The 456,367-nt window shown below is 42.0% G+C and overlaps 12 protein-coding genes and 1 long non-coding RNA gene across 35 annotated transcripts; 6 read left to right on the forward strand and 7 right to left on the reverse strand.

Annotated features, from left to right (window-relative positions):
* Positions 1 to 7,841: 7,841 nt before the first annotated feature.
* Positions 7,842 to 9,715, reverse strand: BORCS6 (BLOC-1 related complex subunit 6). The gene is given in 2 exon segments (XM_040552398.1): positions 7,842 to 9,622; positions 9,624 to 9,715. Coding segments are annotated over 2 exon segments (1,185 nt in total). The 5' UTR covers positions 9,693 to 9,715; the 3' UTR covers positions 7,842 to 8,506.
* Positions 9,596 to 11,812, forward strand: PNRC1 (proline rich nuclear receptor coactivator 1). The gene is made up of 2 exons (XM_040552397.1): positions 9,596 to 10,177; positions 10,687 to 11,812. Exons 1-2 carry the CDS (start codon positions 9,767 to 9,769, stop codon positions 11,125 to 11,127), a joined length of 852 nt encoding a protein of 283 aa, XP_040408331.1. The 5' UTR covers positions 9,596 to 9,766; the 3' UTR covers positions 11,128 to 11,812.
* A 24,565-nt stretch (positions 11,813 to 36,377) lies between these two features.
* On the forward strand, positions 36,378 to 54,005 carry PM20D2 (peptidase M20 domain containing 2). Of its 3 annotated transcripts, XR_005818382.1 has the most exons (8): positions 37,117 to 37,641; positions 37,716 to 37,864; positions 41,397 to 41,539; positions 44,559 to 44,713; positions 46,827 to 46,962; positions 48,616 to 48,751; positions 51,180 to 51,287; positions 52,106 to 52,125. XR_005818382.1 is itself a non-coding variant. In XM_040552486.1 (7 exons), the coding sequence occupies exons 1-7, from the start codon at positions 37,216 to 37,218 to the stop codon at positions 52,306 to 52,308; spliced, it is 1,320 nt and encodes a 439-aa protein (XP_040408420.1). In that variant the 5' UTR covers positions 36,378 to 37,215; the 3' UTR covers positions 52,309 to 54,005. The 3 variants fall into 3 exon arrangements, 2 of the variants coding, with proteins under 2 accessions (XP_040408420.1, XP_040408421.1); XM_040552486.1 differs by lacking the exon at positions 48,616 to 48,751 and having other exon boundaries at positions 36,378 to 37,641; positions 52,106 to 54,005; XM_040552487.1 differs by lacking the exon at positions 52,106 to 52,125 and having other exon boundaries at positions 48,616 to 51,282.
* A 2,676-nt stretch (positions 54,006 to 56,681) lies between these two features.
* Positions 56,682 to 86,648, reverse strand: LOC121068070 (gamma-aminobutyric acid receptor subunit rho-1). Of its 2 annotated transcripts, none has more exons than XM_040553103.1 (10): positions 86,330 to 86,648; positions 73,530 to 73,583; positions 69,609 to 69,715; positions 68,218 to 68,285; positions 66,526 to 66,749; positions 63,770 to 63,852; positions 62,929 to 63,069; positions 62,302 to 62,454; positions 60,766 to 60,962; positions 56,682 to 59,931 (listed from the first exon to the last, which is right to left on the reverse strand). In XM_040553103.1, exons 1-10 carry the CDS (start codon positions 86,449 to 86,451, stop codon positions 59,644 to 59,646), a joined length of 1,437 nt encoding a protein of 478 aa, XP_040409037.1. In that variant the 5' UTR covers positions 86,452 to 86,648; the 3' UTR covers positions 56,682 to 59,643. The 2 variants fall into 2 exon arrangements, with proteins under 2 accessions (XP_040409037.1, XP_040409036.1); XM_040553102.1 differs by having other exon boundaries at positions 69,609 to 69,718.
* LOC121068071 lies at positions 65,649 to 67,502 on the forward strand. Its single transcript, XR_005818592.1, has 3 exons — positions 65,649 to 65,902; positions 66,500 to 66,762; positions 67,244 to 67,502. It is a non-coding gene; the product is annotated as an uncharacterized LOC121068071 (long non-coding RNA).
* A 22,827-nt stretch (positions 86,649 to 109,475) lies between the features above and the next one.
* LOC121067017 (gamma-aminobutyric acid receptor subunit rho-2) lies at positions 109,476 to 137,912 on the reverse strand. The gene is made up of 9 exons (XM_040550965.1): positions 137,650 to 137,912; positions 131,570 to 131,676; positions 121,545 to 121,612; positions 118,050 to 118,273; positions 115,855 to 115,937; positions 114,222 to 114,362; positions 113,789 to 113,941; positions 111,834 to 112,030; positions 109,476 to 109,870 (listed from the first exon to the last, which is right to left on the reverse strand). Exons 1-9 carry the CDS (start codon positions 137,832 to 137,834, stop codon positions 109,562 to 109,564), a joined length of 1,467 nt encoding a protein of 488 aa, XP_040406899.1. The 5' UTR covers positions 137,835 to 137,912; the 3' UTR covers positions 109,476 to 109,561.
* Positions 137,913 to 138,875: 963 nt separating this feature from the next.
* Positions 138,876 to 164,443, reverse strand: UBE2J1 (ubiquitin conjugating enzyme E2 J1). 3 transcript variants are annotated; one of them, XM_040550964.1, is made up of 9 exons: positions 164,243 to 164,428; positions 155,185 to 155,258; positions 153,947 to 154,078; positions 153,214 to 153,298; positions 152,299 to 152,404; positions 149,881 to 150,010; positions 145,738 to 145,869; positions 142,928 to 143,029; positions 140,711 to 140,843 (listed from the first exon to the last, which is right to left on the reverse strand). In XM_040550964.1, the coding sequence occupies exons 1-8, from the start codon at positions 164,271 to 164,273 to the stop codon at positions 142,946 to 142,948; spliced, it is 774 nt and encodes a 257-aa protein (XP_040406898.1). In that variant the 5' UTR covers positions 164,274 to 164,428; the 3' UTR covers positions 140,711 to 140,843; positions 142,928 to 142,945. The 3 variants fall into 3 exon arrangements, with proteins under 3 accessions (XP_040406896.1, XP_040406897.1, XP_040406898.1); XM_040550962.1 differs by lacking the exon at positions 142,928 to 143,029 and having other exon boundaries at positions 138,876 to 140,843; positions 164,243 to 164,443; XM_040550963.1 differs by lacking the exon at positions 142,928 to 143,029 and having other exon boundaries at positions 138,876 to 140,843; positions 145,706 to 145,869.
* An 11,652-nt stretch (positions 164,444 to 176,095) lies between these two features.
* On the reverse strand, positions 176,096 to 193,747 carry RRAGD (Ras related GTP binding D). The gene is made up of 7 exons (XM_040550975.1): positions 193,330 to 193,747; positions 187,912 to 188,207; positions 187,291 to 187,490; positions 186,155 to 186,269; positions 180,627 to 180,769; positions 178,815 to 178,963; positions 176,096 to 177,002 (listed from the first exon to the last, which is right to left on the reverse strand). The coding sequence occupies exons 1-7, from the start codon at positions 193,745 to 193,747 to the stop codon at positions 176,851 to 176,853; spliced, it is 1,473 nt and encodes a 490-aa protein (XP_040406909.1). The 3' UTR covers positions 176,096 to 176,850.
* A 3,020-nt stretch (positions 193,748 to 196,767) lies between these two features.
* Positions 196,768 to 310,606, forward strand: ANKRD6 (ankyrin repeat domain 6). 14 transcript variants are annotated; one of them, XM_040552337.1, is made up of 17 exons: positions 196,768 to 196,858; positions 264,793 to 264,948; positions 278,094 to 278,366; positions 287,294 to 287,392; positions 295,468 to 295,566; positions 296,262 to 296,360; positions 298,886 to 298,984; positions 299,966 to 300,064; positions 301,544 to 301,642; positions 301,861 to 301,938; positions 302,238 to 302,342; positions 302,599 to 302,739; positions 303,105 to 303,281; positions 305,273 to 305,425; positions 305,980 to 306,093; positions 307,788 to 308,130; positions 309,369 to 310,606. In XM_040552337.1, the coding sequence occupies exons 3-17, from the start codon at positions 278,247 to 278,249 to the stop codon at positions 309,935 to 309,937; spliced, it is 2,394 nt and encodes a 797-aa protein (XP_040408271.1). In that variant the 5' UTR covers positions 196,768 to 196,858; positions 264,793 to 264,948; positions 278,094 to 278,246; the 3' UTR covers positions 309,938 to 310,606. The 14 variants fall into 14 exon arrangements, with proteins under 14 accessions (XP_040408271.1, XP_040408272.1, XP_040408273.1 ...); XM_040552338.1 differs by lacking the exon at positions 196,768 to 196,858 and adding an exon at positions 203,652 to 204,119; XM_040552339.1 differs by lacking the exon at positions 196,768 to 196,858 and adding an exon at positions 214,631 to 214,917.
* A 3,329-nt stretch (positions 310,607 to 313,935) lies between these two features.
* On the reverse strand, positions 313,936 to 316,177 carry LYRM2 (LYR motif containing 2). Its single transcript, XM_040553085.1, has 3 exons — positions 316,038 to 316,177; positions 315,481 to 315,621; positions 313,936 to 314,543 (listed from the first exon to the last, which is right to left on the reverse strand). Exons 1-3 carry the CDS (start codon positions 316,080 to 316,082, stop codon positions 314,463 to 314,465), a joined length of 267 nt encoding a protein of 88 aa, XP_040409019.1. The 5' UTR covers positions 316,083 to 316,177; the 3' UTR covers positions 313,936 to 314,462.
* Positions 316,178 to 317,259: 1,082 nt separating this feature from the next.
* MDN1 (midasin AAA ATPase 1) lies at positions 317,260 to 416,315 on the reverse strand. The gene is given in 103 exon segments (XM_040551200.1): positions 317,260 to 318,253; positions 319,963 to 320,105; positions 321,944 to 322,007; positions 322,971 to 323,085; positions 323,177 to 323,250; positions 323,865 to 324,039; positions 324,642 to 324,757; positions 325,771 to 325,860; positions 327,660 to 327,817; positions 329,077 to 329,247; positions 329,891 to 330,092; positions 330,292 to 330,393; positions 330,742 to 330,903; positions 331,144 to 331,466; positions 332,051 to 332,189; positions 332,885 to 333,028; positions 333,260 to 333,435; positions 334,318 to 334,459; positions 335,418 to 335,555; positions 335,679 to 335,840; positions 336,220 to 336,392; positions 336,612 to 336,758; positions 337,121 to 337,347; positions 337,817 to 338,302; positions 339,456 to 339,571; positions 340,685 to 340,790; positions 341,669 to 341,795; positions 343,720 to 343,866; positions 344,031 to 344,187; positions 345,461 to 345,656; positions 345,888 to 345,961; positions 346,392 to 346,501; positions 346,785 to 346,931; positions 348,024 to 348,148; positions 348,883 to 348,977; positions 349,222 to 349,317; positions 349,956 to 350,191; positions 351,171 to 351,444; positions 352,286 to 352,447; positions 352,959 to 353,655; positions 354,732 to 354,841; positions 354,982 to 355,363; positions 355,462 to 355,676; positions 355,809 to 355,979; positions 356,672 to 356,798; positions 357,923 to 358,154; positions 358,296 to 358,506; positions 359,499 to 359,619; positions 359,935 to 360,095; positions 360,812 to 360,945; positions 361,488 to 361,597; positions 362,516 to 362,648; positions 363,279 to 363,392; positions 364,449 to 364,669; positions 365,717 to 365,919; positions 367,706 to 367,851; positions 368,494 to 368,702; positions 369,793 to 369,909; positions 370,218 to 370,377; positions 370,729 to 370,999; positions 371,146 to 371,406; positions 371,518 to 371,607; positions 372,434 to 372,622; positions 373,861 to 373,968; positions 374,060 to 374,257; positions 375,181 to 375,303; positions 375,823 to 376,031; positions 377,443 to 377,640; positions 378,384 to 378,617; positions 379,175 to 379,304; positions 380,335 to 380,479; positions 382,029 to 382,159; positions 382,253 to 382,391; positions 383,242 to 383,380; positions 383,462 to 383,506; positions 383,509 to 383,595; positions 383,732 to 383,873; positions 384,674 to 384,820; positions 385,335 to 385,543; positions 385,901 to 386,079; positions 386,765 to 386,916; positions 387,771 to 387,881; positions 388,067 to 388,214; positions 388,860 to 388,973; positions 389,880 to 389,976; positions 390,717 to 390,861; positions 391,850 to 391,953; positions 393,460 to 393,671; positions 394,195 to 394,255; positions 394,369 to 394,517; positions 395,064 to 395,176; positions 395,926 to 396,021; positions 397,907 to 397,988; positions 399,099 to 399,292; positions 400,004 to 400,118; positions 400,681 to 400,784; positions 402,228 to 402,359; positions 403,629 to 403,838; positions 408,306 to 408,501; positions 408,588 to 408,695; positions 409,848 to 410,072; positions 410,694 to 410,920; positions 416,101 to 416,315. Coding segments are annotated over 103 exon segments (16,728 nt in total). The 5' UTR covers positions 416,200 to 416,315; the 3' UTR covers positions 317,260 to 318,064.
* A 316-nt stretch (positions 416,316 to 416,631) lies between these two features.
* CASP8AP2 (caspase 8 associated protein 2) lies at positions 416,632 to 438,664 on the forward strand. 5 transcript variants are annotated; one of them, XM_040552138.1, is made up of 10 exons: positions 416,953 to 417,301; positions 417,702 to 417,782; positions 419,629 to 419,729; positions 420,026 to 420,310; positions 420,898 to 420,972; positions 422,102 to 422,217; positions 424,556 to 427,080; positions 429,561 to 432,522; positions 434,193 to 434,292; positions 435,665 to 438,664. In XM_040552138.1, the coding sequence occupies exons 5-10, from the start codon at positions 420,943 to 420,945 to the stop codon at positions 435,719 to 435,721; spliced, it is 5,790 nt and encodes a 1,929-aa protein (XP_040408072.1). In that variant the 5' UTR covers positions 416,953 to 417,301; positions 417,702 to 417,782; positions 419,629 to 419,729; positions 420,026 to 420,310; positions 420,898 to 420,942; the 3' UTR covers positions 435,722 to 438,664. The 5 variants fall into 5 exon arrangements, 3 of the variants coding, with proteins under 3 accessions (XP_040408070.1, XP_040408072.1, XP_040408071.1); XR_005818326.1 differs by lacking the exons at positions 416,953 to 417,301; positions 420,026 to 420,310; positions 435,665 to 438,664 and adding exons at positions 416,632 to 416,866; positions 433,033 to 433,314 and having other exon boundaries at positions 434,193 to 434,294; XR_005818327.1 differs by lacking the exons at positions 416,953 to 417,301; positions 420,026 to 420,310; positions 435,665 to 438,664 and adding exons at positions 416,632 to 416,866; positions 433,033 to 433,311 and having other exon boundaries at positions 434,193 to 434,283.
* A 7,266-nt stretch (positions 438,665 to 445,930) lies between these two features.
* GJA10 (gap junction protein alpha 10) lies at positions 445,931 to 447,526 on the forward strand. Its single transcript, XM_040550979.1, has one exon. It carries the CDS (start codon positions 446,144 to 446,146, stop codon positions 447,524 to 447,526), a length of 1,383 nt encoding a protein of 460 aa, XP_040406913.1. The 5' UTR covers positions 445,931 to 446,143.
* Positions 447,527 to 456,367: the final 8,841 nt, after the last annotated feature.

Raw genomic sequence — 456,367 nt, forward strand, 5'->3', positions numbered from 1 at the left:
TTCTCGTACGTCTTCCCCTCTAGGCCCTTCACCATCTTAGCAGCCCTACTAGCCCTATCTTATTAGACTTTGTGAAAGGAATTTGGTTGGAGAGTTTGGAAAAGCTCAAAGGCCGTAACCTAAAGAAATGGGACGGCTCTCAGATAACCATAGTCAGTAAACTATGGTTACGTCCACTTTTCTTCTCGATCTATGTTCTTTTGCATCTGTTACTGAAACTCACTGTCACCATAAAAGGTTGTGTTGTTGGGTTTGTTTGTTTGTTCTGTTTTCTATGGGTAACAAAACCACGTGTACAAAATTTTGGACTCGCTTTCTCTTTTTTTAGGCGCTGTGGGCTATAAAGGATAGTTCAATTGCACTCATCATCTCTTTAGCATTAAATACTGTTTTCTTCAGCAGGAACCATGGCATACAAACACATTATAAATAGATGTATATCCAGATTTGATGGTGTTAATCACCTCAGAGATACAGTCATTTCTGATACTGAGGGAGATAGTTGGCTGCAGTGGGTACTTGCCAGCCCCGCAGGCCCACTCCAGCAGGTTGATGAAGAGAGACAGGCAATCTCTAGCACCTGACTGACCTGCTTATCCTTTCTTTATATTTCTAGTGAAGCAACCTGGAGCCGTGCCTGCAGATCTCCCTGTGGGGTCTCTGGTGTTTTTCAGCCCCAGGGTTATGCTGCTTCTGTACTAACCCACCAAAACGCTGCTCTTCTGCACTGAGAATTCAATTTCAAGGATCAGTGCCAAGTCTTGAATAGGTTATCTCAGCCTGCTACGTCACTGGCTGTGCCAATGCAATGTATGCACAAAGCATATTTGCTGATCTACTTTGTTTGAGGTAGTTTAAAACAGGAGTGCTACCTAGGGCTCAGCTGTGGCATTCCACAAGAGAACTAGTAAGAAATGAAAAGGGATCAGAAGGAAAAAACAACTAATAAATAAGTAGGTGTAACAGAGAAACCTCTTGGTATGACTTACCCACGTTTGCATCAGCCAGATGCCTTTTTACAGCAGTAATACAGACTGATAAAGATATGCTATCTAGCAGGCAGCAGTGACAAATCACGCCACTGAAAGTATATTGTGTAACAAGAAGTCCACTGCCTGTGTTCAACCCAGGAAACTTTTGTTCCCAAAGTATCATGCAAATCACTATCGGAAAGATATTTTTATCAAATTGTCCCACTTACACATTTGTAGGGAAACAAACACAGTTTTGTCCCAGAGTTTGTTTTGTCTGTGAGCAAAACCTACTTCCGAGACAAAGCATTCATCCCTATCTCAAAATATAGCTCATAAATAGCGAAGGACAGAGACGAAGTACATTTGATTTCACAGCCGTAAATGACGATGAATGAACACTGCAATCCAAAGTTACTACAGTGCTATGTAAATTCCAGAAGTCATCAACAAGTTGCACAATTTTCCTGGTTTATATTAACACATATGAGAACTATGTTCCATGACTCTTATTTTACTCAACATCTACATCAGTTACCTCACCTACTTAAAGTTCAGATAAAGTGTAAGAAACAGACTGTGGTGTTTGGTCAGACTGAATTTTTTTGTAATGGTTGATGATAGGTATATTTTAATAAAAATAAAACCTCTCTATTTTTATACGTACTTACTAAGAATTGCCAAGTGGAACATTATTAAAACTTGAATTTTAGCAACTTTTAAGCTTGACTTTTTACAGGTATTCAACTCAGTAGAGCTCAACATGATTTTTTCTCTCAAAGTGGGGACTTCAACACTTATGTAGAATTAGTCCTTTGGTTATGACTTACATTTGTCAATTGACCACGGATCGCTGACAGGAAGGTGATGTCTTTGTTCTAAAGGAATTTATTTGCCTTCCTAAAGTATGTACGTGCCAGTCTTGGTGAACGGATGGAAGGATCTGGTTTGGCATACCCTCTACTCCTAATATTCAAGGCCATCCTTTTTTACCATACCACTGCCCATTGGCAAGGTGTGCTGCAATTAATAAATATAACACATCTTATTAAGTCTCACAGCTTCCATAAATACATAAATACATACAGCTCTTATTAAAGTCAGTGAGAGCTCTGTGTGAGTGTACATGCTTACGTGCCCAAAGGAAGGTGGAGAGACCAGAATTCCATTTAACGGTAGTCTTACTCTAGTATTTACTTAATCTTTCTAGAAAAAACAACATCATTTGCTTTTGGGACTTGCATGCATTTCATAAATATTGCATCACCTCGCTATGTTACATGGCATTTGGAATTCTATAACCCAGTCCTCAAGAGCAAGCATAAGCAGCAGCTGATTGATTTTCCTGTCTCTCGAGAGATACAGCAGAGCACACACGGTTATAGTAGTAGGCATATTATTAAAATAGATCAGAATCAAGTAGTGAGACCTAGCTCTCTTCTATTACAGATGTTTAATTTTCCTGTAGTTCCTTCGTCTTAGTATGATAAGTAGCAAGCTGTATCTATGTAGTTTCTGACTTGTCTGCTCCTGGGGGTTGATTTAAAAACAAGAAAATTGGTGGTGGATGTTCTATGTACAAGAAGCACTGCAGAAAACAGCAACAAGAAAGTAATAACGAAAGAAAGGATGAAGTAAGTTACCGACATATTATAAAGAATAAAGGAACCGGTGACGTCAAGACAGTACGCCAGGTAGGCAGCAGATGCTAGCTTGTGCCAAGAAGTGTGTGTGAACTTTTTGAACTTAGGGCAGAATACAAACAAAAGACACTAAGGGTAGCTGAAAGAGGACATAAATGCAGAGTAAACACGAAGGTTAGTGCCTCAGTGGTATGATAGCAAGACTGAAGTAGCCAGCCACGCAGCTGAAGACAGAAGATAAGTGGGATGAAATATTAATGCTGAGAACTGATGAAGTCCAGAACAAGATTATGTCGGGGGAAATGAGGTACAATGGGTAGCTCTGGAAAATGGTGAAGAAAGGGAAAACTGTAAAAAATTTCAAATTGCTGTCGGCAGACAAAAGAAAGCTGATGACATTGGAGCAGGAGAAATGAAAGGCTTTTGTAGATGCATATCTCTTTCTCTAAAGAGGGAAACAAAACCAAACGAGATCCGTATCATCAACTATAAATTGCATGCGGGAAGAGTTTGGGAAAATGGAAAACCCCGATGTTGCTCAGTAGTGAAAAACTCCACTCTCTTTCCAGATGAGGAAACGTCACTGGAAAGTCCCAGCCTGAAAAAAAATCCAGCAAGTAAACAAATTGCCTAAGCAGTGAAAACAGAAAGAGGAACAAAGTCAAATGATACTTTGACTTTAAAGGAGTTTATTTTCACTTTAGCATTTCCTTGAATGGCAACAGTTCAAGTTCAGACAAGAAAAATCTCCTTAGAGTGAATCTGGCTGGAAGCTTCACTGGTATGAGGCTCCAGAAAGAAAGCTCATTTATTAACAAGCTAAGACTTAAACTTGTGATTTTATTTTTTATTTTCTGCTAGAGTGCAGTCAAACAATCCCAGTGACAAAGCAGACGCCCACGACTATTAGATTGCTGTAAAATTAGAAATGATCATCTGGCAAGTTTGTGAATTTTTTTTCCCCCAGATTTACATGTATTTCCAGACAAGGAAGCTTTTCTTAACAATGCGCTTCCTCACAACTCACTGGGCATGGCTCTTTGCTTTACAAGAAAGTTCAATGCTGGGAATTTTTCCAGCAATGTCCATCAGGAAAATAAGGAAAAACCATGACTGGTCACATTGAGACATGAAATACACTGTTGGACAAAGCTGTAGATTTCTTATCTCTCATGGCATTTGTGAAAATAAAAATAGTGAAATAAATGTATACCCTTCTTTGAAATAAATCAACTTTCAGCAAAGATACTTTACAGTAACTAATAAAAGCAACATGAACTCAAATTCTGTAACTAATTACAGCGACAGCACTCTCTAGCTGTTGTCTGTCAAAATAATCAAGACAGTCTTAACACAGTTTTCCCAGCTAATTAATGTTGATGCGTTCTGACCAATGTACATGGCAGTACAACACTAATAACAAAAAACCGATGGCAGTTTGGGACGTGTTGCATGGACTGTCCTAACTCCGACCCTTATCAATATTAAAATAAAATGTAGGATTTTATTTTCTTTACACTTTTCTCTTAATTCTCATCAGGATTTATTTAACACTGCTGGAGAGAGCCAGTTCAAGCATGTTATGCTGGTAGCCAAAATTATTGTTATTGATGAAACTCCCAACCTCGCAGATTTGGGAAGAGGATCAGTTAGCAGTCTTTGGGTCAGGAGGTTATGCTTGTTTTTTTGTCGGTGGTTTTTGGTTTTGCATTGCTTCTAGTGTATGCAAACAGGAGGAAAGAAACAAAACTGTAGGAGTTTGACATTTAGATTCTTTACCATTCTTCCTGTTATGAGGTAAGGGCATATTTAATTCTGCCATTGTCTAATCGGGGGGCAGGACGATCTTAACTTCCAAGGCGAAAGTTAAGGGCCCAAGTCCATGGATCACACATTCCTGAGCTCTGAATAGCGGAGAACAATGATCTCGACACCTTTCCCCAGTAACCAAGCTGGAGCAGCAAATGTGAAACCCAACGAGTTTCAGTTCCTGCATCTGATGCAATAATTGCGTTAGCTCTCTACGGGAGAAATGTCGTGAATCTCGCTCTCATGTGTGCTCTTACATATGTGGCAGGAAGGACAATCCAAGATACGTTTCCTGGAAGAGGCCAGGGTGGGGTCAGAAGCGGGGACAATACTCACAAAAATCATACTATTTGGATTCTTTATGATTTTTATAGGAACATCCCTTTCTCAGAGCAATTTCCAAGCACTAAACGTAAGCTGTGACAGAATGAGAAACACTATCTGCTGATCTTTTAAAGGCTTTCCTTCAGGTGCACATGCCAATGTTGATCAGGGTGACATAGTCTGGAATCTGATGGTAAGACCTACCTTACGTTGGATAATGTTTATTGCAAAAGCCTCTATTCTGAAGACTGTTTTCACAGTTTCAGCTAACGCAGTTTGCTACAATCGCTGATCTGCTACTCTTCTCGAAGGATGCTGATAATTTTGAAGCTTTATTTTTTTGTCTTCTGGTAGTACAGCCATGCTATTTGAAACCATTTCAAAACAGATGCATCTTGAATACTAAGGCATGTTCCCTCGGGTTCAACTAACATGCTGCTCCAAAGCCCACTTCGTTCCTCATACCTGTACCTCAGTCAGGAATGGGAATAAGGACAACCATAAATCTGGAAATTCCATCCAAAAGACTTACATATTTTGGTATCTGGTCAGCAGCAAGAGACACAAAACGTTGATATGTTTACTTACTGAATTCCTGGCACAATTGAGCAACATTGGCAAAAAGCCTTAAAGGTGAAACACCAGCGATCATTCCTGCTCCAGGACGTAGTAAGGTTTTATGTGGTAAAGCTCCTTTGAATAGCAAGGATACGAAATCAGGAATCATTTACAGTCAGGGAATATAAATATGAAGAATATGAAGCAGAACCAAACATACTTTAATGAATATTAAAAAAAAGATTTCCTTAGTCAAATCTGACAGTTGTCCAGAGTAAAAAGACATTAAGCTTACCTAATTCCTAGGGGACTCAGTGGCAGTTACCAGAACAGGGGAGTGATTTCTAAACAGCTAATTCTGTTCCTGGCTTTGCACAGTGTTTGGCATGTCATTTTGTTATTTTTCTGCTTTGACCTTGTCTGTCTGGTCTCAACAGAAGTTCATTTGGCAGCCGACAGGGAAAGGAAAACAAGACCAATTATAAAGTTGATCTGATTGAGCAAGAAAATGTATGTGAATGCACGGTAAGTTCTTGGAAAATCCAAACATAGCTTTGCTCTGCTCCGTGACAGGTTAAGCAACAAAAGCTAGAAGAACCTGAAAGCTAAGCTCAACGTCCCAAAGCTGGAAAGTGCCAGGATTAACACAGAATATGCACATGAAAGCTCAGACTGGGATCAAAAAGGCAGCGCAGCAATCTCTGGCTGCAGCAGCAGCAGGCTGACCGGCGGGCACTGGGCTGCACGTAGCTCACAAGCCGTCCAAACACAACTTCAAAGGCAGGGCTGGCATCAGAGCCGCACTGATACGGGCGCTGCCAAGCGACACCATTCCTGCAACAAAGGAAGAGGTAGGAAGGAGGAGGCTGTAAACCACAGCAGCTCTGCGTTAACGTGTCGGTATTGACTGCAGCGGCACAGAACAGCCTGGTACCACGCAGCCACACCTGCCACAGGGACGGCGACCGTGGGGCACACGTACGAGGCAGGCACCTGGGAACAAGAACCACTTCGCCCAGCTCAGCTGGGTCTGCCCTTCACGCAAGTCATGCTGACATGAAAAAACGCTCTGTAATTACCACTTCCTTCACGCTTGGAACTCGCCAGTCATCGCTTTTTCATCCCATGAATGACATCACTCTCAGAAATTACTGCCCGAGGGCCTAGACTGAAACTGGCTCTGCAATCACATTAATGGGTCTCAGCGCAGATACAGGAGCAGTTTAAATTAGCTTCCACATTATTTTACCAAATAGGAAAAGCAATAATTAAGAAGTGAAACACTTCCACAACAACTAATCACTAACAATTTAAAACACAAAAGTAATGATTTTGTTCTACAGGCTTGACAATTTTAGCAGGGAATTAGCATTGAACGTAGGTGACTGGAAATGAAAAGCTGACGGTGTACTGAAACGTGTACGCTTTAAAGGCTTAAACTTCGACTGGATGGATAAAGTGGAGCTGTACATATGTGGCTATACGAATATGTCCAGGGGTGGTCTTTCATGTACATTTCAACAATACTTAGAACAAGAGCAAACTTTGGTTTTAAGTCGTGACATAAAAAAAAAAAAAAACAGCACTTAGGAAAACTACTGCATCTCGAGGACAGACAATTTCAAGCCTTCCCAAGAATAACGCCCCAAAACTAAATGATGACAGCTGTTCCTGTGGTGTTATGAAACCTCGCATGTCTTCTAGGCCCTGCATTCTCCTTTTTCTCTCTGCTAGCCTCTGTTCTTTAATTGATCTCGTCTCTTCCCAGAGCCACGGCTACTCCCTAGCAGACACCACTGTGTGAGCTGCCGACCACAAAGAGAGCACAGCCCATTCCCAGCCTTCTCCTGCTGCTGGGGCTGGAAGGCCGGATGCAAAACCTCCTGTGTGCAAACAAGCATAACAAGAAAAATAAAATTAAAAGCTAATAATTTTGTTAAGATTTAGTATCATGCACGTTTAGAAGTGCAGCGTAACGTAGCATCTGCCTCTCACTCAACAGTGGGTCTGATGAGACTATGGGGGGTGCTGGCTGTACCCACCGTAAGCCTATCTGCTCCTTAACCAAAAGTTACGGGACTTGTGCAGTATTTCTGGATACCTTTTCCCCAATGTTTTTAGGAGCCACTGGTCACCTAAAGCACCACTATACATATTCAGGATCACAGTGATTATTTTTCTGTTGAAATCCAGTTGCAAAGACATTTGTAACCTAAACAGGTTGCTAAGAAGCACCACCTAAAAGCCCAGTTGCATAGGAACCACAGCTAGCAGAGAATCTCTCTCAAGCTTCAGTGGAAATACTGATACAGCAGAATGACTTCTGCATACAGTGATGCATATACAAAAGCTTCAAGCTAAGTAAATTCTTCCGAAGTATTTACTTTATGCCAGTCATACACCTGTGTAATGTCATAATGTACACATATTCCTCATCAAACTAAATATGTTTCACATTGGACATAAATCACAGAATCATTTCACAGTGACATTACTCAAATTTCTACAAAAACTGCAGAAACTGAGAGGCAAAGCGTATTTTAACTGAAGGCTTTTATTTAGTATTTTGTATCTAGCATTGCTCTTAACCGGATCGCAATTCTATCCCGTGGATTTTATATTATTCTCAGAGAGTAAGTGTTTTGGTGAATTGAATTTTCTTCAGACTTGTCTTCCCTTACAACTGCGTCCTGTAAGAGACAGCAGCGTTCTCCACGTTTGTTAACTGTAACAGCACGAGAATTACTTCAGTCAGGCACTAAGTGTCAACTACAAAGACCCACGTACGCCTGTAAACATCAAGAAAGCGTTCACAACAACTTCAGTTTTGGTCAAAAATAAATACTGACAGCTGCTTCTGATTCAGGTTGGTTAGTTTTCCCTAGCCCTCAATAAACAGCAAGCGTAAGGCATGTGGAATCCAAATTCTTTAATGGAGCTTAAGCTACGGAGCGCTGCGGGCGGTTCACCACGCCGTTTACACCGAGACCCTTTTCCTTCACCGGTTGCCAAGCTTCCTCCAGCCCAAGGCTGTGGCCGGCCGTGAGGGCAGGCCAGGCCCGGGCAGGGGGCCCGAAGGCACCACGTACGAAGCCGGGGGGCTGAGACCGGCTCCGGGGCCAGCTTTGAGAGGCCACGGGCAGGCGGCCTGACCCGCTCAGTCGCGCCCACCGTGCAGTAGCGGGTGCCACGGGTGCGGCGCTACTTGCAGAGCCCCTCGAGGCGCTCCAGGGTGCCCTTCATGTCCCGGATGCGCTTGGCCAGGGCGGGCACGGGCTGCATGGCGCGGTCCAGCTCCTCGCAGCGGGCCACCAGCGCGTACATGGCGCGGATGCTGAGGTCGGCCGCCTCGCCCAGGCTCTCCACGCCGTCGCGGTAGGTCTGGATGCAGCCGACGCTGAGCGCCGTCAGGGCCTGCAGCCCGCAGTGCACGGCCCGCAGCAGCTCGTCCACCTGCGCCGCCACCTGCCCGGCCAGGGCCACCACGTCCTGCAGCGCCCCGGGGTCGATGGCGGGGATGGAGCTGGCCCCGGCCCCGGCCCCGGCTCCCGGCGCAGGGCCCGGCCCCGGCTGCTCGCCCCGCGGGGCGCCGCTCAGGCGGATCCGCCGCTCCAGGTTGTTGGCCACGAACTGCGTGAGCCGCCCCTCGCGCAGCACCGTCCCCTCCAGCTCCAGGGCGCTCGCCAGCGTCGCCCGGCGGCCCTCCGGGGGGGGCTGCGGCCGCCCCGCCGCCGCCGCCGCCGCTCCGGTGCCGCCGGCGGCCAGGCTCAGCGCCTCCAGGCTCCGCTCGTCCCGCTCCGCTCCCTCCTCGGCCGGGGCCGGGGCCGGGGCCGGGGCCGGGCTCCCCGGTGCCCCCGCAGCGCCCGGTGCCGGCGGCTCCATGGCGGCCCCCGCGTGCCTAGCCGGGAGCGCGCCACCGCCCCCCGCGGGCGCGCCGCCGCCGCCTGTTTACGTCGCCTCCGATTGGCTCCGGGGCCTTCGGGGGCGTGGCCGCCGGGCTTTCGCGTGCCCCGCCATTGGCCGGCGGTGCTGGCGAGGGGAGCGGCTGGCCCCGCCCCTTCGCCTCGCACTGCGGGCCCGGGACTCGGAGACTGGGGAGTGCCCCTTGTTTGTGTCCGCGCGGATTGGGCGGCCTGCGGAAGCGGGCGGGGCCACGACTGTTTGTGTCGCTTCCGATTGGCCGAGGCGGGGCCTGAGCGGCGGCCGGCTCGCGGGGATTGGCTGTGCCCGCCGGAGAGGCGTGCCCCTCGCGGCGTTCCAGCGCGGCGATTGGCCGGAGGGCGGAAGGGGGCGTGGCCCGGCAGTGTAACAACACAGGGGCGCTGCTGCCTGCTCCCCTCACTCCCCCGCCATGTTCTCCTAGCAGCAGCCCCGATCGCGCCACCATCTCAGCCCACAAAGCCCCGGCAGCCGCTCCCCGGCCCCTCTCCCCTCCACAGCTCCGGGTCCCCGCGTCCCACCATGGTCACCACCACGGCGCCGCCGCCCTTCCTGGCTCGCATCTCGTCGGGCGCCGAAGACCCCCGGCGGCTGCCCTCCGGCCTCCTGCAGCGCCTCAGGCGAGGGGACAGCAACTGTGAGAACCAGCCCGGCTGCTGCCTGGCCGCCGCGGGGGGCGGCGCGCGGCCCGCGCTCAAGAGGGTGAGGCGGAGGAAGGGCAAGATCCGGCCGGGCCCCGCGGGGCTCCTGCCGAGCCGTTACCAGCAGTACCAGCAGCACCGCGCCGGCCTGGGCAGGAGGACGCCGCTGGCCGCCTACGGCCCGGGGGAGCTACGCGCTCCCCCAGCTCCCGGCATGGTTACAACCCCCCAGGAGGAGCCCCCCGCGGCCGCCCCTTCGAGAGCCGCGCCTGGCAGACCCCTGAGGAAGGAGGTAGGGAAGGCGCTCGGGCACTTCTCGGTACTTTTCTCCCCCTTTCCCCGGTGTTGGGAGAGCCTGGGGCGCTCACTCCCGGCCGGAGCGCGGGGGGGGGGGAAGAGAGCTGCTCGCCCCCCTCCCTCCACCCTGCGTGTGAGGGGCGGCGGCGGAGTTTCCGTTACGTCTGTTGGGGGGGGGGGGGAGCGAAACCGCCGCCGGTGATTGGCCGCCGCCGTCCACCAATGGGCGGCCGCCGCTGCGCCCAGCAACAGCCGGATTTAGCCTGCTGGCCGCGCGCCAGCCACCCCTGCGCGCGCAGGGCGGGACGTGCGCGGGGCGCAGCGCCCCATGGCGGCCGGCCTTGGGGCGGGGATGGGGGGGGCTGTGAGGGGATGGGGTGGGGGGGACGCCGTGATGGCGGCGGGGTCTGGTCCTAGAGGCGGCGTAGGGGCTGGCAGAACCGTCAAGGAGGCTCCTCTCGTGGAGAGGGTTTGCCCGTTGACGTGAGGTCTTTGTCTGCGCAGGTCTTGAAGAACAAGATGGGAAAGTCTGAGAAGGCTGCCGCCCCCCACAGCCAGCCTGTTCACGGTTTCCATCTGTGTGAGCAACCAAAGATTAACAGGCAGAAGGGCAAATGTAACGTGCCGCTGACCAAGATCACCTCTGCGAGAAAGATAGAGAACTTTTGGCAAGATTCTGTACCGACAGAAGTAATTCCGAAGCAGGAAAAAAAGCCACTTAAAAACACAGAGAACTTCAGAAACGCCAAGTCCAAGAAACCTGTCACCCTCACAGAAGCGAACCAAAAAGAAAATTACGCTGGGGCAAAATTTAGCGACCCACCGTCACCTAGTGTCCTTCCAAAGCCTCCCAGCCACTGGGTGGGTGGCACAGCTGAACTTTCTGACCAAAACAGGGAATTGATGGCAGTCCATTTGAAAACTCTCCTAAAAGTTCAAGCGTAGTTTCCAAGATCTCTGAAGAGCTGCAAAGAAAAGTCCATCCAGGAAACTTACACATGCCTTGTTGCAAAGAAAAAAAAAATACAAAAAAAAATTGCAAAAGACTGTCAAGTCTTGTAACCACATACAAAAATCCTTGTATTATATTTTTTATGGTTGTGTAAATAGTGTACATCATGTATTATGTGTATATTCTTGTTCATACTTTGAGAGGTACATTTTAGTTTTGTTATGAAAGGATGTATTTTGCACTGCCTGAATGGTAGATGTCTTGTATATAAAACATGGACAATTTTAAGTGTGTGCTTGACACATGAAGACTTGACTTGATTTGCACAAGGTAATGAAAAATCTGAAAGGAGAGTACAACTTCCTGATGTCAAGGTTCCAGATCAAATGTGAATGGTTTACTCATGCACTACTGACAATAGTTTTACATTCTGTGTCCCAATCAAGTACAAACATGGAGTTTTCTTACAAATGTGAATTTCTGCTCTGGAAACAGTATCTGGAATTCCTGTTCATGTGTTTGTTATAAAATTAACTGGAATTTGAGTAGAATTCCAACCCATCAAATTGAGCACTGCTGATTTCTTTAAAAAAGGAAAAAAAAAAAAAAGCAGAGCTTTCTGCCATAAATTTAATTGGTCACTAAAAAATTAAATAAAACAATTTGGCCTCCCCTTAATCATGTCTCTGTTTTTCTTGTGTGAGTGTACAAGTGTTTGAACGTAAATTACCTGATTGCCGCCTTTTCGTGAATAATTAAGATACTTGATAGCTCCCGTAACATTTCCTTTCTGATACGTCATTTGAAGTTCCTTATTCTTTGGTTTCTTTAAAGTTTAGATTTCAAGAAAGTCAGGGATCTAAACATCGAAATTGCTGCTGCAGTTTTCCTTAACTTTCATGGTAAGTGATCATTAACTGATACTGAAAAGTAACAGTAACTGAAAGTTAGGGTGCAAGTTAAGACTCATGTTTTACACTCATTTTGTGTACCACTGATGGTTATGCTGGGAACTACGTTCCTCTGATCTAAAATTATTAAGGAATTGAACTGTAGATAAGTCTGACAGGCTTGTTGAGATAACAAAGATTTGTGATTAAATAACTGATATTTCAAAAGAAGCATAAAGCAAAACTACATGAGATTTAAAAACATTTTAAAATTTTCAGATCCACTGGAAAACAATGTAACCTCTGGGCATTAGGTTACTAGGTAGGATATGTATGAAGAAAACAGCTAGCAGGGTCCTAGGTGAAATGTTTCCTTGGCATGGATCATCTTGTCGGAGCATGTTCGAGGGAGATTTAGTGGGCAGTGTTATCTGCATTTGTGATGTGATGCTAGTTCTGATCCGTGCAATTGCGTTGTTGGGTTTGGGTGAATTGGTGGTGTTAGTTAGCTGCCAGTTATGAAATGAGAGTGGTCAAAAAGTAGAGAATTTCTTTGTAGACATCAATTATATAGTTGGAAAAATGTTCATTATAGTGGTATTAGGCTATTTAACTACATAGGCTCTAAACCGAGTTCATACAAAATTTCAGGACTGGCCCGAATACTTCCATGTTTACTAATTTAAAATACGTACCTGTGTTAGTTGATATAATGGTACATAGTTGAGGAAAACATACGGCTTCTTTAGCCCACTTCGCTTTGTAACCTAAATACTCCATAATTTAGCAAGTCTTCTAAAAACAAATGTTTTATATATTTTTTATCATTAAACAGTAGTAGGGCAAAGAGAAAAGCCAGTAGAATCTCACTGAAGATGGCTCTAGTAGACCGTAAGTCCCGGTTTTACTACGTTTGGGGACGTGCTGTTTTGATCTGCTTTTGTGCTGCTGTCTTTTCCTTTTGTCTAAATGCCAACAAGCACAAAGGAAAACGCCTTTTAAGAATTCCCCATAGCTTAATTTTTAAGTAGTGCTTAATTTTGTCAGCTGAACTTGTGGTCTTCTTGAATCTTGATAACTGGCTTGTCAAGATGTAGTTTCCATAAGCCCTGTAGGTTGGCATCAAATAAAAGATGGCAACTCTTTTTTTTTTTTCCCCCTGCTGATTACCTCTGTTGTTCTTTTCCTCCCTGCCCTTTGGAGCTGACCTCAGATCGCAGTCTGAAAGGTATCTCTGATCCTACGTAGAACTTGCCAACATAACGCACCTCTTTGTTGCTGCCTTGATTTGCTGACATCCCCTGGGGATTACAGATTTGGTTACACAACTGTCAGTAGTTCTCAGCTCCTCGGCCAATTCTTTAAAGCTGTTGGATGAGATTTCTGAAGTCTTGAAAATTTAAACTTTTCATAATTTGCTGGATCATAAAGATTATCGGGGTAGGATAACAACATATCATCTTTACCCTTTTTTTTTTCCTACTCGGCATGCAGTTAAACATTTTCTTCTACAACCTCATTTCCTTATTGTCCTCTACAAACTCTCGTACTCTTAGAATCTTGATTACACAATGCCTTTTTTTTTTCCCAATAATATATGCCTGACTAACAGCTGTTTAAGAGGAACTCTTCTGTTGTGATCTCTTAGAGGGTTTTATGTTACGAGTAGGCTGATCCTTATCCTAAAGGGTCTAGGAGGTAAGCAAGTAAGAGAGAAATGTAGTAAAATGTTAACATTTCCTGTGAAAAATTGATGCTGCCTTGCTGAATGGGGATCAGTGTTAAATAGTTTTGGCAAGCAGAAATATTTAGTTGCTGATTCAATAGAAAATATTAATGAAGGGAACATTTATCAATTAAGGAGAAATAAATTACCTAGTAAAAGGAGCTTTCTGTCCTGAAGTTGAGCAACGGAATATTGTCTGCTACGTAGAGGCTGAACTTTTTGTTCTGCATTTAGGGTGTAGAAGACTCTTATCAGAGCTAGGACAGGAAGGTCGAGAATTCAGCTGCGTTTGAAAAAAAAGACACCACCTCAGGAATTAATGTGCACAATGAACACATCCTAGCAGAGGTGGTGCTTCTGAAGTCAGCATTCTTCTATATCTATTGTTCCCCTGAGATGATAAAACCCCGCTTATTCAACTCCCGGAACAGAGGCCTTCAGCCTTCGCTAAGCCCCGGCTGGGCTAGAAGAGCTGTGCAGGTGATTTTGTTTAAAGTTCCCTAGTGACATTCCTACGAGCTACGCATACTCAGGCTTGTGTGCAGCAGATGCAGTCGTTTGTTTTGAGTGGTTCACAAACGCTTGTCTTCAGTTTGAGAATTACACCGGTTATGTGTATGTACACAAAGGTCACCCATTGGTGAGCGAACTGCTGTAACATCTGTAGTTCATTACCAGAAAGACTATTCTGGGGTCAAGGTCTTTTCTTGTATTTATAGGACTTCCCTAAGTATTTATACGGTTGTAGTTCAGTGTATGTACGTACACAGTGTGTGTATTTCAGGTAGTAGCATGAAGATCACTGCCATTTTGTCATTCTTAAGATCATGAAACAAAGTTTTGAGATGCGGTTTTTATGAAAGAAGTTCACTTTAATAAGTGCTGCACTTTCAGCAGGTGGGTCTATGAACCTCAATTTACACATCAAAATATAATTTATTTGGTTTTTTATTCCCTGAAAGAAGACCTAGAGCTACATTCAATAAAGGACATACAGGATATAGGATATATACTATATATATATTACAGTATATGTATAATGTTATATGGTATTAGAGTATGTATAGAGTATATTTAGAATATAGTATATAGAATCAGGCCTTTCTCTTCCTTCAGGAACACTTGAAACTTGCGTTCTTTATTGCTTCATCAGAAAGAAAAGTGTGCGCCCTTACCTAAAATAGCAGATAGTTTGATATACGTAATTTACATATATGTATGTCGTGAAGCTTTTGTAAGTTGCATTCCTTGCATCAGCTTATTCAGAAACTGCATGCTGTCATATTTAGAATATTGACTGATCATTTTAGGAATTAATGGCGTAGTAAATTGATAGACCCTGTCCAAACTTTAGAGATTCTTGGTATGTAAGCGATAAGGAATGTGCTGATATATTTTTTTTCCCTGTAGTAGAAGTGATATGGAAAAGAGTTGACAATTAGAAAAACTGAAAAACAAGGTCATCTAAGAGATAAGAAAGAAGCTGCATAGATGTTGCCATTGAATTTTGTGGTTAGGAAGGGTACTGTAAGAGAAAATTATCTCCCAAAGTACCTGATGTTACAGCAGATGTAGGAGACTTGAATGAACAGATGAATGCAATTTGCTGGCAGTTCTTGACTGGGGAAAACAAAAAGAGCTGGCAGGTTTTGTGATGTGAGTTTTTGTCTTACCAGAACCTATTTTTCATGACTACTAACTGCATCTCTGTATGGCGTTCTTAATGGCTAGCAGTGCTGTAGACACCACAGAATGCTCTGTAAGTACGTGCTGCTCCCAGGTTCCCGCAGTTTTTTAGTCTAACTTTAGAAGTGGTCTGAGAAGCTGTTGACTTGAAGATGCTGGGTTCTTGGGCAGAGTCGTCACCTGCCACGTTCTTTGTAAGAGGAGGGCGCTACCTGGAAAAGCAGCATGCTTTTGTGTCATTTTGGCTCATGGCTTGAAGAGACGAGGACTCAACTGTTCAGTGTGGGATCAATAAAGTTGTCAGTCTAGAAGGGTGGAAGACTTCACACACAACTTACTCTTCATTTGTGACGATTTAAGGGAAGGAGAGGGTTGCTTTTTGGTTCATGTTGCTGTTTTGATTTCCTGGGTCTTTTAACAGAGATGAGGCAGGTAGATATTTAGACTGCTGCTTATCATGTAAATTTGCAGTTGAAGTATATATGTGGGTGATAGCAGCCCCTCACGTTTTAGAGATGGAAGAACAGTCATAGAGAAGCGAACTGGTTTGCTGACGGTCCCTCAGTTCACTAACCCAGGAGCAGAGCCACAGTGTCTGGAGCTGCAGTCAGGATTTTCCTTTGCTAGGACACATGGCTGCTATGTGATTCGCAAGTCTTCCTCACCCCATGGTGTAGTATGTTAAAATGCAGTGAATATAATGTTTGCTTTGAAATGTTCGGCATGTGTTGTCGTTGGTAGGGCTGGTGAGATAAACTGGACTGCATTTAGGCTTTGTGTTGTGGGGAGTTATATTGCATGATGGTTTTAGTAATTTGCATGTGAAAGATGGCTGCTTAATTTTTCTCCACCCCTAATTTTAACCCTTTGATACAATACATAACCTATACACAGCACTGTCATTTCCAGCTCCTGCTCTCCTTTCCCCACAGCCAACAGTGGGAAGACTGATGACAAGTCTGAGGTTTCTGCTTCTGGCTGCTGCTCTCCACTGCTGCCTACTCGTGCAGCTGGCTCTGGGGACCACAGCTGCCTTTGGTTGGTACCTGTGCCCTGAGCCTGGTTTTGTTCCCCCTCTGCCCTCCCCACTGAGCTGCATTTTGCATGGATTTGCTCAGAGACGCCTGGGTTCGCACATGGCAGTGGGCCCTTCCATTGCTTTCACATGCACGATATCCCCATAGTTTCTGGAGTTTACATTTGAGTTAGCTTTAGGCTCTCAGTCAGTTCTGGAAAACAGGAAGAGTCCCAGACTATCCCAAGATAGGGGAGGGTCTTCCTATAGGAGGACAGAGGGTGAAGTTCGAGTGGCCCAGTCTCTACCTACCACTAGCCAGTAGACCTTAAGCCTTCCACCACCTTCCCTGAACATCTGTTTTCTTTATCCTTCACTGCAGCTGTGAACATCTCTTTCCTTGTGTTTCCCCCTAAATGTTTCACCGTTCTCAGATTCCCTCACTTTGCCACAGATTTTCATACATGTATATTTTGCCTGAAAAATTCATTTGAGAGCATGCCACGTTTACCTGCTGTGTTCAGGTTACATTTCCTCCAAGGAAGAATGCATTTTTTCTTCAAGGAAAATCAGATTTTTACAAAATGCAGCAATCTCTTGAGATTTCTCCAATCAATGATCAATGTAATATGACTTGACCAGGCAAGCACGTAGCACAGTCTCAGTAACATAACCTGCCCCACCTGATATCTTGGAGGGCTAGAAATGACTCTGATGAGCTAGTCCATGCAGATACCGTGGAATTCATCTGCCAAATATAACTAAAAAAAAACCAAACAAAAACAAACAAACACAAAACCACACACACGCACAGAAAACCACAGAGTTTAGGGATTGTTTCCCCAGAGATCAGGAAGCCTGAGATGCCTGGCCTGGCCTGACCTGGCTCGTGTGCCACTGGGAGGACATTCCAGGGAGATAAATTCAGCCTGCAGCTCTGAGATGCGTGAACTGAGACTTATCTATTTTTTTTCAGGCCAGGTCTGCTGTTTGAGAGCCTGCCACAAGCACAGCCTGTGTCCAAAATTATTCTTCTCAGCCTCCCGCATGTAGGATGGTGTCTTTCTATGTGTTCAGTGTTAGTTCTGTGGTTGGCTAGATGTTTTTGAACTGTTTGTGTCCTATGTGATATGAGGTAAGAGTTTACACCCCTCATTTTGCAGGGTCTTGTGGTTTATATTTCTTTTTTAATTCATGGCCATGTACCAGGCTAGCTCTGCACCTATAAGCCCTACTTTCCCCCAGGTACCATGGTACCTTCCCCAAAGCACGAAGTCATGTGTTTTAGGAAAAAAGGAAAAAAAAAAAAAAGTATTATAAAGTATTATGCAGGCCACATATGCATGATACATTTACTGTCTTCAGCATCTACAAATCCCAAAGCCTGCAGCGTCAGTTCACACCTGCAGGGTGACGCTCTGTACCGTTAGTGTCATTTTCCCTCTGCCCTGTGCTACCTGTTTCTTCAGCTTTCCTCTGTAGTCCCCATCCATAGCCCTCGTTTATGCCAAATTATAGCCCTTCTTCCCGCACTGCAGGAAACTGTTCTCTTGTAATGCATTCTGCTGCTCTTCTACCATGTATCTATCTGTACGCATTTGATTCATCTCAAAACTATTTCCAACATCCTTTGAACTGCCGCACTGAAATGACATTTACTCCGCATAAATGAAAATAAATATCCCAAAATAAATATCCAAAACATGGAGCCTGCAGAATTTTTTCTCCATTTTGGCCAAAGATAGAATTTCAAATTGATAATAGTAGAGATCAAATTCAACAGCTACCATATGACTTCTTGCAATATATCAGGCAACTTCCAGAAGGAAAACTTCCAGAAGGAAAAAATGCCAACGCTTCACTGTCTGCACAGGTAAGCGTGATCAACTAGCTATACCTGTGCAGAATTAAACTCTTTCATGACTTCTCATTTTCCCTATTTTTCAAAGGTGCAATGACTACCATGATGTTTGGGATAAATGTTGAAGCTTTGAAGGGACATAGCTGGATACACAAGAATGAACAAGTGACACAGTCTTCAAAATTTCCACCCTTAAGAAATTATGGGGTGAGGGGAGGGGTCAGGCAAGAACCCCCAGTTCTGGTGACCCCCCAGTCTGGATCAATTAGTCACCATCCTCTGTAATCTCGTAAATCATGCCAATGTAAGCGTATTTTCGAGCGTTCAGAGAAGGCAGCCTTCCACCAGAAAGGGGTTTTCCCATCAAACACCGGAGCCAGCGCTCCTTGGGGGCACCCCGTGGCAAGACGAAGTCCCCACTGTCATATTCCTGAGGCAAAAGTGAAACTGCTGAACAGGCGAGATAGCCGGGTTTATTTCTTCCCTCTGTGGCAGCACTGAAGAGTTAACCCATACTGATATCATAACAGTACTTCCACTCCTCCAAGCTGTTGCATTTTAGTATAATTTTAATACAAACATGCCCCGCTTTCCAGATACTGTGGGGACACAAAGTGAAATGTGAGGGAAGGGTAAAAGCAATCTTGATCCAAATCGCAGCTTAGTCACAATTTTCCTAGGAAGGACTTTGCTTACTTTTCACATGACTGAGTTGGCTGCGTGGGCTCTGCCCTGAGGAGGGTTTGGGGGACAGAAGGAAGAAGCTGAAGGTGAAGGAGCAGAAAGTTGGTACGTGATGACCAAGAGCAACTGAGAGAAGGAAGGAGCTCTTTTCTTGTAGGAACCTTTACAGGTGCCTTTACAGCGTACGCATATAGCTCGAAGTATGCACGTATATATAGGTTAAAGTCAAAGTCCGAGCTGGCCTGGAGCAGGCGTGGGCTCCCTCTGGTGGCTTTCTGGGGCACCTCTCGGGTGGCCCCAGGGGACACCAAGGGGCAGTCGCCCATCGGCCTCCCCGCAGCCGTGCCCAGGCCCCGCTTGTGTGCGGCAGCTGGGTGGCAGTCACGGAGCCATGCCTGGCCAGGGCCTAGCTGCGAGCTAATTCTCAGTTATGTGAGCAGATTAAATCCATGTTGATCAGTTTAAAATCTGTCAAATTTAATAAATGTATTTGTTTTTCACTAGATCACACGCAGGTGCAAGGACCCTTAAAAATTTGCTATCTGTCTTAGCTCTGCTGCTTCACCGAGCAGATGGCCCTGGCACCTGTGGGCACTCTGCTCTCTGGGGACAGCGACAGGACCCGAGGGAACGGCATGGAGCTGGGACAAGGGAGGGTCAGGCTGGGTGTTAGGGAAAGGTTCTGCACCCAGAGGGTGCTCGGGCACTGGGACAGGCTCCCCAGGGCAGTGGGCACAGCACTGAGCCTGCCAGAGATCAAGAAGCATTTGGACGATGCTCTCAGACACATGGCCTGGTTTTTGGGTGGTCCTGTGCAGAGCCAGGGGTTGGACTCGATGGTCCTCGTGGGTCCCTTCCAACTCGGGGTATTCTGTGATTCTAGGGAGAAGCTTTGTGATGTCCCAGTGAGCCAGAACAAGCTGTGGGATGTCCTCGGGCACTGCTGGAGAAAGGCTCTGTGGGTGGAAAACACAGCCAGCAGCTGATTCTCCATCTGCAGCTCAGCTTAGTACATTTATTCTCAGTGGACAGCGATTTATTAGGTCAAAATATTGTTGTAAGGGCCAGTAAAAAAAAAAAAATAATCCTCCAGAGATTGCACAGTTTCAGATGGGCAGAGACAGCTGAGTTCTGCTGCCATTGGTTGTAACAGCAAGTTCTCCCATGTGCAGCAACACACTGCCAGCTAGCACCTCTCCTCCAGTACACACTGGGTGATGTCCTCCCACAGCAGCAGACTGTAGCATAAAAAAAGCAGCCTATAGCACATTAATGTGTGTTATTATCGTGTACAGATATACTGACAAATAATTATTTAGAAGGACAATGAGAACTGTTAGGACACCAAAAAAATAAAAAAAAGTTGCAAAAAAGAAAGAATAGTGCTTATGGTTTAGAATCAGAAAGTTAATGTTTTTTGTTTTTCTTGAGCTAATGTTTTACCAAAAAAGCAGCTGGAAGATTAAGACAAAGTGGATTAGGCAGGAAGCCTCCATTTTTAAAGGAAAACATCCGGCACACTTTTGGCAGATGGTGTTTTTGTAAAACACAAACTTATGACATATTAATTACTCTGTCCCTGGTGTTTTGAAAATGTAGTAGAACAGATTTCCTACCGTGAACTTATGAACTTAGAAAGAAATTGCAGTAACTAGTCATAAAACTGTGAGTTCTCTCTATCCTGTGTTTTATGTGTGTATTTTTATCATAGGATACACAGGGCGGAATATGCCATCTATCAAGTGTCTATAAGTTAGACACCTATATCTAACCTCAGCCTCAACAGTCAGCAAACAGAAAGGGGCACTTTGGTTTATGGCGACAATTTTTACAGGTTTGGAGGAAATTATAAATAAGTCAGTTTCTCAGAATTTCACACCATGTTATTCAGGGTGGTACCTGTCATTACCAGCAGTAACATAGTCACAGAAAAGAGGAGATAGTTACCAGCTCATTTACCTCCAAAGAAATCTCTAAGCTCTTACAGATTGTTATAAAATATATATATTTTTTGTTTTGTTTTCTTTTTGTTTTGTCTCTCCTTCAAACTCTTCTTTACGTTTATAATAAATCTGTTAATTTTGGTATTCACAAAAAAAAAAAAAAAAAAAAGGAATATACATAAATTGCAATACATTTCAGGCCTGCTGGATTTTAGCTTTGGTGATAATTTACAGCAGTAGTTTCTATGGACTATATGCCCATTAAGTGACAAAGTTATTTTAAAAAAGATTAGCTGCAACATCAATGTACAGACAACCTGTATGTCATAAACAAAGCCACGACTTACTTGGTAAAAATATTTAGAAAAGTCCTTTCAAAGTCTCCTTTTTGTTATCAAAAGCATCTTAGTTTTTCGATTCAAGGTATTTTTAACATACTAGGTAATTCTATTTGAAGTTAAACTAATCCATTTGTATTCTTGGACTATGCCCAGACTGGATAACCCATGGCATCTTGATAAACAAATTTCAGTTAAAACTCATACATTATCACACCTGAAAATCCTTCTCTATTTATAACAAAACAACAACAACAAAAACTTATCCAAACGTCCTCAATAGTTTTACCTCTAGAAGAGTCTGATGTTTCTTATTTTTCCCCCACATGATAACCCAATTGGTCAAAAACATGGTGAGGTTAACTATAAAGTCTGCTACTGGGAAAAAAAAAAAAAAAGGAAAAAAGAAAAAGAAAAAAAACCAGAAACAAGAACAAAACAAAACAAAACTTTCCCTGTATATAGATTTTTGTCTTCTACTGCAACATACTTTCAAATACCGCTATAATATGATGAAGGCATCGTTCAGCCATGTGTGAAAGTGATGTATTCGGACACATGCAGGGCTTTGTTATACACATGCATAGATATATTTATATACATTTATATACATAAATACATTTTTCAAAAAGGGGAAAAAGTTCTGTAGTTCTGTGGATTACTTATCAAACATGAAAACATTTCACATCTTTTAAAGGTAGTCCCAGTCAAAATGTCTTATCTATTGTAATTAATTTTGTCTTTTTAAATAGCATTTCTATATGAGACGGAGATGCCAGACAGTGTCTCATTTACCCATGCTTCACCTTTCACTATGCTTAACACAGAGTTTTTAACAATACCCTATGAAACTAGCTTGACTGTTCATCTATCCTGAATGGGTTAATTCAAGTTCAGAGCATGGATTGTATTTCAGACTTACTCAGCAGGGCCTTTAGCTGAGTTAGTTATTTTTGGAATTGGCTAAGTTTTCGACAAGTTTTGCAAGAATTTAATGTTTATCTTCAGCTCTGTTCTGAATGCACTTGTGACATCGCTTCAAGGTCATAGGCATTTAAATGTCACCTAGGTACAGAAAAACAGAACCTGAAGTCTTCCTTGTACCCTGCTGCTTCACATGAACAGTCCTACTGATTTAACAGTCTGACTGATTTAACAGTCTGACTGATTTAACAGTCTTAATGACTGATAATAACAGTCTTTAATGAGTGATTTAACAGTCCTACTGATTTAATGAATTCTAAGCATCACTGTGTCGGACCAAATCTTCTCCTTCCAGTGAAAAGGTTTAAGTGTAAGCCCAAACTTAGAGTTCTGAGATGAGGACATCACCTTCAAATGAAATACTAAGTATCAGTGAGATTCCTCATCATATTAATTTCAAGACATCCAGGTTATCATAAGGTTATTAAGCTTCAAACAACTTTGTAATCTATTTGTCTGGTACTAGTGAGAGATTTAGCCATTTGAAATAAACGAACTGAGGTGTCAGTCCTCTTCAAATGCCAGCCAACAGCCAGTTTTATGACACAAACTCTGAGAGCTGGAGCACAAGAGAGAATGTGCATGTTGTGATGTTTCCTCACGTGTTTTAGTTGAATGTCAGTCTTCCTCTGGGGAGATCAGGATGGAGATCACAGCACTGAGGAAGAATGCTTTGATGAGATCTTAATTTTGTTCCTGCACTGGAGAACCTTTGTTGGGAACTTGCCTCTGATTTTTCCACATTCTTTCACCTTTCCCTTAATGGCTTGGGCTGTGACCTTGTAGATGTTGATCTACAGCATATTTGAAATGACCTGGAATGGAACTGAGACTGGCTGCAAGAGTGTCACCTGTACTCTGGTGTGCAAAATGGACCCAGTATTATAACAGCACCTCTGCGGTAAAACAACAGTATTTGCTATTACTGAAATTACATCTTAGGCATGAGTCCTTGAGCTATCTTGTCAATTCTGTGCACAATGTTCATATTTCTTGCTTTCAGTTTTGAAATCTATTTAAGATTTTTAAAGCAGCTTGGTCTCATATCTATGTACCATGCAGTACCATTTTTTCATATTTAACACTAGTTTCTTTGCATTCAGAGCTATGTGGTCTGACAGCTCTTGATTTGTGCTGTAAAATCAGTCATGAGGGATAAAAAATACTCCAGTTAGTAGGGTGATATCATCAGCAGAATAAATATAAAAAAAAAATTCAAGAGACTGTATTACCCCTACAGTCTCTTCAGAATAAATTAGGCACTGGCATATTTTTGTGAATTTAACCTTTGTTCAAAGTAATATCATAGGACATTTTCTTTCTTTTTTTTTTTCTTTTTCATTTTGCACACAAACTGATTATTCCTGCATGAGCACAGGATCTGCAGAAAATAAAAGAAAAGGAGATATCTAACAAATGAAAATGTAAGGCTGTCTTAGCCATGAAGCTAAATAAAGCTTCATTAATGAATTAATCCCTTATAATGCTGAATGATATAAAGCGCCTCTCACCCTGGGACCTCTACCACATGTCCAGACCAGTCTCCTGCCACAGCCACGCATCTGCCCAACTGGGTAAGTTTCTCCACATGTAGTCAGGAGCTGTCCCCACAGACTTTCCAGAAACAGCTCATCTGCCAGGTGTTTGGGAGTCTCCTGAACCAAGACAGACACATTTACAAAAAATAAAATAAAATAATTAAAAAAAAAAAAGCCAAATACTTCTGGTTTGTGGGAATTACTCACAAAATGTACCAATATCAGAGTAGTGGTTTTCTAGATCTGTCTAGAGAAAATAAAAATGGATTCAACTTTCATCTGTGTAAGCTTAATTGAGTGTTGGTCTCCTCTGCAGACTTCACAGCCTGGTGTACCCAGGTGAGAACATTCAAGTTCTGAGAGAGGCATTTTGGAGAGAAAGCAAGCCCAAACAAAACATAGCACATATATTTGATCTCAGAAAATGGTAAGGTCTAAGGCCTGACTCTGTAGACACTCTCACACATTTATCTTTTCTTCTAGTGAGTGGACTTCCTGAAGTGACAATTCATACCACAATCAAACACATGCTGAATGTGTCTTCATGCATAAGGTCTTACCATGCATGAAAGAGATTCATTTTGCATGCAGACTTACTAATATTTTCTCTGCAGACTATATGTACACATTCATTGTTTTCATTGCTCCCTAAGGGCGATCTGTAGTTTGCATCCTGCAGAGGGCATGAAAGAGATGAACATGACAGTTGGTAGTCACTGGATTAGGGCAAGACCTGCCCTGTGAGAAGGGCAAGTTACTCCTCCACCATTTGGGAATCTGGAAGGATTTATAGAATCACAGAATATCCTGAGTTGGAAGGGACCCATAAGGATCTTCAAGTCCAATTGCTGGCTCTGCACAGGACCACCCAAAAATCAGACCCTATGTCTGAGAGCATTGTCCAAACACTTCTTGATCTCTGGCAGGCTCGGTGCCATGCCCACTGCCCTGGGGAGCCTGTCCCAGTGCCCGAGCACCCTCTGGGTGCAGAACCTTTCCCTAACACCCAGCCTGACCCTCCCCTGTCCCAGCTCCATGCCGTTCCCTCGGGTCCTGTCGCTGTCCCCAGAGAGCAGAGCTCAGCGCCTGCCCCTCCGCTCCCCTCGTGAGGGAGCTGCAGGCCGCCATGAGGCCTCCCCTCAGCCTGCTCTGCTCCGGGCTGAGCAAACCAAGGCACCTCAGCTGCTATTCATACGTCTTGCCCTCTAGACCCTTCACCATCTTTGTAGCCTCCTATGGACACTATCTAATAGCTTTATGTCCTTGTATCGTGGTGCCTAAATCTGCACACAGTACTTGAGGAGAGGTCACGCTATCACAGAGCAGAGCAGGACAATCCTTTCCTCCAACCGGCTGGAAATGCCGTGCTTGATGCACCCCAGGGTACAGTTGGCCCTTTTGGCTGCCAGGGCACACTGCTGGCTCATGTTCAGCTTGCTGTTGACCAAAACCCCCCTTTCTGCAGGGCTGCTCTCCAGCCTCTCGTCCCCCAGTCTGTACATATAGCCAGGGATGCCCTTTCCCACGGGCAGAATCCATCACTTACGCTTGCTAAATTTCATGTGTTTTGTGATTGCCCAGCCTTCTAATTTATCAAGATCTCTCTCCAAGACCTTTCTACCCTCGAGGGAATCAACAGTTCCTCCTGATTTAGTATTGTCTGCAAAGTTACTTAGTGTGTACTCAAGTCCTGCATCCAAGCAATTTATGAAAACATTGAAGAGAACTGGCCCTAAAACAGAGACCTGCGGAACCCCACTAGTGACTGGCCACCAGCCTGATGTGACCCCATTAACTGTTATCCTTGGAGCCTGACCATCAGCCAACTGTTCACCCATTGTATCATGTATTTATATAGCTGTACGCTGGGCATTTTGTCCAGAAGGATACTGTGAGACACAGTATCAAAAGCTTTGCTGAAATCCAGAAAGATTACATCAACTGGCTTCCCTTGGTTAAATAGATGGGTGACCTTGTCATGAAAGTAAATTAACAGGACTTTCTCCTCACAAACCTGTGTTGGCTGTGATCGATGACTACATTGTCCTTCAGCTGTTCTTCAATAACTCTCAGAATAATCTTCTCCATAATTTTACCAGGCACTCAAGCGAGACTGACAGGCTTGTAATTGCCAGTGCCTGTTTTCTTGCCCTTCTTGAAATTTGGGATAACATTTGCCAGTTTTCAGTTGACTGGGACCTCTCCAGGTATTTGAGTAAGTCTTGTGATGACATCAGCCAGCTCTTTGACTACTCTGGAGTACCCAACCATATCTTTAGTGCACCCAAGAATCTCTTTGGGCACCCAAGCATCCCTTTGGGTCATACAAACATCTTCCCAAGGCATCCAAGCACCTCCCTTGGGCACCTCATTATCTCCTTGCTCTTTGTTTAATGAAGGTTCTGGAAAAGGACAGATATGATAGAGAAAATAGATGGATTTTTTGTAGATGGTTGGTGAGGAGAGTGAAGACACTTGATATTATACGGAAAAAAAAAAGTTAGAGATTTTCCCATTGAAATTAGCAGTAGTTCTAATAGATAATGTATAGCTTAAAGCACGAGGAGAATGGAAAAACCTGACAATTATTTTTATGCCTATGGTGCTCATTGAAAGTACTGGACAATATTTTTTTCTTTATAGAAGTTACACGTTTGTTAAGGATTTACTAAAAGTAAAAAGTGATACTGTAGAATCAATATCCATCCCGACTCCAGAAAAGACATTGCAAGAGCTAGAAATTTAATTTTGCCCTTCTGACTTGCTCAAACCTTGGACTTTCTGCCAATCTGCAAAGCAATCATGCTGGAGAATCTTATGATAGAAGCACCTGATGCTGGGAAGCCCAGATTAAAATTACCAGCACACAGCGTGCAGGCTGCAGAGCAGCCAGCACATACTGGAGATGCCTGGGCTGCCAGGGCAGCTGGCAGCCATGGGACAGCCATTGTCACTTCCCTGTGCCCACCGTCACCTCCGCTTTCCAGTGCTGGTACAGGCACTCACTGCCAGGACAACTTTATTCTCTTTTTTTGATTTATTTATCCCAAAGTAGGTCACTCTGTGCCATCTGTGGACACTTAAGAGTTGCAGAAGGTTGCAGATTCCCTATCCTGCAGCTTAATATATATATACATATATATATATATTTATAACCTCTTGTTCTACCTAGCTGTTGGATATACTGAGAGGACTAATCACCAAGGTTAATTCAATCGGGAAATGATTTTACCAACTGAGTGCTGGTCTTACTTATATATGAGAGTTTAGCGTAATCGCAGGGGAGTTAATGCAGCCTGATATTTTGCTGATGGTAAACCCTGGGCAAGCCCTGCTTTCAGCAAAGAGTTACTCTTGGTTGTCTTCTCCAGAAGCCTTGCTGAAAGCTTGGGGAACCTATTGCTGCTGCAACGGTGATTTTTTTTAATAGTGCTCTAGATTTGAAATGATGACATGCAAGTTATCCCCAGGAAGATTTCTGGAAGGACTTCTCTTCACACGGCTGAAATAGGGGATACATCACTGGCACCACACAAGTCGTAACCAGTGCCTTATGGACAGATTTCATATTTGACACAATAAGCAGCATTGACAAGGAATGGGGAGGTCACACACGTGTGGTACAAAGCATACATAAAACATACTACAGAGCACACAAATGCCTGTCAGTGCACAAACTGTGTGTGAGAATGCAGGAGATGATAAACATTTTAATTACAGTCACCAGTCCTGGCCATCTTGCTACTAACTGGATGCTGTTTGAGGCATACCCATATTCCTCCTGTTAACATTAAGCCACCTCCATCACCCATTTTGTGAAATGATTAGGGACAATAGGAGAGTCAGGTCTCTATAAAGTACAAATGCACAGACCAGATGTGAGATTTATAACAAACTATGAAAAAGCAATAAAGTTTTGAAGTACCTGAACTGCAACTCAGTGTCTCTGTGATATTGTTAAAAACAAAAGAAGTAGCTTAACTCTAGTAAACAATGAACAGGCTAGGGTAAATGAAGATTAAGCTCTCTTGAATTGGAAACAACTAGAACACATTCACAAAATTTGCCAGAAGTCATTGGGCAATGCATGACTTCACCTTAAAATTATTTTAACCATTAGTTGAGACCAATATGGATCAGACTAGTTTGTCCATAATACAATTTAATCACAATTGTTTACAATTTTCAGTACTTTTTCACAGGTCTCTGGATATATTGGATGTCTTAGTTTTCAGATTTAAAAAATATAAAAACATACTTGTTTCATTTCACAGTGATGAATATGGCTGCACGTGTTCAAATGACTCTGGAACTCTTGCAGAATTCTGTAAGTGTGTCACACTGACCTGAGAAAATCCAACTGCACTCTCATGAATTATTTCTATACACAAGGTCAGTGAAGTTCGTAGTAACGTATTGTTCTTTTAAATAGCCCTGCAGACAAACGTATTTTTTTTCACTTATCTGCTTGTTTTTTTTCGTTTGTTTGTTTTCAGAAAAAATATATAAAATTGAGCAAATCTACAAATTTGCTATATCTGTAAACCTATTCTTGCCAGCAGTAACTCCAGGAGTATATACATGGTGAGTGCGAACACATTCTGTAAGTGCTTTTTAAGTTTGCAATATCACATAAATTAAATAAAGACTAAAAAAAAAAATCTGTGTTATAATGGCTATTACCAGTGTGTTATTACATTCTTTATTCCCACTGTGAATAGATAAAGTATGTTTATGGAAATATTTACTTTTATATGAATAACTTAAGCAAATAATCATTATTAAATGAACACCCATAAAGCTTATTTTGTTTGCGTTTGCATCATTGGTACAACTCTGTTCAGTAATAGGAGCAAAAATAATGTATCTTTTTAATGTAATTCCCAAGGTATTATGAAAGATATCAACATTTAATATAGCTGTATCTATGATTACGCAGTCCATCATAACTCAGTTTAAAAAAAAAAAAAAAGATAGCAAAGAAAGCTTTGGGGGTAACGGATTTGCAATTAGACACAGTAAGCTGCAGGCTTGCTGTCTCAATAACCCCTCAGTACCACTAAATCCACAACAAAGTACTTAGCAGTAATACTGTGATGCCTAACAGAAATAATCCATTTAAGATTTTTGTAAATATACCATATTTTAGCTAACTTCAAAACAGTATGCTACAATAAAATAAACTAGAGTGTTTCACATAAAGTCTTTTATGAGAAAAAAAAAAAAAGGCATCTATATTTACACTGAAATTTAAAACATTGAAAATTGAATATTGTATTGTTTGACTTAAGCAGTCATTTTCTCTCTGCTTAACCCACAAACAGAGATTGTCTATGAACCAACAGCTGTAGTACTTTGAAAAATTAATGGATTAAAAATAATGATCAGTAAGAGCTGTAAAATATTTTTTCTCCAACAGGCTAAAAGAGTTGGAGCCTGCCTGCAGTTCTGTTTGAATCAAGAGCAGAGTTAAACTTTATTTCTATCAGAATGGGACCTGACTGTAACTAACCGGGGGCATGCATATGTTAGTAAACAGGTATTTTAATATCAAGAGAGATCCAATTTTTTTGCATTACTTTGAAAAATTTTGCACAGTCTAGAATTCATTTTCACTTACATTTGCACTGTCAGTAATATTAAAAATAATAATACTAAAAAAAACACTATCAACCATTTTAAAAAATTGACAGAGGAGAGAAGCAATTAAATGTGTGGAGATTTGTGTAACATTTTTTTTTCTTCTGTTTAGCTGTATAAATATTTACAAGGGAAATCACTTGGTCTCATGATTTCATGCAATTTTTGACCATTCCCTCTGCCTGTTTTCTGTGTGGCTGTTCATGGTGCCGTCCACAACACAAGTGGTCATTGAGTAAACCAGTGAGCTTACAGCAGGAAAGCCGGTAGTAACAGTTGATGTGCAAGCTCTTCTCCTTCCTCAAGTTGAGGTGGCTTGTTTTGCAGACTGCAGAGAGGTTTTTGCAGTAATGGAGTCTTAAGCTATTATGGTCACTTTTGCCTTCCCTTCTTGACTGTTTGTGTTTACGTTGCAGTGAACAAGTCATGCTATGAAATGAATCATTGAAATTATCTGGCTTTAAATGAGCAAAACCTGCCTTTTGGAGGTAGAAAGGAGCCCGACATATAAAATGCAATCAATTAACAAAGCACCTAATATAACAAGGTCAGTAATGGAGTTGTTTTATCAAGTGTCTTGATGGGACATCTATGTGATTAGGCCATTTTCATCACAAATCCTTTCAAGTTTTAATAACATTATGACTGTAATGATGATGCTACTACAGAAATGGTACAAATGTAACATTTGACCCATAGTACAATGTAAAATACATGGCTTTATTATAGGTTAAAATATATACGTACATTTATCACTGTAAGAAATAAAAAGGCATATTGGAAGCAGGATTTTAATTGCAGCAGTGGGAAAGGTTCAAGGCAGTTTTCTCCAAGGCAAGAATCTTGATATTTGCCACTTTTCTTGCAGTTACAAAGCTAAAGAAGTTTGAATATGTAAGAGGGAACAAGCAGTCAGTAAGCTTTGTGTGTTAAGAGTATTGGCTATTAGTAATAGTAGAGAAATAATTCTCTGTTTATGTTCTGCTGTGCAAACTTCAAAGAGCCCCATAGTAGCTGATAAGTTTTATGTAACCAAAGAAACAAATAGGAGTTTATCTAGACCTATCTTTCAAAGAGCTACCTTCCCTAACTGGCAATACTTAGCTCATGTTAACTTCATGAACTGTTCATGAAGTTAGCTAACACATCTTGTTAAAAAAATCACAGCCCAGATGGAAGAGAAAAACAGCAAAAATAGAGAATACAGCTAAATCCTGTCTGCATTCACGCAGCTTTCTGGGTGCAGATGTAAATATGCATCAGATACAAGAGCACTGTTCTGTTAAACCAGTCCAAAGCTACCAAAGCTTCCACCAGTCCCTGTGGTTAATGGTGCATAAAAGTGATTGTTTTGAAAATAACTGTGTCGGTTTACAATATTCTTGCCTCTCTCCCAGAGGATACCACCCACACAGCAGAGTCAGCAGGCTGAAAACACAGCTAATTCTACGCTGCTTCAGGATAAAGTCCAGTGTTTAAAGCATAAAATGCCAAGGGGGGAAGGGGTAGCTGGAGTTAAGCTCCTGGACTTTGAAACAGCTCCCAGACATTTGTGTCCTTCATTCTGCCACCAGAGCTGGAGCAGGCATCCTTGGCAGTTACAAAGAGTTGGGGGCAGTGACATCTCAAATAGCCACAGCTGTCTTCTGAGCAAATGTATCTGAGCTCCAAGCACAGTTTTTGCATTGCCCTTTTGGGTACAGGTTCACAGCATTTGAACAATTGGTGAGGTCTTAGCCATTAAGTCAAATAGCTAACACATGGGAGACTGAGAAAGGAGGACAAAAAAGATCCTGAGGAATAAAAATGCTGTGTGAGGGATTTCCAATTTAATTCCAAGTTTTGTAGATGATGTGACCAAATCTGAGGGAAAAATTAAATTCATATTTTCTGACTCTGTCTGCTCCGGACAATGGAATTTTGACCGCAGTGTGATTAACTCTTAAGTGGTGGGAACAATATGTCTGTAGGGAGAAGGATTTGCTTTTCTGAATCCACCTATCCTGCATTACTTTTCCCTTAATAAGCAATGTATAAAATTTTGTGGCCTCCTTTATCCATTAACGGTTAAATAAGACAATATGCTTCAGTGATTTAAGACATCTCTCTTTTCAAGATCTTTAAAATTTGTGTGTTCTCTTGTGATACTGCCATTGTGATCTAACCAAAGACCCCCTTATCACTCTTGCTTTTTAAACATGCAATCCCCTTTCATTTCACTGGATGTCTTGATAAGTACTTCCTAATACAAGCCTATTTGTAAACCACACTGGAATGTTATTTTAGGCAAGTCAGCCTACAGTTTCTACACACAGCATCAACATACTTTTGCTTTTACGACTTACTGTACTATTGTTTTTAAAGCTTTGGATTTTGCCTTGAAATCCAGGCCACCCTGAATTTAATAACAAGACTTTCATTGAGTTCAGTCAGATCTGGATTTCAACCTAAATGCCTAATGTTGCTAATGTGGGATGAGGTAAACTTGATCATCAAGTTTTTTATGGCCACAACAGATGTTCCCTCCTTTAGACCAATGGAAAGGTCCAAAACCTCATCCACCCTCTACAACAAAAATACAAGCATTTGTTTACAGCTTGATTCCAGGAATACAAATTGAATCAGCAGCTGCAAAGTTTGTTTTTGTTTACTTACAAATAAATATATGCATGGTTCTTGCTTTTCTGAAACAACAGTAATGATGTCTGGATTGTATTTCGTCTGTCTAGTAATGGTATTTTTAGCAGGCTAATACTGCATTATAATTTGTTTAGCAAAACAGAAATATCAGCATGATATTTTTGATCTTTTTAAAAAATGCACTCATATATGTCTACTAAACCAGAACAACATGTTTTGTATATATACATTTTTTTATTTTGTAGATTTCTTATTTATGTCAACTATACTACAATATTCTCATAATCATAAGCCAAGGTACAACTTGCAACTAGTAAACAGAAATGTTTTCTTCCTACTGGTGTAAATCAATGAATTTTAGAATGTGCATAATATATGGAAAGTCTAGTGCCTTCTCGTAGAATAGGGGAAAAATTGTGATAGTCTAACAAATGTGAACTGAAGTTTGCTAATATGAGGAGCAAAAACATTATTGCTTGATTTGATAGGTACCATCACACCTCCGGTGTAAATACACAGAAGTTCTTCCATGCAAAAAATTAACACACACCAAGGAGAAGAGACAATAGGAACAAGAGTAGGAAGGCAAGGGCTTTGTATAAAAGGAATAGAAGCCCTCAATTGGCACGCGTACATTACTTACAACTAAAAATACCTACCCACTTTCCTTTGTCTTAAATAGATCTGATTTCAGGATTCGTAACTCTGTTTTTACTGTGACAGAGAAAAATAATTATTGTGGCCTTGCTTGCTCTTCTCTTTATACAAAGCTGTTCCTTGCTTTGCTCAGAGCCAAGATCCCTCTTTGCTCTGATAATGGGCTAGAGCAGTAAATGTAGTTTAATTTTCCTTTTGCTGGATGGCCTTGGCAGGGATGCTCCCGGCAGCTCTGCCAGGATGGGATTGACCATCCTCATCTCATCCTCAACTCATCGAGCTGAGCTGAACCAACAGCTCGCTGCCCCCACACCATTAGTCTCATGATACCCCTCTTGCCTCCAGCCAGGCAATTCTGTCCACCCCCCTGCCAGGTCTGGCACATTTTGGACCTTCGCCCGAGACAGTTTACTTCACTATATAAGCAAGAAATTACCTAACTTGTTGCAAAAGGTATTTTTCTGCCATTTTAGTGAATTACATCCACTCAGGTACAGATCCAATGAATACCAAAGACAGCATGCGGCAGGAGTTTTGGACTGGGAGAGGGAAAATCATGGTGGAACTAGGGAAGACCCACAGGGGTCAGTGAGATATTATGTGCCTCGTGAAACTGTAGCCAGCTAAAAAACCACCATTTTCTTTTCTGAGTTGCTTCTCACTGACTTAATTTGCTCATTGAATATGCCCAACCCAGACAAGAGAAGCAGCAGGAGCAAGCTCCTGGGCACGAGGAGATATGAAGCCCAGCAAGGCCCTCTGAGGATACAGTACCCTCAGGCACACACTGCCTGGCCTCTTGATGCACTTGCTCCTTGTAGAGAAAGGAGACACTTGTAGTGGTGTGATTTCCCTGCTGTGAAGGATAGTCAAGCCCCTTGGAGCCTCTCTACTTTGATTAATTGCTAGGATGTCAAGACTCTGGTCTGTTTCGTATAATTTGCCTACTGTATTCTTTGGATTTGCCCTGTCAATGTTTTCTATCATCACCTATCATTATTAACTGACATGCTGTCAAGGCAGTCTGACAGCCTTAGAGGCCTAAGATATATCTGAGTCATGATTCCTCGGTAGACTAAGCCAGTCCTAGATGGGGTCCAATCTGCAAACTGGCCTCCCCGCTTCTGCCCTTCCTCTCACAGCCACCCTGGCCCTGCCCTGGTGTGTCCTCCACAGCTGTGACTGCTCTCATCTGACCCCCGTGGAGCCACTGCAGCAACCTGGCAGAACACTCACTTGCCCCAAAAGCCCCTGCCTTCCAGTTCTCAAATCACAGGCTGCATCGTCCAGATGCAGGGAAGACGTCAGGGGAAGGAGGTTGTGGCTGGGGAAGGAGGGGCTGAAGAGCTTTGTGCTCTGTGGAGGGTACTCCTGTGCTGAAATGGGGCCTGAGTCCCCATCTGCCTCTCACCTTTTCCCCACTGGCAGTAAATATATATGAAACACAATTCAGTGTTCCCCTCTGGTGCTATTCCACTTGGAAAAATGTGACTATGGCTTTGTTAGAGCAAACGGACAAGGTCCATACCCTAGATTTAATCCTCCCGAGGAACCATGTGCATGTCACTTACATGTCACACCACAGAATGTGCACATTTCCAACATACAAGTTTTAAAACTACTGAAAGCACCCACCTTTGGGTGCAGATCAGGTGTATAAAGGATGAATCTGATCTAAAGGGCTGAGCAAGCCCCTGCTTTTGTTGAAGAAATACAAAACTATACGGTGAACAGTACTGCCTCGGGGAACCAGGTAGTTAGGAACAAAAAGTTGTGTGTTTTTTGTGTTTTTTTTTTCTTTCTTTTTTTCCTTTATTACAACTTAAAGTGTGAGCCAGCTCTTCCTAGGTGTGATCTACTCTTCTCTGAACAGCCACTCAGCAATGCAGAGACAAGTGAGTGCAAAAGTGGCTGGGTTTGATGGATGCCTGGAGTGGCTGTTGCTGAAGCACGCTGGTAACACCCTTCCTGCTCCAAAGGGCTCCCAGTCCTCAAAATCACTAGGCAAGCAGACCTTATGTGACCCCTTTGCTGTGTATGTGCACCCTCTACCACTGACTGGAAATATGGATGGGATGGTTGGAAGTCCAGCGTGTGTTTCTGAGTGAAGGCATTTGTCTGTTTGAAAGTATTTGAGGGAAAGAACAGACCACAACCATGGTATTTGCTGGAGTGTGTTACAAGAGTAAAAATAGCTTGTGACAAATACTTGCGTAAGGGGCATGAGAGCCTGAGCTCTGCTTGGAGTGACCGAGGGTCATGCAAAGTTTGGGTGGCACCAGGAAAAGGAGAAGGGAAACCTGATGTACAGCATGCCAAAGCACTTCTTCAGGTGACAGAAACACTGTGGAGTAGTGTTGATAAACAGTTGATAAACAGACTGGAGAAGAGTTTTGTCCATTAAACTGAACAAAAAGTAAAAATTCAGTACTTCAATAAATACAAGACAAATGCCAGAATTTGTCTTTTTGTTTCTGCTGACTTCAACTTTGTCAGGTACAGATCAGTTAGACAGGCAAGGACCCTGCTAGCTGGCTTGTATCTAATATTAACCCATGATGAGCACTTCACACCCATTCCAACTACTGATGCGTCCTCATTAGCGATAAGTGCACATGGGATTTCAAACAAAAGCTGTGTTGCACAACAGCTCCAGGGGGAAGAAAAAAAAATGCATCTGGTCATCAGGATTTCATTATGATAGTCAGCAAGGCCATAGACAATCACTTGGGCTTTTGTGGACAGCAGCATGGCGCACACAGGCCACACAGCATACTGGCAGCAAGGCCAAGGCTTCCCAAAATCGCCACACTTTCTGTGTTTGGGCTGTACGGATGCTTAGCCCACATATTTGGCATTCTGTGCTGTGGGCTGCAACAAGGAAAGCATCCATGGTGGGTGTTGCTGTAGGTTCACAGCTGTGCATTGCCTTTGTCCCAAAGGAGCAGGAAATTCACACCGTGGTGAAGAGGCCAGGACATGGGCTGTGGAGTCGGCGATATGCTGCTGGCGAGATCTGGAGCCACCACAACCCGGTCAGCTGCATCGGTTGGGGACTCCAAATGCTCGAAGGCCAGAAATCCCACAGAAATGACAAGGGGGGAACAAACTGCAAGCAGACACTGTTGGTAATAGAAGATGAAATATACAATATTGCTTAATATGTGTTACATTTGCGATGTACTGTTCTGGGGCTGCACTTGGAAGATACAAAATATATGTGCAAAGATAGCATGAGAGAATGCACCAATTCATGATGAGGAGTAAGGAGGACTAAAAGAATGCCCAATTTGCAAGACATCTAGATAACTGGGGCCTCTTGGACCCCGAGAACTGGATCAAACCAACTTTGCGGTTTGGACTGAGACCAAGGGCTCAGAGAGCATGCGTAAGAAGAAAAGGTTAAAAAGTTCAACTCTGATGAAGACATCTTACTTCACCCCGACGACCACCCGGACGACCACCAGAGAGTAATACGCAAGCGCAGAAGGACTGATAAGATAATTAGCATACAAAGCAGAGCTAGGCGGAGTTAGGAAATGAATATACATAGATATGTTGTGAAACTTAATGCATATGTAATATTTTAGGAGATAAAAGAGAACTGAGTGAACAAATCGGACGAAGTTAGATTTGGGCAGGCATGCCCGTAACTTCTGGCGCCTAATAAAGCACCTTCATATAATCACTGTGTAGATTATGTGTCTTCATGAATGCTAACAACAGGACTTCCATCTACTTGATGAAATGACTCCCTCCCTTCCACTCCATACAAGAGAGACTTGGAAGGAGGCCATCAGAGGGCCACCAAGGTGATCAAGGGACCGGAGCTCCCCTCCTATGCAGAGAAGCTGAGTGAGTTGGGACTGCTCAGCCTGGAGAAGAGCAGGGATCTTCTCAATGTACATAAATGCCTGAAGGGAGGGTGTAAAGAGAGCAGAGCCAGGTTCATCTCGGTGGTGCCTGGTGCCAGGACAAGAGGCAATGGGCACAAGCTGAAACATGGGAGGTTCTGTCTGAGCACTGGGAAGCACTTCTGTGCTGTGTGGTCACTGAACACCGGCACAGGCTGCCCAGAGAGGTGGTGGAGTCTCCTCCGTGGAGATGTTCAGGAGCCACCTGGACATGGTCCTGGGCAGCCTGCTCTGGGTGTCCATGTGGGAACGGGGCAGATGGCCAACCTCAGCCATTCTGGGACTGTGAAATAAAGGAAATGTCTGAGAGACAAATATGATGATGAGAGACAAAAAGTCTGAGGGACAGCAGCAAAGCTCCAGGCACGCCTCGGACGCCCGTAATGGCCGGCGGCCCCCGACCCCCAAAGAGAACTACATTTCCCAGCGCCCCCTGCGGCACGGCAGAGCCCATAAAAGGCGGGGCAGCGGCGGGCGGCGCAGTGTCTGCTCGGCAGGTGCGCGCGGCGTGACCGTTAGGAGCCGTTAGGAGCCGTTGGCAGCCGTTAGGAGCCGTCGGAGCCCGATGAGGCCGCAGGAGGCGTTGCTGGAGGAGCTGAAGCAGCGGGCGTGCGAGGGCGTGGAGCTGAACGCGGCGCGGCTGGGCGCCCTGAGCCGCAGCATCTGGAGCCGGCCGGAGCTGGCCTACGAGGAGCACCACGCTCACGACGCCCTCACCCGCTTCTTCGCCAGCGGGGAGCTGCCGGGCGCCGCCTGGGCCGTGCGGCCCCGCTACAAGCTGGGCACGGCCTTCCGCGCCGAGTGGGGCACCGCCGGGCCGCGGGGGCCCCGCGCCCCGCTCCGCCTCGCCTTCCTCTGCGAGTACGACGCGCTGCCCGGCATCGGGCACGCCTGCGGGCACAACCTCATCGCCGAGGTGGGGGCTGCCGCCGCGCTGGGGCTCAAGGCCGCTCTGGAGAGCCTGCCGCAGCCTGCTCCCGTCGCCGTGCAGGTGAGAGCCCTCCCGAGGGCCGAGGCTTCGTGCCCGGGCTGTGCCGCCCCTGACTCAATGTGTTTCTGCTGCAGATCGCCGTGCTGGGGACGCCTGCGGAGGAGCAAGGAGGTGGCAAAATTGACCTGATAAACGCCGGGGCGTTTGATGACCTGGATGTGGTGTTTATGGCGCACCCGTCGCAGGAAAATGCTGCGTATCTGCCTGATGTAGCTGAGCACGAGTGAGTGAGCGGGTTCACGTGGAAAGGGCTGTCCGGTTGTTGTCTTTGGTTCCTCTCCCCGAACAGGGTTGCTGCTTGGAAGAGGCTGAACTTAGGCAGGGGACCTCGCAGGTGCCCTCCAGACAAGGTATTTGCAGTCAGCTGAGGAGCCGTGACCCTGTTCTGGACACTGAGCAGTGCAAAGTGCAGTGTTCAGCATGACATTCAGATAGTTGGCTGCTCAGAGATAATCTTGTGTACCCCCAATCTGTTTTCTCTTCGATATTTCTGGGCATTTCTTATACATGCATGTGATAATCAGGACATCTCATTGATTGTAGTTTCTTGCTTTCCTGGATATCAGGGCATGTAGTTCTCTGTATGTTTTATTTTAGTCAGTTGTGGAAGTGCTTGTTTTTTATCCCACTTTTAGAAACAGCTAACCAGCTAAGCCTGACTGCTCTTCAGGTCCTTATTAATTGTCAGCCTAAATTTAATTATGGCCATTCTGTAGCTATTAACTCTAACATCAGCTTTGTCTTTGCCCAAATTATTTCTTGGCATTGCTTTATGTGTATCCCCAGTGTATGTGTAGGCAGCAGCCATACCCTCACTCCACTTTTTTTGTCAGATAGCTCTATGGGGACATTGCCTTGCCATCTTTTCATTAGCTCTAGTGTTTATTCTGTGCTCGTTCTTCATTTGTATTCAGGGAGACTTGTCTTGAAGTGCTCCTTGCTGGATGTTCCTAACTAGAATTGTTCACAATTCTGCCAGGGGAATTATGTTAGACCTTACTGAGCTAATGCTGGAACCACAGTGTCTCGTTTCCTGGAAATCTTAAATGTATCTTAGAAGGATTTGACTTTCAGCAGACTAGTGCTTTATTTCATAGACTTATTTCATTCACTTTCCTCTTAAGTCATTTTCAAGCAAGCAACTTGCAAAGAAATGCTTAGGCTGGAACTGCATGATTTCTAAAGTGTTTTTGAATTTAATTCTGTTCTTGCTATGTTGATCTGCAGGGTCATGCTGTTCTTTCGGTATTTTAAACCTCTTCTGTTTTCATAGGGTCCCAGCAGTAGTCCTACCAGCAGTTTTTGTTAGTACACTTTATTCCACAGTTACTAGTGATGCTCGATCCCAAGGACTGAACCTGCAGGGACTCCGCTAGTAACTTCCCTCCAGCACAAAGGAGTTTGTGTTGTGTTTTTTACAAGTATTGCATTGGGTTCTGTAATGAAATGTATGACCTTCCAGATGCCTACATGCTTGATTTTATTGGTCATTTTAATTTTGCCAGTGTTCTTCCTGGTGAATAATTTACCTCAGTTACTGCTTAGTTTTATGGTAAAAATTGACAGGGTTGGCAAGAACTAGTCTTCCTTCCATAGTTAGCCCTCTCTTATTTGCCTTCATTGTTCATATAAAGAATCTTAGCTACTTATTGCAGTGTCCTTTTGAGATTTTGCTTGGCTTTTGGTTGCTGTCTCTTAACACTATAATCGTCAAACTACAGTTTTCATGGATACATTTGTCTTTCTGTTCATTTTATCTCTTGTAATGGCCTTTTTTGATTTATACAGTAAGATTTAGGGATCTCCCTTCAGAGGTGATAGTCTACTGCTGGATACAAGTTGTAGACAGCCTTTAAACCTTGAATATGGAGGAGGCATGGAATTGAAGCACTGAGTGAAAGAGCTTGCTACCTCCAAAAGCTTGAAATACTCAGCTTATGCCATAATTTTTATAATAATGAGATTCCAGAGGTACAAAGACTGATATCATGCATTGCATTTGGTCTTTCGGTTGTTCCCAAGGAATTTAAGGAATACTGATCACTGCATTATTAGTTTTACTGTATCTGCAAACTCAGAATTTGGCATCTTGTGCCTGAACCCAAATTTACATATTGGGATAACTGTTGTGCATATGTGCCATAATTTGCCAATTCTTAGTCAGTTACTCTTCACCTAATCAGCCTACTTTTTTGTTGGTCAGACAGGATCCGTGTTGTTCTGCTGATGTTCATGAATTTGTTCAGGGTTGTATTATTCACCAAAATGTGTTTTTATTCTGAACATGACACTTAAGTAGCAACAGAGGCTACAAGAAAATGAATGTTGAAAGAACAATTTTTGTTAAGCAGCCCATGTTTCTTGTGGACAAAAATGATTGCAACATGACTTTCTGCTTTGTCTCCTCTCCATTTTTTTGGAGAACAGCCAGGGATCTGTCCTGCTTTCTTCGCAAGTTGATTTGAGGGACCACAGTCTAATGCTTGGGTTGTTAATGGACAAGTTTTCTTGATTACATATATGATGATTGTAATTAAAACTCAACAGAGCAGGGTGTAAGATTCCCGTGGAGGACAAGGGAGGAAGGAAAGGGACACCGCAAAACCTTGATTTGGATTGCAGACAGTAATCTGTGAGGGAGAGTTTTTCTCCTGCAAGTGTGGACTCCATTGTGTCCCTCTTCGCTCTCCAGTATTTCAGTACAGCTACGGACTTACAGCTGTGGCACGGCCCGGGACATGAGGGGTCAGTTCGGGATAAGCGGCTAAGTTGGTGTCTGTGGGAGGCGGGGCAGTCCAGCTGGGCTCTGCCTGGCTGGGTGAGAGCCAAGCGGTGTGTCTTGGAGGAGACTGAAGTCCTGAGGATGGAGTGTTGTATGTACAGGACTTGGTTTTGAGATCAAACCCGTTAAGTTAAAATCGCTAGGATTGATTAAAAACTAGTATTTGCGCTTGATAAATGGTAATACTTTATATAGATGTAAGTATTTAGTAGTTGCCTCTTGTAATGAGTTTGCATGTAATTCAAAACACCAAATAAATTACTTTGTAAGCCTAAGAAGTGACACTCATAAGAATTCATGCTTGGCTTCATCTTACTGGATATGTGTAGGTACAGTATTTTGAGTTTTACAACTTCTGCACTAGATTTCTCTCTTTGCACGCATTTATTTCTACCAGCATTTCTTGAGGTGAGCAGGGAAAGAACATCTTTGAGGTAGCATGGTAATGTATATTTTATATGCTAGGTTGTACTTTTACTACACTTAAAACTTTTTTATTTAGACATGGGTTATATATGATCTTACTGATGTGCTTTTGCTGTCTTATGCAGCACGCATCTAAAAGTTTGGCAAGAATTAGGACAATCAACTCCTAATTTTGAATTGGAGAAAAGTTTATTATCCTCTGAGAAGAATATTAGTAGCTTTGTCTCAGAATAGGCAGGCAGATATGGAAAAGTGGAGACATTTAATTAGTATCTGAAGCCTTCAATCCACGGGAAAGGCTGTACATTATGGGAACTCTTTCGCCCATTGGTTCTTTGTCGTCTCATTCCACTGGTTTTCTAGAAATATTTCAGGACCATCCTGCACTCAAATACAGCTTAGCTTTGCAACAGTGTAGTGCTAGGTAAATTGTTTGGTGTTCTGCTGCACATAAGTTAAGTAAGATTGTGTGAACAAAAGGAACTTTGTATTTTAGAGGGTTTTTAAGTAAATGAATAGCAAGTAAGCAATGCCTTTTATTTCCTAGCGTGACTGTGAAATACTATGGAAAAGCTTCTCATGCTGCTGCTTATCCTTGGGAAGGAGTTAATGCATTAGATGCTGCTGTTCTTGCATACAACAATCTGTCTGTTTTAAGACAGCAAATGAAACCAACCTGGAGAGTTCATGGTGAGACCTTCATTAAATCTGACGTCCAGCACGTAAGACTTTAGGCTGTTCAAATACTAACTCACGAAATTCCACAATTTAAAATACTGCATTATTGCATTAAATTACTAGTGTCACCTCAAATATTATGAAATTGCACTATTTAATTTAAGTAGTTTGTCTGTAATTTTTACAATCACGTTGGTGTCAGAATTAACTGCTGGAAATGGACATATGGGTCAGATTCAAAAGCAGACACTGGTATGTAAGTAGATACTAGACAAATCTTAAGTCTTTGCACCTGATGTTGCTGTTCAGAACGAAACAGCGAAGTTTTTCTTACAGGGCTTTGAATTCCTTAAAGCCAATGTGTGTCTTTTTGCACAGGCGTAAGATTAAATGCTTCTAAAAAATGATTACTTTCTGCACCATTTTTCTAGTAGGCATTCCATTAATTAAAAGTAATTTATGTTGACATTTATGTAAAGGTATAGTGGTCCTGTGACTGAAATTTATTTGCTGAAGTGCTAAAAAAAAAAAAGCAGTGGCAGGAGTCTATAGTTGTGAATAGTGGGTCAGTCAGATGTGCACTGGATTCTATTATTTAATACCTAGTAGAGCTTCAGGTACAAATGTGTGTTCCTTCTGTAGTAAGATACGTTAACCATTAAGCTTAACTTACCTTGAATACCTTGCATTTCTTTTTGCATGGTGAGAAAGTTGCAGAAGTTTGGGTGGAAGCTGCCCATTAGCTGTAGACACAGATTTCCCTTGCTGCACCCAACACAGCTTTTTCAAAGTTGTTAAATTAAGAAATTATTAAAGTAAGAAATACGGCCATTTCTAAAAAAATTTGAGAATGTAGAGCTGTTTATTTGGAAATTTCTCTATGAACTACGACACTTCCAGGAGTCCTGAGCTAATGACCATTGTGTCTTGGTTGCTTGTGCCATGTAATACTTGTGCATATTTCTCTCCAGGATATCGAAATGGAATCTGGAAGCCCAAATCCTTCTCACTGTAGATGAATATATCCTTGCAGTTCTGCTGTGCAGCTTGCCCAGATGAACTTCCTACAGAGGGCACAGCCTTAGCTCTCTGTCCTATTGCTCTGTGGGAGACAAGGCATACAATTACAGGCTTGGGTATATGAAACTCATGTTGCAGGTTTAAGATTGGAGTTGAAGGTGTCCAAGTCTATCGGATTTGAGCCTAAAATGGTAGATTCTTCTTAGTTTCTAAAGGCCACATGGGTAATATAGGCAAAAACTATCTAAACAAACCTTGTAGGGGTAGCACTTCCTGAACTACAGTGAAACTTAAATCGCTGTGTTGATAGAACTGCTGCCATAAACTTGATTTTCAAACTGGAAATATTTAAAATGCTTCTGGGAAGATACAAGCAACGAGAATGGTGTTTAATTTTAGGAACGCTTTACTTACAGCAGTGTTGGAGGTCTTGTGTTGCAGGCTTCAGTAACATCACTAGTTGTCTTAAGTGATCCTAAAAATCTTAGTCTTAGCCCACTAACAAGCACTGAAATAGTTTCCATTATTTCACGTCTAGAATCTCTGAGCAGTGGTTAATGTAATTGAACAATGTTCTTGTGAGTTTGTCTAATATTTGATAGGTTTATCTTTTCTCCACTTCCAACTAAATGTTGCCCCTTGAAAACAGGAATTGAGATTTTTTTTCCTTTCAAGCAGCATTAAACAGGTTGCAAAAAAGAAGTTCCAACTAGGAGCAGGATTCCATCTGTAAGACAGCCTACTTCTTAAGATCTCTCCATTCAGTATTGCATATCCATATTTAAGAGACTGCATGCTGTTAGACTCGGTCCGGTTCTGTTCACAAGTGCATTGAAGACGGGGAAGCTGTTTGCTCATTAAGCAACTTGTTTTGAGCAAATGTGTTGTGTCACGTAGTTTCGTGTGATGGCTTATTTGTTGCCTTGCTGGTTCCCTTTTTTGTGATGTCTGTCCATCTCACCTGAGCTGTTCCTTTTAGGGACCAGTACTGACTGGTGTTTGATTCAGTGCTTTGTTTACTTTGTATTCAAGACAAGAAAGCTCTACTTGAAGGGGTGGGAGTTCCTAGTCTTTATAGACTTTCTGTACCAAAGGTAAAGATTTATTGCCCATTTGCCTTCTGATAGTGCTGTCTTTTCAGGCTTCAGTGACACACATCAGAATTACCCATCAGTAGTTTTGTGCTGCAGTATTTCCATTTAAAGCAGATAAGATAGTTTCTCAGGTTCTAGAGAAAGTTATATTTGACATATATAAATTGAGGGTAGGAGACCTAGGAACAAAGGCAGCCTTTTGAAAGTAACTAGCTGTTACTGCATTAAAATCTAATGTGATACTGAGGTCTGCAACTTATTATTGTTGAAATAGCTAAATGCTATGGTATTTTATGATAACGCCTCTGATGCCATAATTGAAAACTATGTAGTTGTCGTGTTTCCTTGAGGGAGCACTTCACCCTCGAATAAAATTGTACATATAGTATACGCTGCAATATTCCAAAGAATTGGTATGAGGAATCTAATGTACTTTGTCCCCTGGAGTAGACACATTACTCCAGTATTGCAGACAAATGTAGCTTATTAAAATTGCTGTCCAAGCTGGCAAAAGAAGTTGGAAATAGCCTAGACGTGGAAGCCTTTAAAAGATGGAATCCAAGGTAGCCTTTATAACAACTTTCTTTTTGTCGATGACAGCCAGATTGCTTTACAACTGTGATGCATCAGATTCCAGGGGATTAATTATAAATGCTAGTTTGGTTTGTCTTTAGGCTCGTAACAGATGTCTAACCAACGAATAGGATGAAATCACACTGGAAAGCATGTACGCATCCCACTTAATCCGATGTGGTGATGAAATTTTGTCCATGCGCTGTATTTTTGGCATTTTGTATTTCATGCTTAGCTGATGTTTTGGTTTTGTCTGTATTTAGTTCAACTAAGAGTTTCATGACAGGGATGAAGATCAAGCAGTTGGGTTTGACACTGTTAACATGGCTTTTCTCTTTCTGCAGGCATAATAAAAAATGGTGGTGTGAAACCTAACATTATTCCTTCTTACACTGAGCTGGAGTTTTACTTGCGTGCCCCATCGATGAAAGATCTTTCTGTTCTGACAGAGAAGGTTGAGAACTGTTTCAAAGCTGCAGCACTGGCCACAGGATGCAGAGTAAGTATGTATTCATGGTCCTGTGTTTCTATGACACTGGAGATAAGATATTCCTTGTTCAGGCCCAGCATTTTTCTGCATGGTGTTTGGCTGAAAAAAATGTAAACTTCTGTGATACTGTTTGCTATTCAGTTGATTGGTGTCTTGAAAGAAAGCTTTGGCTTATAAATAAGATGCCGCAGAATCATCTAGGCTGAGAGAGACCACCAGAGGACATCTGGTCTTAACTCCCTTTTCAGAGCCCAGCCAGTTGGACCACATTGCTCAGGGCCATGTGGAGTTGTGACCATCTCCAACATGATATTCCACAAGTTCACTAGGCAGCCTGTTAGTGTTCTGCTCAGCTCGTGGTGAACAGGATTTTCCTGGTATTTGTACTGTGATGACTGAGCACTTGAATGGGTTTCTCAGAGATTGTGGGGTCTCTGTATTGGAGATAAAAAGTAGTATTCTGGACGTGGTCCTGGGCAACCAGCTCTAGGCTGCCCTTCTTCAGTGGGGGGGTTGGACAAGATGACCTCCAGAGGGACCCTCCAGCCTTAACTGTACTGTGATTCTGTTCTTTCCATAAAAATTTCCTCTGTTGCATCTCATTGTATCACTGGGCATCTATAAAAAAAAGTCTGGTTCTGCCTCCTCTGTACTTTCCCCATCTGGTAGCCGTAGACAGCAGTAAGATCTCCCCTTGACCACCTTTTCTGAAAGCTCAACAAACCCAACTCTTTCAGCCTTTCCTTGTCTGTCATGGTGTCCAACACCCTAGCCATCTTGGTGGCCATCCCCTAGACTTGCTGCAGTCTTGAGACAAGGAGCACAAAACCGAGCAGAGTATACCAGATGTGATCTTACAGGAGTCAGAGAAGGGAAGAATTTTTTTCCTCACCCTGCTGGTTGGTGTTACTAATACAGCTCAGTTTGCGTTCGGTCCCGTTACCTCACAGGAACGCTACTGAACCCTGTTCAACCTACTGTGTTTCCTAGCCAGTTGGCTCCCGGCCAGTACTGCTGCATGGGATGCTTTTCTCCTAGATGTGTAGGGCATTGTACTGCAGTTTGTTGAAGTTCTTGAGGTTTCTGTCAGCCTGTTTTTATTTTTTTGGCCTGTTGACATCCTTCTGAATAGTATATAGTTAAACCTTCAACTTACCTGTTGCCTCTACCCTCCAGCTTTTCACCTGCTCCCCACTGGCTTGGTATAGTTGGCAGACTTGCTGAGTGCACTGTTACTTGTTGTCTGTAACAGTAATAAAAACACTAAAACAGTAATGACACCAATATTTACTGCAAGAAACCTGTAATAATTTGGATTTTTGTGCCACTGCTCATAACCCTTTAAATCTCAATGTGTTCCATGTCTACCATGCCAGACATAGTCATGAAAAGCTAAGCGTGGTTATGCCGCATCTTCTTTTCAGTAAATCTGTGCTGGATGTTACAAGTGCCTCGTGGTTCTTGTGCCTGGGTATTGGACGTAGGGAGGATTTGCTTTGTGATCTCTCCAGGAACTTGAGGACAGGATGGTCTTACCAGTCAGTAATTTCCAAGATCCTCCTGGCCCTTCAATATAAATGTCACTTTTAACCCTTTCAGTCATCTGGAACATCCCTCTACTTCAGTGACATTTTGGAAATGATAGCTCCTTGATTGCAGTGCTGCCCCCTTCTCACTGAGCACCCTTGGATGCACCCACCTGGTCCCATGGACTGCTTCGTAAACAAAAGGGCTGTGATTATTGGAACTGATCTAAATATAAAAACAGTAAAACAGAATTTGGTGGATGACTAAATTGCTTTTGACCTAACTTAATAGTACCTGCAGTGGAAATCATTAGAAGCTATTGCAGGTCATTTTTGTTTGCTGTTTGTGGAGATGCAGTCCATGAAGTCTTTGCTTCTGGAACTTGGCTGTCTAGTGCAAGCTTGACAGAAACCAAGCTGTTTTCATCAAGGCTAATGTTTGGCTGAATGTTACATTGCTGAAAGGAACTTTGCACTTACGTCCATTTTGATACGGGCCTGAAATAGGGACATGTGCTTAACTTTTCCAGTCCTTGTTTACATTAAACAGGCTTAGGTTGGAGAAAAATGTCTAATCAGCTGTTCCTTTTGACTAGGTGGAAATAAAAGGTGGTGAGAATGATTACTATAATGTGCTTCCAAATAAGAGCCTGGAGAAGGTTTACAAGGAGAATGGAAAGAAGCTTGGAATAGAGTTTATATCAGAAGACTCTATTTTGAATGGTTTGTCAGGTAACTCAATCTGTTTTTTTGTTGTGACTTAAGGTTAGATTGATCAACTTCCAAGTGTATGAAATGATGGGTTAGAGTTAGGTTAAACAAAACAGGTCAGAAGAAAAGGACAAATTAAAAAAACTAAAGCAGTGTAAGAGGATCATACCTCCGGCCTGTGTTTGTGTGCTCTAGAAGCTCAGAAGTAGCCCCAGCACATGAGAAGCAGTAATCATGTTCTGATATGTTTTGAAAATATTTGAAATGAGAAACACTAAGACTTGGAATGAATTGAGGCTTGTCATACAGAATCCTGCTTTATGTTATGAGTGCAGGTAAGATTGAGTTTTTAGAAACCTTGTTTAATAATATTGTCCAAGCTTACATATAAACAAATTTACTACATCTAACTAAAATTTTTGATTTTTTGAAGAGATTAAGTGGAAGTGTAAGTATCTCAGTAACTAATCAAAACCTCTTTCCATTAACAGATAATTCTATGCTTCTAATTTTAGCTCACAAATTGAGCACATTGGTTTTCAAAAGGTTGTGATTCAAGTAGGTGCTCACTTCTGGGTCTTGACCGTGCTTCAAACTATTTCATTTTCTTGGTTTCTCAGACCTATAGTAATAGGAGGGTGAGTTCTTGAATGCCTAGGTGGGTTTCTCATTACCCTTTACAGTTGTTTTTTCCTTCCTTGAATCTTCTTACAGGAGCTCTTTTAAGTATCAGCAGCATTTGTAAGACTTTTATAGCTTTTACTACTGTTCATAACTGTATATATAAACATTTATAGGCTACTCATGTTAAATGTCTTTCTCGTTGGTTAGAAGGAAACGGTGATGCTCAGTAAAAATAGTTGTTCTTATTAGTTTGATTGTGTTATTAATATTTTCTATATTAAATGCACATCATCTTTGGGCAGTTGAAATCTCGGTGTTTGGAGACAGTTCCCCAAAGTTTTTGGAGGGGGGCCACAACATATCTAGTGTTATTTTGGTTGTTTTTCCTGTATTTGCTACTTCCCTTCCAAATTAGGATAATATTTTCTCCAATTATTTTTGTGTGTTTAAAATCAGATTATAATTAAAAGCAGTTTTTTCTTCCTTCAGTGTGGTACAATTAAGCTTTACTACTTTGCTCATTTAACCTAAGAACGGGGCTAATGTGAGGGACCTTATTTAGAACATCTAGTGAAATTTTCTGGAGCTCTTTCGGTTGCTTCCCTCAAAGCATTGTACTAAGGGTTCAGGAGATCCTGAATATGAATACTGGGGATCCTTTCAGTGAACTTGGCATAAACACCTACTTTTAATAGTGCTTTCCTAGGTAAGTTACATGATAGATTAAATATTAAACATTAACTTGCTTAAACTGAAACTCCTTGTATGTCTGTCCTGTCCTGAAATTGCCTGTCAAATGTCAAAATATGCTTGAGAAATTAAATTTTTATTGCATGCTGCTGTGGGCCTTTACTGACTTTTTTTCCACAGCTTCTCCTGTGAATTCTTGTGGTGGGGGGGTCAGGAGTAATAAAGTGCAGTCTCCAGAGACAGAAGTGGAATTTCATGTGCTGCAACCCTGTTTGGGGGAGGGTTGAGTGTTTTGTCTCGTATTTTTCAAGACCTCTATTTCTGTTTAGTTTTCATATGGTTTTCAATGTTTTCTTTTAGGATATCAGTTTCTTCTGTTGAAAGGGAAGGAAGATAGCTCAGTTGCTTCTCCATGTCTGTACAGCAGAAAAGTCGTTAACAGATGAGCATACTCGCTGCCACCTCTACATGGGTATTAGTATCGGTCTGCTTACAGGTATCGCTCTAGGCAGCTAAGCATTGTGAAGAATTCCTTTAGTCTATCAAATCACACTGCCTCGTGTGTGCCTTGTGGCACGCTCCACTTGTTTTGCACGCAACCAGAATGATGTGACAGAATGAGGTAGCTTTGAGAAGGTGCCACGAGCTGTTCCTCTTGCTGGTAGATAGCTCTGCTTCAGGGTATTGATGACCTCCCAAAGCAGATGGCCTAGCCTTAGTTGAGGCACCCACACTTACGATAACTTTGATATTTTTAGTGTTCAGAGGTTTTGCTGGTGTCCTGTGGACAGGTTTGACATAGTTGATAAGGAGCCAGTACGTTTTGAAAATATACTTTAGAAGTCTGGGGCTGAATATAAAGGCTTCCTGGAATCAGATGCATTTTCACCTCCTCTCATGGTTGTGGTAATAACTGGCTTCCATTACGTGCTCAGTGACTTGAATAGGCTTCAGCATCTGCTTCAGGATATTTTTTGAGAGGCTGGAGTCCCCAATACCTTTCTGTTCAAGATAGTGCGTGAGTCTGTATATCGTATTGATACCTGTGCTATTATTCATGCTTCCAGATGGAAATCTGATCTGTAGATCTCTAGCAAGTATACAGTTCTGGATGTTTGTATGGAAACTATTGGGACATGCTGATAGGTTGTTACTAAGGGATTAACATTTTTCTGACAGGAAGAATTGACTGTCACAATTTTATTAAAAACCGTCTGAATTTTGACTTGGCAAACTCTCATCTTTTAAACCATCAATGTCTGGTTTAAATAACTTACATTCAGCAAAAATAATTTAGAACCGGTAAAAGGTTGGAGATGGACACAGTTGCAGGTGAATTAGATGATCAAGAACTGGGATGCACTGGAAACTTAAAATGCTTCATTTGCTGGGTGAGAGCAGGAAAAAAAGCCAGCTTAGTTTTTACAGCATTGTGTGTATTAGGGCAAGTCAGCAACTCTTGGTTTAGCCTGGAGTAGGCAGAACTCGTAGACTTCTGATTCGTCTTACCAGATTGACCAAAGAGTGTATGAATAGTACAGACTCCTGAAAATTTACTTCTTGCTGTTCCAGGAGTTGAATTCTCTTCAAATCCATACTGAATTTACGGGAAAATCTATTTCGGAAAAGCATTTCTGCTTCCATTTGTGTGCAGGCAGAAAATAGTAAGCTAGTATTATCCTTTTTGATCACAGAATGTAGTCTCTGTGGACTCGCTTTGAATAACCATATGTTTCCATGTAAAGTCTGTACTCTGCAACCAATTAATTGCTAAGTCTTAAGGCATAAGTGATATTTTTTCTATCGTTTTACAAGGATGTCATGGTATGGATACTACCTGATATGTTGCAAATAATTTTAAATCTTTGGAAGAGTCCTTTCATATGCTATCTCTAAAGAAAAAAACATTCTGATTGACCTGAAAAAAGTTAATTGTGATCTGTTAGTTGGTCATCCCTTTTTACCCCCATATGAAACAAGGTTGTGTTATGCTTTCTGTGGTACCTGAATTTCACAGTAACCGGTGTGTCGATTTCTCCAACTTCTAAACATCTTCTTAACAGTAGGGGAGAACTTGACTTTAAATACTGAGTGGATTACCTGTTTGGCTTTAAAGTAACACAAAAACACTCAGGACATCGTTGTGGACTCTTGGGTGACTTACTATAAGGGATCTATCACTTCTGGATGGCATCTTTAAGTGCAGTACTTTTGGATAGTTACTGTCTCACTGATAGTGCTTGTCAGGTATGAAAGAATAATTAAAATCTGCAGTGTTGCTGTCAAGATTTCTCTACATCTACAAAACACTCGTGTCTTGTTTGGAGTTTAGATCTGATATTGTTTTTTCAAGAGTGCTTGTGCTGTCAATGTTTCCATAACTGAGAACAATCAAAAAAACACCAGAAAACAGTTGTCCTCAGTCTGTTTTTGTTTAAAGATTGTTTGTCCTTCAGAGTCCCTACCTCATGTGGAACATTTGCATACTGGTGAAAGCGGTAGCTGCTGGGCCTGGTTCTAGGGGCTCTACCAGGGTGTGAAATAGCTGGACTGCGCCAAACTCCAAGGCTTGGAGCTTTCATCTTTTCTGAATTACACCTTACTATCAGGAGGTGCTTGATGAAAATTTAACAGTAAATGGAACAGGGACATGTCGATACCATTTCCTTGCAGTCCAGTGACAGATTATTGTTCAGAAGCACGCTGGAGAGCAGCATCTGAAGATGGCTAGTTAGGAAAAACTTGGCTCTATGATGGGGAATTTTTGTATGGATAATGAAAAATCAGAAATGCTTACATTTTAGTATTTGGGACAAAGGATATTTTGTTAAAATTATGGGATGGAAATTATGTCAATGATACATTTTCCTACAGCATTTATAACTCTTCAGCACATTCACTGAGAATTTTCATGCTGCTTTTAGGTTCCACGGACTTTGGAAATGTTACCTTTGTAGTTCCTGGGCTTCATCCTTACTTTTATATTGGCTCTGATGCATTGAATCACACTGAGCAGTACACAGAAGCTGCAGGTAAGTAGAAGTGGGAAATAGAGGTTCACATTTAGGACCTGTAGGTGTTGTGGGGTCTGGCTGCTGACTCTTCACTGTGGTGTATTTAGAAACTAGATATTTTGAATTGCCCAAGATTAAAGCTTTCCCATGCTACTGTGGTGTTCAGAGCTACTGTACAGTAAATGTGTAAAAGTGTAAGTAGTAGATAAAAAAAGTGGCTGCATATAAACAGCTATCTAGAAGTGCAGTAGCTTTCCTTGAGCATTGCGAGATCTGAGCTGAATGTGGACCCTGAAACAGTTGACTTAGCTTTTCTCTGCAGCTTTGCAACTGACAATTTCTGTAACTTCTATTTTTGTATTTAAGATTAAATGTATATGGGAAAGATGATCCACTCCTTATACTAAAAGTCAGACTTCTCTTCAGTATACTGTCTACTCTAAAGAAATTAGAAGTGTTAGCCCTGGCAGCATATTTTTGAAGAGTCTCTAAACATGAGTCAAAAGATAGCAGCAATTTTTACTCCTAAAGCACAGTGCTCTGCAAATAAAGATAGCATTTTAAAACTGTTTTCTAAAAAGAGAAGTGTGAACATTTGCTTTCCTGTTTTCCATTTTGTTTACCTCAGTAATAGAAAGTTAAGCACCTGCATGTGAAAAATTGTTTTGAGGCATCAGAAGATAGTCACACTTAGTGCAGCTAGATTTTTGAGAATCTGTTCTTGTAATTGAAACTCCAGGATCTTATTTTATAAAATATGCTTTATGTGGTGCTCTAGTAGTTTGCATCTAATATTAGTAATGTGGCCTGAAATTTCTCTTGCTTTTTTTCCATAGGGTCACAGAATGCTCAGTTCTATGCTTTGCGCACAGCAAAAGCTTTGGCAATGACAGCACTCGATGTCATTTTCAAGCCAGATCTTTTAGAACAAGTCAGGGAAGACTTTAGACAAGTGAAGCTAAAAGAAGAGGGGCAACTAAATCCAGCAGAACCTGGCAAAGAGTCTGGTGTTGACACAGGAGCATGTGCATCACGCTAAGCTTCATTAAACATCTCAAGAAGGGTGACTTAATGGAGACACTATTTGAATCCCAGGAGGGGTTGGGTAGGGAAACAATGTTGATTTTCTCCTGTGCTTTAGGGACTTTAGGAGAATCAAATAGTATCACCGCTTTCAAAAACGTGCACTTCCATGTAGCTGTAATGTTTGCTGTACTCAGTATTGTGATAAATTTCAGAGAGATCTCAAATATGTTGTCTTTTAGTTGCAGTGTTGAATAAATGATGGATCCCTGTAAGTGATTTTAGATCCCTCTTTGGGATTCCTGAATGGGTTTTTAGATCCCTATAAGTGATTTTCTCTGCAATGGTAATATTCCTTATACATAAATATGGCATTTACTTGGAAGCTTCTAAAATAAGTATTATTCAATCCGATCACAGGCTGATTCTGACCTATGAAGCATTTCTGTCTGGCCTTTTCTTGGGGCAAGACAGACTTTTAAAGCCTGCGCTGGTTTCAGTGGAGGGAAGGGTATATGTTTGGAAGCATGCCTGTTTTTGATGATAGTGGCTTCTACTGATGGAAGAGAACTGTTTGTATAGAAACAGGATCTGTAAAGATTGACTGTCCCGAAAAGCATTGACCACCTTCCTGATAAATTTCGGGAGGTATTGTGGAGGGGTCATCCAAAAAAAAAAAAAAACAGTAAGCAACTAAATGTAAGCAACTAAACACTAGCTTAAATGTGTTGAAGTTCTAGTCTAGGGCGTAAGGTGTTGCACTAGCTTGACTGATCTAAAGAAAGTATATAAATGTAGCTAAACCATTGGAAGTGCTTTTCTTAAAAAGATGCAAGTGTGGTACCATGGTACTAATTAAGGTAACCTTAACTTGCTGTGTGCAAGCTCTGAGGAGCTTGCACTGAGGATTGCTTGAGCAGTGACTGGTTTCTCAAAACTGTTTGTTCCTGTATCCTAAGGAACAGATCTGTTCAGTCTTTCCAGTTGTCCTTTCTGTGTGGTGTGTGGTTAGCTTGTTTAATCCTTTTACTTCCCAGAGAAATTAAAACAGCAAGTCTTAGATAGGTGGTGGTCCCTGTATGAAGACAGGTTAGGAATTTTTTTAGTTGGCTCATTAAAGGATCATATGAATAAATAGAGAAACTGATTTTTGATCTGATACAAACTACTGGGAATAATGGGCAGGCTGAATGAAAAGCAGCTTACTGGCTAACATTTTCCTAAACATAGGTGTTATAGTAAGCTTTTGAAAAAAAAGGCAAACTATACCCCAAGAAGTCAACATACCCAAAATAATTTCAGAAACGTTTGTAACAGCACAGATCCTCTAAATGGTAAACTTTAGAAGTCTAATCAGAATTTATACTTTATTAATTACTAAACTCTGTTTCTAATTTCAAAAGAGACAGGTCCTTTAGTTAAACTGTTCATTCCCTCCGCATTTCTGTTTCTGTGTTACTTTTCTATTTTTGAGTTGGAATGGTTGGGATCCCAGTGACAGGAATATGTGCGGCACTGTTGTGCAAGCTGATGTGCAGTACTGCCTGCTCACTTCTCTGTCCAGACAGCTGTTGGTTGCATCATGTCCAAGATCATTAAACATCTCTGTAATAAAAGCACATCCTAACTTTGTTGCAATCGTTGATGAAATTAAAACTGTTTGATGTACTGATTAAAATGAATTTATACCAATAAAACAATGTAGTTGTGACTATTTGTCTTGTCCTGTGATTAATACTGGGGTACTGCATTAGTTCATTTGAATACCATGTTTAATTTTTTCTAGTTTGGTATAATTTTGTAAGAGCAAGAAATTTTTTTGAGCTTTCCATTTCCATTTTGGTCAGTCAGTAAATGGCTTTTTTTTTTTGGAGGGGTATAATGCTGCTCTTCAAATACGATGATAGTCTTTATAATCTTTGGGCTGTTTCCACTTTTTAAACTTAATGAAATTCCTAGATTCATGTGAAACTTGTTTGGGATGGCTCTCCAGATGATCCCAGGCTGTACCTGGTCCAGCCTCCAGGTTGAAGTGGGAGGTGATACTCGGTGCTAGATCAGGTTAGCTTGGCTTCATCTGCTGAATCCTGAGGCCTGTGGGCCTCTGCAGTGCACTACTGGCCTTGCTCATGCCTCAGGAGGGTTCGCAGCACTGGGTAGAAAAGGGAAAGGTTGTAGGAAAGGTTGGGAACTGTAGAATACTGTACTTTTGCACACAGGCAAGAAAAGCATTTCTGCTATAGGTTTGTACTGTTTGGCATTTAGCGGTTGGTGCAGCAGAAGTATTGCAAATCCGATAAAACAGGTTCAGAGGAGGCAGTGTTCTTTCAAGAATCAGATATAGTAAATCCTCCAAATCGAAGGCATGTACCTGTGTGGCTGTCTAGATTTTATTCTAAATTTTTACTAACAAGTAGTTCTGTAAGTTACTTTTTTATACGGGTGCCATAAATAATGACAGACCCATTTGGATGTGTTGTTATTTTCTGAATACAAGCGTGCTATTACACATGCCTCAGCAGCAAGCAGTGCTCATGTAAACCAAGGCTTTAGGTTTAAGAGAGAAGGTGGTGGGAGGCAAAGTTCCCTTCAAAATTACTTTTGCTGAGGAATATATGGCTCAGAAATAACAGGTCAGTACAGGTGAAGTACCCCAAGCAACTTCTGAAGCCCATGAAGGCACTTTCACCTTTCTTTTACTCATAACAAAATTAAAGCAGCAGCGGTAGAGACAGCTGTAGACTTTAAGGTTTGTTTTTTTTTTTGTGGAAATATTTTTGCAAACCACCAGTTCTTTCTCTACACTGAAATGTTGACCGCATTTGCTTAGAAATGTTATATATACACTCATCCTGAGGTTTGTATGCATACCTCGGATTCCCAAGTATTTGCAAAGATTTCCTTAAGCTGGCTTTTAATATCAAAAACTCATTTTCTGTAGACGTGTGATAGTGTATATAAACAAAATAGCTTCTGTAAAACATAATAAACAAATGCTTGCTGAGGAAATGTTCACAGTGGATGATATTATTAGCTTTGTAATCATTATGGCTTCAAAAGGAAAAACAATGAAAGGGTTTTTGTGAGTTGCTTGTTATCCAGAAGAATTCATAAAACTTGGAACACTGGATTTGTGACATCCAGACATCCTTCAAACCAAATTTAGGATTAAATAATCTTTAAAAAGAAGTAAATTTATATGATATCCTGTCTTTCCGTAATGGTTAATATTTCCTGGTCCTGAAAGCAGCAGCCTTCCACAAAGCCTTTGTCTGCCAGCCTGTCTGGTTCTTTGCTGCCAGCACCCATATTTCGTTGCTTTTATTAGTGGGGTTTCCTCACCTCCGTTTGCCAGCCTGGCAAGATTGCAGTGTGCCACTGTGGCATAACTACTGTGCAAGGTATCAGTGCTTTTATGAAAGGAGCAAAACACGCTTCCCTCTTCTTACCCAAACTCTGTGCTAGTATATATGGTTTATATATACTTTCAGTTCTTGGAGAATGAAATATGCTTCACTACCTGCAATTTGTCGGCTTTCACGGATTCGTTTCAGCCTCTGAACAGCCCTCATCCCTTGAGCATCTGATGTCCCACTGTGGAACAAGCCGTGCGGGTGGGCACAGCGGTGCTTTTCCTTTCTCATTGCTGCTCCTTCAGTGCTCCATCAAATCCCATGTTGCCATATGAGCAAGCACAGGAGAGGGGAGTCCCAGGGGATTCTACTTGACCCTTGGGGCTTGCGGGGAGCTTGGTTCTGGTTTGTACTGGAAGAATCACTCAGGCATGGAATGTAGAAAACCAAAATGTATTTGACTATTATGAGAGTATCCTATTACTGGGAAAGAAAAGAAAAAATTGAATTTTCTTCATGCCTCCTCCTCATTCTTCTACCTGTTTCTGACTGAAGTTTCCTTCTTGTTGCTTCACCCTCTCAGCACTTATCAACATCTTTAAAGACTATTAAAGGCTTCTATCTCCAAAGCTTTTAATCTGGACATGCTCCCAGGCAGAATTGGTGTCTAAGCAGGATTCACACAGCCCAACCAATACGCTTCAACTTCTAGAGGCAGCAGCAGCCCAGACTGGGCATTGGGTTAACCTCTGAGAAATCGGTCTTAATTATATCGCGGAGTATCACCCTAAGCAAAAAGAGAGAGGACTGTAACATCCAAAAAGTCTTGTGGAGGAAAGCTTTATGTCATCTACTCTGTGATTTTGAGTTTGCATGCAGGCTTCTTACTGTGAAATCCCAGTGTCTTGGGATTTAAGGACATTTGGTATTTGACTGCATCAGATCCTGAGCAAACAGGTCTTACATGCGTGTATAAACTCCCGGAGATCATTCTTTTGAAGGGAAAAACCACACAATGCTGTACAAATGTGAAGTTTTATTGTGAATTTTAGCAGTTCTAGAAATAAACCGAAAACCAAACCACTCTGATTTATTGCAGAAATGAAAAGGAGCAGAGTGTTTACGATCGGATACAAACCCACACACACTGGAAGGTTAAAAGTCCAAAAACTGTATATGTGGTTATGTTTAATGATTACAGTCATTAATAGTAAACACTGGCTGTATATGGCATATCCTGTTCTTATAGAATACATCTATATACACATTTATATAAGACTGAAAAGGCACTAGAGTTTCCAAAATAACACACGAGTAAATTAACAGTGTAAATCCAGACATGAAGGTTGGGGAATCTGTTCAGGAAGACATGTCAGGAGGGAAATCTTCAAAATCCCATGGGAAGTTAGAAGCCAATCTCCCCCTGAAAGCCAGGGAATTTGAAATCCCAGCTCCCACGTGTATGTCCAAAACCTTCATTAATATACCAGTCAGATGTTGGTTAATGATCCTATAAAGAAACGTAAAGTACTGCAGCAAACTACACAGCATTATGTTCCTTGTGAAGCTAGACAGCTTACTATAAAATCTGGCACTCCTGTTCATGCTATTCTTAGGACTGTGGAGACAAATGGGTTCTTACAACACCGAGGATCTAAATACATTCCTGTGCAAGCAGTCCCCAAGAAATCTTGGCGCTATTTGTGGGCTAAGTTGCCATCAGAATAAAGGAGGGTGGCCACTGCTGATGCTTTTGCCATGGTGATCTTTCTACTTTCATCTGATTAAATTGTTTATGGTTTTAAATATATATATAAAAAAAAAAAGTATTTTTAATTATCTCTCGAAAAATCTCACTGGAGAATAAGAAGGAAACTTGGCAAAAAGAAGCTAAGATGGTATCTATATGTGAAGAAAAAGCTGTATAGGAATCAGTAGTAAAGCTATCTTGTGGTTGGTTTTGTCTTTTAATTATTGTAATTTTTGTGATTTCATTGGAGTGTAGGCTGTAAGTATACCATAGGTACTTTTTGCATTTCTTGATTTTTAGCAGTTGTAAGAAATGCTGTTTTTTTTTTACAAAAAAAAAATAATATTTAAATATGAAATTAAAGCAATAATCAGCAGCGTTCAAACAGCTGCAATGTCAGTGTCACAAGTATAATGCCTATAGTAGCAGATCGGTTAGTCCAGGGCAAATTTTGTGTAAGAAGATTCACTTTCCTTTTGGAGACACTACTGCTTTCGTTTTATTCTCAGAGCAGCTACATGCATGAAAGACAACAGCATCTGCTGTGTAAGGGATAACGTTGTTGCTGTAGAACATGTTCCTGCAGAATTTCGTAACCTTTGTGCAAAGCATGCATGTGTTTGAAGTCCTGTTACCCCTACAGCTGCAGTTAGCTGTGCAGATGTAGGTGGATAACACATAGCAGCAGACCAACAGAAAGACCAATTTTTCTGTGAGATACCTTCAAAACTCCTACTATTTTAAAGGCCCCTGATTATATTCAACCAATTCTTGTTTTTTCTTAAGTAATTTCCTGAAATGTTTTACTGCTTCTGCATTACAGATTTTGCCTTTTCCACCCAGAGTATTTATGCTGGCTGGCTGCTCTGCAGGAACTGTGATGTCAAGCAGGGACTTAAGTCAGTGCTGAGTGCCCCCAGCTCCAGCCTTGTCTTCTTGCTCCTGCCCTGGAAGGTACTGAGCCTCCTCCAAGGGCATGGAGGGCTGGGAGGTGCAGGGAGAAGGATCCAGCATGAAAGCAGAGTCAGGTAGATGGACTTGGGTCAGGTGTCTCATGGTGGAGACCCCTTTTCACTTCGTTCCAAAGCTTTCAGCACGGTAACGTTACTACTACTAACATGGCTATGTTAGTAACTCAGACATAAAGTCCTTACACCGGCTTTTGTGACTGGCTGAGCACCTTTCTATTGTGCTTTTACTAAAAACGAACAGACTAGGCTTTTCCTGGAAGTGAGTGCACTCGCCGACATCTTTAGCAGGGACGAGACTTCACAGGCTTCAACGCTGTCTCAGCACTCGGGCTGTACAGAGCTCTCCTGTACCAACCTGTAGCACCTGGACTATCTCAGAGAGAAGTGGCTTCTCCTACAGTAGTTTCATTCTTTTTGTAGACACCCAGTTGTCTTCGCTGGACCACTTTGTAGAGAAATCTTTTTCCTCTCCCAGGAAACTCAAGAGCAAAACTCCCACTGACCTGAATAAGCAGATCCATGGAGAGGTCCTGTGGAGGATTTGGTTGGCATCACAGAAAGTCCAACTTTTGTTCAGACTGAGAGATTCCTTAGGAAATGTACATTGCAAGTTATGTCTTAAAAGGTTAATCAAAACCGCTTGAAAATGGTTCTTTGTTTTAAATACAATCAAGACAGCACGAGTCTACTGCTTGGCTCCGTCAGCGCAGTACTGCTAGCACGACATGCATTAAGCAGTGAAAGCAAGCTTTGGCCATTAATAGCCTTGCCAAAGTGTTTCCCAGTACTGGACATTTCGTGTTTGCAATAGCTGTTTCTGACCTCATCCTGCAAACATGCAACCATTTGCATATTCTTTGTATTCATCGGCATTGAATGTTGTAAGTCTGTTGAGTTCAGAGATGTGTGCATGTGCTCAAGTACTAAAAGAATTGGGATTTCAGGGGCACACAATGGAAGTTGCACCATATATAAGCAGCTGGCAATTACTGTCACTTCTTAAAATAGTTTACAGTGGCCTGTGAGGCACAAGAAGGAACATAGCACAGCTTCAAATAAGTATAAAGTTTTAGATTGTATCTCCTATATTTATTTGAAATGTGAAACTTGCACAGTTATTTATGCCACAGATGAGTTGCATCTAATAAAAAAATGAAATCCTGAAAAAATCAATCTTCCTTCAAATTAAAACAATCTCTATTTTCTTTCTGTTAGCCTATGAGACAGTACCCTCATATACCGTCGCAATACACCGTGACTGTGGAAGTTACAGATGTTTATGAAAAAATCGACCAGTATATCAAATTAAATAGAATGTATGCACCAGGGAATATTATCCTGGAGTACTTGTCAATGGCATGAGTGTCAATCCGCATGCTGACGTATCTCTGGTTTTTCCTCCTGCCCGAGCCCCTCTCGGACCCCAGCGCCAGCTGCACCATCATCCTGTCTTGCTTGTCGCCGTTCTCGGACACGTAGTGCCCCAGCTCGCTCACGTCGCCGTCGTTGTAGCTGCCGTCCATCATCATGGGCCGGGGCTGAGGTAGGCTGCACGTACAGGGAAGCTGCGGACACAGGTAAGAGCAGAATGTTTCTGAGTTATGTCCCAATATTCACATCCCATTTCTCCTTACAAAGCGAGACATGCCTGGGGAATTGAGGCTGCTGGGACACAAAAAGGAGAATGAGACAGTGGAGCTGGGCAGCAGCTTTTTCCTTTTTTTTATTTTTATTTTTGTAATGTCGTGCCTGCCAGACACAACGCAGTCACAGAGAGAGCAGGGCTGTCCGTGAAAATGTTCCTTTGTCCTAAGCACATGTATCAGGGTGTAAATAAAGGTTGGATCTGTATTTTGAAGCAGAGAAGAGGGTGGAGGGAACTTTCAATGAGGAACTTATCAGGCTTCTCCCATTTGAAGAGAGGAGCTTAGATTGAATTTTGGGTGGTTGTAATTTAAGGCAGAAGGAGGAAATTTGGACCATTGTGTGTAAGTCTAGACTCTGCTTGGAGATAGATGTGGGAAATCTGCAGTGTTATCTGAAACCCAAAACACAGTATGTGTCTGATGCTATTCACAAGTTTGGATCTTCAACACACAAAAAATATGTAAAGGGACAAACCTAAAACCTCTCCCATTCATACAGCCGGGGGAGGGCTACATGTTGAGGCACATAATGCCCTCAGGTCCTGAAGAAGGAGCACTGAACCTGGATGTCAGGTGTCTGTAGCAAATCTCTATAACCAGGAATGCTTCACTGCTGCGGTCTCCTTGCATGCACTGCATTCTCCCAAGGCAGCTGAGAGCAACGCACTGTAGTTGCCAATTTTTTACATTTCCAAACATTTGCCACACTTTTTCTCAGTGGCATAATGCTGCATCAGAAATAGAAAAACTCACCTTGTCCCGGAGTTTCCTCTCCTTCCGCTCTTGCACAGTGGTCAGGTAATTCACTGCTGCGTATTCCAGCACTGAGAGGAAGACGAACACAAAACTGACCCACAGGTAAATGTCCACTGCTTTGATGTAGGAAACACGGGGCATGGAGGCGTTCACCCCCGTGATGATCGTGGACATGGTCAGCACAGTGGTGATCCCTGGGAACACAGCAGCAGAGAGAGCCCTTAAGGCACGATCAAACTCGAGTTTTCATCACAAATACAGCTGCCGTTACAATTTCCTGACATCTTAATTGACCTCGCAGTATTTTTTGTCACATTTGTGTGATGAGTTTCCCTGCCTGAGGAGGGTCCAGAAGGCCCATTTTTACTGGGGTTTTCTTTTATTTTCTGTAAGAACAGCTCTAATTCTGGTTTCCCTCCACACCACCAGCCTCCCTTCCCATGGCCAGGCAGCAGTGCTTTGAGCCTGCAGCGGCTGCACCCCGTCATCATGTGCAGTCCCTGGGGGAGTACAAGTATTACAGCATCTATTCAGCCCCTCCACAGCCCCTCCACAAGCTGCTGCTATTTTCAACAGGTTCGCCAGGCCTGGGTTTTCCATCTGCTCACAGGAAGTCACCAGCCACCTCCTGGTGTGCGCCTTTCCTGGAGCAAAAGCAGGGACTGAATATATATAAGTATAAAGGAGTACCCAGGTGCTCAGAAGTTCTGCTAAAGGCAGTGCCCACATCTCAAAAAGCCACAGCCCAAACCTTTAACTTCCTTTTCAATGATGTCTCAAGGCAATGGATGCTGTTTCTTGTGGCCCATTGCTGTCTCTGTTATGTCAGTTTCCTTTCCACTGAGGAACATAATTTTAACAATAAATAAAGCCCTGAGAGGTGTTGCCTGGAACAAATGGAAGCTAGCTTTGATTCCAAGTCTGCAGATATACTAATTGCACTTTGCTAAAGGCAAAGCATCCTCTTTAGAAGAGTTATGTCTGTAACATAGTTCTGCTCCCATGGCGACTCTTCTGGCATATGGCTTCATCTGTCTGAAGGATGCTTCAGAAGGGAATGCTGTACCCCTCACACTGCACTGCAATCTTATTTAACAAGAAGAATGCAGCTTGGTTGTCTAATGTTACCTCCACCCTCTCTCCTCCAGAAAAACTCAATAAACTGAATTTTTTCAGGGCTGCTAATAGCAATTTTCACCTCCTCGCTCACTGAAGTCTCTGAAGGAAACTGGCACTTTGGCTCTCTCTGTCCCACGTATCTGCTAACAGCAATAAAAGCAGAGCATGACGTTTGCTCCCTGATTTGCACCAGGTGCAGCTGACGCTTGTGAGAGCAGGGAAAGCAATTCTCTTGGCACTGCAGGGCAAACAGAGAGAGGCACCCAGGCCAGGGGGGAATGTGTGACATAGCAGATGTCTGTGCCACTAGGCAATGCAGGGGCATGCATAGCACAGGTGATTTTGTCTTGATGGCCAAGGCCACAACTGCATGTAACTGCCTCTTAGGTGTGCTGAGTCCAAGATTGTTTTTACCTAAAGGGACTCTGGCAGGAACTGCTCGGCGATCAATCCAGAAGGACACCCAGGACAGCATAACCATGAGAGTGGCAGGGAAGTAGGTCTGGAGCAAGAAGAAGAAGATGTGCCGGCGCAAGGTGAAGTTGATGTAGAGGCGATTGTACCATCCTGTAGGACAGGGAGAAGGAAACACAGAAGTCGCACCGACATCAAACTACTTTCAGATAACGTGATGTATCAGGGGAACAGTGCCACGTTTGCTTTTAGGAAAACAATTAATAACCACAGATCGTTGCAGTTTACAGAACAGACTCCTCAGTGAACCAACTATCATAGTCAAAGTATCTCAACAGGATCATAACTTCAGAGAATATTATATAACCTGTACACTCTGGGACTTGAATTCACATTAAGGCCTGGTACGATCTTGGAGAGGTATTGCCTTTCTAGACTACCTCGCCATAAAGATGTATGTCTGTGTCAGGGATACCTGGCATCTTGTAGGAGACACGTTGGCATGGAAGAGAGGTGGGTCTGGTGGGACCCAGGGGGACCTCCCGATGGACAATTCTCCACAGCCAAGGCCAAGAGTCTTCACCCCTTCCCCGTCGCCTGCTCTCTGCCAAGCACTCTGGTACCCACCTGTGCTGCTGTAAAAGGCGAGCTTTGTGGTGGTGTGAAACTCCTGGATCAGGAACTGGGACAGAGATATCCTCTCATCTGTTTTTAGGGAATCATTCCCATTCTTCCAGTAGAGCATGAGGTCATCTTCGGTGTAGGCATCTGAGGGAGCAGAGCAAACCTCAGCGCAGTGCACTGAACCAGCCACTATTGCACCTACAGCCCAGGTGTAATAAAAACTGTTTTAAAACAGAATTAAGATTATAATTCCATATTGGAAGCTTAAGAAGGAGAAGAAAAACCTCCTGAAAAGCTGGAAGTTTATAATGTCTCTGTATGAAATACAGAGGACAAAGGAGCCACCTGTGGGTAAAAATCGGGTTTATATCACATAGACATAAGAAACGTATAGGGAAGGTGATTAATACCACTGCCCCGTCATGGTTTCTACACCACAGATGAACAGATGGTGCACAGGGAGGGCGCAGGGCCTTATATTTATGTGTTTAAGATCTGTGGTGCAGGAGGGTACCGGGGCAAGCAGGTGCTGCTGGACACCACCAACCTACAGGCGAGTGTCCCAAGGCCCTCTGGGGATGGGTTGGCAGCAGGGCAGCCTGGCTGGCTTTTAGGGGCACTGGCAAAATGGTACTCACAGCTAGCATTTGCAAACACTACTTTGTTGCAAAAACTGTCTAATTCTAGTGAAAAAAATCGGGTAGGGAATTTTTCTCAGTGCTGGAGCTCACTGACTTTGGTTAGAGCTCTCACGAATGTGGCAGCTGCTTGTTGATGCAATTAAATGCATTTGGGTGCCCATGGGGTGCAGCACTTGACTCCCCTGTGCCTCCACTTTACTTACAGCTTTCAATCTCCAGGGAACATGTCTGTGTGTCCAGGGGAAAGCGGCTAAAATCCATGTTGCACATTGCTGTTACTGTAACTCTAGGAATAATATAAAAAAAAAAATCATTAAAAACTCGACTTCTTATGTGACTGAAAAGGAGTAAAGCTGCAGGTTTGTTTTTTAAGCACCTGGCCAGTAACAGTCCACTGAAAATGAATACCTTCCATTCAGCTAAAACCGTACCACTGAAGTTAAAGCCATTTTTTTTTTCTTCTCAGTAAACCGGTGTTAGCAAAGGTGGTTGGAGAGTTAAGCCACAATAAACTGCTACTAGGGGACACAGTTATTGGAGAATAGGAAAGGACAGAGAGGGCAATTTTCCCCTTTTGTCTGTCAGCAAATACCTCTCCGCAGAGATCTGTACTTTCAACAGATGCTTTATATTTTAAAGTAATTTAGGTTTATCAAAGCCATCCTAGTGGCGTGAAGGATGCAGGTTGGTTTCTCCATGCCTCACGATTTCCAGCAGCTCAGTGAAAGCTCGGTGGTCACCCATGGGTGCCAGCCACCAGAGGGCACAGGCAGTGCCTCGACTTAGGGCTGGGGCTGGCACGCAACCGAGACTGCTGACATGCTCTGCTCCATACATCAAAAGCTCTGCTCTTGCCATAGTCTGATTATGTCGTTTTTAACGGCATTATTTTGTGTTTGCACTGGAAGCAACCATAAATCTTGACTCAACTGGCTTGAACTCCGGGGAAGCAAACGAAAAGAAAAACATAAATTGTAATGGGGAAAGACTTAATGAATGATAGCAGGGTTAAAGACAGACAGACATCTGTCACATAATGAAAAAACAAGATGCAGCCCTTATGTTAGCAGTGTGTATGCGTGTGTGGATTCACAGTGATGTTGCTTTCCTATCTGTATTTTGTCTCTGAGTCAAACTGCTTGGCACAGATTTGTTGTTTAGGTGCCAGCGAGGTCTACTGCATTTTCCAAGAAAACAGAAGACAACCTCTGGCAAGAACCTTAAAAAGGCAGACACCAAGGGAAAAAACAAAATATACAGTCAGTTAGCAATGACCTGTTTGCTGTTAAGTATTCGTACTTCCCCAGCATCCATAAAGTACTCCAACGTGCAGTCACAATTGAATAAATAAAAGTGCTGTTGCTTTGCTATTCAGGATGTTCACTATTGTTTCGTGCAGGGTGGTTATAAGTGATCTGTTTAAGCACAAGTCTGTGTGTGGCAGCGTCTGAGTAGTTTGATATTCTTCTTTTCCCATCTTTGTTAGACAGATAAAATGCTTTCAGTGCCAATGACTTGTATCATGCAGCTAAATGAGAGAGTATATAGGCATGTGTGGTATAGCTGAATGTTACATCACTTTATTGCATCATTTTGTTACTGTACCAAGGACCTGAGCAAACTTTCCAAAGGTCTAAGGAGCACCTGAACATAGTCAAACATGCTGGGTGAAGAAAAAAGCTTTAATAATGAGAAGGCTGACACTGCCCAGGCTGTGACTTCCAATGAACAGTACGACAAAAATATCATAGAACAAGAAAATTCCTGTCACACCAATACTCCCAGGCCTGGCAATTTCTTGTACTGTTTCCTTTCATAAAAGGAAAGATGCCTTGGCAGGCTGAGGAGCTGAGCTCCTCGCTTCATGGCAGGCTCAGCTCTGCCAGTCATGAAGGATGTTGTCTAACGTGCCCTTAAGGGCCTCCACGACCATCCCAAGCAGCATGTTCTGCAGCCTTATCATTAGTTGAAGTTAACTCCATGCATCTTGGTGCTGTTAACCCCCCTCTCAGGCAGATTTTCCTTCCTTTTTTGTCCTTCAGAATATGCTATCTAGCTGCTCTTTGGTTTATTTATCACGTTTTGCTATTTCTTTGCTATGGAGCTGATGTTGACATTCTTGCATCAGACTATTGTACAGCAATTTCCTCTCTCGTAGGTTTTTATGGGTCATTTGGCAGTACTTGTTTTCTAACTGAATGGAGCTGCAGACAGGAAAAGCTGCAGCACTGATTTTAGTTTCTTCTGGAGATGGACAGATGCTCCTCACTTAGCGCCTCCAAGTGTGAAAGTAACAGAAAGAAAAAAATCCTATTTTAATAATCTTCAGACTTATGGTCAGTAATGTTCAACTCTTTACTGAGAAATCTGTTTTGTGTTTGAAACTTGAGATCAGTGCTGAGGAAAAAAGGGAAGGGAAGGGAAGGGAAGGGAAGGGAAGGGAAGGGAAGGGAAGGGAAGGGAAGGGAAGGGAAGGGAAGGGAAGGGAAGGGAAGGGAAGGGAAGGGAAGGGAAGGGAAGGGAAGGGAAGGGAAGGGAACTTGTTACTTCACGTGCTGAAGGATGCTGTGTTTTGCTGCTTATCATAAAGCTGAACCTGTATTCCGTATGATTTATACTTCTTCATAATTACCTGTAAGAATAGTAATTACACATTTTGCTAGGTCCAGGGACTTTGTTGTACAGTGAAGGTGAAGGGATGCTGGTGGTAGGAACCAGCAACGTTGGCACAGAAATTGGCTTCTTGCCACGTCCAGTTGTCCTCCCTGTGGTACACATGAGCATTTTTTCTTATGTTGAAGGAAGGGGCCTATTCTTCCTGATGCTGGTGGCTAGCCAATGCATTCACACTTGTAATTTTTTTTAGTGTGAAGTCATGCAAAAATGAAATACGGGAATCAATTAAAGCACTTTCTGTTCCATACCACTAATAGCTCACACTGACCGAATGCAGTTTTACCTGAGGCTATAAAGTACCTTCCCATCTGGCTGGACTCGCAGCATGACGTTGTCTGTGGTGGTGTCGTGGATGAAGGAGCGCTTGGAGTGCACAAAGAACATGTCAGGGACCCAGATCTTCTTCACCAGCCGGCCGTCAAACGTCATGCTTTGGTTGTTGGTGCTGGGGAAGGACAGCCTCTCGTCTTTCCAGTAGTGTCTCAGGTAAAGTGTCATGGTGAAGTCCTGCAACAAACAGGTTTGTGTCACAGCTCATGCCTTGTCAGCATAGCAATGATTTCTCTTCTTCGGTACAAACTGCACAGTACAAAGTACTGTTCCTGAGGGTTTTGGTTTGCCTTTTTACTTATTTCAAGGGAATCCCTCGTCTATCTGATGATAAAGTCATGCACAAGTGTTTTTAAGCATGCTATCTTAGAGTATAATGTAATATATTACCATAGTCTCTTATATAAGGCTGCACGAGTTAAAAATAATTGATTCTGGCAATAAAACGTATTTTCTGTCATTATTTTGTCAATAGCCAAAATTGACCCTGAACGATTTTTTTAAACCTAAAGTGATACACTGCACTTCTCCCATGTTGCTGTGTGTTGCAGCCTGATGGTACATGAGGAGCAGGAACAGTATTCAAAAACCGGAGGAAGTCCCTCAAAATCATAACGCTTTCTTAAAAAAGAAAGTGATTGTTGTTGTTGTTGTTGTTGTTATGGATTTAGCCTGTGCAGAGTGCCAGCATCAGTCCTCCATGCCCCTGAAATACTACTTTAGCATCAGCATGAAGATTCAGGACAGGCTGACAAAGCCTTATACTGGTCCCCAGCACACAGCAGGGGTGACACAGCTGCTAATGAGCCAAAGGCAGATTCTGGAGAAACTTCTGCCCTCTGAAAACTCCTGCCTTCTTATGACCACACACTTCCCAGTGAGGTGGGTAACTCGTTGAAAGGGGTAACCTTTCCTTTGATGTGAGGGGACATTGAAACTCCTGCTCTAAGGAGCCTGCATTGGCAGGGGGGTTGGACCCAATGATCTTTCGAGGTCCCTTCCAACCCCTTCGATTCTGTGATTCCGTGATTCTGTGAAACGGCCGGTATTTCTGTTCCCATGGTGGTGCTGCCACATGACAGATACACTCTCATGAATTTTTCTATGCTGTTGCTCATTCTGCTGAAAGCAGAACTTACCAGTCTGACCCAGTGCAGATTTTAGGATGGCTACGTGGCTTCTGGCTGGGAGCGAGCTGGGCCCTGACTGCTTCAGAGCATGGTCAATGTGAAACCTCATCTGCAGTGTATCAAAGTGCCCTAAACTTAACACATTAGTCTCCTCAGAGCTTTTATATGCTTTCACTTCATAAGAAAATGTAAAAATCCAAATCCTTTGGGGCAATTCTGGCAGTGTTGTATCATTTTGTCTTGGAGAAAAGAAAATGTCAGATTAGCTTTTACTCCTTCTGCTTCAAGACATTTAGAGGGATGAAATGATAGCTTGAGTCAGTGGAAATAACTGCTTGCACATTCAAGTCAAATAATGTGCCCAGGAGGCTGCGGAATCTCCATCCTTGGAGGTATTCAAGCCCAACAGACAGAGCCTCAAGAAGCCCACTCTATCTGAACCTGCTCTCAGCAGAACTTTGGGCTAAATGTTCAATGGCTGTCCCACACAGCCTCAGCCCTTCTATGACACTTACCATATCCACCTCAGAAATGCTGTCCAGACTTTCAACTTGGACATCCACCCCAACAGGAATTGCAGGGCCTGGAAAGAAAACAAGAGTTGAGAAAGTATAAAGCTGGTGAGAAAAGTAATCCTCAGCCTCCCACACCTTAGAAATTAAATCAGATGTTCAGTCTGATATAGAAATAACAGAAAACTAATTACAAGTAGAAATGATTGGCATTCATAACAAAAGCCTGCTAATAATAATCAAAATCAGCAATGAGACTGACCTACTCCTTTTATTGTTACATCCTACATTCCTTCAAAATTTAAGAGTAATGTCTGTAGTGCTCAAGGCTAAAGCTCACCAGACGGATGCCCTGCAGAGCTCCCATTCACAAAGAGAGCAGCGATGGCACAGCTAAGGGGATGTGGGAGAGTTACTCCAATTTTTTTCCCTCACGTCCTCTGCTCCCCTGTCAGGCTAATACCACCCCTGAGAACTGCTCCATGTATTTGGCTTTCACACCACTCAGTGCTTGGCTGTGGAAAAGACAGGGTGATGGACAGGGCTGCATTACAGCACACAGGTATGTGCCACTGAACCTGGGGCTCCCAGGGGGAAAGGTTTGGCTGTGACCTTGTGTTTCTCTCCTCCAGACTTTGGCTAGCCCCTTGCATACCTCTGGCAATTACAGTACAGGAGATCTGTCAAGATAAATAATACTCACATTAGTGGACTGCTATGAAACTGAAACCTTTTAAAATTAATTGAACGTGTTAGTGTTTGGTATATTGAGCATTTAGCAATAAAACCTTCTTCCATCAGAGTATATAATGGTATCCTGGATTTGAATGACCATCTGTCATCCAGAAAGGGTAGATAAATTACGACATTTTCTAATCCACAGGCTGAAAGAAAGCGTGTTCCCCTTCATCCTTTTTCCCTGAAAGCTTAGCTTTCTGTACAGCACAGCCACAAAACTGTGAGCGAGCATTAACACGCAGCAGTCAAAATATTTTCTTTTGTGTTATAAATGACATAGACAGGTCAGCAAGCATGGCACCTGATTTGATTATGCATATGAATTGCCAGAGGAAGCCAGGTTTGTAGAATTTCCCCGTCATCCAGGAATACATGTAAGGTGTATTTGTAGATTTTGTCAGAAGAAAGTGCCACTGAATACCAGGAATATTAAATTGCCTCTAACTACATTTCCATGAGTTCGACTAAGCCATTTGTTCATCCAAGGAAGAAGCTACTTTCCTTTACCTCTATCCCCCAAAGCGTGTCATGAATTCATAATAAAAATAAAAGTTAGAAAAGGCTCTGCTTGTCAATTTGCTTGTTGGCCTGACTACATGCTAAAAAAGAAGTGATGGTGTAAAATAGGAACAATAACAAATGTGCACTTGTCATACCTCCAAAACCTGGTCTCATGCTGAAGTCATGGTCATCTATTCTCAGCAGCTGTTCTGACTTCGTCAGTGGAGATTTGGTGATGTCAGGGCTTCGTTTCAGGATTGGGCTACTGGGAAGAGAGAAACACAGCTAGTAAGTCCTGCATGGTGCCTGTGAGAAGCACACACCCACTTCAGTCCTAAAACCAGAACCTGCCTGGGTTCATTTACCTCTTAAGCTACAGCCACGCGAGTGCTTGCAGTAGTTGGCAGCATGTGATTACAAAATGTCTCCCACATCCAACACAGAACGCTTAGGCACCTGTGATAACTCTGGCACTCTGCGAGAACATTTGGTTTGTGTCTATAAAATCGTCTGGGCTTATCACACAGTTTGGATACAATCATTCACATGTATGGGCTGGAGAAGTAGTGTGCGTGTGGTTAAGCAGGGAAATGGAAAATAAGGAGAAGTTTTCTGACATTGATTTCTGACAGGCCAGGAATTAGGGAAACAATACATGAAATAAGCTACTGGCTGTTGCCCAGGAACAAAATGGAGATAGGCTGGGAACCAGGCCAGGAGGCAGGCCGTCCCCTAACTGGGGATAAAATGATTAGCTCCTGCTCCAGATTTCTAACGAAGATAAAAAGGAGCATTAAAGACTAGAGTCTGGGATGGTCCTTGCGGAAGCTGCTAGAGCTGCACTGAACGCTGGGCAGAGGATGCTTTGCTCCTCTACCAAATCCACTTCTGGGGTTGAAAAGCTATATTTGGCTCCCCAGACCTTTGGGTGGGACAGAAGCTGCAGCACCTCTTCTGCTGCCCAGCCCTGTAAGCGGAGCCTTCCTGCACTCCCTGCAGCCACACAGCAGCTGCTAGGGCAGCAGGAGAGCTCCAGAGGGAAGGCTTTGCTGTTTCTTAGTTTGAAAAAAGATGAAATGTTCCAAGAGGCACTTGTCTGACTACGCAGAAGACACGTCAGCAATAGATTAAACAAACCCAGAAAAACAAAGAAAGTTGACAGGGAATATTTTCCTGTGATAAAACTCATCCTAAATAAGATTGCTTAACCATGCTGAACTTCTCATATGCAGCTGTACCCCAAGAAACCAGTACAACAATCTCCTAACAGGGACCAGAAGTGTTACCAGTGACTCCTCCCTGAAGCCCTGAGCTTCTTTGAGACCTGGTCAGTCTCAGTTTAGTAATTTCTAGGAGTTATGATTCATCTACATCCACTGATGAGTTCTTCAAGTCGTTACTTATCCCTAAGGCATTTTAAAAGGTGCTGCTTCTACAGTAAATTTGTTTAATTCAGCCTCTTCCCATGGCATTTTGCCCCTATTTTGCCCTTGTTTTGTTAAATAAAAGCGACTTCACAAATTTGAAGCCTGCAAGCCAAAATAAAAGAATTTCTAAACTTTCTGTTAACAATGAATATGCTGCATTTTTCCTGTCTTGATGAAAAGTTAATTTTCCTGATATTGAATTATTTTCATAGCTCTTATCAGATTCTTTCTATTTGTTAAAATCCAGAAAGAAACAGGGGAACTGGAAAAATAAAGTAGCAGGTACAGGGTGCAATTAAGTACCACAGAAGTGTTTAATACCAAAAGGTTCACCTAGGAACCTCAATGGTCAGGTGATGACAGAGCAGAAAGGGAGTTAGCAGCGTATCAGACAGAGGCCATAACTCTAAGCTGTGGAAAGAGCCATGGGATTTTAGGTATGCATTAGGGAACATTTATACCCAGTCAAGACAAAGGAGTGTTATTACCAGGTCACTGGCAAAACCTCAGACATTCAAGAGGATCATCAGTGCTCAGAAAGGCACTTTTCTCCCTGACACGGGCAGAGGGAAGGGCGAGCAGTGGGGTGGGGAGCCATGCAGAGCGGCTCCACACAGAGGGAAGGAGCACGGCACGGGCTTTTAGGGACTGAACATTACTCCTCCTGTTTCACACAAAGTGATACGCACACTTCCTTGCTCCCCACTTTCACTTGTGCTCATAAATGATGCATTTCATGGGCTACTTCCTTCCATAGTGCATACCTCCTCATCCTTGGGGACCTACACACTTCATGCCTAACGACCTCATGCATTCAGCATGTTGCCCAAATAGTCTATGGCTTAGTTTTTTTTTGGGATGACTGACCAATCCCACAATTATTTGCTTCTCCACTAAGTTTTGTGTTCTTTGTAAGCTTAACTAGTAATTGTTTCATGGGTCTTATCAGCCTGCTACTAAAGATACTGAATAACAGCAGATGATAATACATTTCTTCACAATTCTATTTTAAACTGCTTGCTCAGAAATAGTCTTAAATCTGCAATGAGATTCTGAGACACCAACTCCCCTGTTTTTAATCTGTTTACAGTGGATGTTATTCATTTGCATGATACTGTCTAGTCATATGTTTTAGCCATATCTCCTGAGTCTTCATCAAATACTTCACGGGCACCTAACTCTACTATATCAGCACTCTGGCCTTTGTCTGTCACATTTGTAATCTTCCTAAAAATAGTTTAATTGGAAATATAAGGGGAATATTTTTTAGGACTACATTTCACTTAACTTTTTATGTGTCCGTTTATATGAGCAGGAATGGCATTACTGGGAACATATGAGGGCTTTTTCCCAGTCCTTATTCCTGTATTTAATGGCTAGGGTGGTTTTATTTATTTATATTTTCCTGTCACTGAACCCTGCTGTTCAGTTTTGAACTATGAACGTGGTGCCCAGGGAGGTGGTGGCGTCACCATCCCTGGGGGTGTTTAAGGAAAGATTGGACGTGGTGCTTACAGACATGGTTCAGTGGGTGACATTGGTGGTAGGGTGATGGTTGGACCAGCTGATCTTGGAGGTCTCTTCCAACCCTAATGATTCTATGATTCTATGGCTGTGATAATGGAAATCATTTTTGTTCATCTTAATTTTTTGGCCACATCTTCATTACAGTGGCTCATTCTGAAAACTTGTAAACTCCAAAATCTGTAAAAAGCTGATAAGAGAAAATATTTTAATCTTGAGCAATGATTCTATTTTCTGGTAAAAATGTGAGGAAAAAATAATGGTGATGTCTATTTTAAATAAAGCTGTTAAACCAATAGTTTTTATTTTGTTTTATGAAAAAGAATGAGGATCTCTGTTTGTTTGTTTTTTTCCTCCCTTTGAAACTTTCACATTTACAACTTGGTGAAGAAGCCAGAAATGCAATCAGAATAGAAAAATGAAAATGCTCTGTCCTGCCAGAAACCATGTTTAAATTTGAAGTATTTTCCTTTCTGAAGATTAAAGCTATGTGGTTTTTTTCCACCTCATTTTTTTTTTAATTTTGCTTCTGTACTGAAGTAGAGAGTAGAGAAAAAGTCAAAATGTCTTTCAAGTAAAACAACTGGATTTGTCATGAGTCTGGTAGGTCAGTTTAAAAATAAATTGGGGTGGGGGGGGGGAGTGTTCCCCAAAGTGGTGTCATTTACAGTTTTTTCACTTCTGAAAAGGGAAATATGCCTGAGAGATGACAGTGGAAGTCAGGCTGGTTGTACTGGAGGTTCTGGGCTCTGCAGCTCTGGAGGAGGACGGGGTTTTAGGTTGTGCTGCTTCCTTGCACTGTCTGGCCCTCGCCGGACAGCCCCAAATTGTCGGATGTCTGACTGTGCCAGGCGGGCACCGGTGGCCGCAGTAGTGACCCGGGGCAGAGGGGATTATACATGACCTAAATACTGCCCCGTGCCTGACACAAATCACGCAGCACTGTGGTGCGGAGCCAAAGGGCCGCACGAAATGGCTGTGGTATCCAGCTCTGGCTCCACGAGGGGAGCTTGGCGTCCCCCCAGCTCTTGCTCGACCCCGTTAACAGCATGAATCCTATTTATGGCCTGTGTGCTAGACTCTTTACAGCCTCGGACGATTTTGCTTCCCTCTGCCTTCGCCTACCTGCCCTGCTTGTGCGCCTCGCCATGGGCTTCCCGTCTCTGCCGCTGGGGCCGGCTGCAGTGAAACAACAAGAAAAGGGTGAGATGAAACAGCCTGTTGTGGGGATCCCACCACACGGTTTAAAAACATCGGGAGGAAAACATGGTTGGGTCTGTGGTGTTGTCTGTTGTAGCACAGGTAAACGGCTCTTACTTGGTTGTGCCTTGTCACCAAAGGCTGGACGAAATGGCTGCTCTGCGTGCTGCCATTTTGCTGGGAGAGGAGAGCAGAGCCGGGGGTGGGTTTTGAGAGAAAACATTTCAAGGCATTTCTACCAGCAGAAGGGGCTTTGCCCCATCCAGAGAGCTCTGGATGGCCAAGTCCCACCCCACCATGTCACACCCTGTGCAGGTTACCCAGTATTGTCCCCTGCAAGGGGACCTGCTGCCTTAGCGGTCTTGGTGGGACAAAACAAGCAACGAGCCCATTAAACACATAAATCCTGGCTTGACAACTAACGAAACAGTGCAACGCATTAACAGCTTTGCTTGGTAGTTTTTGTTTTTGCTTAGGTAGGAAAAGACTTTTATACACAAGCATGAAAAAAAAAAAAAAAAAGCCACAAAAGAATACAAGAAAGTGTGTGTAAGCAGCTCTTTTAACGCATTACATCTACTGAACCGAGGTAGTTGCATAGAATAGTTTCATGAGAAGAAAACCTTTGAAAAGTGTTACTGGGGGGGGATAAATATTTATAATAAATATTTGTTCCTGTTTTGTATTGTCTCTCAGCTGTCTGTCAAGAGACTGTCTGCTCCTCTCAGGTGTTTGGGCAATGTTTTATTTTATCATTAAAGGAACACAGTACTTTTAGCAGCATGCTAGCTTGAGTAAAAAAAAAAATAACATTTTAAACACTTAGCACTTGCAACTCATCTTAAATTATTTTTTTTTTAAATGAGCTTATCTCTGAAATAAACACTCTACTAATGAGACTTTTCACCCATTAACATACATTTAAAGTCCTGATCTTGAGACTGACAGAGGAAAAGCTTATTTTGCAATGACTGTCACCAGCCGGGTGCCATTGCCCCTTGAGTGAGAGGTGGCCAAACCCCAAGTTTTGTGGGCTGTTTTTTGTTTGTTTGTTTGTTTTTTGTTTTCCTGGGCTGGGAACTCTCTAAAAAGTGATGGTGTTGTAGGGAAATTCTTCTTGTTGGTGTTACAGAGAATTAAACAATCTCCATATTGCCCTGGCTAGCAGTGGGCACTGGGCTGTACCACTGACTCACCCTGAAGCGAAACATTTGCCAAGTGAGATTGGTATCTTGCCAGAATCTGTTGTGTTTAGTAGAAGAGGACTGGAAATAAATCCTCATGCAGACCACTCTTTTGGGAAGCTTTGGGCCATGCAGCTCCATTGCTATTGCAAGGAGCAGCTTCTTTGATGCTTGGACCCAGACAAAGTGCAGCAAAATGCACTTGCAAATGCAAAATGCACTTTATGGAGTCTTCTGCCTTGTTGATGTGCCCTTATGCTGCTGCTGACGTGTCTTGCTGCTGTCTGCTTCTTGTTTGCTGGCTGTCAGGAAGTAATTTCACATGTTTTGGGCATAAGCAGATTCTGGTGATGAGCTGACCTACTAAAATGACTTTAAAGTGCCCTAGTAAACTCCTGGCTGGTTAGGAATAATGTAGGTATTCAAACAGGGATGAAGCAAGCCATATTTCTGCTATTTCTAATTTCCATTCCTCACTGTAGGCTTTATCTGATGCTTCACATTGGCCCTGACCCTATCCCGGTTGCCAAGGGAGCCTTCAAGGCATGGCCACCAAAGATTTGTGGCCGAATCCTCCCCATCCTCTGCAACTGGCAAACCCATGTGGTTCCTCTTTTCCCTTCCAGGTGATTCTCCACAGTCCCTAAACTAAGCTTTATTTCTGTATCACAAACCAGCATGAAATGTCCCCCATGCTCCAGTTACTGCAGGACGTCAGGGTCACTTGTGTTTTGGTTCATCTACTTCACTTCTTAACACTGATCTCATTCCCCTTATCCATAGCTCTGAGGTTACCAAGCTTCCCCAGCTTTTCTGCCCCCTCCTGTAGCAGCAAAACATCCTTACCTGTTGCCAGCCATTCCCCAGTTACTGTGATTTGAAGCCCCATCTCTTTCTACTCAATGCGTAGATTTTCTGCTCTGGTTTCTGGGGAATGCTCTGCTGGTTTAGTGGTCAGTGGCAGCTACATTATGAGCTGCCTAATTAGCAGCTCCCAATTAGCCTGCCTGCTCGGGCTGTGAGTCAATTGAAAGGTGCTGTGCCTTCCCCTAGCACATCTGCTGTCCCTGAGCGTTTGTGGCAGATAACTGTACTCAGGAGTTTCAGTCCAGACATTGCTCACAAATTGCTCAGCCCAGCTGTCTGCCAACGTAGCCACATAGTGTTATGGCAATGCTCCTGCCTCCGTCTGGATGACAGGCAGTCTTCAAAACTAATCAGTCACTCAGGAGGTAAAATATACAGAATAATGAACTTTTTTTTTTTTTTTTTCCCAATGTCAATATTTAACTCCTAACAGTTACAGTGCCAAGAGGCATTTCACGGCTCATGAAGCTCACTGAGATGCTTTATGAAAAAGCAGAAAACACCACTGGAGCAGACTGGCATTTATTCTGTTCTCCCTGTGCATTGCTAGAGCAGCTCTCAGGCCTCTGATGGCACCTGGGTGATGCAGCCTTTCCAAAGTCCCACCAGCTGCCCCCACTAGGTGACTAAACCTTAGGACTTCCAAGGAAAAAAAAAACATTCTGCAAAAGAGCTATACACATCAGGCAAAAGGCAGTTACTTCTTTTTAAAAGAAGCCTGAGATTTACTATGGCACTTATAGTCCCTACAACTCAGCCAAGAGAGCTGCAGATTTAGGGATAACCATGTCTGATTTTCAGAAGAGACGTCCAAACATAACATATGAAGGACACAGCAAGCATTTCCAAATGCCTGGCTTCACAGGACAAGTGCCAGAGGAGTGTCAGTTTCACACTGTGCACCAGACTACCTACAATATCCTTCACCTTTGAAATAAGAGCTTCTGAAAGCAAACACAACAAGTGATAGAAGCCACTACACATCTTAGCATTTTGGTCTGTAATTACTTACGCAGGACATATTTCCCACCTATAAATCATACTCTATTTTCTCCAGGGGAGGCAATATACCTCTAGTATATTGTATGTCTAGTATACACAGTGACCTATTTTACACTCTTATTATGATAATCTTATTAGGATCTGAGAACATTTCTTCCTTGAGGAATTAAATCCAAAATACAGTTCAAATTCTTCAGGAAAAAGCAAATTTGGAGTATTATCCCCAAGAAAAATGTGAAGGTAAGTTGCTGAAATGTATTATAAAGATGCAGAGAGAAAAGACTGCCAGTGACTCTGTGACTTGGCCACTAGCCCAGGATGTGGGAGCAATTTCCACTTCTATCATGGGATCAGGAGCAAGCCTGGAAATCTCCTTGTGCCTTGGATAATCATGGGAACTGTCAAGTGGATGTGGCACTTGGATGTCCAGGTGATGGACATCTTGGTATCCTACAGAAAGCATGTCCACAGTCAGTGAAGATGTCTGAAGAAATACCTTGAATTTGGAAGTAATGGAGCCAGATTCAGATGGTTTTTCCTTGTTCCAAGAGGCAATGTCCTTGGGTAATGGTGCTGGTGGGTTTGGCAGACTGGCCTAACACTAACTTTTTTCACTAACACTAACAGTTTTCTCCATCCCTTATGGCATCAGGTCTGCAAAGAGGATGGCAGATCAGAGACGAGATCTCAAATCAGATCCCATCTCAGGAAATTTTGTTGAGATGTAGTTGTGACAATCTCTGCCCCTTCGATTACTTGCATCATCAGCAACATTTTGGCTGGCCCTGAACCTCTTACCCTGAACAGAGGTGCCCACTGCCCTAGGAAGCCTGGCAGCTGGTGGCTGGGAAAGAGATGTCCAGGGTTCATCCATATCATCACCTCCACATCATGTTAAAGGCAGAAACCAGGTGATGGGTGCTGAGCACAAGGACATGGTGGAGAGGCAGGAGGGGCTCATGGAGATGTGGACTAATGTATAAAATGTTCATGAAAGCACACTAATTTTTACTTAAACTGGGAGAGTTACAAAGTAGTGAGCTGTAGACAAGCCACTAAAACTGAGGAAAATTAATCACAAAAAGTATTTTATCTTGGCATTTGGCAAGCTCTTGTTTGCCTGTAATTATTATGTTGGGCCATTTGTCCTTCTGATTAGTAGGTTTAAAGATGGAGTGGAAAGGTCACCTCTTGCTATTGCAGGTGGTTAAATCTTTGAAAAGAATTGGGGAGAGAGCTATTTTCTGTATTCACATCACAAAGTCCAAGAAATAGTGCGATTCAGAGCTGTTCTACCATCTTATTTTTGAATGACACAGAAAATTCAATGAGAATGCCATTTTAATGCATTATCACTTGAATATAGATCAGCTGTAGAATTCAAAATATCCTGAGGCAGAAGACACACAGGCACCCTTCACATTTTGTGCTTCCTTTGCTCTTTCCCTGGTCATGAACATTGGCAAACGAAATAAAAATAAAGAAACCTATACCTATCGATTATTCACAGCAAAGTCATGTCACCTGAGATCCTGGCACTGTGCCTGAGGTTGCAGAAATGAAATTCCCCTCATGCAGCAGAAATGGCATCCAGTGGGTGTCCATTTGTTGGGTTTCATGTCAGGTGCAGTGCCAGGGCTCAGCTCAGTGAAAAGGAGGAACGGATGAAGGGAAGGGGAGCAATGCCGAAAGGTTCAGCGTCTGCCCCAGTCTTTGAAGAAAAGACTTCTTTTGACTTGTGAGCACAGTACAGACTGGGGAAGAGTAGATAAGCTGGGGGTATTTAAATCAACTCATGCCAATGGCACTTCCCCCGGAGCACCAGGAGTACCAGCTGAAAGAGTCTCCAAGCCATTAGCAGGTACCTCTGAGGACTCCTCACAGACAGGAGATATCCCTGAGGGAGGGTGCATACAAACACAAAACCTAGCTTTAAGCAGGGATAAAAATAAGGATGCTGGAGTTCTGATGTTTGGAAAGAAACTGGGACAAATTCATGATCCGTTTGTATGCCCCCCCCCCCCCAGGGATAATGAGATTATAAAGATCACTCAATGCGAATCTTTACAATAATTGACGTCAAAGCAGTCTAATGTCCTTCTGACAATGTAACTGGCCGCCTTAGTGTAAGTAAGAAGAAAAGTCGATTTGAGGGAGGTTTTTAAATTTGCATTACTAAACCTGAGAAGTACGGTGTAGATGAAACAGTGACTTTGAATGTGGTTGAACGACCACGGTCAGAGCAACTGACGTTACTTTGCTGTCAGGCTGGGGAGACGTATGAAATGACATCTCACAGATTTCTTCCTGGGAACTACTAGTCAACATCTGCAATCATAATGAAGATGACAGAACTATACAACTTGTGCACAACATCATGCTTGAAAGGGATACAGACACTTTGGGGTCTATGAATGCAATTCAAAGCAGCCCCAACACACTGGAGGAATAATCCATTATCAGTAAGATGAATTTCAGTTAAAAAAAAAAAAAAAATATATATATATATATATAAAGAACTGTGGAATACAGAAAGCTAATTGTTCAAATGCAGACTGGGGAGTAAGTAGCTAATTAACAGTACTACACTTGTCTTAATTCCATACAGGGAAATCACTCTGTCTTCATAAGGGCAATCAAAACCATCAATGGTTAAGGAATTTGTTTGCACTACAAAAAATACAGGATCGTAATGATTCCATTGTTGGGACAGTGTTAAGAAATATTCATACAGGCACAGGACCAGAGAAGGATTTAAAATAAATGGACTGAAGAGTAAGAGGGCACCAGGCTTCCACCCAGAAGAAAGCCAAGTAAGAAAGTGCTGAATTAGCATTTAAATTGACCCTGGTGTCACAGGAGGGAAAAGTGACAGCTTTACATTTTGGAAAAGAGCTCCAAGTAGAATCTGAGAAGCTACAGACTCCTCCACTGGACAGATTACCTACAATTATAGTAAAAAACACCAATAGTAGACACCAGGTAAATACAATATATATTGAAAAAGAGCTAGGGACAGTTTGACTTTTCTTGAGGAATGTTATGTCATTTTTAGAGAGTTCTCTAAAAGGTTAATGAACTTGCAATCAAGATGACACAGTACACCTGAGTTTCCAAAAAGCTGTTGACAGAACCATCCCAGAGGCTGGTAAAGACACTGGCCAGTCAGGAAGAGGGAATGACTGACGTGAATGACTACAAAATAAGAAACCAGAGGAATAATAGAGAGCTTTCACTAAGAAGAAAGGTTGTCATTATAATCTCCTGAGAATCTGTGATAGGATCTGTGTCATTCAATAAATTTGTAAATGATTTGAGCATTTCAGTGCTATTAGTAACACTAAGCACACCCACATCTCACATACTCAATGCCCATAGCAGGAAAAAAAAAGAGACAGAGGAAGAGGAGGGAGACCAGGCAACTCGGAGGTGGGGAGGGCTTCCAGACAGCCTGAACAGGGCTCTCCAGATCAGAAGGGAGACAACGGACAAGCAATAGGGTGTAATTATATAAAATCAGGAGTGGAACGGTGAGGGTGAACAGGAATTTGTTGCTGACGGCTTTTCACAACACATACTAAGAAGAAAATTGAAAGGAAGTACACAAACACAGCATGTCACTGTCACTCTCACCAAAGGCTGAGAATGCTAAAAATGGAAGTGAGTTTGAAAGGTGTCTGGGCAGTTCACAGAAGAAAGACCAGAAGGATCATTTCTAATGTGAATCCAACCCCTGAATCAGAAAATCAAACAATTTATATGTAGTCAGGAGAGAGAAAACTGCCTTGCAGGATCTCTTGGTTGGCTTGTTATATTTTGTTTGTTTGTTTTGGTTTTGTTTTCATTGTAATTCTGAGTTGCAGATATGCTTTTAGAGCCTCTTATGTCTCCTCACACCAGCTCATAAAACACATTGGAGTAATGGTAGGCCAAAAGTCAATATGAAGCTGCCGATCCTGAGCAAGTCGCATGGTGGCAACATTGACTGGAGATGTTATCATCAGTCAGTCAGTAAAGAGACACGGTACCTGGGTATATGAATGTAGCTACAGAAATACTGGTAAAGACAGTTTTCTGACACAAATCACCTGAATAGAGATAGAAAGCTATGTGAAGTGCAGACCCGAAATAAGTACCAGAAAGGACGAAAGGAAGCTGGTGATAATGATGAAAGGAGAAAACACCATTTTCATAGAAGCATCATTTGCAATGATAAGCAGAGAAGACACTTTCAGCTGGGTTTTGAGAAAAATACACAAGACTTCCAAGAAAATTGTCGTGCAGGATTGCAGTTACTTGAAATAGAAATGGGTGGAAAGGGACAATGAGAGAAATAGCAAAGAAATAATAAAGAAAAAGATAATGTATACTAAAATAAAGAAAAGGAGTGCTGTTGGACAGAAGAAAAAAGATTTCTGGCAAGTGGAAGAAGAGGAAAGACAGGCAGCAGCAGCTGCTGCTGAAGGAGAGGAGGAAGCTACAGAATAATGCTGGATCAAAGCAGCAGGAGAAAACCTGGCAGAGCTGTGCGACAGGGGAATCGGATGTGCCTTGGGGCAAATAGTGGAGGCAGGTGAAGAGGAGGGCAGAGGAAGTCAGGGACAAAAAAGAGAAGTTGGAGAAGAGGAAGCAGCTTGCATGGGGGAAGGAAAAGGAGTAAAGGAGATGGAGGTGAAAGGAGGAAAGGGAAAGGCAAGGTACCAACAGAGATGGAGAGACTCCCGTCATGCTGGCCTGAAGCCCACACCAGGCCTCTTGCTCCGAAGGCACTGCCAGTGCCTGTGGTGTCAGGGCACAGCACAAACTGCTGACCTTAAAGCACAGTGCCTTGGGAGCTGCAGGAGTTCCACTGGGCCTGGCTCGCTGCTGATAAAGTGCTCACATAGTCAATGCTTTCATGGGGCATTTCACAGGCTTATCATGCACTCAAGATCTGATCTAAAGACAGCTTGCATTAGTAAGCTTTGTTTATGCAAATAAATGCTTTCGGGATCAATTGTGAAGATAAGATACAAAGGCAAAACTCTAGGACAAGAGAACAGCTTAAGGAAAAGAAATCCTGTTAGGGCTCATGGATGAATTTATGAGGCCAGAGAAAGCCGTGAAGGTAGGAGCTGCCCTAGGTGTAGAAGGCAGCCTCAGGGAGGGTACCAGGAGAGTTACGTGTGATTTACAGCACACAGGCAGCTCGTACACAGCGTGATCAGGGTACAGAGGAGCTGGTAGCACAGAAATCCTATCCAAGTTTAACAAAATCAAGGCAATGTCATGTTGCTAATGTTTGGCAGGATGCTGAGCCGTTGAGAAAGGACTGGGAAGGAACCATGGCCATAATGATGCGGAGTGGCTCCCCTCATTCAGGAAGAGTGCCACTAATGGTAATAACATCTGAAAATGTCATAAAGATCCTTGGCTGTGAGAGGGACCCTGTGACAACAAGCAGAGGGCTTATTGTAGAGGATGTCAACCAACTGCTGTAAAAGATAGTTCTCACTGGCAGAAATGTAAACAGGGAGATCTGGAAGAGTGGAAAATGAGTTGCTATTTGGAGACCAGAGTGAGGCAAAATGATTATAATGCAGCCAGGGAATGGCAGGGACATGACTAAAAACATGAAGCAAGTCTCTCAGCTAAGATTAAAAAAACACAAGCCGTAAATCTTTTACAGTGAAATCTCTTCTGCTGAGAGTTACTTGTCTGAAAGGTGGTTATAAAGCTGTCCAGGGAGATTTTAGTGTTAAAGGAGATTTTTTTCCCAGCAGTTAGCTCTGTCAAAGCAACCTGGGCTCTGCTCCAGGCCAGTTCTTTTCCTTTTGCTCATCCTCTCTAGCAGATTCTGCAAGTCTAATTAGCAATGCAGGCTTTGGCCATTTTGTTGGCATAATGATTTTGTGGCCTTTATACTGTCCTTGCAGTGATCCCGGTGGCTCTCCAAGAGCAGTTGGGAAAGCAGCAGACAGCCCTCGTGCTGGCTCTCAGGGTTGCAGCTTGGGCCTGCAGGAGTTTTGGCACTGTGAATCGTGCAGGACTGAATTTGGCTTTGCGAACTCTACAGGATTTGCACATGGCTGACTGCAAACTGTGAGCAGGTCTGCAAGGTGCAAAAGGTTTTGTTTTTGTATTGCTGCTCTTTAAAGTGAAATTCCTTTGAGGTGATTTGTCCTAGACATAAGCAAAAATCAGTAGCCGAGTCTGACTGGCACACACACATTTTTACAATGAATTACAGTGTCGGAAGGCTCTGTAGTAAGTCCCATGCAATAAAGTTCTCTACATTGCTGCTTGCACTATGTATGCATACTTTAACCTGTTCTTATTTGCCATATTCTTGTCACACTCCACATTGAATCCCAAAGCCTCATCAGCTATATTTAAGGAATTATTTTGGACCTTTTGCAGAATTCCTGTCATGCAAACCCAGTCCCCAAAGGACCATGCTGCATGTGTGAACTCTCATGGGGAAAACCAGGCCTCTCTCCCGACCCTTCATCAAGTCTGTCCTGTCTCGTGCTAGAATGGCTGCTTTGGGGTACCTGCAGCGCCAAAAATTGTGACAGAGGCAGCGTCTGACACTGTGCCTTCCATCCACCCCATTCACCCTAGCAGCAGGAGCGCAAAGGTTGGGGGATCAACTGGATTTGAGCAGATGAAAGGACAAGCCCTGGAGCTTACAACTGCTGAGAAAATGGTGAGTTTTTATTTGAAATCAGAGTTCAGAGCAAGAGAGTCTCGTTGGAAGAACCTAACACTTCCATCCAAATAGACAAGCCAAAAGAGTGCATCTCCTCCATCAGCTGCACCACGAGAATCAGTAGCAAAGCTGGACGCTTCCCTCAAGGACGGCAGGAAGCTGGCAGCACACCCAAGGTGACAGGTCTCTACTGCAGGTGCCCGCTCTGCCTGCCAGCGCCAGTGGCTGGCGCTGAGCTCTGACAGGAGGGCAAGTGGATGGTCTCACGCCCCCAGAGGGCTTCTGGAGGCTTGAAAGGCCATGGGTGCAAACCAAGACAGCCTGAGCCATCTGGGGTCGTGTGGAGCCTGCCTTTAGACAGATTTTCTCCATCAACCTCCAGTGAGCCTCTTCAGAAGACAAAGGCTGCAGTGAAGGGATGGATTTCCATCCTGGTGCTTGCCTCAAGCCTTATGAGCAAGAGACAGACAGTTGCCTGAGGAGGAGTAATGAAATGCATTGCTGTAACTTCTTCTGCATAATGGATATTCAGGGCTGAGTCTTGAAGGGAAGGGAAGCAGGGCTCTTCAGGAGCAATCTTCACTACAATTTTCTTCTGATGTTATATAGGATCTCCCCTTACTCTGTTTTTCTCCCAGGCTTTAATTCTGCAATGGGAAAAGGCATTGACTTTGAAATGCAAAGGAACCATGCCTTCTTCAAAGCTCTCTCATTTGGTCAGCATTTTAATGTATACTGCACCCAGTCCTGCTGTCAACCCTGCAAAAGCAGTGAAGGGGCAGAGTCAAGGTGTGGGAAACATCCTACACTGAGAAATTTAAGAAGCTTGATCTGAATATATCTAAGAGGAGATGAGGAGATGAGGAGAGAGCTTGATCCATCTGCAAATACCTGGATGGAGAAGAGACAAGGTGGCATAGAACAGGAGCAAACAGATGAAAGCTGAAGTAAAAAATACTTGCAATACTATTATAATTGTTTTATGTGTACATGAGATTGAAGGTAGTTATCAGAAATTAGGGGTTCACAGAGTACAGTACATACAGAAAGCTTTTGCTTGAGCTGAGAAGGAAATCAGAGGGATGGCCAGAATCACGCTTTTTAATCTGACAGCTGCTAAGGCTGTTAAACCGTAGGTCTCATGTGGCTTGTCCCATCACAGGGAAAGCGAGCACTGTACTGGGGGCCATGCTGCTGATGGACAACCTCTGGCCATGCACCAGTGCTGCTCCGCTCTCCCCATCAGCCCTCTTCAGCATCAGCAACGTGCTACTGAGGCAGAAATAGGCCAGAAAAGACCTCCCAGGCCGTCAGAGGGCTGCCCGAGGGGCTTGTCCTGGCACAGTGACACCGTATGTACAAAAAGCAGATAAAGAGGCAGTTCTTGTGTGAACTGAACAGGTATTTCTATTCTCATTTTCACATAATTTTAGCACTTCTGCTGTAATTTGTTACATTGCCACTTAATTGCACCACTGTTAAGTGTTTGGTGCAGGGGAAGTCGACGTTGAAGATTCTGGAGAAGATATGGCTGTACGAGCACGCTCCTCTCTGCTGGATGATTTTCATTTCAAGCTGTGGTACCTTGCATCTCACCCCTTTCTTTTGCCACAGTCAGCATGTCACCTCCGCTGCCACTGCCATGAGTCCTCAGTGAAAACAGGGGTTTTGTGTCTTGTCCCATGTATGTACTGGCTCTGGCAGAGCATCCCCTGGGGCTGACCATGGGCAGAGTGGCTGCATCCATTTTGCCAGTTGTACCTCCAGGAAGGTGGTGTCACTGCTAAAGCCAATTCCTATGTTTTAGATGGCTCGGGGACCCCCAGGTGCCACCATGACATTGCTATCGCTCTGTATTGTACCCCTACCTTGCTTTCCTCAGCAAAAGGCAGAAGGGAACACTGGAAAATAAAAAAGGACCACGCTTTCCTCACTTCCAACTTTCAATAATTTTTCCCAAAACCTAGCAGGAATAGCTTGAATTCCTCAGGACTGTGACACTCCTGCGTTTCCATCCCCATACACTGCACACTATTAATGACCATTTGGAGTCATTAAAGAACAGAAACAGTGACTATAGCAAAGCAGAAATTGCACAGGTTCAATCTGTCACAAGCAGAGGTACACAACATTTGAACAGCGGTCTGTGTCAGCTATATCCTCAAAACAAAACAAAAACAGACAGACACAAACAAAGGGTTTTTCCTCCAGGTATACCTTGTGATGTGCCCGAGTATAAAAATCCTCGTACAAAATTCCAAATATTCTCCAAATAGAATACAAGTAATAAGAACTCAATTACTCAATTGTAGCAAAAAATCTTCCTCAACTCAAAACCTCTTAAAATGGCTGTCTACAAGACAGTAGGAGAAAAACATCATGTATTCTTCTTGAGAGAGGGAGAGAGGGAAGGGAAGAATAGACTGAATATTTCCATTCACTTTGAATAACTCCATTCAACATCCTGCATGCTCTCTCTGTTTCCTCTGTTAACTGACCATAGCCTTGAGGCTTGCAGAGACTCATTTTTCACTCTCAGAAGCTCTATAAACAAACAGCAAGGGAATAAGAAAAATTCTGAATATTTTCAAATCACATCTCCAGTCAATCTAATCCTCATAGCATACAACAATCCTCAAGGACCTCAGTTTCCTCTCCATTCTCATGTAAATACTCCAGCATATTTCAACCACAATAAATATAATAAAAAGCTCCTTTTTTGCACCATTCCAAACTTGAGATAACTCACAGATGCACTTTTTTTTTCCTTTCTTTTTTGGAGGGGGAGGGAAAAATGGTTTTCACTATAGAAAATGCATTAAGAATTATTCATTGGCAAAAACAGCAAAAGAAAATATTTTTGACTGATAGATCACAATCTGCAAATGCAAACTAGTTGTCTGATAGATATTATATCTTGATCTGAAGCATTACATTTGTCCAGATTGTAGCTATTTGAATGTACAAAAAATGAAACTCACCTGCCTTTTTTGTACGCCTCATGTATTTCTTTTCCTTGTCGGTGGACTCTGCATTCAGTGGATAAAACCCATCCCCACAACAGCAGGAAGATGCTAAAATGCATTTTATGGACAGTCAACATGTTACCTGAATGTTCTGTATCCAGAAATAGTCCATACAAGAAGAAGAAAAGCAAAACGTAGATCCTGTTTCTCTTTTTAAGACATTATCGGTCTGATCGTTATTGAAAGGATGTTTACTCATACAAAAAATCATCCTGCAGTATTTAATCTGGACAGTGGGGAAAGCAATTTCCACTAAACCTATAAATCCCTCTACGTCAGATGGCAGGGATTTTCTAGCAGTGTTGAATGCATGTATTCTCAGAGAACAATTATTTTTTGTCCAAACAGGCTATTTTATTAATTGGTTTAAACTGAACCCTCTTCTAGTGCCTATCAGAAGTGGCATATATATATTTCTGTCTGGTTAACCAGAGTGGTACAGCTGATCAGACAGGTGTCATAAGTCATTTTGTAATCACTGAACTTATCTGTATTGCGGTGACATTTGTTACAGGCGTTCCAATAGATTAAAAAGCGTTAATAGACATACTGGTTTGCAGCTAAAAGTCTTCATTTCCATTTAGCTCTGCAAGAGCGAGTTTTGATCCTCTGTGTTTTTCTGATCACTTTAATTTACAGTGGTACCATGGCTGGAGTGGTCAGTGCCTTCAAGGCTTGTGCCAGATATCTCACTGCTGAGCAGGGTCTCTGGAGAGCATCCCGGTGGGGACACAGAAGGACAGAAGGACAGCCTGAGCACAAGGCTGTTTGGAAGGATCCTGTCAAAGCAGAGCTGCTTTACGCCAGACCACAGGAGAGCTCAGGGGACCGATGTGCTGGGTCTCATGTGGCTAACAAAATTCTCATTCTTGCTACCGAAAATAAAATAGCATGGGCAGGAACACGTGGTTGAGCCAGCCACATTGTCCGTTTCTTTGGAGCTCACACCCCTTCCTGTATAGCACACAGCTTCATGATTTCTCTCCTCCTCCTCTGTGTCTCCCTGCAAGGCTTTACAACTCTAGTCCCACTTGCGCCTTGTCACAACGTTCATGTTGGTTGCTCTTAACATACCTTGCTCTGGGTTCTGCAAACACCACCAGCTTTGTCCCATCCAGCCCTTTGCTGACAAGGCACTTCTTCCTCTGCTTGTTAACCAAGGATTTCTATTTTAGAGCACTTTGTCAAGTCACACATCTCTTTTCATGAAAGTCCTTCTCCAAAAACCCTCCAGAGATCTCTACCTGGTCTAAGCCACTGTGGTTTTATTGACTTCAGCGAGCATTTACACTCCCATGGGATCCACAGAAACAACGCATCGAAAGCCACTAAAATTTCTTTCCATCAACCAAGATTCAACTTGAAGATTTGCTTGGCTGAAACTGTCCCTACACAAAGTCACCCCGGCTTCAAGAGATGGGAATCAGTTACCAGCAGTTTGTTGCAAAGGTTAATCGCTGGTGCTGTTCAAACAAGTTGTACCCATCTTATCCTTGAAAACGATGTTTTCTCAGGTTCCACCAATTCACATATCCTTCTCAATGAAGATAAAAGGTACCTACCTTAATAATTGTTCCTTTCACCTGTGATTATATTAGGTATACTCTAATCAAATCTCTTCTCAGTCTTCGCAATGATCTGTATAAAGTTTTACAAAGTCTTTCATCACAGGGAACTTTTTTGTCTCTTTGGAATATTTTTTTGTGGCTTATGCATTTTGTTAAAGTGATAGTCTTGCTAATGCACCAGGTTGCTTCCAGGGAGCAATGGGGATTCACAAGCATTGGACAACCAGGAATCCACTTAGCTTCCCAGGAAAAGCTGAGGTCACTTGGTACTACACGCAAGAGAAGGGAAACCTTCATCCTCTGATTAACAGGGGGAATTTACTAAGAAAAGATATTCAGAAAGCCAAAAAAATGCATTCAAATGAAATATGTTTTTAAATATTACCCTTAAATTTAGCTCAGCCTTGAGCTTGAGTAGATGGAAAGTTAATTTTGCCTGCTTTCTCTGTGAGACTAACAAAAAAGATACAGTACTATTTTCATTCAGTAGTTAGAAATGCCGTGAATACTGAACAAGAAAAGAATGAATTTCTCGGTACGAAAAAGACAGGGATCTTCTGGAAAGAGTCCAAAGGAGGGCAACAAAGATGATACGGGGCCTGGAGCATCTCCCCTGTGAGAAAAGGCTAAGAGACCTGGGTCTGTTCAGCCTGGAGAAGAGAAGACGGAGAGGGGATCTCATCAATGTGTATAAATACCTTAAGTGTGGGAGACAGAGGGATTTGGCCAACCTCTTTTCAGTGGTTTGTGGGGACAGGACAAGGGGCAGTGGCCACAAAATGGATCACAGGAAGTTCCACACCAACCTGTGAATGAACTTCTTCACGGTGAGGGTGACGGAGCACTGGAACAGGCTGCCCAGGGAGGTTGTGGAGTCTCCTTCTCTGGGGATATTCAAGGCCCGTCTGGACGCCTACCTGGGCAGCCTGCTCTAGGGAACCTGCTTTGGCAGGGCGGTTGGACCCGATGATCTCTTGAGGTCCCTTCCAACCCCTACAATTCTGTGATTCTGTGAATAATTTGCAATGAACAGTATTTTCAGCAAATTAGTCTGTCTTTACAGCTTGTAGATTATCTGTGATCTGACTGCAGTTTCCTCAAATGACTTTATTATTTAAGTTTATCAACTGATGTTTGGGGAGGGGAGTGGTTCCTAGGGATTCATAACAAAACCTTGTAAATGTGAACCACTGTTTAGTTTTACTTGGTTTGATAATCCCATGCATTTTTTCCAGTTCACCCACCGACTGACTGTTCAGAAATATAAAATTAAACACATCCTCTGCATTCCAGATTCCCAGTTAGTAACAGCATAAGTACAAGAACTAAACATCTACCCACGTCTGACAACATTCACTGGAAAATCTCAGAGCAAATTTTAAAATGTCAGTTGCAAGCTGCAATGCCCTTGACTTTGATTACTACAATACCAGTTCCTTAAATAGGGGAGAATGTGAGAAGTTTGCACCAAATCCCTTGCAGACAGTCAGTAGCTGATCCAGGAGCAAATGAAGAAATGAGAGCAGACTATAGAGATGAAGACAAGTGAGCAATGTTGAGCTTCACTATAGGAAAGGCCATTTATTTCCTTTTTATGGCTGAAGGCATCTTTCCTGGAATACTTTTGTGCTTGAAGTTGGATACTTCAGTACTTTATCTGGGTTAGAGTAGGAGCTGAATGCAAATGCTAATCTACTAGAAAAAAAATCTCAGGCAGCTGAAAAAAGATGAAACTGAACAGGAAAGGTTAAAAAAAATGTAGAGTTCTTGCTCACGTAGAAATGAATATAGTTTGAATACTCGGTGTTGGCTCCTACCCTAGCCCTGTGTTGTCCCAAGGCCCAGCTCCACATCAGTGGGCACTGATGGGTGCTGATGTCCTCACATGGCTGTGCATTGTCTCCCTTTCCCCATGGGGCTGAGCACTGAGTCAGGCCAGAGGGATGAAGCAGCAGAAAATGCATCTCTCTTATTCTTTGTGCTGCCTCCAGAGCATGCAGCCCTGCAAGCCCATCCCCGACCCAAGGGAAGAGCAGATCCCAGCAGCCACCCCCTGTATGAAGGCTTGGCCTCCATGGGGATGCAGCCTCCAGCTCCTGTGGAGCTCAGGGACCTGCTCGACACCCGCTGCCCCTGCTTGGGGGCTTTATCACTTCAGTAACTTTGATCCTGAAAGGGGTTCAGTGGGACCTTGGGCTTTTACTTAGTTATTGAGGTCTCTAAATGCAGGCTTCCCAGGCTATTTGGGACTCTAATCCTGGGTTTTCACAAACAGATGATAAGAAGTGTCAGAAAAGTAAATATTTCATTCTGTTTGACCCAACTACATTGTTCCAGTTTGTTAAATCAACAAGTTTTGGGCCAACTAAAGATAGTTAGCACTACCCACTTTTTCCATTTGGTCAAAGAAAAGCCAACTCTTTGCCTGATTCTGTTTATAACCAGTCTATCTTCAAAACGAGAGCATAGTCAGACCAAAAAAATGAGCCTGTTTTTTTTTCTTTTCTTTTTCCTTTGACTCAGCTGCATACTGAGATCCTGACCTTGCCAGGAGTAGGAATCCAGTCTGAAGAGCAGTCATGTGAGCCACTAGCCACCACTGGAAACCAGAAATGCTTTCAGTGCCCAAGAGGTCAAGGAACTATGCAGTGTAAGTGTCTGACACAATGACAGCTCTACCCAAATCACGAACCCGACCTTCTCGTCTTTAATTACACAAAGCTTCAAATTGCACGGTAATGCACAGTATACACAGTGTAAAACATCCCTGGAGCTATAATCAGACTGCAACAGCCACACATAAAAGACCCCGTCACATTTACATTTTCTAACCTCTTCCTAATGGGCACTTGCCTTTATCGAAGAGCTTTTAATGCAAACATGGATGGATGTGTCATGGTATCTCTGTTGTGATTCACTTTTGCAATAGCCAGGGGAGCACAAGGGTACCAGTGTGATTGATACAATGTTGTTTGACTTCTGGAGAGCTATTTGCCCTGTGCAGCTCTGTTTCTTTCAGAGACAGCACTCTGTGTCTCCAGGGCACGTTGCCAGAGTACTGTTTGTTACTTCTTCAGCAGATTCAGTCATGGATGTTGTCAGAGACTCTAAAAATCAGGCTTAATAAAGTCAGTGGGGTTTCTGCAGCCATTACCCTTGCCCCTTCTTAACAAGTGTACTTCCATCCTTTGGGTCGCTCACATGAGATACGTGCTCTCTCTGCCTAAGCTGAAATACATCAGCTGGATACTTCATACGTGTTGGATATAGGACTATCCCCAAGGAGGATATTAGCACAGACACCAAACAAAATTTGGACAACTCGGGGATGCAGTGGCGTATCCACTGCATTTCACTATGGTGGTGTCAGCAGAGGTGGTGGTTATTCATAGTGCTCCTAGCACTAGTGTCCTCTTTGCACGACTTGAAATCGAACTCTCCAGAAAGCTGAGAGGATGAGAGGAGTATGAATACACGTATGTACACTGAGGTGACAGTGACTAAAACTAAAGGAGCCTACGCAGAAAGGGAAAGAGTATAATATTTCCTTTGCAGGTACAGGAGGCAAATACACTCTTTCCTAATCCATAACTTTATAGGCTGTGTTTGTGGGGAGCAGAGACCAGGAGCTGCTGGGAAGAGTGGAGCATTGGGAATGTCCGAAGAGGAAGATTTTACTTTTCAGTGTTAAAGATCAGTAAATGAGATAGCATAGGAGTTCACCAGGATTGGGATCGTGCCACTTTGTATAGATGCCAAGGATTTCACCATGAATAGCTTTTGCACTTTATTATCGTATTTGTCTTTATATTCCTGTCTCTCTTGCACCTTGCTTATAACACATCAGAAGAGGTTCACATGCTCCTCATAGCCAACACTGGGACTTCTGCAGGTAGGGGTGAGGATATTGGTGGACCTCAAGAAACCATAACACTAATGAATAATTAGATTTCAACACAACATGAATGGCAGGGAGAAGTGCCAATGAACCCATGACCCCAAGGCCTTCTTATCACAGAATAAAAATCAGATAGAGGCAAGGCACTGTACATGTGCCTCTAAGCCACTATAAATCCCTAAATGGATTGTGCACTGTATAAAAGGAAAGGGAAATAGGCCAAGCCTGCACTGGGCAGAAACCTGAAAGGCTACAGCAAACAACGTGCTTGAGTGAATTGTGGTGCTTTGGGACTAATGCCTTTGGCTGCTGTTCCTCACTGCTGCAACAAATAACGATGCTACAGCACCACAATGAGGCAAACCCTTAATACCGCTCCAGCTTCACTACAGCTCCTTGCTCGGGGAGGTCTTTGTCCACCCAATGCTTTTCTTTTCTCCCCTCACGGTGTGGTTTTGTGCTCAGGGAGACCCACTGGAGTTCACAAGTGTCTTTCCGTGGTCCTGACTCTGTTGGAGAGATTATGTGCGTTGTGTGCCAAGCCGTGCCCTTTTGTTTCAGCCTGTCCTGCGATTTCCCGGAGCTGCGTTAGCTGGATTAGGCAGCTTTGTGAGCGCTTGGCAGTGGGCACCAGGCCTTTTGCATGGAGGTTCTACCACTGAAACTGGGGAAAAGATACTTTAAAAGGTAAAAGGTAGATAAAAGATACTTTAAAAAGATATTTTGCCTTTAGCAGTTTTAAGGGGCTGAATTAAAATATTGAAATAGGCACTTTGTTGCCTACCAGAGCCCATTGGGAAGTACTTTCTTCTGATATGCTAGGAGGAGGCAGAGGTGAGATGCTATGAGTGTTAAGGATTCCCCCGACACTTCCCCTACACCTTCATCCCCAGAGTGTACAACACACTCATTTACCAGGAGGGACAGTACCCTTAAAGGGTGCGAGACTTGCGCCATTGGAAGATCCAGAACTAGAAAGGATGAAAGTGTTCAGACTGGACTGAACCTATGCTCTGCACAACCTGGATAGGGACTAATTTTGCTCTGATTACTAGATTCTGGTCTTCAGCCCTCCTACACAGTCCACATTATTCTCCCCCCCCCCCCCCCCCCTTTTTTTTTTTTCAATAGGTACATTTCTAGCTAAAAGGGTTTCTCAGTTTCCTCTACTCAACTCGCAGCCCATCTGCATCACCCGCATCCGGAATTTCATCAGTATTATGCTCAGTGCCCCTGCCCTGCCTTTCTATCAAGAAAAAAAATCAAAGTGCTTTAAAGAGACAGCAATGAAATGAAAGAAAAAAGAAGATGGGGAATCAGAAATCCTTATACCACAAACACAGACACTGACAGGGCCATCTCAAGGCAGAAGCTAATGCAGGTGTAAATAACAGCAACAGAACCATCGACAGCAGTTCAGAGAAGGCAGAAGTGCTTAATAAGAGTTGTTCTGCCAATATTCAGAGGGGATTAAATGAACAACCAGAGTAATTACAGCTCTCAGCCTGACACTGATCCCAAAATATTGGAATGGCTGATATGACACTCAATAAATAAAGAGTTAGAGGGCAATTTAATTAATGTCAATTAGCATGGCTTTAAAGAAAACAGATCTTTCCAAGCTAGTTCTTTTTCAATTAATTTAAAATGTATTTGCTGGAGGAAATGAATCTATGCAATGTGCTTCTGTAAGGCATTTGATGTTGCACCATATGGCATTTTGATTAAAGAACAACAATAATACAGTATCAATATTACGTTATTCATAAAATAATGAAAATATTTTAGAACTGGATAAAAATACATATTGAATGTGATTGTAAATGGAAAATCTTCATCAGGCAAAGTAAATATCTTCATATTTGGCTCTTTATCCTGTTCTGTTCTTGTCAATGAGCAAGAATAAAATGTGGACTGCTTCCTGGCTAAGCCTACAGTACCAGAAAGCAGACCAGAAAAACTGAAGGATCACTGACAAGGAGTAAGGGAAAAGTCCAGAAAATAGTGGTGTCATTGGCTACAGCCTACTGCAGATCTATGCATCTAAAAGCCAAGAACGTGGGTAGCACAGGGAGGAGAAATTCTGAAAATCACTGGAGAATTTGTTGGAAAACTAGCTGAACAATAGCTTCCCATACAAAAAAAAAAAAAAAAGTCCCCACTTTTTCCAGTTTGTTTTTTAACTGAAGATGGTATACTTTTCTGAAGGACATGGGCTACTTCTCAGGCAGGGATAAATCTGTGGAAGTCCAAAAACCAATACCGCAAAGAGCAGGTTGGATGCTCAAGCAGTCAACAAGCCAGGCTCAGAACAATCCATTACTGGCACCACCTAACGTGGCAAATCCTAGCAATGCTTTTCGAAGACAAATGTGTTTGGATCTGACAACCTTTGCTGAATTTGGTAGTGATAATTGTTGAAAGCCTGCACAGAAATTCTCTCCATTATTGGATCTCGTGAGCTAGAGCTGGGATCCTGAAACTTGTCTGGTGTTGAACCTCTTGGATAACACAGCGTCGTTACTGAGATCCCCAGTAAACTTTGAGCACCTTGCCAGTTCCATGGCTTTCTGTTGCTTTATGCAGAACATAACTAGGTAAATTCTCTGCAAATGCTCCATCAAGAATACTCTCATATGACCTGAAGATGGCCTTATCAGGACACGCTCTCTGCAGTCTATGTGCTTACAGCAAACTTGTTTGGTTTTGAGGTAATTCATTCAGTGCTGCCTGTGCACAGGAACCTGGACTTCATTAGCTAACTGTCAGCTCTCTGTTTTTACCAAAATCCACCAGCTTTTCACGTACATTTCTGTCTGCTTCAGTATGGTTTCTTTTCCTAAGATCTTTGCAGGCATTTTCCTTAGTCAATGTAAAGTTTCTGTCTAAACATCTGGTCTCAAGAGGACTTCCCTTGAGGTCACCAACATCCTGGAATCACCCACTTCCATGGATGTCCACCTGACAGACCCACCAACTAGCCACAAATCTGTCTGGCCATCACTCTTAGGATTCACTCATTTCAGTTGCAGCTTCAGCATCAGTTTTAACTTTTTCAGTCAAACACTAGCCATTTGCATAACATCTGCAATGGACACATGAATGGGACAACTGAGAGAGACACTTCTGAGCTACATAGTCTACTGGCAGCCTCTGGACTGCATCCAAAGCACTCTGCACCTCCCAGCATGTAACATGGAGGGGCTCATCCGTCCAAATTACGTATCTGCAGCACTGATAGCTACATCCAAGCCAACTATCAAGGGCTGAGGGGGAAGAGTTTCCAGGAAATGGCACATTTTATCAGGAGGTGGCTGTCTGACATCAGCCAGGTCTAGCTGGCTGGCACACAAACATTCACACCGTGGGTTTCTCCTTGGGGACTTGTGAGAGCCAGGGTGAACTCAAAAACCTGCAAGCCTAAGACAGACTTGGATATTCAGCTAGGCAAAGATTTTATTTACTCTTTTTTTTCTGAATGGGCAGAGTCTATGATGTGTGTGGTTAATATTAGCAAGTCCCATCCTTCTATTTGTTTGTTCTGATGGAGTCTCAGATGTTGAATGTCCATGGATAACATGTCCCAGTGGCTTTCTACATGTTTTCCCTTACTGGAGTGACTGCAGCCTTTTGCTTTTGGCACAAAGAAATCCAGCAGCTTTTGTTCTCCACTGTGAATGTGCTGCAACATTTCCAGCTCTGTCAATTCTGAGATATTTCATGGTTTTGGACTAACATTGGAGTATGACTGCAGATCTGGGCAGCTCTAACAGCAATATTCCTTGAATTTCTGTGCTGAAATGGCTTTAGTCTGACACTTGGATGTACTGAAGCTCTGTGAATTATACACAGTCATTTGGAAAATCACCAGTTGGCTCCTTCTCCTCTGCTACTGATCTTCATTAGCATAACACTGATGTCCCAAAGCAGCAATTAAAAAAAATAAAGAAATGAAGTGTATTATAAACTGCACAGAAACACACCAGCATGGCATAAATAGGAGGAGAACAGCAAATAGGAACCACAAATCTATCTCATGCCATTCTGATTTCTATGGCTACCTTCTAAAAGCTTCTGGATGTGTTATTGCAGTTGAAAAGACTCTACCAAATTGCACAGATAAAGTCGTCTGACACAGTTTCACCACCACAGCTGGTTCCTGCCTCTGGCACTCAAGCTACCAACAGTCCTTCTTGGTCTTCAGATGGGTAACAAAACAGAAATGCCACAGCAGACATTCCCAGCTGTGCCTCCCTTTAGCCTGCTGCCAAGAAGCGTAACCCCACTGCAGTGCCACAGCTCTGTCCTCCAGATTTACACAGGCAAACTGGAGTTATGTTAGACCATTTTCTCAACCAATATATTTCCTCTCAAGAATGCTTATGCCAGATAGAGCTTTTATTTTCAACTTAGATTTATTATTACTTTTATTTATTTTAACTGAAGCAATTGCCTGCTTTGTTGTCTCCCACAACCTCAATTTAGTGAAGCATTCGTTTGCCCAGTTTGGCTTCCTGCTCTTGTTAATGTCTTTATATGACTGGTGGGCTGGATCTTCATTGAAACACGCTGTGTATTTCCACCAGCTTAGCTTCTGCTCCTATGTCTCCTTGTCTGCAGATAGCATATGGTGGAATATGGGAAGACAGAAGACTGTAATTAGTAAAACATCAGTCTGATCATAATAATTAACTGAAATAAAATATTAATAAGAGGTCTTCTTTTGCAGCAAGAGACTGCAAGTGTGCCGGAATCAGCAGACAATTATGTAGCACAGAAATCACTGCCATTGGCAAATGAGCAAGCTTAGTATATTTGTAAAGCTTCTAGAGTACTAGAGCATCCTGCTTGTCCCTCTGCAGAATGAGGGGGTTCCTCAGGGGTCAGCACTATCAGAAGACAAAGACCCTCTGCCCTTTCTGTCACCCAAGTGACACCTATGAAGAAGAGCAAGTGTGGCAGTGTCCCAGACTTTGAAGGTAACAAGCTCAATACTGAAGTGTGTGTCTTAAATCCATGTGATCCAAACAATTTACACCCATCAACTTCCCTTGCATCCACCCTCCTTGCAGCATCCTTGTACAGAAACCAAGAAAATGCATGCCCAAAGCCTGCAAGCTCTTCTCCATAAACTCATCAAGCCCCATCTTGGAACACTTCTCTCTGATCTCATGCCTTGGTGGGTAATGCAGGTCTTCAACATTACTGATAGTTAGAAGCTTTCTAGTTTCCAGTTTTGCGTTATTCATGATGAGCTCTATTCATATAAACCTGTACCAGTTTACCCTTTGACACCAATAATTCTCCTCGTCTGGCAATTATCCTTCCTGAAGTGTTCACAGACAGAAATCATTTGCCTTCACAGCTGTGATTTTGCAAGGCTCAACAAGAAAAGCTCTTTAATTCTGTCCTTGTTAGACAGCCTTTCCATTTCCCTAACCATCCTAGGAGTCCTTCTCTACACATGTACCTGTTCACGTACATACTTCTTCAACATAACTAACCAGAATTGTACAAAATGTTGGAAATGAGGTCTTACCAAATGCTCTAGACCTGGTGATAATATTTCCTACTTTTACCAAGGCAGACACTTGGTACCTGCTGGAATGTCATTAGCACTCTCTTTAGAATCTCTTTTTTTTTCATTTTTCAATGTCCTTTTAGTAAGGGAGAGCAGCACACAACCCTATTAAATGTAAGGATCCTTTGCCTGGCTCAGCCTCCTCTTCACCCAGGGCTTCCATGGAGGCTGTTGAGTTTTCTCAGGAAAAACTCAGGGATTTTCAGGGATTCAGCTGACCTCACAAGTCAAGATTTTTAATCCTGTCATTTCTGCATGACCAGAAGCAGCTATTAACTTCAAGCCTTAGTGGTGTCACAGAGTTGTGCTTGGCACAGAACTTTTATTAATTTTGGTCTTCATATCATTAACACTTTTTTTATTAGTGGAATTTTGACATTCGCTTTGCAGCACAAATTATCGTGGATTTATTGAGATTTTTTTGATATGACATCAAAGTCATAAAGCAATGGGGCTTTGATGTGAGACCATCAGCCTTGGAACCTGGTTTCTTGCTATTCCAAGAAACTGTTTGGGAGCCAGACAATTTATTGATGTAACCACAGTCTAGAGCTGATGTATTTATCCCATGCTGTGGTTTTAATTTCTCCATTTGGTCTGCAAGAATATTTGAGCCCTTATACAAGTATGAACTGAGTCTTAAGGTGAAGTATTAATGTTTGCATTTCTTCTCTGATCAGTATACAAGCAACAGGATTGTTTTCCTGTATGATCTACTAAAAAAATATCTTGAGGGTACTTTCTGCTCCTACACCTGAGAGTTTCAACTTACACCAGGTTTCTCAGGGCCGTGTACAGCTGAATTTCACAGCCTCTGTGAGCAGCTTTTTCCTTGTATTTTGCTGGAATTTCCTTTGCTGCATCTTATGACTGTTGCCTCTTGCTGAGCATCGCTGAGAGTGGGTCTGTCCCTTGTGCAAAGCATAAAAGCCTTCTCCACGTTCTATCACCGTTACTGGGCGGAGCAGCACTTCCCACGCTGACAGGGGAGCAGTGGTTCAGCAGGGGACAGCCAGCTCAGCAAGGGCAGAGAGGCCTTGACCTGCCATGAGCAAAAGCTGCACAGGAAAATAGAGTGCCAGATGTTGAAAAGGAAGGAGCCGCGGTGTTGGGATTGTAATGTGGTAGATGAGCTGTGTTTCAGAAAAGAAAAAAAAAAAAAAAAAAGAAAAAAAATTTTTTTTTTCTACTTACCCATGTTTTCACCATTGTTTCTTATTTTCCCTTCCAAAGCAGGTCAATGCCAGTTACACAAATCTATACACATCTGACTAAAGCGGTCACATGCTGAAGCCACTGCAAAGAGCCACTGGAGTGTATGAGAGAGCAGTGCTGGGGGAACTGGGGCACAAAAGGTCTGTCAGGCAGTGTTTATCTCGCATTGCTCAATTGCCACATAAAATGGAGAGAACTGGACATTCACTTCCTCTCAAGCACACTAGCAGAGTGGTGGAGTTAAGACATATTAGGCACACCCATAAAAGAGGAAAACCTCAACTAATGCCCTAACATAAAGAATATGGGTTTTGTGGGGTCTCACATTGTTGCTTTCTGCTCATTTATCCTCTTCCTGCGTCTGTCCTCTCTTTACCATCCCAGTGCTAGCATTTTACCTTTCCAATTCAACCTCCTGCTCTCATTTCATTGCACCTTGGTGCCCATGCACGCAGGAGGGACAAGCAGCAGCAGTGGTAGGACAACGCAGCCCTGAGTCACCGCCTGGCCCTCAGGACATGTATCCACATAGAGGCCATCCCACTCCTGCCGCAAGTGGTGGCTGCTTGCTCCCTATGGCACTGGTCCTGGGGACAGGAGATGATTCTTACACCCAGCATCAAACCTTTTGGCTGTTCCTGTAATTGCAGTTGAGATTGTCTGCAATTTTCATTTCCATTGGGGTACAAGGGCGTAAAGGAGAAGGGAAAAAAAAAAAAAAAAAGAGGGAATTTGTATTATTGTTCACTCTATTTTTCTTGTGCTTTTCCATCTGGAACACCAGCTTGGTATATTTTTCCCTGCCAGTGTTGCCAGCTTCCTACAGCCAGGGCAGCACTAGTTTCAAGTGGTGCAGGCAAGTGGTTTTGGGGTGAGCAGGCAGCAGTGCAGGCAGGCAGCAGTGCAGGCAGGCTCCCACCTGCTGGAGACAGGCAGCTCTGCAACCATGCTCCCTGGCTGCCCAGCAGGAGGGTTCCCAGCAGGCAGAGAGCTGGTGGGCATCTCCAGACCCCCAGCCTCCTGCCCTGGAGGTGACGGGTGCTTTGGTGTGTCAGGGGAGTGCACCCCAGCATGAAAAAGAGACCACAGCTAGATGTGTATTTGTGTCTGGAAGGAAACAACACCTTCCTGGTGCCCCCTGGGGAAGGGAGAGGAAACATTCTCAAGGCCCATAAAACTGGGGGCAGTGTGGGAAAACTCTGAGAGAGGTTTTTTTTCTCTGAGAGAAAAAAAAAAAAGTTGATTTTCCTTTATCAAAAATGGAAATATGATCACTCTTTTTCCTGTCTTACATGCCTGCAATCACTGTAGAAAATGGAACTGTGCATTTTTTCCAATAGTACAATTTCCAAGTGTTACCAAGAGGCCTGGTATGTGCTCCCACTAACCTGATTCTTCTAAAACCCCAGAGCCCAAGAAGACATTGGCATTTCTGCCAAATGTTGTCTGTACTTTTTTTTGTCTTCCTCTAGTGCCAGAGAAAATTTTTAAAATGTCTTTTATTAATTTGTGCATGCCTTTTGCATATGGCTTCTGCAGCTCCTTAGAAGATCTCCTCACTCCATGCAGTATTAAAGACACTGGCCAGTGTGCTAGGCCCACAAAAGCCCTTCACAGTCCCCAAGCTGGCAGCCCGGTAACAGCAACATCTTTCATAGGTCCCAAATTAGAAGAAATCCAGCATTTCTGAGAGATGATTAAGATGATCTGGTGGGGCTGCTCCATCCCTGACGTCAATAACCCAACGTTTTCTGTCTCACTGCTCACCTTGTGTCAGTGTCACAACATTTTCTGATGGTCCTGAACGAGGCCTGCAATCTCCATTACACCATGTGCAGACAAAAAGGAGCTGCATTGTGCTTTGTGCTGAGAGTCATGGAGCTGCTCACGGGGTGCTGCCATCATTCAGGGCCCCTTCCCACAAATGTACACAAACGGCAAGAGCTCGTCTCAGTGTCTCAGAGACGTGCAGCACTCAGCCTCTTCTGTGGCAGCAGCAATTAGCGGCAGCGTTAATCACCTGCTGCGCCTCCTTGGAAGTCTGTGCCGTGACAGCATCCCCGCACCAGCCCTTCTGGCTGTTTGAAGTCCTCGCCTGCGCAGGGCTGGCTTTGTTCTCACACTTCCTCCGGGGTTAGTCTGTTCTCTACAGCCTGGCGTCACTGCAGGAATGCGAGGAGAAAGGTAAAGAAGAAAAAACACCCCAACATCTGAGACACCCCGGCCGTCCCTGTCTCTTCCCATTTTACCTGCTCAGGAGAGACGAGTCTCGTCTGTCCTCGTCTATTTACCTGGCATGCCTTGGGGGGTTCCCACCTTAGGAGCATTCATTTTGTGTAAGTCGAAGTATTGCAAAATACAAAATGGTGAAGTAAAATGGAGTAATTCTTGCTTTATACTACAATTGTAACCTTCCTTCTAGTTATTTTCTGTGAGACCATCAGTAAACCTGTAGGCTGGCTCCTATCAGGTGATGAGTAAGATGCAATAGCAGTAAAAGCCAGCACTCACAGGCGTAACTCTCTTTCCCTTTCTTGTGTGTGAATCACTTTTATTGTATCAGTGCCCTTGGGTCACGGGATAACCATAGCGACTTTTCTTCTTTATGACTAAAGTTATTATTGGCATTATTTAATGACGTTTCAGCGGGTTTGGCTCTCCGGTTGGTTTTGCTTTTCATCCCACAGCTCCGGGAGAATGCCTCAGACCCTCACCCTGCAGGGTGGCCGCATGGGCCCCTGCCAAACCCCACGGGCTGTGGCCTCCTGCTTTCCACAGGCTGTTTCACATGTGTGTGGCCATGGTCAGGGAGTTGGTGTCACCCTGGTGTGTCCAGGTCCCCTCCTGCCTCCCTGCGCTGTTCTGTAGCACATTGTGGAGTTTGGGTCCAAGCGATGCTGCTTGAGCTCTAAGTACGTATTTTTGGGGTCTATTTTTCCTGTGGTGGAACAAAGCCGTATTTAGAGGTCAGGTGTGGGTGGATGACTGCAACCCCTGATCCACAGCCAGAAGCGTTACATTACATAAAGAGGTTTTTTCTTCATTAAGGATTAATCTGTGCTAACCAACTGTCAACTGTTGGTAACGAGCGTTTATTAACATGCCGCCCTACCCGGACTAGGGGCATTTAGCTGACTTATTACGTTAGATGTAATATGAAAATACACTTATACATATCCCAGGCGTTCAGAGGCCCTGCTCTCAGCCTGCCCACGCAAGCAGTGCTGCAGGGGGTGAGGGCAGGGCACGGCCCTCTGCCCTCCGCTGTGCTGCCTGACTGCAGGATGAGGCACATCTGTGTGAGAGTATATTCAAGTCAGGAGAGGGGGTTGTTCTGCCCTGCAGTGTTTCTGTAAATGTTCAGCAACTCGTCACTTCTGGGCTGCCAGGAGATGTTAGCAGGTGTTACGGGAGAGATGGGGGATGCTGTTCATGGATGAGTGATCTCCTCCATGCAGCGTAACGAAGCGTTTAATGAAATAGTTTAAAAACCCATATACCGAAAATATATATATATATATATCAAATTCATGTGAGGCAGAAACAAGGGTCATGGCAGACAGCAGAAGATGGCTGGAGGGGTGGCTGCTTGGCAGCAAAGTGTGAAGTCCTCCCCGCTGAGCTGGTTACCTGAAAGCAGGAAGAGGAGGAAGAGCAGGAAGAGGGAGGCTGGCCTGGGGCATGGGCAAAGTGCTCACGGTGCTCAGGCACGTCCAGGTTCAGGGAGAGAGATGGGAGCTGGCACAAAAGACAGTTCAGACACCACAGTGCCGAGCATAACTAGACAACCAGGATCTACTAGCCTGAAATGGCCCTCTGAAACATGTGGAGAGAGGGTGGAACATAAAGCTGTGTCAACACCAGGCTGTACTGCAGCATCCACACACTTGAGAGGCTCAGGCATGAAATTCTGGACTTAAAGTGCCTCAGACAGAATATTTTTGTTTGTTTGTTTGTACAAAGTCATTTTATCTCCCACCAATTAGCCTGGTTAAACCAACTGGTTGATTAGATTGATGTGGTAAGGAAGCAGCCTTGCGGGTGTGGGTTGTGCTTGAAAAGCAGCCTTGGTGATGTCTTCCTCTGGCAGAGCACTGGAGCTGTTAGTTACACATTTTGATGGATGACTTTCGTCACCAGCTGTGACGTGGGAAGAATATTGACATGCTGTAGTGTTTATGTCAGCTCGCAGAGGACTAAAGGAGAGAAAGCACAAACATTACAGCCATGATTTTTTTTTTAATTTTATTTTTTTAAGGAAGCCACGTTCTGCTAAGCCCTGCAAGGCTGTGCCTGCACGAGGGTGGGCAGGAGGTGGGAGAGCCCTTCTGTGGGAGGCTGAGCTTGGGGAAGGGCAAGCCAGGGGCAACATCACCCCTGGGCAGCATCATGCCAGGCACCAGGCGCGTCTGAACGACACACACGAAGCTCATGCCCCAGCCTTATGCTGTATGAATGCCAGGGCGGGCTCTAGGCAGCTTGGCAAGCACCATTTGCCACTAACAGCTCGGTTCCTAATTGAGTTACAGTTTTCACTTCCACGGTCATTTAGGGCACAGAGTGCCTGAGAGCCTGGGGCAGACCATTGGGCCCCATGTAACCAGCAGGGCCTCCCATTTCGATCCTGTCCTTGCTTTCTGTGCCATACGCCTGCCCCTCTCCAAACCAGTAAGCCTTATGAAGCAAGGGCTCCTGCTCCTCCTCCCAGGGCCATCACCGGGAGGAAAGGAAGGTCTGATGTGCCAGGAATCTGGCAGCAAAATCCTGCAAACACCCATCACATCTGCAGACCTGCGCTGATCTCCTTCATGGACAAAACACAAAGGGGGAGCTCCCCACCCTGCCCTGTGAGGAAGAGAAACCTTTCTTTCCACCCACCATCCTTGGGGCAGATCGGAGCCATCTGGCAACACCAACCCCACAAAGAAAGAGGGCCCACAGGGGCATACTGTGTGGGATCATGGGTTGAGGAAATGTTCTTTGTTACTGTCCCCGGGGTGGCAGTTTGCAGCCATTTCGTGCTCACAGCTGGGGGTGACCGTCTGAGCTGCTTACAGTCTCCAGACCCGGCTTGAGCAGACCTTCCCTCCCCATATAGTCCTACAAAGTCTTCCTCAGCACCACACCAAACACCCAGAAACATGTGTGAGATGCCAACACTACTTCTTGCTGCAATGATGTGGTCTTTCTCTTGTCCAGCTCCTTGGAAAGTGTCTTGTCTCCCCACCTCTGGGCTGATTAATGCTGCCTTTCCTATTTTGTGGAACAACATAACTGAAACTGTAGATGACAAAAATGCACATATTTACTTGGAGGCCATTGCGATTACAGTCAGCTTGAGGCACTGAAGGTCTCCTCCCAGCCATGCCTTTAGTATGTGTTTATTATGCACCTATATAAGAAAGGTTTAAAATTTTATGGTTGAAATGAATTTGGACCGTAATAAAAATCCAGATAAAATGGAAAGAGCCAGGAGGGTAGAGTTCTGTCCCATTTCCCAAAATATATTTGTTCAAGTAATTCAAACTGTCGTTACAATTAACTTGTTCTTTCATTTCCCTCTCTGAATTCCCTCTAAGCTAAACACACAATTTTCTTCTATAAATCTGTGTGACAAGTAGAGCAGTAAAATCTTTTTTTTTTTTTTTCCACATCATTTATATGCATTTTCCACGGATTGGGTTCCCAGGCACATTTCCTAAGCTAATTTCTTTGGTTGCAAGGGCAAACATCAACATTCAGAGCACCCCGAAAGTCTTGTGGGAGCAATCCCATTTGGACAACTGGCTAAGATGAGTCGTGGTTGTTTTCTCAAAGGCAAAAATCAGTCTTCCAGTCATCTTCTAAGGGTTTTCTATTTGTTCTGAGGAACAGGCAACACGTGGCTGTCCTGGTTAGGGGGTCCCCAAAGGCAGGCATGGGGAATACCCTTCATGGCCTGTCAATGTCTTGTGAGTGCCCCGTGAAAGGCTGGCTAAGGACCAGCTAATGACACATGGCTGGAGCTGAGTCCAAACCTTTTGCCAAAACAGCTACATCACCACACGCCTCCACCCCACTCCACTGCCCCATGGCTTGTGGGGATCCCACCACTTTAGGGCTGTGTCCTGCTGCTGCCAGCTGTACAGAGGGTGTATGGCAATCGTAGGCCATCAAATCTGCTTGGAAATCAGTCACTGGCTGGGCCCCGCCACATCGTGCTCACAGCAGCTATGCCAGCATAGCACAGCACGGCTGGCTTCCAGCCCTAGCCTGCTGCTGTGACCCCACAGCTGATATACATGGGCAGGTGAAGTCTTCTTCTGGAGGCAATGCAGGTTAGCATCAAAAGCTGGTGGCATAAGGCATCGTTCATTTGGAGAACATTTTGTGGACAGCTGTGGCTGACCCTGAGCATCTCCTGGGAACCAAGAGCCTGGAGCTTTTCTGCCAAGGGCCTTGGGAATTTATTGAGGGCATTTACTGTCTAGGGCCTTGGTTGGCTTGTGGAGTAGAGCCTGAGCAAAGGGAGCCAGCTGAAAGACTTGTCCCAGACAGCAGGGGACGGCTTCTTCTTGCCCGAATCAAAGCATGCCACATGTGATGTGTGATATCCAGGCACCATCTGCCTTGGGAAAGCTGGGTCCTCCCCTCCTTGCCTGTGGTCACCCCATATGGCCACAAGAGCTGGACACAATGAGCAGCACCTCATCCTGCTCATGTCTGGTGTCTCTCCCCACTGTTCTCACTTCATCTGAAATGGTAATTCCTCTAACCAGGAGAATAATGACCCCAATGCGTTCTTTCAAATGTCATTTTTTGTAAAGGAATTAATCAACTTACTTACAGACTGGGTTACATTTTAATTTTTATAGTGCTAAAGTCTTTCTGTTTTTAAATGCATTTTTTAGTTCTTTAATTTTCAGGAGGGCAGCATCTCAGTTGGTTAGACCATGCCTTACTCTAATCTTTTCAGTGTGGAAATTTGACAGACAATAGCCATTATTCAGTAGTCCTGGTATCAGTTTAGCCCGTGCACATTTCTTTTCAGCCATATTGTCTGCGTTAGGGATAATAGCAAAGATTGGACAGCTGGGAACTACAGGCAGTTTTATCTTCCATTAGTAAGTGTGGAGAGAATCTTTTCAAAGCACAAAGGATGAATTATATGTAAAGCTTTCATTTATAGTCAAATGGAGATTGAGAAATCTACCTGCCCTGAAAAACATGCCCTGAAATTTAAAGTAATTATTAACATTTCTTCAGCCGTGGGCTGCAGTTTTCACAAAAGGTCTCTGTAGCTTATAGCTGTAATTAATGGCTCAGTTTTTCCAAGGAGCTTTGCGTATTTCAAAGTACTTGAATGCTTCCACTGAATTTCTTCCACCTTTTGAAATGCTTTTTATTTAAAATCAATTACAAATGAGGTGTTTATTCAAATCCTCTACCACTGGGCATTAACTTGTAGCTAGCAGATCTCCAAACAGAATTTAAATCACACGTTAAAGTTCACACCATGAAATGGACTCATTTCCACCCTTTCCATTTTCTGTTTTATTAACAGGTTTGATTACAGTGATCAGCACAGTGGTGTGTACCCATTGTACAACAAGTTTAGCACCAGCATTCCTCACAAACTTCTCAACATGTCCTTTTTTCAGAAGGAAAATGTGAGAGAACCCATAATTTTTATTTATGGAATAACTTGCAAATGCCTCATTTCATAGCCCTTGGCTGTCAATAAAAGACTTTCTTCAAATCAGCATAATCTGTAAGTTTTCTTGGGCATAATAAATGTTAATTTACATACTATATGTTACAATTTCACATATGTACACTGTTTCACAGAGGTACACATCCCAGTGTCTTCCTTTGTTATATGCTACCCATATATACATTATACATATGTGTACATGTATATGTGTATATATATATATATTTTTTCAAAGACATGATTTGATTAGACAGAAGTAAGAATATAATGCAGGCAGATGCAGCATGAGCGGAGCCGACATTTTGTCTCTTCATGGTTGGACCAGGTTACTCAGAGATGGTGTACTCATGGGCTTTATTTGCCCAAATCCCTTATGCACTTCTGGAAATCCTGTCCTTCAGTAGGTTAATTGTCCAGATGCTCAGTGCATCACAGAATTGGGTTGCATCCATCCAACAGCGGTCAGAGCCTGGCTTCAGGCACTATTTTTCAAAACATTGGTTGGATCTTGGGATTGTAAATTAGACAGTGCCCATGAAGTCTCTTGTAACCCAGGAGAGATGAAAAGTGAAATACATTCTCAATATCATACTTTAATATTTGCTCTAGCTTCATGCCTAGCCATATTCCTCCTAATAAGCAGAAAAACACAATTCATAAGCTGCCTGAAGCAAATGTCTTGGTTTTATTCTCATCTATATTTTTCATCTGTTGTTTTAATGAGTAATAATTATAGGCAGTGCCCACGATAGAATTTTTTTTTTCCTTTAATGGAAAAATACCCTTCTTGATGATGTTGCAGGCTGTGTAATTGTGTCTGGTAGAAACAGATGTGGATGTTTCACCATGCACCAATCTATCAGTCACGTACACAGGCGCGTACAATAATCGTAAGGTTCAGAAACCATTACTGTGCTCCACACACATGCTAGTTGAGCTCCTCAGCCCCTCCTGAGGTAGGTAAATGTCATTGCTCCCCATCTTCCAGATGGAGAAGCTGAGGCACCAGGAGGTTGAATGGCAGCACCGGGCCTGGCGGTGCAGGCCTGCCGGCCTCCAGCAGTGCATGGCCCCAGCAAAGGCCCCTGCCTGCCCCACTCCGTTGCCTCGTCACAGCGCTGAGACCCATCCTGCTATGTCCGGGCTTTAACCTCTCAAAAGTTGTCTGGGCTCTCTTTTTTTTAATAGTTTTTGCCTCTTTAATGTGGTTATTCCCACTTGTTGATGACAGAACTGTCCAGGTTTCAGCTCCGAGAAGAGTGGGGTGTGGTAAATTCACGGATCTAATGGCTCCAGGAGAGAAATGTCAGGGTGGGAGAGAGGACAAGCCTTCCTCTCAGACACTGTCCTCCCATCGCTTCCCTTCTCTGCAGTGATTTCAGGGTTGTGTTTTCTTACTTTCATGACCACACAGAACTCCATAAATGACAGTTATTAACATGGCTGATGAAAGGGGTACACCGTTCTTAATTTAATTTCTCTGATCAGTTTTGTTTCCAGTAAATCAGTGTGACCATCGGTGTGACTTACGCAGCAATATCTGAGGCACAAGGAAAATTCTGGGTGTTGTTGACAGCCTGGAGTTGACAATTCCCAGCCCACTTCTACATCCCTTGAGATTTAAGATGTAAGATTTACTGCTACAGTAAGTAGGAAAATTCACACACCAACAGTTACAGTTTTATTATTTTTGTTTGTTTGTTTCTCCCGTATTAATATGATTTAGATGAATCTTCCTGGCCCAACCCTAGTCAGATGTGTAATTGAATCTTATTATTGAATTGCTTTCTACACTCAGTCCCAGATCTTCATACTTCAGGCTCTGCCCATCCTGCTGAATTTCAGCTTGGCAACCAAATGCTTTGATGAATATAATCTCCACAGCCAAAAAGCCACGATGCTTTTTAAAAATAAAAGGCATGCAAATTTGGCCATCATTGTCTTGCTGCTATTGTGTAGAAATATTTGGGTTTTGTTGTCAGTGCTGTTAGCAAAGGACAGGAAGATATCACTGGATGGAAAATGAAATGCCAAGCTCTGTAGTTGGTTACAATGCTTTCCAGCAGCTTCAAATGACTTACATTGACCTTGTAGCCAGAGGCCAGACAGGGTTTCACTGAATCCCACAGTATTATTCTTGCCACTTCAATCTCTGACATGTCTATATTTTTGTAGAAAGAAGTTCTGACAGGCATCTCTCCCTCTTGATCCAAAACCCCTAATCAGAAGGGCAGTGTGTTGATTTGGAGAGGCATGTTGGGATACACTGTTTCTCCAAGGTCTGCACTTTCCTCACAGGGGTGAGGAAAATCTTTGAAAGCTACCAGTGCTGCCCTCAACAATGTTTTCTACTTCTGAAGAAAATGATGGTCCCAGAGATGATACCCATTCCCATACAGTGACTGTGCATGCTACTCACAAGCTTTCCTTCTCATTTTAGAGGTCAGGTGCTACATATCACGTGCTGCACTCAGGTTATATGGAAACACATGCCTAAACCTCTGTTTCCATTACGCGCACACCCTGGGAGCCATCTGCTGTGAATTCATGGGCTGTGAATTCATTGTTCTGTTTTATCCACTCACTCAAACATACCACCTGCACTCTGTAACCAGCCCTGTGGATCCTGGACAGCCAACAGTCTCGCTGGTATCGATGTAGGTCCTGTCCAGAGAGAACACAATTCGGACCCTAAAAGGATGTCTCGTTCATAAGCCAATGGAAAGAAACATTGCATTCGTAAGCCAAAGAAAAGTCGTCGGTCAAAGACAGAGATTTTTGAAAGGAGAGGCCTCATTCAGACCCCTTTCAGGAGATGCAGTTCCCAGGCCACTCCTTGCAAGTCGCGTACGTCAACTCCCCAAGGACAGCCTGTGTCAACGCACTCTCTGGTTGTCCATTGCATAGCAGGCAGCTCCAGTGTTGCCGGCCCCAAACGTACATACAGCACCTTTTGAGCAAACAACGGGCACATATTTTCAAGTATGAGAAACAGCATGTATCACAAAGCAAACGGGAGCTGGGGTGTGGGTTGGAAAGCAACTGGCACAGCAGGCTTCTCCATGATGTGCATGGAGTTGCCCATTGGAGGATGTGTCCTCCACTTTACCCACCAAAGCAGCTGTAAAATGATCAGATTTCTGGCTTTGCATCCAAATTGAACTTAAAAAAGAACCAACAAAAGAGAGTTTTGTAAGTGTCTTTTGCTTCAGTCATTGCCGTGCAGGCATGCCTAGCTAAAGACGGACCAATATATCAAATTAAAAAATATATAGGTGCCTGGAAATATTAATCTGGAGTATTTATCAATTGCATGAGTGTTCTGGATGATGAGCAAGCCCACATGGCCCTTCAGGCCTCTCTTCCTTGATGAATTAGATGCGTTGCTCATGGCTAAGTGCACAACCATCTTTTCTTGTTTTTCTTCCTCTGGGACCATCTGGCTTCTTGTATACCCTGCCAGGCTGTTGGCATCAGATTCACTGTAGTTTCCATCCAGCATCATAGTTTTTGAATGAGGTATTCCACATGTACATGGAAACTAGGAACACAAACAAGAAACACAGCTGAACACTGGAAGAACACAATGGCAATAGAAATGGTGCCTTTCTTTTAACAGACAGTTTGTAAACAGTGGAGCTTGAAATTTTAGTTGAGATACTGTAACCAAAAAAAAATCACTTTTTTAAACAAAAAAATCATGTTTTTTCCTTGTGTTCCAAAAGAAAAAGGTGTGGTTTAGATACAGTGCTTTGACAAGCAGGTTCAGAAAAAAAATAGACTAAGTGCTTTTGCAGATATAAAAATTAACCAAAAGGGTTTTTTTAGCTAGCTCTGTTCAGCCTTTCTATCTTGAGATTCCTTGTTATGCATTCTCTGTGCTTACAAATATTCAAAGGCAAGATACAGTTTTATCTGTGTCAATATTCAGTACATGCTATGGAAAAAGAGCCAAGTTCTGGTTTCACAGATAAATGTATTTCCTGTGTAAAACTGGTTTTAAATGAAGGCAAGATTTAGTTAGAAGTCCAGTGTAAAATCCCAACACTGTTTAAGTCTGTGTCAAAACTCACATTGATTTCAGCAGTGCCAAAGTGCATCCCACAGTGAATACAGGTAGAATTTTGAATAGCAAATACTATATTCTCACAGTTAAAATCTGTATGTTTTCTTTCTCAGCAACATGGATTATATATTTATGTGAAATAAAAATGGATTCCAAAACCTCCTTTCTGTGAGGAGTTGCTGCCTCTGATTCCCCACAAATCGCTCTGTCTGCTTTCCTCACCCAGTAACACTTTGCCCCCAGTTCCCTCTTCTGCCAACTTTGATGGTTGGGCTATCCAAGGAATTGTTTATATAAGTTCAACTAATATAGTAAAGGATATACACACAAAAATAGAGTATACTCAGGATGCTATTGGAAAACTCCACACTGAAGACTTGCTCCTCAATTTAACCAACAGCTCATGTTGCTTACTGAAAGCCTGGAAAATGATTTATGAACTGTTTTCTGTGTTATAGTCATGACCAAATGCTTTGATAGCAGCAGATGGTGTTAAGAAAAAAACATGACGAGTTTGTAGCCCATTTGCTAACACATTAGTCCTGTCACTCCAGGAACTTTTTGGAGCACTCCATGTGTACAGTTGAACAACTGTGTTTTAAGACATACTTTATGCAAAGCAGGTGTACATGCAACTTGAGGGTTTTTTTTGTTGCACAAAGAGATAAACTTAGTTTTATCTCTCTTCAAAGATAAATCATATCCCTTATATCCTCCTCTCTCAAACAAACAAACAAAAAAAACAACCAACCAACCAAACCAAAAAAAAAAAAAAGAAAGAAAAAACCAGGAAAGAATTATGTTAGGCTCTTTATCATCAACTGATGACAGGCCTGGGAGATGGTGGGTGGAAGGGAATGCAGTTAAAGGCAGCAAGTTAATCGTTGCAGGACCCAACAGAGAAAGAAGTACATTCTGCGGATGTACTTTTAGCCCCGAGTTCCCTTGTTGCAGTTCGTTTGGTTTAATGTGCTGTGCGCTGACAGTCACCCATGTGGACAAGGGAGCCTAATGTACTAGAAGGCCACCTCCACACAGTCTTAAATCATACCTGTCTCCACAAACACATACACACAGAAGGACACTGCATAAGTTCACCCTGCAGCAATTTTAGTCTCTGTCTACGTTAATAAATTAAATATTGCCAAAGAGTGTCCCAGGGTATGGCAGCTTAACTGACAACACTACTGAAGTGTCAGAAAGGTCTCTGGCCTCAATTTTGTCCAGGCCAACTAGCACCAAAACACTCCTGTGTATGGTTTGGGAATTAGCACAGGCACATTAAAAATTGTGAGCATAAACTTGGCTAACTGTTAGAGTATGCTTGGTCTCACAGAACAACTCTGCTAATACACCTACTGAATGCAATAGAAAGACCAGACCAGCTTTAAAAAAAAAAAATGAATGAATGGCTAAACAAGATCAAAGTTTTCCTCACTTTTTCCCGGAGTTTCCTCTCCTTCCGCTCTTGCACAGTGGTCAGGTAATTCACTGCTGCGTATTCCAGCACCGAGAGGAAGACAAACACAAAACTGACCCACAGGTAAATGTCCACTGCTTTGATGTAGGAAACACGGGGCATGGAGGCATTCACCCCCGTGATGATCGTGGACATGGTCAGCACGGTGGTGATCCCTGGAAAGAACCAAGAGAAATAAATGATACTGGTTGATCCAGTCCATAAGGCTACTCTCAAGAAAAATAGAACTATGCTCTATATAATGTTCTGGCAGATGTTTGATGTGAATTATTTGGTGATAAGTATCTCTCTTGCTGATGCAAAACTGCCCTTACTGCCTGCACTTTGTGCACGTGAAGGGCTGAGTTTCAAGGAACAACAGGGCAGCCACATCATTTTGCTGGGAACTGCATTTACCTCCTTCCTTAACCCCCAGAGTCAGGATTCCTCTCTGCACTGAGACAGTTGTTCAGCTTTCCTTTAGCCAAAACTACTTCTATTTTAACACAGTGCCTAGAGTCGAGTCTGCTAAGACAAGGACTCCTGTTTCCTAACTGTACCAGTTTGTGCCGCAGGGACCGCCAGAAAGCAACCTGACTTCTGGTCACAGCAAAAGAGGATTTGATCTAAATCACAGGCACTATAACAGATGTGCAATGAAGATAAAATTAATACTTTTAATTGTGTGGTAGGAAAGTTTTATATTAAACAGTGCAAAAGAATGGCATTATGTTTTTACCTCTAATACTTGTCTGCAGTTTGAACTGTGGGAATTAAAAAGTTTTTAAAACCACCCTCATACTACCTATATAGTCGTGTGTATGTGTAGCTATTTGTATGTAAATATATATATGTGTGTGTGTATATGTATATGTGTTTAGATAGATACAGATAAAATCGTGCAAAATAGTATATACTTTGTTTGGATAGTCATGGAGACAAAAATATTTGCAAGTTGTCAAAGCCACTTAAGTAGGCAAATGTAGCCAAAAAGTATTCATAGCTACTTCAACCTTTTCAAAGTAGTGACCTCTGCAAATACAGTTACTGTTGTTCATTTTATCATCAGTTTTTCCCCTTTTTTTTCTCTCTCTCTTATTTTTTTTTTCAATAATATCCACTGAACAGATTTCTTTCAGTGGAGTAGACTCTTGGCTGCCTCTTCTCATATGCTTGCTGCAGTGCACAGCTTTCTAATTGAGACAAGGTGTGGGGCTAAAATACTGTTTCATGCTTTTAGTATTGGAAACCTTACATATTAAAATTCAGAGATTTTTCTTTCTCTAATCTTTGTATGGAGTAAACAAACAATTTCTTTTTATTCTCAGATGAAAGCATTTTCTCCAGCTCTGGCACAGAAAAGCTCCTCCTGATGGGTCTTCAGATGTCCAAAAATGCAAAGTGGTGTGTGCAGGATTTTCAAGCCTTCTTCCCACTCCTTCAAATGAGAGACATCCCCACTCCAGAACCCTCAGCCCCTCAACACAAGTCCCCCTTGGTTGAGAAGACACATACCTGTGCAGGATACTGCTCTGGATCCAGCTCTAGGCACTGATGAAAACTGTAACAGAAGCCTTAACCTTTGTTCAGGTGCTTAAACTGTAAAACATGACCCTCACTGACAGTAGCACGTGTCTCAGCACTACAGGACTGGGCAATGGGGTAAAATCTTGGCTCATTGACTCATGAATTATGAAACCTCTCTTCTCTGCCCACTTTTCCTTTTTAAACCACAGCTCTCTCTGTCCTGAACTAAATATAGATCAGGAAGATTGCTTGGCAATGACGGACAAACTGCAAGTTTTGCAAGATATTAATCATCAAATAAGAGACAGTTGCTTCCCAAAAAAACTTTAACCATCAATATGACCAGTTCCCTTTCCTGCCAAAACTTTCACATTCAAAGATTTTCACACAGTCAGGATTGCTCTTACCCAAAGAGACTCTGGCAGGTACTGCTCTGCGGTCGATCCAGAAGGACACCCAGGACAACATGACCATCAGAGTGGCGGGGAAGTAGGTCTGGAGCAAGAAGAAGAAGATGTGTCGGCGTAACGTGAAGTTTATGTAGAGGCGATTGTACCAACCTGTGAGAAAGGAGGAAAGGCAGAATCAGTGAGAACAGCCTGGATGGCAGGTACAGCAAGGCAAGATCTTCCTTTCGATCTTTTGTTTCTAAAGGGCAGAAAAAAGGGATACTGATCTTTCAAAATATGGGTTGTCCAGACAGTGGAGGCTGCATTTCAGTGAAACACAATCCCACAGGAGACAAGTGCAGGAGGAGTTAGACAAGACCCTTCTCACTAGCAGTCAGTACAGCATTAGCAGTAGCTTTAGCAATAGCAGCAAATGAGAAAAGTCCAATACCTGTGCTACTGTAGAAAGCTAGTCTTGATGTAGTGTGGAATTTTTGTATCAAAAACTGAGACAAAGAAATCTTCTCATCCGTTTTCAGAGATTCATTCCCATTTTTCCAATACAGCATCAGATCTTCATCAGTGTAAGCATCTTAGGGAAAGAAAAAAACACAATATAGTATGGTTTTAGCTTGGAGGAAAAAAAAAAAAAAAGATTAATAGATCCAGAGAACGACAGAACAACAGATTAACAAACAGAAAGCCGTCTTTAACGTGAAGCAATGCCACAAAAAAAAGTTTTCTAACAACAGTGAGTGAAAATGATCTTACCATATGATATACCAGGGCAACAACAAAAACAAAACAACAGGGCATCCCGATGCAGGGAAACACATTCTCTTTTTACTCCACGCTGGTGAAACTACAGGGAAGATGGTACTTTTCTGAGCATCACATATCAAAAATCGCAGACAAAGTATTGCTAACTCATGAGAGTAACTCAGGAAATAGCTATGGGTTAAATGGCTGAATTTAGAGGAATGGGGAAATGCAGACACCTCAAGCTGTCTTGGAATGATAAAGGCAAAAATGACAGGTGTGATTTGAAGCAAAAATCTAGAAATGTTTGAAGACCCTAAGTGAAAAACTTAAGGAGTTATTTGATACGTTCGGTGGCAGGAATGGAGAACGAAGGGGTTGTCAGGATGGCTGGGTGCTGGAGCACAAGGTGTAGGAGGATTCCACAAAATCTAAAGCTGCATCAAGGGATTTTTTCCAAGCAAGTAAAAGGCAACTTTCTCATGATGAGGGCGGTCAAACATTTGAATATGTAGCACAGAGAGGTTGTGGAACCCCTATTACTTTGCAGATGTTTAAAACCCAACTAGACACAGCCCTCAGAAAGCCACTCTAAAGTTCTCCCTGCTTTGACCACCATGTTGGACTAGCTGGTTTCATTATCAACCTAAAACTCTTCTCCAGTGTAAATTACCCCATAATTCTGTGATTCTGTTGTTGCTAAAGGAAAAATTCAGTTAAATGGCTGAGAAGACCTCAAAACATTTAGATGTTAGTCTTGGCACAACCTGGAGAAAGTTTACAGAACCATGAAAAATTTTACTGTTCAAATCACTTCCTCCACAGAAAACTCCTTCCCAAAGAAGCTGACCCCAGGCCACAGAGTTTGCAGGATCACAGTTATCATACATTAGCCATACTGCTGATGAAATTTAGAGAAAATCAATGATCATTATATTCTACTTTGTGCTGTGACACTTGAAGGCACCAGCTTCCAGTCAGAGGCAATGAACAGAACACAGCTTCTCCCCCCAAATTTCTCATCAGCAAGCTGTTGAGAACCAGTATATGTTGAACACTTCTATTGACATTTTTGTGTGTGCGTGTGTTTTTTTGAAAGTGCCATCTACCAAAATTCATACAAGAATGCTTTCCTTGCAAATTCCCCTGTCTTGCAGCATAAGGCCCAAGCCAATACAAGCCAATAAGTTAATACAAATACTATCGGTGACTTTGGTGAACTTTTTTTTCAGGCTTTAAAATAGACTGTATTCTGAAACGTGTCTGGTTTATGTGAGTGCAGCAGCTCTGGAGCACGCCTAGCTAGAAACACAGGTACAACGTACAGCTTTCCAGCTCCAGAGAACACGTCTGAGAGTCCAGGGGGAAGCGGCTGAAGTCCATGTTGCACATTGCTGTCACTGTGATCCTAGAAGGCAAAAATGAGAAATGTTGTTTTCTCTGAGGAGCAATGAAGGAAGAACGTTAGCACACACAGGCAATTTTACATCTTTAAAGCCAGCAAAAATCCACAAGAAAATGCCTAGCAATTCTTCAAGTACAAGGGAGATAGATTATATGCAGAAACTCCAGTGGAGACTGTAATTTCAATACCTGTCAAGGAACTAAAGTACTATCTTGGACATTACAGTAATACTAATGTCAATACAGATATTTCCACCACGTTTTATATCCAACTATTTCCCTAGAAGGCAACAACAAAAGAATAATTTCACCATTTACATTTAAGATCCCCTTATGTCCAGTTTGCGTAAGGGTTTCCTCATTTTCTCTTTGATCACTCTTCTCCATAGTCACACCAACAATAACACAAACCTGAGGAACATGGCCAACCTTATTGCAAGCCAAAAAATTCATCCGGTATAGATATTATTAGGGCAAAAATAGTTTATTTCTGTCCTCAGACCGACTCTTTATATCTGTGTGGTGTATTTCTGTGGCAGGGGGTGTAAGATGGGTGCAGCTGTATTTCAAGGCATGAGATTTGCCTCTGTTAAGTTCACATCTTAGTTAAAGAGCTGCAACAATCACAGCTCCAGTTTTTAAATCTGAGTCCACTTGTGCATGACATTGTGTAACAAGTTTTTCAGTGGGTCGGTGAACTTGCTCTCGTGGACAGTTTTGCAGAGGAGCTCCCAGCTTAGTAGGGGCAAATCAGCTGTGAGTCACCGTTTCAGAAGCTGGCTTATTTTGGCTGTGACCATTTTCTAGATTCATTGCAGATGTCTATAAACAACTGTTCTTCTGTTCGAGGGTCTGTGATCCAAAGCCTAATCTTCCCTATGTTCTCATCGCCCCTGAAAAGCACATGCTGTTCCTTTTAACTATGAACTAGAGCAGAGTTTTGCCATATGAGCCAAACTTAAAAACTTCTGTGTGGTACCTTTGTCCTTACCTGGTTCTAATAAAATGGACAACATCTTAGTTGAGTCGTGAGCAGTCAGAACTGTCATGCAATAAAGGGCTTCAAAAGAGGGAAAGTGTTCCTAGATGTTTGGACAAGATGGGATTTTGTAGCTCAGTAGGACTGGGCAAAATGGAGTGTCCTTATAGTGCATCTCTCTTTCTTACACTCGTTTCTTTGTGGTTTTAATAATTTGTCAAGTGTTTTTCCAATAAATTAGAATTGTATTTGGAATACGGATCCAGTGAACTTTAGAGCACCCTGGCTTGGTGGGATATTGTCCTAATTAGGAAGATATCATACACTATGCTTATTCTTTCAAAAGAAATAGCCCCCTGAATCAAATAAATAAATAAATAAAAACACTTTCATAGCTTTTGAGAAATATTTTACCATAAAGTGAGTGAGTTCCAGACAGGTCCTAGAAAGGAAATCCTTGTGCCATGAAACATTAAAAGGTCACTGTACATTGAGGGCAATTTTCCTGTCCTGGGGAAATGTCCTTTTGTCTGGGTTTTTTAGTTTTTCTCCTCTGGCAGTGTATTTTTCTTTGCATCTTTTTTTTCCTTTCGGCTGAAGGAAATGTAATCAGCTGGGCTGTGCCTCAAGAGTCTTCCAGCCAACAAATCTATTAGAAAATTGGGGACTCCAGTGTGTCTTTAATGCTGCTGCTTCAGCTTCAGTAAACTTAAACCTTTACATAGACATAAAAACTAAAAAAAACAAACAAACAAACAAAAAACCCTTTTTCCAGACAAACAGGAAGCACAATAGGATAATTATAGAGGTCACCATCTGGTACATCAGCAGCTTCCAATTTAATCACACACTGACCCCAGGACGAACATCCCTGCTTGACTAAGCCTTCCTCTGACTGCACAGACTTAGGGGAATGCTTCCCTCGGGGAGATTATCCTGTTACTGCCCACAGCGTGGTTTCTCGCAGCATCCTGCAAAGCATCTGGTACTGGAGATGCTGGAAACGGGGCTCTGCATCAGCTGTGGGAGCAGCAGAGTCAGCAGCAGCAGTCTTGGTGGTCGCCATAGCCACATTGGGAGCAAAACTGACAGCAAAGACCCAGGGAGTGTCCAGGAACCACGGGGCCGTGCCCTTACCTCATGCTGTAGAGGACGTGCCCATCGGGGAAGACTCGCAGCATGATGTTGTCCGTGGTCGTGTCGTGAATGAAGGACCTTTTGGAGTGCACGAAGAAGACATCCGGGACCCAGATCTTCTTCACCAGCCTGCCGTCGAAGGTCATGCTCTTGTTGGTGGTGCTGGGAAATGAGAGGCGCTCATCCTTCCAGTAGTGCCTCAGGTACAGAGTCATGGTGAAGTCCTTCAGGAAAGAGGGAGTGAACCAGAAAGAGGGCTGTCAGTGCTGCTTTTCACATCTAAAACACACCAGAAAGGAAACTCACTCCCACCAGGCAGATGAAATCCATCCCCTCTGGACTTCTGTTTATTTTCTGGAGCAATGCTCGTTGTGAATAGATAGTCCTGACAAAATAATTTCAGCCAAAACAAGACATAAAGCCACTGCAGTGTAGCAGTCCTAAAGGAGATACAAACAAGCCCCAAGAGAAGCACTGCCCTGCTGGAAGGATTCTTCAATCCTGGCAAAATTGTCTTCAAGGACTATGGCCCTGAGAGTATGTTGGAGAGGAAAACCTTCCGAAATAAGCTTAATGGTCAGGCTAAATGCTATGTAACTCATCCCTAAAAGAACTGAATTGTTGCAAACAGCGACTGAGCGGGGGAACTGTTTTCCCTACCAAACAAGCGTATAAATAAAGCTCTCTGTTAAGCTCATTGAGGGGGCAGGAGCTGCAGCCACACGAAGGAAAACATCTGTTTGTTGATCCCAACCTGGCAGCTGCTGCTTTCAGAGCTGCATCTACTCCTTTATGCCGAGAGATCAAATACACTTTTTTCTTTATATTCCCAATTAAGCAAGTGGTTACGGGAGCTGTAGCTGTCAATCCTGGGCAAGCAGCAACCCAGGCTCAGATCTCTTCCTAACCACTCAGCAAATGCATTTTAAAACCACCACCACCTCCTCCTTTTGCTGACGACAAGCCATCATTTAACCCAACTTTCCATTTCAGAGGGCTTCTCTGGCAACAGTCTCACACTGCCTATGGATTTTTCAGGAATATATCAAATATATCAATATATACACATTTGCAAAGCTGGCAGACACCCCAGCTTCCTCTCTGACCACAGTGGAGACCCACCAGAGGGTCACTTCTGCTCGCCCACATGCACATCCCCACCACAGCAGACTAGGATATTTGGTGGGATATTGTCCTACTCAGGAAAATAGCATCCTCCATCTCTGCTTCCCGAAGGGATACTGCCAGCTCCCATTCCCTACCAGACACTGGCCACCCTCCCCTTCCAACCACAGTCCCAAAAAAACATTTCCAAACATCTCCAGCAACTGCTGCTCCCAGCAGGGCTTTGTTAGGACTGAGGACTTTGGCTGGAGGAGTCAGCCTCGGGGGCTGGGGGAGGAAAGCTCATCGGCTTGGCCAGAGCTGGGAAAATGGACAGCAAGGAAGAGGCACGACTGATGATTTCATAGGAGTCCGTGCCATTTACACAAGAAGGATAAAAGGGGTAAGCCCCTGGCTGTGATATGGGCAGACAGAGGGACGCAGTGCCTTGGGGGCCTCCAACTGATGGATGTCTTCTTGCAGCATGAGTCAAACTGCTTGCAGTCGCTGGCAGCTTGTTCCCTTCTGACCAGCACACATGCTAGGTACAAACTGAAACAAGGGGGTTATTTCACAGCGCATGAGTAGGAAAGTCCCTTAGGAAACAGGTTTTGTAGAGAACCAAGAGAACAGTAAATACCTGCTGGAGGTACAGTGAGCATGCAGTGAGCCTTACATTTGGCAGCACATTTTGTGTTTGTGCCATGCTCTGGGCAGCCTTGAGAGCATCCCCCACTATCCCACAGCAGCAGCCCATCGGTGCTGGATGGACCAGTACCATTTTTAAGACCACATGCTTTAACCAGCTGTGGCTGCTTTCTTGCACTGTCTTGCAGGTGCAGCAGGTTGTAGATGATGATACTTCGGTCTGGTTGCTTCTTGGCACCAAAGCTGCAGTAGGTAAAGGCTGCCTGACCAAGGCCAACCAATTCCTAGGACCACTAACCTTCAGAGGGCTTCAGACAAGCCCTGCCTACAGTGTGGAGATGGGGAGAGCAGCCTGGTGCAGACACAGCCAGCCCAAATCCCTGCCCATGTGGACAGCTTGCTGTCCTCTCCACAAACACCCACTCACCTGCTGGGACAGACCGCTGGAAAAAACAAACTAAGGTAACCCAGGCTGACCTTGCAAGGCATCCTTCCACCCCAAATGCAAATCAGCAACTGCTGTGGAAAGTGCTTGTCCGGCGCTGGGAAAATGGGATGCAGTTATTGTAGATAGCTAAGGGAAAGAGAGCTGACCTCACAACTTTCTGACGGGCAAGATTTCTGCTGAAATCAGACGCTCCTAAGAGAACACTGAAAGCTACTTGCTTGCACTACATAGGTCTCTGTGCTGCTGTGACATTATCCTGATACATTAATGCTCCAAATCTTGCAACAGCCTTTTCCCGTGCTTACAGCTCCCTCCCGCATGCTTCATTGCATGCATCCCCCAAACCCTCTCTTTCAACAGCCAGGCAGGCAAGCCCCGTTCTTGTGATGAAGATGTAATTGCTTTGCAATAGCAACCTAAAACTCTTCCTTGAGGTCTTCATATTTTGCCTGGACACCTCCAGATATGGTGCCCAAGAACGAGGAGGAAACAGCAGGAGGAGGAAAGAACCAAGAACCTTCCTCTTCTCCTCTATGTTCCCCTCCCCACTTCTCTTTCAGTCTTTTTATTCCACTTCCTATATCCAAATCCAACCAAACAAAATGAAAATGCTTGCTCCTTTCACTAAAAACACCTTGAAACCTGTTGAGGGCTAAACTGCCTATATCGCTTCCTTTTTTTTTTAAGTAATAAAAACCAAAGATACTGAATTGCAGCTGAACTCGGTGCAAATTTCTTGAACAGGGAGAGTGACTGAAGAGTTATTCCCCCACACCAAATTCCAGTTGGCAGAAGTGGTTCAAGCTCCCCACTGACAGTTCCCAGCCATGTGTCCCAGCAAGGTTACTCCTAGTGATGAAGACGCAGAGGCAGCTCATTATCATCTATGATACCAATTTATTTTTCTAATGCACCTCCTCGAATCATGCATTTGAAGCAAATGAACACAAAGGTTCCGTAAGGAAGAAAGCTCTTGCAAACAGCATGGCTTACATGAACTTGACCATATACTTTCAAATATTCATGTGAAGCTGTTTATTTTTTTAGTTGTGATAGAGTCTTCATAACACTGATTATTCTCCTATTTATGGTCCCTTTTTCCTTTGTAGTTTTAATCTTTATCTGAAGGTACAGAGATAAGCCTTTAATCACCATCTGGTTTTAGCAAGTCTCTTTGTATTTGCCAAACACTGCTATCACTTTCATGTGACTAATAATCTGAAACCCGTTGAATTTCAGGTGGGAGGGATTTTCTGTGGCTAGGAATAATTGAGCCTTAAAAGAGGATTACGTACCATGTCAACCTCAGAAATACTGTCCAAACTTTCAACTTGTACATCCACCCCAACAGGAATTGCAGGGCCTGTAGGAGAATGAGATTTATATATGTAAATAACTTATTTTATATCATCTGCATTTAATTAGCACTACAAGGTAGTGTGCAAAACATTTCTGAGCTATGGTATACTTTCCTGCCCATGATTCTTGAAGAGGGGGCCAGGGAGCAAAGTCAGTGAATAACAGCAGTGCGAGGCCCTTGTGAAATGCTCAATTCCCTTCCCCTTAGCATGCACTCTGTCCAGCTTGGATAAAACATCTGCATTCGTTTTTAAAAGCTGAGCCATATCATTATAAATTTTACATCTTTACACAAGCAAATCTAGCCCCAAGAACAGGGAGCTGAGAGGGAAAAGGTGCAAGCATTGAGATCTTCCCTGTGGGTTTCTCATTTCTTAACAACACATGCCACATTAATCTCTCAAGAGCCCATCACCATTTTCATTTATATGACCCACTGAAGGTGTCAAGAGTTTTTCGCAGCTGTTCTAAAATTAGCAACCAGAGAATTCACAAAGAGTAAATGAGCAGAAAGCAGCCCAAAATAAATGGAAAATCCTCTGCTCCTAGAAACCTTGCATCAAAATTTCACTGTAGACTGCTACAGCTCTGCAGACGTGTGGGGCTTGCCCAGCAGAAACGAGGCATCTAAGAACTATGGTGGCCTTCATGAAGGTTTGCAAGGATTTTTAGGACTTAAATGTTGAGCCTGGTCAGAAGCTACATGATAAGTAAGAGGGACCACAGTCCTCTTCTGGTTCTAGATCAATATTTGCACTGAGCCTGGCATAGCAGAGCCTGCTGTGTGCATGTATTTAGCTACAGCAGCATCTTCCTCAAGACCATTTCCATGCTCTATACACACCATACACCTAAAGGCAGCTGGAGAACTGCTGTGCTGAGAAGAGAGTGGACTCTTGCAAGCTGCCATCCATTTTGCTCCTGTATCTGCAGCAGTGCACACAGGCGCCTGTGCATCTCCAGGGCTTTTGAGCAGAGCCTTACATTCTCCTCTGCTGGAGCAGAAGGGAGTGCCAGCCTGGATTCAGGAGGGAAAGGGAAAAAGCAAAGCCCATGAGACAAGGTGATTACTCCTGCTGTCCCTGATGCAGACTTTGCTGGGGCTTTGATAAGCCAGCCTCACCAAATTACAGCAGAGCATGCCGACAGTGACACCATCCCCCTTCCACACACACAGCTCACACGTGTTGCATCCGCGCAGTCCATTGGCACTAGGCTGGGTACAGGCAGGCTGAAGAAAGCCCTGTGGAGCAGGATCAGGCTCCTCAGCACCACCAATCCCAATTTAAGTGACTGCTGCCCCTGGCAGTGAAGCTGAAACACGGTCAGCCCAGCACTTTCAGATGACTCCTAAATGCTTACAAATGCCTGCATGTCACAGTCAGACACACTGCTGTGCACTTCGTGCTTAAAAACATGCCAGCAAACATTTGTTTTCTCCTATTCACATCTTGGTGGTATTTCTTTGAGCAGAAGAGGGTTTGCAAGAAACATTTACTTTTCACAGTCCAAGAGTGACCATTCAGGCTGGTCAAATCTGAGCAGCTGGTGAGGATAAATTCCAGCTAATCAGCACCGGCATGTTTCTCTGGAACCCAGAGACTTCTCTGGGATTTTTCACTCCAACACTAGAAGCCCGTCTTGCTCCCTTTCCCAGCTCCATTTTAGTTGCTTATACACTACAAGGAATCACTGGAGGCCGAGGAAATTGTCTCCCTGTTGGTATTCAGTTCTCTTTCTCCCACATACTCCCTGAAACTGGGAGCCCTGAAACTTTGTGAAACCCACAAAGCCCTTGCCTGCATCAGGTGCTGAAACACAGACACGGTGTCACAACTGCTTCCAGCAGCAGGGCTGAGAAGTGCTGAGGTTTTTTCTGTTGTACACAAGGCTTCACAGTCTATGAGTGCGCATTTAATAGGTACGAACAGGCCCCCAGATTACACCAGGGACAGCTTTCAGAGGAGGGTGAAGTCACACAGAGTGTGGCTCAGCTCACCAGCACACACAAAATTAACCCATCCAAAACCAACATCATCAGCAACAAGTGGACTATTTTCTTCTGAATCAGTGACTTGAGTCAGCTCTGGGAAAGACCTGCCAGGTGCCCAAGCTGGCCACTGGGGCCAGAGGAGACAAGCATGGGGGAAGACGAGGGTCAACAAGCCTTCTGTCTGGTGGCACTGGCTCAGCTCCTTATGAGCCAGTCCATGCCTGCTAGGCCAGGAAATGTGCCCAATTCCTACCAATCTGGCCACAGGACATGAGGGCTCATCAGCCATTGGGTTCCTTCTCAGTCTGTCATAACTCACCAGAGAGAGGCAAATCCATGGCAAAATCAGAGATCTTTTCCTTGGCACCCTTGGCACGAGTCCTCCTGACTTGCTCCTTGCCTTGGGAGGAGAAACAGCTTAGGTCCCCTGCAGCTGTGTCATTCCCAACGTGCCATCCAGCAGACAATGACCAGCACCTGACCCTTCTGCCACACCACAAATTTGTCATCTCCTGGTGTGAACAAAGATAGCAGTGGCTTTGTTAAGTGGAAATACTGTGCCAATAGCTCTGTCCTCTTCAGTCGAGTAGTTGTGGAGGAAGATAAGCCTTAACAAGCAAATGAGTTCTTTGAGTGCTGTTTTTAAGGAGTCAGTTTGTTACTTCTGGTCCTTTCAGTTCACCTAAGAAGTGATGTTACATCTCACTACAAACCCTGCCTATCTTACACCCCACAGCTTCCAGACTGCAAGAGGCACTTTCTGCGTGTGGATGCTTAACTTAGCCTTCTTTCAGGAAATTGCCAGCCATCCAAAGTCTATTTACTGCTGCAATTTCCACGCTTGACTGAGCACTAATCATAGACTTAAAAACAGAAAGAACACCAACAACAGAAGAACCCTGCCACGTTGGTACTTACTTGTCCCTCTCTTCTATTCCTTCCCTCTCTGCACTTGAAGATAAAACACCATGTCCATGTTCAAAAGAGACAATTCTCTTTTTTCATGTTCCTGCAACAAATGCTCACCTCGGCTCCTAGATAAGCAGCAGTTACCTCATTGCAAGAGAAAAGTCCAAGGTTCAGCCTGAAGCTGCCATGACAATTTATTATTTACAGTTCGTTAAAATGAAGTGAAGCCAGTGTACACTTGAACAGTCTGGAAAGCCTTGGAAAGAAGAGACTTGAGGCTGGGTTAGGTGTGTTGTACATCAGTGAAAGTGGTTTTACTTTTTTCTTCCCTGCAATTAACTATGAATTTGATGGATGATAAAACAGGGAGTAGAACAGAGATGGAAAAATTGTTTGAACTCTGTGCTCAAACATGAAATCCTTAACTCAGTACAAAGATGACACTGTAGAACTTACTGATCGGTGGAAATGTTTACTCTGCCTTTCTTTAGCACACTCCCACTACAAGCAGCAGGAGAAACCATTGGTTTTCCCTTCTCCCTACTCCTCTTTCAACACGTGGGGCCAAAGTGATGAGAAAGCACATAAACAGGAAGAAGGGGATGCTGAGACACCGAGACCCCATGGAGGAGACTGTAACAAGAGGCTGGGCTGGGCAGAGTGAAGGACAATTCACCAAATCCCTTCACCAGGTGGTGGCTATAACTGATAATGATGATTAATGCAAACGATGATTGATGCTAACTGCTGTCAATGTTACTGCAAGGGTGAGAGGAGGAAGATGCTGGTGCTTGGGGAGCGAAAGCAAGCAGGTGGCACAAACCATCAGAGGATGCACTGTGCAAAAGGAGCGGCGTGCAGCACAAGCTAACTTGTGTAGGCAGAGAGGGGGGAGTGAGAGACAGAACATCAGGCACGCAAGGGATGTGCACTTCTCTTACTGGTACTCTGGAGGCATCCCTGCAACTCCCCCCAGTTCAGCCCACAGCGGAGATGATTCATAAAGTTTGCATTTGCTCAGGTTGTAGTGTCTGCAAACTAAACTGTTTGACCACTGGGGCTCCAGGTTCTTCCCCACATTCCTCACCAAAAGGATGCCATAAAGGATGCCATAAAGGATGACTAAACTGACAAAATCTCTTTATTGGAAGGGAGCAGAGGATGAGGAAGGTGTGAATGGGAAGGGAAAAGAATAGCTGAGATTGCACCTGGCACACTGAGCAGGTATACAGAGGACAAGTAACTTGGATTATAGCACCAGAAGGGAAAAAAGTCTTCATCAGCTAGCGTTTACTTGTCATACACAATATTTTGTGTTTTTTTTTTTTTTTTTTCCTTCAGAGAGAGGAAATACAAAGGGATCAGCTTGGAGATCACAAGCAGGAAAAGACCTGGACAGTGTGACACTGGAGGAATCTCAAAGCTCAGGTCTAGCACAAGTGTTGCTGGGCAGGAAGCTAAATGGATCCATTGCAAAAGTGGTGGATTTAGCTGAAAAGAGAAAGCAAGGCTGCTTTGCTGAAAGCCTGCAGCCCAGCAAAGTTTGCAGAGCATGTTGAAGGGTCTCTGAGAAGCGTCAGACAAATTCATGGAGTTATTCAAATTAAACATGAGCTCAAGTATTTATAGATCAAGGTCTAGGGATAAATTGTATAACCTTGACATTTCTTCCAGAAAAAGCAAACATATCAACATCAGTCCGTCGCTGTCCACAGCAATATCTTGCATAACACAAATCCTAATTCAGCAGGACTGATACAGCCAGAAAGAAGAAAAAAAAAAAAAGTCAGACTCTTACAATACAGAAATGAACCCATCTATCCATCTATAAACTATTCCCCTTGCATCTCAAACACAGCACAATGGCAGCTTCTAAGCAACCTCAAGACACTCATGCAAGTCATTAGCAAATTTGACAATATTAACATCAAAAATTGAAAATTAGACATCATCTTTTTGAAGAAGATATTTACCTTTGCCCGTTGAGAGGGGATTTAAGTGACCTGCAGCACAAATTGAGGCTGATAAGAGCATTTAGCATTTACTTGTGATATATCTTCTCCTGTGAAGACAGGCTGAGGGAGCTGGGGTTGTTCAGCCTGGAGAAGAGAAAGCTCTGGGGAGACCTCATAGGGGCCTTCCAGTACCTAAAGGGGGCCTCCATGAAAGCTGGGGAGGGACTCTGTCAGGGAGTGGAGTGATAGGACAAGGGGGAATGGCTTTTAACTAAAAAAGGGTAGGTTTAGATTAGACATTGAGAAGAAATACTCCACTCAGGGGGTGGTGAGGCCCTGGCACAGGTTGCCCAGAGAAGCTGTGGATGCCCCATCCCTGGAGGTGTTCAAGGCCAGGCTGGATGGGGCTTTGGGCAACCTGGGCTGGTGGAAGGTGTCCCTGCCCATGGCAGGGGTCTGGAATTAAATGTCTGTAAGGTCCCTTCCCACCCAAACCATTCCGTGATTCTGTGATATGACAGAGCACCATTACACCCCATAACTGTAGATGTACACCTTCCAAAACAGCCCCAGTAACATCTTATTTCTCTAAATTCCCTCATGACAGTGTCTTTGCCTCATACCAAACTTGGGTATTAGAAGGACACTGAGGAGCCAGCCTGTCAAGGCATTTGTGGCTTTATAGGCCTTTATTTCTTTGCCAAGCTCACAACCTGATATCCTGAGGACCAGTGGTGAGAGCACTCCCTCGTTTCTCTTCCCTCTGCAGAAAGGTGCTGCGTTTTGTGACCTACTTTCAGCAAAAGCCACTAAACATTCAGCTTAGGTGCTGTCTGTAGCAAAGATCCAATTTAGAAGACCTTTACAGAAGACTCACTTTGCACCTGCATTCAGCGGTCAGATGAGGAGAACAGCCAACCCAAAGCTCAGACACAAGCCACCATTTTGGGTGGGTCAGTGGTCAGATGAGGAGGACAGACCAACCCAAAGCTCAGACACAACAAGCCACAGATGGATTCTGACACCAAGATGACTTTGTGGCTTGATTCACCTTGCAAAAACTCCCATTTGAATGCCAAACTCTGTCCCAGGTTACACAGAACATCCAGTCTGGGGCTAACCTCTCGAGGGAGCACAGAAAGTTTCCACAAGTCCCGTTGAGGAACAACTTCAGAAGGTGTCTAATGTCAAAGCCTGTCACATCCCAGCATCTCAGCCCCTAAAACCACCCACTAAGGAGCAGGAAGAAAGTTGCAAAGGGCCAGTCAGTTCCCCACATAGCAGAAGCAGGCACTGGCCACAAACATGATGTTTATTTTTTTTTAACGCTGTTAAAAAAAAAAATGGTTTTGGAAGATTGGGGGAAACGTGCCAACCACCGTGAAAATGCCTGGAGACAGTTTTCCACTCTTGTTATGAGACTAAAGCTTTGTGACATCTCTTTCATTTATCTCTTTGGCAGTGTTTTCAAAGGCTTGGTGTGTTTCTCTGAGACGGTCTCTCCGTCCCCTCCTCTATCTGTAAAGGACTGAGGCAGACTTAGGCCCCGAGATAAAAATATCTACATGTGAAACAAGTGGGTTTGAGACTTTTTTCTGCTGCCAGGGATTTTGCAAATGACTGAAGTCTTGTAAATGTTCCTAAGAGATCCACAGGCTGTAAAAGTCTTCAGGGTTCCTGCGTGTTTGTGTATACATAACACACACGTGTGTGTGTATTATGTCTGGGGCCTTCATGCACTCAGCAGCTGCCACATGACTCGCTGATGGCCTGTCATTGAGGGAGAGGTGAGTTTTTTTCCAGCCCTATTGTGTCAGTATTCGTGACACAAACCCCAAGTGAACGGATGATGCTTCATTCATCCCACCCTTCATCCGTCCTGATGGAAATACTGCCCACTGAGGGCAGGGAGGACAGGCCGATGGTAGGCTACCAGGCTACGAAGAAATGTGATAAAAGTACAGCATGGGGCTGCTCCTAGGCAAAGAAGATACAGCTATTTTAAGTATCATCTAAAGCTGCTTATTCACAAGCTCCCTGTAAAATACGAGATGTCATAGATGAAATGCTTAAAATGGATGTTCAAGGAAGGCAGCAAAACAGACATTTACATAATCTTTAAATATTAATATTTGTAAATAATACCTGAACATCTGCTAGCTCATACAAGGTCACTGACATGGAGATAACTCCCCAAGGGTCAAACCAAACACAGTCTATTTTAGGCTACGGAGACTACTCTGAGCACCAGCAAAGCAAAAATCTTTGTCATTTACCACTGTACCCAATGGCCTGCCTCTAATGGGCTGAGAGCAGGGGGGACAGCAGTGCTCACTGGGCTGTTAACAACACAACTTACACAACGCTTGCCTGTTCACTTGCTCTTCACAAAAGGTACTCGTTCTTGAAAAGCCTTTCGCTTTCCTCTAATGTTTTTCTTCTGTTTCATCTTGCACAGCCTGGTCACAGCTGTGTTGGGCTGGCTGCTTGCTGGCTGCCCTCTGCAGACCAGCAAGAGTCACCGTGGGCATGATAATGCAGCTACAGGCTCCATCCCCTTTTTAAAGCTCAGTCATGAAGTTGTAGGCTGATCCACCAAAAATTTTGGAGGCTAACAGCAGTACATTATTTCACCAAGCTTCAGAACCATCACATTTACAGTACTGGAAATTTTTAATGGTCTAACATCACTCACAATTTCCTTATGATGTTATTTGTTTATTTTTTCCAGTTGAGCTGCTTTTTCCCACTTGGAACTTAACATCACAGCCCCAGTGCAGCTCCACTGGGATGGACTCTCCATTAGGCCATGGTGCCTGAGCTGCCCTCAGAGAGCAGAAGATGTCTCAGGGCAGTGGCCAGTTGAAGTCACACGTGTCCCACGGGCTCTTCTACACCATTTCTGCAGTACAAAGGCCTTCTTACCAAGCGCAGGTCAGACTACTTCAGTTTGAGTGGCATTACTGCAGCAAAAAACTGAAGGAACTCACAGTGCATAGCAAAACACCCCGTGTTAATGTCTGCTTGGTGTCAGCTGAGCACAGAGATAATCCTCATGGGCTCTGTGACACTGAAAAACAGTAAAAATGTGATATTTGCAGAAATACTGTGCAGTGATGACGCTGGACATCAAAACCTACACCATCAGCACAGCAGAACAAAACCCCTCATCTTCCCCTAGGGTCCCAGCATGGCAGAGGTTGGAAGGGACCTCTGGGGGTCATCTTGAACATGCCCTGGCTCCAGCAGGGACACCCAGAGCAGGCTGCCCAGGACCACGTCCAGGTGGCTGTTGAAGGTCTCCAAGGAGGAGGCTCCAACAATTCTATGGGCAACCTGTGCCAGTGCTCCGACTCCTGCACAGTAAAGAAGGGCTTCCTCGTGTTTAAATGCTGGCTCCCGTGTTCTAGTTCATGCCCATTGCCTCTTGTTTGGCCACTAGGCGTCACTGAGATGAGCCTGGCCCCATCTTCTTTGCACCCCCCCTTCAGGTATTTCTATACATTGATGAGATCCCCCCTGAGCCTCCTCTTCTCCAGGCTGAACTGTCTGAGCTATCAGCATTTTCTCATTGAAGGAGGTGCTCTGGTCCCTTCATCATTGGGATGCTCACAGCATCCCAGTCTCTAATGATTTGGGTTTCTAACGTTTTTGAGGCATGTGCTTTGAAGCTTTTCTCTGCTATCTGGACCACTAGAAATATTTTCTCTCTATATATTTTTGTGTCTTTGTTTACCAGTGCATGGTTCTGTCCACCCAGCACCTACAACTGCATACAACCTGGCTGGAGAGGAAATACCACCACTGAGCCATGATCTCTCTTTCCCTAACCAGCTGGTGGAGAGACCCACCTTAAGCAGCACGTGCAGCCACCTCTAAAGGAGCTGGGATGCCCAGTGCCTCCAGAGCCAGCTCCCAGACCTTAGCCTGGAGGTGGATTTACATGTCTGGGTTTGTCACCAAACCCCCCAGGGGAGATTTCCCTATATTATACCCCGAGAACAATTTAAGGCAAACTTCTACTTGAGAAATAGCAGATCGAGTTTACTACTGGTTATTTAGAGCCACCTCCAATGGGCAGACTGGAATGCCACTTGCTAGTAAACTACAGGGGGGAGAAAAAAAAAAAAGAGAAATCTGCTGATGATGGATTTTGAACGCTGGAGTTTGGAGAAACACAAACTGTGAGCATGGGGACAGCGCTGTGCTGTCAGATCAGCACATCAGCTCTATGGGATGGAAAGCCTCTCTTCTTCTCCAGCACAAACAGGCAGGTCAGAGAAGCTCTGTTCTAAGCACCAGGCAGATAATACAAATTCCTGTGGGACCAGCTGGACAGGGGAACATTGTGCTTCCTTTGAGAAGGCTGATGACAAAGGATGCAGTATCAGCCATTTAGCAAAAGCTTTAGAAAGCTGTGCTTTGGTTCTGGAGGGGCTTGGTTATTGATCTAATCAGAAAAGGAGGCCAAGAAGGATTTTCTTGCTGGTGTATTACCACATTTTTCATTCAAGTACATTTTCTGGCACTCTCCTACATCTGCAGTAATGACCTCCTACATCTGCGTAGTGACCCTAGAAAGATCAGGAGAGCACGTTCCAGTAGCTGGATACAACACAAGACAGAAGCAAAGGTGATGGAGGCCTCCCTACTGACCTTGTGGCTGCTCTTGTGGAGTCTGAGACAAGATTTTATCTGGACAAAAATACTTCATTTTTTCCTAGCAATGTGACCCACCTAATGAGCTCGTTACTGCAATTCAACCAAGACAACTGGGAAGCTCATTGTGACTTCACAACTACAAGTGGACATTAAAACCTGCAGCTTGGTTATCTTCCCAAAAGAGAGAAATACCTTTTAGGAAGACTCTGGGGAACACTAGCAAAAGGAGCTTGCATTAGCAGCAGGAAGGAGTGCAGCTGCATGGAGCACAGAAGGTGATGGGGAGGGGGTGAGGCCCCTCTGAACCACCTTGAGGTATCTCCTGAAACCACCCACATCCTCCCATTCACACGGTGTAAGGGAGAGCCATCTGGTCACAGGCATTATTATTATTATTTTTAATAATTGAGCATGAAATTAACAGAAATGTTTTTTTTCTCACCTCCAAAAGCCGGCCGCATGGTGAAGTCATGGTCATCGACCCTGAGAAGCTGCTCCGACTTTCCTTTCCGAGTTTTGGTCACGTCGTGGTTCTTCTTATAGATGTGGCTGCAAGAGAGAGCAGCGGCTGATTTCCCCCTGCCAGGTTTCACGGTCCCTGCTAAGGCTGTCAGCAGGAGGTGCAGCTTCGTGGGAGCAGCCCCAGGGAGGGAAGCACCACTGTGACTTGGATAGGTACCAGTGCTACAGCACCATGAGAAAGCTGATTGTTTTGGTAGGGGTCACACAATGTCATACGTTATTCTGAGGCTATCTGCCCCATGAGTATCAGCTGCTGGTGCAGACACAGAGCTTTTTCTTTTGGCTTTAAACAGTGACAAAATCACCCGTTTCCCTCCACAGCAGCAGGAAAATAGAGTTTTTATATAAAGAAGTCAGCAAGATATACTTCACTTTTCTGAATATTTGGGGGGAGGTGTAAAATAATCAACTTTTTATTTGAAGATCAGAGATTATATGAGGACAATAGAATAAGGATGAAAGCAAGCCCCTGATAAAAGCCACTGAAGTGGCAGAAGTGGGTAAGTAAGCAGCAGGCAGATGCTGCTTGCACTTTCAGAAAACCCCACTCAGCAGCCCTGGCCGTGCCCCAGTGGTGCAGGAAGGAGGGCTTGAACCATTAAATTCCTCAACCCCATTGCTCGGGGGCATAAGATCTGACATAGCTGTAAATATTGACACAATTAGCTACGTGTCAGCCACTTACTGAAAGTGGCTTGTATTTATTAAAAACAATAAATAAAAAGAACTATATACAAAAGGGTTAAGATGCATTCACCTGTGTGGGAGGAATATTGCTGTCTGATAAAGAACAAACATCTTGGAGGAAAAAATAAAGGGACTACTCTAATAGGTACAAAAAGTGAGAGTAAATTAGGATTTCAATCTTGACCAAAAATTCAGACCTTACAAAACAATCTCCACTCTTATAAACATGGCTGTGGGAAGCCTGTGCATGTGCTCAGGAGTCATTAAAATACAAATCATGATGCATTTTTTGGAAAACCCAGGGCTGCTGACAAAGCACTCCACCCTGCTGCTCCTGCAAGTTGTCATCGATGAACGATCATACCGTGTCTGCTCAAATTTAACCACCGTGGAAAGACCCAATACTGGTGAGACACTGCTCAGTGCAACCTCTCTATCCAAAGAGTGAAAAATAAACAACAGTAACAAAGCAATAAACACGCCGATAAAACTTTGGATCACATGCTGTACAAAAAATGCTGACAGCATCATAAGGGCATCGTGTAAATTGATGGCACAGCCTCCCGGAAGCACCAAGCTCCCATCAACCCATTTAAAACCATCAAAGGGCACACAGGAGTAGCAAAGAAAATTCTGTGGGCAGAGGGGCTGGGGACACTGGCAATGTTTTAGGAAGAACGCGGAGATATTCAGGAGCTTCTTGAGAAAGGGGTTGTGTTTAACAGCCACCACACAATCATCAGGTCCTGCCCATCCCTGCCCTGTACATCCCGGATAATTCAAAATTTACAGATGTAGAGGTCTGTCATTTAATTATGAATCCATTTAAACCTTTTACAAAGATTTTTAATAGAGTAAATCCAGTGCTCACTGTCTTTAACATATCCGATTATAGGTTTGCCAGGGTTTCTTTCTGCTTTCTTTATATGCTTTCTGTAGTCTATGACTGTTCATTTAAAGCCACCCACTTTCTTTGCACTTTTTTCCCAGGCTTTTCATATATAATTTTACTGCTTGTTTACATTTCACTCACATGGGATGAGCTCAATAAAATTGCCTTTGCAAGTTCTTGTTCTTGTTTATAGGAAAGAGAAGGGGACAGGCTTCTCATTAAGTTTCTGTGAAGGATTCTCCATTATTGCCCTACATTTATTTACATTTTCCTTTCTAACCACTTTTGCCCATAATCGTTCCCAACTGTGTAACGTAGATCCTCTCCATGTTGCCAGACACACCAACCCAAATTAAATTTTGATGGCACAAGACGCATCACACACAACAGCTTAGCAGGATTCAAGCAAGAGCTGGGCACCCGTGCGGACATTCGGGACTTTTCAGAATAAGATAAAGAGCTTAAAAAATGGAAACAGTCTTTGTGTTGCAGGGCATAAGGCAACCACTTAAAGTGGAGAGGCTGAAAGTGAAGTTAAGAAGTAAATTTAAGCGCTGGTGTGGCACAAGCACCTGCACCAGGGCTTTGGAGGGATCTGCACCTCCCTCTGTGGAATTTAATGTTGACATTCGCCACAACGAGATGGTAGCTCGTGGTCACAGCGTGCTGGTTCCTCTTATCCTATTTCCTACTGGGATTTGGAAAACTATCTTACGGTTTCAGTGATTTTTTTTTAATAAAAATAAAGCTGAAGGCTTAATTTACTTTATGAAGGAGCTGCAGCAACCCAGCACCAGGAGAGGCACAATACCTCCTGTTTTTCTAACTCACACGGCATATGGCTGCTGCAAAGTTCTCCTGGAAGACGGAAAGGGAAGTACAATGGAAGTTTATGTCTGCCATAACAACAGACTCACCCCTCGATTAGCACCCTACATTTACTCGCTCCATTATGCTGCACGCCCCACATAGATGTGCATGGTCACATGCCCAACACATCAGCAGCTTAGGACTCTGCATTTTTGCTGGGCAATAGGAAGAACGTTTTTTAACCATAAATAAATAATAATAATAAATCTGTTTTATCGCTGTTCATGTTTTTAGTTTATTAAAGGTGATTACACAATACTACCCATTCTTGTTTGTTCTCCACAACAATAAATCAAGCTTTTTTTGGAGTCTCCTTCTCTGGAGATATTCAAGGCCTGTCTGGACGCCTACCTGGGCAGCCTGCTCTAGGAAACCTGTTTTGGCAGGGGGGTTGGACCCGATGATTTCTTGAGGTCCCTTCCAACCCTTACGATTCTGTGATTTAAAAAAGAAATTAAAAAAAAAAAAAAAAGTGTACCCGCAATCCTTCACTCCTTGCCTCCTCCTAATCCATTCAGCCCAAACCCAAGCCCAAATCCATTCAGCAGAGGGTGAAATTCACAAGGACATTTCACGCAGACTTACTCCCTTGCAAGGCTGAAAACGCTCAGCCTTTTATTTTGGCTATTTCGGGGCAGGGCTATCCAATCTGCCTGCCTCTCCCCGTGCCCCTTGCCAGTTAAGGTGTCATCTTTAGCTCATGGAAACAAAAAAATATCACATGCCTTCCTCCTTGTGACATCAGTGCAAGTTGCCCCTGCGTCAGCAGAAGCTGAAGCAAACCAGCATGTTTAATTGCAAAGCTGCAGCACTGCAATAATGCTCATTTTTCCAGTGCAGAAAGGCTGCTTGGGTGGCGAGCACTGCACAGGGCGAAAGGATGCAGCTACGGGGATCCACCAGCAGCCTCTTGGCACAGATCAGCAGACCGCTTGTCTCAGGGGGCTGCTGCTTGGAGCAAGCTTTGTGCTGCCGTGCCCTGGTGGTTGTCTTCTGCTTCTGGGCCCCAGCCTAAGGCTGGTGGTGTAGCATGCCCAGAAAATTTAATGAAATACTCCAAATCGCTAACTGCTTCCAAAAATCTTGGTAGGAGGTCTTTAGCTAACAGAAGTTGAAAGCAACTTCTGGCTCAAACACAGCGTCTCTGCTGGCTGAAACACGAGGCAGGGGTGCAGGAGTAAGGGAAAGGAGAGCAGCTTCTCCTTGAGGAAGCATTACCCATTCAGCACGCTGAATGAGGTTCCCTTCCCACAGGAAAAAAAAAATAACACATCACAGAATTTAACATCAAGCAAAGGAAGAGATTAAGATGCACAGGCAACTGTTAAGTTGGCATTTCTTAATTTGGGTTCCAAACTTCACAGCCATAACTCTGCCACAGCGTGTTCCTCTCCTGTGGAGGTGCAGGCTCTACAACTTCTCCGTGCACACTAAAGAGACACCCATCCCAGAGCCTGAAGGAGCAGCGAAGCCAAGCACTCAAAGATCCCTGGCAAGAACCTCTACAAAGTGTTCAAGCAGTGAAGGGTAGGCCTGCACTCCAGCAGCTCAAGCAAGATTCTCAAGACAATATAAAAAGCTTCAAAGCAGGTTGATGTATCACCTTAAAAGGCACAAAATATCAAACTTCTCAAACACAGACTCTCAAACACGGGAATAAATCTTGTTGGTTAAGTCACTACTGTAAAATAAATCTACTATATTCCTTACGGTAAGTCATCGAGAGAAATACAAAGCAGACGATGTGATGCAGTTATTAAATAAGGATGCTGTTCTCATTTCTCTTACACGATTAGAAAACCAGCATGGGAACAGGTTGTTATTTGCTTTTACTAGAACAGGCCACTGTTCATTGCTGACTTAGACACTTTATTTATTATATGTAACTGGAAATTTAAGGTATCTATGTCACTGCTCCATACACTTGTTTTGGTAGTATTACAAAATTCTCTGTATTTAAAATGTCATTCACATTTGCCACTTCCAAATATTTGATTTTATACGCTTCTAAATAAGTACATTGTTTGCACAGGAAATGTAAATATATATATCAGGCATATAGTTCTCCTTATGTTTTACCTGGCTGGAAAACTGATCATTAAAATTATCTCACAGGAAACGAAATAGTATCAGTCATTCCTTACAGTAAATTCATCTATATAAATAAATTTAGCAGCACTTTGAACTCCACTCTACTACAACTTCCCAAAAACAATGGGACTGTAGAAATTGTACATTACTTTGCTGTATTTAAATAAAGTAAAAAATACTCAAATAAATTATTATGCCAGAGAATAGTGTTGCTTCTGGATAAAGTCACATTGAAAAGGATACACACTATTTTGTTTCTTCAAAGTAGATGATCTCTACCATATGTGAATGGTTTGAAAGAAAACGCTCATCTTGAATTCCCCATATTTCACAGAAATAGAAAAAAAATCAGTTAAAAGATTTCATCCAATAATTGAGATTCTGTTAAAATCATTGGCAAAACTTCAGACGGCTTAAAGGTTTCAGGATCAGGCCCTAGTTGTTTCAGCTTAATAACATTTATGTCACTAAAAGCATATATACTACTGTATTTTTCAAAAAGCTGTATAAATCTAAGAACACATTAGGGACTCTCTGCTTTCAGTTGTATCACAACATTTCTTTGCAATGTGTGCAAGTAACAACGCTCCCTCTAAAATAAAAAAGTTCAGTGTAATGCAGAAAAAAAAAACAAACACACCAAAATAAATAAAAAGATGAAGCTTTACGGCCATAGAGAAGCCATTTAATAAGGATTAACCCAATTTTATTTTTGAGCCCTTAGAACAATGAACAATCTTGTAAGATATAATTGCCCCTGGATGACATAACCACAAAAAAGGATAACATCCTTTGGGCTGTCTGGCAGGTTTGGAAGATTATCTTTTCTAATGTAAACCTCTCGTCAAATCTCAGCAACGTTAAATCTAATAAAGCTAACCAAGACCTTTAACTCCTTCTTGTGCATTTGCTTGACTTTAAAATATATATATATTTTTTAATTTCCACATAATTTTTTCAAACTACATTTAGAATTTCACAATTCCTGGGTAATCTTCTGTGTGTTATTAATGCCGTGCATGCTAAGCAACACCTCAAGTTGTTAGGTGACAGCACAAGTGAACAAAAGCAGCACAGGCAGTCCAACAGACAGCAAACAGCCTCCTCTAGAAACACTTGCATTGGTCTGATACTGAAGAACACGTAGATTTGAACATCTCTGTTCATTGTTCATGTTCAACATCCCTGAATTCTTTCTGCAGCTGGGCTATTCACACACGTCTAAGATCACCTTCGCCACAAAGCATGCAGAAGTTGTCAAGGCATCTGCAAAACCCGCCTCATTAACCGCATCCTTACAGAGTTAAAAGTGAACATGGTATCAAAAACTATTCAAAAATGTTATTTGTGAAGCTGTTCTCACTATGTACGCAGATGCTGACAGAGCAGGTTTTAGGACTGTGCAATAATGTACTTTTACACTGCAGGAAGAGAAACATAGGTATTATAATAACCCGTACCTGGCTTTCTGCACCTCTGGCTGGCTTGTCCACCTCCTCCTCCTGTGCTTCTTGCTTTCCACAAGAAGAACCAAGCAAAAGATTAACAAAAGGAGTTTTGCGAAATAAGGCATGCTGCTGGAAACAGTTAGACACGCCGTGCCGACGTAACCTGCCGTAGCACGAGTCCCCCCGGCTCTGAACATCGAATCGCCGCTAATTCCAGCATCGCCTGGCTGCCAGCGATCAGCAGCAGAAACACTGCGCTCCTGATTTCATATTTGAGACAGGCTTTCAAGGGCTTCTCCCTCGGAGCTTTCCCCTCGCCACTTGCTTAACGATTGGCCATCACTCCCAAAGTTTGCCTCACCAAACATTTCCACTGGGTCCTAGAGGATATTTGCTAAAGCCATTACATAAAAACTGCAATTCGGCACGCCAGCTTTTTGCTCAATCCCCTAATCTCAGGACAGTGCTATCCTTCTGCCAGACTGTGTAAAACCATGCTGTCCCTTTTCATTAGGCTTTCCAGATTTTCTGTTCGTTCACATGGTGACTTTTTCAACTGGGAAGCGACTGTGCCATCACATTTCAGCTAAGTACGTTTCACAATGCTCTACGTATTGTCATGGTTTTACACCAGCGGAGATTTTATTTTCCAGTTTAGTCAGTCTGGCTGTTTATGCTGTTGAAGATAAAAGATGAGCTATTTCCACTGAAAATGATTTTATTTATTGTTAACTTTTAGGGAAAAATTAAAAAACAGAAGCCCCCAAGTACCTATACATGCAATGGACTCTTCACATAAATTCATAGCTACCATTACTATTTATTTTTTTCAAACAAATACTGGTACAATGAGGTATTTTGTTTTAAATAAATATTTGGAATAAACCTGAAAAGCTCCAAAACAGCTCTTATATTAACCACAATGGAGAAGCAGTTTTCAGAAACCATTGTAATTTCTTTTTTCCTAACAGCACCTCCACAGACGGCCTCTCTGCAGAGGACTCATCTGCCCTGGTCACAAGAGGTGTGACGAACAGGTACAAGAGCAGAAATCTGACTGGAACAGCAGCGTGGCTCTAGGAAAAGAAACGTGCATTCAGAGCAAAGCTTCCCGAGGAGCAGGAAGGCCAAAACCCAGCACTGCTGTTTTGTGTGCCCGACCTCTTTCACAATGCTCTCCTGTGAGCCCATGTTTGCCATTCTCGAATGGAGCAGGTACTCAAACAACAAACCAGCTAGGAAGTACAGTACTTTTATTTTAAGAGGCTATGGGACCTGTAATTTTGTTTAAAAAAAAACAACAACATTTCTAACAAAATAAATATACAAACACTTCACTTACATATAGGACACCAAGCTGTTCTGCAGTGGAATGTGAACTGTTTAATAAAACCTTTTTTTTTAATCTTTGTTCCACAAACAGGACTATCAGCAATCCACAAGTGCCAAGAAAAGTTGTTGTTTTTTAATTTTAGATTTCAATAACCCCTCTGAAACACAGAATGGGCTTTACTTATTTTAGAAGTTGTTACAGCTACTTTAATGTTTCAAAACACTAATACACACTACATTTAACAAAATTTAGGACAGCTGTAGGTAGCTTAATAAATACTTGCTTAGAATCACCATGAAAATCTAGCTTAACTCAGTGTTATTTACAACAACAAAAAAAATCAGCTAAATTCCACTGTCTTTTAAATAAACATTCTAGAGTGCATTAAAATCAGAACACAGGTGGAAAATTATTCCACTGATTGCTTTCTTCTACTTCACCGCAATACTTAAGATTCCACAAACAAACCCTCTTAAAACTTTAACAATTTTCAGTCTACTGCCCAAATATATGATTTCACAGCATTCATGAATATCTTAACCGTTATTTACTTTTAATAAACCGATAATACAGAAAGCCTCTGGGCCCAATACTGATTCCAGGTTACAAACTACTGAAACAAAACAAATAAAACCCCTGTGATAGTTGAAACATAACCAAAGATTGGCTTGAAACAGTTTATTACTACCAAGGTTTTAATAAATATTTCTCTTAAGCAAGTTCACATATGTGAGAGTTTAAGTATAATAACGTTTAAATTTTCTCTAAGAAATAAAACCACATATGAAACATTCAGTTTAATGCCTTATGTATATTTCTGGTATAATTAAAAGACAATAGCTCTGGGTAAATAATTATATTACATATTTATAACTATTGCAAGAATAGACATGTTTATATAATCTTCAATTTTTAAAAAAAAGCAAGATATACATTTGAGAGCATTAGAATAGGACATTCAAATCTTGCAAATAAGATCATCCAATCTTATTTCCAAAAAAATAAAAATCAAAATAATGCAAATAGTTTTCTGGCCCCTTCTTACCTCCCCTACTCCCTTCCCCCTTTCACACACGCAAACCAGAATCTCAACCAATTTGTGTGTCCCAACCAACTAGAAATGTGTCACGGTAAACAAACGTGGTTACAAAACTGTATCCCCTCCAAATTAAGAGCTCACTGGGGCCCAAACACATCTTAGTGTTTCATTTCTTAATTCTGTCTCCAAGGTTAGATATTATACTAACTTAGATTGGGTCATTAACTGCATTTATGTTCTATTTAAAAAAAAGTGAATCAACCACTTTTTTAAACTGTCTTTTTCTAGTTAATAAATTACTGAAACTGACTCCCCTCACACATGCCTTAACCTTACTATTCCACCACACTGTTTCTCCAAGAATATAGTGGGCACTAAATTAACACTTGCTGTAGTTAAACAGACTTTTCTTTTCTTACAAGTAATGTATCTGTAGGTACATTAACATTCATAAGGACTTTCACGTAAATACAAAAGTAATTTTTGTAAACAGTTCTTATGTCAAACCCAATACAGAATGTTCAATGAAGCCTTCAAGTCACGGGTCTTATGGGAGAAACAACCCTATAACTCAAATATATACTCATTAGCCAAACATATTCTTCGAAATATAAGAGCTGCCAGCGCAAAAGTCAGAAGGACAATCAGAACAGTTGATCCGGTATGGTTGGCGTTGACTCTTGGCTGCTGTACCCGATTGAAGTCGGTCGAAGACGGAGCCCGTCTCTGACTCTGCTGCTGGGCACGGCGCTGCCGAGGGCTCAGAGATGTATTAGTGGACACCGATGGAGCACGCTCTTGACTGGATGCTGTGCTGCTGCTCTGAGTTTCAGACTGAAAAAAGAAACACAAAGAGTTGAGGCAAAACAGTACATAAACTGATGAATAAAATCATCAGAACTAAAATATACTCTCCAGATAATTCTTAATACTTGAAAGTCTGATAAAAACGTCACTAGTAGTTATAACTACTATTACTGTTAGTGTAAGGACAAAATTGAAGTATGTAACAACCTTGAGAAGAACTCTATTTCAAGCTCCTAATTAGCAGTCCTAAGGACATGAGAAGTCTGAAGAAAGCCTGTCAAACAGTATTTGAATTCTAGAATAGTTTCAAATCAAGATACGTCAAATATCTTTGTCTAAAATTTGCTTAACTCCTTGCAGTTCAACAGATCTTTAGTAATCCTCCAGACCGTAAAGTCTCTGAAGATTTGTAATGTCACCTACACTGCAGAGGAAACAAGTTGGGGAGGACGATATAAGAAGGAGTCCAGAGTTATAAGTCCAGAGGACTGTAATTAAGCACTGCTTCCTGTAAACAGCTGGGTTCTGCTCACATCACCATCACCACCACTGGGAAAGCAAAACACAGATCAAAACCCCTGAACACAAAACGCCCAACAGATTCCTGCACCCGTCACAGACCTCTGTACCTATGCATGCACACACCTATTGCCCTCTACTGGTCACAGGTTGGGCTGCCACCACAGGCAGCGACAAAATAAGCGACAGCAGCTGTTACTCAGCTCAGGAGAGACTCATCCTAAAGCAGAATCATCTTTCAGTTTGTAAGGTTGAAGCCATGGGTTCTGGTATTCCACTGGTCTGATCCTCCTTCTGATGCTGAAAGGCTCAAACTTGCAACATCAAAGTATTAAAACAGTGACACTGCGCAGCTGTTGGAAATTAAAATTGAACTCTGTCAAAACGTTTAATTCTTGAAACAGGAAGGCAGCTGACATAACTTTATATATATAAATACATATCTATTATATATAATGTCTTTTCACTTCTCAAAGCAGATTGCAGGTACTTCCTTGTAATCCAATCTGTAACTATTTGCAAAAGTAGCTTTTCCCCCCCTAATAAAAAAGGGTTATCATTACAGCAGGCAAAAAGGGAATTCAGGACATTTTGTTTGCTTCCAAGCAAAAGCCTTTTAATGACACAGTATCCATAACCTTAAGCACTGTTTTGGCACATGACCTGCTATGACCACAAAAGATATCCTTCCCACACCTGCCAGAGAGGGAATGTCCTCAGCTGAGTATCACGTTTGGTGATGCATGAGACAGTAAGCCACACGAAGTCCCCTGACTCTTTGGCCACATACTCTGTACATGGGGGGAAAAAAATCTTCAAACTGTCACCTGGTGAGTGATTTAACTAGCCCAAGGAAAAGACCTTCCTTTCCTTCCTACTCATCACCAGTATTTCCCACTGTTTATTATCAGCAATAAAGTACTGATGTAATTACTTGCCACATTTGACAGCTTGCCTGTTTGCACAGGTTTCCCGCCCAAGCAAACAAGCAGCCTCGGTTGCTTCAAAGAAAAATATTTTTAAATGGATTCATTTCCACCTGGGGTTTTATCAGCAGAGACAGCCAAGAACATCACAAGCAGCTGGGGTGGTTTAATAACCGACGGGCAGCTCAGCTCCACCACACAGCTCTCCCCCTCTCATTCCTCAGAAGGGGGAGAAAACACAACACAAGAAAGAAGGAGAAAAGCTTGTGGGTTGAGATATGGAGCAGTCTAATTAAAGGAAAAGAGAAAAAGCAAAGGCCACACAGAAGCAAAAGGAGAAGACAGTCGTTCTCTGCTTCCCATCAGCAAGCAATGTTCAACCACATCTTGGGAAGCAGGACCTCAACCCTTTTATAGCGACGTAACTTTTTCATCCATCCACTTCCCCAGGTTTTATTTCTTAGCATGACCTCACAGGGTATGGGATATCCCTCTCTCGGGTTACGTGTCAGCCTCTGCCGCTCAGAGAGCTGCACCACTCTCCAGCCTCCACTGAGCAGTCCCACAGACCGTAATGAGAGCATGCACACTGACATTTAGGTGGTCACTGGGACGGCAGGTGGCCATCTGTAGCTGAGTCCGAGCTGACTATCTACTATACCTTACCTCAAAATCATTCTTTTGTCAGATGTGGTAGAATCCCGTTTTCTTAATGAAAAGGGCAAGTACTTTCATCACGTCAACTTCCAGCAGTACCTTGCCTGCAGTCTGAAAACTCAAATGGGAGTGATCTACCATTACTTTGCCCTGAGCAGACATCAAAAACTACTGATTTTTTTTTATTTTTTTTTTAAAGTATGCACATTTTCTGGAGTAGCCTAGTCAGAGGCATTTTGTCAGACCATTCTGTATTGGCTTCACACTCCTCACAAGTACACAGTACTAGGTGAAAAGCTATCTTCATCTCCACACATGGCACTGGAGAGACAACCTCTATCCCTCCATCTGCTTTTTAGATGACAGGAACTCAAGAAACACACACTTGACACTACACTGGGAATGTACTTCATTTACAGCTTGAGAGCAGGCCAAGGAGGACAAGGTAGTAATTTTAAGTGTGGCATCAAAATACTGGCTATTGGTATGGCAAAATAACACATACACAGGAGAGATATGCTAGCGTTGCCGTTAATATAAATAATTGCCATTACTAAAACAAAAGTACTACGTCAAATTAATTTTCAAAACCTAAAACCCATGCTTAACTGTGAAATATTTTAAGTCTCGGTGGTTCGTTAGTAAGCTATATTCCTGACAGCGATTCCTGAAGGAAGGGAAAGTCAATTCAAAATATCTTTTCTTCTGATGGAACGAGAAATTCTTTCTTCAGCAGTAAGAGCCCTGCGCAGAAGAGTGGGAGCAGGCAAAGCAGTGCCCATGCCAGAGAGCCACACCACTTCTGAATACTCTTGCACACAAGAATTCAGCTAAACCTACTCCAGAAAAAGCATCACTGTGCTCACAAAATCCTTGCTATTACTTCATTGCAAAACCCTCTGTCCGTTCAAGTAGCTTAAAGGTAAAAATCACAGAACAGACAATTGCTGCAGAAAAGAACAAACTCACCCATGAAGCAGTCTGTAGGAGATTGTTTTCCTAGTGTAAAACCTAGCCTGCTGATTTTCACCTCTTCACCTACAGTTAGACCCTTTCCTTAGCATCTATCTGTTGTAAGTGTCCCAAGAGCAGAAGAAAGTTAACACGACACAGGCAATACTCCATTCTTCCTGCTTGATTACTGCAACTTTTTTCCCCCTTCATAGTGTGTAACAGGACATAAAGTCCCATGACTTCAGAGTTACGCATATTATTCATCTACTATTTCAAAAAGAATTACCCAAGATAATTCAAGGATTTAGCATTGGGTCTGCCTCTGCTCTTTTTATTATTTAAGTGCATAGATTGCAAGTTCACAACAGCAATTTTTCTCCAATAGCTTTTAATTAAATATGCATTTGTGCAGCAAGTGGTAAACATTTTATCCAAAAAGAAAAAAAAAAAAACAGTTTTGATGTTGCCCCCATCTGGGACTTTCAACTTAACAAGGCAGAATTAGGCCTCTCCAGAAGAACCACCAACTTAAATGACATTTATACATGCAAGAAGCCCAGCTGCGCAGAAAGAACCTGAGATTTGCATGGACACTTTCATGCCGATAAGCAGATCAAGGCCTCTGGCCCATATGTACTATGGGAAGATTTCTATTTGCTTTAGCATATAGAGTACCCAACTCAGAGAAACAGGTATTTCTTCAAACTCAAGTAACGCTTATGAAACAGTGACGTTCTGACCCCTTAAAACATTAATCCACTTCCTCACTGTTTAAAGTCTATGACATAAACATTTAAAATACATTACTATGATGTTTAAAGCTTTCATTTCACATAGGACTGTTCTGCTGTAAATTAAGTTCATCATCACTTATTAGACCAGCATAATTGAATCAAACTGTTCTCAGAAATGGGAGTAATCAAAATCAACCTTTTCTGAAGTCTCTCTTTTTTTTTCCCCTCCCTCATGAAAATGCTACTGATGCTTTGGTATTTTGGCTCGTTCTACTATATTAGCTAGGATTTGTATTGAGAAGAATGAAACAAAATGGTTTATTAAATCCTGAACAATCTGGAAAAATCCTTCTTGTGGAAAAAGAACGTATGCTATTAGCATGTTTGTATTTCTACATAGCTTGAGAATATGTTGCAAGCATGCAACAGATGGTCTGACGTTATTTGACGTGTTTTAGTTTTTTTAACCAATCTGCAGCCCCATCCTCTCTAAAAAACACAGCTTAGCTGGGATTTGTCTGCAATTTATCAGTGAATTTAGATTGCATTTGCCACAGTCGTAAGAGCAGCTGCCTTGGCCCACTACCAGGCCTCAGTCACTTCCAAATCTATTATGTAAACCCTACACCTAGCGGTATTAAGACTTGAATCTCATATCATTTACTTCAAACAGTAAGAATATTTTAGTCAAATTTACTTAGACCATAAAAGCAGGAAGATATTCTTAATATTTAAAGGCTACAAATTATCACTGCAGCAGTTTTTGCCTCTAGCTAAGAATTCTATTGAAAAACATCTGTGCTCTATTATGCAGAGGGTAAGTAGTACCTAAGACAGCATAATACTTTAATGAAGTGTTACCCCATACATTAAAGGATCTACTGGGAATATGAACGGATAAAAGAAAGTTATTTGACGTTTGTTTTTTAAAAGAAGAAAAGTGAAAACAAAAGATCTCTATTGTCAAAAGCAGCATACTATTTGCTAAAGTCTTTATAGAGATGCAGAGATTTTACAAGAAACGTATGGACTACATGCTCTCGATGAAGCCTCCTATCAGCTTAATAGTACAGATTTCGTGTTCAGACTATGCACATACTTGCATTGATAAAGCTCAAACACGGACCGTACCATTGCACTGGCTGGATCCTGGAATGCTTGAGCTGCACCATCCTGCTGGGGCTCAGGTGAAGTGGCAGAGTGGTTCAATCCTGATGAGTTTGAAGGTTCAGCATCTGACTTCCTTGATGAATTGACTTCTGCCTACAAGGATTAGTACATAAATGCACTTCAGAGGTGAGATCAAAATTACTCCAAACAGACTTGGCTTTTCTTGGAATGTCCATTCTAGGGCATGCTGAATGTAAGATGTACTGAAGTGATCAAGTACGTCAACTGCATTTCAACTCATCATCAGGTTTAAGAAAATCTAACTCTTAAGAAAAAAGACTATAGATGAACAAACAGCAGTTTAGACAATATCCCAGTTCTATTTTGCATTTGTTGTTCTATTTGTTTGTACATAATAATGGGTGTAACATTAAAAAAACACAAATGAATGGAGCTAAAAAATTATTCGGACCAGGACAAAATTATGCCAGAAATAACAACCTTATTAAAACTTCTGTTTCTCATGATCCTTAAGTAAGGGCTGACTAATGCTGTCACATGTGGACAAATATAGCCTGTTTCTCAGCAGGGATAATTAGCCTCAGGTGCATGCTATGTTAATGTATCTATAGTGGTTTTAATACCAAAATTGCCTCAGAGCCAAAATGGGTGCATGTGTGTGGCCTGATTCTGGGTCAGGCAGCCATAACTCAGCTTTCAATATTTAAGTTTCAGCACAAAAGTTAAAGTAAAAATACAAGTCTTAATAATATTGTATTATATGATTTAGAAAATGTCTAATAAGCACCAGTTCCCAGAGTTTAGGCCTCATGCTTTTGGAAATTCGAGACATTGATAGATTATAGTGACACGTAGAGGATCATTAACAACACTCTTGCTAAAACAATATACTTGCTTGCAATAATCCCTTTGGAATGAAGAAGGACATCACATCATAGTCCTGAACCAAAACACTTTACAACATATACATATCCAAATTTAATTAAAAAAAGGGGAGGAGGGGTACAGGACTAGGTTAGTTTTTATCAGCAAGCTAGTCTCTCTCCCTCAGGAGCAGTGTTACACCTCCCAGATCTTGTTATATGGATTTTTTTTGCAAAAATTACTATTCCAAATCTAAGAACTAGTACCTGTCTTCAAATACAGATATAAGTAATGCTACTAAGAAATACAAACAGTATATTAGAAACAAACCAATTACGTAGATAACAAGCTAGTAAGATCACAGGATAATATTCTTCCACTTTACTATTAGGGGGAATGAGATGGAGGTTGATTAAATGCTCTGTTTCTTGATATATAATTTCTGATTTTCCTGAAATACTATGTCACTGAAATGATCTGAAGATTTAAAGATTTAAAAATACTTCTTTTGCACTGATCTACTATAAATGCTAATATTAGGATAGTGCAAATTATGACTCAAATGTGAGCCAAACCAAATCAACACAGAATCATGGAATAATTTAGGCTGGAAGGGACCTCTGGACATCACCTGGTCCAATTCCTTCCTCAAAGTAGGGTCAAGCCCACTCAAGTTTGGAGCATCTCCAAAGCTGGAGATATCACAGCAACTCCAGGCCGTGTGCTCCAGCATTTGACAACCCACATGGTGAATCTTCTTTTCCTATGTCCAGTTGCTGCTTCCTTTCCTCAAACTTGTGACCACTCTTCTTAGTACCTCTGCTTTTTCCAGTAAAAAGTTCATTTAATCTTTTCTGTTAATCTCTGTAAAGCATGTGCACTGCAGTGTGCATTTGTTTTATTAGTTTATGAAAGGATTAAGTCTAGTATGCTAAATATAATACTTAAATTCAAAAATATAAATAAAAATATTTTATTTTTATAAATAAAAATAAAATACTAAAATTAAAAAAAAAAAAAAGGTACTCCGAAGTTTCCCAAATTGAAATTTTTTTCCAAACTAGTCTCTCTTTTCTCCAGCCTCTGCTGGAGCCTCTTACCTCTGCTTCTGGAAAAGCTAGAGAGAACACAGACCTCAAGGAAAGATCAACATATTTAAACATAATTAGGGTGGATGGAGAATAAATTCTACTACAGAGCATGCCTTGTGATGGCACCATGTAGATATACCATAATGTTTTACAGAAATACAAATGCTATTAGTCATATCTTTTTTTTTTCTTTCATTGGACTGGAGTTTATGGTATATAACATCTAAAACGTACGAGAAATGCACAAAACATTTTGCAAGTCAACGTAATTCTGATAAAAATTGTAATTCTCTATTGAAACAGAGAAACAAATGTGGAAGCTCAAAGCAGCAGAAAAACTAATTAGGAAATGCCTTTCCCCCCCCCTCCTGAATTTCACATTTCTTTCCCAATACCAATCACAAGCATTTAAAAAAAGTTGTAATTTTGCTTAAGGCTGGTATGAAAGAATTTCTTATAATCCCAGGATCATCTAAGAAAGTTAGGGAACCTCTTCTGTAAGGATGAAGATAATGCAGACACTGCCAATATGTTGCTAGTAGAGAAGCTCACCCAATTATACATCCAACTGGCAATTTGATGTGAAAATCTTACCCCATAAATTGGTAAGGAATATGTCCAAATTACTGAAAACTTTTGTATTCCTTGCTACTTATTCGTACTATTATTTTGCTACAAATTCATAAGTTGTATATCTCGGTCTAACAACATATAAACGTTAAACATCACAAAACATCACAAAGCCAAGCAAAGCAGAGAAGATAGGAAGCTTAAAAAAACTGACTTGAAAAAAGGAGGGAAAGAGCACCCAGTGAAGAGGACTAATTTGCCTTGTATTAAAACAAAACAGAATGAAAGATTGCAAAGATTGTAGAAACCTGAATTTTTGTTCATTGTTCCCTCATCGAATGCTTTCTCTTAGGAGATAGAGTTAAACATGTGGATACATGGAATGCATCAATATTCTTTAGACACTGATGCCCTTAAGTTTTTAATTTTAAAAATGAAAAAAGTATGAAGTATGAGTTTTCTTAAAAAAAGAAATTATACTTAGATATATCTAATATTTCTGGGATAAAGATTAGCAGTGCTTAAGCAAAAAACAATGCTACTCTTTTTAACCCTTATATATTGTAAAGAAGCCAAGAGCAGTTAAGTCCCAATTGTTTCTCTGGGTAGCTCAGCTTGAAAACTCTGTGTCTGTAGTTCCTCATCCTTGTAAAAATATTTTGAAGTGTTTTTATCATAAGCAGTATTACACACAGACTTAACCACGTCAACATGTGTAGATGTGAGATCACAAAGGAACACACAGATCCTGCAAAACTGGCAGCGATGCTTAGTAGCAGGCAATCCTCATTCTCAGGGAACACAAAAAACAGTCTTTGGAACAGCGTTAGAAAAACACTGGCAATAAAAGGGACATACTAGCACTCCCGCCCTGAGCAAGGATGCATTCTGCACCAATGCCACATTGTCATATTATGTTTCACTGTAGATCCCTGCCTTCATGCACAGCACCCTTCCTCAGTGGAAGAATGACAACTTTCGTGGAAACTCCAATGAAAAAACAACACTGTGCATGCAAGACATGCAATTTTCTAAGGCACATATTTGGCTAAACAAACCTTAATTTTACTGAAACACAAGCTAGAGAATACATTTTTGGGTAAGAGTCACTTTCATACCAGAGTTCAACTTTCAGTATCTTCATCTGCAGAGTAGTTCAAAAGAATTTGCAACCATTTTTCAGTAGGAATATGTTTTATTCCTTTCATAAGCCAAAAGAAAAAAAAAAATCACAAAGGAAAAAAAAATTTAGGTTAGCTTTGCCCAAACTTTCCTAACATATTTATGATAAAACTAAGTTCGGAGAATTTAATCATGTTATTAGTGACTAAAAACATGGAACTAAAACCAATATATGCAGTTCTTATCATAGTGGTCACCTCTGAAATTATAAATAGTCAATCTCTGCTTGAGATGCACAGTTTATTCATTGTCACATTCACAGAGATCTACTCTCATTTTTCTCTTCCAGTCTGTCCTAAAAAAAAACAGGTTTCCACATAGTGATTTGTGAAGGTTTATAAAATAATGCATTTCCCTCAATTTACAAATTTTTCCTCCACAATTTTTTTTTAACATTCTGTACAGCAGAGAAAGAAATTTTAAACAGTTACTACACCTTGAAGCTAATTTGTCTGGCAAGTTCTTTAGCCTCCTTGTCCGCCTGGCTTGACCCACTTCCTGATGTTAGTGGTAAGAGGGCTGTCTTCATAGATGTGCCACACATTTCACAACAGAAGTCTTGTGACCTGGCCACAAAATGACATAGCTCAGAATGAGATGTTCTCAATCTTCTCGTGTGCTTGCTTAAGCAAACTATTTGCAAAACAATCCACAGAAAGATAAGTAGTTTCAAGACCAGTAGCTTAAAAGTACCTTTACCCCCAAAAATGCATTACCTTGAAAAATTGTATTAAGAATAGTCTATATCATAAATACATATTCCCTCCAACATTTAGGAAAATATTAGCTTACCTACATATTAGGACTACCTAGTACTATATTAGTAAATTTTAACTATGTTAAAACTTATTTTAGATATAAAGCAAATTAAAAGTGTATATTATAAAAAGTTAACTATTATCACAAATATTAAATGATACTCAGGAGTTTGCACCTCAAGTCCAGGAGTTTCAGCTTCTGCTAGAGCATTACCTTTACTCTTGCACACAAATTTGTCTGTAGGACATACTAAAGGCAGCTCTTCATGCTGACCAGAAATACACTTGTTATTATACTACCTGGACCGACCCAATAAACCCTACAGGTTTATAAACCCTACGCAGGGTTTATTAGCTTTGACACAGTGCCGTGCTGCAGCTTCTGATTAGCTCAGAGTACAGGCAGAATAAGCTTGCATCTGACTGCAAAATAAGGCACTAGAGCCCCGGTGATCATTTAGTTCAGCTTCCTTGCTAGAAATAAGGTCAAGTAAAACCATTTGCCCAAGTCCATTTCCAGTCATGTTTTGAATACCTCGAAGTTTGATAAGTATACCACAACCTCCCTGGACGACCTGTGCAAGTGTCTGACCACCCTTAAAACAGAAAAGTGTTTTCTTGCACTCAAATTGAATTTCATGGTTCTCCATTTCTGCCCACTGCCTCTTACACTGTCACCAGGCACCACTGAAAAGAGCCTGGCTATGCCTCCTTTACACCCTCTCTTCAGATATTTGTGAACATTGCTAACATCCCTCTGAGCCTTTTCTCCTCCAGGCTGAACAGCCTCAGCTCCCTCAGTCTCTCTTCGTACGGAACATATTCCAGCCCCTCAGTCATCTTCACAGACTGCCACTGAACCCAATCCAGTAATTCCGTACCTATCTTGTATCCTGACCTGGACACAGCCCCAGCCTGGACCCAGTGTTCTAAATGAGTCTCACCAGTGCTGAGCAGAGAGAAAGGATCACCTCCCTCAACCTGCTGGCAATGCTCATCCTAATTCAACCCAGAAGGCTGCTAGGCCTTCTTTGCTGCAAGGGCACTTTGCTATCTCATGGTCAACTTGGTGTCCACCGTGACCTGCAATACTTTTCCTGCCAGGCTGCTCTCCAGTCAGTTGGCCCCCAGCACATACTAGCACATGGGGTTATTCCTCCCCAGGAGCAGGACTTTACATTTGTTTGTTGAACTTCATGAGATTCCCCTCAGCTCACTCCTCTAGCCTGTCCAGGTCCCTCTGGATGGCAGCACAACCCTCCGCGATATCAGACACTCCTCCCAGTTTCGTACTGTCTGCAGACTTGCCGAGGGTGTACTCTGACCCATCATACAGGTCATTAACGATGTTGAATAGCACTGGTCCCAGTATCAACCCCTGGGTACACCAGCAGCGACTGGCCTCCAGCTGGACTTTATACACCTGATCACAGTCCTTTGAGCCACGCGGATCAGTCAGTTCTCAACCCACCTCACTGCACACTTACCCAGGCTGTGCTTCGTGATATTCCTCTATGAGGATATTAAGGAAGATAGCACCAAAAGCCTTGCTATAGTCAAGAGAGACAACATCAGCTGCTCTTCCCTTGTCCACCAAGCTAATCGTTTCATTGTAACTTAAAATTAGATTTGTGATTAATTTCCTAAAATTATTCAGAAGCTGTTACTTCAGATTTTTTGTTGTTGCTGTTTCATTATGTACTTGAGGGAAACAAGGCCTCATTACTATGTTTGTTTTCTCCATCTCTCACACTATCACCTCCATCACATTTATTTTCCTTCCGCAGCACAATTACCATTGTATCATAGTATTAATTACATCTCTAAAGAATGAATTAGAGATGAACCTCTAATTTGACCACACAATGTTGGCAGGAACACAGCCCTCTCAAAGTATTTAACTGACTGTAAGTTCTGAGCTTGCACAATATTCAGGAAAAGAATACAGATTCAAGGCACAAAGCTTTTTTTTTTGTCTTTTAATTTAAAATGAATGTGAGAGAACAGTCTTGAAGTGACTTTTCCTATTTACTCAATGCCTTACTGTAAAAGAAAATACATACGTATGTACCCACAGTAACAAAATTAGTGCTTACTTCTTCGCAAGAGCTCTTCTTTCTTCTGGTGTATAATCTAGAGATCCTATTGCACCTTCACCTTTGGTTGGCATAAATCCAATAATGGCTAGTAAAGCTGTTCTAACTAAAATTGGGAAACAGAGATACAAATAAGGTTGCAGAAACAATGGTTACTTCATCTTACTCTACACTCACTAAGAAAAAGTTGCAGTTCTGCCCACAAAACTTCACTTTGTCCAAAAGAGCGGTCTGAACTTCATACAAGCAGCACTGTTGGCTTTTTTGTTTGTTTTATATGGAACAAGAATTCCTTTTTTTGAGCTTCAAATTATAAATGAAAATTAAGGTCTTATATTCCCATCAGCCAACATGGAAAAGGAAAGCTAAGTTGTTACAAAAATGCTGCATAAAGATTAGAGTTCAAAACTTCAAAAATGGACTCCAAAGAAAAATGGTAAGGCAGATATTAATGTAAGTGTGCAGGTGGTGGAGCACCAGCAATAGAACTTGCATCCTATACTCTTACTCAAAGTGAGGGTGATAATCTTTCAGTTCTCCTTAATATCTGCAGTGTCAATGTAACTTCCATTTATTCTTCTAATACCGTAATAATAAAAAAATCCTGACAATAGAATCATTAGCTTCTAATTCAGTTGGGCTTTGTCAAATAAATCAATGCAAATAAATCAATTAACGCATGCAAAAGCACAAAGTGTTATTTCCGCTCACTCCTCAGTGAAGACCAGAAGAACAGTAATTCCAGGGTTTCTTAGAATTCAGGGAAGCACACAAGAGGAGTTCTGCTTTACATCACTAAGAATTAGTTTGCTTGATGCATGAACTGTCGGCGAAGTCGTACTGTAGTATTATTTTTCAGTTTAAAGATCTAGTTGCTCAGCGCAGGTAACATTTTCCAAGCAATTTGTTACTTACTACTCCATGAAGGCTGCCATGTTTCAGGATGATGCCCTGAGATGCTTAAACAAATTTTCTTCCCCACTTCAAACCTGCCATTGGCCTTTAAAGGAAGAATAAGGATATAATAAAATGTGCTTGATTTTTTTTTGTATAAGTTATAAAAATAATAATCAAGCAAGTCTATATACCAACAATACTTGACAATTGTATCACTGCCAACCTCACAAAAATGGCATTTGGCTTTTTGAACAAAGAAGTTTGCCGTTTGCCTCTATTCATGCATGAAGGGACCCTTAACTGATACCTCATACGTCCCAATGCAACACAATGTCTTGCCTGTTACTCCTTTAATCCACACACATGTGGAGAGCCTGCAAAGCTATAGGTCCGTGAAACTAGACAGAACTGCGGGCCTTTACCCATACCATAGGTCTGCCTTACACATGCCAAGAGAGACCAAGAGGGCCCAAGGAGGCAACAGAAAGTTTCAACATCCACATCAGCGATTAGTGTTAGTCTTGGGGAAGACTAGGTGCCAAGTTTCATGTAATAACAGAACACCAAAGTCTTGAAAGACTTCTGGTACTACATTCTTGAACAACTTGAAAGATTTCTGGTATTAAATTGGCAGCGTTAACTGTAACTTTCTTACAAAAATAATGTTTCCTTAAGTACAGGAACCTCTCTCTGATACCTAAGGTAAAACCAATTAATTATGTTAAAAAAAAAGACTAGTAAACGTTCTTACCGTCAGCAAAATAATGCTTGGTGGTTTCATGGGATATTCAGGTGGTAATACTATTCGCCCGTGATAAATTCCTCCGTCAAAATCTGAATCTGGAGGGCCTCTAACAGTAAAGTGCCATTCAAAAAGATTATCCTAAAATGCCCACAAAAAGAAACACGTCAAAGAAGTAGACATCTAATCAGCATTTTCTTGCAACAAGGACAGGCTAAAGAAGCAACAAACAGCAAGTTTTAAGAAAATAGAATCAAATGGAAGGTAAGACAACCAACAGTATACAAAGATTTTGCCTACAAGGATAAATGGTGTAGCTTCCTGGTAGTTTTCTTACAAAAGGGCTTTGTTGGGAAATTCAAATTCATCATTCAAGGTCTTCATACTACTTGCACCAGTTATGACAAGAGTTTTATTCCCTGACAGATGGAATATTCCGAGACAAATAAAGGAAAACTTTGTCTTTGCCCCACTGAATAATAGTTTCTACAGAACTAAGAAGCCCACTCCAAGTAAGAACATTAACAGCCTCCCCTGTCAAGGTCCCTCCTGTGCCCAAGGCAACTCAGGTCCCAGAGAACTTCCATCCTTGTTTGTTTCTCCACAAAGACTTTTGAAACAGCTACCTTACCTTACTGCAACAGGTAGAGTTTGGAACACTTTCATTGGACACGTAAACAACTTATCCTTAAGTATTATTTCTTGGGGGTTCTGTGTTTGGTTTTGTGCATCAGATCTTGGGATGCTCAAAACTTGAATATTTGCAAACAGAACAATTCTTACTGTTACCACATGAGTCCAATGAAGCTTGCTGCTGGCGAGTGAGATCTCATAACTTATGCTGAACATTGATATCACATGGCTGTGACTGCCCATCTAGCTGTAACTTTTTCAAGGATGGAAGGGAACCGTTGACATTTCCAGCATTTCCCATCATCTGTCACTGTTCTCTTCCCAGTAAGTCAATGTTCTAAGCCCCAAAATAAGACTTTAATTTAAATTACAATAGCATGAACTAGACTTAAGTTTCACTTCAGAAAGCGGAAAACAAGTTACAGACCAAAATTAGTCAATAATAACAAAAGCTAGTCAATAACAACATATATTTTATAGCACCTAGAAACATGCTACCAGCTTCAAGCATGTATCTAAACATCCAAGTTTTAAATACATATGCATACAGAGAACATATAGTATACATTACATAGCCTCATTACAAGTGCCTGTAAACACATGAAGAAACAAACCTCCAAAGGCTGTGCATGATAATGATCTGTAGGATCCTTCAGTTCTGCAGCCTCCTTCATCAAACGTTTGACAGCTGAAAAAGAGAAAGCATAGAACATGAAAATACAGAAGAAAATTAATGCATACTGCACACAAAAATGTGTAAACATTTCCTGAAGAGCTCCTTTCAGCTAAGTTTTTTCAACTCACCGCATGCTCTTCACTGGAGTTAATAATCCAAGACACAATATCGATTACTCACACTGAATAAATCTTTTAAATGAGTCATGTAGTACAGAGTTATGAAAAATATGCTGCATGGTCTCAAAGTTTCTCAAAAGAAACCCTTAACACCGTGACTAAAGCAGCATTATATTATTAATTGCACCGAAGATTGAAGGAAAAACAAATGTCATTGACAGAGTTTCAGTATTTAAATACAAGATGTACATGACCACCAAACCTATTATTTTATCCTAACAAGCTTTTTCCTGACACCTCTCATGACTGTTACATGACTAGTCCCTTAATTAATCCAAAAAAGGTGACAGTAAGATTTGAGAAAAACCATCAGACCAGTAGCACGAGGAGATGTGGTTTTATACTGCATTTGAAAACGCACATGCCCAGCTAGAAAAAACTGACCCAAGTCTTTGTAATTTGAACCTACTACTGCAGTTAGACGCAAAAGTATTTTTCTATCCTAAATTAGGGATACTCTTTAGTTACCCTCTCCGACCTTCTAAATCGGAACCACCAGCGTCATATGTATTTTCTGCATCACCTTTTTCCTTTCCGTTCAGTAAGGTTTTGTCTCATCACTTGTCCAGCCAGGTGCTCTCATGAGCATCATGCATTAACTCCTAATAAACTAAGCCAAATTGAAAAGCAGACTAAACACAACAACCACAGACAAGAAACTTAAGGATATGCCACCTCATGAATGAGGTTAGGTAGAACGTCCTTACTATCCCCTAATTATTGAAAAAAAAAAAACTAAATACCTATTAACTCATTAAGAAGCTATAATGGGAACAGGAACCCTTACTCCATCGCCCATGTTCAATTCAAACCACAGATGTCCCTCTCACTTGTATAATTACCTAAATACAAAGGAGAAAGACTGCCCAAATTCCCTTTTAACAGCAGCCTTTGGTAACTCTACAAGTGAACCATAACTCTGATTTAAAAAGCCAACTCCATGGATTTACTCACTTTCCTGATGCTATGAGTGAAGCTACTCTAACCTTCCCCCAGAGTAATTTTAATTTCAATTTACTGTGAAAAGTCCTTTTATTTATTTGCACTGCCCGACAGGTATAAATAACAGCACAAAGTTTGAGAATTTCACTTCTTACAGCCCAAAAAGCAAACAGACTACGCGGGAATTTGCTGCTGCCAGCTATCCTCCTTCTGCCACTGCCATCAGGAGGCGTCGATAAAGCCCTGCAGAACCCATGAGGTCATGCCGCAGGCAACAGTGGCTGGGATCCACCAAGAACAACTTGGCTCTTTCATCTGTAATGAGGTTTACCAGTTCGTTAGTGAGGAATAAGAAAAAAAATCAGCCTAGACCAGAGAAGGTCTGTCTGGATACTTCCCTTCACAAATTGAAAAAAAGAAAGTGGAAGACATCAGCTGAGCTGATGTGGGAGCAAATCCCATCAAGAAAAGCCATGAGAAGACCAAAAGAAGAAGACCAAAAGAAAACCATGAGAAGACCAAGACAGCTGCCAGGTGTGGACTGCAAGCAGCCGGGCTCCTGGTAGGCAGAATTCAAAACCATAAGCAGTTTAAAGCATAGTTTTGTTTGTTTGTTTTGAAAACATAAGCCAGGCTACAGATATTCTATTTTAACAAGCCTGCGTAAAATATGTAGGAAAGAACCTGAAATACTGCTCTACCCTTTGAACATGAAATACACCAAAATATATCATTTAGCTTTTGTATACTATAGAGATAATTTTCTCATATGAAGTTTTCAATATTAAACAACGCGTCTTACGAAAAAGCAGCACGTGTATTTCCACATGGTTGAGAAATGTCAACGCAAGTTGCACAGATCTGGCTTGATCAACAAAGATTCATCCTGAAAACATGGAATGTAATGTTTTTCAAACCCACTAAATTTGTTAAATACAAGTTGCTGTATTCATGAACACAGCCCCTCCTTTGACTAATGGAAACCGCAATGGAAAAAATGAAAATCATTTCCAAAGTCTGCCTGCAACAAGTACATGACACTCATCCAAGCCTCGTTAAAAAGAATTGTGATGCAAAACGCGGTATTTCAGCCCACATGAAATCACACTGAGTCATCCAAGTAAAAGTTTGGCAGTGGCAATTCTGAAAAATGAGAACATTTTGGATCCATTCAAAATAAAAATTGCAAACTGTCATCAAGTCAAAAACCATCACTAGCTTTTTTTTTTTTTGGGGGGGGGGAGGGATAACAGTTAACAAGCAAAATTTGTGTGATGTACACGTGTATGACTTAATGACTTGCAGATTTATTTCTGTCAAAAACATGTGTCCTGGTCAAATTCTACTTCCTGGGATGTTTAAGCCACCCCGCAACTTCTCTTCCATACAGTGGCTTCTCCTGGACCTGCCTTGAAGTCACATTCATGTACTCCTGATATTTTGTCCATTTAGAATAGTCTGCACCCAGTAGCCCAGGAAAATACTCTGTACAAAAAAATAAAAATAACCAAATGATCAGCCTTCCTAAATGTAAATATTACTGCTCAAAGAAAGGATGGGATTTGAACATCGGTGGTGTTCATCTTAGATTTGTCAAAATAAGGTGTAATATTTTCCTGCTATTGTGAAAATAAAGATAGCCTTAAAATAAAGCAATTATATTTAGCCTTACAGCAGACTATTAACAAAACAAAGCTCTGTATTTAACAAGGTGGAATTTTACCTCATTCTTACATTATCAATGAAGAGTATGCACGGCAATCAACTGAGCTGACCAAGATCACCGTGTTATGTTAATGCAAATAATACATAACAGTGCAAAAAGATTTATTTTCACATAATGAAGTCAGCACATTTTTCCTCACTGAAAGTCCAGAAAATGTGATCCAAGTAATTCAGTTCCAACTGCCTCTAACATTCAGATCGTCAGTGAAACAAGTCTGTGTTTGTGATCAGGCTCGCATGTGACATTATCTTCCTCAAATGGATAGCAACCAGTTTATTCTACCCATTTTCCGTTCTTCTGTTTGGGGAAGAAAAAAAAAAATGTACATAGACCAATAAAGCAAGGAACCAAAACCAGCTGGCATAAAGCTAGGGATCTCAATCTTTCAAGTTGACTTACCTGATCTGGAAAAGGAGAAATAAAACAATCTAATAGCTTTTACTGCTTCAGAAAATGCTGCCTACTTTTTCTGTTTTGTTTTTGTCTTTTGGCTGCTATAAATATTTTTTCCATTTTTAAAGAGATTTAGAGGTCTACGCAGGAGAAATACAGAAAAAGCAATCTTTGGTTTTCAACGGCTCTGCTGACCAAGACAGCATAGGTAAGGTGTAATTTACTTATCAAATCCAAGTTTTCCAATTAATTTTATTAGTAAAAGTCCTATAAAATTTCTCTAGGATGAAGGGTTTTAAAACTACCTCGAGCCCACTTAACCTGTTAGCAAAACGCAGGCCATTTTCATTGCCTTTGTGTCTATTAACACCACCACTACCTACAACGAGAAAAATAGTATTAGAAAATAATAAGAGAAAATAGCATTAGCAGAATCCAAGAGCATATTTCATCAAAACTGCTCGACGAATTTTAGATGGATGACATTTGGGGAAAGTCCTTTTAAATCCAGCTGCTTTCCCCCCCCACAGCACCCTGTCCCAGGGCCATCACCAAGGGACTTCAGAGCCCAACGCCCACAGTGCTACCTACTGAGTGGGTTCCCATAGCCCCCAGGACACATTTGAGCCCCTGTGTTCAATCATTCTGTATTTGTAGGGAAAAGAGTAGCCAAGTTGCTAACGGCAAGTTGAATTTCAGCTAAATGGAAAAATATCAGTGAGGTCAGTTGGCGGTTCCACTGCACAAACACTAATCCTGGCTCATTTTTTATTGCACGATCCAAATTTATGTGTTTGTTAAGTACACAGGACTTCTTGTAAGACAACAACACTCAATGAGCTTTCACATTTTAAGTTTAAAAAAATAAAAGATCGCTAAGTGGTGTGGTCACTAAACAAGCACCAAGAAAGCATTTAAAGCAAAGTCATATCTGACTCTTATATCCGGCTTTCCAGGCCGGAGAGTTATGAAATACTTCTATGACAGCTGTTTATTATGGAGAATCACAGTTTTAATCATAGCTTTTAGTGTTTGTACTCTCTGGAAGCTGGTTTATTACAACTACACATGAGGAGACAGCAACAGGTTCACACCTGCTACCTGCACAGTGTCACCAGATAACTGCGTGCTACCTGCTCCCTTACAGATGTCATTTTCCTGGACAGCTTAAAATATGTGAATGATACGTGATCATAGTGAATTACAATGCAATAAAAGGGGAAAAAGGTACAGGAGACAAAGTACCCTGAAATAAAAATCATAATCCTTTCGCAGAATAGTGCCAAATAGCATCTACTCTAGAAATAAAACTAAGTTACCAGACTTCAAAGTGCACTGCACATTACTAACGCTTTTGTCCTCCACCTCTACGTTCTTTGTCCCTATTCGTTTTTCCCCCATTCTTCTTATCCCTTCTGAGTTCACATCTGTCTTCAACTAGGTTTTTGAGCTCCTGTAAATATTTTTGTATGTCATTTCACAAAAACATCACTTAACACGTAAACTTTGCATAGCAGTTTATATAGTCACTTAGTCTTGAATCAAGACCGCATTTAAAGTTTCCTAAACACTAAGATACGTGGAACTCCTTTGTGACGGGGACACGTGAGCTTTTCTTACATCATCCAAAAACCAAATTCCTGGAAAACAGGTGGCCAAGTCCTTAAACCACTGATGAGGAGAATGAATATACTACATGTTCTGTTTCTTTAATGCTCTTCTCCAAAGCACTTCCCGCTGCCTCGGTCTACCATGAGACAGTGGACCACAAATCTTCAGCCTGAAAACTCGGCAACAGGAGGAAAAAAAAAAAAACCACATACTTGCATCAGACCAAAGCTCATTTACATACAAGGACTTCCAGATTTTCAGTCTTCTTGAACAAGAAAGCCAACAGTAGAAGCAACCCATAAAGCTAACAACTCTTCCCATAGCACCAGTGACCACCTTATCAAACCTTCATCCTCCAGCGATGGAGGAATGGGCAAAACAAAGAAGGAATTAAAAAGCTGGTCTCAAGCACACAGCATCACCATTTTACAGTCATCTCTAACTGAAATCTACCACAGTTTCAACACTCCTCTAAACATCTTAATCTACGGAAAGCAATTTCTCTAATACTGTATTACAGAAATCACACTCCTCTGTCTAAATAAAAGCTAACAGAGACAACCGGGTCTGCTTGCATCATGTGCTGCTTCTGCTATGTTCTCTGTTAGAGAAGTTCCCATTTTATGCTGATCTTTTGAGATAATAGAAAAAAGTATTAGAAGACTGAAATGTGCAACTGCAGAGCTGTAACAATTGTCTGGAGCAGCCACAGGTTCCAAAATCGCTTTTGTTTTAAAACCCAGTTTGACAGCTGCTTTAACTTTTGCTACAATAACAAACGGAAGCACCACTTGCCAAGAAAGACCATTTGCCAAGAAGCCAGCCGGCTGCTTTACATCTTCAGGCCCTCAGACACATCCTTCCCAAGGCCCACAAGGCTCCCGCACTCATACAAAGTATTTAGAAGGAAAAAACAGAAAGGAGTACTTTTAACTAAACTACTCTCTCCTTGCTCTCACCCTCAGGAAGGACGGACCTTTATTCTTTGTCTGCCTGGTACAGCACTTTTTCTGCAGCTACATTTCAAAACCGTTCAGTCAACGTAACACAAAGCAGGATAAAGTCTATCAAATTTAAGATGCTGGTTGAACACACTGAGATCAAACAATGTCTTCAGCTTTAATCAAATTTTAATGTCCATTAAACCTTCTATTTTTCTAAAAATCAATCTTTATTTCATTCACAGAAGATACTTAGCAGGACAGCACCCACTGGCTATTTCCTATTGACTGGTTGTTATGAACAAAGAACTGATGCACGCTTGGCGGCGGGGAATACTCCTTACTTGTCAAAAGTATAGACTGGAGAGAAAAGTACAGTTCATAGGAAAAGCGTTTATTTACCCTGCAGCAAGCATAATAAAGATGATGGATAAGAGGATCACAATCTAGGCACGCTATGTTCCCTGCACGCCCAGGATGCACAGGCACTGTCCCTGGGCAAATGCAGGACGTACGTACGCCCCATTTGCTCTCCCCAGACCCTCAGCAGCCCCACCAGGCAGCTTTGAGACAAGGAAGCCTGCTAAAAACAAATAAAAACGCACTGAAAACAAAACAAAAAAGTCTCTGTTCTTTGTAGGCTCTGTGTGAGTAGCTGTTTCTAATTCCTCATACATACCAGTGCTAATACCTGCCGAGACGCCTGGTAACACCCCACGTGAAAGAGGAGGCCGAGGAATCCTGTCGCTACAAAAGCACGACTACAAGATTTGGTGTCTGCCTTGCAGCAGCCTAAGGGTCACAGCGTTTGGAAAAAGTAAAGTGCTTATTCCAAGTAGCTGTCTTACAAATTTCAGAAACAGGGCTGTTCCTGAAGCATGAAGAGGATGAAGTCTGTCCTTTAGTCAGCAGAGCTTTAATACTGATGGGAGAGGTTTATCGGCCATACAGTAGCAGGCTGATATACATTGACTAATCCATTCCGGAATCCTAAAGAGAGAAAATAGCTTGCCCTTTTAGAAGTGCCAAGAATAGAAATAAAAATATGAAGCAAAACCTTAAAAAGCTTTGCCTTGCTGAAGCAATACCAAGACCCCTGAAGTACAGCGTATGAAATTTTTACTCTTCCAAAAATTAATGGTGGGAGGAGAGAGCTTCAGGTGAATGCTGAATGCCTCCATACTGCCCTGCCCTAACAGGGTGACCAAGAGAAGCCAACAGTGGCTTTGCACACCAGCACCCCAAACCCAGACCCACAGCGGTCACGCCACACGACTCTGGATAAGGCAGAAGTGCCAAAGCATCTGCAGCACTCTGCAGAGAGGCAGCGGGCATGGAACAACTTGATTTGCCTCGTGGAGAGACAGCGTCTTGTAGATGCGCTGGGATGAACTAACATCTACTGGAGGAACCCTGACAAGGAAGGAGATGAACATACGGGCGAGCAGCAGCCAGCAGCAGGACAAAGCTGTGTAGCAATGGTGCTCTTTATGTAGTCTATCTGGAAGCACATTTGTTCACGAACCCAGTCTAGCACACCTACTCACAGAAGTGGTGCCCACGCAGCCACATGTCAGCACTGAAGAACTTCACCTCGTGTCACAGCTTTACAGCAGAATCTGACTTAAGAAGATCAACAAAAGGACAGGTTTCTGCTAACAAAGTTTTCCTATTTAAAATGTTTTTCTCTAACTGTACTCTATTTTTTAAAAAACTACCATAATTGTTAAAGTACCATACTAAATACTAAACATTGTAGGTAGTATTTGTTCTCTTTAAAACTACTGAGCAGCGAGAAGTCACCATCTGGAAACAGAGTTTGTTCAAGTCCAAAAGCAGATTTCAACAGGCAAAGCCTCTCGTGCAGGTACAGAGCAGTTATTTTCTTCCACTATTTGAAATGGTAAACAGGGTGGATTTATTATTAAGTATTTCACTATGTTTACATTAATTAAAGCCACCTTAAGATTAGAGCATTCTACATTTCTATCTTCAGCCTTCGGATGAACGGCAATTGTAAAAATAGATATTAAAATGCACATTTAACCATAACAAATCTGTAAAACAGACAGAAGCATTAAATAACTGCATACGCATATCTACCTGGTTAGCAAAAAGAAGTGGTAGACTAAGGGGAATGGCTATATATAACCAAGTCAACCCATTTTAAAGGCTAACAACAGTTGAAGAAACAAGATTTATCTTAATTTTTTTTTTTGGTATTGAATACCTTTTTCCTATATTTTTAATGAAAAACTTCAAGATATTAAGCGAATATTGAAGTGAGTTATCAAACAAACTTTGTATAGACTTTGTATTGACCTTCACCGTCCATATGCCACGGAGCACGTTTGACTTGGGGAAGCGGTATCGACCCACTGTATGAATCATTTGCCTGTCCCAAGTGAGGTTTGTTTGCAATAGAACTGCACAGGTGGCGAAAATCGATTTCAGCAAAAGGAATTTTCGCTTGAAAACAAGAGGAACTCGTAACAGCAGAGGGGAAAAACACTTCCAAACGAAACCACAAATATTTGCCCTCTTCACCCAGCTCCCACGGGCACATCGCCACCGTTCCCAGTGACGTGGCAAACCACAACTGGTGAGCGTGTTTGTGTGGCCCTGTCAGTTCACACATCCAACACGTCTAGCATATGGGAGGGAAAACTGTGCCTTCCTGGTGTGTTATTGTATAAATGCAAGGCGCGCACCACTCGCTCCGTGCTCCCCATCGCTCAGTTATGCAACCTGGGCGTGAGGAGGAGGAGGAGGAGGAGGAGGGAGGGGGCAGAAGCCACAATTTAGCAACAGGTCCATCACCCAGGAGCAATGTTGTGTCAACAAGCCTGCCATTTGCATCGGTCAAGCCCAAGTGATCGCGCCGCTGAGTCCCTCCCCGCCTCCCACCACGGCGGCGGGGCTCCGGGACAAAGCCGCCATCCCCGGGGCTGGCAGCACCTGCTGCCCAACAGCGGGCAGGGGGAGCAAGGGCAGAGCCCGGCCCCAAGGCACCGGGTTGCGGGGCCGAGCCGAGCCGGGCTGGGGAGAGGCGAGGAGGCGGCAGCGGCACGGCCCCGGGCTCGGCCCCGGTAACAGCGGCGGCTGCCGGCGGGGAGCGACCCGCACCGAGCCCCGCTTCCCCCCAAGCCCTTCGGCCGCCGGGCGATCCCCGCTGCGCCGCCCCGGCCCTGCCCGCGGCCTTACCGGGGTTCTTGAGGTTGTAGCGGCCCTCCATGGCGGCGGGCGCCGCGGCTCCGGCAGCGGGGGACGAGCGACGAGGAGGAGGAGGAGGAAGAAGGCCGGGCCCGGCCCGCCTCGCCCCGGGAAACTCCCCTGACGTGGCAGCGGCGGCGGCGGCCCTGCCGTGGCCGCGGAGGGAGGCACCTGCCTCGGCGGCACCGCCCCCGGGGCCTCGCTGCCCGCCCCCGGGCTGCGGCCATACCGCTTTTTGTTTTGTTTTTTCCTCTGGAGGGAAGGGAGAGGGAGAGCGCATCCCTGAGGTGGCACAGGGGTCGCCCATCTTGTTGCATGGCTTCGAGCAGCTGAAGTCACAGGGCGAGGTAGCTAGTGACAGGGCTGGGGGGAATGGCCACAAGTTGCGCCAGGGGAGGTTCAGGTTGGAAATGAGGAGACATTTCTTCTCAGAAGGAGCAGTCAGGCACTTGGACGGGTTGCCCAGGGAGGTGGTGGAGTCACCGTCCCTGGGGGTGTTCAAGGAAAGGCTGGACGTGGTGCTTAGGGACATGGTTCAGTGGGTGACATTGGTGGTAGGGGGATGGTCGGACCAGAGGATCTTGGAGGTCTTTTCCAACCCTAATCATTCTATGATTCTAAGGAGCCCAAGGACCTCGTAACAAGAGCAGAGCGGTTTGAAAACTTCTTCCAGCCCTCACAGGCCCCACCAATGCCTCATCCAAAAAGTTTAATGACCCGGTAAGACTTAGTACCACCATATTTGTTTGCTTTCAGGATCACGCAAATCTAAAATAGTGTCACGCACTAATTAGTTTAGACGAGAATTACTAGCAAAAGCTTGGCTTGTTGAGCAGATCCCCTTTTCCATGTCACAATGCCAGAGGAATTTTTGTTTGCATCTACAATTTTGGTTTCTCTGCTGCCTGGTAACAGCCACAATCCACTTGGGATAGCACTTGTAACAACTTATAGCTAAGGAAATGCATACCAAATTAAAGAGTTCATGTTCTCAGCAGTCTCAGTTTCACTTTAATTCACTGCAAACTGGAAGAAACATGTCTGAGCTTTTACGCGCTTGTCTTCAACAACATGGGTTTGACAGCCTTGTTTCTACTTCAGAAATTCTCCTTAATTTTGTCTAGGTTACTTTTATATCCCTTTCTTCCTAATCATCCACATAAAACTTAAGTTTTGGTGTGTTTTGATGTCTTAGTTCTCTTTTCCCATTTCCTTTTTCGATTGAACACCAACAAAAAACAATTGTAAACCAAAAAAAGTTGCATACAGATAATGCAGAGAATAATACACAGTTGCATACCTCCTCATGTTCTCAGCATTACAAAATAAGGTGTTACACTTCCCTTTCCTGTTCTATTGTGTAGTGGCCTTGTAGTAAGAGCAACAAATAAATAAAGCAACCTGACTCCATCTTACTGAGTAAGTGCATTTTCAAAAGGGAAATGTGATCTTCCTTTTTACAGGGCAGAACTCTACAAATAACGAGTAATTACATGTAGCAGAAAGGAAGGAATGGCTTTGGGATTCCCTTGTACTCCAAAAGCACCCCATGGGATATTTAATGGCCAACAAGTCACAGTGACATCTCAGCTTTTCTCATTAACAATGGCTGATACAACTGCTTGAGACAGCGAGCTGAATGCCCTGGATGTCACGTTTATGAACCATTTTGGTCATTTCTAGCTGTTATGTCCCATCTTTCCTTACTTGTCCGAACCACCTTGCTGTGCAGTGGGAGGGCTCTGGGACTCTCTGGGACTAAATCTTGCCTTGCCACAAAGCAGCAGTAGTATTTTGCACTCAAAAATCTGGAATTCTGTGTAAAAAGAATTTGGGATCTACTCTGATAGGAGGTATTTCAAATAATGGCATGATAATGTGAATAATTACATCAGTCAAGGAGTGATATTTACTGTGAACTAGAGCAATACATAATTCAGCTTTCTCTCCTGGGCTGTGGTTTTGAATCTGGCAGCGATGTAATTTTATATATTTCGAAGAGGAAGCACCTGTAGCTAACATGAAACAGGGTTTTTTAGCTAAAAATAGAAATACAGTCACTGTAACTACATAGCAGCTAAACACTATTGAAAATAAGCTGAATAGACATAAATGTGAAGTAACAGAAATTCACTGACAGGATGTCTATGTTTTTTCCATTTAATTAAGCGATATCACAGCCTGTTCTGGCGCTGGGTAATCACGTGAAATCACACAGAGCCAGCAGCAGGAGACTGCTTTTATTTCCAGACGTATTACACAGCTAGCAGTCTGGGCTACAGACAATGAATGCTGCCAGGTGCCGCAGTTTTGAAATCACTGATACCTGCAAGGCAGCGTTGTAACTCAGTGCATGGACAGAAATCTGGTGGGGCTTAGTTCCCCAGCTGCTTGTGACAGACTAGGAGCAAGCAGTGCACAGCTCTGGCACAGTCAGTGTTGCCAAAACAAAGAGTCAGCTTCCCTCCTCTTCCTTCATGTGACCACCAATGCCCTATCTCCATTTGGATTTGTGTTTTCATCTCCCTTTTGTTTAGGCTTTTGCATGGAGGGGCCATTTTGTTCTGGAACATTTTTTCTTAAAACAAAATGCCAAATATAGTAGCAAAACTGCAGTCAAATCCCACGTGCTAACAGCACTTCACATAAGGCAGCTTGTATATCCTGTCAGATGATCTAACTTGGTGAAAAAATTAAACATGCTCAGCTGAAGTATATGGAAACTGAAAGTTTGCCTGACCACTGCTACAACGAATATTTCCATATTTAATACTGTGCTAAACCCTTGCAGGCAGATTTTATACAACCTCACCAAACTGGCTGAAGAACAGCTAGAATAATCAGCTTTGACAAGTCAAAATATTAAAAACTGTTTGGCTTCAGTAAATGCTTTACAGTGAAGCATACCTTCAGTTTCACAAAAGAACCACCAATAATTTCTAAGATGTATTTCATTTCTAGTTTCTAAGAAAATGTTTTTGCTGATGTTTCTAAGTACTTTTCTGCAGCTGTGATGTACTGAACTGTTTTTCTTTTGGATGAAAGATGCTGATATGGCCACCTAGCTTCAGAGCAAAGGAACATACCCTTCTGTTGCAAAAGATACTACAACATTAATGATAATCATAACACCTGATAAAATGCATAGTTCTTCAAATGCAGCCATTCTTACCCTGAAAGAAAGAGCGGAAATGTGGGCAGAATTCCCCTGGACAATTGCAGATGATGGATAAACATTTCTGAGACTACCAGAGGCTCATTGCACAGAGAGTGTAGAGAACCAGGAACATCTATAGCTCAGTTCATCTGACCTGAAATAGATGTCAGATGTAGATCCAGTGAGTAACATGTTAAAAGTTAATGGAACCAGTGTTCTTTGCATTATACAAAGGGGGCTTAGGCTGCCTAATGTTATAGATAGTTAGGTATTTTCAAAAGTATGTATAGCTGTATATAATACATACATAGCTCCCTATATCTGATACAAATGCATTTCCCTTCAGTTTAGAAGAATTAAAAACATTTAACTTATTTTTAACAGTAGGACTCCTGCTGAACTAATGTTAAAGGGCCAAGAAGGGAGTTCAGCAACCTGGGATGGGCATCACGTGGAGCTGGGGGAAGATGGACTCCAAGAAGTGGGAGTTACTCCAGACGTCTCTCTCTATTGTATATTCTTGTAGATCTTAGGGAATTAACTGGTTAATATGGCATTAAACTATTATTTATCTGTGCAGGCCATATAACTGCGTGAGGTAAGGCATATTTCAAAGGCGTATACCATACGCTAAGTGACTGCATAAAGCCAGTTCATAGTGTTTTTTTATATGCTTTGTACGCTACCCCATAAATTCAACTACAAATAATTTCTTCTAAAGAAAGTCTGAGATCACAGAAGAAAATACAATAGTCCTTTGTGCGAAGCATTCATAACCTTCTTTCACAAATTCTCAAAACGTAGACCAGTTTGCTTCATTTATAATGGTACCCCTTCAATACAGACAGTTGGCTGCAGAATTAAACGCTAATGGAATTAAGGAATATAATATTCATGTGTCTGCATTAACAGTGGGAACTGGTATGACTCATTTGGAGGAGAAATCATCATTGTGCTCCTTGATGACTAATACAGTCTTAGCTTTTAAATCCTTTCTGTGAATTCGGACCTGGTAAATCTGGATACAAGCGCACCTCCTCCTCGCTGATAAAACGAGCGTAGCATTGTGTAACAAAATGCCCTGTAATAATTGCACAGATGCACTGAACTTCTCAGGAAAGCAATTACTGTCGTTTCATCAAGCCTAGTTCTAAAACAACTATCTCACAAAACTGGTGGCTTTGCCAACTGGTTTTTAATTAGTGTTATTTCAGAAATGGAACAAAGGGAATGAGGGAAGAATTTACCAGATCACTGTAAGCGCTCAAGCAAGCAAATGCCTGATGAGGATCATCAGTGACAAGTTTGTGGAGTATCTTGCAGTAGCCCGCATTATGAGACATCAAAATAAAGGTATGTTGATTGCTTATCACCTTTCTGTTCCTCTGAAGAATGAGGCAAATCACACCTGTCACTTCACTCGCTCCCCACTGGCACCATAGTTGTAATAGTTCAGATTGTTTCCTGGTTCAAAATAAACCTGCAAAGGCATATGTGAAAGATAAAGCTGCTGAGTGACAGCTGTGCAGGACTCCTGGCTTCACCAATCTACCTATTAGCTTCAGTAACTACAGGTAATGACAGAAATTTTCTCTGGTTCATATTCTTTACCCTGAAAATTGCAGAGAGAGATGGATAGTTGGCGAGTAGTTATGAACTGCTCCAATCTAAAATTGTTTTGGTCCTATTCCACTATTTAGGGAGAAAATGCCAGGCATAGCTCGTCTCCTTCCACACAGCCAGTTTTTCATGATCTCCCCTCTTCAGGCCCAAGCATACACAGAGAGTTACTTTTCCTTTTTGCTATTTGTTCATTACGTGAATTGCTCCCCATGCCTCCTCACTTTAACCAACTCCCATAACCCTCCTTCTGGGAAGGGAATATCTGTCATTACGGTTACAAAGCAGCCAGAAAGAAAAGAGTCAGGATTACCTCTGTTGGACTGCCATCAAGCAGTCTTCCTATCCCATCCATTCCAGAAATGCTCCTTGGGACTCTAATGTGAACTTCTTGCACGTACCTGCTTGCACACAAGCACTTGCATATAGCCACTACTGACTCAGCAATGCCAATAAAGGATTTATGAGCAGGCGCTTAATTAGAAGCTCCTCAAAAAGTGTTTTACAATCAGTATTAAGGATGATTAAAGCTTACTATGTCATTAACCAAGATATATTTAGTTATCAGATGTCTCTGCCAACCCCATCCAGGTATCTGGGACACTCAGGAGTTTCTCAGGTGGTTAGCAGAAATACAGCGCTTGATTCCATAGCACACACTTATGCATCTGATGTCACATGAGGAATCCTTCGGTATGCAAGACATCCATATGGAGCAGAGGTATGATACGGGAAATTTACAGGATACTGGTGCTGCCCTGAAGGAGGCAGTAGCTGAAGGCCAGGTCAGTAGCTGAAGGCCATAAAGCACTGTAAATGGCATGAGGGACCTCTATGGGCAACTGGACTAAATCCCTAATCACAAAGGTCAAGAGAGCCTAGAGGGAGGCTCTGCTGACCAAATGTGAATTTCTACCACCTGGCAAATTAAACTTCTCTCAGGGCTCCAACTGACTGCATTAACTTGACTATTTACTCGACTGCCTCCTAACAGGTCACCTCCCACTGCAGTTCTCACTGTTTAGGCTCCTCAGCCCAGCCATGATAGGGCCCAGCCGCGTAACCTTGGCTCAGCCTGCTCAGGAAATGGCAGCACGGTGAAAGAGCTGTGAGAAAAGCCTGTACAGCAGAGACAGATGAGATAAGAAAGGCGGAATCACGGACAGAGGTCGGGTTGTTGTGATGAGGTTTGGAAAGATAACACCAATGAAAAGTTATAAACCACTAGACCGAAAAAACAGAGTCAGATGTCAGTCTGGTGACACTGGGTATCGAGGTCTTGTACGGTCTGTTGCGGGAGGGGGTGAGCATGTTAACACTTAGCCTAGTAACTTCTACTCCTAACTATGCACATTAACCATTAAATGATTACACTCTTAAATTGTGTATATACACTTGCAGAGGTGGTGTTCTCTTGCACGCCTACCAACGTGAGTTGGGGGAGTGCAGACTGGCAGAGGATGCAGACAGCAGACGAATTTTGTTACTCTGAAAGCAGAACAACAAAAGCTGAAAACAATTATGCAGTCTGGCGTTGTCATAACTTTTGAAATTTGAGATTTATAGCTTGGATTTTGTGGGGACTATTAATGGTAGCAATATAAAGGGGAGGGTGGGAAGGGGAATGAACTTCTCCCACCCTGAGGAACCGTTAAGGATGCCCTCAGTTCATAGCAGCGGGAAGCTTTTATGGGAGGGGGTGCACTGAGAAAAGCAAGTAAGGCATTCATAAGCTGTCAAGAGAACACTAAATTTAAAGCCAATACTCAAGTTTTTGCATTATGGGCTTTACGACAAACTGCACGACTTGGAACAATTCCTGCTGGTCTACAGGTACAAAAACGTGGAACTGAAATATGAGATGAAATTACTGAAGGAACGGGACTGGAAACAGTGCTGAGCAAGAGGAGCAGGACTGGAGGGGTTGAGCTGACTACTGTCTCTCTGCTGCAGAGAGCTTGCGTTCAGCCCTTACGATGTGAGAGAGGAGTTTGATGAATGACATACTGACAGCTGGAAGAAGTTGAAGCAGCTGTGAAGGGAGTATTGGAAAAGACAAAATTTGTGGATCAGATCATTTGACTCACCAGAGGATGATTCAACCCTTGAAAAGGGCACTGCAGTAAAGCAGAGTATGGTGGCACCCCCGCGCAGGATTTAGAGATGAAGAGGTTGGCCCCTGGGACTGGGTAACTTCCTTCTGATTCGGCTCTGCTGGCTCACCCCGAAGGCCCATTCCTGTTCTCTCCATACGCTGTTTTGCAAAAGGAGTTGGAACAGATGATGTTTCCCCCACTCAGCTGCATCTGGTTATTATCAAAGTAGTCCGCAAAACTGATGTGGATGGGCATGAGCAACACTGGGAAATTAAAGTAACAGCTGATCTAACCCCTGCACAAGTAGGAAACGTAGCAGAGGGCCTAGGGTTCCTGAGTGATACCACTGCGAAGTGGATGGTGCAGCTTCTAGAAACCCTGGGAGTTTCTGGTGAAAGACTTTAACGTTATTGCTGGGACATCCACAACTCCAACCAATCAACACTTACTGAAAACATAAACAACCATCCAACAGTTTGTGGGTAAACTGGAATAACAGAAAGCCGAGGAAGGACTAGAGCAGTATTTATCAAGGACTAAGGAAGAGAGTTGGGACTACAGCACTTCCCAGTGTCTGCACTCTCAGGGAATTGATATGGTCCTCACAACTCACAAGCTTTTTCATCAACAAGCTGAGCTTCCTCTTGGAAGTAGCTAGGCTGTTTGCTCTCCCTATGTTGAATAGAGGCTCCAGAACATCACAGCTCTCTGGATTTGGGAATGGATTTCCAATCTCAGTGTGCTCATACACGATTTATACTCTTGTATTTGTACCTACACTACATTTTAGTTCAGTAGAGTCCAAAAAGGATTTTAGTCCACACCAAGTAGAGAATAAAACCTACACAAAGGATAAATCCTGCTGTAATAATGAAGGCAGCTCCGATACTGTTCTGTAACTTACTTTTCGGATACAGCTATGTGGACCTTTGAGGACCATGTGGTGCAACTGAGCTCACCCAGCCCACCTCCACATAGTTTAACGTGCATCCTGTTGTGGTAAGCCCATGCTCTTTTTTTTTTGGCCAGCATTTTGTGAAAGAACACATCTTGGAATACACTATGAAGTGTCCTGGTTTACATACTGCAGGTAATCCAGTCTTTTTGTTGGTGGTGGTAGTTGGTTTGTTTGCTTGGGCATGTTTATACCCATCTATATTTATACCCACCTATAAGGTACCCATCAGCAGTAATCCCAACCCTTCACAATTTAGGCTAGAGCATGTTTAGTCTCGAGGTGTAAAAAAAAAAAAAAAAAAGGGGGGGGAGCAGGTGTGGCAGCAGTGTTTTTTTCACTACCTGCTGGTACTCAGCAATTCTGAAACAAATAATCCTTCTGGTAGCAGCTCCTGGTATCACTGTCAGGAAAAAATATTCAGCAGAGTACCTCCCCTAACTAGTCTCCGGAAAATATATTATGTTATCAAAAATATGTTAGTTTTGTCCAAGAGACAACATTAGAATTTTTTTTTCCTTAGACATCTTTACCTATATGAATCTTTTCTTTTTAAAGATGTTCTGGAGCCAAATGAGAAATGCTTAAAATGCGACTGCCAGGATAAACTGTAATTTAAGTATGAACCTGTCTTTGTATGGTGTACAAAAGCACCAAGATTTCATAAGCGTATGTTTTAAGGATGTCGGTAGCACTTAATGGATTGTGTGCAACTTAGATTTTTAGCACTCAATATTTTTTCAGTAGATTTTTGCTCAAGACCTAGCTTGTAGCTCCTAATGCTTATAAACCAAAGAAAATAGACCAAGGAGACTGGCTATCTGACTTCTCTGCAATGAAACATCAACACAGAGAGAACAAAATCAGAAAAGATATTGCAGAAAATATCAGGGAGAGAATAAATGAAAAGAAGCAACCTGTTTGAGTCTTTTTTTTTTGTCCTCTACCATATCCAAAAAGAACCCAGAAACAGAAGTATTGAAATCAGCCATTTGAGGGTAAGTACAGGACCTAATGTGCAAATATTAATACAGTGGAAAACCAAGTGGGATGTCAAACAGATGTCACCATGAAGAATCAGAGGAGCCTGCAAGAGGAGCCCCAGACAATGCTGGGTTATTTCTCATTTCCAACACAGCTGAAATGGGCAAAGTTGATGTGTTCCTCTGTAATTGAGTAAATTCAGATGTCGCTATCAATAAACATTTAGAATCCAAACAAGATTTTGGTGTCAACAATCTGATTTCCCTAAAGAACAGGGCATAAACAAAGCGGCAGCATCAAAAATCACTATGTAATAATGTCATGCATATCATCCAGTAGGCAAATGCTGACATTCAATTTAAGACAAAATACCCCAACATTCAATTTAAGACAAAAATATTCTGCAATGACTACTGCAAATCAAAGGGACAGTACTTGTGTCATTAAAGCAAACACTTTCTACTGTGTGTCACTCTCTGTTTGGGCTTATTTGCTTTAATTCTGCAGCTTAAACTGATGTGTAAAATTGGACGGAGGTTAGAGGTCAGTAATTTTGAAAATATACTATTTGAACATTTTCTTCAAAGAAAAGAAACCGCTGCAGTGCTTTGTCAGAATGAACTAAGACTTCACCACAGTACCGGAGCTTCACATGCAAGAAAACACAGAATTTCAGTTTTAATGAGGGAAAAGAAAATTCCATCACAAAACATGTGATCTCAAACGATGCACTTGAATTCTGCGTTATCAGAGTAGTTTTCTCCTGTTGATTACACTTCCATGCTAATGCACAGTAAGTTTATATCCACAGAATTTTAAAAAGATGCTCAAGTACTGCAGCATTTTAAATAACCACTTTCCACTGCACATTCTGGGATGCATTTTAACTCTTCAGAGAATCCATGTCATTAAGTACTCAGGGCTGCTGCCTATAGAGTTACTTAGAGATTTCATCAACTACAAGTTGTTAGAATCAATGTTTTAAAGTTATCCAGCTCCTGACTTCAAAGTGTTTGAGAGATACTAAATTGGTTTGGTTTTATTCTAAAAAAGAGTTTCAAAGAAACACAGCTAGTTTAGTAATGCCTTCCCATGTTTAGGCCACTCTGATGACACTCAAAAATGGAGAATCACAGCTCACACATTTTGGAAATATCACACTACTCAGGAACTGTTTACTTCTTGCATGAGTTCTAATTAAAGAAAAAAAGGTCTCTCTATATCAATTTGTCAGAAATTAGCTCTTATAGCATATGGGGTATTTCATCCCTTTAAAAGGAAAACTAAAACCTCAATAAAATTTAGAAAGAAAGAGGAAGAGAATGAAAAAAAGTTCTTTAAAGACAAACAAAACAAACCCTTGCATGCCTCAGTGCTCAATCACTTCAACTAGTACATGAAAATCTGAGTCACTAAACAGAGAATTACTCAAAAGTGAAACACACAAGTCATTGCCTAAACTGAAAAACACCAAAATTAGAGTAAAATTAATGCATTTTCACGTTCTTTCAACTTCATAATTGAACGTGTTTGAAACATAAATCTGAAGAAAATTATTCTTACTCTGATAATATCCAATTAGAAGATTTGTATTAGCTAAAGTCACCTTCACTAAGTTGTACAGCGTAGTCAAATTCTTCAGGGAACTTAATGGTAAATGAAAGCCTTAATTACGTTGATAGTCTCTCTAAATATAAGGGTATGCATGACTATATAGATCTCAGGGCAAACATAAGAAAACTACATTCTTTAGATAGCATTCATACCACAGCCAGTATAAGACACTTTTTTAATGTCTCGTCCAACAAATGATGCACGCTGGTAGGTGTTCTTCATCTCACATAAACCTGAATGGAGGGAAGGGAGAAAAACAGATTGGGTCACAATGGTAGGTCTCAACAAAATGGAAGACAAACGTGTGGTGGAAAATTCTGTCCTTCAGTAGAAGTCCTGTGGACTGGAGAGTTGTGAAAAGGCAGCTCTTACCCACCATTTCTGGGGTGACCTCTGAAAAGAGCTTTACTTTAACTGAGGGGCACGGTCAGAGAAGCCACACTCACCTATGACAACAGGTGGTGACAGGACCAAAACTGAACTCGGTATTTTTGAAGTGTTCTACTTTCATTACAGCTACGGTCATTATTCTTCACGCTGCCACCAGGACCAATACTACTCTCAACGCTTCTCACCTTCTTCAGCACTCAGAACTGCATTCCCGATCGAGTGATACTTTATGGAGCCTAGATCCCTCTATTGACTAACACCTATTTCTAAGAACTCCACGTATACTCAATAGACTCATGCCAAAATGGCCAACTTGTTCCAAAAAGATAAGTAAGTCACGTGCATCAGGCAGCAGTAAAGGGCTTGGAAACTACTGTGGTTTTTTTCTTTTGGCAGATGTTTGTGAAGAGAGCCACTGCATTCAGTGCCAAACAGCTCTCCTAGTTCCTATATTCAGTGCAGCATCAGAGCCTCAAGGTCTGTCCATATGTCATATATAGCATACAGAAACTTTGCATTTGCATTCAAACCACCACTAAATTTAGACTTGCTTACCACAGGTTAAACCCCTCCTTTCTCAACAAAAGCCAGCAAACACTGGGAGCTCTTAACTCCCTAGACATGCGGCACTATGCCTTGCCTTAGCTAAGTCAAAACTTTCAAATCCCATCTCCCGAGCTATGTCAGCTAGGGGCAAATTATTGTATGACTGAGTAAAGCATAGCTCCCCTTACCCGTTTCTGGTGTACTGCAAGCTGCCTTCCATGCAAGTCAGGCTCTTCCCGCTCCCAAGAGCAACACCTCCGGAACACACGTGCAATTGGTTTGCAGTGGGACTGGGGAAAAAAAGAGCTGTTCTTCCAACTAGGAACTGAATGGCAGGGTGGAAAGGAAATAAACACAGATTCTTCACTGCACCAACTGCAGATGTGCAGGCTCTCAAAACAAGTTAGTAATGTAAATTCAACCTTTCAAACACACCACCCTCCTCCAAAGCCTTATAAAAATACCAGTGCAACATAGAGCCATTTTATAAAACAATTGTCTTTATAGAAAGGTATTTAACTGGTATATGCTGAGGTAAATAATATAAATAGACCCAGAGGGCATTACCAGTGTTATGGAGAACTCTATAGATGAAATTTGGCCAAAAACCTGTTTTATAAAAGCTAATGTTTACCTACCAGTTATGATCCCTGGTAAGGTACTTATTGCTGTAATACTTCAAAATTATTCTTCAGATTATAAATCAAAAAATATATGAAATTAGATCTGTATGAATGTTAGGTATTAGCTGTCACAAATTTTAAAAGGCATTGTACCAAGTTTTCTTAATTGTTTACTAACCAATTCGATTGTAGCAGGTAAATAAACTACAGCATACATTTTACCTGACGCCATGCATCAAAATCACCATAAAAACTAAGTTTATCAAAGTCCAACTCCACAAGGAAAACATGAAAAAGTGCAAATTATGTACCCAGTATTTCTGTCACAGCTGTTTTTTCTTAATATGGCATGAAAAAGGTTTACAGCATATATTAAGAAAATTCTTACAAGTGTTCACCTCAATGCTTATATATACAACATTTTGCTCAAAGTGCTCACTATATTAAAAAAACTGATTGGATAAAAATATTTAAACAGTGCTTTCTGAACATTCAGGGAAAATTCATATAATACATCAGTCCCACTGGTTTTCCTCTTCACTCAGTGCAATGAGATGCAGAAGTCACATCAACTTCATGAAAATTTTGCTCGCCACAGTGCTACAAAGCCTCAGTTACAGTGGCATTCTTGGTGTCCCATTGGGAGTGGGTCTCTTGTTTTTCTGAATGTGGCTTTGATGTTTTCGAGATCTTACTACTTTCATTCTTACTTCAAATACTTCTTGTATGGCTTTCCGAAAACAATGGAAATTGTAGTCTATTAATCCTACAGAGACAAAAATGTTTTCCATATTAATAAAGACACTTACACAAATTAAGCAATGACAGATTTGTTTATATTCTACATTTACTGAAATACCGCACTCCTTTTTCTGGAAGTCATAATCTGGATTTTCTAGGCAATGTTTTCTATGCTAAGCAAAAGTACATTTGATAAATACAAGCAATTCAGTGAGCATTACAGTTCCATACTGTATCCTGTATTAAATACACTTATTAGTCTTAAGAGCAGACTCAGAAGAAGTACCTTGGCAGATAACAAAGCTTTAACTTAAGAGCTTTGGAGAAGTGTTCAGCATACTACAATAAAAATTATTTCCCAAATGATGGTGTCATTTTGTAACTTTGCGTTACATAGGAACCGTGATAAAAACAAGTAGCACCTAGTAGTCAAGGGATTTTCTTTTGATAATGCTTAGACTTTGAAATAGTCAATAGCTGCATCCCCAAATAGAAGCCAGTTATACTTCATTTTACACTGTAATTGAAAAATAACACAATAGCCACGTTGTTAGATTATATACATACAGCCATAATAGGCCGTTAATATTACCGTGTGAGTGGGTTGAACGTGATCCCACAGAAAAGCTATAAAGCCATATCGGTAGTCACTCACAAGACTTACTGGGTGCTACAAAACGTCTAATACAGTAATACAGTTTTAGAACTTCGGTACTGAGCTTATGACCTCGTACAAGGTAATTGCCTTCTTAATTAAGCTTTCTTAACTCAAATACTGTAGTGTTTTCCACCTTAATTTCCTTAACAGATGATACATATTTGAAATGGTTTAAATCCACCATGTTACACTGATTTTTCCAGGAGTTCTTTTCCCTGTCCCTTAAGTTCAGACAAAATATTATGTGGAAGTTTCCAGACACCAAAGTTAGTCTGCATTATAATACTACGACTATACTGTTAAGGAGTACTGACTACTGCATGAAGTGTCCCAAACTACGTAGATAAAACAATCTGACAACTGTGGACAAAGCCTAACGAGTGTTCGCTCATCAAGCTGTCTTTTCTGAAACAGCCTTGTTAGTGGGTATGCTAAAGCAACATTTCTTAGTGCAGAGATGAGAAGAGTACTGCATTCACAAACACACCAACTGGTGAATTAATCTCACAAGGAGAGGGGGGTCACAAGCCAAAATGATGGGTCATTCTTCCGCTGTTCAGTTTCAGTCTGAGGACATTTGACAAAGGCCAGTAACTCTGTGAACACCACAACAGTCAGCAGAGTGATAATGAACTAAGCGTTCAATATTGACCTTGACCAGGGTCAGATCAATATAACCAAGAAACGTTACACACTTAACTGCAAAATATGAAATAGAAAAATATGAAACATGCTTCCCAAATATGCTGCTTTTTGAAAGCCTCCTTTCAAGGAAAAGCAAGAACATATTTCTATCAGCCAACTTCAGTAAAGTCCCCGTGGTTATGGCACTCAAGCTGTTCCAAATGCATATGCTGGTACCGATAGGTACAAAGCAACGTTGGCCAAGATAAATTGACACATTCTACTGTTGCAGATGGAAGCTTTATTGCACTGGATGTAAACTGTATGCTTTCATACTAGAAAGCTGTCAAATACATTTATGATTTCATCTTATCTTAATGCCAGCACAAATACCTCATGCTTTTAAACACATTATGTAAGCTCTATCAAGTTGTACTTACCTTCAATATTTGCCATACAGCTGGAGACTTTATCAGCTAATGACAATCACACAGTTATTTATTAATTCATTAATATAAGGTAAATGCAATGCAATATCAGAAAAGGGAAGAATACCTTTTCTCTCGAAGCTTTCTTCTCTGACAAAGCAAACAAGAGCAAGGAATTTTGTCACCTCTTTTAAATAAAGGACAGTTGTATTGTTCAGTTTTATGATTGCCATTGATTCTTTGTCATAAGGAGTTCCAGTGCCATCATCTTTAAGCCTAAAGAGCAATATTCAAACAAACAAACAAGATACGACACCAGGTGTATTAACAGAAGTATTTCCATATTGATTCTTTCACCCAGTAATCTCAAACTTTAAAACATTTTCATTTTAATCTTTCAGGGAAACTCTTTTTTAAGCCACACACTATGTAAACACTATGTAAATGACGTAGACACAGATTAAGTAATTTATCCAAATACACACCAGATCTTAGATCTGGGGCTAGAAATCAGATTGATAGCCAAGTATCCGAACTGAAGCACTATTTTTTGCAAACCATTTACTACAAGGCTGTTTTCTTTTAATCAATGCACTGCATTATAGCTTCATCTAAAACACATGAACCACTAAATCTGTGCTGATAATTCCAAATGCAACAACCTTACTTAAACAGTGGCAGCTGACTGATAATTTAAGCCATCATGAGACACGTTGGCTTTTGCAGCATCATATCATGAAGAGATTTCTCTTTCACAGATGATGATGCCTCATGATGATCTCTGTATTAGCTTTGGACCTTTTAATTTTACCTTCATTCCTGAATGCACACATCTTCTTAAATGGGAAGTTATCATCAGTCTCCCAGAATAACTAGCATTAATAATATATTAAAATAGCAAAATCCACAGGTGCTCCAGGAATGAAAGACAAGAAATTAATTCTAATGTCCTATCTTCAGTCTATGCCTAAAACACACGACAAACAGATTTCTGGTGGCAAATGCTACATGATCACACAGAGTCAGTGGCAGCGAGACATTTTGGGATTAGAATGCCCCCCAGGTGATGTTGTGCAGATAATAATTAAATGCAGTTGTTTGAACTACACAGCAGTATCTTTATCTGTACAAAAATAAAAAAGCTACAGAATCAGAATCCTTTACTGCACAGCTCTCGAAAGCACAAGTTCTTGTACAGCTACTGAAGTGACCAAATCCAATACTTGAAAGATACAGTAGAATACACAACTTAAAAGATTTTACAGAGGTATTCAACAATTTGCTGTTCTTTTGAAGTTCTAATGTTTATTGTGCACCTCCACCAGCATTCTCCCTTGTACTTTCTGTAAGACTGCAAGAAGAAAAAAAAAGGTAGGAACTCCAGGCTACCAAGGACTATCACACTCTTATAAGTATACTGTGGTTTAGCCTCCTCGTAACGCACTAATTCTTAGTGTGCCCCTGCCTGTCTCAGGAATAGCTGGCATTGCACTGGAGCAAGCCATAAACACCAATATAACTTTCAAGGAGAGGAACAAGCTACTCCAGGAGTTCTCCAGTTGCTAAAGATAAAGAGGGGATGCTGAAAAATACAAATGTAATGCAGGGAAGATAGGGCAAACAGAGAACTGAAGGAAGGGTGAAGCAGCTCTCTGCAGCCAGTAGAGGCCACTAGCTATTAAAGTAAACAAAACTACTTGCCACTCCTTCCTACAAACAAAATACATAGAAAGAAGAAGGTCCTCACACGAGAGGCTGGGCAGGGAACAGTTTGTTGCTGGCAGTTGATCTGCACCTCAGAGGCCTGCCGTTTCCTCCTTCTCCCCTGCCCTGATAAATTACTCCTTCTCGTTATTGTTTATACCCACATCATTCTACTTTTGAGATCATTCAGATTTTAGGTACACAGCTCTATGAAAGACATTAACAATTTACTTACCCATATATACAAGAAATGTCAATCACAACATCTATCATATCACAGCAGAGCTCGTAGGTTTGCATATCCACTGGAGTACTATCCGTTGCAATGTAGATCTTACTGACTACATCAAATAGAAATGCTTTTTCAATCCCAGAATTCTATTAAAAAAAGAAAAAGAAAATGGAAACCATGTCTACAAACTACTACAAAGCTTTTTTTGTTCCCCTACTTGCCTACTGTACAAGAAGTTAGGCTGAGTAAGTGGGAGTTAATTTGCAATCAAGCTCATTTTCAAGGAGCTTTAGAGCACTGAAGTATTTGTAGCAAGTTGTGATGGCGAAAGATCTTTCAATGTTTCTGCCTCTGAGCCAAGTCAGACTCCCCAGCTTCCTCTCTGGAAAGCATCTGGATAAATTACATTTATTTTCAGCGGAAAATGCGAGAAAATTCCAAGATCAAGATTTTGGCTTCTTGTTTCTGATTGTGACAGTGGACATAAAAAGAAAACTGAATGCGTAAGCTGATGGAAACGATTAAAAGAGAAAGTTGAGGACAAAGAAGGCAGTAGGAATCAGGAACTAATTTCGCAAAGAAAATGAGAAACTGTCTCATCAGGGCCTGTAGCTGTGCTACTGCCATTTTCCTTAAAACATCTTCTAGGATCATAGGAGGAAGACCAGTATTTTGATAGCGCTCTTTCATTTTTCATATAGAACTGGTGGTTAAAGTTATGTTTATAGCGCCAAGGCTTGCTAGTACTATGACATCTCCTGTCATCCTGCCGAGTTGATCAAGACTCTCTCCATGCTGAAGTTGTATCATATTTGCAGCTCTCAGAGGCTAGGCAGGAATGCTAGCTCAGTTAGCTCTTTGTGTAGATAGGGTAAACTATCATAAACCTGTTTCCTGGAGGGGAGAAAAAAAAAAAAAAGGAAAACGGGTACTGTTTAACTGAAAACCGCAGCTTTGCCTGCTGGTATCAAGGGTTTGCACCTGGGCAGTTGTCCCAGGATGAACACAAAGGACAACTTCCCAGTATTGCTGAAGCTCAAGCTGACAAACATGCTTCACAATCCAAATACACAGGAAAAGAATCAACTTTCTCCCATTGAACGATATTTTTTCCTATATATGGGCTTCCCTTTTAGTATGGTTTGGGACTGTTGCCACAGCAGTTTTGCGACCGTCAAAAACACTCTGAAAAGCTAGTAGTTACAGTTTCCTTTGTAGTTATAGAAATTTTCTTTTCCCTATTCTTTCTTTTCTAAGTGAACCATTTAACACTTCATTAAGAGACTAAAAAGTAACCCTAGCACTTTCCAATTCCCCTGAAATAAGCAGAAAGACTCCAACCCTTGGTACGCTATTGTACATTGGTCAGCAATACTTTGGATATTTTCATTTTAAAGGAGTTTAATTCTTCCACTGCTGGACACACAACTAAGGTTGGAAACACCCATCAATAAATCAGTAATGGTACCAGAGATTAAATTCTTGCATTTCGTTATGGAAAAGGACTTCATGTATAGCCCATTTCTGTAACTGATTAATAAAAAAAAAAATCAAGACAAAGCATACCCTCTGGATACCTTATGTCCAGGAGCTGAAGCACACAATGTACAAGGAGACTCCCAGAGAACTGGGTTTATTCACCCTGAGGAAGAGAAGGCTCATTGCTATCTACAAATACCTAACGGGAGGGTGTGTGGAAGACAGCCAATCTCTTCTCCAAGCTATGGTGTCAAAGGACAAGAGGCAAAAGAGCTGAATTCTGACTTGATACAAGAAAAAAAAGTTTTTTGGCATGAGTAAGCATCAAGCACTGGAAGTGTGACAGCCTGAGAGGTTGTGGAGGTTCCATCCTTGGACGTAAGGATGGAAAAAAAAAGAGCTGAACAGGACCTAGCCATATTCAACCTGCTCTAAGTAGACTGGCTCTCAGCAGGAGCTGACCTCTAAAGATCCCTCTCAGCTTACATGGCTCTATGAGCCTATGTTCTTTGAGCACAAAGAACGAAAATATATGTATATTTATTTTGGTTATTCCAGCCACATGCAATAGCTGTGCAATTTTAGTTTTTAAACAATATACAAAAATCTGATAGCACTTCACATATTTCTATAGATGCTGTCAAATACGATTAATCACCAGATTTACCTGTAAATATCATATGAATATACAGCTGTAATTCATTGCCAGAATACACATTTAAAAAGAACATATTTAAAAAATAAATATTTAAAATTTTAGACAAAAAAGGTTGGAACTTGAGCCCTGTATTGTCATTCATGAGGAGTCAAATATAAGATGTATTATGTGAAGAGAAACACAGTGATAAATTCAGCTGTACAGGTAAGATGTACCTTGGAATATTTAGATGTCAGTGACGATGTTGTAGCATTTAACAATGAGAAGGGGCACACCCATCTCAGAGCTCTAGCAGCTGCAGCTTGTGTGTACTTGCAGTGACAGTTTAAAAGGTTTCCATCTTGAGAAGTCTGCCATGCCAGCAGTTACACGTGCCAGTAGGGCACAGCTTGGCATCCTAACTTAAACTACCATTGTCTTCAGTTGAAACTAATACATTATGGTGGGATTTGCTGTGAAATTGGCACGCATTTGCTTCTGTCAAACTCTGTATGGTGACAAACCTCTGTGAAAGGGTAGGATGGGCTGGCAGTATTAGTGACCACTAAACTGTACCCACATGACCTCGCTGATTTCATTTGTCAGGGTTTATATTTTGCCTTTAACTACAAAAGCAAAGAATTTGCCAGAACATTTGTGAGGAAATTTCTCAAGAAAAAAAATACCAGAACAAACAGTGATTACGAAGTCATAAGAAGTCAGGAAACACTGAATTAAGAAAACAGTATTTAAAGAGACGTTTTATCATTAACAATCAGTTAGGGAAAACAACAGTATGAAAGCAACTGTTAGGTTGGGTAAACAAGCCTATCCTTTTCCTTCTTTGGCCCTAAAATGTTGTTTTGAAATGAACTTGAGGATATCACTAGTCATTTATAGGTAGAAATGAATTTTGGACAGTTAAACAGGTTTTGTGGGAAACAGAAAGTTTAGTGTACTATAGCTTAATTTACAGATTATAAAATTTGAATTGTTAAAGTATACTTAAATTGTAAAGTATACTTAATTTTATATTCACTGTGATAGTTTACTGTTTTTAACAGCACTTAAAAAGAAAAATCTGCATTCCCATGTCACACAACTTGACTGCTTGCTAGGCCTGTAGTAATAAAAAAAATATAAAAAAAGCAGACATCCCTCTATAAGAAGCTGGTAGAGTGTTAGTCAGCCAAGATTTACATGGGTTCTGAATGCCAAACCAACTATTACTTCACGCTTTACAGACAGTTAAGACGAAAAATGTAGAAGCAGCATTAACATGCTGACGGATGCTCAAATACATAAGCTGTACAAGCTAACCCACTGTGCCACTATAAAAGTTGTGTAAAAACCTGAGGTGAACTCAGGGGTGATCGTAGATCTATTTCTGTAATCACCATCTTTTGTGTTGGAAGTGTTCATGGCATAAACGAAAGCACATCCTCATGAATATTGCTACAACTCACACAGGAACACCAACGCACCCACACTTTGATACCCAACACACTGGCTTCCTAAGGCAAGGCAAGACCAAAATCTGTGTCAAGATTCCTAACCTGACTTGTTGTCATTAAGTTGCTAAAGTAAAGAGGCGCCTGCTAATTCTACGCTGGAGAATGATGTTTAGTCTTCCTGTGGCTGCAATAGAGTCATTCCAAGTCTCCTGTCTACAGATACAAGATGCTCTTAAAAACAGAAAGCAAGCACACTGAGGACACAGTGATGCAGCTATGTCTTGCTCTACACCACTAACAAACTGGATTATGCTCTATTTGGAGCATACAAAAACAGTCTGAGACTCCTGTCCTTACTGCGTAAGGAAACCTGTCTCTCAGGAGCACTTCTCTGAACTTCCCATTCATTTGAAAGAGCGGTTCCTCCTTACCAATTACATCTGATATTCTGCGTGTTATGGGACCTTCCTCATGGGTGTCCCAGACCCACAAGCAACTACCATCATCCAGAAAACTGCTCGTGCCCAATTCACGTTGTGGTTTGGTACAAGCTCTTCACCAGCTCCAAACAGTGAGGAGACCCCATAAAGAGACAGACTCACAGTACGAGTGACTGGGGTGGCTCTGGCACCAGGACGATTATCATTCAGCCAGCCTCCTCATTAATACTGTGCAGCATATTCGTAATAATATCGAATTGCTCCAGAGCTATAAGCATCATCCTTTCACTAGTTTTCTATCCTAAGTGGAGTTCAGGGCTGGACGATAAATGGTATACAGTCCAGCCATTTTGGTGGAAACATCTTTGGAATAAAACCTTCATTATGAAATGCCATCATTGATTGCCTAATAGTAAGAGAATAAGCTTTGGAAAGACATTCCTAGCTCCCCCATTTCAGCAACACATCCAACCTCCCTCTCCCTCAATTCTCACACCCCACACTGAGAAACTGTGAAGTCTAATTTTATCTTGCAGGCTGTTGAACGATATTAAGTAAGTTTCATTACTTCAGAATCACAAAAAGGGAAAACAAAACGCCTTGCTTGGAAATTGAAGTTTGACAAATTAACGCCAGATACAAGATGCAAAATTATAATGCTGTGAGAAGAAAGGGTGCAGTTTTTTTGGAGCTGAATCAATGACCACCAGAAGGAGAAGTTCCCCCTTTTCATAAACCACTGACTGTGTTTGCCTTTGCTCATGGCCACGTGTCCCCATCTCTTATCTTCTGCCAAAACAAGAGCATGTTGGACTCCTCCATTAACTGCTTTTGACTAAATTAAGCCATCAGACGAACTGGACAGTCTTCTGCTGCGCGAGCACGTGGCATAGTGACTCCCCAAGGGAACAGGCATGTGTCACAACCAGCACGAAGAGGTAAAGGAAGCACACAGCCAGGAACAGTGGAACAAGCAATTACCTCCACAGTGATAACAAGCCATTACACAAAGCTCCCTAACTGACCTCGGGAGTAACTGTGAAAGCTGTGATGGCCTCTACCTCTAAAAATGTTACGATGAAAAGATTTTCTTAAGAGAGGTAAACTTCGATGCAAAGTAGAATTAATTCTAGGAAGTACTATAGACGGCTCGACGTAAGAGGTCCGACTAGATGATGCTCATTTAAGAGTTTATCTGCACAAATTTCAAGTGTTACTTAAACAATGCATGCAGCACAGACCTTTGCAACATTCACATGGATATACGAGCAGAAAAGTGGCGGCTGCTAACCCACTGTCATTTTCACTCAGGAAATACTGAGTCTCAGCAGCTCAGCAACACCGTCAGACAAACAGGGAGGTGAGGCCTAGCTGCAGGTGGGTGCCTTTCAACTGAGCTCTGATAATTTCTCTGAAAGCTCACATTGTTCACAATCTCTCAGAAGGCAGTGAACAGAACAGCTGAACATGCAATGTTGGACATAGCTAGGTCTACAGACAAAGTATGTAACAAGTACTTACTGAAATAAAGATGTTAAGCAGATTTTCCAGTGTTGGGAGCTGTGGAATCAGTTTCTGTACCACTTTGCTAAATGCTTCAAATATAGAATGATCATATATGCTTGTCAGATAAAAGCTGGAAAAAAACGTCACCACATTTTCCTTTTAGCCACATACTGTGAACATGATGTACCTTTCATACTACGAGTGAAATGAAATATTGTCAAACAGCAAGTGCCTACAATTACACAATTACCCCTTGTGATCAAAAGTCACATGTTATGATTGAAGCACAGGACTTCATACAGAAACCAAATTCTCAGGATTATGCTTGGCATGGGTCTACATATCTCTACACAAAAAAAAAATAGACACTGCAAATTAGCACTTGATGTAGAACTTCATGATGCAACTCCCACCTTGGTAACCTTAGGAAAATATTTTTCAAATTGCAGGAGAGGAGCATTACTGAACAAGTCTGTTGTGACTCACTTTTTGAAAGCTGTGGACCAATTTAACAATGCAACAACACAGTCAATTTTTTATGAGCGCATGAGTTGGCATGTTAACGAAACAGGTCTCTCTGCTTACATGTATATTTTTACTTGGCTTTAAGGGCTAAGGATGACATGAAAACTTCATGTTGCCTAGTATCCCAGTCTGCATTAGTCCCTTGTTTTTAATTACTTGCTACAATAATCTGCTTTATCACCAGACATAAGGCAAAGAGAGAACACCTGTTTTCCCAAGTGGCTCTGAGAAAGCCGAAGCAGTGAGCACTAGTGGTCGGGAGGGGACTGTGAGGCAGAGGAGGGGTTTTGAAGGAGACAAAAGTGATGTAGACGGCATATACACTACTGCCTGGTTCCACTGCCCATGCTTCTTACTTCAAGACAGCAGCTACAGCAAAAATACTGGTAGGACTTCGGCGTATTTGTTGTGCTTTTAAGCACTTCCCTTCCTTATCTTGCCCTCCAAGACAGCACTCAGAAATAAAACACTGTTTGGCTCACGTCAAATACGGTATCTGTGACTATTTTTTTCCTTCATATGTCAAAACCTTGTTGCCTACTACTTCAAGAGAATGCAAAATAATAACTTGTTAAATAAACTGCTCTTAGTCAACTTAAGATTCTTTGTACAGCAGCTTTTCTCACCTGAGGTGAATTTTCTCCAATCCAGCATCTGCAAGGTCATCGTTTGCCCTCTGGTGAATATCTCTTTGCGTTTCAATCTTATGATCGTCGGATAAACCATCCACTTTATGGATAAAGATTTCAAAGTTGATGTCTGGATTCACTTTATAGGCTCTGGTCACAGTAAGATGCAGCCGAGCTAATGCTTCCATGTAATCATCCTAACGACGGGAAAATAAACGCTGTAGGAAAGTTCTTTAAAATAATTTAAATTTTACAATAATTACTTTTACATAATGCTACAGCTCAGCAACAAGTATTTTATTTCTTATGATAGGTGGCAGCCTATATCTAGCAAGTGCACCAATCTCACGCTGTCAGCATTTGGGAGTCTGAACAAGAACCTTCAAATGCTAAAGCAAACTAGTTAACTGTTTCAAACATCTTGCAAAAGGAGACAGACTTAAAAATAACCTAGCAGCTTTTCAAGTTTTAACAACTTTTTTTTTTTAAATGTGTGTTTGTAACCGTAAGTTATTTATTTCCTTTGAAAAAACCTCTATGTTCCAATCTATCTGCCTGTTGCTCAAGGACAAAAAGACAAAAGTAGTTTAAATGCACCCCCCCCCTTTTTCTTTTTACCTGAGAGTCAATAACAAATATCAGTGCTCCAGTGCCTCTGAAAATCATCTCATAGTCAAACGTAGGGTCAAAGAAGTCAATTTGCCCAGGAAAATCCCATATCTGAAAGTTGACGAAGGAGCTGTTGGACACATCCTCTCTGCAAATCTTGTTTGTGCTCTCCAGGAAGAGGGTCTCATTCGGTGACATTTTGTGAAAGACAACCTTCTGAATGGAAGACTTCCCACTTCTTCTCAAGCCCATGAGCAGGATTCTTGGCTTAACTTCAGTACTGAAGGGATCGTTGAAATCCAAAACTGAATAAAATCATACAAGAAGAAGAGTAGTATATTATAACAACATAATCGGTGACTGCCAGACAACATGTATTTGACATTTATTTTTGTAACGTTTTTATTTGGATTTATGCAATTATTACCATTTTTTAAACTTCGGGAGTGGCCTTACAGACATCTTAACTTGGATTCTTTGCTCCTCAGTACACACCATCATAAAACCTACTACTCACCTGTAACAGAGACTGCAGAAGGTGTGATAGCTCAGTTTCTACTGAAAAAGAATACCCTTTCTAGCTATCCTTGTCAACTGATAGCTAGATCATGAAAGCAAGGAGTTTTACTTATGCTTGTGTGACTTCAAAAAGCTACGCGAAGGCTTCCTTCCCTTAAAAAAAGAAATCACACATCCCAAGAGCTATAGGAAGACGACGACTCAGCAGGCATACATTTCCTCTATGCTGGGACTTAAAACAGCACCGAGCTCATTTCTAAGGTAAAGATTTCACCCACTGTTGAATAATTTGTGTTACAATCTATAAAATGCTGTTATCTGATAAGTAAGTTTGCAGTGTATCCCTTGCCTATGCGCAAAACAAATGCTTGGGAACAAAGTGGTTCAGCTGTGTTTCCCACCCTAATTTGAAACTGGTGTGACTAAAACCGAACATTTCCTAGTGCTGAGGCAGACTGAACACAGTAGCTGTCAGGCAGGCCTTCTCCCACCTACCGTATAACAGCCTATTCAACATACAATTACGCTGTGCCCTGAGTTATTTCTTTCTCTTCTTCTGCTAAGGTGAATTTCGACTTGCAGAAAAAGGGGCACACATTTGTTCATCCAAGTGTCCTTCCTGCATTTGCCCTGCATACTTTACAGTGATCATCTTTACTCCAAGAGTACCAAAATCCAGAAGAAGCAGCACAGAACCAGCAACGTGAGGCTGCCAATTTGTCACGTAGCCCTGTGGACTGAAAAACGCGGAAAGCTTGAAAGAATCCTTTGCCCAGGAGAACAGTTTACACCCACACATAGTTATCAAATCTGTTCTCACGTGCTGTTCAAGCCTCTCTCGCTGCTTTCAGAAAGACAAGCACAGGATGTGCCCACCAGGAATGTCCGGAATCTTGTTTGTGTCCCTTTGGGCCTCCTGAGCGTTTGTTATCCAGGAACTGAGGCTTCACAACTGACTCGCAGTGTGTGTACAACACCCCCCTGGCACCACCTGCTGGCTCATGAGCGGTCACGCCACTCAGCGTGAGCCCAGGGTACCCCAGCGACTGATAGAGAGCACAGGCAATTAGGACAGAGCTAATTATCTGTAAAACCCTGTGCATTTTAAATACATTTGAAAGGCCTTGCCAGGTCTTATCACTTACTGTGCTCTTGTCAGTTACCACCTATAAAGCACTGCCAGGCTGGAGCAGCGCACAGGCGAAACCCTTCAAGCGAAACAGCAGCAGGATGTTGGTATCGCCGCCCGAAGCTTGTCCTCCTAACGCAGCAATGGACAGGTTCTGCTGATCCACAGGCAGCGATATTTAGGAAGTAATAAACCACAGACAACACACTGCTCTACTTTTCCTGTCAATCTCAACACTATCATCTTTCTGTGACTGCAAGAAGCACGTGCCTACAATAACTCACGCTTACAGAGGGATAATAACAGGGGTAAAAATAGGACGATCTGACAGTGTTTTATGTTCTGCGGGGCACAGGCTTGTCAAGGAAGCAAACCAAAGGCACAGGATTTAACAGTTTCTTTCACCCCACTCTCTTCTTCACACCACAAATTCTCTACAGCTGCCAAAACTATAGCAAGTATTTCATTAATGTTCATATATCCATACATCCTGCAATTTGCACCTTGACCGTCAGAAAGGAAAATAATTTATTCAAAGCTTTACAAGAACTAGATTGAATGAAATTCGTTATAAAGGCATATTAAAAAAAAAAAAACAGCCTTTGGGTCGATGCTTTATTGCACGTTTCAAAGAATGAAGAAACTCCAATTTGCTCTGTCCACACCAGAACCTCCGAAGCCTAGTTTGCCATGGATTTGTACTCTGTTTCCCTTTCCTCTCGCCACCACAATAACACCAACTTCCCCTGTATGTCTTATGACACATCCTCCAAGTAACAGATACGGCATGCTGTGGCCGACCTGCAGCTAAACACGTGCCGACTGGCTAGACAGAACGCGCGTGTGCACCGGTCAGCCAAGTGCTGCCGCAGCGAACGTGTGCGTGTGCTTGCCTGTCTCTCTGAGGACGCTTTCATTGGGGTCCCTCCACTCTTCTGAGAGCCAGTTTTCATCAAACTTGCATGAACTTAATTATCTTTGAGGCTTCTTTCCTTCAAATTCTGGTGAAGGTGGTCAGCAGTTTCCAAAGTGCTGACAGGTCACGAGACAAGTAGAAGACAAGCTAGCTATAAATCATTCCCTTTCCTTTACGGGATAAGCTAAAAACTCAAGCGTATCTAAAAAATATTTTAAATAACTTAGGGTTTTATATTGTTGCTGTATTAAATTTTTCCAGGCAGATACATTTTTATGCACCATAATCCTTACTAGAAAGGAACTGCTTTATCTTAAAACCATTGTAAAGAAGCAGAGTTGCAAGTGCAAACAGTTACTAGCAAGCAGAATGACTGCCATCTCTTCTGCTAGTAAGACTGTTACTTAGCCTTTGAAATTCTGCCAGCTGAAGACAGGGAGATGCAAATTAATTTTATCCAAACCTGACTAGATAGCAGTGCTGCTGTAGCACTTTCCTTGGAGAGAGAGTTAAGAGATTACCTTATATGTAAAGGAATTGGATGATGCACTGCCTGCCCACATTCCTTTCCAGAGTACATGACAACTCCTTCTTTAATTTGCCATAGAAATGCCAGTAGATGTAGCCTTGCAACTCCCCAGACTAGGTTACTGAGTGAGATTATAATGGGCGTAAGAGAAACACTAAACTATTCTCTATCCCATAATGGGTAAGATAATTTTCCATCTCATTAGATGAAACATTTCCTGCTTCATTCACTTTTGCACAGAATAAAATGTCATAAAACGGCAGTTTCTAACACTTACCAACAGCCCTTCACATTTCAACTTTTCTAAGCCGCCATAAAGAACAGAAGTCATGCTGGTTAGAGGCCGGAGCCTTTGAAGTATTCACAAATTAATTTTAACAAACCCCAAAGCACTTTCCCAACACAAAAGAACTGCAGTTACAGAAATTTGGTCAGGAATTGAGTGATGTCCTTGCTTACATAGTGTAATTTGTGTGCATTGCAACACGCAGAAGAGCCCAGCTCTGAAGAGTTGAGAGCTGCACGTAGCAGTCCCGACCTGTTTCACCATGACACACAGAGTACAAGTAATCCAACATCCCCTTCACATTATTCAAGATGTTCATTGATTTTTTGGAAACCTGTCCCAAATTTCGTATCAATTTCAATCACTTTTCAGAAGCCTGTGACTACCAGTGCTTCATAGCTGTGTGTGAAGGGGATGCCGTGGTGGAAGGTGTACTGTTAGTTCTCACCAGTATCAAGACTCTAGTTCTCAGCTCATCTGCTCAAGCTATGCCAAACCAGAAGAAAAGTTTTTTCTCATTTTATCATCACAAGATAATAACCCTTAGTATAATTTCAACTCATAGAGTTAATAATGATTTATAGTAGTAGTTTGTTTTTTTTTCCCCACTAATGCAATTATGTTATTCTGAAGTTTTCACCCTTTCTGTATAGAGGGGAATGACCAGTCCTATACTTTCCACTCACGTACCTACAAGGCCCGTTCACCTCATGGCATTTCCAGTGCTACCGTCTGCAGCTATGATGCTTACAGCACTTCAGCATGCTGTCGAGACGGCAGCCTTACAAAACACATACACTGAACGTCTTCAACACTAAAGATGGTCTGAGCCTAAGGAGTTAACAGAAAAAGCTTGTATGCAATCAACCAAGCTGTACAGCTACTGTGGGTTTATGGACATTGCAGAAATGCCTGGTGGAAGGAAATTCTTGCAGCCAAAGAAAAACTCAGAACCACAAGACCTGGCTCTACCCTGCCACAAGTGTGGCACTCAGCAAGGATATGAGTTAAAACTACTTCCTCAGACACTCCGCAAAGGTTTCCTTGCTTGCAAATATGTTTTAGTGGAGCATATCAAAAAGATGACTGGGCTTTATGTGAACCAAGCGCTTTAAGGTCTTTGAATACAACCCCATTTGTAAAGTCAAAAGATGAAGCAGTCATTTCAGCTCGGGTCAGAGACAAGAAACCAGCACAAGGTGAGAGATGACCAACACAAAGCTCTGAAATATCCAGCGTGCCCACAAGCACAAATTACATTTTTACTTTCAGGTCTGGCTTCTCCCTTCACTTTCAACAGCCACGCATGGAAGCTGTCCTCCTTGCATTGCCCTTTCCATTATTCCTCTGAAAAGTAAGAGAAACACTAAACTGTTAGGCTGTGACACTGAATTTGGGACTGTTCACCGTACAGACCTGTGAAGGGGTAGGATAGAAACTGGGAAAAGGAAAGCCCTGCAGCCCGGTGTTAGGCACAAAAAACCCTGATCCAAATCCCACGCTGCTCTTTTACCCCTCTTTCTCCAGACTTCGGAGCTAAACAGAAGGCCAGGGGACCTGAAGGGTTAAAATAAGCCTTGTCTTAATCCTGTACGAGAAAGGTCCCTGCATGGACCGTCTTCTCCTGCTAGTCAGGATGCAAAGGGTTGTTTCTCTTAAGTATAATATTAATAGCGTTACTAAGGAGAACCAACGCAATTTTTTAGCGATTTCATGAACTTCCCGTAGAAAAATATCCAGTCAAACTCCCCCGGGCACAGCGCACGGATTACCTCCCTGCAGACAACGCCGCTAGCTCGGCAGCGGCCTCAGGGCAGGGGGGGGGGCCTCCCCTCGGCGCTGCCCTGCCCTGCCCTGGGAGCTCCTCCGGGAAGGGGCCTGGCAGGGCTCAGCCGGCAGCCAGCGGCCCCGTGCCCGCCGAGTGACACCCGCAGCTGCGGGGCCGGCCGCTGCCTTTTATAGCCCGGTGCCCGGCCCGCCGCCAGGCCGCGGCCCGGCCCGGCTCGGCTCGGCTCGGCCCGGCCCGGCCCGGTCCCCGCGGCACTCACACGCCTCATCGCCGCCGCTCTCCGCGTCCCCGTCCGAGAAGGAGCCGGCCCCGTCGGCGTAGCCGGCCAAGCCCGCGATCTCCTCCTCCTCTTCTTCCTCGTCCCCCTCCTCCTCTTCCTCCTCCTCCTCCTCCGGCAGCTTCCTCGGCGCCTGGCTCATGCCGGCCGCGCTCCCGCCGCTCCCCCTCTGCCTGCGGGCGGCCTCGGGGCGGGGGGACCCAGGTGCGGCGCCGCCGCCGCTCCCCTCCCGTCCCCTGCCGGCCCCCGCCCGCCGCTGGGCGGAGCGCGGCCTGACCCGCGTCACCTGACGGGCACGGCGGCGGCGCGGGCACGCGGCACTCGCGAACGCGCACGCGCGGCCCCGCCGCCGAGTCGTGCCGGAGCGGGAGGCCGGGCGCCGATGGGTGATTAGGCTCATAGTCGTTAGGGTCGGAAGAGACCTCCAAGTTCATCTGGTCCAACCACCCCCCTACCACCAATGTCACCCACTGAACCATGTCCCTAAGCACCACGTCCAGCCTTTCCTTGAACACCCCCAGGGACGGTGACGCCACCACCTCCCTGGGCAACCCGTTCCAATGCCTGACTGCTCCTTCTGAGAAGAAATGTCTCCTCATTTCCAACCTGAACCTCCCCTATCACAGCTTGAGGCCATTCCCTCTAGTCCTATCACTAGTTACCTGTGAGAAGAGGCCGACCCCCAGCTCCCCACACCTTCCTTTCAGGTACCTGTAGAGAGCAATGAGGTCTCCCCTGAGCCTCCTCTTCCCCAGACTAAACAACCCCAGTTCCCTCAGCCACTCCTCACAGGACTTGTGCTTCAGGCCCTTCACCAGCTTTGTAGCCCTGCTCTGGACTCCCTCGAGCACCTCGATATCCTTCTTGTAGCGAGGGGTCCAAAGCTGAACACAGCACTCGAGGTGTGGCCTCACCAGAGCTGAGTACAGGGGGACGATCACCTCCCTGCTCCTGCTGGCTGCACTATTCCTGATACAAGCCAGGATGCTGTTGGCCTTCTTGGCCACCTGGGCACACTGCTGGCTCATGTTCAAGCATGTTACACAGGACCACTAAGAGAAGCCGTAGTAGTAAAAACTCTATAGGAGGATGGAATTTTGCAGCACCCAGCGGGCTGAGCTGCACTCATCTGCCTGCCATGGATCTGCATGCTCATCTGCATGCCTTGGACCAACGCTGCAGGTGGACCACAGCGCGCTGCCCACAGCGAGGCTTCTTCTGCGGGGCTCCTGGTGATGCTCCTGCTGTCTCACACCACCTTGGGCACTGGAGCTGTCACCCCGTGGTGGTAGGACTGGAGAAGGTAGCACTGGGAGCTGAGCTCGCTGTGCTCCAGCCCACATTTTTCTGTTTCTATCCTCTGACTGCCCCTTTGTGCTGCTGTTATCAGGAGGCTTTCCAGGCTGCCCTAATCCACTTGAGATAATGGAGGAGCACTTTTTTCCGTAGGGGAAGGAGAGGGGAAATCCCTTTTTATGCCATGCCATGCCATGCCAAATTACCCATACGCAAATGTGTTGAAATGCCTTTCTTTCTCCTCAACTCATCCACCAGCTTGGAAGTTTTGCTTGAACAAATTTACTGTGTCCCAAAAGGCTACGTGAAGTATTTCAAAGTTAAGTCTGCTATAAGGAATTGGAACCAAGAGCTTTTACCAGTGAAATTTCTAGCATTATGTCATGGGACGGCCCAGGGGGACATTAGTCTGTTGAAAACTCCCAACTGAAAGCGGAGAAAAGTTTCCAGGTCTGTCATAAAGGGCCGTCTGTCTCACTCTGGTACCGGCTGATCACATCTGCACCGAAAGAGCTGTTAGGTTTCAAGGCTGGCGAGGGGAAGTGAGTCTTGCCCACAAACCTGACTGACAGTATTAGGTTTCTTTTGTACCAAGAGCTATGAAACATCACCAGTCACTGAGAATAATTTGGAGATATTAAAATGCTAAATTAGGGTGTAGAAGCTCAGGAATGACAGGGCTGATTACAGTGCAGTTCTTCCCACAAATCTAATGCCAGCGACCGCCTGCTTGGCTACGGCTGCAGGTTCAGAGCCACTTAGACTCCAGGCTCAACTCCAGATAGGTTTTTTGAGTAGGGCTGAAGCATTTCTGCCAACCCCTCGGCAATATAATCTGACCTGGGCTCTGCATCAACTTCAGGAATTACTCCTCCTCTGTCTCTTTGCCACCAAGTTGTTCTCTTCCCCTCTGCACTTGGTTTTTTCTCTTTTTTTTTTCCTTTTCTCTTTTTTTTTCCTTTCTATTCTTTTCTTCCTTTTTCATTTCCTTTTTATTTTTATACTTTTTCCTTTTTCTCTTACTTTTTTCTCTTCCTTTTTCTGTTCCTTATTTTTTCCTTTTTTTTAATCTTTCTTTTTCTAGTATCTCTTTAATACTAATCACTTTCTTTCCTTTTTTTTTTTTTTTTTTTAAAATCTTTCTCTTTTTATTTATTTATTTTTAAATCTTTCTCTTTCATCTTTTGTCAGGTCATTGAAATTCAAAGCCTGTAGCACATAATGCAACAGCACCATGCCTTCAGTCACGGGACTGGTAGTAAGGGCAGGTAGACACGGGGCTGAGTCTTTGCATATACACCGTGCATAATATTGGATGTGCGTGGACTCCATCAGAGAGGAGCTGCGTTTCACAGACATGACAAAAACTTTCTGTTTCAGGCAACTGAGGGAATTCATGAATTTCTCAATAGGAAAAAAAATACAAAAGTGGCTGTCTGGATTAAACAAGTTTACAGTAATTGAGCACGGGTATGGTCCCACTGACATTCACACAACTGAGGGAGCCCACCCACATCTACGTTTGCAGGATCGTGACTGCATCTCCTCGTGCTCCTGCTAAAGGAGAAAACCTCCCATTAGATTGGTTGCAGATCAATGCCAAGGAAACCTTTTTTTCCGCTATGTGTTAACATCTTGTTTCTCAATCGTAATGATCAAACGCAGCCAAAGTAGTCCTGCAAACATTTACGTATGTGGGACTTATTTAACATACAGCTTAACCGTCGCTTGCATTGCATTAGGAACGGCTTCTCTCTGGGTGCTTTCTTCTTGGGATGCCTCCCCTATTACGTTACTTACCCTACTCACACTGATTCCTTTCTCCTGCGCTGCAGTCTGGAGATGTTCCTGTCTAACTTGCCTTTCTGCCGGTTAGCGAATTACCAATTTACACACCTAATTGCCCACACGTGACTCAGGTGCACCAGAGGTCCCCGGCACCCTGCAGGAAGGAGCGGGGTGGGTCCCCCCAAACTCTCACCTTGGCTCCCTCCCACCTCCAGCCCAGACTTCACCGCCCCAGGTAGGGGGCCGAGCCACCCGCCGCCTTCCCCTCTGGAAAATGCGAGGCCACCGGGGCGACGGCGGCGGCCCGGGCCCGGGCGCTGCCGCTGGGTGTCGCCCTCGCAGCGGGCACGGCCCCGGCGGCGCCACCACCTCCGGGGCCGGCGGCCCGCGGGAGCCCAGCCCGGCGGCGGAGGCTCCGGCGGAGACGGTAGGGCTCGTCCCGGAGCCCGGCGGGGCGCGGAGCGGGCCGGGATGGGGCTGCTCGGCGGGGTCCCGGGACCGGGGTGGCCGCTGAGGGGGCTGCGGCCGGGCTACCGCCCCGGGCAGGGGGCGGGGGCCCCGCGGGACGGGAGCCCGGGGAGTTACAGCGCTGCCCTCCCTCCGTGCCGGGGGGATCGGCGGGGGCGCAGCGGGGGTGCGGGTCCTCGCCGGGCTTGGGGGGCGAGCGGGGAGCCGCAGCGCTCTCCTGCCAACTTGTGAGGCGGCGTCTGATGGGAAGCGGCAGCCCGGCTGGAAGGCGTCCTCCCCGCTGTTGGCACCACCCGAAAACTCCGCTGGAAACGTCCCCGCCGTGCCGGGGGGCTCCCCCCGGGGGCAGGGTGATCGCTGAGCGGGGCCTGGACCCGGCAACGCCAACATGCCAGGAGCCCCGGGCCTGGGGTGCAGCACCGAGAGTGCTAGACTGCCCTATTGCTCTCCCGAAACCCGCCTGCTCTTGTTTTTATAGTTACCCTGTGTTTATTTGGATTTGCGTTCGGTATTTGTAGAGCGCGCGTGTCCAAAAGGATGTGTTGGCCGCTGCTGGGTGCCTCTCGTGCTGAAGGAGAAGACTTGGAGGTACAGAAAGTGGCAGGTGGATCGGTGATCTCCCCCCCCCCCCCCCCACTAGCTGTCCACGTTATCTTAAAATGACCTACCAACATTAATGCCGGGATCTGCCGGGAACACCTGTAAATCTGTCTCTGTTCAAAGACGTAAAAATCTATCAAGGACTAAATGCTTACGCAGCGTTAGTTGGGCATGGTGCAAGCCCTCTGGTAGGACTGTTTGAGTGCATGGCTTGTTTTGAGGAGGAGAGTGTTATTTACTTAATCACCTTGCTTTCAAGGTGATACGTCCAGGTGTGCAGCTAGTTTTGTAACAACTTATTTTGGCAGGCTCAAGTTCCAGGTATTTTGTAATCTCTGTTCTCTAGATACTCGGAAAACATGCTGTTTCTGGAGATGCATGATTACATTTCCGATCCTCCGATCGCAGGCAGGAAGATATAGCATAATGACTTAATGCAGAACTTAATAACCATTTCTGAGCAGAAGTTACGTCTGCTGAATGTACCAAAAGTACCATTTGCTAGCTGCATAACGTATGGGGCATCAGCCTTTAGATTTCAGTGGGGCAGAAGGTCTGTGAAGTCCATATGTGGCTGCCTGGTGTTGAGGTGGCGCGTGCCAGTTTGTGCTGGTGAGGCCCCCTTAGTCTGGCCGGAGGGGATGGGAATTCTGTAACAGAAGTGCTCTCGCTACTTCTCTCCTTGTTGTTTGTTTGAAAAGAAACTTTAATCAAATTCAGAAGTGACTTTGTGGTAGTATTCCCTTGGGAGAGGTTTTTACTTTCCCCTACTTCTTGATATTTACCCACACCGTGCTTTCAACCTCATGTTGGAGACTGACTTTGAGCGCTAGAATAAAATAATCCGTAAGGGATCAGTAAAAATAAGGTGATCAGCCTCCTCTTCATCCAGGATCTTTTCTGCAAGCTTTTTGCAGAGCTCCTTTTTCTTTTCCGGGGAGGAACAGAAACGGTGGGGATGTTGTTATAAGTCAATACGGTGTAGTTGCAGCACCTGGCTTAGGATCGTGCCCTGTCCCAGGTGGCATGTTCTGGAGCTCACGTTGTCAATCTTACGATGTCTTGCACTTGATTCGATGAACGGTATTTTAAGGAATGAGGTTCTTGTAGGGTATGGTAATAGCGATTAAGCCCCAAGTTGTATTTCTCCATTTATCTTCAGCTTCACATTTGCACTTTGCCAGTGAGTCATCTTGTGATGTAAGAAGAAACCTTGCTGCCCCTTACTCTCTAGATTTGTGTCGTAGGACTAAGAATATTTATCTGTTTGGATGGATGGCATAACAAAGAATGTTTGTAAATCACTTTAGGTTCTTAAATTAATTACGCCATCTGACAACGGTGTTTTATTTATTTACTCTCATTAGTTTGGGATTTGTAATTCAGCAGTTAAGACTTAAGATAAACTTCCAGAGGGCTCACAGTCATACCTTCTCGTAGCGATACATCAGTGCAGCATGTCACTAAAGGAAGTGTTTTATTTAAAACAGCAAATGAGGTACCATATTTCACTTGCTAGATTGGCCTAGGGAGATATTTGTAGGAGACAATAATGAATTGTAATTGCTTGGGGTGGGGGAACTAAGTCATTTTCTCTCTTTGTTTATTAAGGAATTAAACATGTGACTTTAAAAATGATCCAACCAAAAGTAGGTGTAGAGCTGCACTTTGGAGAGACCTCAGTCAGTGATAATATTTAGTAAGGGCGTAATTACCTTCTCTGCCTTGTGTCCAGCTACCAGGTCTCATCTCCATTCTCTTCAGCATTTCATATATGTATAGTATATATGTATGTATGGTATAACCTTATTATAACAACCTGTCCTTCAGCAGTACTAGCTAACAGGGAGTGGAATAGTCAAGAAGTAACTGTGCTGTTCCTAATGGTCCACAATCCAGCAATGGTATGCAAGAATATTTGCTATTATTTTACTCAGAAATTATTCTGAAGGCTTTTCTCAACAGAGATGCATGTAAGGTAGATATACTCCTAGAAAAATATGGTGTGTATGCTGTATAAAATTGACAGGTTTACAGAAATCTGTGTTGTACATAGTTGAATCTGTTGAAGGTGTACATTCCTTTAGTACCAAGGAGAAATGTGATAGAGTGAAGTGCAGCCTTACTTGTTATGCAATTACAGGTTGCTTAAATTTTGTACCAGGATTTTATGGGTTTAAATTTGTCTCTAAATTTTTTTTTTGTGCTACTCAGGGAAAAAAAACAACATACAAAAACAACCTTCTAATCAAAACTCAGATTATTGTCTGGATGAGTAATTACATGAGGCAAAATAGAGATGAAATTTCAGTATCTCTGACAGGTGCACTTGCTCCTAACGTTTGTTTAATTCTTTAGAGTTTTCTCAGTCTCCTTCAGAGCATCTTAAGTATTGGTGGTAGGAGATTAAAGCGGTGTTTGTTGAAGTTTTTGTTTTACTACTTTGATGCTCAAAGGCATAATACTTCTGAGGATTGGAAGAGACAAAAATTATTAGTAGTGAAAAACTCTCATCTGCATAGTCTAGAGCATAATGTTCTGACGGCATTCACAGTTTACCCTCCAAAAGTATACCGCCCTGGGGAAAAAAAATTCAGCCACCCATTTAGTGAGAAATAAATATTTTTTAAGCAAACGTGAGTTTAGCATCTTGCTGAGAAATTTGATCTAGATATTTTGTTGAAATTGAACCAAAGGCCCTTTTCATCCTAGCGCTTCAATCAGAAGAATACCTTAATTTCTGCCTATTTGAGCTCAAACAATTACATGTGGGCCAATTGCCATAGGCCTTACAGTAATAAAAGTATTTCTTTATAATTCCTGTTCAAGTTCAAATGTGTTTATTACAGGAATTCAAATTCTGTGTGTTATTCAATAACTAGTGAAACTTAAAATAGACATGAATCTCAAACCTAGCTGTATGTTCCACACATTGTACACAAAGTTATGTTTGATAGGTAGTAGGTAATGTGGTTCACGGTCTGATTACTTGGGATAAGCCAAGCAGAGATTAAGATTAATTTGCACTGCAGTTTGTAAGATTTCATTGATTCTAAAGCATGAGTTCAGTCTGGGAGCTTCTAGCTCTGGTAATACCATGGAACCTCTGTTTCTGGCTCTAGATTCTTGAACTTAAATTGTTTGTCTGCTTGTTCTGTATGTTTTGATATAGGTTGATGAAAAGGGCTATTTAAATTTTGTTACCTGTGCTTACGCAACCATGAATTATGTTCTGAATATAGCTTGTAAATGTTTCTGTTTAAAGTTTGATTCTTTAACTGATATTAAACCTAAAAATCCAGATCATTTTCTAACTAGCAAGAGCGTGAGGGGGCGGAAACTCTTGCTGAGCTGCATGTTGTGGCTTCTTTCTGAACTTTTTTTTCCTCCTCTTGTCCGTATTTGGTTTATCTCATGCCGTCATCCAAAAGAGTACTGGGCTTGTGAAGGCAGGTGTTCAAAAGTTAGGAAGAGCCAGAATAAACGTGTGAATTCCTGCCTTATTTGTTGCATAGCTTTCACATGCATGCATGTCAGGATGTTCTTGGAGTACTGCTTCCCTGGAGGATGTGGTTGTGTATGACAGTCAATATAGAATCACAGCATGGTTTGGGTTGGAAGGGACCTTAAGGATCATCTAATTCCAACCACCCTGCCGTGGGCAGGGACACCTCCCACCAGCCCAGGATGCCCAAAGCCCCATCCAGCCTGGCCTTGAGCACCTCCAGGGATGGGGCATCCACAGCTTCTCTGGGCAACCTGTGCCAGGGCCTCACCACCCTCATAAGAAAGAATTTCTTCCTAATAGCTAATCTAAATTTAACATTTTTTAGCTTAAAGCCATTCCCCCTTGTCCTATTTGTACATTCCCTGACACAGAGTCCCTTCCCAGCTTTCCTGTAGGCCCCCTTTAGGCACTGGAAGGCCCCTATAAGGTCTCCCTGGAGCCTTCTCTCCTCCGGGCTGAACAACCCCAACTCCCTCAGCTTCCCCTCACAGGAGAGGTGCTCCAGGCCCCTTATCATCTTTGTGGCCCTTCTTTCAACTTGCTCCAACAGATCCATGTCTTGTGCTGGGGGTCCCAGAGCTGAACACAGCTTGTCATCAATGTTGGGCGGCCTAACCAGTGCTGCGCAACAGCTTGGGTTCTTACGTTATCTGGTTGCAGAGGGGTTGTCTTGGTACTCTCAGCAGTGTATTTCTGAGGCGCCGTGAGGCACCATGACTGCGTACATCATCAGCTCACGTGATCGTGCGAGGTTGTATATTGTTGTCCTATTCTTCCATGACATTACTTTGTTTTCATAGGTCTTTGTCAGTGTTTCTGCCACATGTTGCTTGAAATGGAAGGTCCTTGGAAACAACAGGGAGACTCTGTCCAACTGCCAGCACTCCTGTCCTGCTGCTGCTCCTCTGTGGCTCCCTTCTTCTTATTCCTCAGGCCCTTTGCCTGTTCTCCAAGCCCTAGGTGCATCTCAGGCCACCCATGGCTTTTAGCAGGGATGGCAGCTCCAGAAGGGGTCTCGCATGTGCGGCAGTGTGATGTCTAGAAGTACAGCCCTGCTGTTCATTGTGTGACTGCTAATTGGGAGCAGCCCTCAGGCACAAGGAGGATTTGGACCAAAGGGTTGAATCTCGAGCTGGGAATGGGTTCTCTAACCCTGCAGGGGAAACTTGCCCGTGGGAGAAGCGGGCTGTGGTTGGGGATGAGGTTTGGGCATATCCCTGTGAAGCAATGGATGGAAGTTCAGAACAGTGGTTGGTGTGGATGCTGGGCTTCAGGGCAGAGCTGGGGCATGATGTGCTTAGTGTGGGTCTGGCTTAATCCTGGAGAAAAAGGCACGAAAGGCAAGGCTTTTTAAAATTATCATGTGATCAAAAGTGTTTTTAAGTACTCTTCAAATCATGAAATCTTGTTTAAACCCTGATTTAAACCAAGCTTCTTCTAAGAGCTTGTTCCTTACTTTCCCTTTATCTCTCATGACTTGCCTTCCTCCTCGTCTAAGCACCATCTGCTCCTGTGAAGCAAGCCACTGAAGGTAAAATTTTTGGGTGCGTGACCTGGCATGGAGTCAGATGAAAGCACTTTCATCTGCATTACGGAAAATACATTTGGATTTGATGGAAATTAATTCTATAAGGGTGCGGATCGTTGTGTCCGCATTGCAGTGGGCTCATTTTCTTTTCCAGGTTGAGATGCCAATTAGTTTAAGCCAGAGTCGAGAGTATTTTCTGTTGGTTTTGTCAGCATCTGCAATGTGACATCTTAGCAAGACCTGTTGCTAGTCCATTTATATTGTGCTGATCACTTCTAAGTCAAAACGCCTTCAATTTTGTCATATGGGTCAGTCACTGAGGAAAGTGCCAGCTTTGTGTTTGGTTTTGTTTAGCTGTTTGTTTTAAGAAAAATACACCATGAATGTCTGAGTTGTCATGTGTCAGCTCAGTATTTGAGTGAGTTTTTAACAGCGATCGCAGTGAATCATTTCAGGTGTGTTTTATGACGAGTTTGATGTCTATATGTGCGCTATACCTGCAGAAACTGCAGCCTGCTTGGAATCCTTCATATGAGTAATTTTCCTTCGTTTTCTTTCTGACCGCTTTTGTTAGAAGGCTGTGTCTGGCTGAAGCCTTCTGAGAGGATTAGGGCTGGGGGCCAGGGGCTGTGGAATTATCCACCTGCCATCTGCAGTCTTTTACTGACATTATTGTCCTGGTTTAAATCCAGATTTTGAAAGTATAGTGCTTTCTTATCGTTTTGTCTTCTCCAGACTTGGTTGCAGCTTCTGAGTTCTTACAAGGATGTATTGTGTTTTTTGTTTTGTTTTGTTTTCCACCGAAGCATCTGTCTCCATGGTACACTTTTTCACCGAACTCTCCCTGATGACTGAGTTGCAGGCAGACATCATAGCAGCTGCTATGTTTTTTCATTTCGGAGTCTGAAGGTAGTTAGGAAACATAATAATAAATGTTTTGCTTTGGTGCGTGTCATGTTATCGTTTTTATGGGCTGTCATGTGGTGCCCTACAGGCAAATGGGAGAGTGTTGGCCCAGAACACTTGGTGGTGTGGAAAAAGCTCTGAGGCAAGAAGTAGCTAGAAGGCTTTTTTCTTCCCACCCTGGCATTACACTACCTACAATTTCCACTTCTTCCACGGGCTTAGGTTGTCTGAAATCTAGCCTCTGGACTTGTCAGGGTTATGTCAGACGTCCCCCAGAAAAGAGATCGTGGAGGGTCATGTCACGGCCCTTGGAGCAGATAGAAACTTGCTTCAGCGTGGGAGGAGGTACCTCAGCTTTAACGCGTGATGATTTCTTCTCGAGGTGTGCGCATTTCTTCCAGGAACAGCTGCTCAGTGCGCTTGAACGCCCGGCATCAGTGCAGCTACAGCTCAAGGCTACTGGTAGATACAAACGGGAGACTCTAGCGCGGAGTAAGCTGAGGTGTGAATTTTAAGTACCGTGTTTTATTAGTGAATAATCAGCTGCTAAATTGGGTCCTTTTGTTCCACTGTAAGACTACACTTAACCAGCTTGGAGGAGCCCAGCTTAATGAAATGCCGACCTGGTGAGCCCTGGCTGAGGTTGTAATCCACTTGACTTTCTCCGACGCCGTGACGGTAAGCGAGGATGCCTCTGTGCACTGACGGGAGAGCTACCAGCAGGCTGGTAAAGCAGGGCTGGGTTTGGAGCACAGCCCAGGCAAGAGAGGGCCTTGATGTCAGATGTCTTGGTCAGTGAGTGCTAGGCTCAACATCAGCAAGAACAAATCTTTAGAGAGAATTAGACTACGAGAGAGAAAACTAGAATATGAGAAATAGATCCATTTCTTCTCACCGGCTTTGAGCCTGACAAATGCCTGATGCTTTCTAGTATATTCCAAGCTGATTTTCCTCTACTTAATTATTCCTCAAATGGAAATTGTGTCTGGCCTTTGGTTGTCTCTGTTCTACTTCCTTGAAACGTTTCTAGTTTTGCTTAATATTTTTCTGAGGGAGTGTGAGTTGATTACAACTTTCAAGATGCAGTTGAATGTTTTACAGTGCTGAATAAAGGTGGGTTTGATTTTGATCTCTGCTGTAATAATTGTTAGTGCACTCTTTGCTTTTTGACTGTGCTGATGCTTTTGTAGAACAGTCTGTTATAAATCTGAGCTCTCATTCCTGAATCATTTATAGCCCATCATTTTGAGTATGAATTTGAGGTGTTTGGTTTTTTTCCTGCTATGAACCTATGAACATCAGTCCGTGTTCAAATTGTATTGAATTTTGCCTGTGTTTTTACCAGCTGGTTATTTGGTGTCATTAAATCCTTCTGTACCTCTTTGCAATCAGCGCTTGCCTTTATTCTGCATAATTTAATATTACCAGTGGATTTTGTCACTTAACTGTTCCAGTCTTTCTGTCTCCCTGTTGGGATTCATTTGCAAGTGTATCAAACACAGCATGTTCATGATGCAGATGGCTATGGGGCTGCATGGTTAATAGCCCTCCACTATGGTGACTGAGTGCTCTTTCTTTGTATTGTTTATTTTATGTCTTCTAGTTTTTTTTATACAGATTAGAACTTTTCCTATTGTCCCATAGCTGCTTAGTTTTTATAATACTGACTTTTCCTTTTAAGTGGCCTTCGATCTAAAGCCTTTCGGGGCACAAACCTCCAAAAGGGGAATAAGTGAAATGGGCATTGTTCCATCTGCTCATCTTCAGAGACTGCTTCCAGCCTTCAGCGCCTGACCTTTTTCCTCACCACCTTGGAGAACAGCATAGCTACAGGTGAAAGCAGAGAAGAGGTGATTTTTTTCTAAGCACATGGGAGAGCTGCTTCATGCTGGAACGGACCGTGCCCCTTGGGGCTGCTCTTAGCATGTGTATTTGGGGGTTGGACGTGAGTTACCATGGCTTGAGGAGCAGCTTTACGTCACTGAAACTGTGGTAGCACACTCGCCGCAAATGTGAATTAGCTTACTTTAAACATCTTTCTTGTGTCCAAACAATCAGCATTCAACTGTAACAAGTCCAACATTGCAACTACATCCCCGCTTATGTCACTTGAGTATGCTATTTTGGGATTTAGTTTTGGTCAAAACTAAATTCCCTCAAATTCTGTCCCAAATTCCTGTGGTGAAATTATTTGACGTGTCTCACATATAAATTTTATAAAGTTTATAAAATATAATATACAAATATAAATTATGTAAATCACTTCTAATCCTTGTTCCTTCTACTTTTCAGACCAGGTTTACCACTTCTAAATGTAGGCCTCTCCTGCTTGCTCAGAAGATATCAAATCCTGTTCCCAAGGAGAATTTTGCACTTCATTTATTTGGAAGCAAGATAGGACCCAACAGGAAAAGTGAATGGCAGGATTAAAAAAATCAGAATGAATGTTTGCCCTACATAGTATGCCACACCAGTAAATTGAAACTGAATTTGCGGTTACAAACTCTGGTATACAGTTATTGAGGGAGTTTCTTAACTGAAAAGGAAATATTAAATATATATATATATTCCCAGATTCATTGTGTGCCTACAGGTGTAAATTAAGTTAAAAGAACAAAACCCAACTTTTTTTTTTGCCTCTTCTCAGTTTCTCTTTATTCTTGTCCACCAACACATGTGTTTGGGAAGTCTGAAATTTCTAGCTTCCACACCCCATTACTCTTTCATAGAATTTATCCTTTAATGTCTAGTAACTCTGCAGACATACAAATGAGGATGCTCCTGCTTCAGTTATTAGAATTATGTCAGGTTTTTCTTCTTTTTGTTTTTAATCCTCAAAGTAGAGTACTTGGCATGGAAGCTAGAAGCATATTTTATTCGAAACCTAGCATCTAGAATTTGGATGCATGTGTTTCCAGCTTTTAAGAAGAATTATTTTTTGAAATATTGTATTAGAATGAATTTGCTTATATATCGTACATGGTTTTTGCACATTCAGCAAGTGTCTGAATATAATTACATGGGGTAAGCTGATTTTGGTAGCACACAGACAAATCGAGAAAACAGGTAGTAGTGCGTTCAATAGAACTGAGTGTAGCACTTTAAAAAAAAATCTGAAATGTTTATTTGTTCCCCTTATTATTTGAAATGAAGAACCTCTCCCCTTGACTAAGCTGAAGCATCTGTAGAGTGAATCCTTAGGTTGCTGTGTAAAAAGCCAATTTAATCTGGGATCTGGCCTCTGTGTTTCCCAGAGATGGAGCAAAGTGTCAGTGAAATGGAAATCTTTGTGTCTTTCATACCTCTGTAGTGCTCATGAAACGTAAGTTTACTCTACTTTGGAAAAAAAAAAAAATATATATATATATATAAAAATACTTTTCAAGTAAGGTAAGCCAGGAAGGAAGGGTTAGCAGAGCAGAGTGGTACTGTAGAGGAATTTCTTGGCACATGATTAAAACACGTGCTAGAGTGTTTTATGTTAAGATAATGGGTTGCCGTGTAATTCTCTGGAGCTGTATGCTGTCATCCTCCCCAAAATAGTAAGATTTTGAAAAGTGTACAGGTAGTGTCTCGGTCTGATTGTTTTGATAACTTAGCACTTTGATTTTTAATAGCACAGGCAGGTATCTGTGGCATGTCGGTGTTTTTTACTTAAACAAAGAAACAAATGAACCCTCGGTTTACTAGTTCTCACGCTTTGGATTTGAAGCAATATACATGGATATTCCCTCCTCTTTGCCAACAGAGCAGTTTCTCTGGTCTATGTATCTTAAACTTACTAGTTCTCCAAATATACATGGTCTTTCAAGTAAAACAGGATAGTACAAAAGCTTTTGCAATGCAAAAAGTAGCAGATTTCACCATGTACCGTTTAAAAAAAAAAACAGCACTTCTTATGCTCTATAACTGGAATTTTCAGGCCTTGTTTAATTGAAAATTAAGAATAAAATGATAGTAAAATAATTACTCTTCTTTTAAAAAAATTGCCTGGGCTTATACATGAATAACATTATTGCCCATGGATAGGTAATTATCAACAACTTGTGTGTAGTAGAGTTATAATTAGTTTACTGTATTAAAACTCAGGTAGACCTGAAAAACAAAACTTTCAACTAGACTTTGCATGATTAGATGGTTTAAAGATATATGCGTATTATTGTGGGCTTTTTTAAAATGTTATGCCATATTTTCTATTTTTGCCATATCAGATAAAACCTGATTTCCGCACTGGTGTGACCAATCTCATTTAATTCAGTGATTATGTCCACATGAGTAATACTCAAGGAATTTGGCTTAGTATGAGAAACATCTTTCCAGAAGGAGATGTAATGGACTTGCACTCAATATTAAAAAGAAAACACAAAACACACATCAACAAAAAAGAAGGAACTGCAGCTTGGGTTTCCTTGTCTCATAGTATAAGGATCTTCAGTGAAGTCTCAACTTCCATGACATTAAATCTGCAGCCAAGATGATACGATATTGGACAATTTCTGTAACTCAGCATGCAGGTCTGTGCTGCTGCTGAAACAATAGACTGAGTGTTTTAAGGTGCAGGTAGCCTGACTAAAATGACATGTGTTGCAAAAGCTGATACACTTTCTCAGTGGAAAATGTTCAGTAGATAAATGTTTGTAGACTGTATGATATGTCACAATCACGGGAGTAGTTAACATGATAAATATATATATATCAGCTTTCTTTCTGTTTACAAAACCAGCCTTAGGGTGGGACTGGAAGAAAGAGAACACAAATATAAGATATATTTGCCTTCTTTTTTTCCTCTGCTTTCTGCCTCCCTGTATTGGGCTGAAGATAAATGGGCAGACTAACTGCGTGGAAAAGAAAAAGGCACCAAAGTCAGTCCTCCTTTTCTGTAATTTCCTCTCTGTGTTATGCATCAAGAGGCTGATGGCTGTGTGGCAGCATGCCAGCCGTGATAAGGTATGGTTCCTGTAGTGCTGTTAGATCAAAACTATGCCGCAACTCTTCCTTAATCGTGTTAAGCAGCCGCGAGTCCAAAGATGGATTGGCCTAATTTGGGAATGTAGTTTGATGTTGTCTGTGCTGAAACGCCAAAGTGTGTTTTAGCCATATTAGGCCTTGGTCGTGGTTTCAAGGTAATGAAGATGCCCCTCGACGTTTTCTCTGCTGCAGTGCTGTCTCATTTTTCCACGCCAAATTCCTCTTCATCTCTTGCCACTTCCAAGAGTTTCTCTGTATTGTTCTTCACCTTTTTTTCTTCTCCCCTCTTTTGTCCTAGACGTACTCTCTCATCCTTGATCTAAGACTTGTCTGGTCTTCTTTGATCTGCTCCCTTACAAATCTCCTTCTCTTTTGCTAGTCATGTTCCTTACAGCGGTTACTGAGTGCTGAGTCACAGCTTTGAACCCAGACAAGCCACAAAGAGAACATGAGGTAGTTTAACAAACCTTTACAAGAGAATTTGTAAGAGAACGAGAAGGGATCTGTGTCTTTCATGCTCATCCAGGTGCTCTTCAGCACAATGGTTGTTGTATGACATCCTCTGAGACTTGTTAAAAGCCAGCTACCTCCATGTTCAGGATTTTCTTCCTCACCCTCTCTTCTATGCTATCTTTCTTAATTTACAATCTGTTTTGTTTGTTTTTTTCTGCTTTCACTTCAACCTTAGTATATTCAGGTCTTGGGGCACACTTTTCCATCTCAGACTATTTTTAACTCTGTCTCTTGCAACATAATGGCTCACAGGCTTTGCTGGTTGTTGATCCAGCTTTGTTAGGCTTCTAGCAATGCAGTGGTTTTATGATAACACTAGTCTGCTGTGCTCCTTCATAGGAGTCATGAGTAAAGAAGTATCTATTGCTATCTGATCAGACAGGAGCTGCCTCCCCGAGAGTATTTTCTCCCCCATATGTGATAAAAATGAAAATGGGATCCGTCTGGGAAGTGTCTTTTGGAATATGAGAGACACATGTGCTGAGCTTCATGAGGGCATGGAAGCAGAAGGCCAAAAGGAAAATCCTGCCTGGTTCTGGGAACATAGTCCAGGCACGTGAAATCCCAGTAACGTGGGCCTGCCCTTCCCCATTATTCCATCTTTTTTTCTTTTTTCCTGTATGTTTCCATTCAGGACATGGGCAGCCTTTGTGGACAGATGGTTTGGATATTCTCCATGTGGTAAAACTCTTGCACAACCTGGTGCCTTGTAGTAGTACAAAGGGAAAAAATGCTGAAATTTCAAAATAATTATTAACTATAAAGCAGGTATGCCGTGCTGCGTGATCCTTTTCCTTACTCAAAGTAAGGCCATCACATCTGGTTTTGGCTGTAGACAAACTGGAAACATAAGGAGATTGAACCATGTGCAGCAGCCGTGTCCTCCACAGTTGCTGCCAGTGGCTGACCGAGGAGGGGTTTGCTCTAGGAGGTCCTGACTTTACAAAGGTGCAGTGGCTGGCCTGCACAGTGAAGCTTTTCCAGATTTTACTTTCTTCCAAGCTATGGGAAACCTCCACAGGCACAAGGAGGCTGAGCCTCTTTAAATCCAGCTTCAGTCCCTGGAGATGGCTTCCTGGAGCTCCTAGTCCTTTGGGTTCCCATGAGGTCTTTGTGTGTGTTGGGAAAAGTTGGGGAACACAGGGAAGTGGGGACACTTGTGTACCCTCTGCCCTATCAGCTCCCTGTATTTGACACAAATATTTCTAATTTCTGCCTGCTTGATGAACCTGTCATTTGTGTGTAGCCGTTAGGACAGAGTCTTCAGCAGGAGCCGTGATTCTGTCCTGCTGGGAGGAGCAGCTTCCAAAAGAAGCCATCTATCTAGCAAAGTCTCTTCAGTCACCTGAAATGGCTTGTCTGTTACTTTTTTGTTTTCATTTTTTGTGTGTGCTAAGAGCCTTCTGCTACAGGAGACTTTTGTTTTTCCTGATTGGGTATCACATATCCATGCAGCAGATGGCATGGGTCTGACAAATGGCCTTCAGTAAGGGTAAGCATAGCGAGAGTACACCCTGAACCATCGGCATGTTCTTTGGTCTTTTGTAGCATCACCTGAAATACACCCTTGTGCAATGCTCATTATAGTCATATAATACAAGATCCAAGCTTTTGGGATAGCTATTTTCTTCTGTTGTTTGTATACTTGTACAGCTGGCAAGACTGTCAATAGGTACATGGAAGAGCAATGTGGTATTTAAGGTGAGTTGTGTTTAATTGAGCTGTAGCCTGCATTGAGAGAGGTTATGTAATACTAATTTCAGTTACTTTGCCTAAAAGTGCCTTTTATCAACACACAGCTTTTTAAAATTAATTAATTGAGATCCTAATTTGCAACATAAGTAGAATAGAACAGAAACATATATGATTTAGTTTATTTTGAGCGTGGTGCAGAGGCATTCCTAATGATTCAGAAGTTGAGCGGCAGGTAGCAGACTGTTGCTCTGCATGGCCTTAGACTGCCAGAACAAATGAGGAAGGATGTTTTGGGAACTAAGTTAGGTAATGGATTGGAACAAAAGAGCCCTAGGGTAGGTGGCCATTAGTTGGGCTCAGTTACCAGGGTGAGATTCCCACCACTGGACTCCAGTGTTGTATGGGGAGAAGTCTTCCGCCGAGTTTCCAGAGAATTCCACTTTCCACTTTGTCTGCCATGGGATCGAGCAGCAGGGTCAGGATTTCCAAAGGATTGTGTGTCATGATCAGCACAGATTACTTACAAACCTCATCTCTGCAGATACTGCTGTGGAGGGCAGCTTGACTATCCATCAGAAAAGATGAGGAAAAAGAGCTCTATTGATAAGCATCAGATGTTTTATAGCATTATAGCTTCACAGGAGGATTAAGACTGGTTTTTACAGGTAATATTTCTTCATGGTAGTCTTCCTTCTGGAAGACCTTGAAGCATGTCAGTGTCTGTGTGGCATCTCACTCTTCCTGTCCCTGACTGTTTGTTGATAGTGGTGAGCACATCAAGCACTGAAATATTGCATCTCTCAGGAATCAAGTCTCCAGTCAAGTACCCGGACTTGTCAACCTGGTTGATCCTTCCCCATTTTTTAATTACTTCAGACATCTGCCTTCCACTGATACTCTGTAATTACCTAGGGGTAAAGTTAAAATGTTCTTTTCTGTTTGAAGCATTCAGTGAGAGGCTTCAGAAAACCTTCAGACTGATACAGGACATAAAGAACAGGCATGTTGTCCCTCTCTGTAATTTGCTCGTCTCATCCACGTGCTTTGTCAGACTTTCTGAAAGGGTATGTTTTTACTGGTTCATTACAACCATCCTGATAGGTGATTTGCTACACCAAAGCAAGTTATCCACCAACTTAAAAAATTAGAACTGATATTTCAGGTAGTAATTGCAAAGTTTATCTCTGAGCATAGGATAATGCCCATGGTGGATGTCTGCCCTTGCAGCTTAAGGGATAAATCCCATTTCAGTTTCAGTCTTCTGCTTCTTTGCGTTACCTGTGCTACCTTTTTGTTTCAATAACAAAACCTTTAGGAATTACAAAGGCGAATGTAACCCTTTTATACTTGCTGTGGTCATGTCACTCATTCATAGGTCCCTTAGGCTGACACTTTGGAAACCTCACTGACAAAATGAATGTATAAGCAGTGCAAAGTCATGGAGTGTTAGACTGGTTCTGCTGTTCTAACCTCCCTGTGCTTGTCTTGTAAAGCACCAACAAAACCCCTGTGTGACACAGATCTAAGCATCACGGCGTTGCATCCTGGCATAAGAACAGTTCATGAGAAAAATAAACTTCATGCCTACTCAAATTATTCAGTTGTGCTTGCTGCAAGGAGATTGCCTTGTGCTGGGTCAGGTGGGATATGTGCTTTGAAGAGACCATTGCTGCTGCCACCTGACTGTATTGCCTTCAGCAAGGAGGTGGAAACAGATAAAACACTTGGAGATGTTTTCAGTGTGTACGTTTCTCCTTTGTGAAAGGCAAATTGACCCAATACAACCTGCTTATGGGAACATGCCAATAAATGTGTGTGGACCTGCTTGACTATTAGTTAACTAAGCAGTAATTTAAAGGCTTGTGATCTTCTGTGGCCAAACAAAAGAACTTCTCCCAGAATAACAGAACATTTTCATCCAGTTTTGTACTGTTTCTCTGTCGATAGTTAAATCAGAATGAATTGAAGGAGTTAAATGGTTCAGGTTATCTGTGTGGGACTCTTTGGACTGGTCCTTATTTATCTGGTGACTCTTTGTTTTGTCAGGAGAATAAAGGTTTGAATACATTTTTACAAATTTCTGATTTCTGACATAGCTACACGTTTTATTCATTTTGCTATGCTTAACTAAAAATCATGAATCTGTACTGTGTAAGTCACTGGATATATTTAAGATGGATGACAGAACAGCTGAGGTTGGAAGGGACCGCTGGAGGCCATCTTGTCCAGTGTCCAGGGCCCTGCTCAAGCAGGGCTGCCCAGAGCAGGTTGCCCAGCATACTCAATTTCTTTTCAGTGTTTTACATTGGGATTATATATCTAAATGTTTCAATGTTCTGCATCTTAAAAGGAATTCAGGTACCCATATCTTAAGGTTTTATAGTGCTTAAGAAGTATATTTTAACGTCTTTTTGGATGAAAAATCATGGCAAGTTTTGCAATAAACAGTGCTCCGTAGGCAAGATCGTATGTCGATTTTGGTACCATACAGCCTGTAAAAACTGCAGCTAATGGGTACACAGATGGTTTGATTTAAAAGGTGGGTTCGTAAGTCTGGCTGAAAAGAATGGGGCTGGAGGGCATGGGGGAGAGTGTCTCAAGAAATGACTCTACAGACTGTGTGTGTTTTGAGGGTTTAGGATGTTACTTGATGCTTGGTATCTAAAGTATTTGAGTGTTAAGGAGTTTGAAAGGATTGGGACCTTGGCAAACACTTAAAGCTTTGCTGATCCTATTCTGAAAGTGTAGCAGGGGCAGCATGGTGTGAGGCAGGTCAGTGCAGCCTAAGGCCTTTTGCAGGTGGGTCTAAAGACCTCTGTCAACAGGATTATTCAATCACGCCTTGGGACTGTCTTCAGAAATCAGCGTGTAGTGCATAAACTAAACTTATTCCTGGACTCCCAGCTTGTGACATCTGAGTCAGCAAATGTTTCTTGCTAATATACTCATCCCAGTACATTTCGATGAAGAAAAGATCTTGTACCAAAAACCTTCTTCTGTCGTTGTTGTGCATTCTGTCCCAGCCAACAACTTTCTCAAGTGTAACCCCTCCTTTCTCCCCCCGAAGTCTGCAATTGTAAAAATCCTCCTGTCGTGTCAGCACATGTCTTCAGAGAACCTGAGGGGCATTTTTAATGAGAACAGCGTCAGAATTCCTGTCTTGATTGATGAAGGAAAGAAAAAATATATATGTATCACAGAGACAGTATCCTCTTACCTATTAAAATGTTTACATTCTACTTAATGGTGATATCTGCTTAACTTTTGCTGATGCAAACTTAACAGCCAAATGTTTCCCTGTTTTCTGCTTTCAAGTATAGACTTTTTCTTTACAATACCAGAAGGAGAGAAGTGGAAAGCTATAGGAGTAGAAGTCTTTGTTTTAAATTGTGGAAGAAATAAACAGCCAGGACTTCAGCATTGGATGTCTTCTGTAAACTTTTCCTTTAACTTATCTGTCAGAAGTAACACTGAACATATTTTTAGCAGTTTGCTCCACTCCTTAGACTTTATAACTTTTACAAAGCAGGAAGAACAAGGTAACAGGTCTTTGCTTTCAGTCCCCATTCCTCAACCCAGCTGTATTAATGTATGGATTTCATATTTTTTTGTTCCATTTTTGAGCTAGACTTTACATTACAGCCACAGAAGCACTGCATGCGCTATCTTTCTGGATATCGAATGCCACTCCATGTACTATCTTTCTGCAGTTTATTGATATCGAAAGCCACTCCAGCCTGTGCTGAAGACACCAATTACACCAGGTGCCCTAAGTCTTATCTGCATCTACGTTGCCTTCCAGAAAGTGCCAAACCTGTTCTCATTTATGCTGAACCCAGCCAGCAGACATCATTTCTCACTGTTCAATAGCACCTCCCTCCTCCCTCCAAAAAAAAAAGCTTGACTCCCAACATTCCTCTCATGTCTTGCAAATACCTGTGTACCTTGGCAAGAAGCTTGTTGTGTTCCTCACCACTGGCCAGTCCACTTCTACTGTCTTGTATGCCTATTTCTTTTTGCACTTACTCCTGTAATTCAAGTAATGGAGGAGGTGTGTACTGTGGTTTTAAATTTCCCAATACGAATCCTGTGGATTATTAGCATAGGCAAGTAGCAAGAGAGAATGTGGAGGCATGGGGTGCTGCTGTACTTGGCTTTTATGTAAAAAGGAAATGAAACATGAAAAACTAAGAAAAGAATAGTGTGGAGCAAATCTTCGAGACACGATCATCTGTGTTGCTCAGTGGGAGACCTGCCGTGTGTGTACAGGATAAACTGAATGGGGCAGAGCTCTGGAGAGGTAGGAATGTGTTTTTGTGCAGAAGCTGTGAACTGGAACCCAAGAGCAAGCTGGCACCCTTAGAAACAATGGATGACTAATTGGGGTAGTTTCTGGCCTATGATTTGCTTTTCAACTTTCGTGTCTTATTAACTCCTTCAGGGCAAGCATTTCTGTAGGTTTCTTGTTGCAATTCTAAGCCAACAAACCCATCAAGATCAGGATCGTTTTCTGCATACCCTTTTCTTTATCTGTTTTCTGTTGCATGAATTTACATCACATAAATCTGGAAAAAATGTTTTTTTTTTTTTTTTGTTTTTTACTTCCTTAAAATTTTCTTAAAATTTCTCATTTTAATAGCTACCACAACAGAGGGGTTAGATGACTGGGGAAATTTTTGGGGGCAAGACTAGTGATAGTCAGTTCACATCAATTTAAATCAGGAGAACAGAATAATAACCAGATTTTGTCCCTTGTCTGGTACTGAACAGAACTGTCCTCTGGAAGTGCAGAGAAGGTATTCTTTGAGAGGAGATTGGCACTCTTCTACAAGAGTTGCCAACGTGCCAAGTCCAATACTTGATTAAGGAAATTCTTGCTTCTGTTAGCTCTGCAGACTTTGTTTCAATCTCTTAATTGATTTTTGTGAGCTTTGAATCAGAACAAGCAAGAGCAATATCCTTCTCATCATAATGACAGTAAAACCTTCTGAAACTTCGGAAGCGAATTTCTGTGTCCTCATCATAACAGGCCTGTTATTAAACCAACATGTGTTCTGGCAAGGAAAAAAGCTTTGCAAGAAGAACTTTTGCTAAGGAGATGAAAATACAGATTAGTAGGTCTCAGTCTCCAAATCTGTTTAACATAAAATCACAAATGCCTAAGAGAAGATCTACAAGCCCGATGATTTTAAAACCACAAATACCCTTCTCTTCTATAAGTAGCTTTTCAATATTACTGTGTATATCAAAGTAGAAAGAAAACTGTGTTCATTAAGGGTACAGTCTGCTGGATGGTTCTGGCAGAAATTCTGTTCCTTAAGATGGGAGCAGGATTGGGTTTAGGTTCTTCATTTCTATATAGCCTTTGCTACTTCCTGCTGAACTATCCATTTTTTTCAGTAGCCTGAAACACATTCCAGAAATGTCTGTGCAAGGGAGAAGAAAAAGCATGCCAAGGCTGCTGATGAATTTTTACAATTTTTTTACAAGGCTTTGTAATGGATCTTGTAAAATTGGACCTTTTCATTCAGAGGGTGAATCTCCATTACTGAGTCTTTTGTTGCCTTCTTTTGAACCAGAGCGGAGAGGAGGAGATGCTCATTGTTGTCCTGTGACACTTGCCTCTAGCCTACCTGAACTACCAGAGGGATGAGTTGTTTGGACTGGGGGTGGTAGAGGAACGGGGGAAAATGCAGAGGAGGTTGATTCACTCTGGTGTTTGTTTGTTTGTTTGTTTAAATCTGTAGATACATCAGTGATATTACTTCACTTTTAAAACTACCTGGTTTGGGAAATTTAAATATACATTAAAAGTTTGCCTTTGATCTATATTGATCTGGGCTAAGAGATGATAAAGAAAACCTTCAGTTTTAAAATTGTTGTTTAATAGACATTCAGGTCCTGTTGACTCCCAGTCCCTTGGAATAAATCTCTTGAAACTGAGCGTTTTTTTTCCACGAGTAAGCTATTTCCCAACAATGTTGTTGTTTGAAGATTTGTTTTGTTAGTGCATCAACTTGGAGCTTCCTCCATGGTGAATTTGGATTGCGTGTATGCTTTTATCTAGGCTTTCAGAACCCCAAATACACAATTTCCCCCTGCTGAAGATAGCAGATTTCTTACGGTCCTCCTGGTAATAACAGCTGGAGAACAACCCTGGCAGTTTCCAGCTAACAAGGTGATACGGAGTGCGTGGTCAAGGCTGGGGAGCTGTGATGAGTCCCACAAGTACACCTTGGGAAAATTATCCATCACGCTTTACATAATAACAGCTGATTACTAATAGGTAATAATTAACACACAAACAGACATGGGAGTTTTAACTTCAAGAATACACTGGGGAATTTGATGCAGTGGAGGAACTGTGTCAAGGAGCTGCCTACGTTTTGCTTGATCTAGGAGTCCTTGCTTGTGAAAGCTTGCAGTTAGCAGAATAAGTCTCATAAACTTGTCTACAAACTTTAGTTTTTCATTAGGTATGACTTGTTGTCATGCATGTCTTTTTGGGGAATAACACTGACAAGGGTGATATTAATCCATCAAATGAAATTCGTGTGGTGTTAAACACATAAAGGAAGAAGTTCCCTTTCTTAATAGTTCAGTACTTCTGGCCCTACAATTAATGCAAGAGCTCCTACGGTGTGATGTGAGATGTTCCGAAGTTAAATTCGGCAGCTCCGTTACAGCAAACACTGCAGCATCTGCCAGTCCCTTGCTTCAGGGGAGCTGCCCTGCCTCCACAGGCTGCTGCCAGCTTTCTGTGTTGGCTGCTGGCGTGTTTGCTTGGCAGTCGCTCTCACCTGGGAGAGCTTTTTAGAAGACTCTAACCCATATTTCCTATTAAAATTTTTTGGACAAAATGTCTCACTCGGCAATTAGGCTGCTTCTTTCCGTCCTGCATCCAAGTTCTGTGTTTGACTTTGTGATGTATGAGGGATTTGGCTGGGAAGTTTGCCCCTCTGTGCTGTTTGTTCTTCTGACCAGTTGCAGCAGCTGACAGCCCTTCAGATCTCAGGGGGAGACCCAGTAACACACTTAACAGGCAAATATCTCATTTTTTTCATTCCTGGAGGAACCTGCCCTGGCAGGGGGCTTGCTGGGGAGCTTAGCGAGGTCTGTGGCCTGGCTAGGTGAGACCTTCTTCCCTCCTTTCTTCCTTTCCAAGCAAGAAAGGAGAGAAACCAGAAGTGGATGTGAAAGGATGAAGAGGCAAAGCAGCCTCCTCTCCTGCTGCCTGCAGGGCACTGCACTCCGTAGCCCGCACCACCAGCTGTGCCTGTTGCAGAGGCGAGCTGGCACCTCTTCTTGCAGACCAGAGGCATCAGATGCACTCTGTGCCCTCCCTGATGGTTTTGTTGTGCCAGTGGATCCTAGGAACCAAGTCCCTCTGAAGAGCCCTCCGATCCTGGGCACATGTACTGGGACAGTACAGATCGGCCAGGCTCGTGCACCGCGGATGAGTAAGTAGCATCCATGATCAGCTTGCTCCTGATTTCTAGCCCAATGTTTTTCTGTGTGAAACTTTGCAGACTGGTGTGAGGGAGAGATGATGACTCTTCTCCTCAGAACACTTTCCATGGCTTGTTTTGTCCTCCGCTGTACTGAAGCTGATACTGTAGGGATAAAACACTTTGAAGGGAATGAATGATGTGTCATAAACCAGCGCTGCTTCTTTTGCTCACTTGAGAGAATCCACTGCAACACCCACTCCTCTAGCTGGGGAGCACAGCACCAACTTTTAGGGAAGCAGACCACAGATGGTTGCAGAAAATAGAGCTGTAGACACAGGAGGTTCCCTGCAGGTGTGCTGAAGTACCCTCTTCTCCTGTGCCAGCAGGTGACTCGCTCTCCTCCCAGCGAGGAGACTCCTTCAATCTGAATTAAATTGATAACATTACTGTAAAATGGACCCTCTGATCTTCAGGCAAGGTGGAGGAGGTGGCATCTTCAGTTCCCTTCAGACCTTGCCCTTGTTTAGTGGAATTGTAGAAAGTATTCCTTCAAGTCAAAAAATACCAAATGTTGTGAAAAATCACAGTGTGCAGCTGCCCAGGGAAGGTTACAGCCCCAAGCTGCACTTCCTGCAGTGCGGAGGGGAGGAATTTTCTGCCCAAGCTAAAGGTTTGTGTGTTTTTAAGTCTGGACTGATGCCTGGTGTTTTTGCTGCAGATCTCCAGGACCTAGCGTCCAGACTTTATCATGTTTTGCAGGCTTCTCTGTAGCCTTATCCCTGCCCCCATCTCCCTTACCCCACCTTGCCACTTCCTTTTCCATTTTATGAAGACAGGGGGCTCTTTATTGCATGATACTCAAAATATAGTATGACAGTGTTACAGAAGAGGATCGGCTAATGGAGTGGTCATTACCAGGTGCTTGCTATTTTCTGTTTATGGGAGATCTGTAGCTGTAAGAATGGCTTCTGTCTTAGTCCTTTTACAGGAAGGGGAGGCAGCTTGGGGATGCTTTGTGTGGCACCATGTGTGCAGCCACATGCCTTCCCAGGGACCACAAGTGGATGTAAGTGGTGGTGTGAGCCATGTTCCTCTGAACCTCCTGAGGAGGAGTGATGCCTACTGCTCACACATAGCTGGATGTGGAGCTGGGTCTCACAACAAGTGGATTTGGCCAACCATCTAGATACGAAATCTCATAAAGAACCTCCAGATCCAATTTTTGACCACTTTTTTTTTTTTTTTTTCCGTGATTAAAAATTATGTTGACAGGTTTCTTGCCATATAAAATAATCAGGACTGTTTTGTCTTGGCCCTTTAGGAAGGTGGAAGGTAAGGTTTTACTATAGCATGAGCTTTTAGTTTGCTGGCCAGATCATCTGATGTGGGTGTTCCTGCTGGTTTTATTTCGCCTGTTTTACACAAAGCAAGCCTGAACTGATTACAGCGTTGTCTTTTGTGGTGGATGGACAAATAAAGCAGGACTGATCTAATTATTTTTTCATAACTGCCTCTTGGAAGACACATCCATCATTTTGTGGGCAAATTCAATAACCAGAACACGTTTTCTGCATTTTTGAAAGCGTGGCTTGTGAAATGCATGTTGTTCTTTGGAAGTAAAGTGTGTTTAATGCACAGTGAAAGTCTCTGACAAACACATGCATAGCCTACAGGGAAAAGTAGCTTAATTCTCCTGTCTTTAAAGATTGGTTTCATCTTGGAGCTTCTCTCCAAAAATATGATTAAAATCAGACGCTGCCAGTGGTTGCCTTGAACAGTTAAGCCACTTAAGGAGTGAGGATTTGGAAAGCTTTCTCAAAATGAGTTAGCAATCTCAGTGTACCATTCTCTCAGAGAAAGACATTTGTGTGGCTTTCTTCTTCTGTCAAACGGTATGTAGATATTTTTAAAAAGATTTATTCCAAATATTCCCTTGCTGAAGAAGGATTCCACCATCATTGAATGTAATTGTATTCCCATACGAAACCATCCTCTGGCTCACTGGTATCTAGTATTTCTTCTGTCAAGAAGATGATATGCAACTCAAGTCTCAGAACTGAATTCTTGCTACATTCATAGTACAAATTAATTTATTTTAAAAGTGATTGTTGTTTTTATAATCTACTGATATACATGCTTATTAATATTCTCTAACATCATTCTTTCACAGAATAGTTGAGTTTGGAAGGGACCTCTGGAGATCTGTGGAGGCTGCACACTGCATATTAGAACAGCACATTAAATACCTGAAGGGAACTAAATCCTTGTATGCTGTGCTATTCTGACTGAAGGTGAAACCACTTTTGGTTCAGAAGCTTTCAAATGTGTTGCTGATCCCTAAATAGTGACATGCCACTATTGATTTCGTGTCTAGTAATCATTTCAGAGTTACCCTCACATCATTGTCCTTTCTTTGTCTGTCACCCTTGATCGAGCTTTGGAGCGTTGAGCATCTGGTGAAGGTGATGACAGCAGTGAAAATGTAACCGTTCAGAAGGAGGCAGCAAGGATGCTTGCACCAAAAGGTTTACATTCTGGATTCAGCTTCACAGGTGAAGCAGTGAGGTCTTGTCAGGAGGTCAGTTGTTCCAAGAGCGACTGGACAAAATCACCAGGGTGTTGCAAGATGTGGTCTCTTCAAGATTTGGTCTCACATTATGAAGAGAGGTCATACTGGTCAAAATCTTAAGCCACTAAATATTCATCTCTTGATTTTTATTTTCAAAAGCTTTAGTCATCTCCAGATGTCACAAAGCTAGCCTCCTAAAAGACAGCCTCTCCTCCACCTTTTCCATCATTAGTGGATGTTGAATTGGCAGTTGACTACCCTGGTGGTTCTAATCTTGCCTCTATTTTCTTCATGGCAAATCTATGACCCATTTGTACTTGAAACTGTGTGTAGTTCTCAGGTCTGTGTAGGGATTCCCTCCTGTCTCATGTTAGTTGCTTTGCTATCTGTCAGATCACTAATGGTCATGCTGTTAAGAAGTATGCCCTTGATGAATTGTGAGGGCTTAAGGCAACCTTGCCAAGCTATGGGCTTGGGGTGTGTATCAGACATCATACCAACAGCTTATCTCTAAATCATGGCACAGACACAAATGTAGATCAGTAGTACAATTATCCAGCTTGAAATCCGGTAGTTGACCGGCGCTGGGCTAAATGTAAAATGCATGGCAATAGTTAGGAGGCTGACCAGCAGGAAGCTGGCCACAGCTCTGTGCCAGATGAGGAGCAACTCAGACCTTCAGAGGGCTCGGGGAATGCTGAATTCTGCGACCGGATGGTCCTTCTTTACTGTTGAGCCACAGAAGCGCTGCCTGGACATGGTAACTTCATCACATCCCACCTCTGCTCCTGCTCTGTTTAGTCAGTTTTCTCACTTTCCATTTGTACATTGGCAAGGAGGTGAGAATTCTTTTCCTAATATTTTTTAAGGAAAAAAAAAATAATTGGGATAGTGAAGCATAAATTTGGTGAGAGGAGTAGGGTGACAGGAGGGGGTTGCCAGCCATACCCAGACTTTTCATGCAAGAGCTTCTGACAGTGCTTACACGTTTTATTTCATGAGTTTTTAATGCCAGCATCCTGAAGGCTAGTGTAGAAAGTGTACATTTCTACTCCCTCAAGCTGTAAGGGGGTTAAGTCTAGGATTCCCATTCTCCTTCTGTGCCCTTTAAAGGAAAAAGTTGGTGTAGCCATGGCTTTCCAGAAGGGGCAAGGAGAGGGAGGCGCATGCTCGTGATCGGGCTGGGGCAGCTCCCTGACCAGCTCACAGGGAGAGGTGCAGGATTTCAGGCACACCTCGCCTCTCTGCATCTTGCAACCACAGCTTGCTCCGTGTTCCTCTCTCCAGGACCAGAAAGCTCAGGGTGGTATTTCACAAAACCTAGCTTGCTCGGGACTTGCCAGAGGTGCAGGCTGTTTGCAAAAAAAAAAAAAAAAAAATGGGGTCATCGGCACACCTGTGCTCATATATTTAACCGGAGGTGTTAATCTGGGAGAGACCGTTGCTTTCTATAAATGACACATTTGGGTTGTTGTTACTTCATTAATGATTTTACAACCTGTCCTGTGTATCTTTTTGCCTACGGTATGGTAAATTCATTTGGATCCAGCAGAGGACAAATGCTTTGAATCCATCCGACCAGTTAAGAGAGCTGTACGGTCCCATGGTAAACATCACCGTGGGCATGTGAGAGCTGAAATAATAATTGTAATAGTCTGAGTTCTTTTACAGCCCCTCAGGGCAAGTGCTTGAGATTAGTTGCTGTTAGGTATGAACTGGAAGCGGTATGTGGATTGGGATTAGGAAACCTTTGCATTAGCCTTGCGTGACAGGGCAAGAGCCCTGGTAAATCCCCACGTGCTCAGGGGACTTCTTGCAATACCCTTTATCTGCAGTACAGACGTCATGAGGTATTCAAAAAAGATTCCTCTCGAAAACAAATTGCTGAATTTCCGTATTTAGCCAGCGGACCAGAAAGGCATTACTGCCTTCTGCAGTTTTTGCTCGGCGTCCTGCACGGCGCTTTTTCTGTTTGTGCCTATTCCCGTCATCCAGCTGGGCAGCGGAAGGAGGGCAGGAAGGAAGGTCACTGTGTGCTCCAAAACCTCTCCCACAACCTCCTGTTAGCAGGCTCTTTATTTTTTTCTGGCCTTTGTAGCACCTGCTAGCTGCCCCTCTGGGCACATCTGCGCAGGCACCATTCGCGCAGGCCCGGCTCGGTGCTACACCCGGACCAGAGCAATGCAAACGCATGCGTAACTTTTTTTCCCTTGTTAGATTGACCTTGGGAGTAAACCTGTTCCCTTGGCTATTTCTGTTTTAGGTACGTGCTGGGTGGAAGTATTAACTGTTGGCAAAGTTGCTAGCTAGTCCATGGTTTATTAAACATAAAGTAAACAAACTGACACTGAGCAGTGTCTGAAGAGGTGTGTGATTTCTGCTCCCTGCTACCCTCAGGGACCTCTTTTCTCTTACCTGTGTTACTGTATACAAGAAGCTTAGCTTGTCTTTATGAACTCAGTTGTCAGTAAAAACAGCCAGGATCTGAAATATGAAAGCCCATCTCACCTCCAAAAAATATATATATTATTTTATGCTATATACAGAATAGTATGGTACAGTATTAGAAGTGCAACCTGTCTGCCTGTCAAAAATGAGTAGGCAACTCTGAAACCCTGATAACTGTAGCTAATCCAACTTTCATTGCTCTTCCCTTCTTCTGAGCACATCCCCTGTACAGCCTGGGAACTGCCTGGTGCATTAGAAGACACTGTCAGACCGGAGCTGGGGTGTGGTCCTAGGCATTTCAGCCATGAGGTGGGCACTGGGTCCAGTTTTGGACTGGTTTTCCCAACCCCGCAGGGGTAACAGCAGCTGCTGGCTCTGGAGCCTGCGCAGCTACAGCTGTGAGTTACTTCCAGCCCTGCCTCTTCCCTCGTGGAAGTGGTGGTAGTGTCTTCTTGAAGAGAGAGGTGGTGGCTGGGAGGATTCCTTATGCAGGCTGCATCTGCTCCGTGCCTCCTGCTCCTGTACCCAAAGCGGGACAGCTTCTGATGGCTGCCGTGCTGTTTTTATCACAGTGTTCCTCGCTATGCCAGGAAATATCCAAATGAGAACTTCCACCCTTTTCTGGCTTCTTCAAGCTAGATGGCTGTCACCCTTGGGAGTGATAAATACGAGTTTGAAATGCTGACTTTATATTGCTTTTTAACTTTTGTATTCCTTCCTCCGTTTCAGCTGGAATCATAGAATCCTTTAGGTTGGAAAAGACCTTTAAGATCATCAAGTCCAACCATAAAGCAAATTAAAAATCAGTCGCATAAAAGTATATAGGATAAGGTCATGCAAGTTGGCAATATAAATTCATTGCGTATGATGGGAGCATAAAAACAAAATGAGAGGTTTCAGGGGGTCTTAGGATAGTAATTCGTGAACAGTGAGCAAAATAACAGGCTGACATTTGCTAGACTTAGTGGGATCCCAGATACAGACCAGCAGCGGATTTCATCGTACATATTGCACCACTGTTTCTTTGCCAGTGCAGAAGACCCCCACCCAAATGGAGACAAAACATCGTGCACACTCCTATGCATATGATCGTGTCTGGAAGGAGTAAGTATCCTGTGCTGGTTTTAATTCAGGCAGCCAGTTTGCTGGCTGGAAATTTCCTGTTGGTTTCAGCCTCTGGAGGCTGGGGTATTGGCAAGTCTTTGAACAGAAAAACTAAATGTTACTTAGGTTGGTGGTTGTTTTTTTTTTTTTTTTTTTTTTTTTTTTTTTTTTTGTTGTTGTTGTTTGTTTTTCCATTGAGGCCATCAGTCTTAATAATAATGACTGTATTTTCTTACGTCATCTTCTAAAATCAAAGCACTGGGGCTAAATAGCTGAGCTTCATTAAGGAGATGAACAAAAAGAACATGGGTCCTGACTCATTGTGATCAGTCAGTACAAGGATCCTGTAGAATATAACTTAAACAAACACACTCTGTGTTTTTACATATTTGTTTGTATAGCCTGTACAAAGAGGGCAGCTTGCTTTGCCTTAGGTTTCAGAGCTTTTGCCCTAGGCTATAATGTTACACATACCAAATAAAAGTCTATATTTCAGAAACATTAATATTTTTTCATTATTTTAAGCTTGAGTTAAAGCTTGGTTAAAGCTTTTAAAGCTTGAGTTTCAAACTCCTGTCCTTGTTTCCATTTTTTCTTCTGTTCTTCTTCATTTTGTCCTTTTTTGTTCTTTAAGTTACTTTATCTGACTATACTTTCATCTTTTGTGCTCCTTTTAAGAACCATAGCTAGGTGCAAACAGTACTGAATTACTTTTCAAAGTACCATTGTATGTCACAGTAAATCTGGAGCCAGAATCTTTATAGCTTGTAAAACAGAAGCATAAAGAAATTAAATTAATTTCTTAACAGCACAGAGAAAGTCGCCATCAAGCCTAAGAATGGAATACAGGTATTCTGGTCACATCACTGGACCCTGCGACCTCTGTGTCTAATTACTGCTTTATTTCTCTGTCTGACCTTTTCAGCTTTTTGTCCTTTTTCTTTTCCTAATTTGAGTTCTTCGCTGCTGATAAAGGTTGCTTCAGGCCTGGGCACTCTGCAATTGCTTGGAGGTACGCACGGAATAGCCTCTTAGCTTGGCTCTCAGCGATGCTTTCCATCGTTGTTGTAACATAGGCAGGATGCTGTTTTGAGCTTTTTTTTTCTTACAGCATAAATATGCTCAATAATAATATAGTGGGATTTTAGACAAAATACTTATTAAGGAAGACTACAGAACATAGATCTATTATTGACCATGGAGAATAGGGGCTTCAGGATTATTTCTGATTTATAGGGAGAATTATGTGCACTGTTATATTCAGAGAATTAATGTTTCTTGAAGTAGTGTTTTTGGCATTTTGTTGAACTCATGTTGATAATCCCTTTGCCAAAGGGATTAACTTAAAGTTTTCATAGTCAGTAATAAATACAATAATTGTGTATGCTGAATGCTTCTAATTACAAAACAAAAAGTGCACTAAAACCAGTTTTCTCTTGTAAAGATGGTCACAATTTCTCCCAGAAATAAAAATGTTTGTTCAGCTCTTCCAAAAGTGGTGAGACCGGTGCTGACACAGGAGAGGTTCAGTACTTGTCTGAGGCTGTTTCTCTTCACTCCAGTTCTGGTGGTTTTGACAGTCAGGCATCACATTTCTCCATGGTAAAATCCAGCTCTTGCCTTTCTTCAAGAAGATTCTGACATCTTGGGAGTTGTAATCCCATGCCTGCAGAACGAGCAGGCCAGGAGATTTGGCCAACCTCCTTTCAGTGGTTTGTGGGGACAGGACAAGGGGCAATGGGCACAAGACGGAGCACAGGAAGTTCTGCACCAACGTGCGAAAGAACTTCTTCACAGTGAGGGTGACGGAGCACTGGGACAGGCTGCCCAGGGAGGTTGTGGAGTCTCCTTCTCTGGGGATATTCAAGGCCCGTCTGGACGCCTACCTGGGCAGCCTGCTCTAGGGAACCTGCTTTGGCAGGGGGGTTGGACCCGATAATCTTCCGAGGTCCCTTCCAACCCCTTCAATTCTGTGATTCTGTTTACAGTGGAGCCAGCATGGGTAGGTGCTGGAGAAGAACATTGCTTTTTCATGCTAGATCATCGATACAGATTTTTATATTTATGTTAACAAACATTTTCTGATGTAAATTGCCATACTTCTATACTACGTCCTCTACAGACAGCTTAAAGGATTTGAAAAGCAGCTGTGAATGCTCAGCTTTTAATGCTTATTTTTCAAGTAATTTGGTTACCAAAAATGGGATGATGTAGTAGTTACTTCTCTTAGAGGAGAAGTACACTGGTGAGGTTTACTGTAATTTAATTCTTGTGATCATATGCAAAGTTATTTAAATTGAAAATACAAATATCCGTGTTCATATGTCACTTTGTCCTTTGTCGAGGTGGAGAGATCTGGAGGAACACGAGTAACTTGAATAAGTAGCCTAAGGTTTCTTTATCAAGCTATGCTAATGAATTAAACATAGCCTACTTTACAATAGCAGTGCTTTACTTTGTGCATCAGGTTAATTAAGGTGGTTTTAAATCACAGTCTAAGTCATACCGGCATATCTTGTTCACAAAAATGAGCCTCTGCATTTTTTTTACTTTGCCTACTAAAATCCACAGTTCTCTATCCACTGGTAACATGTCCCAGCCTGAAAGGTATATTTTATCATCCAGCTTTGTATTTTCTATTTGCATTTTGTTTGTGATTCACTGTGCCCAACTGGTAGTTGCCTCCGGTACTGTTGCTTAGTCAGTTCGTTCCTATTTTTGCATTTGTACCGTTGATTATCGCCATCTAAATACGGAACTTTGCACTTCATTGACTGCATCCTCTTTATTTCAGACCATTTCTGCAATTCGAAATTACTTTGAATTGTAGATCCTGCCTCTCTTTAAAGGACTTGAAACTTTACTGATTCCGGTGTTACGCACAGAGTTTAGAAGTGTAATTTCTGTTCCCTTGGTCACAAATGGGACTATTGAACAAAACTGGACCCAGAACAGATGCGATGCATTTGGGGACCCTGTTAGAAATGGCCAGACATCTTGAGAAGGAAGCACTGATAGCTACCGAGTACAGATTTTCTAAACCACTTGTGTACCTATCTTGTGCGTATACGTTTTATTTCCTTAGTTCGTGTGTCAGTGTCAAAAGTTTAACTGTCAGGATACAGACACTGCTTTTATTTTTGCCTCCTGTCAGATTACCCTGTCAAAGGGGAGCATTAGATCAGGCTTAATCTTTTGACAACTCCTGTGCAGATTGGTTTTTGTTACCTCATTGCCATTTCTGTATTCACGTTGCAGCTGCTCAGCAATTTATTTTCCGGTCAGTTAAGGTAAGATGGCAATTTGTAATTCTTTTAGTTTTTCTTTTTCCACATTCTCGGTGACAGCGCTAACCTACCTTTGTAGACTTTGTCTCCCCTCTTGTCAGTGAGTTCCTCTGAGTGGGATGTTCGGTAGGTATGTTAATGTAGTAGTGTGTAGTGAAGTTAATTATTCTTGAACCTGTTCTTTATCTTTGATGTTACCTATGGCTAAGTCTTTGGTTGCAGTTGATACTCTACAGATGTTAGTGAATAAAGCATGAAATTGTATGGGCCTGCTTGCATCATCTATTGTTGTACTTCCTCCTCTTAGTTCTAAAGCATTTATTAGATACTTGGTTTTTGAGCCCTTTCTGAACTTGATCCCTGTCTGATTTTTATCCCAGCGTGACTGTACTTGTCCTTGTCTTTGTCTTTTGTATGATTCATTTCTGATTTCCATCTAAAGAGGTCCTGAAAGTTCATTTCTGCTTCGTGCCTTTTGTATCTGTTGGGATGGGTTTGGCATTACGTTAATAAGTACGGCTCCTGTCAGTAACCGCTGCATTTCTTCTCCCCTTTTATATGCAAAATCAGCGGTGCCCCACCATTTCCGAAGAGCCGGCTGCATACCTTTTCTGAAGGGCAGCGAGGGCTGTACCAGACCTGCAGGATGAGCACCAGCTGCCCGTCCACCAGCAGCTTCCCTGCAGCGGTGGTCCTGCCCAGTTCGCAGATTGCTGCGCTTTCTGTGTGCTTCCCCGAAATGTCTGCCGGGCAATTCCTGCCTCTGCCTCGCTCCTGACCTTTGCCAGCTTTTCTCTTGTGTGCTATCTAGGGTCAGCAAGACAAGGCAGGAAAACGAGGGTCTGTACAGGCTCAGCTGGACCAAAAGCTTCTCTCCTCTCTTACCTTGTCTCAGACGGTGATCAGAAGTGGATGGCTAGGGAAGAGAAAGAAGAAAGAACAGCAGAAGTGTTATTTCCTCCTAACACTCTCCAGAATATTATCAGTTCAGGGACTTTCAGAGACAGATGTGGTTTTGTGTATTTGTCATCCCTCAGTAGATTTCTTTTCCTCGTGCTTGACCTCTCTTCCTTGTCCCCATATAATCTTTCAGTGCCCTTAGTCAAGGAGTTGCGAAGTAACTCTTTTTGTTTGCTTTTAAAACTGGCTTCTCCCAGCTTCCTCTCATTTATTTATTTAATTTATGTTGGAACAGGCAGTGAACAGTTCATCCACGTGCCACTTATGCTGAGCTGTCCCCTGTCACCTCTCTGCAAAGTTTCCTCCGTTCCTTTCTAGGGAGCTCTGGCTCATTTAGGCACTCAGTGTATGGGGGCTGCTGTCTCTTCTTTGGGTGGGGAGCCCGGGGCTGCACACAGGATTTGAGGTGCAGGCTTTGTTTTGTGGATCATGCATTTACTCAGTGACATTTTGAGGACCTCTTGTATTTTTTTCCCTAGCAGTTTTTAATGCTTGGCCCGGTGAACTCCCAAGACTTCAGCAACTGCTGGTTATTGACCCAACGTTTCACTGGCCTTCGCGTCACAATCCAGATATCAGCGATCAGCTCAGCATCGTTTTATCTGTGAAATCCAGCTCTCCAGTTGTATAAGAGAGGGTCTGTCCTTTCTTCCACCTCCTGCTCCCCAGTCCCATCTCTTCCTCAGCCCAGCCCTGCCCTGATCTCTCCATCGCTGCACCAGCAGAGCCTTCGCATCCCACCTGCCTCCCTCCGTGGCCTGGTGCCTGCTCAGCGAGCTGAACCAGCTCACCACGGGGTCAGGCCAGGGAAGCATCAGGAATAGGTGGCCAAGCACATGACAGAGCGTAAGTGCCCTATTTCAGCAGGAGCGTGCTGTTGAGTCATCTTAGCCGTGTCAGTGACCTGCGCCTTTGGGATGTGCTTGCAGGGTTTGGCGGTTACCCTGATTTCCTAGCACAGTGAGTCCTGTTGTTTTGTTATCATGTTCACCCAGCTGGCTTCTCTTTCACTTCAGGTTTCCTGAAAGCTTTGTGCCCTACTGGCTGGAAGGAAATCTGAAACTGTGGCTTTAGCCCAGCCCCGGGCAGAGAGGGCCATCCCCAGCTCCTGAGGGGTGGGCTGCCTGCAACCTGCCCCCAGTGCCTTTTGCATGCTTTCCTTCAGCTTTTAGGGTCTGGAGAATGAAAAAGCACTTGGCAGTTGAAATCGATGGCTGTCTGGCTAAACACATTTGCACCTCAAGGACCACTGCTGGCCAGAGAGGCGTTTCATCATTAGATATTACCCTTCTGTCCTCTAAACAAAGCCCTGGGAGCCACCCTCCTGCCCTTGCCTTCCTCTCTCCACATCCACAGCTTCGGCTTGTGCACAGCCTCAGCCGTACGTGAGTCTTCCCTGGGCACTGGACTGAACATGGTGATGGGACACTGGCCAAAAGAAGCGCTTTTCAGGCACACTGTTACACAAATTAGAGGTATTTCCAAGCATTTATTAATTGCAAAACTTCTAACCTTCCTCCTTCCTGAAGGGAAGAAACAGCTGCTGGAATATCTCGCCCTGCCAGGTTGGACCACGATGACCACTCAGGCCTCAGCTCTCGAAGCCGGTGGTCCCTGGGGGTTGCGGCCATTGACATGTAAATGGATGGGCGAGAGGCATCCTTCACTCGTACAGCTCCAGCAGCAGATGCTTCACAGGCCTGTATCGTTGTGAGGGGATCAGTGAGTCAGTTGTGATGTTGGCTTTTGTCTGTGCAACATAATGTAACCCTGCTGGTTTCCTGTATACAGCAGCTGAGACTGCAGTACATATATTCAGGTGTTCGAAACAGTTTTGCCTTTTTTCTTTGGGAAGAACCACTGATAAATTCATAACTAAAAGGTTTTTTTTGCTATTCAAACTGTCATCCATAATATGTTAGTTACAGACTTTCTCTGGATTTGTATTAGAATAATCAACAGAGTAACAGTGGCCTAGTCTCTATTTCCTAAATTTCACGAGCAGATGTTTGTGTTAATTTCGTAAGGTGAACCGGTTCTGTTGCTGCAGTGTGGTTGATGCTGAATATTTTGTCAGGCTATATTCACACAATTGTTTATGTCTCCAGCAGAACTTCCTTGTAATCTTCCTTTTGGGACTCTACCACTGCTGTAGTTGTAGATCATATTTTTTCTTACAAACTGTGGCATTATTTTGGAAGTGTATCTGGCCTAGAGAGCTGATGCAAACATTTATATATTGTATGTCAATTGAATGACCGAAACATTATTTGGGGGATATGAACGTACTTAAAATGGTCAAGAAGCATTGCTTATATTTTAAATGAACCGTAGTTAATAGTCAGCTTTTAGGGAAGAGTGATGACAGAGTGGTGACAGATTCGGGTGGAAGGGAAGAAGTACAAGGTGCAGCGTGCACGCTCAGGAGAGCTGTGTGAAAACACTGAAGTCACGGCACTTTGTGCTGAGGAAAGAGCTGTATGTTTGTACAGGTCTTAGAGATTAGGCTGTGAGATGTAAATGTAAGTGTTGCTTCTGTGTTTTTATAAAGCAGGTGAAACCGGTGACTGGGAAAGTTAGGTTCTGTGAAGTACTCAGCAGCTCTAGGAATCATGCCACTTTACTTACAGTTCATCTGTGAAGGGAAAAAAGTATGTATTTTATGGCAGTGATGCATGCAATAAGCCCCAAAGACTCTGCTGTTTATCCTGGCTGCTTTGTTTTCTGCCATAGCAGTATTTCAAACACCAAAGCTTGTCTTTTCTGACTTCGTTGGAGGTCCCCATGGAGAGGACCAGCATGGTTAGGATGGGAGTTTACCCAGTTCGAAACTGGAAGCTGCAGTAATGCAGGGAGTGCGACTTGGGCAATTGCACCGAAGTGATGCATCTTCCTGAACATTATCTGAAAACAAATGAAACAGCAGGAAGGATTTTTCCTTTCCTTTGCCGCTTTTGCAGTGATGCTTATTACTCTGGTGTGGCATTGCCAGTCTTTCATGAGACGTCCTAAGAGAGTGACGGAGACAAGACTGAATTTCTAGTGTAAATAATCAACAGGAATTTTCCCTTTCCTTACCTAAATATATATATTAATATTATAGAGTCACAGGATAGGTTTTCTGTAGCAGGTCATTTTTTAGAGTCTTTCACATAATTATGCCAAAATGCTTCAGTGACTTTAATAATAGTGTCGCAGAGATAATTAATAACAGAGAAATTAAAAAGCTCAGGCAAGGAAGGAAAGATACATTTTCACCTGGGGTTTAAAATGACTTAGAAACTCAACGAAACAGGGAGATGCACGAAGGCTCTTCCAGATGATACGAGCTGCAAAAAGAAGAGTTTTGTACCAGCAGTGACAACATGATTTTGGAAAGCAGTCCAGAATGAAACATGGCAGACAAAGCTTCACTCAGAGGCTAAGATAAGGTGTACGTCAGACGTATTTCTGTAGGTGGCTCATCTGATTTGCTCACGGGTGAGGAACAGGTGTCTTGGCCCATCATGTTATTTAGTCTCTTTAAATTTGTCAATGCATAATAATGCGAGAATTTAGCAAGAGATCCTTTTTCCTCCCGCTTCCCTCTGTATTGAGGCTGCTGTCTGTATTGCTCCCTTTTTTCTTTTTGCTCTTTCTTTTCTAACACTCGCCCAGTGCCTGAGATAACGGAGTTTTTCACTTCAACAGTAAGTGGAACACCTGCTACGTGAAATATCTCTCTCTCTTCTGAGTGAAAGCTTCAACCAACACGTCTTGTCGATGGAGATTAAGGCCTCGGCAGAGCTGTCTGGGCTGGACGTCTGCTTAATACAGGGCCTCTTCATTGTCATTCTGCCTTTCTGCTCCTCCCCATTAAAAACCAGTGACTCTTCACCAATTCATTCATGACACTGAGAAAAGAATGCCTAATGCTGCAGCAGACGTTTACACAGATAAATAAAATGTAGAGCATGCATTCAGCTGGTAAAATGAGCTATTTTCCCACGTGGAGGGGGGATTAAGCAGGCTATATATTTGCCTTCTGCAGCTGCTACGGGAAGCCTTTGACGGACAGCAGTGAAATGTATACGCACGTGTGCATGTACACACAAGCGTAGAATAACTGGTCGTGGTTGCTATTCGTGTATAATTTTGTTTTGTTTATGTGTTTTGGTGAAGTCACATGGCAGTCTGCAATTATTTTTTTTGTCCTCAGAAGGTTTGAATGGTTTTGCTATTAGGAGCTACTGAGCGTTTCCACTAGCACATTGACAGCACAGTGTCAGCAGAGGGAATATTTATTCAGCATGGTTTGTCCGGGGAAGAAGCAGTGCAAGGAAATGTGTGTAGGTGTTTTTTTGGCCAGGGCGTGATGCCCTCGAGACACAATCCTTGCTGTAGGAAATTGCACAATTTACTCAGTTAGACATGGGTATGCTGGTAGTGTGCTGTAACCGTTAGAACCATATTTTTATGGTTCTTATATGGTTTTATTTACAGAATCATTTAGGTTGGAAAAGACCTCTACGGTCATAAAGTCCAGCCGTTAACCTAGCACTGCCATGTCCACCACTAAACCAGGTTCCTAAGCACCGCATCTACACATCTTTTGAAGACCTCAGGATGGTGACTCAACCGCTTCCCTGGGCAGCCTGTTCCAGTGCCTCACAACCCTTTCAGTGAGGAAGTTTTTCCTAATATCCAGCCTAAACCTCCCCTGGTGCAACTTGAGGCCATTTCATATACAGAAGTCTCAACCAGGAAGATGCCTTTTAATTTGTCATATGCAATCAAAATCCTCCTGATTTTTTGATCAGATACTGAACTAGTTCTGAGTTGCCAGAGTGCCTTTGGGGGTTTTATTTTAGATGGTTTGTTCATCATCTTCATGATGCCAAATGTAGTTTCCCATTTAATATAATTTTGTATCTCCAACCATAACTAAATTCTTAGAACTTAGTCGTCATCACACATTTAGGTGGTACTAATTCAGAAAAGGGGAAAGCTGTGCTTCTTCTAGGAGATGGAGTCCATCAGAGAAGCCTGGTTAGAAAGGAAGAGAGGGTATCAGCTAGTCAGCCGTACCTCACATCAGCAAGGTGGTGACGAATGCTTCTCACTTCAGTTTGGTCATGCAAACTAATTTGATATGAATGTTCTGTACTAAAAGGGAATATTATGTGCCAAATTCTTCACTAAGAGCAATTTCTGACATTTTTCCTGATGTCTTTAAGGAGATAACTGCTTGCCACTGCTGTTAGATAACAGAGTTGCTAGTCAGGCGTCAGAAACGTTTATCCAGAGTTTTCTCTGCTTTTTGTGATTCAGTCCTTCCAGACACAGAGTATTTGCAGTGGTTGTTCTAGGGTTAAGAGTTTGTAGAGGACGTTCCTGATGTTCCCTCCCTGCTGCCTCCCAGCTGAGCTGCTGGTGGCTGTGCCAGAGCTGGCATTTGGTGCTTTCTGCAGCTCCCTTCAGTTGAGGTGCACCTTGCCGGCTGGGAGCGCAAGCATGAGAGGTCTGGTGGAAAGCCCAAGCAAATAGTTTGTCTTGAACACATGCAGATTCTGTGCAGGGTGGCATAGGTGGACTGCTGATGCAGAGAGGTGGGAGCTGCTCAGAGGAGAGACACCTTGGGTCCAGCTGTGAGCTGGTGGGGAGCAGAAGCTTTTTTTCTGTGATGATGAGATGGTTATGTGCTGTGGTGGTGGGCTTGCCTTGCCCTAGGGCAAAGGTGCTGGGGTTAGCGATGGGCCTTCCTGGGAAAGGCTCAGGTGGCCCTTGAAGTGGAGGGGCTGAGGGTGCAGGTAAGCAGATGTCTCGATGTTCTTCAGATGTTCTGTGGAGCATATAAACCCTGGCTTTATATAGTGCCTTCACATCTTCTAGTGGGAAGTCCTGGAAGGCAAATGTTTTACACTCCTCTAATTAACTGGCCAGAAGTTGTAGAAGATTTTGCTTCCTCTCATCAGATAGAAGCAGCGTTTGCACAAGCAGTCTGTTGGGCTCTCGCCTGGCTTCCTTGCAGCCACTGCTTTAAAGTCCCGTTTTTAGAAAGTCATTTGTATGTAATTGCAGTGCACGTTGTAGCAGGTAAAAGTTTCTGGTGCTTGTTTTAATGTTCATGGTGTGTGTTCCTCAGGCATAGCAGCATGACTGATGCTCCTTCTGTTTTTTACTGCTAACTTTTGCTGAAGTGTTCCACCCACTAAGAGGCTTTTTTAACATTAAAAAAAAATATCTTATGAAGCCTTTATTGTTTCTGCTAAGTTTTCCCGAGGTGTGATGTAAGGTGCTTTCTCATTGCAGAGACTGGTTGAGGAGGTGTCAGAGATGTCACCTCTTCTGCAGGCTTCATCCCTGTTACTCGCTGGCACAGAAGACACTTTCACCTGAATACCCAGCTCAGAGACAGTTTTGCTTAACTTCGTTCCGTGCCCCTTCCCGTGGATGTTTGTTTTTGTGTTTAACTTTGCTCTATTTCACTCAGTCTTTCACCGAAAGCGGAGGTTTCTGGTGTCTCTGAGGAACAGGTGCTGAGGGTGGCACAGGTTTCACCAGGCCGCGCCGGCTGCCTTTCCTTCTTCTCCCAAACCGTCTCCCTGTGGAGCTGAGGCAGCGTTTCCTTGTCACCTTCCTCACTGGCAGAAAGTGTGATCACAGATTTCAGGCATCTGTGAGATGGCAGTCACTTCCCTTCTGTGTGCAGTGCTGGCAACAGAAACCTGGGTTCTTTACCTGACACAGTTGGTGGATTGTTTCAGCTATGGCAGGCCTTTGGTCTTTGTTGACACAGAAACAAACCTTGATGCTGCATCCCTACCAAACTGTATGTCTGAAACTTGCTAAAAAATCAGTGTTTTTCACAGCTTAACCAATTCAGTATGAGCACCAACATTTCCTTATAAAAGCTGTAACAGCAAAATACACCTGTTCTGACAAGTGATTATATCAGGGACTTTCTGAACTGTGAGCTGCACTGTGGAAATGGGTAAGTTTTTCTGATTTTAGTTCATTCCTGAAAAATGTAAAACAGAGTCTTCTAAGAAACATCCAGAAATACTTTAAGCTGCCATGTACCTCATCAGCCTGCATGGATGTCACTGGCTCGACTGCTCAGTCTTGTGCAGCCTGGCTGGAGATGGCTCCTGTCTAATGCCTGTTCTGAGAGTAGCTGCGCTGGCTGTGGTTCTCCATTTCCTTCTTGCTTAACCTTGACAGACTTTTGCTTTTGTGAATCAAGTGTCTGGCAGAAGTGAGGATAAAGAAAACGATCCTCTGGCTGAAGATCAGCGCGGGTGACATGAAGAATCTGGGTAAGAGGACGTGTACTTGAAGAACAGCTTATGTGATCGCTTTCTTCATGAAAGGCACCTGTGTGTCTGCTGCCTTGGCATTGCACTGCCTTCAAAATGTACTGGTTTCACCCCAAATCACAAGGTAGCGGTGGCCATAAATGCCTGCCTTTACCTTTCAGTTGGTCTTACTTCTGTTTTTAATGCTTAAGCATAGTAATGCGAGCTCTTATCATCCCAGCATCTCCCAGCAAAACTTACACTACTGCTTTATGAATTGGTGTGGTTAGGAATTACAAGTCCATTTCAAGATTTATTTGTTTTTAATGCTTTAAGCTCTGTGGCTATCTGAAACGGGGATCTTTCTTTGGCAGGGGTGCTGTGGATCAAGAAAACAAAAGTCAGACCTCAGAGAGAGCGTATTTGCATGAGTGCTTCTTCGCTTTGTTTAGGGAGGTAGGTGTCCAGCATAGGATGAGCTAAATTTTTGCAGCTTTGCCAAATGAGCTGTGGCATGCTCTTACTCATGATGATACCGCAAGTAATCAGCTAGAGGTTACTTTCCTGGATGAAATACATTTAAACTGCAGGGAAGGAGAGGACTGTGATTTATTTTGATCGTTTATCCCTGTGATATTTGCATCCTGCAGTATGTAATATGAGCAGCTATTTATAATGGTTTGTTTTCTTCATGTGACACCATAAATCAAGAGGGAGGTTTAAAAAAAAGTTCTCTTAGTAACATCACCTTCTTCTCTGAAGAACCCAGGATGAGCTTAGATCTGGATGCTCCAAATGAGTGTATTATTATCTTTGAGTAGAACAATATATTTTTGTGTTGGGTAATATATCTATGCCACCTGAATATAGGAAACACTTAGAATAAGCCTTATTGGTTTTTATTCTCATTTCCAGCTCAGTGTTAAAGAAGTAGTTATAAAACTCTTCATCAGAGTTTTTGATAAACATTTTTTTCCTGTAGGTGTCAGAGTAATTAAAGTGTAATGACTTGTTTGAGATAGACTTGAAAACAAAGCACTTAATAACACAGTGCTATACTAGCCATTACAGAACAGCTGTATTTTTACTCTCCATAGTGGAGAGGTTATAAATTAGGGTGGTGTACTGTGCAAACCCAGTTCTTTTTTTTTGCGTTCAACTTTACTTACATTGACAAGGACGCGAACATAAATTTGACAAAAATATATATAAACACTAAGAATTTTACATTAAGAATACAAGAGTGTGAATTAAGTGTATTTGGAGAAATAGAAGATAATTTTAGCCTGGAATCTGTGTGTAACAGACTCAAGTGATACCAGTTTAAGAAGCGTGAGAGACTTGGAAGGAAATGAAGCAGTGACTGAAGAACTGTTTTACTTGTTTGCCCGCTTGTGTGCGTTTGTCGTACGGTTGTGGCAGTGACACTGGGCTGCCACTGGAGCATTTCGGTGCACTGAGACCGTAATGCCTGTTTCATCCCAGCATCTGGTGAGATTAAGTATTAGTGCTGCTGTTTAATGAACAGTACAAACGTTTAATTTGCGGATGTGAGTGAATATTTCGGGTTGTTTTTGTTTCCTCTGGTTTGTAGTCTACAAAGCCGTGAGGATGAACAAAGCCTTCCGGACTGCCTACTACATAGATTAATTTACAGCTGCCAGTTTATATTAGTTGTTCTACTTATTCTGCCTGAGTGCTTTTTTTTGAGGAAAGGAGTATTTCATAGCCGATTGTCTTGCAAAGAGAAAGGAATTAAAGAAATGTAAGGCAAACAAATTCCAGCTAATGAGGCAAGCTTTTGGCAGCTGAATTGTTTTCTCTCTTTTCTGATAATTTTGTGTTACGAGATGAGTCTGAAGTTAGAAAACAAAATTTAAGTTGGGTTTTGAACTTTGTCTTTAGCTTACTCCACTGTGCTTTGGCCAGACGGGGTGACCCAGTAGGGCTTTTTCGTTGCCTCTTTCTGTGCTCTTTTGGGAACGAGAGCGGGGGTAGGCGATGCACCTTTATATTGTGTTGTTACCCTGTAATTCTCCTTCTCCGTGTCAGTGTCATGGCACAAATGACAAGGCTAGGCCTTCTGGACCATTAGAGATTTTATATTCATACGGAGATCCACACCCACTTAGAGGTGACTCTGTGCATTAGTGACTATCAGTGAGGATGTGAAAGAAATATGGGAGTTTGTCCAAGAGCCTGCTGAATATGTCCGAGAGCACACGTACCGAGGTGTAAGCAGTCAGTACGTGTTTGTTCGCCTTTGCCTTCCTCCCCCCCCCCCAGTCATAATAAAGACTGGCTGATGTCTTAGCCCAGTATCTAAAATAATTGCTCTGGGGGCCTAAAATAGTACAGAAGGGGATTACTTGGTTTACTTAGAACAGAATTGGACACATTGGGAGATGCTCCCTTCTTCCCTGCCCCCAGCAGAGCTGGAGCTTTTTGTTACCCAAATTCCTGACAATAGGATCAAACTGGGGCTTTCGTGTCTAAATATAATCCTCTACAATCCCACAGAAAGGGTTCCTTCCCCCCCGCCCTCACCTTGGTTGCAGGATGGAGAAAAATGCAGGCGTTCTGGCCCTGTTTGGAAATCAAATGGAAGACGGGGAGATGTGAAGCCTCCCAGAAGTTAAGAGCAGAGCTCCCACTGATGGAGCAGCTGCTCCCAGGTTCCCCAAGGGAACCTGCCCAGAGAAGCTGTGGGTGTCCCCTCCCTGGCAGTGTTCAGGGCCAGGTTGGATGGGGCTTTGGGCAGCCTGGCCTGGTGGAACTGGGTGATCTTTAAGTCCCTTTCAACCCAAACCACGCTGTGATTCTGTGAACCCACCAGGTGAGCAGAGCAGAGCCGCTCTCTGTGGAGATGTCCTTGGTGACTTGGCTGCTCTAGCTCTCAGGCAATGCAAGGAAGTAGCCTTGTTGGCTTTTGGAAGTATTTTTTTCTTTCGCTTATTGTAGCAAATGTTCTCTTCTTTAATTTACTCTTAAAACTTTGGAAGGCAGCTCTTAAAATAGCTCATGTATTTCGATGCAAGTCATGAGAGAGATACACTGTGCACAGGTATGTATGCATACACATGCACACACACACACACACACACACACGTATATTTTCTTTTTTCTGGTGAGAAGGTGGTTTTGCTCCATAGTAGGTAATTAGTAGAGGACATGATACCTGCCCTCTGATCTCTGCTTTCTTCTGTCTCTGTTGGACTTCAGCTTTGGAGCCTGCAGGTGTCCAACTGTGGCGGTGGTGCAGATGTTTGCTATGCAATGTGCAGCTTCACCTGAGGAATATTCTGCTCCTTTTTTGGTCTTTATTCTTCTGAAGGTCTTTTAATTTAAAGACATTTAAAGAACGTTGTTCCTTTAAGTGTTTCATAGCAGCCGTTGGAAGTATGTGTGCGCTCCGTTTAATAAGAATGTTTTTTGTTTAGTGAGTCAGAAGCTTCTTGTTATGTACTGCATGAAAGGCTTCAAACCTTGTAAGCTGGTTTTGTGTTTCAGAGACCGTGTGGCAAAATGGAGCTGGTACTGGGTTTCTTCTTTGACATGCAGGGGGTACTCACAGTTAAAAGTATACTACCAGTCCACCTAAAACACACCAAAACTCAAAGCAAAATATAACCCTTAAAGAAATTAAGAGAAAAAAAAAAAACACTTCAAAGGCCTCAATGGTTTTTCAGTACTTTTCCAACTAGTTCTTTTGTGCTTTCTAGTGCAGTCAGAAAAAGTATTCATTAATCAGGATATTGAAGATTTTAGTGGTCAGCTCGTATGTGTGTTTTTGTTTCATTTAACAAGGTAGCTGTTACTGGTGGATTCAGCTGATGTTGGACTTTACCATTTTTGCAAGAAAGATAACTGGTCTTATTTGAAGTGGGCGTGCTGCATAGAGCACTCTGACAGCAGCAGCAATGATCTTCCCCAGGTTCGCTCAGCACTTGTGGCAAAATCTCTCCGCTTCACAAGGACTCCATCAGGAAAATGGATGCTGGTAGGAAAATAGGAGTTATCCTTCACAGGGTAGCTGAATCTTCTTTGTTTATTAAAAGTCAATATTTCTAAAATTTAGCTATAATTTCAGAAGAATAAGCATAGGTCAATATGAATTTGCAACATATTTTAAAACCTGAATCTCCTGTAATTTAGTAATGACAATTCAAGTATAAATATTGAAGCAATGTCTAATTGCTGCTGAAGTTTTAAAGACAGGCCATGAAAGGTGAAAATTGGAAACTGTAGATGTAGATGTTGATGTTGTAAAAGGAATAAGCTTCAGGGAACTATGTTCTTTCCTGCAGATACAGGGATGGACTCTTTGTTTTAAGTTTGTTTAGCTTAGTTCAGTTTCATATCAAAGTAATTCAGAGTGAAGAAGCTAATTCAAGGAGAAGGCTCTTCTGCCTTCTCTAATCCAGGAGTAGAAATGAGTTGTGAGAGCCTGAGAGGTGGTACTTCTAGAATTTTGGAGGTTAGCCTCACTGGAAAGAGTCAGTGAACTATTTAAAAGAACAACAACAACAACAAAAAAAACACTTTTTTTTTCCCATTGTAACCAATATTTAAAGTGGTGTTGAAATAATGAATAAAACTATTTAAAAACACCATATTTCAACATTGTAATTGAAATGTCATTTACCTCTAAAAGCACCTCTGCATAATCATGGGAGGCAGTGATTGTGTTGTGTCAAAGAATATACCCAACATTTCACTATTCCCTAACGCTTTCTACTAAATGCACATTTATGAAAATCGAATATGTTAAAATAGATATTTCTGACTTTACTATAAAGTGTAGATTTTGTTGCAAATTGCTGTGCCTTCATTGTCACCGGATGCTGTGATTTCACCTTTCTCAAATCACAGACAAAATGAGTTCGTTAAGTTACATTGGTTCCTCCCAGTGCCTCTGTGCCTGCTGTTCAAATATGTCTAAGGAATCCTTTTGGATTTTTTTTGGACCTAAAAGCTCAGGGTGTGCTGGGTTTTCTTCGTAAGGTCTAAAGCAGAGTGAAATGTCGTCGTTTCCCTTGCAGCTGGGGCAGCTGCCTGTCAAGGTGGTGCACGAAATGGAGGAGGAGGTACTCCTCTGTTTGAGTGCCTTCCAGACACGCAGCCTCCTGCGTCCTCTCCCCCATTGAGTTTGGTAACGTATGTTCCCGGCTGTGTCAAAAAGCTGTAATTCAGTGAGCAGGGTTGGTGTTCTGCTTCTGAGGATTTCGTACAGGTGAGAGAACGGCTTTCCTGAAGGGCAGGGCTGTGTGGGCAGCCCTTGGGCATTGCCCAGTGCCTCACGCTGAGGAGGATAAATCACCCGTGAGCTTACACACCTATGGCACTGTCTGTCCTGCACGCTTCACTGGTTGGAAAGGTGTTTTACGTGGTTTCTCCTAAGTAATGTATTACGTCAGCGGCTCTTGGGCGTATATAATACAGATAAAACCAGTCAAATGTTTATGCTCTGCAGAGGTTCTCCTCCTTAAAACAAACAAAAAAACCATGAAGGCCCATGACCCGTGATGCCCTACTGTGGGTTGCAGTGTAGCTGCAGTGTAGGTCAGGATGGACAAAATCTGCCCTGTTTCTGTGAAAAGCCATTCTCTCCAAATCAGCATGGTGGTTTGGCGTCATTTTACTAACAAAAGCACAATGAAGTTGCCTCTGATTTTAGCACACCCTAAGTCCTTCCCGCTGAATTAACTTGTTGAAAATTAACTTGTTGAAAAATAACTCCGATGCCAGGACAGACTGATCAAAAGTCTAAATGTATCTGGCTTTCCTTCAGCAGGTACATCCAATTCCAATAATATTTTATGTCACGGCTCCTTTTTTTTTTTTGAACTGATGGTGGGTCACTCACTGTTGACGCTTCATTCAACTTGGAAGAATCTGTTCGGTTCCCTGACATCTGTTGAACCTTCTTTTTTCTTTTTCTTTTCTTCTTTTTCTTGCTTGCATGTGGAAGTTCTCCAGATAAAACAGTCCTTCTTTTATTCTTTAAAATAGCTCTGCCACATTTTAGGTGAGCAGAGAGGAAAAAGTGAAATCCAGTCACGTGGCTGGTTGGCTGACCGGCATTGATTAGATGTTCAGAATGATTTGCCTTACAGTTGGGGTGGGCTTTACGAGTGTTTTTCTTCACCCTGAGCACATTTGGGTTTTCCTGCCATGCACTACAGCTGTAGACAGCCTAGGTACCTGAGAGGCTGCTGACTGCTGCCCCTCATTCCTTCTTTTGAGGTGATATAGGATAACCTTGCATAATACTCCCATTAAATATTTTTCCTGTTCCTAGTGCGAACAAGATGACCAATCATTTTTTGTGTGTCTTAAGCTGTGAAAAAGATATGGCCATTTAAATTATTTTTGACTTTTTTTGCGCGTTACTGAATTACTGGTTTTGTTTTTCAGAAATTCCCTTCCGTTAGCTTTGGCAAGGAAATTTTAGTGTAGTTATTACTTGATACCTATTTGTTGTTTTATGTTACAGCTGAATCAGATTGTTTATATTAACCACTACACGCCCGTGCAGCCTTCAGAGCTGCAAATCAGAAAACCTTAAGATCTGCGTAGGTGGGAAAGAACAGGAGAGAACTTACCAGTACCTGGCTTCTTTAATCCATGTAGTTTTTTTCTCTGCTCTATTTTTGTATGTGTCTAAAATTGTTAGACGTAATACGCATCATTACAGATAACTGCAGAGTTGCTTAATTTTCGTCTTCCTCTTTGATTGTGCAAAAACCTATATCCAAGGGACTATCAGTAGAGAGTTCATCCTTGTCTGCATGCTATGGGGAAACTGCCATGCCATGCGGATAAGCATAGTACAGGTATCCGTCAACATCTCAGTTAAGCTTAAACATTTTTAGGAATAAAACCTTTGACAACTTCTGTGGTTGAAGACCTCCATGTCAAACAGCTGCATGGGTTTCCCGGTTTTCTTTCAGGTGCACAAATGACTTAAAAAAACGCTGACTGTTGGCTATATTTATAGAAATATATGTTCAGAGCATGCATAATTTATAAGAGCTTGTAAAGTAATCTGTGTGTATAAAAACCCACAAAAAGACTTAAAAATTACTTTTTTTTCCATTTGTGTGTTTTCAACTCTTGGCTTTTTTTTTTCTGGTGTTTTTATTGGCGTTGACAACAATATTGTTTCAAAAAGAAGACTTTTTTACTCACCATTTTCATCATCACATATATTCTTTTTGCCAAGATCTGACAGGCTAACCTTGAAATAGCATTTTTTTATTGCTTACTCTCCAGAGAACAAATGAAGCAGAAAATCTTTGTTTTTTTGTGTTTGTTTCTTTTTGGTGGTGTTTTTCAAGTATTCCTGAAAAGTAGCTATGAAGTTATGTTACTTGCTTTTGGACCTTTTTCCCTTTTTATCCCTGCTACAGATGGGAAGCAGGAGACGTGCTGGGCAGATATGCACCCACAGGCATACCAAGTGTGCTTTCAGAGAGGTCTGCCTGCCTGTCCAGGCACATCTGAGCATCCTCTCTGAGCTGCATCTCGTGTGTGAAGGCTGGAGACGACTCAGTAGTGGCAGTACGGCGTGACCCAGCAGCAAGGCTGAATCCCAGATTTGAGTCTCAACGTCCAAAGCAGAAATGGGGCTACTGTAATGCACTGAGATGGGTATATTTAGACTAGGAAGAATAATTCTGTATTTACTAACATATTTTAAACACAATGATCTTGAATGCGTGTGAGAAGGGTAAAGTCATTTTGTGCAGTCTTTTGGGTGTTGCTGGAAGAGTAGGCTAGTCAAATTTGGACACTGCTCTCAGCCAGCCTGTCTCCAGAGGACTCCATTCCGGAGAATGGAGGGGTAGTTCCTACAGAGGGCCATACAAAATCCCCAGACTTGGTGCCTGATCTGGGCTGCTTTCTGAAGAAACCTCAGTGTTCGTCTCCATAAGCTTGCTCGGCAGTCAGCGAAGACACCCGTGGTTGGGTGGTATGAATTTGCTTCCCTTGTCTATCTTACGGTTTTGTGTTGTTGGTTTGTTTCAGTGTGGATCTGAGGGAGAGAAGTGGGGTAACGTGAATGTCAAATTCTTGAGTTGTGGGACATAGATGGGGTGGGGAAGGGAATTTGACAGCTTGTTGATTTGAGTGAATTTCTGTACCTGGTGCTCCTAAAACGCCACATATTTTAGAGGGGCCTGAATAAGTGATGTTTCATGGGTTAGCCTTTGTGTTGTTACCTAAAGAGCTTTGCTGTTTTAATGTGGAGGGCACCTCATTCCCACGCTCATACTGCTCTATAGCCTTTTGTTCATCTTTGCCTCTCTATTTTGCCCCTTTTGGATGGAGGAGCATAAATCTCTTTGAAACATCCAGCTAAAATGTCAGGGTACTTAATGAAACAGTGACACAGCTAGTTACATTCAGCACAAAGAATTTAAACAAAGGATAAGCTAAGCCAGCAAGTTCACAGATGTAAAGATATGTTTTCCCTTAAAAACTGTAACAGTTCTTTAATGTCTGTGTATTGTAGTGTGTTGCAGTATATGCTTTTAACGTGTGCGTCTTGCAGTGCGTGTGCACTTGGCTGAATTAAGGTTCCTTTGGCAGCCATAACTTTGAATTGCTTAACTTCTGTGTGCTTAAACTTCTTATATAGTTATTTTGCCTATTTTGCCTTCTCTCTCTTTTTTTTTCCTTCTGAAAAGGAGCATGGACACTGACAAAAGAGAGGGAAGGAAGGCACAATGGAGAAATGGTATAATTTACTTAAATGCATTTTTGAATTGAGAAGTGTTTTTTTTTTTTAAAAAAAAAAGTCACGTTCTGTAGTTCTGTCCCAGACTGGTGATCCTGATCACTTGAAGGAATGTGGGCAGTTTTTGAACAGCAGACATTAGGACCAGCGGAAGAAATTATTAGGTGTGTTGTACTATAGATGGCTGTTGATGGAGAACATTCACAAATGAATTGTTCTGAGATCAAAAAAAGTATAGTAAAGAATAACATCCATTTGCAAATATGAATAATAATAAGCCTACTGTTCTCTGAATATCAGGAGCTGAAGTGAAATCCAAAGCCATCAAAGTTAACAGCAAATTCCCAATGACTTAATAGGGTCAAGAATCACACATTTTTTACTTAAATTTTTTTTTGAGATTAGATGTACTCAAAGTCTGCAGAGTGTTTTTGCTGCTTAAGGATGCCAAATGAGGGATAAATAAACAGTGGTTAGGAGGTGCTGGGAATCCATAGCCCACAGATATGAGCTCAGGGCTACAATTAAAGCACAGAAGACAGTCTACAGACAACTTCTAGCTCTTTCTGTAAGACCATGGAAGCCTTGATATAGCGAACTCTTCTCTTTCATGGGTGGGCAGTTCATTGTTATGTCTGGGGTTCACACCATCAAGGCAGAGGTGTGTAAGAATGGGAGGTGAGCCCCCTTTGTGGTCAGAGCAGGGGTTAGGAGGAACCTGGGGCGCGCTTCCCATCCACTTCTCTTTCTCCATCGAGAGATGGAAGGAAATTAAAGTCCTCTAAATCAAATCTTGTATAAAGTCTAAGTTGGATGAGGTATATCCAGCAGAGCGACTATCATGAGGCTTTGGCAGAGATGCAAGCGCGCAGTCATTAACCTCCAAGTAGTCTTTAGTGAATGAATTTGAGGGAATGACTGATGTAGTGCCTGTAATAGTGTAAAACAGCAATCTAATGAGTGGGAGGAACAAGGACCTGCAGAGAGCTGGCCGAAGGCTCCTGGGTTGTGTCTCTTCCCTTCCCCCTTGCTCCTGGGTGGCTCAACAGGAGGGGAGAGCAGTCGTGTAATGGCTTTTGGCCATTGCCCTGCGATGTTGGTTTGACACGTGCAATTTACTTGGAAAAGCTTAAGTAGCCTTAATAGCAGAAAGTCCGAGCAGAGCTGACGCTAGTGGTCTCCCCTGTTGTCAGTCTGAACAAAGAGATTAAGAAGGGGATGAACGCAGAGACCAAATTGCCATCTCCCCCCCTGTGGGTGCTGCCGTATGAAAGCAGGTGGGAGCTGTGGCCGTGCTGCGGGATCTTGCTTTGCCACCCTGCCCCGGCTTGAGAGAGGATTTTGCCATCAATGCAACTTTCAGTTAAAAAATACATCGCTGCTGCATGTGCTGTGTATGTCCTGTCTGGTTTTTGTGGCTGCTGCGCGGGAGGCTGACGCTGCAGCTCACCTCCCAGTGCTCTTTTTTCAGAGGTGTTGGGCGTTTTCCCACTTCTGTAGCACGGCAGACCAAAAACATCTGACCATCAGCAAGTAGAAGAGATGTGTTTCAGGAGGGGTTATGGGGCTTTACCGACTCGAGATTTTTGTCAAAGGTGGTGATTGTTTGTGAAAAGTAGCCCCTCCACCGTGCTCAGTTTTACTGAGGATAAGCACATCACCTTTCTGTGAATCGCTGATTCGCTAAGGTACTCTTGTGCTGACGAGTCAGTTGCTAAACATAAAAGAAGCACGTATCCCCTGGGGTTAGAAGGTAAAGACTAAATAAGAGTTACGGCAGCAGTACCACCGTGGTCTAACCTTACCAGTCTTGGCTGTATAATTCATTGTATTTTCTGACATCGCTCACTTTGCCAGATACACCAGGTGAACGGTGGAGCTTACGGTGGTGACATAGATGCTTTGCGTTTTATTCACTGAATGTAGATAGATGAATGTATTTAATTGGTAGTTCTACGGAGAAACAATACTGCTCTTTTATAATGTAATAGCTAATATTTATGCTGCTAAAATACATATATGATGCATAACAAGTATTGGTTTTGGCTGAAAATGGATTCGTACAGATTAATTTGTATGCTTTTCTATGTGCACACAGAGTACAAATGAACTCTGTGTATATCAGATGCATGCTATATTTAATCACAACTCAAATATATGACACTGATAGCAGCAGTTCAAAGTTGAACTGTGTTTTAGAGTCATATTTTCTTAAATTTAGGTTTTTGCCCTGCTTTGGTGTGTGAAAATCTTGTTGTTGATCCCCAACGATCAGCATTTGCTCCCTTGCATATATCACAGTTGTGGAGTTGTTGGTTTTTAATTGATTAGTGCATATATCAAAAGCGTGAAGGTTTTTTAGATGAAGGTGCTCTGATGTTGAAAGGTCCATAATTCGTTCACCGACAGTTTGTTCATAAAAGTCTGCTTTCAGGAAAAATGAATAGGAGAGACTTCATAACATATTCCCAGAAATGCATTCAGAAATTGAATTAGGTAATCAGTGAGCTCAAAAATATTACTGATCACTTTTGAGTCATTCAGAGCTCCTGCGGAAGCAGAAACAGATAGGCTTTTTCCTCTGCAGTATCAGTACATCAGTGTGCAGCTAGGACTGCTTTTAACTTTGCAGTGGAATGTTCCTTATAGCCTGAAAACTCCTTTTTGCTCCGTCAGTTTAGACCGCAGCCAGCACCAGCCACGTTGCTTGCTCGCAAAGCCCTGGAGGCGCGGCGTGAGCGCAGCAGCGTGCCCTGCTGTTTGCCTGAGCGTGAATTACAGCGCCTCTGATGAAGTCAAGGATGTGAACCGGCTTGGACCGACAAGACAAGTCCCCGCTATTTGTGGGGAGTCTCTCCTTTCCCCAGGTGAAGGAGCAGCTGGCTTTCCCCATCTGCTGCTAAATGGTCCAGAGCTTGCACTGGTCTGCACCAGCACGGCCTGCTGCCCCTCGCTGGGAGGGATGCTGTGAGCACAGGGCCCCCCACGTGGCTCCCGGTGCAGCCACACAGGCAGAAGATTATTACTATTATTACTGCTATTGTATTTTAAAAAGTAAAGTAAAAGTGAAGTTCTTCACAAGACAGTGTTTTAAGTATTACAGTACCCAAGAATTCCGTGGAAATCTACAGATGTTGTCAGACTTAAACAGTTCCCCTGTTTTAATACTGAAAAATAAAAAGCAAAAAGAAAAAGTGTTACTAAACTTCTATAAAAAGACTTGCGTGCCGAAGACAAAAGACAGCAGGATGTAATCTCATTTTCCTTGCTCAAGACAATTAGAAATACCTCCCCCTAAAAGGACTGGCATGCATTTTTCAATGTGGGAAATACCCATGTGTTTCTCAAACCATGTGCACTAAGTAAATCTGACAGTTTATAAGGAAGTAGTAGTTTGTTATATATTTATATATTTACTTAAGTGTGGCCTGGATTGTTTTCAGGAGCAAAGATCAGTAGACTGCAACAATCATATGTTAGACTTTCAGGAAGCGTTTCACTGTATATTTTATTTTGTCTGCCGGACTATTGTCTCGTCTAGCTTTCGAAGGAAGAAAAAACAATGCAAATATTAGCAGAACTTTGAAGCAAATGAGAGATTTGGTCACTCTGTAAAGCAGGATTTTTTTCTTTCTTTCCCAGGAAAGGACATGGTAACCACGCTAGATATTTTTTTCTCTGAACTAAACTTACTCTATGCAATTTTCATGTCTGGAAATTTCTCAGTAATCACTGAGATATGATATTTATCTTACTAATTCTTACATATACCCTAGCCTTTTATATAAAGCAGCGAACATGGGAAAAATGGGAAGCGTCTGAACGGTTAGCCTAATATGGCAGTCTGCCAAATGATTCTTGCACCTTTTAGCTCTCAATATGTTGGATAAACGTTTGTCAAGTGAAATGTTCAGGTTTCCCGGAAGGCCTTAACAAGTCATGAAGCGTGTAACTTACAAACTGGAATTTCTTAACAACTTGTGAACAAGGCAATGCACACATCGACATTATGTAATTTATACGATTGGCTCTTTGGGGCTGTGTTGGCTTCTCTACTGTATACCAAGCATCATTCTGGTATTTTAAGGATGTTTAAGGATATGTGATTTTTTTTTTCTAATGCGCCTTCTGTCTCCTTGTTGGAATAAGACAAGGCTCTGCTCTGACATCCCTGCGAGGTGCTCCTAGGCTGGCTTTGTGCTGCCTGGCTGGTTTCCCGTGGTTCTGGCCGATGGGTAGTCATGCCAGCCCTTCAGCTTAACGCCAGTCGGTGTCCGCGGCCCCAGTTAGCTCTTTGCCAGCTTGGGCTTGTCCCTGGGGGATTCCCTCTCCTCTCCCAGTTCTCTTTCTGTCTAGGAACTCAGCAATTGCTCTGAAAAGAAAATTGGTGCAAGGCGTTTTTTCAACGCTTGCACTCTTTTCTCTCTCCTTACAGCTCTTCTGTTCTCCAGCACAGGTAAAAGTTCTTCACCATCCCTCCTTTGCTTTCTCTTCCGCTTGCCCTGCTGGTCATGAGCCATCTGTCATTTCTTTTTGTTGCTTTTACATCGCTTCCTTACTGTCCAGCCTCACCTCTTGCTCCTTCTGTTTTACTAGCAACATAAGCTCATTTGATTCCCTTCCAGCTGGAGGAAGAAGGCCAAGCCACCACATTTGCACCTCTAGGTACCTTCTGCAACTCTCTTTTCCTTTTCATTGCTAAAGTTATTGTCAAGAGCTGTCGGTGCATACCTCTCCCTAATGTGCCCTGTGCATTTTCCGTTCCAGCTTTGCACGCTTTATTCTGGGCAGTGTCTCTACTGACCTTCCTCATCAAGGTTTACAACATGCTCTTACTGACAGCTGCCTTCAGTGTATTCCCTGATGTTGTTTTTGAAATCCTGCCCATGCTTTTGTGCTCTTGTCCTCTTTGAGTGTTTCTGCCACCACAGCAACTTGCTTGCAGGATCCTCCCCGTTTGGTATTTGTTCTGTGTGGTTGTGCCCTTGGTTGTTTGTGTGTGTTTTCTGCACCTTCTGGACAAGATTACCTTGAGATAAACTGTAACTCCTTTCTGAAGTCTTGTCCATGTTACAGCCAACTTACCTTCTGCATGGGCCAGAAATCTCTCTCTTGCTTGCAAAAAAAACATTTTTGTTCTTCTTCAAGTTTGCTATTACTAATTTCAGCAATTTATGTATAAAATACTGTCTTCAGTGGTCAGTAAACCTGCCCTACAGATTGCAATCAAGCATCACGTGGCAATTCTGTCCCTAACATAAATGAGCTTTTACGTCTGTTGGCTTCATTTCACAGGGGAGCTCTCCGTATTCGTTCTCAGATATACCATAAGTTCTGCTCAGTTGCTGTTGGTTTGGAGATGATGTCAAAACAGAAAACAAGGGGGAAAGCAGTGAAATGGTTTAAAAAAAAAAAAAAAGTAAAATATTTCAGGGAAACATTCTGGGCATGCTGTGGTGAAGACAGCAGAAGATGAGGCTGAATCAGTAGCTTCCCGCTAATACTCGGTATCTTTTTATTTCAGGACAGTTGTGATTTTCCAGAATTGATTGACAGCCTGATTCAGACTAATTTTTTGCACGAAAATACACATTTTGATAGTACATATGAAAGGGATTTTACTCTGATGGTACTAGAAACAGCTTTTTCAGCACACAGATAAGACTGAACCTAAGTTAAAATTTCTACTTTTTTTTAATATATTCTTTATGACTTTTTCCTGTCATTTTTATCCATCTTTGATTGGTTTTCTAACTGTCTTTTGTGGGCAGTAGGTGCGGAACTGGTGTTTTGCCTTCTGGCAGCATGCAGTTTTCCACCAGGTTTTCACTGATGGATCCAAAGTAAATGCATTTACTCCAGTAGTTTGCAGCAACCACTTGTAGGTGCATTATAAACTAATTGTTCATTTGAGCAGTATTTAGCCATGTGTAGATGAAGTGATAAAAGGGGGAAATGATTTGTATGAGCCACTAAATTGAAGTGAGGCTCCATAAAAGGTGCTGATCTGCATCAACCCAATGAATGGACTGTGAGGAGCTTAGGCACTCCAGCACAAAGGAGGGAAGAAGTATTATATTAGCAGGCAGACTAAGTGCACTGACTAACAGGATATGAGCTTTGGAGGCATGAAAAGATAAAAGCAGAACAGAGAGAAGAAAAAGAACATCCCAGAGAGACAGTAGTGTCACTTGAAAATGGCAAGTGAGATCCTTTTCTGTTCATTTTTTTTCATGTTTTTAATTATTTTTTAATCTTTGCTTTTAGTCTTAGTCTTAAGACCTCAGTTTGTAGCCTGAGAGACAAACAGGATATACTAGATATACTATGGCTGCCTCTTCACATGTCTTGTAAAATTAATGATGACGACTGCCTCACTTATAAAGATCAAACTGTATTTATTCAAATGTAAAAGAATTACTTTACAGTAAGAAAACTAGTCTTACCATCATTGTCCCAAAACTCCATCACAGTGGAAGATGAAGTGTGAATAAAAAGCAATTCAGCTCACGCGTTCCCAATTGAAATTCATAAGTGTGGAAGAGGGAGGCTGAATCTGATTTCTTCTCTGTGGAATTCTGCTTTCTGGCAGCCTGCAAGGATGGACACCAACAAGCAGTTATACATTTTTAAAGAGAAGTAGTTCAAATAAGTGGATTTTGAAATGAAATGCCTGTTGAAGAAAAACAAGCTTTCTAGCACTGTTATTCTCTTTTTGCAGGGTGGAGTACTACAGTATTACTCTGCCATCCTTCAGCCGTCTTATTTGTTCTAATAAGGGCAGCAAGGCTATTTTGCTCAAGCTTCCAGTTTGGGATTCTTAACTGGTCACAGTTGGTCAGGTAATGATTGCAGTTTTACTATGGACTGAGGAAACTTGAAAACATTGACTTGGCCAACAGAACACCACCTGAATTTTCAAGTCCTCGTTTTTCCTTAGATGACCGATGTGGGAAGCAGTGCTGCTGGAACCCTGGCACGTGAATAATGTTTGTCCTTCAGCCATCTCTTCTATGTGCAGTGATGGGGAGGTGGAGAATTACTCAGTGTTGCCTCCCATCCCATTTCAAATGTTGAGCAACAAGTATAGCATGGCAGTTTTTTTCAATTAAAAATATGAACAATATTTTTTTTAAAAGAAAAGGAAAGACAGCAGGCAAAGATACCTGACCATTTGTGCCTTTTAATTTTCATTGTGGTGTCTCAGCATCGTGTATGTGTTCAAGCGAATCTGGGGCTGCCCGGTGCCGCTGGCCTGCTCCAGCCTCACCTCCACAACAACCTTCCTGCAGCCCGAGGTTAGTGGCAGAGAGAGGTGCCAAGACTATCAGCATTAAGAAGTGATTTACTGAGCAAGGAGCGTACCAGTTACTAATGAGTTGCTGACGCTTTGCTCATCCTTGGGAAACGCGTTAACAGGCCTCAGCAAGACTGGTGGCAGTATTTCTCTGTTAGATTTATCTAACGGTAAAGGGCATGTGTCTGTGTATCTGAATTCGTGGCAGTGACTTCAAGTACAGAGCTTCTCTGAGAAAACCAGTGAGGTGCTTAAGGAAAAAAAAAAAAAAAAGGAAGAAAACTGTCCATGTAGGAGTCAGGCTCAAAGGTGATCTGCAAACTAACATATATTCTACGTTTGTTAAACTGTCCCATAAAGGACATTAAGATACTAATTGCCAATTACTTTTTTTAATTTTCTATGTACCTGTGTAAGCTCCCTTCAGAGCTGACAATGCTGAGGGATCATTTCATACAGTTAAGAGCTTGCACCTCATTAGTGTCATTGATTATCCCCTTTTGATCAATGTGCCTCTTCCCAATACTTTGTTCGGCAGTTACCACTGGAGAGCTGAAAAGATAGATATTTCTTCTAAAAATAGAATTGAGCTTATTTTAATGTGCAGCAGTGCGCTGAAAACATCGGGAAAGTACCATCCTTTTTATCCTGGAGAGCTGGTGTCTTTCTGGCATTAGAGTCATACTTTGCTGACAGGAATGAACAGAGCTCCCGGCTACAACGGGGTACTCTGGAAACTGTCCTGGTGTGTGCATCCGTAGCATATTTGTCAGTGGAGGTGCCATTGTGAGGACAAACTTTGTTCTCAGTAAAGGCACTGAAAAAACAGGGGTCATAGTGGTAGAATAAAGAAGAAAAATTTGCCCTCTGCATTCCATTTCTTTAATTTATTATTTTATGTTACTTTATTTTTAAATTGAACAAGTCTAAAATAGACTCGTTGAGACCTGTTGTGCTCTCTGGACCATTTCAGATTGTAAGTACTGTAACAAATAGTGTGGAAGTTACCAGCATGTTGTGGCATTTCATAAATTGCGGTTTGCATTCTAGATACTAATCGCCAGGTGAATATTTGTATAGATGTACTTCTCTTAGTCAGAGGACAATATACAGTTTCCAGGAATTATAGATAAGAAGTAAGATACTGAAGTGAAATCATGCTAGCTGTGTTCCTGATGTAGCTGGTGAGGTGAACAGAATTGTATAGCTAATCAAAAATAAATTGACTTAGGCTTAATTAGGTTTATAACACTAATGTTTCTGGGTTTTGTTGGTTTCGGTATTTTTCTGTTTGGGTTTGGTTTGGTTTGGTTGGTTGATTGTTTTTTAAAGGGACCTGTTGTTTTTCCAGTTACCAAATGCAACTGGAACAGCATGAAACCTGGGCTCCTTGTACAGCCTCTGAGACATTTCGGGAACCTGTTCCTGGGGTACGCCATTTATTCACGAGGAAGAGGGGTGTTCATGTTCATCCAAGAAGGAACAATAACAAATGGAAACAAACAGAAGTACCTTCTGATGGTGTTCAAACACTGGGGAAATCCACCTCATTTGAAATGTCTGTGGTGGTGGTGCAGGAAACTATGATATGAAGGTATTTTGACCACTTTTACAGAAACAGCTGCTGTCAGCATACCTTTGTTCTTGGAAGAAGTAGGGTGAGGACGAGAAATTGCACAAATTCAGTAATAGCGTGAACCTATGAAATCATAGTTACATTCTCTGTGGTGTGGCATTTCTTAATACACGTGCACTGTCCTTGTAAAATACCAAGTCTTAAATGGTCAAAAATTGTAGGAAATAAAGGTAAAAATTGATACTGTGCATAGATACAGAACGTTGGTTGTATTTGATACCTTTTGAAAATGAAAATGTATTTGAACTTAAGAGCTAGAGTAGGTGTGATTGTATTTTGTGTTTATTTCTGTGCGCATAGGATAGGGATAGGGGATAGCTTACACAGGGATAGCTTAATTTGCAGTAGACTTAGATGATGTTGGTTGGAAGGGACATCTAGAGGTCATCTAGTCCAGCCTCTAGGTTGAAGCAGATGTGTCAGTGCACCAGATCAGCCCTGGCCTTGTCTAGTTGGGTCTTGGCTATTTCCAAGGATGGAGATTCCACCATGTCTCTGTGCCACCTGTTCCAGCATTGCACTACCTGAATTTGTCCCAGTGTCTACTGTGAATCTCCCAGACTTCAGCTTGCCCCTCTTGTCCCTTGTTATACCATCTTCCTCTACTTAAAAACATTTGGCTCCATTATCTTTGTACGCGCCCAAGTTACTGCTCAAGCAGTTGTAGGCTGCTGTTAGATCTACCCATAGCCTCCTCTTTGCCATATTAGAGCTGTGCTCTCAGCCCGATCTTGCAGGTCATACTGTAGGTTTATGACCGTGTTGGTCATAAATTACAATTACAATTTAGAAAATTACAGTTTTCTAAACTGGGCACCAAAATTCAGGTACCGGAGTTTAATTCTGTGACTTGAATGGTTTGATTTATATTTTCAACTTGCTAAGTACCAGCATCAGTTCGTGTTAAGCTAAAATATGTAGCCCTAGAGACATGGGCTATACTATAAAGCAGCTGGAATAAATGAATAACAACAAATTCTTTTTACATGATTTGTGAGAACAGCCCATATTTTGTTTCCATCACTTAGTGCAATGGCAGTAAGTTAATCCACACAGTCTTACAGTTTGGCGAGGGAACTGAGACATGATTTCCATCTTGTGAAGCATTGTACGAACAGGAACATAACAGCCAACATTTGTGTTAGTTGCAAGAATTCCTTAAAAGCGTGACTAATTAGCGATGACTTAAGTTTTACAGCAAGGATAAAAGGAGCCGAACACGGGTCTTGGTAAATTAATCTTCTTATGCAGTCTGCGAACTGAGTTAGTTTAGGTTCACTGTTACTCCGTTTTGTGTTGTCAGTGGTTAATGTTTGGGTGGAACACACCGTAAAAGGAAATCCAGATTTATGCTGTGAGGAGAAAAAAAGACGGTTTGAACAATTTTTGTTACGTTGTAGCTTGAATTAGGATCAGCGTGGTGTTTGGATTAAAAACCCAAATCAAATTTTGTTCTGTTTTGTTCAGCCGAACTTGTTTTTCCTCAGACATGCTGAGGGTCCGCCCTGACCCCTCACGTGGTGCAAGTCTGCGCATCCAGCCACACATCTGCGGTAACGGGGAGAACATGCAGGATAAAATGTTTGTGTTTTGCCCTGGCAAACCTTGTAAACTGGACGTGAAGCTCACAGTCGTTGGCTCTCTGAGTTCATTCCTGGACAGGCTGTGGGGAAATAGGTCTTGCTGGAGAGCCCTGCTGCCCAGGCACAGCCCAGGACTAGAGTTTCCCTCTTCAGCTGTGGTGGTGTTGGGGTCTTCCCGCTGTGCAGCCTCTCACACCAAGAGCTTTCTGGTGTCAAGACTGGATGTGTCGAAGCAGAAGCTGGAGAGCTTGGGGCTTACTGCAAGCACCTTTGGGCCGAGCAACCCCAGTTCTTGCTGCTTTACTTGGGTTAGGACTGTCCTGAGCGTCAATGAAGCGACCTTCATGTTTGCATTAGGCCTTTGGGACACGAACATGGTTCCATGACTCTGATTCTTCTGCTATTGCCTGATTATCAGCACCTAATATTTTTTGTACTTATTTAAGTGATTGCTAGAGGGTCAGAGTCCATGCTCTGCCTTGCTTGCAGAAATAATAGATGAAGAAATGCAAACAAGGATTTTAAAGCATAACATCTAAACTCACAGCAGATATTTTAAGGAGCTGCTGGGTCTTCACTCCACCTTAAAAAGGAAAGAAAAGAAAAATCAGTCAGTCACAACAATCATAACCTGACTTTGTTATTGATAGTGAAGTTTCTTGATATTCAAAGAGGACTTCTGCATTTCCTTACAGGAAAATAAATGCCCAAAATGCATCTTGAAGAGCACTGGGAAAAGATTTTCCTTCAAGAGAAGGATATGGAAAAGGGAAGGAGCGATGTATAGCAGTTTTATTCTACTTTAAGCAATACTGCTTTTTTTTCCCCCCAATTTTTCCTTTTAATGAGAAAAGGCGCATTTGTGGTTTTTAGAAAAGGAAGGAGTGGGAGCAGTGGGACAAAGACAAGAGGCTTAATTTCAGCAAATGTAAGGGTAGCAGTATTAATATCCCATGAGATTCATAAGGATTTTGTGAAAGGAAGAATGGTTTCCAAACAGAACAGTTTCAGTTTTTGCCTTTGCAGTGTGAGACCAGAAAACAAACAAACAGGTAAGTTGTGGTAAGTGCAGCTATGGCAACAGCTCTAAAAAGGGATGAGATGAGCTCTGGAGGTCTCTCCCAAATATCTATTTCCTTGAGCCTAGCTTTAGGCTACATCTTTCTGTACATAATCATGAACGTGGCTATTGATATTCTAGCTGTAGTTTAGACACAATTTATTAATTCAGTTCTTTAAATCTCAATATTTTTAATTATAATGAAACAGGTATATTTGCAAGACTGAAATAAAACGTCTTGCATATCTGAAAGTTCTTGCTTTGGAATGAGGACTTTTGAGTAAGCAGTGCTGGTGAAACTGGTTGTCTGCAGTCTGCTTTATGCCTGCCTCTACAGCCCTCACTGCTGCTTTGGGGAATGTCTGAGCTCCAAGGGTGCCTCTGAAGGGAGGTGGCTTTTCCTTAAGTACAAATGTTTGATTGGTAATTTGAATCTATACTATGTTTTCATAATAAATAGAAACCATATGAAACTTAAGAACACAGAATAAATTAACTTGTAAAACAGTGAATTCATTTTAACTCTGGATAAAGAAGCAAATAGTGAGCTCATATAAAATAAAATTAGAAGAATAAAAAGAAACATGAATAAGATGATCAAAAATACTGTTGGTACCTACATAGCTACTGAAACTGGCCTGAGGTGAAGGTCAACTCTGTAGTCTGAGAGGTAGGCACTATGCTTCTTCAGCTGAGATCCTCCCTTGTAATATACTTTGCTTTTTGGTAGTTTATTACATGGTGATTTGGATTGCTTGGGTAAAAAAAAGCTTTGAACTTCTCTTAACTGCCTGGCAAGTGTAATATTTTTCTCCTGCTGATATTTGAATGTGTTTTCATATTATTTCAAATAGTAATGTTTGAAACCTCTATGCCATTCAGACACGTTTCTTTTTGTCTGAGTTTTCTCTCCATCTGTTAAAAAAGCGAGTCAAAAAGCCTTCCAAAAACATAAATAGCATTTGTAAGTGGAGAATGGTTATACTTGTCATAAATTAATTCTGCTTCTCTTTGAACTCTACAGTAATTTAAAGTTATTCTTACAGAAATTACTGTTGCCATTTCCCATTTTCCAGCCAGTTTCTCATGATAGACAAATGAAAAAGCAATTATAACATAGTCAGCAAAACAGTAGAAAAAGGTCAAGACACAGACATAACTAATGGTTTGTTTTCTGACATCTTTCTGTATTATCATGTTTTTCTACATAATCCCATCTGATCTGAATACATTGGGGAAAAAAGGATAGGCAAAGCAGCTGAATTATGTAGAGATGTTAATTAGTAGGAAGGAGGGACAGTAAGGTCTTACAACAGCATTTTCTAATTGAAGTCACAGAACTGGCATTTCAGCAATGATTTCTGCTTCAGAGATCAAGAGAGATTATTTATTCTTAGCAGTGTTCTGTCTGCAGCTCTCAAAAATTCAAGCAGGCCAAGTGACTTCGATCATTTGCAAACACTGCTGAAAATGCAGCGGAAGTGTATTGAGCCCCAAGGGTTCGCTTACAGCCTGTGAAGCCACCAACTCCCATGCAGACTATTTGGTCTCCTTTCTAACTCTAAGGGGAGGGGATGACCACCGCTCCAGTTTTGCTTAACAAAAACTTCATTTGAAAATACATCACTCTTTCAAAACAAAACAACAACAACAAAAACATGCTACACAGACAGTGACTTTTTTTCATAATATGCATGTGAATCTTCTGAAACATATATCTAGTGTTAGGGTCATACACTCTTTTGCAGGCTTTCTTTCACCTACGTGTGGTAATAGTGAGACATGGTTAGTCCAGAAGACCAACTTCCAGTACCGGCCTGAAGTAGATACGTAGTGAAAGTACAAGAATTGGTCAAGCGTGGAAAAATGTATTTTGCTCATTCTTCCCTTTTTTTTGTTGTTGTTGTTTTCTAATATCTGCAGCAAATAAATCTAAGAACATTTTCTTGAAAAATATTTCTACTTAACATGTTGTTTTTCTGGTAGTAAAACCTCGATCTTCTGCCTCCAATAAAGTCAGAAACATTTGGTAGAAAGAGCAAAGCTGAGGTCTCAAACACTGAAACCTCCTGGGTTTTCAGCGACAGAGGGTTGCTCAAGGTGAGTTTCAGCTGCCCGCACTAGACAATCTGCCTCACAACATTCTTTGTCACAAAAGATAGCAGCCTTTGATATAGAAACTTTTAATAGTGCTCTCCCTAATATTTGCACTGTGTATATGGATAGCTCACAGACTGCTGTCACTTACAGAAATATACTGCCAAAGGTTTCCGTTCTATTTGGCATGCAGCTCTCCCTGTTGGTTACAGACGGATGCCTTTGCTGAGCCAACAGAAATAGGGACTCGGTGTTGATAAAAGCTGTTGTTTGGTACTTGACGTGTGAGCAATGACTTAGTCCTTCGATATCCCCTGATGGGCAGCAAACCTTGGGCAGCCAGGTCTTTTGGGGCCTTCTCAGACTCACGTAGCCAAAGAAGGTATGCAGCTGGTTTCTTTTGTCAGCAATAGAAAAGCCAAAATTGTGTCAGATGCTAGGCAATGTGTGGCGGCCCTGTAGTCAAAAACTGGTTGTTCTCCACAGTCTGAGAAGATGAGCACCCTGTTCAGTAGAAGCTGGTCATTTAAACATCCCACAAACAGGTGATCATCTGCCATCAAATGTACATCCTGACCACTCCCAAATAAGCAGCTAATTCTTTAACTATATTTCTGTTTGCTAGAATATAAGGCAAAGAACTGGTCATCAACTCTCATCATCCTAATCAAAATATGGAAGAATTATTTTTGTTAACAGTGTAAGCTGACTACACTGCCACTGTGGGTGTAGGGGGAAACAGAAGCTTAATTTATAAGGAAAACTCAGTTCACTGTCACATTGACTCCAGAAAGACAGGGGTGGCAGCCTGGCCGTGGCATCCTTTTTCTTTGTGATCCAGCCTCTTAGACCCTACCAGAGCTGCTGGCAAAAGTGCATGAAATCTGCAGTTAGCCAAGCAACTGTGAAATTGATATATTAATTTATCTGACGTGCAAAGTCTAAGCTGTTATTACCCGAGAGCACCTTCCTTTTTCCATCCCCGCATACTGTTCTGGTGCCAGACTGAGGGGTTGGTGGAGGGGTCTTACTGAGATAATTTCAAAATTCATCCTTTTTTAGGCTCCCAAGGTGGCAGCGCTGCAGCAATGTGTCGAGGAACTCCTTTGTGGTGTGCTCTGTTGTCCTGTGGTCTGTGGGGGTTCACTCTCATCACTGTGAATAACAACAACAACAACAAAAAGCCCTCAGGACTGAAACGTGGTGTTGTTAGCAGGGCTGATTCCCACTCTTGCAGGACATCATCCTCGAGGCTGGGTACGTGGACTTCTCTGAGTCAGAGCTCTGCGGCCCAGCCCTGCATTGCTGCCTGGGTGCCTGCCAGCTCTCGGCATGGCAGCAGCCCGTGTCCCGCCGGGCACGATGTTGGATGTCAAGGCTGCTTCCCTCTTTCCACGCATCACATGCCACCTATTTGCTCTGTCTGCTGCAAATGGGGGACTTAGGGCTTCTGGTGATCTCAGCGAGGCATCATCCAGCGGCAACCTCTGCTCTTCACCCTCCTGTCGATGGAGTACTTCCCGATTCCCCACCCCACTGTTAAATGGCACGCCGGTAAGCTGTTCTGCGCTACGCTGCTCTAATCACGTCCAGATTTGATGCCAGCTTTAGCAAAGTGCTCCTGCAGTTGTTACTAAGACTCTTAATCCCCAGCTATTGAAAAGCAATTACTCTTTCAGAGTTGCCAAGAGCAAGTGGGTGAGGAAAAACAAGCCCTAAGATAAGTAATTTCATGGTTTGGGTGGTTTTTAAGGCTTTTTTTTTTCCCCCAAAAATGTGTTACATCTATCACCAGCCCCGATACTTCAGTGCTCAGCTTCAGCTTTCTGTATAGAAAGTAAACTGGTGAGAAGAGGCAGGGGAGCAGCTCTTTTTATGCTTGTCAGGGCATGTGTGGATTCTCAAAATGAAGATGTCACGGGTGCATGCACTCCTGCAATTAACCTGATAAATAAGCAGTATTCTCGAGAGAGCTGCAGGTACCCCGGGGTAACTGTTTCTTACCCCAGCTTATGATGGGGGGGGTAGTGTCTGAGGCAGCAAGAAGTTCTTGCCCCTTGAATTTCAGAGTAGCAGTTTCTTCTCACCTTGTTTCAGCTCCAGTATTACAGCCCTACAGCAAAAATAATAATAAATAAAGCATTCTTTGCATAAGGCTGCAATAACTTGGAATAGTGGGCAATGCTTCTCAGTCTTAGCGAGATCAGGGCTATAATATAGTTCTTCGTATTCAGTGTATCTGCATAAAGACGTGGTTTAGTTCTGGCTGCCTCAACATCTTGCAAACGATAATCTAGCAAATGATAATCTATTGTTTTTCTTCTTACAAAATTTTTATGAAGCACAAACTTAGGTTGTGACGGAATGCATATAATTTTTCGCTTTTGGGAGTTACCTCAGGTTTGTTTTTTTGAGTCCTCAGTGTCCTCCCCTCCCCTTATATTCCAGTGTTTCCAGTGGCTCCATTAATACATACTTCCCTCCATCAGCAATAGGGTCCTCATCTTCAGACACTGGTTGCATAGTTTATTTCTGCTTGTCATGGAAGTGCTGCGGGTGATCGATGGCAAACAGCTAGCTGCACCAGGGATTGAAACTTAGAGCTGCATAGAGGAGAAATCCTGATGAGGTGACTGCCCTTCCCGACACATTGCCGCAGTGCCCGGGGTGCCATCCCATGGGCAGCTGCTGCTCTTCTCCTGGCTGGTGCCAGGCTCTGTTCTGTGGTGAGATGCCGGGGACAGCCCTGCCTGCAGGGAGACGGAAATCAAGCCTTCTTAAGAGTCTTCTCCATGTTATATCAAAACAGCCTGTGTTTGAGTATGGAATGTGACAGGGTTTGAACACAGTGTTCTCCTTGCCCATTTCTGCCTTAAGGTTGGTATGTACTTCTGCAGAAAGTGTTCCTGATATCAAAGCGGTTCTCTGCATCAAACATAAAGTAAAAAAAGAGATTTTTGTAACTGGGTTGGAGCTCAGATGTACTCTGGAACAACAGATATTTCACATCGCGATTGGCCCAGTCCAGGTGTAAACAAGGTAGTGTCAGGTGGAGCATGATCTGTTAATTCTTACTTTCAATCCAGTAGACTTCACAACTGATCCTGCTTCTTAGTGAACTGTCATAGATTTTTCTATAGCTAATGTGAAACAGAGCAGAACAGATTTTTTTTTTTTTGGTCTGCTGTCTTTTCCCTTGCTGTCTTTTTTTTTTTTTTTAAAAAAAAAAAAAAAGGTACTGAGGGGAACTTGTGTTAAATTCAGTGTGACTCCTTGAAATAGCTGTATATGGTTACAGCACCAGACCTTCCTACGCACTGAGGTGGATTTGCTGCTGGATGCACTCTTTGATGATTCCCATTGCAGATGAGCAAGATTAAAAACACACCAGGGAATCAGCCACGCTGAAGAACTGGTGGCTGATTTTAAACTCTGTTTCTTGAACTTGCCAATCTCTTTAAGGTAGGGGCTGTCCTCGCCACATGATGGTTACTTCTGTGCAGGAGTGACCGACAGGAGGAAGATATGAAGATCTTTTTTCTCTCCCTTGGATCACTGTAGACCCCTGGGCAGCATGAGGCTGTAGCTGGATGGGCACTGTAAGCTGTCACTGAAAGAAGCCATTGCGTTGTTGCTGGGCCCCACCTAGTAATTCTCACGTTTGTGTTGTCTTCTCCAGCTATTTGCACAGCTCAGGGTGGATCAGCTCGGGGAGTTTGATTAGTCTTAAAATCTTAACTGTTTAATTCCTTTACCACAGCATTTTTCAAGTGTGATCGCTTTCCCTGTCCAGGTCATCATGCAGTCACAGAAATGCAAGTGCCGTTGGGAAAAAAGGCAGTGCAGGTATGGGAGCAAACGAAGTTTATGAGGAAGATGCCACTGTGGCCATCAGCATTAGCTGAAGGCATTGAGGGAACTGCACCAGGGCTGGGCTTTGTTTGTGCGACTGTTTCACCTAACTGGATGGTTTGTCCGTGGAGGAGGCTGTCCCGGTCATGTTGGCTGCCCTGATGCCTGACATGCCGTATAAAAATGGCTTCATTCCTGCTCTTTTAATGTCACAATATGTTTTCCCTATGAAATACTACTTCTGTGTGTGTAAGAGATGGGAAAGTTTGTGATTGTGGGCTTGCCTTTCTGTAGCATGGCAGTGGGCTTCAAAAAAGGGAGTCCTCAGTATGGACATTGAGGTTTAGAGGTGATAACTGGGCACATTGCTTACCTTTATGGCATGCTGTGTTTTAACAGCAGCCCAGTCTCTGGCAGATCCTTTGCGTACACCTCAGGGATTTGAGGAGGAGAGGAAAAGTCCATTTCCTTTTTGGTGAAGTGACAGCTTGGCAGCTGCTCTTTTGCCTTGGGAAGCTGCTGCAACGTGGTCCTTTACAGATATGTGGAGCTGCCATGTAGCAAGCAACCGTGCTGCCTGTTCACACTGGGACAGAAAACCACAGCGAGCCATCAGCCCTTCCACCCCATGTGCCAGCTTGCTCAGAGCGGGCAGCAGCAAAGCTCTCCCCCAGAAACCCAAAGGGATCCAGCAGAGGAGCCAGCCGTGCCCAGTTCTCTTGAGCCTGTAAGTCGTGGTTGGAGAAGGGGCAAGTTTCTCTTGGCAGAGAGCAGAAGGAAGGGGTGTATGTGAAGACACAAAGCATCAGCGCTAGAAGAAAGCGCAGGCTACCATGTTTTCTTCCTTTTCCCTGCCCCAGGAAAATTTGGCATGTGTGCTAGCGGTGTGTGTGCATGCCTTCCTGTGAAGGACAGGGCCAGAGTGTGCAGGAGGGTCTGCTTGAGCTTCTTGGAGGTTCTGAGTGTCGTCACAAGCAGATGGTGTTTGAGGTTTGCTTGCCTCAGGAACTGAATTTATGACCCACTGTGGTGGTTTTACTCAGGTGGGCAGCTGAGCTCCACCACAACCGCTCTCTCACTCCACCTCCTCAAAGGGAAAGGGGGAGAAAATACGATGGAAAGGGCTCAAGAGTTGAGATAAGAACAGGGAGATCGCTCAACAATTACCGTCATGGGCAAAACAGACTCAGCATAAGGAGATTAATATAATTTATTGCCTATCACTAGCAGACTAGAACAGCAGGAAACTAAAAGCAAACTAAAAACACCTTCCCCCCATCCACCCTCTTCCACCTCCTCCCCCTGAGCAGTGCTGGGGAACAGGTAATGGGGGTTGCGGTCGGTCCCTAACACTTCGTCCCCACCGCTCCTTCACGGTCCCTCTCTGCCCCTGCTCCACGCGGGGTCCCTCCCACGGGATGCCGTCCTGCCCGAACTGAGCCTGCGGGGGCTGCCCACAGGCAGCAGCTCTTCAAGAACTGCTCCCACACGGCTCCGTACCACGGGGTCCGTCCCCCAGGAGCAAACTGCTCCAGCACGGGTCCCCCACGGGCGGCAGCTCCCCCCAGACCCCCTGCTCCTGTGTGGGCTCCTCTCCACGGGCTGCAGCTCCGGCCCGGGGCCTGCTCCTGCGGGGGCTCTCCATGGGCCGCAGCCTCCTCCAGGCCACATCCACCTGCTCCACCGGGGGCTCCTCCACCGGGGGGCTGCAGCGTGGAGATCTGCTCCGTGTGGGACCCGTGGGCTGCAGGGGGACAGCCTGCGCCACCAGGGGCCTCTCCACAGGCCGCAGGGGAACTGCTGCTGCCTGCTTGGAGCACCTCCTGCCCTCCTTCAGTGACCTTGGGGTCTGCAGGGCTGGTGCTCACTCCTCTCTCCCAGCTGCTGTCATGCAGCAGGTTTTTTCCCTTCCTTCAATCTGCTCTCCCAGAGGCCCACCCAACATCACTCCCTGTCTTTGCTCTGGCCAGCAGTGGGTCCCTTTTGGAGCCGGCTGGAGCTGGCTCTGATCTGACATGGGGCAGCTGCTGGGCTCTGCTCACAGAGGCCACCCCTGCTGCCCCCCTGCTACCAAGCCCTTGCCACATAAACCCATACACCTAGGGATAGTAGAGACCAGTTTGCTTTGGCAGTGTAGGCCTGTAAGTTTTCTCATCTATTCTTTTTCCCAGCAGCTCACAAATACCGCTAAAAAGGTAGTCTCTCTGGAGGTTAGACTTCAGAAGGGATGTAATGACAGGTATAGCAACAAAGAAAGCAGAAAAAGCAGCAAGAAAGGGGAGCTAGTAAACGTATTTACGTAAAGAGAACAAGGGAAGGATCACAGGCTGAAAATGGAAACCTCAGCAGATACCCCTGATGAGTTCCTGTAGCCAGCAAAAAGTCTGCTCAGTCACTTCCATCTAGGTGGCCTGGCTGAAATGGGATATCTGAACTGGGGTGACAGCACAATGTCATGGAGAATGGTACGAGACAAAGAGAAGCGGAACGAGTCCTTTTCCCGATTTCATTTCTCACGCGCTTTCTGGGAAGTTACGAAGGTGTCTGTCTCATTTTCCCTGCTTGTGTAATCATGCAGCTCTCACTGCTTGGCGTTTTCAAAGATCAGTCAGTGGGAACCAAACTGGCAAGCCATGGTTTGAACTTGTCTTGTTTGTAGTGGGAAGTGCCTGTGAAAACTTCGGGAGGAAATGACTGCTTTTGCCCAGGTGTATTCAGGCAGCCGTATGTTGCAGAAAGCACTGGTGTTAAGTTTCTTTACTCCGCAGTCTGCTTTGACACTCCATTTGTTATGTGTTTCTCCTCATGCAGAAGCAGTGTGCTGTACCATGGTGCAGAGACTCGCTGTTGCTGTCAGCGCAGGAAAAGACTGAAGTTGGCATCTCTCTTATCCCCAGCCAGAGGCTGCCCTGAAAGACACAGTTGTAAAATGTTCATCAGAAAAAAACTGAAGACAGATCCCTGAGAGTGAGTAAAAAAGCAAATCTACTTTTTTTTTTAATGTTTTGTCTAAAATGCTTAAAAGTAATGCCATGCAGAAATTTATTTTGAAATGCACTGAAGTTCCTGGGTAAATAACAGAATGAGAAGAGCTCCAAGTTTTACACGAGGAGCCAAGTTACTGTATTTACGTCACATTGCTATGTTCTTTGAAACGTGCAGTCCTTGCTGCCGCCTCTGCTGTCTGTGTACACCCCTGCTACTGCATGTCTGAGGTTCAACGTTAGTGAAATAAAGTGTTGTACCAAAATGGGATTTCCCTAAGGAAGGCACCTAAGAAAAACTGGTTTGTCAGGGAAAAAGGTCAGCTGGGAGGGAGCAGCTCTAGGGCTGATATGAAGGCTCCATGGGACAGTAACCAGGCAGCTGTATCAGGAAAGGAGATGTCATGTTTAGTGGGCCATGTTCACTGCTCCAGTAGGGAAGCTGTGCTGCTAGAAGACAGCTGAGCTGCCTTCTCCAGGACACAGGCAAACAACCAAAGTTTCTGATGGCAGTAAGACAGAAAATATCTTTGGGATGTTTGCTGTTTTCTCGGTGATCTTCAGTTACTTTTTAATTTTGAGTAGTGAATGCATGTTCTGAAACCCTTTGCAAAGCACATTCTTAGATTGTAGCTCTCTCCTAGCCTGTAAGAGGTGAACTTGCAGACCCAAAGGACTGCCTATTCAGCAGGATGTTACAGAGTATGAAGAGGTGGCTGGGGAGGTTGGAGGGCAAAGACTCCAGTTTTCAGATCATGCCCATGTGTTTGGACCTGGATACCACTCCTACCCCTCCACAGCCGAAAGAGGTCTGCCTGTGGAGACCATCCCTGGAGACTCATCACCTGTGCTCAGCCTGGGCCAGGCTGGGAAAAAAAACACGTGAGGTTCAGAGGCTGGCTTCACGCTCCCCAGCACAGGGAGCTTCCTTTCGTGGAGTGCTTGACAAGCTGTTTGTCTGAGGTATATACATTATAGGTTATTAACTTTTTATGCCTGACATTTCATGCTTCTGCAGAAGGGGGAGCTTTCCGCATGCTAACCTGTTTTATTGTTTCTGGGAAGTAAGGCCCTGGCAAGGTAGCCTTGATGCTGGAGGATGAGCTGGGCTTGTGGAAGCAGCTCCAGAAGCAGCTTAGGGTTCAGCAAATGAAACATTGAGAGCGTGGTGTGACTGCTAATGTCCGTGCCGAAGACAAGTCATTACTGAGATTTGCTGAGACTTTCTGCATCAGTTGTTTTTTACATTTTATTCCAATGTGAGTGTTTTAATTCTAAATAAATCACAGTGATTTACTGGTGACAGGAGATGTCATGGTGCAGTCTGGCAGGCACAGCAAACTGCGGAAAGCTGAGTGCTTCTCATGGGTATTGTGGGGAGGACTCATCTAATCTAGCTTGAGATGTTTATAGTGCTGTATCCAAGATGATGTTTAATGAGGTAAGTAATTTTAGAATGTGATTCATCTGACAGTTGAAATATACTTTAGGATGGCATGAATTATGTCTTTTGTTGGCCCGAAGTTGGAAAAGTCAGTGGTAGGTGTCTGCCCAGTGAACTCTTTAAGTTTGGTGTTGTAGTGTTGTCTAGAGTGCCTCTGAGTTTTGGGGAGGCTTGAAAATTTGTATTCTGTTGTCTGTGATCGGAACAGACAGAGGTGGTGACAAAAAGCTCCTCAGTCTTTTTGTTTTCTTCTGTTGTCATGAATCTGAGATTCAGCTGCAGTAATCTATGACTGTCTCTGGAGGAAGATTATTTAATATAATGGAAGTGATAAGTTTTGAACTTTCTGAATTTTTGAAACACAAATTTTAGCTCTATGGTAAAACTTGCATGTGAGCTTCTGTCTTAAAAGTGTAGTCCATGCCATACAACCTATAAAATAAGAATTTACAAAAATGTGACTCTGTTTTTTGGATGGATCACAGAGGAGTCTGAACATTTCTGGCTTTTAATCTTTTTGTAAAGATTTTCCAAATTTCACTGAAGCCGGAGTGGACCTGATTGTTTCTTACATCTGTTTGGAGAAACCTTCCTTTATAGAAGAGGTGATGGAAGGAAAGTATGAGAGTGATCCAGACTGCCTAGGTGGGTGGTGGGCATCGTCTGGATATTGCTTTTGGAGCTCTGAACGTATGAAAAGAAGCAGAAGACAACAAAGAAGGTAGCAGGGAAACCACAGAGAAGAATGCCAATAATGCTGAGAAAAAACCTTGAGTGTGCTCCAGGGCGATGTACTACAGGAGTGTGCTCACGCTGGAGATGCTGTCCTGCTGTTTGAGTCTCTCTGGTGAAAATCTCTTAACTTCCCTGATCTCATCCCAAGATAAACCCTTTGAAGTGCAAGTTTAATGAATTGGTGTGTCTGTGGTGCAAACTATTCTGTGTGTACTGCGCGCCCTGCTATTTTATATATTCTCCTCTTCTCTGTATGAAGAAATAATTTCCTTTTCTTGTGGTGTAAGCCTTAAAACAATAAGCACGTGTACAGTTTTAAGCATGTGATTTGTTTCAGTGGCTTCAAGTGGCTATAGGTAAATTAGGTAGAACTGTCTGTTTGTCCCTTATGAGCTGTTGCCAGCCTTCTCGGTAGTTACCACAGGGTTGTACAGGGGTCCTGGCAAGGGTACCAAACATCTGCTCAAGAGCAAATCCCCAGAAAACAGTGAAAACGTGGCTAGGTGATTAGGAAACAGTATTATCCTGGTGACGCTTTCGAGTTACCGCGCTGGGTTAGACTGTGAAGACAATTAAACCTGCCTTTGATAGATCATACAAGCAGTCAGGGCACCTGATTCATAAAATTTGTAATGGCCCTACTTACACTAATTATCAGCGAAGCAGAGCAGATATGTAAGATCTATTACATTGATTGCAACAGGAATAATGCAGTACTCATTGGCATCGGTGTTTTATACGAAAAATTAATAGTGCAGTTCAGCCGTTGTTTCAGAATGTGTTTCCACTTGGTGGTGAGTCTTCATCTGTGTAATGCGGACATTCTACTACTGTGTTTGCTGCTGAAATTGTAGGGGATTTTGGTTGCTAGAGTTTACAAAGCATTAGTAGCTAAGGCAAACTTGGGTGTTCTGGAGGTGGTTCATGCGTGGTAGCTGTGGTTTGTTTAAAAGACACTGACAATGATGCAATTTTTTGGACCTGTTCAAGAGAGTACCCAGCATTCAAAGGAGCGACGTTAACCTTTTCCACGGCAGCCCCTTCAGGTGTAGCAACTGGATGAGAAATCAAGACATCTGCAGAAAACTTCTGAATTGATTTATGACCCTCTTGGAGGAAAATATTTTTAGCCCATAGTGATTGATTTTTCACAATTCATGAAGAGATTTATGAAGCAAATAATCCTGGCGTATCCTTCACCATTTGTTCTGCATGTACTGTACTTGATGGATGTTATACATGAAAGGGTCAAACCCTGAGGATATTTAGTACTCATTTTACTGACATGAACGTTAAAATCAGGGGTTCTGTACGTGGTGATAGGATGATGTCTGCACAAATAAAATACTCTCTGTTCACCCGCAACACAAACACATTTGTTGGTGTCTGAAAATGTGAAGTACATCCCCAGCAGAGGAGGATTTCCCCGTGGTAAGTTACAGAGCTTCCTTCGGACATTAACTTGAGAGAGGGTGCCACCTGGAAAGTAAACTGTCGGTGCCTAAGGAGTCTTTCTCCCAGTAAAGCCTCCGTCTTTAACGTGTGACTGCCAGTGCAACTTCTGGCCTTGCCAGAGGTTTTCCAGCAGGCCAACCCCTGCACAGCTGCCTCCCACCACCTTTGCAAGCCAACATGGAAACGAGATCGTCGATGCCATTACCATTAAGAGATCTTAGAGTTAATAGCAACATACAGTAAGGCAGCAAAAAAAAAAAATCTGCTGTGATGCAAGTAACCCTTTCCAAAATTCATTATTTTCTAAAACCATGATTTTTATAAATCAGTCTTGTTTTTTGCAACACACACACACACACACACACACACACACAAAGGGTGCGTGTGTTCCAAGTAGATAATCTTTTGTGGGTTTTGGCTTTGCAAGTTATTACTGTTCCTGTCCCTCCTGCTTGCACAACTACCCAGAAACGGGCCTTGAAATTGGGCCATCAGGCTCCTCACAGTTAATTAAACTTGTTTTTCTCGGTGCCTCCTCTTTCTGAAAAATAGAAGCGGTGTTTACCTGTTCGTTCACAGATTGGGTGGTGGAAGAGAAGTTAGCCTTCAGCTGTGCAGGAGGGTGGAGCAGGTACTTGAGAAGGAGAGAAAATCTGCAGGGATTTGGCCTCGCTTCTTCCTGTATCAAGGGGGTGAACTTCTGCAGGGTTGGGTGCCAAGAGCTACGCTCATGTGGTTGTAAAAAGTGATCTCTACTTCCTACAAGGTAGGGAATGACTGATTTGGCTGCAGAAGAAGGTCTGGGAGTTTAGAGTGGGCTGGGAAGTGAATTCAATCTGTATGATGCAGTTGCAAGAAGAGACAAGCCTGGCTTTGGGTCTCTGGGATGCGGAAACGGTGCTGTGGAAGACACCAGGGGAATTATTAACCGGAGAGTCCTCTGCAAATCTTGTGTGTGGTTTTGAGTAACAAGCCACAGAGCAAATGTAGCAGAGGGCTGGAAAAAGTGATCTAGCAGTAAAGGACGAAATAACTTTGCTGTGTTTTAATCTAGAATAAAAAGCAATGAAGGAAATGAAAGATGGTAGAGGAATAGGGACTTCTGTCCATGAACAGTGACCTTCCGTGCATCATTAATGGAAACTATGACAGTAATATATTAATAAATATGGCAGAAAGAGATTAGGGTTCATTTTGGTAAAAATGAAGTGTTTTATGGGGAAAGGAGTTAACTGGGTGCAGTAATTGTCTGGGGTACAAGGCTGACAGTATTGCAGCCTTGAAATCTCTGTTTATTGCCCTTGTTTCTGTGCTGTTACGTATTTCCACATATAAAAAAATTTATGGCAGTCCAATCTATTTGGTGAGTCTGCTGACAAGTGTATCACTTAATACACGTTGCAATTATTTGTCATCTATCAACATCTTTGCACTACAGTCAGAACCAGAGACCTTCCGTTCACGTCATCGAGCATCCTGCACAGTCATGAAGCAGCAGTTTTGGCTAGCTGACTCTCAACAGCTGCAAACCTGGCATGGAAATGAGCTCGTGGTCCAAAGAGGAAGGCTTCACCCCCTTCTGGTGCTGCAGTGTAACCAAAAATACCAAGCGCCGTGAGGAGTGCCCAGCATGGCAGCTTCATTCACAAAATGAGAGACTATTTGCTACCTTTGAGCTAAACTTACAAATTGGAAAAGGTAGGATAAAGTCCCTAAAATCCCCACCTTTTCAGCAGGCTTTGCAGTCAATAAAGACACTCTCCTATCAGGATCTCACCAGAGATGCTTTTAATTTACTTCCCAGTTTTTGGTGGCTGTTTCCAGGCCTCTTTCAAGCCTTCTTAGGCTAGAGAAAAGAACCCCTCTGGTATGTTCAGCAGGTCTGGTGTCTACCCTGAAGCAGAGCTTCACTTGAATTGTGTGCAGCTAGTTTTAACCCATCCACACTGGTTTTGCTCAGGTGTTGCAGACAGCTTCTTGGCAGAGACGTTGGAGAATCAGCTCGTGGGTTTGACGGTGGGAGCTGCGCTGACTCGCAGAGCTGTGCCCTGCCCCACGCAGCAGTGCATGACCTCCGCTTCCACTTCCCCGCCGGCGTTCGTTTTCTCTTGCCCAATTTTCCAGGGTGTGCCAGATCCCTGAACTTCCTCTTGCAGTTCCAGTACCCCGTGGTGGGATGCAGCTGGAAAAGTTATCTTCTCTTGACGGTAAGAGCGCACAGTAACAGGTGCAAACTGCTCTGTGAGTTACAGTGGAGACACGCAGCCCTTCTACCCACACGTTTGCTGCATCTCTCTCCCACCCTGGACCCCCCATCCGTAGGACTGCGGCCTCTGACTTTCAGCTTACACCTTACAGAGCTCTTAACTGGCTCCCACTGCCTGCCAGACTCTTGCACGCATGCCAGACACGTAGCAATGTTGAGGAACCGTGTTAATATAACAACACCTCAGACCGTACTCGTGGTCTCTCCATGATTCAGAGCTGCACGGGGAGCACCGCTCAGCCAGTTCGTTGCGTCTTCCAGTGTCCTCCCAAGGCATCTGCAGGGATTGCACGGGAGGGACTGCATCAGCGCTGCTGGCAGCTCCTCAGTCATGTTTTGCTTGAAGAGAAAGAACATCTCCAATGCTCTCTTGTCAGCTGGAAAATATTTTGAAGCTGGTAAATGTGTGTTTTCTTCTTTCCCATCCTGTCAAGAGCGTTTTCTGATGGCTGCCTGGCCGCGCATCTTTACTCATGCTTATAAAAGGTAGGATCTTCAAACAGAAGTTTGTGGCTTGGTGCTGGCATTAAGTTAACATAATGGTGCCTTCTGGCCTGGAAAAATCTGTAAACGTAGCAATTACTTTTTTCTTGAAATTTTCCAGCACGTCTTTGTGCAAAATTCACCTGGGTTTCCGTTACATGCTGGCTGAGAGAGTGTAGGGTCACTCGTGCTGCAAGGAGGAGCATCCAGAGCAAACCCAAGGAGGAGCAGACCGCTGCAGTGCCACACCAGCATGAGGGCAGCGGTGGCCCCAAACTGAATGACCGATAGTGCCTGTGCTACGGCTGATTTGAAACGTGATGGCTCTAAAACCATCTTTCTGGCTTGCAGTGAGCTTTGGTGGGATTTGTATGGCATTTTAATTGATTGCCAGGTGGCTCCCATGCTGAAGGAGATGGTGAGGAACCGTTCTCCCATCCAGAAGTCCCACTGTGCCTGAGCATAATATAAAACCCCGCTCTCCCACGAGCACAGCTGTGTCCTGCGTCGTTCCCAAGGTTCAGCCCCAGCACTTCTGTTAAACAGCAGTGAGCTGGAAAGACCTCCTAAGTGTTTTTATGCAAATGGCACCGAGACCTCTCTTCCGTGTGTGTTTGCGCGCAGACACTGTGTGGCAGCAAACAATAGATATTGTTTTGTTATGTAAATACTGAGGGATGCTTGCTGAGAGTTGGTCTCGCTTTTAATGAATGTTTTTGACGTGTGCGTGTGTTGAAAGAGAGGGTGGGGAGAATAATAAAGTTGTGACACTTCAGTGAGATAAGCAAAATGAAAAAGTGTCACGTTAGGAGCTGCAGAAAGTGCTACGTATATAACCTGCGTGACGGATAACGAAGGTCAGGGCTACATGGAAGGGAGATAATGAGGGGGGAAGGAGAACAATTGCCTTCACACAAGGAGTTTAGCGATGTGTAACCGATGACTTGCAACTGCCTCCGTGGTCTTCATCGCTGGTCCCCGTGTGCCTGCGTCTCCGAGCGCGCTCTGCACAGCAGGTGCAGCTTTGCCGGTTGCTTTTGGCACTAACAAGGCATCGCCTGAGAGCTGCCAGGCAGCTGAGAGTCCTCATTCAGCCAGGCTGAGGATGGAGGAGGTAGGGAGACAGAGCTTCAATCGGCGGAGAGCTGCGCGAGCAGTCGGGAAAGCCGTGCTCGTTGTCCCCTCGTGTGGGCCACCCAGGCTGGCTGCAGGCAGTAAGTAATAGCAGCAAGTGGAAAAAAGCACATGAAACGTTCTCAGATGTCCCGGACTGTGCTGGTTCTTAAGGTGAGGAATCGCACCGCTGTACACGTGAAAACTGAATAAATTCACTTGGTGTGATCCCATTTCAAAATATGCAATGAAAACAGTGGCAAACAACAGCAGAGACCAACCTGCAAGCTGCCAGATTGTTTTGTGTAGGTGCCCAGTTTCAAAACGTTGATCAGTATACAGCCCAGCCCCCAAAATAGTGTCGGTGTACTTGAAAAGTATGAATCACAATTATATTTTTCTTCAGTTGGTAGTTCTTTCCTGTTTTCTAGACATAGCTGCTGCTGTTATGTTTTTCATAATGACACCTTGGGCTCCTTTTTAACTTTCTTTTGGGGCAGGATTGGGTTAGAGGCAGAGTCCTTCCTTTAGCAAAATAAATATATTTTTCCTGATCTGTTTAGACAGGATTCATGGGAGAGTTGGAGAAAAATCACTTAAAGGAAAGCAGTGCTGCAGGTCTTGGGAAAAAAACTCTGAAAGTCAGTTGAGAGAAACGGAGGGTATATCTGCGTCCTGCGGTAAGTGAAAAAGTGAGCTAGGTTCCTGGAAGCTCTTTCTTTTAAAGCAATAATCCACCTTGCTAACACTGGTATCCTGAGTACAGTATTTATGTTTATGTCGCGTTAAGTACAACAAGGTACTTCACAGAGAAGGTAGACAAGAAAAAGAGCATTTTATAGATTGTAACACGCTGTTAGGTATTACTAAACAAAGAAACCCATTTTCCTCTTGAGCAGAGCAAGGGAGACATGGGCAGTATTCGATGTAGGAAGTTTTCTTAGAAGCTTTCTTACCAAGACTTCTGATTATTATAAAACAGTAACTATTATGTATCATCCCATTAAAAAAGGGCCAGGCTCTGTAACTTACACTGGGCTGTTCTAAAATAATTTAGAACAGATGTTATTTATATTGCATGAAATGAAGCTGCCAGGTGATGAGAGCTTTGGTTGAAATATTCAGCATAATTTCTGGAGATAAACTGCAAAAGAGAATTTGGCGTCCCTTGCAGAATAAAGGAGTCCCCCCCACCCTTTTTTTTTTTTATTTCATCTGGTACCTTGGTACAGTGATAATGGATACAACCAGAAGCCTTTTGTTAGCTACCTAAGTGTTCATTTATTCAGATGCTGACTGAACTTGGTGATCTTACGATGCCAGAACACGGGTCACCCTCAGTATGATTTCCATTTAGCACAGGGGATTTTATGAAGTCGATCAGCTTCTATGCCTTAAGTCTTTCAGAGCTTTTCAGCTTTCTTTTTCCCCTCCTTCCTGCGAGGGGAACCTTTTCACCCTTCCCATGAATTGAGGAGAGGCTGTCCTCTAGCCTGTCAGCGTCTGTGATGCTTGCTGCGTGCCGGACTTCCCCGTAGCCTTCGGGAGCACGGCTCCTGCACTTTTGGTAACCCCGTGCAGGCTGCGTGGCTGATCATCATCCTCACAGAGCTGCAGGAGGGGAGGGAGCCATGCAGGGGGCAGGTGCACGTAGGTTCTGCATTTTCCCCCTGCTCGCACACGAGGGATGCTGGAGCTTTACGACCCCGTCACCGAGCAGCCGGCTGCACGCCCGCCTGGTGTTGTGCAGCTCGCAGCCAAACGTTTCCTGGAGCGTCTGTAGCGCCGCCTGACTCATTGAGCCGCTGAGATCCGGGGCGATACGGCCGGATCCCGCGCTCCGGAGACGTTGCCTCATCGCTGTGGGTCTGCAATACTAATCTGCCATGTCAGCCCGGGCGTCCTTCGTCGCGCCCCGCTGACCCGGGGACCATGGTGCTCTCGGAAGGCATCGCCCCGCCGAGCCCGGCCGGAGCTGTGGGCATCACACCTGGCTGGCGTCCCCGCAGGGGACAGGTATTGCTTTCCCTACCTGCCCCAGGTAAGCGATCTGATCCTCAACAAAGGAACACAGCGAGGGCTGCTTCTTATTTTAAAATATATTTAAGCAAAATCCTTTTTTTTTTTTTTCTTTTTTTTTTCCTTCCTCAGTTCCTCGGCAAAAGGTCTGAGTATTTCCATGTTCTGTGCTTCCCAAAAGGACGGGGGGCAGGAGGGCAGCTGGGATCCCTGGCACGGAAAAGACCGTGGTCTGCTGCTTGGAACAAGCAGCAGTGCTTTGGGGTGATAATGAGGGATTTAATTCTGGGCATTAGGCACTGGCAGCAGGGACGTGGTGCGGCGCCTGTAATCACGTTGTTGGTTCGTTTTGCACTGTCTGGGTGTGAAAGGGCAGTCAAGCTTTTATTGGCAGTACGCGGGCATCTGTTACCTTCTGCCTTGTGCTGCCTGTGCAGATGTATTCAGGAAAAGATGCTCCATGTGTCGGAGGCATGTGGAGAGTTAAACCCTGCACGGGGAGAGGGTCACTGGTCAGAACGAGAAAGTCATCCCCCTCCCGCTGCCACCATCACCCACCTTCTTTCCTTACCAGCTCAGGAGAAAAGGAAAGTTGCTCTCTGGGTTGTCTGGGCTTCCTATCCTGAGCAGCCACGCTTTCCTGAGTTGCAAATAATCGAAAGTGCATGCAACTGAGGAAATGCAAAGCAGCCGGAGTCAGGAACGTGACCTGTTGTGTGAATATCCGTCTGTAAACCAGCCAGGATCGGGGACGTGGCTTGTAACGCGACTGCCCTGCTGTAAAGGAGACCCACGACCGCAGGAGGCTCAAGCAACGTGATGGAAGTCCATGTAGGACTGGTAGCTGAATCGACTCCTTAGTATGCTTTTATATATGGTCTGATCAGTGGAAGAGGCAAGAAGGCAAAATACATCACAGAGCAGAGCTCTCCCAGGCGGTCCCTCCGGACTCGCAGGGCATGACAGGCTGATCATCTCGGGGAGAGAATTTTTTACTGCAGCGATCGGGAAGGAGCAAGAGAGAGAAAAATCGAACTGGGAAGTGAGTACAGTTTCCAACACCTGCCTTTGCGTGCCTGTGAACGTGACGCTTTCCTGGCAGCACTAAACTTTGCACGCTCGCAAGTCATCTGGGTGTTAGCCTACGTTTGGGGTCGCTGGTGGTGCGGCCAAGACGTAAGGAGCATCTGAAATTTGATCAGAAATGTCAGCGTGTCAGGAAAATGTTTGCGTTGAGCCTTCTGCAGTGAATGTTAAGAACCTCTCGGTGCCAATGATGTTACTGATTTATTTGTCTCTAATACAAGGGGTGGGAAAAGCAACCAGGGGCTGACCGCAGGTGTTTCAGGACGCACAGGGCTGGTTGTCGGTGCGTTGTGCCTGACGTCCGAGCGGCCAGGCTGGGTGTAAGGATGGGGGCAAACCAGTGACTGCACGGTTCGTTCAGAAACCACCAGGGCACAGGCAGGCGCTGGCACAGAAACAAACAACTCCACGGCCTGAGAAGCTCTCGGAGAACATAACTGATGTGAGGCTTTCTGCACGGCGTGCTGGTCTCGGGGGCAAGGAGGGGAAGAGCTGGGTGGTGGGGACGCTGCTTTGGGATGTCAGGGGAGAGCCACGGAGGGAACAGGGCGGCCAGATCGCGGGGCTGCAGCTTGCGTTGGTCACTGGAAAGCAAATACTTCAGGCAGGTGAGATCTAACCTTGCGTTACTTTTCACAGATCAGCTTCTTAATTACAGGCCATCTGTATTTCTTGGCTTTTCCACATGGCTTGTACACAAAGGCACAGCATGGCACAGGCTCGCGCAGTGCCGGAGGAGCGGTGTGTGCTGTGCACGGCCCTGCTGAGGGACACGAGGGCTTTTTTCTTCTCTTCCATCTTTCATACGACGCCAGGGTGTCCAAACCACGTCCGTTTGCTGACTAAACGTGCAGCTATTTCCACGTTGCTACAGGCATGCTGGCACCTAGCAAGCAAGGGGATGGTAAAGAAAAGCTGACCTGAATCCTCTCCCTGGAGACAGCAGAACCTCACGCTCGTCCTTGCAAATCAAGAGGCAATTATCTGGAGTTGTTTCCTGGCTTTGACATAACTTTTCTATGAACGTTGGAGAAAACAGCAACTTCCCTGTGCTTTGAAGAGCACTTTCTGTAAAATGGGTGTAATGTTTGTGAGCACAATACTCACCTCGAAGGGTGTTACAGGAGTTAGTGCTCATAAAGTGTGTTCTAAGGTTCAGTAAGACAAATTGTCGTAGGAGTGCGGGTTAATTCTGCTGCTGTCATCTACAAATTAACCAACGTGGTTTTAACAGGGGTGAGCTGTTGATCAAAAATTTGTCTTCCTAGTATGAGGATGGAAATTGAATGAGGTGAGGCTCTCCCTGCTGAAACCGGAAGCAAAACGTCCGTGCTGTGAGTGGTGGGATTATGGGGGGGGGCTGTGTGCGATCGGCTAGGCTGAGGCAACCAAATCCATTTAGGGGGCCAGCCAAGCCAGGCAGGAGTACTAGCTTGTCGTTATTGCTGTTTCGAGATGGATTCAAAAGGAGAGCACAGGTGTGAAAGACATTGTGTTGCACCGTCTCCACGATCATCTAGTCCCTGTACCTCTTACCCTCAAACTAAGTGAAGTCTGTAATACTATTAGCTGATAAAGAACAGCGCAGTGATATTTCAAGAGAGAGAGAAAGATAAATCATCTGTGCACGCACCTGCTATCTTGAAAATGTTTTTGCTGTACTGAAACAATCAAATACCAAGGTGTGAAATACTGCTGAAGTAAAGATAAAGCTGAAGTTCTCCTAGACTTGGAGGATCCTAAAGCTCAGAGTGGATAAATTTTTGGGAAGCATCACTTTTCAGCTCTGCTGGTTGCTTGGACAGGTTGTTGGAGCCAGGGAAGAAGAACTTGCTCACGGCCACTTGCCTGGTTTGCATGAAGAGTGCTAAATCTGAACTGTTCCCGGGGCCAGCGTGCCGCGGTGTCAGCACCTCCATGGGAACGCAGTTTCTCGATGACAGCAAAGATCGGCGTTTCCCCATTGCAGGCTGAGATCCCTCCCAAAGGTGTCCTTGGGATGGTTCAGAGGAGGCTGTGAAGCATTTTGTACCAGTGAGGGAGCAGTCAGCTGCCTTTAATTGCTGCTTGCTCTCGGGCCTGCCAGTGCAGAGATCTGTGTATTTATATCCCCAGCCCATAGCTGTAACGCATCCGTGTTCCCTTGGCCGAAACGGTGCTGTTAGCAGTCGAGGTAGGTAACTCGTGCCCAGCTAACGTAAAGTCTGGGAGAGGGAGGAAGACGGAATGAAAGGGCGCCACACAAATACAGGTTATGCCAAAAGAGAGTCGTGCTTTCAGAAAGTTTAGGGATTTCTGTCCCACATTAGGGGAATGAGGGGACACTGAGAATGTGCTTCTGCGTACGTTCCCTCTGCCTTGCAGCAGAAGTGCAGTGATCCTTTCCAGGAGGCTCAGAGGGTTGTTTTGTTTTTTGTGTGTGACCCCCCTCCCAAACCGATGAGCAGATGAGCACTCGGGGAGGAGCTGCAGCAGCGCTCCAGTCTCTGAAACGTTGCTGATGGCAGTGTTGTTTTCTGATCCACAGGTCCAGAAGATGGCATAGGAACAGCGTCACCTTCCAGGGAGCTGGGGTCCTTTCTCACCTCCGTGCATGCTGCTTGAACAGACCTGAAGCCTTTGTTATTGGACTGAAGAAGCCTGCGCACTGCTTGCCTTGAAAACCTTTCTCTCCTAATTCATGAGCCAGCAGGATGTGGTCGCTGTGCTTTCAGAACGGCTTCTCATAGCTGCGTACAAAGGCCAAGTGGATAATGTGGTGCAGCTTATCAACAAGGGTGCCAAGGTAGCAGTTACCAAGGTAACAAGAGAAAAACGCTTTACAAAATCCCTGGGAACTAACATAACTCCTAAACCATTGTCTGTGAAAATGCCCTTGCAGCTTTGCAATTCTGAATGTAATTGAGGTTAGCGGTGGATTACAGTGTTGGGATTTCCTTGAAGTTTAGACTTATTAGCTCGTGTAAATTTACCAAATGGTGCATGTCTTGTAGTCAGACACTTCCCAGTACGCGCATGCACAGCTGTAGTGAATGCTGGGTCTTTAAAAACGTGCTGTGCTGATGGAGATGCTGCGACGTTTTTCAAAACATGCATTGACTTTTGAACAATGTGCGAGATGATGAATGGAGCAATTCATCACTGTCGGGGGAAGCTGGTCCAGAGCGCTGGTCTTTCTGGATGAGGGGATGGGGGAGTGCCACCTGTTGTGGTAGGATAAAGGTATGCAGAAAGCATTTCTTGCCATCAAAGGCTATCGGTACAGCAGCCTCGCTTGTATCTGACATCTGCATTGATTCCTGCTGTGTAGTCCCCCTTCTGTATATTATAAATATTCAGTATATTATAAATATTAATATAATAACAATATAAATAATATTAGCAAATAAAAGATGAGGTAGAAGTGGCTGTTGCAGAGACAGTTCACTCAGCAAGAAGCCCTAAAGAGAATTAGGTAAGTTAGGTCTTTAGAGCTGCAACATAAAATCTGGGATGTCCTGTTTTGACAAACTACTGTTTTCTATCATATCTCGTTCTATTTCTATTTCCGTATTGCTTTTGAACACTGTATGTGTGGGAGCAAATATTCACAGATAGAAAGCAAATGTGAGTACATCAGATAAATAATCTGTTTTTTCTGTTCTTATCTGTCCATGACAGTTGGTTGCAATTCCTTTGTGGTGTTTGGGTTGTGGATAGCATTTATTTTGAAAGGTGGAGTGATCCAAGGGTAACCAATTTTAGTGAGTTTTGCACGCCAAAACTGAGCGGTGTTTTGCTGGTAGATAATATATACAGATGTAAAAAATGTGAATGGGCCCATAAAGATATCTGTTTGGCTCTGTTGTCCACGCATCTCTGTAGTTGATCAACAGCTATTGGAGGTGGTCAGGAATAGAAATAATTAAATATGCTTGAACGGTAGGTGGTTTGTTTTCTTGTTTTGTGGTCTTGTGTGGTGGTTTTTGTTTGTCTGTTTTATAAGATACTGAGCTTCGAGGTTATTGAGGGACCTACCTGAAAATGCACAAAGTACTGAAAGAATACTGTATATTTTGTATAAATTTGTGCATTAAAGTAATTTTGAATCCAGCTTCCACACTGAACCATAAAATGTGATGTCCCTTGTCGCGGTTGCCAGAATAATCATGCCACTGATTGAACTGTTTCACAGACTTAGGTTGCCATAATCCATAATACTAATGCAAAGCTGACACTTCCTCTTTGTTAAGATTGCTCATTATGTAATTACCAATGCCTTCTGTTAATTACAGTAACAGTGAAGGCAAATTGTGTAAATATGACTTTCAAACAGAAAATCAGGTTAATTTGATCAATGCAGATTTGCTAGAGTTGGAAAAAAAATAAATTCTTTCCTGCGCGATGTAGGTGGCTTCCTGCTTTTTGCACTTGCTTTGTTGTGCCACCTTTGCACGGAAAATCAACTCAGCTGCATAGGGAGAGCACGTGCGTAATTGCCTGTGAAAGGCTGTGTGAACGTGCATGCCTTGGAAGAACTTGGCTCGCTGATCCAGCGACACAGAGGCTGGGAGGAGAAAGAGCCATCCAAAGTCCAGGACAAGGTTGGCACAAGAGCAAGCATGTGTAAGTTAACCCCAAGTATATTTAAACTGGGAATTTTAAGGGATTTTTCAGCCATCAGAGCAGCCAGGTTCTTCTGTGGTCTTTCAATAAGTGGAACAGGCCCCCAAAATAACTACTTTTAAATTACAGGTTGCTAGTTTTAGGTTGGAAATTAGATGGCGTGCTTGTCAAAGCAAGGAATTACTGATTGAGCTCTCAGATAAACTGAAGTGCCTTCTTCCCTCCCCAAGATAAAATTCATTGCAAAATGAAACCTAAACATAAATTTATAAATTTATTCACATGCCTTAATTCTCTTTTACTCGTATATCTTCTGCTTTTATTTGCAATCTTCTGTTTGTTCTGTCAAATTAATTTTAAATTCTAGGGGTTTGATCCAAAGAAAGAAATGACTTTTGTACTTCTCAGCCAAAATTCCTACTGAATTCTATCAGAGCTCTATTGCAAAAAGACATGCCAAAGCAAAGTTTTTTGGAGAGAGAGAAAATGTTCCCTCACCACTTTAGGCTCGAAATGGGTTTCTGATACACATCTGTGAGCGCAGACCAATTGTTGTGGAACAACACCACGCAGAGCCACAGCTTGAAGGGACTGAGGTCTAGACCTATATGCTGTTCTTCATTCAAACCAGATTAATTGAGCATGGCTTAAGGAAAATGAAGCACATTTTCCATAACGAACCAAGGACTATTAAATGCTGGATAGCTGGCACGCTTGTCCGGTTCTAATTTTATCTTAAATTTGGAAAGTCATGCGATGTGGTTAATTGCTGCTTCAGTAAACAGAAATTCAGCTGCAAAGTGGTTTCATTTGTGTCACCTCGAAAAGGGTGATTTCAAAAGAACAGCAATATGAAGGAATAGAAATTCGATGAGGAACTGTGTGCCCGAGCTTCCTCTAGGATGGATTTGGCAGCTTTGACGGCACGAATAGCAAGTCCAGCCCTCCCTTCCAGCTGAAGTCAGCGTTGAAGCGTGTGTTTCAGCATCTTCCCTGACACCAGGATCGGCGAGGGACACGTGGGCTCTGCCCAGCTGTGGGGCTTTTTAAAACCTGGGAAGAAGAGCTGATGGCCACAGCCATCTGACACCAGGGACCCAGAGGGGAGGAGAGGGATGGTGGCACTGCTTGGCACATGGACACACGCGTCATCCTGGGGCTGGGATCTCTGCCATGGAGCTGTGCAGGGTGGCAGCCAAGAGACAGTCTTGCTCACCACGTGTGAACTCTGCTTTGGGCATCCTGTCAGCCACCTTGCTCTGGTGCTGCTCTGCCTGGTAAAACAAAGAGATCACATTTTTGTGCGTTTTTGTTCTTCGTTCTTCACAGGCATGAAAGTATATCTCCTTTCATTATGAAAAGGGCAAAAAAAAAAATCCCCCAAACCCAAACAACTGGTAGTTCATGTTGGCTGATTCCAACAAGCAGGTTCCTTCATGAGGTATTTTGGTGAATGCGCTGCCAAAACTGGAAGATTAAGAACAGATCCTGGTATGATTAAGTCTGTTCTTCCAATCTGCAAAGCTTGTCCCATCTTTCAGTGCTTTTGTAGGAGAGCTTTCTTTCAGTAAACTTGTTGACAGCTTCATCTTTGAAATGTAAGTGCTGGGGCTTTTGCTGAGCTGCTCTGTCTTGCTGTCCTCCCAGAATGTTGTTTCCCTTTTCAAAAGTTATTTTCCTTTTTATGTTGTGGGCTGAGATAGATGAGGGGGAGGGCTGAGAACCACCAGAAGTGGCAGAGGAGAAAGGGAGGTAGTGATGCATCGGATAAGACCAGCTGCTCTCTTGATCTTGTTCCCAGCATGGTGCCAGAGGAGGGGAGTTAAAGCTTTATTTCACCTCCCAGCCTTGAACTGCAGCGTGCCAGGAACTGCAGCCCTTACTGCGGGCTTGCTTCACGCCTGGAGATGGAATTCCAGCTCTGAACCTGTGTTAGAGCTCACCAAAGCAGCGTGTTAGTGGTGGGTTTCACTGGGGCACTGCTCCAGGGCATGCAGAGCTCAGCACTGAGAATTAATGCTGCCAAAAAAAGCTGGATATTAGGTAGGGGTGTGCCACCGGTCTGTTAAACATGAAGAAGATCGCCATAGGAAGTCATAATGTGGCACAGGCAGTTTTAACGCAGTTTGCATAACACCATGGGGTTTATGGATTTTTTTTTTCAAAGGAAAGCAGAATACAGCTTTGCTGCAGAGCACAACATTAAGAACATAGCTCTAAAATTGAATTCTGCAAAGAAAGGATGAGCATTTGCGGAAAAATGCTAGTGCTTCTGTTTTGATTCAGCAATTCTGTTTGCTTATCTGTTTGTTTCTTCGATCTGAGCTTTGAACTGGTTGTGCTATGACCCTGCCATATGGCAGCACGTCATAGTGCCGGGGTACTCGTCGACTCGTCATCAAGGTTTCAACTTGAGAGAATGCAGAGTTCTTGAAAACAAATATTTTCTTCACAAGTGAAGATGGAAGCAAAAAAAAAAAAAAAAAAAATCTGTTTTGGTGCTTTCACATTTTTGTGCTACTTCAGCTTGAAAAACTACTTACTGCCTTAAGTGGCTGTTTTAAACAATAATGAAAATAAACAAAAGGGAAATAGCAGACATTTAGGGACTTGCTCAGTGCCTGTTGAGGCCAGTGGGAAGCTTACTGCTGGCTTGAGCGATCAGGTTATTCATGGGGAACACCGTAACAAATCAGCAGCGTGAAGAATGGGACAAGACTGTTTGCATTTTCAAGCTTTCTATAAAATGTGGCCAGGCATGTTTTTGCATAAATGCGGAGTGGATGAATAAACAACGGTGCTCGTGCAGCACGACACTGGGGTGGGGTGGAAAACTGGATGTGCTTGCGTAAAAGCATCCATGAATATAAAAAGACGAGGAAAGGTCCTGCAGGTCGTGGTGCAAAGCCTGCCTGTATGGATTTGGTTGCAGAGTGCACACCTGGAGCAGCTCCTCCACAAAAATTGTGCTTTTAAACCGTACGTATTGACAGGTGCCTGTCAGAGTTTGGAAGTTAGAATACAGGTTAAATACAAATTTGAAAAAAAAGAAATCCTGCTGAAATTCATCTGGATGTTTACTGTGCTTGGCTGCAACCTGATATGCCCCATAGCCAGAGCTCTGTGTCACGGCTGCTGGAAGTGGCAGCTTTAGTACAAGAGGTCCCATTTATTTTTAATAAGCCAGTGACACGGGAGGATTTGCGCGATTTGTGACCTGCTGAAGCAATTATTTGCATTTGAATAAATGCCCAAATTGCATACTTTTTGTGTGAACGACTGCTTTATTGGTTCGTTAATCTGAGTTGTAGAAGTCTCTCATTTGTATTTATATTATTGCCTGTAATAACCCCAAAACCATTACAGCCGATGTTTGGAAATGCCCACAAGCTTTTAAGTCGGTGATCTTTCCAGTGTTTGCAGTGCCTGCACCGGAGGAGCACTGCCTTAGTACTGCCTCTCTCTCCTCTTCTTCTGATGTTACTGGGAAGAAAAAGAAAACCTGGCACTGTCGGTTCTTGCAGTGTTACGATTAATTGTGAGATGGACAGTGCTTTTCCAAAAGTCCGGGCCTCTAATCAGTGTAATGTGCTGGAATCGATCCTCCTTCCCACTCTCCCGTTGTGGTTAAGATTGTGATTTCCCTAGTCCCCCTTCAGAGCCTCTGGGAAGAGCTAAAGGATGCGGTGACTGCTCTCTGAAGGTCTCCCTTTCTGTGTGTCTCCGGCAGGTGGGATGCCTCTGAACCCACGTTTGTTGGACAGAGAATCTTGAGACACACAAACCCTCTGGAATAAAAGGCTGAAGTATATTCCATCATCCTCTAGTCTTTTGTTTTAATAATTCGGTGTGTTTTTTCTACATGAAAACCTGAATTTTGGAGACCTGGCTGCAGTTTTTGAACGCCTGGGGATGGTGATAGTGGTAATGCACAGCGATGCAACCTCTTTATTTGCTCAGTAGCAGGAACGTCCAAAGTTGCCTCGTGTTGGCTTCTTTTCCCCGTGGCCCTGAGGACGTGGCGGGGCTTGGCTTTGCTTGTTGAAGAGGCTGGAATGGAGGGGGTTCCTCTGCCAGCCTCAGCCCTTTCCTTCCTCTCCAAGTCTGGTGGTTCTGCTTGCTACCTGTCCGACCCCTCGCCCTCTCCTATAGCCCCAGAAATCACAGCTCTCCCTGGCCCCGCTGTGCCCTCTCCCTTTGAGGGCATCTCCTGTTCCAGCGCTGGTCTCCTGAGGCTGCCCACGAGCCAGAGCCTGACCGCTGAGGCCTGGGATGGGTTCCTCCTGCTGAAACGGGAGTCTGGTGCTGCCGAGGGTAAGGGCAGCCTCCTCCTGATAAGCCTGCTCCCTCCGGCCATGGTATTTTTATGTGCCTTAAGGCACTGAATGGACAGGTGAGGGTGGCGTGCCCTGTGAGATCTGGATCTGGTGTGGCTTGCAACTTTTTCTTGTGAAGCACGTGGCTTGGATGCGTGCCTCCGGGAGGCTTTCCCCGTTCCTGTGCGCTCGTTACGGGGTGCTTGACTACATGAGGTGTGCTGGGTGAGGAAAACACGTTCCTCGTATTAAAAATAAACTCACACTCTTCTTCCATAGTTTATTTTTAACAAAGGACCTTTGGCTGCACCTCGGCATTCTTTTTTCAGGAGTTAGAGATGGTTATCTTATCAGAAAATTTCCCTGCTGGAATCTGTCCGCGTGGTTGGCAGTGCTCTCGTTTCACAGCACACGAGCTGCCTTCAGCTTGGGTTTGTTTCTGTTTTTTTTTTTCCCTGCTCCGTGTACAGATAACAGTAAGTTGGTTTTGTGATATGTTAGCAACCTGCTGGGAAGTGAGACACTCAGATTAGGCGATTCATTTATCGCAGTTAGGTAACGTAGAAGTTCGGAACCCATAAACCTGAACGTGCTGGAGCACATTTCCATAACCCAAACGTGTTGTTCGTAGCCGGGAACGGTTTGTCGACCTCGCTTCAGGTTCGTTTTCTCTTTTTCACGTTGCCTAGAGACTTTTATGCCTCCTGCCATTGAGTTACCTGAAACGTAGCCCTGGCCATCCTCCAGGCCGCTGCCGAAGGGAGGCTGTGCTCTGCGTGGCCGGGGCAGCCCTCTCCTCGAGGGGCATCGCCGATGGACCGGTGTCTAGGTGCAGCAAGAACCCCACAAGCAGCAGGCTGTTGCCACTCAGTTGGCACGGAGAGGCCGGTGGGGACAGCAGGAAGCAAGCCCTTCCCACACCTTCGGAGATGCTGGAAGGAAAGTTTCCCATTCATCAGGAGCGAGCTGCTGCCTCCTGCTTGGAAAGGGGAACGGGACAAAGCATTTGTTTTGAGAGACCTGAGTTCCAGAGTGGGTGTGGGCTTCTCCCTTAGATCTGGCCCTTCACATCAGTCGTGGTGTAATGAATCGACAGTTGCCATTTTCAAAGCACCCCACAACTATTAACTAATGACACAGACGTTTTGTCTCCAGTATTACTGTGGATTTCAGCATTACTTTGTTCTGAAGAGGCTGAATTCCCAACACTTTACCTGCCAGGCAGGGATGGGAATTGCTGTGTGCAAACAATTCTGTCCCGAGCATGTGTTATTATTTTCCTGGAGTTGCTTTCACACTCAGGAAGTTCCTTAAAATCTCAGAGAGCTAATGATTCTCTTCTGTTTATTTAGGCCACTTGTCAGCTCTTGAGGTGTTTGCTTCTTTTCTAAATGATTTATTAAGGCAGTTTATTTTCTCGTGAAAAAGAGACAATGGCAGCAGCAGTGATGAAGAAATAGACGTAGAGCTGAAGAGCAGTGTAACACAACTTCATCTCCTAAAACGCCTGGGGGAGAAACTGTGAAGTTAATTTGTCATCTTAAAAAAGACAGGAACCCTGTTTTCTTACTTGTGATTAAATAAAATTTGCAATCAACGTTTTTAGATTTGTTCCTGTTTAACAGTTCATAAGGCGATGCTTTGAGGTCTATATTGGGGAGATATATGTGTGTATATACATATATACATATATACACACACACTTCGTAGAGCAGAAGTTAATTCTTGGTCCTCCCCTTACGAGTTTTCTTTTTGAGATTGTATGGGTTAGTTTTTTAGGGAATCACTTATTCTAGTTCTCCTCTGTTGTCCAAGACTCTCTCTTAAAATCTCTTCACTCTTTGAGCCTCTTTTAACATAAATTCTTGTGCCTCTTCTAGAAGAAGCAGCCTATTTTCCTTTTCCTGAAATGCTTCACCGTAAATTCCACCACAGGATGATCAAATGGAGCTCAGTTATTTGTAAATATTGTCTTCCCCATGTCATTTCACTTAGATTTTTTTTAAGCCATTTGTTGGGGATTTACTTTTTCTATTAATTTGATTTTACTGTCAAATTTCAATCTTTTTTTTCTTCTAAAACCATACATCATTTATGCATCTCTCTAATTAAAGCATTTCTGTCCTGCTCATTAAGTAACTGATCTTGATTACGCTATAGATTGATTTTCTTGTGAATATTTTATACACTGTTTTTATGTGGGCTAGAGCTTGATAATGTTTAAAAGTAAGTGTTGTCTAAAAACAGCTGACAGATCTTTGACAAAATGAGGTTGGTCGTCATACACAGTGTCACCTGGAGGGACTTACAAATCTTCCACTCATTTTAAGGGGGTAGCACCTGTTGTACAAAACAGTCCAGAAGTTCTTATTTCTCTTGCAAAAATGGTACCCAATGCAGTATTTGATTTTGCCTGTTATAGGAACTTTGTTGTACTGAGTAGGATTGGAAGTGGCTGACAAATCTGTGCTCCAGAGGGACAGAAATAAAAAGGTCATGAATTCTCTCCAGGCATGGACACAAAGCTGGCTCCTAGTTTGTAAGGAAGTATCCTTACATAAGTAGAATATCCCCTTTGTAGATTACCATCAGGATAAACTGAAATGTTGCAGAACGGGGAGGAGGAGTTTTATGCACATACAAAATAAGGGGAAGCCTGCTGTACACTAATGTACGTCAACTGCTGCTACTGCAGACTTCAAAGAGAGGGGTATATACAGAAGAAGGAGGAAAAGGATAAAATTCTGGTAAACTATTATGCATAAAAACTCACCTTAAATTACTGTTATTTTCTTCTCATTCATAGCATGGCCGGACCCCCCTGCATCTTGCTGCCCACAAGGGTCACCTCCATGTCGTCCAGATTTTGTTGAAAGCAGGTTGTGACCTGGATATTCAGGATGATGTAAGTAGATACAGCTGCCCTGCTTGGGGTGGAGGGGAGAAGGCTGTTGTTCCATCAGTAATTTGCAAGTGAGCATAGGTCTTCACTTCTTTGAAGTAGGATTAAAAGAAAGCAAAACCTGTCTCTGTTTTTTTCTAATTTGGAGATGCAGCCTCTAATTTGGAGATGCCAAATTTGCGTGAGAGACAAAGTAAAATGAGGTGTTTTTCGACGAGTTGCTCAGTCCTTACGCTCCAGCTGCAGAGCTTTGTGCGAGCTGTGATTGTGCCGGGCTGGTGTGAGTAGCATTGAGAGCTGGTGCCTGCCGCTGGGTACAGAAATTAAATTAGAGCTCGTTACACTGTGCAAGAACCCGCTGGAGGACGTCAGGTGGGGGACGTAATCTGTTTTGCCTGAAGTGGGAGATGCTTTTGTGTCGATGCATGCCACAGCAAATCGGGCAACTGCACTGGGGAATTATCAAGAAATGATCCTGTTGGCTGCCGTGGTTGATGCGGGGAGGTTCGCATCTGTCAGGCTGTTGGGTGGTAAGCATCAGCACAATGCAAACAGCTTCGAGGTTAGTAAATGGTAGTTTGTTTTCATTCGGTCAAATATGTAAGTTGTTGGAACTTCCTCGATTTCCATTAACTTCCTGGCTTTCCATAAAAAGTTCTAATCTTGCACCAGGTTTTAAGGCACGTTGGAATGACAGGTAACACAGTTTTAGCTACCTCACTCTGATGAACAAAAATGGAGGCCGAAATGTGCAACAGCAGTTGAATAATTAGGACTTCCCTCCGATTCGTTGCTAACTTCTGATGGCACACTGGCACAAATTTGAGGAATGGTTGCTTTGCTTCCCTCTGTAATAAGTAAGATTCTTTATGCAACCTGGAAGTCCAAAGGTTGCTAGTAGAGGCACCCGTATGACTATTAAAAGGGCAAAGAAGATGTCTAGGTGCCTTTTGAAAAGCCATGTAGGCATTTGTTTGCATGCAAAGGATCTTAAATATCTGTAGAAACTGGAAAACTGGTTTCCTTCTCCACAAGAGCAGCTGAATCCCCGTGAGGTGCAAGCAGTCTGGCAAGTGTACACCTGTACAACCGTGGTATTAGTGCAGCCAACTTTCTACTGGGGAACTTGTTTTTCTAGGAAGAAACTTTCTCTCCTGCACTCTTTATGCTTTCACTATGCCCTTCTGTAGAAAGGAGCAGATTTGCAAGTGTAATGGCAATATCAGTTTATTCAGATATACCCTGAATATGTTTTTAGACATAAATGCAAAAATGCATAAAAGCAAAAATGATTCATCAGATATTTAAGACAAAATTGCAGGCACTTTACAAGTACAGTCAGTGTTCCTGAGAAATACAAGTTAGACTGCAAGAGCTTCCACTGATTTGCTCAAACTGGGTTTCTTTGAAAACTGCTTTTTGAGTAAGTGTTTTTTATTTTTTTATTTTTTATTTTTTTTAATCTCTAGTCATAAAATCTAGACTACTTATATGTAAACCTGATTCGTTAGCCATAATGGAAAAAGAGTAGATTGGTGCTTAGCACTATTTTGGTTTAGCGAAGAGTCTTGCACTGCAGAAATATCCAGCTCATAAAAGACCTTATTTCACTTGCCTGGCAAGCTTCTCCGGGTCTTTGTTCACAACAACTGGATACCTCTTCTTAATGTGGTGACTGATCTGAACAGAATAGGTGCATGCTTGATTTACAGATACTGTTTCTTAAAGCACAGTGCGATTTTTTGCTCTGTATTTAGTACTAGTCATCTGGTTTGGGCTAAGGAGAACCTCAGGAGATGCTGAGACTCAGAGGGTGGGTTTGGATTTGTCTCGGAGGAGGAGAAGGAAGGCTAAACTCCACATGAGGATTTTTGCTTGTGAAAGGTATTAACTAAAATATTTCTGCTTTTCCTTTCGCATAGGTCTTCAAGAAGGTTCTCTATTTATGTTTTCTCCTTGTATAATTCATTTTTACACTTTATTTATGCCATACAGAAATGTTCATATTCTTTTTTAATTGCAATCTATTGATTATGCCTTCAGTCACTCTTATCCTGTGCTTATTTGGCAGTGAAGGCACTTTAGCATCAAGTGTTGATTAACATCATTACATTTCATTTCAGGAATACTGATTTAGGTTCAGAGATTAAATTGCTCATGAGAGTGGGGAGTATCGTATTCCATTGAAAATTAAATTACTTGATTTTTGTCTGCAGAATTATGATAACAGAAGTCTTCAGGTTCTAAAAATAAGCATATTCTATTTTTCTAAATAACAAGAGAACTCAACATTTTATTTTGGAGTTGACTATAGCTAATAAATAAATGCAATACTAACTTTTCATCTGCTACATGATAAGCAGAAACTTAAAAACTGCTAAATGTTTTGGAGAGATTCAAACACTAACTTCATGTTCTACAGATGTATTCTTTAGAACACGGCAAGAGCCGTGAGAATTAGTTGAAGAATGACCTCCAGTGGCCTGGAGTGGGATTATTATGAATTTCAACCGGTGGAGTCCAGCTCTGTAGAGTACGCAACCCCAGGAGCTAATTCCTTCCTCCACCCTGCCAATCCTGAAAACTCTTACTGGGATCCCAATGCAATCTCTGACTGGTCAATGAGTATTCATACAGCACACACCTCAGAAATAGTCAAGGAGAAAGTTGTCCCGGTGAAGGAAATCAAGGAAGAGAAAGATAAGAAAAACCAGAAGAGAAAGGCTAGAAAGGAACCTAGAAGATCAGAGAGAGAGAAGGAGGTTAGAAATCTTGTGCGTCAATCCTGCCTTGAGCTTCACTTCTCCCATGGCTGCATGCTGCAAAATCTTGGACTGGCAGCCTGGCATGACAGCTCTTGGAGGTGCATGACTGCATGGCAAGCTTTGTGCTGGGTGCTCTGCATAGTTTCCTGCCCTGTATGTGCTTTCTGAAAATCTAACGGGAAAAAAAAGTAAACTTTAAAACCCTGAAAAGGCCCTGAAACTTCTCTTCTGGAAGTTCCACGTTAAGAAGTGGAAAATTAATTTCAAATGGAACAATAATCCAGAGGTCAAAATCATTTCTAGTTGAATGTAAATATGCAAAGTGGCTTATTCTTATGCTCCCATTTAAGTCTCGTTTAGTGTCATTTAAGCTGTAATTTCTTTCATTCATGTTTATTTTTCCACGCCTTGATCACTTCTGCTGGCCATGCATCATCATTTACTGTTCAGAGTGAAATTCTGCTTACTGTATATTTGTGACGAATGACTTTCTTCAGCAAAGGAGGACACTGGCATTGAGAAGCACTAGGGCACATTCGGTTGCCTTTGTGTACAAAGGCTTCAGAATATTCAAATATGCTTATATGTTCTTCGGAGTATTTTACACTTGATTATATTTTCACTTTTGAATGTTTTCCAAGAACTTTATACTATGCATTCAGTGATTTGATTTCAAAGAATGAGACTTCGCAAGTGCCATCCAGCTCTTTGTATCAGGGATTGAAGGCATGAGTTCTTGCTGTTGATTTTGGTGCAATTCAGTAGCAAGACGGCTTGGTGATTTCTGCAAACATGAAAAGATAGTGAGGAGGCAAAGCATGACACTGGAAGAGGCTTTAAAGGAGACCGTGGAACTGATGGAGGCTCTGGAGAAAAGGAGTGTGTAGGAAAAACAAAATATAGTGGTTATGATAGTTTTTAAAACAGAGAAAGGAAAAAGTAACATGTATTACAAACCAGTGTAAACTAGATCTCATTAAACTGGGGGATTAGAGTCTTTGGGGATTAGAGACTCCAATACCTCTGTGCTAGTCCTGTACCATGATAGTGGCAGGATAGCTGTGAGAAGTACTAAGAGCTACCCAAAACTCTTTTATAAGTTGTTTGTGTTATTTTCTTGTCCTTGGAGTGAACTTCAGATATGAAATAGATGACTGTCCAGTTCCCACATGTCTGGTCCCAGTGGCTGCATTCACTGCTTTAAGTTAGTCAGCAAATGAAGAAACTTGAGGAGCCTAGAAGGTAATCACAAGCACCAGGATGCTGAGCAAAGGCTGCCTTGCCTTGCCAGCACAAAAATGCTAAAAGAAAGAGAAATGCTAAAATCTGTGGAGAAGGTTGGCCTGCAGCCCTCTGCTAAAACAGGAATTTAAGCTCTGTGTCAGGTTTCAGGCTCTGGAAACCTACCTGGGCCTTTTTATGCAATAGCTCTGTTGTATGCAGAGCACTCTGGATGTACAGTCCCTTATTCTCTGCCCAAGGGGATGCAAAACCACATTCCTGGTCTCCCACCAGCATCTCACTCTCTCTAGCCCAGCAAATGCAGCTGTATTTCTTGAATGTGAAGTAATTTTGACAAAGAAGTGCTCTCACTGAGAGACAAGCTGGGCGGGTACCATAACCTCTGGGCTGCTGCAGGAAAGGCGGCTTGTTGGGCCTTGTTGGGTCTGTGTGGCACTGGTTCCAGCAAGCGTGCTGAGAGGTGGAGGGGAGACACCTACACGGTGGGCTGTGGCACAGGTTGGTGTGAGGGACACCTCGGGTTCGTCTTGGGTTCCATCACAGCACCAGTGCCTCGTGGTGCTGGGCGAGCTGAGATGCCTACTGTGTTTGGGTGGAAATGCCTCAGTCTTAGTTGCTTTCAGGGCTAGGCAGCAGCTAAGGCAGGGGGTTTGAGAGGCACTGTTGCAGACTTAGCTGCCTTACTTCTACCAAGTCTCTCTTAAGCACCTGAGAGTCCCTTTGGCTTCGGGCCCACGTCTGCATTTAGGCAAGCTCACTTCTGTTGTTTCTGTCAAGGTCACATTTGTGTGATACTGGAGTTATTGCTCTTCATTGTTCCTGGTTTGCAGCCTGTTCCTAAGGCATAAATCACTTACAAATAGGATCATAAATTGTGCCCAGCATAATACTCTGGGCAGTTAATGTGCACTTTCAGGTGGATTTTTTCTCCGACTCTCTAGACTAGTCCCTTAATGCTTTGCTGAAGGCAGAACTCTGATGAACGCTTCCAGAGGCAGTTATTTTAGCAATTAATAAAAAGATACATGAGTCAGTGATTGCACTGTGTGAAAATGCACACTCTGAAAGAAATACAGCTTGTCCATTATATGTGGCTCCATAAAGGCCAGTTACTGGTTTGCTCCTGTACTACTGGGGAGGAAAGATGGGTTAAAAACATCGTGATGCACTCTGTATTACTTATACCTGGGTTATGTGATGTGCCTGGGCTGCTCAGTACCTCACAGCACAGAGGGAATTGTGGTCTCTGGGCTCAGTTTCCATGGTGTACAGTCAGTGTGCGCTGAGGTGTGAGGAAATGGTCCACAAAACCCTGCCCTGGTGGCTGGGGTTGTAGGGACTGTCACCAGAAAGTCAGGGTCTTCCAGCTCTTCGCTGGGAGGTGCCTCAGCCCAGTAAGGCAGATATCCTTTGACACTCCCTGGTATATGAATGAGGTCAGGACCTCATCCGTTCATTGACCTAGTCAGGAGGCTGCCTGGGGACCAGAATATTGCCTGGGACCAAACCTGGGCATGGCTCTCGGTGCCACCCCACATCCTCAGGAGGAGCTGCCCAGGCCTGGGCTGGGCCGCTCTGAGCGCAGCAGGCCCTGAGGGAGACATGCACCTGCAGCAGGGAGGTGCTTTCAGACATGTGTTTGGTTTGAATTTAACTAAGATCCTGTCAGAAGTAGCTGCCATATCCGCAAACCCCCCAAAGCTGAATGTCCTTTGACCTCACTGCAATTACTGTCATGAGGCTGGGTGGATGACAACAGCAGCCTTGACTTAAAGTGTACTCAGCAAGGGGATCCTTAATTACAAACTAAATCCCATACAATCCATTTGTGCCCCCAGTCTTATCTCCACGATCAATTTTCCAGACTGCAAAGAAGCAGTAAGCAACTATTCATTGTCAAAGCTCCGTCCGTCCCCACGGCAGATGTCATCTTGTTTTACTCCTGGTTGTAATGTCGTCTGGCATTTTGCTGGGGTAGCAATTACAGGTTGGCGGGATGGGTTGATGGATTACATTCCAGTTTGGTCAGTAGGTGAGATGGCCTCTGCACTGTTCACATTACCCATTGCTCTGCAGTAGGGTGTTAAGTTCTGCCCTGGCTTGTTAGAGAGCAGATTCCTGTGCAGGAATAGTTATTGGAAGCTATCTGACACTTGCACATGTGAGGTGGTATATTTTGGAAGATTTCCATAACATTTTGGTTATCTTTCAATGTGGAATAAATACATAAGTTCAGAGAACTTGCAGTGCTGTCTGTTTTGCCATACTTTGTGTTTTTCTAAAAGTCCAGGTTCCTGGGACTATTCTTGTGTTTGTTTTAACTCTCTTCAAATACAGTGAGAGTCTTAGTAGGGCAAGAAGAAATGTAAGCATATGTCACTTCTACAGATGAAACATAAATAGCAAAAGAAAAAAAACACACCTCAGTGTAGTTTTTAAAATCAGCTTCATGAAAACAAGCCAATTTAATGATATATACTGGTGGTGGGAGTTAGCGTTGCAGGGGTTACTGAAAGGTTGTGGTTGGCAATGCTCATTTTGCCCCTATGGATTGATAACTGCTTTGTTGTCATTAGCATAAAAGAGCCCCACTGAGAGCAATTTTAAAGTCAGCTGCTAATTGCCTTTGAGAACAGATTATTCAAATTATCCAGTTATTTAAATAATTGTAGACTGTGGGACAGAAAATATGGAAATCCCTTTAGTTTTAGTATTTAATATCAGGTAATACCAGATGATAAAATTTCTCTACTACAAATCTTTATATCTCTTTAGTACTAGCTTCCTGCAAGCCTTTTTTTTTTTTTTTTTCCCTGCAGGATACATTGCATCTTTCTACCCTTTGTGTATTTTTGGTGGATATTGTCTAGATAAGCAGAAGCAGATTGAGCTCCCACTCTGTTGTTTATTCATCCCCCCAAAAAGGCTGTGTGCAGCTTTGAAGCTAGTCTTTGTGCCTGGACTCACAGGCTGTGCTTCAGCACTGCAGGTTCAAAGCAACTTCAAAGAGACACGACAGGTTGTCGGGGGAGCACTGGAGACACTGCAGCTTGGTTTCCCATTGATCGGTGTCTTACATCCCTACATGCTGCTGCATAAATCCTATTTCCCCCCTTTCCTCACCATCTCACAAAAATGCACATAAAAATATGTCGATAACCCAGAAGGGCAGAGTGGGGTGAGAGGCAGCATGTGCTGTGCGAGGAGCCTTGATAGCGGCAGCCCTGACGGTGCAGGTAACTCTGAAGCTCCCCTGTTAAAGCCACTAGTTTGAGTCTCTATCTTGGGCTCTCTAGCTCAGCAGATAAGTTCAACAGTTAGAGGAGAGATAGATGGTGGATGGTCAGGTGAGATGACCACATCAGCATCATTTCTTTTGGAAACTTAGCCATAAAGGAAATAAATGGATGTAAGAAACTTGCTTGTTGCTGCAACAGGGCAGGTCAATGAGAAGGGAAAGTCGTTTGGACCTTAAGATCACTTGGTTGTTTGAATGAAATAAGCTGATCGTCTTGCAGTTGCGGTCCTCATCATAAAATTGCCTCCACTCTTAGCACTAATTGGTAAATCCATCAGAGGTGCTGAAGACATCAATCTCATCTCATGCTCCTTATCCTAAGCAGGGCTGATGGAGCAATCAGAGCCAAAACGGGGGAGCCTCATCCAGTTAGTGTAAGTAGTGGAGGATCATTGTGATGAATTATGACAGCCTGTAATTGCCTTTAGAGATATTGTTGGTTATTAGGTACATAGTGCCAAATGTGTTAGATTCCGTGCCTTCTAATACTGGCATATTTTTAGAGGACTTCAGTGCTGTGTATAGAATTGTGATGAGTTGAGAACTTCGGAAAATAATTGTTGTGTAGGTCTCTGATGCTTTTTAACTTCATTAATCTTGGAAACTTTAATGATAGTTGTTTACGGGGACTGTTTTCAAAGGCAGCTTGGATTTAAACAGCACGTGTTGAAGACGCAGCCTGTGTGTGTGTGCTATGTGCGCGTTGACTGTGTTTGTATTAAGTCAAAATCAGGTGGCAATAATACGGATTAAAGATTTGCTTCTTTTTGCAGGGCGATCAGACAGCATTGCACCGGGCTGCTGTCGTAGGGAACACCGATGTCATTGCAACTCTCATTCAAGAAGGTTGTGCTTTGGACAGACAGGACAAGGTAACAGGCAAAAGTGAAGCCCTGTGGGGTGGCAGCTTTGTCAGCCAGTAATATTAAGATCTCATAGAAGAAATTACAGCTTATGCTCCTGAGTAGGTACCTAACATTTAGAAAGTAATTGGGACAGTTACACCGAAGGAAAAAAAAAATAAAAAGCTATACCATCTCTTTAACAGAAGCTACTGATTTAGTTATTTTTTGATATCAAGCTGCTAGTTTTTGATTTAAGTTTGTTCTCAGCTCATTGATGGAGAAATCACAACCATACTATGCCCTACCCAAGACACTGCACAGTTTCCCTCAATTATCCCAGAAGCTGAGAATCCCAGGCTGTAAATTTAGTTTGTAAATAAAGATAACTAAGTCCACATTCCCAACAAAAGCTTTTGTGCTATTCTCTGCTTGCAAGGATAAGTGGAAAGAAGTGGAAGGTGAAGACAGCAGGAGGTTGAAGGTAGGAAGAATAGAAAGGAAGAAGTACCTAAGGTGTCTGTGGAAGTTACTTTAAGTTTTACTCTGGGATATATCTGCATCTGCTAAAAATAAAATAGAAAATTAGCTAGTAGGAAAGGAAAAAAGATTTATTTCTCAGGTGACCAGGTGACACATGCAGCTCCTGCAGTCTGAATGTAACATTGCTCTGTGTGAGGACCCAGTGCGCACTAAACTTCTCCTCTTGTGTGTGTGCTCTTCAGGACGGGAATACCGCTCTTCATGAAGCTTGTTGGCATGGATTCAGTCAGTCTGCCAAAGTGCTCGTTAAGGCAGGAGCTAACGTGCTTGCCAAGAACAAGGTGAGACACATACAGAAGGAGCTTTCATTTCTAGTGTAAGGTGGCTGATTCTCATCACTGGAGATTTTTGGTCATGGCATTTCTCAGGAGGCTGGAGACCAGCTCCTCGTGGGACATTTTTCCTCTACTTTTGCGTCTGTTATGCTTGGATGGTCCCTCCACAGGCATTAGGAAATTCATATTTTCACAGCTGATGCCGGAGGAACTCAATTGCGCTTTGAATGATACATCAGTTAGAGCAGAGGAACAGTGCAACTCCCTTGGAAATCTTCACAGTGCTCTAATTTATAAGGAGTACATTTATTGTGACTGGTGTGATTTAAAATGAATATGAATTGTATTAATTAGAATGTGGCATTCAGAATCCATTTTCCCAGCAATTGAACAGCCAAATAAATGTAAGCCATGAAGGGAAAAAGTAGTCTTGTATCTTTTCTGAGAAAGTTCTTCCTGATACATAAGTGTAGGCTCTTACCAAAAGCTTGTAATGAACCTGGATGATCCTTCTTTTGGTATTTATAATATCTTAAGAATAACAAAGCAATGCATTTTAATTCCACACTAACTGCAATATTTGTGGAAGACTTGTCTTCAGTTCACTAATTCAAAGGTGAAAGAAATAGCAGTAGCAGCCCATGGCATGAGCTGAGTTAGGGCTCGGACCATGGTGCCACTGGGTTGGTCAGGTTGCATGGGTGGCACCGTGTCCTTTGTTACAGGTAAGAGGGTTTTGGGATGTCTTTATGGGGTCTCTGAGCATTTTTTCAAGCAAATGACACAATATTTTGGTAAATGTACTTCTAAATTGTAAATACTTCTGAATACCTCTAAAATTTCAACAAAAAGTGCCAGGGAAGAAAGGGAAAAAGAGAGACAGGTGGTGAAAATCTTAAAATTTTGAATGAAAAGGCACATTGTCTCGGCACGGTTTTCTGTCTTTCTGCGTGTGTATGCAGTATATAAGCATATATTTGTACAATTGTGGTCACTTGTGGTATGTAGTTACATCATCTTTGATATTATTTTATGCGTACTCCTTCTTTTATATTGTTCCAACTTCCAGTTTTTTTCCTGTGTTGTTCATCTTGATTTGCTTCAAAGGTACTTGAGACAACTTCCCATGCTTACACATAACAGATGATAGTAGCTGACTTTATAGGCTTCTGAACCATTTTACTCCTGTCCCTGGATGTGCTTGTCTCTATATATGTATATTTATGTACAAAGGTGTGTGCTTAAGAGGCAAGTCGTGTTATCCTGCGAGCTCGGATGCCTTAGGGCGTTAGAAAATTTAGCTTGTAATACAGCATCTGTCAGCTGTTTGGAGACAACCTCTTCTAAAAAGCACACAAACAGAATAGCTTAGCAGTGTTAGCATCTGAGATACGACTGGTGTACTGCATGAGTTCCTTCTGTGCTGGTCTTTGATGTCTTACCTGTGCAATCCTCTCTCTTTGCCTTTGATCATTTGATGCTTTTTAATGGACAGGGCCTTTTCTCAGGAGCTGCTGAAAAACAAGGGAACTGTGCATGCTTGCACACATGCGTGCACTTCGACCCTTTCTGCTTTCAAGAAAAAATGTAAAGCTTAATTCTGCTTAATCCCCAAATGGTTTCCTGGTCTCTCAACTTCCAGTGTTACTGATGACAAGGCATACTTTTTCTGACAGCTTTCCTGGCAGCCAGGACTAAGAGCCATGTGCAGCAGTACCTTGCAGTCCCCTAGCTTATGCCGGGGCATCTTGAGGCTTTGGCTGAATGGCTCTCACTGCCTTGTTAGAGGGACAGAAACGGGCTGCTGGATTTGCCAGCTCCTGCTAAGCAGCAGAGGACAGGAGGATTTCGGTGTGTTTTTGCTGTACCTCCCGGTTAATTTCTCCTGGGACTGCTTGGGGAACACTTCTGTATACACGCTTCTTGCAGCACGGCGTCCCGAGCACAGGATTTAAAAGAGCAATGCAACTGAAGACAGTTTCTGTAACAAATGAAATGCAGAGACCAGACAGGACACGGGATTTTAAAGGGAAGTCAGGTGATATTTCTTTCAGAACAAAACTGCATGTTCGCTTATGTCTGGAACCTCTTTGATTTTTAGACATTTGCAGCAGGTTGAGAATGTAGGCACAGAGCGAAACAACTAAAGAAGGGGAAAATGTTGTAGTAGGAATGAAAGCAAGACTGTCCTGAGGAGTATTATGGCATGGGAAGTTTTACTTCTTTAAATTAAGTACATGATATTGCTGCTTGATTTTAATTAACTAGAAGTTTCTAGATTCTTTGCTACCTGAGCAATGCAGATATTGTTAGATTGTCCAGTTTCTGCCTCAACTCTGTCCCAGATAAATCATTTCCAGGATGAAGTGGGTATTGCAATCTCCAGGTTTGGTCAGCTCATAGCATTGGGAAGAAGCAAGTTTCCCACCCCTGAGTGGATCTTCCTGTAGGGAGACCTGCGAGGTTTTGTTTTGTAAAGCTCCTGTCCAATTTCTAAATACGACTTCTGTATTTTCCTGTGTTTCTCTAAGGCAGGTAACACACCTCTGCACCTGGCTTGCCAGAACAGCCATTCCCAGAGCACTCGTGTTTTGTTACTTGGAGGATCTCGAGCAGACCTCAAAAACAATGTGAGTTTGGAAAAGGACACGTGTTCATTTTTGTGTGCCTTTGTTTTAGCCATACTGCTTTAACTTGTGGAAGTACTCAGGTTTTAAACTGTGATTTTTGTCAAAAGTTCAAAACCAAACACTAACAAATGGTTGTAAATGTTGCACAGAGGAATGCTTGAGGTAGGGCTGGGTGAGACATCGCTTGTACCCGGCTCCTGGGTGGGGCTGGAAGGACCCGAAGGGTTTTGTTGTTACCCAGACCAGCACAGCTGATCCTTTGCTGCTTTTCGTGGTCTGAACCATGTTGTGTCGTGTCGTGTCGTCCTGCAGTGGGGCTCCTCTTTCAAGAAGATAGAAATCTTATGGGGGTTTTATGCCAGCACAGTGAAAGACTTTAGGCCTGCCCTCACAGACATATAATGCATACTGCGTGTTGGTTCGTCAAATGAGGTAGATTCAAGGTGCCTTGACAGCTTTCCTCCTATTTTGTAATGGATCTGGCATGACAAAGGCAAAAAAACAAAACAAAACAAAAACTACAAGTGGAAGCCAGATGTCTTTGTCCTGCTGAATAACCTGGGGGCAGAGGGACACAGAAATGGAAACGTGTGGGGCTCTGCTCCCAGCTCAGCCCCAGCTGCCCCTCCTGGGAGCTCAGCTCTGGCCCCGCTCCTCAGGTTTTCTTCTCTGTGTGTGACTTTCCAAATCATGCTGGTTGGGGGGGCAGGAGAACAGATCTAGTGTAAAGATGTGAGTGCAGGGCCTTACAGTTACATTGTTTTCCATCAGTGGTTGAAGAATTGGTGTCCCCTCCCTCCCCTACCCCTGCTATTGCTAAGCTTTGTACCAAAGGGAAGACAGCATTGCTGTTCGGCGGGGGTGTGTGACATTTGCTGCTCTTTTTGGTTTAATAGGATTATTTCATCATCCTTGAACACCATGACAAGTGCAAGCTTTCTTACTGCAATGACATGCTCAGAGCTTTGTTTCTGTTTGCAGGCAGGAGATACCTGTCTGCATGTGGCTGCTCGTTATAATCACTTGCCCATCGTTAGGGTGCTGCTCAGTGCTTTCTGTTCTGTCCATGAAAAGAACCAGGTCAGTGCATGAACTCCATTGCGACTCTGCGCCCTTCACATAATTTTCTTGTAGGAAAGAGAGGTTCCGACCCAGCAATCCCACTTCTCTGTGTGTTTCACTGTGTTGCCAAGTGCCTCAGCTTCCAAGAGTAGCTTTAAAGCAATGGCATATCAGTGGTTTATTATTTTGCCATCACATTTGCATCTTTTCTTTAAAACGTTTTCTATTTACGAAGCTCTGCAAAAGTGTGTTGGTGCAGAAAGGGGTGATGGGGACGGGGTAGTAACCTCGGGTTAGGGGCTGGGGGTCCTGTGCAGAATGGGTCTGGGGGAAAGACTTGGTCATTTCATGGGGCCCATTTTCTCCTCCATCACTGGGTGGTAACGAAACTGCAGCCACTGCAGGGACACTGTGATGCAGGGCTCACTTATGTTCAGATGCTGCACAAGTGCAAATTTCTCTGGAATACTGCATTTTGCAGTAGTGGGAATCAACAATACAGAAAAATAGGAAAAATTATGCTTTAAATTCAAAGTAATGATCAGTTTAACCTAGGATTAATCATCCATGGTTGTTATATAGGGAAGAGATTGATCACTGTACCTATAGCACAGCCTAATTGTGTGGAATGGATTTAGTGCAGTAAAACATCTTTTTGCACAGAGGGACACCACTTTCCCTCTTTTTTTCCCCAGTGCTACCTGAAGTTGTTCCATATTTGCACATCTAATGGTTTTAGTACACGCCTTATCCAAGTAGCAAGCAATAAGAAAGATTTCCACTAGCCTAGAAGAGATGTGCCTCTACCATTTTATGAAAACAAAGTGCAGGGCAAAAGGGACAGGAGGGCATTATATGCACGGGTACAGTGTCCCTCAGAGAGCTGCTGGCTCCGTTACCAGCACCTGAACCCAATCACAGCAGTCTTCACCTCAGTACACAGGAACAAGGGCAAGGCAGTGTTTGTGCTGGACCCATATCACCTCCTGGCTTTACTCCAGAAGCTGTTTTTTTTTTTTTTTTTTTTTCCCCCTGGGGAATCTCGTGAAGGGAAAACCGGCCATCTCGCTGCTGTTAATTATCTGGTTATTTCTGAGCAACGTGATACACGACCACCTGCACACCAAGGAACCGAACGTGCAGCAAAGAGAAGGTTGCAGTGGGCAAACCCGTTCTGCCCTCAGATGCCGTATCCGCTTGCTGGCGGTGGAGCTGGGCTGCCTCCAAGCTGTGCCGTGTGTCACTTCATTTAGTCAAAGCCCCTCAGCAGCACCCTGGCTGCATTCCTCAAAACAAGGCTGAAGTAGCTCTTTGCCCCTCCCGTCCCCTCCTGCCCAGCTCCGCTTTTTTGTGGAGCGAGCCTTATTGAAGCTCGGTTGTTGCATCAGTAAGCGCAGGTCTTCTGGCCTCTCAGCACCCCATAAGAAGCTGAGATTTCTGCAGGGTGAGACCCGAGGACGAGTGTTACACGGCTGCTTTCTGCTTTGTGGCTTGCAGGCGGGAGACACGGCGCTCCACGTGGCTGCTGCTCTAAATCATAGGAAGGTGGTGAAGCTGTTGCTGGAGGCAGGGGCTGATACGTCAGTTGTCAACAATGTAAGTAGGATGTGGAACTCCTCTGGTATTTTGTGTTCATGCAGACTCTCCTCAACACTCTAGTGTTGGTAGAAAATATTTGGGTGTTGAATTAAATCTGGGTACATGGAAGCAGTTAGTCACTTCACTCTTTTGCACGGGGCACGTACTAACCTCAGGTGGAGAAATCCTCCATTTCCAGTGTTTTGAAGGAAATGCTGTTGTCTTTTTCCTCTCAGGCAGGTCAGACCCCTCTAGAGGTTGCCAGACAGCACAATAACCCTGAGGTTGCGCTTCTGCTCACTAAAGCATCCCAGGTACGTTGCAAATGTCTTTTGTTTGCAGTAAACACTGGCCCTGACACAGGTGGGGCTGAGACCGGTTATCCCCAAGGGGCCACAATGCCGTAGTCTTAGCCTTCTGCTATGAAAGGTGCCTACGTTTCTGCTGGGTGTTGCATAAATGCCTGCTCTGCTTCGCCCATCAGCATCTGGGAGTGCTCTCTCCTTCCTGTATTGCCTTTTAGGAGAGGTGAAAACTACGTCTGCTTTATTTCTTGGCTTCTGTGTCAGGAAGGAGCATGACATCCCTGAGTAACAGTGCCGTCTGCCTCCAGGTCTCACGCTTCAATCGCGGAAGAAGCCTGAGGAAGAAGAGGGAGAGGCTGAAGGAGGAGAGGCGAGCTCAGTCGGTGCCACGGGATGAGGTGGTACAGAGCAAGGTACAGCCTGGCATTACCAACTCTGTCTGCTGCACAGAGGGAGCGTGAATAAAAGCCACTGGGGCTAAATCTGTCTGGATCTGTCACTCGTGTCTGATAGCAGCAGCTCTCCGTACGGGACAGCCAGGGGAGGCCAGTTGTGTTCTGCTGCTGGGTGCCCGCCCATGTGTGCAGAGCAGCTCAAGACTAGGAAATGGAAGGAAACTCCTTTTCCCTGTCTCCCCAGCTGCTCTGAACTCCCTGTCTCTGTTCCAAGCAGGGCAGCGTCTCGGCTGCTGACGACACCCAGAGCAGCGACCAGCCACCACAGAGGAAAATAGATCTGAAGGATGAGCCCCGGTCAGCCTCTCCGGATCCCAAAGGGAAGAAGAGCAAAAAGAAAAAGCCAAAGGAGAAGGTATCAGTAGATTTAAAACAGCAGAGAGAGATGGGATCGTTGTTGAGTACAGGTGTCCCTTTGGCATGTCAGTGAGCCAGGGCACCAGCTCTGCCCTGCTCACGGGGCAGAGGCAGCCTTCAGAGCAAACTGATTTCTGGTGGGGAAATCCTGCTGTTGAGGGTCACATAAGCTGGGTTTGTGCAGAAATCTGGTTTTTGTGCTGACAAAAACCAAGATTGTGGTGAGTAATGCAGCTGGATTTGTGTTTTGATCAGGTTTTTGCTGTAATTATCAGAAAGGATTTTTCATAAAAAGATTTCCCACCGGGAATAGTTTACTAAGGGGCTCATAAGCAGGTAAAATGTTGCTTGTGCTTCACACAGGTTTCAGCACTCTCCGACCCCATTTCCCCAGCCGATCAGCAGACACTCCCTCGGCCCCAGCAAAACCTGCCAAAACGCAGAAGTAAACATCACTGCTCCTCTCCGCCGCCTCCCCACGAGGTCCGAGCCTACCAGCTGTACACCCTCTACCGAGGGAAGGATGGGAAGGTGATGCAGGTGAGCGAGCTGCTGCCTCGTGGAGGGAGGCACGCTGAGCAGCACTCGTGGCTGGGGCACGGCTAGCTGGTCAGATAGAAAATGCTCTCGATCAGCTCCATGCCATGGGTATGAAATAACGACTGCGGATTTATTTTCCTTGCTTGGGCTTCAGTTGTGTTTTGGCATGAAACCAGGCGCACAGCAAGATGGTTTTACGTATGCTAAGGAACGGGTAACGAGTTTTGCCCTAGAAAGCAGTAACTTTTTGGAGACAAGGTGTGAACAGTGATTGAGAATGGCACTGGAACTTAAAGGATACGCTTTGAAATATTAAGATTTCTGATAGGAAAGGCAAGAAAGGTTTTCTAATGAAAATAAATGAAAGTTGTGTGAGCACTGACGCTTACTACTTAAACCCAGTGCTCGAGTGTACTCAATACATTCTGTTTCAATTCTTTGTTTATTGCAGCAAGTCTTTGGGGATTCTGGGATTGCTGGAGGCAGGAGCTGTAGAGAAATTGGTTTACAGACCAGGAGTAGCAGCTCATGTACATTTATTTCAGTTTAGAAATGGTTATTTTACTCCACTCAGTTTATTTTATTCTGCTGGTATTCACCAGTTCACGTTTCTATAACAGCATGAAATCAGTCAGCAAATGACCCCGTAGACATTGCAAACATCTGCACTGTTGTTTTCTTAATGCTGCCTTCCTGCACCTCTGGGCGATCAATCCTTTCATTTCATTAACTTTTCACATCCCTCCACAGCTATGCTCGTTCCCTTGCTGGAAGGAAATTCAGGAGATCGGTCAAGTCAGACTTCAGAGGCTTTATACGCCTTGTTCTCCAACATCTCACTGTGTAACGCAGGGGAAATTTCCAGACAGGGGCATTATGGGATTATCCTAATAGGATAGGAAGGAAGGAAGGAGGACTTCTCAGATGCTAAAATGAGTATGTCCCTACCCCTAGGGATGGTAGGATGGAGGATGGGCAGGTAGGAAAGATCTAGGGAGCAGGAAGAAAGGTGTAGGGAGCAGGTAGGATTTGTATACAAACCTAATCTATTAAAAAAGTTTAGCTTAATGCAGACAGACTCCCTTCCAGCATTTCCTGAAAATACAGGACACTCCTCTCTCCCCTTCTTTTTAGCCTGTCTTCTTTGATGCCCTCAGGCCCTGAACAGTAAACAGAATGTCTTAAGTACATGCATTTCTGAAACTTTCTCTAGCACGCCGCAACTGTCCCACCTTCCCCTGCCGAGGGAACAACCCACGCTTTGTGAACATCACTGTAGGGCCGAAGGAGAGAGGGAGGCTCCTCTGCAGGGGGATGCAGAGCATCTGGGTTGGGCTCCAGACACCCTCGAAGGAGCCAGTTTCTGTCTGAAGACTGCAGAGGAAGCCCGTGAGGATTGTCTGCCCTTGCCTAAGGGAGCCTTTAGTCGCCATCTCCCTGAGAGAATTAAATGTGGTCAGTGCAGCTCCCCGTGCAGGGACGGTGTCACGCAGGTCAAAGGAAGGCAGCTGGAAGGTCAGCCAGATGCCTGCAGGGTGACGGGAGGCAGGAGAGGTGAGACCTTGCCTTGCAGTACGAAAAATGAGCGTATTATTGGCATTGGGTTAAAAAAACAAATGCATACAAAACCACACATCCACAAAAATCAGACCGTACAATTCAGAATTACAGCACTGAGACGAGGGTACAGGTCTGTGAGGTGATGCCCTCTCATACGGCACACAGTCAGTCCCACAGCATGTATGAGCTAACCTCAGTGCTGCTCGAAGCCCCAGCGTTAGGATTTGGGCATATAGACGAGATCAATCATTTTCTAGTCTGTGTTTTTCCAACTAATGTGCTGTTTGCTGAGCTGTAAGATATTATTAGGAGGGTAAGGTATGGTACATGGTACAAAAGAACTCAATAGTGACTCAAAGAAGCTGCGATAAGGTTCCAAGTGCGCTAAGAGGACAGCAGGATGTACCAAGTGAATGTTTTCCTCTTTTCAGGCGCCAATAAATGGATGTCGTTGTGAGCCCCTGATAAACAAACTGGAGAATCAGCTGGAGGCAACCGTGGAGGAGATAAAAGCTGAGTTTGGGACAGTACAAGATAAGATGAATGTTAAGCTGGGCCAGATGGAAAGCAAAACTCAGCATCAAGTAAGAATATGACCTGGAGGTCTGTTCGCCCACAAGATTATTAGAAACATATCCTTAGCATAATGAGTGTTTTCATTGTCATGGTTCGTTTATTGCTTCTTGCGTTGTAAAAATGAACCTGAAAGCTAATACTCAAGACCAGGGAACTGTGACGTTCCACAGGGATCTAATGTTGCAAGCTGGGGTCTTGAGAAAAACATATTTAATGTGCAAGTGGCTTCAGGTGCTTCTTTAGACAGTAAATCTAAACTGCTTGAGGGAAACTTACAGAGAGAGTGCTGTCCTACAACTGGTAGTTCGTAATTGTAAAAACCCCTTTTGTTGAATTCTCTTTACACTGATGTTCAGGATCCTTTAAATTATTTTTAATGTATTTTTTTTCATTAAATAATTTTGCGATCGGACCTTTTTGCAAGCTACATCAAATTGCAGTTGGCACCATTCCTGGAAACGAAGACTGAAAGACAGAGCGTACTGTGACTTGCAAGGTCCACAGATGGAGTTTTGTTTTTTTAACGCGATCGCCTTGGCTAAGTCACATTTTTTTTCCCCAGCTCCGCGTTTTAGACAAGCTGATGGCAGAGCGGCTGTCCGCAGAGAGAACAGAGTGCCTTCATCGCCTGCAGCAGCACACTGAGCTGGAAAAAAACGAGGGAGAGAAACGGCAGGTAGGGCTTGAAACGGCTCCTCCCTCTTAGCTCAGGTGGATCAGCACAGGAGTTTTGTTCCAGCAAGCAGAGAGAAGAGCGGAGGGTTATCTAAACTGCTGAAACAGGCAAAGGGACTTCAGGGGACAAATGATTCCTATTCACCACCTGAATCTCTAGACCAAACGTGTAAAGCTTTTGCATTAGAAGCAGGCGGTGTGAAATCCAGTCCGACTGTTGTAATTTAATTTGGTGGGCCCGAAGGTGGGATCTCTAACAAAGGTATCTTTTTTCTAACGTAGTGCTTTGTACAAATTCTTACGCCTAAATTTTTCACAGTTGTGCTTTAGCTTTCCCTTAGGTATAGGATGTCTGTGGTAACATCTGCAACGAGTCACAAAGTCCCTGTTCCTTTCGTTTCTCATTCATTTGGTTGTGCGCCCTGGAAATCTCCCCCTTCTCAGTCTCATCTCTTTTTTCCATACAAATTAAAGGCTGCAGTTCTTCACCCTGACTTTGGCAACAGCACGCCATCTCCAGGCTGTGTCGTACTGCCAGTAGGCAAGTTCTTTTTATAGGCTTGTTAACCAACATTACAAGAGGAACTGTTCCAACAGAGAGCCAGCTCTTGCTCCTCTAGTTTCTGCACAAACTCACCACTAAAACATGATAAGAAAATTGTATTTCTCCACTCACAGTAAGCTTAAAATACGATTTGTTTTCTCATTGCTGGGGTTCTTCTAAGAACTAAGAAATGAATACTCTTTGTTCTAGTAAAAGGTCATAACATTTTGCAAGACAGTTCCAAATCTGTGTTAAAAGGCTGGCTGCTGTGATAATCCCAGTTTAAACTACTGATCAAGCTGCTTGGCCTCACACCCACAAAACAGTTTTCTCCAGAAAACAGTACTTAAACTCAAAAAGCTTTTTTTTTTTTTTTTCCCCACAGTAAGAGACATAGGTATGATACTGGCTTCTGTGATGTCTTAGGCTTGTGTTCCCATAGGACTCGAAATTGCCATTAAGTGGTGTCACCTGTCCATGTGCTGCAGAGTCCAGCTGAAACTGCTGAAAAACCGAGTTGGCCTTTTCTAAATGCATGGACTAAATGCTCAAGCTCGTCAGAGGTTCTGACCTAAATTCCCGATGCCATGTGCGTAAAAGAGCTGCTCATTTTTAAAATGATCACTGGCAAATGCCTCTGCAGTTGACACTTATTAAGCACTTCTGTAATTTAAAAGCTGTTGGTAATTTATCATGTAGTGTTGGGCTCATCGTTATCACCAAATGAACAGAAGAGCAGAGGTTGGTACAAGGCTGTGTCCCAGAAGTGTCTGATTTGAATTTCACTCTTAAAAAAAAAAGGCAGCTGTGAGCACATGATGTTTCTTGCACTTGGAAAGTGCCTTTTATTTTATGATTAAGTAAGTCAGCCCTGATCAGAAGACTTGGAGTTGCATTTGAAGTAGAAATTCAAATATAACAGGTGGTAGCTTGGACTAAAGGGGTGCCTTTCCTTAGCTAGTATGCATTTCCTCATCTTTTCTGATTTGCAGTGCTCTATATACTCCCCATGGCAGCATACGTATCTGTCCAGGCATCTAAGCCCACTGGTACCAGGCTTAGTTCTCTTTGTCCTTGCTGCACAACCTGAGCAGCCCGGCAACCACAGGCTGTAGTGCCAGGATCGCCTAACGTGTGTCCTCTCCTCGCAGATGTCCTTGGTCGATGAGCTGAAGACCTGGTGCATGCTGAAGATTCAGAATCTGGAGCTGAAGCTTTCTGGAGATTCCAGGTCATCGAGGCCAAAATCAACGCTGTCCACCTGTGAGTCCCTGACCGAGACCCTGGACACGGAGAACAACCCCCACAGCGCCAAGGACTGCAAAGCCCCCCAGCCCCTGCTGCAGTCGGAGGGCTCCCACCAGCACTCCTGTGCCACCCTGCCCAACAGCCTCTCGGAAGATGGGGGAAGGAGCAGAGGCCCGGGGCCCGAACAGAGCTTCGGACAACAGTTCTGCATGCAGCAGGATGGTGCCTCAGGGACAACCCTGTCAGGTACTTACATCACATTCATCCAAAGGCACGCTCATTAACTAACGGGGGGATACTTGTATTCACACCACAGGTACTGACTCTGGCCGTGTGCTCTCCCCCACCTGTATGCATGGTGTCTCGTAATATGCTTCAAGGCAGCCAGTGGGAATACTTAAATTTTATTTTTACTTGGGTGGAATTGCACTGGCTCTTCCTAATGTTGCCACGGTGTCTTTGAAGCCAAGACTTCTGGTGCTCTGAATATTTACTGAAATTTCTCCAGCTTCGCAGTCAGTTACTTCAGCCCTGCCTGTCAGGAAGGTGCACAGGTTATCCAAAATCCACTGAAGAAAGCATACTGCTTTAAGTGCTTTTCAGATGTATGGATACTCTAATGGCAGGGTGCAAGGATGTAAACCTAAAATAGTAATTTCCCTAGTTAATATTTAAACTACTGAGATACAGAAAAAAAAATCTACTTTTTCCACTTTTCAATTATTAGTTCATTACGGAATGGAAAAAAATGCAGCTGAAAACACTGAAGCCCACTCAGGGATTATGGGCACCTGAGGATAGAGAAGACCTTGGTTCAAGCCACTTCTCTGTGCCTGACGAAGGAAGCTTCCGAGTACAATGAAACAGTCAGAACGCAATTCCAGCCCAGGTCTCCGCATGCAGGGAGAGCACTATCAAAGTGGTGGGCTTCTGTAAAATACCCTGTGTATACCCTCCCGAAGCATTACACAAAGAGCACAGCAATGGACACGGATACCCCACTAGACTAGAGAGACGGAAGATGTGGCAGCAGAGAGGGTGTGAGCTACTGTGCTGAACAGTTCAGAAGCATCAAAATTGGTTGTTTTTGCAAAATTAGTAGGGCTTCAAGTCTTGCGGAAGCAGGGGATTCATAAATAGAGGCTGGCAGTGACTACTTAGGCTGATCATCAGACATCTCAGCCTGATGTTTGTTATGCGTCCCTTTTGTGAAGACCTTTGGGTGTTGGTAGGCTGTAGTCCCACAGCCACAATGCAGCGCTTCACTGTCTGAGCCAGCTTTTCTCTTTTAATGACTATTGTTATCATTAGTATTAATATCACCTGACTGTGAAGATACAAAAAAGTAACAGAAGCCCCTACACCGCGCACACCGCGTGGTACATGGGAAACTCCATCATTCAGCACACTTAGTATAGAAAGGATTTTTGAAGGCTGAAGCGCATGCCCATGGCTTTTCTAAATGCGTGTTTTTAATTCTATAGGTGCGGAGCAGCAGTTGATCCCTGCTGGACCAGCTGCTTCTTCAGCCCCTGCTCCAGACGTCCGGCCAAAGGACAAAGCCGGCGGTGCCAGCACGTTCCAGAGGTTCCAGCAGGAGCTGCCCTCCGCCGAGCTCGCGGGCTCCAAATTGCGACACGTAAAGGTTCAGGCTGCTTTGCAGCCCTTGGCCGAGCCTGCAAAGACCGACCCGCAGAGCGGCTGCTTCGTCGACAGAGGAACTCAGACAAAGAAATCCAGCAAGGGCGGGCAGCCGAGGCACAAGGCGCCGCACCAGGCGGGGGCTCATCAGAGCCAGGAGCCGCCCGCTCCACCGGCGGGGCAGCCGCCCGCCCCTCCGCTCAGAGACACCTCGCAGGCCCTGGAGATAACCCAGTACTTCTTTGAGGCCGTTTCCACTCAGATGGAGAAGTGGTACGAACGGAAGATTGAAGAAGCCCGGTGCCAAGCTAACCAGAAAGCTCAGCAAGACAAAGCTGCGCTCAAGGAGCACATCAGGAGCTTAGAGGAGGAGCTCAGTAAGTTAAGGACTAAGGTGCAGAAAGAAAGCTAGCGTTTGCCCGGCGGGGCGAGGCGAGCAGCAGGACTCACTCTGGAACCTGCTGTGCAGGAATCTGGGATAGGCGTAGATACGTACTTGTAGTGCCTGGCACGTCCAAACAAAATGCTCTTTTTTCAGGAGTAGAAATAACTTTGGAAACTCCAGAACCAAGGAGCTTCACATGCAGACTGTACCGACGACAACAAGATGCTGCAGATTAGATCCTTTCCTCGTTATTTCCCAGAGCCCGTTACATTTTGCACTCTCAAGTTTCAGGTGCTGCTTGAAAACACATTGCATTAAAAACCAAATCCGCTTTCAGAAAAGGGAATTTTCGTATTTCCACCTAAGTCAGGTGTGGCGAGAGGGTTCTGCCGTACGCCTCATGTGAAGGTGACACCAATACTGAAATAAATCCCGGACGTGTGAGAGCTTTGGGCTGGGTCAGCAGTGATGCGGCGGCTGCTTGGTGCTGAAGGGCTGCTGAGCCTGCTGCAGCTACTTCCCGCGGCCTCTCTCTGGTCAGCGGAGCAAAGCTCAAGCAGGGAGAGGTGCGGGTTTCCTGGTGGGAGAGGCCAAGCACCCACTGAGGTGAGCTGCCCCGTTAGGTACGGAGGCTTCTGTTGCCACGTTGTTTTTCATTTGGTATGCATTATTAAAATAAATGCTCAATTAGGCTCTTTTAATGGTGTCCTGGTGGCAAAGCTCCTCGTGGTTACGCAGTTGCGGGGGGCCACATCGAGTGATCTGACTGAGAAGTTCTGTTTAGGGCATGGATGGCAAGTATTTTACCATAACCATGCTCTACTTGCTAAGTGTAATTTTTATGGAAAGCTCTTTTCCTTCAAGCAGCAAACAGCTGAAGTCACTGAAGAAGCCTGAAAGCAGTCCTGTAAGGAAGTGAAGGCTGGGTTCCCTGTATGCAGATGTTTCTTTTTCTGTAGGGTCAGGCTTTCCTCCCAGCTGCCTTGTCTGGACCGTCTTCCTTTGTTCCGCTGAACAATTCTGCTCTCTGTTTTCCCCAATGTGTCTCTGAAGAGAGAGACTGGGCCCTGGTGAATCTCCAGGTTTCAGGACTGCTTTCACACAGTCCCACAGAACAGAACTCATCAACATTTTCAATTTTTTTTTAGGGATGGTTTGCAATAAAAATCAAAGCTTGCAGTGACGGTTTCTGACCGTAATTCACAGAGGGTCACTTTCAATTGCGTTTGTTCCAGCAGTAACACCTAAATTCGTCAGCCACGTTTGGGTCCTGGTGCGCCATGTGCTGCGTAAACGAGATGCACCGTAACTTGGTCCTGCATCCCTGTAGGGTTCCCTCCGTACACCTCGGGGAGGGCTCCACGAGATTCTCTTAATAGGAGTAGACGTACTGAACATACCGTGACGGAACAATCGTACAAAACCAATTCAAATACAAGGTGGCAGCAGATGCCAAGGAGAAAGCTTTATTTTTTTCTACACTGTGGAGCCCTAAAATTAATACAAAATACTTTCCAGTATTGAAGATACCATTAACAAATTAGCAGTTAAGCTTTTTGTGTTCTTAGCAGATGTATAAAGCAAAGAAGAATTGTCTTATGTAAGTATTTTTAAAAATTCCTATTAATGCACTATCAAAGCAAGAAGTGTATGTGCGGTTACGGAAACACTAGTTTTATTGCTCTGACTTCCATAGTCATATAGACACTTTCGTGTTTACAGTTTTGTTTAAGCTACTGTAGGAATGCAGAAGCATGCTATTTAAGTTTTATAGCCCCTTGATAAAGTGACTTGTTTTGCCAAGTAATTAAAATAAGTGTTGCTCAGAATCCTTGCGTTGCAATGTTTTTCTATCCAGAGGAAATAGACAAAATCAGAAGGGAAAGGAGAAAATTGGACTGCAAAAGTCTAAGCGTCTGTTGTGTTTTTGCTATAAAACACGGAAGCCAGGTCTGCCAGCTATCACGGGGTGAGGCCGCAGGGACTGAGTGCTGCCATTACCAATGCGCTCCCCTGGCACTGCGGAGGCTGCTGCACGCTGCTGGCACACTCGCTCCTGACCTCGCACAAATGCGAGGGAAACACAAAGGCTGTGGTTTTAGCAAACCTCCTGAACACGCAGACCTGTGCTGCCGCTACAGGCCTTGCAGCAGTGATTTAAGGCAGTAACTTGGCTGCAGAGTTACTGATTTTAGAGGTTTTATGAAGCTAACGAGTGTACTCTAAGGGGAGACATTTTCCTAAAATTCATTCCTACTCGCCTCTGCCGTTCCTCCCCCATTCAAAACTACTGGAATGGAATAACTTTTTAAAATAAAATAAAAAAAGCCACGTTATCTACCTCTCTCAGGCACACTGTGTAAACACAGGTACTCTAGCAGACTACACTCGGGCTCCTAATGGTTTCTGGCAGGCAATTTTATCTTGACAATGCAGAGGCTCGCAACGGCTGAGAACCGCAGCCAGCAGACCTCAGGAGGTCGGGTGAGGTACTTGCAGGGCCATCCGTGCCTGCCAGGAGCTATTCCTGGCCTGCGCGGCTGCAACCTGTAAGCGCAGCAAACTGGAGCCCCGGGAGGAACGCAGACCCTCGCGTCCCCTGGGAAAGAGCCGCGGCAGCCTCCGAGTAAGGGGACGGAAATAAACCACTGAGGGGAAAAGGAAGGCTGCATTGTGAAGACAAACTGACATTGATCACAGCTTTGTTTAGTCCACGTTCCCTTCCAGACTGCATTTGCTGGTAACACCGAGCACAGTAACCAGCTCAGAGGAGAACCAGAAGGATCCTCATGCAGCCCAGAGCTGCATGGTCATGGATGTCGCCACCGTATGGGGCTCCAACCTCTGCTGCAGTGCTGCCTCTGAAGTTGAGACACCAACTTTCTGCAAACAACTTCAGGGGCCCACCTAATATCATCAATCACCTTTGTCAACAGCTGGGATAAGAATCTGACATTAGTTTATATATATATATATATATATATATATATACACACACACACACACACACATTTTTTTTTGATTTTTTTTTGCTTTTTGACAACTGCCACTACGGTTTCCTTACCAGTTGAAATCCACGTGCCTGGCAAAACCAATCACTCGTATTCTTTCCCCACCTGCTCCTGCCGTTCCCTCCCTCAGAGCAGTGCAAAGCGTGACTTTGGAATCTTAACCTCTAGCACCTTCATTGAGATCATACTGCTAGGGCTTCAGAGAGACCTTCCTCGGCAAAGATGCCACACTAATGACAAGGATTGCAGGATTATGGCTAACAGAGTTCCAGACACCACCTCCACAAACAAAACACTCGTTTCCACTCATAGCTTTTTTCTCTCACAAATATCAGCTGCAGAGAACCAAAACTAACACATTTTTCCCATTAACTTACCTTATTTTCATTAGCTTGAATTTAATGTCCCACAGAAGCAAAGGGCTGTGACTCTGTTGTAGATGAACAGAGAATGTTGACAGCAGCCCCAGCCCTGCTCGTGCAGTGCCAGCTCCAGTGCCCACGTTATCCAGCACCGTTCAGGCTCAGGAACTGAAGCTGCAGAGCAAGCAGCGTGCCCAGGACTTGTTTGTGTTAACTTTTGGAACATTAACAGCAGGGGAAACAAAACAGACTGATCAGAACACTAAAAACCTGAAAAACAATCCCCAACTCACTCGTGGAGTTTGGTCAGCCCTTTCTACCAGAAAATGTTGCAAAATTCTGAAAGCACAACCCGAAATGCATGCAGCTACTGTAGAGTATCTACTGCTGTCTAGCTACCTATGTCAAGAAAATCCCAGATGCACCTTGGCATTTTCATTAGTAAGTTATATGGGGAAAACATAAGATACACTGCAATTCAGGGAGGTAAAGGCATTTTCAAACTACACAAACTAAAAGTAGTTATTTCTCACTTGTAATTCTACCTTAAACTGATTTTTAGATCCTACCTTCAAGATACTTCCTATTAACATGGGAATAACCATTTCTGGGGCTAAAAATCTCTCATTCATTTTCATACATAAAGACGTGCCTTTTAAAGTTTTATTCAGCTGTAACTGAAATCAACATCTACATAAAAAACATTTTCTTAACGTAATGTTCTATGTTTTTAGACACAATTATTTATCCCAAATGCTTCTGCTTTCTTAATTCAGGAAAAAAAAATCCTTGGCACTGTATAGTAAAGGCTGTTACCGCCACAAGTGTTACCACTTAGACATACCACAGTAGGAAACAGACAAAATAATCTGGTTTATATTTATTTTCCATTTCCCTGCCAACACACTGCTGTTGTAATCTGGGGGGCTTTCTGCTTTTCCTGCAGCACGTGCTACACCATCCATTCAGTTCTTCGGGGTCTTTTGTGTCTGAGTGATTCCCACATGGAAGAATAACCAAGCCAAGAAGAAAGGGAAGAAACAAAACAAAACAAAACAAAACAAAACCCACTGTGGTAGATTCCATCTTCAGACATTACCAGGATGTCATCAAAGACTGCTATTATAACCACATTCTGGTTTTCAGTAGATGAAAGTCCAGCTGTCAAAAAAATGACACTCAGGATTTTGCCAGCTTAAGTGTTCTTTGAAGTTCCTGAAGTTGCATATTGCCTTGAGTGATCATCATCCTAATTGCATCCTGTCAAACAAAATTGAGGCTACTGAACAAACGCATGTACTCAGATTTTACACAAGTGCACAGATTTTAACACATTAAAGTGTACGTAGCTTCTTACCAGCACTGTTGTCATCTATTTCTAGCATGTAAAGTAACACTATAGTTGCTAACATGGTTAAAAAAACAGGTGAATAATTAATTTTACCCATTTCCTTAACAATGTGTTTGGGGGCTGGTTACGTCTTTGCGTTAAAACTCAGATTTGGACTCGATTCAAACTCCTAGTAGTATTTTCTTTATGCCTCTGTCTACCGCCTTTGCAAGTACATTGTGACAACTGCTTATTGGCATTATGGAGACAGATGTTTTATAGGACAAGTAGATATTTCCGTCAACATTATTTTCTATCTAAGTATTGTTATGCTTTGTCTGCATAATTCACCCACCAATTCCCTGAGCACTGGTTAGAAAAAGAAACAAACTAGAAAGCAAAGGACAAAAGACATCGGAGAAATACGAAGGTTTCTGCAATTCAGGCTGGTATGTATAGAAATCCAATTTCGTTTTCTTTGGCTTAAATACAGATGGAATTAAAGATTAAAAAAATAAGCTATAAAAAAGCCTGAGCATTAATAAGTTTGGATTAGTTATCATGCTATTCAATGCAATTTTTCTGATTCTTGATTTAGGCAAGCAGGATTTGTTTGGTTTTTAGCTTCTTAATCCCAGAACGTTATCTGGAAGTCAGAGAAATAGTACCCCCATGAAGAAATGATGATATTCAGAGATGCTGAAGTATTTCCCCACACAAATGCCCCTTAAGAGAAATTAGTCGCAGCAGACTCCCTACAAGCCTTGATGTGACACCCCCAAAACAAAACCAGGTGGCAAAGCACAGCACACAGCACGCATCGCTCCACAGGCAACGTGCTTGGGATTGCCCGCTTCCACTCCTCACCTCTTCTGTAGCATCCTTATTTCTTCTGAATTCCTCCCTGGCCCACTCCTTCAAATAGCGGCGATCTGCTTCGGCAGGGACGTCCCGGAGGGCCCTCAGGATCTTCCTGTACAGCTGGAGAACCTGCTGGCGCCTCAGGAACTGTGGAGAGAGATGTCAGCCTGCTGCCCTGGCCCTGGGCACACCACAGCGAGTGGAGCTGTCAATGGCTCCGTTCTGCTCGGAGAAATAAACACAACCCTCCACATCTCCCTTCATAAAGGGCCTAGCGTTGGTTCCCTGCCTGAGAAACTTAACTTTCGTACAAAGCAACGAGCCAAGCACCAAATATGTGGCAGCGGTGGCTGGTGTCAAACACAACAGCGGCGGTGCCTGCTGACAAGGAGGCCCCACTGCCAGCAGCCACCTGCAGCCTTCCCGCAGCTGCTACCCGCCGCCAACACGAAGGTTTCACCCTCTCCGCCGGTGGGCGAGCCCCGGCCCCGCCACCCGGCCCCAGATGGGGAAGGGACTTCTCATTAACGTCCTGCCATTTTGCCCGAGCCGCCGGCCCGTACCTGCCTGAGGGTGAGCGCGCCGGCCGGCAGGCGGCCGGCCGCCATCTTGCGCGGCTCCGCCTCCGCCGCCCTCAGCGCCGAGCCCGCCCCGGCGGGAGGAGCCGCGCGGCCGCCATTTGCTGCCCCGCCGCGCCGCCGGCCTGGGCCAGGCGAAAGAAGCGGATGAAGTGAGGTGTTGTTGCCTTCCTAGGTAGCTTGGTGCTTGCTTGTACTAAGTACAGTGCAAGCCCTTCGCTAATTACGGAGAAAAAAAAAGGAGGTTTGTATAAGCATTTGACTGTGCACGGAGCGTTGCTGATAAAAGTGTGGCTCCGGCTGCAGTCATCTGTGCAAAAGATAAGCCCTTGCAAAACTATAGCTTACAGTCAGTATCCTTGCACTCTTTAAGAGAAGTAGATAAGGTTTGTGGGTTTTTGTTTTCCTTCCCAATATATTTTCCTCTAGTTCCCTACTGCAAATACTCAGGACACGTCTGAAATGGCAATACATTCCAGACAATTTCCTCATGATCTAAAAACACCTATTTCCACAGTTAAATTTCCCAAGCCATTTAAACATTTGTATACATGACACATTTGTATAAAAAAGACCTACATAACCTTGCAGGGATATTGTATAGTACCTGACATTTGAATTCTGAGGGGACACAGTTCCCCTGTTAAGTTTTCTGTTCTGAAATTTGCTTATCGTGAGTTAGTGTGGCAAAGCTCTGGTACCAGTCACAAAGGTAAGGTGAGAAAACTCTCCTGATCCATCTCACCCCTCAGGGGATTGTAACAGCTGGATCTCAAAACAGCTACTGTGATACTTCAGTTGAGATTTTTCTATCTGTAAAGCAAAGAGAACAATCACATTTTCGGGAACGCACCCATGTTCCAGCCATTTTCTGATCAACTCCTGCACCACACTTCAAGTTAGACACCTTCAATTTCTGTACATAAAGAAAATCTTCAATGGATGTAGAGTAGACACATTTTAAAAAGTTTCCTGCACATTTTCACTGTCTGAACAGACCAGGGAGGAGTCAAAAGACCAGACCACTAATCAAAGCTCCACGCTGACATATCCTCATAAAAGAGATGCTGAAGTTTTACATAAACCAGAATACATTTTCATATGAAAATTCAGATTTGTGCACTGCAAGAGAATGCCATCTATTTCCATGTGGCAAATTCAGTTGATCAAAGCTTGAATAAATTAAGAAAAAGGACAGACAGCATGATTACAAACAGTGGTACCTCTTTTTATTAGAACAGACTATATAAGATGCATAGCTTCTGCAATGAAAAATCATGTCCATGCTTTAAAGACATCTTATTAATGAAACATGTCCTCAATGTCTGCCTTGGACACTGGGGCAAACTTCACAGTGTAAACGGATAACACAGGGATTACTATATGGCATTATTCATCAAACTCCCTGATGATATTATCAGACAAAAATCAGCAACAATTATATTGGACGCGTTTAACTGCAGAACAGTTTCAAGTATTCAAGTACTTAATCTTTTTGGTTGCTTAAAACCATCTGCTTCACCCATTTCCTCCCCCCACCCCTTCCCAAAGAGGTGGCCAACCACTCGGTTGAAGCTAAAGAGAGCTTTTTTGCAAGACAGCTCAAGTACTTCTCAGCTCAAGTACTTCTAACACAGAAATGCCTTCCAAGAAGCAAGACTGATTTTTCTTATTGCAATAGACAGGAGTAGGAATAACTTCACCTCTTTGAACATTACAAATAACTTATTACTTAAAAGAAAAAAATGTAATACAAGAGAAACTGAAGAAAGTTTTACATCATTTACGTAACAAGCAATGAAAAAACACCGTCTCACCATTGCATAATCTCCTCTGACAAACATGGGAGAAGACACCTAAACCATTTTGTTCTCAGGCTGTCTGGCTGCCAGAGGGCAGCTCTTGTACATTAATCCTACTTAAAAAGAGACCTCCTGAACCCTCCGATGAAATGTCGTTTCATGTATTTCAGCAGTTTAGCAGCAATAAGGTATTAGTTTTGTCTACAAAGTCTACAAAGTGTCCGAGGCAGTCACCAGTTCAAACCACTGTCTGAGTGCGTCACTGAGAGTTTCTGGAAGAGCGTTCACATCCCTAAGGATCATGTAGAATGGGAATGGAAATTCTTCCATGTAAGATCTGATTTCTGGCAATTCCCCAGGTCCTTTGAATATAGGAACTTTAATGTCCAAGATGGAATCCTGTAAAAAAGAACTGACATGACTACACAACTACATGCATCAATTATTCTATTTTTCAAATTTTTGTAATTCCTCATCTGTTAAAGGTTAATAAAGTTTTAATATTGAAAGGCGCAAGTATTCAACGGTAAATCAAATCAAAAGCTGAACACTAAGCTGTTAAATGTTTTTGCCCTTTTAGACAAAAGAGCTTTAATCAAGCTCCTGCAATACCAATTTCTATAAAGAAATCCTGCTTTCCTTAGTATTTTATAACTTCATTTTACTGTTATCACTTTACTTATGCATTTAGTGCCTTCCCAACACTGTCACCTGTAAGCATTTTAAGGCTAAAAATTTAACTTGCATTTGTGCATTGACTGAATGCAACAGGATTCTTTAGCAATGTTTTTAATTTCAACATAAAAAAAATCAAATTAAATTCCATCTCCGCTTCTTGTAGAGGAACTTCTTATTTGCTCAGTGTAGAAGCTCAGAAGATTAATAAACCTTGTGAAAAGGGCATTTCACTGCCCAGAATTTTAGCTTGCCAGCATAACTAGGCTAGGTATAATCAGAGCATTATAATAGTTTATCAGAAAGAAAATTGTTAGCTTTTCAACAATAAATAGAGCAGGCAAGTTTTCTATGAAAAAAGGTACAAGAAGAAAGTTTGAATTACAAAATTAGAATCTTCACCACAAAATTCAAAGTAAAACTCAAGTTTGTTCACTTATTACATTACAGATTCTCCCTGAAAAGCTCCCAGATATTTCACTACCCAGACAAGGAAGTCTAAAAACACCTCTTTCCCAACTACTAAATGCTATCCAGTTTTCTCAACGCAGGCACAACTCTCACACGCTCTTTTCTGTCTGTTAATCTCATACTGGCTCCTGCTGTCATATCAAGTGGAAACTGCTGTCAGAAATGATCGTGTTCTATCAAAATTGAGACAGAAGAATGCATCGCTTAGGGTCCCCAGCACAGTAAGGACACGGATACAGGACAAGTCCAGAGGAGGGCCACGAGGATGATCACGGGGCTGGAGCTCCTGTGAAGACAGGCTGAGGGAGTTGGGGTTGTTCAGCCTGGAGAAGAGAAGGCTCTGGGGAGACCATAGGGATAAGACAAGGGGGAATGGCTTTAAACTAAAAGAGGGGAGGTTTATATTAGATGTAAGGAAGAAATTCTTTCCTCAGAGGGTGGTGAGGCCCTGGCACAGGTTGCCCGGAGAAGCTGTGGATGCGCCATCCCTGGAGGTGCTCAAGGCCAGGCTGGATGGGGCTTTGGGCAATGTGGGCTAGACGGTGGCATCCCTGCCCATGGCAGGCAGGGGGCTGGAACTGGATGATCCTTAAGGTCCCTTCCAACCCAAACCATTCTGTGATTCCACGGTCACTCAAACTTTGAATTTACCAGCCTGCCAGCTACTTCTCTGGTGAAGAAAATCTACAACCATTATATTTTAAGATGGGAGTTCCTATTTAGGCTTTGTAACATGGAAACTGTTTCTTTTCTGCATGCTTTTAAATACTAAAGAGGATAAACATAAAGATAGGAAGAAATCCTAGAATATTTCACACATGAAAAACTGAAGTTGGCCTAAATATCATCTTTGACCTCTACAAAAGATAAAATAGCTGTAAAGCACTACAAAGAGAAGAAAAAGATTTGCATTGGTTTTCACTCACAGCACTTTAATAATTCTCCCTTGTTCACTCACTTACCCGGGAATTAGGATTGTCCAACACTACGAAAATAACAAAGATATTGGCATTCTGAGCTGCTTGGACTGCTGCTGTCACTCGTTCCTTGCCTTCCAAGAAAAGTCCTCTTCCATCAGATACAATCAAAAGCAGCTGTGCTGTTTCTTGAGCACAGAAAAAAATAAAAATCCAGTAAATTAGAGTAAGGCATTTAAAAGGCAAACAGACATTTTTTTGTTAGTTTTGTGGCTATAATGGGAAAACCCCCAGAGTTTTCTTAAGGAAGTTAAGTCTTGATCAAGTAGAATTCTGTGAGTTAACATTTAGCTGCTGTTACAAGTGGGTCAAAGAAACCTGTTGTTTATTTTTCCCACTGTATGAAACCATTGAGATCAACTGGTAAAAAAAACAACAAAAAACCCACAACTGACCATCAGCAGCACAAGAAAAGACAAAAATGCATGAAATATACATAAGGAATTGAGTCATAGGCTTCTCTTTCATGCCCGGTAGGTGCCTAGGAGTTAAATACTGGCTGAATTTTAAGAGTCCAGCCTTGGTGAAGTTGCAGCTGCTGCAATGAAATGGAAAGAGTCCAAATCTACTCCTCCAAAATCAGGAACCTATGGATGTGTCTATAACAGTGTTTCATTTTGGAACACAGCACAGTTAGACTGTGCCTTTGAGACAGGTTTCCATATTTTCCCCTCTTTACCAGGCTTGGCTTATCTCACAAAATGATGCTGGAGGGCACAGAAGGGATTACTTTTGGATGAAGCTAAACCAGAAGACAGGCTCCAGAGGCACAGCCAAGGCAACCACTGACAGGCATTCAGGACTTGGGACCAGAGGAGCTAGTCTGAAGTAAACCCCCTGACACATACCCGGCACAAATGCTGGGTTCCTCAGCACTAATCACTTTGCTGGAGACATGTTACTTGCTCAAGTTGCCCCCAGAGCCAGAGATATTTCCCTCTAAAGAGGTATTCTACCTAAATTATATGTCTACTATCTTTTAATGCGATGGAAATTACAGTAACTACAGTCACAGCCCCTCTCTCTCATCCCCCTTAGCATAATAGCTAGGGAGGGATGCAGAACACTTTTTCCTTTTCTGCAGACAAGCACCAAATGTGGCAGTGCTTGCCCTTTTTACAAAGAGGGGTGATATATTCCACTGCCTTTTCTCTTGCTAGCTCCCCGATTCTGGGGCATGCTGCTGCACGCTGACCTAACTCCCCAGGACAGGATGCTGATTCCACTCAGAATATCCCAACAGCCACCCTGTGGCAAAGAAGCATCCATGGATTATAAATCCTGGATTGCCCACTTCTTGGGGTACTTTAACAAAGGAAACTTTTTTGAAAATATGGGTGTCACCATGATAAGCTTCTAACGAGCACGAAGCAGTCTTTTAGGCTAACTGTGGGTCAGCCATGAAATGGTAACCAGTCTAACTGTGGGTCAGGCATGAGGTAAGAAGCCTTCCAGCTTTTCCTGGAAACTCAAGAAGCTCATGACCTAAGTCTGCATCACAGTGAAAGGCAGGTCGGAGGCAAACACGTATCCTCCTCAGAAGCATGCTTCTGGATACCTATGTAAGTCAAGCTCTTGCTCACAGAAAGTGCTGAGGTCAAGACCAGAAATGCTGAGGGAGTTCAGGCTGCTAAGAGGCTGGATGATGCTTGAAAGCAGGCACTGCCTAGGGTTTAAACATGATCTGGAAACATGACCTAACGGGGTACGGTAAAGCACACCTTTTTAAAAAGTTTTAAACAAAATTTCAGTGAATTACTGACAGATATGAGGTAGGTGTCTTCTGGTATCTGAGCTAAGCTTTAACCAAACATTCCTTTGGACAAAGCAAAACCCGAAGCAGCCCTAAGGCAAGTGGCATCCCTGTGTCATCCCAGTCTTTCTGTGAAGGTATTACTCTAGGGCTGTAGTGACTCTGGGGCATTGTGCTGCCTCAGCAGCAACCATAGTAATAAAAAAAACTCACCTGGATTAATATTTTGAGACAGCTGCTGTGCTGCAGCAAACATACTTGACGATGATTCTAGAAACTGCAGAAGAAACAAATAAGAAGATAAAGTTACCTTATAAAATACTAAGCATAGTAACGATAACATTTTAAATAACACATTTCTGTATTTTAAATGCCAAGATGGTCTAGCCTGACCACCTACACAGATGCATTCCTTGGCATTTTCTTGCATTAACTCCTGTTCGAATTTAGTACATGCTTTTGAATTAGAGAATCTTTAGAAAATCCTTCAGTCTGGATTAAAAAATTTCCATTGCTAATAAGGCCATCAAAACTTCAGTAAACTGCTTAAGTGATTAATGACATCATTAAAAAAATACACCCTATTTCTAGGCTGAACTTCTTTGGCTTTGACTTGAAACAAATGTATCTAGCCACATATTCTCCATTAATAAGACATCAGCTGTCAAATACTCCCAATTTTGCTATTTCTAAGATTACATTTGAGCTATTTTGGTCTCTCCTTTTTCATTTAGTATTAACAGAACATCATCTTCAAATTTGGGAAGGTAAGAGTACAAAAGCCTTCTTAAAAGCAGAAAACTTTGCAGGAGTCCAGAAAGTATTACTACAGAAAGTTATTTTCTTCAGGAAACAGCCAAGTCTGACAAACATACAGCCTGACAAACGAAGCTGTTCTTCCTGGAATCCAGGACATAAACCTTCAAGCTCCCAAAAAACGTTATGTGGTTTGTCACTGGGGCAGAGACAAGAGTAAGACTGAGAGCTTATACCCAGAAATGTTTGAGACCCGACACAGAGAAAGATGAATGTTTAAATGTGACGTAAATCAGAACTATGAGTGAGAAAAAAACCCCTACTTGTACAAAATCATGTGCTAACTCACTGTTATCTAATGAGTTAGTACACAGAAATATAAACAACCAGCAAAAGTTAAAGCAATCATGAAACCACCAAGCTGCTGATGTCTTGGTCTGGAGAGAATTTGCAAACCTGGTGCCCTGAAGGCATTCTTGCGTACCTGAGCTATTTTTGTTTTTTTCTGCTGAAATTTGCAAAGGCGCAATATCCGTGTCCCCGACTGGTCGCTGAACTGTTCGTGGAAGGGGTGCAGCAGCTGAACAGTCTCTCCAAAGCTTTAGAGAAAAAAGTTATAGGGTGAAACCAGTACTTGCATTCTGCTCTAAAAATCTTAAAGAAAAGCGTGTATATTGAAAATAAACTCACCTATACACAGCAATTTGTCCCACTTCTAGAAGAGTCAGTGCATTCCCAATGACTGCCAGGGATTCATACGCAAGCTATTAAAGAAGGAAGTTAAATCAAAAATGGGGTACTACAAGTTTTTCCTCACAGTTCAGTATTCAATATGAAATATGAAAAATGTTACTGAAATTATTTTTCACTATCTAGTAAAATAAATGAAGAGGCTACCTATCTTTTTTTTTTCCTGTTATATTTGTAAGGTAGTCATTGACATAAAAACACACTAATTCTATTTGAGGACTTTTGCTGACTAACTTAGACAGCGATACCACTTTAGGCAGGCTAGGGAAATAAAGACTGAAGAAAACGTGCATTTTTCATAAAGGCCTACATGAGAGCTATGACAAAGTAATACTTAATCCCCCCATGAACTACATAGCTAAGAAAACTACAAAAATAATTTTCCAGTGGATATGCAGACCTCTATCTAATCAGTTTAGTTTTAGCAACAAATCTTAAGAGGCTGAAATCACAAGAATTCAAGCCCATGGACCAGAAAAATAACTGCCCTAGAATCACCAGCCAGCTTTCCAACAGCCACCACCTTCTGCATGAAACAGGTGAGCCGCCGACATATGCATCAGCCAGGGATAGTTTCTTCATAGTCCTTCCAAAGTGCCTTTTTTTTTTTTTTTTTAAATGTTTTTACCTGTTTAGAATGATTGTCTATCATACTTGAGGAATCATCAATAGCCAAGCAAATCTGGTACTGTCGTTTACTGGGCTTGGTCCTTCGCAACCAGATCTTATCCTTCCGGAACTGACTGGCAATATAGGGAATCACTTTGCGCATGTTCAATCTTTTCCCTGTTCTGTAGTCTCCTCTGAAAGTTAAGAGAGAAAAATACATAGTTACATGGTTTATCAATAAAATACCTCATTCCAGAGATCCTGACCTCTGCAGCGTATGCAGCAAAATACTTAAAATATTTTAGGGAAATAAGTAAAATAAGTATATAAGAATTACTATTTCTGAATATCTGTATTTAGGTATAAATAAAAATAAAAATAAAATAAAATGCCCATATTTCTAATACAAGATCGATGTTCTGTGCTCTTAAAAAGTTCTTAAACCTAGGTACCTAAAATGGAAGACCTTGCATTTAGACCCCTCCAGTTTGAAATAACATTATAAGCATTTTGACATTTAACATAATCTGTGACTCAACAGCATTTCACAGGTTTAAGTTGGTTTGATCAGCAGTTGCACAGGAGAAAAAAAGATAGGAGGCAATATCCTCAGGATAAGTACTTACCACTACATCACATTTGTGTTTCATAAAATAACCTGAAGTTCCAATACGGAAGTAAAATTAATGCATTTGCGAATCGGAATAATTGCTACAAAGTAAGAACTTTAACTGTAGAGATATAAAATACCTCCCAAGACAGGCATTTAAAGAAACTTTAGAAAGACCCAACTTACTTCAACTTGGCTGCCTGAGTGGGTTCCAGTATGAGCCGTAGCTGTTCACAAAGCTGCTGTGACAGAGGAGCTGTCAGTACTAAATACCTCTGCCACAACTGGGCTGCTTCCTTCTCCTAAAACATCATACATCACAGAAAAAAATAAAAAGCGAATTATGTAAAAAGTTGGGAAGCACTGCCTGAAAGAGAAAACAAACCTCTGCGTACCAAGGAGGAGTTAGTATCAGCTGAAACTATACAGGGGTCTTGTAAGCACTCTACAAACGTAAGGACAACAATTTGCTTTCGAATAAGAATGTTCCCTGCTGCTACAAAACTGCAATGTACAACGATTGTTCCTCTAGGAACTTGGGCACTGCTGTTGATACAGGAAAACCTTGCAGTGGCTACCATCTGGTAGTTCGTATTGCATGAAGGCAAGCCATGGGCATGAGGTGCTTGGGGACATGCTTTAGTGGTAGACTTGGTACTGTTACATGATGGCTGGACGGATGATCTTATGGGTCTTTTCCAACCTAAATGATTCTATGATAAAGGTTCTCTCTCAGCCCTCACAAATAACATTACTTACATAAATTATAATTCAGCAATATGATTAAGTCTTTACACTGGCAATTTCATCCAGGAATGACTTCCAAATATGGCTTATTATTTGTGACTAGGACAGTCAGAGCAAGTATCTACCACCGGATTCTGGTTCTCTTGCTCAAACTCCCCCACTGCAACTGAGGAAGGCAGCTTGTGTTAATCATAATTTTGTGAAAGCTGCATCCAGCACTTAACTGCAGGTGACAACTCAAAATGGAATGAGCTTGGCAGGGCCAAGAAAAACGTTTTTAATGATGCAAGTTTTAGAAGTCGTTACCAGCGGAGTAACTTTGTGCAAATAGCACACAGCATGTTCAAAACAAGATCTGAAACATTACCCTGCTTTAAGAACACTGTTGTTTTGTTTTATTAGATAATAAGTTAAACATAACAACAAAACCCAGCATTTAAATCACACAATTTTGAATGTTTAGATTCCAGCCTGCTTGACTTCCTCAACACTTCAGCAGTAAAACAAGGTAAAATAATGAATGGTAGGATTCTTAAGACAGAGTTGACACTAAAATGAGACCACTAACCTCCTCTGGAGTTCCAGGCTGCTGTGTTTGCCAAGCTTCCAACTGCCTTTCAAGCTCCTTTCTCAGCTCTTCAGGATCTCTAATGATGTGCTAGAAGTGCAGTTACAAGATTTATGAGACAGTAAAGTAAGTTCATGTATCTGCTGGTCCCCAAACCTTAGCAAACTATAAAAAAGGAAACGTGCATTGTTCTTATTCCTTTAGACACAAAAACACCTGAAAGATTTGAATGAAAAATTCATTCTAAATCTCATTTTTTGTTAGCTTCCATGTACATGAAGTATAAATACCCTCCCCCAATACCTACCTATAAACAAAGCTAGGCACTTCTATACAGACATTGAAAATACTCAAGTACAGAACCACAAGACAATTTGAATGAACTATCCTGCCAAACACCAGATCTAATGTCAGTATAATGGAGATCAAACTATTTTATACTATGTAGCATTATCATCTTCCAAAATAAAATATTCTTCAGTTAATTACAGTTTTTAAAAAAAATCATCATTCAAACCACTTCAAAAGGCTTGAATGACAGCTTCCTCTTAACATGCCAGCACATACTGTTTGATAAGCCATTCTGTTAAAGGATACCTAAGCTGTATTACATTTCTCCAACTTTTATTGTAATTTCAGCGGCTTCTGTTTCTTACTTTCAAAACCATGACTTAGACAAGCAGACGTATATGGTCTGCATAACCCACAGGTTTACTGGGTTAAGAAAAATAAGCCTGTGAATGCAAATTCAACAGTATCAATAACTTAAATCCTTCAGAAGCAGCAACAATCCCACTTGTCACCTACTGCAGGTTTAAGGAAGGGAGGAAGAATGTACATGCAGGGGGCTTCTTCCCTCTCCTGCTGAAAGATGAGATTTGCACTTTTCCCCCAGCAATGTTTCTCCTTTACTCTTTAAGTGATGCTGCAACAGCTCCCCCTCCTGTTTCAGGTTCTGCATGTCAACTGAAAAAGAGCACCCTTCTATTCTGACAGAACAACACACTTGCATTCAGCAGCCTCTTCCCAAAGGGCTATCATTTCACATTTAGCATGAAGGTAGAAATATCAGGTCTAGCTGGCACACGATGTGTATAGGAACAACCTTCTATGGTGTGCGTAGAAACAGTAAGATACTTCCCTCGAAGTACTCCAGACACACTATTATGAGCGTGAACATTCAGTACTTCTAAAAATCAGACACTGGAAGTATTAATTCTTCATCAACTGGTTATACACCGCCAACTGCTTCTACGCCATAACCCTATGATAAAATGTGCTTTTCACAGCTACCAGTACCAATTGGAAAACAGTGTTATACTAAGATCTAGGATGAAGATCTAGGCTATAACATTATATTTTTTAATTCCAAAGCTCATAAAAGGCTTGCAAATGTTCTAGAATGTTTGCAATTAGCTTTAAGGAAGCAGTGTGTTGCCAATGATGAAAATGAAGTTAATTTTTTGTCCACAGTGGTATTTTAAGGTCACTGATACATAGCTGTCTCATCATTCTGAACCCTTTTTTTTTTAATCTTAAGGTCACACACCCTTACCTATTGCTTTTCTGCTCCACTCAAACATTTTATCAGGAGATTCATCTGGGCAAAACAGCTCTCGACAGTTACAAACAAAAGGTTTCTTTTCAGGAGTGAGGATGGGATCTCACTACTAAGGATGCGGAGGAATTTCCATTTTAAATGCATCATTCAGCTGCATATACAACAGTTGGTATTGTGTTACTTTTCATTTGCTATTAAAGAAAAGCACACTACTGAGTTACCTGAATCAATGTAATTCTAAACGTCGGCGTTCACAGAGCGTCATTAACTCAGGTCAATGAAAGCAGACAGTTTCTGTGGTTGTAAGGAGATGCATTAGGTATCATACCTGGGAAGTATCCATCAAAAACTGATGGGCTGTATGTATGGTAGACTCCTTGCTTCTCTCCGGCTTCTCTTCAGTCACTTTTGGTAACTTTTCTGTTGTAGGGTCACTAACATCTTCAGAGTCAAAGTTCTGGATCTCAGGCTCCACTTCACCTAGTCCTACAATCACAAATTGTGGGTCACACAATACAGCAATTGATATTGCATCTCGACTCTTTTCAAAGTCTCTCACAATGTTTTGTAATGCTCAGGCATTATTTTTTAAGGGAGGTGCACAAATGTTGAGACAGTTCTACGAACAGAGTGAATACAAGGCCTTGCAACTCAGAGAACAAACTATTTTGCAAAACGAACCAAGTGTTGGTGAACAAATCTTTAATGCTTGAAAATTCCATCAGTGATGTACATTTTTCAACCTACACGTCCTCTCTGACCAAGTGACAGGAAGAATAAAACAATTTGAGAACATTCAAAGTGATCATTTAGAAGATAACAGCAATCTTATCTCATCTTTTACTCTCTGCTTTAGTAATGGAACAATTTCCTGTAAATCAGAATTCAATTTACAAATAAAGGACTGGACTAAAGAGTTCCTTTTATTTTTGTTTCTACTATACTACAGTGTTAAACAACTAATTTTTTTTATTTTTTAAGAATTATTCTAAGAACAAAGCATGACTTGCTTACAAGACTGAAGTGTTTCAGTACACACTGTTCGAAAATTACATGGAAAAACAGACTGCTTACACGTATGCCTGTACCATAAATTTCTTATTAGATTTAAGTGAAGAGATTAAACCTGAAGAGAGTGGGAGAAGAAAAGGCGAATTCAGGCTGGTAAAACTCATCTTCTCTCTCCAGCCAGCTTTTGTGTTGTTTGATATGAAAACCATTCAAACTTCCAGGCTATAGTTTCATTTACTTAAATTCACCAAAATTAAACTTGCGTGAGGCAGCCCAGTTTTATTTTATTTTCCACTTATGAAAGAAAGTAGTGAGACAATGACACTTCAGTGCTATGTCACCTGGTATTGTTCAGTCCTCAACTTCCTGATGTTTTATCCAAAGTTACAAATAAAAAAAGTTGAGTTACGTGGTGCTGACGCTGGTGTCACTGGAGTATCTATTGTTATACACCAGTTCATTGTGTTTAAGACTGTGGAAAAACGCTTGGTTTTCACTTCTTCAAAGAAATTCATAAACTTGAAAGAACGCAGCAAACCACTGTCACTTAACCGATTTAGAAAAAAAGGCTAATGCTGGCTACCAGGCCGGAGTAAAAATACCACTGCAGAAAAATCAACTGATAGCAGTTTTAATCTTAGAGAATGTATCCACTACACGCAAATGTAAATACCTACACACATATTTAGACGTTCACATTTTTGTGTGTTTATAATGGTATTAGGTTAACATACCAGGGTTTTTAGAGGCAGTAGACTTCATTTCTGGCTTCAGCTCCTCTGTGTCTACTGCTGTGAGATCCTCGTTGTTCTGCATTTCTGTTTCCATAGCTGCATCTTCAGAATCTCCCTCTTCGTTTTCGTTTAGAGGCAAAATAGGTTTCTCCTGCTCCTTGCTAGCCACATCTGTACGAAGGCAACAAGACTCATTAAGGAAGGAAAGGAAGGAAAAAGAAGTGTGACATAGAAAAGTGACAAAAAAACTACTGCACTTTGAGGCCATTGCATCTAAGTTTTACTGAACTTCACAACAGATCTATCGTCTCAAAACATTTATCTTTCACTGTGCTGTGCCATATTGTGTCAATGAGCTATTGCTCTGGAAATCTGAAGAATAAAGCAAACTAATTACTTTAATAGAAAATAATTTAATTAAAGTCAGTTTAGAGGAGTACTTTTGAAGAGTCACCAATTTGTTTGATACAGAATAAAGAACCTGTTGCATTAACCTATGTATTTTGAACATGTGGTAGCAATGTGGGCCTCAAAATAAATGAAATGAGATGAATGAAATGACAGAAGATTTTAAATAGGTTTAACAAACTAAAATCCAATTTTTATGAGTGAATGCAGTATGTTCAAACATGTTATCTGTACCTGATTACCAAAGACAGCATTCATTGTAACGAAATAGTGCTATGTCTTGCAAAGCAAGAATGTTAAATGTGACCATCAAAAAAACAAAACCACCCAAAAGACTACAGTAACTATGAGCTTTGGGACTTGATTCTGGAATGACAACTCTTTACACTCAGAAATACCACTGTACCATACGTCTGTGCATCATAGCATTCAGAGCCTTCTTTAATATGTTCAAATGCATCAGCCTCCTCCACGTTTTGTTTAGGTTGAGTTGTATTCTGCTTTGCTTCACTGCTGGATTCTATGGTTCTCAGTCGCTTGTGGATACGTTCGTTGTGATCTCCCATGGAGCGCTCATTGTCTGCCTGACCAGGTTTCCTCTTGAAACTCTGAAAAAAAGAAAAATTAACACCATGAACTTGAAGTGAGGTGCAGACTAACACAGATTAGAACATGAGTTCTAACAAGGAGAAACAGAACTGCATATTTGCTGGTTAATATTAAGTGATTCAAATTAGGTACAAAGCTTAAAAAAAGATAAAAGAAAAAGAAAAATAAATAATGATTTAAAAAAAGAACAAGAAGAACCTGTGTATTCTTTCTGCTTTGCTTTTCAGAAGCCATCCGGGCCATGCGTGTAGATTCATGGCCTTCTGATTGATTTGCACTTGCAGCTCCACTTCCATATTCCTGAGACACACAAAAAATTGAAACTGTAACTGAAAAAGCATTTAGCAACTATTACAGACAAATTTTAAAAATTAAACTGAAATGCTGTGGAACCTTCTTGTGCTAATGAAGAATGGCTCAGAACTGCAAATACTGGCAGACAAGACAGTCCTGCAGACCAAGAACTAGCCTAAACCTACCACACACTTCACTGCTAGGAAGGTGTCTTCATTTTTTTAGGTGAATTTCTAAATAGTGTTCCAAAATTGCATCTTAGACACTTCTTAAAATATGGCAGCAGTTCTTTGATTGTAGCTTAAAAACATACAGGTCCAGCATTTCCTAAACAGACGCTTCCACATAGCTTACCTCTTTGGATTGGTCTTTTTCTGAAGCCTCCCCAGCTAGTTCTACAGCACTGTCACTCTGCAGGTTTTCTTGCCCAGTCTGCCCTTGTGTTTCGTGCTCCATTCTTTCCTCAGACTCAGGAATCTGCTCATCCGTCTCTGGATTATCTTTGTCCTCCTCTGCCTGATATAAGATCAGTTTATTTTAACATTCTAAAAAGCATGGGGAAGCAGAAGGCTGAGGAGGTAACGGGAATACGGGTAGCAGAAATATACCAGATAAATAGTAAGCAGATCTGTCGTCTTCATAAAAATTCTTACTAACTTCCCACCACAATATCAAGTTTGTCTCAAATTAACAGAAGACAATGAAGTCTCGGGGAAAAAAAAAAAAAAAAAAAGGCTTTTATTTATTACTCTGTACCTGAGGTTGAAGGCCTTGGTCAGCAGCAGGGATTCCCTTCTCTTTCTCCTCTTCAGCAGATTGATTTTTTTCCTCATCAGGTGGTTGCGACTCTTCCTCTTCTGCTTCCTCAGTGTTCTCAGTATTTCCTTCTTGTTCATCAGCATCTTTCTCCCCTTCATCTTCCTTTTCCTCTTTATCTTCAGAAATGCCTTCTTCAGCAGGTTCTGCATCCTGATCACCTTTTTCTGCCTCACCAGTATCCTCTTCATTCTGATCTTCTGTATTCTCTGCCTCATTTAAGTCAGCAGGTTTCTCATCTATTTCAAAAGTATTCTCTTCTGCATTAAAAAATCAGAAACATATACAAAACTTTCAGTGAAATACAGAGACCGTGAATATTAGTGATATAAACAGAACAAACCTACGCAACCTATCAGAAAAATCTTACAGAAAAAATACTGAGAATTCTGTACATAGAATCTATGGTTTTCAATAGCAGGTAATTTCTTTAAGCGTCACAATTAGTTTGTAGCTGACAACACAAGAGGATGCATTTTAATCTAACATACTTGATGGTCAGTTGATTTTAAGTGCAAATTCTTCTAAATGTCACGGAAAAAAAACACAAAAACAACTGAAAAAAGAAACAAGAAGCTTCTAGAATAAATTAGGATGTATCACTTGGCTAACATCTGAAAATATGCTCCACAGTGTGCACTAAAGGCAAGTAAAGAAAAATGCTGTAATGTTGACTTCTAGCCTGATATTTTGATATGCAGAACTGAAATTGCAGCTTCTTGTTATACAGAATTCTACCACCATCTCTCTTCTCTTTATAGAGAAGAAAAGCTCATTATCTGACTCTTCCTCCACTATTTCCACTTGGCTTTCATCTGGGAATCCGTAGAGAGATTTTCAGCTGTACCTTCACCTTCTTTCTCCTCATCATCACTCTTCTCATCATTCTCCAGGTTCAAGTCATCAGGAAGGTCCAAAGGTTCAACTTCAGGCTGCTTTTCTTGCTGACCATGATAAGGATCTACTTCATTCTCATCATACTCACGCTGTAACCAAAAGAATGAGGAAAAAAATAACAGGTATATGATAAGTGGGAGGAAAGGCAAAGATGAGAAATAAGCCACAAGTGAATTCTCTAGTACACAAAAATACTGAATACAGTATTACGCTTTGATCAATTAAAAATGAATTTTCAATGATACATATCCACATGCATAAATAGCAGAAAAGACTAATTTTTGCAACTGCATCTACACAAACCGGTACTTCTTCAAAACAGCATCATGTGTTCATAGTATTTTCCTAGATGAAAGACTCTGAACAGAATCTACACTCTTGCACATGGAAAATGCACTCTTGCACACTATGCAGAATCTTCAGACATACTATAGTCAGGTTTTTAGGATGAGTCCCACTGACTTCAGATGCTTCTGTTGCTACACACAACAGAACAAGGACTTTCTAGCTTTGTCCATCAAAACATCAGTTCAGAGTAAAGCCTTTCTTGGCAGCCATTACACATTCTGATTAGTTCAAACAAAAATTCTTTTGAATCATGCATCAGAAAATATACACATAATGAACTCCTTTTTTTTCATTTTTTACTCCAAAATGAACTAACTTTTCTGAATGTATTAAATATCTTCACCATTACATAAAAAACATTTCAAATTCTCAGGAATGCATGACGTGAGCAACAGTTTATCAGCAAGACATTCTATGTAGTCTAAGTCATTTTTACCTCATCAATTTGTTCATGGATTTTCTCTTTGTTTTCGTTGTCCTCTGCTTGATCCTCTTTTTCTTCATCCTTGGGAGGCTGTTTTTTATTATCTTTGGATCCTGAACCCAAATTGTCATCTTTTGCAACAAGTTCGGAATCCTCCTATTAACCAACAAATCCAGAAGAAACTCATTATTCTACCTGCTTCTCAAAGTCTGAATAACAAGACACCAACTGCTACAAGAAAAAAGACACTAAACACTAAATAATTTAGGATATACTCAAATTATGCCCTTCCAAGACCAAAGAGTCTGGTATGTAAGGGAGTTCCTGGTCTAGCTCATCTCAAGAGTTTAATTCCTTTGATATTCTTCTTCTCCCTTTTCTCTTTACCTCATCCATTCCTGGTCCAGTTTCTTCTGTTTTACTATTGGCATCATCATCATCATCATCATCTTCATCTCCCCAGAGCCTCTCATCCAGCTTATCATCAGCTTCAGCATTATCAAGATTTCCCATTTGCTTATCCAGCTCCTCCTCTTCCTCCTCATCAGATTTTTCATCATTTTCTGTGTACAGTTCAGAACGTGTCTCAGTACAGAGAAGATAAAGCTAACAAACAGCCACACTAACACCTTAAATTCATCAACCTATGCATTTAGCGATGCAGAAAAAGAAACACATGCACCAACACCCAGAAGAGCAGGGGCCTAGTTACACAGTTCAGGGTGCTCTCTCTTGGACAGACAGACACACACACCAGTGTCTCTCTCAAACTAACAAGTGTCAGGTGTTAAATATGGATGATTTAATCTATCCAATCCTTATCTTCTCCCTCCTCCATTTTCCAAATGTTTGGCATTACTGGGAGAGGAAAGATCCATTCTATTAGTTTTAAAACGTCTGTTCTTTACTGATGACTTTATTCTTGGCACTTTGTCATGAGTTTTTTGAGTAGGTTAATGCTACTGTAATTTCTAAGTCACATTAGTTGCAGATGTTCTAAGTGTTCCCTTCTGAAGTGATAGAACTTGGGTGAATAGCAAGTTGAAAAAATAGCATTTGGTATTTTTTTTTTTTATTGCTTGTAAGTTAGTAATAGCTTTCTTAGCCACATTTCGAAGTTAACTACAGACACATTCTCTTTTGTAAGTGTTCTGTTGATCTTCAACAGCTCCACAAAGTCAGTGACTAATTTTTTTAAAATGCATCTATGGGTCACCTTACAACAGGAAGAAGGAACCAACTCCCTTTGTTCCAAAACCACCACAGTGACAGAAGAGAAAATATTTAATTTGTCAACTTCTTAAGATTCATATACAAATGGCACTACTACTCTTTTTTGTTGAACACTGACTTTCCAGCATATGCTTCAATATATAAAAGTATCAACCATTATTGGATCGATCTATTACATTTCTTATAAGTTTGCCTTTGTGTAAGCACCAAACCTTTTTCTTCCTGTTCTCCATCATGCATTTTTCCTTCAAAGTCCTCTGACATTTCAATTGCATTGTCTTCTCCTTCAATGTCTGGCTTAGAATCTTGATCCTCTTTTTCCTTCTCTTTGTCCTTTTGAAAAGAGTCTTCTATCTGAATTGTTGGTAAAACCAGAAGTTACAACAGACCTTGCCTATATATTAAATCTTAAAGCACGACAACAAGATTTTTAGGTTGATATACGAACATAAAAGTCAACCTAAATGGGAGACTAAAAGCAATTTCATTTTCTTTACCTGAAGCATCTAATACATTTCACTGCTTCTTAACATGGATCTCAAGTACTTTTTTGTGTTCAATAAAGCCGGGTTAAAGTAAAAATTATCGTATCTGTTCAAGAGAAGGAACTATCCCGTTAGTCGGAACCCCTTAAAAATATCAACTGGTAGCCTAACTATAACCTCATGTAAGGTTATTTGAACTACCTTCTGGTCATTTTAGAGCCAGCTCTTCATTTCTTATATGCAATTACTAATATTAAAAGTAAATCATAATATGTGTAAACTGAATTAAGCCTCTAAAGGTCAACTCAGAGCCAGATGGGTCAACCACCTTGTGCCCCTTATCAGCATTCTAAATTCAGCATGACTTCACAGAAAGCCACCACAGGAATGTTTCATTAACTCTAACTAGACCTTCTCAGCCTGAAGGTCCAGGTAAACTCATATTAATCCCCCTATACAGCTTCTGCAAGTAAGCTGTCTCTCCACGCAAGCACGTCATTGTTTCCAGTCAAGCCATACACAAATGACTTAAAGCTTTGTATTTTTTTCCTTTACTCTACATATTCCTCCCCAAAATCCCTCAGACTTACAACAATATGTTCAGTAACATGCCCAAACCAGTCTCCAATATTGACATGAAGTCAATATAAACTACTGTTTATTCCTTAACTGTGGAGCAGTTAAGAATGTTGCTCAAGAAAGAGGTGCTAGTGAAACAAAACAAATATTTGCAAGTAACTGGAAACAGCCTTTGTTTAGCATATATTTGATTTAATCTCGATTTTACTTACTCTCCCCCCCCATTCTCCCACCACCAAAAAACTTGCCTGATCTTCACTTTCTATTTTGTCGCTCACATCCTTCTTGCCTTCCCCATCTCCAATACCACCCTCCTCATAATCATGAAACTGTGTTGCTCCTTCTCCAGCTTCATCTTCAAGTAATTCTTTTGGCAGACAAAACCCCTACAAAGGCAAACAGAAACTCAAGACATTCTGTAGTAGTAAGTAGACTTAGTTGATATTTAAAGACTTGTGTATAAATTAAATATATGCTTACCATATATATAGTTATCTATAAAAACCTACCTTTTGGGCAAGCTCTGTAAAAATGCTAGTTAGAACAGAAAGCAACTTTCCAGTACTCCGGTGAGAAGCCAGTGAAACAGTGAGGTAGAACAGGATAAGCTCTGAATATTTGCAAAGCATGGGCTTTAGACGCACCAGCAAATAGCAGGACTGGTTGAAGAACTGCAGTTAAAAAAAACAAAGACCAGCTGTCAAACATGACTACATACATACTGAGGCACACCTCAGAGAGGGTGACAATAGATTCTTAAAACAGATGCTCAAACCAGAAATATCAGTAAGCACATTTAAATACAACCTATAAAGTTCCCAGAGCTTTTTCCAGCTTTCACATTTCACAAAAACTAAAACTTCTCCTTCTTACTAAAGCAACATCTGGCTTTTGCACTACAGAAGAAAACTACATTTGGCTACGATCTCTCACATGCTTCTAGCTCTAAGGTACTGGGCAATAAGAAGCAACGCACGTTTAATCAGCAAAGTTGACAATTCCCAGTTACTGAGACCCTTAAGCCAAAAACTCTTGAGAAGAACAAGTTACCTTATGTTTATCTGAGGTGTAATCTTCCCCGTAAGATTTCAGACTCTTCATGAGTTCTGAAACTGCTAAAGTTACTTTCTGCACATGCAAGGAATCCAAATCAGCAGAGATATCTTCATCCAAAAGCTTAGTTAAATGTCCCGGTTTAATCACGTCAAATGAAGCTGCGTCCTCTTTGACTGAAAAATAAAAGAAAAAAGAGATGGAAATAAAATCTGACATTCTGAAGTGTCATACTAAGCAATCTAGAAATATCCATCCTATCTGTTAATATGGTTAACTATTATAATGATGATTTCCTTGACACCTCTGGTAGACATATGGCTCCAGAATTTTTAGGTTTGCGGAGTGTAAACCTTCTTACTTTCCCTTGACTAAGTTAACAAACTTACCATTTTCCTCTGGAGATTTTTCTTCCTCTTTTTCATCTTTTGGTTTTCTCTCTACCAAACACTGGATGGCATACAGAACAACGTGGATAACAGTTTCCACTTGTGCTGAGAAGTGCTCCACAAACTCTTCAGTGGACTCTTTATTTCCTTTTGAACCGTAACACAGACAGTTTTACATAGAAACACATTAAATTACTGGTTCATATATTTCCTTTGTGCAAGAAAAATGACAAGCACTATGAAGTTTTTGCTTTAATAATATGTCCTTACTAATCCTGACTTACAGATATGATTAAAATCTGTCAGCAACAGTGACTAACAGAGAAAAAGCATTATTGCACAATATAAATTTGGACTGAATTTTCTAAATTTGTTTTTCATTAAGTGTTTCTGGATATCCAGATGAACATGGCAATGAGCAATAAATAAGCCATCTTCTGCAATAACCAAACTAATGAATTCTTTCTATCTTTATCTAAATTACAAAATTGGCAGAGGATTGTCCTTACCACTGCAGTCTGACATGGAAGCAAGAAGCTGTGTCCTCCAAGTTGTGAAGTCTGCAGATGCATTATTAACTTCCTCTTGTATATACTTTAGGCTCTTGATTAGGGCCATCTGATTTGCAGCTTGCCTGCCCTCCCCATTTGGATGAAAGAGGGACTCTACATCTTGTAACTGAGCCGAGACTTTCAGTAGACAGCTCATAGCTGAAGTGCAAACTTCAAAATCTCTCCTGCAACAAGATACACCATAATACTGATAGAAGAAAGAACACCTCAGATTAAGATTAAACCTCGTTTCTTCTCTTTCACTTTTTGTCCGTACTTTTTTTTTTTAATAGGCAGCCTACAGGCCTCTTTTAAAATACAAATTTATTCGACAAATTTACATTCGAAATTCACATCATTAACTAACTACAGATCCAAGGGGAATGAAATCCCAAGAGACCAAAGACAACCTTAGAAGCTAAGATGGACCCATTTTTTGCTGACTGGTCAGAGGAGTGGGAGAAAACATATATACATTTGTTTAAAAAGTCAAACACCACAGTTCAAAAAAAAGGGGGGATAGAAACAAGCTTCAAGAGCATCTGAAAAGTACCTTTTAAACCATGCAAAGGCAAACACTTTTAAGATGACACTACACATCTTACATGAATATACAAAATACAGAAATTCAGTTCATGCAGACGTAGAACTCACCAGGAATAAAACAAGGTCTCACGTGACTGTTGTCTTATTTTGTCCACTTCTGTCTTCATTTCCTTTACATGGGTCAGCATTGTTGTCAATTGTGCGTCTAGCTGCAACCATACCTGATCCTTATTTCGCATCCTGCATCCAGGAGGCAGTTGCTCAGTTGTTACTGGAGACAGGTATTTTAGCTCTGAGGGAATTCGGTCAGGTATTCCCGTAAGAACGTTTCCAAACATCTGTTCAGGTCCTGAGCTCTGAGAAACATCTGCTTTGACATCTGTCCTTTCACTGTCACTGCACTTCATCAGCTCTTCTTTTGGGCAGCATTGTATAAACCAAGACAGCTCCTCAAGAACCATCACACACTGCATGGAAAGGTGCTGCAGTGTGTCAGTCCAGTGTTGAACACTGTCTTGAGGAGGAAATGCTACATTATATTCTCTGTCAGCACTCAGCCTAGAGTCCATCTCTTGTATGCAGCTCAGGAGGTTCCTGGTTAAGACGAAAAAAGGAAAGAAAATTACTTTAACCCCACAACTGAGTTTTACGTTATGCCTCCCTTTCAAAGGCTCAACCTTCTGACTAAGTTCATAAAAGCTCCAGATAATATGAACCCTGAGAAGTCAAACTTCTTTGAAAAGCTAAAATTATAATCTTTAAAAAAAAAGTTTAGCTACCGATTTTTTCTCTCCACTGAATGTTTGAGTCTTCCTGGAAACAGGGCTTTGTGAGATTTCTCAGAATTAAATCATACATTTCAGTAATCCTTAGATTCCTGGTCTGACAAACGCTGTTATTTTTCCTCCACTATACAAGCAAACTAGATTCTAGCACACCCTTATTCTCTCAGGGTATAAGAGACACAGTTCCTAACAAATGATTAATCTGATCTGCAGTGAGAATCCTAAAGATTAGCATTTTAGAAATTTTACTATTCCTGCAAACGCAAAGCTGGTGTGATGATTTTTTTTTAGTGTTTTTTTTTTTTTTTTTTTTTCCACAAAGGAACTAAGTCTCTGACAACTTCAAAAAGTTTTACAGCACAGACATGCGTAACAGTGGAGTTTGCAACAAAACTTGCAAGGGCTAAATCCCATCAAGTAAGAAAGACTTCCTATACACCCTTCCCTTTCACCGTTTCAACACAACACAATTATGTTGTGTTTAACACAGTATTAATTATTTCTAGAATTTTTCTTCTTAGGCTGTTGAGGTTTTTTCATTTTGGCCCAAAGGGCCATTCAGATTATTTATTTTCTCCGAATCAAACCAACAACCTGAATGCAGCCAAAATTAACTTAGGACTATACCAAATGAGAAAGGTTTAAATGAGAGAGGCTTAACAATCTATAGATTCAACAGTGTAATTAATTACAGTATTTCATACGCTTCATGCATGCCTAACTTGGTTTTCCCCAATTATTTTGATTCCAAAGCGCTGGCTGCAAAGACAGGATAAACTTTATTTTTAAAGAGCTTTTCTATCTAGGCTTAATTGAGGGGATAGGAGAGATAGGGAAGTAGAGGGAAGAATTTGATCGTGTTCTACCTTGTCATTTTCCATCTTTCTTGAACTAAATTGCTTACTGTCAATGATTCTATGCTGAACATTTAAATAAAGCTGTAATGGTGTAAAGCAAAATACCTCAGTATAATCCACTGTTCTGTCAACGCAGTAAGAGATTGTCTTTGTCTGACAAGCAACTGCAGGAGGTGTGCCGTGAATCCTTTGCATCGCTCAACACTACCTAATCCAAGATCCTAAAGAAAACAAGTACAGAGAAGTGGGAGGAAAAGGAGAGAACAGTTAGATGAATAAGCAGACTAAGCAACAACAACATCGACTGCGTCTCCATTCCACTTCACTGAGCAGACTGAAAGGTTATGGTTTAAGTGAGCAAGTACTAAAATGCACACAAGGTATAGTTACTATTTTCCACTACCTTCATTCATCTGCTTCTTTCATATATCCACTATACAAATTTAAAATAGTTTCTGCAAACACAGACATATTAAATTGCACTTCCAGTGCAGCAATTCCTAACAGGAATTTAGTTCCAGAAGTCACCTGGAATAAATAAGTAAAATCCAAAGAGGAGATACCAGCTTAAATTTTTAAATCCATGACCACTGCTAAAGCCACTTCCACGATTCATTTTACCAGATTTACTGACAATTACTTTCTCTCTTTTTAACAGACGAACAGATCCTGAATTAAAGTGCAGAATAAATGTTCGCAATAAAAAGCAAAACTGATCACAGTTAGGTTCCACTGTTTATTCCATTACCAGCTGTGACATTTGACAAGATTATATTGTAAAAGACCCAGGGGTGAAGCATAGTGAGAGGAAGAACATCTAGAACAGATTCCCTGTTTCCTGGAATACTGAAAAAGTGGTAGTGATTTGTCAGAACTCATTTGTTCCTCCTAATGATTTTAGACCAATTTCTAAGCAAGGAAACGTTTTGCAACCTTCTGTATTAAACACAGGCTCCAGTTATGGCCACTTATAAATCTGAACAGATTTTTCATGAGCACTACTAAACCTGATTTTGTTCTCCTAACAAGCTTTAATTCAGCATTTCAGAAGTTTCCTTCAGGTACAAAAAGTAGCAATTTGGTATTGGCTGGGATGAGAGACACTGTAAACTGCACAGATTTTTAATTTAACTAAGTAATCTGCTCGTTCAAGTGTTCATTCATAGAACAGGCTTTGAAATGCTTTATTTAATATTGGTTCCCCAAATATTTTGTATCATACTATAGAACATAGTGTTTTCACATTACCCTTTTATTACTAGGAAAGTCCAGTTCAAGCTGGTAATCTAAAATTAGCAGAAGTAGGATTCCTGCTTTTAGTTTTGTGTTTTTACCTTGGCAGGGGCTAACAATGCTATCTGAAGTCTAGAGTGGCGTGCAAGTGAACGATAGAAGTACTTCTGGCATCCATCCCAGGCAGAGGAAACCTCTGTCAGTAACCTGACAAAGCACAAAAAGGTTGGTTTTAGAAAGGTAAATAATTCCAGAGTCTCAGAACACTAGCACCACCAGGTCAGCTCTTCAACCTAAAAAATCTGATTACACTTTGATATTTCGCAGATGCATTGAACTTTCAATTCTTCTTTTATCCCCACAAACATGTAAGTAATAAGTTGTTTGTTTTTTTTAAATAAGCCCTAGGAAAACTTAGCGCGACAATCAAATCTCCATCTCTGAAAATCAGTTTGTGCTAAAGCAGTGATTTTTGATTTTTTTTTTTTAATGCTGCTTAATCGAGCTTGATAGGGAAGCTATTATTTTGGCCTTCATGGAAGATATTATACATTAAGCCCATACATCTGAGGGGGACAGTAACCAGCATCTTCCAGTGACAAAATCAATTGTTGCAGAGAAACATTTGAAAGAACATCTTCCACACAGGCAATTTTTTTTCTAGAAATGCCCACTTTGAAGTCTAAATATGCTATTAGTCACTGATGAAGACAAAACAATTGACTAAGTAATCCCTGTAAACTGCAACTAATCTTTAATAAATCATTACCAGTCTACCTTCTAAGGATATTCACAAAGTGTCCCAAACAAAGTTGAACAGCAAAGGTTTAAATGAATTCACAGAACCAATGAAACCAGTGGCAAAGTTATCGGAAGTGCAAATTTAAAAATAAAAATTTTAAAAAACCTCTCTGTTTTATATGCCAGTACAGTATGTACAGGATTTTCAAACAGAGAAGGGAATGAATCTAAAACCCAAAATGAATCAGAGTCCAGAAATTCCAGTCTAAATCCACATGCAGTAAGTTTTAAGAACTGGAGTTGCAACTCATACAATCTAAGGGTTAAAAATGCTGTATACATACGTGGCATCCAGTTCATTTGTACAATTCACTACAGTTAATGCAGTACGCAAGTCCAGCGGATGTAGGCAGAGTACTTCATGATAGCCTTCTGAGCGGGACCAAAAAAGACCTTTTCGGTATGACAGACCTGGAATGACATTTGAACACATCTTTTTATGCCCTCATCCTTTTACATGAAAAGAAACGTGACTTATTAAGATACAAAGCCTCCGATGTAAGATTTTTTTCCTTATGCTTTCTAATCTTGACAAGCCTTTGAACATTTTCCAAGTTTTCTAACGTAACACATCATAGCTGAACTACCTTCAGGTGAAGAATACAGCTGAAATAAGACATAGACCTGCTTGTATAAAAAGTTGGTGGTGACAGCCAAGAGAGAAAACAAAAAGCCTTGAACCTCTAAGGCATGCTATAGTGTGAAATAAAACCAATGAGGAAAAAGTTACAGATAAATACTTTTTAAATTCAGTCTTCGCACTTGTACTTTAGTTATTTTTAGAACTGGATCAAGCACGTTCATTTCCCTTGAACAAATTAAAACACTCCTTTCAAAGTAACCTAAAAGTAAGCAAAGTCTGTAAGAAAAGTTTATTAGCCATCAAAGTTATGATGCCATTTTTCCAAATGGAATGGAAAATGAGTCGTAAACAGTAACATTTTTAACTTCTCTTGGTCCCATCAGAACACTGAGTTAGGGACCATCACTTCTTGTTTAGATATGAAAAGGATGATGAACGGGGAAGCCAAAGGAGTCATCTGAAATCAAAGGTGGATCCCAGTAAAGAATTCAAGTCCAGTGTATTAATTAAGTCATCACAGTATGGCCTCCCTCCAGCATAAACTTCACAGAGAGTCAGATATTACTCTGATAGCAGTGGGTACAAAAAAAATATCAAGTACAGGACAAGCGTACGTGCCAGAAACCTCCCACTTGAGTACACCTGTGTTAACAGTCATGTAAATACAAAGGGACCTTAAAGTTCCAGTAGCTACTTAGCACACACATCAACTGGTTTAAGTAGCACAAATACTCAAGAAATAAAATCTACCTCTCCGAAAGCATTATATATATATATATATAAATATAAAATTTAAAAAAATAGATGTTTATTTAATACCCTCTGCCCCAAGTGCCATGACACAACCCGTTTGTGTAAGTTTGTTATCAAAATCATGCCTCCTTCTTGGATGCCTTAACTTCCTGTTTCAAAGCTTCTCTCTGCAACCAAGAGGGGGAGAATGAAATTTATATTGACTTTTTTTGCTGTTCTTAGAATCACTGCAGGCCAGAAGCTGTGGCTTCAGTGAGAAGCACTAAAATGTCAAACTCTCTTAAACCCAAAAACAAAAACCCAAAAACAAAACAAAAAAGGCAAAGTTATGGTTAGTTTTCTACCTGTGGCTATGACTTGGGAGAATGCTGTCAGACAACTGTTATGTAACGAGATCGCTTGCTTTTGCTGGTTTCTAAGCTGTTCAGTGACTAAGAACAGTTGATGATATTTTGTATAATCAAATGAAAAGGCAATAGTTAATAGCTTGGGGTAGGTCCTTACCCTTACAACTAGCAATGGCAGCAATGGAGATGAGGCTGCTGAGCAGGGTCTCTCGAATGATCCCCATCAACAGGCCATTCAACCTCCACAGCTCAACAACACCTCTGCCAGTCTGTCAGCTGAGAGATGGGCTCTCATTCAAAGAACCTAGTTTAACTCCAGTTCCGGATAAGGGAATGGGTGCAAGACTACGAGCTTCCCTCTCGTTTCTGAAAGCTGAGCAGTGACTTCTGACTGGAGATAACGCAGATTTCGGGTTCAGAAGAGCAACTGTTTTACATAGAGTGGAATGTATGAAGAAGAGAAGGTATATGAATGGGCTAGCACATTAGACCTCTTAGTCAGAGGAAGGGAAAAAGACTTAAATGCCTCTATGTATTTATTAATAGCTCAATGACTTCAAGGACATAATATTATCATGTATTTACATGTACTGGCAAAAATGTAAAATGCTGAAGAACTTTTAAATCAAGCACATTTCAATTCAGAGCTCACCTGTTTTAGCAAGGCTTTTAAAGAGATCTGACAAAGCCCGTTGCTTCTGCATCTGAATATGCTTGGCCTCTGACTTCTGTTTCTCCTTATCTGCTGTCTGATCAAATGTTAAACTCTGCAGTTCCACTACAGAACCAATGATATCACCTAAAAGGAAGACAGCAGGGAAAGATAAAATATGAAATGTCAATGAACACAAACCAGCCATGGGAATACAGTCTGGGAAGGGAACCGTGCATCTACATTTTTACCCTGATTCCACTCATGTTATAAAGGTCAACTAAGACACAGAAATCACAAGAATACCTAACCTGTGAACTGGTCAAGACTTTCCAGAAGACTTAAGAATGGATTATTTTCTGTAACTGTTGCACACATTTTCTTCATTCTTTTTGTAAGCTTGGGCAGACGGTACTGAAGAGATTCTGTATGAAATGTAACACCATCCTGACATTCTTCCATTAGTGTCTGGTGAGAAAAATGAAAGAAATAGTCCAATTATACACAAATAATTGAGGCTGTCTTATCTGTCCACTAAGTCAGAGTAAATTGCTGCCAAAACAAGGACTAAATTCTGCATTCACCTTAAACCCAACAACTTGCTCATGCGGTCCTCTGAACAGTTCAGCCCAAGCATTTGAGGAAAATCACAATATATGTATGTCAAGCATATATTAACTCTGAAAAAAGCCAAAGAAATCGAAGATGTTGTGGCCCTACTTTTTTAGCTGTTTGTCAAGGCCTCTTTCATAGAGACTACTGCATTTAGGTCAGCTTCCTCCACCTTCCAAAGGCAGGCAGTCACCTTATCCTATATAACTAATACCCTTAAGACATGAGATAAGAACACCACCTCTTACTTTCCACTAAACACAAATTTAACTGCACTGCTAAGGAAACGATGAAAATGGTACACAAATAAAAATGACAAAATTACAGAAGTGATCCCCCAGCATGTCAAAAGCTATTCCTTAGGAAATAGCTAGGATATTTAAGTTTGCATGCGTCTCCCTGCAGTTTCATAAAGTCTTAATTTCTTAAACACGTGAAACCAGCAACCCTGTTAATGATCAGCAACAGGCTTGCAAAAAAAAAATGCACTCCCCCGCCCCCCGACCCAAAACCAAACCCACACTAGATTTGCCTCAGATTTATTTCTCCTTATCCATCTTCCTGACTGTCAGATGACAAAAGCAAAATCAGCCACCCTCCTGCTCTGAAGAAACTTAAAAGCCTTGGAAATGAGAGTAACTGAATATCCCCCCACAAGAAAATCCTGATGAGTTCTGGCTGGTTCCTTGGAATCTATTTCAGGAAAATAACTGACTTATTTTCTGAGCTGGACAGCTTCATTAGAGACACACCAAACAAGGCACTATGAAGCAGGGCAATATTAATTGTTAGGCACAGTCAGTGTCACTGTACCAGCAGGGAAGTAACAAATTGCTGCAGACAATATATGAGTAATTTAGAGATGAAATGTGGAACTGCTATCGTGTCTATGTTAGACTGTAGATATTGTGCCAAACCAATACTGAACATACTTGTCTTTCCATGCTGTATTCCCACCCACCTGCGGTGTTTCATAACACTCAACACAAAAAAAGACCAAAAAGTCGACAATATATTCAAGAGACTTGACATTTATGTAAGATTTTTCTGCATAAATCAGTGAAAAACAACATACAGATGAAAATATAGAAAATATCCTTCCCACGCTTAGAACAAAGAATACAGTCACCTTGGCAATATCTGTGCTAGAAGACAGGATTTTTCTTAATGTGTTGCTTAGCCTCTGAACTTTAGTCTCTTTGTTCTCAGATTCCTCCTGCTTTTGCAAACAGTCCAGCTGCTCTTCCTTACCAATTTCCACCAAGGCAGGCCGACATGGCTCATTTAGAATAACTTCAAATTTCTTCATGAATTTAAAGAGAGTCCTAATTACAAAAGGAAAGCAAAACAGTTACTGGGTGTTCTAATCCAGGAAATCTCTCAGCTGCTGGAAATAAGTGTTTCCACTGTGTTATGGGTACAAGAAACATTCCTGCATTCAAATTTAAAAGCAGAGAAATTTAGAAAGAAGGTTTGAAGTACAGTCATACATAAAAATACTGCTGTTTATTATCATCAGTCCATAACTGGCTCCTTAATTCCAAGTTTTGAGTTACCTGCGTGTTTTTTCAACCGACTGTTTAATAGCCCAGAAGCTGACATCATTCCACTTTGAAATTTTCACAAATTCCTATAAAAAGAAACAAATGTTGGGATTACTTATACTAATATAATGAAGTATTTGCATACAAAAGATGGTCTTTAGAGCTGATCAGCTATGATGACACAATGCAATACATTTTGATTTTAGAACATGCACCAATAACTGCATAGTTGTCTTATCCTAATAATTACTTATGTTTAGGCTAAAACTGCTGCATAGCCAAATGTGAAATCCCAAGGGGCTTCACTGCTTGGTAGAAACCTCCATGGCTAAATGGGACTGACCAAACAAAGACTTTCACCAACTCTTTGCCTCAAAAATATCTTCTTGACAAAGAAAATGTGAAGTATAGCAGGGATTTCAATGGCCAACAGAGCTATTATACACAAATTCAAATAACTGCTCCACTGTTCTTATGTTGAACTAATCAGATTGTCTGAGCAAAATTTTCTTTTACCTTAAGTTCCTTTTCTATAGGTTGACGAAGTTCAGTGATTCTGGTCTCAACACACTCTGAAAACTGCTTATAATAATTGTATAGATTCCACAGGATGCTGCACAGGATGTCTGGAAGAGACAAACAATAAGAAGCTTCTTTCAAAACAGTATATTCTTCAGGACCAACACCAGAAATGTAGCCTAGGATTTTTTTTGTTTGTTTTTGTAATCGTGAAGCTTGGTGATATGAAAGGAAGGGGTTAACAGACCAACAGTATTCTTCGTGAAAATGAGAAAATGCATCACAGGCTTGCATTCTGTTTATGAGCTTAGTCATCTGTCCAGAAAGCCTGGAATATATGATGGCAAGGTGTTTTTTTAAGACTCAACACACATAATGTTAATAACTTACCCTTTTCTGCTGCCTGAGGTATCAGTAAGACGTGGCAGTGGAAATCCAGTAGCATTTGAAGTCGTGCATGAAACTCTCCCAGCGTAGATCCTTCGATGAAAGCTTGTAGTGTGCTGACCAGCATCTTTAGACTCATCTGCTCAGTTTCTGAACATTGCACCAGAAATATAAAAGGGTGAGAAAAAACAAAACTTTACATGAAAATTGTTGACTGCTCCTTGTGAACTTCCAACTAAGTATCAGGTTTCTATTGAGGAAGTTTCAAAACAAACTAGGAAAAAAAAGGAGGGAGAATTTCTAATTTAATAATAAGTAAAACCAGCAAAAAAATACACCGGATAAAAGAGGAGACAGGACAAGAGAGGCAGTAGTAAGACAGCACTGAGGAGGCCAGCTACGCGCCCAGTTTGAGTGAACACTAAGTATATGGAGAAAACTTGCTATTCTTTATGAACTTTTTCAGCCATGATGAAAAACTACATGCTACAAATTAGTTGCTGCCAATTCCTTAACACCTCAAAATCATCAAGATAGAAACAGATCTTGGAAAAATCTAGTAGAGAGTAGTGTATTTAGAGCGCTGCCTATGGGAGAAGATACTGGAAGATGTAAAAAGAACCCAAGGATCTTAATTTGTCAAGTGCATTAATTAGTCAGGAGATTGGAAGAACTTTGCCTCATTCCAAAGAATGTTATTTTCATTTTCACAATTTCAGAAAATATGGGAGGGCTAGGGACTGAAAGTATTTTTTTTTCTTATTTTACGTAGTTTGAACACCTGCAGACAGATTTGCAGTGTATACCTAAAGCACACTTACTGTAAGAATTCTTTATGCTTTATACAGAATATTTAGTAGCTCAGTTAGAATATGAATTGTGCTTTGAGCAGTTAAAAAGTGAGATGCCTTTTCCAGCTGCAGGCGAAGGCTTCCAAATCCCAGTTTACAATGTTTATATGTCCCTGACACACGATTACTACCATTCTACTTTCTTCTGGATTCCTTTTACAAGCATCTCTCCTTTACACCCCTACAATGTTAGTCCTATGAGCTACACACATGCTTTCAGAAAAAATACCAAATTCACTCTATGTGAAAGACCTTATACAGTCATGGAATTTATTGCAGAGCAAAGGGGACAATAACTACCTTAAAGTGCACAGTTAAACTTGGGCATTTGAGAGCTTAATTATGCATCCTTAGTAATTGCTGCAACTGTGCCACATGTTTATACACTTGCCTTCCATGTTTGCCTCGGTGTGTTCTTGCAGATACTTCTCAATCATCTGATAGACTGAGAACCAATGCTTTGTGGATTTCTCTACATGCTGCTTCATAATATTGTCCAGACTTACTGACCAACAACTGAAAACAGTGAGAGAAAATAAAAATAAAAAAGAAGCTCATGAGTCATCTGGGCTCCAAAACAACACACACTTTATTCTCTGTTTCTGGTAAACTAAAGGAAGATTTTAGAGGATGAAATAATCTGCACATATCCTTAATATACACAGTCAACTACAGAAGATCACTGCTTTGACACTAATAAATATGACAGAAGAAATAAAGGAACTACAACTGTCAAACAAAACCAGTCAGAGCCAGGTTTCAAAAGAGTTTTCTTTTACAAAATGCGAGGCAAATTTGTAGAATTCCTGATCATAGCATATTATGGATATAAAAGCTTTACATGGTCTAAACAGAAGACTGGCTAATACTTTTAAAGCAAAATTTAACGGTGGTTGTTTAAGAGACAAACCACTACAGGCTCAGCAAACCCCGGGATTAAAAACAGGAGAAGGCTGGGAAAACATCAGGATGAACTATTCTAGTTGTGTCCTGCTTCTGTCCCTCCTGAGGCATACACATATGTACACATATGGTCACCACAAAAGACAATATGGGGCTGGACATACTCATTCTGAGCCAATACAACTACCTTTTTATTTGTTTGTTTTTATACCTGTACAAGGGCAGCTACACACACACAAAGAAAGGAAACATTTCACAATTAAAGCAATAATGCATTGCAACGTGTCTCTGTATCAAGAAGAGAAGCTTAGTTTTAAGAAATAGCAATAGGGAAGGACAGTTCTTACTTCAACTCCAGTCTACGCCACTGAATAATCAATTGAGTGACCAAATCAAGATGCTTCCGCAAGGACAAAGCTCGACTAGCATTTTCCTCCCAGTCCTGGGGGAAAAAACAAACAAAAAACACAACAAAAAAAAGTTTCTTTATACAAAGCCAGAAATCAGTGTCTGCACAGCACTGTAATACTGTTGTTCACTCTCCTAACTCCTTAAACTCACAGCACGGAGCAATTCACTTCCCCAAATCCTGGCAAGCACTCAGCTTTCAGTTGTTTTTATCATGGTACCTATACAAATAAGAAAGCATAAATGAGAAAATAAGTTTCCATCAGCTCTCTTCTTACCTGTGCCTTTGCAAGAAGGATTTCTAAGCCATTCAGGAACTTTGAGAGAGGACTAGATAGTGGAAAACTCCGGATTCTGTCCATCACAACCAACAGCTGCAGAATGAAAAACAAGTGTTCAACGTACAGCATCTGATCTTCAACAAAAGCAGTCATGAAGCTAAGCTGATTTGTATTAGCATAACCCTACTCTAAAAAGAGGTAAGAACATTTTCAACTGCTTCTTCATTTTAGTATTAGCTCACTAGTAGTTCAGTAAAACACTCTGAAGGAAACGAGCAGAAATGACCTAATGCTGAGAGCTCCAACTGATCCTAAATTTCTGCATTAACCTTCAAGAAATAACTTAAGATCCACACAGTCCCCCTTGGTGCCAAAGATATCCATTTTAAAGAACTACGGAAAAAAGCAACGTGGGAAAAAACAGAAGCCCAAACAGCAGAAGACCTCCAGAACCTTCGAAGTACAGCAGATCAAAGACTGATCATAGCTGTAAGTACAGAGTGTACAGTGAACACTACTTACCATTTCTTAAGTAAAACTAAACTGCTAGCAGTACCTAATTTCTCTTAAGAAGAAACAGCTATGACTTCAAAACAACTGCCTAAGTAATACTGACATCTGAGCAAGTATATGCATGCACAGGCCCTACGCATATCTTCCCATATATTTACACACACAAACAATTTTAAAATGCTTTTGTTCTTCCTAAACTTTGGTTGAGTTATCCTTACCTGCAGAAGTACTGGATGCTCTGGCCATTCCTGCAGTAACCTGTTTACTTCTTTAGCAAAATTATCAAGTACAGGTTGGCACAGCCGGACTTGCTGAATATTAGGATGTTGGTAAAAATCATAGGGGCCATCTTGCTGTAGCACAAGATCTGACGTTAGTTCCTCGAAAAAGGTATTTTGAAGAAGAGTGCTAAGTAGAAGTTGGCTTCCCAGAAGACTATCGTTCATTTCAGCACCTAGGAAGTTAAGAAATAAAGACGTCACACGTGTTATTTTTTTTCCAGCTGAACAGGAAAAGTTAATTTGTTTCCTGCATTCCAAACCTTAGTATGTTATGTATTACAAAGATACGAGATTATACCACACATAAGCAATAAGATGAGATTGTAGGAAAAACGAGGCGTATTTGAAGCTTGCATCCTCTATTTTATCTTTTTTTTTTTTTTAAAAAAGAATTCTAAAGGTACACTGCAGTCCAGGCAGAAAACCACAGTTCCTCCATTCCTAAGTTCACGTTGAAGGGATATTTATTACAAAATTATTAGCAAGACTCTGTGAAAAAAGTAATCCAACACAAAAATGAACTAACAAACACATTAACATCCATTACACCTCAGGTATAAACACAAAAATATATTACTGTAGAAATAGCAGTCCTCTTGCACTATCTGCTTCCTAACTGCACACATACACATTTATTAGAACCGAAATACAGTGCTGCTTTGAAAAGTGATGAAAAATATTATTCTGAGGTCTTGCACACACATTGTTATGATTTTCATATCAATTGTGCCAAAATTCAAAGCAAATAAATCACTTTGTTTTTGTTCGTTCATTTGATTTACATTATAGAAGCTCCACTGAAATCAATTTCTTTATGAACTTAATTTCACATTTTACCTCTGGGAAATTTCTGCAAGTGCATGATCTTCCACAGAACTATGCAGATGTAAGTGATCAACATTTCTGAATATGGAGTAGGTTCACTTTACTCTTAAACTGTGTTCCATTAACAAATGAAAAAAACAGTAATTCAAAAAAAAACAAAGCCTTGCAAGACGGTTCTGAAAATGGGACAAATTCTTTGGAAAAAGGACACTTCTTCTGCACACTTACCCTATAATAGGTCTATTTTATGATCTGCAATACAATTCATTTTTAACAAATCATTACGAAGCTAAACCTGTACATCTGAAGTGTTGCTAGCAATCTTACCAATTAAAGGATAGTACTGTGACACCAGAAATGCACCAGTCTGATAGCAGGAAATAAATGCAGTGAAATAATTTTTAGCTTGATGAGAAGGCAGACTCTTTTGATACCACAGGGATCGAGCGAAGTTTAAGCACAACTGCTGGTGAACCGTCATTACAGTTTGCATCGAGCTCTTGGACAAAAGGGCTCTGTCTACTTCCAGCTGGTCTTCCAATGGATCTTCAGTTTCCATGTTTTCTTCTAGACTTGCCTCAGCTGTGATATCTTCGAAATCCTACAAATTGCATTATAATTAAGAGATCAATTATAGTTTCTTCTCTTAATGCTCCTCCTCTCCTCCCTTGTACCCTCTTTTTTGCACTCTCTGGCACTGCAACAATGTGCTAACGCTAATGATTTGGAGTTGGTATTCACATAGATTCACTGCCTGCCTCACAAACAAGATGTCAGTCTGAAACAGAACACAGGCAAACAGAACAATTAAGGGCATAAACCACAGCAGGCAGAAGAGTGCAGTACAGTGAGCCCCGAGCTACGACCAAACAAAACCTCTACCAGAACAAGCCTTAGCAGTCATACCTGCTGATAAACCACTTCAATGCTGTTTGATCACTCGGAGATCTGAACTATTACCTCTCAACCTCCTGGCTACCTGTTGATGCACATAACTGGCTCATGGATTTGTGCACTGCACAACACTGCTTGGTGAAGCCACTTCAAAAATTGTTCAGTAATGCAGGACAGTTAAACTTTTTAAAAAAAACCTCACATCTTTAATACAAATATTTAATCAAGGATATTTAAGTTCTTCACGGGCAACAAAACCTCAGCAGACCCTACTTGCTAATTGAATCACATTCCAGAATGTTACCATGAGTAACTAATCATATCGTGACTCAGCTGTGTAACTTAGGATAATTTAGCTGAAGGGAAAATAAACAAAAAAACCCACAGTACTTAATATCTATTCATCCAAAAATCTAACACACATTTCTGTTTTGGCTTAAGAAAAAAGCGTTTCATTCTTCATCTCATTTTACTTATATAACATGCATTTCAGGAGCTACTTTAGACATAAATTTTGTGTTTCTTCATTATAGAGTTTCCATTGTTACCTTTTCATGAAACGGAAATCTCCTCCTAAATTCTTCTTCCTCCTCCTCCTCCTCACTTTTTCCTTTCCCATGACTTTTACTTCTGTATCTGTACAGACTCTTTTCCATTGCTTCCTGTTCTTGGGCACGGCGTTCCTGTTCATCCCACTCATTTATAATTGCCTGGGAAAACAAAGTAACATATTATTATAAAAAATTATGTTTAAAATCACCTCAACGCCTCATATTTTGGTAAGGTAGCATCTGTCTTGCTTGGCTCTTTCCCCCTCTACAGTCTGCATCAGTATAAATCAACACCATCTAATCTGAATGAAGATTTGTATACTGCTCTCACAACAGACTAATACTGTGCAAGAGAGTGCTTGGCCAAGTTATAGTCTGTCTTAACTATTTCATAGAGAAACTTTCCACAAAGCTTTGTGTATTTTTTTTTAATTTGTTTTGTTGTTGCTTTTTATCAAAATCTTGTAACCATTAACAAAGCCTGTAACATTTAACAAAGCCTGCAAACGTTACAGGCTTTGAGTTCACACCTCAATAAATCCAAAAAAGCTAACATAAAATGTTGAATTATTCTATCAATGTACGAGAAAAAAAGTTTATGAACATCACACTGATGATTATCAAGGCAGTTTCAGTGCAAGAATCCTAGCCACTAGCACTCAGATGTTACCTGACACAGATGTCTAAAAAGCCGCAGAGATTTCTGGTCCATCTCTCCCCTGGATAGTACATGACATCGAAGGTGCAACAACGCATTCACCAGGAGCTGTTCCAGAGTTGGACAAGGCTTCTGTACTCCCTCAGATTCTCCTTCAGAGTGCTTCAGAGAAAACTTTTTAAGTCCGTGAAGGACCTCAACTGAATTCACTGAGCATAAAATTTCTGCACGAGCCAAGTATGTGGGAAAAGCATGGCCAACAGATGGAAATGTCAACAAAGAAGTAAGGAGGTTGTTGAGATCAGCTGGACACACGAAACTGTTGAGCATGGCATAAACTTCAGAAGCCACTAATCGCATGCCATGTTGTAATTGTAAGATGGCAGCTTGCAGTGGAACGACGGCATCAGGGAATGCAGCATACTCCTCTGCCAAGTGTTTTCTGAAGTGATGGTGTGATTGTTGCCAAGATGTTTCTTCATTTAGTAGGTTTTTTATTGCCTGGAGTGATTTTGGTCTTTCCCCACCAAGGAACTGCAGAAGGCGGGCTAAAAGGTCTTGGACTGCGGAAACCCTTGCTATGCTGCTGATGTACTGGTGAACCTCCTGGTACAAGCAGTCATAGAGTGGAGCTGGAGGCCTGAAGGCCTTTTTTCTGGAGAGATTGCTTATTTGCTCATTCAACCTCTGCATTCTTTCCTGCAACAGTCTGTTAAGAAATAACATTTACCAGCTCAGCAATGTACTGTAATAAACACGTTTCATAAGCTGCACGGTAACACAATAGAAGATTCATAACAAATATTCTGCTAATTTGTGTAAAGTAGCAAATAAGGAAAAAGCAAGAGGTGGCACCTGTATAACATGCACACACCCTGTCTTCTTATTTTCTCTGCATTTCTCCAATAAACTGGCATTACTTTTTTTGCTTGCTGCCTAATAGCTCTGTCAGCATTAAGGAAAAAGTACTATTACTGGAAGCAACTGGTAAAACTCAGCCATTCAGAACTGGCTTTCAATGACTATCATCTTATTTAAGCAACAGCACAGACCAACCAGATCCATCTATGTGTATAATAATGAGATTGAAAACTTCCATTAATGGTGGAAAATTATGACTAATACCCCAGTTTTTATCTCCATGCACAAGAAACATCTAGAAACCTGCACAAAGGAGAAATCCGTTCCCTTAAAGTTTCCTCCTTAAATTCCTCAGATTAAAAAAAAATGGCTACAAAGGCTACACTTCAGCAGTGTATTCCATGTGGTAAGATACTAAATTCAACCACAGCACCATAGGCACAGGTTGATGGCAAAATACACATCTGGACATTTCTACTTAACACAAATCAGCCAAAGAATTCTGCAAAGCAGCACTGGTTTCTGTTGAGGCCTTAAAGAACTACAGTGACAGACAAACAATCCGTGTCATTTCAAATTGTCAGTAACGTTGTCACAGTTTGGTGAAATTGCCATAATTAAGATGTGTGACTTTATTTTCACTTCTGGGCATAGCTTCAATTTTCTCAAGATATGAGGACCATTGCTATAATTCTATTTGCAGCAGTACAAAGCGCGCACAGGCAATTCTTTAGTTACTGCTAGTAAAGAGAACAGCTTCCGTATTTCTCTTTATCACCTCAGCATGCAAATTGCTACTTTCAAATCACCAAGCCTCATTCCTACATAAGAACACAGATTGTAAAGCTGTGAAGAAAACTGAGCCTGAGCAACAAAAGAAAGTTTCCAACCTAAAAGAGAAGAGTTAAGTGCCTGAGTTGTTACCTGAGATGGGGATGAATATAGTTGCTGAGTGCTTTGTCTTCAATACTTTTTCCTGTATGCAGCTGGGATGACAAATCATATGTTTTCCATTCACACTCCAGCTGGTCTAACTAAAAAGACAAAAATAAAACTTTCTCTGAGGTTCTGATTTTGGTAACCAAATAGGTACAGCATCATCTTGGACATTAAAAGAAGTTATAATCCCACAGTTCAAAAATCATGACCAAGAACTGGCCAGCTCCACGCTTACCTCTTCTTTGGCATACTTGAGCTTGTATTCTCTTTTAATAGCTGGATCAAACCTGGTCTGTGGAAGCCACAACTGGATCTGCACCAAACCAATATTCACCCAGAGGCTTCCTCGCCAAGCTGTTTCTGGTAACTCCTTAAGCCCTTCCCTAAAGAACTGCTGCAAGCAAGTGAGCAGGAGAAACATGAATTCTTTAGGAAGTAGCTCCTGATCAGCGATGCTTCTAAGTATCTTGAGAAGGTACTCATATGCAACAAGATCCTTGAGGATGAGCTTCTCACAGTACTCCAAAAATTCCTCTTGAAGATCTGCTGGAACCAGATCTACCAGGCTGGAGAGTTGTCTGCCTAGTATTATTCCTTGTAGTCTAGAATCTGTGTATCTGGAGACAAAGGAATGGAAAAATTTTGCACATGGTAAGCAAGCTTCTGCAACATGCCTGGTTTAAATAAGATCTTCCTTCTGTATAAATGTTAATACCTGAAGTCTGCTGTTGAAGCAACAGCCAGGTTGGTCCACAGTGCTGTGCTGACTTCATGAAGTTGCTGTGCTCTCTCCATCCATTCTCCCAGTGTCACATGGGATGAAGACAGAACAGGACATCCACTCACATCCCACTGGCTTGTCTTGCTGCTGCTAGTTAGAATTTCAAAGAAGCACTTTGAGAAAACTGCTCGGGTCAAAATACCTGGGCCCTAAATTAAGAGATAAAGAGTTAGATTGTTCAGATGCAACTTGTACTGAGTATGCTAAAATTTATAACACTGTTTGAGAAAGCTGTTGAATTAGTAAAATGGTCTTGCTTGATTAGGAAAGAAGAAACGAACCTTCATAGAACTATTCAGATGGGATTTAGAAGGCATCTTTTCCTCTGTTGCAGGCAGTGGTCTCCAAGTCAGCCAATAGTCTGGATCTGTGGTGAAAGTACTGTTCCAAAAGGATTCTAGTGCAGCGTGAACTAGTTGAGATGACAGAATAGACATTTCTTCGGGGGATATCTATAAAGAGAAAGAAAAACCTGGAGTTGAGGATAATTTACAGGTAGTAAAAGAGAATCAAGCAGGACAAAAAAAAGAGCATGACACTTTTCTAGTAGAGATAGTACAAGATATTCCTTAAGGTCTGTTTCAAATTTGCAAAGGTTCACTCATATCTCTTCTCAACAGGAAGAAAAACTCACTTCCTGAGGCCTGCACTGGCTCAACCTGCTTCTGTCTGCAAAATACTCAATGTGTTTAAAGAGCAAGTTTTCGGAATACAGCCACGAGTCTGTAACTCTGCAGCCTTTTAATATGATACGCAAGGTTGCATAAACAGAAGATTGGTAAAGCTACCCCATTTTCTACTTCAAAGCATTTAAGAAGAATTTACTAGTTTATTGAAAATTGTGGGAACGCAGCCATCGCTATATTATCGCTAAATATTAATTGACTAGAATTTCACTGGCATATTAAATTGCTCTACAGGAAATATATCAAATAACCTTCTCAGTCTATTTGTTTTGCAACAAGACCCAAAAAGTTTAGAGGCACAGGAACAGAGGCAAATACTTTTCAGCATAAAATTATTTTGAGTACATCAATATAACCAAGCTGGCACCTACCACTCAATTTCCTGTTTTCTACTAGGTGACAGACAGATAAATGGAACAAGAGCTAAGAAGCTAGTAAGAGCTAAAACTTGTTCTTACTTCACTAAGGTGTACCAAGTGCCACAGTCCAGACAGCTGGTGAGAGGCAGCTGGTGTCAATTTCAGAGCAAAAGCTATAAGCTGAACTAGATCTGAACATGTGCCTAATTCTTGACTGAAGTTCTTCCTGTAGGAGGTAAAAGAAATATGACATAATTAATGCCTAAACATGACACACAAATCATTTGTATAATGAAACAAATTCAGAACAGCAGACAAGGCAACAAGAATAACAAAGACCGTGTGTAAGATTAAAGTAATATTTTAAGCACTGGAGATGAACAAGCCCTCTAATAAACACCCAAAATACTTGCATCCTTCAAAGCTGGCAAAATCCAAATTCACAACTAATGGGTAAAGAAACAGCATCTTCTGTAGCTATGAGCTGCATGTTCAGCAAATCATACAAAACATCTGGAGACGTTGTCTTCCAGCTTTACAGTTCATGTGAAAATCAGGACTTCGTTGAATTCAAGATTGAATGAATGATTCTAGAAGTCTCACTGCACAAAAAATTACTTTCATTGCAATCAATAGATGAAGAGCTCTGTTTTAACCAATGATAAACAGATAAAAATATTTGGCCCCTTGAAGGGGCTAATACTTCTGAAATTAATAATGTTAATTTAAACTACAAATATATGCATGTAATTTACTTTTTTTTTTTGTTGTTGCACACAAATCGAAACATGCACATTAATGTAGTTCCTTCATTGTCAGGTCTTATTCAGTCTTTCTGCAGCACCCCAGCAACATGGCCATAAATACCTTCATGTTAATTCCTAATAAGAATGACTTGTTTCATTAAAAGGAAAATGCTACCAGTTAGACTCTTACATAAAAGCTTTTATTCTTCCTTCACTTATAAGCCATTCTACCACTAATGAAGCTGTTGCTGGGGTCTAATGTTTTTATACCAATGGTCTTGGACATCAGCATTCCTCTATTTGCATCAATGAAAATCGGTTAAAGAAAAATACTTTGTCAGTAGAGCACTAAACAACTCTTTCAATGTCATGTTTTACAGCTGCCCAGATACCATTCTGAATGCAGACAATGAGCATATGTGTATTTACACACATAAATAAAAGCGTGTATGCACATGTTCATATATGCATATACAGTTATCTATATATGTACAAAAACACAGATTTACAAACAAATGCAAAGCACTGAAGCTACAGCTTTTAGCTAGGGATTCTGAGTCTCATGAAAGGAGCACAGAATTTCTTTTTCCAGTCTCCTCCTTACCTTCTTGCACAAGCCTTAGCCACATAATTGGCTGTCAGTTTGTACTGCCAGAGCACACCCATCTGCTCCATTGCAGGCCACAGCTGAACCCGACTGCAGAGCTGGACTAACACGGCAGGGTCTAACTGGTTGGAGATGGTATCTTCAGTGGACATTTCTTCTGAATGACTGTATTTAAGTCCCTCTGCTCTCAGTTGTGAATGTACAGCTTTCAAAAAAATCTTTAGTTGACCTGTTTGACAGAGTGTAAAAGGCACATCAATGCATGTACTATGCTTCTTGCCGGTGAACACTTCACATCCTTTCTGTTTCTATATAAATATAATGCTGATGGCAGAATCATCTTGTTAGGTTCTTCAGAAGAGTTACCTACCCAGACTAACATCTTCTAAGTGATTAGCTCTAAGTATCAGGCCATCAGCTTGCAGCAATGCTTTCTTCACCCTCCATCCAGAGGCAGCAGTTTTCAGACAGCACATTTTTTCCTGCCATCTACTTTCTCCAAAGGCCAATCTTGACTCTAAGATGTTAATTGGTTTGCTGAGAACTTTTAACTGAGAAAAACAATCCATGCCCAGTGTATCCTGAAATATGAAGAAGACATTTGAACAAGAGGCAATTTGTTTCATTAATGCTAACAAAATGAAATCTATGACTGTAGTCAGAACTTGAAGAACACATAAACCAACTTGCAACCACATATACAGCTTAACAATTCTTTTACAGCCTTACTCAATACACTAGAGACAGAAATTGAAATAGGAGGCCACAGTTCCCCCTTACTAAGTTTTTTCTTTTTTTTTTCCTTCATGAAAATACTGTATGTTATGCAGACAAACCGTGCCTCAACATGGCAACTTACCTAAACTAAGAGCAATAAATATATAAATCAATCAAAATTGCCAGAAGCTACTGTCGCTTAAAAGAAATTGTCACTTGACACCTGCAATTAAATATATTTGGATACCTAGAAAAATCTCCTAAAGCTCTCAGTAAGCACTGAACGTTCTTGAAAGTCTCATGCATTAACTGTGTATTTTTGAACAGCTGAGTATCTTTGAAAGATAAGGCTGTAAAAACCTACATCTAATTACTAATCACCAAAACGAGCAATCTACATGTCTCCTTGTGAAGGAGACTGTCAAACGTAAGTGGCTTTGTTTTGTAAGTCATAAGGTAGTCCTATCTTATGCTGTGTAAAAGGAAATACATCGTCTATTCCATATACCCATATGTTCACTAAGTAAGCAAGTGGCACACTGATATTCACAAATCTCCAGAACAGAGCAAGCAGTTATATTTTCATACTTGTGCATCACTGCATTAAATAACTGCTATCTATACAAAGCATAGTTAACAGTAGAAATGCTATCTGGATAGCTGATATATGTCACAAAAAAGATGTATGTTAACATCCACTGAAATTGCTTTTTTAATCATTCCTGCAAGTCCAAAAGGAATGCCTTTTTGCTGGCCTGGAGAGGAAGTGCTTTCCTCTCTTGAGGACTAAGGATCATTTGAAAGGTATTTGGACATCACTGGAAATTCATATCTTTTGCAAGCAGAGTATCAATACCTTAAAAGGAAGAGGTCTTCCTAGTGACTTTTGTAATAGCTTCATATTGGCAGAAATACCAGCAGGATTAGCCAAGCAGTTCTGAATCTGCTGTGAAACAGACTGGATTTCCTTGGAAACCCTTGGAGGAAAACCAAAAAACTCAGTGAAGTTTGAGTAAAAAAAAAGTATGCATCTGAAAAGTCTCTTATCCTTCCACTACAAGTACAGAAAACGAGTAAAATTCTGGGTGATCATATGGCCAAGGAGAATCCCAACACTTAGAAATCTGAATTTTAATACTGAACAGCTATTTAATACATTGCATTTTCATTACCAGCAGAACACAATTTGGACACCAACAGCAAACAACACTAATTAGCTATAATACTTAAAAAAAAATAGGGAGGGTAAATTACACTATCATTTAACACAACCAGCGATCAAAGCCACTCACTTGTGCTGGTCTGATCCGATAAGCATCTGAGGAATTCTGTCAATTAGATGTTTCATAACCCAGTGCCAGTGCAAAGACAGAAGTGACAGCCCTGGTGAATCCACTGTCACAGTGTCAGAGACTGCCCAGAACCGGTCACGCCACAGCAAGCAATACAAAATCTAACGAGACAAAAAGGTTAGTCATGTGCTGAGCCCTGCATGTTACAGAGTACTTCATACCTCAAGCAAGAGAAAATTAAAAATCACTGCCATTTCTGTTAGGTTTTCAGAATCATGCAATGCTTTATACACAACTACAGCTCAACTCTATGTTCTCTAAAAAAGCTGCATGATTCTGCTGGCAGGAACTACACAAGTGAAGCAATCCCTGGACCAAGTTTACAATGCTGCTGTTAGATTTTAGAAAAATTATCCTCATGGTGTGAAAAGGGAGTAGAAGTGAACCACCCCTGTGACCTGCATGTCTGCTGTCCAGGTTAAGACAGCTGTATCTGACCTGGGTGTGGATACTCCCTTTATCATCAGTGGAGAGAAACAGGCGCTTCTATGGCACAAGTCATACCATTGTAAGCAAGCACAGAAGGCCAGATGATAAAAGTTCAGCAATGGATATCTACGTTCCAGGAAGGATAGCTTCTACACAAAGTATCTGCAGGCTGAAAACCTACATTCCACACAGAAGCAGTGAGAAGACACAGCAGAAATACAGCCACTGAGATAAACAGAGTACCCCATAATTATTTTCCTCATTTCAGGCATATTCTGAATACCAATAGAAGCACTGTAGTTTATTTCATGGTCCCTGAAAACGAGAAAGTGTTCTGCAGACTAATTTCACGCTACTTCTAATAATGTAGTATGAAAAGTCTACTCACATCATGCATGTCATCATCACTTAAGGCCACCTGAGTAGACATCACCCAGTGAAGTGCAAACGCATCCCAAAGTTCAAAGAAAACAGCAAGGTTGACCACAATCGCATGAGGAAGGGAGTTGTAACTTCCTGGATCTGAAGTTTGGGGAAGAAGGAAAGAAGGGAGAGACTGAATAACCCATCCACATAAAATGTCAACTTAATGGTTGATTTTAAAAATCACTAGATACTCTGTGTGTTAAAAACAAAAACAGAAAATGAAAAAGATCTAAGATTCAAAGTAACAAAATATTCCTTCGCTATTTGCACAATTCTCTATTGCCTCTATGCATTTAATATAGTAAAAAGAACTTTGCTATTCAGATTAGCCAAAGACAGAACACAAACCCAATTTCTCACTGCCATCTTCATAAAATTTAGATAATTAAGAGAAAGACATGCACTCATCTCGTAGTAGAGGCTGGACAGAAATGCTGCAGCATAAGGTGTATCTAATTTAAGAATAATGTGTTATGTATCATTTTAGTCCTCATCTAACAGCTTTACATTCACACAATCTTCCTTCACATATTCAGGATACACCGTATTTAAAGTGCCCATTTCATAACAGTGAAGATTAACTGTATTTCAAATTGGCTATAGAACCAAAAGAAAAAGCAAAAAAGAAATCAATCCACCTTTACGGAAATCTAGAGACATTCTTAAGGCACTAGTTCTTGGCTTCTTGCTGGTAATCAAAGTCTTCTCAGTGTAGCTCCTTTTTTCTCGGTCAAGAAATAATACTGCCCTGAATCAAAAATAAAGTTATTAGAAATCCAGCATCGTTAACTTAAAACCTTTGCCTTATTAGAGTGACGAACTACAATGTGACATTAGATATCACACTATATTATGAAACAACTATCAAGTGCTGCACAACTAACTGCCTGAATATGGTTTCAGCAGAAGCACACTTCACAAAAAGCAGACTCATTACTTCAGCAAAGGAAAAAACAGTGGGATATTAAGCAGATACAACACTAACACTTGTAGGATATGTGAGCAGCTGTTTCCTTATATTGCAAATCTAAAGTTTGTGTGCCAGTGCTTTTTCTTCTTACTAGGGAATTTTGTCCAAAATATCAGACATTTCAAACTGCTGTTCCCACATTTTTATGCTTTACTCCATAATTCTGGTTTGTCCTAGAAATGGAGAGCAACTTTTTACACAGGCAGTGATAGGACAAAGGAGGATGTTTTTAAATAGGAGATTTAGATTAAATGTTAGGAGGAAATTCTTCATTCAGAGGCACTCACAGGTTACCCTGAGAAGCTCTGGATGCCCCAACCCTGGAGGTGTTCAAGGCCAGGTTGGATGAGGCCCTGGACAACCTGATCTAGTGGTTGGCATCCCTGCCCATGGCAGGGGAGTGGAACTAGACCATCTTTAAGGTCCCTTCCAGCCCAAGCCCTTTTATGATTCTGTGATACTCCAACCTACAAAGAATATTGGGAATTCTGCTCCCTTGTATTAAATGATTGTTTTTAGTCCACAGCTACAGAAAGCAGGAGCAAAGAATTTAAATATCTATACAAAACCTCTGCCAGGTATTTCAAATAACATCTGTTGAAACCTAAAAACATACTTGGCAGATACCACAACAGTTTACAAAATATTGATTACAGTCATTGGGCAGTCTTTACAAGTTTTTTTTTTGTAACCCACCGGTTTGCTACAGACTTCAAAAGGATTAGAAGCTGATCTGTGTGTTCTGTTTCTGTATCAAAGTTCATTGAATTTCTAATAATATCCAAAAACTGCATATTCCATCTTGGGTCCAGAGGCATCACATGCTCATCTGGAAAGGCAGACAAGACAAGACATGACAGTATTGACAACATTATTGGGTGAAAGACTTTCCTCAATCCCCTGTCTCTACAAGAACTTTAGAAAGAAAAAGATGGAATCCTAAGAGATTTCACAAACCTAACAAGCTTAGAAAGGAAACCATGGGCCTCAGTTCCTTGTAAATCACAGAAGAAAAATTATAAGCCTCAGTACAGGTATAAGTACAGTGTAAGTATCTCAGGTTTGAGATAGGTCAGCATGGTAAGTATTAGGAAAAAAACAGAAGGCCTCAACTATTCAGTCAGAAAGGCCATAGATACATGCAACACTCTTAAGAGCATCACTTCCTAAATCGGAACTGTAGGCGTACACCGAAGTCACAAGATACACAGTCAGGATTCCTTGTCGTAGCACTCTCATCTAATTTGCATTGGATTAATACATTTAAATGACATTATTTGCAGTTCTTGACAGCAAAAATACCTTTGTTCTTGGATTATTTTTCCCCAACAATAGCAATGTGCAGTTAGAATTGAGCCTGTTTTATTACACGCATTTCTTATGTAGGGATGCAGTGTGTCCAGAAAACAAAGAAAGGAAGCACTGATGTCTTTTATCATCATTTTTTTTTCAGAAGTACCTGTCATACTTGGCTGTAGCAACTTGATCATGTTACTGATTCCAGATGAGAGGGAACTGGCATAGAAACTACCAAGGGCTACAGAACCTGCTTCCAACTGAATCCGCACTAGATCTGCAGATGAAGAACAGAGTGCATACATGTAAGAGAGCATTTAGTTCAAATAAATAAAATTAACTTCAACTGAGCCTGCACAAGCAGCCTGAACCTCATCTGTGCATGAACTCTGGACACATGCCAGTTGAGCTAATGTTTTCAATTAGCTCCAAGAGTCCTTGAAAGCAGTCGAAATATCACAGCCAAACAGATAAATCCAGTAAAGAGTTCTAGTTAAACTGGTGATAATGTTATTAAAAATATGGTTTGCGGAAAACCGTAAGATTTTACCTTCAAATCTTCCTCTCAGTGTATCTATTTTTGATTGATTGATTTTTTTTTAAATTAAAAACACGTAAGAGCATACTTATCATTAAAGTAACTTTCTACATATATATATATATATATATATATATATATATATATATTTTTATTATATAGACACACCTGTCTGGAAAGACAGCTCTCTCGATCATGTGGGGACAACACAGTCTGAAATTTCATGGAACATAAGACAGTTGTCTGTGTGAATTACTTGTTCTAATGACTAACTTCTCCACAAGTTTAATACGACTAATAATAAGCAATGAAGACCTCACCTCAGCTGCTATCCTGAATATTCAGGCAACACAGCTTCAGGAAACCTCAGTTTTGCAGTTTCCTGACTTTCTAACCATCTGCATTTTAACACCAAATAAACAGAAGGCATTTTACTGTTTTTACTATCACTACCAAAAAAAAGTGAAGAGAATGTCCTATTTTCTTATATAAACCATGAGGCATCCAAAAATTAACTGAAATTTAGTAGTAGTACAAGTTATATACATGTTCAACTAACAAAAGGCAATGTTTAAGCCAAAATCTCCTCCTGTCCCTAACATGCACAACCTGTTTCTGTCTCTCCCTGGAGTCTCAAACCCTTGATTTAATATGCTGAGAACTTCCATACTAGATCATTTGAAAGGTCTGGATGTTCTCATTTAAGACTTATGATTTATGAATATACAATGAATCATTTATGAATATACAATAAATCAGCCTGGAGGCAAAAAAGAAAGTTAAATAATTACATACCTAGCCCCTGTGGCAGATTTTTGGCTAAGTAGTTAAGCCATTTAACTCTCAATGTCCAATCTTGATTGGTTGCCTTTTCTATGAAAAATTTCACTGAAGCCTGAAGGACTTCCATTTTATCCCTCCAGTCTGCATCTATCTCAACAGCACTGAATCTGAGATTCTCAGGATTAGTGGACTGCATAATTTTCTGAAGATCTTGCAGAGTCAGTGGTAGCGTCCTGAAACACAAAAAGAATTGAAGATCAGCAAATAATGGCTCAAACTACCACTTCCACTTTGCAAGTCAAACTACTTGCCATGCAACTGTCTTTATGCAGGAAGATAACAATGCAATAATTGCTCTTTTCCCTTCTTGAGCTCCAAAGCCAGTGTCTAACTGCAGATCATCTGAAGGTGTCTACTACTAGGAACTCATTATTTGCCAAAAATTCATCCAGTGCCAGAAGTGAATACGCACAGCATTTCACTAAGAAATTATAAACCAATCTGTGCACTAGAAGGATATGTGAAGGTACATGACAAAAAGATATGGAGAGGAATGTCACTGATAAAAAAACCAGCATGTTGCTACAGTTCTACTATTTCTACATCAATAGTAACTTCCACAACTTGTTCTGTCACTAGAAGCAAACCATAGTACCTGCCCCCAGTGTGTCACAAAGCAAAGCAAGCAGGCAGATTTTGCAAGAGTGTTGTGAAAATAACTGTTACAATGTACAAGAACTCATTTAATGAGTTCTTGCAAATGACCCCTGTACATAAGAGCTCTTGCAGACAGCTCTGCTTGAACGAGGAATATTGTTCTTTCACTTGAAGCCACTGGACCTAAAATAATAAATAATTGTTTAGATGAAAGCAAGAAGTACAAAGGATCATTTATGTATTTACAACTAAATACTTTTTTTCTCAATCTCAAAAGGAAACGAGATTTGGGAGGCTTTTATCAGCTTGTAAATCAACTTCACATTTCCTGCTAAATGCCTACTCCTAACTCAACTGAGAATGGGTCGCATGTACTTACTGAAGATGGAACAGAGTTATGTATTTTGGACTGAAGAATAAAACAGTAAATAATTAAATCTGTTTGCAGTGGTTGTGTGTAAAGGTAACAGGAGCTTTGGTACCAGAGTACAACTAACAGTCTCTACTAGTACAATTTGCTCAAGACAAAGTTTTGCAGGGAACAATGACATGTCAGCAGTACTACTCACATACATCTTGTTTCTTATAAATTTATTAGATTAAAAAAAAAAAGACTTTCCCACCTGTAGTTTTTAAGGTTTAGTCTATTCAGACAATACATTAGGACCTGTCCATCACTCCGGACGGTTGAAAGAAGCGAGTCTTCAGCTGTGAACAGACCCGTAGGTAGGGAGTCTGGCCACAGTCCCATTGCTAGCAGGGAGTCACCTCGGATTTCATGGGAAGCCAGAGATGAAACATGCTTCGTAACCAATTCTAACACAAGCTACAACAACGACAACAACAACAACAAAAAAAAACAAAAAAACAAAAAGCAGTTTAAAATCATATTCAAACATGCATTCAAGTACAATATCTCAGGCACCTCTAATTACACATATTTACTAACAAATCATTATAAACCAAACAATCTACAAACACTACATAACCTACACGATGAAGTACCATAAAATTTCAACCATAACTGGAGTATCATACTGTACATTTAAAATACAAAGTGAATATTGCTGTCTCCAGATGACAGTGTGCACATTGTTTCAGGCTACAGTTTAATCAGTATCAATATCCCAAACTCTCAACTGAAGCTGCTAAAAAGGGCAAGCCTCAGAATTCAATTGGGATATACTCTGGCTCCCTTAAGTTGCAAGAGCAAGCCACTGTCTACAAAGTGGTCAATAAACCGTATTTATCCCCTGGGGAATATCTCAATAAACAAATTCCAGATAGACAGTTTTCATGCAACTCTCACCTCACCTCTTCTTCTAGTAGCATACCACCAGGCTGAGAAAATAGAATCGTAGAATGGTTTGAGTTGGAAGGGATCACCTAGCTCCACTCCCCCTGACATGGGCAGGGACACCTTCCACTAAACCAGGTTGCTCAAAGCCTTATTTTGATGGGGCATCCACAACTTTTCTGGGCAACCTGTTCCAGTGCCTCTCCACCCTCAAAGGAAGAAGTTCTTTACAAATTCTAATCTAAGCCTACCCTCTTTTAGCTTAAACCCATCACCCCTCACCCAGTCACTCCACTCCCTGACAAGGAATCCCTCCACAGCTTTCCTGTAGGCCCCCTTTAGATGTTGGAACGTTGTTATAAGATCTCCCCGGTGCCTTCTCCTTTCCAGGCTAAAGGACTGCAACTCGTTCAGCCTGTCTTCACAGGAGAAGTGATCCATCCCTCTGGTTATCTTCATGGCCCTCCTCTGGACTCACTCCAACAGGACCATGATCTCTCTTGTGCTGGGGGCCCCAGAGCTGAACACAGTGCTCCAGGTGGGGTCTCACAGAGCGCAGCAGAGGGGGAGAATCACCTCCCTCACCCTGCTGGCCACGCCGCTTTTGATGCAACCCAGGATGCAATTGGCCTTCTGGGACTGCAGGCACGCATTGCTGGCTAATATTCAATTTCTCACCCACCAACACCTACCTCTAAGTCCTATTCCACAGGGCTGCTCTCTATGCACTCATCGCCCAGCCTGGATGTGCTTGGAATTGCCCTGACCCAGGTGCAGGACCTTGCACTTGGCCTTGTTGAACCTCATTAAGTTCTCACGGGCCCACCTCTTAAGCTTGTCCAGGTCCCTTTGGATGACATCCCTTCCCCTCCTGCTTGTCAGCCACACGACTCAGCTTACTGTCATCAAGTATGTCATGAAAGGACAAGCAACAGCTGAAATTCACTGCTCTTTACTATTCAACACCAGTAAACTACTTCTGGAGCTGCAACTGATCTGCTGCAGTAAGATACATGCAGAACTGTAGTGCTTACACCGGAGACAAAAAAGGTTCAGTCTAAAAAGGTTCAGTCTAGGATGTACAGAAAATACCCCAATGCCCTTTAATCCATCTTCTTCATCACCTGACAGACACCTTGAGAAAGTGTTTAAAGTGGCTTGTTTCACCTCTCCAAGAGCACCATCTTCACCAACCCCTTGCTCGGGCTCTTTGGAAACAGAAACTCAAACTCTAGCTTTATGAAATGTGATGCTTCATGATATTTTTTGCTTATCTAGATGATGTAAGAAGAATTTTCAAATACGGGACTTTTACCTTTTGATTCATCTGCAACTGTTGTGAGCGGCCATAAACTTCCCAACAAGCTCTGTAAAATGACTTTGCTAATCCAAAGCCTCTTTGTATCTGCTGCACAATTAACACAGCAGCTTGAAGCAAAGGTGACAGAGATGACACAGAACCTGAAAGACACACAGCATTTAGGGTAATATGAATATTAAGTAATTGGCACCCCTTTAACCCTCTGAGGACAATCACTACTCTTGTAGTCCCTGAAGGTCCTACCAGGTCCTCAGATTTGAATGGGTTCTTTGCAAGGTTAAGAAAAATCTGACAAGACTGTAAAATTACAGGTGACCAGCTCAAAATAAAACATCAAGCAGCTGAGGTGATGAAATCGTCATCTTGCCGAAATGAACAGCTTGAGCAGGCCTTGTGCAAACCCTCTGTATTGCTGCTTTTCGCTTAGAATATATTGCCTTCCTTACAGCAACAGACAATACATATATCATGCCAGTGTCTGATGCCTCCTGACAAAGTACATCAGTTCCTCCCTGTCTCCCCCCCCCCGCCCTCCTTTTTTAAAATGACTTGGGCCTACTTCCTGAGAATGCAAAAAAGCAAACAAACAAAAAAAACAAACTGAAAATAAACCTACCACCACCCCATGACCATCAAAAGAAACTGATTATACTTTTATGCCTTTACATATATCTGGATGTTACACAATATAATAACCAAGCTTTAACATTAAAGAATTAATACAAATATGTGTAGGGAGCCCAAGCTGGTGTTGGTAAAAATACTGAACAGATTTTTCTTACCTGGTATTGCTGTCTTGGTTTCTGAATGCACAGCCAGGAGTGCTTCACAGATGCTATCTCCCACTAACCCCAAGCCATGCAGCAGTAACTTTAAATCCAGATTGTCCAATACATTTCCATCATTTTCCCCAGGAATGTAAATTTCAATCCCACGATTCCGCATTGCTCTGGATATTTCCCCATGAACAGGATCCATGGAAAGGAAAAGCCTATCGAATATTCATAAGATATAAGTTAGGACTTTAAACTATTACTCTGGAACCACCAAATCTCCTTGTCCATAAAGTAAACTCATTTCTATAAAAATGGCAATGCTGATATCTAGAAGTTAGAGGCACACCCGCTGAATTTAAATGAGAGATGTGTATGTATAATTAGATTTTGAAATTAGCCACAGAGATAGTGCATTATTTTTTCCTTAGCTACATCTGAGCTATGTCTACTTTATCATTTGCCAGCTTAAAAAAATAGAAGTTAAACTGTGCCTGAGCTATTGAGAAGGCTTTCAATTCTTAGCAATTGCTTCAGATAAATCTGTCCTATTTAAAAACCAAGGTATCGTCCACATGCTTAATACTATCAGCAAACTCTTACAAACAAGAAAGGAAAAGATTTCTGAGATAAAACACAGCAAAAACAAGTGTGTGAAAGTTGTTTCCAATTCAGATGAACCAGGGCATATCAGTGCCTATACTCCTTCCATAAACTTCAAAAAGGTAGAAATTATACAGAATACTCTGTATGTTCTCCTCCCATCTTCCCATCTCCCACAGAGATTACTTCAATTCTGAGAGAATCAAGACAGACAAGCTGGCTGTGTTTGTTTGTATTTTGTTTTTTAAATTCTGTCACTGCAGGAAACATGAATTCGGAAAAACAGGAAAAAGAAGTATTATGTTGACACCCCAGTTTTTATTACCAACACATATGAATAGCTCACCATCTTTAACATTTACATCCTAAACTCCATTTACAGTAAGATAGGGAAGTGCTGAAATCCTCAAATAGAAACGAGGATGTCATTCCTAGAAAAATCAAGACGGAGTTATACTGCTACAAATTTTCCAATGTAATAGTCTGCAGAGGAACAGCAATAAAAAGCCAAGCCTCTTAAGATCTGTATCACATGTTTATCACCCTGTTCACGTTCTTCCTCACCAGGCAGACAGTGCCAGTGCAGTACACTGAAATACGAGTAGCATTCAGAATACCGAAAGACTGGCTCACAGATGACATTTTTTCCTATACCTACTATTCGTTTGGAAAAAAAGAATTAAAAAAAGCAGAAAAGCAAAGCACCTGAAGTTTGGATGAGGAGTTATTGTAGGAACTGTGCCATCTATCACACCTCTCTCACTCATGGTAAGAACGCCTCCTGGTTCAAGTAGAGCATTTAAGCGGTCCAGCACAGAGGGGCTACATTCAAAAGAAAAATTATATCATTATAAAGAGGTAACAGTTCAATCCCCTCCTGATCCAAAATCAAAATGGCACTAGTCTTAACCAAAAAGCCAAACAATTATAAGGTAACAGGAAAACTATCAACTGCTAAGCAGTTTAAGAAGGAAGATACTCTTTCAGAGAATGAAAGTTATTCTCTCCCATGTATTGCTAGCTACGAAATGCAAAAATGTTCAGTTGTAAACACATTCACTAAGAGGCTAAGTAAATTAGGGAGGTCAAGAAATTTACGCAGTGAAACAATGTTCATGAAAATCTCTTACTTGCAGAAGTTAACATTGTCCATCAACAGCCAGTCTCCACACTGCAGGGCCTGAACCAACATCCCATCCACCCACTCGAAAGTGCCATGGCTCTTACAGTCAGCAGCCTGGGCCTGCTGCAGCTTGAAACGCCGGAACTCTTCCACCAACTGAGCAAACTCTGCAAGAAAGCATAACTTACATCAAGATGTGCATTACTGACGTAGTTTCCTGTTCCTTTCAAGAAAAATGGAAGGTATTTTGCTAATAAACACCTACGCTTCCTACCTTTTACGGGAACATAGCAGAGGCTCTGACTCTGCAAGTAGTCACCCATGGGCAAAACCCACAGGGACACAAGAGTTTTGCAAGCACAGAAATATAAACAGGAGAGAAACCTTTCTCCAACCCTTCTCTCCAGTTAGAGAGAACTTACAAAAAACAGTTTTCTCAAGCTTTCACTGCAGGTTCATAGGTCTTTCTCACTTTCTTCAGAGGAACATATAGTCTTACATCACATCATCATACATACCTGCCTTTGAGAAAGAACTTATTTTGTTGTTCAGTCGCTGGGTAAGTACAAGTATTCCCTCCAGTTTGCTCACTAATTCAGCTGTAACACTTCTGCCTCCTTCACCCAGAGATTTGGGTTTGTAATTCAGGATGAAACTGCTCCAAGCACGCAGCACAAGTTCAGCATCATCTGCACAAACTTCTGTCAGGAGAAGACTGTCCCTTACTAGTGAGCTCACAACATTCTCCACTTTTTCCAACAGGCGCTGCCATGGCCTATTAATATCAACCTGTAAACATGCCATTGGAGAGTTAGTTTATTCAGAAGGTTGTGGTGCTTAAGCTTCACTTGCTGGTTAAACACTAAGATCACAGTGGACTGGCCACTGTTAGGTAGAAAGGAAAAACGGTGCTTTATTGCCAAGAAGATATTTACCTGTTCAAATCCACCCAGGAGTTCTGTTGTATCCATCGCACTGTTCATTGCCATGATTTTCAGTCGATGGCCAGTCAGATGGGCCAGCAGCTCAACAAGACTGGTTTTGCCAACAGCTGCAGGGCCCACCAGGATTACCATCCAGCTCATGTGCACACATTTCATTATGGACTCAAGGGACTGCAGCGAATGATGCAGAAGTGACAGATTTCTGCCAGGACGAGGAATACAGTTGTCACGAGAAAGAACTGAATAACCAATCTAGAAGGGATGAGAGCCACACAGGTGAGTACAAAGAAAGGAAAATGTGTGCTCAGATGCACAAATTGCTTCCTTCTCTCACCACTCCTTTATGTCTTGCCAACAGCTTACCTGAATGTTATATGGAGTGATGTGAAAATCTCTTGTTCCTGTGTATATGTCAGCCTCTTGGCCAAAAACATCTTTAAATACAGATATAACCTAAAACAGTTGAAAGAGCAGATGAGACTAATAAACTTATCCGTTGTTTTAAAGACTTGCATCGCAAGTAGCCTTCCCTTCTCGACTTCACAGCAGTGTCATAGTAACTAACACAGCTTAGTCACAAGTGTCATTTCATTCAAAGTGCAGAAAATAAAGTGAGTATGAGCTACCAACAGCAACTCCTTCATTTACCACACTTCCTGCAATTTGAAATGCTGTAAGTAATGTTTCTCTAACAAAATAGTAGCGAAGAAATGACTCCGTGAGTTCTTTGATAACACATGAAAAAAGACAATAATACCACAGGAGAAGGAATGTAAACCCATGAGAAAAATATCCAGTCACATTTGGTAAGCGTCTTCAGTCTCACAGTTTGATGTCTAACTTAATACCATTGAAGTGTGGAATTAAAAAACAGGCAACAGAGGGCTAAGTAGTTGGCGAAGGGCTGTTTTTCCTCTCTGCTCTTTCCCCCCCCCCAGAAATGCAGGCAAACCATTCCATTTCTGTAAGCATGTTATTTAGCACTGAATCACAGAACGATATAGTGTTTTGCTCTTGTTTTAAGTCCTTTGTTATTCTACTTGCCTTTATGTACATCGGCTTTCTGCTTTTATGCTAATAGATAATTAAATTGATATTTTAAAGGACAATTGGAACTGATATGGATATTAAAACAAAAAAGTCAAAACAAACCTATTTTTCTTTTGAACAAGGCAATATCTAAGAATGAATTGCAAGGCACTTTCAAATTTACATTTCAGTTTCTGGAAATACTTCTTGACAACCTGAACACAGCCAGGAAAGAGAACACACATCTTACCTTTTCTTTGTCCTCCCTGGTTCTCATTCTTTCTCCATATACCAAAAATACATGCTGGCCTGGATCATAACAACCTGGCGATTGGTCAACAAGCATAAGCTGGCACCAGCGGAAAAGATCACGTAAGTTGAACTCCCAAGGTCCTCCTTTCTGTCCCCACTTTTTTTCAGCCATTACTTCTTTGTCAATCTGAAAAAAAATAGTAATTAAAAAATCATATATATATATATATAATTTACAATTATATGTATTATATTATATATCTGTATATATATGTATTTTACACCATCCATGTACTGGTCTCCAAATATTAAAAAATAAATAAAAATTCAACTGAATTTCTGCCTTTGGAACCACTTAAAAGACAGACAACAGGAGAAAGAAAGTTGTATTCACTTTCCTGAAGATGTCAGAAACTAAATCTTGATTTAGTTCGTTTCCCATGTACTAATTCTCTATCACGCTACTCAAAGCTGAATTGCTGAATTCACCCCCACACCCCAGTACCATAAATGAATGGTTAGTAAGATGCTGCCACAAAGTATTTTATGTAAGGCCATAGAATGCTACTTTCTCTTAACATTACTACAATTTTTTTGTTTCATGACATGAAGATTAATTGTGATTAAATGCAATTTCAGAAGCATAAGCATAAACATGCTGTGAATTTTAAATCCTGCACTTTTCACAAAATCTAAGCCAAAAATAAGCTAATAAGTTGATTTATTGTAATTAATGCTTGTTGAAAACCTTTTAAATTAGAACAATTTTAGATCTGAGCATCTCTGAATCCTTTGCCATAGACAAATCCTATCAGGAAAGATTTTCCCTTTATTAGTCTCACTGTTCCAGAAAAACGCTACATATCCTTCAAAGCTTCTGCTTCTGAGAAGGTCAGATGCTGCTTTCACTTGATCCTAATTACTCTAACAACAGCCCGTAATAAAAAGCAGATTAGAAATTCAGACCAGAAACAGAAATATACATGTTATCTCTTATTAAAGAGAGAGCTCATTTTGTTTCTGCTTTAAGAATAGCCATTATGTATGCAAAACTTATTTTCTCAACTTACTTCATCAAGATACCAAACCATAATTATCTCCAAAATTTCATAAAACAAAGTTCTTAAAAATATATTTAACAAGATATGTAATATATTTACATATATGTATATATATTAACAATATATATCTTCCTTGAAAAATAAACGCCTCTTCAGTTACCAACCAAGTAATCACATCTGATTGCAGTGGTAAAAGAATTCACATGGTATTTAGTAGTGTTCTTTACTTTCTTCTGCATATATTTCCATTCCTCTTTCACCCACACACTTCTCTGCAGAAGTGCTGGGAAATATAACATTAGACTATTTTTTTAATCTTATTGTATTCTGCTTACTTCTACATAAAATTAAAATGTATATTTACCTTGTTATTGAAAGCAACCATTTTAGCAATAATACTTTTATCAATAGCAGGAAACAGTGTATTCCCAATAAACTCCATATCTGCTGCTGACAGTGGATCAACATACACCTATAGAATCAAGAACACGCAGTGTGTTGATATAGCCAGAAAACTACAAGACAAGTTCATGGTATAGTTTGAATCAAACAAATAAGCTTGCCTGAGTAAATCTATTAAGAAAGGACTTGGGCAGACCCTTTCTTCCACCTCCTTGTCTGTATGGATTCTGGCATCCAAAAATCTTAGTCTTCTTGTGCTGTACATGAAAATTCATTCCCAATTCGGGAACATAAATCTCTGCTCTGTGGTCAAAGCACGCATTTAGCCCCTCTAATACAGACTGAGAAGCCAGATTCAGCTGAGGAAAGAAATAAAGATAGAATATTAATGCTCTACAAAACACTTTCTCATAATCTCTAGACAACAGGCTGGGGTACACTGAACATAAAATTAAATTTCCTTTCTGTTCCAGTGCTGCCACATGTTATTACCCTCCACCTAGGTTGTTACTACACTGGAGCACCTAAATTACAACTAATGCTTTCTTATTTGCGTATGTTATTTCTGTGTTTTCACCACAATGACAAAACAATTCTCCATTGTAAAATCTGCATTTTCAAGATGTTTCTTCTGAACTTATGTTCATACATTTGTGACATACGAAATCTCTCTCCCTCTGCAGTCTGGGTTATTTAAATTTCATGGTTGTTTAGAAGTGGTATTCTTCACAATAGGAGAAGAAGGTAAGCAAACATTTAAAAATTTGAGATCTTACACTTGGCAATAATTAAAATGCACACTACACTAGAAAGCATTAGGCACGTGAAACCTACGGTGGCAGCATACTTAACACTGCCAAAATGAATCTCTTCTTGATATCAATCAGTACCCACCACAGTGCCCTTCCTGCCCTTCCTCCTCCCCTCCCAAAAAAAAAGTATCAAAAGTGTTGGTTTTCTGCAGTAATTTAGGCTGAGATTCAACCCTCATCCTGCTGTCTAAAAGTCAGAGGTCCAGTTAAAGCTGATCTTCTGCACTTCCTCTGTGGAGGGCCTATGGATAGAGGGACTCCCAGAGGGAGATTCATCATCTTAAGTGTAAAGATCACCTCCAACCAGGCACAAGACACAAATAATTAAAATCTAGCAAAATTAATTTCAGACACCAACCCTCACAGGTATTTGGGGGTCCTACATGCCAGAATATATCCTACATGCCAAAATCAAGACTTTTGCTCTTCTGGAATATTCCATTTTGTTTGTGCCCAACACTTTAATTTACCTCATCTAACACAATCCAGTGTCCAGCCTTTAATGCTGCTAGTAGTGGTCCATCTCGCCAGGCAAATTCTCCTCCCCTCCCACCTTCAACAGGCAAGTCTGTCCCAAACAAGTCTGTCACATCCTTTGGAAGTTAAGAATGGCAAAAGAAAAAATTACAAAACTGCAAACAAGTTCAAAACCAACCATTGTTATCTTTACCTCACATTTTATCCCTCTGCTTTAAATATTGCTTAAGTACTAAAAAAGGAATAAATAATTAATAAATAAAAGCAGTAATTGCACGATGCTAAAAGTTACAATGTTTAACAACAGAAAATTGTACTGGAACAACAAAAAACCCTACAAATAGAAAAAAAGCACCTTAAAGCTGCTTTCAAGTAACTTTGCAGAAGCCAAGCAAAACATAGGAGGCAAAGATACAAATTCACGAGCAAGGAACACAAAAATTTGAGTTAGCATTCACTCCTGTAAACTCAATGTTCTTTCTCGTTTCCCCTTCCCCTTTAATCCTTTGACCAAGAAGAAAACACTACCATTTCAGACTCAGTGCCACAGTTGAAAGAACTGTGCTTTTGAGGTAAAAAAAAACAAACCTCCCCCACCATAAACACTAAGTTACAAAGATAGTATTTTATTCTACCGTCTGCTCAGATAGGTTGATTCGAACAAGACAGTTTCCTGAGGCCTTTGCCAGGGCAGCTACTAGACTGGTCTTGCCCACACCTGGTGACCCTTCCAACAAAATAGGTTTGTTAAGCTGTAGGGCTCTCAACAGTCTCTGTGCATTCACTGCTGTAGTCCCAGCATTTAGAGCATAATCCGTAACGCCATTCCTCTGATGAACAGGGCCTAAAACAAAGGAAAAGAAAACCAGAAACAATTAAGCCAGAGTATTTATACTGCTGACAATGTGCTTTTGAAAGCGATCACTCTGTCTGTTAACTGCTGATCTCATTACAGCAAGCAATGGAGATCAAGCTTGTAAATCATTCTCAAAGATGAGGCACATATATTTTCTATTTGACCCACAGCTGTGACTGTGGGACTACATGCCCATATCCACTTGTTTATGTGGTACTTTTCAAAAAAAAAAACAAACACCGGAAGATTTTATTACTGAAAAATTCTGTGCTTGCACTTCAGACACCATGAATCTAAAAATCAAAAGCAGCTTTTGAAAAATTGGCACTGAAGGATACAATTCAGACATATTATAAAACAACATATTAATCTGTTCAATATACTGCCAGTTCTGCGAAAGAGTACTTTAGTTAAAGTGTGCTGCTAGGCACATCTTTTCTTCCATGTTATTAGGACATCTGATGAGAGAGTACTGAGCTTCTCATCTGTCAAATTCCAACCAGTATAATGCACTGGGACATCACTCCCCAAATTCTGTAATACAGCATTGCTCAGGTTATAAATGATATTAATCACCAAACTTATCTTACAGATCTTTAAACCTGTTTAGTATGAAAGGGAACCTTCCTTTTCTAATCCCTAGTGATCCAGAGGAAACTAAAAAATTTACAAACAGCATTACCTTGTACAATTTTATAAATGACTAACACAATCCATAGTATCAAAGCGTTCAATGATGAATGACAAACGTAGCACTAGGAACACGCACTACATAGCTCAGTATTGCCAGAAATTAGACAGGTGAACTAGAAAGTTGACAGCCGAATCTCTACCACTTTCTGGTCCCCTCACTGTATTTTACGAGTGGAAAACAGTATTGGATAGTTCTTCTTGCGTTAATTTGACACGTGAGAAACTGAAATGCAGAGATTAAGTAACTTTGCAAAAATCACAGCAAATCTTTGAGAGGATATAGCAAGGCAGGACATCGGAGTTCTGGTTAGAATTGTACCTTGGAACCCTGCTTCCCATGCCTTACACAAGGCCCACAATGAGCTGTAGCTTTAGGCTGAAGTTAGTGGATGTTCTGACCATGCAAAGTGATAGAAAACTACAGCTCAGAAGTAAAGATGCTTCGTTACACCAAAAACACCAAGTCTACTAAAACTAGGCTACTAACTAGTCATCTTAAGAAGTCAAGGAAAGCAATTAACAGACATCTTCTTAATTGCAATTAACACACTTGGAGTCAGAAAAGCCATTTTCCTAAACTTTAGAAGAAACTACCAACTGTGCTATAACAGTCTAGGCATCCTACTTAGATCTAGTTAGTAACAGAACTATAGGGATTTTAAAAAAAGCACAGAATTAATGTCCACCCACTCCCACAGTCTCTTGCCTCTTGGAATAAAAAATGGGTCAATTCCCATGAAGTCGTCCATCCACACAAACTCCTTCTCCTTTGTTCTGTCATAAATCTTTAGTTCATTCTTCTGATAACCGGTCAGCTCAAGGAACTGACTCATTTTCTCACATAAGAATGTCAGGCATTTTTCACGAGCTAATAAAGCCATATCAGCTGAGCAGGATGTTGTACCTGTAATTAGGAAAGTTAAGTGTTCTTCAGAACCATAACTAGGCATATTCATCTAATGACTAACGAGACTGAATTCTTTCAGATACTCATTTTGCACAGAACTCTGTTTCAAGTACATATTTGGTGCTAGTACTGAAAGCACCAGTAAGCAAAAGCACTGTAACAGAGAAATTGTTCTATGAGCAACAGCAGTAAAGACATTTTATTTCAAAAAGTCTTTCTTCTGCCATCACTATCATCCTGATCTCGTCATAATTCCCCAAAACTTCTTTCCCTGCATTTCTTGTGGCATTTCACTTTTCCTTCCTCTTCCTCTCTCTCCTATCTACCAGCTGGGCCAGTGGCAAACATACAGGGATGAGTTCTGAGCTATGCCCATGATACTGGCTAGTAGGACCATGCTAGCCTCTGGGCTGGGGGAGTGAGAATAACACATGGTCATGCAGTTAAATACTGTATCACAATATATCAGTTCAGAAGACTTGATAAAAAAACATATGCTTCTTTTAATTGTGTGCTTGCCTTTGAAATATTATCACTACCTGCAATTTACTTAAGCTTGCTGTATTATACAAGCTCACTACTGAAACAGAAAATAACAGGATATTGTAAAATCGAAATGAAAATGTCTACCATAAGTGTCCCATGCTAGCCAAAAAGCATTTTGTCTGCATTCCACTCATACATATCAATACAAATAACTTCCAACTTTTTCGCTATCAAATCAACACTGAAAGACATACCTGATCCTATTCCATCAATGTACACCAAACACGCAGCATGGACAAAAGACATCATTGGAGAAATATAAAGAAGACTATGTTCGTTGGCAGAATCCAACTCTTCACCTTTTGCCATGACATTCATAAAATTAACCCATGATAAGATGTCTCGCACGCTGAGAATACACTGGCGACCAAACTCTTGATTAGTCAGCCATTCAACAAAGTCCATCATAAGCTCTGCTATGTCTGCCCCTGAAAAAAAAAGTCAAAAATTAATGCAATTATCAAAAGAATTTTACTAGTCAAATCTACTATGTTGTCATATAATAAGCATTGTTATAGTGTACATACAACTGTAATGCATGAATGTGGGTAGGTACTCTATTCCCCAACAGGCATGATAACCAAAGAGCAAATTTATGCCTGTGCTATGTTACAGACCCTTTTAAAATTCAAGTACAAAGACAGAGTCCAGCGAATATTAACAGTGAACCTGCTGGCAGAAAACAAAATGCTAGTTCTTTCAATACCTTACATTGGAACTAAGATTTGGCACCGAGGGGCTGGGGATAATTCAGCTACCTAGCTGGTGAATTAAATAAATACTGTCTTGATCTTACTTCTGGCTAGTCACAGAATATATGCTATGAAGGAAGTGCAGAGTCCATAATATTTTGTAACTGTCCCCAGAGAGAAATGTACTTTCAATAAAAGGTACACATCCATGTAAATTCTGAGGAAAGTTTAACAGCAGTAAATAACTTTTTTTCTTAATAATGTTTGAAGTTGAACACACAAGAAATACCTACCTTGATGCTTTATTCCAGTCAGAGACAATCCTGGATGAAGATTGTGTTTTACAATCTGTATCAAATCATCACGGCCATTGCTTTGTGGACACCATATCTCCGTAAATCTATTGCGCAATGCAGGAGAAAGCTGCAAACAAGAAGAACTACATAGCAATTCATTTCACACTACATCCCATTTGACAAGGCCACTTTTTAGATAAAAATTTTGAAAGCGTGTGAATTTTAAAATTTCTAGTAGTGGCATCAATGCAGGATCAGCTGATAAATGAGAAAATTCAAAAGAATATGGAAAAAAAACAAGCTGGTTTGCAAGCACCAAAGCTCCATTTCATTCCAGGTTGCGATGCATCAATCAATGGCTATGTAATCTCTCTTGTCCCTTTGCTTACAGGAGTAAACTATCATATGGAAATTTACCTTCAATTACAACTCCATTCTGTAATTCCTCTTACTCTGCCTGAATTAGTGAAGCAAAATACATTAGCAATGCAGGAATAAATCCGTTTTAAACATTTGTTTTACAAGGTACTGTTTTGTACTGTAGAAATAACCCTAACAGACTGCCCATCTTCTTTTAAGTAAAATAAAGGTCATTTCTTAGTCCTAGGTCACAGTATCCCTTAAAGGTGTTTTTGTTGTTGTTTTTAAACCTGGCTTCTAAATGACTTAAAGCAGAACTTCAGAAACTGATTTTTTTTCCCCACTTACTGAGTAAGGTCTTCAGGGATAATTCATATTCACTGAAAATGAAAAGATGACTTCTAGCTGACTCTTTCTGAGAAGTATTAAAGAGAATAATCTGTTATGCAACTTCACACTACTCGAGACTCATGTTAGAGCTAGATTTGCTTGCTTTATGAGCCACATTTCTTGTACTTGCAATATTCTGATACCAAGCCTACCTAGGGTATTTAGAAGTCTTAAGTTTTCTTCGACATTCTGCTCAGTATTGACTCACTATTGTAAAAATAATAGTACGCAGAAGTGGTGGAGAACAGATGTATCCTAATCTTCCTTTAGAGCAATGAGGCAGACTCCAACCAGAAAGCACTGAATGCCAGAACTGGGATAATGCATTTTTATATTGCACCTCTATCACTAAACAGTTAATATGACCAGAAGATGTATATTATACTTCCAGTTGCTTTGACATTCACCTCTTTTTTCCCAAAGTCACCTCCCGGGTTCATGGTTGCAAAGATACGAAATTTCTTTCCTGCAACCAACAGTTCTACTTCGTTATCCTCATCATCTTGACCACCTTTTTCAGCAAGTACCAATGTCTTCTCAGCTTCAAGAACACTAAAGGGGAGGTTAAAAAAAAATCAATTTAGTTTTTTTCATACTTCATTTGAAATTACTTAAGAATGAAAGTCACGAGAATTGGCCAGATTAAACATCCATTGGCCCAGAAATTGTATTTAAAAAAACACAATATAATCTGTTTGTTTTTCCTAATTGCAAACTTTTTTTTTCAGTCAGAAGGAAACTCTACCCAACTTTGTTGAAAAGGTTCAGCTGAAGTGATTCCTCAAATAGACTTAGCTAATAATGTATATAACTCACAGCTCTCCAGTTCACAAAAACTATGGTAAAATGCATATTCACAGGAGCAGATGAAGAAATCCGCACAATGATCTAGATCTCCCTATGCTGAATCTGTTTTGACTCTGATAGTAACTAGCAAGTCATCTCCTTGTCCTTATCGCAACCCACAAGCTTTTTTCGTCATATCTTCTCCTTGTTTGGCTGAGGAGGTGGAGTAAGAGTGTGACTGTGTGGTGCTTGGTTACCTACTGGTGTTAAACCACAACATAAAGTTAAGTGAACATTATGAAGGAAGGATAACTGCAATGATACAATGGAAAAAGGAAAAAAAAGAAAAAGAAAAAAAGCTTGTAACAGAGTTTGGATATGGTGGAGGAAACAGCTGCTAATCATCTCAACATAAAGGATAATGGAAAAAGACTACAAATGAAAGATACTTCTGCAAACAGACACTCAACTGTGTATTTTAAGATTTGATAGAAAAAAAAGTAGAAAGAAAGCTAGATTCTCCTTCTAGTATTTGAGAAGATGCATCATTTTCAAGAACTCACTGACAAGCTGAAAAATTAATATTGTAAACTAGGGATTTTGCTTGTAGTTTTATTTTCCAGCTTGCCTCATGTTGTGTACTGCTTTTAGATACTGTTCAAACTGTTTTAGTTGAACTGTATTTTATGTTGTTAATTTCTTTATCTAGGGACATGAGCTATAGAATAACTATAGCCTCTCTAAATAGAGTAACTATAGCCTCTCATCATCTTATTTTTGTCCATATAACAAGTACGATAATTAGTGTGCAGATCAGTCTGTAGCAGCACCATAAAGCCAAATGAAAAGCAATGGCTTTCACTAACTAAAGCATTCAAAACAAACATAACCAGTACCAACACATCAAGCAAACCTACACATATCTGCTTTTCAATCAAAGTATCTTTTATTTTTCTAGGTAGATTAAGACTTCAGCAAGACAAGGCAGTTTCATCTTGTCTTACCTTGGTATCTTTTACCTTAGTGATAATTTCAAACAACAAAAATTGTCTAAGAATTACTATGATAAAAACTAGCACATCTAACAGATGGATGAAAATAAAAAACAAAGCAAACTGGCACAGAAGTTGGAAGATGAACAAGTCTAGTCACTTGTGTCATTCTTCCTTTCAGCAAGAACTACATTATTAAGAGAGCAGTTCACCTGGGCCAAGAAACAAGTGTGCCTAAAAAGCTAGATTTACCCTGCTCAAGCTTGTATGATGCTTCATTGAGGATACTTAATACTAAGCACATTTAAGACACATCAACATACCTGTTAAGTCTCTCTAGAACCGAATCATCAGCTAAAGAAATCTCATCAAGCAGAAAAAACCCTTCTTGTTTCATTGCTAAAACAAGAGGTCCATCACACCACTCAAACAGTCTAGAACTATCAGATTCCTCCTACGAAATGGAAAAGAAAATGAAAAATCATTAATAATTGTTACTTTTTGCTTCCATGGTCACAATACCAACTACTACTGATGTGAGACAAACCTGGTCATTTGACCTCTGTCTGACTGGTCGCAGTCCTCCCAGGAAGTCTGAAGTCTCCATGTGCAAATGGCAGTTCACTGAGTATAGCTTCTGATCTGTTAATGCTGCAAAGATCTGACAAATGGTAGTTTTACCACACCTGCAAAAAGTCATTTAGTTGAAAGGGCAAGAATAAAAAACAAAGCTCATTTTGGGCAGGATTCATACTTTCACTGAAGATCTATGAGGTAAAGGCCCTCAGCATGCAAATTTCCTTCTATTCCTTTCCTTGAGATAAACACATGGAAGGTGAGGCCATTATTGGCACAACTGCTGCTGACTTGCACAAGATGCATTTAATTAAAATTTAAATCAATATCTGCACTGATGGATTTCTACAGGCTCAAAAGCAAATTTATTCCACCTTGCCCCTGCGAATCAGTCCTAATATTTCAAGTGAACTGGAGATGCTACCTGTCTGGATCATGCCTAAATCTGAAGAAATAAACTGCTGGGTACCTAGAGTTCCCATTTTACATAAGATATTACTTTTCCCTTTTCCTGTGTTTTTCTTCCTTTCTCTCCCATAAAAATCTACTCTCCAAATTTAAAACGAGCAAATGAGCAGACAGCACCTATTTTTATGACCTCCTTTAGAGCACACAGGAGTGGTGGAAAAGAAAAAAAACCATGCCACACCTATATTCTCTCAACCCCTTAAAACATGCAACATGAATGTGCTCGCAAACAGTGAACTTTCAATTTTACTACTTTCTATATAATTTCTATGTAGTTATACACAATGAAGACAATCCTGTTAAAGACTTCGGCTAAAAGATGTGATTGCCACCCCACAAAAAGAACTGTGGAAAACTGCACTTGCAATTCTGCCATGACAGAGGCTTAAATATCCCAGATCAAAGAAGCACTGAAGCCTACTCAATCATTTTGTGTCTGAGTTGCTGTTGCTGCCGCCCTACAAAAAACTACATCAAAAAAAGCAAGGTTACCCAGTGTCTCCCACCAGCAGTACTGGTTCACCAAACTCCAGGGCTCTTCCCACCAAAATGGCAAGTCTCCTCATCCCTTGAGTCCAGACAATGTGGTTAAAATCTCTGCCCATCACTGACATCTGTGTGGAGAATTTAGCTGCACAACACAAAGCAATCTGTCAGCTTCAGTCACATCTAGAGAACTTCTGATACTTTTTTTTTTTTCTAGGAAACTCACCCAGTAGCTTTTTGACACTTTCCCCTGAGAAGAGAGACTCAGGATATATTTTTTCTTGAAATGCTTTTCAAGGACTCTCTTTATAACATCCACCTCCTCTTGTTTCCTAACTCTGCCTGCCAGAAGCATAAAACCTATAAAACAGGGGAAGAGAAAAATCAATTACTACCAGGTTAATCAGCAACAATATATATATATACTTAATAATTGGGACTAGAAAGCAATTCTGCAGAGACACTTTAAAAAATTGAAGAAAGTAGCATAGCTCACCATCATTTGCTAAGTGCTGAAGCCAGTCATAATCCTTTTCCAGCTGTTCTGCCAATCTGTACCTTTCACCCCAACGGAACAGATCCCGCAAGGTAATGAACCCATGCTTCCCAGCAAAAACTGTTGAACCTCTGCGGTAAGACTGTCATAAGAACAAAACATGAGCCATTTTTTCAGGAACTTGTCTGACCACTTTAAGCAAGATTAATATGACATTCATTCAAACGAACTGTATGCAAAATAAAAACCCCAACTCACGGACCCAAATTACTTATACGTAGGCAATTTCATAGGTACTCAGGAACAAAATAACATAATTAAGTAATAAGTAAAAATAAGAAGAACACAGGTACATGGATTAAAACAAGATCTAAGCAAAAGATTAGGTTCTACACCAAAATGGATGTTAACACTTTTATGTTTTACTTTACTTCAATACAGAAAAATAAACTAAGAACACCCAGTCTAGAAAGCTACAGGAAAAGTGTCCTCTGATTTGTGCTGCTGCAATTGCTTTAAAATATGAGATAGCGTTAGCTAGTTACTAAGTTTTAAGTGTTTGTTAAACATAGGAGCATCAGAACACAGCCAAAATTATTGCTTAAAAATAGTACCAAATTTAGCGTGGCCCAAAAACTGCTACAAATCTATTATTACATTTTCCGCTCAGGCCAGAGAATGATTTTACACTTTAAATCACAAGGCCTTCTGTTATTAATTTTCTTGTCACTGTTGTTGCTGCTAGCCTTCTCCCAAATCTGACATCACCTTCCTTATTTCTCTGTCCTAACCACTGAATTAATTACTTTAGTTGTGGGTTATCTTCACTCAATTGTGGTTTTGTGTCTGCCAGTTCACAAGACCTTCCTCCAAAGGGTATCTGTACTACTTAGCACTGAAATACGTTTGCATGCCTTCTACAAAAAGAAGAAAGACTCATACTTGCAGGTCTAACATGACTTTGACAAGCTTGCTGCAATAAGAAGGTGGCAAACTGCATCGCTTGTGCAGGATGGTTTCCAGTTCAGCGCTTGGCAGTTCATCAAAATGCAGTTCCACAAAACGATTTCTAAAGGCTCTAGACAAAACCTAAAATATGAGAAAATGTTATTGCTTGAACTTTTCCTTCGGTACTACTTATTTTATATGCCTCTTCCTACACATCATAAGGAACATGGTTAGCCCCATAGTATGCAAATTAGCATACACACAAATGTAGGAAGAAAGCATAAGAGACAGTCTAGATGAGGACAAGAGCTTAAAAAACAGACATCAATAATCTAAGTCAAGTCTCTTCTCCAGCACTCTTGAACAAGAAATGCGGCATCAAATACAACAGACTTGAACTCCTCGTTCAGTAAAACACTTAAATCTCAGCTATTCAAAATGAATTAGATATTTAGTATCTGCAAAACAAGCATCTAACCCAAACAGAATCCAGTTGTACTGAAAGTCATTGCACAAATACCTCAACCCTCTACCTCTTGAGAGTTTCATATTAATTCTGTACAATGCATCAGAAAGTTTTCACATTACTCTTCTATGTATGATAAGGACTCATTCCCTAGGGTTGGAGTTACTCAAAGGAAATGATTATACAGACCTTCCTGCCACCATAGAGACCTGGAGGATTCTGTGTAGCAAACAGCATGAAGCGAGGGGCAGCTTTGACAACTTCCTGAGTCTCGGTAATGAACAGCTCCCTGTTATCATCCAACAACCGGTTGAGAGCTTCCAGAACGTCAGTGGGAGCCAAATTCAGTTCATCTAGTACAATCCAGTAACCCTTTCTCATTGCATCTATGAGGATGCCTTAGAGGGAACAGAAAGAGTTCTAGTTAAAATCTAACAAACTAAACCAAACAGAGCAAGCATTGAGACACTTTTAGCAACCAGTTTTCACTCAGTACAAATATTAATTCAGAGAGGAAAGCAACAGTATTGTTTAAGTTGTTGAATTATTTTCTTTATTATGTGCAGTAGGACAAGTAGCGATGAGACAAACGTGAACTCAAGAATTCACTGAAATTCACACGACTATCAATAGGCAAATACTAACTTTATGGAAGGTCTTCTCTCCATTTTGGTAAAACAGGCACATTAGGCAGAAAAGAAAGCAAGCAGTGAAGTAAGACATGAATTTGAAGTGAATGTAATATCCCCACTCACCTTCCTTAAACACCAACTTCCCAGAGGCATCTGATGTATAACAGCCAATATATTCCTGGATGTCGGTATGCTCATGATTGTTAATCCTTACACAATGGTTCCCAGTAGCAGCAGCCAACCAGCGAATTAAACTGGTTTTACCAACAGAGGTCTCTCCTTGAATCAGTACTGGATGAGTCCTAAAAGGTACAACCAAAACAGCAAGTTAAAAGCATGAGTCGTATCTTTCTCATATACAAGGTAACAGCATTATTTGGAATTCAAAATTTCCATAGATCCTTTTGTAACAACATTACCAAGATATCATGATTTAACTCATTTTGAATTTCTAATATCATATACTAATATGGTAACATAAGTAACTTTACCCCCAAGTGCTAACTGCTACCCACAAAGTTGACTGTGAGGGCAGTGAGGCCCTGGCACAGGTTGCCCAGAGAAGCTGTGGATGCCCCATCCCTGGAGGTGTTCAAGGCCAGGCTGGATGGGGCTTTGGGCAACCTGGTCTGGTGGGAGGTGTCCCTGCCTATGGCGGGGGGGTGGGGGGTGGAACTGGATGATCTTTAAGGTCACTTCCAATCCAAACCATTCTGTGATTCTATAAGTTTTTTAATTACAGTGTGAAATAAGCAGGTTATTCTAACTGCTAATTTCTAGATCATCACTTAAATAAAACTCATTATAGCAATAAGATGGTTTAAGAAGAAAAGAAATAGCTATGTAAATTCAAATCAGTGTATAATGAAAAGTTAACTATAAAATAAAAGGAAAATGGACATTACTCATGCTAAACAACAAAGACTAGGTGACACAGTAAGTAATATTTAACTTTTTACTAACAGAAAAAAAAATAAACAAACATACCCTGCAGACACAACTCTGACCATGTCTTTCAGATTAAGCTTAACTGAAGGGGTTAGCACATAAGTCTCATCTACCATAGGTTCTTTATCCCCAGCTGAAATCCAGTATCCTTCTATATTTATAAATTTATCTCCTTGGGGTTTTGGTATTTGCTGAGGAGAGATGACAGCAGAAGTAAAGATTATACAAATGAGTTTCAATTTGCTAATGAAGACAACTACTGTTATACCACTGTAACATTCTCTAAGAAGTCATTTTAAATTACTCCCTGAGCACTCCTGCAGTAAGCACTGTCCCCTTGTCACAGAATGCAAATTTCATGAAAAGCCTGAGCAGATTATTTCAAGGTCACACAGCAGGAATCTTTGCCAGCACCATAAAAATAAAAGTTTCCCAAGACATTCTCCTAGCGCATTTTAAAATACACTTCCAAATGGTAAATTGGCTTTTAACTTTTCATATACATAATAGTTGCTGCCACGAAGGTTTTTATTCTGAAACAAATACACATCTCTTACAACTGGCTTTCCTATCCCAGCTGCCCACTCAGCCATGCAAATGCATTCTGGGCTCTCAGAACTAGTAAGGTTCTTCCTTTCCCACTAGAGACAAACCAAAGATGTTTGCTTTATATCCATATATACGACATTTAGAATCTAAAAATGAAAAGCCTGTGAAAGCTCCTCATAAACCTGTAAGCTTTAGAATTGAAGTCACTATTATATTATGCTGCCTACACTTGACAATGCTATAATCACCAGTCCTTCATTTTTTTTGTACTAATGAATAAACCAGCTAACATATGGGCATTTCATACTTCATACAGAGACACAATTACTAAGGAACTGCTTTTTGAAGGAAAAAAGTTAAGTTCTTTCATACAGAAAAAAAAAACATGACTGTGAGATTATGTGAAGGAAATGTGGGAGAAAAAAGGCACAGAAAGCTACTCAAAATAAATTCTGCTCTGAAAATCAACCAGCTCAAAATAGGCCTTGTTACCTACCTGCTTGAGAAGACTTTTGATGTTGCCAGAGACTATATGCTGGCAAATTAGCTTTTGAACTATTGGATGAGAAATTCTGTCAAGCTGCGTCAGAAAGCTCAAACAGAAGCCCTAAGAAAAAAAAGTTATTGCCAGTGAATAAGTGAAAAATGATTAGGAGGAAAAAGACAAAAACAGACAAACAATTAAAAGAATTATTTGACTTCAACACTGCACCCAGAAGAGGTTTTTCCTTTACCCAAACAGACTCTGTAGTGAATACACAAACGGAAATAAACCCCGACATAGGTAATCACCTCATACAGCGAGCGTGGTATGCTGCTACATGGATTAGATGCTGCAAATCTCAACGCCCTGCAAAGCGTACGGAGACTGTAATGAGGTCTGTGGCCAGTTCCATCCACCAGCTTTGTTTCTGCTTCCTTTCTCACAGCTAAGTAAAAGCTGTAAAAATAAAGAGTGCAACCAGTTCCAGTTACATAGTGTTTTCAGTGATTAGAGCATTGCTCTAAGGAATTAATCCCAAAGTACGACCACTTAAGCTTATCTCCAACTGCTGCTTTCTTTAGAAGCTCTAGGCTGGGGAAGCCATGCCACACTCTGCTATCAGTATAATCAGTGAAACAAACCAATAGAATATTTCAGAACCTTATTTTTGAGAGAGCTTGATACACAGAGAATAACTGTAAACTAGAAGTATCCTAAGCATTTAACAGTTCTTCAGTGAGATTATATGCCTTATTCTATGGGAAAGAAAGGTTACTTGTTAAACACACAAGATTTTAATTGATGTAACCTAGAGAAACAAAACGTTTTCCATCTCTAAGATGGAAAAGAAGGTTGCAACAAGAGTGTTTTTTAACTGGTGTCACCAAGAAAGCATTTCTGAAATAGAGAAAGCGAATCTCCTCCCCATGAGTACAGAAACCTTCAGAATGAAGATGACATCTACCCTGCTTTCTAAGGCTGTGAGAATTGCTACGTATGGAGCACTATTGTTTCCTTAAACAGTCCAACCACAGATTAGTTGTGTACTTCCTTTTTGTGCTTTATTCCATCAAGGATTTCAAGAGATTACAACCAACTTACTTCACAATTCCTTGCACTGTGTTTTTGCTCACGTTCAAGCCTCTAAGGTAATCCATAATAAGAACTTGCAAGTCTCCTTCATTTCTCAATTCTTCTACATAAAGTTCAGTAAACCTTTAAGAGTCAAATCAATCCATAACATTTAGACATCTGACAACATTAGAAAAAATTCTGAAAATTCTTTTTGACAAATGCAAATACAAATTCACTTTAACTTAACAAGCCACATCGAATATTTCAGCTTCATTGTTCTGCATCACATTCTCTTTCTTTCCTCTCCTTTCACTATTAACCCCAGCGAGCTAGTAGCAATTAAATCTTACTTTCTCACTAATAACTGCAAATGATTAGTTGCATGTAGTAACTGCATATGTACACTTTTGCACAGTGTCCATGAAACTCATGGAGGACTGCATGCGCAACTTCCAGAAAAAATGTAATACAAGGGGAAGACCTTTGCATTTGGGAACAGTACTGAGGAATGAATTTGCCACATCTCCAGTTTTCCCGGCCACAGCTTAAATTCCAGTATTCTAAATATCGTGCATCTGTTCTACCATGTAATCCACCTTTCTTCTGAGTGAACAAGGCTTAATACATAGTTTTTTGCAAGGATCATCAGCACTTACAAGTTTCCAAGTGTAAGGCTGCTGAAGAGACATAAAGCACTTGCATTTATTATCTCCAGTAGGCATATAAACTGCTGCAGAAGCACTCCCAGGCACTGATGTTTTAATTGTAAAAAAAAAAAAAAGATCATTCACCTGTCCCTGGTGACAACACTCTACACTACCACTAGACCCTTTGTTCACGTTCAGCAACTTTACATACTTACTTTCCTGATCCTATTCCATAAAAAACATTCACCATGATATGGAATTCACCTGTCACAGGAAGCCAGAGTTCACACTTATCCTGAGGCTTCAAATAAGGCATTCTTTGCTGGTTCAATTCATAAGGCTAGTTAAAGTCACGGTCTTTTTCAGAGTTTAAGTATTTTATCTTTTTTTTTTCTCCTACCTGTTTCTTATTCCTGGAGGAAGATTTCTCTTTCCAACATCCGTAGCTGGATTCATGCATGCAAACAAGCGAAAATCAGGGTGACGTACAAGAGGCTCTAAAGGAAAACAGGAATGTAACAAAGGATTAGTTAAACACAGGATATTTATTACATTAAATTAAGTAAATTTCTTCTAAACCAGTTTTCTATTACTGCATTACTATGTTTTCTTAAAATGCCAGGGTGATAAGTCTTCGGAGAGTAACACCATAGAATTTCGTAGAAGTATTCCTGCATCTTTACAACAGCCATAGCAAGTGGAACCTTTACTTTGATTCGTGCATAGCACGACGTTTTTACTACACTGAATATTTCATAAATTGTATAACCCCTAAAATGAGGAACTCCTTTTGTGTCTTTCAGAACAATGGTAGCACTTCTGTTGGCCAGAAAGAAAGGACAGCCTCAGGAGCTCATAGAACATTTGTCTCTAGTTGCAGCTCTAGAAAATGCTATTTAGCAGTTGCATTTTTCACCTTTGGATCTGTACTGGGTCTGGCTGTGATGGAGTTATCTTTCTTCATAGCAGTCCCCATGGTGCTGCGTTTTGGATTTGGGGCTAAAACACTTAATAGCACACTGATGTTTTGCCTGTTGCTGAATTGTGCTTGCACAGCCTTATGTTTCCCCCCCACGCCCCCAACTCATCAAGTGGCCTGGGGATGAGCAAAGCTGAGAAGTGACACAGCTGGGGCAGCTGTCCCAAATGGGCCAACAGCATAAAAAACATCATGTTCAGCAATATGAACTGGAACAGAGGAAGAAGGGATGGTGATTTTTGAATATAGAAATAGTACCTGTGTCTCCTCTGTCTAGTAACACCAGTGACCCAGATGATCCTTCCAATAAACCACTCAGACACTCTAAAGTCTCTGCTGCAGCCAAGTTAATCTCGTCCAATAAAATCCACTCTCCTTTTTTTACTGCTTGTGCCAGAGTACCCTAAAAAGAAGATCTATTTGTTAATCATATCACTAGCAGTAATATCTCATCTAAAGCATCAGCATATTGGAAATACTTGTATTGCAGTCTATGGGTTGATCAGATGAATGGCAGTCTCAGATTATTTTTTTTTTTACAGCAATAACAGTTTTTCTGCTCTCCCTCAATGACAGCAATTACTTTGTAAGTCATAAAAGCCAGACAGTTACCATACTTATCAACTACCATTTAGATTTGCACATTTATAACAGAATTAACCTTTCTGGTTTGTGCAATGTTGGCTGTCAGTGATATCTATCACTGTGGTGCATAAGCTTCACTGACAACACTAAGAATAAGATGGTTCATCTAAAGAAAATCAAACAATGTCAAAAGCAGTATTGTATTTCTCAGTGAGCTACTTGATAAACTAAAACTATACTTAGGTCAAAGGTTCCCCTACCATTTACGTAGTCATTTTCAGAAAGAGGGACGGTCATTTATACTAAATCTGAGAGCATGTATTCAGACTAACAGGATGACAAGGAACAGCCATGCACAAAACATTATAGTTTCCCCCATTGCATACAATGTCACTAGACTATTACACCATGGATTTGAAACATTTCAAAAAAAAATTACTTCCAGAAACATAGTACAGATTCTTATAATTAAATACTTCACAGGTAGCCCTAGGCACGAGGATGTCCTACCGGAGATCGGTCAAGATGTATTTTGTAATCTCATCCATTTAAAGAGATTATATGCCATACTGCTGATATTCTTTTATCATTAATCCTTACTACACAGCATTGAGTTAATGTGTTACCACCAACATTCTTTTTCTCCCTCCCTCCCCTTCAAGTTGTTCCACATAGTTATCATGGAACAAGTTCTACTTCACAGCAAGAGATTCTTGCCAGGATGTTATTTGTATAATACTGATTTCAACATCTTATAAATGTTCCTCCTCATTCTTCCCAGCATCAAAATGCAACACTCTAAATACCTCTACAAATGCGAAGAGAAGAGCATTTTCTGTCATTCTCATCTGTTGATGAGCATGATTCAGTTTAAGACCAAATGCCTCCCACTTCTCCTTCAGTGGTGAACCTGTAACCAAAACAAAATTTGAGTTTGCACCAACAGAACAACAGCACACAAATGCTTAAAAACAGTATTTTATAGAATCATAATATCATTTACGTTGGAAAAGACCTTCAAGTCCAACCGCCAACTTGACCTACCAAGTCCCATCACTAACCATATCCCTTAGTGCCACATCCACATGTCTATCAAGCTGTTTCAAGCACAAATACAAAGCTAAGCTTGGCTGAGTACCAAAAACATTCAAGTTCTACAGTAGACATCTCATGAATTTAAATATATATATATTTTTATATATCAACTTTTTTTTTTTTTTAGCTGTACACTGTTGACATATAATTTGCTATTCATTGTAAAGCGTCCTAGCTTAGAATAAATATTTATGCTGGCAATTCACTTGAATTGGCACGACTGTTACCACTCTAATTCCCAAGGACAGCAAGAGACATCTCAGAAAAATAAAAGCAAATTTACAAGCCTTACAACAGAACAGATTAACAACGACCACTTCAGTATCAGTAAAAATACTGCTGCTTATCAGTTATAGAATTGTTTACTGTTGTACTTATTTCAGTTACTCGCTTAAAGTCACAGCTTGATGCATATGCAGCATCATGACTTAAACTGCCAGCTTTCCAAGTTACAGTAGATTTCAGCTTTTCTGTATTTTAGGATTGTCGATAAGTGCAATAAGTACTCTTTAATGCCTCATCTCTTTTGACGTTTGTGCATATTTGTTTTTATATCCGCATATTCAGAGGAATCAATTAAAAGAAAGGGGAAGAAGAGGTTCATAATTAAGTTTACTTGGCCCATACTACACAAAAGCTACAACTTCATTTGTTTAGCAGGTCTAGGACCAGAAGCCACTCCATGAAAGGCACAGTATCAGTATTGCATCTGTCCCAAGTAGGTAGAGAAGTATAAAACAAGAAAAACCGTTACCCAGAGACAAAAGACAGCAAATTACAGCAAAGCACTGGTCAAGTCAGCATCACCAACACTGAAACCAAGTCACCAGCAAGCTCTTATCAAGCTTTTAAAGTCATTATTACCCTAAGTGAATTATTACTTTGTGGGTTTCTTTTGTTTTGTTTTGCTTAGCTTTCAAAATAGGTGGTATTTGCTGAGACCTAATGAGATTCCAGGTCTGAAAGTATGAATGATTCATATGCAAGACTGACACAAACAGCTAGGACTGTTCACCAACACTGCAAACAAGTAACACAGTGAGTGGAGATGGGATGTCAAGGGCATCATAGGTCAGACAAGCCAAACTTAACTCTGTCAGACATAGCAAACAAACAGCAGTGATCGGTTAGAAAAAAAGACCTTTCTAACAGTATTTTGAATGCCTTGCTGTAGACCAAGGCTGCATTTTTCAAAACGAGAAGAAACGTATGTAATAAAGGGGGGGTGAATGAAAAACGGAAAAGACAACCAATGAACAAAAATTCACCACTACTTGTCTACTCTCTGCAACAGTTCATCTGTGTTCATCTGAATTCTCACCAGATGCATTTTCTTTTGTTTCCTTATTAACTGCAGATTTATGAATATGTTGCATTAGTTTTAGCAGATCATGCCAACGTTTCTGTCTGTAGCAGGTCTGAATGTGTCCCAGGAATGTTTGATTTTTCTTTCTAGAAAACGTTTGATAGAAGAGTTCTTCAAACGACTCTCGCAGAGGTAGCCAGATCAGCTTGTTATCCACAGGCTTATAACTGAAGAGAAGCAAAAGAGTAATTACTTGTTTGTCATTGTCATGGAGGAACAGGAACTAACATTTGTGTACTAACAAAAGCATTTTGAAATGGAAGCAGTACCGTGCATTAGGGAACCCAAGTTTCCAAAGGCTTTTTGCACATATTTAAACTACTAAGTCCAGACTGCCCCAGTCAGTGAAGTAGTGTTGCTACTACTCACTAATATGTCTAGTGAATATTACATTGGAATTATACTGAACTGCTTAGCCATTTTTAAAGCAACATTGGGTTCTGCTTTTAAATCTCTTCGTCACATACACTCAATACATTCATACGTTTCAGTGAAACTGCATGTGTTCTTCAGCAAGGAGAGCAAGATTTCTGCATGTAAAGGTAAGAAGGTAAGACATTACACTACTATGAAACAGGTCTGCATCTAAAAACATTTCTTTGACAACACAACAATGCTTTCAACTAGTAACTTTTTCTTATACTGCCGATTTGTTACACAAAACAGACCAAACAGCAGTCAGTGACTTACCCTCCTAGCAGATCAGCAGTGTCACTTTGTTGGTTCATGTTGACAACCCTCAGGTGGTGTCCTTGAAAAAGAAATAGAAAGCACATCAACTTGTTTCTGCGTTTTGTGCTGCTGTTGTTGCCTTTTTTTTCTTTTTATCATCTTTGTACAAGTTAGTCTTCACATTTCATTTACCTGTAATATGAGCGAGGTACTGAACAGTTGAAGTTTTGCCAGTTCCTGTTTCACCAACCAAGAGCACAGGCTCTCCTTTGACAACACAAACTGCAAGCTGCTCAATCAATACTGCTGACGGCCGTGTGGCAGCAAAGGTTTGCTTTGTTCTGACAAAATAAAGGAAGCTATTAAAAGCCAAGATTTATCCAACAGCTCGTTTCAATTTTACCCTTATTGTTTTTTAGAGAAGTAGTTGAATTGAGGATTTGTTTTTATTATTACTATTTTTTATTAAAAATAAGGTTTTGAAAAATACTACTTCTGAAACACCCTTGTAAGTATTATATAAGGCACTTACTTTCCTCAACATACAACCTAGAAATTCAGGACTCTCAAAGAAGTTCCTGGACAGTGGAATTACTGCCACATACTACAAAGACAGTCAAAATCTTATTACAACATCTGCGGATCCAAACTGCTTTGAAGAACTCTAGGACAAAAGAACCTGAAAATCCCTATGCTTTGGCAGCCAGAAGAACTATGATGCAGACAGCTTTAAAGACACACAATGTAAAACTCAGATCACAAGAGAAAGAACTCATCACATTTGAGTTGAGATTATTTGATTTGCACTTTTTAATTGTGTTACTTCCAGTCTATTCTATTTCAACACAAAATGTTTCAATTCAAATGAAAACCAAAAGCTATTCTACCTTTTTACGGTAAGAGCCAGGGTTTGTTTCTTCATGAGGCGCACTCTTCCCACAGAAACTTCTTGGTCCCTTAATAAAATTTCTGGTTTATACAGCTCGCAAAAGAACTCTACCTGTGAAGAAAACGTCAAGGTTACCAATAACAATGTTGCCTGCAACATCACACTGAGAACACCCTTGGCAGAGGAGAATACATTTCTGTAATGAAATAATGGAAAGAAGTCAAACAGGAGTTTCAGGGATCCATCTGTCCCCTCAGCTGAAAAGTTTTTCCGTCCTGAAGTAACAGTGGAGGACATTTGCTTCATAATAAAACTTTTATGGTCAGAAATAGCTGACAAAGTAACCATTCAGTTTAACTCAGCTGTTTATATCACACAATATTAGTATATAGATGAGCTCTACAGCTTTGGAATTGACAATTACAGAACATGTTTGACATGTTTGTTTCTGGACTCCTCATTTAAGTGATTAATTAAGAACTGGGGTGGGGAAACCACACAGAGTGGGAGGGGAAGACAACACTCTTTACACTTCTACTACTCTGTGAATCTAGCAGTGTCATGTGCTTAGGTAACTGCAGACTTTCAGCTGTGTCATGCTTCTTTTGCACGAAGCCATTTGAAATGTGCTCTGAAATAAGCTCACTGCAACTTTCAGAGAAAATAAAACGGCTGAAAATAAAACAATAAGAAGTAGACGTCAGGATTGCAGAGAAAGAACAAAAGCGTGTGAAGGGTAGAGAGATGGGCATATTTTTTAAGAAAAATATTAGAACACAGTACATATAAATGAACCACAAGAAAAAATCAACTTATGTAATATTACCAATAAACATCAGGTTAATTATGTCTTAACATACCTTTTTCTTGGAAATATTTAGTTTACTTCCAATAACTTTTGCCATTTTCTGTCTGCTTCCTTGGTTGGACAGCATAGCCGTGAAACAGTCCAATGCCTGTCAAGGGGAAAACAAAACAACTTATAAAATTTGTATTGAATATGGTATTATATGAGAAGCACCATCTTTATTTTTATGAGGCTGAACCCAATCCAACAAAGGCAAATACAATTATTTCATCATTGTTGGATGAATTCAAGCAATGAAGTTCAAAAGAGATGAAATAGGAAGTTCTGAACTCTGTAATGTAGTGGGTTTATACTGAACCCACCCTATAAAAAGTAAAAGCTTTTCATAGCCAGTCACAGAAGCTATTTTCAGACGACTGGAGCAAAATGAAAGAAGTGATGTTCCAAGATCTCACAACCTTAAAAATGGCCTGACTGATGCACACCTAAAAAAAAATCAAAACCTGGAACATAAGTTCCCATATAAGAAGTAGGAAAGATGTCCCATATTTCAACAAAAAGGGAGTACCTTAAAATTACCCTGCAAATTTAAGTATCTAATTCTGCTGAGGGATTCAGATACTGTTTCACAAAGGACACAAGACTAAGGAGAACAGAGCAGACAGCTATCACTAGGATATAGCTTTGACTGAAACATGATCGGCCAAGAAGCTCCACCACTGAGCTGTGCTAATGTCACAAAACATGGCACACCAGCCAGTACTAACCTGAGAGGGATTAAGCCCTCTTAGCATTCAGTAAATTCAGACACACAACATTTAAGACACCTAACACACACACACACTGTATGGATGCATGTATTATGAAGTAAGTGCATACCAAGGATTCAGCATTAGCAGTATCATCAAATAAACATGGCTCCAATGCTGTGAATAGACTCAGATACTGACTCTCTATGCCTGTGGACATCACTAAGTGATGCGCTCCCCACTATCTCCATTACCTAAGGGATATTCAGCAGCAGCATACTAGTGCCTCATTGCAGAATAGTGAAGGTTTTTTTAGTTTGTTTTTTTTTTAGTTTCTTACTATTCTAGCTTGCTAGTGATAAGTAACAAATTACCGTAATCTCCCTATGCTGAGTCTGTTTTGCCCATGAGTGATCTCCCTGTCCTTATCTCAACCCTTGAGCCCTTGTCACCATATTTTCTCCCCCTTTCCCTTTGAGGAAGTAGAGTGAAAGAGCAGTTGTGGTGGAGTTCAGCTGCCCACCTGAGTAAAAACCACCATCCTGAGACAGAGCTAATTTTCTTCGCAGGGGCTCACACAATGTTGTGTTCTGGATTTTTGATGGAAGTACTGGTGATAATAGACCAGTATTTTTAGCTGTTGCAGAGCAGTGCTCACATAGAGCCAAGAACTTCATGCCAGCAAGGAGGCTGGGCATGCAGAAGAAAGAAGCTGGGAGGGAACAGCCAGGACAGCTGACCCTTCTAATTTTGGAAGCACTTCTGATAAATACTTTTTAATTTTCCCTCTTTCTGAGATATCCACAGTAAGGTTTTATAGTAAATATAGCTTCTGAGTAACAAGTAGCAAACACCAAGTACATCTAATACTTTAAAGACTCAACTAAACCTAGGGCCTTTTCCTTGTTGCATACAAAATGTGCAGTGCAAGTGAATGAAATGAATGTTTAAATGATAAGCGTGTCTGTCAAATTGTATTAATTTCATAAATTTTCACTCTTTCCCAATCACATGCAACCCCAGCTCACATCAGTCGAAACTGTGTTGCAGCATACTTTTTGTATGCCAGTAGTAAGTCTAGATTGGCTTTCAGCACACTGCAAACAGCTTTCCTACTACTAAGGAAAGAGACTAATAAATACATAACATTCCAACTACAGTCCAGCTGCTTCAGATAAAACTAAATATAAAATCCTATCTCACACTCCCAAATAGTGTATGTTAAGATATGTGACACAATAACAGAGTTCAGGTAAGCAATTTCCAAATCAAGTCTTACTGCACCTCCTGAAAAATATTCACTGCTGTGGTTGACGAAGAACTGTCGAAGTTGTAAGCAATTCTGCTGCACCAATTCAATAAATCTCTAAAAATAAAAACAAAAAGATTTGGTACAATCAAGCCAAATTGTACAGCATCTTCTCTCATGTTCAGCTTAGTTCATTATGTCATCTTTTGGTAATTACACACCTAGTTGTTATTTACATTGTACATGGAAAGCCACACACAAGAAGGATGCTGTATTTAAAAGAATAGATGAATACATACAGACCCACAGGGTTGCTTTCTGATAGGTTGCTTGGAAATTTGCAATACATATTCCATTAAACCATTACGGATAAGTAATTATGAAACTGAAAACATGAAAACCAGCATGTTTTTCATCCAGAAACGTACAAAGAACTATTTTACAGGATACCAATTCCTCCTCAACAAGATCTTTGGAAAGGTGAGAAAAGGAAACATATAATTCTCTGAAAATAGCAACTGTTTTAAAGTAAGCGGCATTCCTACGCTTCACAAAAATGAGGTACTACACATAGCTAGTGCGTGCTGACATTCACAAAGCACTACTGCTTATAATAAGCCCACACGAGCAGAACTGACATGTGGTATGAGAAGTGAAGAAGAAGTAATTCAATACCAAGCTGCATTTCATCACAAAAATTCTGAAATTAATAGTACTTCACAGGGTCTGGGTATTTTGAGGCATGTCTAAGTTAGAATGCTACAAGTGAATGTCTAATATGAAGTTGTCTAGATGAGCAACTATATACAACTGCTGAAAAGTTATCTATACTAGTATTGTGAAAACATTATACAGTATATTTCAGTCAGTAATTCTTTTAACCAGAACAGACATTTTGTGTTAAAATAAATTGAAAAGTAATCCACATCTTCATTCCAACTTATTTCTCAGCACTGCATCTGAAACGCATACTTTTTTGTCAAAAAAAAAAAGTGCAGAAGTACAGCAAATATGCCCTAAATAATTCACATTGAGTTTTAAGATGCATTAAACATGATTTTAAAATTAAAAATGGAAACCTCCATTTTTATTAAATTCCAGCTTAATTATTCAAACTATTAACAATATTTTTAAAAAAAGGAAAGAGGAAAATGAAAAAGATAATCTCCTGCTCTATACAGCTAACTGACAAAACTTCTTCCTAATAAACATATAAGAAAAGACAACCTTAGAGATAGTTCTCGTCCTTCCAGATTTGGTTTCTTATTTTCTGATCTTGATTCTGATGCATCTTCTGACGCACGGCTGGAGCCAGAAGCACTGTTTTCTGATGCCTGATACTTGTCACCCGTAAGGTGAATGAAAATGTCTAGCAAGTGATCAGTTACATGAGCAAGGTTGGGGTATTTGCTCTGAAGAACCTGAAAATGGGGGAGGAAAAAAAAAATCTTCATCACTGGAATGAAACCATCAGCCTCCCAAACTTCAACAGAAACAGACACTCAAGCTAGCAAGCTGCACAAAACCAGTCTCTTGTAATCTCTCTTCTGAAGCAAATAAAAGTCATTGAGACTTGTATGATGTTGATATGGATGCCAACGGACAGTTTTCCCAACCCAACTTTACTCCAATTCATTTAATACCTTCGCACGAATACAAACAGGAAGAACAAAAAGCAAATTCGACCCTAAAGTAAACTCAAATCTAAAATCAATCAATCTAAAATCAATCTAAACCCAAATCATGATGATGCAACTTTATCTACAGAAGTTCTTGCCTCCTATCCCTCTTTGTAAGGACTTTTTAGAGCACTCAGGTTGCCTATATACCATGCTAAGACACATACAAGGCTAATTTTTCTTCTATAATTTCCTTTCAGCTCAATTTTCTGCTAAAGCTTGCTGACCAAAATCAGCTTTTCACAGGTACAGGCCAGAAACCAGTACTGATACTATCCTGCCAAACTGACTTTTAAGATTAGCCAGAACATTTATTTTCCAAGATCTGAAGTGATAAGGGTGTACTGCTGAACTTAGGGACAAAAATAAGGACCAAATTTATTACTGAAAACCATCTACTACCCTTAATTAAAACAATTATTCGCATACCACAATAGAGCAAGACTACCATACCTCCTTGAGTTCTACTTTGCTCATGTTATCCAGATGTATTTTGGTCCAATACTTGTCCAAAAGAGAGGCATGGCTGCTTTGCTGTCTGTACCAACCTCCACCACAACTGAATACTCTAAATTAAAATAACACAAAGGAACATACATATTGTTATCTTACTGAAGAATTCAGCACTTTCAGACACCCTACCTTGCTTTTCTGTGCTTTCCAAATCATTTGTTCTTTTATCACTGTGTTTCCCCCCTCTAGCGCAAAATCTCCTTAGAGATACTTTCAGAAAGATGACTGACAATAAGTTAAGCCAATCAGAAACACCATGCAGAAATCAAGACACCTTGTGCATATTGATCATAAACCTTCTTCACACAGCAACTGCTAAGAGTGGTATTTTGTTTTGGTAGGGGTTGGTTTAGTAGGTGTGCCCCCCGCCCCGAGCTTCATACTTTTAACCTCATTGAAGTAACTTTTCAAAGACTGGATCCACCCAGTAGTCATATAAAGTTAGTAACAAAGTTGCTTTAAAATGGAAAAGGTTCCTCTCATAGCGCCCATAGCTTCTACCACTTGTTAATTGGAAATTGCTAGAATATTCATGACCAAGTACTTTGCACTTACTGCCTTTGACTTAAAAATCAAACAATCTGTGCTATTAAGCTCATTTAATTTTATATGCCTACCTCCTGGTTGCAAAAAACTGGAATCCCGGTGCTACTTTTAAGCAATCACCACGGCCAGGAATTAGCAACTCCCTTTTTTCCAAAAGAGGAATCAGCACAGAGATCTGGAGAATAAAAAAAAATAAAAAATAAAACTGTGTGTGTGTGTGTGTGAAACAAACATCTTACCCATCCACACTCACGATGCTAGAGCACACCCCACTGAGAATCACATTTTCATCAACTGCTGTTCCTGCAGACTACATTTTCAAGTAAAACTAACAGGAATCGTAGACTCACAGTTAATTTTACTCAGCAATGAAAGTCACAGGTATGTTTCGCTCTTTTCTCCTACATTCAGATTTAGTAAGAGAATGGAAATGAGTCTTTACACTGTAAGTCCAATCTAACACCATTGTGTTTGAGCTGTCAAACGAATTGCCAGACACTTGGTTCTCAGAAGAGCTGGAAGGTTTGTTTTCTTTCTATCCGAACAAAGATAATACCCACCTAGAAGACTTCACTCAAAAACATTATCATTGTTCACTATATAGCCTGCTACACCCTAGCAGAATTAGGTATGGATTTAAAGAATCTATCCTTCCACACAGAAGGACAGTAATAATGGTGGAATGAGAAAAGGGAGGGAGGTCTACAACATTCCCTTGGCACAGAGGAAGGGAATCATGGAGACTTTGATATGGAGAAAGAATACGGGATGCCTGCAGGGGAGACCTGAAGGAAAAGTGAGATGAATGCAGGATACTACTAGGGGCATGCTTATGATGAGTGCAACGAACTGAGTCCACAGAAGCAAACAACTGCACAACCCTCTGGCAATGAAAAACTGTCCAGTACACACAAGCAACATTTCTTGGCTTTCTTGTAAACTCCCTATACTTTGGAAGAGTGGAATCCCATAAACAAACTGTCAGGTTTGTCAGTCACATAAAGGATGCTTTACAAAACAGATACGAAAGAAAACTCTTTGCAAAATGTCCAGCAGGCCTGGTGTCTCTATGACATCATTCTTGGTGGAGATGTTCTTTCAGCAGCCATCACTTCAAAGGGCAATAGTGACAGTACAACAAGTACTAGTTCTGAATACAGGAAATCAGCTAAAAACTATATAACGACTTAATAAATAACACAATCCAAGACGGAAAAAACAATATTATTTTGAAATGACAAAAAAATCATTAGAAGATCTTATTATCAATATTGCTCTAACACAGTGACTAATATTCTGCAGTGTCTGTGGCCACATTTGTTTTCAAATATTGAAACATAATTTAAAAGACACATAGCTCATTATCAGAATCACTTTAAATCCCCATACTGAAGTCTGGCATCAGGGCCAATATCGTGACTGCTCTACAACAATGACAAAAACGAATACAGTGCAACAACGTCTGAACAAAGCCTGGTTAAATCTTTTTTAACTCCCTGTTACAAGGGCAGTATTTTCAGCACGCTGCTGCAGAACGCATGGTGACTGGACTCCAAAAACTGCTAGTATAGTACGGGTCTTAAGACAAATACTTTACAGTGAAGAAGAACCTACGTACCACATCCAGAGGAGCATAATCAATATCCTCCAGAAGTATCCAGTGACCTTTAGTAACAGCTTGCGTCAAGGTTCCAGGCTGCCATACAAACTCCCCTGGGACATCTGTACAACGATACATACCAAGCAGCGTCTATGACAGAAACAATCATTAAATTAGAGACTTGTTCATTACATGCTTTCGCAATTCAGAGTAAAAACCTTAAGAAAATGTCCGAAGTTGGCATACAAATAACATTTACATAGCCTGCACATTATTAAACAGTTTATCTGATAATCCCAGTAATGTGTGCCCAGCATTACACTTTTTTTTAAATAAAAAAAAGTTTCACTCCACCATATATACGATAACCTAACTGAAGCACAGTATCTAACTAGATAATTGGAAGTGTATTTACAGAGTTGTACCACCAAAACAAATGAACAAAAATCAACAGGATAACACACTAAACTGCACTGTATCTTACATCTTAACCAGCTCTAACTGAGCTGCTAACATAAGAGAAGTTCTCAAAAAAGTATTTCAAAGGCACAAAACCAATGGAGTTTTACTTTCTGTGAAGTGGTAACTTTCACATTTCAGCATTCCTTAAATAATCAAGTTTCTGGTTTCACTATTTCACATTTTGTACCTTGAACTTTATCACTTTTTCTTTAAATGACTGTCTTACTCATGTATATGAAAAGATACTCTTGTGGAGAATAGCTGTTAGATGGTGAAGTAAGCTGTTCTATGCAAGTAAAGAAGGTGATTTTGTACGGCTAATAAAAACCTTCAGAGAACACTTCTGGTAGACACCAACCACTTCAGAAAACTAAATATAAATCGAGCCAAACAATATTAATAAACTCAAACTCACAAGTATGCAAATCCAAAAGAATGTGAAGCTACCACCAGAGTTGAAGATATTTCTACAGGTAAAGCTAGATCCCTATTCTATAACTGCAAGCATCCTCATAGGGTCTTACTTCATTTTATCTTCACCAAAAAGTAACTGCGATCAGATTAAACTGACAACAACCCATCTAAACATGTAAATCAAAGTGTCCATACAACCTTTGGCAGCAGCTTCCATCATTTTCAAATCAATTTTTTGTCAAGCTTTTTTTAAAAAAAAGACACACAATCAGCGGAGCTCTTCCACATAGGAAAAACAGTGACAAAACGTAATTTAAAATGGATCAGGTACATCACAATTATGTGCAGAATTTACATCATAAATTTGAAGAAAAATCAGTTAAGCTTCACTATTCTTATCAATAGCCAGAGCAGTACTACAAAGAATTGGGGGTTGTGAGCTTCTTGGGGGAAGTTAAATTTCATCTTATTAGAAAAGCAAGTCCATACTTCAAGTAAAAATAATGTCTGATCATTGGACCATAAAACAATTTCATCAGTTACCTTACTATCAGTTTGATCCCCAAGTTGGACTTTTAAAATATGAGGAGGCTTTGTTCTTCCTGTAGCAGCTGCTAAATATTCAATTAAAGAAGTTTTGCCGCATCCTATTGGTCCTTCTAATAAAACAGGACTTTGAAATGCTACAGCAATAGCAAGGTTTTGAAGATTTGTGCAGGCAGATTCAACCAGAACAAAATGGCTAGTGTTTTCCTGTTGAAACATAAAATTTGAGTTACTACACTGAATTATTTTTTTTTTAATATCAGTTTTTACAACACAGAACAATTAGGAAAGCGAGTATGATGACTAGAAAATTTTGGCCTGTAGATCTGTCAACACACATCAAATAAAATAAAGGATTCTAGAGCTATGGACTATAAAGAATGTATTTAATGACAGATATTGGTGGTGTGGCTCTCTATATTAGAGAGTGTTTTGATGTTGAGGAACTTGAGGCTGGGAATGATAAGGTTGAGTCCCTATGGGTTAGGATCAACAGGAAGGCCAACAAGGCAAGCATCCTGGTGGGGGTCTGTTATAGACCGCTGAACCAGGATGAGGAGACAGATGAGGAGTTCTACAGGCAGCTGGCAGAAGTTGCAAAATTGTCAGCGCTTGTTCTCGTGGGGGACTTCAACTTCCCAGACATATCCTGGAAGCACAACACAGCCCAGAGGAAGCAGTCTAGGAGGTTTCTGGAGAGCGTGGAAGACAGCTTCCTGACGCAGCTGGTTAGAGAGCCTACCAGGGGAGGTGCCCCGCTAGACCTTCTGTTCACAAACAGTGACGGACTGGTGGGAGATGTGGTGGTCGAGAGCTGTCTTGGGCAGAGTGACCACGAAATGGTAGAGTTCTCTATTCTTGGCAAAGTCAGGAAGGGGACCAGTAAAGCCACTGTCTTGGACTTCCGGAGGGCTGACTTTGAGCTGTTCAGGACACTGGTTGGCAGAGTCCCTTGGGAGGTGGTTCTGAAGGGCAGAGGAGTCCAGGAAGGCTGGGCACTCTTGAAGAAGGAAATCTTAATGGCTCAGGAGCAGTCTGTCCCCACGTGCCCAAAGACGAGCCAGCGCGGAAGAAGACCAGCCTGGCTGAACAGAGAGTTGTGGCTCGAGCTTAGGAGAAAAAGGAGGGTTTATAATCTTTGGAAAAGAGGGCGGGCCACTCAAGAGGACTATAAGGATGTTGCGAGGCTGTGCAGGGACAAAATTAGAAAAGCCAAAGCTCATCTGGAGCTCAATCTGGCTACTGCTGTTAAAGATAAAAAATGTTTTTACAAATACATCAACACAAAAAGGAGGACTAAGGAGAATCTCCATCCTTTACTGGATGTGGGGGGAAACTTAGTGACGAGAGATAAGGAAAAGGCTGAGGTGCTTAATGCCTTCTTTGTCTCAGTCTTAGCAGCAAGACCAGTTGTTCTCTGGATACCTGGTACCCTGAGCTGGTGGAAGGGGATGGGGAGCAGGATTGGGCCCTCACTATCCACGAGGAAATGGTTGGCGACCTGCTACAGCACTTGGATGTACACAAGTCGATGGGGCCGGATGGGATCCATCCGAGGGTACTGAGCGAACTGGCGGAGGAGCTGGCCAAGCCGCCTTCCATCATTTATCGGCAGTCCTGGCTATCAGGAGAGGTCCCAGTCGACTGGCAGCTAGCAAATGTGACGCCCATCTACAAGAAGGGTCGGAGGGTAGACCCGGGAAACTATAGGCCTGTTAGTTTGACCTCAGTGCCAGGGAAGCTCATGGAGCAGATTATCTTGAGTGTCATCACACATCACTTACAGGGCAACCAGGCGATCAGGCCCAGTCAGCATGGGTTTATGAAAGGCAGGTCCTGCTTGACGAACCTGATCTCCTTCTATGACAAAGTGACGCGCTTGGTGGATGAGGGGAAGGCTGTGGATGTGATCTACCTTGACTTCAGTAAGGCTTTTGACACCGTTTCCCACAACATTCTCCTCAAAAAACTGGCTGCTTATGGCTTGGACTGGTGTACGCTTCGTTGAGTTAAAAACTGGCTGGATAGCTGGGCCCAAAGAGTTGTGGTGAATGGAGTCAAATCCAGTTGGAGGCCGGTCACTAGTAGAGTCCCCCAGGGCTCAGTGCTGGGGCCAGTCCTCTTCAATACCTTTATCGATGATCTGGATGAGGGGATCGAGTGCACCCTCAGTAAGTTTGCAGATGACACCAAGTTAGGGGCGTGTGTCAATCTGCTTGAGGGTAAGAAGGCTCTGCAGGAGGATCTGGATAGGCTGGACCGATGGGCTGAGGCCAACTGTATGAAGTTCAACAAGGCCAAGTGCTGGGTCCTGCATCTGGGGCACAACAACCCCAAGCAGAGCTACAGGCTGGGAGATGAGTGGTTGGAAAGCTGCCTGGCAGAGAAGGACCTGGGAGTACTGGTTGATAGTCAGCTGAATATGAGCCAGCAGTGTGCTCAGGTGGCCAAGAAGGCCAACAGCATCCTGGCTTCCATAAGAAGAAGTGTGGCCAGCAGGACTAGGGAAGCGATTGCCCCCCTGTACTCGGCTCTGGTGAGACCACAGCTCGAGTACTGTGTTCAGTTTTGGGCCCCTCGCTACAAGAAGGACATGGAGGTGCTCGAGAGAGTCCAGAGAAGGGCAATGAAGCTGGTGAGGGTCTGGAGAACAAGTCTTACAAGGAGCGGCTGAGGAAGCTGGGGTTGTTTAGCCTGGAGAAGAGGAGGCTCAGGGCCGACCTTATCACTCTCTATAGGTACCTTAAAGGAGGCTGTAGAGAGGTGGGGGTTGGTCTATTCTCCCACGTGCCTGGTGACAGGATGAGGGGGAATGGGCTAAAGTTGCGCCAGGGGAGGTTTAGGTTGGATATTTACTTCTTTAAACTTCTTTACTGAAAGGGTTGCTAGGCATTGGAATGGGCTGCCCAGGGAAGTGGTTGAGTCACCATCCCTGGAGGTCTTTAAGAGACATTCAGATGTTGAACTTAGTGATATGGTTTAGTGGAGGACTTGTTAGTGTTAGGTCAGAGGTTGGACTAGGTGATCTTGGAGGTCTCTTCCAACCTAGACGATTCTGTGATATTAAAATAGATTTTTATCTAAAACCTGTTATAGGTGAAACACTTAATATAGTATACGTATATTTTGTTCCCAAACAGAGTTCACACTGCATTGACAATACATAGTAACTATTCAATCATTGCATTCACATCAGTCAAGTACAATTCGCAATATAAATGAAATTAAGCCATCAGAATGAATCTCAATCACAAAAAAAAATAATCAAACAGCAATTAGACTCAGATGATGCACGTATGAATACAAAAACTCAAATGTTGTATTTCTTTCTTTCTGCACAGGCCAAAGAATATGATCATTAAACTCAATACATGGAGGGCAGGGGAGATAAGTTCGGTAGAATTTTTGCTTTATTCACGTTGCAATGAATACATTTTATTGAATGGTAATTTATCAATATGACAGATATGCCTCAAATATATTAGTGACTGTAGGAGAGTAAAAATATCAGCATATGGCACAGAAACTAGTGCTTTCTTGCCAAAAGGCACAAAGAAGAAATCAAAATATATACGGCACTGAAACCAAATAGAATCTCTTGTATTTAAAATTTGATCATTTGATCTTCATTTCAAATAGTTTCATGTATTTCTCCTGCAACAATGCTAGTTTTTAAGAGTATCTGTGTTCCCTGACAGCACAATTGCAGCAGCAATGACACTATCATGCAAATAAAAACCTAGCTAAACAGCTCAGTTTGCCTTGCTGCAATGAATTCCAAACCATATTTTCAATGCTATAGTTTAAAAAAAAATAAGTAAATTACAGAAGTTAGGGGGGGGAAATGGAAAAATTGGGAGGAAACTGCTCTCATTCTTCTGCTACTCAAGAAATTCTCAGTATTGGTAGTTTTCTTTCATCTTTGTCATTCATTTGTAGATGTGTTGCAAAAATAGATAGCAATACTCAGGCTAATTAAGAGCTGAAATTTTGCCTACGTGAGGAAACCAGAGAAGAACACTGACTGCAGCTACAAAGATGAACCTGAACAGTTTGAGATGAATAGCATCTCAAGAGAAAATAGGTTAAAAAAATGTTACTTACTGAAACATTTATGCATTTGATCAAGTTGCTAAAACTGTAAGGCACTATATTCTGTGTTACGCTTCACTCCAGTGAAGCAGGGAAAGTAAGTTCTTGCTTACCTCTTCTCCCGTTTCCATGCCTTCTAGTAGAGTAATAAGCAACCTTGTTTTCCAGGGTTTTAAAAAGTGAACTTTGAAGAAAGACTGTTGATAAGATCCCTATGTAGCACAAAACACTACCTCATGCATGTAAAAACCACATCAGCTCCTTGCTTTACTCAGCTGTGGAAGTAATATCTTAACTTGGAATGGAGACACTATACAAGGCTGACTATTCTCTTATAGCATGTTCTTAAGAACTGTTATGAACAAAATTAAATGAACAGGACTATATATTTACTGCTTCGTTCCACTGCCATTCCACCTTCTATGCAGTGCCAGTATTATACATCACTAGATTACAGCACGCATTAAAGGAGAGAAAAATTACCCACCTCAGTATCATTTAAGCAGGAATAAAGTTAAAGTCAGCTCACAGCATTTAGGGATCCTTGAAAAAAAGGTACAAACTTAACCCTGGGTTACATACCTGCTGCTCTTCAGAAACAAGCTGTAGTCTAGGCAGCACAATACCACATACAGCTACTACATTTGCAGACAGGTCATCTGATACAACATGTCCTTGTTTATATTGCACTTCCTTCTCCTTTTGCCAAAATGAGGAGTCTGGATTGGCCAAAACAAGGGCTTGTTCCACATTCTGCACTTGAGATTCTTCTACTAGCCTGTCAAATCCATATCCACGTTTATTAATTCAGCTGAAAACCATCCACAAAAAACAAGCAGTGTTCAATATTTAAAGAGTTCTTACTTCAGCCTGAAATGCATCAGCTCCTCAGGATTGAAGATCTTCTTCAGGAAAGACAATTTATGTTCATCATTCATGCATGTAACCAGAGCAAGACAGTTTGAAGTATACCTAAAAATTTTATTTTAAACAAAACATGTCAAAACAGTCTTAAGAATTTTAGTTTGACAACTGTCACTTGCAAATCAAAATACCAGTTTTGGAAAAACATACAGAAAACTTTCTCTGCAGAAATTGGTATGCTTAAAATTAGTGGTATTAATCTTTATTTTTTTTAAGAGATTTTTCTGAGATATTTTTCTAGAGAAAAGCAATTATGTCATGGCATACTGTATCATTAACACACCAACTTGCTAGCTTTCCTCTGAAAGACTGAACATTCAACAGAAATACAGTAAAAAACAGCACTTTCCCAAATAAATGAAAGTAAACGTGTAAGACAATGAAAAACAAGTTTTCTTTGCCTGATTTTTCTTCTCCTGCCATTTTCTCTTCTTACTTGCTATTTCATGATATTTCTAAAATAACCTTAATACACTGAACTCAAGACTCGGTGCCAAAAGAAGCAAACTAATTCCAAGTCTTGGCTTCATAGAGCCAAGCTGTCTCGCAATACGAGAAAATATAATAGAGATCATAAATACACTTTTCATTTATTATACCACTGCTTTTACCTTCCAAGAACAAAGCTTTCAATGAGTTTGGGAGGGTTAGAGGGAAGGGGGGGCAGGGGCAGGTCGGTAGAGCGTTCCCAGAAGATTGGTTCAGGACAAAATTTACAAGTCTGCTCATTCACTTAAGATTATTACCTGAATACCAGGAAAATCCATTCCAACCAAATTAGTCATTCTTTTTCTAAGAATATCTAAATTCACGTCATCCTGGCTGATATACTTGACAGTACTCTTCTTCCTGTCCTTCCTGAATTAAGTACCTTAGTTTAAAATAATGAGTTACTAACACAATCTTTTCTTCTTCCAACAGTACAGAAGCAATGTTTCACCAAATTCACCATTTCTCATGAATCCAACTTTGGTAAACTCCAGTTATTTTAAAAAGATTATCTAGACTGTAAAAATCCAGAGCTTGAAATGCGCCTGAGAACTAACCTGGCAGATCACCACAGCTTACAACAGATAAAAGAATATATACAGATACCATTGTCACAGATTTTTCTGGTATTGTCTGGATCTTTTCTCTTTGCACACAAACACTTAAATACCTATATCTTGAATTGTATGTCTTCTCAAGGGAGAAACTTACCAACGGACTAACGTGTCATGACTCCTTAGGAGTGGAATACATACGCTCCAGTCCCATAATTCCCGGAAAACTGACTGTTCCTTTTGTAAAAACCTATAAGCTGCTTCCATGAGGTCACGTAACTTCATTCGTCTGCGCCCATATCGGACTGTGTTTGCATCTGAGCTCTCCAGGAAAAGCCTCTGAAAAACTGGTGATGTGTTCTTAAAATATCTTAAAGCAAATCTTCATATGAAAGAGAAAGAGAGAGAGTGATGGAACACAGGTATCTAAGCCAGAGCAAAAGAAAATAGCCACTAATGTTTTATTTCAGAGGTCCTGAAACATTAATTGATGGTATAGCTTGAATTGAGGTTTGTATTTAACTTTGGCCATGCCTGGAAAAGATAACCAGTTTAGCAATCAGCTGTCAACAGATACTTCACCTTATTAGAGATCATTAGTTGATTAACAAGGAGAAGCATTTTTTTGGTGAAATCCCTTTGATTTCTCTTGTTTACTGAGAAAGTAACACTGATTTCCACTTAAGCAACTTTGTATTCTACTGGCCTACAGGTCTAATATAAGATACAGACATTTTGGTTGTTGGCAGTTTTCAAGCCAGCTGTTGTGTTTTGCTTTCACTCTGATCGAATAATGATGAAAATCACATTAGATATTATCAAACAGTTTAAATAAGCTGTGTTTAAGACTTGTGCTTTCTGGGTAATTCTTTCAATTGAGAAGACCTTTGTTACTGTGGGAGACAATCCAAAGCACTGTAAAACCACCTCATCACCAGCAAACACTGATGTGCACACGCTCCGTAAATTCAAACACCGCACAAAGCGGCTCTGCGCTACTTACGGCAAAACATCTGGGTGGTCAGCAACCAGCTTGCTCATGGCTACACACAGCCTTTCATGCCGATCGTGGTTGATTTGGCCACCAGCTTTAACGGCTTCTGCATTTCGTTCCAGCAAATCCAACAAGATTGGTCGAAGCTGACGGCCAATTAATAGAGTACATTCTTTATCCAGTAGTAACTGCGCTAAAGTATCCAGGATGCATTGCCGGTCCTGCTGAGTCCAAGTCTAGAAGAAAGGAAGGTAGGAACAGGTTAAACGTGGAATGATTTAGACTTTTAACTTCAGAACAATTCATGCGGGATTCAAGGTGAATTTTACAGGAACAAATCTTCCAGAAAAAAGAAAAAAAAAGGGGGAAGGGGCAAAATTCACAGTGAAAGTACTTACTCGATACAGCTCTCCATAGTTTAAGAAACAAGGGAAACAGAACATATGATATGAAGAATAACAATAAATAGGAAATACAAAGAATTATAAATTCAAGTTTTCAAAAAAATTGAGCTGTTACTTCCATATCAGATGCAATTATGGTGAATAATGACAAGAAGCATGTATTTACAGTTTTGAAGTTGAGATTTTTTTTTTTATTTTTATTTTATTTTTTTTTTTTTTTTTACTTTTCTATAAAAGCAGTCCATTAGTGCAAAACAAAACATTAGGCTATAGAATATATGCAGAACAGATTCTGATCTGTTGTAGGGAAAAATAAATCATCACCCCACACAAGGAAACATCTTCCTAACTTTGTTACTGACAAGCCACAGGCAATCTTTGGTGCCTTTAAGCTCGTCTTTGGTCTTTGACCTCATGTTATTATGTAAGCACCGTTCCACTCCCATGATGTTCAGTGCACGTAATTCTGATTTGTGAAAAATCAGGATTAAAGATTTGCACTACAGCTGTTTTGCTCCCAACTTTGACCCTCCACTCTCCCCTTCCTCACTGACCGAGCAAGCGCTCATCCCATCAAGATGATTTTGTGTTTCCTGGCAAACAGCAGTAAATACAACCAGGCAAGGTAGCTTTCCAAACAAAATAGTCACTTACTGAACTCCTACAGAAACTTTCTGCAATTCACGTGGTGACATTTTAGCTAGATGTGCTGTCAATTTCTGCCTTTCCCAAGCTTTTGCTATCTGTGTAAAATGTGTGGCCATGCAGGGATGGTTTCATTGTTATCAGAGGTCCTGCACACCACTTTTGAAAGGTGCCCTCCTAAGGTTATACCACCACTGACATCTTTTTACAGCATGTATACACTTGTTCTTCACATCTCCTCCTGAATTTGAAAAAAGACAATCCCTCATTCAGCACAGTTTAAGTCAGGAAAGCTGCAGTATACATCATACACATTAAAATGACCACATTAATCACAATGTTTTGTTGTTGTTTTGTTTTTTTTTTAAACATGCTGCATTTATTTTTCTGAAAAGACGTAGGCTTATCTTCCTCTGACCTATCATAGCAGCATCAAAAGTAAGTGACGTTTAAAACGGAGCCGAAGGTCTGCATTCATCACAGAGCAAGCAAGAAGCTGCTCATTACTGGGGATCAGATTTTGAGTGGCAAAGTGACTGACAAGCTGTTAAAAGGAACATGGCTCGAAAGAATAGAAGATAAACTTCACGGTAAAAAATAAAAATTACCTTCATTTTCCAAATCAAATACATCTTTGACTACCCACATGAGGTACCAACAGGGTGCTTAATTTATTAACCAGAGCTTTCAGTAACAAAGAAACGGAACAAACAACAGTAAAACAGTAAATAAATGTGAATGAACCAGTCTGATTCAGTAACATTCTGTAGTTACAAGACTACCGTGCACCAAATCCATTAGCAATTTTGTGAGAGCAAGCAATTTTTAACCATTCTGTACAGTACCCTTAGGACATATAAAACTGATCACAAAACTGATCACAGTGGCAAAATTCTCATTCTACAAAGAGACTGTCTGCTGGATTTCAGAGCCTCTCAGAATTTAAATCAAAAACTTTTTGGAAAAGAGTAATACTGCGAGAGAGGAATTTTAGCTACCACTGATTTCCTGAAATACACAACTTTCTTAGTCAGTAGCAAAGGACAGCTGATCGGAAAGTGTTTAACATCAGTGTTCAAATCCAGGACAGCAGATCTGTGCCCACAGTCCCAAACAGCTGATACAAGAAAGCATCGCAAAGGCCTGACCCTCCAAATATCCAACAAATGCACGTGTCATGTATTATTACCGAAAGAGGCAATAAAGAGAAGCCCACCTAGGACTGAGAGCTGGAATTAAAGAAGACCCTGACTGCTCCTCCAGCAGCACGTCACCCTGTACAGCACATTCAGTCAGCACTCACAAGCCGCCTTTATTAAGAACTAGCTGAGTCCAAAACCCCAGCTTAGGAAGGGAAAGGATCACAGCAAGGCACAACCCGAGTCCCCAGGAAAGCCACATCCCTGATGACAGCTCGCAGGAGTTCCCCAGTCACACTGCACAGGTTTAACCCCGGGACACTTCCGACATGGGGGCAGGGGGCTGTGCATTTAAGTCCCTCTTCCCTGCCAACGCAGAACCACGTTCCCTCAGGTCAGGTCTAGTGACCTGACTGCACGGCAGTACATTTGGCAAGAAGATCCAACCTAACCCCCCTCCCAAAGTCTTCCACTGGGAGAGAAAATTGAAGGGATTTTCTGCGTTAGCACGCTTGCTAGATCCAGGATAAGAGGAGCAACAGAGAGATGTGGATATAAGCCAAGAGAAAACAGAGCTGGACCACTTAATTCGGCAGCTCTCCAGGTCAGCAAGATAAAGGAAAACAGGAACCTGCACTCCTCTAACCCACAAGCCTCAAGAAAAATAAAGAAAGAAAAGGCAGGTGGAATACACAGTCTCACAAGAAGAAGAAGGTGCTAACTTCAGCTACCTGCAAAACCAGAGAGAACTTCCTACACCTCCTCCAGTGCTGCGTAGTCAGCACACAGATTGCCACACACACAAAAAAAACAGAAATAGGACATGAGAATACACTCTGAGACAAATGCAACATACCTTCCCTTACTTATAAAGTTACATCTTCAAGAGTTACATCTTAAAGCTTAATTAAACTTTCAAACAAAAAGCTGAGCCACATTTTAGGAAAAAACAGCCTGCCTTAGCTGTCAGGACATTTTTCTGACAACCAGTAACTTTTTTGTTTTTGTTTTTTAAGAAAAAAAGGTACTTTTTACTATAAAATACTAAGACTAGAGAACTATAAATACAAGTTTGGAACTATTATTAAAATAGGTTTCACTTTCACACAGAAAAAGAGAAAGGCAAAATGAAGGACGGCCAGCCAAAACAGCAACAGACTAGAACGGGCGATGCAGAACAGAGTGCTCGAGACCCCTGGTGCCCTTCAGACGGTTCCGTAGACTAAGCACCAGAGACACCCTAAAGGGTCTGTTCATTAATTTTTATCTTTCAGTATACACACAGTGCTTAAAACTGTGAGGGATGTGAAGGACAGAAAAGGATAAGGATATTTTTTCACTAAGTTCCCTTCCTATGAGTTTTTTACCTTTCATATTAATGAACAACTCTACCGAAATTACACATTTGCACGCAATCTGCATTTCCAATTCTACACGTGAGGGCATTCTGGATTTAAATAGATCACTGGTGCTGCACCAAACCAAAAGCACAGTCCTCGATGGTATACCCATATGCCACTCCAAATTTGTATCTGCCACAGTAAAATACTGAACCATTACTGCAGCTGCGCTAATGGAACAGATTGCATGTAAAAAAAATTTAACATTGTGACTTAATTTTTTTTTTGGAAGTTTACTTACAAGCTTTTGAAGCGATGCAGCGCAATACATAGTTACTAGAGCAGTGTCAGTACATATGAACAAACCACTGATATCTACAGAAACTGAAGTTCTATTTCTGAAAAACTTCAGCACACAAATCCTTCCACTTACAACCTACTGCTTAGACAGTTTGCTTTAATTAGATAGAAAGAAACAAATGAAGGCTGTTCTAGAGAACTTTTTGTCCCATTTTCCTCATTAAGAGCACAGAAATTTGCTGTACCTTTGCAGAGTTAGTGGCATTTTAATATTCTACATAAAAGGCTCTATTTCTGCTACATACTAAAGGACAACCTTCTGTCACCACACAAAGAGCATCTTAGCACGAATCTCAAAAGATTATTCCTTTCTTAGGTTGTGGGCAAGTTCTGTTAGGAGCTATTTGTAGAATATGGAGTAAATAAGAAGACAGGAAAACATAGTTAAGAGAAAACACGCATTCTGGAAATCTGGAGCTAAGTTACATACAAAGCAACTGATAAGAAAACCAGGTAAAAATAACTGGAGCCTCTAGTTGTTTTGTAGCAAAACAAGACTAACATACAACTAAATACGTAGCTTTAAAGCTTGGAAATAGCAATTTGATTTTCAAAAGAACACTTCGTTGTTCCGGAAGCTCTGCAGATAATCAGTCTTCACCAATTTCCAGCTGTTGAGACATTTAAACCCAAAGCGCCTCCCTCCCAGCTGCTGCCAGAGGGCACAGCCCCTTTCAGTGTCAGAGCTCGGTGGCTCCGGGTCACCCTGCTCAGCACCTCTCAGACACCGCTTCCCACCACCTAGCCCAAGTTCTGAAACGTAAGAATGAATATACGCTCGAGTCAACTCTGCTCCGATCCCATGGTTTGCAGGGAAAGAAGGAAAAGCCACCTGCCTACCGATGGAGAACCTCGATTAGCAGTATGAAAGTTTTCCCCAGCTCTAACCAGGAGACAGCAGTTTGAAGTGAAAAAGTCAATATTCTGAAAAAAAAACATGGTAACTTCAGCCTTCCACCTTCAAACAGCTGGGTCATTTTCTCAACGCTGGAAAGAAAACGTGGCCTTGAAAAAAAACAAGGACTCCTAAAGCGCAGAGAACTTAGGGGCCTCAAAAGCCGTATCGTGACGAGTACTAACAGCACGATGTAACAGCACGATGTAACAGCACGACGCCTGATGTGCCGGTACCTGGTTGGAACACCTTCAGGTGCTCCACAGACACAACGGAGCAGAGCCTCGCCTCTCCCAGACACCAGACGCGCAGCTCCCACAAAACCACACGCAGCGAGGATGTTTTTGCCGCACCGCCGTCACCAGAAAGGACCAAACCCCCAGCAGACCCCCCCCCCCCCCCCCTTCCCACCCCAGGGGCAAACAAACAGCGGGCGGCCGGGGGCGGGGGACAACGAAGCCGTCACAGACCCCCCTCCCAAAACTGTCGCTGCCTCAGGGGTGCTGCGCTGGGACAGCCGGTGCCACGAAATGGCGGCGCGGCGGGGAGAGGGGGGAATAGGGGGTAAATTGGGGGTCGTGAGAGGGGAAGTGGTGGAAATGGGGGGTCCGGGGGGGTCACGGCGGCACTCACCGGCTTCTCCAGGAACCTGCCGAGCTCGGCGCCGCTCTTCTCGCTCCTGCCCGCCAGCAGCTGCAGGGGCTGGGCCAGGGGGAGCCGCAGCGCCGCCATCTTGTTGCTGTTGGGGGCGGGGGGGGGTAACGGCACGGTGGGGGGGGGGGGGGCTCGCGCGCTACCGGCGGCAGCCACGTGTGGCGCGGGGCAGCGTGCTTCCGCTGCTCCGTGACGTCATCCGGCCGCGACGTCACGTGTCGGGGAGGGGAATCACCGCCCACCGCCGCGCGCCGAACTACGCCTCCCGGCATGCGCCGCGCCGCGCCGCTGCCTGCTGCCGGGCGAGACGGGCGGCGCGTTGCACGCTGGGAGATGTAGGCGCTCCCCCGCACCCCTCTGCTAGGTCCCGAGGAGGAGAAGGGGGCGGGGCGGGGCGCTCCCCGCTTTGGCGCCAAGCGCTCGGTGCCGGGGGCGGGCCGCGCTGACGTCGGCCGCCGCCGTTGGCTGCCCCCTTCCCCCCCCCCCCCCGCCCCGCACCTCAGCGCCCGGCCTGCGGAGGGAGCGGCGGCGGAGCGCTGGGAGCGGGCGGGCCGCGGGCAGCGCCCCCCGGTCCCACCCGGTTCCCTCCGTGCCCTGCCGGGCGCCGGTGTCGCCCCCGGACGGAGCCGAGGGGGCTGGGCTGGGGGCTGCTGAGGCGGCTGCGGCGCCTCCGTCCCCATGGGGAGGCCGTAGGGAGGCCGTGCCATGGCGGCGGGGCAGGACGGGCCGGGGAGCCGCTGCGACGGTAAGGTCAACAGCCCGCTCACCTCTGCTTTATCGTGTGTAATTTAACCCCCATTATCCCCCAGCGAAGCGTATATCTAGCCACATTAAGGGCTTTGTTCCTTTATTTCTTATTTTTAAGAGGAATTCACCAACGTCTGACCTAGCACAAGCAGCCAGGGTGCTCTAACAGCGTTTCCAGCTCAGCAGCTCACCCACATTTGACTCACCTGACGCGTTTGTGAGATTCCTCACCTCAGAAAGTCTGGGGATATCGGTGCTTTTCTTAACAGCAACGGTATTTGCTCCAGAGATTCGGATACGGGAGATGAGAGTGGCATAGAGGCCTTGGAAAAAAGACAGGAAGACAGGCTGAGGAAATTTGCATTGAAACCATTTTACAGAACCAGTTAACGTGTGAATAGCTGGCAAACTGAAGGAAATTTTCTGAATTGTGGTACGGACTGTTACAATGCCTTCTGTTACTTCGTGAGAAATAGTTCTTCTAACAGTACTTGGTTTATGATAGCAATTCTTCATCTGTGCTTCTGAGTGATACAACTTCTGGGTTCAATGTGTTCTAGAAATCAGTTTCAAATTCAGACCAAGTTGGCTTTGCCAGTTTATAATTCTGAATTTTACCTGTATTTAAAGCCATATAACTTGCTTCATGTATGGTTCTTCTAAGATGTAGGAGTTGATCTTTGCTCCTTGGTGACTAAAGAACTTTTTCTCCATAGCAACTGCAACTAGCACTCTTCTGTAGTACCCTAGGATCATACCTGTAATTATGAGAAAGTTAGAGTTTATTAAATGTTTACTTTGGTACATTGTGGTTTTCTTTTTTTTTTCTTTAGCTGAAGCTTCCCCCTTCAAGGAAGGTGATGAGAGCTCAGTGGATATTTACGATGGCTTGGACAATGGCTTGACGGTTCCTGGTAGGTTGAACATATCTCCCTAACTGGCTCGAAGAATTGTAGTCTCTGTGCTTTCTAGGCTGGTTTCAAGCAAGGCAACAGTTAGCATCAAGTTTATATTTAGCTGGGCTGATATATGTTTCAGTGTTCTACTTGTTTAAACTGAAGACATATATGTTATGGTCTGTATAAATACAGCTGAGAATTCTTAAATGTTTTAGCTAAATGAATTATAGGATAGTTCTCATGTGATGCTGGCTATTTTAAGAGACCTGGGGCATATAGAAGGGCTCAGAGAAACCTCAGCTCTGTGCCTCGCTACAAGACACATTACTTTGGAAAATGCACCTTCCTTTTGTGTTTTTTAAATAGTTTCAGGACCAGAGCCAACAGTCACTGATCACTAAATCACCAATGAGAGCTCCAAAACATATCACTGTGTGATACAGTACAGTCAGTAGGTCCTTTTGACCTTTTGCTACATTCTCAGTAATTTCACATGCTAATGTAAGTTATTTTCCTCTTTTATGTGTCACCATAATTTCATTTAAGGTAAGAAAGAAATGGGCCCGTAATGTGTTCTTTTTTAGGAGTCTTAAAGTCCAGTTTAATTAAACGCAGTTTCTGGTATTTAAGCAAAGTGTTTCTCTGCTGACCTTATTCTGTGAATGCCTTGAATTTTTATGGAAGGACTATACCGCATCCTGTAGCCGTAAGGCGTCTGTACGTCGTTTTCCATTTTGTATTTGTTAGCACGTTTAAGATGTGTAAGTCCATATTTCAGGTACTGAAATACGTTGTTGTGTAAAAGTAAAAGATGCAGGGGAGGAGTAAGGTAACAAAATGCAGCCATTTCCCCCGTTACAAATTATTTGATATGGTTTAGTTCTGAGGGATTTTTTTTTTTTTAATTTAAAAAGAAGATTGGTGAGATTTTTGCTACGTGACAGATGTAATTTGCACTTCTTCTTGCAATGCATTAATACTTTTTGCATTACAGTATCATCCAAAGATTGAAGCACAGGTTTGATAGCTTACTTCGTTTATTTGACTGTAAATTCATCCGTGTTTCAGAGGTGTTGTAAATCAGGTCCTGTCAGTAATGTGTATTAGGTGAACAGAGCACACAGGCTCGCTGAGGAAAGAGCACTGTTAACCTAAGTAATTTGGGTGTATTTTTTGTTTTTCTTTTCATGTCTTTGGAACTAAAGCAAGGGAGTTCACATTTGTGAGGGACTGTGAAGCAGCATAGAACATTTCTTCAACAGAAGAAGCGTGCTATTCAACTCCACACCAACTCTACAGTAGTTCTTTTCCTTCTTTCCTCCTCCCATTTTATTCTGAACAAGTAATCTGTGTTTGTGAATTTGTAGGTCACTGGCAACTGAGTTTTCTTTTTCTCAAAAATGTTTTTCAACTGCAAATATTTCGAAGACAAGTCTGGCCAAAAGCTGAACGAATTGTAGGATGTACATATTTATTCTAGCTTTCTGCTACCTGGTGGCTCTAGAATTGTGGAACCTTGCATCACGGCTTAGGTGTAGCCCTTCATGCTTTGTAAATTAGGTAGCTTTACTGCGAGGTGGCTCTACTTTGACTCAAAACAACTTATCAGTCAGTCACAAAATGCACCCATCTTTGTTAGGTATTCTGTAATTTTTCTAACGTGGTGCTTTCAGTTGAACTTTAATTTTCATCATTGCTTTTCATGTTGATGTAAATTGGATCCCATAATTCCAATAAAACTAACGCAAATGTTGAAATTCAGGATGGAAATTTCTTTTGATTAGGTCCTGTCTTCTCCTTGGTGACACAGTGCAGTCTAGCTGGGAAAATTCCGTTGTGTAATTTCTTTTTCTTTCTACAGACAACTCTGCTCCAAATTCTACACCAGCTGGAAACAGTTTAAACTTGTTTGATGAGATCTTAATTGAAGAAGGAACTGCAAAGGAAGCATCTTACAATGAGGTGGGTATTAATGTGACAAAAATAAATTTAGTGTTTCTGTTGTTTTTTTTCCCAATTTTCATTTGTAACTTGCAAAAATGTTTGTCAGTGCGCTCGCGTTATTGGGAAAATAGGGAAACCACTTTTAAGTAAAGGAATAAAACCAAGAGTTGGTTCATAAGCTGTTGTCAGCAAGTTTATCAGAATCAGTGAATCTTTCGCTCTGTCTGTGGCATGGTCTGTTCTCATTTAGCATCCTTTTGCATGCAAGTTGTATCAGTTATGTTACGGAGAAATTTACCAGGATTTCTTTCTAGGTAAATGTTTGTTCAACCTTCTGACACAAGGCTGGTCTTGATGTGTCACCCAAGAAATTTAACAGACTAATGCAAATAGGGCATGAATCGAACTCGTGTATACTCAGGACCGAAGACAACTATGCAGTAGATAACTGCTTCTAGCAAATCAGCAGAACGTTTGCTCATGCAGCGTCACGTGTCCTGGTCAATAAGACACATTTTAACTGTAAACTCAAGATTCAGAGTAAAAGGGAAAAGCATCCACAGATATACGCTAGAGGAGAAGCAGGAGCGAAACATCCAGTAAGCTGCTAAATGATGAAAATGTCGCTTCAGAAGTTTGAAAACAATTGACTGTCAAAAACGGCAAATAAGGAAGTTGTCCATTTTTGTGTGAAAGTTTTTAGACATCTAATTTTAAAGAAGGGCTCGCACTAAATGCTTTTTATTTAATTTCGTGATCTCGACGAGAACATGTCCTTTGCAGTCTGTTTTTTAGTTAACTTTCTGTCATGTTTTTCCTATTTCCTATTTTGTATTATATAAAATCTGACAAACACGTTCCCATCTGTAGGGCTCTGAGAGCTCCTGCTTCCCAATTATCTTGTCTTTAATTTCACAATACTTTGGCTTCCTGTTACCCTCTAGCCTGACTGTTGGGCAAGCACACATAGGTTCCCTCTTATCTGAATGTCTGTGACATTTTAGCGAATTTTATGCCCGTTGGAGTGTATTGAAGCTTTTTGTTTTAATATGGCTTTGGAGATGTATTTTTGGAAAAACAGAGCTTCGTAATATTAGTTGCTGTGTTAACAAACTAAATCTGGGGGAGGCACTTTTTTATGTGATTAAGTCCACTTCTGTACTGTGAATTCTTCTCTCTTTGACAGTTGCAGGCAGAGTATGGAAAATGTCAACAGCAAATTAAAGAGTTGATGAAGAAATTCAAGGAAATACAGGCACAGGTACTGTAGTTCAAAGGGCAATGCTGTCAAGATTTATGTAAAGCAAACTGAATATTGCTTAGAAAGAGAGAGAGTTAATTTCATATTCTCTCTAGAATTAACCCATTACATGGATGGATTGTAGAACACCTCTATAGGTGCTGGGAGAGTTGTTAGGATATCGTGTGACAAAATCACCAGGTGACTTGTTTTACAAGGTTGCATGCAGTAAGACTTGAATTGCTTAAAAAGTTACCTTCTGTCTCCTTGATTAAAAAATAAGCGTGTTAAATAACTTTATCGGAAAAATCCATGGTTTTCTGGTTGATAAAAATCTGTCTGTAATGCAGTAGGAAGTGGGTTGCAAGGAACCTGAGCTGTCATTAGAACTGGAAGAGGATATCTGTGTTCGGCAGAGTGCCATTTTGATAAGGCTGAACTTGTCTTCAGCTTGAGCTAGTGCCCCCGTGCTGTGCCATCCCATATAATTCGACTACCTTGGGCAATTCTGCTACGTGCTCTACTGTGTGTTACAGATAAGTCCCAAACATCCTATGCTTTGAAATAGGAAGCAGTTTCTGCTCTATGACACTTCTGTATTGTTTCCTGCAAAATTTGTCTGCTTCTCTGAGCAGGCTCTGCTGAGGACAGTTTTTGACAGAAGGGCTGTCTCTAGGATTGACAGACAGGCTTCTGGAACAAAGTGTCTAGAAATGTGAGAATGATAGAGCACCCGAAGTTGTGTTTGATACCTTCCCTCAATATCTTGAAAGCTGTTAAAAGCTACATCTGTCATTTGATGCAGTGACCATGAAAGCAACAAAACGAGTAAAAGAACGAAGCAAAAGGGAGGATTGTAGGTTTTTAGCTCTGTTTTTTTTTTTCTGAGTAACTACCTGGAACATAAACGGGAGCAGAAATATGAGTGATGTTTAAAAAGTAATAATAATTTTAAAAATCCTTTGAATCTTAGTAATTCAGACTTCTCCAAAACATTTCTCTTGTTCTCCTGTCACTGTAGGACTTTTTCTAACAATTGTTTTGCACTGTTTTGTTACATATTTGGATTCCTAAGCTAATTCTTATTTTCTCTCTCTTTCCTTCTCTCCCTACCCCTCTCACTTTCTTTTTGTATTTATTTAAAAAACAGAACATCATTCTACAGAATGAAAACCAAGCTCTTAAAAAGAATATTTCAGCACTTATCAAAACAGCAAGAGTGGAAATTAACCGTAAGGATGAAGAAATCAGTAATCTCCATCAAAGGTACAGCTAGACAGCAGAACTTGCTTTTTGTCTGATCGCCTTTATATACTTCTTACAAACTTTGTGTGTATTCTAAGTAAAATCATTACCTACTAAATAACTGAGTAGTTTTGCAATAGTGTATCTGAGAAAATAGGTGTGTGGTTTTTTTTTGCTTGGTGGGGTCTTTGGTTTCTAATTGAGAAAACAAGGAGGAATACAAAGGGTGACTGTTTGCCTGACGGTCACTTCTTTTTTTTGTTTGATTTGTTTAATCACCCATTCCTGTTGGGTTATCTAACAATCTTGCATGTTTCAAAGTGGATATTTTGCATGGGTCAGCTTTGGAACTGCTCTATTTTATAGTCGCAGACAGATGAATTCCATGAAACGTTTCAAATAGTCAATGAACATAAATAAGGAGACTATATAAGGTTTTCAAGGCAAGATGTGAAAATCCTCTCTCCAGTGGTGGAGGACAGCAGCTAGAGGTTTGTTTTTTTTTTGCCATTTCTGTGTACTACTAATCTTACTGTAAGGAAGCTTTGGAAATATTTAAGTATGCAGTAATTGAGTGTAAGGATTTTAGAATCATTGAAACCAAAGTAATAGTCCACGATTTAGGACGCTAGCTTATTGCAAGGTCACCTGCTTGTCACTTGGGTGATGTCAGCCACATCATCGGTTTGTTTGTGTTTCAGTTTGACCATTTGGCACTTTCTTGCACCAAAAGATGTCATGAAGAAGAAGGTTCATTTGCTATTATCCTGCTAGAGGCTGTATGTGTATTAACTATGCCATTTTTTTTCCAAATCAAGAAAATGAGAAGTTATCAGATTGAAGCCAAGAGGTTTTACCTTGTGTCATTCTTTCAGTTGATTGGTCGTGATACAGTAACTGTCACTTTCACGCCTTGAGCATAGTATTTGGTGTTCCAAATTACATTTTTTGAAGTATATTCTTGTTTTGCATACTCACTGTCACTAAAGATTTTTCAGACTCCGTTGCAGTACCTGCTGATGGTGGTGAAAACTCTTGAATGAGGTATTTGACCTAGCTATTTTGGAGGCATCTGTTGTGGAAAATCATGAGGAAAGTGGCACTTGGAGGTCTTAGACATACGCCTTGCCTGTTGGATGGTCTGTAATAAATTAGCTCACCTTCGGTAGCCTGTCTGTGAAGGCTGCTTCAAAGATTATGTCTTTCAGGGAAATTGTTACTGTTTATCACATAAAATATTCTATACAATTACATTCACCACTCATGAATACAAATCTAATGGCAAACTCTTGACAGTACAGTTCAAAATTAAACAAAAATATAGGAAAGGGCTTTGGATTACAACAGCTGCAGTATTCAATGTGAAGCTCAGTTCTCATCACACAATTGCACAATTTTGGAATATAGCCAGTTGCATAAGCTGATTATTACATATTTAAATTTACTGTTTCATTCCAAAAGGAGCATGCAGTTTTAAAAGGCAAAACCAATCCTGTTATGTATTGGAGGTAAAGAACTGATTTCTTACAATTGGACACTGCTACTTTATGCTTGACTAAATTAAAAGGTGGTTTGCTGCTGTCATTTTTTAGTATCACTTCTACTTCTGTTTGCTTCTGCATGGATTAGACACAATCTGTGATTCTTTTGAGAATAGCGGAAGTTGTTTAAGAAAGTCACCATTGCCTTTAATCATGTCCTTTTTATGAAGTAGTTTGTTGAACGTGGCAGGAATGTCTCATTTTTTGTTCTGGTGAGGTAACTTTAGTGAGTGCTTGCAGTAACGAGTAAGAGTTCAGGCTATACAGACTACGTGTGCCTTTGTAATTTTCTATTTTTATTTTTTTTCTTACGATGACCTTGCAGCAGTAGCACCTGGCCTTGATGAGGCTCGATTATTGTAGTTTACTACTTGCTTTCTGTAGCTTGCAGCAAGTTTCAACCTCAGTACTTTGTTTTCTCGGTGGGTAGGGTGAGCGTGGTTGTGTGCCTGTTCTTTTGGCTGCCAGTCTGCACAGTAGTAAACTATTGAATTGCTCTTTTTTTTCCTTTTTTTTTTTTTAATCACTAATACTGCAAACCATGGGTATGTAAAGAACAACTTTTTCCTAGCAAAAGACTCTTCTTGCTGGATAACGAAATATTAATTTAAATTACTAAAAGTGTTAATTAGACCCAATTATATTATTTTACTGTGCGTTAGTGGAAATTATTTAACTTCTTTTATCCCGTGTTTTCTTCAACTTGGAGCTGAAAGAAAGGATGACAAGTTTGTAGAGAGATACTGTAACTTGGCTTTAGTTACTTTAAAATAAATTTCAAAACTAAGATGAGGTATGTTTTTTCCTCGTATAAACAGGCTATCAGAATTTCCCAGTCATCGAAGTAGCTTCGCCAGAGCGTATCTTCCTGGGTCAACTAATGGACGGTGTTCAGAGATGTGTAAAACTAAAGAATCCAAATTCAGACCTTCTGACTTAGGTGACAATGTAAAGGTGGAACACAGAGTGAAAAATGACTGTTCAAAGGATATATACCACAGTTACTCATCTCATACTGGGGACAATGGGAAGTCTAGCTCCGAAAAAAGAAACACTCCATACGTACTGAGATACCCTCCTGAAGAGCTCTGCAACGATGGTGCTCGATTATGTCTACCAAACCATGAGCACAGTTGCAACAAGGATAACAGAAAGGAGAAAAAAGAAATGAAAAGTGATGAACAGTACAGTAGGGGAAATGTCACCAAATACAAAAGAGAAGTACATCAGAGCACTGGTAACAGTGCTAATTGTAACAGTGTTGATAGTGAAGAGGGGAATTCAGACCCTCATCAAAAGCTGAAGACCCTTTCCGAGAAGGTTAGTAAAAATGAGTTGCAACAAAAAAGTCAGAGCATAAAACTCAGAAGCAGCCCGGCTATAGAAAGAAGAGTAGAAAGGGGCGTTTCTTCTTGGGAGAAACAAGCTACTGGTAAAGACAGATGTCTATCAAGAGAATTGTATGCAGATGAGAGATCACCAAATGTGATTAAAAAAGACATGAAAACACATGATAAAGACGAAAAAACCTCTGGCCAAAAAATTAAACCAAATGAAAAGCTACAGGAGCAGCCAAGAAGGTCTGGTAGAGGGAGCAGTCCACACTCAAAGAATGAACATTCAAAGACTCTTCATGAATCACGTAAATGTCGCGTGGAGGAGTCTAGAAAAGGAAGAGACATTGACTGCAAGAGAGACAGGGGAGCAAATGATCACAGCTTTCGAGAAGGGAGGTCCTCACCTTCTAATTCCAGCAGCAGAGAGCATAAACATGCACGCTTCAAGGAAAACAGTAGTAGATACGAATGGGAAACAGCACATTCCAAATCAGAGAAGCACAGAACAGAAGAAAAAAGGAAAAGAGAGAGGGACAATCAGGATGAAAATAGACATTCTAGAAATGAAAGAAAAGTTACAAAAGAGATTTCTCACCAGTATGCAAAGGAATTCAAGAAGGGTACAGACATTGCAAAAAGTGAAAGAAACAAGTCCTCTAAGTCAGAAGAAACATCGAGAGTAGCAGATGGTTTAAAAGACCATAAATTTTCCAAAACTAAAGATCACGCTGTGACAAAAAGCAAGGACTTAAAACTTAGCTTTATGGAAAAGCTGAATTTAACGCTCTCTCCTGCAAAAAAACAATGCCTTTCTCCACCTGATGGACGTAAAACACTTTCCCAAAAGGCCGCAGATGAGGGGACTGCAGAGCTCACTCTGCAGGCAGAAATGGTAGACTCTGCCCACCCTGTTAACTGTGCTCCTGCAGAGCAGGCTAATTCAGCGCTACAAGTTCAGGACGGCACAGCTGAAATCAGCGTGGAACCAGCACTGCCTGCTTCTGTCAGTTCTGAAAATGAAGCCTTGAAAGGAGCAGCAGCAGACCCAGCGCAGCCTGAAGCACTGCCAGCAGTGACAACTAGTGAAGTGAGCTCTGAAACCTTACCAGAACCGGTAGCGAGCCAGGTAGAGTCCCCAGCCTTGCCAGGAGCAGCAGAGGTGTTGGTTCCGGATGAGATGCTGGCTGAAACCTTGTCAGCAGCAGCAGAGCCTTGTGGTCCGGTTGAATCAGAAGCCTCAGCAGTGGCCGTGATGGATCTGGATCACCCTGAAGCTTCCTCCCTGGAGGTGGCAGGGAGTGTGGCACAATGTGAAAACTTGCCTGTGACAGTAGGGGTGAGGCAGGACGATAACGTGCCAGCAGCAGAAGTGGCACAGTCCGAACCGCGCAGCGAAAGTATGGGAACCCTTCCTGAGTCAGCAACAGCGAAAGAAGAGGAAGATGAAACATGGCTAGCTGCTGCCACAGAAAACTCAGCAGACCACCATGGCTCTCAAAACCTTGGCTTAGGGGACTTGGAAGCCAAAAGTTCTGGTGACTTGGAGTCCTGTGAGGCTGCAGGTGACATCAATGAAACAAAACCAGACTCTTTAATGGAAGTAGTGAAGGATGGTGATCAGTTGGCTGCAGAAAATCTGGAGTGTCCTGTTGAGGAAAAGACCGTCTGTGAGACGAGCATGAGTACATCTCAGTCACCTGACAGAACTGTGGTAACTGATGCAGATGCACCATTGCTCGACCAGAATCCCTGTGGTCTGGAGCCAGACTTCACTGAAATCAGTACAACAACAACATCTCTTAGCGGCGAGGTGTACCCTAGAACTAAAGAGAGAGAAACCAACCCGGTACCTGTTGATGATGACAGTTCAATACTGAGCATCGATCTCAATCACTTGAGGTACATCCCGAAAGCTATCAGCCCGCTGAACAGCCCGATGCGCCCTCTGGCAAAAGCACTTAGGATGGAAAGTCCCTGCAAAGGTCTTGGGAAGAGTTATAACAAAGGTATTTGTATATATGTGTTCTAATTTGTTCTAGGCATAAAGCCTTAAAAGAGGCATTCATGGAAAGCAGAAATGACTTCCTTTTAACTGCTTTCTCAGTACAGATTGCTTCTTTAGCTGTTCAAGTCGTAATGGTCCTTTTGTTTATATGGAACTGTTTAATGCTACAGTCAAGGTTGTAGTCAATGGAACTGTGGGGCAAGCAAAATTGGAGTTACTGCTTAACGCTGAATGGTTGAAATAAGAGTTGATTTACGAACTTCTCAAAAATCATATATGTATGCTTCGTAATTGTGGTTGCTTCTGACTGTATCTCATTAGGTATTTCTCTGAAATTTTAGAGGCGAAAGTTAATTAGGATCGTATTCTTTCAAGTATTTATTTGTGTGAAAACTGGAAAGATTACCTGAGACCGTCAGCTAAGAGAACTCTACATTTGAGTGAATTTCACTGTGAGTTTTAAGGTATATTTTATAACTATGAGGCAGTCAGGGGCAAAAAAGTCGAACAAATCAGAGAACACTAGGATACACCATTAATCAAGTAAGAGCTGACTCCTAAACAAGATGTCAAGGAGATAAAATATGGTGGCAGCACAAAAAGGAAGAGAAAATGCTGAACTCAACATTTAAATCTTTTCCTTGTGTGATTCTTAAAGCTTCCTGTAATGCTCTGCAACTAATAAAAAGTTTTCTTGGAAATTTTGACTTCCTAGTAGAAGAGGAATCGGAGAGTGACCTTGAAACCCTTTTTCTTATGTTTCAGGTTATAACCTTTGTTTTGCTGTGATTTGCTTTGTTTTGTGAATCTTAGTGTGGGTTGGTCTCAAATTCTCTCTCTCATACTTCAGAAAGCTACTCTCTCAAGTGTGAGTTGCTTTAGCGGTTTGTTTCACTCATGCAGTGGTTTGTATCCTTTGAACTGTCTGGGGTGACTTGGGAGCAGAGTAGTTGAACGTCACATCGAAGTATTTTTCTCATATTGTGCTGTTTCCCTGGGTTGCTTATTAGAGGAGCCAATCCTGTCCAGAACTTGTTACCATGTCACAGCGCAGTGATTTCGTCTGTGAAGTTAGATGCCTCGTTTCCTTTGTGATCTGACTAGTAATATGCCTGTCAAATGTTCTGCATCTGCTGAATTGATGGGACGTTGTGGCTTCTCTTGGCCTTGAAATTCAGCACTCCCATCTCTCCCTTGTGCAGGAAGGGGGGACATATATTAATTGTGCATTTTGACCACTTTCATTTTGTGCTCTAGTTTGTCAAAGCATGACATTGATTAGTTTGAGGTGTCGATCCTTGTGAGACTGGATTGGAGGCAGTAAAAAGTACATTTTTGCTCCCGTAGAATCCGTGTAAACGTTTTCAAATACTGCTTGAAACCGTTAATCACAAGTTCACTTTTTTTATGGGAGGAAATTTAGATAGGATCATTTATAAGATGAAATGTTTGTTAGAGGTCGTTAAGCAGTCTAATCTATGTGAGATTGAACATAGGAGTTTTATGAACTAGAGTGTCCAACAAGCCTATAATTAGCTGCGAAACTCATTAATCAATACACAAGCATTTCAGTGGATTTTTTGTACGCTGGCAATTAGCTTGCCTTTTCTTCTTTTGTAATATGCTGCTTTGTAGCTAACTGTAATTGCTTAGTTTTCTTAACAAAAGTGTTTGTTTTGGATTTAAAATAATTATTAAATACATATTTAATGATCTCAAAAATACAAAACAATAAACTCGCAGGTGGGACATAAACTTAATAGGAAGGCATTCTACATTTGGCAGAACTTTCAGCCTTTCCTTTCATGTATCTCATTCATTATTTCTGTCATTCAGGAACCTGAACTTGAGGCTTTCTCCAAATTTAAACAAACTTTTTTTTTTCTTCATATCCTGCTTTGCTTCTTCGTGGTGCTGGTAATCTTAAATGCATCAAAAACTGAAACAGGAGTTTATCATGTGTACAGCGCCTACTATAATGGGCCTCTCTTTTTGTTTAGTAAGTTAGTGTATTGGAAGACTTGAAGGGCTAAGTAGATCCTTTTTGTCAGTGGGGGAAAAGTTAGCTGAATGCTGACACTAATAGGGTATTCATACTGCTCATTTTGTTTTCATTGTAAAACTATTTAAAGAAAACCAAGTATTGTATGCAAATGTTAATCCGTAATGATGTCAACGGTAATTCAGCTTGTGCAGTGCTCATAAAAGTCGTTAAAGTGAGTGGAAAGAAGTTCAAAACTGATGGAAACTTACAGATTTTTCTCTTTTCAATGGATATGTTTGTAAGATAGATCGTGCGTCTCTGGTGAAATGACAAGTCCTTATTTGCCCTTTGAAGCTCAGACTCCCTGAGTTGTCAGTGGCAATTTCAATCTAACCATTCTGAACAGTCACTTTACAGAATAGGATCCTGTTTTTCTCAAAATACCTATTTATAATCGCATTCTTTATGGTGATTGGCAAACTGTTTTCTTTTTCTAGATTTAATTCCTGAAGGTGCAGTCATCGTCTGCCCCTCAAAGAGTTTGTCAAAGGAGGTAAATAAAGAAAATCAAAAGCCGGTTAGCATGTCTGATGAACACCTAGAGATGGAGTCCCAGCTGAGTATCTCTTCAGATGAAATAGAAGAAGGAGAAATCGTAAGTAGTGATGAAGATGAAGAAAAATCTAAACCAGAAAGAAGCTCCGAAAATCCAAAAATTTCAAGACCAAAAACTTCTCCTGAAACACGGAATTTGACCAGCAGTCCGCAGAATCAAAAGAACAAAACTGTGTGCTGCAGCGAAGATAATGGAAAATTTGTTGCTGTGAAAGTAAGTACAAAGAAGAATGGAGAGAGGCATAAAAACCAGGTTTTCAGATCCTCAAAGGATATGAAGAAAAATAAAACGGTGAGCATCACTTGTCTTGAAAAAATAGTTCAAGTTATAGTTGAACCTTCAAGTGTACAAGAAATCATGCAGATGCTAAGAGCTATACGAAAACAGATGAGGAAAAATTATATGAAGTTCAAGGTGCACTTCCCAGTTCAGCATTTTCACAGAATTATCGAATCCGCTATCATAAATTTTACGTCATTAATAAAATACCTGAACTTTTCCAAAATGTCTACGTTAGGTGAGACATTAAAATTGAATATATGTGATATTATAGAGTCAAAACTTAAGCAAGTTAAAAAGAATGCAATAGTGGACCGTCTTTTTGAACAACAAGTATCAGATATGAAAAAACAGTTGTGGAAATTTGTAGACGAACAGCTTGACTACTTATTTGACAAGATAAAGAGAATCATTGTAAAACAATGTGACATGGTAAAGGTGGGAAATGAGAGTGAGGAAGGGAAGCATGAAAGAACAGGAAAACAAAAACACAAAATTGGCCATAAAAATGATGTACAAAGATCTAGAAACAAGTCTCTGAAAGCCAGATCTCAAAAACCTGAAGAATATATCCTTTCGAAGCACATTGTGGATTATCAGCGAGCTAAGGGTCACCACGAGAAGAATAAAACAGATGCACCAAAAACCACCTTTACAAAATGTCTCAACTCCATTGATAACACAAGGAATTCCCTAACCAAAGTGCAGCCCTCTAAAGAGAATAATTTGCAAGGCACTGTCACTCCTTTGAAGGGTGTAAAACATGAAAAAGACGGATTCCAGCTATCCAGAGATGCTAACAAGTCTGATCTTAGTTACGAGCTGCTCACGGAACAGCAAGCATCCAGTCTTACGTTTAATCTTGTAAGTGATGCTCAGATGGGTGAAATTTTCAAAAGCTTGCTGCAAGGTTCTGATCTCTTGGAAAAAAATGCCGGTAGCAACGTTGACAGACACGAGTGGGAATTCAGGACACCAGAAAAACAGTTTTCAGATAGTCATAAGTGCAGAAGTAATGCTGCTGAGCTAGTGCAAGAGGCTGCTCCGAAGGAGGTTCCTGTGGAATCTCGATCGGTGGAGGATGTCAGCTGGCCTGTTGTTTCACCCATGAGAGCTCCCTCTTTAACAACGAGGCTTCAGATGTCTGTCGATCCGGATGTACTGGATGAAAGCTGCATGTTTGAGGTTCCTACAGGGGTGACTTCGTGCAAAGAAGATGAATGCAGTTTACAAAAGAACAAATCGCTTGTTTCTTCTATCCTCCTCGAAGATCTGGCTGTTTCCTTGACGATTCCATCACCTTTGAAATCAGATGCTCACCTTAGCTTCCTAAAGCCCGAGAGTAATTCTGGCTCAACTCCCGAGGGTGTCCTCAGCGCACATTACAGCGAAGATGCGCTTCTTGAAGAGGAGGATGCCACGGAACAAGACATTCACTTGGCTTTAGAATCCGATAACTCGAGCAGTAGATCAAGTTGTTCGTCATCGTGGACCAGCCGTCCGATTGTTCCTGGCTTTCAGTGTCGCCCCAGCCTACCGATGCAAGCAGTAATCATGGAGAAATCCAACGATCATTTTATCGTGAAGATAAGGCGTGCGGTGCCGTCTGTCGCAGCAGCATCTGATCAGGTGGCTTCAGTGAAGGAGGCACGGGCATCCTCAGCCAAGAATGACAAAGAAGTGAGAAGTGGTGAAAAAGACAGGGGCAGGCAGAGTGTCGTAGCTGCCACCGTGCTGGAAACTGTCAAACCCGATCTGATTAAGGCGGATCAGGTGCCTTATGCTAGCCCTGGACAAGAGCAAAATCCTGCCTTGCCTCAGCCTCTAAGGGAGCCTCACAGTAGCACTGGAAAGGAAGGAACTCCTGTCTTGCTTGGGCCCTGTAGAAAACCTTCAAACGCAGATAACTGCAGTGTTGAAAGCTCAAATGAAGGCTCTGAGCAATCTCAGACACACAAATTGAAAGTATCTGAAAGCTTAAATGAAACAGGTGTTAAATCTCAAGCTTTGTTTCCTGTTGGATGCGGTGCAGGGTCCTGCATAGACTTAACAGACGATGCTGTTAAAGAAACTTCATGTTTTGTAGTGGAATCTGCTGCAGATAACAGGAGTCAGCAAGCTCCTGCAGGAAACTCAGAGATCTGTGATAGAAAAGAAGAACTGGAAGAGTGCTCTGATGGATTCATAGACTTAACAGAAGAGCTTTCCAATGACACTGTAGCAGGCGAATGTAATCTTGAAGAAAAACCCACTTTGAATACTGATGTGGGTTCCCAAATAAGCATAGATGACAAAACTAATAAAAAACGTAAAAAGGAGGCTGTCAAAGAGAATTCCAACTCAAAAAGGCAACGAAAAGAAACAGAAGAAGTGGGTGAAGAGAGCGAGGGAAGCGACGCGAAATCTGAAGAGATAAATTTGGGACACAAACAATGTTACACTAAGAATAATGAGTTGCAGCAAAACAAAGACTCTTCTCCTTTGGCTTCGTGTGCGTCATCGCCTAGTCTGTATGCCAAAAACATCATTAAAAAAAAGGGAGAAGTAGTAGTTTCCTGGACAAGGTAATAATTTCCTATTTGATCTGTTTCTTCTTTTCTTTGGTATTTTTAAGCTATGTAATTCACTGGAAAGTGGGAAAAAGAGGATATTTAGCTGATAGCTGAAGTTATTCGGCAGCTCTGTATCCTTCTTCAAATAGCGGTGTAGGAGTTTGTCTGTGCAGGATGGCTTTGTGAAAATGCTTTCTTTCCTTAGAGTACTATTGAAAAGTACCAAAGTCTGTTTCACCCTTGTTGTCCAGCGGAAAACAAACTTAAGAAATGAACTTACTTCATGTAGCAGCCTTTGGAAGAGAACGTTTTTTCATTATTTCTCGGGTAGGTTAAATCAGATGTGCCATAAAAAGAGTAAGACTTCCATACGTTGCAACTGATTCCTTCGCTTACCCAAATCTACCAAAGCATGGGGATTTTTTACTTTTGTTTTTAAAGATTGTATGCTCAAGTAACAAGACCTCTACTGTATTGTACCTTCTGCAATTTTTGGCTCTCCTGCCCCAAAATTGCACTTAGCCTCTGCAGGGGTGGAAGTCTTTGATGTTCCTGCAAGGCCTGGGAGCATTGGTGCCGGGACAGTGGCCAAAGATTTCCCCCACTGAGAGAAGGCACGAGAGCCAACAGTTTACTGCTTTGGGGTCTCCGCTGCTCCATCCGCAGAAGTGTGCTCCATTCGTGGAGTGTCAACCATTCAGCCCAGATGTATTGTGTGGAAACACGTGCTGTATATACAGCGTATATAGAGGCTCCTGAAAGATCCAGGACAGACATTTTTCTGAAGTAAACTTCAGACATGTAGTAAGTTTTGGGGTAGCATTTTTAAATAAAATCCTTCAGGAAAAAAAGACTATAAAAGCTAATATGATTTTTAACGTGCAAAGCAGTGAGAGAGGATGATACTGTTAAAATTTCCCTTGTGGATATGACTGTTTTCTGTCTCGGTCTTTGTACATCTTTGATCTATGCTATTTAAATAGACAATATTTTAGGCTAACATTATGGTTTTCTGTGAAATGGAGGAAGTTAAATAGATTTTATTGAATACAGTATATTCCAACCAAAGATACGTGGTAGCTACTGTATAACGATAGTGTCTGTATACATTTTACCAATACCTAAACTGATTAACAAGGCCAACAGCAAATCAGTGACACAGTTATGAATAGACTCCTAGTCCTGTTTTCTCATTTGAACTGGAGAAATACTCTGTGTGTTTGTTGTATTAAGCCACTTACAGAAGGCAGACATCTCTCTGTTTAGTCTCTGAACTTCTGTGGGCCTTTGGTGAAAGGTGCTGCCTAGCCATGCAAACTGAGGCAAGTCTGCTTCAGACTACTGGCCCCTGTTGAATTCAGGAGTTCCTTACAACTGAACTTTAAGTTTCTGCTTTAGAAGCATAAAAGTCTTTTAAATGATGTTGGTTTGGGGCTAACTCCTTTAATAATCCTGTTAGGAAGGGCAGGATTATCTCACTGCCACTTGCTTATTTATACTGACTCCGTTGTTCTGTGCCAGTAGAGGGGGGAGTCCTCCATCAGTTCATTGCTGCTATTTGAATTCATGTTCTGTAGTTCGGAAGCATTCAGAATTTTATATATTCATGTAGGTATTTTTTTTTTTGTTTGTGCACACGTGCAAATCTGTCTTAAAACTTTAAAAATCCATTTTTGCTGTAGAAATGACGACCGAGAAATTTTACTGGAATGTCAGAGAAAAGGACCATCAAGTAAAACCTTTGTTTCCTTAGCCACTAGGCTGAACAAAAGCCCCAATCAGGTAGGTATTACCATTCTTATTCTTGATAACAACTACATTGATATTTTCATGATTGCAGTTGAACAAAGACCTTTGGAGATCTTTGTTAATTTGGAGCTGTTTTTCCCTCATGCCTTTTTTTGGGGAGTTCTTGAAAAATCAATCTCTGATTCTCCCAGATGTTGCTTTTTAAAAATACACATTAACAGAGTATTATGGTCCTGGGATTCATCAGTATCTGTTTGATTGGTACCTTGATACTGCTGCATTCAGTGATAGGCTAGGGGCAAAAGGACTCTGGTGCTGAATCAGCACTAAGATAAAGAAATGTAATTTGGAGAAACCAATAGCCTTGACGTGCATTTAATAAATTAGAAAATAATTAGAGCTATAAAAATACTCGGATTTTACGAAAAGGACGTTTTTCATTAAAATGTTTCCTTTTTCCTCTTTAATTAAGAAACTTCAAAGGACACATTCAATGTAGACTGTTTCCAGAGGTTTGCATGTAACTTTGTACTTGTCTTGGATTGCTATCTTAATTTCTGTCCTTTAACTCTAAAAAGGGAGATACCGCCCTTTGAGTAAGTTAGGAAATCCTGCGTGCTTGGGTTTTGGCTTTGAGGATGTTCTGTTGTATGCTTACAGAGTCTTTGGGGGATTTAGAAGTTGTTCAGGTGGATGGTTGACATATATAAAACAGTGTTATCTGTGTATTTATGCCATTCTTTCCACCCACCTCTTCAGTGAATGGCAGCCATTCTATAGCAGTGTGCATATTGCATTAAGAAATGCTAGCTTATAACCAAATGAGATCGCTGTATAGGTTGTGTTGGAGGAACAAAGAAAAATGTTGGACTCTCATCTGCAGACCAGTTTTGTAAAATTCCTAGGAGGCAAATTGCAGCACCGTGAGCTGTAAATACCTGAAACAACAGTTCTACAAGAGGGTAGAAAATAGCCAATAAGGTGCGCTTTTTGTGTAGCACAAAATAAGGCTTTGGTTTTGTTTGGTTTTGTTTTTTTTTTTTCATTTGAATCATAAGTGAGTAAGCAAAATTCAAGTCCAATTGATTTGAAGCCTTTGTCTTTTGCCTTTCAAACCCTCTCACTGGTAGGAAAGAAACGTGTTAAACCGCTAGTGGCCTCTGAGATGAACGTGGAGGCTATTTCAGATGTCAAAGGTGCATGCAGGAAGACTTCCTCAATCCTTTGTAGTACAAATCCAGTTAACATGGTTGTGGTGCTCTTAAAATTCTCCCCTTAAAACTTAATGGAAGCAAACAAGAAGCACAAAATAACGGTCCTTTTTAAAACCTTACGCTGTTAGATCAGTTTGTCTTAGTATGGAAATCCGGGGCCTTACTAATGTGCCTTTTTTGTCCTCCGCTAGGTTTCAGAAAGATTCAAGCAGTTAATGAAGCTGTTCAAGAAATCCAAGTGCAAGTAAACTTACCATCCAACTGCTCTGTGGTTACAGGTTTAGCTGTTACCAGCAATGATGGACAATAACCACTGCATTCGTGTGTAGGATTAGCGGGAGGTATCCAAGTCAGAGTACTAAGTTTGGTAAATCTGATGCACTGTTAATTATTACCTCTCTGTCCGTGTTTCCTCTGAAATGTTTTTATCAGAGCAACAGAGTAATGCAGAGGAAACATCAGGAGCAAACTGCTGAGAAAGAATGTGCACGTACCAGTGGAGCAATATCACTTCAGGGGAGTGACATCTGTTGGTTCAATGTATTCTGTGAGCAAGGGCGAGCGTGCAGTCAAGTGGAAATGGTAGCTCTTGCTTATCTTGGCAGAAGTACTGTATATGGCGATATCAAAACATGATTTTAAAAAGTTAAGAGTTCTTTGGAATCCAGTTGGTAAGTAATCCTAGGGACTAATAGATAGGCTACGGTCATGTTGAAGCACAAAAAGTGGTACTTTAAGAAGTTAGGCCTTTTTCTTTTAAAGCAAGTCGAGGCACTGATTCCAATAATTCAGTAATTCCAGAAGCTGCTTATCTAGTAATCAGATTCTGTTGGTAAGGAATAGGTCGCTCTTTACTGTTCCATCAGTTGGTCATTAGTGGGTTTCGAGGAGAGTATCTAGCAGAGTGTAGGGTTTGTCTTCAACTTTAAACATGTTCTGTAAACCACTTCCTAATGTCTCCTGTTCAACAGAAAGAGATGAATGAATTTCTCTCTGAGGGTACCCATCTGTCTCCATTGACAATGGAGGAAGTCTAGACAGTTGGCTTAGATTAGACTCGTAACATTTAGGTTTTTGAAGTCAAATAGTATGAATCCCAGCTGCTGTGAGACGATGAAGCCAGTCATTAATGCAGTGACCAGTTCTTCAGTTTCTTTTAAATTGTGAAATAGACTGATGAGTGTTCATTTATCAAGAACCATCTTGAAGTTTAAAAGACTTCGCAGTTCTGCTGATATTCAAAAAGACTTAGTATTGCATTTTGTATAGCAGATTATTTTTTTTCTTTCAGAAAAAAAAAAAAGGATTTTTTTCTTTTTTTGATCTGGAAAAGGCTGATTTATCTTCTCCAAACTACGTCTGGGAAAGGTGCTTAAGTTAAGCTAATTTAGGTTCGTAGGTCTTCCGCATAATGAACATTTTGTTCTGTTTCAAAAAAATATAGTTTTTTATTATTATTACTATTAATTTAGAAACAGACTTTTACAGTTTTACAAAAAGTTACTGTATAGTAATTAATCGGGAGAAAAACTTTTCTGTAAAAACAAGCAATTTCAAAAGCTTGACAATTTGACATGTTTTGACAGCGGTTGTATCTATCATTACAAATGGTTTGGAAATTCATGGTATTTTTTGTTTTTAAAGGACTCTTTTAAAGGCTTCCAGTTTCACCAGTACATACTAAAAGTTTGTGTGTGTTTCTATATGCACACACACACACATCATATACATATTGCTGGTTTATCCCAAATTTCTAAAAAGCTTTCTTTTTCCACCCCTCTAGGGTTGCACAGGTCGTGCTTTTATTATGTATTCAGTGATATGTGAGGTTTTAGTCGGTACTGAGGATCAGAACTGCTGTAGTCTTTATTCGGTCAGAGCAGCTGCTGAGACTAGCCCACTTAAATGCACTGCCTCTGAACTTGGATTAAATTATTTTTTCCAGAACCCAATGAACACTCCTTCAGTTTCAGCATAATGATTTTTGGCTCCCTTCCCGAGACGTAGTAACTAACGGGACCGACTTTTCACTCTAATAAACCATCAGATAATTCATCGGTGATGTTGCCACTGACACCTCTGGAATACTGTAAACATGACCGGTGGAACCGACTGTCGTGCTGCCAGACAGTGTATAGTCTCATTTTAGGCAGTGCTTTGGAAACTGTTAAAAGGAATTACTTGAGTAAGTTATAATGCCTGTTCTGGCAGTCTTCCATCATATATACTTGCTTCTATAACGTTTGCTTTTGATGATCGGATGAGCTACGTAGGCAAGGCCTAGTGATATCGTTGGGGATTTCTGTACCTACCCATGCTTGTTCTTAACAAAAGTTTGTGACAATTGTTTGTTTACTTGAGATTTAGATCTAACCAAATCTGTTCTCAGAATAGTCGGCTTGCAGAGCGGCATTTATGTTTGAAGAAAAATCAGACTCTAGTAAGAGTATTTTTTAATCATATCCTTATAGATCAAAAAGTGCACAATATCGAAGGCACTGAGGGAAGTAGCCTCACTACTTAAGTGCTTCCTCTCTGTCTCAGAAAAGCAGACAGTATTTTATTATGAAATTGTTTATTCCGTGTCTGTGTTTATTTACTTTCTTATCTGTACAGGCTGGAGGGGATGGGACTGTTTTGGTTCTGACCTGGATTCCTATTTTGTAAATTATGACACTTTTTTTTAATGTTCTGTCTATTGTAAGTATTTGTACAGGTTCCTACATGGTCATGTAAAATATCTAATGTGTGTATATATATATATATATAAATATATGTATAAATATAGAGCTTTGTTTAGCCAAAGATGATTTTTTTAACTATATAAAACTCCAGGTTTATTTTGTATAAACTAAATAGTTTGCTTACTGTAAGAGTAATGCAAAAAATAAATCTGTAAAATCCACACAGTTATGTTCTTGTTGAACAAAAGTTGGCTTGGAGTGCTTTTGTACCATTGTTTGTAATTTATTTCTTCAGTAAGAGTTTTGGTACATATATGCAAAAAGTACTGTATGTAAGTCTACAGTCTTATTTGTGAAACCTCAGGTAAATGAAAACATTTTCCAGAACTGTTTTCTAATGGCTTGACAACTACAAATGCTGTGAAGCAGCATTAAAATTGACTTCTGTTAGACTGTATGAATTAGTAGCTCTGTTGATGTTCTGGCCAATAAACGTGGAAGCAATCAGCTGCTGCTCTGGTACAATTACTGCTCCAATTACAGACTGCTTATTTTTTAGTGAACGTGACTGGATCAGAAACTGAACAATTTAACAAACCATATAAAACCATCCTTTATTTATGAATTACAGTCTTTACCAATCCTCTTTTCCCCAAAACATTGTTTATTTGTTGAGTGAACCATCACAAAGGAAAAGACATTTTTGTTTCCAAGGTTTTTCGGTGGAAGGGTAGCTGGCAGCCCTTGGAGAGTCTCGCTGCACTTTGCTGTTGAGGCATATGTTTGCTTTTAGCCAACATGCACATTTTTACAGGATTTGGTTTAAAAAAACCCTAATTGACATAGGTATTGAAAAATTTTCCAAAGTGGAAATTCATAAAGCAGGGTTTATGGAGGAGTCACAGATCTACATCATAGTGAAATCATGGGGATCGGGTATTGAATTTTGAGGGGTTCTTTCTAAGGCGTAGTCTGGTGCCAACTAACCATCCATACAGATAATAGTAGACTGGAGAAAAGTCATTTATTTGGGCTCCAGAGAAGTCATTTAGTTGCCAATCCAGCAATCCGTAGCTCTTTACATTGGTTTTGCACTCATTGTCTTCGTTCTAAAGCCAGCTGGAGAGTAATCTTTACCAATTTGTCTTCAATGTAAGGCTGCAATACTAAAGCATGCCAAGAAGCAGGTTTAAGGAATTCTGAGCTTTCTTAGAGGAATCTATGGAATCAATCAAGAGGTGTTTCAGGAGCAACATTGGCTTTATGTGAAAGACGGATGAATTTTAAGCGGTGGCTGCCATCAGAGTTTTAACCATACTGTGGCATGCTACCGAAAGCAGACCAATCTGAGTCACAAGAGATAATACATAAAATAAAATAGGTAAATACATTAACAGGACGATGCATAGTTCTTGTTAAAATAAAGAGTGGTTTGAATCTAAGAACTGGAAAATAATTTTCCTTACAATTGTCTGGCGTGGAGGCTGAGTTTAGATCTCACAGTTTCGAGGGCTGGAAAGGTATCAGTGGCCTGCTTTATTTTGTATGGTAACAGTGACGTAACCTTCAGCGTACGATAACAGGTAACTTGCCCCAGAAGGAGCAAGTCTAGTGCTGGTAAATGCTTTTCTGTAGTAAAATGGAAAAAATATTCAAGTTTAAGTGAGGTGACTGTTAAAATAAACCAAAGGTTTTCTCACTCAGGGGGTTATGCTTTGCTTGTAGTGTTGTGGTGGGTTGACCACAGCTGGCCGCCAGGTGCCTCCCACTCTCTCTCACTGCCCTCCCCAGCAGGATGGGGGAAAGAAGATGAAAAAGGGTCGAGATAAAAACGTGGATATTGCTGGTGAATTTCTGCGATGGACAGAACAGATTTGCCTTGGAGAAGATTAATTTAATTTATTGCCCATTAATGACAGAGTAGGGTAGTGAGATATAAAAACAAAACTAAAACCACCTTCCCTCCACCACGTCCCTCCCAGGCTCAATTTCACAGCAGTATATTAGTACAAGGAAACACAGTCTGTGTTATAAGAAGATTAAAGTTAGTTCCTACATACATAAGAGTATCAAAAGCTGCAATGCTGTTAGAAGTATATTTGGACCTAATATTTTGAGGTATATTTTGAGGTTTGTTGGTTTATTTATTTTTAATAGTTGCTGCCAATGATTTAGGTGCTGTCACGGGCAAGACAAAGCAAACTCCCCATACTGGATTTGAATACAGGGTGTTGTGGCAGAACCAACAAGATCACAGCTTTCACCCTACTTGGCTATCTCACGTTCCTGCATTTATGTTCCCTGGGTCTCCACTTCCTGGCAGGGAGGTCCTGGTTCCTGCTGTGCCACTGCTTGCAGTTACCCATCTCAGGTGTCACTGGCCAAGGTCCCAAGGCGTCCCCCAGCATCTGTCACCATGCATCTCTTTCACCTCCATGATCTTTCCTCCAACCACAGTCTCCAACTTCTTTCCAGGCTCCCATCTTTCCAAAACTACTTTTCAGGAACCTATCTTTTCGGCACACCTCTTTCTGACACCCAAACCCTTGGTTTTCCTAATTTTAATAGTTAAGTGCAGAAGCACGATGTGGGACTTCTTGGTGGTGGTTCTGTCTTACATCTCTTGGAGGAGTCAGACCTGCTGCTTCTGCTTTGCTGGCTTGTGTGAGTTGCAGCAGGCAAGTGGCAGGCTTGTGCTTGAGAGTTCAACAGCTCAGCTTCAGTGATTCAGGTGTGTGCACACACACACAAGATCTGCTGCGTTGTTAGCATTCACACTGTAAGCTGTTTTCACCTACGACAGATGCTTATAGCAAGGAAGTTTCTTCAGCCACCATAAATTCTTGCTCACATCCAAAGGCAAAGGACTACCTGCGTTTCTGTTCTTTGCCATGTTTACCCGCATGCCCTGGCCCCACTTCCCTTTCATGTACAATTAATTCTGCAGTCTGTTAACAAGCTCACATGCACAGTTCTTTAACAACACCAGTTACTATGCTGCTAGAGCAGAAGCATGGCAAATTGTCCCAAAGCAGCCTGCTGCCACCTTCCTACCCCCTGGAAAAGCAAATGCCTAACGCTGTGGTTGCTCTGGGGGCTGAGGGATGGAGGCTGTCCTGGTGCTGTCACCTGGTGAGAGGGAGAAGAGGTGGCACAGAAACGTGCCGGTCCACAAACAAGCTGCTTCTGCTGCGATCAGCAAAGCAGGTTCTCCAACAGGATGGGTAAGTCACAGCCAATGCTATACTTGCTCAGTTTTCAAGTTTCTTCACTGAACAGAGCTAAGGAAGGTGCTCCTGAGAACCACCCAGCAGATGAGGAAGCAGCCAGAGACAGGACACCCAGGCCTGAGTCAAAGCTACAGGACAACTGAAGCAACCAAATAAAGCCTTGGAGACTTTGTGAGCAAATGTGGAAAGAGACATGAAAATAAAACACCAGTGACAGGTGTGTGAGAGTACATCGCCTTGAGAGAGCGTGAGAGCAGAAACATATGGGTGAGAAAAGCCCTGGGGGGTCTGGCTGGTTTGGATGGCTGTTAACATGTCTCTCAGGAGTAGAAAGTGTAGAAAGTGGCTCCCTTAAAGCACAGGAAACATATACAAACTGCATCTGCATTATACTGAGGCTGAAGAAAAGATGCCGTAGCCACCTCATTTGCTACAGGGAAAGGCTCTGGACTCATACTTTAACGTGACTTTCAGGGAGATTACTGCGGCCTGTGCTGGAGAGAAGGGTGCACTGCTACGGAAATCTGAGCTAATCCCCAAGAAGTGGGGCTGATGTCTTTTGAGAGCGGGCCACTGGTTAGTGGGAAACCTTTAGGGGGAAGAGACTGAAGTGGAAATCAGTTGTGCTCCTTATAGGATTGAGGTGTATGTGTTGTAACTTACTCTTAGGTTTCAGGCATGGGCAAAGGACAAATGCCTCACGCTGATGGGAGATGTTTTTAGCATCAGAGCCTCAGCTCTAGTGGCCCTGATTTCTCACAAAATCCCATTTTAGGAACTCACATTCTTTTTTTGGATCTCACAGATACAAATTCTGACCAGTCTTCAGGGGTGGCTGTAACCCAGCTGAGGCAGGGATCCTGTGTCGAAGGCCTGTGTTTCTAACCGAGGCCTTGAGCCTGGGCTGGTGTGGCCTCCATTTTGAAAGCGCCGGTCTTACACAGACTAAATTAACTCAGCAGGCAGCAGAGTATGAAATCGGACGTGACCGATCGATCCTTTGGCTTTGATTCAAAGCGAAACTAATGGAATGTAAAGAAAATGTAAGAACCTATAGGGCTGTAAAGGGTGGTCATTTATTCCTCTTACAAAATAAAAATTAATTTAGGATCTGGGTGTGGACACAATGTTTGAAGAAGTGAATATAACAATACATAGGGACATTACAAACGATTGCTGTGCAGACTGAGCCTCGAGGGAATGGCTTTGATAGATGCCACTGACTAAAATAATTGCATGATAATTTTGGCTAGAGGCACCATCCTATCATCTGATGATTTTAAGCCATGCACATAGAGTTTAGATTGAATGATCTAAACATCCAAATACAAATAACTGAGAAGTCTGCTTCAAGTACCACATTTATGCTTTGGCTCTTGGAAAAAAAAATAAATAAATAAATAGCACTTTGGAAGAAATTTTCTGCTCTACAGCATTCAGCAGCGCTACGTGCTCCTTCTGCAATGCCCTAAAAAAGAATAACCAAGGGCTTTCTCCGAAGGTAAGCAGCAGAAAAAAAATTCTTCCTAGGGAAGTACTGAGCAAGTAGATGCCCATCAGACTGGTATCAATTCAAATTAAAAAACAGGAGTATTTGTATCATAACATTTAATCTTTCCTGAAAATAAGTTTTTCAGTGAAGCTAGAAACTGATGAAAAATGGTCTTTTTGCAGTTTAGTTGTGGGTTGTTACTCCCTAATATGAGCTATAACCAGTGGATCGATTGAGCATGTTTACAGGTGTTATCAGACTGGCGGTTCTCAGGATGCCAAACGTATGTATATATTGCTACTTTTGAAGTGTAATGGCTGCAGGACAAAAGAAGAATTCAGACAGTGACGTATTTCATTTTGACCATCCGTTCCAGTTCTATTTTAATTTCTGTGTGATAAAATTTAAGAAGGTTTAACTCTGCAAATCACTTCTGATGAAATTTTGGCACAAATTTAATGCAAAAGTGATTTGAATTGTGGACAATGATTAAATGAACTTTAGAAGAAATAAAGAAGTAACAAAAACAAGAAATTAAGAAATGTCCTCCATCAGAAATAGGGCATTTCCATCTGATTCTAACTATGACATACATGAATTATTAATGCTTAAAATTATCATATAAAAATATTTGGGCAGACACGAAGGCAGTCAGATGGTATAAGGAGAAATGTCCTGCGTCTGTACAATCTATACTAGAACAGTATATTTTGTCAGACTAGAAATAATGATATCTCTGATATTTTAGATTACTCTCTTACAGTAGACTGAAATTACCCTGTTACACTGGGCTCAAATAAGACCAGGGGAAGGAAAGATGGAGAAATTGTAAGCAGAAGGTTATAAAGTAGTTTTGACTGATATCTTTGAAACTATGGCATTCATGGATATACATTACCTTTTTATTTTTATTATTATTTTATTACAGAATGTTTACCATGTAGATATTCATACTGTGGCTCTATCGGTGCAGATTTTATGGGAAAGTGTCTTGGTATATTAAGCTTACTTAAAGAATTAATTAGACCATTCCTATAATTATCCTGCCCTGTCAGCTGTTGTAAAGGAAAGTCAAGGACAGTGTTGTTTAGATACTGATAGCAACAACTAAGAAACAAATACTTGCATAGAGACACAGTTTATACTCCTCTTCTTGTCTTCACCCTGAAAGACGACATTAACTTTCTGTTCCAAAATGGACATTGATAATTCCTAGTGCTAGAAGAATGATATCTCTTCATCTCTAGGACTAAAACGTCTCATTTCCTGCACTTACATTTTGGCAACTTTCTTAATGCTCTTTTGTTCAACTGCTGTGTCCTGCTGTCAGTCAGTCACCTTCCAGGGGAAGTGGTACCTAGCAGTCAGCAAGTATTACCCACTAGTACTTGACCTCTCGAGTGTCTGGGTTGGGATCTTGCTCTGCATAAACTTCTACTTCTCACCATACTGAAGGTGAATTTTGTAATACAGACTGTTTTGTAAGTGCAGTTTCAAGCTTTGAAAAATAGGTCCAACTTTATTAGATGTAATATTTCAATACATGAACATCATTACACCCACCCAACCTATAAACTTGCAACATTTGATATCTACTCTGAATAAAATCCGTATGCAGTTAGAAGAAAGAAAATTGTACTTTAAAGATGAGGAAAATGGACTACAGTCGTTTCTGATGACTTTTTTCCACACATCTTATTTTGGTGACATGCATGGGAGGGAAGGAGTGGGGAAAGAAGATACTCCAGATGCATCACAGCACCCGGACAAGCCTGAAAAGGTACCCTGTACCAAAAGGGAATTTTATTGTGCGGGTTCAAATTTGCAGGGAAACAAATGAACAAACAACCTAACCCAACACAAAACAAAACTAACCAAAAAAGTAATAAAGCATGTAGGATGCCAGTGCAGAGAATGACTGTGCTGTTGGTTACAACTGAAAAATCTTTACTTGCAGCGTGGATAAATACAACCTCCAAGGAGACTCTTGCTACGCAGTATTACATCATAAATCACAACCAAAATATATTGATAACAGTGATATCACTCAGCTTTGCAATCAATCAAGATCATGTAAGATTTTAGGTACTGCAGCCAGCCACTCTTAAAAAGCTTAGAAATGGCACCTTACAAAAGGTTGTAGTTTAGTGGAATTTGTGAAGCTTTGAAAGTGCAGTAGCATACAAAACTTAAGTGAGAACCCTTAGGTGGATACGACCCTAGTTGCTTTCAATATTTTATTGCCATGTTAGCAGGAAGAATTCCAGGAACATAACACAGAATGTGTGATGTATTCATAATTACACAAATACCTTACATTTCAATTCCCCACATTATCTGGAGCTCCTGAACAGCTTCTAGAGAAGTGGCTTGGAATCAAGCGTCTTGCAGCAGAACATAGATCAGTTTGCTGACGAATCAAATTGTTTCTGCGAAAGAGGTAGTTAAAAAGATCATCTCACACTCACAGCTAAAAACTTTCCCAACACTTCATTATGTATTTTCTGCTTTATTTATTTCATATGTTTAAATCTATTATTAAGACAAAGCATAATGTTCAAGATAGGAATCCTAGAAACACTCTAACTTTTTGAATGATATCTTAGAACTGAGACTATTTATACGTGTACAGTTACATGTAAATTAGCTATGTATTTGTAGTTTTGGACTCCAAAGCAGAAACTTGTGAACCGTTATCCTGGTAGATAGGATAATATTGGATGGATGGCATTAATAATGCTACTACCTTGGTGTACCGAATTAAATTCTTTTTGGTCATAGTTTTAGGATACTTCTCAAAACTTTCTCAATGAAATGAAGGTAATGAGCCTGATCTATTATTCCAGTTGTTTTTCACCCAAAGCTGTGGCAAAGCTACGGACAGGAATAGAGTGGGTGTAGAATTAATCTATTGTTGGCAGTGGATTTGCAAAGTGGGGGAAAAAAAAATCTTTCCCAGTGGGAAGAAAATGCTGTAAAACTGCAGGTAGTTAAGAACTATTCTGGCTTATAGGCGAACACAGTCTCTCTTAAACTTAAAATAATCTCACATTTGAATCTTTCACTAGTAATCATGTCTGCATTAATTTAACAGCCCATTACATGGAAAATAATGATGAATTTCTAAGCTCTCCTGCTATCAGAAGAATATACATGAAGCATCATTATTTTTAAAAAGATACCAAAAAGGACCATTTTGAAAGTAAATCCAGTCGTGTATTAAAATAAGATCACTTTTTGCATTTCAGACATGAACTTCTGACCATGGGGGACTGGAACTTGTTGGGCAGCATCCTTGAGGAAGTCCACATCCACTCCACCATCGTTGGCAAAATCTGGCTCACGATCCTCTTCATATTCCGGATGCTGGTGCTGGGAGTGGCTGCCGAAGATGTCTGGGACGACGAGCAGTCGGAGTTCATCTGCAACACGGAGCAGCCTGGCTGCAGCAATATCTGCTACGACAAAGCCTTCCCCATCTCTTTGATCAGATACTGGGTATTGCAGATCATATTTGTCTCGTCTCCGTCTCTAGTTTACATGGGCCACGCGCTCTACAGGTTAAGGGCTCTAGAGAAGGAGCGGCAGAAGAGGAAAGCCCACCTGCGGGCTCAGCTGGAAGACCTGGAGCCCGTGCCCGAGGAACACAAGCGAGTGGAGAGGGAGCTGCGGAAGCTGGAGGAACAGAAGAAGGTGAATAAGGCCCCCCTGAGGGGGTCCCTGCTGCGCACCTATGTGCTACATATCCTGACCCGCTCGGTGGTCGAGGTGGGCTTTATGATAGGTCAGTATCTTCTGTACGGGTTCCACATGCCCCCCCTTTACAAGTGCACTCGTCCCCCTTGCCCGAACACGGTGGATTGCTTTGTGTCCCGGCCCACAGAGAAGACCATCTTCATGCTTTTCATGCACAGCATCGCCGCCGTCTCCCTCTTCCTCAACATCCTCGAGATCGCCCACCTGGGCCTCAACAAGATCCACAAGACCCTGGCGGGCCGGCCGCGGAGGCCGGCGGGCCGGGCTGACGACGAGGCCGGCCCCTGCCACCCCACCAACGGCTCGGCGATGCCTCCTCGCCCTTCGGCCTCCCCTCCGCCGCCTCCCTCCTCCTCCTCGGCCGCCGCCGGGGGCCTCCAGCGCCGGGGGGAGCCCGGAGCCGCCGCCCCGCCGCGCCGCCGCCCCCCGGGCTCGGTGCAGCACCGCGGACAGAGGCCGCCGGCATCGTCCAGCAGCGAGGAGGCTCCGCCGGGCACTGTGGGGACAGCGGGGCCGGGGACGGGGCCGGGGACGGGGCCGGGGATGTCCCGCGGGCTGCCCCGCAAGCACAGCCGGGTGAGCGCCTGCAGGGACGTGCAGGAGGAGCTCGGCGAGTCCCCCGACAGCGGGCACTGCCCCGGCACCCGCAAGTCCAGCTTCCTCTCCAGGGTGCTGCCCGCCAGCCCCGAGGGCAGCGGCAACCAGAGCGCTGCCTCCCCGGGGGGCTCCGCCACCGGCTCCGGGGCCGGCTCCCCGTCGGGCTGCGAGGGGCAGCGGAGCCAGGAGGGCAGCCCGGCAGGCAGCCCCCCGCCGCCCGCCGCCGCCACGGGACGACGGGTGTCCATGGCAAGTAGCGCCCCGCCGCCCGTGGGGCAGATGGCGGGTGGGTGACCGGGGGAACCGGGGGGATCGGCGTGACCTGGAGGCTCGGGGGGATCAGTCCCAGGGAGGAGAGGGCGAGGCGGGGGTCTGGGAGGTTTCTCCAGGCTCCCCGGCACAGCCCCGGCATGGTGGGTCCTGCTGGGTGAAGGCTACCCCCAACACATCGGTCCCTTGGTGCAGTGAGAGCCGAAGCATCACTAGGGCATCCGTGAGGGTCTCCAGAACTCCCAAAGCATCCCCAAGGCATCCCTAAGGGTCTCCAAGTCACCAAAGCTTGGCTCATCACATCACCCCAGGGCTGCCATCCATCCCTTGGTCAGCTCCGGCCTTCTTGACACCTGAACAGACAGAAGGCCACCATCCGATGGGTTGGCTTCTTTCGGCTCCAGGGGTGGCTCTCCAGGCTGACCGGTGGGCTGGGTAGCTGCCCAGTGGGTAAACCAAAGTCTCTGCGTATAAAACACCAAATAATTGCAATCACAGCACCGACAGCTACAGAAAGGCATTTTCAAAGGCTGTTCCTGTTCTTTGGCCGGACCAAACTTGCTTACACTCAGTGTTAATAAGGTATTGTGCTTGCCTTCAACCACCAAGTAGATCTTTTAATTTTTTTTAAAAAGGAATTTGACTTCTGATTGCCCCGGATCATGGGATTTGTCCTCTGAGAACAAAACCCCCCAACTTCTTTATAAATTCTTGCAGGAGCAAGCCCTTAAATATCTTTTGACAGGGCATGTAAAAAAACAGAAGATTACTTCACACAGTACTCAGAGTTATAAATTCTGCTTAATTTCTCCTCGCTCTTCCTAAAAAGACATGCTTTTATTAAATTTGAAGCAAAATAAACTCACAAAACCCCAAAATCTTCTGTGGTGAGAAGCAGAAAATACTCTCACACATTGTTCCCCACCAAACTGCCTGTGAGCTCCATTTTTCACAGAGTTATAATTTCTACAGTATATAAATAGTGGGCATAAACCATGTTAAATTGCCACTTTGGTGCTATTTAATTACTTTCCACTTTGCTTTTTCCAATATGGGGAGATGGCCTAGAGCCCAATCTGTTGACCATCTGCTGTTTTTTGATACCCAGATGAGAAGGCTATTTCAAAAGGCTGAGTGCAGGAGGTACTAAGCAAGGCAGAATCTCAGTAGCACCTGTTGAGAAGTCACAGAAGATACTCGGCAGCTTTTAATGTTTAATGACAATGAAGCTATCTTTCAGGTGAGAGCTTGCTGAGAAATATACTCAGTTTGCAAAGCAATGCCATTATTCCTGAAAGTAACACTTTTCTGGCATGCTGCCTTTGTGGATCATTACGCATGGGACTGTTACTAGCATTTTTTAATGTGACTCACGATATTCTGAAGTAAAGGCACTTCTATCATTCAGTCACTGCTGTGGCTAATGCACTCTGCTACCAGCGTTCCTAAGGTATTTAACGATACCACTTTCAATACACATGTATGCTGGTGCAGCGTGGAAGTGCTGTGCCTGGGCAATAAAACCTATACAAAGAGAGCAAGGAAATTTCTCTTGGGACTTCCTCTTTGGAGGAAAGGTTACTTTCAGCCTTTAAGGGAAAATGCGTTCAATCCTCCACTACAAACCTGCACGAAATGGCTGGATAGGAAATTGAACACAAAATGTATGTTTGGCATGAAGAGTCTTCAACTTTTCAGACTTGAGTTGAAATCAGACCAGCTATATATATATAAAAGAAGAAAATGCCTTTCCCTCGGTAGGATTCGGACCAACCACTGTCTGGCCGCAACGCAGACATTCAAGGCTGTTCAAAACTTCCCTCTCCAGAAGTGGTGGAGGCAAAGAGTTGTTTCTGTTCTTCATGTCCAACTATGACAAAAAAGTTGGAAAATACTTACGTTATAGCTGATCAGTTTTACAGGCAAAGCAATCACTCATCATACTCTATTCAGATTCTTGGTCATTGCACTGTCAAAGTTTGTCCATTATTCAGATTGGGAAGCAAAAAATGAGAGAAGCAGAAGTCTTGAAAATGTTATTAGGCTGAAGGCTTCTCAGGAGTTTGATCCATTGGGAAAAAAAAATCCTTCAGCCATTTCTGGTCAGACTTCAGATCCAAAATGTTTGGAGGCCAGACCACCAGAACAAGATATGCAGCAGGTACACACACAGTTCTGCCCTCAGTTTTGCATCTCCAGCTATATTCTAACTTTTTTATTCAAGGGGAGATACAGCCATGGAACCAAGGGGCACCTTCTGCATGGCCCGAGCCTTGTCTTCCTTGGGCAAGGGGGCCTCAAGTGGCTCGGCACACCCAGCTCAGGGAAAAGAGCCACGCTGAATTTGGTGCAAATGGCCTCACAAGTGACAGCTGGGAGTGAGGCGCACGAAGGTGTGTGGGAACTATGCTGGTATTCATAGGATTTTGCATCATGAGGAAATTAAAAACAGCAACTTTGCAAGATCAGCCCCCCGACTGGTGCATGATACATTTAAAGTCTAATAAAAAGCATAGGCTGATGCAGACAAAGGTCAGTATATAACCAGCAGAGATAGAATCCTTAGATTTTATCGAATCTATAGACAAGGGCAGGAATTACAGAGCATTTAGGCTTTTTGTTGTTGGAGCACCGCACTAAGAGTTATTGCCTGCCCAGCCTGTCTAGCATCACCTTTTCTTTGGCCTACATATGATAGTTTTCTAACAAATCCTAAGGTCTGCTCTGAAATCCATGAGTTTTAATTTGGTTGACTGAGATTGGGCATAATTACCTTAAACTACTAACTCTTGCCACAAGGGCACAGCCTTCCTGAAGACTTGGATCATATTCATCATGTGCTCCCCAAGCTAAATCTGCATTGAGGGAACTACTGTAATAGAGTAACAGTCCTCTTGCTGGAGCACCCAAGGATATCCCAAGAAGATGGGGACGTGTGACATATCTACCAGTCCTGTTGTATTCGTGAGCTAAAGTGAGCTCCTGGAATCACAAAACTGCAAGTCATGAAAGGATTCATAATATTCTTAGCAATATTTTAGCTGAACCTGTCTCTTGGGAAGCCAAGGTTACTAGATGAAGATTTTTTTTTTCAGAAAGAATTAGGTGTTTTGGGGACTCAACTGCAGATTCGTGTTTTGAAAGAAGTGCTGAGCTTCCCTCTTTCTTGCTTTGGTTCCTTTCTCTTCAGACCACCCTTTCCTCCGGAGAGTCCTGTGCTTTCGGTGTCATTTCTTCCAGTCTCTGTCCTTGGCTCCAAAGAAATCAATGCAACTTTAAAAGTAGGGCTCCCTCCTCATTGTGAACGAGGCGGATAAAGCTGACAATTTAGCAAGCGGCTGATAAAGCTGATACTCTCAGCTCACAGAAACAGATTCAGATAGGGCTGCTGATTTTATTCACTTGCAGAAACGTCTCTGGGGCTGAAATCCTGTTTCTGCTGAAGTTGGGGAAATTTTACTATTCACTGGGTCTGGTTTCCTTCACTATGTTGCTTTTTTATCCCTCTGTGCTGTTCAGTTCTTTTGCTGCTTCTCAATTCTCCGTTCAGCTTTGAGCCTTTTACCCAGTGGGAAAACTGTCGCTAGCAGGAAGGCTATGAAAGAGAGAGCTGCTATTCAGCCCGAATGCCTGCTGTCTTCTCCAGAACAAGGCATGTTTACTCAGCCTTTCAACAACACTTGAGGAATAAATACCCACCCATTTAACTAGCTGCCCACCCGCTCTCGCTCCTGGGGCTGGGAACAGTTTGGTAAGAGTCAATGTGCATCGAAATAACAAATCTGATAGCCACAGATGGGTTATTCTGACAGCTGAGCTCCACCAGAAAATCTACAGGTGGGTCAAGGGAGTGGTAAAGCCCTGCATCGTCACACTAGGATGCCTGAGATGCCTTGCAGGTGTTTGCCTGCTAGCACCTGATGCTGGCTTTGTAGAGCTTTCCTACTCAAATGTCTCTTAAAAAATACTCCACGGTAGTTCTACATGTTTCATTTTGCCCTGGTGCATTCAGGAAAAATTCATGAAGATGCCTGCCGATAATCCTGCAAAACCTACGAAATCACCGAAAGGTATCTGTTCACCAAGTGCACAAACACAGAAATTAGGAAAATGACAAACCTTGGGGATCAGCAGTGGTGGGCAAATAAGGAACCCCTCCGAGGATGTGTGCAGCAACAAATAGGCTGGGTTTCTGAAAGTGGAGCTCACCTGAGTCCATCTTTGTATGGTTTTAAGGCAATTGAAAGATATAAAAGACCCTTAACATGTAAAGCAAGGGCTATAGGATGGGGCCACTGATTTCAAGCAAATTACTTCAGGGATTAATTTATTTGGTTTAAAAAGCATGGTGTTTCCCCTCCCCTCAGCCTCCCCTTAGCACTGAACAAAGCCGAGGTAAGTGTGTTGTCAGCTTCCCACCTTCTCAGCTGTGCATGTGGTGGAGCCTGGGTTAATCGCTAGGATAACATTTCTTTTTCCCCTCGAAGCCAGTTCAGCTTCATGCTTTCTTTCTCTTGTTATCTTTCAGAGCATGCTCCTAGAACTATCATCTATCATGAAAAAGTAATGACGTTCTGAGGACAAGAGATAAACTGAGGGACTGAGCACAAACCACCTTCAGCAGAAAGATAAAAAGCCGATTACCTGCTGGTGTCTCCCTCTCCCTCCTCCCCTTATCATGCTAAATTCGTAACACCGTTTAAGAAAGCAAACGCTTGTTTTATTCCTCAATTTTATGCCACTTCCAACAGCACCGCACGCTGACTGCAGGTGTTGACGAGCAGCTTGCACCACAGCTCACGATTTTTCTCACGTAGATTGAGCTGAAGCTGGTCACTGCAGAAATAGCCCGGTGTCTTTGGGAGGGCGTTTCGGGATGTACAACTTGTTGTGCATGCGAGCAGTGTTCATATCAGCAACCAGCCTGATGCACAGACCGTAGAGGTAGCGGAAGGCCCAAGACACCTACAGGGAAGGTTTAGTTTGATTTTTAAGCAACCTGGAAGGCTACGCGGCCTTTATCTCCCCAGGCTTCAGCAGCCAATGAATAAAAGATGGATCACACACACAAGGAGTCTGAAGGGGCAGAGGATTTAACAGAGAGAGAAAACCCCAGCTGAAGAATATTCTGCTGCTCGTCTGCCCCTGCTAATGTAATCCTCAAGCTCTGCTAGAGACTTTCAGTGCTCATGTAGCCTCTTTGTACTTCTGGCTTCAAAACTGAAACTAAGTAAAGCTGGGCAATTTATTTTCAGTGCAAAACATCTGTGCTTTTCTTCAGTTTGCTCTTCAAGAAGAACTGCAAGGCATCAGCTCAGGATCATGAAAAATCTTACTGTCTCATCAGTTCATACAGATTAATTGAAGGACAAGCAGCACCCAAAAGCTCTCACTTTGAGTTTGCTGAGATAGATGCGCTCTGGAAGGTTGGATTTCTGGGTTGTAAGCAGCCCAAGACAGCAGCCCTTCCAGTTGTGTATCCAACAAGCAGAGCACTCCGGCTAGCCACAAGCCTGTTTCTGGCTGCTTGCTCCTGGCTGCTTTTATTTGTCAGGTTTCTCGGAGCTTGCATTTCCCTCAACGTGCTAGTCACTTCGACAGCAAGAACAAGCTTATTTGCTCTGCCAGCTTCCTTACTCATAAAAATTCTCTTTGACTTGACAACTCTTAGGGAAGGGGAACAGTAGGAGACAAAAAATAATGAAAAAAAAGGACTGAAGCATAAAGATTACTTGAGATTGCAGTGTTTTTGTTCCAATGTGCATGACTTGCATTTAAGTCACTACAGCCTCACTGACACTTTGCCTCTGCATTTATTTAGTGTGTTAAAGCAAAAAAAAGGGGAATGCCTAAGATGGTGGCCATTAAGTGTCAGCAACAACTGGTCAAGGATGAAGAAGTGCTTCTGCTACAGTACATGCTCTACTGCCGGGCCATGAGGACATGCAATGGGTTCTGCATTGTGACAAATTTCAACGGGTAGGAAGTTTCCTTCGTGTGTGCTCAACAGGAAGATCTGGGAAACTCTGGAAAGTGGTATTTCTGCTCTTCCTCCGTGAGAATTTTCAGGTTGAAAAACCAGGGGCAACATCGACTGCTGCCGGCGGCAGAGGACACAGTGGACATCCCTGAGGGTGGTGGCTGAGGGCACACGACCTTGTGCCCGTGTTCCCCACCGGGTGGCCGGATGCCCGGCTCCCTCTGGCAGCCTGCCCACCTCCCAGTCCCACAGGGCATCCCGCTGGCCACGCCGCCCCCTTCCCAGGCCTCCTCCTGCCAAGTGCTCGCTCAGGTTGTGTCCAACCCCGTGCGAGAGGCAGAGAGCAGATGTCCCAGGCCAGGTGGTACTGGCACCCAAGGCGGTTACCGTTTCTTCTCTCCTGTCTTTTTTTTTTTTTGGCAGTTTGAGTGAGGCTAATGGTCAATGGCACAAGTTCCTGCTTCAGAAAGGAACATTTGGGTTACACACAAAAAGATTTCAGCTTTTTTTTTTTTGGTTGTTGTTGTTTCTACAGAAACATCTTCCAACGTCTCCCGGGTTTTCTGTAAAAGGGAAATAAACCCCAACCTCTCTCCTTGCCTCCCTACATCTCGGTACACTGTTGCTTTACAAGACCAAAACAAAGACTTAGCAGAATTGCCTAAAGTCAAGCACTGGGGGAATGGGTACAGATACAGCGTATTTGATCTTCTAAACCAACTTATTTCATCTCTGCAATGAAATAACCTTGGCTGTTCCTGCAGCAGATCAAAGATAACCTGATCCCCAGATCAAAGACAACTAATGAATTAGGAATGGGACCACGTGAGCAGAGGTCTCATCATCAGGCCAGAGATTCACCAGGCGGCACCGACCCTCCCTCCCGAGCCCCAGCTACAGCCCCGCACTAACCAAGGACTGCAACATCAAGTTCGGAGTCAAGATAAGTCAATTTACAATACATAATGATATGTCTTTATTTCATCAACAGAAATGGTGTCTAGACAAAATTCAGTTAACACTAGCAATTCAAATGAATGAAGCGAGTCGGGTGGTTTTTTTTTTTTCATTTTTGTTTTTTGCACAATACTGTATTTACAATGAGTAAATGACATTTTAAATTCATTAGTTCATAGCAATGCTTTCTTCCAAAAAGGTAAAAATTCTTAGTAACAGAGAGTAAGCATCAACAGCCACCTCATTTATTTATACAATAAAAATCACAAGAAACCACAGTCACCTAGAAAAAAAATAAAGACAAGCTTAAGAACTAGTACAATAAAATGATGCATTGAATTAAGTTACATTAATCGCATAGAATTTGTGTAAAAAGTATGTAGAAAAAACACCTGATGTAACCTGTTACAGTCATTGACCAGTTATGAGAGGTACAGAGGGTTATACAGGTAGATATGTGTGAAAACTGTCCATACTGTTTGACCTGGGGAGGAAGAGAAGAGGGGTTGCACCCCCTTGCATACACTGATAAAACCCTGTTTTGAATATGGCCTCTGAAGTTTGTAAGGCATATATAAGAGGTGCACTTGTAACCAACTGGTTCTGGAACAAACTCTTAGGGCATCCCCACCCTTGAAATCAAAGGCGATGCTTGAAATCAACAGTAAACAAACACGCATCAAATATCACCAAAGTGTTTAGTATAATTCCTGCCAGCCTGCGGGATCCAGATAGCTTCGGTCAGAGCACAAGTAGTAGTGGGAACAGTATCTATAGCATGCACATTTCTCTCAGGTATACCGCAAACGCGAGGGAGCACCGTCTTGTGCAATCGCGCCCCGGAGGTTGCGTTGCCTCCGGCTACGGGGCCGAGCCCTGACAGCGACCCCAGTCCCAGGGGCCGTTCGGGTCCGTAGCCTGGGAACATCTCTGCTTCTAAGCAATCAGTGAGATCAAACGCTGCCAGCTGCCATTTCTGTTTTGGGATGCTAGTTTCTTTCTGCGTGCCCTTAATGAGACGAAAGGGACAAGGGCGGCACCGCGCGCGTCATTTCGCCTCCATAAAGGGCTCTTCCCACAGCAAGTAAAATTCGTACGAGAACAGGAGTCATCTAACTGGGTTTTCAGCAGTCGTTTGTCTGGGGTAATTCCCTTACAAAAAGGTATTTTTAGGATTCCTTCCTGCCAAAAAGTGGTTTTATTTGCAAAAATGGCAACATTGTATGTGTAATACCTTAAAATGCATATCAGTATTTGACTTTGATATAAATAACACCTATCCTGGTGGAGTGTAGGAAAATACTATACACTTAGTCCTTGCAAGTAATGCCATTAAAATTTTGAGAGTAAGGAGAATAATTATTCTACAGACCACCAACAATAGATCTTTTAAATATACACACAGTATTTGAACATATGCATATACACATATATTGGATTCTGCAGCATCAGATCTGATGCCTGAGTCATGAAATACTCCAAGGAGTATTATAAATATACACATAGGTATTATAAACAAGAAAATACACAAACACACACTGACTAGAATTATATATGTATGTATACATACATACACGTATTATAGATATGTATATAAAATTAACTTGGACTGTGTTGGCAGAGACAAAACTGAAATGAAGTAAAAACTCTGTTGAGGAAATTTCTAGCAGGAAAGAGAGCATAAGTTCTTTACGGTAATGGTTTTAGTTTCACCTCACTTCCAACAAAAATAAGCCACCCGATACTTAGCAGATCCCTCCTTATGCAAGGCCATCAGCTCTGCTGCTCACACTGAAGCTAAACCTTCTCTACACAGACCTAAAATATAGACTTTTAAAATGCTGCAAGCTTGGGCTACAACGTTCACCCGAAGACACCTCCAAACGCGTTTCAGATCAGAAAAAAGGTGTAAGCAGTGCTCCTCGTTG

The sequence above is a fragment of the Cygnus olor genome, chromosome 3 (genome assembly GCF_009769625.2).
Source record: "Cygnus olor isolate bCygOlo1 chromosome 3, bCygOlo1.pri.v2, whole genome shotgun sequence".
NCBI classification, from domain to species: domain Eukaryota; kingdom Metazoa; phylum Chordata; class Aves; order Anseriformes; family Anatidae; genus Cygnus; species Cygnus olor.

Coding starts and splice junctions, on each gene's coding strand:
- LYRM2 (XM_040553085.1), bottom strand. CDS start 316,082: ATGGCGGCCGGCCGCCTGCCGGCCGGCGCGCTCACCCTCAGGCAG. Junction 315,622..316,037: donor GCGCGCTCACCCTCAGGCAG/GTACGGGCCGGC, acceptor CTCTCTCCACAG/TTCCTGAGGCGCCAGCAGGT. Junction 314,544..315,480: donor ATAAGGATGCTACAGAAGAG/GTGAGGAGTGGA, acceptor TTTGTTTGACAG/GATGCAATTAGGATGATGAT.
- RRAGD (XM_040550975.1), bottom strand. CDS start 193,747: ATGAGCCTAATCACCCATCGGCGCCCGGCCTCCCGCTCCGGCACGACT. Junction 180,770..186,154: donor TGCTTAACATCTTTATTTCA/GTAAGTACTTGT, acceptor TTTTTTTAATAG/AATTCTGGGATTGAAAAAGC. Junction 178,964..180,626: donor GACATTTCTTGTATATATGG/GTAAGTAAATTG, acceptor ATTGCTCTTTAG/GCTTAAAGATGATGGCACTG.
- LOC121068070 (XM_040553102.1), bottom strand. CDS start 86,451: ATGTTGACTGTCCATAAAATGCATTTTAGCATCTTCCTGCTGTTGTGG. Junction 63,070..63,769: donor TTCCCTGGAGATTGAAAGCT/GTAAGTAAAGTG, acceptor CTGCTCCCTCAG/ATGCCTACACCGAAGATGAC. Junction 62,455..62,928: donor CGCCTTTTACAGCAGCACAG/GTGGGTACCAGA, acceptor CCTGTCCTACAG/GATGGTACAATCGCCTCTAC.
- PNRC1 (XM_040552397.1), top strand. CDS start 9,767: ATGGTCACCACCACGGCGCCGCCGCCCTTCCTGGCTCGCATCTCGTCG. Junction 10,178..10,686: donor GCAGACCCCTGAGGAAGGAG/GTAGGGAAGGCG, acceptor TTGTCTGCGCAG/GTCTTGAAGAACAAGATGGG.
- PM20D2 (XM_040552486.1), top strand. CDS start 37,216: ATGAGGCCGCAGGAGGCGTTGCTGGAGGAGCTGAAGCAGCGGGCGTGC. Junction 37,642..37,715: donor CTGCTCCCGTCGCCGTGCAG/GTGAGAGCCCTC, acceptor TTTCTGCTGCAG/ATCGCCGTGCTGGGGACGCC. Junction 41,540..44,558: donor ACCAACCTGGAGAGTTCATG/GTGAGACCTTCA, acceptor CTCTTTCTGCAG/GCATAATAAAAAATGGTGGT.
- GJA10 (XM_040550979.1), top strand. CDS start 446,144: ATGGGGGACTGGAACTTGTTGGGCAGCATCCTTGAGGAAGTCCACATC.
- UBE2J1 (XM_040550962.1), bottom strand. CDS start 164,273: ATGGAGGGCCGCTACAACCTCAAGAACCCCG. Junction 153,299..153,946: donor CAAGCATTATTTTGCTGACG/GTAAGAACGTTT, acceptor CTTCCTTTAAAG/GCCAATGGCAGGTTTGAAGT. Junction 150,011..152,298: donor AGAAGAGCTCTTGCGAAGAA/GTAAGCACTAAT, acceptor TTTTGTGGCCAG/GTCACAAGACTTCTGTTGTG.
- ANKRD6 (XM_040552335.1), top strand. CDS start 289,858: ATGACCTCCAGTGGCCTGGAGTGGGATTATTATGAATTTCAACCGGTG. Junction 296,361..298,885: donor ACGTGCTTGCCAAGAACAAG/GTGAGACACATA, acceptor TGTTTCTCTAAG/GCAGGTAACACACCTCTGCA. Junction 308,131..309,368: donor CTCAGGGACAACCCTGTCAG/GTACTTACATCA, acceptor TTAATTCTATAG/GTGCGGAGCAGCAGTTGATC.
- CASP8AP2 (XM_040552136.1), top strand. CDS start 416,827: ATGGCGGCGGGGCAGGACGGGCCGGGGAGCCGCTGCGACG. Junction 432,523..434,192: donor GTAGTAGTTTCCTGGACAAG/GTAATAATTTCC, acceptor TTTTTGCTGTAG/AAATGACGACCGAGAAATTT. Junction 434,293..435,664: donor TGAACAAAAGCCCCAATCAG/GTAGGTATTACC, acceptor GTCCTCCGCTAG/GTTTCAGAAAGATTCAAGCA.
- LOC121067017 (XM_040550965.1), bottom strand. CDS start 137,834: ATGTTCAGAGCCGGGGGGACTCGTGCTACGGCAGGTTACGTCGGCACG. Junction 121,613..131,569: donor CATGCGGCCGGCTTTTGGAG/GTGAGAAAAAAA, acceptor ATTCTCCTACAG/GCCCTGCAATTCCTGTTGGG. Junction 109,871..111,833: donor AGAGGAAACTCCGGGAAAAA/GTGAGGAAAACT, acceptor TTGTGTTCCTAG/TTTCCATGTACATGTGGAAT.